The 576,716-nt window shown below is 42.8% G+C and overlaps 10 protein-coding genes across 20 annotated transcripts; 7 read left to right on the top strand and 3 right to left on the bottom strand.

The window, feature by feature from the left end:
- Positions 1-3,718: 3,718 nt before the first annotated feature.
- Positions 3,719-30,301, top strand: KREMEN1 (kringle containing transmembrane protein 1; the record flags this gene model as incomplete). The annotated part of the gene is made up of 9 exons (XM_084296986.1): positions 3,719-3,824; positions 13,658-13,820; positions 16,482-16,573; positions 22,730-22,854; positions 23,493-23,646; positions 26,538-26,870; positions 27,481-27,639; positions 29,325-29,409; positions 30,139-30,301. The coding sequence occupies exons 1-9, from the start codon at positions 3,746-3,748 to the stop codon at positions 30,299-30,301; spliced, it is 1,353 nt and encodes a 450-aa protein (XP_084153112.1). The 5' UTR covers positions 3,719-3,745.
- Positions 30,302-38,927: 8,626 nt separating this feature from the next.
- On the bottom strand, positions 38,928-151,278 carry ZNRF3 (zinc and ring finger 3). Of its 3 annotated transcripts, none has more exons than XM_084297300.1 (10): positions 150,936-151,278; positions 149,140-149,306; positions 79,195-79,320; positions 55,311-55,385; positions 50,789-50,920; positions 49,839-49,949; positions 48,483-48,650; positions 45,442-45,544; positions 42,385-44,127; positions 38,928-41,621 (listed from the first exon to the last, which is right to left on the bottom strand). In XM_084297300.1, the coding sequence occupies exons 3-10, from the start codon at positions 79,318-79,320 to the stop codon at positions 41,578-41,580; spliced, it is 2,502 nt and encodes an 833-aa protein (XP_084153426.1). In that variant the 5' UTR covers positions 149,140-149,306; positions 150,936-151,278; the 3' UTR covers positions 38,928-41,577. The 3 variants fall into 3 exon arrangements, with proteins under 3 accessions (XP_084153426.1, XP_084153427.1, XP_084153425.1); XM_084297301.1 differs by having other exon boundaries at positions 151,004-151,278; XM_084297299.1 differs by lacking the exons at positions 149,140-149,306; positions 150,936-151,278 and adding an exon at positions 132,848-133,263.
- Positions 151,279-151,493: 215 nt separating this feature from the next.
- XBP1 (X-box binding protein 1) lies at positions 151,494-153,986 on the top strand. The gene is made up of 5 exons (XM_084297266.1): positions 151,494-151,752; positions 151,822-151,918; positions 151,999-152,127; positions 152,729-152,892; positions 153,661-153,986. The coding sequence occupies exons 1-5, from the start codon at positions 151,559-151,561 to the stop codon at positions 153,848-153,850; spliced, it is 774 nt and encodes a 257-aa protein (XP_084153392.1). The 5' UTR covers positions 151,494-151,558; the 3' UTR covers positions 153,851-153,986.
- A 5,005-nt stretch (positions 153,987-158,991) lies between these two features.
- CCDC117 (coiled-coil domain containing 117) lies at positions 158,992-166,271 on the bottom strand. Its single transcript, XM_084296987.1, has 6 exons — positions 166,209-166,271; positions 165,464-165,822; positions 164,693-164,743; positions 164,083-164,316; positions 162,527-162,664; positions 158,992-162,005 (listed from the first exon to the last, which is right to left on the bottom strand). Exons 2-6 carry the CDS (start codon positions 165,817-165,819, stop codon positions 161,753-161,755), a joined length of 1,032 nt encoding a protein of 343 aa, XP_084153113.1. The 5' UTR covers positions 165,820-165,822; positions 166,209-166,271; the 3' UTR covers positions 158,992-161,752.
- Positions 166,272-166,432: 161 nt separating this feature from the next.
- On the top strand, positions 166,433-177,254 carry LOC311215696 (solute carrier family 2, facilitated glucose transporter member 11-like). 5 transcript variants are annotated; one of them, XM_084296992.1, is made up of 13 exons: positions 166,433-166,628; positions 166,763-167,135; positions 168,297-168,395; positions 169,088-169,248; positions 170,238-170,362; positions 170,875-171,004; positions 172,221-172,369; positions 172,523-172,710; positions 173,265-173,375; positions 173,486-173,587; positions 174,647-174,722; positions 175,273-175,400; positions 176,368-177,254. In XM_084296992.1, the coding sequence occupies exons 2-13, from the start codon at positions 167,082-167,084 to the stop codon at positions 176,569-176,571; spliced, it is 1,527 nt and encodes a 508-aa protein (XP_084153118.1). In that variant the 5' UTR covers positions 166,433-166,628; positions 166,763-167,081; the 3' UTR covers positions 176,572-177,254. The 5 variants fall into 5 exon arrangements, with proteins under 5 accessions (XP_084153118.1, XP_084153117.1, XP_084153120.1 ...); XM_084296991.1 differs by having other exon boundaries at positions 166,760-167,135; XM_084296994.1 differs by lacking the exon at positions 166,763-167,135.
- Positions 177,255-177,399: 145 nt separating this feature from the next.
- On the bottom strand, positions 177,400-181,801 carry HSCB (HscB mitochondrial iron-sulfur cluster cochaperone). Its single transcript, XM_084297416.1, has 6 exons — positions 181,552-181,801; positions 181,386-181,482; positions 180,849-180,938; positions 180,163-180,307; positions 179,264-179,311; positions 177,400-178,011 (listed from the first exon to the last, which is right to left on the bottom strand). Exons 1-6 carry the CDS (start codon positions 181,776-181,778, stop codon positions 177,920-177,922), a joined length of 699 nt encoding a protein of 232 aa, XP_084153542.1. The 5' UTR covers positions 181,779-181,801; the 3' UTR covers positions 177,400-177,919.
- Positions 181,802-181,860: 59 nt separating this feature from the next.
- On the top strand, positions 181,861-203,289 carry CHEK2 (checkpoint kinase 2). Of its 3 annotated transcripts, none has more exons than XR_014618939.1 (15): positions 181,861-181,973; positions 183,412-183,666; positions 184,211-184,335; positions 184,601-184,748; positions 185,569-185,659; positions 187,778-187,886; positions 189,708-189,761; positions 190,505-190,566; positions 191,073-191,172; positions 192,589-192,675; positions 193,695-193,858; positions 194,081-194,196; positions 195,592-195,677; positions 199,134-199,298; positions 200,268-200,398. XR_014618939.1 is itself a non-coding variant. In XM_084297413.1 (15 exons), the coding sequence occupies exons 2-15, from the start codon at positions 183,417-183,419 to the stop codon at positions 202,897-202,899; spliced, it is 1,569 nt and encodes a 522-aa protein (XP_084153539.1). In that variant the 5' UTR covers positions 181,861-181,973; positions 183,412-183,416; the 3' UTR covers positions 202,900-203,289. The 3 variants fall into 3 exon arrangements, 2 of the variants coding, with proteins under 2 accessions (XP_084153539.1, XP_084153540.1); XM_084297413.1 differs by lacking the exons at positions 199,134-199,298; positions 200,268-200,398 and adding exons at positions 202,103-202,183; positions 202,804-203,289; XM_084297414.1 differs by lacking the exons at positions 199,134-199,298; positions 200,268-200,398 and adding an exon at positions 200,758-201,517.
- A 2,344-nt stretch (positions 203,290-205,633) lies between these two features.
- On the top strand, positions 205,634-359,453 carry TTC28 (tetratricopeptide repeat domain 28; the record flags this gene model as incomplete). Of its 2 annotated transcripts, XR_014618912.1 has the most annotated exons (23): positions 205,634-205,726; positions 211,950-212,228; positions 290,624-290,771; positions 293,592-293,864; positions 294,675-294,805; positions 310,034-310,541; positions 318,055-319,396; positions 320,298-320,821; positions 322,430-322,539; positions 322,828-322,957; positions 323,371-323,589; positions 325,577-325,742; positions 330,579-330,719; positions 337,594-337,738; positions 340,598-340,777; positions 341,873-342,593; positions 344,337-344,461; positions 345,518-345,749; positions 346,199-346,275; positions 349,087-349,216; positions 350,299-350,406; positions 350,935-356,768; positions 357,306-359,453. XR_014618912.1 is itself a non-coding variant. In XM_084297011.1 (22 exons), 22 exons carry the CDS (start codon positions 205,634-205,636, stop codon positions 352,557-352,559), a joined length of 7,407 nt encoding a protein of 2,468 aa, XP_084153137.1. In that variant the 3' UTR covers positions 352,560-359,453. The 2 variants fall into 2 exon arrangements, 1 of the variants encoding a protein (XP_084153137.1); XM_084297011.1 differs by having other exon boundaries at positions 350,935-359,453.
- Positions 359,454-361,489: 2,036 nt separating this feature from the next.
- Positions 361,490-391,145, top strand: PITPNB (phosphatidylinositol transfer protein beta). The gene is made up of 10 exons (XM_084297128.1): positions 361,490-361,551; positions 363,249-363,279; positions 364,134-364,279; positions 365,832-365,955; positions 366,884-366,958; positions 369,177-369,260; positions 380,747-380,824; positions 383,552-383,662; positions 386,337-386,459; positions 390,513-391,145. Exons 1-10 carry the CDS (start codon positions 361,532-361,534, stop codon positions 390,561-390,563), a joined length of 843 nt encoding a protein of 280 aa, XP_084153254.1. The 5' UTR covers positions 361,490-361,531; the 3' UTR covers positions 390,564-391,145.
- A 22,574-nt stretch (positions 391,146-413,719) lies between these two features.
- MN1 (MN1 proto-oncogene, transcriptional regulator) lies at positions 413,720-518,686 on the top strand (the record flags this gene model as incomplete). Of its 2 annotated transcripts, none has more annotated exons than XM_084297046.1 (2): positions 413,720-417,152; positions 517,120-518,686. In XM_084297046.1, 2 exons carry the CDS (start codon positions 413,720-413,722, stop codon positions 517,305-517,307), a joined length of 3,621 nt encoding a protein of 1,206 aa, XP_084153172.1. In that variant the 3' UTR covers positions 517,308-518,686. The 2 variants fall into 2 exon arrangements, with proteins under 2 accessions (XP_084153172.1, XP_084153173.1); XM_084297047.1 differs by lacking the exon at positions 517,120-518,686 and adding an exon at positions 449,864-452,016.
- Positions 518,687-576,716: the final 58,030 nt, after the last annotated feature.

Genomic DNA, 576,716 nt, shown 5'->3' with positions numbered 1-576,716 from the left:
ATTAAATAAGAATTGCTAGCTTTTGCAGCTCACTGTGTCTGTTTTTTGAAAGTCTTTAATTCATAAATAACTGAGAATTCATGGTGCTTTCAAAAGGCAAGGATAAACTACATACAGGTGGACTAAATGAGTGAAAAACTACAGATTTCATGTTATAATGGGATCAAGACAAATTGAAAGAAATGCTTCAGGCTGTGTATTTATAAGTATAAAATTATTAATTACTTATTAGCTGCTGTTGCCATTGTTGTTATCTGTGAACACAGACCACAAGCAGAAAGTTACACAAGGCAGATAAGTGATCTTGAATACAGTAAGTTGGAATACAAACAGGAAAATAGAAAAAAAAAATGCTGTGGAGAGGAGAGGAGAGGAGAGGAGAGGAGAGGAGAGGAGAGGAGAGGAGAGGAGAGGAGAGGAGAGGAGAGGAGAGGAGAGGAGAGGAGAGGAGAGGAGAGGAGAGGAGAGGAGAGGAGAGGAGAGGAGAGGAGAGGAGAGGAGAGGAGAGGAGAGGAGAGGAGAGGAGAGGAGAGGAGAGGAGAGGGAGGGGGGAAGGAAGAGGGAGAGAGAGAGAGAGAGAGAGAGAAAGAGAGGAAAAGAAAGACTGGCAAATGTTCCTAAGTAACAAACTAGCTGGCTGCTGCCAATGTGCTACAGATTAAAAACAAATTATTGCAACTGATGTACACACACATACGAGCCATGTGTTTAATGGTTTGGTGGAGAATGTGGGGCGCAGAATGAAAAAAGGAGATTTTTGCCTAGGAGTGCTGGAAGACTGAAGTGGGCTCTTGGAGGTATATGAAGTTGATTGTGTGAACTTCATAATCAATAAAGTGTTAAAAATGTGTAAGCCGTCTTTGTTCCAGCAACCTCAAGGAATGGGATGCCAGATAAAATGAAGTTGAAACTGGGTGACTGGGTTATACAGTGAGGTCTCAGCGCTTGGAGAAGAGAATTTTGTTAGTCATTAAATCACAAAGAAGCAATGTTTCATATACCATTAGACAGCATGTACCACAAGGTAGTGCTGCATGCACAAACAGATTTGTAAATGAATGACACTTCATGTCAGTAACAGACTGGGATGGGAATATATGAAATAAATTGGAGTCTGGACATACTCCTGAAAAAAATGTATGTTAATTTCAGAACGCAATTAATTTATATGAGTCAGAATTATCTGGTTTATCCCACCATAAACAAAGCAGTGGTAAAAACAGTGTGCACCAGCTGTTCCTTCTGGTCAGCCTTGGAAACACTTCCATCACAGTAATCCCTAATTCCTTTGCTGAGAGAGAGGGAGATATATATATATATGTATGTATCTGCACATACTTACATATACAGACCCATACATTCAGTAGTAACAAAATAACATATGCTCCCAGAGGACTTGTCCAGCCATAGCTCAGAATCAAGAATTTCAGCAGAATGCTTGAGCCAAGTAACTGAACATACATATATATATTGTATTCATAAGGAGGAACTAAATATTTCAGCATTCACTATTGAAAGACAAACACCAGAAAAAGCTTAACATTATCTAGCAGAACACTGCTACTGTTTTTCATTATTTCATAAGCTTAAAAAGTTGTACGTTGAGTAGGAATTTGGTTCACAGAAATAAGAATATGACATCATTATGTTGTGATATTAAACTATACATGTAAATCTAATGCTGGCATTACATTTTTCTTTTTCCTTTCCTTTCCTTTCCTTTCCTTTCCTTTCCTTTCCTTTCCTTTCCTTTCCTTTCCTTTCCTTTCCTTTCCTTTCCTTTCCTTTCCTTTCCTTTCCTTTCCTTTCCTTTCCTTTCCTTTCCTTTCCTTTCCTTTCCCTTCCCTTCCCTTCCCTTCTCTTTTCTTTTCTTTTTTCTTCTCTTTTTTCTTTTCTTTTCTTTTCTTTTCTTTTCTTTTCTTTTCTTTTCTTTTCTTTTCTTTTCTTTTCTTTCTTTCTTTTCTTTTCTTTTCTTTTCTTTTCTTTTCTTTTCTTTTCTTTTCCGTTTTTTTAATATATCTCACAGCAAACCAGAATAGATTATTAGCATATTTTTCATCTCAAAAACATTACATCTGTATATGATGAGATGTTTCTGCATACTAAAAGTGAGATGTACCATAGCACGTACTGATGTAACAGCTAAAGCATAAAACCCATATTTGGTTGGTTTCTCTTTCAGAGCAGTAAAATGGGTCTACAGGGACATTGGTCTATGGGTATAGGGAAACTGTAAGAACAAGAATGTTTGCCCTCTTTCTATTCCTGACAAAGCAAGTGTAACTTTTCTGTTTTAAGGGGTGTGTTTTGTTTTGTTTTGAATTTATTTTTCTTATTGGTATTTGTTGTCTGTTGCTACGTTTTTTTGTTTGTTTGTTTAGGTGGTTAGTTTTAGCAATGGAGCACTGGCATTGCTGAAAGTCAAACAGGTCAGTTAAGAAACCTTTGCAGAAGTCTAAAATATAGCTTCATAGTGTTCCATCTTGACAAAGAAACACCTTTGCTGCCCTCACGTAGAATAAAAAATAACAAACAAACAAACAAACAAACACCACTAGCCCTGCATTTGTATTCACCATTTTCAAATAGCTACACTGAGCTTTTTCCTTCGGTTCAGTGTTCTGTTCCGTGTTCACTGTGTTGTCTCGTCTCCCTGTCCGCGTGTACGCATGCGTTTGTTCATCTGTTTGTCTCTGCATATCTCTGTGTGCGTGTGTTCGTGCGCGTGTGTTCGCGTGTTCCTGTCCGTATGCATCTTCGCGAGTCCCCGCGTCCGTGTCCCGTGCCGCGTCTCCGGGCCACGCAAGGAGCTGCGGTCCGCCTGCAGTCCTTCCTCCCCGCGCCTTCTGTGCACCGGCCCCGCGCCTTCTGTGCACCGGCCGCACCAATACAGTTTCACCGTCCCGTCCTCTCCTTTGGGCGGGACGAGCCGTTCTGCAACATCAGAGCGACTCTCCCGCATCGCACCGCGCGGAGCTGCTACCTCACCGCTCTCCTAGACGCTCACGGAGCACAGGGCCCTGCCGCGCGCTCTCGCGGTCCCACCGTGCCCCCGCAGAGCCACCGTGCGAGACCGGCGTTCTTTCTCCTCCCCGCGCCCTTCCCCGAAGGGAAGAGGGACGCTGCATCTGCATGCTCCCATCTGCTGGCAGGCAGTCCGCAGGGGACCCCAGACTAGCAGAGGCCGAGCGCGGGGCCGAACAGTGGCCGGCCGTAGCCAGAGCCCTCGGCTGGGCGGGGCTGACGGGCTGTGCCGCGTATCTTCCGCGGCCACAGTCGGGGGACTGTCTGCGAGAGGCCAGAGTGGGATGCCGAGGGAGATACACGGCTCGCTGGGCGGTGCCGGGGCTGGTGCCGGGGCTGGCCCCGCCGCTGCCTCGCTGGCGGACGGGCGGCTCTGCCCGAGAGGAGAGCTCCGCGGAGCCCCCTGTGGTGGCATCCGGAGCGAGCACCAGCAGCCCAAACCCGTCGGTGTCAGACGTAAAGGCAGCAGTTCCGCGATCCTCCGATGCAGCAGGACCAGCAGGTTGGGATGTTGGTTTCTTATCCTTTCCTGTCACATGGCTGGTAATAGGATCCCTCATCTGCCACTCGGCACCTCGCTGGGGCGCAGTTACAGGACACATGCAGTAGGGCCTCCGCTTCCCGCACTTTGCGCTCTTCCCGGCCGTCCGCAACCACCTCTGCCCCGGGAGCGCTGCAGCTGCCGCCTGCCAGCGCGGCGCGGCCCGGCGGCCCCCTGGTCATGGAGCCCCCCGCCCTCGCCGCCGTTCTGGCCTTCTCAGGGCTGGCGCTGAGCTGCTGCCGCGAGCCCGTTCTCTCCGGTGAGTGACGCTTAGCGCGGAACGGGGAAGGGGAGTGCGTCTGGGGCTGCTCCACGGTCTTCTAGCGGGGCTGAGTGGCGAGAGAGCTGCCCGGTCTGCTCCCGAACTCTGCAGGCTTGCAGCTGGCACGCAGCCCGCCGCGGCAGGGCTCTGCCGCCCGGCAGCACCTCCTGGAGTTCGCGACGACATCCCTTCCGGCTCACCAGCCCGGTGCACGGCTCGAGGCTGCTCGTACAAAGATGTATTTTCGTGCGCTGTTTGTAGTGCGTCGGTATTTGTGGATCTCACTATGCTCGCAGAGATGGGAGTCTGGAACACCGTATGAAAGCGTATGCAGCACATTTCTCTAACGAAGTGGTTTGGTGGCTAGGCCTGCAGGACAGAGGTATCTGCAGGGAGGGAGGACTGCAGGACGTGGGTACACTTACTCACTGGGAAATTAAATAATTAGTGGCAGCAGGGCAGAATTGGGGCCACGGAGCCAGAGCTTGGATGGTGGCCATCTCACCTCTATGTAGCATGCTGCATCTGCTCCCTGCCAGTCACAAACATCTCTCATTCAGTCAAGCAATCTGTGAAGCCTGAATCTTTGTGGATGGTTAGTGAGTTCTTCACTGATTTTTCACTTAAAATTTCTCTGCACCGTTTTGTTCTCACTTCAGCTGGTACTGATCATTTCAGGTACCACTCTGGTAAACACTAGTCCTGCTTTGCAAGATTTAGAGTGGCTGTTCTGGATGGTCACAGTGCCACAGCTATCATATGCATGGTCCTCCTGGATATGTTTTGCATATTCTAACCCTAGTTGTTATTACTATTTTTATATAAATATTTAATATGTATTTTGCTCCTTTAGCCATGTACAGATATTTTCTCATTTTGAAGTTTTTGTAGGTGCACTTAATTAGATTTGGGAAAGATTTACATCAATTTTCTTTCTTTCTTTCTTTCTTTCTTTCTTTCTTTCTTTCTTTCTTTCTTTCTTTCTTTCTTTCTTTCTTTTTCTTTCTTTCTTTCTTTCTTTCTTTCTTTCTCTCTATCAGAAAGAGAACTGAAAATGTAAACTTTACAACATCTCAGAAGAGAACAACCTAGACAAGGATATATACCTAGACCATGTCTAGTGGTCTGTTCCCAGTACAATCAGGCCATGCATGTTGCACAGAGAAGGTAATCCTTCATTTACTTGAGTAGGAGTATGTCGTCTTTTAAGGTTTCTGAGCTGAACTGTAAACAGAACATATTGCACAGGTGGTTGTATTCTTCACAGCATGCTGCAAATGAGCAAGTAGAGGATATATCCCTGTACAAATGTTTGGTTCATAGGCAATTTAGAGAAGTCTGTTTATGCAACTGCACTTCCATGCTTTAGCCAACCTCTAACTGCATGTATTCACAGCCACTAAAGGTAACAGAGGGGCCTGAGCACAAGCAACTGTCAGGGGAAAAAATGAATGTTACATTGGGTGAACTGGTAGCAAAGGATAATGGATCTAGGAAGCACAGCCACCTATCTGTCTTCTGCTAATGAACCTGAAAACAGTGCACATCTGCTCTTCAATAATGACCTCTAATTGGTATGGCATGAACAATATGGCGTGTACAAAATCTGCAGAGTTGTTAATCTATGCAAACCATACCTCAGAATCTTTTTCCTCACCCTTAATCCCACAGGACTGAAATGGGATCAGTTGGATCAAGTTGCATTCAAAGCTAGCAGAATTCTGAAATAACAAATGTTAATGTTTCTTTTGTAAGGCAGTTTGTCATATAGCGTGTTTTTAAGGCCTGCTCTTTTATTTATTTATTTGTTTGTTTTTATTGAATGCATGTCTTCATACATTTATTGTAAAAGATGCATACAAAATACAGATTGCATCACACCATCATTTCCTTAGACAGGGAGAATCTTTAATTTCTGGAATTGCCTTATGAAAAATGGCTTGTATTGACCACAGTGAGTTAACTATCATTTTTTGCATATAGTACTGAGCTACTTTTCACAGTGTTTGTGCTTCACTGTGTGATGTCTAACAGTTTCTATTAATTCAAATTATGAAATTTGCAGCATTCAAACTTCAGAAGCACCACATTTGTCAAGTGAATCAGAAATTAGAGATGGGTAGTGGATTGCCTAACATTAAAGGATTGTCTGAATTTGGTGATAGTTGTATTACAAAGGCAAAGAAATTGAAATCTGTGTCACGTTAGTTTCGTTGAACAAATATTATTCTACATACTCAGTGCAATATGTTGTCACTTTTAGTTTCTGTATTTATATTGTTCACTTAATTTCCCAGTCAGAAATTTATATGATTGTCAGTCTTCTCTTCTTTTCTCTGTTATCTTCCTTTCTCTGTTATCTTCCTGTTTAGCAATAGTGGATCACTATGTCCTTGTCCTTCCCAGCTGAGTCTGTCCTTTTAAACTGCTGTTTCAGTCTTGTCTTACAAACCTCGTATCTCTTGTGATTTTTATCTGCCTATGTCTCACTGATACAGTTAAACAGTTCCACTTGATATGCCTGGAGCAGTTGTCATGTAAATATCCAAAAAATATTTCTAACCAGACGGATACAAAGTGAAATAGTCAGTCCAGATACTTCAGCATATCATGCTTGTACATGCATAGAGTGTAACTCAAAGCCCACAGTTATGTGAATGGATTTCAGTAGGGTGGATCCAAAGAAGTGGGAAGAAGGCAGTGATTTCATGCTGCCAGCTGCAAAATTTGCATTCTTTGTCGTATCACACCATAGTGGTTGTGCAATTTACCACTCCCTCCATCCGCACAGTGGTTATAGCCCATGCTGGTAAAATTTCTGGAGGGATTCAGTCTGCCATGCTTGACGGTGGAACAACAGTTTTAAAACTTCACAAAGAAAACAAATGCGTGTATTAAGGAACAGAAATTCCTCTGGGGCTACATCATACATTCTAACTTCCAGTGATAAAGAATCACAAGCCAAGCAAGTGTGTTTATATTATCTTGCTGCTGAGAACCAGCCAACAGCTACAAAGTTGTGACTAATATAGCATGTTTGTATTGTACAAATTTAAAAATAAAAGAAAAAAAAAAAAGAAGAAAAGAACATGTGCAAAATACATACTTTTAAGAACTAGAAGTAATGAGCTGCTCATGCTCATATCCTAATTTGCTTGCTCCAACTGGCCATTCAGATAGCATATTTTCAGATTAAAAAAAAAAAAAAAAAAAGGCAAGTGTGATGAAAAAGTGCTTAGATTGAAGGTTAGTAATCAAATTTTCCCAAGAATAGCAAGCTCGCTTATAACAACTCATTCACTGCCAGGGAGCACAAGCATGGAACTGCAAATCTGTACATTCCCAGTCTCTTATTTACTGTGCAGATGGATACTTAAGAAAAGGTTTGATCAAATGTCAGGTGAGTATTCACTGTAACTACTGTCTGCTTTGGACCAATGCTAAATAAGATTATTTTATTGCAGTTGAGGACCTCAAAAGGTTATTGGTATATGTCTGTGTGGCTAAGTAGCTTGAGAGAGATTTTTAAACTATGTACAGAATGATCCTATACTGCATAGAAGAAATTTTCAGATGAGTGCTCTTGTAGCATCGTATCAGACTTATAGTAGCTGACTGAACAAATGAGGAGTTATTTTCTAGCAATTTTGAAAATCGCAATTTTAAACAAAGATCATTCCTTCCTGTGTTTTTTCTGTAGTTCATGTCTGCTGTTTTTTATTTGTTTGTTTGTTTGTTTCCCCTGTTACAGTATATTTATCCTAGTCTGGTAGATTTTATAAGGATTTTTTATTTTTTTTTTTTACATTTGTATTAATTTTAATAGCAAAGTATTGAAATCTAAAAATAGTACACTAATTTTTCAGCTGGGGAGGTATAAAACTGTTTTATACAACCCAGATTCATTTATTTTACATCATAACATAATATAGAATAAGATTTTTCAGACCAATCATTCATATGAAAATATTCAAATGAACATTTGTTTAAATTGATAAAACTGCATTTCAGAGAAGACCATTGCACTCCTAAAAATATTTTTAATAATGACCACAGAAGCCATATTTGTCTTTTTGATCTCCTGAAGCTTCTTCTGGTTTTAATCAGTGTTCCCACATGAAGAACTGTGGCAACCTATGATAATAGAATCTCTACTCACATATCCATAAGGAAACAAAAATGCTCTCATCAGAGGAAGGTAATTTGGGTGTTCTGCCCTTTCCATCTGTGGGCCCCTGCCTCTGTTACTGCAGGGGTATCTTGGCATCAGTTAAGTGGTTTCTGTCCTTTCCTCTGTGCATTGCTTTCTCATTGAAGTGTTTCTGCTGTCTAATTATACCCTTTCAATCAAATTAGAGACTGCAGCATCTGGTTAGTGCCTGTAACTGTTGCCATCTGCACCTAGATAGAGTGCTTTCATTTAAGGAGGAGTGCTCAAATTGCAGATTCCCACAAGAACTAGGAGAACAGTTTGGTAGAATGGAAATGTCCTAAAACTCTTCTTAAACCACTATTAAAACAAATGCATCAAGCAACTGATACCTAGTCATTATCAGGCCTGGCACCTTTGGTTCCATATTCTTATCCATGTAAATTATAGGTATCTTTATTTCTTGCTCAAGCCTCCCAGAACATTCAAAGTGGCTATCATGCCACTGTAATGAGACCTAATACTTAAATAGCAGCCATTTTAATTTACCTTTCCTTATTCTTTTATCTGCAGATTATTAAAATAAAACCTTGCTTCTTTTTTGACTGTTACTGGTAGGATAATTTCTGGCCTGTGTAGGCTAGTTTTCAGTTGATAATTGTTAACCTTTAATGTCTCCTGCCACTAGTTAGCACTCTAAATAGCTTCCAGAACTTAAAGCAAGCAAATAAATCCAGTAACTTTTTTTTTTCAGTGAAATAATAATGAGCTTGTTATTCTGACTTTTCAGTCTCCCAGGAAAGTTATGTATGCACCCCAAACTTACAAGTGTACTCTAAGATGTCATTTAAACCATCCTGAGTCTCCATCTCTTCAGTCTGCAATTTGTGATATTACTAAATATATGTTTTTGAGAAGTGATGGACTTTGAGGAATGATCAGAGATTTCCTATTTCTTAGCCAGAAGAGAAAGGGTGCTTGAGTAGCCATTTTCTTTACTTTTCCTCTCATTCATACTAAGAAGACTGCAGACGAAACTAAAGTGTTTGTACTATTTCCATCAATCACGATGAGGCATGAAATACATGTATACAATTTCTCAGGTAACTGGGCTTCTTGCTATCAAGGACTTCAGAGATTAAGGCCAATATTTGTATGTCCATCTTAGAAAATCATTGGAAGCTAATAGAGACTCAGAAATTTCAAGGTTTTATCAGTAGTGGTTCATTCACTGTAACAGTCGGTCTGTTATATTCTGCACTACCTTAATTTTGCAAATGATTTTAAAGTGGTGCCCATGTGGAGTGCAGGCAGTCATACAGTTCCAAAGTAACAAAGGCATAAATGATCATTGTAAGGTCCCTACACTGAAGAAGAAGAAACTGAGACAGATGGAAAAAATTTCTACTACAGCTGCTGTTTGATCTTCCAAATGTTGATCTGGCTCTAATAAAACTAATTGTGAACCTGTATCTCACACTGAGCATTCACTCATGGTAGACAACCATCCCCAGGCTTATTTTCTGCTTTTTGTTTCTAGCAGTTGCCATTCAAAATGTACTTACCTAGTCTAAGTATTCATTTGAAAAAAGGTTATTTTTATGTCAATCATGGCACCAGATGTATTGGGAAAAAAAACAGTCCTGACAGCATACTGCAGTTCATGTTTTCTCACTGAGTCTCATAAACATTATCCTGAACAGGACCTGTTAAAACCTTTCAGCTTTTCATGAATAAAACCTCTGCAATGGGTCTGTCTTTGCTTACTGCTGTTGGCAGATTTCTCCACCATACAGTAGATGCAACAGGGTCATTAGGTATTAATAGAGTGAAATCATCATGGACACTTCGGTTTTAATTATGGATTTGACACAAGCTTGTACTTCAGATATTGTCTGAAACCCAGCTGACTAGCATCTTAGAAATACAAGAAGTCTGTAGACTTCAAACTTTGACTTGTCACAGCTTTCTCTGTGTACTTTCTAAAAAATCTGGTGATTTAATATAGGTTTATGGTTGGAAGGGTGATTTAAACTGAGCCTTGGGTGCATGAACAGGAATCATGACAAATCTGTCAACCACAATGACACTCCGGTCCTTTCATGCTGTTTGTTTGTTTCCCCTTTTTTCTGTATGATCATAATCTACCAAACATAAATCAGGTAATTTGAGTAAGCCCAACTGTTTTTACTAATACTGTTAAATCCACACTTTCCTGACTGTTTCATTTAGATGATCTCATTTGGATTAGTTTTGTGCAGACATATCTGTCTGACCTTTTAAGACTGTCTTTTCACAGAATCATTGCAGCAGTAGTGTGAGACAAAAATAAGGACAAAGTTTCTAACCTGCTCTTCTTTAGAATCTCTTAAGGCTTTTGTCTTGAAAGTACAGCCTGCAGGTAATACATTCACTTCTCACCTTTACTACACTGAATATTAATTTCATAGTGAGATCTCTAAGGTAGTGTCTTGGCTGTCATGCAGAACATACAGAGAAATTGCTATGTATGCTAAATGGAAGAACTCAGCTATTTACAGCCGAGATACTGAATACGCTGAGGGATCTGGAGCAATGTTACTCAGGATTTTATAGAAAAACACACAAGGTATATCTCAGTAGATCTCAAAGATGATTGTTTAAGGTAAAAGAGAGTAGGACTGAGGTGGTTTTTTGTTTGCTTGTTTTTTGTGTTTTTGTGGATTTTTTTTGGAATGACAAAGCTTACTTGAAAAATTTGTATGTCAGTGCTTTGGCAAAATAACTATTATCAATCCTTAACTAAATGAAAACTTCCTACCAGATTACATCTAAGAAAAAAAAAAAAAGAAAAAAAAAAGTGAAAAAAAAGTATGTATTTCATTTGATAACAATTGCTAAATGCCATAATTTAAAACACAGGTTTAATTTCAGGTTTTCTGGGATAACTGATCAACTCACTCCTATTTCCACATCTAACAAAAATATCAACAAAACCAGGGGAGCTCCACTGCAGCTCAGCTGGCTCATTTTCCCCAAATGTCTTAGCCAGGCAAAGAAACAAAGGAAGCACTGTTACAGATACCTGTTATCTTGAGAACAGAACACTATAGCTAAAAGGAATGAAGCAAACTCTGACTCTTCCTTTCATACAATATCCTTAAAGTACGAGTGAAATGAAGTTTGAAGAACAACACTTCAAAAAAATAAGAAAGATTGCTGAACATGAAAATGAAAGGCAGTTGCTACTTCAATTTAAAGCACGGGCCAGTCTTAGCAGAGCCTCAAATGGTTTGATGTTAACTTCAGTTTAGTCTGTGTGCTACATTACATTCAGGTATTGTAGCATTCCTCACATTTCTGAGTATATGTTAGTACATATTGCTTCTAGTTGAGATTTGAAAAGAAAAAAAAAAAAAAGTAATAGCACTGAAGAAGATATATTTTCTGGCTGTGTTTATCACTCCTCACAACTGCATCTTTATACTGTACATTATTTAGTTTGTCCAGTTTGATTATGTTTTCCTCCCTTTTCTGTCAAATTCATCAGTTTATATTTTTCAGCTATTTATTTTTCTATGGCATAGAAAAACTTTGACATTTATGGCAAACCAAGAGAATTATTGAAGAAAGTAGCAACAATGTGGTGACTTTGAAAGTTTTTTCATGTTTATAAAAGTGTCTGTGGTGACCCAAATACCAGAAATGCAGATTTGCATTTTGAAGTAAATGTATGTAGCTCACCTGCATGGCTGATGAGGTCAGGTAAATTAAAGTAAGGATAAGTATTAACCTGAAGCTTGGTTTTGCTAGATTAGATAGCTTTCTATCCAGAGATGGTATCAGTATCCATTAATAGCTGTGCATACATGTTTTCTATATATCCTCAGCAATAAAGTTTCATTTTAAAGAAATTCTAACTTGCCTAGGCATGAAAATGCACACTGAAGGCACAAAAACATCAGCTTTAATTTTCTGCTCAACAAAACTGTGAAATAATCATTATAATTACACCATTTTTATATATGTGAGCCCAAATTAAACTGATTTCAAAGGCATGGTTTTAATAATATATTTTCCCTTCTGCTACAGTATTTCTAAATGAAAAATAAAATATAAAAATAAAAGCATACAGATTAATATGACTAAGATAAGTTTTTTCCTCATTCATCTGCAACCACATTTTTAAGGGTCTTTCTAGCCCTCTTTTGTAAGGGACACCTGAGACACCTGAGATGATTTGGGACACCTGACGAGGACACCTGAGATGAGCAGATAGCACTTCAGGAATAGTACAACAGCAGAACACTCTCCCTTTCCTTCAGGGCAGTAGAGTAGAATATATATGCAGCTGTTACATGAGAGAGAATTAGATAAAAAGAGAAAATGCTATCAAATAAAACAGAATGTTGCCCAGCCTGTAGTTAGTAAGAGGTGTTTCTGACTTTCCCCAATAATGCTACACAGTACAAAGAAATGGTTACAGCAGTGTAACACAGCAATTTTTATCATGTAATGGAAAGTTGTATTTTAATACTAGTTTTAAATAAATGCATGGATGACAAATGTTACCAAGGATTAATTATAAATAGGATTGACTTGTTTACAGTGGTTACTTCTGGAAGGTGATCAAAGAATCACATAATGGTTGATGTTGGAAGGGACCTCTGTAGGTCATCTTGTCCAAACCCTTGGTTCAGGCAAGGTCACTTAAAGCAGGTTTCCCTGGACACAGGATGTTTTTTGAATATCTCCAAGGAGGGAGAATCCACTGCCTCTCTGGGCAACCTGTTCCACTAGTCAGTCACCCTTACAGGGCAACAGTCCAACAATGTTTTCTGTTTTTAGTAGAAAGTAAAAATATGCATGTTTTTGAATATTGATTTGATCAGAAGATATCATTATTAAGACAAAGCAAAGCCATGCAGCAAGAGATTTGTAGTTCAGCTGAAAAGTGGATAGTGTATTTCATGACTAGAAAATCATTCTCTGCTTTGATTTCTAACTTACTGAATATTATGAAGCTAGGAAAACAGTCATAAATAGGAGAAAACATGAGTGAAGCAAAATTGACTTGTAAATTTTAATCTGAATGCAAATGCTTCTGTGCAGATCAGAGTATGATGTTTGTATTGTATAGAAGGAGCTCCCTTTCAATTGAAATTCAGTCCAGAGGAAAAATGCATGAGAATTTTTCTAAATCAGGAAATAAATGTTTGCAAGATCCATGCCTACAAAATCGTTCACTTTATAATTTACATGTATTCACAAATTTAGTTAAACTAGAATGAGATTTGGGCAATATGCTGATAAGTGGCAGACTGAAAACATCAGCTACTTTTCTTTTTGGAAAATTAACAAGTTGCACAATCAGCCTAACTAGTAAAACACAGAGAAAACAGTACAAAATATAATTTGCTCACTCAGAAAATGTATTTTAATTGTCTTAGTCACTCTTCATCCCTAACCAGGATGTCTTATACATTGTTTAGTAAAAATAATAAAATCATAATCCCTTCAATAGGTGTTTGAGAAAATGTAAATCTCAAGCAACATCTTTAGTTGCCTATACAATGCAGGAAACATGTTAATTGAAAAGAAACTGGGTTCTTGGAGGTGGGGTGGAGCATAAGGGGAGAACAACCAAACGCTAAGCCTGCATACATTTTCTCTCTCTTTTTCCATTTCCATTTCTTCCCAGAATGTTATACAGCAAATGGAGCTGACTATCGTGGCACTCAGAACCAGACCTCCCAATATGCAGGGAAACCTTGTCTTTTTTGGAATGAGACCTTTGAGCATCCATATAATACTTTGAAATATCCCAATGGGGAGGGAGGGCTTGGAGAGCATAACTACTGCAGGTAAGGAATATCTCATTGCTACTAATGTTGCCTATATACCCAGTTTTACTTTAAACAGCTGACACAAAATTAGAAAACTTCCCGTCAAATAGTGAAGAATGTAATAACCAATAATATCTAACAGATTTTGTTTTCTTTTGTAATTAGTACCCTGGATCTTTGGTTGAGCACACAAGCACTATTAGTAGAATAATATTTTTCAAGCCAGCTCTCACCCACAGTCCATATCATATAGCCAATCTGTAATTTGGCACAATGGAGAAAGACTAAAGATAAGGTGGAGATAACTAAAAAACAACAAACAAACAAACAAACCCTGATCCAAGAAAGTAGTAAAAAGGCATTAATGAGTCTCTGGAACATTATAGTTTTTGTCCTCACACACAAATGTGGTTCTGTTATACAGTATGTCTCAAGAGTTTTGCATTAGAGAAAGTTATATAGTCACTAAAAATTATCAGCACAAACTGTTCAATGATTCAGAGCTTGTATTAGACATTAAAAATTCAACTGTCAGAGGTTACAATACCTTTTCAAACCATGGCACTCTTGTCTCCTTGCATTCTAGAGAAGTCCTCAATTACCATGGATAGAATTCAAAATGAAACCTATGTAAGAACTTCAGGATATAGGAGCCAAATCCAAGCAGGTCTTCTGCCCCCTTTGCTTGCATTTTGCTCATATGAATACATAGATCTTGACCTTGGAGGAAGTGATGCTTGTATACTGACCAGCTCTCTTGGACCCCCTTTCCTTCTGGGGCCCTAACCTACGGGATTCCTCCAAGTAGATTCCTGAAGAAGCCAAAGCTGGCTCTCCTGAAGTCCAAGGTTGCTACTTCTTGCCCTGCTTCCTCTTCACAACATCCTGAACTCCACCATCTCATGGTCACTGCAGCCAAGACTGCCCACAACCTCCACATCTCCAACCAGTCCTTCTCTGTTTGTAAGCACAAGATCCAGCAGCACACCTCTCATTGTTGGCTCCTCGACTACCTGTATCAAAAAGTTATCAGTGCTCTGCAGGAACTCCTGAACTGTTTGTGCATAGCTGTACAGTCTTTCCAGCAGACATCAGGGTGGTTGAAACCCCTCATGAGAACCAGGTCCTGTGATTTTGAGGCTACTTCCAGCTGTCTGTAGAAGGCTTCATATACTTCCTCTTCCTGATGAGCTGGTCTGTAGTGAACTCCTACAACAGTATCAGCCATGGTATCCTGCCCTTTAATCGTTACTCATAAGCTCTCAACCTGCTCTTCATCTACCCCTAGGCAGAGCTCAATTCATTCCAGTTGCTCTCTCACATAAACTGAAACTTCACCACCTTGTCTTCCTGGCCTGTCTTTCCTAACAACCATGTAGCCCTCCATGACAGAATTCTAGTCGTGAGCTATCCCACCATGTTTCTATAATTGTAATGAGATTGTAGCTTTGCAATTTCACACAGATCTCCAATTCATCCTGTTTATTCCCCAAGCTATGTGCATTGCTATACAAGTATTTCAGGGAGGTGATCAAGCCTACAGGTTTCCCAGAAGGGTGCATGAGGATCCTTCATAGTCATGTCCTGCACTCACTTCCATGGCTGCATGCACCCACTGGAGACATCCTGACTTGAGCCACTTATTGCTGCCTATCCCATCCCTGTAATTCTCCCCTTGCCCCATCTTTCCTAATTTAAAGCCCTTCTTACCAGATAAGATAAGCCCTTCTTACCTTCTTAACAGGCCAACCTGTTAGCAAAGACACGTGCCCCTCCTAGTGAGGTGGAACCCATCTCTCCCTATCAGTTCTTGATCTTCAAGCAGGGTTCCAGGGTTGTAGAAGCCAAATCCCTGTTGCCAACACCAGTGGTGCATCCAGTTAACTTGGAATATCTGTCTTGACCTCTTCCCATCCTTCACCCTCACTGGAAGTACTGAGGAAAAAATGACCTGGGCTCCCAGACCCTTGACCACCATGCCCTGCTTGATGTTTTCTAACTTACCTTTGGTGTTATTAGCACCTAAATGGAAAAGCAGCAGAGGGTAATAATCTGACTCATGGACAAGCTTTGGCAGGCTTTCCATGATGTCTCTTATCCAAGCCCCTTTAAGGAACAAGCCTCTCCTGACAAGAGGTCAGGTTGGCAGATGGATGCCTCCATACTTATCAGCAGGGAATCACTCATGACAATCACCTGCCTCAAGAACTCAAGAAGTTCTTCCTCAGAACTTCCTCAGACCACAATCCTCCTCAAAACTTTATCAGATAAATGTTTTTGTCCTTATACACAGAAAGATGGCTTCTGAACTATTTTGTACCGAGGCGGAAATCAAGTTTAGGAGTCTAAGGAACCTGTACACAGGACATGGTGCTGAAAATCTTCCTCTCTGTCAGTACTGTCCAGAAATAGCTCTGCACCTTTCAGAGTTAAAGAAAAAAAAAAAAAAGTTGTATTTTACACATCACTAGCCTTTTATGCTTGCTGCATACTGTAATAACCAAAGTTATTTGAACATCCTGTCAGCTTTTTCATTTTTCTTGGCATGTAAGTTCAACAGGTTAAATATTCAGTAGGCATTAGAACAAAAAATAGTGGTGACACTCAGGTTTAATATATTTAATACAATCTTTTAAAACATTTGATTTTTCACTCACTTTCTCAGTTTTTCTCTCCCAGAAACCCTGATGGAGATGTCAGCCCGTGGTGCTACATTGCAGAGCATGAGGATGGAATATACTGGAAATACTGTGAGATTCCATCCTGCCGAAGTAAGAGAACCACATAATTATTTTAGGCCCACATCTCTGCACAACAGAGACTGGCAGTTATACAGCAGTGGGTAGTGATTTTCCAAGACCAATCAGCTTATTTTCATTTGCAAACTAAGCAGTATTTTTAACATCTCTAGAGTTAATGACAAGGTTACAGTATAGTTGTCCCTCCATTGCTATGTTCTTCATCTCCTCTCAGAATTACTGGCTTATATTATTTATATTAAAATACAAGACAGAGAATCACTCAAAACTTATGAAGTACTGCTAGTTTTCTGAACCCATAGAAATAGGCCATTCATTTAGTAAAGTATAGAGGAGAAAAATTAGTAGGAAATGATTAATTAATTTTTCAAAAAGATACATATGTCTCCATCATTTGCAAGTCATTTGTAAAATGAATGGCATTAGTTTAATGTGTGTAACAAACCACAAACGGAATTGTTGAAAAGAAATAAGGACAGTAGGAGTGACACAGGAAAAAGATGGGTATTTGTTAGCTATACTAGAATTCTGGTTCTTTCAGGTGCATATACTTAGAATTGCTGTTAATCCAGAAACATAACTCTGTTCCTTTTTTCTTTTTTTTTTTTTTTTTTTTTAACAGATAATTCATACGCTATTCACCTGAACACTCCTTCCAGAATTTAATATTATTAATATACAGTATTACTTAACTTGTCTAAAATCTATTTCTTTTTCCATGGTTCATGTCAATATATTCCCAAATTTTTATTCCTGAAGGCTCCAGGATAAATTCCTAAGAATCACATTTTTAACATATGCCTAAATATTAGCAACCGTAGCTTAATGTTTCACTGAGTCTAATCATTAATGCCTTTACTTGCTCTCTCTGCTCTACTTCTGAGATCATTTATGTGTATGCTGTTAATTATCAGAGAAGTTGTCTTTATGTAGGGATACTTCTGAATCAAAGAAGTACATTTCTTACTTGAAGTTAAGGAAACAAAAGCAAACAAAGCAAAATAGATCTAAAGTGATTTTTTTATTATTCTTATTATTTTGTCCACAGTTTTTTTCTTTTTGTGAATGTGAGCAAATGATTCACATCTTCAAGTTAGGCAAACTTATATGTAAGTGTGACCCTATCAGTTGACTTTTACCTAGACTTAAATGCAGATTAAGTATCTAATTTAAGTAACACAAAATTGCTTGACACTCTAATGCTCATTGTTCAGAGGACATCTTACTATCATTTTCTAAGTTACAAAGTCTTATCTAAGAGGCATGATCCTCATAATGAATACATTTGTTTTGGTCTCAAATTAAAGAATTTGTATTTCTTTAAAGACCATAAATTTTACAAAATCTCTGGATATGTCACCAGTAAAAAAGCTGAAAGGCAAATTCTCTCCACTTCATTTGTTCTACACAAAGAATCCTTTTAAAACAAGCCTTAATCATTTTCTCTGTGGTGGGGAACTGAGGATTTAAATTTGGACATTTACTTGCAAAGATAATCCAGACTTATATTTACAAAATGTCCTTTTGACCAGCAGCAGCTGCTTCAAGCAGTGCACTGAAACAGGATACTAGAGAAAGGAATTACAGCAACTTAGAGCAAACTGTACACTGCAAGTCCTTCCAAGTCTTAATACAAACCTTATGGTTAATGAAGTTGTGTGAGTCAAAAAAAAACTTTTATGCTTTACCATATTTTCTGTTTTCAGTAGGCATGATGATAAATCATAGGACCATCAAAACTAACTTGTGGAGCACATAAAACAAAACTGGGTCTTATGGTAGAGCAAAAAAGCAATTGTGTAAAGAAAGCCCATTTGAAAATTCTAGAGAAGAAAAAAATTATCTCATATAAGCTTCTTTTACATTATTATGTTTACTACTAGAAAATACAAGTATCTGGAGTATAATGTACCTATAAGCTATATCTACATAATACCAGTACAATGCCAACAATATGAAGCTCCTTTATTATTATCTCAAGACATTTGCATACAGTGATTCACTGTAACAATTAGGAATCTACAGTTAAAACATTTTCATAGACCGTGATTTTATCATATGTCTTGTTCACTAATATTTAACATGAAATGCTTAATTCAGAGATGTATTCTGCACACGTATAGAACTTAGCAATGTTAGCTGGGAATAGATGGTCATAAATGCAGAAGATAGTGGTTGCCCCAGTAGGAGCTTAGACTTTCTTTTTCTTCCTCTCTTTTTCTTGATGTCTTGTCTGACGGAGTGGATATAAACAAAATAAAAAAAAAAGGCAGCCATGAGTCCTCAGAGAACATGTATATCTTATATGAACTATTCAATGCATAGCTATGTCTGAATGATTTAAATGGCTTATTTGCAATACTGCAGCTATTCCTGGCTTTTTTGGTCTCTTTTCCAATGAGGTTAGACTGAAATTCAAATAAGAGCATACACACACTAAAGGTAAAAGTAAGTAAGGCTCACTGTCTTGCTAAATTGCACCTCAGTGTTTATGGCCCACATATGTCTCTTACCACAAACAGATTTCATTACTGTAAGCTTATTTCCTGTGTGCACGTATATCATATAATAAATTTGATAAACTGTTAAATGACAGAGCCAGGTTAGTTGTACAGAGCTGTACTGATTGCTTGGTAAGACTGACATATATACATTTTAACACAAGAACAAAGGATTATCTCATATAAGATCTACATATTGAGAAGGTATTCTGGCATATACTACCATTTCACTAGGAGGATCTTCAGGCAACTGGATAAACATCTGAAACATGGCTTTGAGCTCAAAAGCACTGATTTTATATGTTTTAATACATGTCTTAACATGTAGTATCCAGAAGCTCTCCTGTTTGTCAGGACCTCACTGTGTCAGGTACTGCATAAAAGAAAAATAGCATACTTGCACAAAAGAAGTGACCTTTTAAGCACAAGAGAACTAGATACAAACAGAACAACCTTGACAAACAAAACTTGACAACCTCCTTGCAACTTCCAAATATAGACTGCACGGCCTCTCTGGGCTCCTGTTCCAGTGGTGACTGTCCTCATGGTGAAAAGATTTTCTTTATATCCAGTCTGAACATTTCAGACTGCAGAATGAACAAGTCCCACTCCCTCAGCCTCCTGTCACAGGGTGAGTGCTCCAGCTCTCTGAGCATCTTGGCTCTCTGCTGAACTTGTTCCAGTCAGCCAGAATGTTTTTTGTACTGGTGGGCCCCAAACTGGACACAGTAGTCTAGATGTGGTCCTAAGAAGTGCTGAGTAGAAGAAAAATCGCTTTTCTTGATCTCTGTCTGTGCTCATCTTAATACAGACCAGGATGCTGCAGACCTTCTTTGCTGCCCAGTACACTCTTGGTCATATTCAGCTCCCTGTGTATCGGAACCTCCAGGGCCTTTTCTGCTAAGTTGCTCCACATAAAATGTACACTGCCTTCTTTTGGATTTATGGTGTAATGCCTCCCTGAACATACATGCTGACTGAGTTTAATATGGTATGAATGGAAAACGTATTATTCTAATATACTAAAACATTGTTGAAAAAGCAGTAATTTGTGGTCACTGTTGGTCTGATATAAAGTTTTTTGCCAGTTTTTGCCAGTTAGCTTTTTTCGCCTGCTCAGAATATAAATAATCTTTCCTCTGCTGTCAATGCTTATACCATCTATGCTGATTACATGTCAGTAGCAACTCCAAAGTGTCTCAGGTTTAGGACCAGCCCATCAGTAGCCATAGGAAGAAGAAGCACATCAAAATCATATATACATGTATGGTAGAAAATACGTTGTGTGTTATCCCAGGTCAGAAGATCATTTAAACATATATTTGATGTGGGGCTACTCAAGTACTTCTAGCTCCCAGTGGAGCATATATCCACAGGGTTATGTAGTTTGTTGATTAGTTATCAAAGTAATTTGAAGTACTATGCATTTGCTTGGAACCTGCTCTTCAGTACTGGGCTAGATTAATGCTTCCCCATGAATGACTATTTATTTCAAATCCCATGACACTAATTTTGTTAGCTAAACATGAAAAAGTTGAAATACCACTGGAACACTAAAGAGGCTAATTAGCTTTAAGATGTTACCCAACTGGTATGCAATGTATGAAGTTTTCAAATGGCTGAGTCTGTTTTCTTAGCATGGAGATCATGGGAGGATTAATCCTCTGGAGACATGGCTGAAGATTCTCACCAATAAAGCTCCTTTTACAAAAAAAAAAAAAAAATTTTACTATGTGGTTTTGAAAATCCAAGGTCTCCTAGGAAAATGTGCTAGACTGGTGACTAGGAAGCATTTTCTGGGCAGTGAAGTCACGTTCTGTATGGAAGACTGAGCTCTTTGGGAGTTACCTGTCTGTTTGTACTCAGCTGGGGTGGGGCTGCAAGTGAACATTTCCAAAGGTATGTTAAATCAGGCTATAACTTGAATTAACAGTACTTAAAAGCATATTGCTGCAAGACATAGCCAAGCCATAAATATATACAAGCATTTAATGTTGAAATTGCATCATTCTTAGAAAAAAAATTACTTTGTCAACAACATTTGAAGCAACATTATCTTATTATTAAAAAAAAACAAACTTCATTTTTTTTCGTCCCAACTGCATTATTTCTTTCATTCTTCTTTATAATACTATAATCAATCTCTTTTGTAAGAGGATGTTTGGAGAATCTTTGGTCTTGGTGCAGCCTCAGCTTGAATATTGTGTACAGTTCAGGTCTCCACAGTAGAAACAGGATGTTAAGGTCCTTGAAAGCATCCAGAGGAGGGCATCAAAGCTGGTAAAAGGGCTGGAGGGCATGCTCTATGAGGAGAGGCCGAAGATGCCTGGTTGTCTAGGCTGGAGAAAAGAAGGCTGAGAGAACACCTCGTTATGCTACAAATTCCTGAGCAGGGGAATGGAGAGGGAGGTGTCAGTCTTTGCTTCCTGGTGACCGATGACAGGACATGAGGGAATAGCACAGAGCTGTGCCACAGGAGGCTCAGACTGGACATTAGGAAAAAATTATTTACCGTGAGGGTGGTGGTCCAACACTGGAACAGGCTTCCTGGTGAGGTGGTTGATGCCCCATGCCTGTCAGTGTTCGAGAAGCATTTGGACAATGCCCTCAATAATGTTTTCATTGTTGGTTAGCCTTGAAGTGGTCAGGAAGTTGGAATAGATGTGGTCCCTTCCAAATGAACTGTCTATTAATTTCCATTTCCATTTCCATTTCTATTGCTATTCATATATTTCTATTTATATATTTCTATTATTTCTAATTTCTATTTCTATTAATTCCAAGTATTTTAGCAGACATGACAATTAGACTGGAAATAAATAATGTTATACCATTAACACAGCAGTATATTGTACCACACATACTGTCTCGAGGAGTAATGGATAAATTTCAGTGTTTTGATGAAAAGTGCAACAATAAAAGAAAAATAGAAGACAAATCATGCACTGAATGGAAAAATCTCTCTTTATGACTGCCTAGTGTGATCAAGGAGACTCAAAACATTGTATCAAAACAGTATAAATAGATGTGTTATTTTGCTGTTTGTTTGTTGTATGTTCTTAAGCAGCTATGCTCATGTTAAATCTCTACATACATACTATAAAATAGTGAGAATTCATATCAGATTTTTAGTTTTTAATATTATGAATATCTCATGTAAATATACAGTCCCTCCCATAAAACTTAACCAAACTCCATCCTAAAACAATTTAGTTTTCCTTTCTCCAATACTATGTTTAGAAATTTTCTACAATGTAACTATTTTGAAGATTTGACAGAAAACATTGTTTAATTTACATTGTTAGAATGTACATGATCCTAGTTGAAAGAAAAAAAGGCAAAAAACCCAAACACAAAACCTCTGAACCCACTTAGTACCCCCTCACCCCCCCACTGTTTCTATTACGAGAAATGAACCAGACGATTATCTTGTTTGTACTTCTACAGCTTACAGAAACCAATTGCAGAGTATTTTATTATAGGTTTAATGCTAAGTAGATGTGAGGCCATTTTATCACCTGTCATTTATCCCTGGGCGTATTTGTAAAACAAGGCAAGGATCTAGCTTAGAGTAACAGGAATTGCTTAGTTACAAGGTGGTAGACAAAGTGTCTTGGGTTTATTTAGGAAAACCTTTAGAATGACTATTGTCTGTTATTTTTGCCAGTGCCAGGGAATCTAGGGTGTTACAAAGACCATGGAGAGCCACCACCTTTGACTGGCACCAGTGAGACCTCCAATAAACTTACTATCCAAACATGCATCAGTTCCTGCCGAAGTCAACAATTTAAGGTGATTTATTTGATGTACGTTTACAAAATGTTTTCAAAGACAAAACATTTATGCCTAGAGCCCTCTGTTGCCTTTTTCTTTTTCTTCCTTCCTTCCTTCCTTCCTTCCTTCCTTCCTTCCTTCCTTCCTTCCTTCCTTCCTTCCTTCCTTCCTTCCTTCCTTCCTTCCTTCCTTCCTTCCTTCCTTCCTTCCTTCCTTCCTTCCTTCCTTCCTTCCTTCCTTCCTTCCTTCCTTCCTTCCTTCCTTCTCTTCTTTCTCTTCTTTCTTTTCTTTTTTAAATGTTCAAACGGTCTAATGTTTCACTCCCACTCCAGGAGACCTAGCTCTCTCTCTCCATCCAGAACAATTTGGGCAAGCAACCAATTAGTAATAACTTGGATACCAGAAGAAAGTATGTTTGCTTATGCAGTTGTGATTGACAGGGTGCCCTAGTTGTGCTCCATTCCAGTTTTCTTTCTAGTTTTAAGTAGGATCCTAACAGATCAAACAAAAACAGTTTGTGATGGGACCTCTGACTGCTGACTTAACATACTTCTCCAAAGCATACATAATCTGCTGCCAGCTTTCTTGCTCATACAACCTCCTGGTGTTGCGCCTTTAAATATCCCTCCCTTCCTTATGCATCTTTGTTGTCAAAGTTTGCAGGCATGGAATCAGGTTATGCCTGTTTCTGTGGAAATAATCCTGACTACTGGAGATACGGGGAGGCAGCCAGTACGGAATGCAACAGTGTTTGCTTTGGAGACCATACTCAGCCTTGTGGTGGGGATGGCAGAGTCATTCTTTTTGACAGTAAGTATTGAAACAGGCTGGGTTTTTCCCAAAGGAGAGGCTTCAAATGCTGAATAAATGAGGGGAAAGGGCTTAAAAGCAATGTTGCACAGAAAACAGCAAAGCACCTAATTCAGTGTAAAATAAAGCCACTTTCCACTTACATATAAAATTCACTTCCATTAATAATGTGAAATAGATCTTCCGAGAAATGATGCTTGCTCAGGCAACTGACTCATGGTCCAGTGTCTCTTACACTGGAGACTTAACACTGGCTTTTCTTTCCAGACAAGGCTTGCTGTAACCCAGTTACATAATACAAAGCACCATAATACAATTGAAATTGAGAGGTGTGTACAGCAAACGTACAAACAAGTTAGGTTGCTGTTATGATCATCACTGATTATATCATTTCTTATATTATTAAGTCCTCCTTTCTACTACACTTTTCAATAAACATACCAGCACCAGCTGTATAATGTAACTGGTCGACAGTATGAGTACTTGGTTGTCTGGCGGCTGTACAGGCTTCCGGTTTAGTTGGGGGTACTAGAACAATCCACAGTATGTAATGATATATCACTGCTTCTCAGATCTCAACTGCCTTCAGTGTTAGCTACCTCTAGCTACCTTTAAAGTCAAGTTATAAGTTTTCTGTAACTAAAAGCAGCATGATTTTCCAGCCTCTGAATACACAACTTAGCACCTCCTCACTCTAAAACTCTGGTTTCCATAAAGCAGGACAGAAAGATTTTTCACTTAGAGCAGGAATTAGTCATTCTACTCCCTCACTTCCAACTTCTCCCTAAGATATGAAAAGAAGTATTGGAGTTGTATATTGCTTTCAATATTGTAGTAGCACATAGGTTCATACTGCTATATCCTTTGTTTTCTTCTGCTCTTGGCCTCCCAAATTTGTCATGGTTAAAAGTATCCTTCATAGTTTTTCTTCTCTGGAATGGCCAAAGGCTCAACAAGGTGTTATCCTGCACTGTCTTTTCTGGTACGAACCAGAAATGAAAGAACTGGTATGAACCAGTTATATTTTTTCTGGTATGAACCAGAATGAACTGAGAGAGGGAAAGCATTTTCATTCCATATGGGGAATGCTGTGCTTTGTGGAGCATTAGTCATTAGCATGCTCAACATATTGCTGGTTTGTAGAATGCCTTCTGATTTGGTAGTTACAAACAGCACAGCCAAATATAACAATGCCTATAAGTTTTTGCGAATGATATCTCATTGTCAGATTTCAGTTCTATCAATTCAATCTATTCAAGCAATTCTATCTACTCAATTAAATCACCAGCTCTGTTAGCTTGGAGTAAGTGCCAAACACAAATTCTCTATGGGGCTTTGTATCTTCTGGGATCTTTCACATTCTTTCAATTCTTCTTTCATATTCTTTCAGTTTCTCTATGGGGTCTTTCATAGTGCAGCACTGAAGTGTGAGGTTTATTGTTCTGATCAGGCCTTGCTCCAGAAAAAAGTGAAGTGTTTTCACTTTATTTTCTGGCATACATGTTCTACTTTTGCTCATTCCCCCAACTCCCTTTTAATTTGTATTTATCAAAGCTCTTTCTCTTCATAAAGCCTATGAAAACTGAGACACATCAAAACACTTCAGTTCCTGTATTTCCTTTCTCACAGGCCACTTATTACAGGGCTTTAATTAGGCTTTCAGAGGGAATTCTATTTTGATCCTTCAGAACTTCAGGCTATGATATGGCTTGATCCAAACAATTTGGTCATGAAATAAATTATTATGTAATATAAAATATATATATCCCTTAAATACGCAATATATACACATCTGTACTGACACACTACATATATATAAATATACGCGCATGCATATATGCATCAAGTCGGTTGGCATTAGAATTTCTTTAGATTCATTGATGAATAACTTTGCACTGGGAATCTGGACGGTTGTTAAGGATTATAAAAAGTCACTGGGCACATACTTGTTTGACTCTTCAAGATAATATTGTAGCAACAAATCTAAAAGATTTTTCCTTAGACTTCATAACAGTCACTTGCTTCTGTTACTTAGTGAAGGTATGGTCAAATTTTAGTTAGACAAGATCAGGAGAGAAAATGCTTAAAAATACATATAAAAGGTCACAGAGATGATTAAGGAGTTAGAGCATCATTCATATGAGGGGATCATTTGGCCTTGAGAAAAGGCAGCTTTGGGGCTTGGGGTGGGAGTTAATGTGTATAAATACCTGATGGGAAGGTGTAAAGATGAAGCCACACTCTTCTAAGTGGTATCTAATGAATAGACAAGGCAACGGACACAAACTGAAATATAGGAAATTTCATATCAACAAAAAGAAAGTCTTCTTTACGATGAGGGTAACAGTGGAAAAAGTTGCCCAGAGAGGCTGTCAATCTCCAGCCTTGGAGACTCAAAACATAACTGGACAAAGTGCTCTCCTTTGACACTCTTTTGAACTGGGGAATTGAACTAGTCTCCAGAGGCCCTGTCCAACTTCAGCTATCCTGTGAAGATTTTTTTTTTTCATTAAAGCTGGAAAATGATTTAAATGAGCCAACAGTGAGAATTACTAATCTACCTATCTTATAGAAATGGGGAAGTCCATGAATCAGTGATTTAGCTTTGATCCCAGTCCCTTAGGGGTGTGGGAAAAGGACCATACAAGGACAAAGGATAGTTGTAATATTCCAGATTGATACTTAGGTCTCAGAGTAAGGAACCAAAATGAATGTATCCCAAGCAATAATGTGAGTCTGAAAGCCATCTTTTTTGGGGTAGCAAGTATGTTCCTTAAAGTCACATGAATGTTAGAATCTTATAAGAGTACTAAAGTTGTGCATAAGTAATGTATAACCTGCACTAGTTTCTCTTTTTCAATTTTTCTTCCTCTCCTCTTTGTTCTTCACAGCCCTTATTGGTGCCTGTGGAGGGAATTACACTTCTGCTACAGCTGTGATCTATTCCCCAGATTTTCCTGACACATATGGCACAGGCAGAGGATGTTACTGGACCATACAAGTCCCAGGAGCATCTCAAATCCACTTCAGCTTTGTTCTTTTTGAAATCAAAGATGCTACAGATATGGTGGAATTACTGGACGGCTATACCTATCATGTTCTAGCTCGTTTTAATGGCAAGAACCGTCCTCCCCACACATTCAACATCTCTTTGGATTTTGTTATTTTGTATTTTTTCTCAGATGAAATCAATCAAGCCCAAGGATTTGCTATCAGGTATAAAGGTAAGAAGCTAACTTTGCTCTTCCTACATTTCAATATGTTATTAAAGCATGTAATTTGCACAGGAGATTTCTGAAGTGGCAAAAAAAATATTTAAACCTCACGTCCACAAGTTTTTAATGCATCTTGTTGCCACTGTTCAGTAGGTAAAAGCTTCTGCTAAAATTTCTCTCAATTTGGAATACTTTAGTCATCTATGTCATAAATATCAGAATTTACGTTTTCAAAACGTCAATCCTACACATCTCTGCCTGTCAAAACAGGTTGGAAAATGGAAAAGAAGCTGGGGAAAAAATGGTAGTCCATCTGCACCATTGGTTCATCTCAGCTATTTCCAATAATCTACTCAGCTATAAAGTCTTCAGGAGATCAGGAAAAAACATTTCAGTCCTTGAGTTGTACCTGCTCTTATGATGAACAATTCACTTCCAGAAAAATTCTGAGAACCCCAGCTTGGTGAAGCACACAATTTTTCTGGCATCAGACATAATATGATTATTGGAGTTCTCTAAGTAAACCAGAGGGAAGCATATGCCTGTTTACAAGCACAAAGTAATGCCCAATTACATCTGTTAAGAAGCTGTTTATATAATCACACTGTTTTGTTTTCAGCTGTGAAGGACAGTGTGCATCAAAACAAGATTACAATGAATCAGACACTTTCAGAGAAGATACATGAACATGCAAATCTCAGTATCAATGCAGCTCGGTCATCAAAGATACTTTATGTCATCACAACCAGTCCAAGTCATCCTAGTAGCTCCATGCCTGGTAATATTACAAGGAAATGTGAAAACAGGAAAATTTTGTTTTGGCACAATCTAGAATCATTATCACCTTTGCCTCCTACCCCATTTTATCTGATCCACTGTGCCTCTTACTGATAGATGCCTGAAGAAGAATTTTCATGTAGTCTAATTATCACTAATTGCACTGATCTCATTGCTTTTCAAAACTGACTTCTCAGTATAAATCATTTAGCAATAATGTGAAAATGAGTCTTTGAGAATGAAAGCATATCAGAAAGATATTTATTTACTTTGATTTGTTACTTACTTTGTCTAAGTAGTAAAACCAAATGGCAAGTGAAAGCAGCCTCCTTACTAGAACTGGTTTCAGTGACCAGGGCATACCATAGGAGTGGCAAAAGGTGCTGAAAGAAAGTACAAGCACTTACAGAGTCTGGAATTAGCCTGAATGCTACATGCAGCCCAGTTATCCCAATTCACAAAAGCTAGAGCAAAACTACAGAGAGGGCTAGGCAAAAGTGAAGCAGGTTCATCTTTCAAGAGATGTCGCTGAAAACTGTCAAGTATCTTGAGCTCATTTTCCAAGACATCCCTTCATTCAGGAGATTGTTAAATTGCAAATAACTGAAGACCGGAATATCATTATTGGTCTCATTTATCTTTAAAATACCTTGGGCACCTGCTTTTACATATTGATGAAGTTAGACTTTGGTCTCTCTATGCACACTCTAATAGTTCTGTAGTCCTGAAGCTATGTCTTCATTCCTGAAGTCTAAAAATGTGACTGCATGTTAGCTGCATATACCCAAATTAGACAAATTGTATACTGATGTAAGTGTAACTCCTGGCATTCCGGCATGCAGCATGGGTTGGAGACTATGGGAGTCAGAATGAAAAGTGATCTAATAATTTAAAATCTGTTCCCCTCCAATCTCAGTCTTTTAAGTAGTTCAGATGTTACACTGTGTCAAGCTATTCAAGTCCTGCTTGACCTGATGATACCAAAAAAAAATAAACTGGAATGCAAAATACAATGCCCAAGAGCCTTCAGCATAAGGTAATAAAATAGGAGAGCACAAATACTGATCAACTGTCTCAGTAGACTCTAGAAAGGAAAAAATAAAGTGATTACTTTCATAATTACTGATATAAAACTAGGCCACCTGCTTACAAACATTACAGTTACTACTGGCAGCATATATGCTAGTATATTCCTTAGTCTGCTTTTTAATATTTCCCCTGAGTGAGTTTTGTTTACTTTCATAGATATATTAGAAAATTTTACTGGTATATGCTTTGGATTTTTGCAGTATTGATTTTTTACAGGGAGTAGTCCTCCATGGGAAAAAACATTCCAGATTGAGTTACACAGTTTCTGCCAGTTGTTACCTAAAGGCTTAATGTGTCTTCAAATTACAGCCTTGAATAAAGCATACAAAGGCTATGTGTTTCTTTTCTGCAGTATACCTACTTTAAAAATTGTAAGTAAATGAATGCACTGAGAGCTCCTCTCCTCTCCTCTCCTCTCCTCTCCTCTCCTCTCCTCTCCTCTCCTCTCCTCTCCTCTCCTCTCCTCGCCTCGCCTCGCCTCGCCTCGCCTCGCCTCGCCTCCCTCCTCTTTTTTCTGTCTCCTCTTCATTCTGTCTTCTTCTCCTCCTCTCTCCTCTCTCCTTTCTCCTTCTTTTTGTTTTCATTTTTCTTCTTCAGAGTGGACAATATATAGTCTCACCGCGCTGCTCATCCTAAGTGTTACAGCCATATTGGCAAAGATATTTCTCCACATTACCATGAAGTAAGTATGAAGCTCTTTGCTTGATCTGCTGTTTTCTTTTGTATATTACTGATGATGGATTTAATTGATGCAATAATTTCAAAATATTTGGTGCTCATCAAACCTGCAGTACTGTAAACTGCTGCCTTTAAACCAGTGCACTTAAAGATATTTTTCCACATTACCATGAAGTAAGTATGAAGCTCTGTACCAATTCTGGTATACTTAATTTCTCTGCATTATGATACTGTGAAACTAGTCATATTTAAAATCAAGTTATATGTTACATATTTGTATCCTCAATAGGATACTAATTAAGTACATGTTTTTAAAAAAACTTCCCTGTTTGCTAGGGTAGCATCTATTTAACTCATTGACTGAAATGATGGGTGAGTTTTGAACAAATCATAAATGTTGTGTTGTATTTACACACTACAAACTAACTTAAATATACAAGGACATTAATTAATAGTAATTAGTAACAGAATATGTACAGATATTAATTTAATTGCTTTCATTAGGGTAGCAACTATTATAGCAACAGTATGCCTTATTTGTCATTTGGTCCAAAAAGCAACCAACAAATCCTTCAAAAACCTATGTAACTGTGTACCAGGTAGAAAAAAACATATGGTCACAGATATAGAGGAACTCGTTAGCATTATCAGTGCAGCAATAATGCAAACATACTAATAATAGTAGCTTCCTGTGCACCTTAATACTTATTGTGAACTAACGCATGTTTCTTAGATCCCATCAAATACCATCTGCAAATGAAATGGAAGATTCCAATGAGGTTACTGCTGCTGGTGAGATCTGGAGTATATTTTACCAGCCATCCACATCAATATCCATCTTCAAGAAGAAGCTTCGAAGTCAACAAGATGATTGCAATCCACTAGTGGGAAACTGAATTGTCTTTTATTTTACAGGAACCAATCTTCTTAAAATCCAGGTGATTTAGAAATAATCTTTTTTTTTTTTTTTTCCTTCCCAAACTCATACTTGTCTTCCAAAAAGTCCATTTCCAAAGGCCTTTGAAAGACTTTGCTTGATCTGCTGTTTTCTTTTGTATATTAGTGATGATGGATTTAATTGATGCAATAATTTCAAAATATTTGGTGCTCATCAAACCTGCAGTACTGTAAACTGCTGCCTTTAAACCAGTGCACTTAAAATACAAGTGAAAACCTGTAAAATTCAAAATATCTCACAACCCTGCCAAAAGTAATTGAATGATTATCTGCAGCTTGAGGACTTTTTGTCTTCCTGTGTCACTGTATTAATCAGGCCATTTTAGTCTCTTTATTCTCAAGGCTGAAGACAGAGGTGGATACTGATATCCCGTTCAGTTGCCACAGAAGCCAGAGTTTATTTGGTTTTAATGTAAACATCTCTAAATGGCACTATACAGTAAATTGGGAGTAAAAGACTGAGGAATTATCAGCCTGGTTGCCAATGCTCTATTTCTAGATTTTTCTGTTCCTACAAGCAGAGATATACAAACGAAAATCAAATCAAATTCAGGAGGCACACTCTCAATGGAGCTTTAGCTGCAAATGTGTCATTGGATTAATTCTCACTGGGTCAAGGTGTGCATGACACTTATAAACAAGTATGTATGTGTGAGCAGTCAGATTCACCAATGATTATGACAATTTTGCTCATAAAGTGTTCCTTTCAAAAACTATCATATGCCATTCTGAAGTCCTGCATTAACTTTGGATATGAGCTTAGGACTTCTTAAAGGATTGTTCAAGGAAATTATAAATCAACTAAATTTTTAGATAGTGAGACTAACACCAATTCTCACTCCAAGGTTAAAGGTATTAATCCCAGCAGCCTTAAATATTTACAGAGTTGTATTCTGCTGTCAACACCTATGCCAGGCTGTGCATCGGAAAACATGCACAACAGTTGCCTTGATAACTAACTGCTAAGAAAGTGTTTCCCTGCCTGCAAAATTAAAATGGCATTGCACTTTTAAGACTAATTATAGAAGAACTAAAATATCAGTGGGGATCCAATCTGTGAAATAATTTCTATTTGGTTGTAACAGACAGCATTAACTATTTTTTCTCTTTTGTAGAATATCTGTCTACCTAAATTGCTCAGACTCCTCATCCCACCACTGGGGATCAACAGTGAGCCTTTCAGCTTCAAGTCCAGCTCAGCAAGATACTTAGGAAAAACAGACAATACAGGTCAGATAGGTAGACTAGAAAAGTTTACATTAGTGAGCATTTCCTTAAACTATGTTAGAGTGACATTAAAGTACAGTACATGTAATTCCAGTTAGAACAAAAGGAATAAATATAAGTTTAAGCATACCAATACTCTATACACCAGACCTGTGATCTGAGAACTGCTCAATGCATCTGCAAAAGATAATGAAGAAAAGTAAGAAAATTGACACAGTTTGCATTCATTATAGTATTTGTCATTCTGTTTTTAAACTCTAAAGCCCTTCTCTTCATGGAGACTATAGTTTTCCTTCAAAAATTTGGGCATCTTTTAGATGGAACAGTGAAATATTGTGCCTTTCTTGCCATTCTACATCTAGTCTTTTACCTGAACTGAATTAATTCCAACTCCATTTATGTACCATAGATGACTGCCACAATTGCACAATAAATGCTTAATAGAAAAAGGACTTTACTAAGCCAGCAGTTATGGAATTGTTTATATCAGAATATTATGGAAACATCTAGCACATATTGCATGAACTGCTGGAAAGGTTACAGGAAAAAATAATTATAGTATTGCCAAAAATCAAGATTGGAAGTGTTGTAAAATATGCCAGTTCTCTCTTATGTGTCATCAGGTTGGACTAAAAAATATTGTCTGTTTCAGACCCAATGAAAAATTTAAAATTGCCCTTTTAACAGTCCGTGTTTGCATCATGCTGTGCAGTGAAAGAGTCTTTCAAAGATTTGTAGTGAAGCAAATTAATTTACTTCCTCTAGATGGTTATTCTGACTCATTAATGGACAGCTATGAAGGAGTCACGGAATAAACTAGATCCTTAAGAGTTAAGTTACGAGCACATTTTGAGGAAGCTTTGTTTTCTTGTTTTACCAAATGTTCTTGAGCAGTTAAACATATATAGTCAAAGGAAAATTCATACAGCAGTTAATTAATGCTGATAACCTGAAAAAACATAAGGAGCCTCCCATGACTGTTTTCTACCCACTGCAAAAGGAAAAAAAGGCAGAACATTTTTTACATCTCTTTTTCAGAAAGGATTTTAATTTCACTATTAAATTGGAGAAATCCCTTTACAAACAACAAGAAAAAGAATGATGATACTAGTGCAAAATTTAGAGAATCTAGAAACCGAGATCAGTTCCTCAGCTACCTTTTAAATAACTAAATATTTCACGTGCCTTTCTTAGGGAATGTTTATCTTATTTCCATACATAAGAGCCAGAGAAATAGCACTTACAGCAGATCAACGGGCCATGTCAACAATGAAAAAGACTAAGCTTATGGTATTGCACAGTACATTGGAAAATGCACTGACAAAAGTGTCAAGAAAATTATGTTCCCCAAAGTCTTTCAGACTGCCCAGTTCTAGATACCTCTACTACTAGGAAACAGATAGAAATGCACCAAGAGGATCCTTGTAGTACTTCTTAGTATATGTGCCTGAAACCATAAAGAACAGGCAGATCTCTGAAGGGTATTTTTGTTTCAAAACTTGATATAGTCGCTTGTAATCCTAGCACAGACACTTCAGCAGTATGGTGGTATATGGCCAACATATACCATATACATCAATACAGCACTTTATGATATTTGCTATAAGGCTTTGGTAGAGGAAGAAAAGACTGACACACAACTGTTGTAATCCCACATGCTTCAGCACACAGCGATACATGCCCCTATGACATTAGCAGGTGAGCACTGACAGCTGGATGATGCACATAACTCTAAATGACATTTCGTGTTTATAGCACTTCAACAAATTGAAAATAGCTGCAGAATGGGAATTTCTCTGGAATTTTATCTGAATGGCCTTCCAAACTCCTACCTAGTAGTTCTCTCAATAGGATGGACAGGCTGCAAATGTATTATTGGCCACAACTTCAAAGGCAACTGTTTTGACAATAATACCATCATGAGGAGTTGCTTCTCACATACACACATTTCAGCCCCTGCGCCCTTCCACACTTTGTTTTGCTGGTATGCCCGGCTATGTAGTAGTGCAATAAACTGATCAGGTTAAAAGTTACCATCATTGTTTCTTCACTTAGTTAGACTAGAGTAGTTCATTCAGAAGGGACCTTCAGAGATGATCTGGTCCAAATTCCTGACCACTTCAAGGCTAACCAACAATGAAAACGTTATTGAGGGCATTGTCCAAATGCTTCTCGAACACTGACAGGCATGGGGCATCAACCACCTCACCAGGAAGCCTGTTCCAGTGTTGGACCACCACCCTCACGGTAAATAATTTTTTCCTAATGTCCAGTCTGAGCCTCCTGTGGCACAGCTCTGTGCTATTCCCTCATGTCCTGTCATCGGTCACCAGGAAGCAAAGACTGACACCTCCCTCTCCATTCCCCTGCTCAGGAATTTGTAGCATAACGAGGTGTTCTCTCAGCCTTCTTTTCTCCAGCCTAGACAACCAGGCATCTTCGGCCTCTCCTCATAGAGCATGCCCTCCAGCCCTTTTACCAGCTTTGATGCCCTCCTCTGGATGCTTTCAAGGACCTTAACATCTTGTTTATATTGTGGAGACCTGAACTGTACACAATATTCAAGCTGAGGTTGCACCAAAGCTAAACATAATGGGAGAATCACCAGAATTGGCTGGCTATGCTGTGTTTAATGCACCCCAAAGTGCAGTTTGCCCTCTTGGCTGCCAGGGCACACTGATGATTCACGTCGAGCTTGTTGTTGACCGGCACCCCAGATCCTTTCTTGTCTCCCAGCTTTTACCAGTGAGAAATTCTCTTATCTATTGGGTGGTTACACAGAAATGTGAGCTATCTTAGCTATGTGGAGAATAAGCCATAGGAAAAAGAGAGGAGTGCACCAAAAGCAAGGGCAGTGAGTACTTATGGATGGCACTGCCACTGTAGCATTTTGTGACATTGCCTCTTAACTTTATGCAGCATGTCAGTTACAGTAGCCTACAGAATATGTGGACTTTGGATGGTAACCAGCTGGAAAGGTGGCCTTCCTAATTCAAAATCTACGTAAAAAAATAGGTTTGTTTGTTGACTAAATGATTTTATATGTACTTTTGTCTTAATATTGTTATGTTGGAGGGAAAATAGAGACTGTAATTTAAAAATGTGTGATCTGTTATCATAGTAATATATATATTTATATATGTATAGGAAATGTATTATTTAATACAGCATATTATGCTTGTATCTTGCTAACATTTCATAGGAAGAAAATATGTTAGATTACATTCTGAGAAAAAATAAATATTCTATACATTGTAACCACAGTAAAATTTGAAGATAATTTATTGATATATATGACTGGAAAGCACTGAGAATAGAGTAATGCAGACTCAATTTTGTTGCAGAATAGGTGCTGATGAAACAATTGCTTAAGATGCTCTGTCTTCCTTTGAATCTCATGCCTAGATTGTAAGTGTATTTGGCCATTCATCAGATGCTGAAAATCCATCTGCATGTATTTTCAGGACCATTTTAACATCCAACACCTTCATCTGCTTTTTCAATCAAGCATTAACAAAATCATCTTATTTAAGACATGTTTCTGACAGTTTTTCTATAGCCAGTACAGTTTTGAGGAATTTTAAAAACACTGCTCATCCGGACAACCCAACAGTATTGCAGAATTATGGTCTCTGTATTCCAAGCTCCCCTGGCAATACTATAAATATGAGATTTTTTTACTGATAGCCCTGGAAAATGAATCTACTTTCTGTAGGAGTACAGGCGAACACATCAGCAGACAGTTGGACTGCCACTAAATGAGCAGGACTATTCCAGTTCAATCTTCTGCTTAATAAGCTTTCTCAGGCAGTGGAAAAGACTGCCAAATATTTTCTAGTGCACTACTTTGCCTAATGGAAAGGTCTACTACAAAAACATAACTCCTGACAAAGACTTGCCCAACTATTACGTAATAGCTTGCAAATAAGTGTTTCACAATCCTCTCATGAAATACAATTCAGTGGTAGTTTCACCCGAAAATTATTCTAGACATTTTTGAACAAAGTTATCATTCTACTACCTTGAGATTTTGAGAGTGAAAAATATAATTTCCTTCAGATTGTGTCATTTTTCTATAGCAATATCCCCACAACACATTTAATGCAACTCATTGTTTCTCATCTTTATTGAGCACTTGTGCTTTTGGATAAAATTAGGCATTCTGAATCTCAGTCTCAAGACAATTTACTGTAAATCCAAAGGATATCACATGAACCAAATAAGACTGTCAAGAAAACAGAACAAATCAAACTTGAAATTACTCACCACTGAAATATGTGTTGTGCCTACATGCGGTCATCTTGTGTTCAGCAAATGGCTGTAATTAACAATTATAAAAAATTAAATACAGTGAATTTCTGCATGAGTTATTAGCATTACTATAGTGTAGAAGAGAGTTGCGTAGCAGAGGCAGAAGTACTGTAGTTTACCAGTGGCTTGTTTGCTGTGGGGATTTGTAAGACTATTTGAGCTGAAAATGAAGAGGATGATTACATATGGAAAATATTTTATTGCTTTGAAAAGCTATTTCTGATGTAACAGCATATTGACGTTTTCAGATGATATTTTTTCAAACTGTTAGAATTTATTATAATAATTATTTCAGGGTTTTCTCTACAAATTGTAACATCATCATGTTGCTAGCTAAAGGTAATGCTGCTTTCATTTCCTTGCAAAATTACTTTATTCTTTCAGTAATTTGTCCTTCTGACCAAAATAATGCTACATTTGCTCACAGGAAGCTTCAGCTTCATTTATGTAAATGTCTAAATACCAGTGTCAGGTACCAAAATCATCTCTAGCTTCACCTTTTAATGTCAGGACTCAAACTCTTACTTTTGTTTCAAAACAGTACTGTCATACAGGCATTGGCCTCTTCTTATATAGAGGGTATTGTTCTGCTCTCCTTTCTTGGCATTAGGGTTGAGATGCCTCCTAAATATGTTTATTCTGGGAACCGTTGCCTTTTTTTTTTTTTTTTTTTTTTTTTAACAGCAGTTTCATTCCCCAAGAGGAAAATGCATTCTTTATTCTGAAAGAAACGTTTTTTTACTAAGTAAGTTGTGGAAGCACAGAACCTCTATATCTAGATAAGGTCCACAAAAGATATCTGATTTCAGGTATACTGTTGTCTCCCTGAACAAAGACTTAGGGCAAGCTGGCTCCAGTTGTATGAACACAGACATATTTAAAATATACTCTTAACACAAGGATCATAAAGAGCTTGTAGGCATAGAGAACACCAATAAATGCTGAGCACTGTGTTCTGAATGCACTACTGTGCAAAATATAACCACCTGTCTTATGATGACAGATGTACCCCATATTGCTAAAGCAAACATGAGATAATATTACAGAAACACCAAGTATTTCTGTAATACACAATCTCATTAAGAATATTCTGCGCCTTCTCTTATTTTCCTACATGGAGGGTCCACGTTGGTTTATGGTGCCCATAGACTCTAATTTTGCCACAAAGTTATTCCTTAAATACTTAAAACCTCAGCAATGAAAATAACTTCCCCTTACAAATATATTTTTATAGCAACTATTTAGTCATTAAGAAAAAGTCACAACCAAGAAGAGACAGACTACCCCACCCCCCCCCAAAAAAAAAAAAAAAAAAAAAAAGTGTCACATTCAAGTTAAGCAAAAAAGAGGCATTTACTTTGAGAAGTGAACATGACTTGCCAGTGCTGCTTAGTTCCCTCTTGCCTGTTGCTGTTCCATTATTCTGCCCATCATCTCACACAGACCACGCTTTCTCACAGTACCTAAAATAAGGATGCTAATTGATCCTCATGATAGAAGGATTCCCAGCACATCAGACATGGTGTTTTCCCATATAATACAGATGGTTGGAGAGAATGCTCTCTTCTTGGGTGAATTCTGAGGTGAATGAATTACAGTGCACTTGAACAGACTTAGATGAAAGGTGGGGAACAGTCCAGGGAATTACCAGGTAGAACATATTTGTGAGATGGAAGAAACTGAAGAAGGAGATTGGAAGGGATTTTTGTGTGCGTGTATTGCAGTATCGGAAATAAATAACATAGAGGCAAATGATTTCAACAGTAGCATATATACATACATCACATATATATGTACGCACATGGAGATTGCTGTCCTCTACCTGTTACATACCTGAAAGCCACTCTCTTCTAATGTCTTTGGTCAAATTATGCCCTCTGCTGACAAAATAACTGATTTCAATTTCAGAGAAGCCTGTGATTTCATGATCCAGGGTATGGGCTTGAATCTAGCTTGACTATTCAACATCATTTATCTACTTGCATCCATCTGTATCATGCTGGCTCAGGTCCTAAAATAGTTCTAGTTCAGGACAAAGGATTATTTTTACCTGAAATTAAACCAGAAGTTCCTTTGCTATAAGGAACATGCAGGCTCCAAACATAAATGAGGAAGCCTTCCAGAAGGTGTGTGACACTCTATTGTGATTCAAGGCTTCAGTGGCTTTTATGACCCCCTCAAAGAGCCTCCATACAATACAGAGTCCAAAGTGATACCATTTTAGTTAAAAACTACCACCTTGCAGTCTGAACTTCATTGTGTTTCCTATTGTTTCCTTCCCATGTCAGAGCTCTTAACCCCATCTTTTCCACAGCATACTCTGGTGTGCTAACTTCCCAAACATTCTCCTTTCCTTCTGTGTCCTATACTTTCTTCCCCTTCCTTCCTGTGTAGTCTTTGTTTTCCTGCAATGAAAATGTATAGCTTTCCCCTCCTCAAGAGCAAGATCAACCACGTCTGAGCAGAGACCTTAAAGTGACAGGCAGCCTCATGCAACACTGATAATGGGTGAGACTACCTGGGGACAGTACTAGGAAGGAGATCAAATTGTCAAGTAATAACCTCATACTAAGCATAAAACCATACAGATAAATAAATCTGCTGGATATTCAAGTGTGGCACTTACCTGGAAATTTAATGGCCCTGAGACAGAACATTGCGTGTTGCTTCCAAAAAGTCCCACTTACAAATTTTTTCGTGATCATTTTTGTTAGGATCTGTACATGTATGCATATATGTGTTTACCTATTATTAAAAACAAAACAAGACCCCAAAACAAACAAACAAAGAAACCCTGCTGTTGAAAACAGTCCACATAGGACTGTACTTTGAGAAGCACAGCTGTGTCCTTTCGCCACAAACAAGGACAACTTCCACACATGTATGCAATAAAACTGTATTTTTGTGTGTTTTTGATTTTTTTTTTTAATACAGACATTTGTACACTTTCTTACAAAACTGCAGCTAACTACAACTTTTCTTAAATCATTTTTGGTCGGCAAGTACTGTAAAATCTTTTTGTGCAATTATCATGTATTTACAGGGCCTCATGTTAGTGATTTTCAATGATTATTACAATAATGTCACACACTCTCAACATAAAACATGGCTTAAGATAAATATATTAGTAAATAAATATTCTGAGAACATATTTCCATAAATGAAATGTGCTGCTATACATATACAGAATATATACAAGATGTTTTCTAGCTTTTAAAACATTTTAAAAATGGTAATGAAGGAGAAAGAGCCCTTTAACCATATTACAAATCTTTACAGCAAATTTTATACAAAACAATTTTAAGTGCTATAAGATAACTTTTAAAACATTTTAAATAGTGCCTCATGAGCCAAACACAATGACAACTTTTCATGTAAGTAGTAGAAAGGCATTTTGTTATAAAAAACATCTATCATGGCCAGCTGGCCTATAGATTGTATAGACACATACAGGTAGCAGGGAATTAACTAAATGTTGAATATAAAACCAAACACGGAAACCAAGTGTAGGGTTCATCTGTATGGTAAGGCCTGCAGAGACTGTTGTACTGGCAAAGATTTCCACAACATGTGAATGAGACCAGTACATCCAGGAATACCATGAGCCAGAACATTCAAATACCTTTTTTTATAACCACATTTTACCACAACATGCTGTGCAGTTACAGAGTACAATGCATTGTAGGTGGCCTTAGATAATGCCGCACAAAACACCAAGCAAAATAACCCAGGCAGTACACCATAACTTGTAAAATGCTTTTCTTTTGAGTGGAGGAAGGAGAAAGGTAAGACTTTAAAAAAAAAATTTAGAGTTTATTCTCCCAACAAGTACCACTTAGTACAGTCATTCAGAGAATGAATAAGTTTTCTATAAACTTCACACATAGAAAATGTGTTTATTTTAATTATTATTTCAATTTTATACCCAGATATTGTCTTGTATCAATTCTCTGAATATCTGGATTTGGTTGTTCTTTTAGAGAGATCTAATGTGAACTCCTTTCAACATAGTTGTTTTTTTCCTAATTTATTTAGTACAAAAAGTAAAAGTAAACAAACTTATTTGTTGTTTGTTGGTTATTTGCTTCTTTTAAAATATTTGGGATTATAAAGAAAACAAGTTAACTTTTATGGTTTTCACAATTAGCCCAGTGCTGTCAAGGACATTTTGTTTGAAAATGTAACATGAACTTTTTTTCATGTCTTTTAAGTATCTCCCATGTGTACTGAACTTTAATCAAATTATTTTTTTTTTTTTGGAAGACTGGCAATGTGGGCATTAACTAAGCAGTTTCCCTTTAGGAGAATTCCTTCTGAGAATACACCAGACACTGTGTCCTCAGGCACATGCAGCATGACAGGCAATTTAAACCATGCTATGGTAGCCTCTTACTCAGAAGCCGCTGTTTCCACAGGAAACAATTGCTATCAGAAGTGATGACGTACATTATCTCATGATAACAAACGTCCCCACTAGTACAAGAACAAAAGGATGCACCCAGGCTAATGGAGTACAGAGAACACTCTGTACACAAGACAAAAATGAAACACAACTAACTGGGCCCAAGAAACCTTTAAAACAAATCAATCTATGGAAGCTACATCAACCACAGCAAAGAAGGAAACAATGACTAAAACAAGTTCTCATTTTCCCATGTGCACAACAGGTGACAAGCACTACTTCCCTTAGGCATGCTTGCAGGCTATAAGGAAACAAGGCATCAGACCTATTCCCAAAATGAGCCAGGCAAGCTATAAACCCCTCTGCAAACTCTGTTTTCCTGCATATGCCAGCATTGGAGAGGGGCAACAAGTGCCCAAAAAACTTCCTATGGAAGGCAAGATTCATCATCTACAAAGGTTTCACCCTTTCTAAGCACTTTCTTCTACCATCTGTTTGAGGGAAGGGCCCCCAGCCATTCTTCACCAGTCAGAAGATGCAATGAGGTCTATGTTTTAGCAGGAAGTGGGAATGAGAATATTCTGAGCTACCTGTTTCCCTACCCCCAATCTGTTAAAACTAATCACAATGGCAGGAAACCCTTCCTAGCCAAATCATCAGAGCAGCATGAAAGGGGGGTTGGGGAGAGGAAGAAGGAAACAGTCCAATCCTTCACCTCCCTCAAAATCACTTGTATAACTTGTTGGCTACTAGGATTTGCTACTAAATTAGTTGGTATCTGAACATCCATTCAGCAGCTGTATCCCTCTGGACTACTTTATTTCAAGGTGCTATCTGGTTTCTAAGGCAGGTGTGTAGCCCTGAGCTTATCAAAAGCTGACTCCTTTAAGTAGGAGGTAACAGCATCTACACATAGCCTGGCTTATTTAACAGACCATGTTACCTCTCAGCAAGAGCTGACATAGTCACTTTTAAAAAGAAAATATAAATAACACTTTGTCATTAATATAGAAATGGCACTAGAGCTCAGAATGCTCCATACCATGTCCCACATGGGCTTTGCACACCAATGGAGGCCTGAAGGCTTCAGGCAAGATGGAGAAAGGAGATCAAGGTGACATGGACACAGAGGAAGAGAAACTGAGGAAAGTGGGGGAGGGACTTCTCCACATTACCACTTTTGTGTGTTTGTCAAAGCTTAAAAAAACTGGAGTCCATGAGAATTTGGAGTCTTCCATAAGCTCCACTTCTCCACCTGTTGTCATCTGGACAGGTCTAATCATTGATCCGGCTTCTCTCCATGGGATGAGATCCAGCACCTGAAGGATAAAGAAATAGTTACTAGTTAAAACTAAGGAAAATTGCATCTAGAATATTGCATCCCATTTTGGGGCCCCCAGAACGTGACACTGGCTGAATCAAGTTCAGACAGACAAGATGCTCAGAGGGCTGAAGAACTTGCCCTATAACAAGAGGCTGAGGGAGTGGGGTTGTTGTCATTCTGTCTCCAGAAAAGAAGGTGTTGGGGGAACCCCCTAACAGCTTTGCAACACCTATGTGGTGAATGTCATGGAGAGAGAGACAGAGTCTTCACAGTGATGCACAGTGGAGAAGAGGTAACAGGCTTTAGCTGAGACATAAAATGTTCAGACTGGATCTAAGGAAAATCTTTTCACCACAAGGACAGTCAGTCACTGGAATAGGAGCCCTGAAACTGGCATTCAAGTTTCCATTCAAATCTGCCAAAGCTGTCAAGAGTGGCACAGTGTTCCTTGCTGTGAGAGCTCTAATGGGGACCTGATACTAGCAATCACTTTTCACCCTCTCCTCCCTTCCCCACAAGTATGCGTATGCAAGCTCTTAAAGAGTTAGGTGTTAAACTATAATCTATCCCTCTAGCACTGGCCAAATGAGTACAGGTAACAAGAGAGTAACACTCGGGTGAAGAATTAGTTCATAACCCACTCTCTTCAGCAAAAGATGTCAGTAACCTTTATGTCTGCATATACCTGAGAAACTGGCAGGGATCATGCATATCATATGCTAGAACAGAAAGATAATCAAAAAAAGCACACGGATTACCTGTGGTCTTTGTGGTCACTGTCAGCTTCTGGGAGTTCGGAATGGGACTAGAAAAGAGCATTCTGGCTTCCTCTTCCTGAGAGCAGTTCTGCTGAAGGAAAGATGTTGCCTCGTAGCACACCTCCCTCTCATCTTGTACCTCTCCTATACCTTGGCAGTGCAGGTAAGTATCTAGTTCAGGTGTCCCATCCCAGGAACTACAGCTACCTGTATGGGTCCCTTGGCACTCTGTAGGTAGGATGAGCTCACAGTCTCTGTCTTCAGGAATGATGGGAATGCGCTGACCCAGATCACATATACCCTTATAGCAGCTTGGCAAGGTGTCATCAGGAAGCGTGTACTGCACATTCACTGCATAGTCTTCTGTATAGCAGCCACCACCTCCACTGCCACTGTTGCTACTACAGGCTACCTGCTTCTCTTCATAGAAGCAACAGGGCAACCCTTCGTATTTCACCCCATCTGTCCTATGCAAGTGGTCTGAGTTAATACTGTACAAGCCTTGAGTATTCCCTGACTGTGGTTCTATCCCTGGGCCACATGCCCCCCATAGTGAAGAGCTCAGGAAGAGTGCACTACAATCGGCTGTCCCATTTCTAGGCTCCAGGGCAGAGTGCTGGAGTTCAAGGCAGCATGCACATGCTTGCTCCATAAGTGGCCCTGCTATCTCTGGATTCTTCCAGTTCATTTTAACATCCAATGCAGCACCAGGAGCAGCCTCAGGTCCTCCCTCTGAGGTAGTGCCATTTAGATCCCTGTGCTCTAGTGAGGAATTACTACTATAGTTCATATCCATGCTGCAATTAGACAGTTGGTCCCCTGAGGAAGAAGCTGGCACAGGCCGGCAGTCAACACCCACCAGACTGTGAGCATGAGCTGGAAGCTCATCCTGATGGGGGCCCTCCAAGAGAACAATTGCACCCCTGTTTGCACCAACCTCACCCACTCGGCAAGGGCTCTTACTGCGGTAAATGTATGGGTCATAGTCACTGCTCAGAGAGCTGCGGAAGGTGGAACAGCTCCCATAAACACCTTGGTTGCTGACCTCCGTGCAGTCAACCATGGAATCACTAGAGGAACAGTGGCACTGACCAGAACTGCTGCTGCTGCTGTCACTCCCAGGGCAGTCAGCCAAATATCCACTGCACACTGAACGATGACCATGATAGCAGCTAAAGCTGGAGGTACTGCCACTCTCCAAGCGAGATGAGGGCACTACATGTACCACAGGAGGGAAAAGCATGCTGCTACCAGGCTGAAAGGCACGGGAAGGACCCTTCGAGGAAATGCCAGCTGAAGGCTGTCCATCTTGCTCAGGGTAACTAAGGCCTTGGAAGTAGTAGTGCTGATACATGGTCTCATATTGGGAAAAGCATGCTGCTTTGGAAAAGTTGCGCCCTCCAAACTTGGGTCTTCGGAAGTTGTGAGCTGGAGAATAAGCCCTATGTTCCAGGCTACAGTGATGTGTGTTTAAAGCATGGTCCAAATGAATAGGTTGATAACTTCGGATATAGGCTGCAGACTGGGCTTGGTAGAGGCTCTGTTCACCATGTCTCTCAACTGTAAGTACCGTGATAGGGTTTCCATGAGGGTCCATGCTTGTCCGTGTGGGATATGCTGTTATCTGGTTTGCTCTGTGCACTCGGCCTGGGTAATGGACAGGTAGAATCACCCTCTGCTGCCGGCTGCGTGCTGAGTTGATGGATTCCAGACAGACTGGACCTGTGTTTCCCTTCTTCTGTTCTGAATGTGAGAAGTAAGAGTGGAGAAGTAGAAGTACAAGGGAATAAAGGGAAAAGACTTTATGTAACAAAAGATATTGTTCTGAATTTAGTTACATTATGCATACAACAAAGCTTAAAAAGAAAAAAAGTACCAATATTTTGCGGAAAAGAAAAAATACGGTTAACTCTCAAAATAAGTCAAGAGCATCTGTCTGAAAGCTGTTGAAAAACTCAACTGTATTTGCATGATAATGAAAAAAAAGTAAAGTGATTGCAGATACTGTTCTTGTATATGGAAAGTTTTTTGCATAAACAGCAGTCCTGATCTTGCAGGTTAAGAGCATGGCTGGCAGTCATTGCTTTTGTTTTCACCTTACACATCTGTACTGGGTCTGGCTGGGATGTAATTAACTTTCCCTGCAGTGGCCCATATAGTGCTATGCTCTGTACTTGTAGCTAAAGCAGCATTGATATCACACCACTGTTTTGTCTATTGCTGAGCAATTGCTGGCACATCATCAAGACTTCCTCCAACCACCACCCCAAGCCAGTAAGCTGGGCGTGGGCAAGAAGTAGGGATGGGACATCATTAGGGCAGCTGACCTAAACCAGCCAAAGGGATATTTCATACCATATGATGTCACACTCAGCAATAAAAGCTAGGAAAGGGGAAGGTGGAGCTCTCGTTATGAAGATGTCTGTCTTTACAAAATAATGGTATGTATATTGAGGCCCTGCTTCCAGGGGTGTGGCCAAACATTGCTTGTTGATGGGAAGTACAGTTTTTTTTTTTCCTCTCTGTGCTACTTCACAGACTTCGCTTGCTTTTTCCCCTCTTCCTTTTTCCTTTAAGTTTCTTTTTTTTTTTTCCTTTCTCCTTTCCAGCAAACTTTCTTCTGCCCCTCTTCCTCAGAAGAGGGGGAATGAGAGAGCAGTTGTGGTGGAGTTTATCTGCCCAGCAAGGTAAAACCACCACAACATTACGTTACGTAAATCTGTATTAACATAAGATTTTTCAGACTTACCAAAAAGAAAACATATTATTATTAAATAATTCTACTAAAGTTATCTGTCCTAGTTATGTTCATAAGTCACATGCTGCCCTCTGCTGGACATAGTACCCACAAGGAAAAGACAGAAATGCGGCCTGTTATTTCAGGGTATGTAGTCATTTTTTAAAGAACTTAGTCCTACCTGTATTTCTAGAGTTGCATTACAATAAAAACTATGGGCTGTATGGAGATTTACATATGAGCACTGTTTCATCTTGTAAGCTTTGAAGTCCATAGTGGGTGACACAGCTGAGAATCTGCACCTCAGCAGCAACACTTACCTATGATGTTATGGCGGCAGTGAGGACAGGTATGATGCTGCAGTAACCAAGGATCCACACATTTCTTGTGAAATCGGTGAGTGCAGGGAATGACACGCAGCTCCTACAGGAACAGATAAAGGGACATGAAAAATACTGGTGCCTAATGAGTGAAACCTTGCAGATTATTCCTACTTTTTTCAACCTAGCTACTGAACAGATTCGGAATTCCTAGTCGTCCCAGACTAAATCCTAGTCTTGAAGCAGAAATCATTACAAATCTTTGATCACTTTGACTATCCATTTCTGAAACACCTTCATTTCCAACATACCTTTTGTGAAATGAGTGAATCAAAAATGCACAGTATTCAATGCGCGTGCGTGATTGAACTTACACACTGACATAACTGTTTTCTGTTCAATTCTCCAGACTGTCCCTTCTCATTCCTTATAACTGATTTGCCTTTTTGACTGCCACAAAGTACCGAGTTGCATTCACAAAGCTCTCGAGAACATTCTCAGGATCTTGCTCCAGAATGGTGATGCTCACCTCAAAACCAATCACCATATACATGCGAAGGTACCCTTTGCTCTTCCCTTCCCCATGTGCATCACTTACATTGAAGTTTATGTGTGAATCTACTGTCCAGTCAGTTCTGAAGAGCCTTTCTGAAGTTCTTGTCTGCCATCATCTTAGCTACTATGACTAATTTCCAATCAGCTAACCATTAAATTTCTACAAGCGACATTAAATTATAGCTTCAAGCACTCAAATATTGCACCTTTAAAGAGTATGGATCTTTTACGAATCATTTCAGACTAAGATGTCCCCAACTCATTTTTAAATGGAAGTTTAAAACTTATTGTCTGCTTCTATTCTAAGGCACCTACCTTCTATTTCATCCTTTCATTACTTCCTCTGTATAGAACCATGTCAGAGAAGGCAAGCACTGACATCAATGCAGAGATGCTAACTAGGAGCTGAAAACCAGTTCCTAAACCTTGGCAGGAACCCTGCTTCTCCTCTGGTTTCTCAGTAGTGCTGTGTACTCGACACTTTAAAGACAAGGTACCATCAAAGCTTGAAAAGCAAAACACAAAACGTATCCCTTATGTCCAACATGTACCATCACCTTAGATAGCACACAATTTGTTAAGAATACCCAGAGAATTAAATGCTGAGGCTACCCTGACTTCTTTACCTGTTCTTCCTCAAAAAAAGCAGCTTGATGGAAGTATGAACTTGAAAAATGAGATCCCTCAACTCTCACAGAATCATCTAGGTTCATCAAGATCACTGAGTCCAACCTCTGACCTAACACTAATAAGTCCTTCACTAAACCGTATCACTAAGCTCTACATCTAAACATCTTTTAAAGACCTCCAGGGATGATGACTCCACCACTTCCCTGGGCAGCCCATTCCAATGCCTAACAACCCTTTCACTAAAGAAGTTCTTCCTCATATCCAACCTAAACCTCCCCTGGTGCAACTTTAGCCAATTCCCCCTTGTCCTGTCACCAGGCACGTGAGAGAATAGACCAACCCCCACCTCTCTACAGCCTCCTTTAAGGTACCTATAGAGAGCAATAAGGTCGTCCCCAAGCCTCCTCTTTTCCAGACTGAACAATCCCAGCTCCCTCAACTGCTCCTTGTAAGACTTGTTTTCCAGACTCCTCACCACTTCATCGCCCTTCTCTGGACTCGCTCGAGCACCTCGATGTCCTTCTTATAGCGAGGGGCCCAAAACTGAACACAGTACTCAAGGTGCGGCCTCACCAGAGCCGAGTACAGGGGGACAATCGCTTCCCTAGCCCTGCTGGCCCCACTGCTTCTTATACAAGCCAGGATGCTGTTGGCCTTCTTGGCCACCTGAGCACACTGCTGGCTCACATTCAGCCGACTATCAACCAATACTCCCAGGTCCTTCTCTGCGAGGCAGCTTTCCAACCACTCATCTCCCAGCCTGTAGCTCTGCTTGGGGTTGTTGCGCCCCAGGTGCAGGACCCAGCACTTGGCCTTGTTGAACTTCATACATTGGCCTCAGCCAATCGGTCCAGCCTTTCCAGATCCTCCTGCAGAGCCTTCCTACCCTCGAGCAGATCGACACATGCACCTAACTTGGTGTCATCTGCAACTTACTGAGGGTGCACTCAATCCCCTCATGCAGATCATCGATAAAGATATTGAAGAGGACTGGCCCCAGTACTGAGCCCTGGGGAACGCCGCTAGTGACCGGCCTCCAACTGGATTTGACTCCATTCACCACGACTCTTTGGGCCCGGCTATCCAGCCAGTTTATAACCCAACAAAGCGTACCAAGCCAAGTCCAAGCCAAGAGCAGCCAGTTTCTCGAGGAGAATGCTGTGGGAAACAGTGTCAAAAGCCTTACTGAAGTCCATCCACAGCTTTTTCCTCATCCACCAAGCACGTCACTTTGTCATAGAAGGAGATCAGGTTTGTCAAGCAGGACCTGCCTTTCATAAACCCATGCTGACTGGGCCTGATTGCCTGCTTGCCCTGCAAGTACCGTGTGATGACACTCAAGATAATCTGCTCCATGAGCTTCCCTGGCACTGAGGTCAAACTAATAGGCTTACAGTTTCCCAGGTCAACCTTCCAAGCCCTTCTTGTAGGTGGGCATCACATTTGCTAGCCCCCAGTTGACTGGGACCTCCCCTGATAGCCAGGACTGCTGATAAATGATGGAAAGCGGCTTGGCCAGCTCTTCTGCCAGTTCTCTCAGCACCCTAGGGTGGATCCCATCCGGCCCCATCGACTTGCGTATATCTAAGTGCTGTAACAGTTCACCAACCATTTCCTCATGGATTGTGAGGGCCACATCCTGCTCCTGATCCCCTTCCACCAGCTCAAAAGTCCTTTAGGTTTTTCATTGGCAGCTGTGGAATGCATTTGAGGCTGAGTTGGCTACTCAATGTAATTCATCTGGCAAATGGCACAACCTCAACATACAATACATCTAACAACCAGCCATATATCACAGTGCTAAAGTAAATCAGTTACTTTATCAGTTTACACTAAAGAAACCATCTATCCTTTACCTCCCCATCAATGTACTTCTCCAAGCAGATGGCACAGTCAGAGGTGGAGCTGCTACTTAGTGTATCCAGTGCACCACAGCTATCTTCCCGGTGTCCCTTACTTTTGGACTTAAACTTCCTGGTCTCCATTTTTTCCAGTGCTTGCACTGCAAGCCTGTTCATGGAATTCTAGAACAGAAGAAGAAGAAAAAAAAAAGGCAGTGCAGCTGCACATGAAACTGTAGTGTGGTAGCAGAGAAACACTGCCATATCAAATTAATGTATCTTATCAAATCCCATCAGGCCAAAACTAAGTTACAACTTAATAAATGAAGAGAGTATCCTAATTAGAATTTAGATCAGAAGCCTCCTGAAAAGAATGCATGCCACCTGCGGTAGTGAGAATGATGAGCTGCTTTGGATTGAAATAGGGTCAAAGTGCTCATAATTGGGATATGCTGCAACTGTTCAATTGATAGGCAACAACTATACAAGGCATCATACCGGATGTGGTCAGATGCTTTTTAAAACTGTAAATATTGACTGTAATGCCACATTATGCCACTATGACCACATTACCAGAAACAGTACTTCAGACAGGGATTAAAATTAAATGCTACTGAATGAACTGCATCATTCCCCCAGCAACTTGATCAGTAGGACAGTTAGGAAGGGGGTAGATTACTTTTCACTATAGAATTTATCATCTCTCTTTCTGAGACTCATACTATGTGCTGTTGGCTCATAACATCTTTGAACTCCTACTCAGCATGTCCAAGGCAATATTTCTAAACATCTGTTGGGCTTCGCATTCCTTTTACATGTATATCCATGTACTGGACCGTTTAAAACTACAAATTTCCATTAGCTTCCCCTTTCATGTTTAACAGGACAAACTCAAAACATCTCATCTAGAGTTACTCCTAAACAAACTTTTTACCTTGCAACCTTCTCCGATGAAGAATCAAAAGATATTATTCTATTGAAAAGAGTTGTGATTTCTTCTCATTCATTCCTGATATTCTCCTCACAATACACCATTTGAGCTTGGACTTCTGTTTGAAGCACACTAGTGTTACTGATAAATTAGCCTCTGAAAAAACAGAAATGTTCTTCCTTCCTAAAGGCTAACTTGACTGCTTCTATACTCATTTAATTTCTGCGTTTAACTGAAGAGACATCACAGGTCAACGTAGCTATCATTTAAAGACATTTCCAAATCTTTTCAGAGGTCTACATCTATGACTAAAACCCTTTCCACAAAGATGGCTATTCTAAGTTAGTGTCCTGCACCCCCAAAGGCAGCAAGTAAGTTCTATGACAAAGTAAAAGAAGGCAAATTTCAGCATTTGATAAATATACCATTACTGCTCTTACCTGACTACGTCGCTGTTTCAGTTTGATCTTGACAAGAAGAATGAGGCAAACAAGAGATACAACCACAAAGAAGGCCAGGAAAATTCCCATATCAAAGTACTCGGTGGGTTGCTTAAAAATCAGAACAAAAATACTTTATACATGTACACAGTGACGATGTCAAAATTCAGTGCACTGTGATCATTAACTAGGATTTTATGAGACAAAACCTGGAGTATCTATGTTACTGCAATTGAATGAAATACACAGAATGCCAATCATGAGATGTCAGATTCACAGTGTCTCTGAACTGATTCCACAGAAAAATAAAAACTTATATATTTTTTTTTTAACTGAATCACACTAGTACAAGTTTTTATGGATTATTGCTTTCCTTGTATATCTGAGCAAGTAAAAATCAATATATGAATCTTCAGTGATTGTATACTTCTCACATTTCTTAATGGAAATAGTCCATAACAATAAAACAAAAGCAAAATGGTAACTGGGTCATTGTTGACCTCTAGCTTTGTTCTTCTGTAAACTACATGCAGTAGTGTTCAAAAAAGTATCTGGAAAAACAATTTTATATTAAAATTACAAATATCAGATATCAGCTAATTAACCCATGCTTAAAACAACACACACAAAATATTAGCTAACATACCTATCTGATGAATCTGAACTACCAGGTGTGTTTAATACCTACTTTATTTAAGGAAAAGGAAAGTCTCTATTATATAATTTTTTAGCTGTTTATAAATTTAGAAAAATCTATATGAAAGACATCAGGTGTCACACTGTGGAAACTACGCTTACATCCAGTGTAGCTACTTATTCACAGTGCAGTTGCTCAGTTTATTTAGGTCAACAGAATTTCTCATCTATTATTGCTCATTGGGAGCATCAAAACAATGTCACACTCAGTGTGCAGCAGTGTAATACCTAGATAAAGTTTCTTAAAGACTCACCCGTGGTGGGCGATGCTGAATCCTTGCTCGTGCAACTTTCTGCTTGTTAACTATGTTCATTAGCTTGACAGCATCAGCACCCTTCACATATACCACTGGTCTCTTCAGAGGGTCTTCTAAGCCCTGGTTCAGCTAAAACAACAGCGATAACAAAAAAGTCTACTCAGAAGGCACATTTCAAGACAACTACCTTTCTTCTGAAATACCTCACCTCTGTGCCTGGGAAGATCATGGAGCAGATCCTCCTGGAAGACATGTTAAGGCATGCACGAGATAAAGAGGTGATCCAAGACAGCCAGCATGGCTTCACTAAAGGCAGATCTTGCCTAACCAATCTGGTGGCCTTCTATGATGGAGTGATAGCATCGGTGGACAACGGAAGGGTGATGGATATCATTTACCTGGACTTGAACAAAGGCTTTGATGTGGTCCCTTAACACATTTTTCTGTATTTGAAGGATGGACTGTTAGGTGGATAAAGAATTGGTTGGCTGGTTGCAGCCAAAGGGTTGTGGTCAACGGTTCTATGTCTGGGTGTAGGCCGATCACAAGCGGTGTCCCTCACGGGTTGGTCTTGGGACCAGTGCTCTTCAACATCTTTATCAATGATATAGACAATAGAATCGAGTGCACCCTCAGCAAGTTTGCAGATGACACCAAGCTGAGCGGTGCAGTCAGTACAACAGAAGGAAGGGATGCCATCCAGAGGGACCTGACAGGCTGGAGTAGTGGGCCCATAAAAACCTAATGAGTTTCAACAAGACCAAGTGCAAGGTGTTGCACTTGGGCAATCCCAGGTATTTATGCAGACTGGGCAAAAAAGAACTTGACAGCAGCCCTGCGGAGAAGGACTTGAGGGGTCCTGATGGATGGATGAGAAGCTGGACTACTCTGCTCTTGTGAGACCCCACCTGGAATACTGCGTGCAGGCCTGGGGCCCCCAGCACAAGAAGGATGTGGAGCTCTTGGAATGAGTCCAGAGGAGGGCCACGAAGATGATCAGAGGGCTGGAGCACCTCTCCTATGTAGAAAGGTTGAAAGAACTGGGCTTGTATAGCCTGGAGAAGAGAAGGCTCTGGGGAGACTTCATTGCGACCTTCCAGTACTTGAAGGGAGCATATAAACAGGAGGGGGAATGCCTGTTTATGTGTGTTGATAGTGATAGAACAAGGGGGAATGGTTTTAAACTAAGACAGGGGAGATTTAGGTTAGAAATTAGGAGAAAGTTTTTCACTCAGAGGGTGGTGAGGCACTGGAACAGGTTGCCCAGAGAGGTTGTGGATGCCCCATCCTTGGAAGCATTCAAGGCCAGGCTGGATGCAGCTCTGGGCAGCCTGCTCTAGTGGTTGGCAACCCTGCCCAGAGCAGGGGGGTTGAAAGTAGATGATCTTTAAGGTCCTTTTAAACCCAGGCCATTCTGTGATTCTATGATACTAGTAAATGGATGGAAGAGTAAAGGAATATGAACGTGGAATGGATCCAAACACCCATTGCTCTCTTCTAGCACAAACTAAAGTGTTCACTTAAGTGTGAATTAATCTTTTAGTGTCAAACTTTTGAATTAAGCTGGTTTTTACTGAGTAAAACTAAGATGTGAGGATAAGCAAACGTTATTTCTGAACAGCAGCTTTAACTAAACTGTACTAGGTGCAAGTGCATATATTAATACTGTCACATGTTAAAACCCATAAGGAAGAAGAGTAAAAATCTTCAGGTGCCAATAAAAAATTACCTTAGTATATTACCATTTTCTGAACTTTGGATTATTTCAACTTTGCAATTTTTTTTATTCACATACAATTTTTTGGCTTCCTGTACAATCTAATGTCAAGAGTATGAATTTGTATCTTCTATGTTCTTTGTACCTTACCAATTTGTTGAAGTCCATAATTTCTGCTGCATAACTATTTGAATAAGTTTGCTGAGTTATTAGGATACTATCAATTACTGGAGGTATAAGAGTAGATACACTAGTTCACCCTGAAATTGCCTTCCAGGTTCAGCTGAGCTATTATGAAAGGCTAAATCATAGAACTGTAAAATAACATGGGTAGAAAGAGACCTCAGGAGTCCAATCTCTTGGTCAAAATAAGGTGTTCTCATGCTTTACACAGACAGTTCTTGAAAACCTTCAAGCATGCACAACTTCTGTGGGCACTAAATCCATAACAATCTCCTAAACTATATACCAGATAAGAGAATAAAAAGAAGGCAGAATTGATCTGTTACAAAATGGCACCACATTATCACAGAATCACAGAATTTCTAGGTTGGAAGAGACCTCAAGATCATCGAGTCCAACCTCTGACCTAACGCTAACAGTCCCCACTAAACCATATCCCTAAGCTCTACATCTAAACGTCTTTTGAAGACTTCCAGGGATGGTGACGCCACCACTTCCCTGGGCAGCCTGTTCCAATGTCTAACAACCCTTTCGATAAAGAAGTTCTTCCTAACATCCAACCTGAAACTCCCCTGGCGCAAAATAAAGTCAAGTAACTTATTATGACCCACAAGAAAAATCTTACTATAGACGTTGATTGATACAAGATAAGCACTGACAAGCAGATATAAATGGTATAGGGAAAGGAATGAGATGACAGGAATGTAAGCAAATTGAATAAAATCACAGATCGTGGAAAGGCTTGGGTTGGAAAGGACTTCAGTGATCATTTAACTCCAACACCCATGCCGTAGGCAGGGATGCCCCCCACAAAAAGAGTAGCATATAGCAGAGATACCAGATCTACACTGTGTTGATATCCACCTGCTCTTTTTAGCTAAATCATGTAGAAATTACCAATCGACTAGTCTATCATCCTACTTACAAAGTATTGTTTAATCTGTCCAGATTATGGTGACAGATTTCACCAAGACTTTAAAACACAATCTTCCGATTGTTTAACTGGGTTTCTGAAAACATTGATCAAGCTATTTTTAAGATGGACATATTCTGAAGAACTCAAAACTAGCTGAATTACTCAATCCAACCCAGAGATCCTACACATCTGTAAGGCTTGCTAGCCTAAGGCCAAATTCAATCACTGTCCCGACATTCCCAGGCACATATTCTCTCTCAAGCTTTCTTGTCTAGGAATGAGTCACCTCCTTCCCCAGTAGCTTTTGCACACTGACAGACTTCTGCTAAACATGATGACCTGGATGCTGTTACTCCTCTTCACATTATGCAAAATTAAAACCAAGAAACAGATCTGACTTCACAGAACAAATTCTAAAAATAAAGCTTCATTTTTAGTTTATAGCAAAAGATACTCAAATCTATGGGAATTAAACCCACAAAATCTCTTTCATTTTATTCATACACCCAAAATATTCAATCATCCACTAGACTAGCTTCCCAAATACTGGGCACAGTTGCACCCAGTTAATTAGCAAGAGTCAAGGAAGGAGAGCTGTTGTTGGTAGATGGAAGTCAACAAGAGGCAGTAACAGAGCTTCGCAAGTTCTGAGATGGATGACAGAAAGTAATTAGAAGCTGTAATACAGAGAAAAAAAACGAGAAAAAAATCTTTGTGCAGATAATTTTTCTGCATATAAAGTGGAGAAAATGGTATCTGAGAAGGTTTGCAAAATTAAGTCTGTACCCTTGATGTACAGGCAGACCAAATTTCTCAAAAGCATCTATTGCAGAATCCGCATTCCTTTGTCCAACAGATGCTCATTTCATAATTAAAGCCAGATTTTTAAATGTAAACATAGATGGTCTCTCTTTTCCCCCCCAAATTCAATGCACTTGAAAACATTCTGCTCACTTGTTCCTGCTGTAACTCTATGACAACAAAATAAAAGTGAAATAAATACAGACTATTTGCATGCTTGTTAAGCTTCTTCTCTGTACTCAAATAATTCAGAATTGGCTGCTAGGATCTTGTCAAAGTTTCTCACAGAACTATTAGCTTACCCATCTAAAGTGGGAGTTACGTAGAACCCCCTCCCCCTCTCCAAAAAAAAAAAAAAAAGAAAAGAAAAGCTCCGATTGTCCACATTATACTTAGGCCAGAATACATCAACTGTGAACAAGAAAAAATAGGTATAAGTTTTGTAAGAATTTGTTTGAACAAGGTTGGAAAGCCATTTTGCAATCTCAAAAATAATGGATACTCAACAATACCACTGATCACAAGCTGTGTTCTGTACACAGAACTGTGCAAAGAAATCCTTCTTGACTGGAGGGCCAAAAAAATGCCTCTATCCTTTCTCCAAACCTTAGTACCAGTCCTGGACTCTGTACTCTAACAAAGGCTAGAAGAAAAATAAGTCCCCAAAACTCTCCTCTTTCTACCATTCTCAGCACGTTCATTGCTTCTAGTCTGCCAGAGAATGAGTAGGAAATCCACAGCACAATGTTAGCCAGGGTCAGAATCTGCATGTCATGATGTAAGTGTGCTCTGAGACCTGTATGGCCTGAAGCCCTGCCTCAGCACTTACTTCTAAAAGAACCCAGCAGAGACTATAATAAAACTAGGCTCCCTTGTTCATATCTAGCCTCCCCTGTTCATACCTGATCAATGGCATCTGGGTTTTCAGAAACATCAAAGATGACTGCTGTGGCTCCTCGTTGCACTGCTCTTTTTGCCTGCGAAAAGAAAGACAGCATCCTCAGACTCATCCCAAAGACCACTTCTTACCTCATAAACTACTCCCTCTACTCATCTCCAGATAATGAACTTAACAGTGTGTGTTTCCGTGTAGTTAATACAAAACAGAGTAATTTCAAACATAAGAGTTACTGAACGAACATGGAATTGTAGTTAAACATCACTGTAACTTCTGCAATCTCTCTGCCCCTTCCTACTTACGGTCCTTCAACAAAATTTAAAATGAATTCAAATATGATTTATACCCTCTAAAGACTTTAAATATAAGAACTTTTACAATTATTTTTTTCTCCATATTACTTGGAAGCACCATTAAAACAACCTACCCTGTGATTTGGGGTAGATATACAAGCTCACTGGTGTAGAATATAAAGATGGGCTAGGTTCTTTACACCTTTTTTATGTCCTCAGTCATTCTCTCTCACAGTCATGACAAACTCTAGGTATCACAGTCTGTGTACAAAGTGCCTGATTTTTTGTCCTCATCAGAGAATAACGCTTTTTCTGACCACGAGAGGTCAGAACTGTTGCATAAAACATTTCTTATGCAAATCAGAACTTTCTCATAAGATTAGTTGTTTAAATACGGGGCTTTTAATCTAATACTGTCCAAAGCTGGAGTTACCAACAGCACAGAAGAGCTATTAGAACACATTTAAATTCTCTATGATAGATAAAACAGTATTTAAACCACCTAGGCTAAGGTATTTTTACCAGTTTCTGCCATTGTGCCTCTCTACATTCCACTGAAGTGTTGCTCAATAGAGGGAACAATCTCGGTGACTTCAAAACTGTTACTACCTTTATTGGATACAGACTGCAAGTAACTATTTCTCTGAGCAGGGATAGCTGCCACCATCACAGACTAAACAAGATGACACTGGCTCTTCATAGAGACTAGCAAAACCTGAATGTAAACATAAGAAAGTGGTAAATTATGAAATAATACTCAGTGTTTTACTAAGACTGTTGGCCAGGTCAGGGCTGTTAGTTTGACCATCTTTCGGTCATTTTCTTTGCTCTACATAACAAACTCAATCAGAAAGTACACAAGGGAAAACAACTCCCAAACAGGGTCTCTTTCTCAGCCCGGCAGGTATTTGTCCTCTTTGAAGTCAGCACACCTGGCTAATCACTAAAAGCTGTTGGGGAGGAAAAGTTGAAAGGAATCTCCGTTGAAGAGACATGGCCCTGAGGTGAAAACTCCTCCAAGTTTCCCTAGAAGGCATATTTTACAGACACGCAGCACATGCAGAATTGTTCAGGATATTTAGATTGTTCTTTCAGAATGGTCAGCCAACAAGCAAAGCACTTTGATCTTTAAATATATATTTTAAGAGAATTTGTAGGTTGGTTCGTAAAACAAACAAAAAACTCATTTTGTGAACATACTGAATAAACAGTTTACAGTACAGCAATTCATTAAGTTTCCACCAACAAGACAAAATCTGTATTTCTTGCCCTGTACTGCAAGATCAGGTGTTTGAAATGTAAAGTACCAACTAAGTTCAAAAATTGTGCAGTACAGAATGATAACATTATTTTCCAGTTTATCAAAATTAAGCAGCATGAGACCACTTGCAAGAAATCCAAGTAACACAGCTTGAAACACTGTCTATAAGACCCTTCAAAAATAGTATTGTACCTGTCAGGAAGATCTCCCTTATTGTTCCACCTGTATTTCACAGAATCATCTAGGTTGGAGGAGACCTCCAAGATCACTGAGTCCAACCTCTGACCTAACACTAATAAGTCCTTCACTAAACCGTATCACTAAGCTCTACATCTAAACATCTTTTAAAGACCTCCAGGGATGGTGACTCCACCACTTCCCTGGGCAGCCCATTCCAATGCCTAACAGCCCTTTCAGTAAAGAAATTCTTCCCAATATCCAACCTAAACCTCCCCTGGTGCAACTTTAGCCCATTCCCCCTTGTCCTGTCACCAGGCACCTGGGAGAACAGACCAACCCACACCTCGCTACAGCCACCTTTAAGGTACCTATAGAGAGCAATAAAGTTGCCCGAGCCTCCTCCAGACTGTACAATCCCAGCTCCCACACCTCTCCTGGTGTTTTTGGTACCAGTACCATGTAAAGACTTAAATACTCAAATAGTAGAATTCATCATTACCACTGTTTTCCTTCTGCTGTAAAATTATTGAATTCCACTCCTCCAGAATGCATACAGTACCAGCACTGCATAGATTTAAGGGAGCTTGTCAGGGGTGAGGGAAGAAGGGTCTTTTGGGGGCAGGTGAATGAAAATAATGGGGAACAAAGGCATATCTTCACGTTCTAGAAGCAGTGAATATTGTTATAAAAAGCAAGTAAAAAAACATCTCTGAACTATGCATGCTCATGAGCTTAGTGGGCTCATTGCTGCAGCTCTGTGGCAACCTACACTGCTGAACTGGCTCTAGATGAGAGCACTTGTACCCAGGCTCCGGTCCCTCCGGAAGCCGCCGCCGCCCCGCCGCCCCTGCCGGACAGGGCAGCAGGGGAGGCTCGGGGCAACGTGGGCACGGGACCCCCACTCACGCAGCTGGAGCGAGTTCAGCCCTCTGCCGCTTCCCCTTTCTTCTCCAAACTCGCTACGCTACTTCAGTGCCGGCAAAACGCAAGCAGCTATTGCGGACGAGCCCCGAGCAAAGACGACGCGACCCGCCTTTCAACGGCCCCGCTCGGCTGGCTCGGCTAACTGCCCGCTCCGCCCGCCCTGCCGCGCCCCCGTCGCCTCGGCGCTGCACTGACGGGCGCGTGGGGCCACCGGCGCCCGTCCGCCCCACCCCAGGAAGTGACGTGTTGCCCGGGGCCGCTCGGCAGCCGGCGGGCCCAGGGACTTCGGCGCTGGTCGCAGTGAAGGCGGCTGGGAGCGCTCTTGAGAAAAGCCCTCAGCCCGAGTTACCAGAGAGCCTGGCCCTCTGTGAGTCCGGGGCGCTAACGAGGCTCGTTCGCACGACGAGACTTCGCAGGGGAGGCTGGTGGCAGGGCGAGCCCCGAGCTTCCCGCGAAGGGAAGGCGGGTGCGCAGCCGCTCCGCTGCGGCCGCTCCGGCACTGCCCGCGCTCCGCTCCGCCGCTTGGCGGCAGCCCGGCCTGACCTTCCAGGTTTCGCTGGCAGGACATCAGAGAGCAGCCGCAAACGCACCACATCCCGCCGCTTCTCGCCACCCCCCCTTCCTCCTTCTCGCCTCTTAAAACTCGTTTTTAAAACCACAGCACTTTGTCGAGATGCAAACGTGCGTGAGCAGGCCGGGGGCTGAGCGCAGACGGTTTTTTCATCCGGTGTTCGTCTCCTCCCCTTCAGCTAGAGACAAGCACCTGCGGCCCCACTGCCTGCCTGAAACCTCGCGGCTCCTCGGGAGGCACCCGGGTGCCGGGCTGCCCTCCTTCCTCTGTCCCTGACCGTGGGCAATTACAGCCAACACACATAGGTGTTTCGTCTTTCGAAACACCCTATCCGCTTCCCAACAGTCAGGACAGTTCAAAATAACGCAACCGATACAAGTCCCACTTAAAATGATCCCAGTCTAACAGCCATGCGACTTTTTCCTAGCACACCTTTTTCCTAGAAGAAGGACTGAAGATGACAAGCAAGCCCTATACTGGCAATTCCTGAATTCTTTTGTCCTCAAGTACAGAAATAATGAAATACTAAATACAGGTTAGATATATATAAGTAGCTCTCTATATGACAGAGACAAGACATCTGGTGTCTTATTTGACAAGCACAACCTTCACTCCCTGTCTGAAACCACACTAATTTTTCTGGAAGGGAGACATGTTTTTTACAGGCAGCAACTAACTGTTACTGGCATTTCCCCCTTGTGTTATATGTAATGATATAAAATAGTGATGCTTTGCACTTGCAACTTATGCCACTATATCTAAGTGCTGTGGTTGGGAACTGCTTAACTTTAAAAACCGTTTCTGACAGCACACAGCTAGTCAGCAAGGGAGACCTGAAAAAAACCTCTAAGTACACATCTGAAAAACAAACAAACAAAAACTCAAAAATTCTCATCAGTTTCTTTTTTCATTATTAGGAACGAAGTTCCAAATGTTGATATTTGTTACAAAAACAAGGAGTCCTCCTGTATGCATCTTGTCATGATCACAGGTGGTAATCCCTAGGAGTGAAAAAGGTTCGTCCTGCTCACAGGGTGGCCCTCTTCCCCTATATGAGCTCTAATGAGTCCCTGACTTTGTGTTCCCCAAATGAGCAAACTGAATAAGCAATCACAACCTGAATCTCAAACTGCTCATTGTATGAATACAAAGATCATTGTGAGAAAGTCAAGTTTCTTTTTTCATACATTTGTCCCTCCTTTATGCCCCCTCAATACTGACTAAAGTCTACTGGGAAGGCCCTCACAGGTCTGTACACCTAAAGAAGGAAGAAAAAAAAACCTCCAGTTCTGGTTTTCAGGTCTTCTGTGCAGTGATAACTTTAGCACATTCCCTTCATAGGCTTGTTTCAGAGTGCTCCAATAAACACAGCTACAAATTCAGCCAGAAGTTGACAAACCAAAGAGAAGACAGAGAAACAACCAGCATTTTCAGTGGATGCAGGTAAAAGACTGGCCATGAAGAAGCACAGTTAAGAGGGGAGGAATAAATCTTCAGAATTGCTGAAAGGGCAAAGGAACAGGATGAAGCCCATGTACCACATGATGACATCGTGGAGCGGTAATAGAGGCAAAGCAAAACACTTGATGAGGAATAACATGTATATTTAACATTTATCCTAGCAATATCAAAAAAAGAAAAAAAGAAAAAAAAAAAGTAGCAAAGCAAGTAGAGAGAATTTCAGTCCATAAATGCACTGAAAATGTTGCAGCAATATATGTCAACTATGACAGCAGCAGATACTGTATGGTGTACTCCAACATAGAATCACAGAATGGTTTGGTTCCATGGAGGGGACATCCACTGGGCAACCTGTTCTGCCTCACCACCCTCATAGTAAACAATTTAATTCTAATATCTAATATAAATCAATTCTGTCTAAGTTTAAAACCATTACCCCTTGTCCTATCACTACACCCCCAGATGAAGAGTCACTTTCCAGCATTCTCGTAGGCCCCTTTAGGTAGTGGAAAGCCACTGTAAGGTCTCCCCAGGGCCGTCTCTTCTTCAGGCTGAACAACCCCAGCTCTCTCAGCCTTGTTTCATAGGAGAGGTGCTCCACTCCGCAGGATCATCCATTCTAACTTTTTCTTTTGTATGGATTTTACTTATATACAAACTACATTTGAACTAATGTTTTTCTGTGTTGGTTGCAAGTGCTGTGATTTATTTCCCCCTGAAAATACACGCAGAAATCATATTAGCACAGAACTACACATATATCCCTATTTGTTTCAATAACAAAATTAAAAGTAAATGAGTTTTATGAATATTAGCTCCATTTTAAATAAATACATTCAAATCTTTGCAGCAGCTTCTATGGCATTATTTTTCTTTGTCTCTAACATAGTACACAACAGGTTAAAACTGCTCCAAGAATACTTAAGTTAATCATAAACCAGGCATGGAACAATCAAACAAGTTAGTTGTGTCTTCCCCTAAGAAAGCCAAAACAGAAAACAGATCTACTGTGCATTTTGTGCATTAGTGATACTACAAAACTAAATGTAATAGGTAATGTGAATAGGCTGAGAATAAAAATAAAAGTCAAATGGCAAGGATGACAAAGATCTAGTTCTAATAAAAAGAGATCGGCTCTGTTAGAATTTATTCAAACACATAGTAGACATTTGACTTTTGTAACTGAACATTGGACGTAGGTGCCTCTAAAACAATTAAAATCATCAGAGATACAATACCCACCTTTTGATTTACCTTTACTCAGCTCCTTAAATACCGCCAGTTTCCCACTTTAGCAGAAACCCTTTGCTGAAGGTTACTTTATACTCAGAGAAAAATGAAAACAGAAAGATATGATGTGTCTATTACACATTTTTAATTTTTTTTTTTTTTATTGTTAATACATTTTATTGCCTTCATCAATGTTTCTGCAGTGTTTTAATTTGCACAGAGATTGTCATAGCTCACTGAGAAGGCAGACCAAAAGTTACTTTTGAATGTATTTTAGGAGTATTTTTAGGCCTGCTTGTTATGAACTCACTGTTGATAATCATTACCAATAACATGCACATTAAGTACTGTCTCAGATGAAAACATGAAATAATTTACTAGACCCTGCAGTCCAAAGAGGATGAGAGGTGACGCATATGACAAAAGTGGGAGGAAAGTATCTCTTCTATATCCAGGCCCAAGGGAATTCTTATTATTACCTCAGAGAATAACAAGATTTCTAGAGCTTTGCATTCCTATCCCATGGGCCACACAAATACAGTAAGGAAGCAAGGTCTTGCTTGATGATACAAACTTTCAACCCAAGGGGACAGTTAATTACGAAACAGGTGCACTGCTTCCTCTCATTCATTTCAATCAGGCAGGAGGACAGCAACAATCAAGACAATAAGGAGGTCTGCTACTTGCTGACATATTGTCAGGGTTTTCACTGGGATAGGGTTAATTTTCTTCATCGTGGCTTGCATTATGCTGTATTTCAGATTTTTGATGGAAATAGTACTGATAACAAACTGATAATTTAGTTGTTGCAGAGCAGTGCTCAACAGAGCCAAGGACTGTTCAGCTCCTGCTGCCCAGCCAGCAAGGACACAAGGAGCTGGGGGCGACACAGTTGGGACAGCTGACCACAACTGTCCAAAGGGATGTCCCATCCATCTGGTGTCATGCTTGGCAATAACAGCTAGAGTAAAGAAGGGGGCGGGGGGGGAGGGGGGGTGGAGGAGGAAACGACAACATTTGGAGTGATGACGTCTTTCTTCCCCGAGGAAATATTATACATGATGAGCCCTGCTTTCCTGGAAGTGGCTGAACACCTGCCTGCCACTGGGAAGCAGTGAATGAATTATTTGTTTTGTTTTGCTTTAATGCACAGCTTTTCCCTTGCCTAGCAAACTCTCTCCATGAGTTTACCTTTCCATTTTTACCTTTCCAATTCTCTTCCCCATCCCACTTGGAGAGAGTGAGTGAGTGAGTGGCTGTGTGGTGCTGAGCCGCCTACACATCTGCAAGGACCCTACATGCTTGCAGAAACAAACACATCTTAGAAACAAGCATCTCCTACTCTGCTTTCTAGTATGGCCCCATTCCAATAAATGTATTCATTATTATGCAGCATTGGTAAAACCACAATAAGAAGATCCCCGTTTAAGAGGAAAATCATACCAACAACATTAGCCTTCATTCATTACATTTACTTCTTTGTCAGAGTCAGAATTCTCTCTCAATATACATCTGCATTTACATGTAAGGACATGACATTCTAATATAATAGGTTGCAGAGAGTAAATAAATTACAGATGAGAGAGACTGACTGAGTCTTGGAACCATAGGTGGGGAAATCGAAGTTCATTAATCACCATTAGCTCTGCCATTTACATCAACATAGTAATGAATTACACATTTATTAAGACAGTAACTCAAAACCCTTAGTTGAAAATGGTTATCAGCAGAGCCAGATTACTATCTGTAAGTAAAAATACATATATATATATATTTTAATTTACATTCTAGATAAAACTGACAAGCTGAAGGGAGGAACGGATGCTTTAGAAGTATTTGTTGCCTATGTAAAAACAGATATGTCTAGCTGGTCTAGCACTATGTCCTCACAAATACTCTTATATTAAGAATTACGTATCTGTCTTCCTGGATTAGCCTCTACAGATCATTCATCCAACTCTAGAAATTATTTTCCTGGATGTTAGTGTACTGTAAATAAAAATTATTAATTATATCTATGGTACATGGTACATGAGGGAGTTGATTTATTCTCCAGGTTAAAAAAATGTTGAAGACTGGGAGGGAGGGATTGGCCAATGATTTAGATGGTAACTACAGTACAGATGCCAGTGATCTGCTTTTAACAAACTATCTAACTCTATTCCATCAGGTGCCACCATATACTATTAGCTGGTCCTCCAAAATAAGCAAGACTGGAAGCAGAAGAGTAAAGATACAGCATGTAGAAGACAGTCATGGATCCCAAAAGCAAACCACTGCTTTCAGTCAGAACTCAGGGAAACAGCACAGCTGTAACAACTGCCACCTTTTTCTTTCTGTTTTAAAATACATCTCATGCTTTTTTTTTGCTTTTTTTTTTGCTTTTTTTTTTGGGGGGGGGGGGCGCAGAAAATATGGCAACTGGTTTGCTTCAACTCTGTGCAGAGATCAGTGAATAGAATAGTCAAAAAATTCATTTATATGTTCTTATTTAGTTGAAAACAGAGCCAGCCTGACCAAACTTGCACTCCACAGATGATAACAAATTGGGTGGAGTTGTTGACTCCATTGAGGGGGGTGAGGCCTTGCAGGGAGATCTGGACAAATTAGAGAGCTTGGCAATCACAAAGAGTATGAAGTTTAACAAGAAGAAGTGTTGGATTCTGCACCTGGGAAGGGGCAACCCTGGTTATATGTCCAGACTGGGGGAAGAGATGCTGGAGAACAGCTCTGCAGAAAGCGATCTGGGGGTTTTGATTGACAACAAGCTGAAACATGAGCCAGCAGTGTGCCTTGGCAGCCAGGAGGGCCAACCGTATCCTGGGGTATATCAAGCACGGCATTGCTAGACCAGTCAAGGGAAGTGACTGTCCTGTTCTACTCTATGCTGGTGAGGCCTCACCTTGAGTACTATGTGCAGTTCTAGGCACCACAGTATAAGATATAAAGCTGTCAGAGAGTGTCCAAAGGAGGGCAACAAAGATGGTGAAGGTCTAGAGGGGAAGACATATGAGGAGCAGTGGAAGTCACTTGGATTGTTCAGCCTGGAGAAGAGGAGACTGAGGGGAAGGTGCTGATCTCTTCTCACTGGTGATCAGAGATAGGACCCAAGGGAATGGCATGAAGCTGTTACAAAGGCAGTTTAGGCTGGATATCAGGAGGATATCACCAAGAGGGTGCTTGGGCACTGGAACAGGCTCCCCAGGAAGTGGTCACAGCACTGAGCCTGCCAGAGTTCAAGAAGCATTTGGACAACATGGTATGATTTTTTGTGTAGTCCTTTGGGGACACAGGAGTAGGACTTGAAAATCCTTGTGGGTCCTTTCTAACTTGGATGTTTTATGATTCTAGCATTCCTTCTGTCAGCTTTTGAGGTTTTTCCCCCTTGGTTTCTCTATGAACTAAAAATTACTGAACTTGAGGCATATCTTCTGTTTAACCCAGCCTATCAGACCCAATATTCCATGTCAGAACTATCCACATCATGGAGTTAGTAGTCATTAATCTGCCAGAAGAATGGCATTATGCAAATTGCATAAGGTCAAATCTTTTGTAGTTAATTCCTTCATCAGTTATCTTTGGTCCTCTGAAAAAGGCAGTCAGTCTCTCACATAGCGTACTGATAACATGTAATCAACACTCACTAGCAATCAATTTGTATATGCTGTGTCTCCAAGGAATGTGATTTTTGATGAAAAGGTCCAGTGTCTTGATTTATTCCTCTGGAAAGCCACGTCAAGGATTTTAACAATATTAATTGCAAGGGAATACAACTAAAGTGAGGAGGTTTTCCTCTTCCATCTTGAAGAACTCTATTAAAAACTGAGTAGGGAGTATGAACTGCATGCCACATTCTATGGATTGTAGCTATAAGTGTGCTGAAAAAGGCTCACATAGACACAACTTTAGATTTTCAATATGACAGAAATGGCATCACTTGAAACTGGGCAATAAAATTCAAAACAGTTTTCTGATACAACTGTGAAATCTGCATGGGTCGAAGCTTTTTGCTCTAAGCCAAGTGTAATCTCCTGTCAAGAAAAACACTATACTGGCTGCTAAAAATCAACTGAAGTGGATATCACTATGTAGACGATTTTAGAAATACATCTGGAACACTATCTGCTAAAGTAAGCGTGGATATGTGTTCCTTATCTACCTTTGCCTATCTATAACATACTCAGTAGAAGCTATTTTTGGGGAAAAGAAAATGTTATTTCATTAGCAGAATAAAACTTGTTTCTAGCCTCGACTCACAATTTTACTTGCAAAAGCATGGAACATCAGCAACAGGCAAAGATATTCCAGTGTAACAGTCTGCTGCACTCTGCTCATCATTGAGAATCTTGCACAAGCCCCACAGCATTATGTCAAATATACTTTTTCATCACAGCAAACTCACAAACCTCTTTTTCATCTCAGAATTACAGAACACTGACTAACAATTTCTGAACAGTACAGGCATCTCTTGTACCTCCCCTACACTGCTATCAGGTTCAGACAATCACCAAAAATACCTTGCCCCTTGAGCCATCACTGTAGCTAGAAAGTCAGGCCACTGGCCAGTTCTGCAGGGCACAGGAGGAAGGAGAAAAAGAGGAAAATCTACCTTACTAACAGCAAAAGTTACAAATTAACCAACCAATGCCTCAGCCCTGTTAATGTACAATTCCAAACTAATTCCAGAAACACTGAGTTAAGCAAAGCATAAGCAGGATGTCATTTCAAACCTTTTTTGAGATAAAGAAAAAGGAGCTTTCATATTCCTGCCTCAAAGCAAAAGCACACAGTATCACAACAAGAAAGTGAAATCCCAAAGCATCACACTAACATAAAACCTCTTCCTGACTGGAATCCTCAACTCAGCTCCTCTGCCACTCAGATATATTTTATACATGTGTCCTATAGATACAGCATTATATGGCACTATGACAATTGCTTTAGCAATGAAACAGCATAGAAATAGAAAGTGGTATTTTTAAATTTAAAAGTATAATCACCATTAAAAAAATAATACACCGTACTTCTGATTTAAGAAAAAAATCACCTTGTGGTATGTAATCACATCAACAATATATACCAATGTGATCCATACCACTTAGTACTGAGAGGCTCTCAGATAGTGAAAACAGGAGGAAAAAATGCAAGTATCTCTTCTTGGAAGGAAGAAACATCATGAAAGTCCACAGTCTTGACCAAGTAAAAAGAATATGAAAAAGACATTCAATTAATCCTGAACACAGCCAAGCCTGATGGTTCCTTTTTTTTTTTTTGGTGATACATTTCAGTCAAAGGACCCCATTCCCAAAAGCCTGCTTTCTGCTATCACAGACCATTCTGTGGGCCAACAGTCTTGTTGCTACAATAGGTCACAGTCACAGAGAGAAGGGTGAGCACTGGAAAAGAGCATAGGAGGTGACTATGGTCTTGAACTATGTAACAGCACATTCAGACATTCAGCAAGAAATGGGCACTCATGACAATTGCTGGTAGAAATCCTGCTACGTTTTATGAACAAGGGCTCTTCAAGCTTTTTCAGGGCATGAGAATTCCTACACACAGGAAGGACATGAGAATTCCTACACACAGTTGCCTCCAAAATGTAATAGTCACAAGCTGAGTGTATTTTCAAAATTGTGTAGCCAACACAAATAATACTGCAGCCAATCCAGATAATTCTTAACTTTATCTTTGCATTGAAGCTGTACAGCAAGTAGATGAACTAGAAAGAGCAAACTAGAAGATAATTCAGTAGAGCGTACACAACAGCACGGAGGAGTTGTAAAGTTAGGACAACTGATTAACCTAGACCACTACGAGAAACCATCCCTATAATAACCAAACTGCATGTACAGTTAGAATGTTAGAAGTTATTTCTATCACAAATAAACAAGGCAAACAAAGAAAAAAAATCTCTCCTTGGTGGTTTAAAAAGAATAGGAAAGGATAGGAAAGAAGAGGGAGAGGGAGAAGGAGAGGGAGAGGGAGAGGGAGAGGGAGAGGGAGAGGGAGAGGGAGAGGGAAAGGAGAAGTCAGTTGGAAGGGATCTGCAAAGGTCATCTAATCCAACTGTCTGACCTCTTCAAGGCTAACCAAAAGTTAAAGCATATTAATGAGGGCATTATCCAAATGCCTTTTGAACACTGACAGGCTTGGGGCATCTACCATCTCTCTAGGAAGCATGTTTCAGTGTTGGACCACCCTCACAATGAAGAAATTTTGCCTTATATCTAGTTTGAAGTCCTAGCACAGCTTTACGCCATTCCCACGTGTTACCTCAGCTGTTTCCCAAACCTGCCTTAATATGCCTTGCATGTACACAGATTTCTAATTCACTTAAAGGTAACATTCTGGGGCTGAGTTATGGTCCTTCAAAAATGCAGCACAGAATACAAGATCAGAGTCTTTGCACACCTAGTGTGCTTACATGCAGATGTAAGCAGTCAGAACTCAAGCATAAAACAAATGCGTCTCCTGATCTAGTCACATTAAAGAGAAACGGAGTCCCCAGAGATAAGCTAATGTCAAAAGAACTATGCCCTAAATCCCTTGCTACCTTACAGGTAAACTCAGTTTTTCATTTTGACATCCACATTTTTTTGATAACAACATGGGGACAAGTGCCTGGAGAGCAGCTCTGCAGGAAAGGATCTGGGGTGCCGGTCAACAACAAGCTCGACGTGAATCATCAGTGTGCCCTGGCAGCCAAGAGGGCAAACTGCACTTTGGGGTGCATTAAACACAGCATAGCCAGCCAATTCTGGTGATTCTCCCACTATGTTTAGCTTTGGTGCAACCTCAGCTTGAATATTGTGTACAGTTCAGGTCTCCACAATATAAACAAGATGTTAAGGTCCTTGAAAGCATCCAGAGGAGGGCATCAAAGCTGGTAAAAGGGCTGAAGGGCATGCTCTATGAGGAGAGGCCGAAGATGCCTGGTTGTCTAGGCTGGAGAAAAGAAGGCTGAGAGAACACCTCATTATGCTACAAATTCCTGAGCAGGGGAATGGAGAGGGAGGTGTCAGTCTTTGCTTCCTGGTGACCGATGACAAGACATGAGGGAATAGCACAGAGCTGTGCCACAGGAGGCTCAGACTGGACATTAGGAAAAAATTATTTACCGTGAGGGTGGTGGTCCAACACTGGAACAGGCTTCCTGGTGAGGTGGTTGATGCCCCATGCCTGTCAGTGTTCAAGAAGCATTTGGACAATGCCCTCAATAACGTTTTCATTGTTGGTTAGCCTTGAAGTGGTCAGGAATTTGGACCAGATCATCTCTGAAGGTCCCTTCCAAATGAACTATTCTATTCTATTAACTGCTGCCTGGGAAACATGACAGATTCTTTTATCTCATTTGCCTCTACAGCTGTGGGACTACCTTCCTGTATTGTATTTACTATCTTAATCATCTCTTTGTTCTCTCTTCCTATCCACAGATACAGAAGCATAGGTTCTAACCACATACCACATTAAATTATAAATTGGTATATATATACTACAAGAGGGAAAACAGACAATTACTTTTTGTATTTATATAGGGAGATGGCGAAGCTTTTGAAATTCTTACGATCTTCAGGAATTCCACCCAATTGCAGTCAATTCAATGGGGAAGTACAATATGCCTAAGAAACAAGCTTCACCTTATTGTGGAATGTTCTTTTCAACAAAATGACAATTTTGAGCAATGGTTCCCAACCCACAGCTTTAAGTAAATATTTAAATATTTTAGGAAAGAGATGAAACTTCAGATTCAGCTTGTGTGAAATCATACATAAAAGAGGTCTGAGGCATTTGCAGTAATCTATAAAGGTATGCCAACACAACTACATCAACCACAAATTATTTGAAAAGCTGAGCATATTGAGCCAGAACCTCCTGTGCTTCATTTTTTGCCCATTGCCTCTTGTCCCATCACTGGGCACAACTGAAAAGAGCCTAGCTCCATCCTCTTGACACCCACTCCTCAGATATTTATATATGTTAATGAGGTCTCCCTTCAATCTTCTCTTTTCCAGGCTGAACAAGCCCAATTCTTTCAGCCTGTCCTCATACAACAGGTGCTCCAGTCCTCAAATCATCAGAATAGATCAGATTAGATCAGATCAGCAAGTTCAGAGCTCTTCTCTGAACTTGCTCCAGTAGTTCTATGTCCCTCTTGTACAGGGGAGCCCACAACTGGACACAATATTCCAGGTGTGCCCTCACCAGGACTGAGTAGATGGGCAGGATCACCTCCCTCGACTTGCTGGCAATACTCTTCCAAATGCACTCAGGATACCGTTGGCCTTCTTGGCCACAAGGGCACAGTGCTGCCTCCTGGTCAGCGTGCTGTCCACTAGGACACCCAGGTCCCTCTCTGCAGAGCCGCACTCCAGCAGGTCACCACCCAGCCTGTACTGGTGCTTGGGGTTATTCCTCCCTAGGTGCAGGACCCTGCACTTGCCCTTGTTAAAGGCAAAACAAGATACAAATATGACCAAAGCCCACCACATTTGTTGAAATGAAAGCAAGCATAAACATGAAAAACTGTGAGTGATTAAGGCCAATTTCACCTATATACCTATCTTCAAATATAAGAATATGATGGGAATGAAAACTCAATGTCTTCTGCTTAGTGTCATCTGTTTTGCTTGGCCTTACCCTCAAGTACACTAATAGAAAAAACAGTGCTCTCTGCAGGGTTGTTACGTAGCTGCACATAGTCTGTACAAGTATGGTCAGACAGACCTCATGTAAGTCAAGGTGAGCTGTCAAGCAGCAGAAGTATTTTCACTTCTACATGTATTAGAGTCAAAATGCTTTAACACATTCCCCTGAAGCTTCTGTATGCTACTGTATATGTATGTAGCCCCTAGTCTTGGAATTCAGTCTTTGAAAGAACAAAGGCTTGTAAAACTCCCTTTGTATCCAGTAGAATAATACTGGTGCTTCAAGTGAGTTCTTCAAACTTGTACTTTCTTTTTTAGTTAAAAAAAAAAAAAAACAAAAAAAAAAAAACTTTAGAACATAGAACTTAGTAAAAAGATGCATGGCCCACCTTAGTACTCATTTATATCTGGCAACTTTCTGTCGGTTGGCCAATAAAGATGACATGGAGTCTTACAGATAGCGGTCCCTGGTTTAGGATTAGGTTAGTTTCAAGGTCCCAAACCGCGGTGGTCCTTCGTTGTTAGTTTGTAACTTCTTTCAAGAAAAAAAAGAAAAAAAAAAAAGGAATAAAAAAGGTAGAGGATTCTTATTACAAAGGGAAACTGGAAACTTCTCTCCACACAAGCAGCGACATGGCTGTATTGCAGAGGCCTCAGGGTAAGGATTAAAGAAAAACAAAATAGAAACCCTTCCATCTCTAATTAGGGTCTTCATTTGCCAAAGAGCCATTCCACAGCAGGAGGAATTACATTCAGCCCGTTGCTTGGATAACGTCTCCCAGCAGGTTGGCTCCTCTGAGCAAGCTACTTTGAGCCAAAAATTTCTGGTTACTTGGAGGCAAGCAGCCTGCATATTGTTTTAACTGGCTTGGCTTTTGCAGACAGTTTTGCTGAAAAACAATCTCCTATTCAGAATGCAGAGATAAAAGCTTCACTTGGTTTGAATTTGTCCCCAGTTTCTTTCTCCCTTTCTTTTTTTAAACATGGGAATTATAGGTTCTGGAGTTTGCATTATTTCTCTCGTAGACATCACTGTTTTTCCCCCTCTAGCCACTTGATTTTTTGCCAGTGAAGGCTGCTGTCTGGAGTCCAGCCATTCATCAGCCCCTACCTCATCATTAACACTGTGGTGCTGGCGGTCACAGCCCACTGCTGGCGACAGGAAATCCTAACTTGCAAGAGGTTAACCACAGCCCATAAACAGCCAGGCTGGCTCATTAGTCCCTTACAGTCAGCTGAAGGGTCCAGACCCTCTGGGAGTTTCAACACTGTTCATGGACTCAAGAGTCTATGCATTCTGTACCCTTAGCAAAATAGCTTGATTTCCTCCTTCCTGAAAAGCTTGCTACTTGGATCCTGTTGGCTAGCTAAGGTCCATCTTTTTTTTTTTTTTTTTTTCCTATCCAAAGCTGACCAAGTCACTTGAGTATTTTGAAAAAATAAATGTCTGTGATATATTCTCTGGGCGTAACAATTGAACAAAACAGTGATAGGTCCACAACTGAGACACTAAGGCATAGGTTTAGCCAGAGTTGCATATCCATAGCGAGTGCAGCTAAGGCAAGAGCTATACAAAGGGCTACAAAGATGGTGAAGGGCCTAGAGGGGAAGACGTACAAGGAACGGCTGAGGTCACTTGGCCTGTTCAGCCTGGAGAAGAGGAGGCTGAGAGGAGACCTCATTGCAGTCTACAGCTTCCTCACAAGGGGGAACAGAGGGACAGGAGCCAATGACCAGCAGATGACTCTCTGGTGACCAGTGATATGACATGAGGGAATGGAGTCAAGCTGCAACAGGGGAGGTTCAGGTTGCATATCAGGAAAAGTTTCTTCACTAAGAGGGTTGTCGTGCACTGAAACAGGCTCCCAAGGGATGTAGTCATGGCACCAAGCCTGTTGGAGTTTAAGAAGCGTTTGGACTGTGCTCTTAGTCATATGGTCTGAATTTCTGGGTAGACCTGTGTGGAGCCAGGAGTTGGACTCAATGATCCTTGTGGGTCCCTTCCAACTCGGGATATTCTCTGATTCTATGAAATGTTGATAATGTATGCCTAATCTGTCTAGAGAATTCATACCACAAATATGTCCAGCTCTAATCTTCAAGAAATAACCTGCTAGACTTGCAAATGGTTTTGTCAGTGAAACGTCTCCCTACATTTGGTCAAACGTCTCCCTACATGGACCAAAAAGCCCAGTTCATACTCAAAATATTTGCTACTTGACCCATTTGGAGTTGATGCATTGAACTTAGTACAAACATTAAATTGTCATATTATCCAAACAGGAACCTCTATACAATAGCCACCTGGCAATCATGAAGACATGTATAAAGCAGAGAAAGTTTCTGGCAAATTATTTCAGAGGAGTAGGATGTGAAGCACTTTTTTTTTTTTTTACACCACCCTTTTCTCCTTCCTCCCCTTCAATCTTGTGAAAATCATTGCAAAACATTCCCACTTTAAGTATGCAATTTCTCTGGGATCCATTATTTTCTACCACTGCTGATTTTATCTGCACATCTATTACTCTGTATATCAGAATCCCTCTGATGCAGCTCTGGTTACATTCCCTAGTTCTCCAATTTCTTTCAAAGCCTTCTGTCTTAGTGCACTGAAATTAGGCACGTCACTCATCTGTGAAGTCCTAAATATTTCCAGTCCCTGCCTCCATATCTGCTCCCTATTTTCTTCCCTTTCTGATCTTTTTATCTGATTCTGCTGGCCAGCCTTCTTTTGTGCTTGTCTCTACTCCAACAGGGCCACACTTACTCGTCCATTCAGTTTTACACTTCAAACTTTATTTCTGTAGTTCTTCTAACATGTATGCAATGGTGCATTTTTCCTGTTATTCCATTGGTAGTTTCTGCATGGAAATTAGCGCAGAAGGTCTCTCACAATGTTTTAGAGGTTCACAAAGTATGTAGAATCCACAGACTAAAAGAGACTTAAAATATTTACGTGTTATTATTATTTCTTTGTTGGGTATATCTTTAAAAAAATTACCTTAATCTTTACTCAGACTGAACTTCTGTTAATTTCCCTGGGATCACTGACTGAGCAAAGACTCCAGTAACACGTGTTGTGCAACAACAGCTGCTTCTTTAGCTTAAGAGAAAAGCAGCTGTGTTCCACAGTTGGTTGGAAAGGAGTGAAGTTGGGGTTGGGGACTGCTGAGGACTCAATTCTAAAAGCAGAGATATATTTAAAGTAATCAATCCAACAATAGCAAATCTAAGGAGTGCCCAGAAGGGGAAACATCAGAGACTGCCTTTCTTCATCAATAGCTGTTGCTTTTCATAACAATGCACACTGAACACAAAAAGGAAGTTAGTAAAACAACATAGTAACAGATTGCTTGCACTAGTTGCTGATGGAAACACCCACCGCCCCAGTATTAAAAAGCGACAGATCTACTTCTTTGTAACTTCATGACCTGATCCAGCCCGTCTTTGCCCATTCCTTTGAGTGCTCCCCTCTTTGGATTTGATCCATCAATTCTTTTCCTTCACATCTTTCACTGTATTATCTATACACAAAAGAAACCTTTCCTCTGTCTCCAAAATTTAATTGGCTTGCTTGTCAGTTCTCCTACCTTTTCTCAACCTTTCCCTTCTTTCTCAAAAGCACTAAAGAAATTAAGGTGAAAATTAATCATGCAGTGAGAGGGATAAAGAGAAGGAACACAGAAAGATACATATGAACACAAGATTTCAGCTATAATGACGAGACTGCTGCCTCATGCTGTATCCCTGTGCTTGCCTCCAAACATTTCTCCACGTTCTCTGCTGCCAAAGACTCACACATGCAACCTTTCTTCCTTTTTCTTTCCCATTCAAATTCCTTTTTTAGTTTGTTAAAACAGCCTTGGTGTTTAGAATGTGGTCTGTTGGGACTGAAGAAAAAGCAAGGAGATAGGAAGCAGAAATGCACTAAGCTTTTGGCAAACATATTTTGCTTTATATGATTTTTTTCTTGTTCAAGAATACACATTTGTCCCTATCAGGAAGATTATGAGGACTATATCTGTCTCTGTCATTATGAAAGTTCCAGTTCTTCTTGAATAACTGTATTTCCTCTCTTCTGATCTTGTCTATGCAATTTTCTTAAAATTCCAGAGATCATTATGTCTATATGCTGCTGAGATCTGGTTACACTGCTTGTGCTGGGGAAATGAGAAACAAGAATCTCAAAAGATAAATGACACCAAAAATATTTGCACAAATAGAAGTATAACTTCAAATGATTATTGAACATGTTTTGTAGTTCTTTAAAATGTATGTTAAATTTTCAGGCGTCCTGGACATTATAAATGGCAATGAAGTGGGGAACAACAAGAAACAATCAGTTAGGCTTTGCAGAACTATGTTCTTCTTCAGTGCTTTAGAAAAATGATCATTCTCTCTCATAATTCTTGAGAACAAATACAGTAAAAAAAATACATGCATAGCAGGAATTAAAATTATATGTACTATCTCCTTTCACAGTTAACTCTAATTCTAGCCACTGCTAAGACAACGGACCATGAAAAATGAAAAATTACAATGAAAAGTTAATGGAGAACATTTTGAAGCTCAGTGTCTTTAACACAAGCCAAGATCCTATTTTTCCCTTCAAAACACACACTCTTTCTGCATCCAAAAACACTGGAATTGATAAACAATGTAGTTTGTCTTTTGATCAGAATTTTGGCATGTGCAATGTATTTCTACCAACAAGTCCACAGCCAAAAGAGTCTAATATTATTCCAAAAGCTTCTGCTGTTTAATAACAATTCCTCCATAACACAGAGTATTTGGGAGTTCAAAATAACAAATATTAAGTTTCTACTGCTGAACATCTTTTCTTTATCTGTAATTGACATGCATTTAGGTTAGCACTACCATTAGAAAATGCATTTCCTCTAGCCTTCTCCTTTTACTTGTTCCTACTTCCACTGACTCTACACTGCCAACACAAACCTTCACGTAGCCACACAATGAAACAAACAAACAAACAAAAACTTACAAGTCATCCATTCTATTAGCTACTTTTCACCAAGACCAATTAAATTTTACCTTATGTTTTGAGACTGCTGCCTCCAAATGAATTTTAAGTGTTTTTTAGACAGTGTTTACAAAGAAGAAACAAACACAGGTTGATAAACAGAAAGCAGCAAACGTCCCCAAATTGTTGAATAGATACTACAATGTAAATTACTTCAGTGGATGTAAGAAGTTTTCCTGAAGTGACAGTATCTTCTACTGCATGTGCACATTAAAGGGTGCCATGACATTACTGCAGTTGTCACTACTAGTTAGAAATACCCGAACAAGCTAAGTTTTGTAAACATTCATCGCTGGCTACGAATATGCCTCTCATCACTTTTAGATCTTAATCTACTACATAGCTCAGACTAAATAAGTTTATCATGAAAGAGTGTTTGCCTGTGTTCAATACGCATTTCCACAACTGAACTGAATCCATTTCGACAAGAAATTATCTGAACTTGATATAACTAACAAAGTTTGATATACATATCAAATTATTAATGATATACAGAAAAAAAAGCTATGTTTATGTAGTCACTGCAATTCTAATCTGCATACATAACTGTATGCTTGATTAGGCTATGAATATCAAGATATAAAATTGATTTAATTTCACTTGCCTTTGTTAATTTCAGTAACTCCAAATGAAAAGGACCAGAAATACTTTTTTTTTTTTTTTTTAAGTAAAGATGCCACCAATTCTTTACAAATGAGCAAGATATAATTCAAAGTTATTTTCAACAGATAAATTCAGTCCTGGTAAGAAGGAATTTAAAATAGTTTAATTTTCTTGTAAAAAGAATTGAACCCCTTTTTTTTTTGCAATAAGTTTGTAGGAAATCAGACAAACAAACAGAGAAAGTACTAACTTGCCACACAGAACTATATATGTGTTACTATATGTGTTTAGAGCACAACCTACATATCTGAGATCTGTATTTCCTTACCTGAAAAGGGCCTCTCACTCAACTAGAATTCACTCAAATCATTGCTCACACACATTAGAATAACAAGGTGGTAATCAAATTGCATTTTTCAGACTTTATTTTCTATGACTAACCATTACTGCTGTGAAAGAGTCTTTTTTACAGAAACACACATCTTAAGAGGCATTTTGAAAGGAGTAAGTTCAGAGGAAGTTCAGACTGGTTATCAGGAAAAGGTTCTTCACCAAGAGGGTGGTCAAGCGCTGGAACAGGCCCCCCAGGGAACTCGTCATGGCACTGAGCCTGCTAGAGTTCAAGAAGCAGTTGGACAATGTTCTCAAACACATGGCTTGATTTTTTGGGTGGTCCTTTGGGGACCCAAAAGTTGGACTCTACATGTATGGTCATTGTGGGTCCCTTCCAACTTGGATATCCCATGATTCTGTGATTCCAAGTAAGGAGATGCACCAACCAATTACTTGCTCATCCAGGTATGTTAATTTAATCAGCATATATTACCCTATAGGGCATTCATGATTCCCGTAAAAACATGACTTATAAGTGCATTGCAGTGTCTTCCCCTCTCTCACCCCCAACAAACTTCCACCAAAAACCTCACTAAGTAACTTCACTGTTAAGACAGGAAACTAAACAGGCCTCCACTCAACAAGAAAAGCACCCATGCTCCCACAGTTAGTGCAGGTGTCTGAGCTCACGATAGGGTTTACAATATTCTTGGATAAAAGTATTGCACAAGTTAAATATAAGCCAGAGAATTAGCTTAAGTTCATTCACAAAGTGAGAATAAAACTTCCCATAAGGCTTTCTTGTCTTGATTCCTTGAGTTTTAGATCACGCTTTATTCACCTACTAACTACCAACTAAACTGTCCTGTCATTTCACATTTGAATACCTTACAAGAATTTTTAAATTTAAACTAACTGTTACACAAAAGGTTAAGAATCACGATTAGACGGTTTAAGGCAGACTCAAGTTATGATGATTTCAGCCCCATCTTCAGTAATATAATCATGATGATGATGTGGCAAAACAAGCAATTCTTCTAGTTAGTATTTGTGTATGTGTTTTTGTAAACAAACTCTTAAAACAGAGATAAGAAGTGAATGGATACTGGAAGAACTGTTAGGAATTTCCTTATATTACAGATTTCTTTGATCTGAAGAAAACAGGAAGCTGTAGTAGCAGGAACATCCTTTCTTTGTTAGGTTCTACTCAGATGCACGTCCTTAATTACATATATCCTATGAATATAGAGGAGTCTCTTCAGTAGTCCCTGGAAGAGAAACAAGAAAAAAAGCCCCTCCCTGCGGACTTCCAAGCTTGCAGAAGAGGGAAGAAATGCTACTTTTAAGCAAGTCTTCAGTATTTTCTCAGTTTCTATTCTGTACTGAAACAAGTAAGTGATGGTATTGCTAGGGTGTATTACACCATCTTGACAGAAATTATTACTTCAGAAATAACTGGGAGGGGGAGGCAGGGTGGCTGCACTTCACTATAAGCAGGACACACAGATGTAGTGTGACCACAGCACAGTGGATGCAAACATGCAGCAGGTAACTGTTGCAACACTGCTTTTCCCTTCCTCCGGAGTAAAGTTGCTCTGCTGGAGCATGTGTGCTGGCAGGCAAAGGAAAAGGGGTTTCATTGTGCTGTCTGCAGAGAAGGCAGGAATTCTAGGAGGGGAAAGGTTCCCTTTGAAGCACATGGCACGAAGCACTTCCCAGCGACCATGGCAACAGGCTCAGTGGGTTCCCAGCCTGAGAACCAAGTTACTGCGGCCATGCCTCAAAAAACAAAAAAAGTCTGAAAGAAGGAAAGAGAGGGGGGAGGAGGGGTCGGTGTGGGGGAGTGCGAAGCTGAAGCAGAATTAGCCTGGCAGAAACTGAGCGGCTCCCTGGTAGGCAAATCCAGCCAATAATGCTTGTTGGGTTCACGGGGTTTCCTTTTCATTTCCAAAGCTTTCTTCTTCCTCTGTCACTCCCCTTCTAGCCCTATTCAGGAGCTCATGAGATCAGTAAAACCCAGGCCTTTGCTTCGCAGGCATGCAGCATTGCCTCAAACAGGGCTGCACTGTGATCAAAGGCAATGTTAAATCACGGCTGCCACACACACCCTTTCCCAATCAGAGTACAGTTTTCATGGGCACTCTAACAGAAGATTTAAAAAAAAACAAAACAAAACAAAAAAACTTGTGATTTTATTACACCATATGAATTTGACAAAGAATGATGAGAAATTCAAAAATCTATATGGAAATGGACACATTAAACTCTGTACATCTACAGATCCTATTTAGCAGATGGATAAACACATGAAGTAAAGCTACTAAGAAATACAGGCTAGGGTTTTACTAACAACATCCATAACAACTGAAAACAACAGTAAGAAAAAAGAATATATCTTTGTGCCAGACTTATGTGTCATGGAATTTAGCACTACAGACATCTTTTTAGTATTCTCTACCTACTACTTTGCAAAATTCCTAACTTTCCACAGTATCTTAAAAACATCTGTTTTCCTTCTTCTGCTATTATACAAAACCTCAACATTTACGCTTTCACATATGCATGCATTCTGTCATAGAAACACAAGCAGTAACCTTTTTGTTTCTACCACCATATTGCTCAATGCAAAAGTTCACCAGTATTAGTGATACGACTTTAAATCAACTCCCTTGAAGAAGCACAAGGAAGATTCCAGCAAGAAGAAAATTTGTATTTCTTTGACCAAGACAGTAAGATTCACTTTTATTAGCAATGTCTATCCTGAATTTACAGCAAAGAAGTCTCCTGTAGAGGACTCCTCTTCCCAGAACAGAAAAAAGAAGAAAAAAAGAAAAAAAGAGAAAAAAGAAAAGAGAAAAGAGAAGAAAAAAGAAAAAAGAAAAAAAAAAAGAAAAAAAGAAAGAAAAAAGAAAATGAAAAAAGAAAATATCATCTGAGAAAATTGTGCCTGAGAAAGAACAGTTAAATGCTTTCAGTTTAACTGCTTTTGTTAACTAGATTTCTTCGATCAAGTTAGCATCATATTGACAGTTCACCCTATTTCTACTCAACTACTGCATCTGCTAAACATCCACTTTTGCAGAAGTCTTTGTTAGGTTCCTGTAGAGCTCAAAAAGGGAAACATATACACTCAGTTTACCATCACTATGTTTATCAACTGAGTCATGACATTATCCTTTACTGAAGCACCCAGTGTGAAATCAGGCAAAATGGGAATATTTTGTGGAGTACAAGTTTTTTTCTCAATTTATTTATTGATTTTTCTCAGAAAGAAACTAACTCTTCCACAAAACGGTTGCATGCAGCAGTTACCCCAAACTATTCAAACCATATGTCCCCTTACCTTTCCTAAGACAGTGAGGCATGGCTTAGGTTCTAGCTCTGGCTGTTCCAGCTTCACCACTCCTACCCAGCCGTATTCATACAAATCTTCCTCATCGTTGCTATTACACAGTCCAAGTGGATGCATCTGAAACAGAATCAATAAGAAACCTTTATAAAATCAGTGTAATTCAAAGAACATATACAGATTGCATTTGAATACCTTAATTCACAATAAATACACTAGAAAGACTGTAACGTAAGGATGCATATATGAAGAATGTTTCTGAAGCATGCTATCAGTTCAAAAGCTTAGAATGTTATGTGAGGTCACTGTCATCTTGCTTAGGAAAAATAATTTAAAGATTTAAGATTAAACGTCATTATAAATGATCATCTAAGATACAGAGTATCTTAGATATATAAAGCTCCACTTAGTTCTTTCCTTGCAAATTGACAGAAAAGATTCAAGCTCTTTTGCAGAGTCACTCATAAAAGCTTTATGTGACATAGATCCAGAACCAATGTTTGAGAAGCATTACCACTTCCTTTTTTTTCTTTTTTCTTTTTTTTTTTTTTTAATATCTGCACAGTATTAACTGTCCTTTGGAACATGGCTATCATGTTGTTCAAAGTAAGGTTTTTGTGACTATTTTGAAATAGTCACTAGTTTTTTTCTGAACCCAAACAAGAGGGAGACATCATGAAGTGAGAAACTTCAGTCTCGTTTTAGATATTTTTGTTTCCTACACCATGCAACAATACCTGTTTCAGATATCCAATGTCTTCCTCCACCCTCCTCCATCCAACATTATGTAGCTACTCTTGTTTTATTAATGGCAAGGAGCTTACTATGCACCAATGTTTTAAACTTTCTTTATCTGTTCCAAGTTTGATATCCTTCATTAGCATAATTTTTGTGTATAAACTAGATTATGGAATATTAATTTTTATACTATTTACTACACTCTGCCTGTTCCCTTTTTTCCTCAACTAAAATATTAGATTTTTCAAAGACCCTCTAAGAGTTGCCCAGACTGTAACATATATACAGAAAAAGTACTCGGCAAGAAAGTACTTTATCTAGCTCCATGTATTCTCTTAAATTTTCTCTTTGCCAAACTAGCTAAAGAAATCCACTAACTGGTATCAACACAACAACAATTTTGTCTTCTGCTAGTTGATCATGCTAGAAGATTATATTGCTCTGTAATTTACATACTTATATATCTCGTTATTCCATGCAAAGTAGCACCATGTAATGATCACTAATTCTGCCATCTCTTCTGCTTCACCAGATTGTCATCTCATCCTTTCTTTCATGTGTTGTACCTTGTCGTTCATTTTGCAAGTGATTCAATACAATGATAGCTATTTTTATTACCTTGTGGGGCTCTGGCTTTCTGACTAACTTGAGCTGTTACTCTGAAATATGGGAAACATGATGGTGATCTGGCACAATACAGAGGTTTTCCTACCACTCATTATTAGTAGTACATCTGTATTCAGAAGGAAAAAAAAAAGCCAACACAATACTATGCAGATAGAACAGAATCTTAATTCTTAATTCATCCTTAATTCAACCTTATTTTATTTTTTTGAGCAGTTCAACTGCTTAAAATGAACCTTAAGCTCAGCACCTGGTAGATAAACCATTCAGCACAGACATAAAAACAGGGAAGTCAGGCATCAAGAGGGCTCTCTCCAAAATTGCCACTGCATATATCCCAACATAGCTAGGCCCAAAAGGAGTCCATGGTATTCTTTAAGTCAACAGAAAGCTTTAATCCATATTAAAATCTAAAGAAACAGCGAACTATTCCCTTGATGTATGCTGTATCAATCAAGCTTTGAAACTACAACCCATATCTAAGAAGTTTTTAGTTTAAAATCCTTGAAATGTACTGGGGCACTTTCCACATGCCTGAAAGGGCAAAACTGAAACCACTACTCAGAGGTGCTTTTATCCAAGGTTACAATATCTGTACTGAGGGTTTAAAATAACTTCAAAAAGAGCCGCACACATTTTTAGTGGGTTACTGTTACAGAGCAGACAAACAGTAAACCAACAGGGAAGGAGGAACATTTTACTCTGTAATTCAATCACCTCCAAGAAGTCCTGATGATTAAAAGACAACTTCCACCCTTTGTCCTTTCCTTCTGAGTTCCAGTGTAAAACATTATAGTGTTAAAAAACACCATATTAACAGCTCAGGATCTTTCTATACACAGTTATGAGATTAAAAGACTTGGTCTTTTTTCCTCAGCCATACAAAAATAATGTCTCTATCCACTTTAGTCCAGAAAGCATCTTGGAAGGAGGCCAAAAGGAACAGAAAATTCTTTCTGCTGCCACTTTCCTCTAGAATACTGTTTTTCTGTAACAGCTTCTAAGTGTGAATAGGCCTTTAGATCATAGTCACAAAACATATTCTGCAGTTACAACGCTGGAAATCAGAATAAGACCAATGAAGTTAAAAGAACCTCTTCACTTCCTTTTACAAAGTCTGTGCTTTCTTACTTTTAAAAAGAAATTGTTATTTTGTCTAGTTCTGAATGACAATAGTCTCTGACATCTTGTCTCTGACAAGAATGCCCCAAATACTTGAGAAGACAGTCTTCCTATTTAGAGGCAAAAAAGCTGCAAATTACACATAATTCCAAACACAGGAAAATAAGTCCAGTATAGAACAACTGTCCTCTGAATATGGTTTTCTAGACAGCTGGGAATTTACAATGTCAGTCAAGCACTCGAGTATCCTAGCTCATGCATCTCACCTTCATACACCAGATGCGTATTCTATGTGGCACAGGGCTCTCAGGCATTTGGCAAATCAAAGCTGCCTTTCTGAGCACTCCTGACTTCCTCAAAAAGTGAGGTGGCCTCAAAAATGACCTATGCACAGTTTAGTAGTAAAAAATCATAGGCCTGAAAGCAGCAGAGCCCTCAAAACATAGCCTACCTCCATATTTTTATCAAGAACTGGCAAATCACTTCAACAAAAAGCTTTGTTAGACCTTTGGAGCTTCACAGCTACCAATTCCTTATGACTTTAGACTTTGTGAAATAAAAAATAAAAGCTTTTCAGCCATGACATGAATGTTAAAAATGCAGTTTGGGTGGGGAAGGCATGGGACTTAGCAACCAATGCAGTTATCAGTGAACTAATGTTTATAGGGTTCAGGTGAGCTTCATGCTTAGAAGTCTATGGAAGGAGTGAAACTGTCCCCAGAATAAATTGTTTCATTCATTTTTTCTGCAGGAAGAGGCATACCCCGAAGAGACAAACATGGGAACAAGACAATGAGGAAGATGAATGGTAGTAAAAATATGGAGCAGTCTGGGACACAATAAGGCAACAACCAACCCGTGGCTCCTGGAAGTCCCATTCCAGGTTCATATCGCACACAAAGCACAGAGGTGTGCTGAAATGTAGACTGCACCATCATTTGATCCTTGTTTCTAGCAGGCAATAAGCCAACAGAAGCTGCTGAGGCTGACATTACTGGATAATTTTAACTCCAGTCTCACGTAAACCCAAACAGAATAATGAGATAAAAAGGCACTCATCTCTGACAAACCACTAACCACATTCACTGTCTCCATGGTTCTCCAGGATAGAACTGTAGGTCTCTGTCTCCTGTTGTATGAAAAAAAATTGTAGGCAGCTTCCAAAATGATAAACACTGGCCACTTTTGTAGTGTAAGTTTGCAACTTCCTGCTTTCCAGTCAGAAGAACATAGGAATAGACAGGATATCCATTGTGTTCTCCCATCCAGCAGAGATACTTCAGCAGGTACATGTTGACCAAAGACCAGCAGAAAATCTTCAGAAAAAAATCCTCTCACCTCACCTTACCAGATTTACCAAGAAGACTGAGTAAGTGCATGCATTAAGAAGGATGGGGAGAGTCCTGTGTGCTTATGGGGCCTTGGACAAAATATGCGTGATCTATTGCCCTGAGGCATGTAAATCACACAGGAGGTATGAGGCACTACGTTTGAAACTCAGAGACTGAATTTCAGAATATGCAGTAAAAAGAAGACCAGTATGTATAACAAAATGACCTGTCTATTTGAAAGGTTGCACAAGACTTTAAACTGTACATGGAACTGGAATACGAAGCTGGACTGGATAATTGGTAAGAAAGAGGAACTCTATGAGATCTAGGAAATACCAAGAATTTTCTGGCAAAAGTTGACTTTTACTCCGTATTTACCGATCACTATACTGCACTCTGAAACGCCTGTCTCAAACACCACCAGTACCTGGTTTTTGAACCTAGTCCAAAGAACTAGGTTTCTTAAGAAGTTTCTGAAGTCAACTCTGATGCAAAAATCTAAAAAAATGAATCTCTGAATAATTTGTCAACGAAGTGGAAAAAAAATAAGCAGGAACTCATTGTCTCAGGACAGGACTCAGGCCATTCACACAGTTGTATTTACCCTGAGGGAAAGAAAGTTTCATATTCTTGTCCAAACCCATTAACTGTGCCCTCTTAGAACACATATGTACTCATAAGCCATAGAAAGGTTGTACTATGAAGTACTTATTAGAAGAAACCTGTACTCTGGCTAGCAAACAAAAACAAATAGCTGTCATAAAGGAGAATTCTACTTCAACATGGCTGTGATGCTACTACCATTGCTGCCCAAGGACAAACATGACCCAGAGTAAGTGAACTCCATACTATAGTCCAATGACCCAGGCATAGAAAGTTTTCTACGTTACATTTCTTAGCAATACATAGAAGATCGAAGCAGGGAGAAGAATGAAATGTATTAAGACACCACACATTGGCAAAATAATCTTGCATATAAGAAACCTCAAACCTAAATGCAAAATCCAGTGTAAGCAGCAAGCAAAACAAATAGGGTGCCTCAGGCTCTGTGCTGGCAAATATAGAGAATTTAGTAGGTACATCTACAGGCTATATAATCCCAAGGATTTTGTTGCATAACACTGGAATTTCACCAAAGTAATTCATGAAACAAATTACATTATTCCAGCAGTACTCCCTTGAAGTCTGTATGTTTCAGGAAGGGCCAACTGACATTGTCAAAAACATCTTACTGTTCAATTAAAAACACATGCATAGCAAAGCCAAACTGTTCCTAGACTATTTGTTCCTGTGAATTTGAAGATTTACAGGACCAACACAGTTCTGTGTAACCATTAACACATTGACGGAACTCATATTCAAGTACTCAGTGTCAGTGCTCTGAAATTGGCATTGGGAAGTGGCATTAGGAACTCAATGCCAGGTTGTACAATTAATTTATCAATTCACTAATCTTATCATGACCAGAACTTGGGAACATGACCTCCATCCTCAACCTCCATGACTGTTAGTCTCTCTTACTCTGTTTTTTGTGTGTGTTTCAGTAACAGTACCCTTCTTATCTTCTCTCTTGGTGCTCTCATCTGTTCACGTTATTCAGATTTCATTTTTTTTAATGCATATTACTTAAATCTCCACTCAAACCAGATCCTCCATCATCCTCATCCTGATCTCATGGATATGCTGCATGGATAAACTATCAATGGCAATCTGATCGCCTTCCTCAAAATCCTGTCCCTGTCCCACCTGCCAAGAGAAGACACTTGATTCCACCAAAAAACTTTTTTTTTTTTTTTTTTGCATAACATTTTCACAACAGTTCAAAAATCTGTTATTTTGTTTGTTTCTGCAGGGAATGCACTTCTTTATACATCTACTTATCAGTTCCCATTTTACCTACTGCAACTTTCTTCATCCTGAAAACAAACCCTATAGTAACCTTTCTGACTCACATTGTTAGTCATCCTTACAGTCCACCACATGTTCACCACTCTGAGCATGCAATTTCTACCCAGAAATCTCTTCTCTCCATAAAATTCTGTCCAGTTTCACATTTCAGCCAATTATATTTTGTTCACATTTCATATTGAGACTCCAATGCCTAAAAGGAAAGCCAACTTCACTGGTCCATTCATCTTTTTTTTTTCTTTTTTTTTTTTTCTTTTAATAACAATTTGCACTAAAAGTGAGGATTCCAGAGGTCCTGAACAAAGAAAAAGAGAAAGGGTACATTCACACCATGCAAAGATCACAAGTGAGCTGCAACCCAAGCAATTAAATCCACATTGTACATCATGCCACCAAATATTTATTGGCTTGAGTGTAGATGCAGGACAGTCATGTTCACACACACCATGGTGATCCCAGTATGTTGCTCTGGGGCCTGTGCTAAGCTTGGATAAAACCAAGCTGACATTTGGACATTTTACACAGTTTCAGGAGTTTACAGAGACAGTGCATGTCAACACTGTCCCTAATTTTGGTTCTACTGAAAACAAAACACCACCACAGCATTAACAGATTCCAACTATACCTCTTCCCTGCCAAGACAACAGTTCTAAGGAATACAAACCAGGTCTGAATAATGAGACTTGGAAAGTCTTAAAAACTTCAATAGCATGCCTTTAGAGAGTCAGCATTACCTTCCCAAATTTTCTTGTTGAAATCTTTGTAAGTTCTCTTTCATAAATCCCACATGCCACAAAACATCATTCTTCTCCTCCACCCTTTGAGCAAAAAACAGCTAAAAGATTGCTTATGCTGTAATGCATGCCTTTACAGAGCAGCCATGCACCCTTAGTGATAAGACCTTCACTCCCTTCTTGAAGGGCTTCTGGAGGTGTGGAAGTACAGAAACATAGCAAGGCACACGGAAAGTTAAAAATGTGTGCTTTCTGGGTCACAGCAACATAAGATTAGTAACAATAAAATTAAATACAAACCTCTTCACTCAAATTACCTATTTATTCTTCCCATTCTTTTCCTAGTTATGGTTTGGTCTTCCTCCAAATAGAGCTGCCAGTGTTTCCTTCTGTGCTTAATCCTCTATTTGTAATCAGGTGTTCTATGTTCTGACCAACAAGGGAAGAGATACAAAGCACAGGATATTTTTCACTTGTTTTTGATTTTGGACCCCACATTTGAGGTTGAACTGACTTAATTTGAAAAATAATACATCTTGGTTTTATTAATAGATACCTTTTTATTTTTCTCATCTTTTCACTGTACAGAGCACAAAAGGTAGATATATCTACTCATACACAATGTACAGCACCAGAACCTGTTGCTGATTTTCATTAGTAATTTGGCATACAATGAATAAACGTAGCTCTGTGAAACCAGATAAAGATTTACATATATTTTAGAGGGTCCTAAATAACTACTCAGTCAACAGTTGAGGCTGCATCTGGAGCACGAGATAATGAAGCCACATCAGCATGCACATGGCCAGCAGATCAAGGAACATAATTATTCCACTCTACTTGGCACTTTTTAGATGACATCAGAAATAATTTGTCCAATTTTGGTTGGAGAAAGTCCAGCGAAAGTTCACTGACATGATAAATGGGTTGGAGAATATTATATATTAAAAAGGTGGAAGGAATTACATTGTTCACTCTAGAGAAGAGAAGGCTCGCAAAGCTCTAATCTGTATTCCAGGTAACAACAGAGAAGACAGAGGTAATTTTTTCATGAGGGTCCATGATGACCAGACAAGAGGCAAAAAGGTGCTTCAGGGAAAATTCTGTTTGGTTATATGGAAACAATTTTTCATAGCAACAACAAGTAAACATTGCAACACGTTGCCTAGAGAAGTGGTAGAATATCCCTCCCTGGAAATATTTAAGAATCAGCTTGATAAGACCCCAGATAACCTAAGGATGTGCTTTCAATGGAAAGCTGGATCAGATGATCTCCAGAAATCTCTTTGAACTTAGACCTTTTTTAATCATTCTTTAATTCTAATCTCTGTCCTCCAAATCAAGGTTAAAATCATTTGCAAAAGCATGCATTTGCATGCTTTTCTGCAACTTCAGGGAGCTACTGTCAAACACCTAAAACAAATTGACATGCATACCCCATTAGACATGTAACTGTTTTATCAATGAGTATCCCATTATATAAAAGTTGTTTGCATTAAAGTGATATATTGTTGCACCAGGCTGAACAAGAAACTGCATAGAGAAGGAAAACTTGATGGTGTATAAGTTTCCAATTCTCTGCAAAGCTTCAACCCCAATCTACTGTTAATGGAAAGGAGTAAATAAAGAATCATAAAAGTGATAGGAGTGGCTGTGAGACTGAGTAAGAAAGTTTTTAACATTAAATTCAGCTTCAGCAATAACTAAATCACAACGGAAGGGAAAAGAGAATCCCGGAGAACAGAATCGCCACTATTTGGTGTCCACACCTTCTTCCCAGCTAGCTGGGCGTTAGCTATTTTCAGACCACATACTGAATTGCTAGCTAATTGTCCAATTCCATACAGCTGTTTGCATGTATTTCAGGTGGGGAACAGAGAGCAATAGGGTTGGTTCACTCATACGGTTAATACAGTTGTCACAAACTGAAGTAACACAGATTTGGAAAGTTATCTGAAAATGACTTCCACAAGACACATAAAAGAATTCTGGCATGAAAGTCAAGGACTTCCAGCTTTCTTGGAAGATTCTGCTTGATACTTTACCTTTTCCTGGGGTGATAATACTGTCTCATCACTAACAGCAAATGACTGTATTGGGTATATACTGGTAAGACAGTTCTCTGCACACTTAAAAGAGCAGCTAATATCCCTGATTTAATTTTCCTCATCTATAGTCTCACAGGTACAAGATGTATGTTTAAGATTGCCAACAATTATTCATTAGCATCAAAAAAACATTCCTGATAGCCCAAAAGCAAGGTCCAACCCAAAGAGAACCTGGCACATCAGTAAAGCCAAATATACAAATACTCCAGAATACTGGATTGCCAAAAAAATTGCAAAATTTATTAAACTATATGAAAAACAATTGCCCAAGCAAATTAAGTTATAACAATTAATTCAGTTTGTCCTTGTTCCTGTTCCTATAGAACAAGACCTCTTTTGATGAAGGTCCTTCTTCCTAACCAGGTTGCTCCAAATTACTCGTTTTTAACTAATATTTTGGTTTAGTACTTGGTTCTAATCTGAATCTTTCAGTACCCATAGATGAGGAATCTGTGAGATATCACGTATACAGTAATCCTTGAAGTAAGGAATGAAGAACTTGTTGCAAGTTACGAGTTTCTGACTTAAAAAAAAAAAAAAAACAAAAAACAAAACCATTAGAAAACAAGTGAAGGATCTTTACCAAGATGTAGGGGACTTAACCAAGATGGAGTTTCACTATAATGGTCCAGGTCTGAAGAAAGCTATTAATTTTTCCATTCATAAGTGACAACTACCACCCCACCCCCCCAACAACAATAACACAGAGTAATACCATGTATTAAGACAGAAACATAGAAAATTTTTGTCAGAAACAAATCACTGATGACAGCTCAGCTCACCACATACCCTTGCACCACAGTGGCCTAGAAATTGGTTCCATCCTGTATAATAAAGTCTATGCTTTGTCCCAGCAGGAACTACAGATTTGACAGCTCTATGACATAGAAAAATTAACCATGCCCTTGTTAACTCCACTGAAAAGCCTAATTTCCACCAATATCAGAACTCTGAAAGAATGCAAGAATGCAGCAATTTGGAATTTTTTTTTTTGGAGCTCAAGTCACTTAAGTTGAACACCTATCAGAAGAAAAATCCAGAGCTCAGTGGAAGAACTGCTTCTCTCTTCCATCTACTTCCGTGGCAATATCAAACTTTTTCATACTGCCATCACTAAAAAAATGAAAATGTCTCCACTTTCTTCATGTGAAAAGAAATGCAATTGTGACAAGACACAGAGCACTGTGCTAAAAAGTGGCCCTTCATAAAGAGGAAAACAGTGGTGATACATGGAGTTTTTCATCTTGTGAGAACAGTGATTGGACTGATTGTATAAAGTATTCCAGTGGAATGGATATATTAAAATAATCAATATGAGACCAGAAATCTGCAAAACTGTCAAGTTGGTGTCACCAACAATCTTTTTTTCACATTTCCTCTGAAATTTTAATTTCATAACTATTAAAAAAGAAACCGCTTAAGGACTATAAAATTACTTTGTACTCATTCTTCAGGATAGGCTTGAGTCATCTCAGCTGAGAGAGATTTCCATTCTTGCTAGTGATATAGTTCTGATCTTCAGCATACTGCAGCTACTAGTACAACTGCATCACCACAAGACGGCATTTGTTCCTACTACTTACAGTGGAATGAAGAACTAAACCTTTGCATCTCAGTTTACTCTTCTGTATTAGTAGAGCAACCTGTAGCCAAAAAAATGCTTTAACTTCCCTGACTGCAAGATCCAACCCAGTAGTACTAAGAAAAGGCTCAGGTTGTAGCTTCTCTGTATCAGTCCGTCTAAAGAAGACGTAAGATTATGCCATTACAGAAGGGCAATCCAAAACTGTACAAGTTGGAAAAAACTTTCAGGGACTGAAGAGTCATTAAAAAGATTTAAAAAATTGGAGTTGCTATTGTCTCTTCAATCTGATAAAACATAAGGTGTTTATGCTGGCTACAGCTGGAACACAGCAGCCTTTCTAACAAGGTGAAAGCCAGGGGCATTTCCTCATCATCTTGTGCTTCATTAGAATGCAGAGGTTAGCTGTGCAGAGAGGAACATTCTGCCTCCAGCACAAGTACAAAACTTAGCTGTTATAATTCGTTTCATTTCTCTTTCAGATGTTTGCTTGTTTTCAGTTTTTAAAAAGAACATCCTGACAAAACCGAAATTACCACAAAATGTAACATTATAGGACTTGAACATTCCAGCTATGTGCTGTTCTTGGCCATCAGTTGTGACCATGTGGTCCGACCCAGTGGTGAGCAATGAGCCCGCAAGTGGGTTCCACCGAACTTTTTCTATAGCAAGAGCATCAAGCATTCCTAAAATCCTCTCACAGTCCATTTTTCTCCAGGAAGTATGCCAAGAGGGATGATGAGAAATCCAGTATAAGCTGCAATTAAATGTAAAAACAGAGATACACAGTTGAACACAACCGCCATCCAGAAAAGCTCAGTTAAATTCTACAACACAGACAGGACAGTATTATACACACAGCCTGTCAGATTTTTTGAACATCATTGGTAATCTTTGATAAACAGCCAGAATATTTAGGGATCCAGATTTTGGCACTGATCTAATTGATCTGGACACTTATCTGGATTCTGGCCCTGAACACTTTCAGGGATGGGGCATCCACAGCTTCTCTGGGCAACCTGTTCGAGTGTCTCACTACTCTCTGAGTAAAGAATTTCTTCCTAGTATTTAATCTAAATCTCTCCTCTTTTAGTTTAAAACCATTACCCCTTGCCCTATCACTACACAACCTGGTAAATAAACTCTCCTAATCTTTCTTGTAGGTTCCCTTTAAGTACTGAAAGGCTGCTGTAAGGTCTCCCCGGAGCCTTTTCTTCTCCAGGCTGAACAACCCTGATTCTCTCAGCTTCTCTTCCTAGGAGATGTGCTCCAGCCCTTAGATCATTCTCTTGGCGCCTGCTCTAACAGGTCCATGTCCTTCTTATGCTGGGGACCCCAGAGCTGAATGCTGTACTCCAGGTCGTGTCTCACAAGGATGGAGAATCACCTCCCTTGATCTGCTGTCCATACTTCTTGTGATGCATTCCAGGACATGATTGGCTTTCTGGGCTGCAAGTGCACTTTGCCAGCTCATGTTGAGCTTTTCATCCACCAGTACTCCCAACTTCTACTCCACAGGATTGCTCTCAACCCATTTCAGCTTAGAGAAAAGAAGACCAAGAGGTGACCTCATGGCATCCCTCGGTTTCCTCACAAGGGAAAATGAAGGGGAAGACCATGATCTCTTTCTTCTCTTTGGTGACCAGCGATAGGACCCAATGGAATTTCATGGAGCTGGCTCAACGGAAAACAGTACCAGTCCTAATGTGGACCCTGAGCAATAACCATTTGGGCATTGAGCCATTGATCACTACTGTTTGCATGTGGCCATCCAGTCAATTCCTTATCTGTCAAACAGTATATCCATCAAATCCATGTCCACCCAAATTAGAGACAAGGATGTTGTGTGGGACCATATCAAAAAGATCTCACATTGATCCAAATTTTCATAACACTGTAAGAAGCCAGACTGATATTGATAGCTCTTTATATGTGTAGACTGCTTTGTGACTGATTTGCAAATATTGCAAAAAGTAATCTGGTCTACATCCTGGCTTTCCAGGAAGTTCTTGATGTTACATAGAGTTTAAGGGCTGGCCTGCTTTTCCAGAGTTCTCTAAGACCCCTGGCAAAAGAAGATAATAGTCTGTGCATTTTGTTATAAGTTGCTAGTAAGCATAGCTGGTTTGCCTGCATTCAGAGTTGTGGGGAATTGAGCTAGATTAATGGAGGAACGGAGAAAAGAGAAGTGAAAAAGGAGTTAAAAATAGCACAAATTATTTTTGAGGCACCCTTTAAGCTTTAACGAAAGAACAGAGCAACCTCAATAGATGTTATGCATCAAAACACTATGCATACTATAAGACAACATGACTTGAAGAACTGGTACGTGCCTAGACAAAATCAGCTCACTTAATATAGAGAAGTTATACTAGCATATGAAGGAAAATCATTTGTGTTAAATTTAAATTGGTAGTTTTTGCCGACAAGACTTCTGGGGAACATAGAAAAATGAAATGGGGACTTTGGTGGGAGTCAAACCTAAGAGGAAATATCTTTTATATTTTCTTATTGCATTCATTTGTGATCTGCGTGGTTTGGCAGTGAAATCTTGCATTATCCATCATTACTATCTTCCATGATTGCTGCTATTTCTGCTGATATGTGCCAGCAGTAGTAAACACTGAATTCAGCACCAAGAATTGCATGTGAAATAAGGTGGGTCAATGTGTTCTTGTGGTGTATATATATATATAAGATGACTTGATCTAAAGAGGCTAAGAAGTCATTTGGAAGCTAAGGTTTTCATTCATGAGAGGATTTCAACTCGTCCACAGGCTGGAAAGGTTAACTGGAACAAAATCATGTGCTGTTTCACTAGTGGCTAATATTTCATTATATTTATAGCAGCGGTTTAACTGTCCTGTCTCAAAGTCTGCATTTTAGCAGTGAATAGACTAGTCCTGAGGAATACCTAATTTACATTTGAAAATGCACTAGAACATAGGTTACAACATGAACTCCATTTTGATCACAGTAATGTTTAAAAAGCCAGAACATAGCCATAACCTACCTCTAAAACAAAATGTAGGAGCTCGCTTAGTCTGCAGAGCACCCTAATAAATATTTCAGTTTGCACAATATAACCTTTCCTTCTCTCTACATTTCCAGTCTGTTTGTGTGACCAGAGAAACTAGAGCTAGAGACGATTGTTCAGACAATCCTGTCTTTTCTATAGCAAGCCTGCTGGTTAGTTTCATCTTGCTTCAGAAAAACAAACAAACAAACAAACAGATTGTTAAATTCCAACATTAATTAGTTATTTATCTGTATATTCTAACTCCTTGCCCAGAAACAAAATCCTTCAGCCTATCAATCCATCTTCCAGTCAAAACACTTGGAAGACTTCGCAAGCATCACCATGTCCCTTACTACACACTTCACACTGATACACCAGCTGATACTACCTGCTACACAAAGTCCAGGTGCATCTGCCTTAACAAAAAGGTGAACATAATTATCAGCCTTGCTGCAACAGATGCAGCCACAGTAAGCTTGCTGACACAAGGAGGGAAGAAAAAGTTTTCCTAGTGACTGCAGGAAGACTGTAAAGTGAAATCCAAGGAATAATGTTTTTGTTTCAGTGGAAAACTGAAGGGATTTTTTAAAACAATTGCCAAGATGGATTAGACTGCATCATGTACATTATCAGTTCCTAGAACACAAAACACAGAGCTATAATCTTCACGGCCTACTTTTGCCCAGGTTTCATAAGAATAAACAAATTACATGAAGATGGTAGGTACTGGAAAGACACATCAGTGTCTGGACTTCCTTGAGAAGTGGCTGAGGGAACACAGACTTATCTATTACCTTATCTTATTATCTTATATACCTTACCTTAAAATATTTTATAATATCTTACTATAATAATCTATTACTATACATATATATATTACTATTTCTAGCTGAGGTGAAAGGAAAGAGGCTGTTTTTGCTCTTTGTTTTCTGACAAGATTACAATACTCTCCATATCCAGTTAAAAAGAAATATTCCAGATAAGGATGAACTAGTAACATGCAGAGATCACAGATACCCCTCTCACATCCTGTTCTTCTGATTTTGGGTGCTATGCTGCACTGAGGCATTCCAATTGATTTCATAGGCACATGCAAGCTATTCATCATATTTGCTGTAAAATACCTTGCAACATGTGTAACTTCTGACTTTATTCATCAACATTCAATGGCAGATGTCACCTGCCATTCTGTCCTCCACGCCCAGAAACCTCAGACAGATCAAGTGCTGACGCAGACATATTAAAGTGATTTGATCATTGAGAAAAAACATGAGAAAGGAGATGGCCACATTTGTTAAACAATGTTAGTTACAATGCAGTGTACTAGAACAACTCACATGTTAACCTTTCACTGTAGAGAAAATTGGATGCTTATTCCTGTGCTTTGTTTGATCTGTAATACTTTACTTCTTCCCCTACGATTTTCTTTCATTAAAAGACTTCCATGAAGGATTTTGTCAATATTTAGAAAAGCCTTGATGTTTTGACTTCCAAAAGTAGTCAACATCTGTGCAAAATGCAACACAGCCACAGGGTTCTAGAGCCTCCCTTTCCATTTCACACCATAACATTCGTTAACAAGATGATATGTTTGTGTTGTCTCTGAGAGGGAGCGTTCACTGGGGCCAAAGGAAGGTAAGAGGAACACAGAACACGTAGATAGAGAAAGGCTGCCTCATACCTAAGAACAAAGTTGTCCTTAAAATGGGGGTGTGTGGAGTATGGAGCTTATGGGAGTAGATTCTTACAGGAAGAATACACTGGCCTCACCACAAAACTAATCAAACTTCCACTTTCCTATACACAAATGCCAAGCAGAAACTGTATGTTTCTACCAGAAACCATTTTCCATGTGTATGACAACATTTTAGCCATATACAGAGGTAACAGCCACAGAGAAAAAAAAGCTGAGAATGCAGAAAGAAATGAGGCTTAAAACACACAATATCCCATCCCCCTCCTCTCATGCCAACCTCTCATCTATAATCCAACACAAGAGAGACAACAGGCAAACAGCAAGAGGTCATCTTCAAAGGGCTGGTTGCCAAGGGAGGCCAGTGGAAAGAGCACAGGCATGTCCCCATCAAAGTCCAGCAGCTGTGAGAGAGCCATGGAGGTGCAGCTTCCCCTGAGGCTGGAATGAAGCTCAGAGACAGAGGATAGTGCTGGAGCTGCTCTAGCCAGCAATATAAAATGGGTAGCTTTGTAATTTGCAGGAGGGAAAGCGCAAGGGAGAAAGGGCTATGATATTTTAATCCTTCTCTCCACCCAGTTTTGCATTTCAGATACTTGAATTACTGTTTAGACTCATCCAGATATATCCTGTTGAATCACTGCAGCAGTAGGCAGAAGTAGACAGCAGGCAACACCAAGGATGAACTTTCTGCTCAGTTCAAAATTAAAACTGGCTCACTGACTAAAGAGAAACAGACAGAGAAGGTACAGCAGACAATGTGCAGCCAGGTGTAGTTTCATTACTTCTCAGAGAAAATAAATATGTATTGTCATAGTTGCAGCTTGGGAGATAGTTCCACAATAAAAACTGCCGTCAAATATAACCCAGAAAAGCATGTATCACTTCTCTTGGAGAAAGAAGGAGATAATAATACAGACTTCTAGCTACCTGCACCATTTACATTAAAAAACAAACAAGCAAACAAAAACCTAGAATCCAGCTTACAACCACAGATTCTTGTTCTGATAATTCTCTGAACTTTGATTCTTTGTATTAAATGAATACATAAGGATCTTACATTAAAATTAAAAATTAATCTCTTAGTCCTCAAATGTAGGAAAAACATCTGCAAATGCAAGCAGTGAAATCTAACAGCTTAAGTAAAATAATAAAGAATAATCAAAATTGTGCTATTATGAAAAAAAAAAAATCCAGATTACAAAATTACAATTCTGAGTTTTGTAATTCCCAAAAGCTAGGGGCTATTCTGTTTTAGAAAAATGACTGTCAACCTCCCTAGGCAAGTGACTTAATTAGCCTGCATAACTTTAAAATACACTTGTTGAATTATCAGGTAATGGTAGGAGAGAAATAATTTCATTGCATTTACCTCCCAGTTCATGCCTAGAATCCTCCCCAAAACACACAAAGACAGAAAGCAGCTGGCGCTTGCTAAGAATGAACAGACACACTTCTATTATATGCATTTTGGACAGAGAACGGCATGAAGTTTCAGTTGATGTCAGCAGAAAACAATAACTCGAGTGAAAATTCAAATGGCACAGTTATACATGGTCTGAACAAATACTCTAGGTTGCAATACAAAGCTTGATGGGAAGGAAAGTTTTAACATTTAGAAAGTTCTTGATTACCACCTTGACTAAAAGTCAGTCTGGAAGCACCACCAAGGAAGCAAAAGTTGCATCAGTGATAAAGTATTACACCTGCACTTCTGTTAGTCAACACGAAAAGTGTTTTCAAGGCCAAAACATGTCAGTTAATTTCCTAAAGATGCACTATATTTCTTTGGTCAACATGTGAATTAGTCTTTGAATCACAGAATCATAGAATCCTTTAAATTGGAAAAGACCTTCCAGATCACCGATATACCATGTCCATTAGTGCCACATTCACACATCTCTCAAATACTGTCAGGGATGTGGACTCTACCACTTCCCTGGGCAGCACATTCCAGTGCTTGACAACCCTATCTGTGAAGAAAGAATACTTATATAAAGGCTCAATCAAGATTCTATACACCATACAATCTTATAGGTAAAATACATTTCTTCAGCCTGTCTCTCAGATGCTCTACATTTTTGAATATTACAAAAATGCCAATGACCTTCAAAACCACAAGGCACATTAGACAATCTAACACAGAATCCTGAATTTCTGTATTTCAAAGTGATGTGCAAATGCTGATGAAAAAAGCCTGTTGTTAGCAGACAAATTTAGTACACAGGAGTTCGTATCAGCACTGGAGGGTTTTAAGAGATTGAAAACTAAGGAGATGTTGAAAACCTTATATACTGGATATTTATTCAGAGTTTTATATCTTTAACAGGAGAGCAGATAGTAAGGAGAAGTTTGTGTGCACACAGTGGAACCAGGCTCCGCCTAGACCACACAACAGGATGACCAAATGTGTGGTGTTGTGGTGCTCAACTGATGTCTGCTACTATGGCTTCAACATACTGAGTACCCCAGAGAAGAACTTCCTTGATAGCTGAAACAGTGTATACCAGCTCTGTTTCTTTCTGTGACAACTCCTAGAATGGCTTACTGTCAGGAAAAGAAAAAAAAAAAAGAAGAAAAAAAAATCTCTTTGAGATTGTACTTCAGAGATGTGCTCTCAGTTCAGTAGTGAAAGAAACAATTTCTCCATTCCCAAAACCAGTATTATGTTCCTGAACCACAGGCCCAGCTGAGGTCAGATTCTTGCATCTGTTTGTCTCATCCCCCAGACTAGATTTTCCAACATCCAATTTCTTCTTCTACATTGTCTCTCAGTTGCTCCCCCTACATTGCATTATTTCTAAGAGATCTTTATTCCTTTCTCTTGATATAAAGCTATTTGCACTGCATACTCTGTCCAGTCTTTCCTCACTCCTCCACCATAAATAACTCCCTATGTCCCTGTTTAGACCTAGTCTACTGAAAATCCATTCATAAACCTGTCTTATGACGTATGAGGAAGAAAAATACTGAAATCAGACTTTATGGGTATTAACCACGTATTTTCCTTCATTATGCGGCTACAGAACTACACTACTTTGGACACCTCCCCTCCTTACTTTTGCAAGCATTTCTCTAAAGTTTAATCTTTAAATTTTCTAGATGAATGAGTAAGTATGTAACTTGAGGATAATTATCATATTCCTGTATTGTCTTTTATCCTAAATTAGAAAGTACTCTCCCTCTCTCTATACTTAACTTCAGCTTACATTGCAGCAACCAAAACACCCAAGAATATGTCTGTGATGTTTTTTCCAATCTGCAGATAGAGTTCAGTCTTAAATAATTTTTTAAAGTTTACCTTTAAGTCAGATTTGTGTTTATGTTTCATGGGTTTTAAGCCATCCTGGAACAATAAATAAACAGCAAGAGCATATAGGTCAGGTAAACTTTACTTAAGTTTCTTTTCAGACTATAGCTGTCACATACCTTCTTATATCTCTGCTCTCCTATTTGGTTGTGCTCCAGATTTTCCTTCTCTCTCCTCTCCTGTCTCAAAACAGGTATAGCCTCCTATTTGTTTCCAGAATGTCTCTTCTTTGTTCAGCATCTAGTTGTCAAGAACTTATCTCTGCAGCATCCTTCATGCTCTGTCCCTGCTCTGCACTCAAACCTACTGGACGATTCCAAGCATTGCATCTAGTTTTAAACACAGTTATTATGTCACATCCAATGTCACCAATATCAGCACAATTTCTCTGACCTATTTAAAATGGGAATAGAGATGAAGTAAAAGTCTCTTCTGCAATTACCTGAGAAGAGGCTCTGGAATAGGCTGTATGCAAAGGAACAGAACCACCTGTATTGGAAGACAAGACGACTTTCTCGTCATATTTTGGCTTATCTAACAGCAGAAATTTGATGCATTTCCAGACTGCTCTGACATCCCCTCCAGCCCTACACTTGCAGGATTCTGTCAAGGCCTCTCCACTTCTGAGCCTCTAAGTGTAAGCAATGTGGCTCTTGGGAACACACTGGCCATCTTCTGTTATGCATCCGTGTTATGTCTTCACTGCTCACTTGATAGCTCCTGAGCTCTGGTGCTCCCAGGAACACACACACACACCCTTGTATTACATGGCTGCATTACTTCATGGTGGAAGGAACAGACAGTGAGAACTACTCACTGGATTTAATCCTAACAGAGGATGGAGGCAACTGGATTTCTGCTATAGCTAAGTCATTTCCCTTTAAGACTGTATAGAAACCATTCCTCTCTCCCTTTGCTTAACATTCTCATTCACAGTATAGGGAAAGCATGCACACAACCAGAAGGGAATGGAGTACTTAAAAAAACAACCAACCAAAACAAAACAAAAATAAACACGAGTTGTGCCCAGTATTAAGGCATATAAATCTGGTGCAAAGAGTTGTTCCTGAAAACAGATTACAGATTAATGTAATTTTTTCCCATTAAAGAAAATACCTGGTATACTGACTTCTTCATTTCAGATAAAGTAATGAGTAACAGCACTGTTTTCACAAGAATTTAGTGAACATTGAGACCTTCTATGCTATCAGATGGGAAGAAACACTCAAATCCACTAGAAAAAAAATGACCTTCTTAAAAACAGCCACCTGATGGCAGCCTATGGCTTTAGTCCTATTGTTCCAAGTGGCAACTGGCAACCATTTTGAATGAGATTAGCTCTACACTGAGTCATCAAGGAAGAATGTTCAGTAGTAGGGTGCAAAAAGAACTTTGAAATAAAAAGTTATTCTATATTACAACATAGCATCCTGTTGAAATAGTCACTGCAAATATCCCCATTTCACATACTGTGAAATGCTTCTTCCTTCTTTCAACCTCAATTTGATCTATTTCTCACAGCAAATAACCAAGTTAGACGCAAACTGCAGGTCTCCACAACTCAGTTCAGTGCACTATTCAAAACACTTCATCAGCATACAAGGCTGATGTATGGTTTCACACTATCACTCACAGTCTATGCTTTGACATCTTGAACAAGAATTCTATTCTGCACTCAAGAAACTAGCAAACATTCTTTCTTTTCAATCTTTCAAAGGCACTTGTAGAAACTTAGCACTTCATTTCTGAAGAATCCATTTTATATTACTTAAACCAACATTAATGAAAGTCTCCGAAATTCTGGAGGTCTGATACATTTTGTTCTCATTACAAAGAGGTTAATTCCCTCATCTAAGAGCAAAATTCAACTGCACTTTAAATACAGAACTGCAACTTATAAAATAGAACAGCTTTCCTCAGCTTCTTCTCTAACACAATATTAATGTACATGCTTATCATATTATGACACCCCTAAGTATGGGAGGAAATACCAACATTCCAGAACTTTCTAAACTTCAAAATTTACCTGAGAAATGTTTTGGTCCACATAATTTTCTCTGACATGGCTGTTCTAAATATTCACTTTTATCTAAATTGTATAGGAATGCTCAGGCTGGAGTGTCCAGTGTCTTGTACTTCAAGTGCAGAATTTAAGGTAACCCATTCAGCCTTAGTTTAGGTTCTTGTGCTGAACTTTGGGATATGAAGAAAGTTTTTCCTCCTTCTTTTCCCATCTCTTGCTGGATTCCTTCTCCAGATGGCCACTAATGTGGGAGCTAGTCTCTCTTTGAGACTACTCCATCACTTCCTCTCTTCCACACAGACCTTTTTTTAAACAAACAAACAAACAAACAAACAAAAAAACCTCCCATACCACTGGCATACAGCCCACTCTAGTAAGTCCAGCAGCAAAGCTTACTGGCTTGGTTTTAGTGCTATGTATCTACAACAGCTGGCACTCCTCAACACTGAGGTATGCCTCGCTGATTGGCAAATCAGTAGTGTAAACTGTACTCCAAGAATGCAGTGGTGTGGGACAAATGACTGCTGTCTGTAGGACGTTTCACTCACATATTATAAAAATTGGACAGCGTGCAGTGAATGAGGTAAGATTCTATGAGAAAAGAAAACACAATGTTGTGGTTAAAGCTGTTGAATGCTTCCCAGGAGAGTGAATTGCTTCCTCTGCCACAGAGTTCCTATGCAGTGTTGGGCAAGTCATAAAAGCAGCCATAAAGGGTGTGACCAAAAATCCAACCAGCACAGTATCGTATCTCCAACAGCAGCCAACTGCCTAAGTATAGAGAACAGAAGCAGAACAGATGCAGAATGATTCTTCTTTTGATACAGCCACTTAACTGATGTTACCAACAACTAAAAAACTTCCAGACTTCACCAAGAATACTGTGTTTAATAGTAAGTAACACATCTATGTTCCATAACTTTGCCTAATCCCTTTTACATGATGCTCATGCGTTTGGCTTTTACACCATTCTACAACAAGATAACACAGCTTACCACGTTAAAAATATACATCCTTTTTCTAACTCTAATGCTGCTTCAAGAATGTCACTCATTGGGCTCTCCAAGTCCCTAAACTGTAAGGAATAGCCAATAATTAATTGTTCCTTAGTCACCAGACTTTAGTCAAAGTCTGTTACCAACAGTCTCTTTTCCAAGCTGTTCTAAGTCAGTCTTTTTTGGTGGGTGCCACTCCATTGAATCATGAGGTTGCCCCACACCATGTGATCTTCCTGTTCCTTTGTCTAGTCTGCCTTTCCAATTTTAAGATGCACTAATTTGGACTGCAAGCAATATTCCGGTGCTTGGAGGCCAGTGGTATCCTCGAGGATTGCTGTTTTGCTCTCTGCTCCTTTCCTAATAACTCCAACATTCTCATAAAATTTTCAGTGCTGCTTCTACTGAGGTCATATTTTCAAAATAAACTTTATCCTTAAGATGGAAAAGAATCTTAGCCACAACTTTGAGAAGTCTTTTAGAATCCCTCCTTGCTCCTCTTGGTGAATGTCCCTGGGTATGTATTACAATTAACCAAGATCCTTCCCAAGATGAGCACTGATACTGAACCCACTGTATATACAGCTGTGACTTGCAAATGAGAATCCCTTTGACCAAGGTCCTTACCTGGTGCATTCTTCCAGAGATATACACAGAGCATGGTCTGTAAAATTGTGAGATATTAAAAAATAAAAGCAAGGTCTATGGGATCTGTGCCTGATAACAACATAAACAGAAAAGGCTAGGCACTGTGAAAATAAACACACACACAAACAAATCTCTGCATTCCTCAGCTAGGGAACAGCTAACTTTGTCTATAATATTAAAAACACAAATAAAAGTCCCTTCATTTAATCAGGGATTTTAAATATAGATTGGTTATATGTCTATAGAAAGCTAATAGACATTGTGAGTACGAAAAAAAGGTCACAAGGAAAAAAAATGTGTGTGAGAAGAGCTGCGGTTAGGATGCTTTGGTGACTGTCATACCATATATGGCCTCTGTCAGTTACCTAAAAGCAGGCAAAACTACTTGTCATCAGTCTTCAGAGAGATTATTGGTTCTAACATACTATACCATATTTTGGCTTCTTGCTAGTACCTAATGCCACAAGATAGCATTAACTTTTTTTTCTTCCTTTTTTTTTCAGAACACCTCAAAACATCATAGCTACTATAGTACTAAACTAACATATTACTGTAAATCTTTCGCTTACTGCTACAACGGGAAGCAATTTCAGGCCCAGGAGCCTGAAATAAGTTAGTAAAGTTTTTTCAATGTTAAGGAGTCAGCCCCTTACCCCCACTACTCTTCATTGCTGTCAGCCTGGTGTCAGCATTCAGCTCACCATTTAACACATTCACCCAGACTAATAAAAGTTTTCAGTGCAAGATCACACCATATTCCAGTAAATAACTTTTTAGACTAGCTTGCTATGCTGGAACTTAATACTGTGCACTATACATACACGTATGCTAGTACTTCAGCTAATAAACTCCTCTTTCTATCCTCTGTCAACCCAAAAGAGAAAGGCCAAGACCTCCACAACATTTAATGCTGTTCACGTCAGGCTTTAAGGACGTGTTTTCATTATCAGCCTAAACTAATATGCTTTAAAACACATGGGCAGAGGAAGAGCTGTGGGGAAGATCTCCCTCTTCTCTCATACTGACCACTGCTACTTGGGCTGCTGTAAGTAATCTTCCCTACTATTTCTTGGATGTGCGTGGTCCTGTTTTGTAGTCACCTCTGATCATACGTAACTGAACTCACTACTCCAAAAATAAAAACAGGTGATTGACAAAATTCATGGATTTGTATCTGCAATGTCATTGCTCAATTAAAAAAAATAGCACGCTTTTTCCTAGATTACTAATCTTTTCCAGTTTCTTTAAACAAAGAAAATGTACATGAACAAATCAGGCTGCAGTTAACAGTGGTACAGCTCAGTTCCTATAAAGCTCTCTAAAGCTGAAGTCTGAGTAAAACCTGTTCAAGATCAAACTCATCTGCTCACTATCATCATCAACTTCCTGTTCATTCACAAGTATAGGAATGGTTACAATAGGGCCATCCAGACAAAAGATGGCTTCACAGGGAATGTATTGCAGAGCAAGACATTACATCAGACTAACACTCCTTTGTACAAAGAGCTCTAAATATTAAGAGCAGCTAAAGACCATGCAGCTGCTGCACAGAATTTGAAAGACAGAAAGAACAATTACTTCCTGGAACACTTTTTTCCCTGCAGCTCAAAAAAGATCTATGGAACTTATGCTGAACAGTAGAGAATGAGACAAAATTCTGGAGATTTACTCTTCTTCCTCCCATTCACGTTAGTAAGCAATTTAACTAGGTGCCAACTAAACTGTTTTTCTAGACCTCCTGCACTGTGACACACCAACTCTAACTCCTTTGCTCTCCAAAAATAAGTACAGTGTCATAGTATGCCCTCTCAAGGCCAAAGCAGATCTTCCCCTTGCTCTCTCAAATTCAGACAAGCAATCTACAAAGTAACAGGATGGAAAAAAATGTGGAAGAAAAAGACATCAAGAGCTCTTACATATTAGTTGATGCTAATAGGAAATTCTAAGGCACAAGCCAGTGGAGCCTGGAAGCATGGACTGCAGAATTCTCACCATGTGCTTGCTCTAATCTTATATTCCTTCCTAAGTATCTGCTACTAGATTCTGCCAGAGAAAGTCATTGGAGCAGATTAATTTTTAGGTTAACTTGGTGTGGCAGTTGTGCTAATTCACTTGGTTGGATGAATCAAAAGACCATGGACACTGCTGACAGAAGTGGCAGCCCAAACTCAATAGAGCACTCAGGAAATAAGCTAAAAACTCTTTTTTCATTCTATTGCTCACTAGCAGCAGAGGCATGGGGATGCCATATTAATGGTAGAACTTTCCAATGCATCTTCTTCTTTGGATAGAGAAAACCTCTGCTTTACCAATTGTTTTCTATTAAAATAGACCGGAACGACCTGTCCCCCACAAATCTGGTTAGGATTCTCAGAAAGGAATTATTTTAAACCCAATGCATAAGTTCCCAGAAAGCCATGGTAACTGCTAGGATTCCCATCCCACAATTTCTCTCTAGCCTCTCCATTTCGTGAGGGTAAAGTGCCTGCAGCGTTAACAAAAGTGCATGTCAGAGCCCATCTCAGAGCACCGTAAGATGTGCAAATTTACTGGTGCCTGAAGGTTTGGTAACTAGAAACCAAAATCAGTGTATTTCAATTGCACTGACGCTCTTTTACTTGTGTCAAGTATCAAATCTGTTGAAGAGCACTGCAGAAGAGAGGTCCAAGAAGATGGGGGATAGACATTTTGATACTAATCAGAAAAACTGAGAGACTTCCACATGACACAACATAGGAATGCCACTATCATCTCAGATACTCCACAATAAAGAGGATGCATCCTTCCTTGAGCCAGGAGCTCTTATTAAGGTAATGAACCGAGTTAGCAGACGATAAATGTAGCTTCAACCCTGAAAAGAAGTATGAAGGTCAACAGTCCTCCTTTCCACCATGATAGATTTTCAGACTTCACAGTGCCACAATTTTGGGTACTAATCTGAACTGCACTGTAAATAGTTTCATATGGCCATGGGAGAAGAAAGCTGGAGATTTTATCCACTAGAAATAACCACTGTGATTTTTGTCATCCTGCAATACATTTTGGGACTGAGTTAAACCCATTAGATCTTTCTTTCGAACAATAAGTAAACAAAATAATGAAGAATGAAGTTAGTTTTCAGTTTCAGAATTTTAACAGCTCTACAGAGACTAACTGGAGAAGCTCTCCCTCCAGTGAGGACTGGTTCAGGCTGTCACACACACATACGCTACGTCTATACTAAGAGCAGACATATGTATGGAGACTTTACTTATGATCCAAGCAGATGATCTCGTTCTGCCTGAGTTTCAAATATGTGTAATCAATGCAACTACATCAACTAATATACGTTGCCTCTCTGGCAATACTTACTCATTCAGACTTTGTATCATGCCCATATGGTCATACAGGTTTTGCATACTGGCCTGTACTAGTTCTCATCATTTACAAATATACCTTTGGGTGGAAAAGCTGTACTACCATGCTGTAGCTCACAATTTCACAAAGTTCCCTTCGAAAAGCTGTTCTCTATCACTCACCTTTATAATCAGAATAGAGGTTCAGAAACAGCTCTGTGGCACTTCTGCAGCTGCAGCATATAAAGAGAACTGAAGTTTGCAACGGAAAAGATTGGAAACTCCTTCCATCCCTACACATCTGTTACAGTAAAGTCACACCTCTATTTTACTTCCTTCTTTTCACACACAGGAAAGGGGAGAAACTGTGTCTTATTCATAGTTTGTGCCATAGTTTGTGAACCCATGCTTCTTGTCAATGAACAAGGTTTATCACTTTCCCTATGACTCCAGCTTGCCTGTACTCCTTTACAAACAAATCCAAGAAATTTTTAACTGGAATTCTCAAGAGAAAACGAAACAGTTTTAATTTTAATAAGGAAGGCAGTCTGAAAACAAGCATTCCTTCCATTGCCATTTTCCTACTTGATCCCACATGGACACCACAAGTACAGGAATACCACATGTGGAAACTGTACACAGTAAAGTAAAACTACAAAAAGTAAGTAAAACTGCATCTTTGCAGATATTTCAAAATGCCTGGGCTCCATGCTATCCATGGAAATCTTCTAAACATTCAGGTATCCCTGCCCTACCTCCATGGCACATGCTTCACCTCTCTAAACAAACAAGGACCGTCTTTGTGTCTTTGTTTAAATTAAAAACAAAACAAAAGAAAAAAAAAAAAAAAAAAACTTGTCTCACAGGCTGTGATTACATCAGCAAGAGCTTTCTCATTCTCTCTATCAATCCTGCCTTACTCAGGCTTTGAAGAGCCTCTGTGTGCTGCTGCCATATGCTTTGATCTTTCTATTTTATGCCCCAGGGCCAGCACTGATAGTATCTGCTTTGCCTGCACAGTTTTGGGCAAAGCAGTAGCACCCATTCCTGACCAAGAGCGACTTTGTTAACACACTGAGACAGCATGCATCCACTGTGACCCCTGAGAGGTAGACACATAAAAACACACAGTAAACACATATATGCCACTGTGACAACATTTGAACTGACTGTATTTTCCTCCTGTTAGGAACTTGTTGAGTGTGACAATTTAGCGTTAGTCTTTCAGCTGTGCACAGGAAAATCACTGTATACCAGTTACACATTCTTGCTTTTCTAGACTCCATTTGGTTAAAGATACTCAGTAATAACACGAAGGCCCATCAACTTACCTCTCTTTTAGCACAGAAGTGGGAAACATCCCTGGCATCAAACTGAAACATGATAATTATTACTTATTGACAACATGGCAAATGGATTGAAGGTTTTCTTTAATTCTTGCACTTGCAAAGCCATATAAAAAGAGCCATGCAGTCAACACATAAGAAGCCAGGCAACTAACTCCTATTTCAAATCAGGGTTCTAACAAAAGGAGCAGCAGGAAAAGAAAAGAAAAAAGAAAGAAAAGAAAAGAAAAGAAAAGAAAAGAAAAGAAAAGAAAAGAAAAGAAAAGAAAAGAAAAGAAAAGAAAAGAAAAGAAAAGAAAAGAAAAGAAAAGAAAAGAAAAGAAAAGAAAAGAAAAGAAAAGAAAAGAAAAGAAAAGAAAAGAAAAGAAAAGAAAAGAAAAGAAAAAAGAAAAGAAAATCTTACTAACTTACTTATATTAGGGCATAGAAAAGTTACATAGATTCAGGTAGAAATTAAATGTAAAGCAACTTTCCACACTCCCCCACCCAAAGACAGCAGTATATGAATTCCCTTCAGTTCCTGAAGAAAGATAGATTTTGACAGACTGATGGTTGAGAACCAAGGAAAATAAAGTTCTTTCCTGAAGTCAAAAACGTACAGAAAGCTTCCCAGCACAGACCAGTCAAATAAAGCCAGACATTTAATGTCAGCTCTTCATTAGTTGGTTGATAAACTGCTTTTGATCGTCCCTTTTTTGGCAGTGATTGCTAAAGGGAATTTTCTTCTCCACAGTTTCATATAATGGTTAAAGAAAAGGTATCTCTCAGATTCAAACCTTCCCCCAAAAAAAGCATACAAGTGTTTTCAAGAACTAATTACCAGAATGCCAAGCATTACCCTAGAAAAGCAGAGAGCAACTACATTTTGTCTAGTTTCACTGCTGGCAGTCTCAGGAAACAGCACGTATGCTGGAGCTGAGCTTGCATCAAGTTTCATCTATGAAAATATTTGCTTTTAAGCGGCATCAGACAATTTCATTCATAGTTAGCATGTAACTATGAAACTAAACATTTCATTCCTAGTAGCATGCTGTATCCAACAGAGAAGAAGGCTTCCTATTTTACAGCACTGTAAACCTAGTTTCATTACTCAGAAACATGATGTCCTCCAACTTGATTTCAGCCATCCAGGGCAGGTGCCAGAACTCCCATCACCATATCAGTGGTTTAATGCTGACCTGAGAGTCTATCATGTCACAGAAACGGCATCAGGTCTGAGATTTTGCAGGTTCAGGCAAACCAGGGAAAAAAAGAAAGAAAGAAAGAAAAATAAAAGACCTCTGAAAGGTCTTCCTAGCATGCACATTATTCAAAGGAGTTTGACCTCTTTCTCACCATTCAGCAGAGGTGAATCTGTCTCACCACAAACAGCAGCAGTGTGTACTTGTGTGTATTTCACTACCAGATCAAATCTGAGGCAGCCAAGGAACTTTCAGTAGGAACCCTATATTTGTCCTGTCTTTATGGGTAAGGATATTTTTAATCTAAATTCTTGCAACCTGTCCCAATCCAACAATTTTCCAAGATCAGCTTTTGAATAATTTCATAAAGAAAGCCTTCACACTGAGACTTTAAAGGCGAGAAAGAAACCCTGACCTCTGCCATCTCATACTACACTTGCAAGCACAGCTGCCTGTTGCACAGTTAAGCCCACTACAAGCTGCTAGCTGCAACCCCATTCCAGGTTTTACCCTTAGCCGCTCCTCCCAGGACTTCAAAGGAAAAGTATTTTTGTACAGCCCAGCAAGGAGTGTAAACTGCCCAGCTGCTTCCAAAGCAAGATGATTTAACCCTTAAGTAACCAATATGCTATACCTTCCATGAGGGATGCGTGTGTAAAGAAAATAACTTCACTAGAAATGTAAAAATTACCTTTTGTGTTAATGACTTAACTAAAAAGTAACATACAAATAGTTATCTCCTCCCCTCCTCCCATTTTTTGGTGGGGAAGACAAATGTAGAGAAATTTTGAAAATAAATTTACAATAGTTACACGGTTTCCATAACGTATCAGAATTTAGCTTACATAGCTGCAAGCTCCCATCTCTCGCAATAATGCAAACAGCCAGCTACAAACACCTAAATACCTTCTCAAGTTGAACACTCCAAGAATCCCAGACATTCAGCACTGTGGTGCAAGCCCTAGTAAATTCAATGCCTCCCCTTGGCCTCCCACTTATTCTCACATCAGTGAGAAGCAGGAGGGCTGGCTTCATCACAAAAGAAAACTCAAATAACATTTTGCAGAAAATATTAAAGCAGCCTGGGTGACTTTATGCTGGGAAGCAATTGGAAAGGTATAGGAAGACGCTAAATGCTGTTCTCCTTATTGGAAATTGGGATTGATAAAATGTCCTTCACTGTGTTTGGGGTTGCTCTTGAAGTTTGAGCTTCTATGCTTTGCAATTATTTTCCTGCCATGTGGCACACATAACGGGTGGACCACACCCCACTATTTCTTGTGTTCCCTTAGTTCTCAATTTCGTTTCAGGCCAAGATGGTTCACAGTCATTTGTATACAAATACTTATAACTAGCCTTCCATCCACACAGACTCATAGAAAGGCACTCATCTTTATGTTAACAGGTGATGGGTAAACTTTGATCTCAAACAAGCCACTTCACTTTGTCTCACATCAGCATATTCACTCAGGCATTTCAATTACAGAATATGCAAAAACTATTAGGATTTAATGGATCCAAACTTCTCTTGGTTATTAAAGGACAGTGGTTTCTACTACATGCAAAATTCTTGCTCATGATGAGGCTGTCCATGCTACTTTTCCTGTTACGCTTTCATTCTACACTTTGCTTTTTGTACTGGAGCTTGTTTGACTTTTGGTTTTGTACAATGTTATGGGCAAATTAAAGCAATGCCTTCTTTACTAAGGCACATGTGTACTCAAAACACTCAAAAGCAGGGTAGATGTCAAAGCCTGGTTTGTTGTCAAAGCCTAGTGTCCAACAGAGGGTAGGTTATATTTGTGTTTTGTGTTTGGCCATTTCACTTCTGAAATTTGCTCTCACACATCTAGCTGATACATCAAATAACTACACTGTTACAACATTGAAAATTAAATGCATCCAAGTCAACCCCCAGCTATACCTCCTTGCTATGTCAGTTGTTCTCCTGTATCTGCAGCACAGCAAAGGAGTTCATTGGGATTACGCTGCAGATACATAAAGGATGCAAACCCTTCCTCCAAAGGATGAAACGAACACCATGTGCTGAAGTACGAGCCCCAGTGGTGCGCAGTGGGGGCTGCACTACCTCCAGGAAAGAGATGGCAAAGTGGTTAGAGCACGGCATTTGTATCTTATCATTGTCCATATGGAATACTATTTATTCAAAATGTATTAGGAATAGCTTTAATAATAAGGGTTCAGGACTTGCGAAAGTAAATAATTGCATGCCAGTTAGCTTCCCACATTGCTTTCTGTCTGTTGGTATAAAAATTTCTCTTTTCCTCCCATTTCTTTACAGTAGCCTCTTCTACTCAGATTATAAATTCCCAGGCTCTAAGAGCAGGACAGAATGATCACTAGAGAAGTCAGGGATGTATATCTGAAAAGCATAAGAAATAAAACACAAAGGGGTATGTGGTTGTTAACTGCACACACCTTGGGTGTGCTAAGGAATGAAGTATAGCCGAGTGCCTTTACCCCAGACCCGTGTTTTCTGAATGGCAGCACAGTCTGGAGATATGTTCCTAAAACTATCGGAATCTTAAACATTCAGCCCCATGAGCTGTCTCTCCCAATTCCTAGGGGTACTGAACTAGTCTCCAGTACCACAGAATCAGAGAATCATAGAACAGCTTGGGTTGGAAGAGACCTTAAAAATAATCTAGTTTCAACTCCCTGGCATGGGCAGGGATACCACCCAATAGATCAGGTTGCCCAGGAGTATCACTTCAGTATTTAGTTCAGGGCATTGCTGTAGGTAGACTGGTATCCTAGCACTGTTCTCTGCAGGGGTCCTCACGTTTCATGAGTTCAGAGGATGTCTTTCCCTCCCTGTGGGCTATCAATCTCCTTCCCACGCTCTAGAGGTACAAGCAGCAATATTTGCTGGGGAACACTTAACTCTGAGCAACATCCCTATCTCTCCTGCTTCCCAAATAGAACGTCGAACACAGACACCTCTCTAACTCACTGGTTTACAACCAAACAGATGAACCACGTGGTGTAAAAAGGAGCAAGCAAGAACAAGAAAGAGCCAGAAAATAGACAACTTATCCTGATAATCAGACCTAAGGACTTGCTCTGTTTTTCAGAGTATCTTCGACTCCTTTTTATTCCCGAAGTAACAGCACAGAGGTAAATATACCTAATACAGCCATTTTCCATCTCTCTGCTTTTCACCATGGAGTATGTCTGCAGGTGAGACACTGCTGCTCTTGTTCCTCACAAAGGTATAGAATTACAAAGTTTCTGCCAGCAACGTCCCTTTCTGCATAGATACGGCTTTGTAGTCCAGGTGTGCATTCAATGGCTGTCAACTGAACAGTTTATTCTTCTACTGCATGGCACCTTTCTTCCCTATTTCATTAACCAGTTAGGCATATTTCAGTTTAAATCAATTGAAATGCTAAGCACAGGTCTGGCTATAGATTTGACATTAGAATCCACTTAACCTATTTGGGTATCTACTTTTTTTTTCTCTCTTTTCCTGAGATGAACTCCAAAATTCTTGTCTGACTCAAACTTGCCCTTTAGGTCTGTTTGCACTAGAAAAAAATATGAGTCAGATATGTAAGTTTTCAAAAAAAAAAAAAAAGCTATCACAGGCATGTTTCTATAATAGTTATAATAGTTTCTATAATATGATATGGTCATTTTCTTAAGCACTCTTGAGAAGTAGGCTGTTGAGATTAACATACTTAGTTACAAACCGAGTAAGATGTGGCTAAGCTACATCAATTCAGTGAGACCAACTATAATACATTTTCTAATAACACATCACAGTCTAGGGATTTTGATTCTGTGTTAGCTGCTTTAAAGTGAAAACTGCTGGTATTTGCAATACACTTGTTGAAGTTGACCCAAATATTTCTTTGGGACTTATTTGGGTGGAACTCTTTCAGCTGTTGGAGAGAAATCAGCTTCACTGCTTTTTAGGAAAACATTTGTATGCAAAGGCCTTCAGGAGAAGGATTCATGCTGTGCTATATGCATTTTTTACTCTGCACAGGTTCTGCCCTCCCATTTCTCTTTCCTTCTGGCACTTTTATCTTTCCACCAACAGGTGCTGTGCAGAAAAATGTCAAGTAAGTCCTCAATAATAACATTCTCCTCCAGGAGGCATAAGTGACATTAAAAAGCAGCAATTGCTTTTTTTTTTTTTTTTTTAAGTGCACATTTAAAAAATTACCAAGGCAATACTTTTTTTTTTTTTTTTTTTTTTTTACATAATGCAACATAGCATTCATTGCTACACATATTGCAGCTGAAGTACAAGTTGTTTCAAAAAGTATTGACGAATTCAAGGAGAAGAGGACAATGAAAAGTTATTAAACACAGAATTGTTTCAGGACATTGCTAGGTGCAGCAACTGTTTCAAAAGTTTTCCAAGCCACTGACTGTTAAAAATACCTTCCCCGAACAATTACACTGTTAGCTAAATGTTATGAAGTGCACTGGAATAGACAAATCTTCAATTTTATTCATCATATGACATAATATTTTGGGAAAGATATCATCCTTTCACCCCCAAAATATGAAATCAACTACTTAAGTCTAGCAAACAGTTTTATGGATTTGCCTTTAAACTTCAAATTGGGAAAACAAGAAAAACAGTCATGATCACTGTACTACAAAAGCTCCTAACCGCAGTCCTGGTGCAGAAGACTTGTCACACAGCCCTACTAGCAGAGACAGGCCCCAGATGCATAAAGAGGTCAAACCCAGCATGCTTCAATCATTGCTGAAAACACCCCTTCTCTGTAAATACACTTGCACCAAAGACTTGTATTTGATAAAGAGCAGAAGTCACAGACCCATCACTCTGATGCTCAGAGAATTACTTTTAAGTGGGGGAGCAGGAAAGGAAGTGGGAAGGCTGGTCTCCGAATGTATCCACTGGTCCAGAAAGAAAGGAGTCTCATGCTGAATTCTTAAGTATCAACAAATGCAGGGACAAAGACTATTATAAACACATTAGCCTTCAAAATTCAGCTGTGAATACATCAATTTAAATTCCTGAATCTAAAGCAGCACAAGTCTGAATTATTCCTAAATTGGCAGTTTTATTTCTCTTCATATTTGTCACTCTAAGGTATATACAGTAAGAGACAGATCTTTGCATTAAAATTGCAAATTTATTTATAACAATGGTACCTCTAATCTCCAATATCCAATCTAACTCCTGCACACAAAGGGGGCTGGGAGTTAAGATTTGTCAGAAAACCTACACAAATATTTTCTTCATAAATGGATCTGAGAAGCATATCTTCAGAAAAATGAGAAATACTGTTGCAAGAAGAGAACAACACCTTTCATACTGTTCAGTTACAAGAAGAAACACAAAGAAAAACTTGCATTTTTCTTCAGAAACTTTTCAAAAATAAAATTCATGAACTTTTGGCCAGTTCATGAATAACCATCAGTATTCAAAGCTGATTAGTTTTCTGCTTTTTTTGTTTTCCTTTTTCTTTTAGTTGCCCACAGATTTATCATACAGACTACTGAGATGCAAGAGACTGCATGACTGGATAGTTTCTAGATCTATATCAAAATGGATTTTAATGCAAAGAAAAGATCATGGTTTCAAAGTTAAGAACAGTCAGAACTGAAGATAACCCATAGAATTCTGACCCTTTGTGAACATTCACTATGATAAAGATACTAATTTCTCTTTAATATTTTTCTACAACACCTATCTGTGTATGCAAAATTGACAGACAAAGGAAATAAGGGTTACAAATTTACAGAAGTTTCTTCCTGTAAGAACTTTTTTGACTACAGGTCAAAAAGCTACATCTTGAACAATTGTATGCAAACATGAAACTGGCTAAAGTGTATTCCTAGTGTATCTGAATCACACTACTAAGTAACTTCTTCACAGACCGTCTCTACAAAAGGTGGGTAAGTAACTCATACCAGATCAAAGGAGGTATCAGCCAGTTCCATCTTATTCAGGATTTTGAATTCCAACTGAAAATATTTAATGTTCCAGTTTCTAGACTACTTCAAAACTACTGGTAAATGTTTACAAAAGCTGTGCCATTCACTCACTGACAGCCTGAAGATGCAACACAACAGATAGGAAACCCTAAAATTCTAGTTCTTTCTTCCAAAGACTACCAGGACAGCTTTGGGTAAGTCATTACAGCATTTCTTGTACAGAAAAAACAGAGACAACTCAGTCAAGCTGTATCATGAAAATTTGAATGTCATGCAGTAATGTCTAAGGCTGAATATCACACATGGTACTGAAGATAGATTCTCATGCTCCAAGCATTACCAGTGCTCAAGTACAGGCAGGACAGACTCCAACATATTTGATAATGTCATGAGAAACCACCCATTACCTGGAAGCAGTATTAAGTTTACACAGGCGGTCTTTATGGATGGATTAATTATTATGGGTGAAAAAAAAAAAAACAAAAAAAAAAAACAACGCATATTAACTGTTTTGCACTGGTTACTTAGGCCAGGGGATGAGTTGGGCCCAAAAATGGCATTAGGTCATATTTTGAAAGTTAAAAGATTGATTCAATATTTAATTGTGAGCAAACGCAGCTATGACTATGCCAACAATTTCATTCTGGAAATGTCTTCAATCCAAGCAGCAGCTGGAAATTTTGTATTCCAATTTCAGAAATTTTGTTTGGGCAAATTGGCTGGGGAAGGGGGCAGCTGAACACTTCGTATTACAAGAATTGCTATACAATGAAAGTTAATGACAAACTTTTAGCATGTGATTCTATGATATGTGCTACAAGACTACTGGAGGGCAGAAGTCTATTGTGCTAACATACTACTGTACTGATGCAACTGTTTATGCAGGAGATACCTTCTTTATGCAACACTAGAGCTAAAAGATGTAAATCTTGCTGTAACTTTGAAATGTGCATGCCCAAGTAGCTAACTTTTGGATCTGCTTTATTTGAACTTTAATTCTATCTGTCAAATACATCACTTTGACTTTAAAAATTTATGAAGGGCACAGTACTAATTTGCCTTAATCAAGAAAGGTAACGTCTCTTGATATGAGAAATACCAACCATAGTTTCTCTGCCTGCAACCCATCTGGAATTCAACTTATTTGTGAAATACTGGAACATACCAGAAATAGTCCCATCTGTAAAATCATCACGAAGGATAACCAGGATTCAGCCACCAGTGATTATGCTGCAAACGACATGAACAACAGGGCTGGGCTAAGAATGTTAAGATTCTAGAACACCTTGCCATTCCCCTTCAATGCCCTTTTAGACCTGCTCCATCAGAAAACGCTACAGATAAGACGTTATTTTAAACATGGCACTTAAGGAGCAACACATGTAAGAAATTCTCCCTCTCTTTAATTCCCTCTCACTACACCTCTGTATCAAATAATAATGAGGGCAACTAGCTTGTATCATGTACATCCTCTGTAAGACTAAAAGCATCACATCTCAAAACAAACCAAAGCTTCATTCTTTCCCCTTGCAAACAAAGATCAATTATGTGGAGATTAATTCTGAATTAGAGGTGTACTATCATTTTTTCCTGTTTTCTACTTCAGTGTTCACAGGAAATACTTGGAAATATCTTTCCACAGAACCATGACTTTAAATGTCATGTAACACATCTGACATCAAGGATGTAACACATCCTTGAAACTGTTCTCCAGACATAATACTGCAAACTCTAATACACCTTTGTATCAAGAATTTGTATCAAGAGTTACAGCTTATATTCTCTCAAGTAAACAGAATGTTTGATCAAAAATACCCACGAGTATTGAAGATTGTCAACAGAAGGAGAAAGAAATAAGAAGAAATAAGGCATTTATACTGCCTGCTTACTCATAGAGGGGAAGCATACATAAACTGTCATCTTACACCAGAAACAAGTCTTATTTCAGATGCACTATACAAATTCAATGCGCTATTCAGTGCCGTAACTCCAAAGGAAAGCAAAAGGCAGACACCCGCTATTTATTCACTCCCTTCAAGACTGGGCACTGGACCATTCCATCAGAACACACATCCCTCCATGTCCCCCGCCACCCGTCGCCCAGTATCTACTCAGCTGAAAACATTAAGGGTTCTATTTAAATTGGGTAAAAGACCTCCACCATGGACCTGTTCAAAAAACACCACTGCTGTGGGCTTTCTCCTTCATACAGCCCATTTCAAACTGTATTTTTAGAAGTATATGGCTTGAATACTCCAAGTTTCCATCTTCTCCAGTCTTGCACCAGTTTCATTTTGGGGGTTGGTTTTGATTTATTAATACAAGCTTTATTTTCACATCATGTCACATGCAAAAGAAAGCTAAGGTTGCAATACTCACACAATTTAAACAAACAGTGCACCACTTACATATGGGCAGAAATGTTCTTTAGGTCACTTAGACACATTCTAATAATCCCCTGATAAGGGGAAAAAATTAAGATAGACTTGAGGATATACCAAGTGTTTGCTGCCCTGTGTAAAAGTTGTTTCAGAAACAGTACATGCAAATTCAGATAGCTTTTCAAGAGCAGCAACAGCCCCACCTCTTTTCTGAGAATGACTCATAGAGGACCAAACATGGCTCAGAAGAATAAACCATAGCACAGTTGTAATGCAGAAGGCTACATCTCATTTCTTCTTCACAGTACACTAATCACTATTGTAAGTTTCCCATCTCCCTTTTCTTAGCATCCTATACAATTACCAGTTTTATCATTTTCCCTTTCTTTTCAAACCTTATCCATCAGGGCTCTTGTTATTATGCGTACAGCTGCGGAAATGATAAATCCCAGCCTACAATCACTGAAGGAGCCCCTCTTCAGAAAGCTGTTTCTCCCATCCCCCAGGAAGTGCCAGTTACTTTCACCTGGAGAACAATAAAGTAGGCTTGGAAAAGCTATCTTGATCTCTGGAGGACAGCAGGGGAGCACTGCTTTTTTTGCCAGAATTAGCTGCCAAGTTTTATACAGCTTGAAGTTTATTCACCCACTACCTACCTCAGTAATAGAAATATGATCCTAGAGTATTAACAGAGATACAACTCCCTACCAGCTAAGCACAGACAGCAACAAGCCAACATCAGAAGACATTATTAAGAATATTGTACTACAAAATGCATAATTTAAAAACTATACTTTCTAGCACTTCACATAGGCAGCATACGCTCACCTTTAACAATGGAGAGCATATGTGTTTTTTTTGTTCTAACCCATTTCATTCATCTTGCAATAATTCACCTAGTTCACTGTTAACAGTCATCCCTCATTCTACAAGGACACTTTGCTGTCAGTTTTCTAAATGGACAGTACAAAAAAAAAATTACAGGTACCCATAAAATCCCAATCTAATGGCCCATTCTTCATTGCTTTCAAAATGATTATATGCTTTATATATGTTTAATATATATGATATTAATATAATATGATATCTATCCATATAGATATATATAGAGATGAATAATATATCATATCACATCTATCATATATAAAAATACCTATATAGATAGATACACATATATATCATATATGTAATATTTAATATTAATATATTAATATGATATAATATGATAAATCAAAATGATTATATGATAAGATAGATCCTCTTAAGAACTAAGATGCTGACCAGGAGAAAGAATGAATATGCCTGCACTTTTGACAAAAAAAATAACTGCAAATATAAGAAAACATAAGTAATTTTATTTCTGAAGAGCCTTTCTTTAAAAAAAAACTTGCTATATTCTTCTAGCACTGGCTTAATTTTGGATATGTAAAGAAAGCCATCCCCTCCTCTCTGATGCAGAGGGTGTGGTGATTTGCACAAACTGCAAAGAAAAAAAGTAAATTCATTTTTAGATTCTCTTTCAAACCAAGAGATGCTATTCTGCACTGAGAAGTGGAGAACTATATTTGGGCATGGATATGCCACATTACCGTGCTGATACAAAGATTAAATTCTTCTACCATACAGTTCATGAGCCATTCCTTAGAGCAAGGCAGGCCTAACTACCACAGCCTCTGAAGGCAGAAAAATTGCTACAGGGTATTCTCCAGCTGTTCAGTTTTTACAGCTCGTTATACACCCAGTGATTGCTTTAGGACCTCTCTCTTCTAACGATTGTTCATCTTCTCTATATTATAATGAGCGTCTTGTTATTTTCTTTCTGGCAAGAATGCTATAAAAAAGTGAAGTTTCCTTCCCCACAAGCTTCCCTTGACGGATATACTACTTCTCTCAACCTTTCCTAACTGACCAGCTAGTTCTAATCTAGGTCTGAATTCTGTCTTCTTAAGAGTGTGATCAGCATTAATCTCCTGTATATACAGTATCAATTGATATATTTTGTTTTGAAGAATGCAGCATATTTATTGGGAATATGTTAATAGTAACTAGATTTCAAGATTCAGCAGCACTTGGATAGTACAGCTGCTAAAACATATCCTTCAGTTTCCCAGGAAGAGCAACTGTGTTCACCTCTGGGGCCCCCAGCACAAGAAGGACTTGTACCTATTAGAATGAGTCCAAAGGAGGCCACAAAGATGATTGAGGAGCTGGAGCACCTCTCCTATGAGGACAGGCTGAGAGAGTTGGGGTTGTTCAGCCTGGAGAAGAAAAGGTTCTGGGGAGACCTTACAGTGGCCTGCCAGTATCTAAAGGGGGCTACAGGCAAGCTGGGGAGGGACTTTGTGTCAAGGAGCAAAGTGCTAGGACAAGGAGTAATGGCTTTAAACTAACAAAGGGTAGATTTAGATTAGATACAAGGAAGAAATTCTTTACTCAGACGGTGGTGAGGCACTGGGACAGGTTGTGGATGCCCCATCCCTAGAAGTGTTCAAGGCCAGGCTGGATGGAGCTTTGAGCAACCTGATCTAGTGGGAGGTGTCCCTGCCCACGGCAGGGGGGTTGGAATTAGGTGATCTTTAAGGTTCCTTCCAACCCAAACCATTCTATGATTCTATGAACCTAACCCAGCAAAGATCTTTATATAGGAGGTTATTAACTAGCAATATCTTTATCAGCAACAGTATGTCATATTGCTTACATAGGGAGCAAATACTTTCCTAGCTTCACCAGTTCCAATTCAAAGAGACCAACTATAACTTAGGACACTGAAATAGGCTGCCCAGAAAAGCTGTGGATCATACGAGATCATCACAGGAGATGCTCAACCTTCATGAGATGGAGGTAACTCCTAAAGTAGAAGAATTTTCCGAAGTCCATTCCTTCTCTAAACATAACAGGTTACAACCATTTGAATAACCTGAGAAAAAAACTATTATAAAGCTGTGGACTCATTGGCTCAGCCACAGGGGCTCCAGCTACTGCTTGCATATGTGTTCATCAATGGCTTCAGATCATGAAACATCCCTAAAAATACAGTCACTAGAGAAGCAGATTTGGAAACTGGAGGAACAATTAAACAATTAGAACACAAACTTCTCATTTGTGCCAATAGTTAAATATGGATGCTGATAGGACCAAGGTCTCTGCTGTGAGCACAGTAACGATTCTTCCCCAACATAACTTCTTTACCATGAAAGCTGCACCTTGAGACATTGTGGTCACAAGTACAGCACTCCTCTACAGAACACTGTGTTAGTGTAAGAATTCATTTAAGTCCATCCAGCTGCTGAACACTTGATACTGTTCCAAATCACTTTTGAAAAGGGCAGAAAAGAGTAAGGAAAAGCAGACTTTTTACACAGAGAAGACCATTTCTTCCCCCCTCCTTTGTATCATGGGATATTCATATGTCAGAAGCCCTAGGAGCATTTGGGCCCTTTTAGCAATTTTTCCTCTGGTCTTGATGATGTCAGGCAAGATTGCTCAGCAGAAAGAAGGGACCAGCAGGCCCTGGAACAAGGACGAGGAGACATCTGTCTCAGTTACAGAACATTGATAATGATGCTGGTTGTGACACAGGACCACATGAAGAGGAAGCAAGCTCTATCAAGAGGAGTTCACTCATTTGAAAAAGAGGTATTAATGTAATCTGAGTTACTACCACAAAACCAGGTTTTATAGTCCCAAAGTTCTTTCCAGAGATGTGAGCTCAAGTAAGAAGAGAATCACTAGAAAAGAAAATGCGGTGGCTTCAGGCTGACATTTTACTTTTCAAATGGGGAAGGGGAAGAGTAAGCATATAACATGCTAACCTTTCAGTTCATGGATGGCAACTTACAGTATAGCAGCTCAACTTCCTTTGTTGAGGTAATCATTCTGCAACAGGTTGTACAAAAGAAAGCTTGTGAAAAAAAGCAGGTAAGTGCACAGATATGTCAATGGCAGTCACCAGCCCTGAAAACTGATCTTAAACCAACAACAGTAAAGAAATCACAGGAATTAAAAATCTTGCTCTACAAAGCTAAAAATCAGAAGTTTTTTGTTTGTTTGGTTGGTTGGTTGGTTGGTTATTTTTTTTTTAATTTGACTTGCAGTTTCATCCTAGTATTAGATACAGGTTGTTATTAATTTCCAAGTTGAGAAGTGACAAGGAAGAAAATATCCCTTTCTCCTTTCTACTGTCCTTTTAACTGAAATTTTGGTACTGGGTTATTTGGAATGGGAAGGGACATACTTCAAAAATTCCTGAGAAACTTACTTCAAAAGAAGCTCTACTTACAGCCTTGAAGAAGCATACTAGTTTTTTTAATTACAATGCATCTTTTGTTGACAAAGATACTTGAAAGTTAAAACTTCAGGTGGCAATGAAGTTCCTGTTTGAATCACAATCTTGGTATTACTGCTCATTCCTAAGTGACATAAGTTTAGAGCTGTTTCTTCAATCTTAGTAAGTGCTTTTTTTGGATAAAAGTATCCTTTCTAAGTTATGTAAGCATCCAAAAATGTCTTTTAAGAAGTTACCAAATCTAGACTCAAAGTAATATGTAAATTCTACATGAACTGTAAAGCCTCAAAAAAACTACCCAAATACTCAGGGTATTTTTCTATTTTCTCAGGAAAATGTTGCAGAGCTGGTTAAAAATCTCACATGTGCCATACACAGCTTGCATTTTGTTTCTTTTGTACTCTATAATTCTTTTTGACTACAATAGTACCATATGCCAGAGGTAGGAGGGAGGTCCAGCTTTTTTACAGCTTTACCAAAGCTCTACCAAAACCAAACTAAAACTAAACTGTGATCTCTGGATAAATCCTTCTCAGACACAAAAGCACTGAATATTTTAGTACTTCAGAAATTTTCCTGTCTCACAAGACATAAAAATGAAGTGACAATCACATCCATGCATCTCTAGATGCAAGCACTGAAAATTGTATTGCAGCAGCCACATAATTTAGACAAGGACTTCGTACCAGCATTAGTAGAATGCACACACATGACACTGACTTTCTGAAGACACTACACATCTGCTTCACTTTCTAAATAGCTCTTCCCTTAAAATTAACCATGAAAAAGTAGTATTTAGATGCCATAGGCAATTTGTTTTGTTCTGTTTCTTCTAGAAGAAGCAATACCAAGATCTTTGCCCAGTTTTGTATGTTAGTAAAGTTCAGTTTATCATTATATTTTAGAAATTCCACGTTAGTAAGTTACAAGTCTTTTTTCCCCACAGAATTTCCCCAACAAAACACATTACTCTCTGAGCAAACTATTTGCATCAAATAAACATGCAGGCAGTGTGGATAATCAAGTACTCTTCTCCTGTGCTTGATTCTTGTCACTATTTAGCTATGTAGGCAGTGACATAATTGATTTCATTTTCTGAACTAGAATAGGCTGTACCAACAAAGAGCTTCTATAGCAGGAACGTCTAAATTTATGAACTTTTTTTTTCACCGTAGATATTGCTTTAAAACAAGTTACTATCAAAAAGGTGGAAAGACATAATATCTACATGAAAAATCTGCTACTTAAATAACTGAGTTCCCAATTAGGCATATGAGAAGAAAATTCTAATTAGGAGACCATCATATGACACAAAACACAGTGAAGTTCACAAAAATAGCAAGGCACAGCACAGCAAAATACAGAAAATGGAAAAGTTCTAGGAAAAACAAAACAAAACAAAGCTTTGTTTTCCCTTCTAACTCAGGATATTCTACAATTCTGTGATTTTATTCTAGGATTCCACGTCCCAGTTGACCATGACAAGGTTTTCTCTGGGATAAGGCAGTCTACACGAGATCCACAACAGAAAGTTGGGAGGATAAAGTAGAACAGAAACGTCACAGAAAAAGGAAGAAAAAGTTTACTTTAAAAGCTAGTCTGGGGAAACACTTTCATATGACATACAATTCCTCCTCTGCCATAAACAAGGCAAAGATTCAAACCACAATCAGGCCTTTCTACAACACCAAAACTGCTAAAAGTGGCAAAACAAACCCACCATGTTTCCATTTTTGAGAGGACCTACAGTGCCAGCTCTGACAGAGATACCTCCTGGTCTGCATGGGTGCTGGAAGGCCTAGAATTAGAGACAGTATGTCCAGCAAGCTACTGAGGCAAAAAAAGAAAAAGCTGCAAAGTCAAAAAATTAGTTGATAGCTGATTTAATGGATATCTTTATTAAGATTCCTGCCTGAGTTTGATCAGAGTTTCATGCAAGTCAAAGATGAGTGGAATTGTTAGTTTTTAGAAAACTGGCAAATTCCAATTAAAACTTTGTTTCCATAATTTCTGATCGGTTCCCACTGAGAGCCTAACCCCAAAGTTTCAGTTCCTCTTTAAACCACTAACCACAAGCTAATCTGAAAGCTCCTTCCTTGGGGTATCTAAGAGACACCTCTGCATTCCTGAGAGGGCTCATGATGACTGACTCCAACAGCTCCCAGGTCTGATCCCTTGTGGATACACGAATGTTCCCAGAGACAAGGGGAGAAGGCTGCATGATAACTGCATTTTGCTTAAGTTTTATTTTTCTAAATCTGTCTCTTCCACAATGCAAGTATTTGTACTTTGTTTCAAACAAGAAGCTAAAAGGCAGCAACTGGACTACCCCAAAACTGCAAAGAGTTGAAGGGAAATCAAGTGGCTCCTCCCCCACATAAGCAGTATTTTTGTAACATAAAACTACTCAGATGAGTGCAAATCCAAAAGAGACCCGAGAGTAAACAGAGGGAATGAAAGTTTGTTATGTGAGGAGGAACTTCTGCTCCAGTTAAAAAGAATACATACTGCAGTGATCTGAAGCTTCCTATAAATATTTGAGCACATCAAAGCCGGTCCTGTTAAATTAAAAATGCTGTCACACAGATAGGAACTAGCCTCTAGCACTGCCAGCTTCAACATGTGAGCCTCTGATCTGAGAAGCAGAGGCTCAGCTCTTCAAGAAATTTTGTTCACCATAAGAAGAAAAAAAAAAAAAAAGTGAACCAGCAGTTGAGTTAGTTGAGTTTAATAAGGATATTAAATACCTTATGAGTGAGCTAATTAGAACTTAACTCTTTCAGAACAGTCCTCTTGCTGACAAGGACGGTAGTTTCTTCCCATATTACGTGCACAGTTGGAGTGTGTCTCTAGCCTTCAGCCACACTCCTATCCAAGCCCTGGAAACAAATACTTGTGCAGTCTTAAAATATATATAAGATTTTCCTGGTTTCAACTTTGCGTAACTTTACTTTAATCATATTGCATACATCACACATACACACACACGAGCAAACATATCAGCTGACTCTTCCACATCAGGGTTCTATACTTAATACTAAAGCTGTCTGAAAGACTTCAGATCTCCTGGACCTTCCCATGGTTGTCTGAAGATGGCAAAAAGGGTAGACAAAAGAAGACCAGATCTCTTTCTTTGACTTCTGTTATTTGGAGAGACTTAGCTCCCAGAGTTAACTGAATATACACAGAATACACATGGTTGATAAATTTATCCCAATGACCCACTGCAACCCCCTATAGAAACATCTCTGTAAATTCCATGTATCAAAACCTAAAAAGAGATCACTGAAAGTTATAAATGTGGTGGGGAAGGAGGAGCTCTGACAACACAGTTTTCTCAAATAAGCAAAAGACTGAGAATTTTTTCACATCAACTACTCTGCAATGTTTTTCCCTCAGACACAGTCTTGAGATGCAAAAGATACTATCATTTAAACAGACAAAACACAGCCAGCTCCCAAACAGGGAATACCTTGCCTCTGAGTAAAAAGAGGTCTATAGTCCTTGGCTCCTGTTAAGTACTAAACTCAACAGCATTCTCTGGCTCTGTTTCACAGGTTCATTTCTCAGCTCTCAGCTTTGCTACACACCATTCAGGATGTCTGCCAGCTTGGCATTCAGACCTTAAGGTGTTCATTTACCCTTTACCATCAGAGCATGCTAGACAGCATGTGCTCTAAAAGTCTTCTAAATAAATACAAAACACATATGGGAAAGTATGCTGGACAATTGTAAAGTACAACACTGGAATGGGAACCAATATGCTTTCCTGTTACAGAGTATATACCATCAATGGGCTTTAGATGCTGCCTTACAAGAAATGCCAATCTGCTTGAGAAAAGGCAGCAACTGCTACATTAAGTATCCCAACCACTATCTTTATCTCCAAAATCAGCAAGAACAGATAAAATTTCAGTGGAGAAGGAACAGAGAGCTTTAGTGTGCACAACTAGCACACTATATATAACTATATATATATAATAATGACATTTCTTCTAGGAGCTACAGATATCATCATCATTATATTATTACTACTACTACTACTACTATTTAGGTAGAACCTGTCAGGGCTTAATTGCAACTGCCACCATATAGCCAGGCCCAAAGAAATAAATCTTCAAGGGCAGTCTCTGCAGAAAATAAGTAAATAAATCACAGCCTTTAAAATAGATTCTTCTCCATGAACTACAGCCTTTCAGGAGAATTGACCCATCGGTATATAAAAAGAAACAGAATAATATCTATAATTCCAAGTCAGTTTTCCAGATCTACACTTCTCTTAATCTGTCACCAAAGTGGACTGTCCAGTTCCAAAGGTGAATTCATTGAAAAGTGTGGCTGGAGTCTCTGCTGTGTTGGGGGGGAGGGGAGGAGAGAGAAATAAAGGAGAAGGATTTTTCCCACCCAAAATTAATACACTTTTTGTTTTTTAAAGCAGGAAAGCATCAAAAGGCTTAAATTAGGAAACAGATGTTGGCAGAAACTGCACAAACTAGGGTCTTTCCTGAATAAAAAGCAACTTTTAAATGCTTCTGATTGTAGTGTTGCAAAAGTTGCTTACCAAGCACATGCAATAAATTCACAGCAGGAGACACATACTTGCAACATGCACGCCTATACAGATAATTAAACAGTTGTACTCAAATCATGACTGCAGATTCTAAAATATGCCCCTTACTTCCTTGTCAGGAGAGTCACTTCCTCACTGATTCTTCAGCTTGCTTGACTACTAAGGATGATACAAAATGATAAAACAGCTTAAGCTCAAGAAAACGAAAAATAAGTTTAAGCTGGCCAGCAGCTTTAGAAAACAACAAAAATCCTTGCATCAATATACAGAGTAACATGCGTCTGGGAAGCCTGGAGTGTCTGCACATATTAAGCTGCATGTTTAAGGGTGTATTTGTGTCTGGAACATAACAGGCACCTAATCAACCTTTGTAAACTGGCTTTTCATCTTAAAGCCAAATGCAACAACAAAAGTCTTTTAAAGCACCATGAAAATGAAATGAAAAAAATGAATGATTGCAGTTCATCACCGTGAGGAGGACACTCTAAGACACCAGAACCCTATTTTCTAAGCACTTCTAGCCAATCCTACCATAAACATAATTTCACCGATGGTGTAAGTACAGTAAAGAACAAATTTTGATAGTCTACATGGTATCCTAAAGATCACACTTCCCTGGTCATTTCTGGTTCAAGTATCAAGCAGTCAAGAAAAATGCAGAAAAATGATTTATTTATTTTTTAACTTAAATCTTGTGTCGCTGTTATAACAATTTCAAAACATGTTTTTGTTTAAAAATAATCTCTTTTTCCTTTGCCTATCTTCTTTAATTTGAAGGGCCCTCCATTCAAGTCAGGAAACACAAGAAATGAGGCCAAGCATTCAACTTGCATTCATTCTGTTTTCATATGTAGGCACAAAAACCTCTGATCTGACCACATGTGTATACTGAAGTGAAGATGCCCAAAAGAAGAGATAATATGTACAAGTTAATATTTAACACATCCTAAATGGAGCACTTTTAATATATTAAGTATTAATGCAAATACACACACCACTTACATAACTGGCTAAAGAAATCTCACAGATACAGGAGATTACCGCCTCCAGATGTTACCTTTCCTTAACCTATAAGATGCTGGCCTCTTGGAAGCATTCACACATTGAAAAACTATGTTTATGAAAGTTATTTTGGTCCAGAGTGGCCTCACTTTGAAATTCCAAAACATGGACTAGAGAACTGTAATAAAAAAGGGAGCATTTTTAAATACATGCTCCACCACAAGATGGTATAAACTGGAAGAAAATTACTATGTATGCTAATCAATGGTTTTATACAACTACTCAAAACTTTCCTATAAGATCTGCTTAGAGAAAAGCTGCCTGCATTTCTTTCTTACCAAGTTATGCCACACCAAATCATGACTTCTACATACTTCATCCAGAAAAAATTCAGAAGCCCTTCACTAGATAAAGCAATTAAAACAAAATTACCCTGTCTCATAATCACATCCACCAGTGGTGTGCTCAGAGAGAGCATGTGCCAATTCTATCCGTGGGGCATGGCCGGCCACAAGTGTTGGTAACACTACGAAGCAGGCTGTAATTACATCTAAACCATTATATTCACATACATACAGTCTTAACATAAATACATATAAATGAAAAAGGTTCTCCAAAAGGCTCTATGTTTAACAATTTTTGAATGTCTCTCCTCTTTGGGATTTCTTCTTAGCTCCACCTCCCAGATGAGCAACAAGAGTACATCGAAGAGGAAGCAATCAGCAGTCTGACAACTAGCACAAATTTCACAACAATGCAGACCTTAAAAGACTGTGAAGAGGTTTAACTAAACTTACGAGCTATGCTGAAAAAGTTACCTGAACTACCACAAATGACATTTTCCTCCATTATATTCCCCACCTTTTTCTAGAAATTAACAGAAATTGTACTAGTTGACCTGAGTTCAGGATCCAGTGTTGTAAGCTTTCCGCTTGTATTTACTTTCTTAACTTACTTCATTCTTATTCCTCTAGATAGGAATAAGAAATTTTTATATAAGCAATTTTTACACAAGCAATATTTTTTGTACAATAAGCAATTTTTACATAAGCAATTTTTGCTCTTTCCATTGTACCTTTTTCGCTGTACTTTGATACCTTTTACCTCATTTTCTTATACGGTGTCTCCTACCTTGCCCTCAAGTGACTGTCTCAGCCTCAAATGCTGACAAGGCTCTGGTAGAAGGATTGAAGTATTGCCATAACTCTGAGCCACTACAGACACTTCCTCCAGAAACAGCAATTCACCACTGAATTTGGTACCTTGTATTTTGGACAACCCTTCCCCCTGTAGCAATGCTTAGAAACATTTATTTATTATTGTCTTAGACTCATTGAGAAACGGTTTTCACTGGTACCCTTATGCTCCAAGCTCTAATGAATTATATGTGTAAAGATTTTAAGTTCAAAGTTTTTAACTAGGTAAATACAATTTGTCGGCCCTTAAAACTCTATCATAATTTTGCCCTTATACTATTTTCATAAGGTGATTCTTTCTGTGGAAGTTATGAAAGCAGGTTAGAAACTGTCCAATGGATGAAGAGAGCACGATGTGCACACAAGTTTTAAACAGCCAGATGTCCCTTTTCAGCATGGTCTTTGAGCCTTGCCTCTTACATTCTCTTAATGTTGCAGTATACCTTAATAGGACATTCCAAGTACAAGACTCTCAAAGCAGAACGCTGTAGCTGCAAGTAGACATAATGCAACAGCAGAAAGCTAGCACAGGAGTTATCGTGCACTTTTATCCCCATTCCAAGAGACATCTTGGATATTGCAATACTGAGGAGTTAATAAATACAATGATCCTTCTTTATAATACTGTGTTCAGAAGCCAAGGAGAAAGCAAACCTCTTGTAAATTAAAAGCAGCAATGATATAACTCAGTTGGAGCTCACAGCGTGAGGACAGTGCACAGTATCAAGACACAACAGTGTAAGAGAACAAGAAACCTACGCAAAACACTTTGATGGGCTGTCTTCAGCTCTCCCCAAGTACTACGGTGCACCACAGTATGTGATGGACTAAAGCATGATGGAAACTTAAAAGGAGGAGTGGGAGGAGGGAACAGAGGTAAGGATGGAAACAGTGAAACAGCCAGGCTAATCTAATCTGAATCAAGCCCACTACAATACCTTTACTTCAAGCAAACTGCTGTTGCGTTACACACTCTAAAGGCTACCCAGGTGCCAAAACTGTGCATATCTTTACCTCAACAATTGCCTATTTTAAATGTGAATTATGCTTCCTTTATCATCTTAGCCTTCTCCTGCAGAACACTTAGTAGCACCTGTAGTTACTCATTCCATTCACACACAAAAAATGCCTTCCTTTCACAGCACGGAACTTAACAGGTAGTGATATGGACCTAAAAGCAGCCACACAACTCTGGGCGTAGGCAATCTTCGTTCTTCTGTTCAACTACTGAAGAATAAGCACCAACCAAGCTCAGATGAGGCACAGAACACAGCAGAAACTGCAGCAGAAGTAGCATAAGGTCCAGAGCATTAAACCTGCATTTTTAATCTTTTATTCACCTATCAGCACTCTTCCAAAACAGAGAGAGATTACAAGCCCTGCCAACTCAGAGAACAATTTGAAACCTCCAGTTCAGGCTTCAAAACTATTTATACGTTTTAAAGAACTGAGATTTTAGAAAATATACAAATAGAACTGGCAAAATATTTTGCTATTCCAAGCATGTAGCAAGGCTGTAGTATAGAAGAGTTTTGTTTCCACAAGCTGGATAACTCAAGTTAAGACTTAGGCGCCAAGATTAAGTAGTTAGTACACTGTACTAAGGTACAATGATAACCAGAAAACAAAAGGAAACCGAAGCTTAGATTAGACAAGGTTTCTAAAAAGGTTTTTTCCACAAAACAGCAAGGCAACAAACATAGAAATTATTCGCTGCTCTGCGTACATAGCAACAGACACATGCCTGATGCTGTTACAAACAAAAAGGAGGTGGAATTAAATTACCTTTATTTAAAATAATAAAAAATAAATAAAACAGAAAACAAGTACTATGGAAGCTCAGACATTTATTTACTTATTTATAAAGACAGAAGCAATTAAGTCTCTTCCATCCGTGATTCAGCCTAATTACCTGTTTAAAGTTAACTCCTTAACTTTGGTCAGGCCTTCAGAATGGTGATGGGACTCACAGTTGTGTCTGAAAGAAGTTCAAATGACAAGCTCAAGCAGGATAGTGTTCACATTAAATGGCTTTTCAGACATTGTCATGGACATCTCATTTGCCTTGTAGCATATGCCCAGTGAGAGGATTTGTTCACAACATCAAAGACTAAGATCAGAGAGAACAAAATCCATAACCTACTCCAGCTTCACATACAAGACAAAACAGAAACATGCTAGGTCTTCCCTCTGTGTACCAAAATAGAGAAACACAGTAAATGCTCAACAGCCTTTTCCCTCATCCTATTCTAAGTATCCACAGAGTGTCAGTTATTTAGGTCAGAAAGAGCGCCACATTTCAACGACTGCTCAACTCCAACATACTCCTCTCCAAAGACATGATGGCAATGCAAACCTGAGCCTTCCAAACAGGTACCAGGAAATTGGTTTTATCAGATAAATATATTATCCTTGATATCCCTAGGACCGTTACTGGAAGCCAGTGCTTTACATTTAAGGTATGAGAACTAACATAAAACCAATCACTGTTGTCTTCATATTCTAAGAGCATAACTAGCAAAGAAAACATCCAACAAGGTGGTGACTCAAAGCCACAAATAATTCCACTTCCTCAGTTTGAATGGGCTTCAGGCAGTCAACTCAAGCGAGAAGAAAGAAACTTAACCTGCCTGCTCACAAAATAGAACAAAATAATAATGATTTTTTTGTGTTGTTTTCTATTCTCAAAGGACACAAGCATTTCCTTGATTCAGTCTCCTGTGATTGTTGCCAGACTTCTACATATCCACACAGTTATCTCAAGTCACTGTTTTCGACACTGTTAAAAAACACTGCTGATACTTTGGAGTGAAAAGCCTACCTGGCAATTTAGCAATTTTTGCATTTTGAGAAAACAGATGAAAGATCAAAAGTTATTCAAGTAAATAGGGGGTGAGAGGCACAGTGGAGAAAGGAACACACAGGCACATGATGTTACAGTCCAGTTCTAAGCTTCCCCATCTTCTGCAACTGGAAGAAGATGGGCAGTGGCACTGCTATAAAGAACGACTGCAAGAAGTTCAGAAATGCCCCACGTCTGTTTTCTTTCTGGAGCTTAAAGCTCAGAGCTATGCTTGTTCTCTTTAAACTGTTAACTTTGGAGCACAAAAAATATAAGCAACTGGAGATTATGTAATCCATATGTCACTTCTGTTCAATGGCTACCTGAAGTTCATTATTCCCCTACTGACGCTTCCAAGCAGAAACAATTCAACCAGAACCCAAACTTTTATCACACATGAAAAACCATGAATAATATTCCTAAATCTTTCCTCCATACTGCTTCTCTTTAAAAAATGTATGTATTGGTAAACCATCTATACGACTGTATTCAGCAGCATACCTAAGGAAGTAGTAGCAAAAAGAAAGACTTAAGAGAATTAACAACAATGAATGTATATAATTTTTAATAACCCAGAATTTTTTATGCAATCCAAAACAAAGACTAAGTCCAATCCACTTTTCCCAGCACCTCACCTGACCAGTATCATCATAACAATTTTGCAAGAAACAAGGCATTTGATGTTCCACACCTTAGCTACCTGACAGAACAAGCAACTGGAACAGTACCTTGCCCAGTACAAGCAGAATTGAGATATATAATCCCTCTCCAGGCAAAAGAGGCACTGCTAGTCAAATCAGTGATGCCTACTGTCCTAGCACTATAAGTCTGTGGTCATGTAGCATCCAGTTTGACACAGAACTGCAACTGAGCTTCTGGTCAGAGTGCTGCAAGAAGTCTCAACTGTAAGGACTTCATTGGTCATAATTTCATTTTAGAGGTTTCAACAAAGTCTTGTTTTCCCAATCACTCTCTAATCAGAAGTTTTCAGTTTCCAGTCTCAACCATACTAATGCCAGGATGCTGCCCCAAGAAACACAACATATTCCAGTATGCCAGATACCACTGGGACAGTTAGACTTTTGAGCAGTTTAAGGACCAGCTGACACAGCAACCTAGGGATGATTTTGCCGAATACAAACTGTGGCCACATTAAAGAAAGCATATGAACATTTCATCTCTCTGAAGAGTTATTCTGGTAGACACTTGACCCTAATAAGACTTGGTCATAATAACATGAGAAACAATATAATAGCATACCACTGCTGGATAGGAATCTGACCAATAACCAGTTTAAGAGTGAATGTGTGACCTATCAAAAGCAGAAAGTGCACTGTTTTTTAATTTTTTGTTGTTGTTGTTCAGAGACTTTCAACACCAATGAGTAATTGATGCTATTAACATAAACAAAAGTAAGTCTTTGTGTAGTCCAAAAACCACAATTGCTTTGATTCATTCTTTAATGCGTGCCCGATTTTCAAGAATTTCTAAAATTTCATTTTAATGAAAAACACATTTTGAAAGAGCCATGTGCATTGACAAAATGGTTGGGGCCAAGAGACGCTCTTTGACTGATGTACCACTGCTGAACAGGTTCTTAATACCATGAGCTGCATGATCCCTTTCTAAATGTCACAGTGAGCTTTAAATGATGAACCAAACCAGCAGATTCATACAGTTTCATAAATATACAGCCCATATGAAAAGCAGAGGCAAGACAACATTGTGAAAATGTATGTGAGTTTTGGCTCTGAAAAATTGACTTTCAGGAGATGAAGGAAGCTTGACACTGACAAGGATGCAATGTGTAATCTAAAACATCAGTGGTGAAAATGCAACTGATAGTATTTAGTCTAGCTGCTCTGGAGCAATGTCTGACGTTTTCTCTTCTCCAAAACACAACTAGCATACCCCGTGGCTCAGAAAAAAACAACAACAACAAAAAAATAGGCTGTACATGATATGTTATCTACCAAATGTACAGATGAACAAGCAAAACAGTTTATTGAGTGGTAAATGACTGTAAAAGATTTGCCACATAATTTGGTATATCTTTTTAGTCTTTCCTATTTTGGAGGCTGTCTATTCAGGCATTAGAGGAAGCAGATGGTTGATGTTACACATAACAAGCCTACAAAACTCCACTTAATACATCTCCTTAAAGTTATTCAAACCTGAGTCTTGAACAAAGAGTGTATTTTTTTTCTCCACTTTCACCTACAATCTCAAGAAAAGTATGACCTCAGTAAACAGCTTCTGTTCTATTCTTAACACCAACACCTGACGCATAGTGAAACTTTAGTGTCTCTTGCTTTCCCCAAAGTTACAGAGTTGAGTCTAACACATATTGTTTTATAATGTACCAAAAGGAAAGAAAATGTCAGTATCGGCTTCAACCCCTAGTGGCATTACCTTTTTTAAAATGTCAGAAACATACATTAATTGTTCCATCCCTGTTTTCTCTGGAAGGATAAATAAAAATGCTTATCAGCAGCTTGTCCACAACTCTTTTGCCTGAAGTGAATTTTTACAACAAAGCCTCCTGGTTGAAACTATTTTGAAATTACACGCGCTAAAAATCAGAATTCTTTACATCAAAAGAAGAATAAAAGCGGTTTTTTTTGAGACTCACATATTTGCGGTTTTAGCATTTTACTAGTTTTTAGAGCTTACTAGCCACTAGATTTTTTTTTTAATTATACACACACACACATACACATGTATGTATGCATACATATACAGAACTCCGCAACTGTTAATACGGACTGCTACTAGCAATTGCTTAACAGTCAAACTTATTAAAACACCATTTAAGTCATTTTTCTTTACTTAGCCAAAGGCCAAAAAAAAAAAAAGTCAACAATTATAAGTGACTACAAAGAAATTTGATAAGCACCTCCAGAGTTTCAAACAGAGTAAAGAACAGTTGCATTCTGATAAACACAAACATTATTTATCCGATGAAAAAGTCAAGAGAAGCTTTCAAAAGAAGGAATCGCTTCGCAGAGATCCAAGAGCGGGCGTATCGGGCATGCCAACGCAGCCGCCCAGCAGAACCAGACGTCCAGAAGGAAACAAAGATGAAAAGCAAGCGCCTGCTGCAGTCGGCGTCCTCCACGGCATTTTCGCACCGGGCTGCTCGCTCGGGAGGCGCTGCCCCGACGGCGCCCCGGCAGCCGGCAGCCGCCCGAGCGCGCGCTCCGCAGCCCGGCGCGCGGCGAGGGGCCGTCCCCGCGCCGCGCTCGGCGGAGGGGCCCGCGCCCCCGCCGCTGCCCGACGGCCGGGCCGGGCGCACGGCGCCGCGGAGCGGGGCCAGGCGCGGCCGCCCCGCCGCTCCCCGGCCGCAGACGGGGCCCGGCGCGGCCTCGCGCCGCGGACCGCGCGGGTCGGTCCGCCGCGGGGGAGCCGTCGCCGGGAGCCGCGGGCTGCGGCGCCGCGGGCTGTCAAACCGGGCTCCGGCGGCGCCGCCGCCGGCAGCCCCGCGGGGCTCCGCGCCGGCCCGGCTCAGCGAGGCCCCGGCTCCTCGGACCCGCCGCAGGCGCGGAGCGCGGCGGGGCCTTTGTGCGCCAGCGCGAATCTGTCACCGCGGCCGCGGCGCCCCGCGCCCCCAGGCCGCGCGGCGCACGTGGGGCCGCGGCCCGGCCCGGCGCGGGCTTTGTGCCGCCAGGTGCCGGGCGGCCGGGCCCGCGGAGCCATCTTGGGGCAGGCGGCGCCCCCCGGCTGGCGCTCACCTGCACGATCTCGCCCTCAGCGCTCAGCGTGGCCCCCGCGCGGGAGAAGCGGCCCTGCAGCCCCGTGGTGTAGGTGGTGTAGTCGCCGCTGGGGCTGGACTCGAAGAGCACCACCTCCACGAACGCCGTCTCCTTGCCCAGCGCCGCGCCCGGCGCCGCGGCCAGCAGCAGCCCGAGCAGCAGCAGCGGCGGCGGAACGGCCAGCCCCGCGCCGGCCCCGCAGCCCCTCATCGCGCGGCGGGGGGGAGCGGCGCCCCGCCGCCGCGCATCGCTCGCGAGCGGCTCCAGCTCCGGGGCCGGGGTTCCGGGCGGGTCAGCGCCCCATGGCAGCGGCCCTCCCGCCGCGCTGCGCCGCGCCCCGCTCCTCGCCGCCGCCAGCCCCGCGCTCCCCGTCCCTCGCCCCGGCTCCTCTCCGCCCTGCCAAGCCGCTTCCCTTTCATCTGCTCCACGTGACGGCCACCGCGGGGTTATCTCCGCCCTCCGCGCGTCTCTGACCCGCTCCGTCCCTCCCTCGGCGCACACACGGCCCGCGGCTCGCCGAGCTGCGCCGGGAGGCGCTGGGTGCCGCGAGCGGGCGGCCGTGGGGCGGCCCGGCCCGGCCCGGCCCGGCTCCTCGGCCCGGCCCGAGCACCGCTGGAGCCACGAGGGCGGCCGGGCGGCACCGCGCCGCGCGCCGCTCGGGAAGGCCCTGGCGGGGCCGGGCTGCCCCACGCGGGTCAGGCCTTCAGGGTCGGGAGCACCTGGGCCGCGAGAAGCGGCCCGTGGCGACCGCCGGGGCCCGACCCGCGGGGACGGGGCTGCTGGGCTGCCCGGCCCGTGAGGCCGTCGCGAAGCGGAGCCGCGGAGGCTGGAGCGGGCCGGCCGCAGCCGCCGGCCGCCGGGCTTCTCCTAGCCTGCGCCTCAGGAGTGCCCGAGTGCAGGAGGCACGGAGCTCCTGGGCGTGAGGGCTTCGCGGCTGCTGGTGGTACACGTCCCGTGAACGGACGCACCCTGAGCGGTCAAGAGCCATCTTTTTCTCTTTATAACCAAATGCAGCGTTCTTTCTGTGAAGGAGAGATGCTGCTGCTCTGCAGCACATGCATGGCAGTAATCTAATGTTTGCCATTTCCTGCATGCTGCTAGCATCCAGCACATTCCGTATGTGCGTGTGGAGCAGGAATGACCCAGCTCCTTGAACTCAATACTCTGCAAGAGTATGAGACAAGACAGTCAGATCCTTAGTGTGACACAGTGAGCAGCATTACCTTAACAAGTCACTGAACATTTCCCCATTAAGGAAGGGTCAAGAAGGGATCAAAGAAACATACGTTTTGAGCTTCTACCATGGGCCACAAAATACCCCCACAACCAGAAAGACAAGTACAATGGATCCAAGGCTGCCGAAACCACTACATGTGTAGAATTGTAGCTGGAAGGAGCATCATTGTGCTCTAGCCAGGTTACAATACAGAGCACACTACACAAGCTCAAATGTGGTCAACACACATAATTTTTATATTATGAAGTTATGGTTCAGTATGATTTCAGAAATGCATAGCATCTACTGCACATTAATTCCTTACTGCAAACTACCTCTACTTGAATTTCCTTCATCTGTGAAACAAATGGCTGATATTTGGATATCATAGGCTTCCCTGCATCATAACCAACATGGGAACAGGTTAAACGATGAGAACTCTGGGAGATTTTCTCCCAGTCAGCTACATTATCTCACAACCTATAGAAAAAGGTGAGATGTATGCAGGGGTGACTGTTACTACGATGAGGGTTGCTGTTATGTGGGCCCTCGTGCATGTATCACGAGGAGAAAGTCTTTTGACATTCAGCTAGTTTTCTTTCTTCAATAACTTCAGTGGTTTAAGCAAATGACATCTAGAGTTTTTAACCTGATGCCTTCTCATTCCTTCAGGATTCCAGAAGAGGTTCTGTAGGCCTTATGCTCTTCCGTTCTTTTTCCTTTTAATGAGAACAGGTCTCTAAAATGAAGAATCAAAACATACCATTTTCTCTTGCTTCTCCACAGATGACTCATTTTTCTTACAACCTATTCACCTGTTTCAAGAAGTCCTTTCCAAAAATCTTGAGTAGGATTTTGTATCTCAAGGAAAATATTTTAGAGGTAGCTCTGCTCTCCAGTGCTGTAATAAATGCATAAGGCTTCCCTGTTCATCCTACCTGACCCGTGCCAAGGGGTAGATCTGATCATGGGGTCCTTCCTACCAGCCCAGCCATATTTTGCTTCTTCAGAGAAGGAAAAACAAGAAAGGAACAGGAAGCCATGAGCTGCTGAAGGACAACTGCCTACTTCACAAATCTCCCAAAACAGTTGCTTCCTGTATCAGAATGGGACTTAATCAGTCACAGTGCCAAAGGAACCATAAACTACTATAGAGGAGACAACACTTAGAACACGCAGCTCCAACAAAGTGTTAAAGGAGTAAACTACCACATGGAATACCTATCCATTTGGATGTGAAAGGCAGTGAAGCAACTCATTTTTAGTTAATAGTTTTATTTCTACTTAGTGTTTGAAAGCAACTTGCTTTTCTAAACCCACCCTCCATCAATGTTTTGAGATTAAGTCACCATTAAGAACGAGTTTTTTTTTCCTGACATTCATCTGACCCATTTATGACATTGTTAAATTCCATAGACACCTCTCCCCCGCCCCCCCCCTTTATGTGAATTGTCTTTAATTTCTAGTCTTTAGCAAGTTTTTATACCCTGCTTGTCAGATTTGGGATGTCTTTTTTCATGACATATTTTTCTTGTAAAAAAGTGCCACTGTAAATCGAATTACCTTAAATAATAACGCATTCATTGAAATAAACAGCTTAAGTTGTTGCAGGTCAATGCATCTCAACTGTCCTAAACTCAATGGGTATCTAATCAGGTGATGGGCAGTAGAAAGAGTTGGAATTTCAGTGTCAGAGGTTAGTGGGGTGTGTGCCTGTTGTCAAATAGAAAGTAACAAACAATGCCTCTTGCAGAATACGTTGTCCCGTTGGACACCCTTACATAGCTTGGAGGAACTGCCCAGCATTATGATATTTGTTCCCCACTGTTGCAGGCACAGTGAGAGCCCGAGGACAGTTTCAGACTGGATGTGCCAACTGGTGAGTTTTGTACTGAGCACACCTTGCCATACTTAGCAGAAGTTTGCCTGTTTTGGTGGAAGTACTTATTTTAAACATCTCTTCCTTTATCACTTGTTCCACTTCAGTGATGCTTCCTTAACTATGCCAATGTAGCTTTTGTGGAGCTGTATGGCAAATTGAATTAGAGAAGAGACCCATGCTAAAAACAGCCCAGGAGGGGAAGGATTATTTTTATATTGAAGCAGCAAGCTAAAATAATATTGGGAAGTGTAATTTTAGGTGTGGAGATGTGAGCTGGAAAGCCAGGAGTTCTAGGAGGCCTGGACAAGAGCTCAGCATGTGTGAAAGACAGCTTCAGTCCTACAAAAGCTGGAAAGAACTTGACATTCCTGATTCCCAGCTGTGAAACTAAGAAGTTGAGAATGCTGTGTCCTTCTCTGCTGGTCAACAAAGTGGATTTGAATTTACTGCTGCAGTCTAACGGTTCAAATGTTAGGCAACTCTGTCAGTTCCATTGCATCAAACTTAAATGCCTTCAGTAAGCATCCATGTACGCTACATCCGCCCCCCCCTCCCCCCTCTTCTGTTTAATCTTTAAAAATTACATAAACACCATACCCTGAGATATTAGTAAGATTTCAGATTTAAAGATCAAGAAAACAGGGAGTACCCAGATTAGACGATTCAACAGTGATCTTGTTCCCTGTCTACATATACTGTGAAAGTCTTCTGTTACATGGGTACATTTTTCCCCATAGAGCTTTGCTTCACAGAAGGATCCCATTGCAGATACAAATCAAGGAAGTACAGGGAAAAAATATTATAGATAAGACCCTTGCCTTAGTTATTAATGAAACACAATCATCAGTACTCTTTGGATATTATCTAGGAATAGGCTCTCTTATACCCACCTAGAAGTGGTGTCTTTCCAGATTAGGTTGAGAGTTAGGAATGCAGAAATGGCAGGACAAATAAACCTGGAAACTAACTAGTGAAAATATAGGAATGGGGCTCTATACAACAAATAGATGGCATCCTAGCGCCAAAATAAAAGCTGGTAAAGATATGATCCACCCTTCAAAATGATTCATATCTGTGGACTGCAGGCATAGCAAAATCTCCCTGCAGTAAAATACCAAAGACTGACATGAGGCACTAGGTCTCAGATCACTGAGTTCCCCCTACTTGGGCAGAAATCCAAGCAGGAGGTTGCAGAAAAAGAAAGGACTGTCTATTATTAAAACAATCAAATATTTCAAATTGCCTTCTTTCTCACCTAGCATCATATAGCTGCCAATTCGGTTATGCCATAATACATCAAATACGTTTTCTTTTTTCCCCTCTACACAACAAACCAAGGTACAAGTTCTGAAATACAGAAGCCTCAAGCATTTATAACTGCAACTGAGGTCAATGAGAGCTGTGGTTTTAACATAATGAAATGATATATAACGCGAAAAGGTCTGAGAAAGTATGTCCTGAAAAGAGGGCAGTCAACATCAATGGATGCTTTTGACACTAAACTTCCTACGTCTCATTTTCCTGGCAAAGAAATGGGTACTATAGGGTTCTCCTCCTCACACAGTGCTCCTGAGAGAAAACAATGCTAATGTAGTACCCACAGACTACTGTGATTAATGTTACAGAAAAGGCCCAAAACAAAACTAATGATTTTGTACCAAGAGCAAAGATGGAATATTGTGCAGGAAGTACAGCCCTGCACATCAGACAAGAAGAAAACAAAACACTGATAACCACTCACAATGTGATCACCAGCCATTCTCAATATTAAATGAGGCAGTAATCCAGCTTCCTCAATCTTTGCTATCCCTATATTTGAAAAAAGATGTCTGAAAGCTGCTTTCTGTCATATCCATGCAGTCAACCACAAATACAGCACACTGGAGAACCCCTTGAGAACCTCTTTTAGCCTCATTCCATAATGAAATTAAACATGCGTTATCTGCCTGACAGCCCCATCATCCTTGCGAACATATTAGCTACTTTTAACAAAGCTTAAGGGCAGATTGGAGGTCTTAAGACAGTATATTCTTGCAATTTTGTGAAAATAAGAGGCTCTGGACTTGGTACCGCAGCAGCATCCAGAAGGACATGCAGGAGACAGGGAAAGCTAGGGCAAAAGCTGAGCTTTTTTAATTCCACTGCCCAAAGAACAGTCTGTTTGTTGTTGATCTTACAGATCTGTTTGTTTGTTTTAATACAAAGGATCCTTTCTAATGTATCCCATTTAATTAACATGAAGCTTTTGTAACTAATATGCATTTTAAGGAGTTACCACTGTGAAATGACATAAAGAAATGTGTGCATGTAAATGTTTGGTATAGAAGTGTCCCTTGGGGGGCGGGGGGGGGGGATGGTGTTCAGCTGTTACACATTCAGCATGGCAGAAGCCAGAAAAAACGTATGTGCACAGCAGCAGATTAGCTACAGCATATGTTGTCTTTTGCTCGAGGGGGATGCTTAAGGAATGTGAAAAGCAGGGAAGACAAGAACTCAGGTTGCTGAAGGGAGGTGATAAGGGTAGGGTCCCAGCAATATTAAGAAAAAATATACAGAAAACAATGTATCTTTGGGTCTATTGTTTTGGCACTAGCTTCTTTATCCTCCTGACTACTGAGTGACCCTGGCTGAAAACTAGTATCAGTTATTAGCAGAGCAAAGAGCAGATGACATTTTCAATTAAATGCTTTTTTCTGACAAATTACCAAAACCCAACCTCTTCTAAGCTACCTGACAACCTGCAACACTCTTAGGTTTTGTTTATTTAGTCTGTGATAAGTAGAGCAAAAACAGCACTCAAAAGACTGGCTGAACTTTCAGCCAATAATCATGTGAACTTTTAAAGAATTTTTCTCAGATAGCATCAAAAATTTTAGCATCACAAAGGAAAATATGGTACCTTCTCAAAGAAATAAATAAATTAACCAATGAGCATGGATTAAAAATTCACTTCAGTTACTGTGAATTTTGAATTTCTGTCTGATTGAGACTGTTTTCAGTGTCAACAAGACCTTGTGTGGAGCATAATTCATCTTTCATTCACTCTGAAAAGAAAAAAGAAAATCTCTTATAAGGGGCAGCTTGAACAAATTAAATAGTAAGAAAAAGATGGTTCTTACTCCTGTGATTTATCATATGAAGTGATCTGAGAACACCAGATAATTCAGACTGGCATATTTCAGCGGGGAATCCATTCACAATGGTGAGGGCAACATGTCACTGCAGAGTCCAGTGACTGTCTCCCCCCACTGGTGAGCAATGACCTTTTCACATTTGTGCTGTAACAACTGAAGTATTTGCAATACTGTACCCACATAGAAGGTAATGGTACTCTTTTTCCTTTTAATTAACTGGTATTCATCACAAGTTTCACCACAAGCTGCCGTTAAAAAAAAAAAAAAAAAAAAAAAAAAAAAGAGAGAGAGAAGAGAGAGGAGGGGAGGAGAGGGGATTGTTGCTATCTCCAGCTAATAAAAAAATTCTGATCATACAGAACCAAAAGAGAATGCTAGATGAGAATAATCATTTAATTGGGGGGGGTGGGAGGGGAGGGCAAAGTCACCTTCTTTCTCCCCCCATGAAAAAACATAGTATCTCACTTCAGCATTAGACTTTAAATAATAATTCTGACACACCTTTGGGTTGAAAAATCAGTCTGTGTATGATGACTGCAGACAGTTGGGCTAATTCATAAATTATCGCTCCAAAGCATTTGGAGAAGGATTGAGAATGTGAGCACAAAAACAAGTTACCATGAAATAACTGTGGGCATGAGATTACTTCACATTAACTAGAGGATGTAAACGTGCATACAGTTAGCTCAGATTGCTTCTAGGTTATAAATTCACACAGTAGCTTAATCACAGCCATTCACTTGTTCATCCATGCCTAAGACACTGCCTTTTCTTTCAAAGTCCAGGTCAGATACAACAGAAACTGAGAAAAATATCACTGACTGATCAAAAAGAAGCATGCCAATACAACTGGATTAAAATGAAAGAATTATGATTAAACATTACATTTTAAACACTGCCAAAATAACAAAGTCTGGATAGTACCAGTGGATTTGTTGGTAAGTATTCTTAATAATGGTTTATGAGTGCTATAAATGCCCGTTTTAACTGAGACTAGCAATTTTCCTTTGAAGTTGATTTGCATCTCCGTTTCTATCTGCTGTCCTTCCTAGAGGAAGAACTGCCTGCCATTTCCTTTGATCAAATCATTAAACTGAAGCAAAGGAAAAAAAGGGTCCCATAGTATAACCATAAATTACATTGACTCAGCATCTTCTTTCTACATTACAGATATTTATTTAGTATTTACTTTGGAATTCTGGGCTGTTATGCTACATTCAAGTTTAAGAAGCAAGTCGTGTTTCAGAGGTCCCCTTGTGTAGATTAAAGAACATCATTGAGGGATTCAGGACATACTTTAATTGCACTGTGCAGTGCGGTGACATCTACCTTTGCTTTAAATGGGTATCACAAGCAATCTAACACCAGCAGCAGAGTTCTGTACAACTGGATAGAGGTTCTGATGACCAAAGGAACTTACTTGACTCTTAACTGAGTGAGAAGGTAAGTTTTCCATTAGAGTAATTCTTAAATCAAACTTGAGAACTGTGTTTTCATAGTAAACTGTACCTGAGAAGTCCTCACAGCAGAACAAGCAGCCATATAAAGGATGAAGAGAGCTGCTTATCTCATTCATACCACCACATGTGCCTTTCCAGATGATTTCAGTAACTGATAACTCAGACTTTCTACTGTCCATGTTCCCTACACGTTTTAACACCACCCTCTGCAGAGACCAGGACAACAGCATATTTCATAAGCAAATGAAATTGCTGTACCTCCTAATAAGCATGTAAACAGGAGATACATCATTTTCTGTGTAAATTCACATACATGCCTGCCCACTTTAATCACCAGGTAAAATTGTTATCCTACATCTCTGGAGACATGATTGCACAGCACAAAGTCTCAGGTTTGACTGAAAGCTTTACTCAAATATGCCTGAGTGCCTGATGAGTTTCCATTACTGAAGCAGCATCAACAGTTACCATCTTTTGGTACGTGGAAATGTATCTCCAACACCCTTTAAGTCACATCTGCTGCTGCATTTCAGGAAGAGATGCTGAGATGCACTAAAGCTGAGCAACCAGTAGGTGACCTCCTACACTCGAAGAGCTAGAGAAGTTCCTTTGTCCACTGGCAAAACTCACCAGGTATGTATGAAATGTGCCAAAATATCTCCAGAAACATTAGTCTGAATTAAAGATGCCTCTCATACCCTTCATTTTCATGCACTCAAATTTTACTATTGCAGTTATGAACAAAAGGCCAACTGAAATGGGCAAAATGCTTTTAATATTTATCAAAGATATATTTTCATCATTATCATCAATTACTCTAATATAAATTAACAAGCTATTGTCACTTGTCAGCTCAATTAAAAAAAAAAAAAAAAAAAAAACAGAAAACACTGTGGCAGTTTATGTTAAGAAAAAATGTCATCTATCCGTGACTTTCTCTTTCTATTTAAAGTTAAAAATGGGAAACACAATTTTTCTATGTTAATCAGCATTGAAACAATCCAAATTAATCAACAGACTAGCCACAACAGCTTCAATGATTAAAAAATAAATAAAAAGTTAACAAAATTCCCTGCTAATATTTGAAAAATTAAGGTTTCCAATGTCTTGAACAATGTGTATTTATTTAAATCTGTATGAAGTGCAAACATTCTGGTTTAGGAACCCTTCACTCTTTCTGTAGAAGTACAGTTGTCTACCAAAGGGAAAAGATAATAATGAATCAGACCTGCAAAACTGAAATATGTTAAACCATACTAAAAATATCCTTATTTAGTTAACTGCAGCCTTTTCTTTTTGCAAACTATTGTGCAATATACAGCACAAGTTTATATGAGAGTTGCAATGCAGTACAGATATGCATGATATACTGATTCCTTCAGGGCAGGCACAAGAGATTATCTAAGCAAAGAAAGAAAAACGAGTACTAAGAAATAAACTATAATTGTTACTATAAGCTATTTGCTCATGTAAAATCTTCACAAGGACAGAAAGAATCAATAAGAACATCTGGAGCCAAGTTTTCCAAAATTATCTTTCGAAGCAATATCCCTTCATTCTGCAAGAAGTACCTTCAAATACATCCACACAAATGTCTTTCTCTGTATTCTTAAACCTGCCCCCCCCAATTGCTATGCATCAGCTCTACTCAGTTCCAGTTACAACTTCACTGAATCCTAGATTATTGTTAATTTTATGTGTTCATCATGGCATCACTGTAGAAAGCAGACTGCTTAGCATTAGCTGCTTAGCACTAAAGTTAATCAAGCCTTAGGCCATGAGAAACTACACTTGTAACATTGGTGTGAAACTGCATAGCTAAGATCAGAAGAACTAGCTTTGACCAGCAGGTAAGGGAAATATGCACAAACTTGAAAAGGCCTCAGGCCAAAGATACCACCAAGGAAACCACAGATGAATGAATTGAGAAGCAAGGAGACCCCAGACAATAATGACTGTCTGGAGAACAGCAGGGCACTGACAGTGCTGCTATAGGGAGGTTACTTCATAAAAACTACATAAAACCAAAGCCAATATGAAATGGGGTCCCTGAGAGGCATCCAGCTCGAGCTGTAGAACTGTATGAGACTAATAAACATCTTTCAAAATATTACCTGATTCTTAAGCCATGGGACCCTAGGGTCAGATCAAACGAATGACAACAGTAAAGTAATTCTGCATTAAATCCTGTATTAATGGGAGCAGTGGTGTAATTTCTTCAACAGTTTTGGTGACCTAGATAGGACCCTGGGCAACCACCATTAGACCCTCTCACCTCCAATTGTCCATTTGCTGGCATCAGGTGAGTTCACTCAGGGCCCTGGGGATGAGAAGTGCTGACTGGTGAGTTTTAAATTTATGTTTTAAATACGGGTTAAATTCTGGGAGCATGCTGAAGTGGGAAATATACCTACCATAGAAAAGGGGACACCTTTAGCCAAAGTACTATGAAATTAGAGGAAAATAGATGAAATTGCAGGTGGACCACAGCATATGGGTTATTACTTTTGCAGGTATCTCTACAGGTATCATCGTACATATACATTACTGAAACATGTGTTGTAACCAAAAATCAACTTATATTAGAGGCTATTGTTATTCAACACCCATATAAGTAGCCGGTATGCTAATAAAAACAAAAGGAGACTGTAGAAAAAGAAATACGTAACAGCTTAGCACCTCAACACTAAAGTTGAGGGAGCCTTAAGGCTATAGGAATGTACTTTTAACCTTTTGTTTTTAAATGGAGAAACCAGTAACCCAGAACCAGTTGAAACTAGAATACAAGGGAGTAGGAACAAGACTAACTACAAAGTTTCCTAACTTTGAGATAAGAGAAAAAGAGAAGTCATAAATACAAATAAAGGCCTGGAGACAGAAAGAGACCTATCAGTAGAAGGTGAAGGCCGAGGCCCAGAAATGCTGTTGGATAACACAGATAGCGTGCAAAGGAGATGTGGAGGAGTGAGGATTATAAATCAGAAGGCTATCGGACAATATAGGTCACTGCTTGGAGGCACCCAGCTCAAACTGTCAAGTGTTATATTAATAAATAATCACTATTATAATAATGAGCTGATTCGACTTGAGGCATTCAATTAGGGTTGAACCAAGTGAAGTCAGAGGTGGTGATAGCATAATTCCTGAAACAGGTAGCTACAGCATAATTGGAACCGTGGTCCAGGTGGCAGCTGCATAATTCCTACAATAGCATGTAGCAGTTCGTTCTCTTTGAAAAAGCATTCAATATAAATAACATACATCACATATTTCTGAAAAACATTTACATACAATCTAAATACTAACTGATGAGCAGCAAAGAGAAAAAGTTAAAGGTTAAATTTAATATGCCTTGAGAAAAAAAAAAAAGAAGCAAACAAGGGCAATTTAGTTGCATCCACCTGCATAAATTCACTTTCCAGTACCAGTAATTCCTAATGAAAAATTGGTTCTTGCTACTGCAATTGTCATAAACAAAGTTTTAAGCAGAATTAGATACATGGAGTATTTCCTGTGCTGTTGCTGTCTATTCAAGCAGAGCTTGGTCTTGGCAAGTACTGCACACCTGAGCAAGTTTGGTCCTGATACAGTAGCTAAATTTGTGTCATTGAGCTGTCTTGTGAAACCTGATGTTTTCCATAGAGCTTTGTATAAATAGTGATTTTTTTACAATAATCAGAAGTTTTTATACATCTGATTACTTGGAAAAGCAAAGCTACTCACAGTCTTGGTACAAAGCACACTAAAAACCATGAAAAGCTTTCACAACTCCAAACTTATTTGAAGCCTTAGGACTACAAACACTTCTCAATTTAACATCGTGACTAGTGTTTCTGGAGTCAATGTATGGTACAAATTGCTGTTCTTGCAGCCCCTACCTCAAGCAAACCACTATTTAAAGTGAACAATATATAAACAATACAAAATAAATTCAAAGCCTGTAATTAGTGTGCATAATGTGCCAGCTGTTGATACTAATTGTAATGGACAAATCCCACGCTACTAAGTTTAAAGCCAACAAATAGACTTCTGACTTCAAAAAAAAAAAAAAAAAAAAAAAAAAAAGCAATTAAATTGGGACTGGCTAAAAAGAAAAAATTACTACATTAAAAATTGATTCATTCATGCAAAGGTGAATGAAGCAACTATTTACTCTATTTCAACTTACCTATTAAAGACTCACCTAAGTTACAAACTCTGACAGGAACTTTTAATTAATCACCCTAAAACACTTCATTTTCCACATTCAATTACTAGTATACAATCCATTTAATTAGCATAGAAAGAGCTTCAACTGTCTCACATCAATTACTTGAGAATCATCATTAAGATCAAGTGCTAACAGAGCAAATGAAGTTACCAGAAAGGAATGATAATAGGCTTGCCCCTCTGTGAGCACCAGAGCATTCAACAAAGTAAAAAGGTATGAGGTAGGAGGCATACAATTCTGATAACGCTCCTCACATTTTGGGTCATGCTGAACTTATGCTGAGACTGAACTCATTCCTAACTTGTTGCTTCCTGTAATTTTTCTCTGCCCCTTTTCATGGTGGCTCTCTTCTGACAGCTGGATACAGGCTTCTGTGTACAAAAAAAAAAAAATTAAATAAAAATATAGAATTAGGTGAAGGCACTCAAGCAGAATAATGTATGGAAATCATTTCAAAACAACAAAACAATAAAGTTGCCAGAACTCTCAGGGACTCTGAAGTTCTAAGAGAATTCCAAAGCCCAGGGAATGAAGCCTAAGAAATAGGAGAAGGTATTTCCTTTCAAAAGCTAGCACTGCTCCAAAGAGCTAGGTTTTGCCAGCAGGAAGTAGTCATCAAATTTTCCTAAGCACAGTTGTTTACCTCCCAGAGTATTTCCAAGCAGAGGCTCCAGTTCTGAACCAGGATGTGCAAACAGGAAAATTTACTGGAACAGGAGCTTTTAGGTATGTGAGATTTCAACAGTTGGCTACTTTCCTCAGAGATCTCACTCAGTATGTTAAATATTTACACAGAATCCAGAACGCAGGCTGCCAGTTCACTGGGACAGTAAAACAGCAAGTTTGGTCTCTCTTTTATTGCCTGTTCTGCAACATCACCCCTAAAGATGCACTGAAAGTATCATCTCAATTGAGTATAGTACTTTTATCTTTTTCCTTTTACTTGTAACTACCACCACAAATGCATCATCATGCATCAATACACAGAAGTGGACACACTACCTCTCAAACAACATCACTTCTAAAGAGAACTTGCAGCACAGAACTCTGTCCTTTAGTTTGGCCAAGACCTTAATCACATCTGGAAGTTATGTCAAAATGGGGCATCTTCCAGAACCTCAAAATCCTGCAAAATCAGCACAACTTTCAGGTCTGCATTTTTCTCATCAGCTGTATTGGCAGATCTTTGAAGTGGAACACTGTGCTTAGGACCAAGCTAGAAAAAAAAAAAAAAAAAACAAAAAAAACATCCAAGGAGCTGAAGTAGAACTACATCATTGAAATAGGTATTACAGTCAAACAAGTCACAGCAAAGCACCAGAGATGCCAATAGTGGAACCTTTATAAAGGAAAAGGGAATCCATGCAATGAGATAGAGACAAGGATGAAGGCATGGTGTTGGAAAGGGATGGGCTCGACATCTCTTAAGCAAGGTAGTTATAAACAGAAGCCAGAACAAAGCACAGACCCAAGACAAGACACTGAACAACCACCTCCCCTAGCCTGTGAGATTCATTCACAGATCAGATAGTTCCCTGATACCCACCACATTCCCTGAACTGAGCCTACTTTCCTTGCCAGCTGGTGCACTGCTGTTTAATTCCCAGTTGAGTCTCTCAGGGACAGGCAGATGACATAAATCTTGCCAAGGGCATCCAGTCACTATGTATAAAACTCTGTTTACATGACCAATGTTTGCAGAGCTTTCCAGTAGTGTTTCATTTTTACAGAACTAGTAGCATAGGGTTGCTGATAAACATTCCTTTCCCTTCACTGCCCTTTCATTTACAGTGTTGTCTATAACTTTTTTCCTTTTAAATTCCCATGAACTTAAAAGGAGAAATTACTCCAGTCTCTGAATAAGCAGGAGAAATTTGTTTCTGTCAGACAAAACACAAATCAGACTAAGAGCTCTTTACCTCAAAATACTGAAATTTCTTTGTAAACAAGTAAGATTTGTCTTTAATAATCAGTATTCTGTGACTGGTGGGTGGGGGTAATCAGCTTTCAGATGAGAGCAGAGATTGGCAGGCTACCTCTATAATGAGACCTCTGTTACTTAATACATATGCCAGTTTTCTGGGGAAAAAAATAAAATAAATAGTAAATTGATAAAAAAAAATGTAAACGCTACTTAACTGTATATATTTGTTTAATTCTGGTCTTGCCTAAAACCAGGTAATTGTTTAGTTTTAGAGGAAACTAAAGAAAATGAAGTAAATGGAACTATAATGCAAGTGAAATCCAGTGAACAGAAGAAATATATAGATGCAGGGAACATTCTGACCTCATTATATAGGTCACTTGATCTTAAATTTACTGTTATTACTCCAAAAAGAAACTATATATCATCAGAGCATGTTAAGATAAATCTGCTGCCTTGTATTCTGCAATGGTAAAATAAGGAATTACACAAAAACTAAGAAGCCATGAAGCATGGATGATTTCACTGACAAAAAAAATCTGTGGTGCAAAAAAAGTTATTACAAGACAGGGTAACAATGGAGAATCATACTTTTAAAAGTTAATCACTTTCTATACATGCATCTATTGTCAGTCTTTCAGAACTTACCTTTTCACCTACCTGTTTTTATAAGGTCCTGTATGAAATTTATGCCTACTGAAAACTTAGAATACAGTACAACCTCTTTGAACATGGGCAATGCTGCTAAACTGCCTAGAGGAGCTGCAAGATGGGCTTCCATACCTTTGTCTGCTGAGAATTCCAATGAAAATGATTGAAGACCCTCCTTTCCTTGAAAAAAGGCCTTGTAAAAGGTCCAACCTCTAGCCAATCTTCATGAATGTCTGAGTTAACTCAGACTTCTCTTGTCAATCAGAAGCAAAGCTTCAGTATAATGGTGGGAAAAAAATCTATTGGGATGTGGAGATGGAATTCCAGTATCAGGGCACATGATCTGAATGAACATACACTGTCTATAGTGGCTAAAATACAGCTGTGGGAGAAAATACAGAACTTCAGCATGACATTCCAAAGGCACTAGATGAAAAGGTGTAACAAGAATCACTCAAGGTACAAATGTGATAGGATCACTCCCTCAACCACAAAAGCAACTTGGGTCAAAGTACTGCACTATAATGATGACTAGAGTAAGAATCTCCAGACTATACCTGTGGCTCCCACGCATGCCTAAGATGGAAATGAGGCAGACCTACCATTGTTCATTGTAATTCTGGGTAGTAACAGGTGCCAGTAATGTATGTGGACAGAACATCAGGGTGAAGAAATAGAATGCAAACATCTGAAGTGTTTGTAAGATGCTTGCATGAGGACCAGGGTTTGAAGCTGGACTCAGTCTTTTCCGCACTTTTACGGTGACACACTGGAAGCAATCATAGAAGCCAAGGAGGCAAAGTCTCAATAATAAGTCTTAATTGAGAACGGATGATAGCTGAGCAAAAAATCACCTTTCTGCAGCACTTGCTTGAGACACTGTAAAGAGAAGGCAAAGCCAACCTCACTTCCTACAGAATGCAGACAGGTTGGCAGCTCCACACAGTAAGCAAAGGATACAGATTCTGCATAATTAATCTTAGTATAGCAGTACCACCTTTTTGCCGAGGAACAGATATCTCACTGTTCCTGCTAGGCTTGACAGCCTTTGCTGAAAAGTGCTATACCTTTTATTATCACCTTACCTGTAAATTGTTGTGACCCACTACAAGAATTAAGAGCAGCCCTTCCATTCAAACCCAGAGGAGCTAAAAAAATTCCATGTCTCCAAGAAGCCTGAACTGGTAAGACCAGAAGAAATAGTGTTGCCAGTACCCCCAGAAAAACCTGTAATATGGCTGAAGTGAAACATTTCCCCTGCTCCAGCTAACAATTAACTCAGCAGCTATGTTAGTAGAGTTTTTTATATAAAGGTAAGGTGAATTTCCACCTGGAGACTGAAAGAACTAGAATTTTGAGAGATGCACTCTTCCACCCCAATGTGTATTGATGAAATTTAAGAATAAATAAAATGAATACAAAGCATATTACAAACATTATGGGTTTGGAATAACCTCGTTTTAGGCTGCAGAACAGTTCCCCTTCTCATTTATTCAGCTATTGATACAGAGCTGGGAATATGCCAGCTGTTGACATGAGCTTGACACCCTAAGCCACCTTCCAAATGTTTTAGACATGCATTGGGCAAACAAGCTCTTTCTCAGGCTGTTAGTTAAACTATATTTTCTCTATACTCTCCCATTCTCTTTCCCTCCTTTATTCACCCTTTTTTCACATGTAGATAACATTCAACTCATATTTCTTTCTCTGTATCTGATATTACACAAAGGGAAAGCCTCTCCACCTTTGTTAAACAAAATTATTTCCTTTGGTGGGTCAGCCACCTGAACATACCACATAAAAGTGTGTTGGCAGGAACTAATGTTGTTTCTGGCAGGACAGCCAACAGTATCCTCACTGGTACATCCTTTAGCTGGTGGTGCTGAACTAAAAGGCAGGGTAAGAAGCTTTCTTGAATAACTTGAGTACTGTCATGTGGATCACAGGCTTGAATCCAATGACTGAAAAAACAGAAATATGAAAAAAGGAACGTGTAAACAGCAAGTTTGAAAAAAGAATGGCAAAAATCAGGATTAAACTTGAAGTCCTTTAATTAAAGCTTTCTGAAAGGGTGCCTCAGTTCAAGACAAGCTTTATTTAACTTTTTCGCTTCCACTTTTTACCCAGTAGCTTACCATATAGTTAATAAAAGATTCTATGTATCCTAAGGCAGTAACATAATATTTATAAGCCTAAACATATTCTCAGTAACTATACCACTGCTAGCCTTAGCAATGCTACTACAATTACTCAACAAGACAAGACCAGAAGGTCTCAGGGCTTTCCTTTGCCAGCTGCTACCACTAACACCAAGCATGTTAATGGATACCATTATTATATTCAGTAAAAGTGGAAACCACCAATGCCAATGGCAGCTTCCAGTTCTGTCACTGTTCCAGCCTGGTCACATACCACTGTTACATGGCTCTTATACCCCCAGCAGCACATATGTGCTTCTGAAGTTTACTCATGATGATAACTGTTGGTTGTAGAAGGAAAACGATGCTTTTACTCTGGTTCTTTTTAAAATTAGAAAAATTAAGTCACATACAGATACAAAATTAGGGTTTTTCTTCAGCCATAATGCTAAGAAATCTGGGTATCTATATGATAAATCACATCATGGCCAGTTTTAGAAGTATAGCTACAAATATCAGAAAGCAGCAGAAGCAGGGGCAGCCTGTCTGCTGTAAGTGTTCAACATTTTTATTTGCTGTAAAAATGTGCAACTTATTTGACACAAATGTCTCGTATTAGAAAAATATATTAATATTAGTCTGTATTTCATTAGAAAACAGTAAAACTTTTAATTTTGAATATAATTAGAGAATAAATATGATTACAAACCCCAAAGAGACATACAAAGGAGAAGCAGTTAAACTATAGGTATCTGAGGGGCCAAGCAGGACCAGAACAAATTTTTTTGCACTCAGAATAAAAGGTTTATCAAAAGTCGCCACAATTTTCACAAAAGCGTCACAGTAGAAACATGAACTATTAGACTTAGCTAAATGTCATGCTGCAGTGAGTAAGAACAAACAAAAACTTGCAAATGCAGAGTTTGTTCTTTGTTATCGTGAAAGCCTGGCAGTACTCCAATACTGGAATAATTCCAGACAAGCACACCAGTTGTGCAGTGCCTTTGAACTTTTAAAGCTAATGTTTTTCCTTTAATGTTTAACATCTTATCTATTTTAAACTCGCTGTGTGAGTGGATTTCAGAAATAAACTCAAGGAACCAAAATTTTAACATTTCACAACCACTTGGGTAACAGGCAACTAACTGCCCGTGAGCAAATCCCGGGAAGCTTAGGGCACTGAGGTATGGCTGATATTTCAAAACAGAGTGCCCTAGGAAACTGCCTATTATTGCTTGCACATTGCCGAACAGCTGAATTTGTACATGCATGACATTGCAAGGCTTTCTAGCTGCAAAACGTGTAGTTGTCTGGGTCTGAAACAGCTCGGATTTAACATCAACCCATTACATTTTGTCAACGTTCTCCATTAGATAATATGAAAAGGGTACTTTTCACTTATCACATCATATTGCTACTGCTTATAAACACATTCAATTCAAAATAGAACACCTGGAGCACTGCTGCAGGCTCCCTAGCAGCTTCTTCTTGTCTGTCACAAACCTCTTCTGTTTTCATACCCTTTGCACAGCATCCAGCATAGGTCCATTCCCAGCAGTTGCGTTCCCACAAATGCTGGCCCTTTCCCTGCTTTCTGTTGAGATTTGGGACAGATGGCACCTGGGATGTCAGAAATGCAAGTTTTACTGTGCTGCCGCTTTGCCCCTACTCGGTCCCTGTGCCCCTGACGCTGCTCAGGCTGAGCGCCCCCCACACCCGCTGCGCCGCAACCAGACCCAGCAGCTGGCGCCTGCGAGGGCCCCACGCGGGCCCGGCCGCGAGGACGCCGCGAGGATCGCCGCGAGGATCGCCGCGAGGATCCCCCCGGGCCCCCCGCTTCGGGCCCCCCGCTTCCGGCGCCCCACGGCCTCGCCCCTCCGCCGCTCCCCAGCCACCCCCGCGTCTGATGCAATCACCGCCCGGCCTTGCCTCCAGCCGCGGGCGGCCCCGGGCCTGTCGTCACGCCGCCCCGGCCAATGAGGGAGAGCCACGACGGCAGAAAGCCGGGCGGGGCGGCGGCGCCCGCAGAGCGCCGTGCGCGCGCCGGGCCCGGGCCGTTCTCTCCTGCGCCGGCCATGGCAGCGCTCCCCGGGGCCGCGGCCCCGCGCCTGCTCCTCATCCCCGGCGAGGCGGCCGAGCCCGCCGCCGGCCGGCGCCTTTCCGTCGTCCTGCCGGCAGGAGCGGCCCCGAGTCCCCCGGGGGCTCCGCAGCCGGCCCGCAAGCGGCAGCGGCTCACCCATCTGAGCCCGGAGGAGAAGGCGCTGCGCAGGTGAGTGGGGGGCCGGCGGCGCGGCGCGGCGGGGCGGCCGCTGGTGCTGACGGCCGCGGTGCCCCGCAGGAAGCTGAAAAACCGCGTGGCGGCCCAGAGCGCCCGGGACAGGAAGAAAGCGCGGATGACGGAGCTGGAGCAGCAGGTGGTGGAGCTGGAGGAGGAGGTAAGGAGCTCGGCGGCCTCGCGGGAGGGTGGCTGCGGCGGCACCTGCTGCGACCCCCCTGCCTGCGCGGCTCTCTGCAGAACCAGAAGCTGCTGCTGGAGAACCAGCTCCTGCGGGAGAAGACGTGCAGCCTTTCCCTGGAGAACCAGGAGCTCCGCTGCCGCCTGGGTTTGGATGTTCTGAAAACAGAGAAAGAAAGCGAGTCCAAGGTGAGCACTGCGGTGTTCTTGGTGGCAGTCTTGTGCTGTTTCTTGGCAGAGCCTGTTAAGAGTTGCTGTGCTCTAGGAGGCAACTGTGCGGTAATGCCAGGGAGCAATAATCCCAGTGTTGAGAGTCTCCAGGCTGAAACAGGTATGCTCTGAAGAGAGCATGCTTTGTGTGCCAGAAATACTCTTGTCTTCCGAGAGGAGGCTTTCCCACAGATTGAGTAGTTGTTGAGTCTTAAGCGAGCACCATTGGTAGTGTGGGAGATAGTGAGCTCATTAGTCCCAAGCTGTTTTATGTCACCTGCATTTCTATACTACGCTGTGGAAGCGAAATAAGAATTCTTAGTCATGTGTGGCTGTCTCAGAAGAACAGGGGAGATAGTGAGAGGCTGAGCTCTCTATTAAAAGTGGTGAACAAGGTGGATTTGCAGAGGTATAGAAGTTGGTGTCACTTTTGCAAGCGGCCTCATCGCTTCAGGCTGCTACTGTATAAGCAAGGAGAGACTAATGGGGGAAGCCTTTGCAGAGAGAGAATGGTCTTCAGGATGCTGTATTGTCTGCCAGAACATATGTGATGACTGACAAAGCTTTTTCTTTGGTCCAGGTCGTGATGGAATCACAAGTGGATGAGATCGGGTTGGTGACCGGGTCCGCTGAGTCCGCAGCACTCAGACTACGTGTTCCTCTGCAGCAGGTGCAGGCCCAGCAGTCACCATTTCTGACAAATTCCACATGGATTCTGATGGCAGTGACTCTTCAGATTCTGAGGTAAGCATCTGCTTCTGTCCTAAATGCCCATGAAATTCAGAACCACTGTGGATTTAAGACTCAGTTGAGAACTTCTTGATGTAGAGTTTCTTGATGACTTTCCACAGTTAGCTTGTTTTTTAAGCTTTGGAATATTATACCTGGGGCTCAAGACAGCTAGGGATCCTGTGAGTACAAGACAAGTTAATGCAACTTGAACAAGTCTGGCTTTTGTAATGTGAGATAATATTGCACAGAATAGCCTCTTAGTTCTTACAGCAAAGCATGCAAATACAAACTGCATACTGTGCTTTTACTGTTGCTGAAAACATATAATTATTTTCTTTATGTCTGATATTTAACAAGGTTGTTGGAACTTAAAGACTGTCCAATGTGAATCTCTTTTAGAAACTTAAAGACAGGAAGGTTACACAGCTTTTAGTCACGGGCATATCTGCCTGCATCTGGTTCTGGTACTTGCTCTGTGGACTTGGCGGATTCTATGGTGTTTTTATACAATAGGTCCAAGATTTTGAGGAGCTTCTAGTAGAGATTGAACATCTAATCCAGAGTTTGACAAATCTCTAGTACCCTTACAAGAGAACTAATGGACAGAAGTTCTGAACAATAAGTAATTTTCTGTTCTGATAAGTGGTGTGCTTGGTAAAACTCCTAGTTCTGTGATGTTAGCATATTTTAACTTCCAGGTGAGGGTGAACTGATGCTGCAACAGATGTTTTCCTGTAATAGTTGTAGGCTGTCTTTCTAAACCAGTGTTTTATTCTGCAGTCTGATCTCCTGTTGGGCTTTCTGGACAGTCTGGACCCAGAGATGTTTCTCAAATGTGCTGATTCAGAATCAGCATGCCTGGAAAAGCTGGAGGAAGAGATCTGTGGAGAAACAAATTCCATACCGACCCCCCCCTCTCCTTCTTTGGGGTCCCCATCAGCTAAGCTGGAGGCCATTAATGAACTCATAAGGTTTGATCATGTATACACAAAGCCCTTAATATTGGAGATTCCTGTTAAAATGAGCAACCAAACCAATATGCTAGTGAAAATTGAGGAAGTATCTCTCTCTCCATCTGAAGACAAAGCTTTTGCTGAGATCCCAGTGTCTGTGAAAGAGGAACCCGTAGACAGCTTCATGCCAGAACTGGGCATCTCTCATCTGCTTCCCTCTCCTTGTAGCCTTGCAGCCTCAAGCAATCTGTTGGATGCTGGTAGTGACTCAGGATATGAAGGATCCCTGTCACCTTTCAGTGACATGTCCTCTCCACTTGATACTGACCATTCCTGGGAGGATAGCTTTGCAAATGAACTATTTCCCCAGCTGATCAGTGTCTAACTCAGTGTTAACTCTCCCTGATTAACTATTTTGGCAGGGTAACAGGATATGCCCTTTGAGGGGCATGTGTGGGAAATCAAGTGTATACAGAAAAATTATCATTTCTACTTAAGAATGCTGGTAGGTGGGGTGATAGCCAATGTATTTCTACTCGTATGAAGAAAAAAAAAAAACTAGGGTGTTGCCCCTGTGTCTGTTGACCCCCTCACCCAGTGTTGGTTTATGAGAGAAGTTGTTTTCTCAGTAACTTGGCAATTTGGCTGAACCTGAAAATCAAAATATTCATTTTCTTTAATGCTGAAAGCTTTAATGGTCTCTTCATGTATAGACAGCTGGGTTAAAACTAGAGTCTGTACATCTTATGGACTTACTGTGTAAATGCTTGTTTTCCATTTGCTATGTAGAGTTGCTTTCTCCATTTTAATATTTAACTGTATTGGTGCAATTAAAGTGCAATGCAGCTCACTTCTTGTCTTGTATCTCAATGGGGAGGGGAGAGTGTCTGTACCTGCTGAAGTCTGAAACTCTACAGAAATTTCTGGAAGTTAGACCTTTCAGCGGCTGGTCTTCTGCTGCCTTGATGCACCTACTGATCCAGTGGTACTACTGTGGTGCATGTAGCTGAGTGCTTTAGCAGCCTTTGTCATGTCTTGGAGCACGTGATGTTGCAAGCTGTTCAGTATAGATAGGTTTGTAGGGTGGCCAGAGATGCTATAGAGCAAAATCTGCAGCCATAATAGGGAATGCAAGTGGCAGTAGCTTGATGTCTGAATAAAACTAATTCCTTCCTCTTGGTAACTTTTGTTGTACAGAATACTCTAGGCTGAGTGAAGGTCAGTGCTTTTCAAGTCACATGTTTAGTACTCATGAAGTAGCGAGACAAGGTAAAAAAGGTATAGATTCTGCATTACCACAGGAATTCCTGAAACAAAAATCAACTTTGTAGGAGCTAATTTCACATATAACAGTATGACTACGTAGTTTTTGTTGTTCTCAGCCACTTGTTGCAATGGCACAGTATAGAAAAAAAAAACTTGAATTGGAGTGATAGGGAAGAAACTGTGATGTTGTATCCCAAGTAAGAGCTGTTCCAGGTGTTTGTACAACTGTTCTTGTTTTCAGTTCTGTTGCATGTCTTGCATTCTATTTGGACAGAAATAGCTTATGGGAGGTAAGCAGGAGCATTGGGTTACTAATGTTTAAGGCGACAGGACTTTGTTTTACAAACTTAAGTAACTTACTTTGTAATAAAATACCCTGTCTGAATACTGGATAGTAGTAAAAAGTAACTGCAAAACAAACTTGGATTTAAAAAAATAAATTTGTGGTAGTCTGAAAACAGCTTATTACACTTTCACACTGGAAAATGGGGTGACTGCAAGAGGACCCTTAGTACATAATGCATGTTGCAAATCTGAAAAGCAAGCAGTTAAATGAGGATGACAAAAGTAATACAAAATTAATATGAAGTTCCAATAATGCTAATTAATAAATTCAAGAAAAAAAAAGGCAAAAAGAATTAAAAAATAATGTTTTGGACAAGCAAGGAAAAAGTTTCTCACCTCTTTAAAACTCAGCTCTAAGGTTTCTAGCCGAGAAGTCCAAAACAGTTCATAGTGTAAGTATACAGTACTTGAAATAATGCCTGGAAAAGGACTGAGATTTCACGTACCTTCCTCAGGGCTATAGAAAGGTTGAGGTTAGCACACCAGAGATGTGCAGCCCATCCCACTGGTTTGTGGCTATATATCCTGTTTTCAGACATCTGGCCTTTAAAGGGTAGCACATTAAAGACTAAGCATAGTGATGACATAGCAGTATTTCTGTTCAGTGCTGCATTACTTTCAGGCAATGTGTGTGTTCTTGTGAGTTTGTTGTCTGAGACATCTAATGTAGACTTAGTATTGATTATTCCTGTATGAGGTTTTCAATTTTTTTTTTCCTAGGAGTTGATCCCAAATGTAGATAGAAGTGTTTTGTTTTGTTTAGTTTTTTGATAAGACACTATTTTCCTTAAGATACCCAGGTTATTACTGATTTTTCTCATTCTGGTTTCACTCATGATTCTTACCACTTGAACTGCTTTTTCTGTGCACCTGGAGAGGATGTTGTAGCTATAATAAGCACTTAAACTGATAGCCATTTTAATAGCTACTGAAAGTAAGGCCTTTGCTTCCCCCTCCTCCCCCCCCCCCCCCCAAAAAAAAAAAAAAAAGCTAGTGGTACTAGAAAGGTCAGTACTGATACCTTTGAGATTTAAAATTGATTTGATTTATTAAACTGGTGATTTGAACCAGCATTTTTGAGCATAGTTTGGCTGCACGGATATGCTTTTTAGGTTTCCTGTAAACTTCAGAGCCTGTCCTAGGGCAGCCCAGTGTCTTTGAAGCAAAGGCTGCTACCACAGCAGAGGAAGGAAGCAGTGATGGTGTAGATGTTTTTTTTGTTTTTTTTTTTTTTTCCCCACCTTAATTGAAGCAGCTGCTAATCATCACTTTGAACAAGAATACTGCAATTCTCAGACTCATCCTTGTGCAACTACAGATAGAATTAGACAAAGGGATTAAGAGTGGCTGGGGTGAATTATATGGAGTAGAAAGCTACCTGCATCTGCTACGCTACAGTGGAAGTTATTCTTGTATTTGGTTACTGCCCTAGCAGGCAGGAAAAGCACTTAAACTCTATAGCCTGAAACACTGTGATGAAGGCACTGGAACACTTCACCTGTGCTGTATCTCTTTCCCTCTCATCTGTCCTGCAACAGGGCACTCAGAAAGGTTTTTAATGTGTCATTTTGCCACCACTCAGCCTTCTAAAACTGCATGCATGACATAGCACTTCTACCCAACAATCTATCATAGGTGCCTATAACCACTGTCCTGGTCTGTTTCTGGAGTTAGACCTGTGTTGTTCAGCCAGTGAAGCACTATGTGTGAGCATGGATGGGATGAACTGTAAAGGGAGTTCAAAATGAACGTTCAAAAGGGAGTTCAAAATGAATGAAGGGAGATAGTCTTCAACATAAACTTTTGAAAAGTGCTTCAACTTGGTTACTCTGCAATGTTCCAGGTGTGATTTACCAAGTAAAACAGCAGTAACACTGCTACCTAGTGACATGGATACATACTGCCCATTTTCACTGGTGTATCATTTAACTTACCTCAAAGATGAAAACATGTTATGGCTTGAAGAGCAACATTAAGATCTAAGAAAATGTGAAGTTCTCTATGGTCACATTATCATGATATTTGGAAATGGACTCTGTTTAGGATGTTTCCACCCAAACCTTGTTAAACACAGCACACAGAAGAGTTTGATGAAGTATTTGTATCCTTCTGGTGCCTTTTTTTTTTTTTTTTAAATATCTGCAGCCTATAAAAGCTGCAGATATCTCATGGCATACTTTATCAAGACTTACTGGCAGCGTAGGTTCTAATACAAGCTGCTAATATTTAGGGAGAGTGATCTCAATAATAGCACACAAATATTTCTTGTTGGGCATTTGGGAGCCAAATAGAATTCAGAAGTCCTACTCGCGTTCATACTTTTTACTAGACTGAAGTCTTAAGTAATACTAGGGCACCATGGGATTTTTATATAGTACATCAACAGCCACAGATAAAAGTGAGAGAATTTAAATTGGTAGCAGAGGGTCTTCATTTGAGATCTGACAGTAGATGAGAGAGAAGTTAAAGTAAACCCAAGCTAAGCTGGGGCAGGAGAGGTAAGAGTAATACGTGTGTCATGGGACAGACTTCATCTTTGCAGTATGCTTCTTTAACATGCCTACTTTCTGCTCTAAGCTGTTTTGTAGTGTCTACCTGCATCACAGCAAGTGTGGATCTAGGCCTAGCAGTTCACGCGTATGTTGTTACATGCACAGTTGATTAAATATATGATCTGCAATAGAAACCACACATCTGCCATGGCTCATTGATACAAGACACAAGCTGTGGAACAAATACAAGTTCAGTTCCAAATCCATGCCAAGTATATTATTTCCATCTTCACAGGGCTGGCCCCATAACTGTGATACAACTCCAGTCTACAATTTCACAGCCACATCCACAGGGAAACTGATGCAACTAGGCAAGCTCTACGCAATCTTAAATGTGTTTGGTTTTAAACTACTTTTTTTGTCTCCTACTCTGCACTGGGGAATTATTTAAGCCTTGACTATATCCATTGAATTGACTAATTTAAATTCAATTGAAATTCAATTCATACACTTTAAATCACTCATTATTTGACACAGCTTGGAAAACTCTGGTTGTTTTGAGTAAATCTGACATGCTAGTTTTCTCATTTTGAAAGCAAAGGTAATACTGGTCTAATCAAGCAACTTGGTCATTCAAACTGCTTGAAAAATTATTAAATAGACATTAAGAGCGGTGTTGCCTACCAATAAAGTAATTATAAAAATACTCCACACTCCAACATTTCTTGATTTTATACAGAAATAACCAAGCTAGGCACTCTGAAGTAAAATAAAAAATCTGAAAATACAAGCAATAGCAACACCTTTTACCAAAGGTAACCCTTTGTTTTGTCAGACATGTTTGGATCATGACAGATTCACTGCCCTTTTCTGTCAGCTTCAGGTTTATTCTGCCATGCAGAACACGGTGGAGGAAAAAAAGTTACATGCCTATGGGAACATGATTAAACTAAAAATCTTTTTAGTCCAAAATATGATCTTACCTTCCAAGTAAAGGATGGACATACATTCACAAGTTTTGTTTTCACTTCCATTAAGAATGAAGCACAGCCATCTAAAAATATTTTAGAAAATTTATTGAAAACTCACATAAAAAGGGTGATTTGGCCCCAAGAGAAGACAGACCAGAATCAGTTCTTCCATATTTCAAAATAAAGTTTTTTCCTAATACTGCATCACGTTTGCTATCCTGCTTGTAAACAGAATTAATAGATATATTTTAGGGAAGTCAAAACCAAATCAAACTGTTACAAATACAAAAGTTTGAAAACACCCACTAGCTTGTCCTCTCTCACTCTCTCCAGCTGATTGCTAAAGCAAGAATTTTGCTCGGTCCTCCTAGACAACTATGGGTCCTCCGTTACCCGTACTCTTCTTCTCCATCAGTTTAAGGATTCAGCCATGTTGTCTCCTAATAGTGGCATAAATTAATTATTAAAAAAAATCTTTTATACCAAGTTTCTTAGACACATTTTTTCCCCCATCTCATGGTCTTCCTCAGTAGTCCACTATATTCTTGTTTCAGATGTCAGATTAACAGGGCTCGGTGATACTTTACTGACATCAAGGGATTAAAGAGGAAATACATGTCTAAAAGCTAACCTTTGATACAAACATAGCAGGAAAAAAAAAAAGCATGTTTAAAAGCCATCTACATACATTTGTTCTCCTGCAAATTTTCTGGGCAACTTGTCATTCAGTATTTTAAGAGGGAAGAAACTGTCTAGATTTGACATATTTAGACTTCCCAGATTTTTCTACACCTTGTGCCATGTATTGCTGAGATGGTTTCATCACTTTTTTTTTATCCTTTCTTTTCAGCTTATTTAGGATCAGAGCTATCAGCCAAAACAGTCCCAACCTTGAACTTTCACGATAATCCTACAAGCTTAAAAATTGATATTTATTTAGAGGCACCACATTTTCTACCTGCAATAACTACAGCCTTCCCCAAACTGCATTGCTTTACTTTATACTCAAGCAATGTAGCATGTCAAAGGCTGTAGATTTTAAGCAAGTTCATCAGTTTAATAATAAATGAGAAATTTTACACAGTTCATGCAAGAGATTTATAGCAGACTGAAATAAAATAAGACAAGAAGGATCTGCACGCATTCTCCAAAGTTCCAGAATGGTAGCTATACAAAAGTTTTCAGAATAATACCTATTCAAATGTTGGAATGTTTTTAGTGAAGCTCTGAAATATTTTAACAAGAGACAGCAAATTTCACTCAACCTTCAACAAGAACAGCAAGATATACACAGGATATAACAAAGAGATATCCTTCAAAGAAAGCTTCTCTGATCTAAAAGAGAAGAATGACTGCAGAAGACAAACTTGATTTTAAACTATCAACAATGGGTTAACCATTAAAAAAAATCAAAGATTATCAATTAGCTGTGCAAAGGAAGAATAGTTTTTCTTACGCAAACAGCTGCAATACTGAGAGGCCTGTGTACTTGGCTCCTTTATGTTAGCAGGATGTCAAATACAGACTAGGATGCTAAGACTCAATAGAACCTATTACTTGGAAAGAGATTTCCTAAGAAAAGCCTCAATTGAGGTGTCTCTGCAAAAGGTCTGGGACTTAAGACCAGAAGATAAGATCTCTGCCTTGTTTAAGCGTAAAAGAAGTAGTGTGCACTGAGAAAAAGTACAAGCAATAACTCATTGAGGATTCTTTTTCTTAACACTAAGCAGGGTACAAAATTCTTTTGGCATACTTCTGTATAAACTATGTGGCACCATGTTAATGGCATGTTGTAGTTTAGACTGTAAATATAGGTTTCCGCAGGCAAAAGACAAATGTCTTTTTAGTTTGCCACCAATATCAGCAGTCCCACTTAAAGTTTGGGACTTAGTTGTACATGACATTCAGCATTTGACTCTCTTTACCCCAGAAAATCGGCTATTATCCAATTTACTTATCTTTATAAAAATTAAAGGATGCCATTTATTTAATGAAGAGTTATGCTGTCTTCAACTGACTTTCCAACTCAATGTACACAAAGAATCACAATGTAAAATATGAATCAGTTGGCTGAGAACCACTTTTCCCTAGACTTCGCACCATCTGGGGAGGAGGGTCATCAAAAAAACAAACTATTCACGAGCCAATGAACCAAAGAGGACTAAAGTTAGTAGATAACTTGTAGTATCAAGTTAGTAGCCAGTTTTACTTTCTACAAAGCAAGAGGCTTATGCTCAGCTATAACATTCCTTCCCTACCATATTACAGAATGCATCATTTCAATACTTGAGTTTACATCAAGTGCAAACCAGCTGCAGATGAAACGGCCATTGTGTGAAAAGCTGTATTTCTATTGGGATTACTTTTCTGTCTCTGACTAAACTCAAAATTATTTCTTCCTTTCAATACCTTTTTGTGATTTTACTGAAACTAACTGACCAAGCACAGTATATGCACCAGTCTTAGTGGCTCAGTAAGTGAAAAAGTGTGGCTTGAGCCACCATAACATTCAGTATTTGGATTTTATACCTGACCAAGGACTACTAAGAGGACATTTCACCATTAACAAAGATGGAAAGCTGCTTTCTTGTTCCAAAGGTATTTGAGTTGCTTTCTCAGTAAAAATTAGAATATTTAACAAAGCAATATTTTTTTTATTTATTTATTTTTTTTTTAAGTTTCCTGAAGTTGTGTCTGGCCAACCCATGTTCTTACGATTGTTACTAGGAAAAATAATAATAATAAAAAGTCAGATTCACACATCAAACCAGAAGGAAAGAGAGAATCAAAAAAACAGCAACAAAAAACAGCAGAAGTTCACCACTTCCAGTCTACAGTCTTGCATCTACAACTCCATTTCTTCTTCTGCACACCCAGAGATTCCCAAACTAGTATACATATCTGGAGACACGACAGTCTGTTGTGATTCAGGGAATATTTCAGTCTGTGGGTCAAAAGCAGCTCTTGGTGTTAACTGCTTTGCTTGACACCCTTCTGTACTCTGCTGCCTCAAGTTCTTAACAGAAACAGGCTTCAGTTTATCTGTGAGAAATTCAGGAAGAGGTTTCCAAAGCACCAGCTCCATAGAAGGACGGCTCCTAGAAGGGATGGAGTGCCAGTTAAATTACAGTTCTCCAATCACAACTGCTAAATGCAGAAGACCAGTGAATATCTTCATCCTTCGTGCTAGCCTGGAACTATATTCCAAAATGCATATACCAACTATTAAATTTCCTCTTCCTTAACTAGTTCCATTACTTCTAGTTCTAACCACGCGTTTTCTTTCACACAAAATTTGATGAGTATTGTTGGTCACACTTCAGGACCTTCTTCTTTTGGAAACCCGCATATATAAAAATGAGGATATAGTTGTTTATTCAACATGTTTCATTCTGTACAAATGAGGAGTACAAAACACAGCTTGATGACCACTATAGTTACACTCATTTTGTTTCACATTAGGATAGTTTTTCCTATTTTTGACCAGATGAATGGTCTGCTACACAATGTTGGCTGCATCATGCAGTAATTAAGGACATCTCCACAAACACAAGACCAGGCCTCTCATTTCATTTGCATGTATTAGCTACATAGCACCATGATTTCCTCCAGAACTTACATAGACTCTATTATTTTCTTTGTCAGGACTTCACCAAAATCCCTCTTCATCCCTTTTTTAAGGGTATCTGACAGGATAAGAGTGGGCAGATTGCTAACATTTCCATCAGCATGAACTTCCTCATCTTCATCAATTATCCTAGGAATGGAGGGGGAAGAGGGAAATAAACACTATTGAGCATACTGTTAACAGGCACATCCACTGCAGTTCTATCTACGTGCACTGCACTATACAGTGTAGATAGCTGACCTAGGCTGGGTACCAGAAGCAGCGGGGCCATGTTAACATGAGTCTCTCTTGGGCCAATATACCCTAAGAATGACTGTTACCATAGAAGCCACTTGAGCAGCTATGCCACTTCTGGTACCTAAGCTAGCTTTGTTATCTTTGCATGGTCCAGCAGTGCACAATGCACACATACACTGAGAAGAAAAAAATAAAATACCACAAATTCACTTCCGGGAAAGTGTAAAATTCAGTCATATTACAAAAGTGAGTCTCAGTTACGTAGTAACTTCACCAGCTTAATTCTTCAGATGTCAACTCAGAGTTATTTAAAAGCTAATGAATATAGTTCTTATCTTTAAAGATTTGGCATCAGTGTCTCTGATTAAGAGCATAAAAAGTTAAAGCATTTAGAACAAATTGGAGGCACCTCCTTTGTTTTTGATAAACCTTTTATAGAGAATTTAGTAGGGTAGCTGGGAAGGAGGGGGAACAGTCCTCTGAGAGTTCTAAAGCAGACTTCGTAATGCAGGTGTAGCCAGATCACAAAGAAAAAACATTGTTACTTTTATTTGCCTATGAGAAATGCATCTCTTCATGCATCATCAATTGAGTAATCATCTAAAAAAATCTTTTTTTTTTAATTTTGACTTTTCTAACAACTGTCTGCAGTGTGTTTTTTTGTTGTTTTTTTTAAGAGTATTCTGGAATAATAGCACAACTGCAGTCAACTGATATATACACAACATGCTGGAAAACCTTTCAAATACAAGAATGCACAATATGTTTATTAAATGACTGTAAAAATCTGCCCGTGGCCACCCTGCCATCCCAATATCAAGCCACCTGATATTTAATAGCAAGATGAACCTCAGTCTTAGTGCATATGTGCAGAGAGAGATCTCTGATTCATGCTAATTTGTACACTAACAAATTCACATCTGTCCTGAGCGTTTAGAAGAATTAATTGCAGAACAAGCTGCAATTGGTTGAAAAAAAGCTGAGCTCAAGTCAGACTATATAACATGGGTTAGAATTAGAGCTCTGGATACTCACAAAAGAGTGTAAGAACCCATTATGGTACATTGATGCTGCATGATTATTTTGAAGAGCATATTTATTCAGCATCTCTTGCATCCTCAAGTTCAGATCATAATAGCAGCCCCAACACTCATAAAAACATAGGTAGCCTACAAAGAAACCACTTGCACACAAAGTTGATCTCAGACTTACAGTAGTGTTACCACACTGCTAAATGCTAGTTTTACCCCTTACTGCCCACCAAAAAGGGAAAGCTCAGCAAAGCCAGTCTACTCAATCCCTGCATTTACCTGTCCTCAATTTCCTGAAGCTTCCTGCGAGCAACCTCGCATTGCTGTTCCCCCATTGTCTGATCCATTTCTTCACAGGGAATTTCTAACATGGCAGTTTCAGGACGGCTGCCACCATACCGACTTGCTACCTCCCCAGCTGCCTGCTGACCTGCACAGAGAATCCATTCTTCAGTGTTGGGATTCAAAGGGCAATTTTTGGTTCCTGTCAGTCTCTTCTTCTTCACAGGACAACTAGGAAACAAAATAAGTTTACAATTGACAAAAGAGAAATGTTGTATTCTACACAAAAATATGTTATAGAAAGTAACGTGTGTTTCACCAGATTTGACTAACTATGGAAATACAACCTCCACAAAACAAGACAACATTGCTCTTATTAAAACATGGGTACCCGCGCAAGAAAAATCAGTGCTACTCAGTTAATTAGGTAGCTGAAATGGATTTGGGCTTGCTCATGTGCAATTCAGGGGAAGAGTTCCAAATTGAAACAATGGAAGATGTTCCTTTCCTACGTATCCTGTAGATGAGATGTGCTCAAATCTTTATTGAAAATAAAAAGGAAATTCTTATAAGATTTCTCAGGCTATTAAAGACAAATTTAATTTACCCTTCTGCCTCTTCTTCTAGCTTATGCTTCTTTCCACCTCGAACAGTGACACTGTAAAATAGAGAGAAATGGTTTTTGGCTTGCAATTCTATCTTCCAATGACATAGATTTTCAAGCAATATTTTCCTCCCTTTTCAAACTTCACGCACAGCTTGAACAGCAGTAAGAGCAACAGTTGCCACATGTCACCAGTTGTGAAGGGAGTGAACGGTTGGACAACAAGGACCAACTTTTGTTCCAAAGAAAATCAAAGAGGTCTGTAATTGCTCAGTTCTCTAAGCAGAATGCCTGATAATTTCTCCTTTATATTATTTCTTTTTCCCCAAGGGGCAAGAACAATTTTTGCTAAAATTCAAATGCTTCAAAACTAGCATGTGAACCAGCTTCAGGCTCTAATAATACATTGTTGACAGACTCAAATTAAATGTGACCAAACAACAAAATATGACAGAATAAGACTTTATACAAGTATTTTGTGTTCACATATTAGAAAGAGTGAGTTTAAAAATAAGTACAAGAGCTTAAAGCATATCAAGATCTAGGAAAATTCGATCGCATTTCTTTCTTTTTTGAAGGTTCCTTCATCCTTCACCAAGAAACTTAAAGGCAGTAGGAGAACCAACGCAGTTCTAATGTACAAACAATACAATACCGGAAGAAAACAAATTCGAACCTCTCTTGGAAAGACAGGTTATTTCACAAGGCCAGTACAAATAAGGAACATTTTCCCTTCCCCGTTCCCGCAGTAACGATGTTGATGTTGGTACTTACTGGCTGTGACTCTGCTGCTGGTGCAAGCCTCGCGGGTGTGCCGCGTTTGTGAAAGAGCCCACCGGAGCGACAGTCAGGCTCTCGTTGTAACTCCCAAGCGCAGCAAGAGCGGCAATGTCAAAGCTGCTCTGCAAACACGCGCCGGAGGAGCCGCAGCCATCGGCGCCGTCGCTCCTGTTCCCCGCCAGCATCACGGCGGGGGGCTGGAGGTACCCGCGGCCGGCAGCTCCGGGCTGCGAATCGTCCCGCGCGACTCCCGGCAGGCCGTGGCGGTCAGGGGCCGCGGCCAGCGCCTGGGGGAACTCCAGGGCGGGCCCCGCAGGGATGCCCGGGCAGGATCTGCCCAGAGCTGCCATCTCCTGCCGAGCAGACAGAGGACGTCAGCCCCGCCGGGCCGCGAGGGGCCGGCCCGGCACCGGTGCCGCCGCAGGGCGAGCGGCTCCCCTCAGGCGGGCCCGGGGCCGGCGCCGCCTCCCGCCCTGCGAGAGCCGCGCGGAGCTCCGGCCCGCGGCCGTCCCCGCTGCTCGCGCCGGCCCGGCCCGGCCCGGAGCTCTCCCGCGCAAGCTCGCGCTGAACGGGGCCGAACGGGACCGGACGCGGGCGGGCGCCGGCAGCGGGGCGATCGCTGCGGCAGCGCGGGCGACCCGGCCCAGCGGCACTGCAGGCAGCCCTCGGCCGCGGCCGTGGGGCGCCCCACCGCAGCAGCAGGGAAGAGCCTGAGCTCGCCCGCCCGCGCCGTGCTCACCGCCGGGCCGGGCCGGGCCGCGCCGCTCTCGGACTCGGACGGCACCGCCAGAGGCCGAGTCCTTTCCAGGCCTTTCGCCCCGCTCGGAGAAGGCGAGCGCGGCACTATGGGAGCTGTAGTCCTGGGCGGCGGCCGCGCGGCACTACGGGAGCTGTAGTCCTGAGCGGCGGCCGCGCGGCACTACGGGAGCTGTAGTCCTGGGCGGCGGCCGAGCGGCGCGAGGTGCGGGGCGGCGCGGCGGCCGCCCGAGTCTAGCTGCTGCTGGGATGGGGGCGTGCGGGAGGCGCCCTCCTTGCCCGGCAGCGGTAAAGCCCCGGCCTCTCGAGGGCACCTCGAGACAGAGCCGCTGTTGTTCGCGGACTGCAGCCAGAACCGCCGGGTCGGGGAGGGCCTCCCCTGGAGCAGCCAAATCCTGATCAGGTGAGGAGCTCGGCCGGCGGCTTTTCGCCGGCTCCGTGGTGTGTGGTTTGGGGAAGAAGCTGGGGCTGTAGCTGCGAGCAGCAGGCGGTATGACGCGAAAGCACAAGGTAACTGCCTGTCATTTTCCTTAGTAGCTGAAGTCTGTAGCTAACTGGTGACTGAAGGGCATGCTTTCTGCTCCGATGTAAATGAAGAAATTGAAAGTGGTATGAAATGTATTACCGGGAAACTTGCTGTTCTGAGCTACTTAACTGCTGTCGTGGCTTCGTAAGACTTAGCGAGCGCTGGACGTTTCCATCTAAAGAAAGTCGTGGACTGTTGAGAAGAATCCCATTGGCTAGAGGTGGACCCAAAATTCTTTGTTTTTGTACAGTAACAGCTTCATCTCTTTGGCACCTTTTGTTCCTGTAGTGTAGTTTATTAAAATTTTGCAAAGGAAATCTAATTCAGCCCATGGTAAGAATGGAGTACCAGCCCCTACTGAGAGGGTCTAGCATGCGCAGCAAGGTAAGCAGAACGTTCGTGGCCTCTGAAGATGGATCCTGCAGAAAGTTTTTAGCTTTAACATTGATTCATGATTGCAACATTTTCTTATTTTCACATTTATTTTTAGGTCATGATTAGGCTTGTGAAGTTTTGTATTGTCCTTAGACTGCAAACTGTGTCATAAAACGGAAGCTGTAAAAGCACGTTTTCCGATTCTTATGTTCTTATATTGAATGTTAAACCATTTTTTGTTTGTGGCCTATTTCTAAAATGAGGTGGAACTGATAACGCTGTTGTCCGTACTCTAAGAAGTCTGGGCTTAAACTCCAATGTGACACAATCTGTGATGGCTGATGAGCAGACTGTTTTGGACATGAACAAAGTGGAGGTGTTACAAAAACATATGATGTATGTTAATGATTCTGGGCTTGTGTCTGTCTCTCTCTCCTCCCCCTCCCCCAGTGCTCTCTTCTCACTGTTTTAATGCTTACAATACAATGATATAGTAGGAATACTTTATTGTAATTGTAAAATATAAATCATTTTTAATTATTCATCTGAGTAGAGCTTGAAGTTCTTCACAAAAAGTTATAACCAGCTGTTTAGCAGATCAGGAACCTGTGGTGCAGGGAAGTGGAGTGGCTTGTTCAGGTCTAATGAGTCAATGGCAGAGTTAGGAATTAAATCCCTGTGTTGCTGTTAAAACTGTCAGTGCTACTGTGCTTTTGTAGCTCTCAATCAGGATGATGTTATTTCTTGTTTTTTTTTTTTCAAGACAGAAATTGTGAGTTTGTTAATTCTCATTTGGAGTTATTGTTTCTTTTACACCAAACACACAGTCCTAAAATTCTTTTGTAAAAAACAGAGACCATGAGCAGCATGGCATGTGCAAAAAGCATTCACTCAGTTAGTAACTGCTGCTGTTCTGAAGCAGTTGTGTATCCTACAACTAATCTGAAAACTTGTTGTGTCTCTGAAGAATGCTAGTGATCATGGCCGAAGTCAGTGTGAAATGTTTTTCCTATTACAGATATTTGAGAGCTTATGTCATTTTCTAACCAAACACTTTCACAGCCTGAAAAAATATGTGGTTACCTCACCAATTTTTGTCCTGGGTATTATATGCATGTGAGCTCAAGGGTCTATCTCTTTTCATACTTGACATTCTCTCTTGTTCTCTAGTTTCCTAGCTGGACCTTATTTCTGGCTGTTTGCGCCGTGGGAATTGGAGGGACCTTTCAATACGGATATAATGTTTCCATTATCAATGCACCCACCCAGGTAAAATATTGTCTGTTTTGCAGTAATGGAGGTATCCTGTCTAACTGGACCAAGAGGACAAATGCACTTTGACTGTGGTGGCACTGGGTTCCAAAGCAGTATGAAAGATCCTGCTGATTTCCAGAAGGGTTTCATATGAATTTGTGAATACCTCCTATCAGAAGTATTCTGTGTCAGACAAAAGTGCCAGAAATCCCATATAAATAGCTCTATTAAAATCTGCTTTAGAAGGATTAACAGAATAAATAAGATAAATAAGTAACATTTTCCGGTTACACCTGTGACTAATGTAGGCCAGAATACTAAGGATACTTACAGCAGTCCATCACAAGGTAGCTTACTGAGAAAGGCCACCTTAGGCAAAAATGTTGCATCTGTAGGGCCTGAGTACCCATCATAAGTATTTTCACCCACTGGTTGTGAAATATGTAATATGCCAGAAATAGAGGGAGAGTCCAGGAAGTTTGTTCATCTGTGAAGTCTTTGCTTGCTGACTAAGAACAGGAGCCTCTGAGTACAGATATGTGTCAGTTCAAGAGTTTCTAAAGGCAAATTTTAGGATACCAAACATGTACAATGACCATTTCAAAATTTTGACACGTGAATACTGTAAGAAAGGAAGAAGAAAATCAGAGTTGCAGAAGGGCATACATAGAATGCTATGCTTGTATCATCATTTCTTTCTGCTGCAGCATATTCACAGGTTCTTAAATGAAACTTGGATTAGTCGTTACCACATGGAATTAAGTCCAGATTTGTTGACTTTTCTTTGGTCTGTCATTGCTTCTATATTTTCACTTGGAGGTCTTTGTGGAGCCCTTATTGGAGGCAGCATGGCAATTCGGCTAGGCAGGTGAGTTACATAGGCAGGCAGACACAGAGCATGTTTTCTTTTCCTACCTTGTCATTGGGATGTAAAGGAAATCAGTGGAAAGTGGGAGTGGGAAACAATGTACATTAGGTGACTATAAATGTTTTTCACTTCAAAGAGCTTTCTAGCAGAGTTTTCCATTTTGTTCCAACATGACTTAAAAGATGAGCCAGAATTAAAGCTTTCCAGTCCAGTCTTTCCATTACATTTATTGAAATCTCAGAAAGAGTATGGAAATACTGTATGAAAACACAGGTTCCACATGCACACATTTGATAGTAAGGACATGCTGTGAACTCTGTAACATTTCATAAAAACTCCGTATAGATGCAGCATGAATGGACAAAACCAGACTCCTACCTTGTCAGGCCTTTCTGTCTCGTGTTATCACAGAATCACAGAATTGCAGGGGTTGGAATGGACCTCCAGAGATCATTGGGTCCAACCCCCCTACCAAAGCAGGTTCCCTAGAGCAGGTTGCCCAGGTAGGCATCCAGATGGGCCTTGAACATCTGCAGAGAAGGAGACTCCACAGCCTCCCTGGACAGCCTGTCCAGTGCTCCGTTACCCTCACCGTGAAGAAGTTGCATATTGGTGCAGAACTTCCTGTGCTCCATTTTGTAGCCATTGCCCCTTGTCCTGTCCCCACTGAAAAGAGGTTGGCCAAATCCCACTGTTGCCCACACTTAAGATACTTGTAAACATTAATAAGATCCCCTCTAAGTCTTCTTAAGGCTGAACAGGCACAGGTCTCAGCTTTTCCTCATAAGGAAAATTATGTTTATAAACTTTATAAGGATATAAATTATCCTTATGTTTAGACTTTATTTTTGAGTAAATAGTTGTATCATATTTCCAGTGAATAGCATGTTTCATCATTACAAAGCCCATTTTTTTCCCTATCGCCAAAAAGTAAAATATTTTTAAAAACCCATTATTGCTGATTTCTGTATTGTTTTTTTCCTCTTCAGGAAAGGAGCTCTTTTGATGAATAATATTATTGCAGTACTGGCTGCCATTTTAATGGGGATCAGTTTTCCTACTGGTTTGTTTGAGTTACTGATTGTTGGAAGATTTTTGATTGGTATAAATTCAGGTAAATGATTTCCTATTCCTACTTTCAATAAGCTACAGTGAATAATAACTTATTGTTACTGGTGATTCTTTAAGTATTATAATACATCTTTGTACACTGCTTTGTAGATATGATGATCAAAATTTTCTGTTTAATATGGAATCTGAAGGCAGTTCAGTTCATAGAGAAATTAAAAATAAGTCCAATTTTCTGCACGTTTTGGTTCAGTTACTCTTTTCAAAGCAAAATCTAGAGACTAAAAAGACTCTAGTGCTGTAATGCTGACCTACCATGATATGACCTGTTTGTAAAGGCATGGAGAACCATATCTTTGGTGTGGTTGTAATAAGCTAGAATAAGAAAGTGTTTCATTAATGACTTCTCAGTATTATTCAATAAACAGACTACTGTAAAGGAACAAAATGTTCTTGAGCACATAAATCCAGGGTATGCACTGCATAGCATATGCTTTGTGGAAACAACAACAAAAGTACAATCTATTAATAGGAAAATGTTTCTCCATTTACTTGCAGGTATTGGGATCTGTGTGCAACCTCTGTATATTGGGGAGGTTGCCCCAAAACATCTTAGAGGTGGCATGGCCATGGGTAGTTCCATCTTTCTGACTGGGGGGATTCTGACAGGACAAATAATTGGTTTGAGGTTAGAATTTTTTTTTCCGCCTACTGTGCATTACTCACATTTAAATAATTGTAATTCCCTGCAGCTCCCCGCAAAACACTCATTGTAGCATTAGTGAATGACTTCATATAGAACGTCTACCTGTAGGAAGATAACTGCTTTTATCTCCTCAGGGAATTATTCTCTGTGTAGGTGAGTCAAAACAGAACAGCACCAGTTAAAGAAGCACATTTAGGCCAAGTTCATATTTTTGCAGTTTCTTGCTGGTGACAAAGAAGTATAAAATAATTCATACAACAGGACTTGAGAACAAGTCCTTGAGAACAAGTTGAGGGCCTCTTAATTTTTATATTGTAGCACAACTGCTGTTTTTGTCCCTTGTGAGATCAGATGAGGTTGCTAGGGACTTTATCCGGTTGGTTCTTGAAAAATTCCAGGAATAGACTACATAACCTCAAGATGAAAAGCCTCTTTCATGAAGTCTGCTAGAAGCTTTCCCCTGCCCTAAGAGCTAGTACCCTGAGTAACAGCTACATTCTTATATTATCTACATTCTTATTTTTTCTCTTCTCTCTTTCAGTCTACCAAAGCCCTTAAACCTTTCCCTTTTGTCTTTATTGCTACCTTCTAAATTAACTGATTTTGCTGGATACTTTAGGTTTGAATAAAGTAGAATATAAACTTTAGACTGCATAACCTAAGGTCAATATTTAAAATTAAATACACTTTCTATTTTAACAAGTTCATATTGCCCACAACACATCATCCTGCAGATTCTAACTTTATCAATTTTAATGATTCCTTTCTATGTAAATACACTTTCTAATTCAATCAACTTTGAATAGGAAGTGGGATCAGATGACCTTGTGTGTTCCCTTCTATGGCAAATTATTGTATGATTTTCAAAAGCAAACGGGAGTGTTGGTTCTGACCTTAAAGTGAAGTCCTTAAGTTCTTACGTTCCTGTAACCCTAGAAAATGCTGCTACAACAAATCTGAAACTAGTGCTTGGAACCAACACAGCAATAAGCAGCAGTAAAGCAGTGTTGCTTATTTATTCCCAAGTGAAACCTAATTTCAGAGTGGGTGGAAAGTACTTTCTGAGCCTCCTTCTCTTGAGGTTCACAAGACATAGGTAATTAGTTACAGGGAACAAACATCTTGCTTTCAGTAGTCTTCTGAAGAGTCATCAATAGCTAATTACCTTTTTTTCCTTCTTTTTCCGTGCCTCTTCCAGGGAATTACTAGGTGGAGAAATGTATTGGCCTCTTTTGCTATCCAGCAGCTCTTTTCCAGCATTTGCCCAACTTTTGTTCCTGCCGTGGTTTCCTGAAAGTCCCAGATATCTTCTTATTGACAGAGGTGATGAGCTGAGCTGTGCCAAAGGTAACTTACAGTGTATATACTTTCTCTGCATCTTCAAAAGTGTACAATGAGTATATTGGGTTTCAGATTTTCCTTTTCTTCTTATCAACGCAGCATAGTTACATTGCCTAGTACCTTTTGGCCTATGTTTTTTTGTTTGTTTTTTGTTTTTAGCTTTGAAGCGATTTCATGGCTCTTTGCAGTATCAAAGGGAGATGGAAGACATACAGCAGGAATGTTTTGCCTTGGATGGGGAAAAACCCAGGAAGCCCTGGCAACTATTCACTGATCACAGTGTGAGATGGCAGCTCATTACTGTGATTGTCATGACTATGGGCCAGCAGCTCAGTGGGATAAATGCTGTAAGATTTCATACTTAAAAACAACTTAAGCAATTATTTAACTTCCATTTATTTTTCAGCCTTTTCTTAAAATGAGGGGCCCGTGTAGAGAATCTCAGAGAAATGGGATAAATGAGAGAGAAAACCTGTCTTATTCATGTTTATTAAATTGAAGCACATTTCTTTTTTTTTTTTTTTTTTTTTTAAATTATTATTTCCATGTTTTTGGTGTGTAAATTGCTTTGAAGAATGACTTAATTTTTGTGTTTACATCTTTATTCTTCTGAAAAAGTAAATAAAGGTGGATCAGCTTATCCCATGCCATGTAGCTTAAGAATGATGAAACATTATATTTAGTAAGTTGAATAATTATATTTACTTTTATGATAGCAATATATTACCTAGATGCTAATTTATCAGGTTCTTCTTGCTGTTTAGATCATATTAAAAAGTCACAATATAAAATATATTCAGGAGTATGTTAGTATGAACTTGACTTTGTCTCCAACTGACAATTTATCTATTGGGAATGCTCAATTCTTTTATTCCTTTTTATTTTCTTCCTCCTTTTGTAGATTTATTTCTATGCAACTTACATTTTTGAACAAGCTGGGATCTCAGCAGAAAAAATCCCATATGTGACACTTGGCACTGGAGCTTGTGAATGTCTCACAGCCCTCACCTGTGTATGTACCAATTTCTTCTACCTTCTAGCATAACCAATAACAATGCTTGAAGAACAACTTTGGTAAATACGAGGTTGGTATAGTAATAAAATATTATGTCTTACCCATAGGGTTTACTGATCGACTATGTGGGAAGAAGATATCTTATCATTGGCGGATACCTCCTTATGATCTTTTGGAGCATTGTTTTAACATTCTCTCTGACTTACCAGGTGTAAAGAAGGACTCATTTATATTACATGATATAACTATAAGTGAGTGAAAATCTGTGATGCTCAAAAGAAGCTGGTACATAAGAGCTGCATAGATTTAAGCATCAGTGTAAAAAAATGACAGTTGAAAGATTTGATTGATTCTCCCACTATATTTCCATAGAGTAAGAGAAAACTCTCAGATAAGACTTGATCCTGTACTTGTTTTAAAACTGAAATTGAGTTTAATGCTGAGGAGGAAAAAAAAAAAGCATTGACAAAACAGTGTTTATTCTGTCTTTTAGGATGAAATACTAGATAGTGATGATATTAAGCATCAGAGTCCACTTCACTTAATAGGAAAGCAAAATAAAAATATTGTGTGAGTACCGTTAAGGGCTGCACACATTGGCAAGCAGGCCACAGAAGAAGCACCTGTAGTAATTTCTGAGGTTGGAGTAAATTAAGCTGTTAGGCCAGGCAGAAAAAAAAAAAAAAAAAGTCAGGTTACAGTCAGTTATAGTCAGAGGCCTAGATTTAATCATTTTATTGTAACTTTTGTAAATTTCTGGGTTTGCTTTTGAATAATGACATTTCAAGCTTAGGTTTGGACTATCTAACACACCTAGTTTCATATACATGTATTTAGTGATCCTACCATTTCTTTACTGCGTTGTTGAACTTATGTATACATAATGTGATGAGAAAAATCTGTTTATGCTATGAAAGTGCTTAGTAATGATCCTATGAGTTATCTAATCATTATAAAGTACCAGAATAAACACTGACAAAATGTTGGAACTAGTAACAATATATAATTGTGACTTTTTATATTTGTGTACATTTTTAGTCTTAGAGGACTAATTATAAATCTCAACAGAAGTACTAGACACAACTTAGTAAAAATTGAAATGAACAATACTGACTTTCTCTGAAGCAGTAGTGTTAAGTGCCTTAAGCATCCATGAATGACTGGGTCTTAGTTGAAATAAAATAGCTAAGAGATGTGTAACTGTTAAACTCATTTTTTAAAATGGATTATCAAAACTTAAACTAAAACTTCATTTTTTTCTGTTTCAGGAACTGTACTCATGGGTGCCTTATGTGAGCATGACATCTATATTTGCCTTCATACTGAGCTTTGGGTTGGGACCAGGTATCACACAGTAAAGAATGTTTTGAAGTGCTGAACTGTGTCTTGGAGGGTGGAGAGAGAAATGTCTGCAGCTCTGCTGTGTAAGCCAAGCAGTAGCTATTTACTGTATGGCTGCTGATGCTCTCTGGTTAAGGAATCCAAGTGAGGCAGTCTTATCAAAATGGTATAGTTTCAGTCTATGTAGCCTGAAACAGGCTTACGGTGCATTCTTGTCAGGGCCAGCTACGCATGAGACAGGAGTCCTAGTTCTGGCCATTAATTCAATCAAGTCATACAAGAAGCAAGGGAAAAAAAACTGTTATGCTTTTTAAAGGAATTCTTGCTCCTCGGCAGTTGTGCTGAAAAAGGACTAATTCTTAGAAGAATGCTTACTATGTGGGCAGTAGATTCAGAAAGGTGCTGCTAAGAATACTTACTTTTATTCATTTTTAATAATAGATTGGGATCAACTATTGGTATATTGAAAAGCAACTCAATTTTTCTGGCATCAGAAGTACTCTGCAGACATTTACAATAACCCATGCTGTTTCCGAAACTCATTCCCCTCCAGGTGGCATAACAAATACCCTGACAGCTGAATTATTTATACAGTCTTCACGTCCTGCTGCTTACATGATAGGAGGGACTATTAGTTGGATTAGTTTCTTCACAATTGGAATGCTCTTTCCCTTTATAGTGGTAAGTTTGCATAACACATTTTCCTAATTGTCTAACCTCCCACTATCTCCTCTCTCAGGTTCCATCAAACTGCTTTTTCTTATACAACATAAGAAAACTTACATACGACTTATATAAACATAAGATAAATAGAAACCCTCATCTGAGCCTAACTAGATTCAGTCCCTCTTAAGGGTATTGTTTTATTTTTGTTTGTTAATATCTAAAAGTGTTAAGTTAAAATAAAAAGAATTCATGAGAGGTTTGGATTTAAAAAAAAAAAAAAAAAAAAAAAACACAAAAAAAAAACACAAAAAACAGAAGGTATCAAAACTAGAAAAAATTAAGCAGATACTGAGATTCAAATAAAACATTTCTTGATAGTTCCCTGTGGTTTTACGTTGGAGTAGAAACAGTACTTGGGGCTAATGGTTTGTATCTTCTTTGAGAGCTCACTAAACTTACATACAGAGAATTCTGTGATCAGAAAAATTGTTAGGAAAAAACATATAGACTTATTTCTAGACTAACATTTTGGTTTAGCACTTAAGAGCAAAACATGCATGAAGAACATGCAGCGGAGTATCTATCTCAACTGGATAATCTTTTCTTCTTGGTAGAACTCTGCTTCTGAACAAGAGGTATTTATTTTTCGTATATGGCACTACAAATTTTCATTCATAAAAAATGTTATGAACCTAAAATATTAGCTAAATGTTACCAACTTAAAATATCTAAATTATTGAAATTTTTATTTTAGTGAATGCTGACTTGCCATTACATTATACACGATTCATATCGTGTATGGTTTGATTTTAAAAATAATGTTATTTCACACTAATTCTGTGCATGCAGTAACACATGCGTGTTTAAACAGTTTGTCTCTGGGTGGCAGTGTAAGGGAATAATGGAAACAAAGCATTTTGTTTTCCAACCCCCGGTCATACTTGAAATATGTTGCAATCAAATAAATACAATTTATTTTCAGAAAGGACTGAAGCAGTATTGCTTTCTGGTGTTCTTACTGGAGTGCTCCTTAGTTGCTGCTTTCATCTTCCTCGTAATTCCTGAGACAAAAAACAAGTCTTTTCTGGAAATCAAAAAGGAATTTCACAAGCTTAATTTTGGAGGAAAAAACAAAGAAAAGGAAACAGAACTTTATGAAAGAAGACAACTCCATGATGAATTTTAAATCTGTGTTATTCCACAGCTGTTATAAAACTACTTCAATGAGAACTATGAATGCTGTCCTCTAAATTAGCGATGAACAAGTAGTTTATTACTTCCTCCTGTATATTTAGAGGAGGCTTAATTAAAAGGTGAGTTAATGTTTTTGAAATGCTGTTAAGACAGATACTGATGAAGTGCTATTAAAACATTATATACGAAGACTCGATGTTTAGTTACAACTTGATGTTGTGAGAAATGCTGGTGGAGGTTGATAAATAAATTCCACTCCTCCTGCCTCCAGCAGACTTTGTCAGACAGGCAATACAAATCAGTAGCTCTTATTTCTAATAACCTCACTTCAAATTCAATTATCGAGCATATGTTAATACTTTACTGAATAAAGCATACCTAGTATTCTGAGGCATTAAATCCCAAACATGAACTTCTGTGAAACTGATATTTGAAGAATTCTAGTCAATTTATTAACTTGAGGTATTTAGTTGCTGTTTTTCATTTAAATAACTTCCCTGAAAGATTTAAGGAGATTCCTCCTCCAGTTATATTGCTGTAACCGCAAAAAGACACAGGCATTCTATATCAAAGAAGTAAAGGCAGGACAGCACCTATGTGAATTTTTCTTGTATTATCTTAAGTAGTAATGATGTTTATTCCAAAGGTTTGTTTCTTAAAAGGTAATAATAAAAGTTTCTGGCACTTGAGTGGGTTTTTGATTTTTGTTTCCCCCTCTCCCCTCCCCAACATAGAGGGAAAATTTAACATTTTAAGTTGTGCAGCAGGGTAAAACCCCTTCTAATTTTTTAAGGTCATTTCCTGGCAGATTAAGTTCAACAACACAAAAAGCACGAAGTAGAAAAGAGGACAGATGATTTAAATATATATATGTATTTTTCACCCTTGAAGATTTTTCCAAGATGGTTGGATAGAACACATACAATGAGACTAAGAGAGCTTGAAGGGCCTGCTGAATGAGCGTTCTGTTTAATCTTTGTTATTTCATGAAGGACTTTTCCTCAACTTAAAATAAACTCTTCAGATTTTAGTAATCAAAAGAAATCTTAATTGCATACTGTTTTTATGTGTGTCTCTCTGAAAATCATTTCTATACCTGTAACTCTGCTAGAACAGTACTGTTAACTTACTCGTTACCACTTTTCTGGCTGTAAACATTTCCTGCTTCCATCTGTACTTAAATAAGTGCTACGGTAAGCGCTGAGTTTCTTCTGTCTTCCTTCTCTCAGCATTAAAACTAAGAAAAATGTAGGAGGCGAACACCATTTTTCTGATTTTGGTTACTAAATCAGATGTTTAATTGAAAATAACATTAACTCTTAATGATAAAGGAGGCAGTATCAGGAAGGCATCTTCTTGTTCTTTAGTTTATCCTCTAAGTTTGCAAAATATTTCATTTTGGCTAGAAGCTTCTTAGCTTCTTGAAGATCATCTGAAATGAAATAAAAAATTACTAATTTACAGAGGGAGGACTGAGTTTTCATTTTCAAAATGGATCTCAAGATTTCATTGACAGCAATTGTTTCAGAACTAAGAACTGCAAAAGCTCTGGGAACCCATATACTATTAAAAACATGGTGTCTGTTATTTCCATCTTCGAAGGTTTTGGAACACCTTAATTGAGGTGTTCCACAAAACATGTAAAAATATACAATTGAGAAAGGAAATGTGACTTTTCTGTAAAGTGGCTATAGTATTGGTGTAGCCACTGAGGAATTTTAAGTATAAAGACCATACAGACATTTCGAGAATGGGGGAACGCATATAATTAGACCAACTACCATCACTGAAAAATGCAAGATTCATAGCACTCTGATACAGACAAGGGCAATTCCAAACTGATACTGAAACAATTGTTTCTTAACAGAGCAAGTAATTGGAGGGGAAAGATGGTTTATCACCTACTAACAAGAACAGATGAAGTCCTTAAATCTCACAGTACAAAGAATGGCATATTATAAAGTTATAATTCCTCACGTGCAGGCCTAGCTGCTACTACTTTTCATTTGATGTTTTACAATTGCAGCACACACTACATAAACCAACAGTAAAAGAACTCTGAGACTGAGGAGAAAAATAAAAAGTGGTCTTCCCAGTGTAAAAGTGTTGTCTGAAATGATTCAAGCTCCTGCCCGTTAATTGGTTGTGGAATACAGTTACGTTAATTACTGTGGAGGAAGGCCCTAATACCTTAGACTAAATGGGGCATTGCATCCTGTCTTGCTATATGGCTTCAGTGGTAGGCACTCCAGACTTCCACTGCAAAGAAAAGCATTGACTATTTTGTTGACAGCTTCAAGTCCGCAGAACAAGATCTCCCCAAACTCAAGTTTGAAACGTCAAATAGGCCATAAATTTGAATGAGAAAAGTCTGTCCTTCCCAGTATTAGGAGAAACAAACAAACAAAAATTCTTAATGACTGTGCTCCTGTTTAAAGTGGTCATTTTGACGTGAATGGAATTAACTGAAACTAAAAAAAAAAGTTCAAATACAAATGTGAGGTCCTGAGTTTCCTGAATCAAAAGGTCAAGCTTAGAAGCATCTATTTTTAAACATCAAACAGGAACAATTGTTTATACAGTATTTCTGTTCAGTAGTTCAGAAAATGAAAAAGGAGAACATGGCTTTTCTTAAGCATTCATAACACATATATGGTGACTAAATACTTGATTAAAATAGCTACCTCTTTCAAAAGCTGCGGTCACCTCTTTGGTCAATTCTTCTCGTTTTACTGTAAAACAAATTATTCAGATTTTGTTACATACTCAGTATATTTAATACCAATGCATTCTGGCTGTGGTGGGAAACAATTACTAGTATCATAGTCTTCTGGGAGACGAGAAGGCTTCCCATATTATTGCTGGCGATTATTTTTATTATCATTTCAAATGTACTCCTTTATTTAGACAGGTTTATAGACAGCAATGCCTCACTTAATGTGTTCACTAGCTTCCCAGAAATCTACCTACTATTAAATTGCTTCTTTTCTACTTAGTTTTTATTCTAGTAATTCTTGTTGCTTTTGGCATGCTCTTGTTATTGTAAAGAATTAAACATAGCAAGAAACCCAATGTTTTGGTTATCAACAATATAAACAAGGAAGTTGTTCGTATAAAAACAATAATCAATATAATGTTTGCTAAGTTGAAGAAGATGAAAATAATAAAATACCTGAATAAATTAATAAATTATTTCATGTGTGCAGTCAGGTATTTTAATAAACTTTATTTTGAGTGGTTCTTTCCTTTAGAGCAATCTACTTGCCCTGATCTGGTGGAGGTTGAATGAGAAGTTTCTTTTTACAGTCAATAAATATACCTATTTTGTCATCAGAATAGGTACTGTTATTTAGATTTTCCTGAGCCAGATTTGATTTTAAGTGGCATAAATTGGTAAAGACATTTTTATTTGGGGAAAAATAAAAGCTCTTACAGCAAGTCAGTTCGAGACTTAGAATAATTTAATGACAAGGGTACTAAAATAAATAAACTGAATAACTTAAGAATCTTCAGACACTTCCATATTACACAAGATACAGGATTATAAATTCATTCTGTACAGAACTGTCAGATCTCAACCTACCTTTAATTAAAGTTTCAGTTTCTTCAAGGCTATCCTCATTTTTAGACTCTGCTAATTTCTCATTGATTTCCATGATTTCCGTGAGAAACTCTGAATCTGCATCACAGTCTGTCTCTTGTGCTGGTTCTACTCCATTCAGCTCCAGCTGGTGGAGAAAAGGGGAATTTAGAAACATTCTCAAATTTATTTCAGTGTGAAAGATTTTCTTGAATATTAAGTCTTTTAGCAAGGCTTCTTATCGATAAATTTCTGTTTTTTAAGCTTATTCCATGAAATCTGCGTAAAGCCAGGTCAGCCTTAAAATCTTAAGTCTTAAAAAACACTCCATAGGTGGTCCATAAAAATCAGCAGTTAACTAAAGCAGGAAAATATAACAAAAGCTGCCAAAGGCCAAAGCAGGTAACAACCAGGAAGCAGGTAACAAATAAGCATGGCAGAAGCAGGGAATGAGGTTATAATGATCACTAATGTGTTAAAATAGCGGGAAGGATGATTAACTTTCAGACAAGCTTTTTTTAAATCCATGGTAATCCTGTTTCTTCTTCAGGGGAACACAAATTAGCATGTGAATGATAGTATCACAGGAATTTTACAAAATTGATTCATTGCATTACCACTACGACTTGTTATAGGTGCATTGATAATGGACTATGGACCATTGATAATGGTTGTAGTGGACTCCTTACTAGATAGAGGCCGCGGCTGAGAGGATTCAGGAGGGTTTGATAGGCCTTGTTAACCAAAGAAGAGTGTTGCTCTGAGTAGTGCTGTTCTTTCTGCAAACGGAAGATAAATAACGCTTATTAACAAATTAGTAAGAAGGGGCAAAATAGATTACCCTTTGTCGCCTGCATAGAAACAACGTTCCCGTAACAAACGGACGTAAAATAGAAAGTTGATTTTTAACAGAAATAAAAAGAACGGGGAGAAAACTATCTGGAGTTGTAAGCTTTGTCGCATCACATAACGAAGATCACAAGAACCTCAGCAGCACCTTCTCATCATCCTCCACAACAAGTCCGTGAGCAGAAGCCTCTTCTAAGTTCCTCAGGAACTAAACCTAGAAGTCCCCAGGCACACGGCTGGCGTTCCTTCCCGCAGGGCCCGGCGAGCCGTGCCGCCAAGCCCCGCCGCAGCGCTGAGCGGGGAACGGGGCGCGGGGGCTGAGGGCGGCCGGCGCTGAGGCGGGCGACGCGACGAGACGAGGCCCGCCGGGCACTCACCGGCGGCCTCTGGCCGAAGCGGTCAGGGTGAAGGGCGCGCTGCAGGCTCCGAAAGCGCCGCTGCAGCCGCTGCACGTCGAGGCGGAAGGAGCGGTCACTGCGGGCGACAGAAGGCGGCGTGAGGCCCGCGGCCGGCTGCGCCCCCGGCCGCCCCGCCGGCACTCACCAGTCCATGAGGCGGAAGAGGTCAGGCCGGGGCCCCGGCGGCTGCAGGGCCCGGCAGCCGGGGCAGAAATGAGGCAGTCCCGCGGCGCCAGGGACGGGACCGCCGCAGCTCCAACAGCGCGGGGCCGGGGGAGAGGCCGGCCCGACGCAGCGAGGCCGCAGGGCCGCCTCGGAAACGCGGAGCGCCCACCGCGCCCCGCCGAGATGCTGCCGCAGCGCCGCCTGCATCCCTGCAGACTACAGCTCCCAGCAGCCCCGCGCGCCCGGCCGGGCCCCCATTGGCCCAGTTCGTAGCGAGCGCCGGCGGGACGCGCGCGCGCTGGGCCGGGCGGCGGGGAGGTCGCGCGGCGCGGGCTGCGCCACTCGGGAGTGCGGCCCCGGGAGCGGCCCGGCCCCGGCCGCCGCCCTCGCCCTTCCCGGGAGGTTCGTGCGGGACCCTCGGCCGCGCTAGCGGGGCTGCGGCGCTCGCGCGGGGCCGCCGGAGCGCGGCCTCGGGGCCGGCGGCCGCCCCCCGCCCTCGCCTTTCTTGGCTTCCGGGGGCTCCGCGGCGCCCGGCCCGGCCTTGCCTCCGGTGCGGCGGGGAGGGGGTCAAGAGGGGTGCAGGCGCTGACGGGAGCGGCTTCGGCGCTGCGCGGCGGCTGCTGGGCCGCGTCCCGCGGGCTCCGCCTGGCGCCGGAGCGTCCCGGGCCCCGCGAGGCGGCCGCTGCTGCCCGGCTCCGGCTCCGGCTCCGGCTCGCTCCTGCCCGCTGGCTCGGCCGCCCTCCGGTGAAGCCGCCGAGGGGCGTTCGGCGCAGCAGCAGCGCGCTGCCGGGAGCGGGCTGCGTGTGCTCGAGGCTGCGGGCCTTGCCTCTGCGTCCGAGCGCTGGAACGTGTATGCAAAAAGCAGCCAGGACGGTGTTGTAGCGCGTCGGTGAGGAGGCTGCTTTGTGTGCTAGCTGAATTACGCGTGAAGCTGGATGGCAACCAGCTTAAAAGTAAACGAACAAATAAACCCCAAGATACGCTAATACACTGAGACAGCAAGCTGACGGGTTAGCACAAATGACCTCAGATGATGGAAGCATCCTTTGGGAAGATTAGCGGGCAGTGTAATGGCCCCTTTGTGCAATTAAATGGATGCTGTTGGAGAAAGCTGGCTAAAGGCAAATGGGCTGGCGGGTTGTGCTTCCTCAGTGGGGAGGAAGGCAAACTGCCACTCTAAATTCTAAATGGTAGCAGGGCAGGGAGATGCCATTGCTGTCTCTAACAGCAGCTTCTAGGGGTGTGCAGTCTGACAGAGTTTTGTACATAAACATTCCATACATTATGCATAGGTGTGACTGTTTGGTGAATAAAATCACGAATAGAACCTGTTTGAAAGATAGATGTGAAAGCTTGTAAGTTATAACCTATATTAAAGGAATACTCAGCCAAGACACCAGATAGGCTTGCCTGTGGGATAAGTCTGCTGAGTGCCTTCCACGTCAACTACTTTTGCTTTATAGTTAGTTTTTCCTTTTCATTTTTTTTTCCTGTGTTTGGGGAACTGTAATGGTTACTGCTTTGTTGAGGAGTGCTTTGTCAGAGACTGTTGCCCAAGTATTTGTGAAATCAAGTGAGTTCTGAAGACCCTTAGTGAAAATCTGCGAATAAGATTTAACTTGCTTTAGAACCGGTAGAGGGAGCACTACATACTTTTTTAAAACAAAAAGTCATTACACATTTTGGGGGATATTTAAATATATGCAAACACACATGCAAGCTTTGGTTGAGAGTCTTATTTGAAGACTGGAAATAGATTTGTATGATAATGGGACCGTATATGAAAGTTTGTCAATATTACTTTGCTGTAGTAAGTGGTTTTTAAATGTTCTCTTTGAAGCCAACATGTCTCGAGAGACTGGAAATGAAGTGCAGCAGTCTCAAGGTGCCCAACAGTCACAGAGTGGTACCAGTTCCTCTTCTAGTGCATCACAGAGTGCTAGCCAGTCATCCTCAAGTTCTGGGACCCTCAGTTCTTTGGACACCGTTCCCACTCAAGAGCTTCCATCAATTCCTGAGGATCAGGAACCTGAAGAGGTTGTTCCTCAGCCTTGGGGTCGACTCTTTGCACTTGGAAAAGGTTTCAGCAATTGTGGTATGTAACTACTACAATGCATCTCCCAGTTTGTTTGTAGCACCTTAAAAAAAAAGTTACGAGCAGCTTGGTAGGGAGCAGTGTCATCTTCAGATCATGTACAACCAGATTTAAGTACAAGTGTGCAACTTCTGCAGTAATTCTGTGTTCCATGCTACATCCCAAAGTTTACATTGAGTACCTAGATACACAGTTTTCATAGACTTGTAGGAGATTTTAGAGGAATTCTGGAGTACTCATGTTCTTTGCTACTTGCTTAATTTTTCCATTTCATAGTTTTTGTTTATACATCATATAAGTCTCTAGGTATTGATGAAGGTGAATGGAAAACTATACTATTAATACAGAGAATAAAATTACACTGTGGCAAAATGTAAGGTATTGACAGTACATAGTGTTTTGTCTGAATTAAGACAAGTAAACTTGAAGAAACCTGTCTTTGTTATCCTCCTTAGTAGTGTTTGACATGATTCTATAGTGCCATAGTTAGTAACTTACTGCAATTCTGTGTTCTCTCTCCAATTTGCATACCCTTTCTCTGCAGATTGCGTGAATGATGAATACTGGTTTGGAAGAGACAAAAGCTGTGATTATAGTTTTTCAAAGCTAGGATTGTCCGAGACTGGATTCTACCAAAACTATAGCAAGAAGCACTTCCGAATTTTTAGGGTAGGTGCTAAAAAGGTTTAACTGTCTTTCTTCATGTTAGCAGGGATTGACTTTGGCAGGGCTCCTAATGAAATCAAAATTTACATACCTTCAATGTGGATTGCTTTAATAGGACACTTAGCAATGCTCCATTACCAGGTTTATGAAATAACCTTAGTCTGATTTTCTGAGCCAACAATAGTAAATTTCTACAGTCTGTCATGTCATTACTATAAAGTTCTTTTTTTTTTCCTTTTGTTACCTACCTGATTTTTTTCTCTCATAGGAAATGGGTCCAAAAAAATCCTATGTTGCCTATATTGAAGATCACAGTGCAAATGGAACTTTCATTAATAGAGAGCTCATTGGAAAAGGGAGGAGACTTCCATTGACTCACAACTCTGAAATTGCACTGTCTATTCAGACTAATAAGGGTAAAATATACTGTAAAACATGTAGATTCCTCCCGTGTTGATCAAGAGGTCCTTTCTACAATAATTTGAATATATTCTTTGCAAGTTGAGCTTCTTTGTGAATACTGTACAGCTAAAATAACAGCTGAGAACATAGCTATGATGTTTCTGTACTTGCATAAAATTCTCCATATCCACCTCAATCCTAAAAAAAAAAAAAAAAGTAAAAAAAAAAAAAATAATTAAAAGAAGCTGCATAAGGAACCACCTTACCAGAGTATAAACTTTTATAGTTGTTTTTCTATTTTTGTAACTCCTTCAGTAGCTCTGTGTGTGTTGCGGGAGGGATGGGGAAATAAACTATTCAAGGAAAGAAAGGAAAAAACAGGGAATTACAAGATTGTGTATAGTAAGATATTTGTAAGTAATAATAATAATAATTTAAACAAAACAAAACTCTTAAAAATTAGGAGGGTTTAGGGCTTGTTTCTTTGCTTTTGCTTTCTTAACAAAAAGCCTTCACTGAAGCTGACATGGTTGGCTATTTTGTCCTTAAATGTTGTGTTAATTGATTAAGCAGTGTTGTGAAGCTTATACCAAAGATACCATTTTCCAGTAATGACAGCACCTTGTTTAACCCATTGCTCGTGTAATTTGTAGAATCAGTTGACTTTTTTTCATATATATTTTTAATTGTCTAATCTTTTAATATTTGTTTTGCTTCTAGCAGGCAGCATTTGCTTAGTTATGTTGTTGACTATGAAAGCTCAGAAAGTATAGTTATTCATTATAACTATTTTGAAGTTAATAACAGGAAAATGATCTCCACTCATCTTCCTAGTGTTTGTATTTTCTGATCTTATGGTGGATGATCAGTTGGTGTTTCCTAGAGAATTCAGAGAGAAATATATCATGTCAAAGACTTTGGGAAGGTAAGCATCTTTTCAGCAATATGAAGTGCTAATTTTGTTACTGTTTTCAATACCTTGTGCTAGAATTATTAGCAATGTTAACTGAGCTGCTGTTTTAGTTTTTACAATCCTACAAATATTCAAAGTGTTTTACATAAGAGTCATCAGGTACCGTTCCTGATGTTTTTATATTTTGACTGTTACATGCAGCAAATCAATTTGATAAGAATTGAAATGCTTTGATTTAACTGAGATTCCTGGGGTCAGTACAAGGATATCTGGGACCAAACTAATAGCTTGTGATAAGTGGTTTAATTACTATTGTGGAGTTTTAATGAAAATGAAGCATCCTATTCTTTTGTTCTTGCCCCTTTGTACCACTTAAAATATAGCACTAATATCTAACTGAGAATCTCTTTGGCAGGAAACATTTTAACTGCTGTGAATCAGTGAGACTTGATCCTACAGACAAATGCTTTTCTGGCTGCAGTTAAAAGTATTTTGTTGATTAACAACTGGTGTGTAAGTTAAGAAAGACCATGAACCAGTATATTTCCTTAATTGCTTCACTTTATGTGAATGCTCTAAAGCTGATACTTAGAACATACTTTGTTTACCCCAGAGGTAAGGTGTCTCTCTGAAACAGATTCAGCCTAAAACACTTTGTGGCACACTGCATTTATTAATACCAGAGTACTGAGAATGCAGATGAATGCAGTATTTGTGCTTGTGTGTTCAGAAATAGAAGATGCTTTAAAGCAGTTGATTATGTGATTACTGAACTAATTGCTCAAGACTTCAAAGTAACGTTTTTTTCTGTCTTATAACTGTGTCTATTTTTTTTACATGCAATAATATTTACATATATTTACATTTAAAAGGAGGAAACTGGGATCTGAAAACTTTGATTTTTAGTGTGAAGTTTTTTCAGAAGAATACTGGAATAACAAGTGTTAATGATGAGCATCTTAATAGTTACTTTAAAGCACTATATTAAAATATTCTGTTATGTCTCTTGCTTTATCTACTGTTTGCTTTGATGTACAGCATTTCTTAAATTTAGTTCTTTCAAAAATTCTACAAAATTACCTTTGGTTTTATATTTAACATCATTGGTAGAAGTAGAAGGAATTATTTCGTTAAAGGCCAAGTAGCAGTAGCGACAATAAATTTGAAATGTGATAAACTGTTCCTTTATTTCTTCCCCAATTATAGCACACTATTCTTTCAAATTTAGACCATAAAAGCAAAATCCTTTCACTGGATTATAGCTCTGTTTCATCTGTTAAACAATTAAACAAGTTTCAAATAATAATAAAAAGAAAAGTATGATAACATCTGCGTAAACCTGTTCTATACATCAGCTTAAATGGGGATTTTGGCTTTATTCCTCTAGTTGGCTTGGGTTTACAACCTGCTAGTAATCGTGAAACCCAAGTTTTTCTTTAGAAGAGAATCAAGTTTGTAGATTGTTAGCAAGTTTTTTAATTTGTGTATTCATGTTATCAGTAATAGGAAGTAGGAGAAAGAGCTTTATGTCCAAATATAGCCTTATACAACATCACTGTTGGAGTCTTCAGGCTAATGACAAAGGCTATTTTCAGGAAAAAGGAGAAGCTATTTTAGATGTTGACAAATCTTTGTTTTGGCCACTGGTGAAGAATTTATAAGTGAACAGTTAAACAGAAACAAATCTGAGTGCAAAATACAAGGATTTATTTCAGTGATAAAACTGCTGCTTATTAAAAATACTAAGTACCTGTTTTTCACATTTGTGCAGTCCTGTTTGGAGAGAACTCTCATTAAGTTCTACATTTGTGTGGGGGAAATGCTGTCACAGCTTCTGTTTGATATTCATTGGTACCCTTTGTACAAACAGATCATTTGCTGTATGTATTTACTCCCGTGTTTTTGAATAGGACCCTTGACATCACTCACTCCTTAAATATACTTCTTAACTATTGAATGCTTTCTGAGATAGTTTTGGACAACCTGTAATATTCAGAAAGTTGGAAAGTAACAGCCTCCAATTGTGTGTAGCCTTCTTTAGGCAAATGCCTTCATTTCATTTGTCTATACTTGTTATGTCAGTTTTGAATTGTATTTGTAAGGATTAACATAGCTGTGCTTTCATGGTAGTGGTGCCTGTGGAGAAGTCAAACTGGCATTTGAGAAGAGCACTTGTAACAAAGTTGCAGTAAAGATAATCAATAAACGGAAGTTTATGGCAAGTGGTATTAGAGAGGCAGTAAGTATTTATTTTTCTGTCTTTTGGCCATCTTGCAGTGGGCTTGGAATACTTGGTAACCTTTCTCTCTGACTCCCTCTCTCTGAATCCTCTCTTCAATTAGAGGATTTTCTGACTTAACGTCTTCTGTGTATAATTTCCAAATGTCTTTTGATCTTACAGACTATATACAGTACCCTAGAAAATACTTGTTCTTATTCTTTGACCACATTTCAGTATTTCAGGACTGCTTGTTAATGTGGTATCACAAAGTGTGTGTGTAGGGGGGAGTCCCGTGGGGTGTATGTCCCAAAATATACCAGAAAGTTACATTGTTAGTGCAGTCTGACCAAAGATTTATAAGCTCTGCTAATTTTGTTGCATATTCCATCATAACACTCTTCAGTAAAATTGTATGAAGCCTTTTGGGAAAGGCTTTTAATGTGTCTAGTCACAGCAGAAGCCTGAGACTTAAGAACAAGCCAAGTGGCTGTACTCTAACATGAGAGAGAGATCCGAGCAACTTCATATCTATTACTCTAATGTTAATTTTATGTAAGGGGTATAAGATGAACTTTTAAGAAAAAAATACAAATAGAGGTTGAAAGTGATTGGAAAAGTTTAATAAACCCACAGCTGCACAACTTACATAAGTTAAAATAGGTTGGAGTAACCTTATGAATTTCTTTGAGAAAAGAGTGTACAGATACAATACACGGAATCTGTTCAAACTGACAAAGCATTTCATAGGGTGCAGTAAAGGAAACTACTACTTAATTTGGAAAATACTTCTGCAAGGACAAAAATACTAAGGTGGGAGGGTGTCTTGCTGAGGAAAGGGTGCTATGAGGTTTTACTAGGAGCAGAATTACAGAATGGAAGAGAAGTTACTGATGGAAGTTCAGAGGATTTGTCTTGAGGTTAGTCTTCCTTACTACTACGTTTGGAGATGTACAAATGATGCCACAAATAGTGGGAATATGGTAATTCAGCTCTTTGCCACTGACTCAATCTACGCTGACAGAAAGGAAGATTGCAGTATCATGTATGAAGAACAGAAACTTCTGTATGCTGGAGTAGTGGGAGTTAGATAATGTTTAGTAGTGCAAGATTAAATACAAGATCAGTGACAATTTCTATCATCTACATCTGTGTTGGTTCATATGAAGAAGTAGAGTTATTTTCAGATGAATTTATGACGTTAATCTGATTGAAAATTGCAAAATGTAATTTTGGAACATTTTAAACAAAGTTTAAGATATGCTATTATGAGTTATATTTGCTAAGAAATGTCATTGTACAAAACAGAGATAGGACTGCATCTGTAATGTATACAGATTTGGTAATGTGTATTCAAAAACTATTGATCTGGTTTGGAAGAAGAATAAAAAAGCCTGCTGGGTTTCTTTCATGAGTTGAGCCTAAGCCACACAGAGAGATTAAAAGATTCTGTTTATTTTTTTCTTGCTAAAGACTAAGTTTGAGTAGCATTTAGTTTTAGGGGTAGCCCACATGGGAAGCATCTTAGAGGGAGGGAAGCTGTTAAAAGGACAGTATTGCAATATGCTGGCCAAAATTTTTAGGTTGGAAATTAGGTGAAGATTTCTAACCTGCAGTGAAATGACATGTCCAGAGCAATATCTTTCTACAAATAATAAAAGCAGTCTATTCAGTTAATTCACAGAAGGCACCTAATCAGTTTTTGAAAAAGATTGTATGTTATATTCATTAAAATTGCAAGGAAAATGAAATGATGGCTTTTCTGGTACTGTCTCTCATTTCTGAAGTGTTTTATCCCAGAATATTGCTGTGCTACTCTTTGATGTTTGATTTTTTTAATAGAACCCAGCTTTTAATATCAACACAGAAATTGAAATATTGAAGAAAATAGATCATGTGAGTATTACTGTACATTTTTACTCCTTTTTGCTGCGTACTGTGCTTCTGTGCTTCACTGACCTAGTGTAGTAATTAAAGATCAATTTTATGTGTTAGGAAATATACAAAGGGATGCGTATAATTACTGCAGTAAATAAACACTTTTTTCCCTTCTTTTAAGTATGCTATGTCTTAACAGATACAAGGTTTTAAAAACTTGAGTAACAGACATAAATTTGGGAAGAAATTTCACAGAGGAGGTTTCAACCTGAACCATAGTTGTAGAAGAAATCTTTCCTTGATTCAGGTTTTGTAAATATCGTTAGATAACCAAATATAAAGATCAGATTCCACTGGCAAGTTTTTGAATTTTTATCCACTTTCCCCTCTTTATTTTGCCCCACAGCCCTTCCCCAAAAACAGGATTTTCCTTACCTTTAGTTAAAGAGAAAGCTTGCATAGATTAATGAACTATCCCATATAAAGAAAATATCGGGGTTATGGAAAGATGCTTGCTGAGTTGTACATGTAGTCATGACAAGAATTGGATGTTTTTATATGTACAGGTATAGGGGAGAAGACAACAGACTTGAATTCAAGTGTTTGCCAAAGCCTGATGCATTAGTCAGTTACATAAGTGTTAATTTAACTAGCATGGTTGAAATTATATTAAAATAGGAAATTTAAGATGATACACTGTTAATAAAGTTAGTTTTTACAAGTGGTTCTACTTCTGTGTTTTTGTTTTTGTTTTTTATTAGCCTTGCTTAATCAAGATCAAAAACTTTTTTGAAGCAGAGGATTACTACATTGTTTTGGAATTGTAAGTAACTAGTGTGAAACTAAATGCATGACATGTTTTTCATAACCAAAAAGAGCATAAATAGTTCTGGATTTTTTGTGTTTTGTTATTGTTGTTGTCCCCTTCCATTCTGTTCTGTTATCTGAAACCTCCTAAAATCAGAAACTAGGATAACCAGGAGAGGATCCTTTTATATTTTGAAAGCACTTAGTGCCTTGGATAGTAACCCACTCTGCTGCTATTGTGGATTGCTGCTGCTTTGATTTTGAGCTCATAATTAGGAGGTAGATCAAAAAATCTTAGAACTCTTAGTAGTGAAGACTCAGAAGATTAGGCCTCAGTCAGCAATGTACTTACTGTGTTTAGGGCATTGCTCATTCATTTTCAGAACTGAAATATATTTTTTCTTTGTAGCCAAAATAGCCAAATGAAATTATTTTGGTCTCATTCTTGTCTAACAAGAATCCTGCTCCTAACATTAATCTTTTGGAAGTAATATATTGACATTTTATTGACATCTGTTTTAGGATGGAAGGAGGAGAATTATATGACAGAGTGTCAAGGCCAATCAAGATGAAAGAAGCTACCTGCAAGTTGTATTTTTATCAGATGCTACTGGCTGTGAAGGTACATAATATGAATTCTACCAAGAAAAATATGGTTATGCATTTGCATGTCAGTCAGATGATTTTTTCTGTCATTTGTCACTTCTGAAACCTGCACAATTAATCAACACAGTACTCTTAATATGTTAGTTTAATGAGATTCTGTACCTTAATACAGCCAAATAGGTTTAAACTCTTTTACTTATTTAAAAACAAGCAAACACAAAACAGGGATTAAAGCAGTAATACATGCTGTGCACACTAATGGCAGGATTATCATGTTAGATTTCTCACAGTGTATGGGCAAAGACTCATCAGTGCAGTGCAAAAAATAGTGCTTAGATGCTTACTATGAACTCCTGAATGAGCATTGTGGTTCAGCAGACAACAAATTAATTCTATATAATAGATTTTCAAAGACTAAATATTGAATTGCTACATAAGTTTCTAAATTCATGAATTTAGAGGAGGGCCATGAAAATGATCAGAAGGCTGGTGTACGTCTCCGCTTTTGGGATAGCAGGTCATGTAATAAAAGTGGTATCGTTACTTTATACATCCCTTCAGTGTAAATGCAAAGACTTCACTAGCACATATTTTGAACTACTAGTTGTTTCTAGCTTTAGCACAGATTTCGTTGTATCATAATGTCTTTTATGACTGAACTTTAATTCTTGCTTGCCATCAAATGCTCTCCTAATGAAACGAGAAGTTTGTTCTCAGATTTAGAGCCAGTAGAAAACTAGATAGTAGACTTTGCATGTAGGCTTCAAAACTACAGATAAGAAAGCAATTCTGCATTTGCCTCAAGGAAGCAACTTTTTTCAAAATTCTTTGTAATTTAACCTAACTTCAGCTTTATATCACCTCCTTATTCATTTTTCCTAGTTGTATCACCAAGTTTTTGAACTCTTTTTCAGCCTTCAGCTCTTTGACAATTAAGGTGTTTGTTAAATTTGCCTACTATTACTCAAAATTGTAAGGGTTGTTGTAGCATGGATATCTTAATTGTCTTTGCAGACCAAAATGTGGACTTGAATTTATGAGAATATGATTGTGCAATAATAATGACTAAGAGAAGGAAGAGAGAGAGATGGAAAACCAGAATTTCTGCAACACAGAATTTTGCCTGTCATTAGTTCTCTTGTTTTACTGCCATGAGGAAAGAAGTATAGCTTTTCTGTGAGTGGGAAGGATTTAACAGCTTTTCAGTTTTACGCACACTGCTTGCATGTGGATTGACAATTGAAGCATAATTGTTTCTAAGTTGCTTTTTTTGGCTTTTAAAAAGTCATGAGTTGTGTAGGTTTAAATGTGTACATGTCTCTTAACAATTATTTCACTTATCCTGCCACTGCTATTTGAAAAATTGGAAAGCTTACGTTTTAAAAAAGATAAGTCTCTTTTTCTTCCTATATGTTTATCAACATATATCTAGTATCTTCATGACAATGGAATTATACACCGAGATCTAAAGCCAGAGAATGTGTTACTTTCATCTTCTGAAGAGACATGTCTGATAAAGGTAAGGGAACTTAAATTTGTAGTTGCTCAAGGAGAAGTACTCTTTCTCACAATGTAACTCAGAAAAACTATAATTACTCATACAAGCTGTGAAGTAACCTAAAACTTTCATGCTCTTCATATGCTTAATTTTACTCTTGTGGATAATTCAATCCATATATCTAAGAACAACTGGGAAATTTTATGCTTAATACCTTGTACAGCACTTAATTGAGTACAACTTTAAATGTGGCTACATTGTTAAAAATAATAAATATGAATTTCAGACAGCATTTCCACAAATATCCAGGCTGTTTTTTGAAGGAAATATATTTTTCATATAAAGCATTGAGCAGATTTTCTTGTTGAAATGCTTAGTCCTCGAGTAGCGTCATCTAATAAGTGAGAATACTTCTGTTCTCAGATTGCCCATTAACATCCACATTTGAGAATGCTTTTTGCTAGGGTGAAGTCTGATCCTCTTCTATATTTCTCCCTACTCATCTTCTCAATTGTTGTTAACTGACATTTTAGTAATGTTTGGGGTAAATTTTGTTTGCAGTTGTGCTGGAACTGTGCTTTGAAAAGAGGAAACTTAATGCTTGAGAAAACAAGAGCTGCTGCAAGTGACTAAGAACCGGCAACTGCAGTCTTAGAGAACACAGTTACAGTTTGCCTGTATTTTATAGTGAGCTTTTCCTGTAGTCAGTGAAGTTACACCACTGGATCATACATGGATATCAAAATAATGGAGAATTATTTTGGAGAAAATAAGAGAATTGGCTTTGCCATATTTTTTGTATGGATCAAGAACAATCCAGTGAGATTGCGGTATGGCTTAGTGATGGGACTTAGTAGGTCAAGCTGATAGACTAGGTGATCTTGAAGGCCTTTTCCACCCTAGATGATTCTATAAAGCCATTTGTTTCAACTACCCTTTTCATGATATTCTTTAATGTTACCTCCTGCTGTATACTGACAATATGATATGTTCTAGTACAATCGATCCTAATATGTGGTGTTACTGTTTCTAAATACAAGATTACAGATTTTGGACAATCCAAGATTCTTGGAGAAACTTCTCTTATGAAAACATTATGTGGTACTCCCACGTATCTTGCTCCTGAGGTTCTAAATTCACTTGGGACTGCTGGATACAGCCGAGCTGTGGACTGCTGGAGCTTAGGAGTTATTCTTTTTGTATGGTAAGATATTGCAGAGATGCTACATTCATTGGGCAGTCAGTGACATACATGGCTCAAGACTTGGCAACTTCAGTATATTTAGTAGGAAGTGAAAGTGTGTTTAAAAATGTATACACGTAGAAGACACTGTGATAGCGGATGTTTTAAAATGTGTGACTAGTTTTGCATTCACTGTGACAAAAACTGTGTTATTTAATTTATTTTCTTTTTTTTTTTATATAGCTTGTGTGGATATCCACCATTTAATGAGCAAAACACTCAACTATCTCTGAAAGATCAAATCACTCGTGGAGAATATACATTCATTTCAAAAGAATGGAAACATGTATCAGGCATGGGTATGACTCCATTACAATAGGTAGCAGAATATCTAGCTCTTTTGCCATATTTTTTTGTTTTCTTTGAACTTCTTTTCACCTCTGTGATATGTTGCATGTTGATATATTTAAATTTGTTAAGTAGGCTCTTAATACATTTTTTTTCAAAGTTGGACCATTACAACAAACAATTACATTTTCCTTGAAGAGATGCTACCCACCAGTACCTTTTGTAGTAATATTTAGCATTATTAACTCCAAAAATATAGAAGTTTTAAGCACATAGGTCTGTTTTTAATTTTTTTTTCACTTTTCTAACTTTATCAAGCTGGTCAACAGATCTTTACCTCAAAGATTCTTCAAGTGTTGAACCAAAAATAATAGGAATTTAAGGGGTATGTATGAATTAGAATTCCAAAAGAGAAAAACTAAGTGGAATTTTAAGCCTGGAGTGCAAAGACTAGCACCATCAAGTATCAGTCACAATTGTGTAGTCAACTATTTGGTCCACTCTAAACTAAGTAGTCTGCCTTTTTTTTTTATTATTATTTTTTTTGCACAATAAGCTAAAATGGTGGTTACTATCTGCATGTTTTTCTTCAGGACATTTTAATATGCACACAATAATTGCACTATTTGCCTTAAGTACTACTTTGTGTATGCAGAAGAGTTTCTCATAACTGGTATGATCATTCTGTTTCTAATAAACTTGCCAAATATAACTCCTTCCTAAATTACCTGAAGCGTATTCAATAATATGTCAGACATATATGGGAATGGAAATTATGTAGTCCCAATTATGCATGTAACAGAATAATCAGATACAATGAAAAGTAAATCTTGCCAAAATTCCTTTATGGAAGATTAGGAGTCATTCAATATGGCTTAAGTACTCTATTTTTCACAGTGTTTATTAAGCAGTTTCAGAAGACAGTAAAGTTTATATGATCAAGTTGAGCATACATGCATACATCTTGTCTCTTCTTTCTCATCTCAGATGGATGATCTGCTTTCCAAGACACCATAAACTGTTGTTATTTCTCTGGTAACAGGAAACTAAATTAAGCTATTTTTGCATGTCCATATTTAGGAAAGTGCTGATCTACCTATGCATGCACAGAACATAAATACTGGACATGTTCAGTAAATGTACGAGTAATTTTGACAATTTGGTATATGTGTTGAATCCTGTGCATGTAAAGGAAAAATGGTTAGTCCTCAGTGCTCTCTGGGCATAGAAAGAAGAAAAGTGATCTCCTTAGCCAGTCTTTTGGGCACAGCTATCAAGTGTTATTAAACATGCTGCTGCACGTAGTTTTGGAGCATGCATCTTGTGTAACTTATTTTCAGATAATTTACTGATTGTATATCAACCATTTTGTTTGTTTGTTTGTTTGTTTGTTTTTTTCATCTTAGCTCTAGATCTTGTGAAGAAGCTGTTAGTAGTGGATCCGAGCAAACGTGCTACAATAGAGGAAGCCTTAGACCATCCTTGGCTTCAGGTAGGAATAGACTCTTAACCAAAGTACAGCAAGGCTGGCTTGTTCCAGGGATAACTCCTTGATGTAAATTCAAAGGCAGTTCAATAGCCTGAATTTTATGAGGCTTTGTTAATACTGTGTAATTTGCTTCTTTAAGGAAGCAGGCAAACTGTGACTACCCTGGTCACCAGAGATCTATGCATACCTGATCCTGTGTCTTAGGCAAATACCATAACAGGGATACAGTGATGGGCAATAAGAGCTTCAGTTCTGTAGCTTCTTGGGAATAACAACTGTTACCTTAAGTTAGAGCTTCATTCCACCTGTCTGTAGGCTGTCCCTGACAGTAGCCAGCAGAGGAGCAACTGTCACTTTGTGCTTCTTATGGGCAGGCACTGCTGCCTGCGGGCCAGCTGACTATACTGTTTCTGCAGGCTGTATTAAGACCAGAGGGATTCTGCTGCCTACTTTCAGACAGAGAAGAGGGGAAGAAAAGGCTGTTTGTCTGTGAATTCTGTTTCACTGGCATTGTGAATGACATGTAGGAAGAGGAGCCATCAGATCCCAGCTTGTAGGATGACATTAGCCCAGATACCATAGCCACAAATTGCCAGTTGAACAACTTCAAACCAGAGTGAGCATCTTGAACAGACTGCTGCAGTGTTTATCAGCTGTAAGCAAGGTGATCATGCAGTACCTTGCTGTATGTCTTGCTGTAAGACTTTTTTGCAGTGTACAGAGCAAATTTGCTTCTTTGCTCTCTCAACAAATGCTCTCTGCACCACAAAGATTTTCCTCTCTTCCTGTTCTCTTTTTTTTTTCTTTCTTCTTGCAATGGCAGCTAGCTCCCCTTCAGTCTTTCGCTGTGCTTGTTTTCTTGGCTGCTGTCCCTGGCAAAGCCTTTGTTAGCTCTTAACCCCCTCCTATTGCTGCTTTTATAGCATGGTATGCTTTCTCAAGTCTTGTAGTTCTGTGTTCCTTTTCAACTGTTGTTGCTGCTATTCCTAGTCTTGTAGCTTTGCTTGATGGTGTTCAGTGCCTTCTCCCACCTTAAACTTAATTTCCCTTTTAATTTGACTTCTCCTTTGCCCTCCACCTTGTCACAAGTTACCCATATATAAGTTTTTATCTTTCCATACACTTCAGCCAGAGAAAAATGAATTACTGTCTTCTCCAAAGTGAACACACTATACTTAGTTTTATGTCTGCTTTCTTTTCTCTTTATTATTTGAATACTGCATCATCTTTGTAGCTTAACTAACAGCAATGTAGCTCCTGTGAGTTTGTATGTTGTCTCTGCACAGGCTGAGGGTATTTTTGAGCAGTATGTTTACCTCCTAATGCAGCCCAAACCTTGCTAGAACGTGTTATCACTACCCGTGCTAGGACCCTTGGCAGCAGCCTCAAGAAGTTGTAGAGAAAAAAGATTTGTGGTCTCATGATCTTTATTATATCACCCTATAGTAAAGGATAGTTCAACACAGCTTAGGACAATGCTGAGTAATATGATTCTCCCAGACTAAATCTGTAATATTTCATAGTTGATAGTAACCTCTATTCAGGTAAGGGAGACAGACTCAGATTCTACATAGAATTTGTCCACCTGTCCAGCTAGAAGAAGGCATTTCTTCGTTTATGTATTTGCTATCCCATGGGTGCTTGACTCTGGATCCTGTTTTATGGGCATTGTAAATACTCAGCTCTTTCATCAAGGTAAACTAGGTCCTGTTCCAGCCTATCACCTTTAGCTAAGAAGCATGTCAGGACTCCTCCAGTCTTGTCATCTCTGGCCTTACCATCAAAACAGTTGTGTTTCCTTTGTAGGGAGAAAAAAAAAAAAAAAAAAAAAAAGAAACAGATTTTGATGTTCAGAGAATCAGATCTCAGTGGTCCTCATGGTAAATACTAACAATGAGCTCCTCATGGTCTGTGGTCAGGAACACCTTGGAATAGCTGGAGCTTACTAACATCTGTCAGGGTCAACACTTAGATCAACAGTTGAACACAAGTAATAAGTACAAGTATTCCTTGCGTGCCATGACATCCAGCGAGTTGCAAGTCTCTTGTGCTATTTAATGTCAACTTCTCTGCCAGTAATTCTTTCCCATCAGCCAGATGGCTTTTGCTGGAGGTTGTGGTGCCAGCTCTGCAGCAGAGGTTGACAGGCTTCTCTTTTTGTTGAAGGACACTGGTACTAAACTAATCCTGTCCATAGTCTGATTCTGCTTCAACATCCTTTGTTTTCCTCCATGGCCTGCTCTGAATTTAATGGAAAATCCTGTATCTTTGCAATTTTTCATTTTAAAATGAAGCCTAGTCTGCACGTGTAGCTAGGCTGTGCTTTCAGACTTTTATTCCCTGCAGAGCTAACTGTGCAAAAAAACAAAGAAACACATGGAGTATTCTGCTGAACACTTTCTTTTAATATAACTGGCAGCTTCTACATCTGTTCTGAGACATTTCTCTTTAATGTATGAGAATCAAGATGCGGCTTTTTTTTAGAGACCAAGTCTGATAGTGGTTCTGATAGGAAGGATCTCCTCCTTTGAACATTGTAACAGTCCAACCTCCTCATCTTGTTTTTGTGGGCAGACAGTGCAGAACATTGCAGAGTTTTTCTGGCAGGCATCCAGGACTCTGTTCATACTACGATGATCATGAATGAATGTCACTGGTTTGGGAACTCTCTGAGGAGGAGGTGATGCTTGCTCTGCCTCCTGTTGTAGTCTAGTTAAGTTTGTGAAAGGTGGTCTTTAGTTTCTTGCTAATTTTGGCACCCCGGAGGAGACCACTGGGCCTATGAGCTTTCTTGGATGATTTTGTTTAAGGAGGCTGAAGAAAGTCACCTAGTCTATAACTGAGCCAACATGTTCTGCTTACTTATTCTGTGCATAATGCCATTCATATTCCTCCATTGGGAACAGTGGCTAGTTACAGATGCTTAGGTAAAGAGCAAAAGAAACAGGGTAGAAGCAAGGCAGTATTGCTCAGAAATCAACAGCTGGCAGTTTACTGAGACAGAAAATGCAATTGTTTGACAAATGTTTGAAAGTCATTAACTTGTCCTAATTATACTGCTGGGCATCAGGAAATAGTTCTTGTCATTCCTGGATTTTACTACTGTAATTTTGTGTGTAACTTCTACAGTGGGTTAATCGACTGTAGGTTCTTACATTTTGATTATGATTCTGAGCAGGGTAGGTTATTGTTAAACAATGCTATGCTTATTTTAAGAATCACTGATAAGCATAATGGGAAAGGGGAAATATGATAGCGATTTTGACGAGTTAAGACTGAGATATATAAACTTAGTATCTTGACTATATATTCCCTTTAGGGGCAGCTCTTACTGCTATGTTTGATTTTTGAAGACAGGACGAAAAATTTTATAAGACATCATACCCACAAATCCAATTGTCATCCAGCATTCAAATGCCATTCTTTAAGCTGTTTCCCTTCATGATCCCTTACTATCAGTTATTTATAGGTAATGTACACTGCCTGCTTGGAAGGCCAACATCCAATATGTTCAGTTCTACATATCACACACCTTGAATACTACCACCAAAAAAGCTGCTTACATCCTGTTACTGCGATTAGTAAGAAGGAGCTACTGGCTCCCCACTCCCTCTTGCGTTGTCTGTAAGTATTGTCTTATGAAGTATGAAAAAAATCCACAAGATTCATGCTCTGTGTGCAGCTAATGCATATTAGCCTCTAGTGATTTGGGGTCCACTAGAGAATTTTTCAGATATTATAACTTGGACCCATGGGTTGGACCCAATGATCTTTGTCCCTTCCAACGCCTTCAACTCTGTGTTTCTGTGATAAGCATGCATGTTCTCAAAACAAAACATCATTTCTACAGCTCTATTTAAACCAGTACTGTTTTCAAATTAGTGTTTTAATACCTGTGCTGTTTACTCCATTCTTCATTTAAACCTAAAACTTTAAAACTTAGTGGGCCACTTAAACCTGAGTACTATTCAGTGGATATATCTTACCTGTATTTACATGATTCATCCGAGGTTCCAGCTATAACTTCACTGAAGTCCATGTCAACCAAGTAGGTACTTCTTAATAAAACATATTTCAAAGGCATACAATCAATTAATTGCTGTGTCTGCCTCTGTGTTACTGCAATCTTGTGAAAGGTTAAAGATTATTTTGGTTGTTTGCTGAAGAAAAGCTCAGGTGTTTGTTGTGTAAGTGAAAAAAATATCTTGCCTATCAACTCAGAGGTAGCCACAGTTGAAACGTGACACTGAAAATAGACAAGTCCAAATTCGGTGTAGAATAAATTGGATGTTCACATCAAAACCTTTCTGTACTGCTCAAGAATGTAATTGAACCAAAAAAAGGAGATATTGCAATACTCCATAGACTAGAATAAGAATCCACCTCCCCTCTTGCCTTCCACCCAAAAAATGGTTAAAATTTTTGAAACCCTTAGAAGCTAGTTGTTCCTTATTTCTAATTGTGCCTCTACCAGTGAACATCCCATTCACTTCTCTTTGAGTTCCCCAGTCTTTGCTGTCATAATGGGACAAAGTTATAACACTTTTTATCTTCAGTCAGTTATTTAGAATAAATGTCTGTTTTTGGTTCCAGATCAGTTGTTCAGCTGGTGAACCTACAGTCACTGTTCAAAAGCTCAGCCACAGGAAATGATCTGTATTAAATGACTATGAGCAGCTTACTTCATTTAGTCCCAGGAAAGGTTTCAAGACCTGATTCAGCTTTGGAAGTCTGATTTAGGGTTTGCAGGTAATCCATAGTAACCATTCCAATAAAATTCCTGCTGGAGAAATTGCTGAAACCAGAGAATGAGACTTTATTTTTAGAACAGGGAGTATACAATGTCAAATAAGTCCTTTTTTTTTTTTTTTTTTTTTTTTTTTCACCGATTTCCTGTTTCCCTGAGGTTGCCCGACACGGACTAAGAACACCTCTGGTCACTGGCTGCTGAACCAGAATGAATCTATGTGCTGCCTTTTCCTCTTGAAATACATCTGACTTTCTGCTAAACTAACTTAAGAAATGATTTGTGCTAGCCTTCTTTACCTCATGCTGCCCTTTCTTCCCCTTAATGCTTCTGCAGTCAGACCTGTTCATGCACAAGTGAGACTAATGACATCCCTGAGTCTACTTCGCTCCAAGTGCATCTCCCACTTGCCCTCCCCAAACAGCAGCTGCTGGTTTACCACTTCTGGTAAATAAACTGTATTGTCTAGTGAACTTGTCACAATAGGGAATGGTGTAGCAATATGTATGCTCTATGAATAATATAACAGTTGACAATAATAATTTTGATTTTTAAAAGTGAAACTTTCCATTTGCAATGTTTAATATGTTATATGGACTTAGGGTAGACGTGACAGTGGAGTGCTTCTAATGTAACATTTTGTTTGAAAGTTGTTGTTTTATTATGGGTATTTTAGCTGGTTCTTCTCTTAGTGTATACAACTTTTTTTTGGAGGAGTGGAGGTTCAGATGTGGTTAAAAACTACCCAAATCCAAAATACCGATGATGCTAAGCTAGTGGAAATGAAAATACTAAGTTAGAAAGGGAAATTGTCATGAGAACAGCATGTAAGACTATAGGCAAAATTCTTGTTTTTCAAGAGCAAGGAACTTGGTTTCGGGGAAAGCAAGGTCTCAAGTCCTGATAAAAGCCTCTTTTGATAAGGCTGACTAGTAAATTACCTGCACAAACTCCTAGCCTGTACATTCTGTTCTTTCTGTGTTGTTACACTTCATTGAATGACATTGTATGTTCAGTTTTAGCTTGACTAGTATTAGCTAAGTAGTTACTAAGGGAAACTACTTCTTTGTAGAACTACAGAACTATTTTTTTTCTTACCAGCACTGTATGTAAACCACCTCTTCAAAATGGTACTCTGGGGCAAGTTAGGATGATGTTTATTTTGGGGAAGTGGGAGGGAGGAGGGGAGGTTGGATCAAAGTTTGATGGTAACTATTGAAGGTCCTTGAGAGTGTTTATTCTTGAGAATTCCTCTTGGGTAGAACATCTTTTCTAGAAATTGCACGTTCCAACTTTTACTTGGGTAATAAAGCTGATGTTTCAAACGACCAGTGTCCTGATCATACATAATGTAATTGCTGCAAAATTAGTGTTACTTCATTCTATATCACATTTGTGTTCAATTTAGGATAGTCATCACTTGCTTTTGATCGGACTATTGTCTGAAAGCTTAGAATACTGGAGGAATTGACACAACACTGTTGCAATGTTTTTGTAGTAATCTGGGACTGTCATTACAGATCCTTTCTCCTAGCACTATATGATGATGATTATTATTTTTAAATGATGAGGAAAAAAGTTACTCCCTTGTTTTCATTACTTATTCATTCATCCCTTAATTGCTGATCCACCTTAAATATTCCATATATTACTTAGGTTTACTGCTTATTTTTTTCCACAGGATGAGAATATGAAGAATACATTTCAACAGCTACTTGCTCAGACAAGTGCCACTATGAATCCACCGCAAACATCAAAAATGGTATGTACAACAGATTATTTGAAGATTAATACCTGATGCATAGAGAAACTAGATTTGAAAGTAATCTGTAATAAGAAAAACAGAAAAAATGGAGAACTTACTACAGAAGTGTGCATTTTGACTTTATGTGGTGGTCTGCTAATTGTCTCACTTGCTTTCTGAATAGAAGGAACTGACTTTTGTGCTTTGGCAAAACACTTTGAATTGAAAGAACAGTATCTTAAGCTTTAAAGGATTATTTGTATATTTAAAATTAAACACATGAACATTATATTTTGATGGATTCAAGTTATGAACATTTAATATTCAAAGAAAAATTCTCATGTTAACGAAAGCTTAGAAATGGTATTGTAACATTTGTTACAAAACATTAATTAGCACTGTTTTAAATAGTAGTTAAAGGTAAACTTGGGGGCAGTCGGGGCAGGAAATAGAATAAGGTCAGTGTCTTATGTGAGAAAGGTCACATATTAGATCATTGTAGAGAAACATTTAGTCTTGCTGCTGTTTTGGCTACAGGAGGGAGATTTTATCCAGCATCTGTAATTATGTAGCAGATACAACAGTCGGACTCTGTCTTACCTGATTAATGTAGCCATCCTGCTGCATTTTTCTTTTAGTCGGCCACAACGAGAAAGCGTCTGCATGAAAATGAAGATGATTCTATCTCATCTAAGCGTGCTGTTGCTTCTACATCATTTCAGAAAATGAGGTGAAAAAAGTGACTTAACTATTGCTTTATTTTATGGAAAGCAGAATTTTTATTTTTAAGAAATCTTATTGATTGAATAACTGTTGAAAATGCAATTAATAAATAAAAGTAACTTTGTAAGACTGAAGTGATTACTGTGTGTGCATGAGAATTTACACAGTCATCTCCAGTTCATCTAGCTATCTGATTGAAAGCATGTATCAGAAAAATGTGTATGTTTCTTGAACAAAGTAAGGAAAAAACTTAGGCTAGTTTCATTACTACATATACTCTTATATTCTTCTGTTCAAATATCTAGCTTAGGTGTGAAGATAATGCTTAGTCCTCACAGATGAAACAGGAATAATAAGTCTGAGTTTTTGCCTTAGCCATAGTATTACCTGATACAAAATGCTGCCCACAAAATTCTCAGGGAACTTATAAATAAGAAATTCACTATGAGAAGGACTGTAAGTAGAATAATTGTATTCCTTACTATGACTATATGTGCTATAACATTTTTTTTTTCCATGTATCTGTCCTGAAAACCATTAGGGATTCATTTTGTCATATCTTACTCAGTTTTGATGTAAAACTACTGATAGAGATTGAGGGTCTCTGGAAGTTAGATAAAGCTAAATACCGGGCTGACAGATTCAACAGCATTCTGTTCTGTGAAGTGGTTGTTAGGCTTTCAAAGTGAAGGTTATCATCTGCATGTACTTGCTACCCAGTTTCTTGAAAAATGTATATTATGTTTATTTATCTTAAGATGGACTGAATAAGAGGACATATGATATCCATCTTCCTTATATTATTTGATAAGTTCCTGCAAGAGAAGAACAATGAATTGGACAGAGAGAAATTTTTTAATTTTCTTCTATGAAGTGAAAAAGGTTTCAGACTGTGTGCCTATTTACAAAGGATATTAATTTCATTATACTATTCATCATATTAATTTCATCATATAATTCAATAATTTAATCATATAATTTCATCATATAATTCAGTAATCTCTCATTAATTTCATGAGGGAATAATTTAATAACTTTGTCCTAAAACATGCGTTTTATGATTAGAGGCATTTAATGTACATGGATTAGGAAAGAATAAAGCCTAATGCATTTCAAAATAAAACACTGTCAAGTGTGAATTAAGATTTTTCATGAGGCGAGTTTTCCCTTTTGTGCCTATTGCAGAGATTTTGTGTTTTTGAGATATTTGTTATTGGTCACTTTTAATGGTAAGATGGCAGTTCTTGTGCACTTCTGTTTTTCTTAATGAGGCAGGTGGAGGAACACCTATGGGCATCCAGGTGAAAATTCAATCGGATCCAATCCAGATGCACAGAGACATGCACTTCTCTTGTTTCAACTGTCTCCTAGTGAATTAACTTTCCGCACATGTATGACTGATTGCACATTCTGAAAGTGTTGTGGTACTTACTGTTGCTAGTAAAAGGGAATAGTTCCATTTGCTAGGTAAAATGGCTATGAAGGACTCAGTATGTTTGGTCTGGGTCTGGTATACTGTAAAGGCAAATACATTTGGAACTTGGCTACCAATGAATTTAAGAAGACCTGCATAATTACAGGCCTGAAGATAATCCACTAGCTACTCTACACAGTGAGTTAACTGTAATCGGTATTCAGCTAGCAATCTGAAATTTCTAAAATTGATTCCTCCATATATTCCATCCCACTAGTTAGATTATTTTTATTATTTTTAATTGTTTTCCTTGGATCCTTTCCCTGGGTCCTAAGACCTGCTTTCCAAAGAAATCTTAATTTTCATCTTGCTCATTTGAAGTCAAACCTTTAAGCCTATGGTGATGTGACATCATTTTACTGCAGAAAGCTTTGAAGTTTCAGACTCTTACATTTTTCATGAAATTCTGTGAAAGCCGTTACTGGGTTCCACTGTGCTAGAGGTGGCATCAAGTTTTCACTTATTCAAGAAGTATTCCCACCCACCCCTTCTGAGCAGGGTAGTCCAGGGTCTTTGTACAGGTCGTATTTGCAGCATCTTCAGTGTAAACTCTTTACCTGTTCACTTCAACAGGCACGAGTCTACAGCGTTTGGAAGGCTTTGGATTAGATACTGGTTCTATAAATATGAGAAGGCAAGGGATGTACCTAGCGGTGCCTGGTAAGAGCGATGCCGTTAGTGACCAGTCTCTGTACTGGACGTTTAGAGGTACGACGTGGAACGCCATCAAACAAAGCCTTGGTGCTAAGGCTGCCGCCGCCTTTACGAGGTGGTCCCCCACCTTCGCGGCCGTAAAGAAGCGTTGAGCGGACCTTCTCTGTGAGCGGGGGCCTGGAGTCGTTCGTAGGGTGAGCGGACGGGGCTGCCTGCCTGCTTACCTTTCTTCTTCGGCCTGCGTGGCCCGGGGGGAGGCCGGGCTCGCCCTGCGTTCCGCGGGGCCTCCGGCGGAGTTGCGGCCCGGGCTGCCTCGAGCGGGAGCGGGCCGCAGCCGCGTGTCCCGCCCCGGGCGGGCCGGGCCGGGCTCCCGCCGGGGGCTGGCGCAGGACGTCCGGCCCGGGGACGCGCCGGAGCGGCCCCTGGCGCCGTCGGGCGGGGGGCGTCCGGGGTCCGGCCGGAGCCCAGCCCCGGGGGCGGGGCCGGGGACAGTGCGGTTCCCCTCGGAGTCGGGGCCCGGAACGTGGCGCCGCGGGCCGGGCGGCTGGGGCGGGATCGGCCCGGCGGGGGGGGGCGGCGGCGGCCCCCAAAGGAGGCGGAGGAGGAGCCGGAGCGCGATGGAGCAACAGGCGCCGCCGTCCGCCCCGCCGGGGGCCGTAGCGGGGGGCCGGGCTCGGCGGCGGCGGGAGCGGGACGCGGAGCCTCTGCGGGTGAGTTGAAGCCGGGCCGGCGGCAGCGGGAGCGGCCCCTGGGCCCGGCCGGCCGTCTCCCTCCCGCCTCCTCGGCCGCCTGGCGGCGCGGAGGGCGGGCCGGGCGCGGTCCGTGCCTGCGGGCGTCGGGGGGAAGTTGCGGGGCGCGGGCGGGAGCAGCCTCGGCCCCGGCGTTTGCCGCTAGCGGCGCCGCGCCCGCGGGGCCGGCGGCGAGGTGAGGAGCGGGGCAGGGCGGCGGCGGGCGGGGCGGCTTCCCCCGGCCGGGCGGACGTGCCGAGGGGAAAGCGGCGGCGGCCGGCGGGTGCCCGCGGTGGGGGCGGAGGGGCTCTGGAGCCGTAAGGCCTCGGGTATGGCCGCGGTCGCCTTGCCGAGCGCTCGCCGCGTTTCGCCCTGGACTTACTGCGGAGCTGAGAGCGGCGCCTCCAGGCTCCGAGCCCCCCGTCTCGGCCGGCGGGGCCCGCGCCGCCCCCCGGCCCCGCCGCCGGCACGGAGCGGCCCCGCGGGCCGGGGGGAGCTCGGCGGGCGCCCGTCCGGCTGCGGTGCCGGCAGCGGCAGAGCGCCGTGGTCGCCGGTGCGGCGCGAGGTTAACGGAGGCGAAGTGCCCGGGCGCTCCTCACGTGCGGCCCGCTGCTTCCACACGCGTGTTGTAGCGTGGAGCTCGCTGGAGCGTGCATCTCTGTGGACGACAGCACGGGCATCAGCGTGAACGTTACGTTCTCGGTGGTCTCTCGGATAAGCAAAAACTGAGCTTATTTTGAAACTGGAAAACTTTTTTGCTAAGTGTGTCAGTTGCGTATTTGTAGCACAGCAGAGCTTATCACCCCGATGGAACTCATGATACAGACATCGTCAGTCTCAACTAGACATGCCAGGTAGTGAAAAAATGGTCACTAACTTGATTATACGGGCTTTGCTATGGACAGCATTGGGAATCAGGAGGCGCATCCTGGATGCGGTTATGTTTGTTGACTGGAATACTGATCGGTGGTTAAGGTTAAAATGTCCCTGCCTGCAGCCTGTGCTCCCGTAGTTTGATGTTGCAGCCATAGGATGACTTGGTCATCTCTAGTAAGCCAAGAGTTGAAGTGTCTGGGTTTCTATAGCTTTTCGTCCTTCTTTCTTAGGAGCTGTTCATGTTTATCCTTGGATGTCTTTTTATTTCTCTTAGAGGTACTGCACAGTCTTAGACAATGTCATTCCTCTTGTGCTTTCTTCTGACGCTGATCAGGAGCTCCTCAGGTGCTAACAAAAATCCTTTATAGGTTCTTTGAAAAGAGTTTTTTGATAAATGGGTAGATGATTTATTCTTAAATATTGATTTATTATTTTTTTTTAAGCAGTAGGTTTAGAAATCTTCACTTTCTTATATTTTTTGGTCTGATATAAAGACACAGGTATGTGTTTTTTGAAGTGCCACGTCATACTAGTGTATATGACTACTGATTATTTTTAGTGACAGCACAATTAATGATTGTTATTACTGATCTGTTGTACTATCTAAACCTTAGTTTTCTAGAGGTGAAATCTTCTGCTGCAGTAGTATCAGTCTGCATGTATATTTCTGCTAAATACTGATCAAGCCATGTTTCCTGGCTTCTTCACTGTATTTTGCCATGTTATCACCCTCTTGCCTTTGCCTGAATGCCAGTTACTAACATTCCTACCGGGTAGGTCACTGGTGATAGGAATGCTGTAACAAGAGACTGAAGGTAAAGTGCCTGCTTGCCCATAGGTGAGCGTTTTTATTGATATGCTTACAAACGTGTACTGGTAAGTGGCTTGTGTCTACTCAGAGAAGAAAGCAGTCATGCTACAGCAGTTGAATGACTTGTTGCAGATGACAAAATTCTGGGAGGGTGTACACTTGCTTCTGTACCAGCTCCTCCTGAAGTGTCTCTCCTGTTCAGACCTGGCTTTTGCTTCTTGTTGATTTATCTATTCGTCATTAGTGTGTCTGTCTGCCTGTGGCTAGCTGACAGTTCAGACTCCTCACTAATAATGAAATTTACAATTCGGTTATTATTCACAATTCAAGATTTTATGCTCCCTTTAGCTTGTATTCAATCTTTTTCTTATGTTAATGGTAGATCATTTGGATAGCCATAGGTGCTTCTTTGACTCTAGGAGGTCAACTTTTATTACTTTTCTGTGTGTCAATGTCATATTCGCTATCTCTTATTGAGAAAATGGGCTCCTTTCTGCTTTAATTTCTCTTTCTTCTTTGTCTTAGTTTTTCTATTACTATATATATTCTCTGTACTGTCTTCACTCTGTTTCTCCTATTCTTTAAGAACTTCCACACTTTCACGTTCTTCCTTCTAAAAGATTGATAGTAACATACTTTATGTAGATGCTGAAAGGATTCTGTCCCTTATCTATAAGATGAATCTCTAATGAGATTAGTAGGGACCTGTAAAATTTGTACTTCTGAGTTTGTTTTAGGCTTTCAGCATGCTCAGACACAAAAGTGAATTTGCATTCATTGATTTACTTCTGAAGGTTATCACTGAAACCAGTGAAGCTAGAACCCTAAGTATTCCCTACTCTGTCTGTTGTGCAAACTGCATAAATGGACTGTGCAAGGCAGATGTTGCCTATATCCTGTATGTTTCACATTATTGTGCTAAAGTTTCAGTAAATATATGCTATGTTCCAGCTGCTTTTATAGTGGAAGTATTCTGAATATACAAAACTTAATAATATCTACATCTTATTGCTAGAATATTTTTTTTTCCTTCTAGCATTTTCTGAGTTAAAATATTTGTATTAAATTTAATAAGCTATTCAGTATTTTAGTTCCTTAAATATGCTTAATGGAAAAGTTTGCAGAGCGAGGGTAACTGGTGATTTATATGAGAAAAGCTGACTTTTCAAATTTCATGACAAAGTACCGCAAGAACAAAATCAAATATATAGCAATCCTGCTTATCATTAGTAACAAACGATATGAATTTACTGAACGTTCAAGATACATATGTAATCTGGTGTTCAGTAGCTTTCTATGAATTTCTTTCATGTTCTTAATACTTTTTTTTTTGAGTCTATTATCAGTATTGTTCTTTGTAACACCTGGGATGATTCTGTATTTTAACTATACCACATGTATAAGTTTTACTTCATTTGTTTTTCTTTTATCTTCTGCCTGTTTGACGCCTCTCTGTTCCTGTAAGGAATAGTGGATAATTGTTCCCTTTACCTTTGCTATGCTTTTCTTCATTTTATAGACCTATGACTTGCTTTTTTCAATTATTTTTTAAGTTTTCTAGTCTTAGACTCTCTGTATTTTGGAGATTCATCCACATCTGGTTATCTGTTACCCATCTCCTACCTTTTCTGCTTATGTACTTTTATATTCTTGTCCCGTGGTGGTGGGAACAAAACTGCAAATGGTATTTAAAATGCAGTTCTTTCTACAGATTTAGAATGTCACAATTGTTTCCTCTTTCTTCTTTCTTTTACTGCTCTCTTTGACTGGTCACGACTACTGAGACTTTCTTTCCTTGAGAATTTTTCAGAGGTGTCTAGAAAGTCTTTTGTGAGGGATAAGGGTAGATTTAGGGCCAGTTATTGCAATAACAGCTAAGGATTTTTTCTTCCATCACTTTGCAGTTACTGACACCGGTTGTCATCTTCTGTTTATTTGCCGGAATATGCTGAAGATTGATCTGTGTTCTGGGCAGATAGTTTTAACATTTGGCTACTATTTTGTTTAATTAGGGTGCAGTTTCAGTAGCAAACATGCATGCTGCACGAGCAGTCTGAATTTGATCTCTGAGAAGCCCAGAAAGTTGTGTGCCACTTTCAGAAAATGAAATTGCCAGTGTCTTGAATTCATTAGGCAAATTTGCCCAGAAATTTGTGAATGACATCCATGCTTTGCACATTCCCATCTTTTCTCTCTCTAACATCCTTGCCAATATAACTTTGTATACGTTTCCTTTCCAATCCTGATGACTGATATATATATATGGTCAGGAAACATGAGCAGACACCTATGGAAGAGGCAGCAGGATACCATTTCAGAGTTTAGATGAATTGTCTACATTGGTTGTTAATTCTTCGGAGTAAGGTGAAACATGCCCTTTACCCTGTATGTGTCTGACTAGTGGTACACTGGGGAAAATTCCTCCTAATAAACCCTGCATGTAACTGACTGAGGCTTTGAAATTTATTTTCCTGCAGTGAATCAACTCTCCGTGTAAATCATGGTGTTTCTGGGCTATTACCTGAGCCATTCCTCGCACATGGGTATTTCTTGGCTCCATTTCTCTCTGGTATGCCCTACCATCTGTGGCTTTCTGGCAACTAATTAGCTTTCTCGAGGTTTCCTAATGTTTGGTCTCGAACAACTGCTCATGTGTAATAGTTGCTAGAACTTCATATTCTGTTTTTGCAGCTTCTCAGGAAAAGTCAAACTGACCATGTGATAAAGTTTGTGGTCACATACACACTTACAAATGTGTGAGTGATCACGCTGCTTGTCATGAAGTGACATGTCCCCCTCAGTTGTTTGGGCTGTTGCTCAAAGTAGGGCAATCTACCTGCTAGTACTTCAGAATATATGAAGCTGCTGTTTGAAGCTGCTGTTTCTAAAGTTGATTGAAGTAGCAGATAAGTCACCCAGTGCTTTTTAAAGGTATATGGCATATTGAATTAATTTTCAAGGGTGCAGAAATTTGATTTTTATAGTTTTTGGTTAGTTTCAATTTAGACAGGACAAGAAATGCAAAGGAGATTTGAGATGGATATTAGAAAAAATAGTTTCAAGATGAAAAACATGAAGCAGCTGAAATGGGATTTCCCAAGGAAAACAAGGAGACAGGTTGAGTAGAGAAGTTTAGAAATAGTTTGGACAAACAGCTGTCAGAAAAAAAATTGAGTAGGAAGGAAAAGGAATCATAAGGAAAAGCAGAGATCAGTAGTTTCTAATTTATTGCTTTTTTGGTTGTTGTTGTTTGACTTGGAAAAAAAAAAAAAGAAAAAGCCCGGAGGCCTTTATTGATACTTGAGACAGGAAGTCAATTTGCAGCTTGCTTCCCTTTCCACCTGAAAATGTGACTCGGCTTACTCTGGTAATGTATTTAAGCCTGGCAATTGTTGTGTTGTGGTAACAATGTGATATTCTTAATCTTTTTCTGTCTGCAGAACTAAACGTGGATAATACCTATTTCAACTATAGTTGAAATCTGTAGTCTGATCCTTTAATGACTACTTCCAAGTTTTGTGTTTCCATATATATATGTTACCTGTTGCCAAGTACAGTTACTGTCATTCATAACTGTCTTTTAATCAGAGTTGTACAGTGGTATTCTTGATGAATTGTTGAGGCTCTTTGAGAGACAATAGGGAATACATGACAGAAACAGTTGTTGACTGTTAATGACTGGTTGAGGAAACTAAAGAATGTTGAAAATTAGATGAGGAGAAAGGGTATACCAAAATCAATGGAACTAGGACTTTCTGCAGCTCATTTTACATCTTTTAGAGTTTTTCAATTAAAAGACTTAAAACAGTTTTTCTTAATTATTTTCTTTTGCCCGATTGATTTTGAGAATTCTGGGAGGGGGCTCTGCAGTGATGTCTCTTCCATTGCTAACATAAACTGTATGCCCTGCTAATCTCTGCAAGTATACCCAGTTCCACAGACTCATCCTTCTCTTCCCACTTAGGAACAATTTGCAGCTTGCAGTTGGCTGGCTGTAGAGGTTTGTGAGCACATGTACCAGTGTAAGTTCTTTGGTTTGTAAACAATTTATACATTCTTCTGTTTGTGCATGCACGTACTTCTCTATGATCTATGTATTGGATGGATATACTACCATCATCTTCTCATTCATACCTGCCATGTTTTCCAATAAACATTTTTACCTTGGGATTATGCTTGGTGTTGTAGAATCAAATCGTATGGCTGAGGAGCAAAATCTTGTGGAGTATAGAATACGAAAATAGGCAACTAGTCTTATGCCTGAAAAAGGTAGTATGTCTTCTGGAAGATACCCTTCATATGGAATATGTTTTCTAAGGCTCTTTTTTGCTGCTTCTGTACCAAAAAAAAGACAAATAATGAACAATTAAAAAAAAAAAAAAGTGATTCTGAATTCAGAATTTATTCTGCATTAATAGTGATGGCTTTAATTTCTTCTATAGTGTCCATAGAACACTTTTTTTCTCTTTTTCTGAGTAGCATTTCTCACCATTTACATGTAATTCCCCTCTTCCACAGATCTCTTTCTTTGGATCAAAATCTTTTGGAAGAAGAAGTCCTGACAGCCCCATGTTGAGCAAAGCTGAATTTGTTGAGAAAGTTCGACAGAGCAACCAGGCTTGCCATGATGGTGATTTTCATACAGCTATTGTGTTGTACAATGAGGCTCTGGGAGTTGATCCTCAGAACTGCATTCTTTACAGTAACCGCTCAGCAGCCTACATGAAAATCCAACAGTATGACAAGGCCCTGGATGATGCAATCAAAGCACGACTTCTGAATCCCAAATGGCCAAAGGTAAGAAAGTATTACTTTTCTGGGGAAATAATAACTCCACCAGGAATATGTACGTATTACTAACGTAATGTAGACAACTGCAAATACTTCTATATTAATGGCTGCTTTTGCTAAAAGCTGCAGATAATAATAATTTGTGTTTAAAAGTTGTTTAATTTGAATTTCCTGCTGGCTATTAAACTGTTCTCTGTGTTTGGGGTATGATTCTATCTTACTACTTTAAACTAGCATCAATTTTTGGTTGTGAAGACCAGACGTCTCTTTTAAAAGTAGTCAGCTTTGAGTAGCATCCAGGAACATTTTTCTTGTGAAGTTCATTGAGGTGTAGCATGGAGATTCTTATTAATAATGGAGCAATAAAGTCTTTCAAAATAGCGTTCAAAGAGTTTTTGTGTATATTGTGGATAATCATTTTAAGAAATGCATACCTCAGCATTCTTAGTAAGATCTGATTATGCAAGGAAACCTTTTGTAGAGTAGGTGCTGTTGGTTGCCTGTTTCTTCTGAGACTGCTTCCCACTAGCTGCTGTTGATAGCTTCAGTAATTCTGACTGTTGGCTAGTACAGAGCCATCCGTTTAGATGCCAATTAATTTTAGCAGAATGTACTCCAGATTCCATTTCTCCTATCAATCTCTCACACAGTATTACTAGTCACTTTAGCTACAGATGCAATTTAAGACCAGATTTATTGCCCAGATTCCTCTCCTCAGAAATTATGTCAGGTAGCAAGCATAACGTTCTCCATCAGCTGGAGTCCAAACTATTGAAGTTATGTTTCCTTTTATATATAAACGGATCACCGGAAGTCCTGTATTCTTTTTTTCAGTTGTTTATTAGCTTCTAGAAAAAAACATGCCTCCCTGTCCCCACCCCATCTTTTGGTAAAAAGTTGTTATCTTAAATTTAGAATATATTGAAACAGGAAACTGTACTTTTATACTCTTAAGTTTTTGTTTGTTTCTTTTTTTTTAAGACCAAAAAACTGCTTAAATAAAATGTTATTGAAAGTGTTTTCTAAGGCTCTCCCACTCATAATCACAAAAGGAAGACCATGGACCAGGGAAAGGCCTTCCCTTTTGTTGATTCTGTTTTTTGGGTTTGCCATCTTGCATTGCAGCACTTTTATTTTTCACATTTGATTTTCATGTTCAACCATTGTACTTTTATTTTTTTTCACTTTTATACCAGTACTTAATCTTTCTCCAAGAGTTTTAGTACATTCTCCCTGTTGTTTGTACTAAGCATCTACAATTTACAGTTTGTATCAGTTCACGTAAGCAAGAAACTCCTGCTTTGGTAGGGTGATGACTTACAACCTTGTAAGCTTCTTTTTTTCCTTTTTTATTTTTAAATATCATTAACTTCTGTCTTATGTTACAGAATATCATAAATTTTACGTAGTTTATGTGAAGGACTGTTAAAAAAAGAAAATTGCATTATTTTTCTCAGTCTCTTGATTTCCAGGTCAGCTGTCTGAATACAAGAAGTTAGAGCATAAAAACAGTGGTATATTTGTATAGTTTTGTATCTTATTTTTAAGAAGTCTGGTAGTGATTTGCTATAGAGCTCACTTAGATGAAAAGTTATGAAAAGACTTCATAAAAGAATATTTTCAAAATATGAATCGCAGACAGTTGTACAACAAAACCTTTGAAATGAATCACTGGAATAGATTTGTGGATCAAAACAGAAAATAAGATGGAATAGTAGATTTACTAGCTAAAGGCTGGCTGTGCTAAATGAAGACATTGTTATCAGTCTATCAAATACAGAAATAATATGTATAGATCCATCACTAAGATGGAACACTAAAAAACAAACAAACCAAAACAAAACCATTTTTTAACATAAGTGAGACTCTTGTTTCAGAGAAAACCAGAAAAATGTATTAAATTAAAACTTACTGAATTTTATTAGGACTTACTGATTTAAAAACATGAAATAGCAAAAATAGAATTAAGATAGTTACTGTTAAGCATCCACCTGACCTTGAACAAACTCTATTTCTTTGTTTATTCTTTTTTGTGTGAAAAGACAAGGAGGTACTTTTACAGGAAATTATTTGAGCCTTTTTGTTGGAAAAAGCAGTGGAAGACTTAAAGGTTGTTGTTATAGCATATCTGTTCTTGCTTTATTGAATCAATATGTAAAGGATATCTTGCTCCATGACACAAAAAGTTTGTATCCTTGGAAGGTTACTATCAGTGAAAAATAAAAAAGTCAATGTAGCTTTTGCAGTTTTTTTTGTCCTGTGTGAAGGACAATTTATTTCTCTTTACATGTCCTTTCATGTTCTTTGTCAGTGTGCATTTTTTTTCCCCAGTTCTCCGAGTTATTTAAGTGAAAAAAGCAATTTTTTAAAATAGTTTTCTTTGTTTCAAATAGTGTATGACTAGGAAGGGCATATTGGGAGTCAAAGTTATTAAACTATCTATCTTGAGATAGAACTGGAACTTTATCTTTTTTTAAGGATTATTTTTTTTTTTTTGTATGGCTTTTATTCTCAATGTCATCGGAAAGTTTACCTTTTATTCCTTAAGAAGTTAGGATATTTTTCACCAGTATGTTTTGTTAAAGGATATCATTGTACGGATATGGCAGTGAAAACCGGTTCAGTGATAAAAAGCTAGATGAATAGACTTAATGTTCATAGTGGTGACAGAACTAAGTTTAGTACTCTTTCACTGCATTTGCAATTATTTAACAGTTGAACTAAATAGACATATAAGTTAAAATACTAGTTACGATGAATAGAACTGAAATACTGAAATCTGTTGGTGATTTTTTTTTCCTGTTTAGAATTAATTTATTGTAATTAAGTTTCCATAAATTATCAGCAAGAGCAAAGAAAGGGGTCAATATCTGGAAAGACTGAACTTCTTCTCAAAATCATATGCCTACTAATGCTGAAAACCACACCTCTTAGCTAAGCTATATTAATTTTTGGAGCTATTACCTGAGAAGGGGTGATTGTCTACTTTCAATGCATCAGCCATAGCAACTGCCTGAGTGTTATTATTGTATGTCAGTGCAAAAGATAAGCACTGATTAACTGTCATTACCAGTATGAGATGACTATTTATCTGTTTGTAGATGGTGATGGATTCTGCATCTCTCTTGAATGAGCTGGATTTTACACAGGGCATTTTTGGGGGGAGCACAATTCTGTGAGAAGGAGACTGAAAATTGCTGGTACAGTAGAGGAGTTTTGGCATTCACAGTAGCTGGAGCTCTTGGGTAACTCTTCTTCTTTTATGGAAAAAGCACAGAGGAATCTTCGTTTCTTTTTTTATTATTATTATTATTTTGTTGAAGGACACAAATATAAAAGAGCTTTCTGCCTGAACTGGAAAACAACTTTCTGTGAGATGAGCCAGAGGCAAGCAGATAGTCCTGACTACTGAGGGGTGTTGTTGTTTTGTGTCCCTCCCTCCTGTTTTGCTGGCAAATAAATAGGGTGGCTTCCCTTCCACCACCATACAGTTGCTCTCCTCTGAGACTACTTTGTGAAATACCAGTCATCTCTGTTTCAGTGGTATCAGTGGGAATGCCAGGTAGCATTAATGTGCTTCCTCAACTGTTTCTGGTTATTGGGAGCAGTGCTTATCCAACAGAGATGTTTTGGAAGTCACAGCAGAGACAGGAGATCCTGGTAAGGAGGAAGTTAAGTTTGGGTGGTATGTTTTCCCCATTTAAACAACTAGGTTTTCTAAAATGCGTATTTGTATTTTTATTACACAATTCTTTTTTTTATTTTTATTTTTAACAGGAAAAAGTGTGCTTTGAGGGCTAATTAACTAATCAGATATTTTTTGAACACAGAAATGTTCAGGTTGTATTGTACTTCTGAAAACAGAAAGTATGCAATGGTGCTTATAAAGTTGTTATGGATCTAGATGATTGTTAGTCAAATAGTTTATGGTGGTGTGCCTACATAGTACAGGGAAGTTTGTGTGTGTGTGTGAGGCTTGTCAGCATGAGATAGCAGGACGGCACTGTCTGAAGTTGGAATGCTTATGTGGCATATTTCAATATCAAAATGTGCTTTATAATTATTTTATAATTCTGTTTGGTTCCTTTTGATAGAATGTAGTTAGGAAAATTTGAAACATGCATCCAAAACCTAAGCAATTTTATTAATTAGCCAGAAGAGGGAGCTTAACAGATGTAGCTCATAATTTCCATGAAAAATCTGAGTTTTAAATACAGAACCCAGTCTCCTTTCTCTTAAGGAGTTCAAAACTGGATAGCTTTTGAATCCAAGTTTTCTGAGATTGAAGTTACTAGTTGTATGGTTTGTTTTTTTATTATTAATCTTTATCTTGGGTATGCAATTTGTTATTATTTACTTTGCTAATTTTGTTAGCAGCGCATCTACAATTCTAATGGGGAATATCACAACTGGAATCTTGCATGTATTCGTAATAAATATATCTTTGTCCTGTAATCAAGGCAATCCATTAAGATGATCCATACCTCAAAGGATGGCAAACATAAACAAAATAAAAAGCACGGTGAAATAAATCTGTGAAATGGGAAAACAGAAAGGAAGAAAGTGTTTGCTTTTGCTTTCAAACACAGTTGTTTCACCTTGAGTTTTCATACAACTTCTATTTCTAGTCAAGGTCCTGAGTTAACTCAAGTTTTGATGCTCCCCACACCCCCCAGGTCTCCCAAAATATTTTTCATGAGATCCTAACTGTGAGCATTTGTTTTGAACACTACAAAATGTTCCTGAAAAGTGACATGACTTTGTTTACCTTCTTTCTGCACCACTAGGGCACACTAGTGTACTATATGCCCAGAACAAGCTCTTAGAGATATATGCTCCCATTGCAATTATGTTCCTGTGAACTTAAGAAATAAAAAAGACTACATTATGTGCCTGAAAGTCTTTATCTTAACACAGTGTGCCTCTCCCAGCCTTGAAATCGGTCTGTAGCAGATCAGAATAATTTGCTAAAAGTCTTATGTTGTGTGACTGTTTGTTTCAATGGTACATAAAACTAATGTTTTTAGTGTTTGAGAGGATTGGCTTGTAAGTCTTACTATTTTCAAAATACTTTGTGTAAATATCATTGAGAAATTGAAAGATAACAGAATATTTCAGGAATTAAGTAGTATTTTGGGAATACCCACAGGCAAATCAGATTAGGCTCATTTTGTTCTTTTGATGTCATGCCAAATGGTTTTGTTTGTTTTGCTGTTGTTCTGGCCCTAGAGAATTTTTATTCAGTTACTCAAGCTGCACAACTCTGAAAAGAATCCTAGACATGGTAAATGAAAAATAAGGGATATATTCTGTTACTCTGACATCTGAACAGTCTCTGCTTGGTTCTTGGTGGTGTTACGGATTTAGGTTTTATTCTGTTTTTATCCTCAAATTAATGAAAGACATACTGTGGCTTAACTGGTTTAGATTTGGGTCTAATTCTGTTAAAATTTGGATTTCACTAGTAGTCGCAAATGTATAGTAATTCATGCTTCAGATATAGAAAAATAGCTGGTCTCAGTGTTATGATAGCTAATATGTATGTATTGAAATGTCTACTTCTAATAAGAAAACAAAAACAATACTATAAGGTACATTTTTACTAACCCTCAAGTAAAACTGTTCCACTACGGGTTGTAGGGTTAGCTTTGGAAAGTCTCTTAAGACTCGTGGCATAATTTTAGTTGCCTAACTAAACATTTCTTGGATTTTTGACTGTTTTTTACTAATGTATGCTATAGACAAACAAGCCTATTAAAAGTGCAACACAATTTTTGTTTTTGAGATAATCTTGAGATAATTTTGAGATAATTTTGATCTTCATGATGAATAGGTAGAATGTTTGTTTTTACAAATGTACAGGTGTAAGCTGAGACTGAATACTTCCTTGAGTCAAGTTTAGAGATGTTAGCTTATCTCACGTACTGAAATGAATTTTGCTTATTATGGGGGTGCAGCAGTCTTGCAGCTTGAGGATGCTCTCTTCTGCTTGTGTCAGTGACAAAGCTGTGCTTGATTCTGATCATGTATGGTTGTGCTGAGATGTACTGTTGTTATTTGGAATCATGATTTTCAGTTCACATTTTGAGATGGTATCTGATGTATACTTAAGCATAGTCACTTAAGAATTTGCTGCAAGTTTACATACTGTGACTGTTTTTGTAGCAGTAAATACAGAGATGTTCTGATTGCGTACTTGGGCAGTGCTTCGTTTCCAAAGTCTGAGTCACACAGTAATTGCCAGGGACAGTTTTGCCTTTAAGATTTGTTATATTTAACTTTGTTTGCTTTTTTTTTTTTTTTTTTTTTTCTTATAGCAACATTAAACCAAACTTTCCAAACAAAGAAAACAAACTTGTCTAGTATGCATTTTGCAAGCCACCAAAGGCACACAGCCTAGATTATATTCATACCAAAAGAATCGTTCTATAACTTAACTTTTAAAAACAAACAAACAAAAATCTGTAGTGTGCACAGAGCTTAATAGTAAATGTTATTGTAGCTTTGTCTAAGTATTGTGGAATTTCCTAACTGCAGAAGTGCTTTCTGCATGTGATGAACTGGGGAAGGAGAGATTAAAAAGAAAATCTGTAATGGGAAATCACAGCCTTAGAGGCATATATGGGCATTTGATTAAGGTAATCTGTGTCAAGGTGTCAGCAAAGGAAGTAATATGACATAATGCTGCAATGTTTTTTTTCCTTTAGTATTCAAAGGGCATAACAGGGGGAAAAAAAAAAAAAAAAAGCTGCCTTTATTGAAAATAAGTGAACTCTTACATCATTCCAGTTCTCAGACTACAGGAAAAAGTGGCAAATGTGGCAGAGTAAGAATAAATTTGCATATGTCTTTATATGTAATTAAGAAGAATAGGAGGAGGTTTTAAGCACTCTCAGGGTTATCTTGATTTTATTTCTGAGTTTTGTGTGAGTAGAAGGATGTTGACTGAACAACTTAGTAACACCATCCTATTTGAAGCCCCAGATACTGGTGTTTGAGTATTAGTGTTCCATGAAGGGCACAACAGGTTGCTGAATGAGAGAGGGCCAACTTAGCTAACATTTTTGAAAGACATGTCTCAGCAGTGGTCTGTGATTGCGTGCAACTGTTTAAGCTGCACAATGGATCAAAACTTTGTTTCTCAAAACAGTGGCATTTTTCATGTCAAACTGTTCTTCAGCTGTTAGAGAAAAGGTAAATACTCTGAAGAATTTAACTGACACAAAACGAATGCACTACGTGTATGCAATCTGAAAGTAACGACTCCCACTTTTAATCAGGCACAAGTTTCTCTTACTGGTCTTTGTCTACCTCCTCTGCTTCATTTAAAAATGTGGCTTTCTATGTGTGGATGGAGAAGAAATCTGAAAGGCAAAATAGAAAGAGGAGGGGATTTTGAACCATGAGGCCTTTGGGTATTTGAAATGCAGAAGGATTTTAGATATTGTCATGTAACTGTAAGGGAATTCAGCAAAATAGCTTGCATGGGTATTTTCTTAACTCACTCCAGCTGTTGATCATGTGACTAGCCCGTTTAAAAAGAAAAGGGACATTTGCTCATCCTCTTGTAATTCTGACTGCTTGCATATCTTTAGAAATTTACCCACATGCTGTAGCAATCTGTAACCACCTCAAATTTTCTCTAAGAACTGCAAGTAAAATGCCCACCCTCAGTCGTGTGTAAAATTTTTAAGCAAAGAATGTGACTTGACCATGTAATGTTTTTCATGAATAGGCCTCTTGTTTTTAATTTGATGAGCAAGGAACTTTCCAGTCCTGTCCTCCTGCTTACAATCTGTTTTTAATTTGGAGAAAGATGCATTCCATTTTTTTCAGGCACAAAACTGCTTAACAGATTCTTTTGGCTTTGCTAGAACTTGATGTGTTATGTTATCCTGAGATTTGTGCGTTTGTTTTTATCTTACCATCTCACAGAATCACAGCACAACTGAAGCTGAAAGGACCTCTGGACATCCTCTAGTCCAGCCTCCACTGCTGAAAGCAGGTCTGGCTAGAGGAAGTTGTCCAGGACAATTGTCCAGTTGGGTTTTGAATATTTCTGTGGATGGAGACTCCACAACCTGTCTGGGCAACTTGTTCCAGTGTTTGACCACCTTTACACACACATACACACAAAAAGTTTCTTGTATAGCAGTTTGTATCCATTGTCTCTGGTCCATTCACTGAACACCACTGAGAAGAACCTGGTTCCATCTTCTTTGTTGTCCCCCTGTCCGGTGTTCATACACATTAGTAAGATGTGCTCCTCCACTGCACCTTCTCCAGATTAAACGACTGGAGGTGCCAGCCTCTGCTCCTATGACCGATACGCCAATCCCTTAGTCATCTTTGTGGCCTTTTTGCTGGACTTGGTCTAGTCTGATTCTTTCTTTCTTGTACTGGCGAGCCCAGAACTGGTAACAACACTCCAAATAAGTTCTTATCTTGTATACTCATTCTATGTAGGTTTACTTGTTAGTTGTTTTTTGCTGTTGTTGTTGTTATTGCTGCGTATTGTGTCTTCTTCACATCCCTCTTCTTTTCTTCTTTGAAAGAATACTCTGTTTCTTTGTCTATTTACGTACATTAAGACACTTTTACTTACTTTTTCTTATTTCATGTCCTTGTTGGGGTGGTTGTCTGAATTTATAGAGTGTTTTTTATTGTGATTAAGGAGCTGCGGTTGTCTCAACTTTCTCCACTACCCCCCTGTTCTTAGTGTTGTTTTCTGATGATACTCTTGAATAGAATGGCAAATATGTGTACCCTTTTTAGTAGTTCTAAGTAACTGGGTTAGAGTTTGAAAATGTTAATTGAGTCTCAGAATACTATAAATCAACACAATCTGAGCATTTACTGTAGGCTTTCATTATTCCTCTGCATTTTCTGGAACTGGTTTTTATATGGAAGAAAACAACTTGAAATTATATTTTAAGGAATTGAGTTGCAATTTTTCTTCTCATTCTAAATGCTGTAATGTAAAGTCCTCTTTTGGGAGGTAGTAGCATTTTACTGCACAGTTATCCTCCTGGTGTCAATTGAATGCTAGAACTAGTTATACTGCAGTGTAGGAATGGCACAGTGCTTTTTCTTCCTCACAGATCTGAACATACAATGTGGGAAATGCAGAATTTTTCACTGTGACTGTAAAAAGGATTTTTGACATCCTTGATTTCTAATTAAGCTTGATTTGTAAGGGTAGGATTTAAGAAAAAATATCTTGTTACCTGCTCATTGAGAGTCAGGCACAGAGCCAGTGGACATAATTTTAAGAAACTTGGATTGTCTTCATCTACTTACAAAGTGCTGGATTTTGTACTGTGTAGTTTTAAGCTAAAACCTTGACATCTGTTGTTACCTCTTTTTCGTAGCTTTTCAAAACCTGAGGAGTTGCCAGATGACTTTTCTGGTCAGCTTTCAGCTCTTCAGTGTTTTTTGTTTGTTTGTTTGTTTGTGTTTCCCCTCAGTTTGTTTATTCCTAGAAATGAGGTTTATTCCTTATTTTTTTCCTCAGCAAGGAGTAAGTTCCCTCACCTTGGGGATTCATTTCTTTTGAAGAATTATCGTAGTGGCCATTAGTCTGCAGTTGAGGAATCATGAAGAATTATAATGAACAAAGCACACATCAGAGGGCGCTCCTCACTTAGATATTTCAAAAGTAGTGATTCTAAGATCTAACTTCAGTTGTATACATATATTCACATTTAGATATATCTAAGATAAATATTTTTGCAAAGTGCATGCTGTTCATAATGTTTTTAGTTTTCTTTGTTTTTAAACTGGATATGGCTGGTATGCAAGTCCTAATAAATTGGGCTCCCTGAAATTGTGAAGTGTGTTGCTTATGCAGAGGAATGGAAGGAGATCACCCATATCTTATACATGCTTTCTAGAATGGTTTGCTTTAAAATTTATGTTATGTATACGGATTTGTTTTTCTTTGCAGTGTCCCTAAGGTCTTTATTCCAATTTATCATTACTTTTTGGTATATTTATGTTATTTACTGTTGTGATTAACCAAATCACGAACTGCATCTTGGATTTTTTTTTTGTTGTTTTATTATGTGGCAGATAGTCCTATTTTTGTTAGATGTTTAGCATCTTGGATTTATACTGACTCAGTGGATTTGTGATACAGCTCTGGCCAACAGAAAGGCAACCCAAGGAGCAGCATTTGAGCAGCACAAGGAAGAGTCTCTTTAGACATTGTGGATTAAAGGTAGTGCAGTGAGACTTCCTATTTTTTAAGAGCTGCCAATAGGTGGCTGTGTGGCAATAAAAATCAGGAGAGGATTCTAGGATTCTGGGACTGGATTCTTCTGTAACAGACAAGAATGCCCCTGGAAACTAGCATTTCTTGTTTAGGTGTACAGTCTCATTATATAATGGCATCTCTTGACGTGGGCAGGTCTCATCACAGGCCTGCTACCTCAAGCAGTCTCTGAGGAAATTAAATGAAATGGAGAGTTTGGGGGAACAAGTAGCCAAGAGAAAATAATAAAAATGGAGAAAGCAGAAAATCACCTTTACTAACAAGCTCACCCTCCCCCCTCCCTCTCTGGGATGGGGGAGAGAAATGGGAAAGTGAAGCCTGTGAGTTGAGATAAAGACAGTTTATTAAGAGAGGAAAATAGTAATAACAATAATAACAATAATGATGATAATAGTACTACTAATAATAATGTGTACAAACAAGTGATGCACAATGCAATTGCTCACCACCCGCTGACCGATGCCCAGCCTAACCCCGAGCAGTCCGGCCCCCTCCCCCAGCTAGCCACCCTGATATGTTGTTTAGTATGATGTCAGATGGTATGGAATACCCCTTTGGCTAGTTTGGGTCAGCTGTCCTGGGTCTGTCCCCTCCCAGCTCTTACTGCACCCCCAGCCTGCCTGTTGGCAGGACAGAGCAAGAAGCTGAGACGTCCTTGGCTTGGTATAAGCACTGCTCTGCAACAATTAAAACATCGGGGTGTTATCAGCACTCTTCTCATCCTAAGCCAAAACATAGCATTCTACTAGCTACTGGGAAGAAAATTAACTCTGTCCTAACTGAAACCAGGACAGTAGTAAATGCTTAAATATATATACAGTGTACTGCACTGGGACAAGGTCAAGGAAAACCAAGTAATTAGCAGTGAGGCTTGCTGAGAACTTTGTAACATTAAAAGCATGTTACTTTGACTTACTGGCCTTTCAACAAGCACCGGGGATTTATTCAGGAAACAGTATTCCTACCATCTCACTTCCCTGTATCTATGTAGGGTGTGAAGTATACATGGTAATGTAAACGTAGGAAAGGCAGCACAAGGCTAACTGCTTCACTAGATCTAGGCATTGTCTGACTGAAGACTGGCTCAAACTAATTAGAACAGGGAAGAAATGAGTAGCATTTCTTATTATTTCTATAAGTTTTTTTTTGTCCGAGAGCACTTAAGTCTTAGTCTCTAGTCTGAACTGCTAGACAAAGCATGTTGCATCTCCCTTTTGATACAAGTATCTTTGTACATGTTTTCTCTTTTGCTCCAAAAGGCAAATGATAAAGCCCCCTCTGCTGTATGGAATGGCCAAAATAAATTACTAAAAGTTTGTCTATTATCCACCAATAGAGAATTTACTCTAATATGAAATAAACGAAGTTGAGCAGTATTGTAGTTTCTGTCATATAGTGAATAGATGCTCCAGTTTATTTTCTGTATTTAAGTTAGTTTTGAACTCTTTCCTTCTCTTCCTTCACCTTGGAATGTGAAATTTGCCTCTTGAAGTTGAATAACTGAATCTCTCTCGAAGTGATGAGAAGACTATCATAAGACCCCAAAAACGAAATACAAGATTTTGAAGCTGTAATGTTTTATAATTTCTTATGGCTTTTCCATAAGTTGGCAGTGGTATGCAAATTCCTGTATTGCTTTTCTCATTCTAAAGCTGTTGTCTTAGATCCAGCTTATAGAAATAATAGAACACTTGAATGTTGATGCATATCAAAATGTATAATAAAGACATCCTTTTTGTTTGTGTTCATTTATTTTTTTTTAATATTGTTATCAAACTGTGTATCTGATAGATTTGTGTAGTCTTGTATTGGGCATCAGTATGAGTGATGTTTAACATGCTTGATAGGCCTTTAACTGAAAACTATTCCTTTAGTTTTGTGTCTAATAGAACTAATATAGTTCAGTCATACGTTAGATGGATCTCTGTTCACTTCCCCTAGTGGGAAAACTATTTTTTTATTTGGACGAATGTTAAATTTATAGTTTTATGATGCATTTTTAATGGCCTTCAAAAATACATGCTAAGCCCAGCTTATTCTGGATGCTAACAGAGAGCGGGAATGTGTTTTCAAACCATTGTTAATAGAACCTCATCTCATATGGGAAATGGAAAGGAACCTTGCTGAAACACTGCATTAAATAATGCATAATTTTCCATCATTCAGAGCAAAATAGATTTCATTTCTGCCTTGGGTTACGTAGCTTGTATTTTAGTCACGGTGGCCTGCTCGCAGGCCTTTTTCCTCCACTAACAAAATGTCAAAAGCAATGCGATATCTAACAGAAGGGAAATGTGAAGTATATAAAATGTTTAAAAGAGATTTTTTTTTAAACCCACATACTCGCAAGCATTAAAACACACGTATACAAGTAGTCTGTCCAGCATCAGTTCTGTGCAAGAGGGAGGATAAAAGATGCTGGTTGTCAGGTCCTTACTATGTTCCTTGGGTTCCTCTCAATAGTTGTTATGGGGTGTTCCTTTGCTGCAAACTCGTAGTGCTTCATTTTCCATAAACCCTAGGCAAAATTGCTTTTCATTGTCTGGTTTCTGGGTTTGAAATGCGTGTCCGATTTCTAGGTGGGCCATTAAGAGAAGGAATGGCATCTGTGATGTACTGCAAATTTGTTGTTATTCTCAAGTTGTTAGAGTGCAGGGTCTTGGGTTGATCTGTGCTGTGGTCTGGTCAGAGTATAGACCTTGTGGTCATGACATACTGCATTCCTCCATGTTACTGCTAGAAGTGACAAGATAGTGTTCTTCCTTATTAATCTGTTACTCTTTTAACCCTTGTTCTTCTGTTTTCTCCAATACTTTTGCACATGCATTTTGCTGCTGATGTTAATATCTCTTCAGTGGCTGTTTATAGCTGTATCTTTTCATGTAAAATTGTTGCATGGCATTAAGTTCATAATACATTTCAATTTACTGAATACTCTCAGCTTTCATTATTGACCTTGCTTGTGCTGCTGCTTGTTGCGTAGCCAAAGTTAGGCTGTGTCTTTCCCTCTCAAAATGAGGTTATAAAACGAAGTAGAAGACAAACAGTACAGATTTTACTTTCGTAGCACACAGAGCTTGTCTGCTTCAAAAGCAGTCTTTCATGATTATTCTGATTTAGAGAGAGTAGGCCTTATAAGATCATAGGAAGACTAGGCAGATCTATCAGAGGTATTTTTAAAATCCTGCTGAGAACATTCAGAACATGACTGCCAATCAGTTCAGTCTAAATTCTTTATAGGATTTACTTTATCTTCTGTTTTTATTTTTGTTTTAAAACAACCAACCTCCTCTCCCCCAAAATCCTGTTAATAACATGAGCAGCTTTTCAAAGGGAACTAATGAGGGTGGTTAGTGAGGGATGGAAAAAGACTGCTTTTGTCTCTTTGAATGCTCTGTTTTATTCAGGTAAAGCTAATAGATGATGAATGTCAACTCTTCTTCTGTAAGAATTGACATGTGGGATCAGACTGAAGGTCCACATAGTGGAATATCGTGCTTAAATACTGCCCAATATGAGACACTTAAGGAAGCAGGATGTGCTGGGTGAGCTTTTTCCTAGCAAACATTGCTACCCAATGGCTGTCAAAGAGATTCAGGGGCTTTCTGACCTGGAGGTTTCATCTGAGCTGTTGTATTTTCATCACTGATGGACTTCTCAAGAACTTATCATAATTTGTGAGCCCAGTTGTCCCATGGAACCATAACACTCAGTAGAAGTAAGTACAGTAATTTTTCTAAGTAGTGTGTGGGGAGAAAAAAACAAAACCCAAACCCTAGCACAATCTTGGTTTTATTTCTGTTATCATGGTAGCTTTCAGATTGTGTTTTGCTGGACAGCTCCCCCGTGAATTGGACAGAGTATCATCAGGGGGTCCTCTCTACGTTACTCAGTTGGACTTCTGGAATACTTCAGGACAGAAATTCTGGACAATTTCTCATATTTTATATTTATTTATTTATTTATTTTAGCTGGATGGTTAAGAACTGGAAAACAAACAAAGCTGACTATGTTTAGTCAGTGCATGCTTTGTGAGCTTTGAAAAGATGGCTTGCCATTACCTGAAGTTGTTAATGAAATAAATATAATTTTGTTAGGAAATGGCAAGGAAATTTTAAAGCTAGGTATCACTGCTCTCATTTTATGGATGGAGAGACTGAGATTTGCTTTAAGTCATCCAGCTGGCTTCTGGCAGGCCTTGAAAATAGGATCTAAAACTCATTAGTCACAATGTGTACTAAGCCTGCGATTTTTCTAAAATCACATGGTGTATTTACATCAAGATTTGAAATGGTAAAGTGGCCTGCACTGACTTAAGAAGTACTGGAATTTGCAGTGTGGAATTTGCATTTAAAGCCTGTGAAAGAATGGGATTGAAAACAATGCAAAAATAGCATTGTATGTTTAAATTTTTCCAGATTACAGGTTTCTAGTGCTAAAATAAGCAAGGTTTTACAAAAATTAAGATTTTTTTTTTTTTAAGTTTAAACATATGTTTGAAATATTGCTACATCTTGTAGGAGACAGACAAATGATAAGAATTAAAATTAGTATGGCATCTGAATTTTTGGCTATTTAAAAAAAAAAAAAAAAGCACATCACTGGTCCTGCCATAGCCACAAACTTGTCACAAGACAGTTTCATATCTTTTTGTGGATTGGTATTTTAAACTGGAAAGTATTTGGGAGTGTTCACATTTTCCCCACCAGAATGCTATTTGCTGCTGGTGACAAAAGTACCGTGGATCGCTGTTTTGTTCAGGTGCAGCAGTTCTGTTGCCCCCTTGTGTGTAGTGTACCACCTGCAGTCACAACTTCCTGGACCACTCTGTAGATTCCATTCTTCCTCATGAAGCACTGTCTTACAGAGAAATAATATTTGTGATACTTTTGGTTCAAGAAGATTTTAATCAGGGCCTGTGTTTTTACTGGGCAAAAGTCCAATCTTAACAACTAGAAAACTGTAAGAAAGCACTTTTTTTACCCCCCTCTCCTTTTTGGAGAGGGAGAAGTTTAATTTTTCTGATACTCTTAATGTTACATTACAGGCAGGTGGGGAAAGAGTAAGGGTGAAATCCTGTGACTATGTTGTAAATGTAACATTTAGCCTTCTTAAGTTATCACACAACAGTACAGGTAAGCTTCTTGATCCTTTAATTTTTCATTGCTTGGACATCTTGTTTTTGCCTTCAACAGTTCTCCAGCAGTGAGCCACGGTGCAATTGGAGGTTTGTATCACTCATTGGAATTTATTTGAATGACAGTTTCCCTGAGTCCTCTCCCATGCTTTTGGGCATGTATGTCAAACTTCAAGGCCTCTTACTGCTTTAAATTTTTGCTAGGAATGTGGACTAATAATTGGACTCTGGAGAATGCAGATGTGCCACATGTTGGTATTTATTTTACGTTGATGCATTTGGTTGTTAAGTTTGCTACCAATGCGTTCAAAGAAATTATATTTTATCATGTGTGTGGCAGATTTGAAATACATGCAACTGTATTTCAGGGAGTATATTTTTCATGATTTTAGCAAATGGATGCTAAATAAAAAAAATGCTGGCTTCCTGGATTTGGTTGCAGTGTAGAAGTGCCTAGAAATAATAGATTCCGTGGCTGTTTGGAAAAGGACAGCTATAGCACTGAATCTCAGAGAGCAGAAAATATGTGCACTTAACTGCAGAGGGAAATGCTTGGTATTGCAATGTACACTCATTAAAGCTTTGGAAAGCTGTAACAGAATGGGGAATGCAGCAGAAAAGGAATGTGAATGAGAGGAGTGTGTATAGTAAACATAACTTTTTAGGGAGTCTAAACTAATGATACAAAGAATAAAAAGGAATTCAGTTGCCTGTATGATTTCATTCACTCCCACATTTATTCTGCTTTTTCTCACACTTGGTATACATTGAAGAATGGTACTGATTCTGAAGCTTGTCTAGAGAGGAGCAGCAAGCATCGGAACTATTAGTTAATGGTCCAAAACAGCAAGCCAGTTCTGGCTCAGAAACATCCATTGTCTCTTAGTCTCACACAATTTCTCCTCCTAAACACTCTCCTTCTCCCCCCCCGTCTTGTCTCTCTCACCCACACCACACTAAATCGACAACAATAAAAATTACTTTTCAGAATGCTTGAGACTATTAATTACAATGATAAGTCATTTCTGGAGCTATAAACATTTTAAAGCATTTATAAATACGTTGCTCATTGTGTTGGGCTTTGTGCTTGATAAAATAGGAAAATTTAAAATTAAAAAAAAAAAAACAAAAAACTTATTTGAATTAATGTTTTGTAAAATTACACTGCAGAACAGAAAGAAGCAATTTCTGTGTAGCAGATTCACAAATCTATGTTTAGTAATTTGAGAAAATAAGACATTTTTTCCAGTAAGGTGAGTGTGGTGAGCTAGCTGGTATTCTGTATTCTGAGACCTCTGTAGGGTACCTGCTTAGTTTGTTTTGCTTTATATCATGCTAGAAGAAGCTGTTTATGGCTTACTTCAGGTGCCTATGCAAACATTTAAGTATGGCTACAAAACCCTAATGGCACATGTAGTAATTTTGCTACTTAGTTCATTCCTTTTGGCAAATACCCCAGTTACTCAATACCTGAATGAAGATCCAGCCTCTTCAGCTGAATGGAGAACAAATTATGATTGGGAACACACGCTTGTTAAGCCCTGTTTCTTCTTCCAGGAGAAACTATAGAAGTGAACAGCAGCATACCTGAAATATTGTGTAGCTTTCAGGTTCAGTGCAAGACTGTTTGAGAAGCTCACTCTGTAGATGAGGTATTTAGAGTTGTGTGGGAACTTCATCTACTATCTTTTAATCAGGTGGCAATGATGAAGATGGAAAAACACATACTCTTTGTGATTGAGAGGTACAAGGACTTTATCACTAGCATTATGCAGGAACCAGATGCAAGAAAATTTTGTTAGTTTTGGAGTATTTCCCAAACAGCTAAGCATCTAAAACTTGAACAGTATCAAATAGATTTTTATTTTACTTGCAAACAATTACAGGATATATTTCTCCAGTAACATACAGAAAGCTAAATTTACAGTTAAGAAGTTGAACAGATATGCAAAACAATTGACTTTTAAAAAACAAGGCACCCTCGCAGTCACTTCCCCTAAAAAAACTTGCTTTTTCACACACACACACAGACACAGACACACACACACACACACACACACACCGCCAAAAAAAAAAAAAAAAAATAAACCATCTGCTCATTAGATGTGTTACAAATGGAAGAGTTGGGATGGAGCTGGTGTGGTTTGCAGCTTTTTGGCAGATGCTGAGGAACCTAAGTAGGGTTTAGTAGTTCTTTTCAATAATAATAAGCGGTATAGACAGGACTGTATCGGAAATAACATTACCATGTGAGAGCTATTTACATTCCAACAATGCCTATACTGCACGCATAACAAGTTTAATAGCCAGCAAAGAGGCCTCTACCACATGTTGCAGGCAAGTTAAGTACTGGAAACCATTGGAAGGCTATTATGAAATTTCTGTTGTTCACACCACTGCGAAACTCAGTTCTCTATGAATTTCAAGTCTAAATTCCCCTCTTACCATAACATGTAATACCAAAAGCAAATGTGTAGCATAGCTGCTTTGCTTCTGCAGGAAGTGCACACTTTTTGGAACAAGGTATTGGTCTTAAGATATGTAGGAGGTTTTATCATTGAAATTTTCAAATTTGATTGCCCGACTGGGCTGAGACTCATGCATTCAGTACACAGTTCGCTGGCTGTAGCAAGTGAGGAGCATATGGGTGGTACATTCCGGAGTCTAGTGTTTCATGGTTAAGCTCTAGTTAGAGGCATTTTAGGCATCTTAAAACTACAGAGAGCTTTCAAGATAATTCCAATAAGCTTTAGGAAGCTATGGGTTAATATTCAGTCTTCCTTCCGAACATGCTTAAGGTATCTTTCTGTTGTCAAATCTCTCTTCCTTATATTCAGAAGAGTAAAAACCAAGGAAATATATTTTCAACTCTACTTTTTTTTTCTTTGTTGTTATTGTTATTTTCATTGTTATAATTGTGACTGAACTGGGGGAACCAGATGATGAATTTCAAAGGATTAACATAGATATTTTTTGAGTGAGTTTGACTGGACAATATTGTAAGCTTAGCTGGAAAATATGGATTCCATGAATATTCTGGTTTCTACATAACCAGATAGTAGTTGATGGTGAATGATTAGTAGTACTCAAAATGTTGACAGAATTTTGAAAGATAAATACGTAAATAAAACTGGTCTTGATTTTGAAATGAAAAGGATAATTGCTAATAGAGAATATGATGAATTAAGATTGAAGTCTGTTGATCTGGTATGTACACCATCCACAGCTGTCACAGTGATAGTCAAGACTTGTGAGTGATTCAAGCGTATAGTGAAGGAGAATACCTCTTTAGACAACGTGGAGGGAAGTGGGCTGACACAGCTCTTAAAGGATGGCCTTGCTAGCTCCCTCTGTTTTGTTGCAGCCATTTCAGTAGGTGAATTAATCATGTAGTGTTATGTCTCAATCCTGAGTTGCTGTAATGCATTCTAATTAAACATGTTTAGTGCTACAGCTCTAAGATCACCAAATAGCTTTTCTTCTACTGATGGTTTGAGACTTGTCAAGAGTAACCTGCAATGAAAACAGTTACAGAGCTAACATTCAGGAAGACAAATTCTGTTCCTCTTACACTTGCATACTATTTTTCTTCCTTGAAGTGCTGGTACAAGTGAGGAAGGTCCAGAAATACTCAGAACTCCCTGAAGTGCTGTTAAAACAAACAATACTTCTAATAGCAAGTCCAGGAGTGTAAGGTTAACCCTTAGGATCTCTTCCTTCTTCCAGTCTCTCTTAAAGCTGATATTTCTAGGGCCTTTTACTTTACAGTTAGGAATCTCTCTGTCTGGTGTGCTGCTTTCCCTTCTAAAAGCAAAATAGAAAATAAATAATGACTAGAATGTCATATGTGACAAAAAAAAAATACTTGAGATTTTTCTGGTCAGAGAAGTAGTATAAATAAAACATACGCTTGAATGTGGAAATTGCCACATAGTTACAAATAAATAATGTATCTTAGTCTTTATGAATACAAAGAAAACAATGTAGTTTACATATTGATCATCACTGAAAAGATGCTAAAAAAATCGTCCTTTATGTGGCATAATAGTGGGTGAAAAAGAACTTTGCAAGGTGAATCAGTATGTCAGACTAAATTACAAGAAGTTCAGTGGATAGTGTGGAATCTGTTTAAAGTAATTATTACAAGTTTGTGGAAATTAGTTCCAACGGCTTGTTTTTGTTTTTGAATGTTTTGTTGTTTTCCAAAAAATCCAAAGAAACCACTTACTATTTCTTAATGTTACTGTGGATATTTATCAGTATGTGGCATGATTTGGTGCCTAGGGATATCCCACTTGGAGTGCAGAAGTTGGTAGAAGAGCTCCAGCACGGTATGTTTTCCTATCAACAAGAAATTTTGGAGGAAGCAGGGATGATGGCCTATAACCAAGCAAGATCTTTAAAAACAGATTAAATAAACTTCTGTCAAATACAATTCAGCCCTTGGTGACCAGCCTGTTGTTTAACAGGATTAAACAGATGGCCTCTTGATGGCCTCTTGAAGTCAATTTCAGAAATGTTTTCAAGTATTTTTGCTTTTTTGTAGCATTATATTCTAAATGATGATCTTTTTATGTTACGTTTCTGAAAATCACGTGTTTTTGGTTTTGTTATTAATCTTCTCTCAGGTCTGTTTTAACTGAATGAAACTAGATTAATTACTGTAGCCAGTAGACTCCCTACTGCTTGGTGGACTGGAATAGTTGCTCCATGTCTTCAATTTTATTTTTCTCCTATGTAAATGCATCCTATTTGCCTGTTTTGCTATAATATCATAATATTACTGATTAATCTACTGTATTTTCTTTTTTTTTTTTTTTTAATTTAAACTGCTGCCTAATCAGCTGTTGTTTGTTTTTGGTTTTATTTACATATTTTTTCTTCACAGAAACTTTATCTTTTATTAAACTTCATAGATGCTTTTTAATAGCATTTTATCATTTCATTAAAAGTATCCTCTATTTTGACTTTGTCAAAAAGTCAACTTTTTATAGTTGACTTTGTCTGTGATAGTGCTTTTAGTTTCACCTAGCTTGTCAACTTTTACAAACTAATAAAATTACTCTCCAATTTATTGTGCAAGCTTCTTGAGTATGTACTGACTGGTTGCTGATCTAGTGTAAACCTCTGCACTTCTCACATATTTATTTTCAGTCCAACGGTGAAGTGTTTCTGGATAACCGTCTCTGCCTGTACATTACCAAATTTCGTTTCACTGTACTGTTTAACCATGTTTCTCTTACGTTTGATGCATACACAGTATTGTTAAAAAGCCTTAATATAACCAAAGTGCAATAGCTACTGTATCTTTCTTATCCACAATGCCGTTACCATGTTAAAAGAAGAGAATAGTTTAGTTTGAGATTCGTTTGGGATAACAAAAACAGTTGCTGGCTATTGGTTAAGCTTGTCATGTTGTTTCACTTACCCTTACAGATGATTTGTAAGATCTTTTGTTCCATTGTTTTTCCAAGAATTAATGTTAATCCCACAGTCCTTCAGGAATACATAAAGTTATATGCAGATTGCTCTTAAACTGCGTGTCTGTTCTCTCACTAACTTGTATTTCGTTAGACCCAACTGATCTGGAATCATCTGACTTAACTGATTGATCTTAAATGAGTTCTGTTTCTATTCTAGCCAGAATTATCTACCCCAGAATTGTTGGCATTAATTGTGTTTCTGTAGTTGACTTCCTTAATTGAATGCTAAAAGAATTCCAGTTTTAGGTTAGATGTTAGGAAGAACTTCTTTACCGAAAGGGTTGTTAGACATTGGAACAGGCTGCCCAGGGAAGTGGTAGAGTCACCATCCCTGGAGGTCTTTAAAAGACGTTTAGATGTAGAGCTTAGGGATATGGTTTAGTGGGGACTGTTAGCGTTAGGTCAGAGGTTGGACTCGATGATCTTGAGGTCTCTTCCAACCTAGAAATTCTGTGATTCTGTAAGAACCATCAGTAACTGAAGGCACAGTGACTAATTAGTACAATTAGCTGCTGCCAAATGCAGCAATTGAAGCTTGGTAGCCTTTTCTTAGGATAGGAAATAGGAAGAAAGTTGCTGTTTTCAGTGACTTAAATCATGAAAATACCTTTTTTTTTTTTTTTTTTTTTTTTTTCCCTTGGAACATTAGGATTAGGAACATTAGATATCTGGAAGCACTTTGGCCAGCAAATGGACTGCTGTTGTTTTGAGCCAACATGCTTGTTAATGTTTGATACATCTAGCTTCTAGCTTTTGTCATATCTCTGTGGGTAACCTTTGACTGACCCATGACTGATGAGTTGGCTGTGTTGCACATTGAACTATTTTGCATAAGAAGAAAACTGAATTCTTCATTTTGAAACCAGAATCTGTTGCAATTTTTCTCCACCTTTTGAATTGCTTTAGAATTGACAATGAAGCCTATTTGAGTGGATTCAGACCTGGAAATGGTGTTTTTGTCTCTATTAGAGGATTTATTGCAATGAAGTCTTAGAACTGTGCTTATCTCATGTTATTTTGTTACCAGTTACAGTATCTGCATATGTATTTCCTTTTACTGACTTTTGGGGGGACTGATAAAAGGAGATGAAGGAAAGAGACAGCTTTGGTAAGCTGCAGAATTTTTACAGTCATAAGAGATGTTATGTGTATAGAGAGACAGACAAACAGATCACTCATGGTCTGAAATTGCTGTCAGGTTTTAATTACTGAAAAGTATTAACATGAGAGATACAGCTAGTAAAACAGTTAGAGGTGGTCCGTATTGCCTCTGTTGCTACCCTGGCAACTCAGTGTCCCACAAGTAGTAAAGTCCCTGCTAGTTTCTTCCACTTACCTGAGAGGAAGAGAAAATCAGGGTAGCATTCCTTGCCCGAGCATTGAAATGCAGTACTATGTTCTGCCTTTGTAGGGCTTAAGGGCTCATTCAGGCAAGTGGTTTTGTCCTTCAGTCTTATCTTTGCCTTAGCTTTGTTCAGGTGCTGTTATTAGGACACTGCTCTTTCCAAAAATTTCTGTCTGATGCCGATCTTCCCTCAGTTACCTAGAGCTGCTATCTTCGTTTCACAACAGTCTAGACCATGGTGACTATTGACTTCTCTCAGACAATTTGAGAGCTCTTACAGACTTGAAAGCCAAAACTCCATTCCTTGATCTAGTCATGGGATTTATCCTCCTCATTGTCTGAATGAGGTCATGCATGGTGTGTTTCTGGAATAGGAAACGAGCACCTTATGAAAAAGGCAGTGTCTGATGACGTAAGCTAGTGTGTATATATGCTCTTGCTTAAAGTTTTCAGGGAGCCTTATAAAATAGCACAATAATTAGAATTGTCTTTTGATATGTGCTTTTCCTCTTTCTTTTGCAACAAGATTGGAAAAGGTGCAAAAACATGCATATGTGTGTGTCTGTCTGAAGGACAAAATATGTATACGTGTATGTATTCACACAATGTGTACAGAAATTAAATGAAGTAAAATAGAGGAAACACAAGTGAAAAATAACTATGAATTACTTTAAGTGATCTTGGTCTTGTGAGTTATGAGACCAAAATACAAACTTCCGAAGCAATACATTGCATACAATTTCTGTGCACTGCAATATGTATACTTTAGACAGTAAGTGATTTGCTAGCTTGTACTGCAAGTCCTGAGGATATGTTATTGTTCAGGGAACTCTTCAAGCACAATGGAAATGGTGAAGTAGGAAAACAGATATTTCCCAGTGTCAGGTGCTGCTAACGTACATCTTCCTCTTCCTAGCAAAGTAATTACCAGTTGCCTCTCTGTTTTTGGCTGTGTTGGACTGTTTACTGAGCTTGAAGCTATTTTTCAATGTGTTCTGAATCCTTTAAATTCAATAAATTATCATCCTATGTTGTAGTTTAAAAATAATGAAGGAATAAATTGAAGGTTTTTTTTTTATAGTTTCTCTACTGTATTCAATGATGGTGTCTGATTGAAAAGCAGGAAATAAGGGTTAAAAGAAAATCTGGAAACTAAGCAGTGTACAGGAATGTATTCAAGATGTGGCTATTAATGAGTAATAGTAATTGAATTCAGAATCCTTGTAGCTAGAATAAACAAAAATTGATTGCTGCAGTGGTCAACTGTAAAAAAGAAAACAGCATCAACATGAGAAGACTTATGAACAGGTGATTTAAAAAGCAGCTAAAAGGTGAAAATGCTTGCAGGCTGTATAGATAAAATAGGGTACTTTTACTCAGGCAGTATTTTAAGGTAACAGATAATCTGATAAAGTTATATAGAATCATCAATGTGTAAAGAATGAAAATAGGAAATGGATGGTTAGGGGTTTTCATGATACAAGAAAGGTAGGGCACCTAATGAAATTATTAAGGAATAGGTTAAAACAAACAAATCTAATTATCGTAGTATTATATGTATTCCTCTGATAACCTATTCAAAGTGAGAGGCTAGAGGACAGCACGTTAGTGAAGGAGACAATGAGGGTTCGAAGTCAGGATAGCAGACGTAGCAAAGAGAAGAAAATTTCGCTTGGTTTTACCCATATATGACAGCTGATGTAATGGGTGAATATGAGTGCTGTGGTTAACTTTTGCTTTGTGTGTGAGAAATACAGTGGCTTATCCATACACATCTTAATTATGTGGTGGATGGCACAGGATATTGTAGCAGCCTGCAGAAGTATTTGGGTTTCACTGTTTATTTAATAGCTGAGAGGGCTATTGAAGAAACATGACACATAATTGTCCAAATGTATTTTAGGATGTCTCAAAAATACTGTGTTGCCAGGATCTGGATGAGTGTGTTGCAAAAGATAGCTTTATACTTGCTTTGATTCATAAGCATCCTTGAGTCACCACTGTCAGAGATAAGGTACTAGGATGGACAGACCTTGGGTCTAACTCAGCAGCAGTTCTTGTCTTCAGAGCTCCTGACATTACAGGTGATAAGTCTTTGGGCTAATTAGGTCCTTTGTTGTAGACATACATATACTTTTCTTTAAAAGGTTTTGAAAGATTTGATTATGACTGAACACAAACATTTTTCAGCAACCGGAACTATTTTTCTTCTGATTTGCCTTACAAGGTAAAAACTATTTTAAATGGGCTAGAGAGATTCCTTGCTGCTGAGACAATAAGTAATGAATATCACACAAGATGAGCCATTGATCTCATCTTCAGAGAACAATAAATCTGTACTGCATCACCTACTGTTACCTGTCGCAATGAAAAACGTCTAAAGCTTTATTGGGGAGAAATACAGATTTCCCAGGTTTCAGGTGGATAAAGAGTTAAAAACTCACATTGAATAAAGGGAGAAAGGCATGTTGTGTTCAGAGAAGTTATGGCCTTCTGCAAAGAGAAAATGTCTACAGGCAGGATATAATATAAGCAATTTAAGAATGATTTGAAATTTCTTTTTGAATAGATGGGAAGTAGAATAGGTACGAGTAGGAGAGAACACAATACAACAAACAAAGCATTAAATAAGGTTTTGCAAGGGGACAACCTTTTGTATTGGAAGCTAGCCCTTTTTCCCCATGGAGATTCTGAGGCTCTGTTCTGGTGGTCTGTGCAGTAGAGACTGAGCTTTGGCAAGCTGAACAGCGCATGATGTCATTGGATGCATAACATATGCACTGAGAGCTAGTAAATGCTGTTCACACTGCAGTGCACTGCCAGATGTGTGTGCTGGAATGCAGTTTGAGAAATGGAAAAGTCATTTTCATAAAGACACTAAGAGATGAAATAAGAATGTCCTGTACTGGGCCTGGTCAGGTCACAGTGTCTGCCAAGTACAGATGCTCTCTACAGTGTTTTTTCACTCCTAAACCCCAGGTTTTTGCTCTCAAGAGCAGTCTGTTTAGAAGGCCTTATTCAGCGTTTTTCTGTAGTTTCAGAGATGATCTCTGAGAATCTCCAGTTTCATCCAGAAAACATAGAGTTTGCTAATATGAATGATTTGCACCATCAAAGGTATTAATTCACTTCAGTTTTCACCTTTCTTTTACTGTCTGTTATGAATGGTTACAACTTTATTACATCAGAGGCTTCTGATGCCAGCCACTCTTCTGTTTACTACTGCACAGATCACTCAGATCACTCTACAGATTAATGTGCTTCCAGGTATTATCTGAATGTGTTACTTAACAGTCCTTCACATACAATGTTGGATTTGCGTTTTTCTGTACTTCAGAGTGAAATTACAATTCTCTTCTAAATTTGAGGTCAACTATTTGTAAAGTACATTATATGTTACCTGGTCATCGGTATATAGAAAGTTAAATCTAGCTTTGCTTCCCCTTCCCTTTGCACAGACTCTGAGAGGTTAAAGGAGGAGGGGAGCTGCTGGAAGGCAGCAAGAGGGGAACGCCTACAGCAAGTCAGGAATTCCTTATCCAAATGGGACTGACAGAGAGCACATTTCAAGCTTAGGAGGTTTCTTATGTTCTGTTTGTGTTATTTTTTGATGTTTACTGATGATTTTTCAGGCTGAAGTGGTTATTGCTAACTAATGGTATTGTGATCTGGCTGAATTGTATGCAAGAGTACAAACAAGTCTCCTATAAGAGTTGTACAGATAAACTGCCACCATGGAATCTGTGGAACTGTGCCATTTTTGAAAGGTTTGTTTAAGAGGTACTCTGATCGTTTCCTCAGACGAATGTTAAGCCTGTGTCTTGGTGGGAGATTCGTGCTTTATACTTCAGTAGAAGTCATTCTTCTGCTTAGTTTTGAGACTGTGTACTCTGAAAAGGATCTGCTTCCTTCTGTTTGGGATACGTAGGCGTTTTTGCCATGCTGTCAGCAGTATGTGTTGGCATGTCTTGTGCTTGACAACTAAGGAGGCAAATTACGTTCTGTGCAGTTTTAATAAGGAATAGCACAGGCCTGTAAATACCACTGTGCTTGGATAGACACAACAAATACTCCCAGACTTCAGACAGCAAGGCATAGCCTTTTAACAAGTATTACCAGAAAGGAGTTGTCTTTCTCATACAAAAGATACACAATTTTGCTGTATTCTCAATCTGTAGAAGGAAGATCTGTTAGAGGTGTTTCCAGACTGATTGGACTGATTTTGTCTGTTCCATTAAAAGGATTCAAACCAAAGTAACTGGCTGACTTAATAGGCCAGGCTATCAGATTTACAGAACAACTTGTCTAATCTGGTATGTGGTTCCTGTAGCAGCTCAGCTCAGTTCAGTTCAGCAGCCAGAACACCTGTTTTTTGTTTGTTGTTTCTGTCATTGTTTGTTTTTTAATTGAGGCTGTAATGATTTGGAACAATTTGTAGTAAAACTTCATTAGCTTTAGAACTTTAAAGTCATGCTTACTAGGCCCAAGCCTTTACACATCTTAATTAGAAGGGATTTTTAATCAGAAGGTTAACAGTAAGTTTATCTGAAGTGGTAAGTATAAGTTTATTGGCAGCACTTTACCTAAATTATGATACTCACAGAATGGCAACTGGGTAGCAAGATGGAAAACTGACATTCATTCCAGGTAGTTTCTGAAAGCCTGCTATGTTGTCATGTAGAACAGCGTAAAAATGTGTGACCACACAAAGCAACTGTTATCAAACCAATTTCTCTTTTGTCTTTCACTGCCTCTATTTAGAGCACATACAAAAAGACATCCTATGCAAAAGTGAAATTTGAGATCTACAGAATTTTCTCAGTCTCTCCTAGATCTTAATAGTTTGAGAAGACTTTAGTTAATTCTTGCCCTTTCTTATATTTGCTTACACTAGTCAGGTAATTCATTCTCCTACCTGCATTTTTAATACTTCTTGCACATGTTCAATTGCTGCTGTCAGAGGTATTGCCTATCAAAGTTACTTGCCAAGATATCTTTTCCGTATATTACATTTTCAGTTCTAAGTATGTTTTCCGTGCTACCTCTGGATTATCGTTAACTTGCTGTTGTAGTGCTTGGAAACAAATGCAGTAGGTGAGCACTTCATGATAGTGAAGCTGCCTTGTAGCCAGAATACAGTATTAGCTAATTTACATATCTCTAGAAAAGACATTTTTCAGAAGCCAAGAATGACCAAGAAAGCCATTACATTATTTCCTTTTGCATTCACTTATAGTCTTTTTCATTTGCTCATACTGACTTTGTTCAGCAATTGTTTGTACTGGATAAAGCCTTGATTTCTGTGCATACTAATGCTGGAGTCATATGAGCCTGCAATAACATGTCAATAAAACAGGTACTTCTATCAAATTGTATCATTTGAGGATTAAAGAAACGAAGCTGTGTAAGAAATTTTGCCATTAACGTGCTTGCTGAAAGCAAAAAGGAAATACGGTCATGTTTTCCATCACTGATGTGATGTTTTTAAATATGTATACTCCTCTTGAGTTAGGCATAGTTTTACAAAGCTTAAGAGCATAAATGAGATTTTGTTGTTCTTTTTGATCGCCGGACTTACTTTAAAGGTCAGTTTATAAATTTAGCAAGTATAAGAAATTATTGATCCATTCAAGTCTAAGGACTGAGCTTTACTTGTAGTAGCATGGTTTGAAAAGACTCCCAGGTCACTAGCTTGGAACTGTGTGAAAGTTTGTGAAAAATTGCTAGTTGCTTGGTAGAATGGAATTGCTTGTTAGTTCTTACAATGTTTACATGAGAGTGACTGTTTTTAATTCGCATTAAGCATTTCTGGCTGATAGTCAAAGCAGAGGCTGTACATGGAATGGGTTGTGGAGCCTGGGCTCTGAGTTCTGCTGTGGCCACAAGTAGTAGGCCTTATTCTGAGGATTTTAGACGTGTCTGCACAGATGTTATGGGGAACCATATAACAATACTTGCTCTTTTCTATTTGTTCTGTGCATGTGTGAAGAGCCCCTGTTTCAGAGGTATCCACTGGTAATATCACTTTTTTTTTTTTAATTGGATAATGTGTGTTGGAGAAATGGGGAGGTAAAAATGAGTGCACATGACTCTTCAAGCATGAGTTTGTGCTTTTGAGTCTGCAATGGGATCGCCTGTTAAAATAAATATTTGGTAAGAAAAGAGACTGATTGCAAAAATAGTAGTAAACAATTGATACAATTGACCTAGTTATTCTTAAATGCTCTCACAACTTTATGCTGAAAAATGACATTGCAGGTCAGGTTCTGAATACGGGTTCTGTGATGTAGCATGCTGGCCTGTCCATTTTAGAGCAAAACTAATTGCATCTTGACATGGTTGCTGGCTATTTAGGTTCTTATTTTGATGAGCTCTTCTAAGCTTACAGTCAAAAGTAGTGAAGTTATATAAAAACACATCATCAACACTTCATCATGATGGTGAATGCAGTAGACTACACCTATATTTACTCATCCGATAGAAATATTCCTTCTGGAAAGAATGGGCTCTGTGAGAGCTGGGATGCACTGCATAGGGTTAGACAGGTTTGTTTGCTGTAAATACTGTGAAAATGTCTGAGCTGACAGTCGTGTCAGTAATGAGGACAGGGTGAGTTAAACCTCCATTTGGATATACTTCCCCAGCAGCAAGAATTTTATATATATATACACCCTCAGGGTGCAAGTTGTCCCTGCTCCAGTGATTTCAGCAATGCTGTATAGTTTTATAGCACATCAGGATTGTTTCTTATAAAATTATCTCAGATGTGACAATGAAGTTATTTTTCACATAACTGTAGCCTAAAGAAATAACTGCTCTTTGAACATCCATCTGAAGATTTATCTGATTTTTTTCTGAGAGCGCTTGTTGGCTGTCTATCTGTAGAAACTCTGTCATTGTACAGAAGGTAAGTTTATTCCTTTCTTCCTTTCTCAGTGCTGTAGCATAGAAGAGGGCTGCTGTATAGCTTCAACACACTATGGTTTGGTGAAAAGATGATACTGAATATGGATGAATTGTGTCACATATCTTATTCATGTATTCCCAACTGAAAATATGAACAGACACAAATGAAATTCCTCTTCTACGTTTTACAAGAAAGTTCAGCAGTAGAACTGTCTGTCATTGTAAATCAGTAGAAGACTCCTTAGAGAGTTATAAGTGCTGTTTCTGACTGTTACAGGATCTTTTCTTGAAAATCTCAGGGCTCAGGAATAAGATAGGTGTTGTAACATGCTTCCATTTCCACTGCGTAGAAGAGAATTTTTGAATAGACAAAACAGATCCTTTACAATACAATAGTTTTATTATGTAGCCTTTTCAGAGGAAATAAATAAATAAATAAATAAAGTTGAGCATTGCAGTTCTCTGAAGTTTTGTGTCCTGAAAAGCAGGATGAAATGCAGCATCACAAAACTCTGTAACTTCCTCCCTCTGTAAGCTCCAGAAAAGGTATTTGTTAAAGCAGTTTGTGTTGGACTTTGTACACTTAGGAAATTGACCATATCTTAGGCAATATTTGATGTACAGAGCCATGAGATAGGTTGCTTCGCAAGCTGGCCCTGTCTGCTTCAGGCTTCTTCGTCCTTTCCCACAGTGGCAAACACTTTGAAAATATTTCTTCAGGACGCCTTATTGAAACATGTACCCACAAAAGAGATGGTCTCTGAGTAGGTTGAGGCTTGATACGTAATTTTCTTCAGCAGCATATAAAAGGCTGAACTTAGTGGAGCACTAGTGAAGAAATACAGTTTTGTTTGACCTTGCCTCTTGTGGCTCTTCGTAAATTAGATGTTTCATTTCACTATGCAGCTAGTTGCGTTTTTTAAAGGAAATTAATTACTGCAGTTATTCTTTCTCCACCCACCTTAATGTTTGTGACTATTCTCTTCAAATGATCCCTTCATTTTCCTTTCTAGCTTTTCATAATTCATGACCTTATTAAAACTTACTCTGTTCTAAAACACTGATTAGTGAACACAGTATTTTTGCTCTTCTGTAGTGTTGCTTCTTTTGTATAATTATCTTTGTCTTGCTAAGTAACGTGCTAAGGTTCTTCCTACTAGCAAAGGAATTCCTCAAGTTCATTCTTCTTTCCTGTAGCTCTCTGTTTTTCCCTCATCTCCCAAGGTGTGTTACCATTACACAATATTTGGGATTATATGCTGGCAATTTGGCTCATTTAATTCATTTTATTTTTCAGTTTATTCTTGTCATTTTCAGATATGTCTGGAATTCACCCCTTTGGGAGCAGTGTCTATGCAAGCATATGATTTCAAACTATAATTAAAAATGTTCACACTTGGAACATTGCTAGGGGTTGGGTAGTTGTTTTCATTCTTCTAGAATATTTGTTTATGGTTTAAACTGCTGATGGCTAAAATGCACGTCTTGTAGTACAGTTGGGGTTGCTTGGCAACGAGAAGGAGCAGTTTCTGCATGCAGGAACAAAACCATCCTCTGAAATCACTAGCATGTGAAATGGGAGCGTTTCCTCACAGAACTGCAGCATTTGGGAACAATTCTTGGAGAAGGGAATACTGTGAATATTTGAACATGGAACAAAATTGTGGTTGTCTTTGAATTCAGCTACTTATATTCAAAAATACTTATTTCTAAATTCCCCATGCGTGAGGTCTTCCTCTCCTTGACCTGGCAGTACTTCCTGTGAATTCGCTGATCTAATCCTTGCTGATGGCTGCACAGCATTGTTGCCAGTCCTTTGGGTCCATCAGCACTGGCTGAGGAGGCATTGTGCAGTGCTGTGAAGCACAGCAGCGTGGACGTGCCACACCAGTGCACAGACAGGCAAACGTGCCATGCGTTCGCTTGGTCTCTCTTGCTCTGACGTGCTTGTTTTCTTTCCCATGTGTGCCCCTCCTCTCAGTCTATTCCTCCTCCTCTTTCTCCTCCTTCCCCTTACCCTGCAGCCCCTTTGGAGAACTAGAGTGTAAGTTGAAATTTTTTTTGGTGTTTTTATTTATTTAATCACCTTAATCTGTACAAAAGGAGAATCCCATAAAACTGAACTTCATAGGCACAGGATGCTTTTGCCTTTCCAGTGCAGAGAACCTACTCCTGCCTGTGTCCACTCTGAAACAGCAGTGCAGATTAAACCGGAAGCCTCATCTGAATGAGGTCAAGCTGTATTTCTAAAGTTTTTTGATCAAATTAGCAGTGTTGCTAAAGAAAGAGCAAATTTCCTTAACATCTGTTTTATATTACCATTCTCCTCCTCCTAGGTGTTTATTTTTTTTCTGTGCTCAAAGCCACTTGACAGCTAGAATCCAGGTCTGCTAGAATCAGGGTCTGCAGCTTGCAGGTGTTAGGGAAAAAAAAAATGAAGTCAGCAAGGTGTTTACAAGAATCTCAGTTTTAAGGGCAGAAAGGCAAAAGCTCTTAACACTGGCTAGTTCTTTTCACCTACAATTTGGTCTTGATCAAATTATAGTTGTCACCATAGCAGCAGTACTTGTGCTTGCTATGGAAGGAAGGAAGGGGAAGTCATAATTAAAAGCAGGTCCCAAATGTGTGTGTTCTTTTTTCTGGTCAGAATCATACAATGACACAGCTGAAGATTCTTTGGCCAGTAACAGTCACGATTAACAGATAGAAAGCAACCACCTTCCTTGGTAAGATACAGTTAAAATTTAGAATATATTCCCTACCCAATAAACTATAGAAATACATGTTTTTCCGTGAGACTATCACATAAATATTTTACTAGCACATCATGACATTTAAATAATGCATCTCTTCAGAAAACAGCACTAGCCAGCAAATTTCTATTCGTGACTGAAACCTTCATCCTTAAGCTTCTTGATCTGGAATTTCCTCAGTAAATAATTAGCTTTTCCCATGCAAATAAAGATGGATTTCCCCCCCCCGGATTTATTTCTGAATATTTTAAATTTAAGCATAATTGTGTGCTTCTGAAGAATCAGGGTGCCATACCATGTGAGTTTAGTTATTTCTCCACATTTTGTTGCTCTTTGTCCCTGCTACAGATGAGTTTGAATGGCTATTCTGTTAATAAGAGGCTCACCCTGGTGTAGGCAGAACTCTTTCTTGTTCCTCATGTGGAAACCTGTAAACTATTTGTTTACTGTATGCATAGTCTCTGTTAAGGTGTTGGGCACTGAGTGTGCTGGGCTTGCTTGGGATGGTGTTGATATTCTTCATAGCAGATCATACAGTACTTTGTTTTGGGTTTGTGACCAAAATAGTGTTGATAACACACCAATGTTTTAGCTATTGCTGAACCATAGCTACACAGCATCAAAGCCTCTGTTTCTCTGTTTCTCAGTCTGTGATAATGCTCATTTCCTTGCAGCTTCTCTATCTATTATTTGTAGATATGCATGCATAAATACTTAAATTGACGACAGAGATGCCAGAAGAGTCTCTTGCTATGCTGTGAAAGGAAAGATGATGAAACAGGGCAGTATGCTGTTCACTTTTTTGTGATACAAGGCATGGAATACAAGACATGTAATTCTAAAAGGAGTCATAAAGTGTATAGTCCCATTTGTTTCACAAGGGATGAAAGGGATGGAGTTTTATCGCAAGACTTTGTCCATTAAAAGACAACTGCCTTATCTGGGGGCAAAAGCCCCAAATGAGGTGGAAAATTGACAAATGCATTTGCATATGACCTGTAAGAATATATATATATATATATATATATATATTTAATGCATGTGTATGTCTTGTTCATTTCTGCAATGAAAGCAAATTTTTGGTGGGAACTTTTTCTACCTCTTTCTGCTTGTCAATGATCTGTGTTGGGCAAATAACATTATAAACTAGACCTACTTTATGAAGAAAATACTTTAAAAAGTGTGTCTAGAAGTCTGGGTGATGAGTAACAAGGAATAAAACAGACCATTCCATGTCCCTTGTTCCCTGTGACTAGCATGGAAGAGAGGTCTGTGCAGAAATCCATTCCCTACAGGCTCTAGTTCAGGTGCCAGCACTTGAGAGGGGATTCTGTATCATAACAAGATTAGCCTTAATCTTGTATTGACATATTTGATCATTTCAGGGTACCAATGAATAACTTGTAATTAGTGACAGGCACCTGCAGTCCCCAGAAAATTCACCTTGGATGGCTAGCTCCCTCCCTTGCCCCACCAGCTTAATGAATCCACTTGCCAGTAATAAACAGAATTCTGTAGACTTTTTCCTTATCTTTGGTTCATTTCAATTCTACATCGCTTTGAACTAGGTCATGCTACAACTCTAATTAGTGTTAAGCAACCAGTTTTTCTCAGCTTCCTTCCTGTGGAAGGAAAATTCCAGTGGAATTTTCCAGATAAGCATACCCGTATTTCTCAAAGCCTTGTCATTGTTTTTTTAGCCTGGAATGTACCCCTGTGAAAAGAGCTTTTTCTGCCTGGCTAAAAAAAGTGTTTTCCAAAGTGATTTGCAGTCTTTTGAAGAGCGTCAGCTGCTGAGATACAAACCCCAGGTAACCTAATAATGAAAATGATCCATGCTACTGCAAATACTGCTTTATTATCAAAAAGAACATGGCCAAATACTGTAGGCCAGTAGCAAAATGCAACAGAAACAAAATGTAGATGGACCAGAAGAAGACAGAGAAAGCATGATATGCAAAAATGTTGTAGAGGTTTGTATTGCTTTCCCAGCCTACTGTATTCTTGTGCTTTTCTGTGCACTCTCTCTGTGGTATGTACTGTGACAATGCTAACTGACCCCAGCACCTTTAGCTGAAGTTCATTACTTCTTTCTTATATAAAGAAAGTAACAGCAGACTGAGCCCAAAGCACCTTTAGTGTGGAGGTTGGAAATAAATTTTGATTGTCAATTGCATAAGAATTTGCCATAAATTGTCTAAACATGAGTTATCACTTACTGATTTCTGGTACTATAGAGAAGAGAGATTCTTTTCAGAGCTCCAGTTATTGCTACTCTTTGAGTTGCCTTCTTACTAATTTCTAGGCATCTCCAAGTCTAGGAGGATTTTCTGAAATACTTTTTCCTCTTGTAGTCCACACTTGTTTGGCAGCTGTAGTAGGTCAGATCAAGCATGGTGTATCTGTCTTTATACAAATGCAAGATATGGTATGTGTGTTCAGTCTGCTGGTTTGGGGCAGGCTGTGTGATGGAAACAATCATTGTAATGGACTGAAAGCCGCTTTAATAAATTTGTAAATAAAATGATTTTATTATGCTTCATGAATTTGCCAAGGGACTTGTCCATTAGGAGCCTGATCTACATCCCTCTTTCTGTGTTGGTGTCTTGTTAACTGTTAAAATGCGGGCATCTTTCAGACTTTGTAAGATCAAGTTGTTACTCTAAATCTTTATGAACCTGCTGAGTACTGTCTGACTTACCTGCTTGCTAAACTGTAGGATAACTCTCTGTAGAGTAGAATGAGTTGAATTCTCATACACTTTAGTTAGTCTAACTTGCAGTCTGATCACCAAACCATCTGCAACAGGATTTTTTTCTACTTGAGGTATCTGTGGTTGCTTCATGGTGATGCAGTTCTCTTGACTAAGAGGAATTTCAAGGTGAAGCAATGGTGTTAGAACTCAGAAGTTAATAAAAATGAACGGTTATGCAGGGAAGGTGGTAGTACATTGAATAGTTTTAGGCTCTTGAAACAGATTAATCTGAAAAAGACACTATTTTTTTTTCTTTGATTTGTAAGAATGGCATCTAATATCAGATATTTCTTAATTACACACCAATTTCTTCTAAGTTATTCATCATCCTTAGGAGAAGATGGACAGGTATTTGGTGCAATGTACTGGACTGTCATCTCCACAGTCCCAATTTTATAAATGCCAGTAAATCAGGGAAAGGGAACAAAAGAAAAGTATGGGTGTAGTTAATCATTTTACTAGCAGACTTTGTACGAACCAACCAAAATGATGACTACTATTCACTCCTGAATATTGGAAAGGATAAAATATGTTTATTCATTACTGATGTATGCTTGGAAGAGAAAACTGCTGATTCCAGAGGTATGGTCCATTCACTCAGAATGAATTTGCAATACTGTTTCTTATTGAGAAAATGCACAGAGCCTATCATAGGTTACTGACATATGAGGCATAGTCCTATACAGGGACTGATGGCACATGGCTCTCTACACACACACAGTATTTTGAGCCAAGGATGATGGGGAGGGAGAAGCTGATTGCTACTTTTCAACCACTTCACTGTTAATGAACTGAGAGGCGTTTAACTGTGATGGACCAACATTATCTTCCCCTTTGTGTTCATATTCATGCACAACGTGTCCAGTGATTGAGACTGAACTTTACAAAGCCCTAGTACTTGAATTTTACTGGAGAAAATGAATCAATTCACTTTGAAATGGACGTGAGAATTTCCTTCTGGTGATGGAGATGAAAGCTGCCAATGTAAGAGAACGATTTCAACATTTTCTGGCATTTGAATGACTACATACTGAGTAGCTTCCAAGCTGGGAAGAGAAACAGAGACTTAAAAAAAAACAAACAAACAAACAAAAAAAAAACACACACAAACGAAAAAACATAGTGTTTTCTTTAATTTTAAAGAATTCAGATAACTGATTTTGAAAGAGTGAATAATGTTTACCATTTCCTTCAGATACCAGGCATTTATAGTGCCTTTATTCTGGATATTTTCTCTGGCTTTGAAAATCGTGTCAACAGTAATTTTTTTTCTAAAGCAGGAGAAAAAATATAGCTGAAATGCCAATCACTGAAGGAGTAAGAATTAAGATTGAGTCAACCAGCTTGCTCCCTTCTGTGATGAGTTTGTATGCACAGCTCCTGCTTTCCTTCCTGTTAATTATCTTTACTCAGGAGGAATTTCAGAAACCTCCTGTTGATCGTGTCAAAACAATACATTTTGCAATCTGTTCATGAATTAAATTAAGCTTCGTTCTGACAGCATCGATGGTAAATGACACTGTCTGATTCTGAGCACTTACTTTCTTTACTGCAATATTACTTTATATCTTCAGCATTGGCAGAGGGAGATGCAGGAGGCGGGCCGCCTGCCCCTTGTGCTCCTCGCTGCTGCTGGGTTGCGGCAGCTCTCGGATCGGCGGCGTTTTGAGCCAGGGGTCAGTGTCTGCGTGCCCAATGGCTCCTGTTAGGCCGGCAGAGGACTGAAAGCACTTAGGTCTTTTTGAACTCTGGGGCTTGTTTTCCTTGTCTCGCCAGCACTTGCCGTGCTGGAGTTTCGCACGGACTGGAAGCGGGCGTCCTTTGTTCTGGAGCTGCCGTCTGATCTGTGTGCGCCTCCTGCCCCTGCTGGGAGGGAGGGAGGTGGCGCGCATCCCCTCAGCGCCTCTGCTAGCGGCAGTTCTGTGACTTTTCCCCCCTGCTGCAGCTCCGCTGGTCCAAGCCCAGCGCCCTGGCCGCGGGGCAGTGCCTCGCTGCCCTCCTGCTGCCGCTCGCTGCTGCCGGCACCCGCGGGGCAGGGCGCGGAGCTGCGGGGGCGGCCGCCGAGTGACCGCACGGCGGGGATGCGGGGTGCTGACGCCGCCCGTATCGCTTTCGTTTGTCATCGCTTCCTTTCCAGAGAATTCCAAATTCCAGAAGTAATTCCGCGGCAGCCTCCAGATAATTCCCAGTTGGAATTACCGGAGCAATTCCGCCGCCGCGCGCGGGCCCGGGCCGCGGCACCGCCCCGTGGGACGGGGGAGGGAGAGAGGGAGAGACACGGAGAGGGAGGGTCTGGCGGGGGCGGGCCCGGGGGGCGGGCCCGGGCGGCGGTGGGGGGGAGCTCCGCCGCGGCCCGCGCCCCTCTCCGCCCCCGTGCGCGGCGGGGCCGTGGGCGGCGCCGGGCCGGGCCGGGGTCTGGCCCCACACGCGGCGCTGGGCGGCCGCGCGCTGCGCCCGGGCGCTGCGGGTCCGCGCGGGCCGCGGGCGTGAGCGGTGCCGGCGGGGCCGGCCGAGGAGAGCCCCGCTCCCGTGGCCCGCGCGGCGGGGCCGGCTCCTCTCCCGCGGGCGGCGCGGGCCGGGCGGCGGGGCCGGGCAGCATGAGCGGGGGCTGCGGCCCCGCTGCGCTCGCCGCCGGCGCCCGAGCGCGACCTTGATGCTCTCCGTCCCCGCTCTACAAATATGATGAAATGGCAGCCCCGGAAGAAGGTGGGTGGCGAAGCGGCTCCCCCGGGGGGCGCCCCGCGACGGAGCCGGCCCCGGGATCGGCGCCGCCCCCTGCCCCTCGCCCGCCGGCCGCTCGCTGTCCGCCGGCTGCCGCCGCCCCGCCTCGCCCCGGGGCCGCAGCCTCGGGCCCGCTCGCCCCGCGCCCGCGGAGCGCCCCGCGCGGGCCGTTCCCCAACGCGGCTGCTCGCGCGGAGCGGCGCCGGGCAGCGGCCGTGCCACGGCGAAGGAGGCGCCCCGGGAGGGGCCGGCCCGCACCGAGCGGCGCCGTGGTTGCGGGCGGCCCGGGGGCCGGGGCTGCTCGCTGCGGGCCGCTCCGCAGCGCCACGGCCGCGCGGCGGCTCCGGCGGCTCGGTGCGTAGCAGGACGTTTTTTCTACCGCGCTTGGCAGCGCTTTTTATTGACATTCTTTTCAGGGAAAATCTCGCAAACTGAATGCGCTGCGCTGCTCCTCCTCAGCAGTGACCCCCTGCTCCCGGCAGCTGTGGGCTGTTGCACGTTTTCTGGTGTGTTTTTTTGTTGGTTTGTTTGTTTGGAAAAACCTGCTCGAACCAGCAGGGCTCCTTCTTTCTTTGTAGCATGGTGCCTGATACTGTGTTTTACATCAGGGAAGAAATAGAAATCACATGCGAAATGCATGAGAGCATCTCTTGCTTTGAGCACTAGACACCGCAGTAAGCAGTGCTTCAGAAAGTCCCGACCAGAGGGTGCATTGCCGCTGCATCTCTGAGGAACCTGTCAAGCTTAGTGTTGCTGATCCCTCATCTCTTCTCAGCTTTTCTGAAGCTGTTCCTTTAGTTGTTTTCAAGCGGGCAATTACTTACTGTGAGAGTTCTTATTTCAAGTCGTTGTATCTTCAACAGAATAAAGAGATGATGGGCAAGCTCCACGGGAGTTTCTGTATGTTTTCCAAGCTTCTCTGTGTCTTCCTTCAAATTAGTTTTAAGATGTCTACAAGCTATGGATTTTTAAATGTCTGCTTTTACTATTTTCAACTGAATGTGCAGTTACTCCTGTGGTTATGGCCATGGAAACCCCTCTAGGCCATGGTTACAGCAGTATCGGCTGAACCGCTGAAATATTATTCTTGGCTGCTGGCTGGACTCCTTGACTCTGGAAGATTCCGTTTCAAGTGTCAGGATTCACTCTGCAGTGCTGGCTCACCCGTTGTGCTTAAATCACAATGTCAGATGGCTTTTTTTTCCCTCTGCATTATTGTTTGTGTCCAGATAATGTTGATTTTAGGCAACGCAGTTTGCTTGTGTGGAGGTTACTGGAGACAGCTTAATTCATCTCAACTATGAAACATCTTATTAGTCTGAGTAAAAACTGATTCCTGTTCGTGCTGTGATGTGATGGAAACTATGTTCGTGTTGGAATAGGTTCTGTATTCAGCTGTAGTACTGTACCAATAAAATCTCGGCAGAGATTGAGTTTATTTTGTCGTTATTGCCAGCATACTCACGTGAGTGTAGCCAGGATTTCTGCTGGCCTGGCCTGAGTGCCTTTGTAGTGTTGCAGTCATGTGCTTTACAGAGCAGTTTCAAGAAAATGACTCATACAAACCGCTCAGGAATGGCACTGCTGTTCCATTTGTTAATAGGAAGATCGATGCAGTTTTCACAAAACGAGAAAGCAAGTTTAGTAGCTAGTGTTCCTATAGCCCTTGGTCATTTATAGCTGCTGGTCATTTCTGATTAACAGTTTTCCTGTCTTTCACTGTTAAAATATCCAAAAATGAGAGCTGTAAATGTAAAAGCTGTGCATGTGTGCTGCTGTACTAAATTAGGAGTCTTGTTTGTTTTATTAGGTTTGTACTCATGTTCTTTTGCTTTTCCTTTTTTTTTTTTTCTTTTTCATGAAATGTTTAAGGTGTTTTGTTCATTGAGGAATTATTGCTTTTACAACCATCAAACTGTGCAGCATAGGGACTGAATGCAGTTTATTCACCCTGCATGTAAACCTAGATGAAACTCCTTTGTTTGGTGGTACTGATAAGCAGCTATCACCCGTGGTGCACAAGGTATTATGTGGCCTTCAGCTGATGTGCAGAAAGGTTTTGTGTGTGACTAAAATATTGTTTTGTCATAATTCATGTGTGTTTTTTGACATTTAGAACATTATTATTGTTTGTTATTTTTTTCCCTGTGCATCAGAATTAATAAAGAGTCTTCATGTGGACTTTCGCCACTTGCCTCTGACTCCGTTTCCCTTCAGGTCTCCCCTTATCTGTCAGTGGCACCTCCGTCTAGCGGGGGCCAGCTTGGAGCGAGGTTGGTGAGGATTGCCTGGGCAACACTGTTGCTGGAATGCATTTCTCTGGCAAATGGTTAGCGGGCCCAAAAGCTGCTAGAGTTGGGGTGGGGGAACAGGCAGATGGGGGGGTTGCCAGTGCATTGTATAAGAATGGCACATACAAATTCAAAAAACAACAGGAAAGAAACCATCATACAATCAAACCGGAACCATAGGTGTAAATCTAACTGAAGTGGTTGCCACCTTAAAGATTCCTCTTACTTACAGTATACAGCAGCTAGAACGAATTGTATGTGCAAACACTGGGACCAGGAACAGAAATAAAAATGACTAGAGCCTAAATAGAACAAACCAAATTCATTCTGGGAGGTCTAAAGCAGAGTGGAAAAGTTCAGGCGTTCCTCACGACAGTTGAATTCTGTATCTGAGCTATGTTTTGAGTTGTGAATTTGAGCTAAGTGTCAAAGTTTAAAATAACACTGAATTGAAAACAACATTATAAGTGTAGATTCTCAGTATCTCCAGAGGAGGTTTCTAGGAAATCAGGGTGCTAAGGGACCTGCAGTTCTATGTGTTCTGTTGTCCACCATGCCTACAATACAGATACTCACAGATGTGCATATTCACTGTGTGGTTCTAACACCAGTGTTTAAGTGGGACTTTTCTATTCCTTTTTGGCTGAGAGCACAGGGTATATTTTGTGGAGCTCAGTTATCATTCATATTCATTCCCGTGTAAAGCAGAACTGTGCTGCTGCTGAGTGCTCTGGGTTCTTTAATATAGACACAGCTTTGGACAGTAAATGTGGAAGATGTATTATATCACAGAGAAATACCCTTACAGGCTGTGCCAGCACGGAAGGTTTCATAATAGTCTGTGGAACAGCCAGGCACTATGATGACAAACACTGAAAAAACATCTGCAAGTAAAGGAAAGGTGTACATCCAACCCCCCACACACACCTCCCCACCGGCCCCTATTCTGACATCACTGAAATAGGTGCTAATGATTTTATTAATTAATGGACTTGGAACTGAACAAAATCATGCATTTCCAGGAGCTGACTGAAGAAATCTGCTTCCTCCTCAAATTAGTTCTGATGCTATTTATTTGTAAAGAATCATGCTAAAACATATTCTCTACTAAGCTGCCATCAGAACAATAAAACAACTGACTGATCTCAAGGTAAACTATGCTTTTTTTTTTTATTTTCTTTTTTTTAAACCTTGTCATTACTATTTTCTTTCCTGTTAAGCTTATCTTCTAACCTGCCAGTTGATGAATATTAGCTTGTACAGCTTAAAACCCAACTTTAAAATGGAAGGGAAGGCAACTGCATTGACATTCTTCCAAATATCTGCATTTCCCTGGCTGACTTGCTGTTTTATAACTTCCTTCATCAAACTCTAGTAATACAGAATATCCATACGTCTGCCATACAGATAACTGTGAAGGGCTAACAATTTTGCCTTCTCTTAAAATGGAATCACACCTGACCAGCCATAAATTAGCCTTTGTAAAACATTCTACTATTTTTACTCTTAAGTGGCAGGAAGGAGGGACTTAGGAGGCTGATACATAAAATATCCAGCTGTGTTATTCATGTTAATTAGGACTTTGCAGACTGTTACGACTTGGCATCATCCCATTTTCCACAGAAATGCTAATCGGTTATAGTTGGAGAGCCCTTTCATGAATTTCTGTACTCTAATCTTAGAACTTACTCAGACACAGACCCCTACCTGCCATATCTGGGCAGTGAAACACCACTTCCAGTTTGCCAAATGTGGAGTGCATATGGCAGCATCTGCGCTCCAGAAGTTGTTAGTTTCTTGGCATGTCCCTGGTGTCTTCCTGGCTGTGAGAGTTCTTGTTTCATAGTTACACCTGTGAAGTACCAAAGGGCTGTAAAGCCACGCATTTTGGCATAGTAGGGAATTTCTTAGCCACCAGTGCTGTTGCTGTTAAATAATGTTACAGTTGCAGGACTTTGAAAAACAACAGTCTTCGGAATAAAGCTTCCATTGCTGTGATCTTACCATCCCAGTGAGCTTTCATTGGACCTTTGTGTAACAGAGTCCATTCTGTTTTTTGTTTGTTTGTTTGTTTGTTTTATTAAAAAAAAAGTTTTCTTTAAAATTCAGCTTCTGTTCTTACTGTTACCTTCTAGATAGGAAGTTTTGCAAAATAAATGCCCAGTGTTAGAACCAGCGGTTGTTGAATTAGATGAGGCACTTGTATGCCCTGTCATGGGCTTCTAGGCCTGCATAAAGCTCTTGCTATAAAATGGATAGACAACAGTTGCTATCATAGATGACATTCATAAAATAAAATTGGGTTTATGATTAGGCTTAATATTTCAATTCCAATTCTGTTGAATGTTAATCTATTTCTTCAAAGGAATCACTGAAGTGTGTTACAGGAAATTCTTTGCTCTCTTCAAAAAGATGTGTGTCCCAGTTTGCTTTGGATGTCAGTAATGAATTACATTGTCAGAGAGATTCCCCTAGGGACTCTTTAAGATTGTTCTGCTCCAATTTTGTTGGAGTTACTTCAAAAATACAGACAATTTTTTTAAAGTTGTCTTTATATATATATTTATACACAAATACATGAAATATGTCCACTCAAAATTTCAAAATTGAAGGTAGCTCAAACAATCTGAGCATTAAATGCATCTTAGGTATTTTGGGTAATTGCTGTTACGATTGTCAAACCGCTTGGAGCAGAGGGAGTTGCACATGCAGCTAAAGTAGTCTCCTCTGATGTTTTCAAAACTTTGTTTTCAAGTGTTTTTTTTTGTTCTTATACCTCCCTTGCACTCTCCCAATAAGTTCAGCATTGCAGCAGAGATGTATCTCAGCTGGACCTGAGTACAAGAAGAAAAAAGTAGCTTGAGACTAGCAAATAGACAAGAGGAAGTGGACCTCCTTAGGTCTCTTGCAACCTGACTTATTCTGTCGTTTTATGAAATAGAAAGGCACACAGACAACTATATGGAGAAGGTGGCTTGGAAATTTCCAGAGGAGGTACATGGTTGGGGTCTGCGATGTCCACACCTGTGTTGTACAGTCCTAGTGTTGAAAGCCATGCTAGGCAGAGTGCACCAGCTGCAGGGCCTGCTTTATACGTTACTTGCAGTAGACTGTGTAAGGCAGGTTTGTGCGTGCTGTTGTCTCTTGCCACATTGTTCAGCTTCTCCCAGTTGGCTTTGTACCTTCTGTGGACCCTGCCTGGCAGCCAGATCTCACAGAAGCTTGGCAGATAGGGTCACACAATCTCTAGCCTAGGTGAGAAGTAGCGACTGAAGAGGGGCTTTGTCCCTAGAGATTGTACAGTCTTTTCCTTTCTGCTTTTCAGTTACTTTAGTTGAAGCACCTTTATCTAACCCCAGTTCACTTCCTGCCATGGGTGAAAGTCTTACTGCAGTGCAGTTCCCAACCACCACACTGTTATGCATTTATATTCTGTTCCATCCTGTGTGTTTACTCTCCTTAAGCCACAGATGATGTACATCTACTGCTTTCTGTGTATGTTCAGTGCCAGCAATTACAGCGCCCTGTTTCTTGTTGGGCCTTATGCAGGATTGTAGTTAGTAAACTAGTGAGGCACAAAGTAATTGAAGGGTCTGCAGCAGGGAATTACACTGGTGAAGCTGTGGTCACTCTCCCCCCCCTTCATCTGAATCTCCAACATCAGTGTGTCTGGCATGCATGTATCGGAGTGCAGCTCCCTGCCCCCCATTCGGGAAGTAGATTTAGAGACAGCCATTCGTGCAAACCCCTCTAACACCAGGGCCGCCAACTTTTTGTCAGCATAGCTGCTGTCCTTGGAAAGTGTGGGGGTAAACTTCCATGTAGAAAGAGCTGAGAAATGATTTAAAAGTAATGTCTAACTTCTATCTGGGTTTTCTGAGATCTGATTATTGTAGCTCAGATTACATAAAGGAAGCAAACACCTTATTTTCAGGAAGCAAAGTTGGTCTTGCAGTAAGAGTTCCTATCCAGCTCCTGTGTTTTTGTGTGTTTTTGTTCGTTTGGTTTTTGTTTGTTTGTTTGTTTGGTTTTTGTTTTCTACAGTATGCCACCAGTTGTTAGCAACACAATAAAGAATAGATTTTGCAGGTTGTGTGAAAGGCAGATTGAGCTATAGGGTATTTTGTACTAAAGAAATGTGTTTGAATGTGAGCCAAAAGCTGTTATTTCCCTTTTCATCCATTAAAAAGATACATTAACAGTGTCAATCAGCAGGCTTCAGAGGTTAGGCAAATGGAGTCAGTATCTGCCAATAAGATCAACAATTTAACACATCTCAGTATCGAAATTATATTAGAGAAATAAATTTACTATATGGTCATAAACCGCAGCTATGCTTCAGCTCTGACTCTGAATGAGTACATAATATTTTGAAACCTGCATTGTTTTTATTGTTAAAAATAGTGTGATGACTTTTGCAATGGTTGAGAAGGAAGTCCAGCTCTCGTTTGTCATGCATTCTTTCTGTAATAATGAATGTTATTAAGGCCAACTATTAGAATTAGCAAAATCTTTCAGCATTAGCTCACAGCATATTACAGATCTTAGTGCAGATGATTTTTTTTCAAATACAGAATTCACTTTTGTTTTTCTTAAACTTTTATTCTATGGTATAGCTGGCAAAAATTAAAAGCATTTTATGAGGTCTGTATGTTGCTTTCCTTCCTAACCAGCAATATTTTCTGAGTGAATAGTAACAGCGATTTCAGCCCAGCAGGCCAATCTAGAACTCACCTGAGTTAGTGAAGAAACTCTCATCATCTTCAATAGCTGTTACATACGGGTCTGCCCTACCAATTTTATACCAGGAGTGCTAAAGTTGTAAATGTTAAATAGTGTATGTTCTGTTCCTCACACTGTTGGTTAAGTATAGTGCCTCATTATACCTTGCCTTTCCTGTCTTTTAAGAAGAGAGTGATGTTTTTTTGGTTTGTGATTTATTTTTTTTTAATTGACTCTAGAGAAGTCTACAGTGTCTGTATAAAAGTTTTTGTTTTTTCCACCATTGCTCTTTAGAAAGCAAAAGTCTTGTGAGTTTTGTGATGATAGAAGTTGTGTACAGTTTAGTAATTCAAAAGAGATCACTTGGTATTTTGTTACAGGATAACAAATGAACATGGTGAAGATAACATTCCCACAGTTATGGTTTAGAGTTAGGGCTCTGGGACAAGAGCCTGACTTACGTAAATTCATTTCAAGGATAGCTGCTGTTTTGATTCATGTTTAGCGTTTAGTCTGATTTGATGCTAAGGAAATAGACAAGATTTCAAACTTTTTTTAGGTAATAATTTAACAAAAGTAACTTCTTTCTTTGCCAATTAACTGGATATTGCATCAAGAATATTGAGGCTCTTTTACCCTTGTTTTTATGTGGAAGTGTTTTCTGAATCCAGTGATCTCCCTATTAGTACATTGATTCAAATTTCATATGAACTAATTAAGAACTGGGATGATCATGATTCTTTTAGTGGTGCTGAATTTTCACAGTGACTTTGGGAATAGATTAGGGGTTCAGGATGGCAAGTATTACTGTGAAGTTCCCAGGATTGTGAGGAATTTGCTGTGTTTTTTTTTTGTTTGGTTGTTTGTTTTGTTTTTAATTAATATTCCTGTTTTGGCTTTGAAGCTGGATTGTTTCATTTGTCCTGCTTGGGGGATAAGATATCTAGATACTATGAAATAAAATTGTAAACATGTTATAGCACTTTGTGTTATAAGCAACTCGGCTGATCTAAATGTAAATGGTATAGGATTATATACTGGATTTGTTATAGTTTCCTAATTCTGCCTACCTCAGCACTTTCTCAGCAGTTAATTGCATCATGGCTTAGAGAAGCATTCCATAAGTTGCTGAGAAAAGCTTTGCTGAACTCCGACACACTTTCTTTAGTTACATAGCAAAAGGGCGCTCTGGTACTATTAGTAAGAAGGCACTCTAGTGGCCCAGTTACCATCTCATGCAGCCTTTTTCTTCTCTCCCAAAAGTTTTCTTCAAGGCACAGAAGTCTTGGAAAAGTAGGAATGCTTTTGGGGGCCCACTGTTACAGATGAAGTCTTGGCAGCAAAAATGCATATGTTTAGTTCCACCTGAGACAAGACTTGATGCCAGTGTGATTATAACTGGCTAGTTACAATTGTGCTTGAGTTTGAGATCCCTGGATACAGGCTGGATTGTTGTCATCCTTATTCTCCATCTTTGCAGAGTCCAAACCACAAAAGCATTGGCAACTGCTGTGTCTCCTAGATGGCTTCTAGAATTCAACAAATGTTTTCATCTATTTATCTCAAGTCTCTCACTTAGTCTAGCTATCTGGTTTGTGCTTCTGCTGCAGCTGGAGCATTTGTTGTTTAGGCTCCGAGTCCTTCCATGATCAGAGCCGTGATTCCTCAGGCAGCAGCTTCATCGCATCCTCTGCTGCCATGGAGACGCGTCCCTGGCAGCCATTACAGTAGTGCTGAGATGGCGGCTCCTGCTGCTATGATTCCTGTCTGTGCTTCTGTCAGCATTTTTTCATGTTTGAATCCTGCTTTGATGAATTCCACCTCTTTGTGCTCATAACACGGTACATTGTGCCGTCCTAGGCTTAGAGCCATTGGATGTAATGCTTTGCAGCCTCACAGAAGGCTCTCGCCTGTGAGGCTTTGCAGTCTCACAGCTCTCTCCTACTTTGATACCTGCTACCGCTGAGATGCAGCAATTTTTAGTTGTTTCTGCCATCTGGAATTTGCGTAAGGCTTCTCCTGTCTTTCACATGATGTGTGAGAAGGCCAGGAGGTTGCATTCCACCCAGAGGAGAAGTATTGGTGTGCACATTAGCATGAAGTTGTGAGAGGGGTGGTGTAACCAGTCAGAATGAAGGATGGGTGATTCTGGGATGATTAGGGACTCAATGTTATCCCTCTGCGTAAAATAGGAAGTTTTGTGAAACAGTCCTGTGGGTTATGGTAAAGGGTTATGGTATCCTTCATTGGAAATGTATTCTCTTAGCTGCTGTAAAGAAATATGCTGGTCAGACAGCACATCTGTGGAAAGAACTTAACTGGTATTTTCTTATTACTTGTCAAATTTTTCTTAGTTTATGTATTTGCTCACTAGAAAGCGCACTAAGGGAAGTTGTCTAAAATCTTGAGGACTGGTGCTGTGCAGCAAAGAGTGTGTAAGGAATTAGAGGGAGCAGCAGAGAAGTTGTGTACACAGTTAAACTTTGAAAATAATTCCTGACTCATGTAAAAGTTAGGAGAGGACTATGATCTTCTGAGCCTCATAAATAGTGTTGTGAACATGGTGGAAAATAGTCAGAGAGGCTGTTCTGTCGGAAATCTATGAAGTTTTTTAAGTTGTTTTTTTTCTTCAGTGACCAGAGAGTCTCAAGATTCAAGGTTTACTTTCTTTTGGTCAGACTTGCAGCAGGCAGGGCCTGTGATTTGTCTTCGTTAGATAACTGGTGGTTACCAGTGGCTGGACTGCCTGAAGCAGGAGGTGGTTCAATGTGTCTTTTCTCATAAAGTACATTCTATCTCAGAGCTATTGCTGTCTAATTCTGAAATGTTGGTAACACTGGTGTACACTACATGTATTTTATTTGCATTGTCTTTGAGTATGCAGTCCACGGTATTCAGTAATGCCTCTGAAAGCACTGATTCTGAGGAAATTTCCTAGGGCTTCAGGTAAGCAATAGCATGATTGTGTTGAGACGATTAATTAGACTAAGTTGTAGGTCTGTCATTTGGGGACACTGAAATGCTTGCAATCCAACTGAACACACTTCACTATATGAAAGGTATGCTGAGAGAGTTAGAATAGTTTTGAGGATTAGTGGTGAGTTATCTGCTGTTGATAAGAGGGAGTCCAGATTTTGCTGTAGTTCAACTGGATATGGAACCATCGCTGATGAATTTCTAATCAGTGAGAAATCCATACAGCATAGTTGGAAGAATTCTTAAGTAAAAGCGGAAGTACAGAACAAAGTTAGAGTCCTTTGTTTTATGGCTTAGAGTTTTACTGTGTTTTGTACTGGTGTATAATGAGCAGACATTGGTGTTCTCGTGTGATATAAAAACTTGTTTAGCAGTCATATACCTGTCGTGATTTGACATGTTTGGAATTGTCTGTCACAGTTAATACTTGAATAAAGCAAGGAGGGTTGCTCTGAAAATGCTGACTTCCTTACAGACTGCAGTTTTGTAATAACCAGTTATATGCTGTTAGTACTCATGCAGAGTATTCTACTTCAGTGATGCTTGCTGTGCCAGAAGGGTCAGTACGGGTGTTTGTGGAGCTGCGCTGTTACTTCGGGCGTTGAACCAGATACGGGTTTTGTGTGTGCGTGTGTCTGTGACCTGGATCGCTTCCCGGTAAGGCAGGGGAGCAGGAATACCCTGCTGTTGAACTCTTCATTACATCAGTGTACTTAGATTACCTGGAAACATGCTCTAAAGCCCCTCAATCCATTAGTCACTTGTACTCTTCAGTTCAGCTATGGGAAAGTGTTACTATCTGTACTGTTTTAATCAGCCTCAGAGAGCATGGCAGCTGTTCCTGGGAGTCCTGCTGACCTTTTCCAGCACCTCAGCTGGGCAGCCCAGCACCGAAATGAGGCAAGCCCTTCATGCCCTTCTCTCCCTAAAGTGGGCTCACCTTATCTTTGTAACCTGATGACAATAAGTGGAGTCCCTGAAATACCTGCTAGTTTCTACCAGGTCTTTCCTTACCCTGAGATTCCCTGCATTAGGATTAACTTCTACTGATTAATAGTCTTAAGTCTCTTGAGTACTGAAACTGGTGTAACCACCTCCTTGAAACTATCAGTGCTTAACATTGCTTCTTTGTTCTGTTCTTGATTTGTTGTGCTGAAGAGAAACAAAAGAAGACATGACTTCATCTGGTTCTGTGTTTTAATGAATTTCATTCCTTTTCCCTTGCATTCCAAGTTTAGCTGTGCAATTGGTTCAATATTGTTCCTCCATCTCCTTTGCAACCTGCCTGATGAAGCTAACCAGTGAGAGTAGAAAAAAATATAAGATTAACTGAGAAACGCATGTCCCTGCTTTTGTCTGTGTCACGTTGAAAGAAAAGGCAGGAGCTGGAGCTATTGTAGAATTGCTGTACTATGGTTGTAATAAAAATGTGTGAAAGTAGCATATGGAACGCAAATTTGTTCTTAATTTGTACAAGGAAGTTGTCTTCAGATCCACTCTGTCTCAGAGGTTGTAGGGGAAGAAACTCATAGCAAAGGAAGAAAACCGGTACATTACAAAACAAAACAAACAAACAAAACACACAAACACACACACAGTTAAAAAAAATCTTACAACATGAAGATGGGCTACTGACCACAGACTTGACTAGTAAATTACTAATTGAAGTATTTTTACAGCACTTAAAGGTGTTTTTTGTTTGTTTGGTTTTTTAGGTAGCTTTAAAAAATTAGAAATAAGTGTCAAGCAAAAATTAGAAAAAAGTGTCAGGAAAAAATTTTAAAAAGAAAATTGGTTTGCTGTGGTTTTGATGAATGATTTTTACTACATTAATTTGAGGGGAGTTTCCAAAATGTAGTGGGTGAAGTTAAAGCTCGTTACTAAAGTCTGTCTTTTAAATTCTATTGAACTGACTTTACCAAGTTGTGTGTATAGTGTCCGTAATTTCTTTTCTTCATGTTTTTGTCATATGCGCTACTTGTGCATTGCATTAGTTATGTTAGTGTTCAATCTAGGTGAATATACAAAAGCTGTTTTTAGAAGGCAAGCAGTAGGCTTCCTTCTGTTTCAACTGTACCAACTAGTATATGCTAATACACGTTTTCTGTCCTTTACTCTATGTAAATTCATACTCAATGAACAACAAATCTGTAAATTTCGAAACTCTTCAAAACTGTTCTTGAATTACTGCACTGCTAGGTCATTCATAGCCTTGCTCCGTAGGCTCTCTTTCTGACTGAGGTCTTTGATTTCTACTATTGTGCAAAAACAAGCAGAAATGTTGATAGTGTCTTCTCCTTTGAGCGTTGCCGGACTCTTCATTGGTATGAGCAGGGCTCATTTCACTTGCCACTGAAGTGCAGATGCTGCAAGGTGGCATGTGGTAATCGTTAAATATTCGCAGACACTGTGGACAAAAAAACAGCGCTTACTGTGTACGCCATTTACCTGGTGTATTTATCGTGAAGCTCCTATATGAACTGCAGTTCTGTGAGATAGTGGGGCTGTAATCCATGTTCCTTCAAAGCAGACAGCAGTGCCTGTCTTCTATGTGTAGCTTTTACTCATACAAAGTCCTGATGGGTATATAAAGTGCTGCTCAGTTGATCAGTTTAATTTTCATTGTGTTTTCTTTCTGCTTCTGGCATCTCTAGTGTTCATGAGACAATTCCATCTTTGTTTCAGTGTCATGGTTTAATGCTTGGCGGCTGGTGACAGTAATATGCGCAGAGCTTGTGAAGTCTCTCTGAATTAGTTTGCTTGCATCTGTGTGAAGAACTGAAGCCAAAGCCTCTCCTTTTTGAGGATTAGAATCACATCATTACTGGAGGGAGTTCAGAGAAGAGTGAAAAAAGTGATTAGAAGGGCCTGGAGGGACTGATGTATGAGGAAAGATCAAAGAAGCTAAATTTGTATCATTTGGATAACTGACAGTGAATGGGGAACATGAAAGTCTGTGATTATTAAATGTGTATAAACAGGGAAGAGTTTGTGAGAGATTATTCAGGGTCGGATGATGGGATGGGAGAAAGGCATTAGCAAAGGGGAAACAGCTGCTAGAGTGGAGAAATTTCCAAACAATAAGTTAGGGCATTTAATTGTCTCTTGCTATAAAAGCCAATGACTTAAGCTACTACTTTTTAATTTACTGATGGACACAAGTAAAATGTTCCAGATAGAGCTAGAAGTATAAAGACAAGATTGACATAAAAACCACTACTTGTTTGTATGTATCTTTGGCTTTGGTCTCAGTGCCTACAAGGTCTAGCCTTTGATTTAGGTGGAACTTACTGAGCAAAGCAGCAGATAGGACATTATGAGAAACAGGCCTTTACTGGCCTTTTCATCAGGATTAACATAGGCTGATGGAGGTCATCTGTCTGTACTACTTGTTCTTCTACAGTTATCCATGATTTCAAAAAAATAAGTACTGCACAAGGTCAGTACCCATGTCACTTTGATTTAGAGGTTTGGACTACAGCCTAGATATTAAAGTGGGATCTAGGACTTTCAGAATTAGCAAATGCACGTTGTTTTCCAGGACTCTGCTTTAAAAATATCCCTTCTGCCAGGCATCCTATTATCTTGCATATCACGGCAATTGGATTCATATTTCTCCCATCGAATCACTTTGTTAACAATCTGTAAGTGACTGTGGACTACTGTATATGCTTACTAGTTTTTTTTTTTTTTTTTTTTTTTTTTTTTTTCCCCCCTAATGATGTTAATAATATATTAATAAATGCAAAATACATTTTGGAAATCCCAGACAAGTTCCAGCTGAATCTGTCTTCAAGCTAAAATCTGCTGTTTTAAGTGAAGTAGCAGCTATATGGGGTCTTCTGGGCAGGCCTGAAGGTTATAGTACCAAAGCCTAAGAGCAGGGTTGGGTGTCATCACTAACTCTGCATTTTCTATCCCATTTTTTATTTAAAGCAGATATTTATTTCGATATGCCTATCTTTGTTGGTGTAAACTATATATAGTACTCTATTTTTTCCTGCATAGCAGGGAATAATAAGTCTCCAGTTTGAAGAGACAAGAGCTGCTCTGGACAAGTATGTTTTATGTGATCAGTAAAGTAGGATTATATCTGTGAGGAGTTTAATGAAACAGCGACCAGATTAAATAGATTATCAAACTGCTGTTACAGATATTTGAGCCCATGGATGCCCATTGTTCAGACCAGCACTACATATCAGTGCCTTCTCAAGTACTAATGCTTATTTCTGTTTACAGAAGACCTGTGGCAGTTGTATTTCTAAAGAGGTAGAGTGCATGGCTTCCCAGTGGGCTTGTGGATAAGTCATCTCATATGCAAAAATACACGTGCACATTTCTTCTGAAACAGCTAGTGCAAACTATTAAACCATTAACCCATGTTTTAAAAAGAAAGCTATCTGGTAAGATTGCAGCCTTTGTAACAGTTACTTAAGCTTTTTATTTTAATGGAATTTCTGTGCCAGAATGTAAAATTCAAGCCATTCGAATAATGTTGAGTTTTGTGTCTTTTACTTAAAGCATTTTTAACCTTTTATACTGAGCGGCTTGATGGTCTGCACCTTTCTAATAGGGTCTAGGCTGTGTGAGTTACATTAGGATTTCTGCATTTATAATACCCATCAAAGAACATAAGTCTGTTAGGCTTAATCACTGTTGACGACTAAAATGATTAAAACAATGCGGAAGAGATGTCTTGTGTGTGGATGGTAGGGATTAGCAGAAGGGACTGGCAGTACACACACCTGTTTGTAAATTTGATATATCCATTTCTAGTTTCATAAGATAGTACAGAAATAATCTTCTTGTTCACCTTTGTGCTAGTTCTTAGTCCTGTTTTTTCTTTCCCCTTCATCTGCTGAGGTGCTTTCCAGTTCCACCAGCTGAACATCATCAGCGCGTGCCCAGCTGTGGAGGCAAAGAGCAGGCAGTGAATCCTGCTTTTGGCTAGCAGTTATGGTGAAGTAGTGTTGCGTACACCTTTGAGAGACTGGGTGCCTCTCTTTGGAGGAGCCATGCAGTTTAATGACTTGTAGTTCGTGTGGCTTTGTTCATGTACCCTGCTAACTGCTTGTCCCAGTGCAGACAAAGTGTATTTCTTCTGTAACCACCAGCACTGAAGAAAATTTTATGCTGAGTTTTTCTGTGAGCAGAATTGACTCCTCTCAGTGAGGGGGTAGATTCACTGGATCACACAGTCTCAGTGTTTGAAAAATGAGATTCACCTCATTACAGTGTGTCTCCCACTAACCCTCGCTTCACGTTCCATCCAGTGACCAGCAGGTTATCTCCAGAGACAGAGCTGAGTACTGCTGCAGTGATTATTTGTTTGGAAAGAATACCTCTTGATAGTTAAAGGCAGCGTGAAGCCATGTCTGTTGCAGGCAGCAGGTGGGCTGTTCAATGACTAATTGCCTCTGAGACCCTAGAGTCAGTGAAGCCCTTTTGGTTAATCTCTGAGGCATGAAATACAGGCTTTCTGTGTGATTTTCAAGGGAAAGTTGTCTTTGAATGACTTAGTTATCTCTAAGGGAAGGTGTAGTCAGTTCAGTGCTTCTTCAAAAGCTCTTCTAAGAGATTTGAAGAAAAGGTAACTGTGGCCCTTGGGGATCCCATGACACTGGGCTGAAGGTTGGCAGTGATGGAGTGCATGATAATAAAAGGTGGCAATGTGAAAAAATGCTAGCAAAAGCTTTGACTTTATAAAATAGTGCTATGTCCAGAAACAAATAATGCAGGGGAAAGATGAATGGCAGCAGCTTAGCTGTTGTGCCATGTGGTTACCGTTTTAGTGCTTGCATTTCTGAGATTTCATAGTATGTTTCAGGTGTGCCAGAAGAAAATACATACTTGCTGAAGTCTTAATAGTGGATGAAAGTGGTGTGTTGTATGCCAGTGATCCCCCTTAAAAAAATGCAAAGTGCCAATTCCTTTGGGATATTTCTGAAGGGAGAATGAGCTCTAACTATGGAAGGAGATGCTGAACACCCGCTGAACAGCCACAACAGGCAGGAGTGGAGATAGGCATCTTAGCTCACTTTAAAAAGAAAAGACAGACCCTAAATGCATGATATAGCATCTTTGTTCTTTCTGGTACTTGGCAGATTTTATAATATCCAAAAGAATGTTGGTTGCTCCATGGAAGCTTTTTACCAGTCCTCCTGCCATAACTCCATCAAACAGCTGCAGGGCAGAAGCATGAAGAGTTGGAGGCCTTTGTCCTGCGCCCACAGGAACAGCTAGGGCATCTCTTTCACACAAGGTACCAGACAAGCTCCTGGCACTACATGAACACCAGCACTGCCAGTGTCACCAGGTGTGAACTCACCCCTGATGTGAACTCGGAATTGGCTGTACCTTCTGTAGTCTCTGAAAGCAGAAGTCATTCTGGTGCCGATAAGGCTTCTTGCACTTGTGCTCTGCTCAGTCTTGGACTGATGAGAGGTCTTTGCTGTCCATGCCATTCAGCCTTGCATGTACACACAGACTTTTATGAGGCTGACTGTTGCATAGGTTTGGGCAGCATTTGTACAGAGTTGTATTCATCATTGTCTTGCAGCGTACAATGCTGCTGTGTCTTTTTGCTCTGCGGGAAAGTGTGAGGCCTGTCCTGACTTGATGTAATACTTGATTTTTAGCAAGTCCTTCTGGAAGTTGCCAGATCCTGTATCCAGGTGACATTTTGAGGGGTGAGAAGGGGTATGGCTTCCCAAGATTGCCTTAGCCAGTAGCTCTTGGTAGAACTTTCTTGCTAAACATGCATTTCTGTTTCTGATCTGGGCAGTTAATGCAGGAGATGATCAATGTATGCATGTAGGATAGGGATGTATCTAAAAACAATGGGGAAAGTGCATTCCCTTGCTTTTGCGTGTTTCAGAGCAGAGGCTTATTGATTCAGGTGCCTGAAACAGTGATGCTTTCAAGTGGAATTTCCTTTGGGAGAAGTAGTGTGAAAGGGCAAAGGGGAAATTATTAAATTTTAAACCTTCAGACCCATTGAATTACTCTTTCATTTTTTTGAAGGAGACTGTGTACCTGAAGAATGAAACATTTAAGGTTCCCCTAATTTCTATTTAACTACCGCATCCCCATTTAGGATAGATTAATGATAAGAGGTTACAGAGTTAAAATGCTGTGTATAGTATGAAAACGTCTGCTGTTGGGAGATTACTGTATTTGTTGTGTATAGAGGAGGTGTTTTTGTTGAGGACATGGTGGCCGTCAGCTGCTTTTCCACTGGATTACTATATTAAATCTCCAGTTGCTTTTGAAGTGAACAATCACAAAATTACATGTCAATGTCATTGTTTGATATACCACTTCTCTCAGCTTTCCATCTCCCCAAAGGAAGATCTTTTGTGTACGAAGTCTGCCTGGTAACTGAGTTTGTGTTTGCTGATATTAATGAAGGACAGCAGTAGATGTTAGGCTAGCAAGAAGGCAGCCTTCTCATGGTGTACAGGTTTTTCCAGACAGCAGATTCTATAGGATTTCTTTTGTTTTCTTTTGTTTTTGCACAGAGAGATTTCTGACACAATGTCAGAATGCAAATATCAACATGGTGTTCAATGTAATTTTTGTTCTAGGCTTAAGATGCTTCAGGTTCAATGTAGTTGTTGTGAAAAGATGAGGATTTCCTGATCTACTAACATGATTTTGACATATTTTCTGATCACAGACTGTGGAAAACTGTCTGAAAAACTGTCACGTGGCCCATATTTCAGAGCTTTTCTGCGTGTTTGCAGTTTTGCTATGGTAGCATATAAGCATGCAAAATTTGTGTATTTGGTCCCATTGAAGGATGATGCTAGCACGTTTTGTACATCAGGTGATAATCATAATTTTTGTTACATTTAAAGTTAAAGAGCATCTGATAGTGAATGTCCTAAAACACATTTATGATGACTCTCTCTATTATTTTAAGTGGGAAGAATCTGTGTTCATTCCTCACAGATCCTGTGTCTTCTGAACAGAGATTAATCAGGAAAAGCTTGCAGAATTGTGCATGCCTGAAGACATGGGTTGAAAAGTGTCTCATGGCAGCAAATCTTGTCTAATGCTGTCATGCAGCTGCAGACCTCATGGCACAATGTCATTCATAGTCAAAGAATTACTTTAAAACCAAACAAAGATTTTACAACATACAGTGTTTCTGATCTTTGTTACTGTTATTTACGTTGTACTAGTTAACAAGCTATTGTTTCTGCTTGCTTCTGTGAAGTAAAAGGAACTGAGATACAGAAAAGTGGGTTGTTACAGTACTATGAAGGTAAGCACTCTAATATGGATAGAAATATCTGAGCACGGAGGAGTTCACTGCAGTGACCTTCTGCCATCTGGGCCGGGGTTTCAAATTTGATGAGTGTGTGGCAGTTCCTGCTCCCACCAACATGCAGGCTCTTTATCTTCTTGGTAGAAAGGAGAATGTTTAAGCTGCTTCTCTTGCATGAGTCAAGGAGAGAGCTGCACTTCTAGCGCTCATCTCGGCCTATTCAGAAAGGTAGAAAACGGAGGGGAGCAGGCCACAGCAGGGAGAGGAGCAGACCAGGCAGGCTGGTCGCAGCCTCTGGAGCTGGCCCCCCGTGCCGCAGCACAGGCTGAGCCCCAGCTCGCAGTGCTTTCTTCTGGCACTGGTGCAGGAACAGGCTTGTCCTGCCTGCGTTCTCCACTGGAAATGGGCCTGGCACAAGTACTGACTCTATCAGTTAGGTGTTTATGCTATGCTGTTGTGGTTGCCTAGATTTTTTCCAGCTTACCAACCAAAAAGAACAAGCTTTTGCTGACCTGAATGTGCAGTATAAGCTTATCCTTGAGTACACAGATGTTGGGTAAGGGAACATGCAAAGACGGGGTCCTGATTTCTTAATGAGAGCAGAAGATTGCTACTGTTTCTGTCTCTCTGCCTCTTATTCATTTGTCCGAGATGTGCATCAGAGACACAGTAGCCTGGAATTTCCTGTGTGACAGTAGAGCAGGCAAACAGATACTTGTATTTATCGTGCTAAATGAACATCCTGTTTTGTTATTTGTTCAACAATGACTACATAAGTCTTTGCTGGATAAGATACAGGGAGTGATATGCATAATATCTGTGTCTGAAAAGTAAGAGGAAAACTAGTGGGATCAAGAGCAGGGAATTGCAAACAGAGAAGTGTATAAAACCTGAAGGCTGCTGGGTCAAACAGGCCTTTGCATAATAGGAAATGCCAGAGTTTGTTTATAGTGTAGTGTTGTGTTGTTTTGTTTTGTTTTATTTTTTACAATTGGTTGGGGAAGAGGATATGCTGATATTAGAGAAAATGTATACTCACAATGCCTGGATACTGGTTGCCTGCACACCTTCACTTTTGACATTTTACACTTGTCTGTTTATATTTTATTATTTTAATACTGTTTCAAAACAAAGAAGCAAGAATCATCCTACCCTCCGTCTCCTGAAAATCATGTTAGGTGATGCATGGTTTTCCAGCAGTATTAGAAATTCCTACATCTGCAGCAGTGGTTGTGGCACATGGGCTGAAGGGGTTATTGCTGGCTGTAGTTATGTTATCCTGCTCTGTTGGTTGATAGCGGGAGGGACCAAAGGCACATATCTTGATATGAAGTTCCATGGCTCTTGTGTGATAGTAAAGTATTGTGGATTCTCCTGAGTTATTTTACTAGTGCCAAGTGTCTCAATGCCTTCATGCAGGAGTCATTCTTAGAATCATAGAATGGCTTGGGTTGGAAGGGACCACCAGGTCATCTAGTTCCAATCCCCCTGCCAAAGGCAGGGATGCCACCTGCTAGAGCAGGTTGCTCAGCGGCTCATTCAGCTTGGTCTCGAACACTTCCAGGGACGAGGCATTCACAACCTCTCTGGGCAACTTGTTCCAGTGCCTCACCACCCTCTGAGTGAGGGCATTTTAGGGGAAGTTCTACATCTTACAGCATGGAGGTTTAAAAAAGAAATAAAATCTGTAGGGGATTTGGCTGGCTAGGTAACTGCTAAACCATACCAAGACTCTCTGGAGTATAGGTTCTGCAGATTGGCCAAATTTGTTTCCATTTGGAAAGAATATGTTCGAAAGGTATGTTCCTGTCAAGGAGATAGTTGTATCCTTGCTAATTTTCAGGTTCTGCTTCCACATTTTTAAAGAGAGGGAAAATAAGCAGTTGATTATTTTTATTTTTATTGTAAACTCAAAGGGAAAAACAATCCCTGCAGTCCTGCTCTAAAAAATTGCTATACCATTTTGCATTTTTTTGAGCTAATTAGTGCTGTGTGGATAACTAGTGTGGGAAATTTCAACGGTAATAGTTTTGCAAAATTTTATAAGTGACAGAAAATGGGGATTATGTAATAAAAAATGTCATGCAGTCTTACTGTAGTCTATGCTATCTGCTCCAGCTATGATGTGTGTTGTGTCAGGACTGTTACATGTGAATAAGTCCTTGATGCGTGAAAGTTGATTTAAATTGTGCAAGCTTTGCTGTGTTTGGTAGGTGTCTGTGAATTTATGTGATCTATAGCAGATTTCCATGAAAGCAGGTTTCTAGGACAGACTGCGTTTTGCTCTTTGATCCTGCTGGGCATTTGGCCATCTCACTCCTCCTGCCTCCCCTCTTCAGAAGTACCCTGCTGAAGTTTCGGGGCAGAACGAAACTCTCCTCATGGGCTGGCTGGTTCAAAATTTATACATGTGGTTTAACACTGAAAATGGTCCATATTTTAAAGACATTTCTTGTTCTCTCAGGTTTGTTACCTTGGATTAAGTGATCAAAAATGATCTGTTCAGTTTGAGAGGGAAAAAAATAAATTGATTTTCTTCTTTTTTCTTTTCCGGTGCTTGCAGTGTCAAGTACTATCTCATTGTTAGATCTGATAAATCCTGAGAGGTATCCAGAATGACAAAATTTCTCTCAGCTGATTCATATGTAGAATGAAAAGCAAAAGGCCAGTGGCTAATTTATAGGACTAAAATCTTCCAATCTGCTAATCAGTTGCAATTACTTTTTTTTTTTCCCCCCATATCCTGTTCTTCAAAATTCTCCATGTTCCAAGAATTTAGGATTCTCAAAGGTAGTGATGAAAAATATTTACTAAAGCACGAATCTGTATCCTGAATACAGGATACGTTTCCAAAAAAATCTGTTACTGAAAATACATTATTATACTAAAATGTAAGCAGTCATGCTTTTAGTTCAGAAGACTGTGCTTAGGTTATAGGTTTTGGTTTAATGCCACAGTGTTTGTAGGAGTTCTGAATATTCCTAGAACTAGGAACAGATTGTAGCTGTTGGTGACAGCTGTGGACATTGGTGAGTAGTGTGTTTGGGAGAAGAGGTTTGTGTTCTTGTTTGGCTGTTGTGTTTTTTCTTCTTGGTTTTAATCCAGTCTTCTAGCTAAAGATACAACAAAAATAGGCTGCTTTGTAAAGTTAATGTATGCAAATTTACAGTTTGCAGTGGTCAGAGGTGAACTGAATTGTTTTCCTGTTACAGTGTAGCATAGGAGAAAACCTGTCTTATAAGGTGAAGAATTTTATTTATTAGTAGGATCTCGGGCACTATGTCATTTTCAGATTCGTGTCATAGCTAGATAGCGCTCTGCTCCTGATTTGCTTACTTTGGTGTCATTAGTTTGTGGAGACTTTCTGCAAGCCAGCTCCTGTAATGATTTTTTGTCTGTCAGGCCATAATATTGTATGCAATATTTTAGTCTGGCAGCACTTTGTGTGTGAAAGCAGTCCATCTGCGAAAAGATTTGTTCCAGTGTGTTTCGAGGAACGTTTCTAAGGAGACAGCTCCATGTTGATGCACATCTGAAGAGTGAGCTCAAATACAAGACAGTAGGCGCATTGCCTTTGTGAAGTCAGGAGCTGACCAGGAGTATTCCAGATTAAAAGAAGTAGGTACATAGTTGTCAGTCATGGTTATTTTTCCCCAAATGTACTTGCCTTAGTATATCTAACCAGACCATTAGGTTAGGTTCCTGTGGTGAGCGTCTCTGCTAGTCTTATGAGAAGGAGAGCTTTGGAGCAGAAGGACAGGACCAACTCCTCCGGCTTGATGTTCTTACCCTTTGCTGAGACTGATGCAATTTGTAGGGTTCTATGAAGTACAGTGAGCCTGCTGGGTTAGAACTGCGTGAGCACGGGTCTGGGTGGTGGGATGATAAATGTCAGCCTGATGCCAACCCAATGCAGGTTAGCTTCTTGCTGCCTTGCTCCTGAAGAATAGCACTTACAGTAGCTTTAGAAGTGGTTGAGTGGCAGTAAAGCAAGTTCAGAATCTGTGGGGCCTTGTGCATACAGCATGTCTGCTGGGTCTGAACACTTATATCTGAGCTTAGAGTTTGTAAGGGTAAATGGGTGAGTTTTCATCACCTGTTCTCTTTGAATCCAGTTAGTTAAACCTTTCAGACCCATCCAAGTATCTTGAAGCGTGTTGGACTATCGTTAGGTATGAATGAACAGCTGCTGACCTACTAGTGACACAGAAATAAATTATTCAGTGTGTCTTATTTGGGAATTCAGAGGCTTCATGCTGAAACCTACAAAACTGTGTTATGTCTCTGACATTATGAGGTTTCATCATTTTGTCTTCAATTATTCACTAAGCCTGCTTGTTCACCTCCCAGCACTCTGGAGTTGCAGCTTGATGGCAGGCAGCAGACAGGGCTGAGATATCACTTCTGCTCTTTGTTCTTGTGGCTTTTTTTTGGTACCTTTTGGTGGAAATGTTCTTGTTGTCAACTGTCTTAAACCTCTAGCCCAAGGTTATTCAAGTTTTTATACCTCCTACAAAGAGGCTACAGCTACCCCTATTGCTTGGAGATTTCCTCAGCAAACTGTAATTATTAACTTCTTCCTACCTTAGAGATAAATTTTAGTTTTCAGCATGGCCGCATTTGTTCCACAAGAATGCAACAGTGAAACAACAACATACCATTTTTCAGAAAGTCTCCTGTGGAAATGCCAAAATAGAGGCCAATGGAACAGGAAGTTGAAAAAACTATATAATAAAGTATTTATCCTTGTGAGCCCTGCTGGCAAGGTCTGTGTGTTGGTGGCACAGTGCTGGCTCATGGTCATCCCGCTGTCCACCAGGACCCCCAGGTCCTTCTCCCCTTCACTGCTCTCCAGCAAGGCGGTCCCCAGCTTATCCTGGTGTCTGGGAGTTCTTGCCCAGATGCAGGACTCTACACTTGCCCTTGTTACGTTTCATTAAAGTTCTCCCTGCCCAATTCTCCAACCTGTCTAGGTCCCGCTGGATGGCAGCCCAGCCTTCTGGCATGTCAGCCACTCCTCCCTGGGGAGGGCGATGCCTGGCTTTCTTTTGCAGAATTCCCAAGTCTGTAGCCTCCAGAGGTGCTCGTGCCCTCTGTTTGCCAGACACAACCCTCTGTATAATCTATCACCTGGCACTTGCCTGCATCAGAGTCCAAAAGTAATGAGTTCCTGTTACTTGGAAGTGACTGTGAGATACAAATTCTTTGGATTCCTTTTTGGGTTTGATGTTTTTGTAGCTGTATTTGCATGATTTACAGTTTCTGTACAGTGCTAACACTGTTTTGGTGTGTAGAAGTTTTAGAATGTGGTAGATAATTTTAGAAAAGAGAACCAAAATTAATCTTATGAACTGACCACCTGATGAAGTTTTTCCTATGGATGTTCACAGAAATGTCTTCATTTCTCTTGGGGTTCTGTGGAATGGAAAGTCTGAATAAAGGCTGGAGTCTTCATATCAAGCCATGCCTAATGCCTCAGACTTTAGAATATTTTCTTCTATGCCAGGACTTTACAGAAGTAGTGGAGTTCATGGGATGTGTGAGGGAGACCAAAATGTTTCTATACAGAGATAGCTTTTGCATTCTTCCTCATCAGTTGTACAACTTCAGCAAAGTGGAAAATGGAGAGAGCACATGAGGAGGGAGCAGAGCCTGTCACTTATTGAATCGCCTTTGGGCAGAGTTTGGACATGCCTGGTATTGGCATGCAGCCTCTGAAATTCAGGTATGTTCTGTAATAAAATATTCTCTCCTGCCCACCCGTTATTTGGATAAGCACATTTGTAGCTTAAGATGCAAGAAGTTGAAATAAAGATTTCCGTTTGATTCTGCCTAGGCGTTCCCCACAGAGGGAACCTTACTTCTGCATTCTTGTTACCTTCGGCTGATGCTTTTGGGTTTGCAATAGGCACACATTCAAGAAATGGGGTTAGTGAAGAATTTGGTGGTAAGCAAGGCATTTTTGTGGGACTGATACAATTCTAGTGACTAATAGTGACGTTGGAAATGTATTGAGTACTCTTGCTCTTCTTTTTGCCTGGAAGAACAGATACTGTTAGTTCACATTTGTGATTTCACGTGTTAATGTCCGCATGATGAATAAAGGAAGGTAGATTTTGTTGTTTTCTGGTAGCCCAGTGCAGGCAAGGTGATGTTTTGTGTTCCTGGTGCGTAGACCCATGCTAGCAAGGGAGACGTTATCATCTCAGGGTTACAGAGCAAGCGCTGGGATGGGCTCTCTGCTGCTGCTCCGTTTCACCCGTTCTCCAAAGGCACAAGTGGATCAGTCCGTGGGTCATTCATTCCATGGCTGTTGTAACCAGCAGTGCAAAACCTCTGGCAATCCAGTGAAAGCCAACTCTCCACTCCAGTTCTCCCTGTCTCAAGTCAGCATTGATGTGGAAAGGAGAGAATAGTCACAGTCCTATAGCTGTTCAGCCTGAGTGTTGGTGAAAAAGAACTTGGAACAGCTCCTCTGTGTGAAGAATTTATTACAATTTATTAGAGCAAGAAAAAGTGCTGGTTTTGGACTTAACCTGTTGCAGACCGCCCTCCCCCCCCCTCAGAATAACATCTACTCTGGAGTCGTTCTAAATACTCCTCTAACACCAAAACAGAGAAGTAGCAGGGCAATGAAGAGGAAGCAGATGCTTAGCAGGGAAATAATTTACAATGTACCATTTTGATGGTATCTCTTGACCCTTTCAGGGCAGTTCAGTAAAAGCTAGTAGTTTCCATAGCAACTACAAAATTACTTGGTGCTTCAGAGGTCTGTGATAAAGGAGGCGGCTTGTTATAAGGAACCACAGGGTTGATGTTTCTCCCCTTTGCATTGCAAGAGTAATGATCTGGCAGACCGCGCTAAATGTGATGCCCACACTGAAGAATTTTTTCCATGTTCACCTTAGTCAGAGATTTTTATATGTAGTACTTCCACAAACTTGATTTTCGCCTTCTCCCCCATCCTCAGCTTTGTCCTTCTTGGCAGGCAGTGCTGACAGAGCGCAGACGGAGAGGACCGTGAGTAGGAGCCAGTGTTCCACAGCAGACGCACACTGGGCATACTGGGCGTCTCTGCCACGGTCCATCCTGAGCACCAGCTGCTGCTCTGGGACATCTGGAACTGCTCTACCCTGCAGTGTACCTGGCAGCCACTTGTGTGTAAACATGTCTCCATTATCTTGCACGTTTATTACTATGCATTTCATCTTACTTTTGTGTTATATTTTGTTCGCTCTTGGAGACTATACCATTGTGATTTTTATTTTTACTTCCCTTCCTCTGTTCTGTTTTCTAAGAAAGTACTTATTTCTGCCCTGAGATAGGGAGGCTAGCTCAAGATTACATAGGTCTTTAAAATGAACCTGTGGAGATATATGCTAGGAAAATGGCTTTACTACAAAGCACAGTGTATTTCTGAATGCTCTCAAGGTGTGTTCCAGCACACTTGCATCTCTGTAAACATCTTGTCATATGCATAGCTGATGTTTTGATGGATGTGTCTCGCACGTTGGGAAGGTGGCCTGTGTTAAAATCCTAAAATGTCTGTTTAAAATACTACAATACCTCAGTTCTTTGACATTTAAAGCACTCCTTATATTTGAAGCTGATCAGAGTTTATCTGTCAGCAGTTACAGGGGTTTTGAGCCATTTGAATAAAATACATTGGTAAGAGAAGAGACCTGATTCTCTAGCCACTGCATACCCCTCCCCCCATTTTTTTTTAAATGTACACTTAAAACTGTGCTGCTTTAATGAAATCTCAGAGGATTTCTGTCAGATTTTTTTCACTCTGCTGTTGACTGCTACACCTAATATCCATTCACCTCTCTCTTAACAACCCTGAAACAAATACATCCAGGTGAAAATGAGGAGGAAGCTCAATGACCCCAAAAATCCCCATGTGCTTCTGCAGTGATTGTTCAAAGGCTGTAACTTAGCAGGAGGTGGGAAGGAGACTGCATAAAAAGCTTTGGGGATGTCAGTGAATGTGGACATCTTAGAAATGCCAAGCTGTCACCTCTCCTTCACATCCAATTTAAATTTCAAAACAGGATGCTTCAGGAAGATGACATTTGATTTCCCGGCATTCATGTGAGGCACAAAGTTGTGGAGTTGAAAACATAAGCTGGTGGCAGCATGTATAATTAGTAAACTTAATTTTCTTATTAGCCAGCTCCAAAGAAACCAGTTTTTACACGTCTTGAGTTAGGTTTATAAGGTGGTTGACAGTTAATTGTATGTCAGATGATGTGGCTAGACTCAGGTTTCAAACAGAAGGAAGGCTGAGCTCCTGCTTTGTTGGTTTGTCCAGATAGTTTTGTATTCTGAGTGAGTTTTGAGGCACGTCATTTTACCACATACAGAACTAAAGATCTGTAGAGATTGTACTGCTACTTTTCCATGGCAATCTAGTCAGTCTTACGTTTAGTAACACTTCAGCATAACCATACCGAACTCATACAAACATTTTAAATTTATTTCATGTTGTCTGTCCTGCTGCCTGATGTTTTCATGTATGTTTTGCTCTAGTACTGTGAGAAGTCAGTTGTTGTAGTCTAAAGTACTTCCACAAAGCTATACTGATTTCATGACCTGTGTGTGTGGGAGGGGGAACACAACACCATGTGGTCATAGAATGGTTTGAAAACCACTGAAGTATCATAGAATTACAGTGATAATGAACAACACAGTTGCCAGAAGTGACTGGGGATGGAAGTTCAGTATAGAAATTGCCTGTCAGAAAAAGTCCTTCTGAGCATTCAGAAGGAAGTGGCAGAGCTGCAGCGGTGCATGGGCCAAAGTACCCAGCTGTACCATTTTAATGTGCTTGTCAGCTTGGCTTGTCAGGCCTTGTGCATGTTCAGTGGATAGCAGTAAATTTCACTGATAGTTAAGAAACAAATCATTACTGTTTCACAGATAGATGCACATGCACTAGTTGCATTCTTGAGCAAGTATTGGTAGTTGAGTCACTAGTAGTCTTGTCATTCAGAAGTTTTTTGTTTGTTAGTTTTTTCTGTAATGCTTCATTTATTTTTTTTTTCTGTAATGCTAAACTCAATAAAATGAAAACTATTTTTGGAGCCAAAGTTTTTTTTTTGTGTGTGTGTGTTTTTCTTTTTTTTTTTTTCTTTTTTTTTTTTTCAGAGCCTTTTAAGAGGCCTATTGCCGAGTGTAGATTACTGGATCCTTTCTGCACTGCCACTCGTTTACTTTGTGCAGTCTTGTTGTGTTGCATGCCTAGGCCAAAAATTACCTACCCAGTTTTAGAATGGAAATGAAAATGCATGAAATGACTTTGTGGTTGGGTGTAAATCTAGATAGTAGAGCACGTGAGGAAGAGGATAAGAGACACATGGTTGATCTTCCTTTGAAAGGCACATTCCCAGGGAACTCCCAGGTCTGTGCTGTGTCATGTGATTGTTTCTAGTGCTTGTTTCTCCTTGCTAAAAATGATCAGATCTGACTGCAACAGCAGGAGCAGAATCAGAATTCCTGAGGTGAGGCAAGTGTGCATTGTCTTAAGATTGTGCTTATCCTCTACCTAAACTTGTTGTTAATGGTAACTGAAATAAAAGTAAAACACGCTGCACTGAGAATTGGCAGTTCCTGGGCAATTCCTGCAGAAACTTTATCTCTCGCTCTCTCTCTGCTAGAGAGACTGAACCTTTGTGTGCCTTGGCTAGCGCTAGCCATTTGGAATTGCCACCACTATTCACTATTAACTGTTGTGCTTGTTCATTCCCACTTCAAATGTCTTATGTCTTTCTCACCAAGAAAAATAAAAATCCTCATACTACGTTTGAGATTCAAAGAAAACCCAAGGGTCCGCCCCTTGGGGCGGTTTCTTTAAAAGAAACATTAAAAAAAAAAAAAAAAGGCAACTGTCTTCCTTACCCGTGCCTTGGAAATACCCATTATGTGAAGTGAGAAACGTTCCATAGCAATAGCCTTATGGCCAGTGTGAGAGTTCTACAAAGGGATTGTATTAAGCATGTGTGTTTCATTTTCTTAGTATCAGAAAAATTTGTTACTAAAACCAGGGCAGGTAAGCAGCTATAGAGCTATGGTTTTAGAAGGAACTTTAGTTACCCCTTGTTGCAATGCTGAAAATGAAATAGAAAGCAAGTGTACTGTAACTGTAACTTTCCTCTCTGATTAACTGGAAATTTTCTCCCTAAAATGTCGTTTATAACTAAGAACAAAGTCACTTGTCTTTTTCTCACAGCTGCATCTTGCCAGCCTAGCTAGTCTTTTCAATGACTTCAGTACTTTTCCTTCATAATTACCATATTTTAGCCATATGAAAAATGGCAAGATTTAGTACACATCTTGCTTAAGTGCCTTTGTAAATGGACAAAATCTCTACATGAGGAGACCTCTGTTTTCCATCCTTTTTTGGAATAGCAAGTTAATATTGCTATTAAAGAAATGAGCAGATTCAGAGTGTCAGAGTTTAAAGCTGACATCACAGAGCAGAAAGCTGACAGAAAACAAATGTTTTATTGATTATTGGACTCAAAATTGGAGATGTCCCGTTTTAGCTCTGAAGTGCTAGTGTGCAAGTTATTGTCTCTGTCTTCCAGCTGTCTTGATTTTGGCTGATTCCTTTTCATCTCAGTTTACTGAATCATAGAACGGCTTGGGTTGGAAAGGACCTTAAACATCATCTGGTTCCAACCCTGCTGCTGTGGGCAGGGACAGTGAAGCTGTGAGGGTCCAGTCCTTCAGGCAGAGAGTGAATGCCTTTATTAGGAGAAAACTGAAAGTGTGGAGGGAGGTCTGAGACCAAACTGCCAGGACCCGCCTGCCCTGCAGAATTGGAGCAGGGTTACTAGGATGCATCCTGCTGGGGAGCAGGGATGTAGAAGGAAGGCGATGGCACAGTGGTTGGCTGTCTTGTTGGGCAGTTAGCAGCTTCCTTTTTGGCAGCCTAAGCACTGCCACAGGGGTGACAGGGATGGTAATAGCTTTCTTCTGGTAATTTAGGTCCTATCGCATAGGAAACATACTCATCTGCAGGATGTCCGGCCTCTGTGTACTGTGGGACTGAAGGGAGGCTTTGCCAGTATTTTCCTACAGGGGAGCTGCTTGAGAGTGTTGTCCCATGGTTTGCATGCTGCTGGAGCTAAATGTCCCTTTGGCTGTAGAGCCAGCTGGTAGCTGTGTGCTGTGCTGATGCTGGAGGATGAAGGTGGGCCATTAATGCTATCTGTTGGAGCTGCTGGCCTAGAAAACACAGACGAATGCTGACAACAGTAATAATAGCATTATTTATTCTTAAGTCCAGGTTTCAAGATTTTAGTCAACCTCTGTAGTTTTACTGTAAGACACTATTTACAAATCATTGCACATTATTAGTTTAATCAGCAGTTGTGCAGCTAGGAAAAGACCTATTGTCTTAACTGTGAATCCAGATCACCAGGACTTTGTCCAGTCCATTAGTGCTGTATTATCTAACACAGATCTTTGAAATATCTCTTGCTGGATTTTCTGTGAATGCCAAGCCTCGTGACTGTGGGATGACCAGATGCTTTAATGTCTCACTTCTAGATTTTATTGTGTGTTTTCATTGTGATCCACCTAAACTTGCACAGATGGCCAGCCTGCAACATGGAGAAATGCTGAAGAGGAGGGGCAGTCATTTAAGCTGCTACTCAGATGACTAATTCGAAGTGAGGCAACAAAAGTTTGAGGTGGAACATTAAGGCTGAGCAGCAAAAAGAGTAATTGTGATGGGTGTTTTCCAGTTTAGGACGTGATTTTTATTATTCCCTATTTCCCCTTTGTACTGCTTTTTTCATTTATTTTTCTTTCAAGGGTACAATTACAAATAGTAGTGTATGTTTGTATATATTTGAATTCTGCAAAGATTCTCAACACGTTAAATATTGCTAGAACTGGAAGAACTGTGTGCAGATGTACATTTGCAGATAAATATTAAATGTTAACACAACATAAATCATGGTACAGACCTGAAACTAGACAAATTATATGTTAGAAACAGTCCTTTCACTGTCCCAAACTTTATTGAGAAACACCCTACAGGTGTCACCCATTTATTTTTAGTTCTGTGTTAATTCTGTGTCTATTAAATCTTCAATAATATCTTACTAGGATTGGTGTTACTGCTGGAAGGTGGCTTACCCTTTCTTCTGCAACTCTTCTGCAATTTGTTTAGCCAGAAATTGAGTAAAACTTTATTTCTGCTAACTTGCAGAGGAATTCTAGATGACGCTATACTTGCTTCTGTGCCTGTCAACCTAAATGACAACTTGGTTGTTCTTTCCCTGTGCTGTATTTGGGCGCCAGCAGACTGGTTGCTGCTTGTCTAGAGTGCTTTACTGCACTCAAGGCTAGTTCTTACTATTAGATAAGGCTTAATAGTTGTCACTGATAAAGGTGGGAAGATTCTGTTTCCACGCACTGCTGTGAGAGGTAAGAGATGCTCCCTGAAGAGGAGAGTCTAAATTGAAGCTTGTATTTCTAGAGCAAGCCTGGAGCAGGCAGGAATGGAGCAACAACATTAAGCTATATAAAAAGCTGTGCAGTTAATTTTTGTGCTAAATTAAGTAAGCAAAGACTTGACTCCGTTACTAATGATTACATTTAATACCAGTGGGAAAATGACTTGTGCAGTCTCCCACTGGTGATAGTGGAAGCACAATTCATAAGAAAAATGAGGCCCTTTGGATAAAACAAGGCATAGTATTTTACAAACACACACACCCCTTCCTGCTTTTCTATGGAGAGTCAGTGGGACCTAGAGGAAATTTCAACTTTCAGGTGACATAGTTTTTGTTGAGACATCTTGGAAACAGGGCTGAAATACAAAGAAGCTATGCTGCAGAGATGGTACATCTGTCAGATGTCTGCTTGTTCTTTAGGGTAGGCTAATAATACTGCTTCAGGTGCCAGCTGAGTATATGGATTCAGGACGAAAATTGTTATCTGGGGTGCAGTTTTAACTGTGAAAGCAGCATTTCAGTGCATATGGTCTGCAAGCAGTATTTATGCATGTGCTTGCATGTGTTCTGAATTAAAGCACATTCTTCCCTCTCCCCACATTCCTGAAATCCCACAGCAGAGATTTGTCCTGTATTTCTCTCAAAAATTTGGCTGTAAAGCAGTTACAATTAGAGAAGAAAGATTCAACCTGGTGCCTGGCCCCAAGAAGCCATAGTGGCTGTTCCCGTATTTTCCTCCTATTCTGTATTCATGTGTGTTGTATTCGTCAGATGTTGGCTTTGCTTGCGTGCGAGGCCGTGAGGGAGCTGGGTAATAAGTACGGCACAGCCCCACGCAGGACGATGGGTGTGTCCAACATAGAAGCATCCTGCAGACTCAGGACAGGCTGATTAAATGCTTCATAGATTATTCATGCTATTTTTGGCATCATCTGCTGATCTTGCAAACTAAGGGAGTATTGTAGAAAAAGTATTTCTATACATTTGCCTTTTCTGTCTGGATAATTGGTTGTCCAGAGTCTGAAGCTGACATGACTATAAAGGTGTTTTGAATTTCCTCCCTTGTGTACAATGAAGGTCTTTGTCTTAAGACAGATTTTTTTTTCCAAGTCTTCCATATTTGTTTGACAGTTATTTTCTGGTCCAGGTTCATCGGTGTCATTCCAGTTTCATCTTTCTGTCTCTATTACCAAGTTAAAAGTTGGCTGGCAGTTCATGATGTGAGTGGGACTCTGAAGTTTGATGACAAAATTACTGGATGAATTCTAGTAATGCAGCTTGGGCAAAGAATATGCAGTGCAGCGTTACCACCCACAGGATTTGCAAAGGGATCACCTACAGAAGGCGAGGGGTTGGGCAGAGAAGGGAGAATGAACAGATAGAGGTGCAGGAGCCCTCAGCCCCCCCAAAGGAGTGTCGTGTCTCCTGCTCAAAGCCTGTGTGGATCTGCAGCAGCTGAACCGGAATTGCCATGAGCAACGTGAGCTGGCTGTGGGCAGGAAGGAGGGATGCCTGACCCTTGGCGGGTAGAAGGCCACAATGTCTTTGTCATTGCACTCCTTGTGGGCAGCTTGCTCTCAGTAGGATTTCTTGCTGGCGTGATCTGAGAGGATCATCTGTTGTGTGTGTTGACCTTCGCTCATCACGTTCTTGAAGGGATTGCCCTACTTTAGAGAGAAAGTTACGTTTTCTGGTTTTCTACCTGTATAGTTCAGTGTGACTTAAGGAAGCCATGTGACAATATGCTCTCACTGGGCTCCTATGTGCTAATTGATGCCCTGGTTCTACCTATTTAAGAATATTTATAAACAATACACCATCCTGCCAAGTAAAGAATGTAATACGGACCTGTGTGAAAACGCTTGTACCCTGATACTAAATCATATTCTAGAAATGTGAGGTCATGCATCAGACTTTCTTAGAAGAGGCAATGGTAAGACAGGATTGAACTCCTGCAGCTGTTTCCTATCTCTAACTCTTGCAAGCATTGTGTACAAGATGCGCTGAGGATCCGAGTGATTTATTGCCATGGATTCTGCAGGGAAAAGTGGTATGAGCCTGAAGAGTTGTACCAGACCCTGCTTCAGATGCCAGTACAGTATGAATATTTGCTGTGAAAGCCTAGACCACTGGTCCAAAAAAATTATAGTACATTTTGATCCTTATCCGGTAAGAAAAGCATTGAATTATCTAGGACTTCCTTTACCAGACTTGTTTTTATTTAGCAGGGTCTTGGGAAATATAAAGGAAAGACAAGAAGTCCCATTCATATTCATAAATGTAATTTCTTTGTCCTGTATTTTTATCTTTATTGCTTGTTTTGTATTAATTGTAAGCCAGTTAATATTGCTCTTCCTAAAACAGTTTGTGTATGTTGATATTAGAAGAATTCATAACAATATCAGAACCAGTGTTAATATCAGTCATTTCAGTGATTTCATTTGCATTCTAATCCTGTTTTGTGTTGCACCTGAAGATCTAATATTCAGGTTCTAGATGGTTGTGTAGATGGGATCTCAGGTGACAAGGATCAGAACTCTAGCAAGAGTTTTTACGTTTGCATTATCTGTGTGCTGCTGCAGCAGCCAGTTCAGTGGCAGCTCCTCAAAGGACAGGACAGAAATTCTCCTTGTGCATTAAATAGGCTTTGATAAACACAGATGAAAAAAAGACTAGCCTGAATAGAAACTACACTGGTCAATAAATGGTGCAGAACAAATAGGATCTGTGTTTAGAATTCTAGAGAGAGGGAGGGAGAGGGAGAGGGGGAGAGAGAGAGAGAGAGAGAGAGAGAGAATGCCTGTTAGGCAGACATTTAAATGCTGCTCCGGCTCAGCCGTCAGCCTCCTCCAGAAAACAGGAGTGTTGGATTAGGAACATCTTCTTTCACGTTCTCCTCTTGTTTATACACTTTATCTAAAGCTAAGGGTAGAGATAAGCACTGAAAAATATTTTTGCCATGAAAATAATGACATGTCCTGAAAAGCACAGGGCAAAAAGGCAAGCCTGAAAAAATGTGAGGGGAGCAAAATCTCCACGAGGAGGGAAGAACTGTTACGCTTTGGGTGGGTCCTGTGCTGGGTGTGTTGCAGCTTCAGAGCGTAGGCATTCCGTGCTTGGGTTTGCTGAATAAGCCGCCTCTGTTATGGGGCCAGTTTTTTGTATGGCTTCAAACCACAAGTGCCAAATATATTTTGCAGGTTAATTAGAATGATTTTTTTGGTTTTGTTTCCAGAGTATCAGCAGTGCTTTCAATAAAGCACTCATTATTCCATCCCCGTCCTCTTTTCCAGACCATCTCCACTCGGCTATATGAAATCTGTAGCTTGTCTGAAGTGATGGCAGTTACCTGGCTGACTGAGAAGTGTGAGGCTGCAGTATGGCCTGATTTCCCAGAACAGAAGGTCCATGGGTGTGTGGACTTACTCTCTCTTATGCTAATAGTCTTTCTTGCTTAGCACCAGTGACACAATCAGATCAGCTCTTTGCTAAAGCTGCCTCTTACTTTTTAATCCTCTTCCCTGTGTAATCACTCTCGCTGCGCTTGCTGTAGGGGTTGGCAGTGAAGACATCAGCAGAAGGATCACGCAGTTTGAGCTGGCTCTGGCTAGAGGTTATGCAGTAGATGCTGTTAGCCCGTGGCGTGCAGGTGAATCTGGAGGTGGGAGCAGCTGAGCGAGTTTAGTTGTGCTCACACAAAGGACAAGACAAAATAGTTTCTATTGAGGGTGATGCATCGAGTGCCAAATTTCATCAAAGAGCAAGATTTTCTTTTTGCATGTGTTTGAATTATTGTAGACGTTCTCAGATTATCCTTGCATGTTCACCAGAAAAGTCAGGAGAGCAGATCAAAAAAGATATAGGAGCGTGGGTGTGGTGGAAGGGAGGGAAATGGAAACACGGTGAAGCAGCTGAGGGTGTTCTGGAGAATTCAGCAGAAAATGAGGGATGTTATCGAGGAGATGCTATGAAGATAGCAATCAGTAGGGGGGTGTAGGGAGGGATCAAGGAAACGATGGTGAGCAAGATAAGGAGATATAGGAAATACAGCTTTACAGCTCCTTCTCTTAAAACTAAGGTGCATGTTTCAGATTCAGGTTTTGTTTTGTGATTTGGCTATTTCTTGTTCTTAAGTAATTTTATAGAAACTTTGTTTGGCTGTTTTTTAATGTAGTAAAGTTTCTCCTCTATTGACTGAAGCAGGGCTTTGTTATTTTGTAGGGTATAAGCGTCAGAGCTTAAAAGTGTCTCCATTTTAGCAAATAAACTTCTGTTCAGATTTAAGTGCATTGTAAATTGTTGGAGAGTGGAGTTCCACCTATCACTTAGAGAATACTGATTGCCAGCTGCAGCGCTGCAATACTTGACCCTTCCAAAACACAGGTCCAAGCTAGGACCCATGTGGCATATATTAAAAGGAGAATCAGGATCTGCTTCCCGAAACAATGCTAGAAGTGGGGAGTGTACTGAGCAATCAGTTCTTTGCCAGAAAAGACAAAGGACTTCTGTGTATATTTCCTGTTTGTTTTTTTTATTTTTATTTTTTTTCTGAGCTCTGCAGCTATGCATCAGCAGCTGACCTCAATGAACCTGTTCATAAAGCAGTGTTTGTTTACCATCCGCTATGGCATTTTCTTTGTGAGAGCTGCAGTCAGGAAACTACAGGGATTTGCTGACACCGTGCCTGTATGCTGACAAGTGAAAGCTCCTCTCTCCCCAGTGAAGGCACTGACTGACCAGGAGGCTTGAAGCCAGCATTCACATCACTGAGTGTAAGGGGGTACACGGGCAGTAACAGGGGTAAGCTGTCAGGAGGGGGAGGTATCTCTCTTCCTAGAGTCATCTGCTGGCTCCCTGATGAAGAGAGGACGGGAGAATTGTCTGGTGTCCCACTCGCCAGGGCACCGTTATCTGCAGGTTTTTGTTTGCTTGTTTTTTGCTTTTCTTGTTGTTATTTTTGTTTGTTTTTTAACTTTCACAGAGAAAACGAGCAACATTTTTCTGCCCCAATTGGTCCAGTTTGTTGGCAGTTGGAAGGTCTGATGAAACCAAAGGGAGTCTGGACTCGGGGGAGTATGGGCCTGCATGTCTTGAAGTATGCCTGTGATCTGTCCTGAGTTGGCTCTTTCTCCTTGAAATACGTTACTAGATGCAAATGAATACTGTGGACTTCTAATCTATTGGTGCTACACTGCAGGTGCACCATTGCAAGGAGATTTAAAGAGAGGGGGAACTTGATTCATTAGTATGTTAACAAAGGATTGGGAAGGCCCTTTGCAAGGTGATGCAAAAAAATGATGAATATCTTGCTGTTACCACAGGTCCATGCCTCCGGAGCTCTGTGCATAGGTGTGAGGCACAATCTGCCCAAAAAAGGGTAAGGCTGATGAGATGAGAAGTAAAACTAATCAGTGCAAAAAAGACACCAAACCTGTTCAAAGAATTAAAAGCTTAAAAGCAGTTATCTTTGAGAAGATATAAATAAGAGGAAATAAGGTAGATTTATGCAAAAAGAACAGATGGCCTGTTCTTACTTACTTAAGCCAACATTTCAGGTGGAAATAAGGTCTTAGTCAGTGTAGTTGAAATGTAAGAGAGAGTAAATAAAACTATGTACAACTAGTCAGTGGTACCTGCAGCTGAAGCAGAGCATAATCCAAGAAACAATTGAGCACCGGGATTCAATACCAAAGTTATCTTTTTGGAAGGAATTTAAATCCTTCCATTTCAGGGTATATATGGGTGAAAATATTTCTTGCATTGGTTACCACTTATCTGACTGCCCAAAGGTTTTCTTCCAGCTGGGGGGGGAAGGAAGAGTTCTGGTGCCACCTTCCCTTCGAGATAAGTAACCAAAGTATAGGTTTGTGAGGTTTGATCTAATACAGCATTTCTGGTGTTCCTCGAAAATGTGATGCAGAGCCTGAAAAAATACAAGAGATTCCGGCTTTCTATATTACATTGAGGATGCAAAGAGCCACTGGTCAGAATACACCTACTGTTCTTTTGTCCTGTCTTTAGCAAAGCATCATCTTCTTGCTGCTTTAATCTCCTTTAAAGGAATCAATGGGCTTTTCTTACCTGGGATCACTGGTAAATAAATATGCTTTTCATTTTAGGAGGAGCAACGTGCTCTAGGTGACCCTGCTTGGCAGGAGGGTTTGACTAGAGGATCTCCAGAGGTCCTTTCCAACTTCAACCATTCTGTGATTCTTTGAGCGCTCTTTCAGTCGCGCTATGTGAAGATCAGAAATGTAAAGTTTACTGAAGCGTGGGAAGATTCTGTCTTCATCAGTGTTGGAAAGATGCTCTTTGTCTCCTTTCTTCAGCTGCAGCTGCTGGCTCCCTGCCTTTCCTTTTCCTTTCCTCTTCCAAGGAGTGATTCTCTCCATTTCCTCTTTGCAGATTTTTCCCTCGATATGGTGTCTTCATTCCAATGCTAAAATAACTTGTGAATGCCTCTTTTGGAGAGGAAATAGATGATGTGAATGCTTTTTATTTATTTTGTTAAAGGACTCTGGGGAGCACAGTATGTGGAGAGGGTCCTGTATAAAATGGAAAATGGAGGAGAAAGGAAGAAAATATTTTTGTGGGAGAGAAATTGACCAAAATTTTCCTTCAGTTAAGATTAATAGTTTTTTTGTTTGTTTGTTTGTTTTGTTTTGTTTTGTTTTGTTTGATTTTTCTATTGGGCTCTGAATGCTGGTTTGTATTCAAATTAAGTGGTTTCCAGGAATAGATGTGGGGAGGAAATAAGAACTCTTTGCAGCAAGGACATGGAGCGTGCATGCTGCTGAACCGTATACTGTTTGCCAATCTCTTCCCTGCCTCGTTTCTTTCTATCACCTGGAGCCTGTGGTCTCCCCGAGAGCAGAACTCGGGGCTGGGGGCTCTGTTCCTCAGTGCTGTGGGATGCACACTGCAAGCTCTTGGGGAGGCAATGGTCAGTGCAGCAGGCATGTTGCTAATCTGCACAGTGCTCTGACACCCTGTGGCCAGGCTTTTTTTCTGTTGTCAAGTTGCACGTGTGGTGGGTTTTTGTTTTTTGTTTGTTTGTTTTCCCGCTAGGAGATGTTTGTCTGAATTTCTGTACAAGAACTGGTAGTAGGGCAGAGGCTTCGTGTGTGTTTTGTTTAGCATGCTTGTTCCCCATTTTCCTCACAGGGGTCATTTTTCTTCATGGGACACAAGAAAGCTATTTTTTACTGCACCTGTAGCTGAGGAGTTCCTGAAGCTGAGTTTCTTACTTCTTCTGCTACAGCCTTTGTATAGGATGGGATGTAGAGAGCATTGCGCTAACTACATGGTCCCTTTTGAACCCTGGAAATCCTAACCATAGTAATTCCTCGCTTCTGTAGGCCATGAGAGTATCCTCTGCATTGTCTGTAGCATCCATCACCCTTCTGCCTTTTCATTAAAACTCTTTATACGGCTTTTTGGGTTTGGGGGCTGAATTGACATTCTGCAGTGTGCTTCTGATGTGCCTTCAATACAGGTAGTATGCATTGTGAGAGAAGAGGTGACAGGCTTCTACCTTTCTGTAAAGCATGAGATGTTAGATATGCACAATGTGGAGTTCCCTTGCTGGCTGCTGTGTATTTGTGCCCTCATCCTTGATAATTGGATTAGGCAGGCACATTAGTCCTGGGTCTGTGAAACCAGCCTTGGCCTGAAAGGCCCCCATCAGAGACATGCTGCATCAAACTGCCTCTGTCATGAAGCAGTAAAGAAAGTAATTAAATTATAATTCGGGGGGGGGGGGGGGGGAAGGACTTAAAAGTGTACATCATGATTTAGGTGACAGCACACTCGCTACTTGGAGAACTCATGTTTTATGGCTGCTTCACATCTCTTAGTTCTTTATATTTTCAGCGATTTAAAGCATCATGCTAGTAATCTAATTAACATTGAATTGGGTTTCCAGTACAGTAGCTTGTTTGGTTCAATAAGAACACATTTATACTAAAGGTTAATGAAAAGAATTTTGCTTTCATCAAATTCATTAAAACTAGCTCTACAGTCAACGATTGCTAATGGAAAAGGAATTAAATATTCATGTCTCTAAATTTCTCATGTCATTTCTGATTTTCCTTAATCTCTGCCTCCATGGATTGGATTCTGAAAGCATCTGCTGAAATACCAGTTTGGATATCAGTTGTAGATTTATCCCATGCAAGTAAAAAGACCTTCACACATGTACTCTTAAATAATCTTGAGCACAATGTATCTGTTGCAGATGTGTACAAACAGTGATTATGTCTTACTCATGAATGCGATACTGGGAGCCAATCTTAAGGAGCAGTATTATGTTCTTTAAGCACTCTTTAATACAGTATAAGTTTTTATTTTCTATTGTGCATCTTTACTGGTGCTATCAAAGTAGTTTTCAGTGAACCAAGAGTACAGCAAAGTTTGGGTTATAAAGATATGAGTTGGACATGAAGATAAAACTTGAATAATGGATATTAAAGATGTTTTTAAATATTTAACACTTTTTTTTAATATATATATAATATAGTGTTCAGAGGTATGTGCTACGAATATGTCTCAGCACTTGGAGTAAATATTGGGTTGTGGTTTCTGTGCTCTCTGATGCTGTAGGTCTCAAGGTAGCTCTGCATATCCTGTGAGCAGAGGCTTTGCCATTGCTTTATGTGAGTAGGACACGTTTCTGCAGTTCTTGCTTTGTGTGGGGGTTCTTGGTATCACAACTGAGGGGAATGCAAAAGCTCTGTTTGGGAATGCTTTTCAGATGCATAGTGATGATGTTGATATAAGAATGCAAATGTGTAGTGAGAAGAGATTGAAGTTAACTTGAAGGTATTGCATGGTTCCATGAATGGTTTCCACTGAAAGGAATAAACAAAGAAAAATGTTCTTGTAAATGTGTTCAAAATGATGAGTGTCTTGGCTCAGTCTAAGAAGTGCATATATAACATGGTACTCCAAATTTCACTACTTGTTAGTCTGTGGTCTGATTCTCACTTTTGATTGCATTTCAGTTCTTTTACATGGTTGCAGTAAGAGCAGTTGCTCACCGTACTTTCAAGCTCATTGTATTTAGCATGTCTCACCTGTGCCCTTCTTTTTTTTTTTTTTCAAATAATTTTGTTCTTTTTCATTGTTGTTGTTTTGTGTGCAATCTCATTTTCTCCCTGCTCATGGTTCTGACTTGTGTTTTCTGCACTGTTGGTGCACTTCTGGCTCTCACTCCCTGGTACACAGCCTTTATCTCAACACAGTGCTCTTCCTCACTTTCTTCAGTTCCGTCAAAATATTCTTGCAAGAGGAGGGTCTTCCTGCCTCACTTCAAGACTCATAGTCTGGGATTATTGAACTGCCTACTCCGGTATCACTTAGCGATATCCTGGTCACTTTGTAAATAACCTGATGCAGCAGCATACTGCAATTCAACAGTATGGCGTATTTGTTTGCTTAGCTCTCTGGCTGATACAGTATCTATGTTTCTTTAACTGTCAGTTCATTCATGATAAAACCAACAAAAAAATCCATCCTAAGTGTGGTACTTGCTTTGTGTGCACAGAACATTCTCCCTTTCCCTTAGGAAAGCTAACTTCAGAATTCTGAATTGGGCATCCTGGTTCAAAAGTGATTCTGTAATTGGAACAGAATGGTGTTCACATGTACTGTAAATTGGAGACCTGACTTTCCAGGGGTGATACAGGCGTGAGATGGGTTGATGAGTCAATAGATGACATTTGCTGCACCCAGCAAGTGCGACAATGCTGGGCCCTATCTGCATTGAGAGATGCATGTGGATAAGGGAGATTCTGATCCTATTTGGAGTTTTGTACAGTATTTCATTGCAACTTGAGCTTTCAATACATTTTGTTCTCTGCTAATACAGTGTTTATATTGGACTCATTGGTGAGAAATTTTGAGAAAGGAAGCGTGTTCTTTCTATGTTCTGTGAGCTAAGAGAGTAGAAATGGAGGTCTCAAGAGAATGAGCATTTGGTTATAAGAAGGTCAGAATAAGTAATTTGCTGAATCCAAGGGGAAAGCTGTGTGTCTGAATAGTAATTACCATCCCTGGTCTCCAGAGCACTTCAGAGGCCTTGCAAAGGTCAAGGAAGTCATCACACAGTGGGGATAAGTGACTGGCTGGACAGTCACAAACCAAGCTGTAATGCTGGATTTTTCCAATTATATGTAGCATGACCAAAGAATCCTGAATGTGATCATGTAGTGTCCACCAGTGTGAGGTGACTGGCAGACTCAGTATTTGTGACTTCTACCAATTTAGTAATTGACATTTCTTCCTTTTGTTTTTTCAGGCATACTTCCGACAGGGCGTAGCCCTTCAGTATCTCGGACGTCATGCAGATGCACTGGCAGCATTTGCATCGGGTCTGGCTCAGGATCCCAAGAGTCTTCAGCTTCTGGTTGGCATGGTCGAGGCTGCCATGAAATCTCCCATGCGAGGTAAGCGCCAGGAAATTTTCTCAGGTGATCTGCTGCTGTGGTACTTAAAGGCAGTAGTTTCAGTCTATGGTAACTCTGCCAGCATCTTAGGGGGAGAAATCTGGAGGCCTAAAGGGAATGATTTCAGGATTTGATTTTTCTGCTGAGAAATAGAGCTCAAAGTAGGAGGAGGAAATAAAAAAAATAATATTGTGATTCAGTGGGATGGCAAGATGGTGACACCCCACTCAAGAAGCACTGGAGAGATGAATCAAACTGGCATTGTGTAAGAGTTCCAGTGAAATCCTTGCTGCTTTGTCTTTCATGCAGTAGTGGTGCAGATGGAGATGTGCACTACTGTGGCCCTGGCTTTATTGTTACAAGGAACAATTTTCCACAGTGCTCTAGTGCTTGGCCACTGGGCACAGGGAGTCCTAAATGGTCAGGGCCAGAGTTTGTCCAGAAGAGTACTCTGGCAGATTTTCCACAGTATTATTGTATCTCAAAACAATGGTCCGGAAGGCAAAAGTCTGCTCTGCTATTTCATTTATATTTGGGAAGAATGTTGACATAACGTGGACATTGAGGTAGTATTAGCTGTACCTGTTTTGCCTCTTTCATAATGGTCCCCATTTCCAGGGACAAAGATTTTCCTGTCTAGAGGAAAGTAGCAGTATCCTCTTTGCTCTGTTGCTCTGTTTCTCTTGCAAGCTCTTTGTTGTTGTGTCCCAATGGTATTTCGGGGAGGGGGGGGAGGGGGATGGATGGCAACGACACATGATAATTCTCATAATTAGCAGATGCTGCTGGAGGCCCCAGGGCTTAGGGGTCAAGAAGCACTGAAATGAAAAAATATTTCCGTTAGTGTTTTTTTATTTTTTTTTCTTTTTCCCCGTGGTGTTTTTCTCTATCCTTTAATATGGATTCATCTAGAAGTTTCTATCCTATATAGCAGTTAATGTGTGAAGCTAATTTCATTCGGTACCCAAATGTACTGTGGCTGCTGCTTAGCATGCAGGTGTTGTGGTATTACTCTGTAAGCAGCCCCCAGTCTAGCTGGATGATCTCGCTGTCCTGACATACTGCAGCTTTGTATTTATATTGCTGCTCCCTACTGTGCTTCTCAGTGTTGCTGCTTTCCAGTTGTTATCCTCTCACTGAGTGGTTGGCAAATTTTAGATTAGCTTTGCTTATAAAGTACTGGTTTTGAGTGTGTGTCTATGCTGTACTACTGCAATGAATATTCAGGAGCTTGGTCCCACTGAGCTAGGCACTCTGTGAACACTTCAGTAGTTGTTACGTTATCATTCTGCCCCCCTTTACAAGAGTTTGCTGCCTATGAGAGACGTAGAAGATCTGTTTGGGTATCATGGTGTAAAACCAGTCCTGTGTAATTTGATTCCATCAGGATAATTGATAATTTCAAGCTATGGGTAGACTGGTTTGAGTGGTTGCTTCCCGAATACTTGCATTCAGAGAAAGAATATGAGCAACTGGAAAGGCAAAAGGGTCTGTAAGTGTTAGTGTTGTGCAAAAAAATTATTAAAAGCAGACACTGAGGGATTCAGGGAGGGTAGGTCTGCAAAATGTAGAGAAGCTGAAACTTGCTTCTATAGCAAATGAACCCCTGATGCTGCATCTTTCACCTGGCTGTGGTGACGTTTCTTCCCTCCCTGTTTGCTGTTGTGTGAGAGGAGCAATGACCTCTGCATTGGCCCTTCCATTACCACGCTAGTTCACCTTTTCTATTTGACTTTAGGATTACCAGGAACCCTTCCTTGCCTTGTGCTTTCCTCTCTCTCCCTATGCTTGTATGCATTACCTGCCTAGGATTGTAAAAACTGTTAATCAGTTTTGTTTCCTGGTGGCATGTTACAGCAATTATTTCTATTCTCTTACATCTGCATTTAATCCCAGGATCTAACTGTTTGTTGGTAAACGGCATCACACTCACACAGGGAAGGGTAGGAAATCCTCTTTTGTAGTTATTCATATACATTCTGATTGTAGAGGGGCAGAGATGATGAAAACTAGGAGCACATGGCATTCTGAGGTTGCTGTGATAATGTTGATTCAGGTGACAGCATCTAATCCAGAAATCCTCCTTGGTCATAAATATGGAAAATGAACTCAGCGTGGTCAGGTGGAGCGCAGCAAACTCTGGAGTCCTGTTATACTGATGTCTTTACTGAGACATGCAGCCAAGATGTTTTATCAACAGCACGATAAAAGCAATTAGACACATTATCACTAGTCTGTCAAGTCCAGTGCTCTTTTTCTGCAGGTGTACCTTCAGATCCTGGCTGCTTATGAGAGCAGGTAAGGCTGCGTAGGTCGAGCAGCTTCTTTCTGATGTTTTTGTCACTTCTCTTGGCACACGTCATGTGCACAGTATGTGGACAGGCACAGATTTTTCAAACATTCAGCTGAAGTTTGTGCTAAAAGAGCAAAACCTACAGTGCTCAAATACATTGCTGGTGGCCCGTTTCCAATCTCCTATGAAACTCTACAGGTGTTTTCTGTATTTTGCCTGCCATTAAACCAGTCTTAAGATCTCAGTATAAGACTGCTCTGCATTCTTGTACTGTCTTCCAGAAGTGCTTTCTGCAATGGAAGCACCAACTTGCTTGTTGACCTGACTTGTCTCAATATGCTTGTACTAAACATTAAACTATGTGTTTGAGCCCTGAATTCCTGTAATAAATCTTGGTTTGATTTGGGTAGACTGGCCCTTAACTCATGTGTCGTTTGGTTACCAAAAATGGAGATGAGGTGTTAGGTTGGTTTATAGATGAAAATAACTTCATTTGTTGAGTAACTGCTTTCCTTTATGTATTTTAGAGTCTCTGGAGCCAACCTATCAACAGTTGCAGAAGATGAAGCTGGACAAGAGCCCCTTTGTTGTGGTGTCTGTGATTGGCCAGGAACTTCTTACAGCAGGCCATCACGGGGCCTCTGTGGTTGTCCTAGAAGCTGCCCTGAAGATTGGCACTTGCAGCCTAAAGCTGCGGGGATCAGTGTTCTCTGCACTGAGCAGTGCTTACTGGTCCCTAGGGAATACAGAGAAAAGCACCGGATACATGCAGCAGGACTTGGATGTAGCCAAGACTTTAGGTAGAGTTCTCATTTCACTCGTTTGAGTGCTAGTTTGGTGTAAATGGAACAAATTAATAGTTGTGCTAATGGTCAGCATCTCTCTATGATGCTCAGATTTGTGTGGTATTTTACAAGCTACCAAATCAAACGTAAACTTCCTTGAATGTGTGAACTATGGGCTTGTGCAGCCCTGTTTACCTATATGTGTGAAGGGACAAGCAATCAATAAGTATGCTAAGGTTTTACAGGATCCTCTAGTTCTCAGGTGTCTTGTATTTGGGGACTAGTCTTACTTGCTGTGCTCAAAATGTTAAATGTGTGTTAAATGAAGCAGTATGTTTGTATGTGGGATTTTTTTTTTTTTTTTCAATAATTGCTTAGAAAAAGGTAGTCAGTCTGAGCTTTTGAGACAGTTGCTAGGGAACAAGAAAAGAAGACGGTAGTAGATGTACTTCATGTCTGACCTGGGCTGCAGAATTGCTTTCTGGTGAAAGCTGTCATGCTCTTGTGTTAAGCCCTGGACCATTTAGTTGTTTTCACAAAGAAATTGCTAATGTCAAACAAAGAATAAACATGGAAGAATGGGAGGTTGGCAGGTGTCAGGCCAAAGAAGAAACTAACACAATTCTAAAAATAGGTTGAGGAATATTCTATAAGTTTCTGAAAGCCAGGGAGATTAGGCTGTGTATTAAATATAAGGATGAATTTGTTCTGATCTTGGTTCTTACACTGGAACATCACTTGTACAGTGTTTTAGTCTTTCTGCTGGATGTTTCCAGCCACCCTTTCGTTATCTAATCTTTTTTTTTTTGTTTGCATGTGTCTCAGGTGACCAGACGGGAGAATGCCGAGCTCATGGAAATCTGGGCTCTGCATTCTTCTCCAAAGGAAATTACCGGGAGGCCCTTACTAACCACAGACATCAGCTGGTGCTTGCCATGAAACTCAAGGACAGAGAGGTAGGAAGCTTATTAAATGGACTGAACTAGGAATCATGCATGGTTTTCTAAAGGGACACAATCACGTCAAGAAGCCTAATTTGTCTGATGTGTTATTCTGAGAACTCGGAAGCTCTGTAATTTGTCTTTCCAGCCTTACATTTGCATTTTTAATGGAAATTTTATGTTCCAGTAGATACAGTATGTACGCACGGGTGACAGGATGCTTGTTTTGTACTTTTGAATGCCTCTGTCTCTATTCTCCACATGACTTTGAGCAAGTCATTCTGCCTCTGTCTAGCTGCCTGTCTCTTTTGTTCTCTGTGCGTAAGCTCCAGGTAGAGGCTGTTGCAGAGTTAGGCATTGATACAACATCTCTGCGGTTGAGTCCTGGCTATCACCAGCTCTCGTTTTCCCTGGTATGTGTGCTATCATTCTGAACTCCACAAGGGTGCATCCCGTGTTGTGCATTTTCCAGACAAATAATGAGCTAGGTCTCTGCCCCAAACACTCACAGTCTCCGTGAAATATACTTTGTTTAAAAAGTACTGAAAAAATAATCCATGCAAGCCTTAAAACACAGTGTTGTGTAAAAGGTAGGGGTTGTTTGGACTGGATCTGATTTGTCTTAACTATATACCCTTCAGTTCTCCAAGTGTTGTGCCGGGCGCCCTGCCAGTCCAGGGAAGCATGATTCGTGGGCTGAAGAGTTTGTCTCAAGAGATTTTCACTGAAAGTTCACTGTGAGGACAGAGTCATAACTTCAGTGCAGATTACAGAAACAAAAGGATTATTTTCCTCCTCCAGTCTATTCCTCTGTACTGTGAATAGGAAAGTAGAGGACTAGTGAACTGTAGGGCAGATGAAGGTGTTGGCTAGGGGCAGCGGGACAGGTGTGAATGTAAATGTGAGCAGTTTGGGGGAGATACAAAAACTGGGGGAACCGTTTTCCCACTGGTGACTGTTGAAAAGAGCAACTTAAAATATTTAAGTGCTTTGCTGAAGTGTTTTTTTATGATTTAAATATCAAGTAAGCCTTGATGTGATACATCCTTTGGTAGGTTGTGGAAGGACTGCGATAGGAGGAATCTGCTCAACATTTTCTTGATTATTTTACCAGCTGGAAAACCTTATGAATTACTCCTGATATCCCTGTTTCTGTTCATGCAAAGCAGAGAAGCTGTTACCATTGTTTTTTATAGTTTTCTTGATTGGGAGTCCCTGTTCTTGCTAAGAGTCTAACTCCTCTTGCTAAGAGTCTAATCTGCATAGCTGTTCCTACTCTGTGGTGTTTCTCTAAGCAGCAAATGCCCTCTCCCAGTTGTGTGGAAGGCGCTGCAGAAGGAAATAACAGGAAGCTCGCTGTGCCGGCTCTTGGCAAGAACACAGCAGTCTGCGTTTACCAGAGCCCCTGAACTGGCCCAAGGAAGCAAGTGCTGATCTATTCCACTGACTTCAGGCTGCTGATCTAAACAGATCCCAATGGTCGATCTGGAAAGAACCCAGAGAATGAAGTCTAATAGTGATAGTTCTTAGTTTATGACACATCTGGGCACATAATTAACAGTTATTGACAACAAATGACTGCTTAGTTTAGAAAGAAAGCTGAGCTTCTTGGATTTCCTGTAGGATGTAACCACAGGAAATTAATTTGGCGCTTTCTTATGACATCATCTTGACCACAGAGCTTCCTCTGAACAAAAAGCTGTTTTTCTTGGCCTCCTTTGCAGGCATTTTTATAATGCAAATATTATAAAGTTGCAGTAGTGCTGATGTGAATCCCACCAGAAGGGAATTTGGTGTGCGACTGTAATGAGGTAATTGTTTTACCTCCAGCTATCCAGAGGATTGGCTTAAAAGGTTAATAAATAAATAAATAAATAATAATAATAAATAAGTGCTCCTTTGTATGTGAGGCTGCAGTCCTCAGAGGGAGCATTGTGTTCTGAGCCTGCCAAAGCAAATACTCATACCCAGGACTTTTTCTGGATCGAGTAGCCCATGAACTCAGGAATAATTTGCAGAGGGTCTGGCTGTAATATTCAGGTGTCTCCTCCTCCACACAAACCTTTAGAAGAGCAACTTTGTCAGCTGGGTGGGAAATCATCCAAGCTGTTCAGGTGCTCCAGAATTTTATTTTTTTTCTACCTGGCACAGGGAGTATGTGCAGCTCCTTTAACAAGCACCATTTCATATCATTCAAAATCCATATGTGCAGATAGGTCGTCCTCTCTTGAGTCACTGTGTGGAGGAAAAGTTCAGTCTGGTTTCTGATACTTATGCACATAGAAAGAACGGAGCAAAAATAGCTGGGACTTGGCATACCTCTAGAATCTTTGAGAGACCTTGAGGTATTGAACATACATGAGTTTTTCTTCTATGCAGATGGGCAAGACTAGTTCTTAATAAGATACTGTAATGGGCATTGTGAAGTAATCATCTTCAGAGTGTCATTTCAGTGCTTTCCATTGCAATTAAGTCATGGATTTTTGACCAGCTGCAGTGGCAGGTCAAGAAACTCAGATAAGCCAATTCTGCAAGATTCTTTTTTTTTTAATTATTTTTTTGAGAGAGAGAGAATAGCAGACATAAGAGTGTAGTTGATTCGTTGATTCAGGAAGCTAGAACTCGTAAGGGACCTTTCCATATGTTCTTTGGGTTACTGTGGAGCTTTGCAGATGATTATTGTAGTAAGTGGGATACCATTCTAAAAGGGATGACAGCAGGAGGTGCAAGAAAAGGAAAGAAAGGTAAGCAGCACCATGTAGAAGGACATCTCTCTAATGGAGTTGAGTGCAGGAGTTGAACTCCTGAAATTATTTAAGTGCAGTTAAAGAGGAAATTGTAGCACAGCTTGGTAGTCTGACATTTGTCTGTGAAGATGAAGCAGAACAGATTTCAGCGCGGGCTGTCTTGGCCTGCTACAGTCTCTGGGATTGTACTCAAGTTGAGAATCCCAATGAGGTCTGTGCTGCTGCTCTTACCGTGGTGTCTCCTGTAGCAGCTGAAGTAAAGCTGCTGTGCATGGATCTATCCATGCTTCAGCCATGCCACTTAGCAGCATGGGTATCGCCAGACTGTTCCTTTACAGTCCCTAGGTAAAAGGCATGAAGTTTGACCATACTACTACTTGAAGATGTTAGAACTAGTTTCTGTTAGGGTATACTTGCACAAAACAAAGCTGTCGACTTGATAGAGCATCACCATAAAATGTTGTAGTCTGAGCAACCTGGAAGTTGCAGGGAGGTCACCTCTGCCTGGTAGATACCAAGACAAAAATCATTCGAGGTTAAATATACAGGACAGGGTTCACCTGTGACAACATGGCTAAGTACTAATAAGTGAAGGTATCTCCACCCAAAGTGACCAGTATTTCAAACTGATGCTTTGTGGGGGAGAAGATCAGATGCAGTAATTATTTAAAAAACAGTAGATAAATGGTAATAAATTCCTGTGTCTTCATATAAAATGTTTTTTACGTACAGGTAAGATGGAGAATGGTTACAAAGCAAGGTTTCACTAAAAGAAATAAATTAGTATTTAGTCAGAGTTCAACTTGACACTGAACTTAAAATGCATTTCCTATGATCACCTCCCAGGAAAAATAGGTGGTGAATTTAATCTCTTAGACTGCCTGCTACCTGATCAATGCAAAACATTATTACATATCAGCAGTAATGCTACAAGTTCTTCTTACTTTAAGAACCTAAAGATGCGAGAGAAGTGATGCCCTTCAGATCGTAAATAGCAGAATACAACATCCTCTTTCAGATTCAGTGGCCTGTTTCCTTAATGGTAGGCTTCGAGGTATGATGACTAAATACTTGGTCTGACCATGCAGCTGTTGGCTTTTATGCAATATTTAGGCTTGTGCAGGTATGTTTGCTTCACTGCAGTAGCAATAAGAAGGCAGGAGTTGACTTTGCTACATCACAGTAAAAGCAGTTTGTGGTATCTTACCTCTGTTGAGGTTTATAAGGTAGTCAATACATGTAAGTTATCTTGTGGTACTAATCTAGTCATTTTTAATAACAGAGGTATAGATTGTTATGCCTGTACTATATTTTTGAAGTAAATACTTTGTTTTAAAAACTGGGCAACCTGATCTTGTGTAACCCATATAATTGTGTTGATGCCACACCATGAGCTGTGATTTGAACAATGGTAGTGCAACTGATGAGCTATGCCAGGGTTAGAGGAAAGATTGGAATGAAAAAGTGAATGTGACAGCTTTTGATGCCTGTGACAGCTACTGTTCCTTGTCCCTGTTTCTATTCATCTCTAGCTACTTCTCAGGTATGCAGGCTTGTCTTGCACTACAAAATTCAGTAAGGCCATTCCTTGCTTCTGTGCAGCTGAGTTGGAGCTAACTGTGGGCTATCTCAGGATGGGATGGAGTGGCTCTTACTAATAACTGTTTTTCACCTGTGTTCATTTAAAATCATTTAATTTGGAAAACAACTACTTGAGGGAGTGTTTTGAAGCTGTGAGGACTGATAAGCAGACATTGAAAGGGAAAGGAAAGCTGTGGAGCAAGGTGCCTGTTACTGAGTGGTGGAGCCCCTTCTCAGGCTCACCAGTTGTGCCTTACAAAGGCTGCCGACACCACAGAGAATCCACAGCGTAATAGCTCCCCTCTCTCGGGCAGTCAGACGCCTTCTATTACAGCCCTGCATTTAAAAATAGCAGGGCAGTGAGGCAAAATCATAAAGCAACCATAATAAAATTAGTGCCTGTGTGAAAGTGCATTGCCAATGCTGAGCTTTTGGGAAGGACGATGTTGCCAGCAAGCCACTGGGTGCTGGCAGCTTCTGTGCGTGTGCTGGCCGGCGTGTTCAGCATTGAGCAGGGCCTTTCATTAAAGATACAACATCCCTCTTCACTAGGTGTGGGTGAAGGAAGGAGCTGGGTTAGGAAAAGGACTGTTCGTGATCCTGAAGTTGGATGACTCAAGCCCCTTTTCTCAGTGAGCACGGCTGCAGGAAGGGCAGGGAGCCCAGAGGGAAAGCAGAGGACAGATGTATGGACTCTGGCTGTGCCAGCTTGTCCCTGCACGGCATCAGGATGCCCAACAGCATGCAGTTCTCATTCTTGGCCAGGTTTTGAAGGGTTCCCCCCACTTCCCCTCTAGAAGCCGCTATTTCTGGAAGGAGTAGGTGTGGAACTGGCTGGGGTTCAGTGTCCTCCTTTTTGGAGGCCATTTGTTTCTATGGCTGCTGGCTGCTGCACTTGCTATATTCATTAACATGTGGCTCTGACAATCATCTGCAGCAGGTGTGTATGCTCAGAACCAGACTCAATGAGTAGCTTTTACTGTCACAAGCCATATTTTTTGAACTATTGCTGTGCAGAGGAGAAGGAGGCGCTGTGCTAGGAGCCGAAGCTGCCTCCTTTGATTTGCAAGTTACACTGACTTAAAATCCATATAAGATTTTTAAGAAGACTTCCCAGGGAACTGCTGTGGAAATTCAGATGCGTTCTGCTCTGTTGGAGCATTGGACAATCAGCAATGGCATGAAATTCAACAAAGGTAAATGCTGGGTGCTACAGCTGGGGGGAACACAGCTGGACACAGGCACAGGCTGGGAGACGAGTGGCTGGAGAGCAGCTCTGCAAGGAGGGATCTGGGGGGGGCTGGTTAAGAGCAGGCTCAACATGAGCTACAGTGTGCCCTGGCATCTAAGAGGGCAAACTGCATTTGGGGTGTATTAAGCACGGCATAGCCAGCTGCTTGAAGGAGATTTAAAAAGCTCAGGAGACTCAAGAAGCCAGTAGTTAGGTGCTACACTTTATACTGCAGTGAGAGCATTGCCATGGATCTTATTGTGACTAGAGGCCTTTCCTGGCATCAGAGGATTGTTATGATGCAAGGCTGTCAGGAATAACAGGCTGCTGTGTGTGACAGGGATGTGTTAAGCCTCTGGGGGAGGAGTGTTAGTGAAATATGATGGCTGTTACAGACATAATCTGTGTCTGTATTCGGTTGGGAATTTGCAGATTTTGCAACTGTCTGAACATCCTTTGTGTGCAGCTCAGCTGCTGGTGGTTATTTAGGTTTGAAATTCTAGTAGCTTTTTCCAGTCCTCTTTAAAGCATGTCTGAGCCAGCAGTGTAACTCAGCATAAAGCTTCCTACATTTTGTAAACTACAGCTACTTACTGTCAGACTGTGCAAGTCAAAGATCAAATTTCACTTTCTTATTGGAGATGGAGTAGGAAAGATAGATCACTTCTTTCTACTGAAATCTATAAAGTCTATAAAGCCAGGCTTTTGTGTCTCTTCCTGAAGAGAGCAAAATGTTTTCCAGGTGTCTTTCCTGTTGTGCTTTGTCTAAAGAAGCCACACCTTTACTAAATAGCAAAGCTGTATTTAATCTTCTGTTTGAAGAACCGGTATGTGTGTGTGTATTATGGTACAGGATAAAAGAATATTTTTTTCACTTTCTTTGCCCATCATTTTAGAAATACTTATTTTGCTGAGTTAGGTAAGAGTACAATCTGAGTTAGAAGTGGCACAGCTGTCCTTAGGAGAGACTGTCTTCGTCCTTGCCTTGAGTGCTCTGAGATTGTCATGCAAAGGCTGGGATTCTGCTTGTGCCATAAATCAATCACCTTTGCTGCTGTGAGCTGAACAGTTCCAAGCAGACATGTCAGGGTGTATGGGCTCTGCCCCATGTGTGAGCAGGTGCATCTGCCCCAGCTGAACTTCCCTCTGACTGAATGGTGTGAGAGCTTGCCTGAAATAGGGGATGTCTCCCTGGCAGACTGTCTGCACCCTTTCCTGGCCCAGGAAGTTTTCTGTGTTTGGATTGTGCTGGCAGCCACAGAGATGGCAGCCGGCAGAGATAAAATTACAACTGTTTCTGCTTTGGTTGCAAGGGTCCCTGTGCTTGCAGTTGTGCTGTAGATTTGGCTGGAAGCGTGGGTCTGTGCAACCATTCTTCTCTGGAGGAGCCATCATAGGGCTTGTCAGTGTGGAGTGAGCTCATTGGAACATGTGCAGCTGGTTAGTTGTGGGGCCAGGTTCTCCTCCTGGTTACCTTGTCAGGAGTCTGGAGTCCTTCTACAGGTATAGACATCACCAGGTTTGTACTGTTGCAGCCTAGCACTGAGGTGAAGCTGGAGCAGAGCTCGTGCCCAATAGTGAGCACAGCTTTTCCTCACCATAGTGCCACCGCCTTACGTCTCCAGCAGGGCTGTGAGCAGCCAGCATGTGGAGTCAGTGCCCCATCCCTGTGGGGTCAGTAAGATGCTCTGTTGTTACCCAAGTCTGTCACCACAGGTCTACCTCAAGCATGCTGAGTCACTTCACAGAATTGCTTTTCCAACAATGTCCTTGAGGTCCCGTTGCAGCTGCTTGGCCTCTGAGGAAGAAGACGTCATGCATTGCATTTTTGGAGCATCCAGGGGTCTGTCTTTTCCCTACAGGGCAGGCGCAGCTGGCGTCATGGTATGTGCCAGGCCCCAGAAAACATCCATGGCTGCTAAGGGTGCATGTGTTCAGGAAAGGCTAGGAGGAGAATATATGCTGTTCCTTACAGCTTCATCACATCTGACTGGAGTTCCAGAAGTAAGGAACAGACTGAGAAGGGCTTTGCTAATTGATGATTTATATTAACGGTTAAAGCAGGCACTGCTAGTAGAAGTGTAAGAATGACGACTTTAGGGTGTGACTGCTGCTACTGTATTAGGCAGCAGTTAGCTTCTTAAGCTTTTTTTCAGAGGAGGAGTTTGGAAACTCCATAAGAGATCCTTTTGTCAAGAAATTAGCATCTCTGTTACTGATATCCCAGAAACATCAAGAGACCACATCCCACTGCATAAGCACTATATATATGTATTGCAGAGATGGTAACTTTGCAGGAGTGTCCTCCTATTTTTATGTTAAAAAAAAAAAAAAGAAAAAAAGTTTCTTATCATAAAGGCCAAGTGGCAAGAAGAGGTGGTACATCTACATCCATAAACATTTTTAGTGCATGGGATTACCTCTTCACTCTTTTCTCCGCTATGCCTTCCATCTTTCTCTGGGGTCTTTTAAAGGACCTTTTGAGTCCTGAAGGTGCTTTCAAGAAATTGAAACAAGCTGTTCTTTGGCTCAACCTCTGTGAGAAACAACTTTCAAAATCCCATGACGTTTTACACAGGACTTAAAAACAACAGAGTTGTTTTTGCCAGTCTTTGCCTGGCCCACATGTTTGGCTCTGTTGTTGAGCTTACAAAATTACAGGTGTACTCTTACCAGTCCATATAGTTCCCATATATGCTTCCACTTCAAACAGCCGGTCCTTGAGAGGCATCTGATTAACCACTGGGACTCAAAATGTGACCCGTGATGTACGTATAAGTTCCAGACTTGAAACCCTCATTTAAAAATGCAGTGCTTGCCTTTGCCTCATTGATTTCAGCCTCTTGTTGCAGCTGGTAGTCTTGCAGATTAGGAATCTGGGGTGAATTCTTGCATACCTTGGGGGAAAGCTTGCTTTCCTGGGGGAAAGCTTTCTCACTCCATATCAGAAACAGATTCTTTGCTGCAACAAAGAAGACTTGAGTACCAGCTGTTGGGAAAATGCTTTCTGTATGAGTTCATCAGAAGATTCTGGGTCTTCCAGGGCACTAGTGTTGCATCAAATCTTAGACTGAAAAACCTGCCTAGGTGAGAGGGTGAGATCAGTGATGTGAGCACCATAATACTTGACCATTAAATAGCTGGATTTGTATAAGAAAGCATAAATTTGTTGCCTTTCTCTCTGTTTTTAGCAGCTCTTTAGAGGTCAGCTTGACTGTATTCAATACAGATTTGTCCAGTTCAAATGTGAGGCTGCATGTGAAAGCAGAATGAAAGGAAATCTGAACAGAGGAGGAAATTTGGGAGTGCACTGAAAGCCAGCCACATGCTTTGTTTTGTCTGGACTTGTGACTCAAAAGGGAAATGTAATACTTCCTGAGGATCTCCTTTAAATGTCCCTACTTGACCTTCACACTACATGGATTTTAGCTGAAAGAAATGCAGCCTTCTGTTTTTAATTACTTCTCACAGTATCTGCAAAACCTAGTATTCTACTGTGGCCTGTACCCTGATTATGGTACAAGAAAAGATGTGGAAACCTGGTCTAGATCCACAACTCGGGGATCAGCACTTCTTGGTTTTTCAGAAGGCCCACCTCAGCCAAAGCTTTTCCCATATTAAGTTTCCCAGTAAAATGATATACAGCTTTATGAGCAAGAGTAACATTAGGATCAGACCCTGCTCCAGAAGGACTGTGCAGAGGTGCTTTGGGAAGGACAAGGTTGGCCTGGAGGATCCTGTGCAGGAAGAGGAACATCCAGGGTCAGTGCCAGGGAGCTCAGCTGCACATCTTGTGTGTCTGAGTGATTTCATCCAAGAGTGATGGAGGTGTTAAGCCTTTGCTTGTGGTGTAGTGGGAAGAAGTAAAAAGGACTGCATTCCTTTTTCTGTGCAATACTATTAATAACTGGTGTCTGCAGCATTGCTTCTGTTCATTGATGTTCAGTTTGCTGCAGTGCCTAAACCTGCAGTTATAACAATGAAATACAGTTCTTTAAAGAGAGACTCATTGAAAACGGCAGTTTCTGTGTAAAAGACTGAAACCTTCTATAAATAAACTGGATTTGACAGGGTTATTGATTCCAGTGTGGGTTTTTGTTTTGTTTTCCAGGCAATAATTACCTGAAAGCAAAACCATTCCTTCTTTCTGTGTACAGATAATATACAGGAGGAGAATATTACCTGCTGCTTGCTCTTTGTTTTCAAAAGCATGCCATACAAAGAAAATGCTGGACGTGGTACAGACATACAAACCTCTCTTTTGAGGGAGGAGGGAAGGGTGTTGGTGAAGAATGTTGATGGGGCACCTACTGTATTTGGGTGTGAATTTTGCACTAGCACACAATCACTTATCTCCAGAGCTACTTGTGGAATATTGGTGGATTCTGATCAAATAATAAAGGGGCTTAATGGAATTGGAGATAAAATGCAATTTACAGGCACTGGATCATGTTGGTAGGTCCTGAAAGTATTCATTCCCTGCTAGGCTACTGTCCTGCCTGTGTGCACAGCAGTGGCGCAGTCCATAGCTGTAAAACAAACAGAATTTACATGCTTACATGCAGAAAGAGCTTAAATGCTTACGTAGTGTTATATTACTATTAGTCAACCTTTGTGCATCCAACAGAGAAAAGGTTTCTGTCAGATGTCGGCTTCATATCCATGTTAGGTCAGTTCACATCCATTTCTTTCTCTTGACTAGGTACAGTCCCAGTGTCTCCTACAACATATGTTTTAGTACCTGTCTGCCTCATGACCCAAGCCTGGCTTTTCAGGAATGATGTAAACTGGAACAATAGAAACTTGTTAAGGCTTTGTGTCCCTACAGGCCAATATCAGCTGCAAACACAGGGTATATGTTCACATTCCTGTGCTTGTAAGCTCATAATATTGTTTAAACCCATCATCTGGAAAGGCTGCAGTTCAAAAAGCGGTGATGTGCTTACTAAAGACCTAGAATAGCACAAAGACCAGGCTGTTCCCAAGGTCATCAGTTGCTGACCTCTACAGCCAAACTCAACTCCTGTGAAGCCCTACTCTAACAAGAGCACGAGCTTAGTATGGAGTCACAGAAAGGCCTGGGTTGGAAGGGACCTCAAGGATCACCTAGTTGTAACCATCCCGCCATGGGCAGGGTGAGGGCTGCAGTTGAGGCTTCTGTATATCACAAGTGCTTGGTCCATACTGTGCATTTCCCCACCTCAGCTGTGAAAGCTCGGTCTCTGATCGGCCCTGATTGGTGTCCGTATTTGGGGATTAGGGCTTCCATGCAGTGGGGTACCAGGCAGAGCATTTTCACCTTGCCCTTTTTAGGATTATTATGCAATGTTCTCATGTAAGGAGGCTGTGCAATCAGTCAAATGGTTGTTTTAATGTAAACTAATTGGGAAATGACCATTCTCTGGCATGGGTGAAATATCTAAGAAAGACATCTCTCTCAGTCACCAGGTCCCTATTAATTGTCATTCTGTGACACGCATCTGCTTAACATCAGACTCTTCACATTATTCAGATGAAAAGCCTAAGCTGTCTGCTGCCTCCAGGAAAACGAGAGCAATTTGAAACCCTTTTCAGAACTCCATTCTGTACCTCAGCTTAGTGGCAGAAGAATCTGCTTTCTATTAAAGTGATAAATTACAAAATTGAAGGTGCAAGCAACCCCCACTGTAAAATTTGTCTTTGTCAGATATATAAAACATTGATTTTCTTTGTTTGCTGATGCACAGCCCCACTGGTATGAAGCTGTAGTTTCCCATCATCCTGCTACCAATCAGAAATTCGTGCTAGCACAGCTAAGTCTGTTGCACATGCACAACCGATGCCAACCTTGTATCCACCACAACATATTGATGCTTATGCCAGTACATATGGGAATATCTCTACCCTGTTGGCCCGATGTGTGGGCCACATAGAGTTGCCAGTGGATGCTGTTATGTGGAGGATTTTATTAAGCATACAGTGATGAATTTATCTTCCCAAGTTGTATTACTAACCCCCTGAAGTGAGTCATTGGTAGCCTCAGCAGATGTAATCACCAAATTGCTCCCAAACGCTGCTTTAATGTCAAACTATTCAGTTGTTCCAGTGATTGCCCCTGAGAGTATTTAGAGAGTACCGGTATTTATCTTGCTGGAGAAGAGATGCTGCAACCAGCCCATGGGAAGCTGGAAGTGCCATAGGCTCTGTTCATGCAGGTTCCAAGATGATCAAGAAGTACATCGTTCAGAGCATTTGGATCAGTTAGCAACCCAGACTGCCACAGAACGTAACACGTGGGAAGCATGGGTGGGACTGCCGTATCAGAGGGTAGAGGTAGCCTTTCTGCATCTGTGTGCGTGAAACGATTCATGCGTACAATATGAGCAATCTCTGTATCTGGCAAGTTTGTTTTGTGCACAGACAGCCTGAGATCTCCTGCTTTCCATTTATGCCTCTTTTCCCTAGCTGTAAGATGTTAACATCATCTGAATCTCTGTCTAGATGGCTCTTTGCCATAGCTTGTCTAGCAACTTGCATATGTAAGCATCCTCTTTTGTAAGCAGCACCAGCAGGGAACAGTTTGACTCGTGTGTTTCCAGAAAGGCATTTCCAGTCTTTTCCAGGTAACATCAGAAGAGCTACTGGTGGTGGTGGCCTGTCTTCCAGAATTAATTGAGGTCGCTGAATCAGCTCTGCTTAGGGTTGTGTTGTGCTGGGATTTAATTTTGTCCCAAGTGGCCTAGCAGTTTGTTCTGTGCAGCAAGGTATGTGTGGCTCTGCAAGGTGTCTGTATGTGTGAATCTACAAAGTCGTAGGTGAGTCTAGCCCTGCAGAACTTCTTGCTGCCTGTGCACTTCTGAGAAGCTATGACCTGATTCATGTCCTATGTGTGCAGAACAAGATTCATTTCTTACAGCTTGTCTTGTGCTCCCCTGGAGTTAGGCTGGTGTCTTTATCAGTGCTACTGTGCTGAAGCCTCTCTCCAGTTCTGTGGTGTTCAGATTGCAGTTAGTTGGCATGACCTGCAAGGTGCTTTCAGTTGCACCTCTTGCACTCATGGAGTCCCTTTTCATGGGAGAGCTTTTGATTTCGTGACTAGGGGTATTACACCCAGGACAATGAAGCATGCTTGCTCCTTACACTGAAAGCACTGGTATCAGCTGCACTGCAGGGCAATCCAAGCCAAAGTAAGAGGGGATTAGCAAAATAAAACAGAAGTATGCCACATAGGTTGTTCCAGCAGCTGAACTCAGAAAGTAAGAAGAAAGGGAGCAAACCTTTCTTCCCGACAGCAGAACAGCCAGAGGGGACCCACCTGCTTGCAGTCTGGTGATGTGGTCAAGCTGCTCTTCTCCCAGTCACACCACTCAGTGCAAGATCTTGCCTGTTAAGAAATAGGAAGTTTAAACAGGTGGTCACAGAGCTCTGAATGTACTGCGTGAACAGGAACACTAGCCTAAGGATGCGTTGGGAGTCCACAGCCAAAAATAGGAAGAGACCGAGACTGCCTCTTCATTGGTAGTATGCTGTCTCAAATAGTGAGGACAATTGTTCTGAGATGCTGTAGCTACCTCTGAGGTGGAAGGGTGGACTGGAACTTTCCAGAGATCTGATGCTAGGGTGATCTCTGTTCAGTCTCACCTTGATTGTACCTTTCTGAAGGTCTTTGAAGAGATGGCTGCTGTGTAAATGGGTCGCAGCAGAAGCTGGGTAGCAAAAGAAATGCATATGCAGGGGACCATGGAGTGCTCAGGATCAGAGCTTTGGAGTGAACGGCCATGCTGAGGTAGCAAATACATGCTGAGCAGAAGCTCTGCTTTTGGCTCTTTGCCCTGTTGTCCAGGTATATATATATATAAAAACTCTGGCTTTGTCAGGTGGAAGGCAAGCCTGTGTCCTGGTAGATAAAGTAGGCAAAAGAATCCGTTTCTCAGACAATTTGTCTTGTTTCTCCGTGGTAAGAACTCAGGTTTTCAAATAACCACTTATTTACAGTATTCCCAGGGGACAGGGAGTCCAGCTGCTGAAATCCTGTTGTCTTTGCTGCAGTCCCAGGATTCTTGGGGGCTCAAAAACAAATGATACTGTGATACAAGGACCTTGATGCTACACAGTGAAAACTGTGCTCTTGTGAACATGGTATGATTGGCCAAACAGAAGTACGTGAAGATGTTGGTGAGTGCATGCTGGCCTACTGGTTTTGCAAGATAAGCAACAGAGGCATCTCCCTGCTCTCCGCTGAGTGCTGGCTGCAGGTGTGCGAGTTTTCCAGCAGGGGTATTCAGTGGCTGTTGACCCTGGAAAGAAGAGATTGAAGAGACTGCATGATGGCTCAGCATCCTGCATGGTTATGTCACGTTACACATGCTGCTGGTGGTCTCTGTGGATGGGATCTTTGGCACCAGCCTGCAGGGTCTGAGGATTCTGTCACACTGCCATGAGCTTACTGGGTGGAGGGTGGAACAGGGCAAGCATTGGTCCGTGATGTTCTCTGCAGGTGAATATGCTGTCTCAAAAGCTGCTATACACAGGATTGTTTGCAATGTTAATAGGACTCGATGTAGATGTTATAGTAGTTATGAGAGGTCACTTAGGTGTGGCTGCCTTCAGGGGAAGTGTTGCTCTGTGAGCCATCCTGGTTCCTGGTGTTATAAATGGCTCAGTCTTCAAAATAGCACTATAATCAAAGTTTATAATTTATTAAAGGAATAGAGGTAAGCAAACAGCGCTGGGTGCACCAGGAGTCTCTGCTCCACCAAGACGCACACCGCTTACATCAAGCAGCTGATTTTTATGCTCCTAGGCTAATACATATTCATTACTACTTTTAAAAAAAACAGGGTTATTATAATTAGTTTCCGGAATCCAAACCCTCCTACTGGAGCATGTGTATCAGTCTACGGTGGTGTCTATGCGGGTCTCTCATGCTGAAGGCTCATAGTCTTCCTCCCTCTTCTCCTTCTCCTTTGTCCAACTTGGCTGTATGTCAGAGACTCGTGCAGCGTCCCCTCCAAGCTTTGTCTTTCAGTCGTTCTTCAGCTTTCCCTGTCTCCTTAATTTCCTGGCCAGATAGCAGAGACTTGCATAGTGTCCCATGCAATAGTCATAATAGTTAGCAGTTATTCTGAAACCCCCCAGATATCAGAGACTTCAAGGAAAAGCCTACAAATACATTTCCCTTCAAGCTCTCTATTGACACGAATTGCTAAAACGTTCCTTTGCAAGATACAAGAACTATATACATTAACCACTCTGTTTTTCTTAGACTTGTGGTTATACAAGGGTATGTATGACAGAAGATCACATTCATCACACCATGCGGCCCTAGCATTGTTCCATATTGACACGAATCAGATGAACACATTTCACACTGGTAGAGTGCAGTTTTCTACAGCTACTGCTTCCTTTGTTTCCTCAGTGGTCTCTGCATCTTTGCAGTCCTATCCTTCCCCTGTACCACATACAGACATGCTGTGTGCTTCAGAGAAAAGAGATAATCTTAGCACTGCTCTCCTGAGTCAGCCGCATTCTGCTGCCTCCGCCTGGGCTGCCCTGAGTGGTGTAGAACTGCAAGAGAGCAGCTTTTCAAGCTGGCAGTCACGTTCTTTCCAGAATGACCTTTTGTGGCTGTGATTGCTGGGACTGAGGCCATCTGACTTGTTTCCATGAGATCTTGTACTTACTTTTTCTCTCTTCTCCCTGCAGGCAGCGTCCTCAGCACTGAGCAGTCTGGGCCATGTGTACACAGCCATTGGGGACTACCCAAATGCACTGGCTAGCCACAAGCAGTGCGTCCTCCTTGCAAAGCAGTCCAAAGATGAGCTCTCTGAGGCACGGGAGCTGGGAAATATGGGAGCAGTGTACATTGCAATGGGGGATTTTGAAAATGCGGTGCAGTGCCATGAACAACATCTTAAGATCGCCAAGGAGCTGGGGAACAAGCGGGAGGAAGCCCGAGCCTACAGCAACCTCGGCAGTGCTTACCACTACCGGAGAAACTTCGACAAAGCCATGTCCTACCACAACTACGTGCTGGAGCTGGCCCAGGAGCTGGCTGAGAAAGCCATTGAGATGCGAGCTTATGCTGGCTTGGGCCACGCAGCTAGATGTATGCAGGACCTGGAGAGAGCTAAGCAGTACCATGAAGAACAGTTGCACATCGCTGAGAGTCTGCAGGACCGAGCTGCTGAAGGCAGAGCCTCCTCCAATTTAGGTAAGGCCCTGAAGTGGAACAGAATTTATCAGGAAATGCACTGACTATCAGAGCTGCTACCAGGATCCAGGAGGCTTACTGTGTGCTATCTTTAGTTATCCCAATTCTGCCAGACCATCTTCATAAAATAAACAGGCACTTCACAGATTGTGTGCCAATGTAATGTGTTCACGTTCAATTACTCACCTGCTCAGAAAGCAGCAGAAAGCCCAAGGTCACAGCAGAAGGCAGATGAGAAGGTATAGTACATTTGAAGAGCTATTCAGGTGACAGAAAGAAATGTAAGAAGTCTTGCACTAAGGCAAGAAATGATGTGGCTTATTACCTGGCCATTACTTTGGGAGCTTGTCGACTTGCTGCCTTGTAATTTGGGAGACACGTGGATCTAATCCTAAGTTTGTGTTCAGAATGTGCACAATAAAGTAATAGAATGTAGGAGCCATATGTTCTTCTAAGAAGAGACATGGGCATCCTACTGGCAGGCTGAGAAGGACTGAATTGCAAAAATCAAAGTGAAGTCCATTTCTCCTCTTTCACAGTGCCGGATGTGGAAGCAAACAAAGACGTGTTTGCATCTCTGGCCATGAGATGTGGGTCTGCACTGCTGTCAGTGCAGCTGTTGTTAGGACGTGTTCTGGCTGCACGACTCAGCTGGGTGTATGCAGCTGTGCAGGGAGGGACAGAACAGGGCTGTTGCTGATATAACAAAATAAATGTTTGCTGGCAGCCCCTGAATCTCAGCTCTTGGAAGCTGCCCCGTGCTGTAAATTAGCTTCTGTTTCTGCCTGGCAGTTGGCACTTGATTCATTTGTAGATGCTAATTGTACTCTGATGTTATCAACAGCAGGTAATTGAAAAGGGCTTGATGAATTACTGAAGTTCTTGTAATAGCTGATTCCTCGAGAGCTGAACGGATAAGGGGAACTGGAGATAATGCAACAGTCCGAGCTTTTTGATTAGTGGTGCAAACCTCCTCCTTCACACAAGTTAGGGAAAATGAGTGAGGCAAAATAGGTTTGAGGCAAAAGTGCCTGTGGGGTGCTTAGCGTTAGAGAGCACTGAGCATTGCATTGATAGCATTTCTGTTAGTGTGACAGAGCACTCAGCAGGGAGGATGAAACTTTGTGTCTGGCTTCCCTTACATGTATGCAAAGGCTTTTTCAAAGTGCAATGGTAGATGCCTCTAGCAAAGCACCAAGTACATCCCACATCTCTGCTGCAGTTGTAGGGCTGGTCTCGGGGAGATGTGTGGACTTGCGTGAGATCCACTGGTCGTTGACAGGGACAGAAGGGCTCGCATGGAGAAGTGGGACCTTGAATTGTCCAGGCAGGGAGCCGGGGGAGATGTAAACTCTGGATTCCTGTAGGAGATGGAGATGTCATCCTTGGTTGTGCTTGGGGAACGTGCTGGCTTCCCAGCTTGTGGTCAGGATTGAGGGAATGTTCCTGTTGCTGTGGAGTTTATCTTAATGTGTTTTATTTCCAGTGGAATCCGACCAATGGAGTGTATAGGCTGTTGGTGGATACTGGGAGAGTGCACAGCCACGTTCAGCCATGAGTGCCTCTAACATGGGGATGGATCTATTCTGAGTAGCGCAAGCAAACCTCTAAGGTTCAGAAACAGTCATTAGCCTCCACTCTGAAGCACTTGCTGCTTTTTGGAGAATCACCCCACTTCTTTCTGAGCAAATCCAAGAAAGTAAGGAAATACAGTGTTGGGAAATGGAAGCTGTCACTTGGTTTTGTTTTTCTTCCTCGTGACAGTTTGATGAGCTGTGTAGGGTTGTCCATATTGTCTCCTCCCATTTTTTCAAGCCCCTTGTCATTGGGCAGACCACATCTATTTACTGGATGAAAGAGCTTGATTCGTGTTCTGTGATGTTTCTTCTAAGTGCCTGTATAGTCAGTGTAGTCTGGCTTTGTGTTACTCAGCACTATTACAGAAAAGTGGTACAGAAGTGCTGAGATGAGATAAATATCAGCACTTACAGGGAACTGCTAAACCTGTGGTAGTTGTTTTAACTCATCCCAGAATGAAACAAGCAGTGCTGCAGAAGGAAGTGACTTGCTCTTGTTCTTCAGTTTTTGTGGGTTGTCACTTGCATTTTTAATTCTCTTACTGTTTTGCTGACTCAAACCTAGTCAGGTTGGGACTAGAAAGTTCATCTTAATATGATTATGTCTTACAGGAGCCTTGAATTTAATGATGCATTCAGCATGCAATCCCAGAAAATAATTGTTTAAAAAAATGTTTTGTTGCAGCAGAGAATGTTTTACTTGTTTGGATTTAAGCCTAAACATAACTTTAGGTTGGTATGCTGACTCAGCCAGTCTACACTTTGTATTTGAATAGTTTCCCTAGCTTCTGAGTACAGGATCTCACGTTTCAGCTGTTATTTGGCTATTTTTCTATGTTCCCTCTGTCAGAGTTGAGTTACACTGGAAAAAGAGAACATGCAGTTCTTGTTGAGAAAGTCTATTCCTGTTGTTAAAATACATCCAGTACCAATTAAAAAGCCGAGTCTTAATTGTCTCTTTCATCTAATCCACATGCAAAACAAAACCTCATCAAAATAACCATGCTGACAGGCAAAAAATGTATCTAAACGTGTGTTTCCATGCCAGAATGTTAGAGTTGGCCTCTTTGCTGAAGCAACAGAATTTTCTGTTTGCATTTCACTGATTTAGATGGAAAGCTCTCTTAAGTGTACTATCTAATGCTGAGCAAGACAGACACAGAATATAACATAGCCCAGCTGCTGTAGTGCTCTGCAGGGAGAGATAATGCACTCTGCGACTCGGTAAGCAGAAGGTAATGGACTGAGGGCAACTTGCAAGTTATTGAGCCCTTCACAACAAGGAGATCTGGAGCTTAACCAGAAGTCTCAGATTGTCAACCTTTGCAAAGCAGATGGTGTTTCCAAATGCCAAGGCTCCATGTAGAGAGCAGGCTTTTCAGCCTCTGCAGAGCTTATTAACAGTTCCTCTTATGATGCAGAGAGGACACTTCAGATTATTATTAAAACACAGTTTAAGTCTCTCCCTAGGTGCTTATCATCTTTTTGCAGTTACAAGAGAACTTCTGCGCCTCTCTTTTATGTGCTTGCTGCTCAAAGTTGGATGGGCTGCCTGTATTAAGGTAGAGGCACATATGCTTCATTTTGGTCTCTAGAACCTTGGTTTATTTGCAAGTAAAGAGTATTATAGAACATTTAGCCTAGTTCCACAGATAATCATTTCAAATCCCCAAGTAACTTGTAGGAGAAAGTAAAAGTCAGTGTTGTATTCATAGACAGGGAGAAGCTTTGTGTGTCAGATAAAACCTTGGCAGATGCTGAAGCTGCAGCAGCCCCAAACACTGAGCTCTGCGTCTCTGTGAAGTGTGTGTATCTTGAGGTGTGTCATGTTGGAGGGCAAAAGAGTGTCTATTTAGGATGTACAAACAGAGGGCTGATTATTCTCAGGGAAGCACAACTGTCAGTTTTTCTTAATCATCACAGCAAATTCACTAAAAAGTAAGGTAATAAGATGATGATGTTCTGGTTTTGCTTGAAGAAAGTTTTTGCATTACAAAAAATTGCTTTTTCAGCATCTGTACTTCAAAACATTTAAGAGACTTTCTTGGGTGATCAATCTTTAATTTTCAGGTCATCATTAAAAAATAAATAAAACACACACAAAATGTCAAGAGTAAGAATGTAAAAACTATTACCTGAGAATTTCTGCAGAGATCTTTTTAGTACTGAAATTACCCCTCCAAAACCCAAACAAGAATAACCTCCTGAAAGCCTTAATCTTTCTCTCTCCCTAATATTACAGGGGAGGGGAGCTGTTTGAAGGGGTAGTGTGTTCATGCATCAATTCTTATTCTGAAATGTTGCACCTCAGTTAAGGTAAAACTGCAATATTCAGCTTGTAAAATTAGAACTATATTAATTTCATTGAATATGGTCTTGGGAATATGTCAAAATTGTTAAATTCTTACCCATAGGATTAGCATGTATTTCTAAATTTTAGCTACCTTTTTTCAGTTGTTGTGTCTTCCATCATATTTACCTTTGTAAAGTGCTCACTAGAAAATTCAGTGAGCCTTGATGTAAAATTCAGAAGATGGCACAGCGAATATGATGGTGTCTCTACACACCGCCTCCTAGAAGCAACATAAAAAGCTGGAAGATGAGGGAGTGTTTGAGTGCTCTATACTGGACTTGCAGGGTGCAAAGTTGTTTTGAGTTTGCAGCTTGTTCCCTTTAGAGGGTACTGAGGCAATGTAGTGAAGATGCAGGCGAGCATCATGAGGAGCAAAAGTCACAAAATGGTTGTTACATTGTCCCCAGTTGCTGAAGGAGTGGGGAACTCACCCAAGACCCCCTTCCCTCATCTCTCCTTCCCCGCAGGCATCCGCCAGCTGCAGGGCGTTGCGTCAGAGCACACCCAGGCGGTGGATGCTGTCAGGCTCTCCAGTCAGCACCCAGAAGGGGGCTGGGATATTGTTCTCCCACCCTGTAGGTGGGAGACCTACAAAACCACTTTTTTTCAACTTTCAACATGTTTGCATTTCACTCCAAAAGAGCAGCTTCAGTCAAGAGCAATGTTATTTTAGTCTATGCTGCAGGCTGTAGCACGGCTGTGACTCCACCATGACTGAAAGGTTTGTTCTGCTTTGGCCGATACTAACAGGAGACTGAAGCTCCCTTTAACTTCTGCTCCAACCCCCTTCCGGGCTCCAGCCCAGGAACTGCAATCGTTGTTTCAAAGTTAGTCTGACATTTTCCCTCTTCCCTTATCAATTTGTTGCCTGGATTGGAAAATCGGTGATTTAACAGGCAGAACACAATTACTTTGCTGATGCTCTATACAAGTATTCTACACAGTTCTATCTGTATTCATCATTAAGGAAAGAAAAAAGAGCTTGTGCATGAATGTAATTTGCACTAATTTTGTAGCAGTACATGATATAAGGCAGTAAAGGCTATCTCTTTGTCTCCCCTCAGGTCTGCTAGCTTCTGGGCTTGGATCTGTTCTGCTGTGTTCTTTATATGCTATTTCAAGGATATAGTCCAGCTGCTTGACCAGAAGACTGTCTGCTATGCAGTCAATGATTATAGCTGTAAGAATGAGTCAGAATGCTGATGTTTTGAAGTGACAGTGTATTTTGGGATCTTTCTTCCTTACATGGCCACAACAGATGGGTGACAGCTCTAACAAACTAATGCAATAGCAGTTTCCATGGTGTACTGGGTCTGGCTGGGATCTTAACTTTCCTTGCAGCAGCCCACACAGTGCCGTGCTCTGTACTTGGAGCTAGAACAGCCCTGGTATCACACCAGGGTTGTGTCTGCTGCTGAGCAGTGCTGGCACTGCATCAGGACTCCCTCCAACCCCCCCCAGAGCCAGCAGGCTGGGGGCGGGCAAAAAGTGAGAAAGGAACATCACCAGGGCAGCTGACCTAAACCAACCATGCCATATGATGTCACACTCAGCAATAAAAGGTGGAAAAGGGAAGAAGAGGGGAGGGGTGGGCTCTTGTTGTGAAAACGTCTGTCCTCCCGAACACCAGCTACGTGTGTTGAGGCCCTGCTGCAAGGATGTGGTCGAGCATCTCTCATTTGTGGGAAGTAGAGAGTAATTTCTTTCCTCTGCACTTCCACACAGCCTTTGCTTGTTGTTGTTGTTTTTTTTTTTTTTTTTTTTTTCCCCTCCCCTTTTCCTCTTTTCCTTTTTTCCCTTTAGTTAAAATGTTTAATTAATAATAATTTTGCTGACATTGCTGACTTCAGTTACTCTCCCAGAAAAGGTGTAGAAGCTTAGAGCAACTAGAGGAATCCGTGATTCAGCTAAGAGCGATGCAAGATGTGTCCTGAGGTGCTGAATCCAGTCTCCTGTTATTGCACATGCCATGTAATATTAACACTGTGATTCATAAACTAAGCAATCCCATTTTAACAGTAATATTTTGGTTGTTTCTATACTACTATACTGTATAAAGTTGTATACTACTATACTATAGGGCTATTCTGGAGCTTCAGCACTCTGATGGTCAAAATAATTTCCAGGGCTGATGCCTCTCAGTAGTAACACCAACGTTGCTCTCTAAACTGCTAGTCTTTTGCATCCAACAGGAATCACATTTGTCTTTCTTTACTGGAAATACATCAGCTCACTGGATAGGTTCTCATTTTATTTCCAAATGATGATTCCCTACCCTTGTAGTAGAAATTCTTGCTATTAGTCGTGAAGTGCGTGTCTTTGCATATTTTACTTTTGAACTTCATGACACTGTTCCTGTTGCTCTAATACACAAGGTTGTCCAATCCTTCCTGTATAATATTCCTATCCTTCCCTGTCTCAGAAGTGCTTGCTTCTTCACTGTTTTTTTTACATTTCACTGTAGTACTCACTTCATTTGTGCAAAGGCACTACTCAGTAATGTTAACAATGTTTGTCCTCTTCTCTGCTTTCTGACCCTGACATAAAGAGTATCTCATCATAGAACAAGTTATCTAGACAGTCAGGTGAACTCAGTTTTGCTTTTAGCCTGATTTCTGTTCTCCTTCCCTTTTACTGTCACTTCAAGCTGAGTGCTTTCCTACGCTTGATTCCTCCAAGGAGGTTCAAAGCAGCTCTGGTAGAGAACTGCCTGTCTCACCTCCTTGAGGAATCTGTTTAGTAGTAAGAGATTAGGAAATGTTTACTTGTTCACTCATTTTGGAAACCCTGGGTTTTCAGATATGTTTTGCAATGAGCTGTGTGTTTAGCTTTCTCACAGGTGGGGCTGCTGTGTTATGTCATGCTGGCATGCGGAGGTGCTGGCTAGAAGAAAAACCACATTAGGAGATGGAGCCGGCAGTGTGAACTCCAGCATCCTTGAGGCAGTGCTGGTTCTGCCTGCTTCCAGCTCAGATAGCGCCTGCTGCATTCTAGGGAGAAATTTAGCTAATTCCTTCTACTGTAGTTGCTGCAGCAATGGGACATTTTGACAGCGGCTGCTTTTCACAGTTCCTACCTTATTTAGCTTTGTGTCCAGTCCAGTTCCACACCCTGTAGTCACTCAGTGGTTTTTCTGCAGAAGTTGGTGCCCTTTCCTGGGAGCACTCAGCTGTATGTAGCAGCTTGCAAGCCCAGCACATCACTGAGCTCAGTGCAGCTCATCCTTGCTGCCACTGCATTCCCTCATCACACAGGGAAACAGCAGCATGTGTCTGGCAGAGAGCTGATGATCAGGTGGAGCCATGGGCCCAGCAGAGCTGAGGGAGAAGTGGGCAAGGAGCTGGGCAAAGACATCAGGGAGCTACCAAGTTCCCTTGAGAAAGGCTGTGCTGCATCGGCTGTGCCAGTTATGCATCGGGGTGCTGTGGGGAAGGGATGGGGTTCCCTGTAGAGAGCGTGGGGAAAGGGCCAGGCCATGGGCTGCTGAAGGATGGGTTGCAGAAAAGTCCTGGCATAGCAAGGTGTTACAGAAGGGTTACCAGGACAGACTGGTTTCTTTGAACCCGTTTCTGCTATTTTTCAGGAATCATTCACCAGATGAAAGGTGACTATGACACTGCACTGCGGCTGCATAAGACACATCTGTCCATAGCTCAGGAGCTGAGTGATTATGCGGCCCAGGGCCGGGCCTATGGCAACATGGGCAATGCTTACAACGCTCTGGGCATGTATGACCAAGCTGTCAAGTACCATCGGCAGGAGCTGCAGATTTCTATGGAAGTAAATGACCGAGCCTCTCAAGCATCTACACATGGGAACTTAGCAGTTGCCTATCAAGCACTGGGTGCCCATGACCGTGCTCTGCAGCACTACCAAAATCATCTCAACATTGCCCGGGAGCTGCGAGACATCCAGAGTGAAGCACGGGCCCTCAGCAATTTGGGCAACTTCCACTGCTCACGAGGAGAGTTTGTGCAGGCTGCACCTTACTACGAGCAGTACCTGCGCTTGTCCCCAGAGCTACAGGACATGGAAGGGGAGGGGAAAGTTTGCCATAACCTTGGCTATGCCCATTACTGCCTTGGGAACTACGAAGAGGCTGTTAAGTACTATGAGCAGGATCTTGCCTTAGCAAAGGATCTTCATGACAAGCTGAGCCAAGCCAAAGCTTATTGCAACCTGGGCCTGGCCTTCAAAGCCTTGATGGACTTCAACAAAGCAGAGGAGTGTCAAAAGTATCTGTTGTCCCTGGCACAGTCTCTGAACAATTCCCAGGCCAAATTCCGAGCTCTGGGGAACTTGGGGGATATTTTTGTCTGTAAAAAAGACATAAGTGGTGCAATAAAATTTTATGAGCAGCAATTGAGCTTAGCCCATCATGTTACAGACAGGAGATTGGAAGCCAGCGCCTATGCAGCCTTGGGCTCTGCATACAGAATGATACAGAAGTGTGATAAGGCTTTAGGTTACCATACACAGGAGCTGGAGGTGTACCAGGAGCTGGGTGATGTGTCAGGTGAATGCAGAGCACACGGTCACCTTGCTGCAGTATACATGTCACTTGGGAAGTACACTATGGCATTCAAGTGTTATGAAGAACAACTGGATCTTGGGCAGAAGTTGAAGGACCCCAGCATAGAAGCCCAAGTCTACGGTAACATGGGCATTACCAAGATGAACATGAATGTCATGGAGGAAGCTATTGGCTACTTTGAACAGCAGCTGGCCATGCTGCAACAGCTCAGCGGAAATGAATCTGTGTTAGATCGAGGCCGAGCATATGGGAACCTGGGAGATTGTTATGAAGCTCTGGGAGATTTTGAGGAAGCTATAAAGTATTACGAGCAGTACCTGTCGGTGGCTCAAAGCCTGAACCGCATGCAAGATCAAGCAAAGGCCTACCGGGGCCTGGGCAATGGACACAGGTAAGGAGCGTTGCATGTGTATTGCAACAAAAGGCAGTGAAATGCAGTCTGTTAAAGCACACAGAAAGGCCTCTGTTGTTCAGTATTGCCAAGTGTTATAGTCCGTATGATCCTGGTCCTGGTGAGTTCCTGTGAGCCCACCTGGTGCACTGGAAGCCAGTGGGCTGCTGGGAGGAGCATGTGCATGGGAGCATTTGTATCTGTGCACACCTGTGCTTGCCTAGAGGCACTGGCAGGAGGTGTGCTTGTGTATGTTGAGGGGAAACATTGATATAACAGAGGAGAGAGGTATGGGATGCATGCAGAAATATGAGAAGGTGGCCTGTGTGTGTGCCTGCATAGTGCACAGCGTGGGGAAGGTTGCCTGCTACTTAGAGAGCATGTGGGAATGCACAGATGAGAACAGGGGTAGGGCTGAGCGTGAGGAAAAGGGAGATAACAGGCTGTGGGGCTGAAGTGTGCATGCAAACTGGTTATAAGTGAAGCTTGGCTGGCTTGTTGGGGGCGGTCTAAATATGCAGTAGAGGGCAGGGAGGTTGATGTCTAGACAAGTCAAAATGGTTGCATTATGTTAATGGCAGGATGTGTTTGTGTGGCCATTGTATACATGCACAGGGATATGGCATAGGACCAAGTAACAGAGTCCTCTGGATTCTGGGAAGAAAATGATTTTGTCTCTGCTACTGGCTTGAATAATGGAGCTGATGTTGCTCTGTCCTTGGAGCAAGAGTCTTATAGGGTAGCAGAAGAAGGATGGTGATTCAAAGATACTGAGCATGACTCCTTGGGGGAAAACATTTGTCTTTGCCTGAAAGATTTGAGATGACCTCTAAAGGAAGTGACAAAACATTATATTTCAAGAAAATATTGGCAAAATCAATGCTGTTTTCTTCCCTTGTAGAGCTATGGGAAGTTTGCAGCAGGCTCTGGTATGCTTTGAGAAGAGGCTTGTGGTGGCACATGAGTTGGGGGAGGCGTTTAACAAAGCCCAGGCCTATGGGGAGCTGGGGAGCCTGCACAGCCAGCTGGGGAATTACGAACAAGCCATTTCTTGCCTGGAACGCCAGCTGAACATTGCTCGAGAGATGAAGGACCGAGCTCTGGAGAGTGATGCTGCCTGCGGCCTTGGTGGGGTCTATCAGCAGATGGGAGAGTATGACACAGCCCTGCAGTATCACCAGCTAGACTTGCAGATTGCGGAGGAGACCAACAATCCCACTTGCCAAGGCCGAGCCTACGGGAACCTGGGTCTGACCTACGAGTCGTTGGGCACCTACGAGAGGGCGGTAGTTTATCAGGAGCAGCATCTCAGCATTGCAGCACAAATGAATGATCTTGTAGCCAAAACTGTATCCTACAGCAGTCTGGGAAGGACTCATCATGCCTTGCAGAACTACTCTCAGGCTGTGATGTACCTGCAGGAAGGTAAGAGGCTGAATCTTCCAACATAGCATGTTGTGATAGACGTAGGGGAGTAGGAGGGAGGATTGAACCCATGGAGAGAAGTGAGGTACTGTGGATGTGGCACTAATAGAATGGGTTTGACAGTGACTTAGATGCAAAAGCTCTTACAGACATACATAGCTACTGTCAAGCATCCATGGGAGTAGCTACACAAGAAAGTTGTTCTGGTCAGCACGCCATGTCAGTCAGAGCCTTCCTGGCATCCGGTGAAGAGAGTGTTGAGCAGAGCAGTCTCTTCCTTCCTGGGGGCTTCTCATCCAGCTCTGAGCTTGAATCCAGGCTGCGTCTAATGAGAGTCTTTGTAAAGCCTGCTTATGCCTGAGCATTGAAGGTGTAAACCCTCTCTGTAGATAGCACTGCATCCCAGGAATTGGCTGCATGGGTAAGGATATACACATCCAAAAGGAGGTCTGGAACTAATTTGTGCTGAGCTGTGCTTTGCTGCTTACCACCTGGCTTTTCTTTCTGAGCTCCAATGAGAGTGAGACCAGATGGGCGAGTGTCCTGTAAGCTGAGAGTGAACACAACTCTTGTTTGGTTGGGAGGGGCAGCCCTCGGTGTTCAGAAGCCATCTGCCCGCTGCTGAGTGCCAGGACCAGCGCAGGCCTCTGGCTTGTGCTGCTGAATAAGATTACAGCATGCATGCAGCATTCGTTCAAGGCGGTAGCTCTCTGATGGAGGAGATGAGCAATGTAGTAGGAACGTATGAAGTTGGAAGCTGAAGGATTAATTATATCAGCTAGTCTTTTTTTTTTTTTTTTTTTTTGAAAATGACTGACAGGATTCGAACAACCTGAGTTCAATTAAATTGGAAGGAAATAAATTATTTGCAGCTCCTTTTCCTTGTGTGATGAAAGATTCATGAAAAGAAAAGAAAAAAGTAAATGCTGGTTGCTGCTGAGATGCCTGGTCACAACCAGGCCTCCCCTTCTCCAGTCTGTAGGAAACTTGAGGTATATAAGAGCATCCTTGTGGGCAGCAGCAGGGCCCATGGAGGTGGGAGGCTTAGAGTGTGATGGAAGCAGGGGACAAACAAGAAGGTGCTGCTGGAAGTAAAATGCGCTTTATGTCGCTCATGCCAGCACCCTGCCCTCAGTTCTGGCTCAGTAGAGAAACCTTCCAGGATGCTGGAATAGCTAGTGGGAAATGACCAAGTAATGTGGCAAAAGCCTCTTCTCTGGTAATGTTTGGCAGTTCAGTGTGATTTTGATTGTCTGTGTGGCTTTTAAGATGTAAAAGTCAAACTTCCTGGTAGAAGCATACAGAGTGTCTTGGGATTGCACCTTAACCTCACCTGGGTTGTGTCTTGGTCTATGGCGATGTCTGTCTTGCTTAGGCACCTCTCATGCAGGTGTTGATTCGAGTGTAAGCAGCCACTGCTTAGCAGTGCTGCAGCTGACATCTCACTGCTGGCATCCAGCACCGCTGTCTGCCTGCCACAGGCACCAGGGAGACATGTGGCCCACCTGAGCCGTCATCCCCCCAGGCAGCTGAGGCAGGAGGAATGTTCCACCTGGAGGCTAAAGCCACTTCTCCCTCCAGCCCTCTCTCACTATGACTACTTTTCAGGACTGAGGCTGGCAGAGCAGCTGGGACGCAGAGAAGATGAAGCCAAAATCCGCCATGGCCTTGGCCTTTCCCTCTGGGCAAGTGGGAACCTGGAGGAGTCTCAGCACCAGGTATTCCATGGCCTGCCCTATGCTTATGAGTCCCGTGGGTCATTTCTGTCCTAGGAGGAGGAAATGTCTGATGCATCCTGGGACAGGGTGTATGATGCACTGAGCCCATGTGCTTTCTTGTTCCATTCCCAGCCCACTGGTGTCAGCTGGGGATGCTGATGTCCTGAGGGGCTGTCTGAGGCTGACCTCCCCTCTGTGGCTATGGTGACCCCTGGATCCCGCTCTCCTAGTCAGCACTATGTGCTGTATCTGTTTAGGGAGTCACCATGGCTGTTTTCCCCCCACCAGCTGTACCGGGCCTCGGCACTGTTTGAAACTATCCGACATGAGGTGCAGCTGAGCACAGATTACAAGCTGTCACTCTTCGATCTGCAGACATCTTCCTATCAGGCCCTGCAACGAGTACTTGTCAGCCTAGGTAAGAGACACCATTGCCTGCTGGGTCTGAACTCCAAGCTTGTGCCACAGTTTGACTAAAGATGCAGGGAGACAGTTCGTGCTACAACCTTTGCTCTTACCAGTGTGATGAAGCATAGCGTTTGTTTGCCAGGGCAGAAGTAAGGGTCTCTTTGGGTTTCAGGCACGATAGTCTTCCATGCTTTCTCCAGTCATTTGACTTTGTGACTCGTTTCCCCATACATCACGTTAGTGCTTGCAGCCATGATCTGTGGGACCATAGTCCAGCGCTGGACTGCTCTTTCCAGAAATAAATGCGGTGATGCTGTTTCACTAGGTTTGTGTTTGAGCTGGGATAGCACCTGTCCCTGTTCCCGCACTGCTCATTGCAGACCATGTTGGTGTCAGGTCTGAGACATGGCTTTGTCTTTTCAGGTCACCATGATGAAGCTTTGGCAGTAGCAGAGAGAGGACGAACAAGGGCATTTGCTGATCTGCTCGTGGAACGCCAGACTGGGCAGCAGGACTCTGATCCGTATTCTCCAGTGACCATTGACCAGGTCCTGGAGACAGTGAATGGCCAGAGGGGACTTGTTCTCTACTACTCACTGGCAGCAGGTTACCTGTACAGCTGGCTGCTGGCTCCTGGGGCAGGTGAGGTCCCTTTTGGAGGTGAGAGCCTATGAACAAAAGCAATCCTTTGGATCCAGAACCTTGGAGCTAAATAGACGGGAAATGGTGGCATAGCCACAGCAATAATGGCATAGAAGTTCTTAGGACTTCCATAGAAGGATTTTGACATTCATCTGGAGACGGAAATGTCTCAGGTGTTTAATATTTCCATTTTTTGACCTCTAATCTGTATGTTTTTCCCACACAGCAATGCAGAGCAGTAATGGGATTCCAAGTACCTTGGTCTGTGAGAATCTTTAATGGATAAGAATGCTTACTTTAATTATATTTCTGTGCTTTATCGTTCCAAAAGCTTTTGGCATTTATTCACTGAACTGGATTGCAGAAAACAGAAGGGCATCCTTGCTTCCTGATACATCATTGAACTGCCTGATCCTCTGAATTCCGCTCATATGAATGTGGAAATGCTTATCACAGGAGAGCAAGGAGGATTAATTTGAAGAGGATTGCTTTTTGCAGGCAGCTGTTTTTCATTATCTAATAAAATGATGACTAAATTTTCATGAATTCTTTCTGGATATAATTTAATAATTGCAGCCCTTCACCATAACAAAGCTGAAGAGAAAAAAAAGCACTATTCAGATTACACCAAAAGCACTATTCAGATTACACCAAAAACAGTTTGGGAAGGGAAGCAGACATTAGCATATTTCACGTGGGATGACAGTGATTGGAAGATGTTCTTTTGGGGGGCGTCTTGTAATATTGATGGTATAAGTTTAAGATGATGTCATCCTGCTATGCATCCTTGGCACTAAGTGGCTCTTTAGTTCTGTACTTTGCACAATAAAATGTCACTAATTCTGTAGTATTGAGATCAAGCTGAGTATACTAGAATTATATGAATCAGTAGTGCAGAATTTGCCACCAGCCTTCACAACCAGTCTCCTCCTTGCCCATCTGGGTCGTGTACAAGTGCAGCTGTGCTCTCCAAGTACATGGGTTTGTGACTAGCTCCTTAAAGGCACTGACAGGTATGAGGAAGGAGAGGGACACTGGTGCTTTTGTCTTTAACATGCAGGTTTCCTCTTGAACAGCTTTTCTGGGGAGCTCTTCAGGAGTGACTCCATCCCTTCTCATCTCATTACTGATGGTGGAGAGTAGCTTCAATGACAGCCCAGCATCCTCATTATCCCACTGAAATTGTGCCTTTAGAGCCTCTTCACTGATTCTGTATTTGTGACAAAGGGAGCTGTTTTATTCATTATGCCCCCTCTCCTGATAACTGATCTATGCTGTCAATGCAAACAGGGCATACAAAGCAGCCTCTTGCTGTTGATCACAGGCTGTGGCACTGTAAAATTAATTGTATCAGAAAGGTTATGGCAGTATGAATGGAGGAAGGTTTTATCTCGAGTATTAGTTGAATTCTTAACCAAAAAAGTGATCGTTCTTTATAAGTTTTATCCATTGTGAAATGCTAACATTTAGTATTTTACTATGCATTAATACACCTTTCTTTGTATATAATGTATTTTCATGCATATAAGTAAAATGAAAAACCTTTGTGTGACATGAGAAGTTTCTGCTGTAGTAGTAGCATTTTTGTTCAGCATTTGAGGCCTTGTGTGTTCAATGCACATGTATGTGAACAGAGACAATTAATAGGTATTTTTCATGCATAGCTGTTGAAATGTGACTTACACATGCTTTCATGGAAGATGTGCTTTATAATCTATATAAGACAGCTGCAATAGCAAATGCATTCTGAGCATCTCATAAAAGCAAAGTACTTTTGAGCTATCGTCTGCAAAGTACAAAGCCAGATTTTAAATAACCAATTGTAATTCAGAAGTCTGGAAGAGACCTGCGGAAAAATGCACAGAATGCATAGCCACAGTTGTACTGGAAATGCCAAGTGCTAGGGACTGTTCTGCTTTCCTGGATAGTTGCTGGCAGTGTTCTTCCTCCCCTGCAGAAATAATGTCATGATTCTTTTTCCTTGCAGGAATTCTAAAATTTCATGAGTATTATCTGGGTGACAGCGTGACTGAAAATGCTGGGGACTTCCCTGAAGCCAACAGTGTGACTTTGCAAACAGTAACAAACTCTGCATTGGAACAGTATATCTCAAGTGTACGGGAGGCTCTGGGTGTGGATTCGTATTATACCCGGTAAGCTGGAGATAGGGTTTAACATCCTGGTTCCCACTTTCTCACCAGAAAGCGATAACAGTTCAGCTGGCAAATAACTTTTGTTATTTTCACCAATTCCAAAGTAAATTAAAGAATGTGCATCTATGCTGGGATGCTGAATGCACCCTGAAAGGTTTGCAGGGCAGGATGGTTCAGGTTGCAGAGCCGCCTTCTTCTGGTTTTACCTTTACTTAGGGAACTGAAGAGAAAGCTCTACCTAATTTATTTTTTTTTATTTTCTTATCTATTTATTTATTTCTAAACCACAAAAATACTAGCTTTTAGAAGGTTTAGGAGAAGGTGTCTTTGTCTTATAAACTGCTCGTGGCCTGTTCCAAGCTTATTTTAGCTTTTCAGTGCTCTATATTTTCATGTCTACTCACCTGAGTGCAGCTATTTGCATCGTATCTAACTTTGACTGAGAAGTTTGTCATCTGCATTACCAGAAAAGAACCTGTCCAGAACACCACTAACTTGAGAGGATATGTCAGGATTTTTGTTGTGTTTTAAGGGAGTGTGTGGAATGGGTTGTTTTCCTTGCTTCCTTCCTTCCTTGCTTCCTCTCTCCCTCCCTCCCTTCCTTCCTGTTTTAACAGGGTAGTTATTGTATCAGTCTCCTAAAGAACACACGATGCTTTTTTTCCACTTTTCATTGGAAATTTGCCCAAAGAACTGAGAAACTCTTGCTATATAAATTACTTCTAGGTTTCTGCAACCCTTTGAGATTACTTTAGACACCCATGTTACCATTAAAATTCTTACATTAATCTTGTAAGAACTAAACAATTTGTACAGTCCTGAAGTCTTCACTAGTGACAGACTGAAGACAGATCAAAATCTTTGAGACGCTGCTTCAGAGCACTAAAACCTAGCAGTCCATAACCCATGTCATTTTGTTAAGAGGTGCTCTCAGCAGAATACAAGCAGATTTGTGGCCATGTTTGAACCAACCGCGCTGCAAATGAGAAGGAAAGCAAACCACTCCCCAAAACAGAAAAAAAAAATAAAAATAAACCATGCATTGTTATCCCACACAAGAGAGGAAAGTTAATTGGTATGAGAAAGGTGAAAGAGATACCTGAGTTGCGATGGACAACATATATCTAGAAGAAAACTGATTTGAGCCATTTTCTCTGCTTCTCTGCTGTAGTCTCCAAGGAGAAAAGCTATGTCAGTGATCTGTGTGGTTTATGTAGCTTTACAGCTAGGAGATAGATAAAGGGTTTTTGTTCCTTTGGGCTAGCTACACAGTGATTTGCTCATCCTTTTTGTTTGTTCTACTTCTATATATAAATACTTTTGTGACCATAGCAGTGATTACCCATAAATGATAAGATACGAAATGATTTGAAAAAAATTATAGTACTACTCTGAAAACTTCCCATGAACATGGTGTTAGATTCTCTCTCTCTGAGTATGATGTTGGTGTCTGGATGTTCCTTTGGAGTGTCACTAAAAAATTTAGTATTGCCATTGTGGGAGGATGAGCTCTAGTGATTCAGTGAGAGGGAGGGATTCAGGGACCCAGAATCTTGCTAATATGGACATTTGTACATGTTGCTGAAATACTGGCAGTATCTATAACAGATTTTGATCATGAACAGGTGGCTTCTTGTTGCTGATAGCCAAAATGGTGGATCAGGAACAGGTCAATCTAAGGTCAGCAATCATGTTAGTCTTAGAGGTTCTGACCCAGTCTGTCCAGAACTCAGTCTCAACTTCCATTTTCTGTAATCACCCACCAACCTCACAAGGGATTTGTCAGGATTGGGTCAGTTGAGCTGCTGAGAAGATGACTCTGTGCTTAACTCATAATGTTGAGACTGTTTGAAACCAGAAGCAGTAGGGACAGCAGATACCTCCCTCCAGTGATACCCACATCTGCATGTATTGGACTTCCAGTTGTCTCATATGGGTGCATTTTGGGTTTGTACTTTCTGACAAGGTGCGTAACTTTCCACAGTTGTGAAGGTGGCTTTCTGAAGGGGAACATACGTTTTTTTACAGCTCTCTGACTGGATTATTCATTTCACTGTGACCAATAACAAACTGCATGCTAGTCTAGGGTTTTTATTAAGTACTCTGAGGAAGACCAATTGGAACCTAAACCAGATGAGTAATCAAAGTCTAAGAGAATTGACAGACAAAGGGGAGTAGCTTCCTGCATGTTAAAGCCCTGAGAAACTGCAAGCACATAAGCACAGCTATCTGAATGATCATAATCATGAATTTATTGCTACTAAATAATGCTATACTTAATGCCTATCCTTGTCCGTAGTGATATCTAGTGGTTTGCAGGCCTTACATTAAATTCTCTTGGCTTCAGTCACACCTTAGGAGATACATTTTTTAAGTCTTGCTTGAAAATGAGCTGTGTGATTCCTATTAAAGGAAATGTCAGAAGTTATTCTCTCCAGCCTTCATGTTTCCTGGGTTTTACAGATGAGTTCTGGATGTTGGCACTTCATCCAGTTCTTTCTTGTGCGTGCATGTGGACCATAAGCTCTCTGTTCTTTCTGGAAGAACAGAGTCACTCCATCTGAGGTGCAAATACTGACTGGCAGGACAAGAAAGAAAAAGCAAGACTGAATTGGTTCCATCTACCCTTCTTTTAAAGGATCAGGGTTTCATCTTTCAGAAGGTTACAGCCATCTCTAGGTACCAGTGGTTGAATCTTATCCTCTAGATATGCATGTACACAACCAAAATCTGTGGTTACTCCTTATGTTTGCAGATACTATTTTCAGTTCTGGTCACCATTTGTCATCACAGACTTTTCCTGGCAAAGGGAGTCCTTCAGTCTTCAGGTTTTGGGATGAGTCTTTAATTTACTGTGATGTCAGCTTCCTCCTCTTTTCATGGGGATGGTGGTGGTATGTTCTTGGTTAAGGATTGTGGATTTGATGCTTGTCTCTGAGATCAGTGGGCTGGTGTGGTATGATCACAGGCAGAAGCTCTTTCCCCACTTGAAAATTATATGCAGGTTATTAAACAAATCTTGTCTGCTCCGTGTGGGTCAATATCAAGTTCTGATATGAAACTTTCCTTGTATTATTAAGTGCTTCCTTGCAGCATTGCACATTGCCACCATACTCCAGCATGGCAAACCCCCAGGAGAAACTGTCACCTGCAGTCCCTGGAAGCTGTTCTCTGACTGTCAATGAAGAGCAAAAGGAGTTGAATATGTACTGCATGCATGTGAAAACTTGTGTTTGGCTTCAACTTCTCAGTTCATGGCATGCTAAAGTGCACTGTAGTTGTATGCTTTTGCAGATATTTAAGTGCAATTGCCTTCCATAAAGGTGTAAATATGTTTGTAGGTACTGTTTCACCACCAAGGTGGCACATCTTCCCATTTTTTGCTTTTGGGAGGAAGGGATGCTCTCATAGGATGTGTCATCAGGAACTTGCTGTGGTGATGTTAGGTTCTACAGTGCAGCCCTTTGCTTTGTGCTGAAAATCGTTCATCTCAGCTTGTCTAATTAAACTGACAAATAACACATACTTACAAAAAAATAAAGTGTGAGGAAACCTTGAAGACTGCTTGAATTTGTGTTGGGACAGATTCCTTTCTTTTCTGGGAAAACATGTGACCTGCTCTCTTGGGTTCATGAAATCAAGATTTTTTAACTCTTGTAGGAACTCCAAATATTCACCATGAGTGATACTTAAAACTGTGCCAGGACTCAAGACTCAGCATGCCTACAGCTGGAAGAAAAACATACAGAAGACAGCCATTGACAACCTTTTCTTCCCCCAACCCTTACCCCCCCCCCTCCTTTTTTTTCCTGACTGTTGTTTGACTAGTCCCATTTCAATGTTGAATGGCTTTTGTTAAGGCTTATTCTCTCAGGTTACTAAATGATACTGACCTGGAAGTATATTTGTAAGTTATCCTATGGTCCATACAGCAACATGTATAGTTTTCTGCACAAATACCTGTTATATGATAATTCGATTCACATGCTTGTTATTGAAAAATGTGTCCTTGAGGAAAGGCTGTAAGTTAAAAGGCAGCATAAGTGAGATGCAGGCAGCACAGCAGCTTTAGCTAAAGTGTACAAATTCCAAGGCTTGTGATGCACCATATGAGATGCAAATTATTTACTAAATTAAAGGAAGGGATTGTTAAAAATGCACATACAATAGTTGTTTGCTTTCTGCCTTTACAAAGGAAAAACAAGTGTTACCATAGTATTTAGATGGAAAATCTACGACAGGATGGTCATTTAGATATTTCTCTATATTTGTCTCTGTTGCTGCTGTCCTAGTGTCACTGATGGAGTCATTTTTTTTTGTCTCTTTGTATCTTTCCCTGTTTGTATAATAGGAACATCAACACAGCTGTCTTTTGTATATTGAGCTTTGCCAGTGAAGGGAGCATACATAGCTTGGAGGGTCTTTTTTTTTTTTTCTTTTTTTTTCTTTTTTTTTTTTTTGGAAAGTATATGGTAGCATATGTTCTTAGGCAATTCAAGGGCTGAGTTGGTGTTTCCTTCAAACATCAGCTTTTCTGTTCAGTGGCTTCACAAGTCCTTATCTGTTTGCTGGGCATGGGAATTTGGGTCCTGTATTTCTGTCATTGTGTGTAATGCTTTAAACCCTTAAGAATGCCCAGGGCAAGAGAAAGGTACAGGGCTGTTATTATCTTGTATGCCTAACAGGAGAGGAGATGCAATCCAGGGAAGATTTGACTTTAACATTTGGTTGAGGTTGTCTGAAATTAATTTTCTCTCAGACTGACTGAGCATTTGTTACAAAGCTGTTGTTCTGTCCTGCACCTATGATTCCTTCAACCTGCTGTTCCCTCTGCAGAGCCTGTGCTAGCAGTGAGACTGAAAGTGAAGCTGGGGATATCATGGACCAACAGTATGAGGAGATGAATAACAAGCTGAACTCAGTGACTGATCCAACTGGCTTCCTGAGGATGGTCAGCAGGAACAACCTCCTGAACAGGTGAGAATACAGTGCTGTACTGTGGGGATCAGTGAGCAGAATGAAATGTCTTGCTGTGATCTCAGAGTAGAGCTGATGATGTTGTTGATGAATGCAATCCTGAGGAACACGACGGAGGCCATTTATGCAGCATCTATGTGTCTTTCTGCTTCTTGGGAGCCAAATGCATTTCCCTGAACACAGATCTAGGAGCTTACCTAAGGTGTCTTGTGAATTAACTGGTTTGTAGCTGTTAGGAGAATCTCAGGAACGGGGGAATATGAGCACTTCATTAAAAGCACCCTCACAAGAGCATCAGAAGGAGAACTAGAAGAAAACATGACTGATGTTTTCAGAAGCTGCACTGGGATGAAGAGAAAGGCACGATACTTGTGTATGGCCTCCCTGCCCAACTTTTGTCTCCAGATGGGGGAATATCAGGGAGCTCTAGTGGTGAAGCTGATGCTGCCACATCTCTTTTGTACCTGGTTTGCTGAGTCACAGATTCAGGGCAGGTGCTATAGTCTTGCCCAAACCTTTGAGTACTTATGTCTGCTTCAGTCCCACAGATGATGAAACTAGAGGCTACAGAGTCTAGAAAGGAACTGTAGAAAGCCTTACCTGTCCTATTGTTACACTGCGTGGTTCTTCCTAATCTAGCAGTGTAGAGAGCAGTATGCAGCACAGTGCATGTTGCACAGTGAGCTTGGGACAGCAACAAGTTATCCTTGAAAGAGTCCTGCAGCTTCAGGAATGAAGCAGATGAAAGCCTACATGGAAGGAAGCAGATTAAGAAAGGAAAATGGAATAGGCAGCATTTCTATGTACTGGCCTAGAGTTCTAGCAAGGAAATGTGAGCTTTTAGACTTTGGGTAAACAACAGAATTGAGTATTTAGGAAGAATACAAATTGTCATCTTGCATCTCTGGCCTCCAGCTCTCCGCCTCTGTGCAGTTGTTCTTCTGCCAGCTAATACTGGCATAAATTCATGTAGCTGTAGGTCAGTGATGTAGGTTATTGCTGCTGTCGTGCTTCAGGAGATGGCAATGTTGTGCCTCACAAGCAGTGAATCAAGGTACGGCCTCTGTTTGCCTTGGCTTCGGCAGTGCAGGGCAGAAAGGGGAGTAGGGCCTGTTTGCAGTTGAGAGTAAGAGCTTGCCTTTTCCTGCTGCCAAGGCAGGCCCTGCATTCCTCTTGTGAGGCCTGAATGCAGCGTTCACATCTTGTGTTTGAATGTTAGAGATCCTCAAGGGGGAGTTTATATGGCCTGGGGCCAATGTGAGTTCCTTCACGCACAGGAGTTGCACATGCTGTTAAGGTCCCATGTCAAAATGAGACCCTAGACATGCTGGGACTGTTCGGAGCCATCCAGTCTCCATTTCTGATGACAAGTGGGTGACTGAAACGAAGCCATTGGTTTTGGATGGGTGCCCTCTGGCTGCAGTCATCAGGTAACCCGGTGATTCTGGCTTTTAAGCAAAGAATAGTATGCTTTTTGGCAGCTCTGCTTTGAAAAGCAAAAATGCCTAGGTTTGGCAGTTAACTTAAGGGACTTCTGAGAAGAAGAGGACTTCAGAGGAAAAAGGGATGCTGAAGGGAGGACACTGCAGTGATCTCTGTGCTGTCCAGTAGCTGTCTAACCAGTTCATGCCAAGAGATCCTGACACAGTCCCAGTTGCTTATGTTTTATACAGCTTCTGTTTTCTCTGCTCTGTAGGACTTTTAGACCAGATTAAAATCTGATTTCTTCCCTGCTCATCATCTTTTGCTCAAGCAAGAAACATGATCATAGCCATCACCTGAATATAGCTCCCCCACCTTTTCTTTGGCCTCTCCACCATCATGGGGGACACAGTCTGTCTACCTTCCTGCAGAAAACATGTGAATCAGCCCTGCCACTGCTTAAGTGTAAAATATACTTCCCTGAGGGCTATTTTTACAATGCATCATAATGGGAGTTTGTAAAAGGCAAATAAGGAGGTAAGGAGTAATGTAATTTCAGATGCAAATTTACTTGTGACAAGGACATTGTTGTCTCCCAACCAGCCTCTGTGCTTTGCAAGATCAGGGAGCAGATCCTCCTGGAAACTATGCTAAGGCAGGGATTCTGGCTGGCCAAGGACAAAGTGTGAGGCCTTTAGAAGACAGATTAGGAAAGCAGTGGCCGGAGAGTTTCTTATCTGCCTGGTTCTGTACCATACGGGGGCAGTGTTGTGGCTGCCCAAGTACAGACCACCCAAGCAGAGAGTTCTGGGTGGCCTGAGGGTTATGCGCAACCACTGGTGGGTATTGGAGATAATTGTGGGTGCTTGAAAGCATCTGCAGGGGCTTGATATTTGAATGTTTTTTCAGAGCTTCCCACAGCTTGGTATTGTATGTCAAGACCTTGAATGTGGGTATGGGTCTGCATGTCTAGGAAAGGACTTTTTGAGGCAGGCTTGCAAAGTGACAGGCCCGATGGATATCCATTTGTCCCAGGACTGTCAGACCATTAAAACAGTAAGTCTGACTCAGCCCTCCAGAATGGCTGTGCTTCGCCATGAGTAATATTTCGCCCATTCAGAGTGTTAACGAGTGCCAAGGCAAGAGCAGTGCTATGCTGGCTGCAGTATGAACTGCTCCTTCCTGCCTGTGCATAGTCACATTCATCCTCTGCAAGCAAAGCCAGGCCCTGAGAGACTGGTGGCATGCCAAATTAGTCTGAGCTCAAGGCTTGTATGACAAGGGTTTTTTCCACCTTTCTCTGAGGACGTCATGGGATCATTGCTTTGTTCCTCTATCTCCAAGACAAAGGGTGGAAACAGAGTTAACAGTGATATATGCAGGCAGTCCCGAGTCCCAGTTTGTGCTGTTTCCTCTGCTTGTTGCAGGCCAGGATGCCTTATACAAAGGATCATAAATTAGCAGCACTGCAGAGTGTGCAGGGACTCCAAATTCTATTGTTCCAGAAATCAGGGGAGGGAACACTGCAACAGCAAGGTAGAAATGCTCAGACCTGCTGCTGTGCAGAACTGGCCCTTCACAGAAGGGGTGTTTGCCTGAAAGTGTCCATCTTGTTGCATTAAAATCACCTGGACTCAGATGCCTGACAGGCCACATGGAGAGCTATTTGTTTGCACTGGTCAGGGAGGAAGGGGAGAGAGATGGTCGGGGCTCCAGGTTTGCTCTGCTTGCTAAAAAAAGATCTCTGTCCAGCCTCTCCCTATGGTTTTTCTCTGTCTGTGTGTACACAGACACGCAAAGGTTGTGGAAGATTTATGATATTCCTTTGATTTTGTTCTAATAAAAAACAGTCTGTGTGGTGAAGGGATAAATCTAGAGCTGCTAGGCTGTGCAAGCAAGATGAAGGAGGCTCTGCTGATTAATCAAACTGGTATCCCCTGCAATAAATTAGTCTGTTAAATATGTTTAACACCAACGACTAGGCTGGTGAGTGCCACCTGCTGGCAAATTGCTATTTCTTAGGAAGGCCAGGACTGTTCTGCTTGGACTAGTGTTCTTTGTGCTCACTTGATCCTGGATAAGCAGGAGGGGAATCCCTGCCCTTCCTCAGTGGTATATCAGATGGAATATAGTAGAGGTGTGTGCTTTAAGTACATGGGGATCAGGGCACTAGAAATGCCCAGTATTGGGAAAGCACAATTTCTATTCTATTTTTTGATCAGATTTTAAAATCTGTGCTATATAGTGTAGAAACAGCTGGGCACTGTACAGTGCGCTTGGCTCAGTCAGCTGCTGCAATGAAGCTAGGCAGAGCGATCCAGAGGGGAGGACTTAGTGCTGAATCCATCCTGATGCTGCCAAGAAATTTGGTCTCACACAAGTCACCTCGTCAGGTTCTCAACAGTGCTGAGTAGTTTTAGTGTGCCTGTGCTTTCACCAGCATCCCTGTTTGTGTAGGAGAGCATGGACAGTTAGACACAAGGCTTCTCTTTACATCCATTGAATACTCCTGTTGGCCTGTAAGTTACAAAGCTCTTGTTAGTGGAAAGCATGGGCGATAGCATCATTTTTTCTTTAGTGAATAGTTTTTAGACATGAGTTAAGCTGGGTCCAGTGACTGGTTGCAGCAGCTGAGGAGAGAAAGGGAGGGGAGAAAGAAAGTTTCTAAATCGGTCTGTTGATAAGCATCAGGGCTATGTCTCAGGCCTGTGGTTGGCAGTGGTAGAAGGTGTGCACTTGAGTGGAATGTTTTGCTCACCTTACCTTTTCCTGGAAATTTGGCCTATTCCGTGAGTATAAGGAGATACTGTGCAGTCACATATGCCTACAGCAGATATGCAATCAACTGTATTAGTGTCATTGGTTGACCTACCTATTGGACACTTAGTTATGTTCTGATTTCCTGCATATGCAAAAGCTTTCTGTTTTTGTTTATTTCGTGTGGTGATAGCTAAGAATCGATCCAGGCAAGAGGTAAAACTAGTGAACAGAGTCAAGGTATTTTTTGAGAGTAAAGATTCTTAACAGAAGATGTTGCAGTCTGCTGTCCTGATGAAGTGTGGGGGGTTGGTCATGAATCCAGAAAACTATAGCTGCTTTCCTGTCATGTTAATTGGCACAGGTGCATGGCACTGGAAGACGCTTGAGAGACAGAGCGGCTCTGTGGTTCACAGAGACCAGGGATGGAAGGAGACTTTCTCTGTGCATCTGTGCAGCAGCATCAGAGCATGAGCTGGATATGGAATTCTCCATTTAATGCATTTGGCACTGTGAGGGCAATGGGACATGTGTTCCCTCATGGGTGGCCTTCCATGCATGAGATTTGTTGTTTTCATTGCTGGACAGCCCCAGTGGTGACTAGTGGCACTTCAGACCATGTTCTACCATTACTGTTAAATGTCTCATTTCACTCCCTTCCTCCTCCCTTCCTTTTTTTTTTTTTTCTTTTTTTTCTTTTTTTTTAAGGCCCACCTGTTAAAACTTTCTGGAAAATTATCCTTTTTACATAAAACAGTTATTCATGGCACTGTGCCAAGGATAACCTTTCAGGGGAGCACAGCTGCTGGATTAGAGAGACTAGAGAGGGGCAACATCACTTCCTGAACAAGGCAGTAAGTTTTTGTACCCATGCCATCTTGGTCTCCTCACAGTGCTGGTGTTTGGTGATGCCTGACACCCAGGAGAACATGTGCAAAGTTGTCTGTGGGATGTTGGAAATGGTCACCAGATCAGCACTCGTATAACGTTCACTAGCCTCTTGGTGATGACAGCACCTCCAAGTCTCTGGAGAACAGAGAGATAGTACAATAATTCTTACGTACAAGAGCTGCATGTAGGTCTCACACAACGTACGTGTACTCCTTGCAACTGAAAGTGACTGCCAAATGGCAGACCAGTTGATAGGAGTGTCTGTAGTGCAAAAGACTAACAAAGGCCTTTACTAGTACAGATCTTACACTTGCAGCATCTGTGAAGAAGGATGTGCAGACAGGGAAGTACAGAAACATGTCATGCTTGTAGCTTGAGATGAGCACACAGTACAGATAAACGACTGAAGCTCAAATACCTAATTAGCATAGGTAATTATCACATTATATATAGAGAGATAGATATATATAAAGTGCGGGGTATACTCCTGATATACATGGAAGCTGATAAGGGAATGAATACTGGTTTAGGAAGTAATGTATATAATAAAGGAATAGCTGCATGAATTCTTCAGGTTCAGGCTCCTGGTCAGTGGCACAAGGTGCTGTTCTTGTCCCTGAAATGCCAGTAGCAGTTTTGGGGTGAGAGACAGGGAGAGACTGCTCCTGTAAGGAGTAGCTGACGGCTTGAACTTGGTAAGAGTGAAGGCTGGTATAAGCATGTGGGAAAATAGCTAACCTGCTGAGTTTTGGGGAAGATGAGGAGAGCTACGAAGTGTGCAGTGAGGGGCTGTTCAAGAAATAATGGAAATGTTTGAAAGACTTCTTGGTGCTTAACAAAAGCGGAGCTGAGAAGGACTACTGTCAGTGATGGGAAAGATTTTGATGAGTCTGCAGGGGGACCAGAGGGGTGAGTGTTGGTTTTGTTTGTTACTTTAAAACAGATCCAGATTAACTCCGTTCAGCTGCTTGCATGAAGAGAAAATCATCAGGAAACTAAATCAGGTCTGCTGGGGTGGAGAGAAAAAGAACTGTGTAGTGGCATTTGGGTGGGGCTTGGAGACAGCTTTGTGACTGAGTGTTGGCAGTGAATACTGTAAGAGAATGACTGGAGATGGACAGATAGCAAATAAAGGAAACTGTCATTTGTACTGCCATTACCCTATGGAACAGGAAAATGGGAGCAAAACAACATTGCAGCAAATTATAAAGCTTGTAGCGAAGCAGGTTCCGGATCAGCTGTCTTGCTGGAAATGTGGATTCTAACCTGCTTACACAACTCAGGATTTTTTCAGAGGCAGAGCCTAAGAGGCATAACTCTGACTTCGTGGAGCCATCCAGAGGAGTGACAGCAAGTGCAGGCATAATCTTCATGTCTTGTTGCTTGCTTGTTTTCCTATTTCCTTTCAGTATCATGCTAGACTAGTTGGTGCAAAACCCCACTGTAAATCTTCCTGTGATTGTAGTCAATTGTTAACAGGTCTCATGTTTGCCCATACACAATTGCTACCAATAGGTAAGTAATAAATGTTGTGAACGGCATTTTAGGCACTTCATTTCATAGAGAAACTCCATAGCAATGCAAGCTGCTGTCCGCAGCTAGTTCACCCTGCCATTAATGTCATTGTTCATTGTGGTGTGAAGTTGAATGGGAGAATAAAGCCCTGGCATGAAGCATCTTACAGACCACAGTCATCTGCTTGGATGGACTGGGACTGCCTCATTGTCAGCATTATGAAGGCAGAGCAACTTGCTGTGGACCTCAGATTTCTGCAACTAACCTCTCACTTGCCTTTTGCCCACAGGAGCTGTCAGAGCATGACCAGCCTATTCAGCAGTACCATGTCTCCTGTTAAGGATGGAACATCATCTCTTCCAAGGAGGCAGACTTCCTTCAGCAAACCCCCACTCCGTGCACTCTATGACTTACTGATAGGACCACTGGAAGGAGTAAGCTTCTAGCACACACAGACATAAAGATACACTTAACCAAAATCACCTGTTGTATGGGAAAGCAAGAATAGACAGCCTGGGAATTGTTTCTGAGGCATGGAGCTTTCCACTTGATCTTCCCTGATGGTGAGACAGGATGTATTGGGAGGTGGAAATAAAGGGTATTGCTGATGGTACCTCTTTTGGTCAGCTGCCAAAGTATAATGCTTTTGATGAAGAAAGCATATCTTTTATTCGCTAACACTAATCGGCAAACTTGGCAGATCTACCTAGGGACAAATAGGTCAGGGAGAATGAGAAACTGTTCTGAGTATGGAGAAGATTCATCTAAATCAAGGCTGGCCATGGCACTGGGTTCAGTGGACAGAGGAGTTAGCCTTATGTGTGCCTATGCTGTCTGATGCAGCAGTGTCAGCCTTCTTTCTGCTTCTGAAATGACAAAGGAGCATCTTTTCTTTGATTCTTTGTCTTAATGGTTTAGCTAGTTTATGTGTCTGTTCCTCTCCCCTAAAGATATTCAAAAAATAAAATAAAAAATGTCTGCTTCCCTTTCCCCTTGAAACAGCAAGAGGTCAGCAACTATTCTCATCTCCTTTTAAATGAAAATGTTGTTATCCTTCAGGAATTTTGTTCCCACTCCAAAAGCCAAAAAGCCATTAAAAGCACATTGCTGTCATTCTTCTACTTTCTACTGTTGACATTCTCCCTTATAGATAACCTTATTTTTGGTATTTCTGATTCACTCCCAACTCCCTTTGGAGGAAACCACTGGACTGATAATTCTATTTCTTAATAATATTAATTTGTCTTTGCTGCTACCTGAGAGCTAACACTTGAGATTGACTGCAAATTCCTGTTATTCTTTGATTGCTAGTGAGATGGGGTCAGTGTATCTCAAATTAATCCTCAGCTATCAGTGCATCACAGTGCAGTCGGGCAGTTTGCTCTAGCTAGACCCTGAACAAGACAGAGGAAGAATTGTGTTAGGACCAAGGTGCATTTGTCTGAGCTCTCTATAAAACCTGATACAAGCAGTAAAATTCGCCGTGACTGCACAATAGCAATTTCTTTTCTGTTGGACTGCTTTTATTCAGTATGTCTGCACTTCAGGATTTTCTGACATTATTCACACCCCCCTGTGTTTTAAAAGTTTGCGTTTCCATTAGATATTTCATGGTAGTAGTTTACCATTGGAAGCAAAATAAAGAAGATTCTTCTGTCCCCTGTTAAATGGGAACTCAGCTGAAATAAGTTTTCTCTAAAGCAGAGATCTCAAAGGGATTAACATTTGATAAATAACAGAAAGGAGGTAGAACATGGGTGTTATTTCTTCCAAAAAGAGTGAGGCCTCAGAGTTGTTGGGTTTTTGTTTGGTTGGTTTTGTTTGTTTTGGGGGGGCTGTGTTATTTATGAAATGTAAGCGATGTGTTTGAAAAATACACTACCTTTTCTACTGTTCTGTTGAAGGCCCAGAATTTCCATCAAGAAGTCAGTTTTGGAGACATTGGAATCTAGTTCAGAAATCTACTTGAAATGGGTACAGGCAGTTTCATGTTCATTTGCCTAGTAGCCTAAGTAGCTGGTTTTCTCCTATCAAAACACATATTTGATACATCTGATGGAGATCAAATGGTTTGAAATAAAAATTCTTATAAGAACTTAAAGTCCTGCATATTAGGTCTTTGTCTCCACCCTGCTGTGAATAATGTAAAATTAGCTTGTCTTTGGGAACATCAGTCGGTCTAGAGAAAAAATGAAACAACACTGCTTGAACTGGTTATCTCCAAAACTATGTCGAGTAGAGGACTTAGCACAGGCTTGGGTGAGACTCGAGGTTTCATCTTTAAACAAATGGTTTACCAGGCCAACATACGGCTGCCACTCTACCTTAAAGGTGTACAATTGCTTAGAAATTTAATGCCATTTTGCATTGGTCCTTTAGACCTTTTTTTGCTGCTGTGCAGGTATTTAAGCTGGAGCGAATGTAAATGCTTTGAAGTTCCTCTGTCCTGAGGTGATAACTAATTATTTTTACAACACACAAGATAAAAAAAAAAAAAAAAAAATCTGCTTGGATATGGTCCAGGGTAACCTGCTCTAGGTATCCCGGCTTGAGGAGTGGGGTTGGACCAGATGGCTTCCAGAGGTTCCTTCCAACCTCAGCCATTCTGTGATACTGTGAAATAAGACTGAAATTCCCACAGTTATATGGGACCAGGAGCAGTTGTCATTGTGTGTGCCCAGTTGCATCTTTTCTGTTTATTAATCTGTCTGTCTCACATCTCCATCCAAAAGTTACTCTCTGTTTAAACCTGTATTTGTGACTCTTGGTTAATTACAGTGTCAAGCATCTACATGTAGAATTGCAAGCCATACAGACAGTCTGTCTGTGGATTTTTTACTTTTATATGAGAAGCTGCTGTTTTGAAGTTCAATACTAGAAAAAGCATTCTCTTTCAAAGGATGAGGTACTAGTAATATTTACAAGATACGGGTGGTTGGGAATGATAAAGAGTTTACACAGCAGCTGGAGGAGTTGCTGCACTGTGATGAGACTAGGTCCCAGCAAACATGTTTCAGCTGTGCATGACTACAGAGCGTGTTTAGTGGACTCGAGGCCCTTTCACCAAAATGGGTTTGTTCATGCACAGATAAGCAACAATCCAGCTTTATAGAACTGTCCAATGCCACTGTGTGTCTACCAGTCGCTGCATCTGCATTCACACAGAGAGTAATTCTGATGTGGATATTTCCAAACCATGGGGTTGGGTCAGACTAGAGCCTGACACTTTTGACTGCAGGCTGGGAACTGCTGGAGTGAAAGGACCAAACTGAATCTATCTCTTTACTTTACAGGGCTTGATGCATTCCAGTGGGCCTGTTGGCCGCCACCGCCAGCTGATACTGGTTCTGGAGGGAGAACTGTACCTCATTCCTTTTGCTCTCCTGAAGGGCAGTTCCTCCAATGAGTACCTCTATGAGCGCTTCAGCCTAATTGCAGTGCCATCCATCCAGTCACTGAATCCCAGCTCCAAGGTCTGACATTGCCTTATAAAACCTTCTTTTCATAGAACCTTTTTTCTGAGTTGTAAGTTCCTATACATGCTGGAATAGCAGCAGTTCTGTCCTGCTACACCAGACAAAGAATAGAAGCCACAAATGTACCATCTTCCCAAGGCACTTCCAGGGCTGATGAGCATGTCGAGCACCCCAGTTGTGTGTGAAGTAGACTCTGATGTAGTTTCTGCAGCACAAAATCACAACCCCAGGCATGCCTGGAAGAACAAAGGGAATGGATATCCTCTTCTAAAGGGTGGCATGTCCTGGGGTGTGGAGCTACACAGCAGACTGCAGAGACGTAGGTGTTTGTGATATATACTGAGCTTCCTTGGTGAGTTAACTGTCCTATCACATTCTGGTATGTTTGCTTCTCAGCTTTCTGTGTGGAGAAGGCCATTAATGTCTCATGATAATGAAGCCATAAGGCAAAGCCAATACTGCCGGCAAATCTTTCAGAAATATCTTCATGCTGATGTATAGCAACAACCATCAGCTTTTCTAAGGTGCACATCTCCAGGGAGAATCTGTTTTTGCTGAGCAGTGTTTTGCTGCATGTCTTGCCTTGCACTGTGTTAAACACAGTCACTGGAACACCGAAAGGGTCTGATTTTTTTCTATTACTCATGTAGGGATTAGGCTTTTCCAGTCAGTATCAGGCCCCAGTAATCAGTTGCATGCAGTACCATGCTGCTGACAGTGGAGATGCTGATCCTTGAAATACAAGTGCCAGAAACCAATGATTACCAATAATCCTCCTTTAAGATGGGAAACTGGGATCTTCTTTGCACTTTTAACGCTGCTACAGCCCTCTAGCGTGACCTGGGCTAAGTCTGTTCCTTTCTATTCTTATCTATTTGTTCTCCTAAGAAGTGGGGATAGAAATCCTGACTGGACTAAAGTGGATATGTTCCTTGGAATAGTTAAATGGAATAAACTAATGAAATGCAAAGCTTTATTATAGTTACGACAACCAGACTTCTGTTTAGAGCCAAGGAGATGGGATGTTTTTCTACCAACACCTTAACAGACAGAGCTTTGAAGCCCTCTTTTGCTTTCTTTTTCTCTCTGTAGTCCCATGTGAGGAAGAGTACTCCTGCTTACTCCAGTTCTACCTCAATGGCAGCTGTCATAGGGAATCCCAAGCTCCCTTCAGCAGTTATGGACAGGTGGCTATGGGGACCTATGCCCTCTGCAGAAGAGGAAGCATTTATGGTATCTGAGTTACTTGGCTGCCAACCCTTAGTTGGCAGTGCAGCAACAAAAGAGAGAGTGATGAGTGCCCTCACTCAGGCAGAATGCGTCCATTTTGCAACCCATGTCTCCTGGAAGCTGGCTGCTCTGGTCCTGACACCCAACACTGACAGCAATCCAGTCAGCAGCAAGAGTTCATTTGGGAATCCCTACACAATCCCAGAATCCCTTCGGATGCAGGATGATGCCAGTGATGTGGAGAGCATCTCAGACTGTCCTCCTCTTCAGGAGTTTCTGCTGACTGCAGCTGATGTCCTGGATCTGCGGCTTCCTGTTAAATTAGTGGTTCTTGGCTCTTACCAAGAATCCAACAGCAAAGTCACTGCTGATGGAGTCATTGGCTTGACAAGAGCATTCCTGGCTGCCGGGACTCAGTGTGTCCTCGTGTCACTCTGGCCAGTTCCAGTGGCTGCTTCCAAAATGTTTGTGCATGCCTTCTATTCCTCCCTCTTAAATGGGATGAAAGCCAGTGCAGCCCTTGGTGAAGCGATGAAAACTGTACAGAGCAGCAAGCAGTTCTCCCATCCATCCAACTGGGCAGGTAGGAAGAATCTGCCTTTTGATGAACAAAATTTCGTTTCTGGGAAAGGCTCTTATGCCAAATAGTTTGAGTTAAGCAAGGTGTTAGCAGGTAGTTGGGAGTAGCATGTTCCCTGTGCTCACCCAGAATGCAGCTGCTGTTTCAAGCCCTGATTCATCTGAGTGTGGCTAGAAGTCAGTGTCATGGAAAACAGCAGTATTTCATTGTATAGTAAAATTGCTACAGATTAGACATAATCTAAAGCAATTGCAAGGTAAAGTGTGTTTTGTTACAGTGATTTCATGACTGTAAAGAAATGTGTGATACAGCGACTCCACTGCATGTTTGAAATTTATAGGGGCAAATTTCTTGCTGTATGCTTGGGATACAATTAGCTGGAGAAAATTAACAGAACTTTTTTAATGAGAATGTAGTGAAAATCTAACAAGAAGGCAAGAGTAGTACTTCTAGAATCTGTAGCAGCAATCAGTAGTTACGATTTTCATGCCATAAGCCTTACAGGGCTTACTCCTTTGGTCTGTTTAGCAGAGAGGTTTCCCTTGCTTCCACTGGAAATTTCTCAGCAGCGTAAGCCCTGGGGTACAGTGCTGGAGTTCGCTTCTTCTCAATTTGATTAATGAGTTGAGATTCAGAAAGACCAAGTCTTGGAGTTCAACAATGCTACTGGGATAATTGCAAATTAGCTGGTTTTAGTTTTTAGGGGTTTGTTTGTTTGTTTTTCTCAGCACAAGTCTTGTGTTTTTGAAAGCTGCAAGCACTCCCCAAATGCCTGGTTTTGCACAGGCAGCAGTACTGTATTTTTTAGATGAGACAGCTGATGTGGATATGGCTCTGATATAAACTGTTTGTAGCCATAGGAGCAGGAAACGCTCAGCTTGTTACTTGGAGGAAGTCTGACAGAGTGATTTGAGCTTGTTGAGTCCAATGTTAAGACATGATTCAGAGAATATCAGATTGGATCTGAGTTTACATTAAGAGTCCACAGTACCATTTGTATTTTATTTTCCTTGTAAGACTTTGTTGTCTCAAAGGAAAGACCATTCAAAAAAAAACAAGTGACCACTTCTTAGGCAAAACAGAATGAGCCTGGACACAGGTGCTTGGCATTACCACCAAGTAGGGGATTACAGCCGCTCAGGCTTTCTTAGTATTGCCTCTTCCATGATATGTAAGCACGTCCCTGGCTTCCACCTTTGACTCTTGGTGGTGAGTCTCAGACAGAGCACCAGAGCAAGGACAGATATCCACATACCTTGTAGATGAGAAGGGATAGGCAGAGTTCCTTGTGCTGATGTTTGGGTAAGGTAGCATTTATATGGTACATAAGCCAAGGCAGGTTTTTGACCAAGACAAGGAAGGCTCTCACTTTTCTGAGTTCTGTTTCTGTGAGCACTGTTTTTGCATCATTTGATTTCTGCTGCTGTAAAGGAGACATGGGACGTGCTAGGACAGGTTTAGATGCAAGACAGTATTTTTCCACTTGCTTGAGCAGGAGTACAGTTTTGGTTTAACAGAGGATGATAAGAAGCATGCAGAAGTTTTCTGGAAGTTCATTCTATAGAACTGGGCAGTGAGTGCATAGCAACTTTAGGAAAAGACTGTAACTGTGCAGTGTACAGTAAACCATTATTCCATTAGTCTGAAAGGGCAGAGGATATCTTCTGTTTTGCATGTTTCCTGTAATAAATGAGAGATTCTCAGTCTGTTTCAATTCTCAGTAAGTCTCTTATCTGGACCCTGCAGGCTTCATGCTTATTGGGAGTGACATGAAGCTGAACAGCCCTTCTTCGCTAGTAGGACAGGCCCTGACTGAGATTCTGCAGCATCCTGAAAGGGCACGAGATGCCCTGCGTGTCCTGCTACATCTGGTAAGAGAAAGGAAACACTACAGCACCCAGCAGGTACAGGGAGGGGCATTGGAGCCCATGTAGTAGAGAGATGATGTTACCTATGGGTATGCATCTGTAAATGAAGAATGGGAAGACGGATAACCTGATGTGTAACCACTCACAGTTGAATATAAACCTTCACATCTTCTCTCTTACAGTAATGTTATCTTGCTAAAACTTTGGGTCAATGTGAAAAGAGTGGGACACTTTATGTGGTCCCCAGAGCAGATGCTAACTGTATTGTGGCAAAATCTTCCCCAGACATACCTGATTTGCATGAGTTGTTGATTTGGGTCTGTGATTTAAAAATGAGATTATGATTGGGGTTAATTGTTTCTACAAGAAAATAGCTATGGACATGGCAAAGAAGCAGTCACAGAGATGCAGAGCTAGTGAACGCAGGCTCTTTGCGTACTTGGACATGGGGCACTTCTGTTCCCATATTTGGCAGTCACCTTCTGTGGGGAGCAGCAGGACTGAGGTCAAGCTGCCAGATGACAAGAATAATCTCATGATTTTTAGTATTTTTCTTTCCGGTGTGTCTTCTGTGGTCCCACAGGAATGTGGAGTATCCTTGGGATGATGGAAACCTATGAGTATTGCTCGTCATCCCAGTTGCTGGGTATTGTGGACACTTCTCTCTCTTTACTATTTACTGTATAGCTTCACACTGTTGCCTGGTAATGCACAGTGTACTCAGGAGACTGGAACCTGACAGTGAGTCATCCTGTGTGGACAAATGCAGCTGCCAGGCTTATAGGAGATGATCACAATCAAACTGGTACTTTGTTTCCTGTGGCATTCAATTCCCCAGGATCCAAGAGACCAGTGACAGTCATCATAGTGATTTTAAAGCTGTGAGTGTTGAGATACTGAAGCCTGTGTTTTCAAGGGCAGTAGCATCCTTCTGGTTGTGACAAGCCAAGTTCAGCATCAGCATTGCTCTGCCCATAGTTCCTGCATCTTTAATGTGAAAAATGAGGTGGTTAGCAAAAATCGTTTTTAAAATGAGCTCGTGCTGTATTTTCCCCACAGGTGGAGAAATCATTGCAGCGAATCCAGAATGGGCAGCACAACTCCATGTATACCTCCCAACAAAGCGTGGAGAATAAAGTTGGTGGCATCCCAGGCTGGCAGGCACTACTCACTGCAGTAGGATTTCGGTTGGACCCCCCAGCCAGTGGCCTTCCAGCAGCAGTGTTCTTCCCAACCTCTGACCCTGGTGAGCGGCTGCAGCAGTGCAGCACCACCATACAGTCCCTCCTAGGTAAGAAGCAGGCCAGCTGTGGGCTCTGTTCTCATACATCCAAGCAGACATCTGCCTTTCCCTGCCTTTGATGTAACCCTGCAAAATGGTGCTGTTGTTCTAGGTTTCTACAGCAATTAAATAAAAGCATTTAACAGGACAGATGCTCTAGAATTAGATTTGTACTGTAAATTTTGTCATAGATTGTAATCATTTACCTCCGGGTCCAGTATCTGAGAAGTATGATATGACTTTTTCTTCTTCCAGCTGTCAGTCAGAAACTGTATAATCAAATACAAAGTTGAGAAAACTTTTTTTCTGGAAATTGACACTGTTTTCAGAACCATTCAGTAATGGGGGAGAGAGGCTTTAGGAATTATCTGAAGTTATATTCTGTTCAGATTGTTGCATTTCTAGCAGGCAAGCGACAAGTATTGAACAATCCCTGGGGTTTTTTTGATATTTTTCAGGTTTGCCTAACCCTGCACTTCAGGCACTTTGTAAACTTATCACAGCTTCAGAAACAGGAGAACAGCTTATCAACAGGGTAAGTTGGGAGGTTCTTCTCCAGTACCAGTTTCCAAATGGTTCTTCCCAGGTCAGTAAATTCAGAAACACACAGAACAGTTTATGCCCTGGTTTATCAGCCCCAGAGGCTGCTAGGAATCTTCAGGGTTGAAATTACAAATTTTTCTGTTTGTGTGAATGAAAGTGTGTGTCCAGAAGGGTGAAATGCAGGTATGTTGTTGGGCTGCATGGCCTTGCAAGGGTCTCCCAGTTCAGGGGCAGAAGTGAAAACATAATATGTACTACAGTGAGGGGGAAGCAAAATATGGGAAATTAGTGGTAGAAGCACTAATTGTTTTTTGGCTATCCTATTCAAGGCCCATGTTGGCTCATCTTTGCCCACTGTAATTACCAATACTTCAAGGAATTACCTGACTTTGGACAATGCTCTGTCTGAGAACTTTATCAGGCCTGTGCTTCTTCTGGTTTGAGTGCTCGTTGCTCTGCTGAAAGAATTCACCTTCTTTAAGAGAAAGGCATTGCCACCCTGTGGCTGTGGGAGTCGTGCCCCCTACACAGACATACAACCCATCTCCTTGACATTCCTTTCTCTTACCAGTCTTTGTAGCATGCCTAGCAGAACCTAACCTTATTCTGTGCCACTGGCCTGGCTGGCTTTCCTTTATATGTTTTTTACTGTCCTGACTGCTCCTCTAATGAGGTTTATGTTAGTGCTTGCCTTAGTAAGTGAACACACTGCACATAGTTAATAGGTGAAAAGCTCACTTTCTTTTCCCCCTTTTCCATGCAGAAATGTTATAGGGGAGTACCATGGTAAATATCTGGGTTTATCCCTGTGTAGTTTTAGAGAGTAGTTTCTGTCATTGTGAGTCTTATCTGCACAAAATACAAAGTAACAGCTTTGTAATGATCCATTAAGAAGCCTGCTTTGTCCATCCATTTGACTACGTTCAAGGAGTTTCTTGCCAAAATTTACAATAACATATGGGATATTTCTAATGGCTTGCCCTTTATGGCATTTTGATTTCTTTCCTTGGTTCTTCTGTTAGCGTCTGAGACTTCTGTAGTTGAATAGCAGGGTTATTTTTTCCTCCTTAGCTCCAGAGGAAGGCCCAGAGTAAATGGGGTATGATGCGTAGAGAATGACATTCCAGTAGATCTGAATGTGTGACAGTGTCAACGACTTTACTTTGTGATTGTTGTCTTGCCTTAGATAATTACATCACCCAAAATGTTCAGATGGCTGTTGATGACTAGCAAAAGATGCACTTACTATTTCCTCAGTTGCCCCTTGCAGTAAGTATTGGCAGGGGTATTGCATTGTTTTTGCAAATGTTCTTCTATAGCCCAAGCCCTAGGCAGAATTCCCTTTTGCACAAGAATCTATCTGGTTACAAGTCAGGATTTTTCAGCTTAGCTCTCACATCTGCTGCTGTTACTTGCTTTTCTCCCCTCATTATTCTCAGCGGTTCAGTTGGTGAGATAAGGCTCTGCCTGTCCCAAAGGAGAGAAGACTTTGTTCAAAACTGAAGCATAATTACGAACAGCTTGGTCAGTGGGTGTTGCTTTTTTCTGTCTTTCTAGTAAAGCTGATTGATGTTGTAAGGGAGCAGGTGCTCTTGACGTTACTGAAGCAGCTAGGCAGGGAGCTTGATCTCTTGCTCTGAATAGAAAATACTTACCTTTAGTGCAAAATGGAAGGCAGGAAACACAAAAGAACAAACTCTGGTAGCACTACACATACAAGGAAAAACTAGGGATTGTTGAATATTTAAGTGCCAATAATATATCCCAGAGAAAACAAGAGAAGGGCTTGTTTTATGTTGTCTTCTGCCAGAATGTGGGTTGGACTGGGTATATGCCTGCTATGTGTCTGAGTTGATTGTAATGAGCTGGGCACTCCCAGATTCCAGCTGCCTGTTCCCACACTGCCGGGCTACTGATTCATAGCACAAATCATTTCCATTGCTCCCTTCTTTCTCAGAACAGAGCATCTTGCCAGTCAGGATGCTGTTTTGCATGTGGATGTGTCCCTGCACTGCAGGACTCCCTGTTACAGGCATTTTATAGCACAGAATAACCTGTGTTCTTTCTTTCTTTTCTCCTCTCTTTTCCTTCTTTTTTATTTGCTGCATGAAGGCTGTTAAAAATGTTGTGGGAATGGTGAGTATTACATGCACTGGGGAGTGACGCTGCTGTGCAGGATTAAATGCCTTGGTCACTGCAGAGCCATTTTCCTGAGCTGCAGGGTAGTGTCTTCACCCTGCTTTCAGGCCTGGAATTTGCTCCATGGTGCTAATGTGGAAAAAAGACTGCGTAAGCCTTTGTGGGTTGGAAGAGATGGGTGGTCCTGAGGTTAGCTGGTCCCTGATTAATGACTTTCCATCCTTCCTGCTCTGGCTGTGTTTTTGAGTTAGATGGGATCTTGGCACCTTAATTTGTGTCAGATCTTTATAAACACATTTTTTTTCTCAACTTTGCTACTCCTGTGCCTTGAGAACAGTTGAGACGATTCATTCCTGGGAGACCATAGAGGTATTAGGAAAGTCTTCCTTCCTTCTCCTTGCTCAGTTTCTGCTTGCCACACCCCCGACCCTCACTCCTGCTCTGTCTCTAGATTTGCCGCTGTTCAAGTTTGTCCATCATTGCTGTTTCTGGACTGCTCCCTGTGCTCAGACCTTTCATCCCACTGCTCCATTCAGGACCAGCAGCTGAGAGTACAGGTGTACAGGGGAAGGGCTGTTTGCAGTGTATTTCCTTAGCTGTGATTGTCAGAAAAGCAGTTATTTAATTTCTAAGGAATGGCTAATGTTTGCATTGTTACTTTCAGCTACATCAAGTCCTGGTTCAACTTCAGGCAGGTGAGAAAGAACAAGATTTCTCCTCTGCACCAATCCAGGTTTCCATCAGTGTCCAACTTTGGAGGCTTCCTGGCTGTCATGAGTTTCTGGCAGCTTTAGGTAGGAAAACACCTCTTTCTATTATCTTTCTAAAAACTATTGCTAGTTCTATATGGTGGCTTGAAGTAGCAATAAATCTCACAGCTTTAGATTTGTTTGTCTGGGTTCTTTTTGGTCTCTGCATCTCTGGATGTGATCCCTGACTGCTCAGTACATCTCTACCAGCTCACATACACAGACTTTTCACTCACTGTTTGGCCAGTGCTGTGTATTTCTCTCATACCCCAAAACTTACCCTAAGTCAGCAGAATATGGATTTCAGAGTTTACAGCAGCTTGGTGCTGTCAGGTTGGTTTAAACCCTGTTTTTATTTCAGGATCCTGATTCACTGTTGTTCATAATACATACTTGTGAGTTTGCTTCTGGTCTTCTACCTGCAGTGAACCAATCATTCCTTCATCTGGGAAACCTGCACAATGGACAAGGACAGGGCATGTCAAGGTGATAGTATGTACCAGGGTCTACATTCTACAGAAGAGGCAGATGAGAACTAAGTATTAAACTAGGATTTATTCTGGCTTGGCTGCTGTTTAGAAGAAGGGCTTTGCATGGAAGAGGCAGAAAGAGATGTCCAAGAAGACTACATGAAGAGCTCATAAAAGCTTAACATCGTTTCTCTCATACATTTATGCCTCTTGCTGCCTGGGCCTCATTTGCTAAATTCCAAGTTTTTTGTTCTTCTTCAGACCCATTCCTGTGAGAAAGCTTTGGATTCAAGAATGAACGCTAGGGCCATGTGAGACCCTGTCCCCTGAGATGCATTTAGTCCATCATTCCCTGATAATTGGATATAATTTGTAGCTAAAATACCGACCAGTGCATTTGTATATCAGTTCGGACCAGACCGATTTGTGTATGTGTGTGTTGAATATGTCCAGCCCAGTAAGGCTCACAAGAAGGTGTGTTAAATAGTAATAAAACCAAACCAGCAAAAAGTATATTGTAAGTAAGGAGACATCATTCCAGGACACTGCAGGATTTCATATCTCTTTGTTCTGTTTGTGTTATAAACAAGATGACACTTCTGTAGGACATGGGAACTTTTTACGAGGTGTGATTTTTTGCTCTGTATTCCACTACAGGTTTTGACCTTTGTGAAGTTGGGCAAGAGGAGGTGATTCTGAAAACTGGGAAACAAGCTAATAGAAGGACCATGCACTTTGCTCTACAGTCCTTGCTGGCACTTTTTGGTAAAGCTACTTACAGAAGTTTTTGCTCCTATAACCATCTGATAATTTGATCAGAATGGCTTATGTTGTAATCTCACACTCTTACCTTTTGCAGACATCATGCATTCATCGTCATACATGCATCATAGACCATACATCATACAAGAGGTGCAGCAAATGTATTTTTCTTATGGAAAACAAACACTAAGACTTGGCTGAGGTCAAAGCTGGGAATAGACTCCAGCAACTGGAAGATTTTGAGATATAAAATCATAATCAATTGACAAGTTCCCAAAGTTTTGCTCTAGGATACTTGGTCTGAGGTTCCTGTCCATGCATTTCCTGGTCTGCGCACATTATTTTTCTCACCTAAGTAGTAGGTTGTTGGTTCCTTTTTTAATTTTGTTTTGCTATTTTTCTTTTAAAGTAGAATAGTGCATGCTTTGTAGCATTTCCTCTTAATTCTGATAAGAACATTACTTGGTTTTATTTCATATTACTGTGTATCTAGGGGCATGCTTGTACTTTTTTCTTTTTTATTTTTTTTAGATTCTACAGAGCTGCCTAAGCGCCTTAGCCTGGACAGTTCCTCATCACTAGAGTCACTGGCTTCTGCTCAGTCTATTTCCAACCCTGTACCCCAGTATCAAAACCCACCATTCTCTCCTACTTGTCCAGACAGCATTGCATCAGATGCCATTTCTGTATATAGCCTGAGCTCTATTGCCTCTTCCATGAGTTTTGTTTCCAAGCCGGAGAGCATGCCAGATGGTGTGGGACACAGAGGACGTCAGGACTATGAGAGGCCAAAGAACATCTATCTGCATAGGCCTGCAATACAGAGCCAGTTGTCACCACAAACCAGCACTGTGGCCAGCAAAGATGAGGAAGAGTATGAAGGTTTTTCTATAATCAGCAATGAGCCTTTGGCCGGTTACCAAGAAAATATAAAAACAAGATTTTCCCCAGATAACAAACATCCCCAAACTGGTCAAACTGGAGGTATTAAAGAGCTTGTCAATTCCAAAGGGAGCATAAGTACGCCAAATTCTCCTGTTAAAATGACTCTTATTCCTAGTCCAAACTCACCTTTCCAAAAAGTTGGGAAACTTGCAAGTTCTGATACTGGAGAATCTGACCAGTCTAGTACTGAGACTGACAGCACTGTCAAATCCCAGGAGGACAGTAATCCAAAGCTTGATCCCCAAGAGTTGGCTCAAAAAATCCTGGAGGAAACTCAGAGTCACCTCATTGCTGTTGAACGTCTTCAGAGAAGCAGTAGCCAAATAAATAAGAGCAAAAATTCAGATGATGCAGCTTCTGTGCCAGCGGGTATATCTGCATTCAGATCTTCAGAGACCAGTGCATTCAGTAGGCCAATCAGCTCTAGTCAGAAGAATCAGTCTTCACCTGTTGCAATTAAACCAAAGCCTCCAACGAGGAGTTCATCCCTTCAGAAAGTGAGTTCTGGCTATAATAGCCCCACGACATCGGAGATGTCAAACAAAGAAGGCACAGGCCAATACAGTGGACAGCCATCTCCAAGTTGTGATTTACATGGGTCCTTAACTGAGCAGCCTCACTTTAAGCTCAAGTACCCTAGCTCTCCTTACAGTGCTCATATTTCTAAATCACCCAGAAATCTCTCTCCAAGCTCAGGGCATCAGTCTCCTGGTGGCAGCACCCCATCTCCTGCTCTATCTTATTCCTCAGCTGGTTCTGCTCGTTCAAGTCCAGCTGATGCCCCAGACATAGACAAATTAAAAATGGCTGCCATTGATGAAAAAGTGCAAGCAATTCACAACTTAAAGATGTTCTGGCAGAACACTCCCCAGCACTCCACTGGCCCAATAAAGATTCTCCGAGGAGCTCCTGGCACAATGACTTCTAAGAAAGATGTTCTCAGCTTGCTAAATTTATCTCCACGTCACAGCAAAGAAGAAAGTGCAGATAAGCTGGAGCTGAAGGATCTGTCTATTGAGCAACAACTTGCTTCTCCACAAAAGAACCCTCCAAATGGACACAGACACCCTGAAACTCCAAATGCAGTGACATCAGCTCATTCTCCACCTTCTAGTAGCACTCCAGGAACCGTACTCCCCTTGAGGCTGCCATCTGGGAATGGTTATAAATTCTTATCACCGGGAAGATTTTTTCCTTCCTCCAAATGTTGAAATGTCTTGAGTACCAACTGATGACTTAGAGTCTTGTTAAAGTATTTGCTTCTGCCCACTTGCCTTTATCAATGTAGAACCACAGAATATTATCAAAGAAGCCATGGTCATACCCACAGTTGTAGATACACAGGAACATGACAGATTGGCCCTGTCTATTACTGTGTAGAAACATGGGTCTTACACAGATGGGTTTTAGTTTCCCTTAACAGGACCTTGGCAAGACTCACTTGATAACAGGTTCTATGTAGTGTTCCGTATTTGCTGCAACAGGTCCAACAAATCTTGTTCTGTTCATAAAGTACTAGATTTTAAGCCACCTACTTGTATTTCTTATCCTAACAGGAGGTTTTTCAGCTGTCTTTTTATACAAAAATTATACATATCAGGGATTGGAGAGGGAAGTGAGAGGAGTGGTATAAACTTTCATTTATACCGCAAAGAAAGTGTGCACAAGTTTCTGCCTGGAGAAGTACAAGCCGTTTCTTTGTTTGGTTTCAAAGGCTGACAGAGAGGACAAGGTAAGACACCTCTAGGTATCTCTGCTAAGTTGTTAGCGAAACACAAGAAATTGCTGGCAATACAACTCCATAGCAGCTTGATACTGGCAGTTCTCTTGCATCATTTAAAGGCTGGTGACACAGACAAGAGGAGAGAGATGCTCCATTCTAAAATCTGCATCTCAGGTAACTTTTTTCTGGAGGGAAACCTTTCAGGTGATTTTTTGCTGGTTGGTCTGCTCCCCAAAAAATGTTTTGGGTATAATGGACAAGATGAGCCTCAGAATGAGATAGTAAGGCTGTGCCAGAGACACAAGTTCTGTTTTTATTGAATGTTCCAATCTTTCTGGCACATAGTGTTACGATGGTGAAATTTTCATCCTGGCAATTATTTGGGCAGCATAGTGTCTGCTAAGTGTGCACAGGAAAGTGAATCTTACAGTTTCGCAGTAGGCAGGAATGTAACATAAGTGTGTGTGATTTAGAAATCACCTGTCCAAATAAATCCTTCTCCGATCCTTCTAGATCTTTCCAAATATCTGCAGATGTGTCCCTGATGAGCTCTTTCTCTGGCTAAGGAAACAAGTTTCTTCAGGAGCACGTATACCAGTGTACACGGATGAGATAGGTTAGTGTCAGTGTCCTGTCTGAACATGGACGTGAGGGGACATGCAGACCAGCTGTATGCAGAACCTGTGCACCCTCTGATCTGTGGAGAAAAGAGAACCAAGAGCGCCCCAGAGGTGATGTGTAAAAAACACTAAGCTTTCCTAGGCTAGATGGTGTTTAGGTGTTGTGGATCAAGTTGGAGATGATTATTTTTTAAGTGGCCATTAAATGCAGTGATGTAATCAGAATCAAAATGATAATTTATGTGCACTGAAAACTCTGGATATTAACTTAGCACACTTAGATCCAAGCAAAGTGTTTCACAGGCCATGTGCTATGAAGTCGGAGCACTGGATTACCAAGGCTTTTGGTTTCTATTATGCACTCCCAAAATCTGTCAAGTGACTGAAGGCTAATCACTTCACCTCTCTGTGCCTCGTCTTCCCTGTCTATCTAAGTGGGGATAGTAATACTTACGTACCTACCTCACAGAGGTGTTGTGAGGCTTATTAATTAGGCCCTGACTTTTACATGGATCTTAAGTCAAATTCCAGTCTTGCAACTGACTACCTGAATGGTGAGTGCAGTCAGATCTCTAAATTTATTAGAGTATCGTTGCTGATGCAGATAATTGTTGCACTTGTCATGTCTGGATGCTCTTCTTGAAAATGTGGACCTGAACATTTGTGATTTTTAGGGGGATCTTGCAGGAAAAGCATGATAGCAGGACAGAGGATTCAATTCTGATACTGTAATATAAAATTACTTAGGTTCAGCTTACTTGTGGTGCACATAGGAAACGCTTGCTTAGAGTATATTCTAGAATCCACTGACGTTGGGAGAATGCTTTCACTATCACAAGAAATTAACACAAGTGCTAAAGGCAAAGAATATAGGACTGTGTTGTTATAGTCAGCTAATAATGGATGGTTGATCACAAAAGTTTCAGTGCAGAAAGAAAGAGTAGTTACTTATTCATATTATGCAATGTAGCAAAGCAGTTGAGTAAACCCATTCAACTCATACAATTCAAATTATTTGTCTATATATTACATCTTTCTGAGATGGTTTGGTGCTAGATATCTTCTCGCCATTAGGTGGGAAAAATTAGAATAGTGGGCCCAAATGAGTCAGCACAGGATCTGCATGTCATATAGATGGCAATGTTGCTGATCATGCAGCTTGCTGTGGTCACAAGACTGCTGACAGACTCCGTGTGACCTACTCTGTTTCCAACCAGCATAACTTTTAGAACGACATCCCAGGAACATCCAGGATGGAAGTGGGCAGCTTCTTGTTTATAGCAACAGCAAATATTCCCTGTAGTGCTGCAAAACATGCCGGAAATAAGCCTCTTGTAGTTTACTTCCATAACTAAAGGATCTTTACTCTGTAGAAATTCTATACTGCCATTTTGGTACAAACCATTTTCATGCTGCCAGTAGGTTTCATACTGGCTTGAAGTTTTCAGAAAGAGATAAATCAGGGGTGGGGGGTGGTTCTTCTATTGTGTTGTTGTTTTTTTTAAGGGGAGGGGAGTATTAGAAGCGGGGAAAGGTTCAGATGTTCAGTATTTGGGAAATTGGTGTTGTATAAATATGGAAGGTGAGTGTCACTAGAACAAGTCTTTTGAGAAATTTATTTCCATTAGCTTGACAGAGGACACTTCCATTGGCTTAATGAGAGCCATGAAAATGCATGCTTGCTTGTCTGGGAGACACTTCACACACCTTGTGCCTCACTCCACCACCACCTGAATGAGAAACAACCCCTTTGTGAGGAAAAGAAGTTTTATCAGGTTTGCCCAATATGTGGAGAAATTCAGGAAATAACATGTTCTGCATTTGATATTAGAATCCCTTCTGTGGAGTTTAAATGCATTTGTTGTTGTTGTATTTGTGCATGGTACAAGTGACAACACTGCTTAATACAGTGAGCAATAAGAATTAGGTGTTACCAACTTCCACATTAAACCTGCCACGTGCAACAGTTCCCCAAGGCCATAGAATGTGTTTTAGTTTGGTTTTATTCAGTATATTTTACTGTGTGAGATACTAATTGCAGCTGTTTTATTGACTGTCTTTAGCTTAAACTAAAGGGGAACAGTAAATAATCTCACTGAACAAAATCCAGTTTAATTTGATTTTGTTGGTTAGCCTGAACTCTGACTGGTTACTGATTTTCCTTCTTTTTCGTGATACCTTATTTAAACAAGGAAAAAGCATTGAAGGGGTGCTACACCCATGTATATCACTCTTGGCCGTATTTCCTCTCGTTAGATCAAACTGGTTCTGTGACCATCTCTTTCAAGGTGCAGAACAGGAGGACAGAAAATCTGTGAATCTGCAAAGAAACACTGGTAGTTTCAGGCTAGGTGATGATAATGGTTTGGGTTTATTGCATTGCCATGCAGACCAGAAAAGTTGCGAATGCGCATGGAAAACTTGGCCCCTCGGTTGCAGAACACCTTCAAAGAGCGTTGAAGATGATAACTCAGAAAGGATTGTCAGCAAAGACTCTTCCAAGCAGCAGCCCTTTAGCACTTGCTCTCCTTGTATGCAGTGTTAGCCATGTTTGGCCTATATGGACTTTTTTTGTAAATTAAAACTGTTTCCAGACAGCATTAAACTTTTTATATTATGAAATTTACCATGTAAAAAGATTTTCATATTTTTATTGAAATTGCTAAGGCATTTGGCCTTCTTCCTTTGTGATTTCAGTGTCTATTAAAGCATGAGTTCTCTCAGTACTCCAGTCTCTTGTTCTAGGGTGACATTGTTAACAAATTTGTTAGCACACTGCTCTCTGTCCTGGCAGGTGGCTTGGAATTTTGAAGTGTGACTAATGGGGTGACAGCTGTCCTCAACTTCTCCTGTGGAAATGAGGGGTCACTGAGAACTTAATGTATTTTTTTATCAGAATGTAGCTCTGCTGCTACAAATGATGACTCGAAGTTGCGTTTCCTGGTAGGCGGTGAAAACCAGCATTTGCTCACTGTCTTTCTTGTTTTAGTCGGCAGCAAAACGACATGTAGGCTTGGAAGGAACGTCACGGACCACCTATTTCCACCCCTGCACAGTGGAAGGACCAAGTGCTGAAGGTACGATACATTTTCCCCACACCCTTTGCCATTTGAAACTTGCTTACTTAAGCCTTCCCTCTGCTCTTGTGTTAAAGATGCCATTGTCCTTAAAGGAGGTGTTGGTGACCAGATGAAACTAATCAGAATTTGACTTTTTTATGGTCTCTGGAATTTTCGTTGATGCCTCCCTCCCAGTTGTGTAAACACTACCTCTAGCCCTGTTGATAGAAGACACAAACCATGTCCTAGGTCATGAAACAGCAGGCTGCTACTGGCCTACAGTCTCTACCCTCCAAGTCTTTAATCTGCTGAAAACGAGGGAACCTAAACCACACAAATCACTGCAGTCTTCCTGGCACTAGTTCTTTTGAAAGGGACTTTTCCTGGCATGCTTCTGAAATGTAGCTGATTCTCTGTATTTGAAGACACAGATGGTGCAGCTCCCCAGCAAGGGTTTTATAGATGGCTGCCTCAGCTTGGTCATGCTCTTAGGACTACCTACAACCTGGTGACACGTCTTATTGTTGTTACTAAGATTCTTCCATTTTATCACAGAGATTCAAGAAAGTCCTGTTCCCTTCAGAGACATACTTCTAGAACAGCAAGTGTTGGAAGAAGTCAGCTCAGAACTGCAAAAAACAGAAGGAAGTTGTCTAAAGCCTGACCTTGAACGTTTTTGTATCTAGTACTTAGTATGCTAATATGTGTCAGGGACAGGTTGGAGCATTCTTTGAGTGTCCAGATGCACACATACTGTGGGTTGATGTACACTACCAGCAGCACATACCTGCATGTGCCCTTCCCTCACCCTTCTGCCAGATGCGTGAAGCACAGCGCACAGTTCTGTTCCTGCCAGCTCCCAGCTGGAAGCAGCATTTGCTTCTCCCTAAGAATGGTCAGGGAGACTTGCAAACACCCCAGCTCTCATTCCATCATATAATTTATCCCACATGACCTCATTTTCTCATTATTTATGTACTCTCCAAAGAGAAGAACTTTTTTTTTTTTTTTAATTCCTGTCAGAAAGAGTACTGTCCATCTTCTCTTACATGGTGACATCAACTCTGTGGGATCTTATTGGTAAATTACTGTGCCTGGTATTTCACTGGCTTCTGAGAAAGCTGTTCTACAGGGAACTGCAGCAAATGCTGCTTGTACAACAAGAAGCATGCTGTCCCTGTAAAGGGTCTCCCACATCTTCCTCTGAGAATCTCTTGGAGAGGGGCTTCGGTTTGCTGCCAGCCACTACAAAACAATCCGAGAGGTCACCATCACAAACATCTTTTCTTCTCTTGGTTAGTCCTCAGAGTTCCAGTGCCTTGTGGCTGTAAGAGAGCAGATGATAACATGTGCATTGCTATTCCAACATGTGACCAGGGCAGGAGGATATTCCCTAAAAGATACTTCAGGGCGCAAATGGAAAAAGTCAAACTCAGGGTTAGGCACATGGGTACCCACACTGTACCTGAGATTGCAGGTTAGATAGGAGGACTCCGGTGACATTTATGTCAGAATTAGGGTATACTTACCTCACCTACACTGTTCCCAAGTCCCAAATCTATAACCTGGGTGCTGAAGTGCAGAGCTTTGATCTTTTGGCATAGAAGAGCATGTTTAGATATTAAAAACAATAAGAAAAAACATGTTCTCTTTCGCTGTTCATTGAATGAAAGTATGATTGCTGCTATTACAAACCCCTGTTCTATCACACCAGGGTCCTGGGAACTCAGTGGAAGGGAGGAGTTCTGGTTCAGAGAGATAGTTCACATCCCCTGCATTGGCAGCCCAGCCCCGCAGCTTCTGCCTTTTACCCTTCCAGACAGATGCAGTTAGTTGTCCTGTTCTGCGATCGGTGGAAAGCTGTTAGAGCGAGAGCAAAGCCTGCCCTGCAGCACAGTACCGGAGGCTGTAAGAGGGTCACAGGCACTTCACAAGTAGGCTTGTTCCTAAGGTACGAGCCTTGTGCGGCACCGTGTCTGCCATGGGACCTAACCTGATGTCTCGCCTGATGTCTTCCAGCTACTGTACACAGAGGTGAATAACGCAGGCCAGCCTGTTGACCCAGCTCCTAGTGTGGTGGGCACTGGCCAAGCATGCTTCTTCAGCAGGTCCCGTTACAGACCTCCTGCCACCATGCTCTTACATTTCAATGTCGCCATCCCACTTCACATACATGCAAACCTGTGTTTAGGCAGCGGGACTCCAGTCGGTCGGCAAGCTCAATCTAACAAAAGCCAGGAGCTGCTGAGGTGCTACTGCACTGTCTGTATTTGATACCTATGCAGGGTGAACATAGGCCAGAGGGCTCCCATGAAGAACAGCTTGCTGAGGAAGCATCCTGTCCAGCAGCAGAGACCGTGGTGAAATTGTATATATGGGTCTGAAGTGGTTTGTCTGTATGCAGTGTCTGGAATCAGCAGGATGTAGCTACTCAGATGATGCTGTCGTGTGTGGTATGATCTGGGTATAAACAAAGAGAATAAGGGTTTTGGAGGGAGCACACTTTGCAGCTGGCTGAGTAAACAAAAGACAAATGTTGTCCATATGGGGAAAAAGCAGCAGCAGGGGACTACATTGAGCCAGGATTTTGAAAAAAACAAATAAAGGAAAGTTCAGAACGCTTGAGAACTTTGGGAAGCAGACTCTTAAAGCCCCACCGTGTCCTGGCACAGCCCTTTGTAATTTCTTTGCTTAATAAAACAAAGCCGGTACAGGCAAAAGTCTGAGTGGCAGTTTCCGTAGCATCCATCTTTCACATTGCAAGGGACTTGAATGAAAGTATGTTTTTATAGGCAGAGCATATTGAAGATTTTTTTTAAAGCCATTTAATTGTGGGAGGGTTGTCTGGCAACATTGAATTTCCCCATCTGAATCTCTGCTCTCTTCTACTCTGTTGGGGACGATGTGTAAACGCATCATTAGTTCTAGTTACTGATGAACAAAACTTGGGAAAGATGGCTTCAAAGGGTGGACAAAGGTGAGCCCACAAGTAGGGTCTGTGGCCCTTTTTGGGAAGAAGGATGAAATGCATACATGTGGGGATACGGACACTGTGCTGGGACGGATGCTGGAGTGGGAGTCCACTGAGTGCAAAAACATACTGTTGCTACCCATAAATTAAAACTGTACATTTAAATTTCCTGTGGGTTGAAAACTGACAGAAATGTCCATTCAAAATAGCACTTTATTTTGTCAGCAATAGGGCAGCATTATTCACAGTGACAATCTTTGCAAGTGTAAACACTGTCAGCTGTACCACAGCCAGACATATCTACATTTTTTGAGGAAGAATCATTTCCTTTCCAGAGTGCTAAACTATAAAGTTTTGCCCTCCCTTTGTCAGATCTTGAAGTGTTTAATTTTGCTTTTCTTTCTGATTTACCTAGTCTTTTCTGTGGGCATCTAACACAGTGTTAAAGGGGAAGGAGCTCGTTAGCACAGCTGTGAAGAAAAATCTGAAAAATTTGAAAGCTAACGCTTGGAAACTGAAAAGCAAATTAAGACATTCAGAATGCATTATTTTCAACAAATACTGAGTTTTTATTGAAATCATGTTTTTGAACACCCAGAAACAGTGCTAGCCTTCACTTTCCTGTTTCATTTTCAGTGCTCCTTCATTTTCCTGTTTAGTCCCCAGCATTCAGCACTGCACATCTCTGTAGTACCTGAGAGCCTCCTACAGAAAGATTTGTTGTTACTAGGGAAATCCCTACACGGACTCACGGAAGCTCTGTGTGTTTCCCTTTTTGGATTAAAAACCTAAAGGTTTTGACTCTGAAAGCTTGTTGTTTTTTTTTGTTTTGTTTTTTTTTTTTTTCTTCCTGTGTTTCCCATTTTTCTGTTGTCCCCACTTTGCCATTTGTTACATTAAAAGAAAGGTGTTGGAAGAAGGGGCAGCTGGAGCGCTGCTGCTGTCCCAGCAGTGTTCGTGTGGCCGCGGTGCCGTCCCGTCCCGTCCCTTCCCCTCCCCTCGCCTCCCGTCCCGTCCCGTCCCCTCCCGCCCCGCTCCGCCCCAGCCGAGCGGTGCCCCCCCCCCCCCGCAGCCCCGAGCTCCCCGCTGCGGCGGGGCCGTTTCTGTCCGCGGGGCCGCGCTCCCGGCTCCCTGCAGCCCGTCCCGCCGGGCGCTCACCGCCACCTCCCTGCCCCGCCTCCCGGGCCCGAGCCTTCCGGGCCTCCTCCTGCTCTTGCTTCTCACGGAGGACGCGGGGGAGCCGCCACCGCCGGCCCGGGCGGGTGTGAGCCCAGCGCCCGCCGCCCCGAGCCCCTCCCTCCGCCGTTACCGGCAACGCGACCGAGGGCACCGGGAACTTGCACCAGGGGGCGGCGGCTCCCGGCGCGAACCCCCCGGGGACACCGCCCCCGCCCCCGCCAGCGCTCCGGGCCCGTTCTGCTCCCGGGGGGCAGCGCCGCCAGCCCGGCCCTGCGCTGCCCGGCCCCGGGGCCCGCCCGTAGCGCGGGGGGGGGGGGCGGGGCCGTGCCCGCTGCTGCGGCTGCTCCTAAGGGTGGGGCCCGGGGGGCGGGCGCGGGGCGGGCGGCGCGCCGCCATTGGCTGCCCCGGGCGAGGCGCGGGCGCTGCCGGGAGCCGCGCCCCTTCGGATTGGCGGCGTCGGGCGCGTGCGCGCGGGGATCTCGCCGGGACGAAGGGCGGGTGCGGCGCCCCAGGGCGCGGCGAGATTGGGCGGGCCGGCCCGCGGGGGCGGGGCTTCCCCCCGGAAGCGCGCGGTGCAGCATGGGCGGGCCGTGCCGGTCGCGCGTGCGCGGTGCGGGCCTGCGCGGGGAAGATGGTGCTGATCAAGGAGTTGTGAGTGCGGCCGGGACGGGGCGGGACGGGCGGGGCCGGGGGGCGCCTTCCGCGCGTCTCGCGGCCGGGGCTGGGCCGGGGGCGCCGCCGGCCGGGGCGGGTCCCGCCCGCGCTCGAGCCCTGCGGGGGCTCCCTCGGCCCCGCCGCGCCGGAAGCGCCCGTCCTGCCGCCGGGCCCAGCGCGGGGCCGCGCCGCCTCGGCCGCTCCCTGTGCGGCGGGGCCGGGCCGGGCCGGGCCTCCCCGCCTCGAGGCTCCCGGGGCGCCGCCGGCGGGGCGGGGCCCGCTCGGTGCCCGGCCGTGCACGCGGCGGCCCCGCGGGCAGGCTCGTCCCGCCGGCCGTGTCCGCACCGTCCCCGGCCGGGCTCCCGGCCCTCGGGCGTTGCGGCGCTGCCGGTGCCGGCGTGCGCGGAGCCCCGGGAGCTGGGCTGCTGGCGGGCCCCGTCCCGCCCGAGGGTGTCGTTCTGGCAGCTCCCGGCCGTCCCTGGGGGGGGCTGAGCTCTGCCTTCAGAGCTGAAACTCGCCGGTGTCCGAGGCGGGCCGTGCCTTTGAGCCCGGCTGGGTTCCTCCTCGGCTTTTCTTTGGAGATTTCCCAGCTCAAAGCGAAAGCATTTCAGCAAGACGCACAGCTAGCCTGAGCCCCAAAAGTCTTCACCCAGTAAGAGATAAGGAAAAAGTTGTGTGGAAGCCGCACCTTCCGATGTGCTGGGACGATCGTTTCTCTTCTCAAGGCTGCTGCGTGTTCCTCTGTGCAAGGGGAGCTGAGGGCGCTCAAGCTGCTGAGGCCTTTTTGTGTAGTAGTTTAGAAGCACCTGAACAGAAACATGTCAAAAACGCTGATCTCAAACTGTGCAATTATTAAGGGATAGAAAAAGTTGAATGAAATAACTACAGCTCTTAAAACTTTTTTTTTTTTTTTCCTTCTAGAGCAGCGGGCAGGGTACATTTGTATACGTTGCATCAAATTTTCACGGTTGCTCGGTTTGTCACTAAAGGAGATAGCATCGCTTAAAAGCCCTGGCATCCAGGCAGCTGTTGTACGATGCTGTTTTGTAACTATAATAATTTGCATCATCTTTGTTTTGTTATGTATGGTGAAACTGCAAAGCATTGTCTGTACAGCATGCCATTGCTGTCAGAAATCAATTTCTGCAGCCCCTCCTGTTGCCGTTAGCTGTAGAGTTCGTTGCATTAAAACTACATTGCCTAAAACACACCTGCTTTTGGCACATAAATAAGATGTGAGCTGCGGTTGCTTTTGAATGATTCATAACTGCTGTAATTGCCAAAATTCATCTGTGGGCTCTGAGGGCCTGTCCATTTGTTCTCCTTTTAAATTGTGCAGTCAGGGCTGTTTGTTGTGAAACATGAAGAGAACTGACACCCCAATGTTCAAATCCACTGCCATGCAAAGTTACAGTAGAGTTGGAAGCAGATCCCAGATTTCCTGTCTCTTCTATGCAGCTTTTAATATTCTCAGCCTGCTGCCCCCCCCCCCTTCCACCTTTGTAACACACTTGATGTCATTTTGATTTTATTTGGGCTTCCTGCATTATAGCCATATCATTTTACTGCTGTACAGCATTTCTGAAAAGAAAACTCAACTCATTTTGACACTTCCTTCTTCAATGTATTTATTACAGTGTGTGTTTGTTATCTAAAACCTAATTATTCATTCTGTTTAATTTTCTCTCTTTTAGCCGAGTGGTTTTACCTTGCTCAGTGCAAGAGGTATGTCCTCATCCTTCCTACCTGTCCTTGTTTTTGGGGGTTGGGTGGGAAGATGTCAGTGTATTGTTTAAATCAGACTAGCCTGGACCCAAGTGTTTCCTGTGCTGTGCGTCCACCGCCCTAGCACGTGTAAGATACTGCGTGTGTAAGCCACCAGTTGAGCGGAATTAACTATTGCAGATCAGTGAATTTCAAAGGAGTCAAGAGTCTTTAGGGTTTTATTCTGAGCCACTCCATGGCTTACAAGCAAGAGAAGAAAATTGTGCAACTCTGCACGGCAGCAGAATTTTCTTGCTGATCAAGGCGTTCAGTGACTTCAAGCCTTTTCCTAAAGGCAAAGGTAGGAACCATCTTCTGAGATCTGTGGCCAGCAATTTAAGTGACGCTGAAATAGATTTAACTGAAACTCACTCTGAAACGTTTAAACGTATTTCTGAGGGCACAAGGTTGAACTTCCTACAGTTTCCATTTCATGGGACCTGTGGGGGCAGTATCTAGTTGGTTAAAAGTATGAAGGTTGGTGCTGGAAATCAATCACTGCAAAATCTTGTAAACTGAAAAATTATATTTTATCAAATTAAACAGAACTTATATACTTTGCTTTTACCGTGAGAAAAATGAAGAATAACAGATTTGGTGCTCTACACCAACACACTACGTTAGTATGAAACAAGCTGTGTAAAAACGTGGTACTCGTAAACCACAGATAAACTAAGACAACGCCAGTAAAACTTACTAAAAACTTTTTTATTTATTTTTCTTTCCAGTCATTTGGCTTATACTATCTAATTCTTGATGCTTTGAATATTTTGTCTGACTTATATATTGAAATTTTGCTTCTCTTCACTTTTCAGTATCAAGTTGGTCAACTTTATTCTGTGGCAGAAGCTAGCAAAAATGAAACAGGAGGTGGTGAAGGAATTCAAGTCTTAAAAAATGAGCCTTACGAAAAGGATGGTGAAAAGGGACAATATACCCACAAAATCTATCACTTAAAGAGGTGAGAAAAACAAACGTATATTGGTCAGGAGGTTAGACTAAATGATCTTTGAATGTCCCTTCCAAATGAACTATTCTATTCTGTTATGGTCACTTGGAGTTGATCCACAAGTGTTTAACCAGCTATTGCTTACTATTCTGGGGCACTTGCATTTTTTTTTACCACCCTTAAATTTGCTGAAATTGCATGAATGCTCTGGCAAAGAGTAATGGAAAACCATGCAAAATGTCTGATCCGTGAATAGGCAAAAGCATCTCCAAGTACCAGTGTTCTGAATTCTTAGCACATAGCCAAAATGATAGGTTGGTGTCACAGATACTTTGTAGGATAGCCCAAAGGACAGGAATGTTGATATAGGGTAGAGAAAAGGAGATCAGTTACTATATATATATAGCTAATGGCTACGTGCTGGGGAGGCAGAAGGATGACGTGGGAAATAAATGCTGAACAGTAGTACTGCTCAAAAGCATATGCAAGTTACAGTGTGTCAGCAATGTGAGTTTAAACATGAAAGCAAGCTCCCTTCAGGACTGTGTTATGCAGGATTGTTGCATGTAATGTATGGGTGGTAACTCTTTTTGGTTGGCTTTGTGCACTGGACTTTCAGATGTACACAAACTAGAGAGAAAATAGAGTATAGAAAGAAGTGTGGGCAGTATGGTGTGTAGGAAAGAACTGAAAGAATTGTTTGCTTATCCTAGAAAAGGAAAACTTCCAGATGAGTGGGACATAAGGTCCTGCTGTATAAAAAGGAATTATCAGTTGGCAGTTTTTTGCCTTGAATCTGAAAGAAGAAGAAAAAAAAAAAAAAAGGACAGGAACTTACTCATCATTTTGGGGGGAAATTGAAGAAAGAACACTTGCACGGACTGAACTCTATCCGTTCCTTATCTACATGAATACATGTAGTTTGTTTAAACTCACATGCTTAAGGGTACCAGCCTCAAATACCCTGATAGGAAATACAAAATTTACCTTGTATGGAATTTTGTGTTGTTTTTTTTCTCCAAACTTCCAATTTTTGTCAACTGTCACGGGCACAGTATAGACTAGAAGGGACATTTGTCAGAGGTGGTAATTCTGCTGTTGATGGTAAGCTGAAGTTTTCCTCATCAAGCATGGCTGAAAGCTGACTGGCCTTCCATCTAGACTACAGGCCAACTGAGTTAGAGGCTTGCTTATTGCTGACTTCCACTTTTGCTAGAGTTTGGAGGTGAGGTCCCTTGGGCAGTGCTGTCCCTCAGTGGTTGTCTCCACTATACTTGATGAGAAAAGAAAGCTTTTGTAGCACAACTTTCATTTTGATCAGTACATCCGAAATTATGTATAGCTCACTGTTGATTATCTTGTGATTACCTTTACCAATTTCTCTTAATTATTTTATGATCAGTAACATTGTTTGAGTTCCCGCAGACTGTGGGTAACTTCTACATCATACCCCTTAAAATGCTAAGGTAGAAAGTGCCTTTCTTTTCAGAGCGGCAGAAATCGACGGGATGCTACAGTTGGCAAACATTTTTTTTTAAATGTTGCTAATATTTGTTTTTCACAGTAAAGTTCCTGGTTTTGTAAGGATGATTGCTCCAGAAGGCTCCCTGGTATTCCATGAGAAGGCTTGGAATGCATACCCTTACTGTAGAACAAGTAGGTCCCACATTGTATGTCTGATGTTGTCAGTGTTCAGGGATGGTCTTAAATGGTTTAGGCGAAGAGATGGTGCTATCAAGTAGAAAATATTTTTCATGTTTTGTTGATTTTGTGAGATCTCATGTTCTGAAAAGGAGATCTGCTTCTGAAAAACAACCTTGGTGAATCAGTTCACTGGTTCCTACCTAGTCTTTTTATGCAGTGTCCCTAGTACAAGACTGAAGAGCTGCCTCTTTCTTCAAATGTAGAACAGAGCCAGTTAGAAAAGTATTTAATTCTTTATAGTCTGTAAGAATAAGATGACTGCTTTATTTCAATACTTGTAATTGTGTAAGGTCTAAGAGTAAGCTCTGTTTTGTTTTTATTGAATAGTTTGTAGTATTATATAATGAACTTAAGTCTAGTAAGTTGTGTTCTGCTGACCGAATGTGTACAAATCCTATTTGAAGGATTTTGAATGTTTCTTGTTCTGTGATTTAGTAATTGTATATGAGACTGTTCAGAAACTATTGTATCTAATAACATTTTTGTTTCCTTTTCAATTTCATTCCCTGTGTTTCCAATGACCAGTTGTGACAGTGAGTATTTTAGTTACTATCAGTCTTCTAACGTTTGTTTTTGTTTTTTTTGTTTGTTTGTTTTTGTTTTTAATACATTTTATGTTATTGCTGCTAGAATTGACTCTGGCAAGCTAGCTTCAGCCATTTATATTTGCCTTGCCAGGGTGTCTGGCATAAAGCAACTTGTTACTCTATATGTCTGCTACTTGGCTTTAAGTTGAGCTGTAATTTATCAGATAAATTCTTTCGTTTTTTACATCGTTTTTTACCTTGCTTAGTATTACAGCTCTGTAAGTATAATTTTGTATTTATATAAAAAAATGTCTGTACTGTCCATCTAGATGTTAAGCTGACTGGGCATAATCAGACTCATGCTTTTTGATTTTAATTCTTACAGAATGAATACATGAAAGATGACTTCTTCATAAAAATTGAGACCTGGCATAAACCAGATTTGGGGACATTGGAGAACGTGAGTTGGGATTTGGATACATAGCTTTAGTAATATTTGCCACACATAGTCATCCAGATAAAGTATACTATTTCTGGTAATGGCAGGTAATTCTCAGAAAAAGTCAAAGCCCTACCTGTTACTAATATAAAACAAGAAAAGTATTCACATCCATCTAAAGTGGTCAAAGCTGTTTCACCTAAAGAGGTACAAGAACAAGAAAAGGTTTTCATTTTATTATGTTGAGGTCAATGCAGATGGTTGATTCCTACCCAGATACTTTAAAAGGTTTTCAGTAAGTGGAGATTTTTAATTTCATGTTATTCTACTTTAGATAAGCTAGTGCTACGTTAGCAATTTTATCTGAGACCAGCTTTGTCAAGGACACATTATAGTTCATCTTCATACATTTTTTTAGGGTTATTTTTCTGAGGCAGCTTCTGTAAATTTTGCAGGCTTGGTGGTAGTCTCATTTTCCTCCCTGGTTCATTGAGTTCATGGGTCTCTTCAGGAGACCTCTTTATGTACAGTGAAAAGCCTATTTACAGAGCATCCACAAAGGAATAATTGTCAGTATATTTTCAGTGCTGGGATGAATTACTTCAACCCTAGAGAAAGGATCATAGAATCATAAAGGTCAGAAAAGCCCTCCAAAATCACCTGGTCCAACCATCCCCCTACCACCCATATAACCCACTAAACCACGTCCCTAAGTCTTGCGTACAACTGTTCCTTAACACCCCCAGGGATGGTGACTCTACCACCTCCTTGGGCAATCCATTCCAATGCCTGACTATTCTTTCTGGGAAGAGATTTCTTCTAATTTCCAACCTAAAACTCTCCTGGCGCAACTTGAGGCCATTCCCTCTAGACCTATCGCTAGTTACCTGCGAGAAGAGGCCAACCCCCAGTTCCCCACAACTTCCTTTCAGGTAGTTGTAGAGAGCAACAGGGACTTCCCTAAGCATCCTCTTCAGACTAAACAACCCCGGTACTATGTGGATATGCTACAGAGAAGGAGAGCATTTCTTATGCAGCTTTACTTGCTTTAATTTTAAGCGTAGTTATGCCTAACAGACTACACGTGTGTGGTGGTTTTGCCTTGCTAGACAGCTGAACTCCACCACAACTGTGCTCTCACTCCCTCTCCTCAGAAGAGGAGGGGAATAAGAAAAGGAAAAAAAGACTCACGGGTTGAGATAAGGATAATTTAATTAAAGGAAAAAATAATTATTAAGGGAAAATTATTATTAATTAAATAGTTTAACTAAAGGAAAGGGGAAAAGGGGAGGGGGAAACAAGCAAAGACTGTGTGGAAGTGCAGAGGAAGGAAATTACTCTCTACTTCCCACCAAGAAGTGATGCTTGACCATGTCCTTGAAGCAGGGCTTCAACGCATGTAGGTGTTTGGTAGGACAGACGTTTTCACATGAGTCCACCCCTCCCCTCTTCTTCCCTTTTCCACCTTTTATTGCTGAGTGTGACATCATATGGCATGGTTGGTTTAGGTCAGCTGCCCTGGTGATGTTCCTTTCTCACTTTTTGCCCGCCCCCAGCCTGCTGGCTCTGGGGGGGGTTGGAGGGAGTCCTGATGCAGTGCCAGCACTGCTCAGCAGCAGACACAACCCTGGTGTGATACCAGGGCTGTTCTAGCTCCAAGTACAGAGCATGGCACTGTGTGGGCTGCTGCAAGGAAAGTTAACTCCATCCCAGTCAGACCCAGTACAACATGTGAATTTAGTTACATCTTTAAATTATGTACTTTCATACCAGATGCATTTCATCTGGTGTGTACTAAAGGCAGGCCTATTATTTAGGGAACTTGCTAGATTTAGTCAGGTTATTGAAACCTTCCATGTTTGCACATTAGAACTTGTGAAAGCTTCTTTCTAAATGAAAAAGCTTGTCCAGATTACTGAATGGGTAATATTTCTAATTAGAGCTTGATTTCGTTAGCTCTGATGTCTGTGACAGAATGATACAGATTAATCTTAAATCTAGGTCTCCTGAATGCATGGGAACTGAAGGCTTTGTGCTGGTTTAAAGTTAGTGACTAAATTTAACTCTGGAAAATAATTCCTTTCTAGAAAAGCAGAGGGAGAAAGGGTAAGTTTTGAGAACAAGTCTGTCTCTAGGAAGTCCAGAAAAAAATCATACTTAGTGCATGCATACACATTGTGTGAGACAGACCGCTTTGTTAGGTGACAACATGAAAATCGTTCATTTTTCTCCTTTGCAGGTGCACAATTTAGATCCAAACACATGGAAGAGTGTTGAAGTTGTCCATATTGACATTGCAGATAGAACTCAAGTAGAACCAGGAGTAAGTAAATGCTTTCATATTGGGATATGGTTGCAACATGCTTCTAATCCCACCGATGCTTTCTGTTGGTTGTAAATAATCTAGAAGTGGTATCGATTTTATCTGACAGATAAATGAAAATTGACTTGAATTGAATAATTCATTCCTAAGTTCCACACTTAGCAAATGTGTTTACAATTTTAATTACTGAGTTTGACTTTTAGTTGCACAAGTAAAACATGAAAGGCAACAGACTTTTGGCACAGATGTACTTTTTACTGGTAGATAAACTAATTAATCATGCAAGCATGTATGTGCCCATCTTGGTTTGTGAAGCCACGAGCAAGAATCTACCCTGTGTGTCCTGCATGACAGAGCATGGTATATCCATCAAGCTGCTCTTGTGCTTCTGCTGCTACTTTTGGTTAGAATTTCTTTAAATAATTCTGTCCCTCCACCCATCCTTCCAGCTGGGGTTCAGGCAATCTCAAGAGGAACCATCGGGGTTTGCCATTGAAAGCTAGACTTTTTTTTATTTTTAAACTTCATTCATTAGAACAGTTCTGAAGAAATAAACTGCTTATTTCTTCTGAGAGCTGTGGAATTACTTGTTCATTTTCCTTTTAGTGATTGCTTTGGTGAGCATAAGCACCCTGGATATACCCAGAAGTCTGTCCTTAGGAGTCTGTGGTTCTCTATCTGAGAATATGAAGTTTAATACCTTGATACAAGAAGGAAAAATTTAGGAGAGATCTTATCAGTAAGAGCACATGGTTACTCAGAGAAGTTGTATGCAGAGCAAAGGTAGTGTGTGGTTTCTGTGTAAGGTTACTTATGTGTGTGGTGGAAGTAGGCTGCTAGATGAAGAAGAGAATGTGACAAAGTTTAGTGTTGGGAATGCATGCTTTCAACTTGTCTTTTCAATTGGAATTTGTACAGAAAAGATGTGTGCTCTAAATCTGATTTTATCAAATTCTGCTGAAATAAATACACAAAGAGATGTGTAGTTCAGCTTTTTCTGGTTTGTTGAGATTTTGCTGACAGGACAACACTTAATGTTTGTAATAGTTCCCATTCTGTTCCCCTCTATTGTCAGCTTTCAGTGAAGTACCTCAAAGTGTATATAATTGATCTGAATAAGAAGGTAGGATATGTTGGTTTATGCGACTTTAGAGGGTAATTTCGCTGCACTTAAATGCTTGTCCTACTTCCTTGCTCTTACTGTGGTTGCTTTTTATGCTTTTTTTTTTCCTACTGGAATTGCGTGGTTTAATTCTAACAGCTGGGCTCTTCTATGTCTAATCATTTATTTCTGAAGAGTAGGAAAATGGTATGGTCTAACACCGACACTAACCCGTATGTGTTTGTGATAACTTGCAGCCATTCTTGAAACTTTAATTGTTATTTTCTAAAAATAAATATGTGGATATCCAACATTGTGGGGAGCAGTCTCCATTGCAGGAAAGTGAAGGAAGGAGGGAAAAGGCTATGGTATGTGAAGTGGAAAGGATTCTGCTTCATAAATTGCTATTTATATCACCAACATAAGTGTATAACCTGCACTGTTGCTTAACTGATCTTTAACAGATGATCTGTGGATTTACATGTATGAAAATACATTGTTTGGAGAACCTCCCTGTAAATCAAATTAAATGTGTCTTGCCTATTTTAATGCAGCGAGGAATCGTTTTGCTGCCCCTTGTTCTTTCAGACATTCCATATGACCTTAGAGCTGAACTGGCAGGTAAATGTATGTTGTGCATTCCCTATTCCGTGCCTGGAATTGTGGCAAACAACTACAATGCTGTCATCTGTCAGAATGCTTGCTCGATCGCAGTATGTGTAAATAAAGGGTTGTGCTTATTACTAATGTTTGTTGAACTTAAATATCTGTTCTGTTTGAAGTACTCTTAGTGAACAGCACTGCTTGTGCTACGTGCCCTCTTGCACTGTTAGATGACATGGTTTGCCTCTAATGTTGCGTTTTCTTTGTACTGAAGACTGACAGATGGTGGTATGCTAAAAGAAGCTATGTTTTTGGCTCAGGACAAAGATCCATCTAACCCAGTATCCTGTTGGTGGCCAGTAGCAGATACTTTGTGGAAGGATAAGAAACTTGGGAAGCAATAGAACATGAGAAGCTGAGAGGTTGTTTTCTGTTTTTAAAGGACTTCCAGACCCAGTGGTTGCATCTGCCCTGTTAATTAGCCACTTACATTCCCATGAGCGCATCTAATCAATTTTTGAAAACATTTATACTTATGACCTTTTTGGCATCATGAATTCTATGGAGTGTTGGGAAGGAGGAAGAATACTTCTTGCCTGCTTGATAAGTTAATTAATTTTGTGAGGGGAAAATTCGTTCCCTTTTTATACTTTCTGCAGAACTTATCCTACAGACTTTGATCAGACTTCCTTCATCCTCCCCCACCTCCTTTTTATCCTATCTTTCCAAGTCAAGGGTCCTCTGTCTTTCAGTCCATCTTCATGTGGAAGTTCTTGGAACTATTTTCAGAAATAATCCTTTTTTTTTTTTTTTTTTTTTTCCCCTTTTGAATATTACAGAGTATCAAAACTATGAGGTCAGAATGGTTTAAGCCAGCTCCTCTAGTCATTTCTGGTGTTTCTAACTTCTCCTTTTCTAGTAGCTCCTAACAATTTTTTTCATCTGTAGATAAGTGCTCAGCAAGTATTTGAAAGTTCAAAGTCACAGTAGAGTCTACCATTGTGTAGGAATACTTGGGAATAATTTTCATCATTTGATTCAGATTTTCATTTCCATTTCATCTCCTAGACATGCAGGTTTGCAAATCCTGATGTTACCAAGCAAAGAGTGGCTTTGTATTTAAAATTCTATGCAAACTTAGATATAACCCTGAGTTATCCGTAGGCCAGCACGCTTTTCACTCTATTCGTTTGCTCCCCTTTCCTAGATAGTTAGGAGTTTGTTTTACAGCAGAAATTCTCTTTGTCACAGACTTACAGTCTCTTCTGTTACAAAAATCTGCAGTTTCTGGCTTTTGTTTTCTCTGTCTTTACTGGTTATGATTCCATGAGAAGACGCTTTCAATTTATGTTAATGACTTAGGTTTGCTGTGAAATGTTTGTAATGGAACTTGAGTAATTTTTTTTGGAAGTTTCAGATACATTATAGTAACAAAATTGCCTGATCCACTTGCTTTATGCCTTCAGAAAAGTCTACAGTTTTGGAAATAAAATGTCCTGTATGAAAGCATTTACTGTTTTCTATACAGTCTCTCTTGTCCAAAAGGTTTCCCCCTAAAATTTCTTCCTGTTTGTTCAATGATACTAGAGCATTGGCTTGTTCGCTCTATTGGGTAGTTTCTGAAGTCACTTAGGTGGTAGGCAATTTTTTCATTACAGTGTTTGTTCTTCAGCCATTATCCTTCTAAGTGGCTGACTTTTTTTTCTTGTGTACTATGTTTTTTTTAGGTGCACTGGGAATAGGAATACTCAGTGTTGCCAAAGGAAAGTTTTATGTATGCATTTATTTTCTTGGTCACATTTTGGCTTGGAAAAACAAACAAAATGTACTAGTTTGTATAACATTACGACTGAAGGAATGGAACTGCATTTATAAGATCCAGCAATCTTGATAAAAGTTTTGATAAATATATTCAAGATTTTTTATCTTGTATTAGTGAGTGAACCTTGGCCAAGCCATTGTAGTGTGACAGTTACTTTAGTTTCAGAACTGCAATCAGCATAAATACAGAAAATAGTAAAATTCTTTAAGGTACTGACGTCATGCATGTGCTAACTTGTGCTCATTTAAGTATGTATAAAAATAATTTGGCCAAAATCTGTGGCTTTCTTCAGATACACATTTAACCCTGGCATCTCTTAATCATCTCCAGTGTACAATCCAAGTAGCTTTATGTGATTTGTATATAAAAATTATTTCCTGAGAGAGTAAGACTTTTTAAAGAACAAATTTTTGTAAACAATTTGTAAGAAACTAGAGTGTAGTGAAAACAAAGAAATTGAAGTCAGGTTTATAGCCATTTCTGTACAGTGAAGAGGAAATTAAATATCTTGTTCTAGGTCATTTTAGATCTTCATTATATTACTTGAAACAAAATTCTAGAAGTACGATTTTATACAGATCAGTCAAATTATTTAATGCTGCATTAAGTACTAGAGATAAGGGTTGTCTATTCAGTGTGCAGTACCATCCCTTGTTCTGTGGTTTCAAGAAATATAATGGAATATAGGAAGTCTTTTTCTTATGTAGTCTGCAAAAGAGTTCTTGAGTGAAAGAGATGGGTTTTTTGATAGCAAGGTGGATTTGTCCCAGTTTGGACTCAATTCATGATATAGGCATCTAAAAGGTCCATATTGCTAGTCCAGAAGTTTACTATCTGTTGTGTGTTTTGTTGACAGTAGTCTTGGAACGTCTTGACTACATTGTGGACTGTGCATTAGCAAAAGGATCAGATTATACTTCTTAGTTACTTTTGAAGGATAAAAAATGAAGAACATTTCTTTTGAAGAATGCACAATCAACTTAAACATGATTCTTATTGGACTTCAATTCTGTAGGGTTGTTTCATTTTGGCATCCAGGAGAGGCAGGTGTAGTTGTATGGACTGGTGTTCAGCTGGTGGATGTTCTCTAGATGACTTGGGATCATGTGGTTGTATCTTTATTTGGCAGTCGTTTCTCAACTCTTGTGAAGTTCTGCTTTCAAATTGCTGTGAGTGTTTACAGTCTAGCATACAAACTACTGTGTATTGAAGATTGCTACAATGGCTCTGGTCTAAGTAATCAGTACTTTTTATTCATCTGCTGCTGAGGAAAGCCCAGAGACTTCTAATACTTGAAAGATCCAGGGCATAGTAGATTTTGTAATGTCCTTGACTTGTTTATAAATACATTAGTGATTAGGATTCGGGCATCAAAATGACAGCGTTGTAGAGTACCTCTTGTGAAAATCACAGTATGAATGGTCACCAGTGCTCTTTGAGATGCTGTTATCCAGAGAAGCGTTGAAAACAGAGTGGCTGCTTCAGGCCTGACTTTTTGCCCCAAAGTGTATTTTTTCCGTCACCTTGTTGGACATTGATTGTTAGTAAAGAGCAAATGCTACATACCTAAACCTATCAAAATATGAAAATGTGGTTTTTTTGCATAACAGTTATGTCACAGTGTTTCATTTATGAGACTTGGGAATCATGCACTGAGCTGGGAATTTGACATACTTTCAACCTGACTTTCTTCTTTTATCTTCTTTTATCTTGACATGAAAGACGATCCACAGATCTGTGGGTCATAAAAGAGAAAAGTGCTATGTGTTTTTCCTTTCACAGTCAACTTCGTGTAGTTTCTGCTAAATAATACTGGTAGCATGTGTATTCTTCCATTTAAAGGTCAAAGAACTAATGCAATACTGAGTTGGAAGGCCTGAAATTGTATATGCATGCCCAGTCAGTCTTACACATGTATAGGTGGTGTTCAGGAAGCTTTTTTCATGAATTTGCATATCATATACCAGACTTGTGTCATTTTTATGTTATGTTCAGGAAGTTTTCCTAATACTATTCTATCTAGTATGTATGCTTTTGAGTTTTATAATAATTAGTAGACTGAGCTATGAACTATCAGCAATACTGCTATTAGTTTTATCAGGCCTTAATAAGGAAAGGAAGTGGTATCACCAATATAAAGTTGTTCCTAATGTATTGATGCATCTTGGCGTAACTTAGCTTCGTGTTGATGGGCAAAGAATTGTAAAGAAATGTGGTTTCTGGGTTTGTTGTGATTATTACTTTATTGTATGTGGTTGTTGTTCACACTCTATTATTGCTTGTTGCATTCACATGTTGTATTGAGATTTTGAGCAGGAAGTGCATATGAAACAATATTTGTGTATTTCTTTGAAAACATCTTAATTCATCTATATTCTGACACTGCTGCCTAATGTATGCCTGTCTAGCTTTCAAGAGAGCTTCAGTGTTTTCCAGCTGTAGTACTTGTTCCAACTGTTGCCTGTTTTTCTTCCTAAGAAGGAGTTGTTGCTGTCAGGACTTAAGCTCTTGCTGCACAGATATTTTCCTTAAACTCTGCAAAGAACTATTGTTTATTTGTACTCTGGCTCTAGTCCAGTCTCCTTCCTTGCATGCTGGTAGGGTTTGTGTATTGAGAAGAGTTCCCACAATGCTCTCTTGTCCTTCTAGACTTCAATCTAGACAGATTTTTTTTCTGCCCTTACCCAGACTTGGTTTAAGTGATTCTTGAAAGCTGCTGTATGTGGTCTCTGGCGTAGAAAACTTTACCATGACTCATCTATTTTCTTTGAATTTTTCTTTTTACTCCTACCTTATACTGTAGATAACATTTATTTCCAGGGTTTCCAACTGGGTGTATATGTGGATCCTAAATGCAAGAGCACAGTTACTTTACACCTATGTTCCTGCGCAATGAGAGGCTGGCGGGCACTGTCCTATCGGGTGGGCTTGGGTATCCCTATGGTATCTGGCCAAGAATTTCACAACATAAAAATCAAATCAGAGTTGCGTATGTAGGTGAGTTTAAATGCAAAAATGCCAAAGCAAAAGTAAGCAAAGTTCCTATCATAACATGAGTTATCTGATCACCGTGTATTTAAAAATTTGCATCCTACAGTGCGTTTCTGTAAGCTTGCAACAGTATCCATCATAACACGCAGGTATAAAGTACTTGTGGTATGAGATGCTACAGGTTTGGTTAGTGAATGAATGCAGTTTCTAATATAAAGGTTGCGGAGGATTTCAGATGTTACTTGGTGATCCTAGTTGATTATTTTTTCCCCTTTCAGGATGGAGGTTGGAATGCTAATGTAGAAATTGCCGAGTATATTTCACTTTAATCATTTGACAAGGCTATGTATGCTTCTGCATTATACTGAGTGGAAACTGGCGGAGAAAAATTATGTTTGCTTAGCTTTCTTCAAGCAAGGATGCTAACTTACTGAAATTTGCTTGATTTTTTCCAATTGATGTTTTATGTAGAGTTTCCATTGTAGTGGTTGCAAAGGACAGTGGATCTGTGAAACTCCTATATTAGGCATGTGTGGAACCATTTTATTGCAGAATTATGAGAAAGCCTCATGGCAACTTGTAGTGAGTTGTGGTATTTCATCTTCTGCACGTGTTTAGCCTTGGGTATCTTTTTTCATGTTGTGAGTTTGGATGTTTCTTACTTGCATTGATGCTTTCAGATTAGACAAGCCCACTGTTGTAGTCCTCCAGTACTGATCAACACTGGATGTTAAGGAAGCTGAACCTCTGCTCTGTTGCTTGCTTCCCTTGCTTCTCAAGTGAAATGGATGTAGAAAGGAATGGGCAGCCTGGGATGGCTGCCTGGGAATCACACCCCAGGCTGCAGAGTGCTCTTCACTTTGAGGAGCTTCCCATCTGTGTAATGGGAAGACCTTTACCAGCTGTTCTGTATCATGTGTTCCACGTTGAAACAGAGAAATGAGAAACGAGTCATGCTCTGCTGTAAGAAAAAGCAGCTTTTCTATTCAAATGTAAACATATATATATTCAAGTGTGTATATATTTTAGCTGTTGATATTTTTTTATGTCCTTCACCTTAAAAAGAAAAAAACTCAAGTCTCAGAGTCTCCTTTCTGGTTGGGCAAACGATAAATTTAACACAGGTTTGTGAGCAGTAAAAGCTGAGTAGGCAAAACAGCAAGCTTACAGACGACTTCTTGTCATTCTTAGTGAACCTCCTTTAAGTCATTCTTTTGAATAATATTGCTGCTTCCTGGTTTTCTGTCTTTTTTGACAGGTAGATTTTATAGTATTCAGTTTATATTTGTGTTGGAAGTTGTTGAAAATTTTTGTTTTGGATTGCATTTAAAAAAGCACCAGAGTTTTACTGTCATAAAATATTTTTTTTTTTACTCTCTCCTGGTTTCCTAATAAAATAAGTTGGACTCATTTTGGTCCTGTCCTTTCATTGCTTTTAGACTTGGTTGTGCTCTGTACTAAGTAATGGAAGCTCTTCACAATTCTTCTTTCTTCTTTTTTCCTCTAAAGAAAGCACAGAGATGAACTTTAACTATGAGAACATCCTAATCGTGTTATGTTTGTGCTCTAAGGCTGCAGCATCCTCTGGGTATTGTTAGTACCACCGAAGAATGTGCGATTGGTCCCCATATGCCCTAGACACCAGTATGAGTGTCGGGCTCTGCTATGGTAGGGTACTCAGACATTTGAACTAGGAAACTCGGGGTTGCATCGAATGCTAGGCCTGTTTTTGTTTACAAAATTGGCATTAAAATATGGAAGCTCGTGTCTCATGATTGTTAATTGGCAAACTGCTTATATGTTACTACAGTTTGATCCCTTTCTCAGTGTCTTCTATTCCGATGTTTGAATGAGGTTGTTAAAAGGCAGTGATTATCAGTAATTTAAAACATGAAATAAGTTTATGTAAAATTACTTTGCTTTACTATTTAAATATATTTCTTAAAGGTGATTTACTTATAAAGAAAAATCTTTTTTTCCACCCAAGTGTTTATAAACAAACAACAAAGTGTATGAAATTAAGCCTTCAGAATATGCTGTGGACCTGAGGATATGAGCAGGTTGCAGCTGTCTTCACGCATGTTATTTGAAATAACAAATGAGATGAGAACTCTACAGCTGGTGGCAAGCAGTATAAGCTCTGCACCCTCTGCTCACCTCCCTCCTTGGCTTCCTAAAGGAGACAATGCTAACAAGGCCAGCGGGCTAACTCTTACTGGGCTACTGCTCACTTGCAGCAGCATTGAGAGGTAGGGCTCTACACTACATGACAAAGCTATCGTATATAAGGGAATACTGTTCATTTTGATGCTTGTAAAAAGGACATGCTTTATTCCAGTAAAATAATAAATAAGCAGGGTTTTATGAAAGCACAAATATTGCTATTAGTCCTTCTCAACTGTAATAATTCAAGAGTGGAATTGCACTTAGGTGTTGCTGAATTTTCAATGTTAATGTACAGTTCTTATACCAATTAATCAAAAAATTCCTGTGTGGTAGATGAAGTATTATCTTGGTACCTGTAGGAGCACCCTGCTAAAGCTGTTTGGCTATTATTTGGGTACTTCATATAAATATATTGTTTAAATTTAAAGGGCAATATAGAGGAAAATACTGTGTTGTGGAAGTTCATAAAACATATCTACTGGCAATGGGATTAAATGTCTTTTGAAACACTTAGATGTTTCTAGGAAAGATGGTCAGTTTTTAGTCTGAATTTAAATGCTTAACACAAGTTTGTCTGAATACCTGTTAATGCTTTCTAAATATATTAATTACAAAATGGCTGAAAAATTGTCTTTTAAATCACTTCTTCAGCTCATCTTAATACATAGTCTAGGTATTTTAAAAGAATTGGAAAGTATGAAGAAAGTGTTGGAGTGTAATAGCTGAGCTTCTGTAAGTGAAACCAGATTCGTCTGAGAGGACCTGAAATATTCTAGTCCTGTCTAGCTTGCAAAAAAAAAGTAAATTGTAAACATCAAAATCGTAAACATCATGTGAGCATTAGTGACTGATTTGTATAGCCTCCCTCTGTGGATTTGAAATTTCAGTTTAGAAGTAGCCTTCATTCCTGCATGCTAATGGAAGAATCTAGATCTGAAAACTGATGTGTTAGATGGGATCTTCTGCACTTCTGACGCCTGAAATACTGAATTCATATAGCAACTCCTCAACTGTATGTGTAATAGTGATGAGTTCAACTTACATGAGTTAAATATTGAAAATAGGGAAATGGAACTGTTTTGGGAGAGTGGAGGAAGGTTCTTTTGTGGGGGTTGTTATTCTCAGGCACATTTTGGATTTTCTTAGTAAATAAATGTGAAAAATGTTACATGTGAAGTTCACCTTACCCATGTCAATACAAGGTTAATGGAGAAGCCAATAAAATGGAGGGGGGAACAGACCCTTTGGAAGAATGGGAGAAGGAAATACTTTTTGCACAGTTCATAATGCACTAGTCACTAATTACCACTGGCTGCAGCAAAGGGCAAGAGTGAAAGGGGATAGAAATATCCAGTTATATGATGCTCTATAAATGAAGAGCTTATATTCTTTCCAGGGAAAACAAAACAAAACACCTAAGTGAAAACCAAACTTTTACTACTTGGATTGATAACTCTGCCAGTGGGTTATTTTCATCCTTCCATGCAGCATCTGTTACTGGCCACTAAGACAGAATATTAGATTAGAGTGGGCTCCTGTTTAACCCAGTGTGACAATTCCTGCTTAATAATGTTAAAGTGTTCGGGTTTGTTTTACGTACATTTGTATTCATACCTTCACCTACAAGAACTTCTTAACTCAGTCATCTGTGGAAACCAGTTCTCCACAACATACTGCAGTGAGGATGTAGTTAGATGCCTTCGTTGTGCCTCAGAAGAAATATCAATATTGCAGTTTCAGTAGAGATCCTTTCTGAAATTTGTCTATCCTGGGGCTGATAGGATTTAATTTTGAATGTAGGGGGATGCAGTAAGAAAGATGAAGGTACAGTTTCAATTCATCTTTGAAACTGTTTACAAATTAGATTCTTGTGACAACTCTGCAGAAGTGGGGGGATGACAGTAGCTACTTTTCTGGTGGTATTTCTTTAATGTTCTGCAAATTTTGTCCTCATTAGAATAGCTTTTAAGAATTACACCTTAACTTTGCTAAACTCTGAGGCTTTTCTGCAACGCCTACTTGTTCTACTTAAAAGTAATTTGAACTTTTACAATTCTCTTTGGTTGCCTGGGTGTAGTGGTTTTCTTAGGCGGATATTTTTAAGACATTATGTAAACCTTACTTGTACTCAGTACTGAGGTCAGGGATTTTTATCCTTCCCTAATCCCCAAAGAAGTATCTTTATGAAATAACCATTTCCATACTAGTCATCAGTAAAATTAAGTAAATTTATATGTTGGAAGCATTTGTAATCTCTCAGCTCTATTGATAATAGCTTTGTTTCCACCGTAAGTGACTTGATAAGTAGTGATGTCTGTTCTAAAGCAGTGCCACTTGGATTGCTGCCTTGTGCCCTCTCTGTATTTAGCCTGGTAATGTATCTCACAGACTTGAGATTATGCAGTTTCTAACCTTGCAGGTTAGCTCACTTACACCTTCTTCCCTTTCTGTTCTGTTTTCTCAGAAGTTGACATGTTGCAATTTGCTAAATGTTAGTATACCGATTTCTGTAGTACTGTTTTCCTTTCCCCAAGAAAGCTTACAAAGCTGAAAGGATAAGAGCCTGTGACACAGACAGTGCCTAGCACAAGAAAAGTCTAACCTAGAAGGGAGCCCCAGAGTGCTAATGAGCAGGTGTGATGGAGTATTCAGCAAAAGCTTAAACAAATGTGTTCCCCACACCCTGCTCCAGATCACTCAGGTCAATCAATTTGGTAGTCTTGAAAAGAACAAGCTCAATACAATGGGAATCTTTCTGTTGGTTTTTTTTTTCTGACTCTTAGTTGTTTTTTTACATTATAGGACTACAAAGCTGATGAAGACCCTGCATTATTCCAGTCAGTTAAGACTAAGAGAGGACCTTTGGGGCCAAATTGGAAGGTAATAAGAACTGACTTGACAACCTTATGAAGTCTTATCAGCAGGAAAAAAAAGTCTGCAGTTTCTTAGAGATTAGCACTAATGATGTCAGTCTTAAAAACAGAGGGCAGAAATATTTATTTCTTTTTGTATTCTGTTAAAATTCCAAATACATTGATAAGCAGGGTACTGTCTACAAGTTGTTTATTATTGCTACTGAAAACAAAGCAATGCAACTTAAATTGGATGAACTTACTCAAGACTGACATTTGAATCTGCGCTGTGATGAATTCCATGCAAGTGTTCATTCTATTATGGTAACCCCTGACAGTAACTTATATAAAAATAATAATAATAAAAAATAAAAAAACACAGTTGGAAGCTTCCAACTATATTTAAATGGTTATAACATCTGTGTATCAATATACTAAATCTAAGCCTGTCTTCATCTTGCTATATTTTTTTTTAACTTTTGTGGTATGCATATAAAATGCACACACAAAAAAAAAGTAGTATTTCATCATAAGTATTCTCCTTCAGTGTGATAATAAATCTTGTTTGTATTTCTGTATGCATGTGTACAGTCATGCACAGATGCATCTACTGCGTTGCTGAAATTCTTAGTCTGAGTTATGTAAACTGAGTTGGTTTGGGGAATACATTTTCCACGTACTTTGGTCATTTGCCAGCTTTCTGATAAGTAAAGCCATTGTACAACCACAGGAAAATGGCTTGACTAAAACTTTCATTTTAAGGTAAAGCCATCTGGCCTTTACCCAAGGCTGCAGTTATCTAAGCCTATGTACTAAGAGTTTTCTTTTAAATGCATTATGCAGGCTGCTTGCTTAATATTACCAAACATTACCAACCAAAATTTAGTGTGCTGTATTTCCTTCATGTCCTTAGTGAATAATGGAATAAATCTGTTTTAAATGAGACATAACATTCTGTGAAAGTTCCTTGGCATTAGTGCCACCTTTCTGCACACATTATTGAGTATAGGTAAATGCTTACCACATAAAATCAATCCAGTAAGAATTTGCTCTGTTTATATATTCAACTACAGGAAAGTCATGCTTGAGAACTGACTCTCAGGTAGTCTGTATACACAACAAATTTCAAAGTAGAAATAATCTGGGCATTTTTAAATTAGATTTCTTTTAACAATTCAATGGACAACTGCTGTTAGTTGTGCACAGATTAACAAGATTTATTGTAAGGTATAATGCATAAAGATCTTGGTCAATAATGTATATTTATTTAACGTGGAATGTTTAGCACTAATATGCATCACCAGAGAGCTTTTGAATGAAAACCAGTTATCCTCGGAAGACTGATGTTCTATTCATGAACAAAAAAAAAACAAAGTGCTGTTGTTGTTTTGTGTTCCTAAACAGCAGAAATCTATGTCCAGGCATTAGTAAAAGGACAAAACTAAATAGAACATAAAAATTCAGTGCTGCCAGTTCCAGGCAGTCAGAGTTCTCCTCCTTTTGCAGCTGTTTTTAAACAATAAAAAAGTAATTCCCCTCTTTCCTTGAGTCACACAGGCCCAAATAGGCCATTTCTTGTATCAGCCCTCCTGCCTGTTCCCTGAGAAACAGGGAAAGAAGAACAAACATCTATGGCAGAATAAGAATCTGTGCACTTCATACAGTAACTTGTTATTCAAGCCAAACACACATGTGTAGGTTAAGTTTTGTTTGTTTTAAACCTTGTTTTTTAACTCTTAGAAGGGTTGCAGTAACCAAACGTGCTGTTAGACAGAAACATGACATACATGTAGTCTCTTCTGTTACATAAATTTGACTGCGTAAATTGTATGAAAATCACTGTGCATGATGTTACAGGTACTTCAGACCTGTTTGGAAGTAGGAACTCTGATAGAAACCTAGGAATTAGAGGAGATGGTGGTGGGTGTCTCCTGAATTTCCCCTTGGTTAATTCTGGGGATCCTTTTTCTTCTACACAAAGTCCTTGAGCCATAGCTGGTTCCCCACTGTCTTTGAAGTGGAGTTTCAGTTGTCTTATGGCCACCTATTGCCAATGATGGGAGGTTCCTGGTTTATTCTATAGTAGCAGTCAGAAGGTTAATAATTCATTATGCAAAAAATAATACTTATATTATGCCATGCAAATAGAAATTACAGCTGTGCCTGGGTAAGGACATACCCTCTGTCATTGTCTTTGGGGAAGGAAGGTGAGGAAGAGAGGAATAGGGGAGAACGTGCCAGGGTTCAATTTCTTTTTGCAGCATATAGGCAAAGCAGGACTGAAATGAAGTTGTTTTATGTTGTTGTGAGAAGTAAACTTCAGGGGTAGTTATGTGCTTTTTATTATCTGATTTTTTTTTTTTCTAGTGTGAATGGTTTTCCACCATCATACTGAGAGGCTTGGTACAACTCAGGTTATAATTGCCTGTAGGTAATAGACCCACAAGTGTAAAATAAGTTGGCACTAGCAATTATAATTAAGCTTTGTTGTCCCCTCAAAATGCCTGAAAGTATATTATAGTTTAAGTCTTGAAAATGAAAATAATGTTAAAATTTAAATTTATAATATATGCTTGTGGCTTACAGTATGGATGGAATTGTTTTGTAGGTTTACCTGATTGTCTGTTATCCTATGTTGAGATTACAGTGCAGTCATTTTCTAATACCTAGAATGATAATTTCTAATAATAATATTAAATGTATTTCACTGAAATCAATTAAAAAAAAAAATACCTTTCCGTTTATCTGTAAACAGAAAGAGCTAGCAACTGATGAAGAGTGTCCTAAAATGTGTGCTTACAAGTTGGTGACTATCAAATTTAAATGGTGGGGACTGCAGAACAAAGTTGAAAACTTTATACAAAAGGTAAGTGCTTCTTAAAAAAAAAAAAAATCACTGATGTTGCTGGAGAGATGGGATTGGTGGTGGGCAGGTAGGGAGGCAGGGTGGTTCTGTTTTGGCAGAGTTTTTTTGTTTGTATGTTGTGATGGTGGGTGGTGGGGTTTTTTTGAGGTGAAACAGCATAGAAGTTTCCTGTTGCTTGCAATCAAGCAGTTCCTGTTCATTTCCTCAGCAAACAGAACCGTTTGTGCCTTGGTCTAACAGCAGTGATGTTTCATTGATGGTGTACTAGAATAACCTTCTAAGCTAAAAAAGCAAAAGTATTAGCAAAGAGTCTGTGTCATGTAAGTTCAGCTCATGATTTTGTAAACCACAGCACTTGACAAATCTTTGATTTGTTTTGACCTCATAAGTTGAAAGTTGCATAAAATATGTACTGGTGTTTCCTTAGTATTTTCTATTCCAGTTTTCACATGGAAGTGTTCTTGCATTTGTACTAATTCTACAGTACTTTATATTTCTGGAATTACATGCTTGCAAAGTGAGGTCTGAGGCAAGTATAATCCAATACTAGGGTTTAATTGGCAACTGGTGTTTTGTCAAATTATACTTGCATCTTATTTCATTACTGCTTTATCATCAGAATATGAATTGTGAAATTTAAAAAAAAAAAAAAAAAGAGGTCTAAACATTCAAAATGTAAACTTAATGTGTAGTCAAAGTGTTTCATCTAGATTGGCATTCCAGTTCTCTTCAATCCAGAGAAAATGTGCTGTAAAAGTGAGTAATAAAAACATTCCCGTAGCAATTGGGCATGGTGTTTGCTCACTGATAAAACATGAGTGAGACCATTGTCATTGTGGTAAACAGGGCTTTTAGCTATCAGTGGACTACCTAGCAAACTGCATTAAAAGTTTTGTTATTTTAATAGTGATGATAGCAAAAGAGAAAAGCTTCAAACAATAATAATTGAGAATAAGATAGAGAAGGTAGTTTGTGATATCTGCAGTACAAAGGAAGGGAAGGAGATGCTTTGGTGTGGTGGTGGGTATGGGAAGGAATTGTGCATTACGCATTTCAAACTGAAAACAGGTTGGGAATAAGCTACCGGAAGAGCCAAGACTTCTGTGATATGACGAGGGGAATACTTGAAGATATGATTTTTTTTATTATTATTTTTTGCCTTGCTTTAATTGAAGCTGATTCTTCAGAGGAAATTGATCTCTTTCTGCCAGTTGTCAAGAACTGTGTGTTAAATGTGATCAGCTTTGTTTCTGAGGACTGTCAGCAGCTTTAACAATGCCAAATCTGGGAACAGATGAACAAGACCTGAACTTTAGGTGGCACCCTGGGTAACTAAATACATTCAGAAGTCTGAATTTTAGTAGTGAAATGGATTTCAGTGTTGCATCTGTATGACAAAGCTGGTGAGGGGCCTGGAGAACAAGTCCTACGAGGAGCGGCTGAGGGAGCTGGGCTTGTTCAGCCTGGAGAAGAGGAGGCTCAGGGGCGACCTTATCGCTCTCTATGGGTACCTCAAGGGAGGCTGTAGTGAGGTGGGGGTTGGCCTGTTCTCCCGCGTGCCTGGTGACAGGACAAGGGGGAATGGGCTTAAGTTGCACCAGGGGAGTTTTAGGTTAGATGTTAGGAAGAACTTCTTCACTGAAAGGGTTGTGAGGCACTGGAACAGGCTGCCCAGGGAAGTGGTGGAGTCACCATCCCTGGAAGTCTTCAAAAGACGTTTAGATGTAGAGCTTAGGGATATGGTTTAGTGGGGACTGTTAGCGTTAGGTCAGAGGTTGGACTCGATGACCTTGAGGTCTCTTCCAACCTAGAAAATTCTGTGATTCTGTGACTGCTTTTATCAGAGCAGCCAGAAGCAATAGTGATAATTCTGCAGATGGGATGGTTTATATGATACGTCTTTCATCTTCCACGTCAACATTGTAGAAGTCAAAATTCCATGGCACTAGAGGTAGACTGAGCTAGTACAGATCTTCAGCACAACACTGTGTTTTTTAGGGCTAGCAGTATTTTAAAAATGTGAAACCAAACAATTTGAGTCACAGTGACAGTATTCTTACTGAGATCGATTCAGAACCCAGATACGCCTGCTGTAATGAAATGGCTGTGGAATCCTTAGCTTAAATATCTGTACTCTTGAGGGTTTTGTACCTTTGAAATTGCACGTCAGGTGTTGCCGATTTGCTGACTCACTACAAATCAGAAGTGTGCCATCTTTGGAGTCAGAACTACCCCCCCCCCCCCCCCCTTATTGCTTCATTCTGCCTTGTTGTATTTTGTTGTTTTTTTAACAGCACAGAACCTGTAACAGTTCAGGTCTAGATTTTTATACAGTGCAAGCTAAACATTCTAGCTGTTATGATGCCGTTTTTATTTCAGCTTGGTGCTGTCTTGGATAGAACAAATTTTAGAAGGATTCTTCAGGATCTTCAAGTAACATGAATTGCTGACCTTTCTCAACTTGTTTTTTGGTAGTGAAGTTTGTTCATTTTTAAAATGTGGGAATTAATATGGCTTTAAATAGGATCCAGTAATGTGAGGAGGCTAATTCTCTAGCAGTATGAAACATTATGCACCTAAAGATTATACTTTTTCAAAATGAACAGCTGCAATCAATTCACCAGTCTTTGGCAAAATGCAGGCCTATATCTAATGTTTACTTATTTTCTTAAAGCAAGAAAAAAGGATATTTACCAACTTTCATCGCCAGCTGTTCTGTTGGATTGACAAGTGGATTGATCTGACTATGGAAGACATTAGGAGAATGGAGGATGAAACCCAAAAGGAGCTGGAAGCGGTAAGACCTCCTTAAGGCTGATGTTTGCATGCTGTCTATAGCTATGCCATTTAGACTGCTAGAAATTGAAGCAAATTAAGTTGTGTACACCCCCTTGTGTGCGTCTGGGCAACTGCCAGTGAGCATTATAGCCCCTTTAAAGATTCTCCTATGCAGAACCACGCACTTCAAGCTTCTGCATGCTGTGTTTCGTTAAGTTGGAAGTGGCTATGAGGTAAATATTTCAGATGTCAGTAAATCTGAAATGTCTACATTGCCCATGTCTTTGTTTATGTTATCATACTCATTATATAAAATCCCTTTGAGTGCCTGTTTACACTTGTCAGGTAGAGCTGTCATCTCGTTTTGCTTTGTTTCATTTCTAATCATTGTTAGACATGATTACTTTTTCTCTTCAAACATGTTGTGAAGCAAACTTGTACATGTCACATGACAACAGTTGCGCTCATCCTGATTAGCACAACAAAACTAAATTTTACTTGAGAAAAAAAAAAAACAGTAAAATTAACAGGTTTGAGGTGGTATCAATTTTCATGCATTAGGGGCTGTGAGGATCAAATATATTTAGTTTGATCCATCTTTGGACTGAGGTCTAGAAGGAAATCCATCCATTGGGCACTTTCCCAGCTCTTTATTTAAGAGGCAGAGAAACATCATAGGCTAAGCAAGAAGCCTTCTTCTGCAGTCTCTTTCCAGAGCACAACCTTTGGTGTGAGCCTTTCTCACTCTAAGTTCTGCTGTCTTTAGGTTCTTTGCAGTCTGTGGAGTTGCAATTATGTTTTCTTCCCATTTTGCCGACTGCTTTATGCCCCAAACCTGTTCAGCTTGTCATTTTGCTTCCATTGTCTTGGTGCTGTTGGGACACAAAGTGCCTTCAGCTACAACTTGCTTTTTTGCATGGTTTAACTCATTTCAGCTGCCAGACATCTTTAAATACTGTCTTATGCTTTTGACCTACTGTTGACAGTGGTTATAAAGTGCATTTTGTGGTTTGAGCCTAACACATCTTTTCTTTTAGTATCAAAACTAGCTGTAACTCTTCCATCCCCACTTGTTGTGCTCTCTCTGTTTGGTCTTTATGAACTATGCAGAGCTATCTTACATTGTGTAGAAACGTTTTGTGTGTTTTGAAGAAGTGCTTCTTCACCATTCTGTGTGTTAATAGGTAGATGGTCTGAACTGGTAAAACCAAACTTTCTTTTCAGATAAGCTGAAGGGATTGTCTGCCTTGGCAGCTTCCAGAATATATTTTGGAAAAGAATGATGTCCATTCACTCTTGCAAACACAGTACTTTCTCACTGGCATTTGGATATTTTTATTACGGAAAGTGTTTTCTCAAATCACATGGATTTCTTCTTTAATTCTGCTTTATGCCAGAATCTATTGTTAGAACCACCTATTCCCAGGTGTCTATGAAGGAGGAAGAGTAACCACTTTCCTCTCTATACCTGATTTTTATCAGAAGGGTTTTCTTTTGCACACCCATAGTTCTTTATTTGGAATGAAACAGACTTCATCCAATTTCTCTGAGAAAGGATAGTGGCAGTGTGAGTATTGCATACAAGGTATGTATTGGAGAGAGTAAGCAGTGTTTGATGCAGCCCTGTGAATGAGAAAGTTTCCCTTTTGTGTCTCTGGATGTTTGTCTTCTGTAAAGCAAGTGTTGTTTCACAATTCTCACTGGTAAGTAATTGTTTTGCAAAAAGCATTTAAAAGAACATTTGCTCCTGTTTTTAGTTAAGCAAAGCCCACTTCACATGTTTCTGAGTGTAACGTTTATCCTTGTTCTTAAATGTCAAACCTACTTGTATACTATTTTTCTTGTTATGCTGAGCAATGCAACTAGCTTATTTCAAGTAGCTCGTCATGTATGACCTTACTTTCCAGAACTTAAGTGTATTACTTTTGAAAAAGTCTATTTTTCATGAGAAAAATGCATTGGTAAGTTACACTAACACAGTGTTTCTATACGTATTATGAAATGTGAGAGAAGTGAAAACCTACTGCTAAAGTATCTTTTTCTTAACTAAATAGAGGTATCTACAAATACCTATAAATGATGCCGTTCCAAGGTTTTTGTGGTGACATGCACCTTTTATTGAAAAATAGCCTAAAGGCAAAAATGTCACTGCAAATACGTGAACATTAATTTTGCCCCAAATAGTTTGGTTGTGTTTCATAAGCAGCTACTTCTTTGTGCAAAATAGTAACTTTCATTAAATCCCAGATATACAACAAAACATTTTCTTCTATGGCCTGGACTACTGGGAAGTAAGGACTTTAGTGGTAGGGTACTTAACATGTTGACAAAAATATGTTCATGCTTCCATCTCCACAGATAAATGTTTTTTGACACTGTTCCATTATGTAGGTTTACAATGCTTAAACAGAAACAACTGCAGAAAGCAAGCCTCCTAATATTGGCAGCATTACATTTCCTTAGAATACATTGCTTTGTTTTGCTGTTCTCTTTTGTCATTAATACCTTTCTTCTTCTTAGTTTAAGCTGATCTTTCTCTTTAGATTCTGTGGGCGTTTCAGTTCCTTTTTGGTCCTGTTCTTCATCTTAAGTCAATTTTTATTGTCAGGGTCCCTGCTTTTGTTACTTTTTTGTTACTCTCTGAATCCTCATCAGTGTTCTTCCAGAGTTTCTCTATCCCAGCCCATTCTTTTCTTGTTTTTGTTTCTTTCTTTCGCTTAGAGTTTTATGTATCTGGCTTCTGGAGAGAAGGAGCACCTGTGCCTCATTAAATACACATCAGCTAATCAGTGCATAATAGAAGAGCATCTGACCCTGCCAAAGCACTGTGACATATCTCATGTCTGAGTATTTCAAGCAATATCGCTCTGAGCTGAAGCATCATGGCCTGTTAAAAATCTAGGGGGTATCATCTACAGCTGCTGTATGGTTCCCAGGCTTCCCTCACCAAAAAGAAACACTCTGTATTCCCAGTCTCCAAAAAACTTCAGCTGAGGCTGGTCCTGGTTTTGGTCCTGGCCAGGGAAAGTAGTCCTGGCTGTGTAGATCATTACTTCTCTCTTACTAACCACAGTATGATAGGTTCTTTACGTGGTAGCTCACAGTTTTATTTTACGTTTAGATGCGTAAGAAGGGTTCCGTTCGAGGCACATTGGCTGCTGACGTCTAGAGGAGGTCTCTCTGTAGGTTCTGAGGCAAATCAAGCTGTGTAAGTCAACTGCTGGATGGAAAAGGAGAAAAGTGACTAATATATGGATGGGAATTGCTGGCAAAATTATATCTCGACAATGCTTCTGGGCTGTAAGCTCACACCTGTTTGAGAACCTCAATGTGATCAACAGCTGAAGATGACGTTTTGTGTCCAGGGTACATAAGAGACCTTCTCTGTACATGGACACTGATCAATTGCAGGTGCTCAGTCTGGTTGCAGAATGCCTTACACACTGGCAATGTAATCCAGTTCTTTGTGCTCATCTAGTGCAGAAACCCAAATGTGTGACCATTGTTACCGCCATGCTGGTACTGAGCTCTGAAGCCTGCAAGTAGTTTTCTGGGCACAAATCAGAAAAGTCAGGATCACACGATATGTGGACTTAATCCACATAATTGAGGGAAACTGTGGGCTGTCATCTTTAAAGCGTGTTAACTTCACAAAATCCAGTTCCATACAGAAATTTAAAAATATTAAATTATATTAAAATTGTTAATGCAGGAAGCAGGTTTTTCAGAGGTTTGCAGACTTCTGAGTATTTGTGTCTATTACTTTAATGTTGGTATTTCCCACTGTGACTGTTTTAATACTGCAGATGGGATCCCCAGCCAAAGCATTTTTTAAATCCTACTGATTGGTGTGAGGTTTCTCAGACTGGAGCTGCTGTCCACCAGTGAGGGGATAGCACCCAAATTAAGATTCCCTAACAAATCTCGCATTGCTTTGGTGTGATTTGTTCAGTCCTGGTGATGTTTTGACTGCCCTGCCCTATTTTTCTTGGAGGTTAATGAAACTATCTGTTTGGAACTTAATATTCAAATGAACTGCTAATGCTTAATTGTATGTCTTCTTTCTCCACAGTTACGTAATCAAGGCCAAGTCAGAGGAACAAGTGCTGCCAACGATGAATGATGATGGATTTAACCATCACATGCAGTGTTGATATACAAATGTGTGTGTGGATGCATGATTATTTGTATATAATTATATATACGCACATGCATACTGAAGGGGGTTGTTACAGTGTCTCCAGGGTACTATACCTGTCCTCAGCAAAGATGCAAAGGAAACTGCTTTCATTATGTATACCTGAAGCAAATAAAAATCAACTGAGTAGTGTCATTTAAAGGTTGAATTAACTGCAGAATTATGTTAACTGGTATGTTTCATGAATGTCAATACTGGACCAATTTATTCCTTACATTTTTTTTCCTGTCTTGAGTCACTCTGCTATAACTTGCCCGTATCTCAGTGTAAAGAAACAGATTGAAATAAGTTGATTTCAATTTTGTGTCTTCCCTATGTCGTCATTTTTGGAATAGGAACAATGAATGTATTTATAGCTATTTATTTCTGGATTGTCATTATCCTATAGTCAAATCAGAAAGAAATTTCTATTAGCAGAAATTGGAAGACTTTTACTGTTGAATGAGTTTGACTTAAACTTTACCCATTCTCACTGATTTAAAAAAAAAATAAAAACGTTTTATTGGACTTTTGTACATTCAAATGCTAATGTTTTTTCTTCATTAAAATTGGCAAGATTAAGGAAAAATGGCTGGTGATTTATAAAATACTTGCAATTTGGAATTTTCCGGAAGCTGGCTTTCTAGACAAAGAAACCGACAATATTTTAAGTATATCTTAGGTCATGCAGTGAAAATGGAGGCAGATAGACCTTCTCTAAAGTAATACCGTTAATAAAAATTGCAATTTTCCAGAGTTTCAACTTTGGAAGCTATGCAAATGGTCTTGATTTCACACACATTACACAATGGAATATAATGGTGATTTTAGCTCTTTTCATGTTGAAAATACACTTAAAAAGAGATGTATGCTTTCAGATATTATGAAAGTTTAAATTGTAGCATCTACCGTGTTTATCTGATATTTGTTAGGAGTGGACACACAAAAGAAAAGATGGTGTAATTAAGGTGGTCTGTAGATAACTCTCAAATAGGAAAATGTCTTCAGCATTTTTAAGAAAATATTGAGATAGAGCGTATCATAGGTATATATTGTCAAAATGCTAGATCAGAAAAATTATTTTAGAAACACTAGTTAAGTTCTAATACTGCCTTGTGTCCCCAGAAACCTTGGTAAGGCAATCCTTGCTTAAGCTTCCATCTTTATATAATCTCACATACATCCAACTATTCAGAACCTTTTTTTTTCTTAGGCTGCTTACGAAAGGAGTCATCTGATTTCTGCAACCATCAATGATAATATTTGCCTAAACTTGAAGGGTAGCAGGGCCAGGTCTGCCATATGGCTGACCCTGCCAGTGCACGCGTCTGCTGTGAGGGCTGGGCACTGAAGTGCCTGCCAGCAAGTGGACATTTGTACATTTCTTCTGTGCAATTTCACCTTCCTGTCCTTCATACTGCAAAACTGATGTTTTTTTTTGTTTGTTTTCCTTTTTGGATTAGCGATTAAATGGTGCTTGTTCTCTGTACCATCAGGAGGTCAGTTTTGCAAATATATGTACATACATACACACATGATTTAAAAAGGAGGGCTGTTGCAAACCTGGAAAACTAAGGTCTCAGTTCTCTTTCAATGGTAGAATACAAGTTCCACTGTCGTCAAAATGAGTCAAAAATGAGTCATAATGGAAACTGAGGGAAAGGGACCCTACAACTTTCATATCTTTGGACTTGTGAAAATTTGAGAGAATCTTGTAGTGAATGTAAAATGTTGAGTTTACTTTGGCAGACTTTGGTGTGACCTACAGCAAAACAGTCAATGAAATTTAAATAAATTTGGTGATAAAATGCTCTGTCTCTTGTCTTAGGTATTAGTACTTGTGGTTTGCTAATGATCTGGCATTTAGTTTTACTGAAGTGCATGAGAAGGTTGGAAGTCCTCTAAGGATGAGCTTCAGTTGTTGTGAGCTCAAATGTGTGCTTGTATGTTAGAAGCAATTGAGGCGGTGGGTTGTTGGATATTTTGGTTTAGGACTTCAAGCAGAGTAACACATAATTAGCTTGAACCTTGCCATTATCTGGAGTATAAAGAAGGTGGTTTGCTTTCATTGTTATGACTTCCTACCTTAATATGCCAGGCTAGATTTTTGCAGATGTTTGCGTCTGGTATTCTTGGAATAGAGTGGTGCTCTGGTTGATATGTCTTCATGTATTACGGGTACTGCTAATCCTGTATTCTGCCTTTGTAAGGAAAAGATCATCCCAATGTGCAGAGTGAATGGGGTGGAAAACATTTATAGTTTTAAGGAGGAATCAGCAGCAGTGCCAGTTTGACATTAGAAAATGGAGGCATCAGTCACCTTACCCTGGTGTAGAGGCTAATTTACAAAAATGTGGCTCCTTCAGACTGAATTAGTGTGCAAACTTTCTTACAGAATACTTGAGGAAGTGGCAAATACATTTCCGGGTTCCCTGGAAAGAACATCTGAGAAACCTTTTAAGTTGGGATAAGATATATAAGGATACAGCAGGTAGGGGGGAGTGGTTGAGCAACTAACAGGCTTGTTTATTCTGGTGTCAGTGAAATGCAAAGCTTCAGAACAGACCTCTGAAGAAAGACCTGAAAACTTTAATATAAAATTATCAGAGGCAGCTGCAAATAGGTTGCATGGGATGATTCTGTCGTGTGTCAATTTATTATGGTCATAAGAGAAAAGATATGTATTAGGCTGGGAAAGGTGAAGCAGTTGCAAGCAAGTGGTGGAGTCTGGACCGGAGAAGGGATTGCAGAGCTGCAAGTGACCCCTGATCCAGGTATGGTGTTGAAGAGGGGGTCCCATCTTGCCCATGGTTCGTGGCCCTCACCTGCCTGGCAAGGCTGCAGAGAGCACTTGCAGCTGACTTGGTTTTGGAGACTCCTTGGAGACTCCTTTCCCCCATAGGAAGGAAGGGAGGACTGAGACAGCTCTTTGAGCTAAAAAGGGCTAAAATATCCATGTCTGTCCTGACAGTGCAGGCCTGTCTTGGCAGCATCAGTGACCAGATACATCTTGTAAGTTAGCTGGCCTCAAGATTAGGAGCAGGAGCTTGCTGACACTGATTAAAACCATTGTCCTATGGGATGAGAAATCTGGAAATGGACTGTGGGCTACCAAGTCTGCTGAAATTGCTGGATTTCAGGAACCATTGATGTTTTTTGGTTGTTTTCTTAATATGTAGTCTTTGGCAGTACATAGTCATAGAATCATTTACCAGTTTGTGTTGGAAGGGACCTTAAAGATCATCTAGTTCCAACCCCCCTGCCATGGCAGGGATGAGCCATCCACAACTTCTCTGGGCAATCTGTTCCAGTGCCTCACCACCCTCTGAGTGAAGAATTTCCTCCAACATCTAATTAACATCTAATCTAATTCTCCCATTTTTTAGCTTAAAACTGTTAAACCATTCCTCTTGTTTTTTTACAAGCCCTTTTAAGTATTGAAAAGCTGCAGTAAGGTCACCATGGAGCCTCCCTTTTTCAAGCTCAACTTCCCCAGCTCTCTCTTTCTTCATAGGGGTGCTCCAGCCCTCTGAACAACTTTGTGGCTCTCATCTTGACCCATTCTAACATCCACATCCTTCTTGTGCTGAGGGCCACAGACCTGGATGCAGTACTCCAAGGGAGGCCCAGCCCTCTTGCTCACTAATGAGGATGCGGTAGGAGCAAGAACTGCAAAATGGAGCAGGACAAGAGTTTGTCCTCAGTGTGCACTAAATAAAAGCTTGCCTCTTTGTGTCTCATTGGATGTAGGGCTTTGGCCTCCCCTCCCTGACTTCACCTTTCTCGTAATTGGCCACTTCAGTAACAATGCCATGTGTATTTGAGGTATTTAAAAAATAACCTTATTGCTGGAATAAGATAGAGGTGATCAGGATTGTGACAGGGAAAACATTCTGTTCAGTAGTACGTTTACAAATTACAGAGAAACTCAGGTAATGGCTATTTATTGCAAGGTATCTTTGCAGGTTGTACAATGGTGTATTTTTTTCTCTCAGGTCCCAGTTTTCAGAATTCCCTGGTGAAAGCTTAAGATAACCTGGCATCTGCATTGCCTCTTGTAATTGTCTGCAACAAGGCTTTACTCCTACTTTTCCCGTCAGCACTTGTCATTTGTGAGCTATTGCTGACAAGGTCACTGGTGTCGGATTTGTGGCCTGTCCCTGCTGACCCAGCAGGCCCAGGGTTTACCCCTGACAGCAGAGGCCGCTACCATTGCCAAAGAGCAGCCGGAGGGCTCAACATGGCTGGGGCAGCAGCTGCTGTCACTTCTGAAGGGGGCATCTGCAGTAGACAGGTCTAACAGGGATGCTGGAAGTGATTTCCAGCAATGCCTTAGCCCAGAGAGGTCCTACAGAGAGCCTTTCACCACGGAGCTGGGTGCATGGGGCAGAGGGCCTTGCACAGGTGTCTGTGTGGGCAGCAGGCTGGCCCCTCTCCACAGGCCTGTCTGGAGTCTGTCTTGGGAAGAGCAGCAGCTGCAACAAAACAGTTCAGACTAATCATTTTTCTGGTTTCAGCAGGGAGTCTGTCAGTGGGAAGGATGCTTATTTCACCTGAGGTCAAATGGCTGCACATCAAATAGGAAACAAGGTGCGTGCACCTCCATCCACAGTCTGGCGTTGGAAACCTGTGGCTGGGCACCAGATAATGGCTGCTAGAGAATGGCACCAAGGCAAGGAAGAGCTTTTGCAGACCACCTTGGTTTGGGCATGTGGGCAATTCACCAATATATTCAGTGTCCAGGCAGCGAGAACCTGTAAATGGGTGTGCTGGCGCACCCTTCGGTGGGCCACAGTGGTGCCTGTACCAGGGAGCAATAGGGAGGCCTGGGCCCAGGCTCTGCTGGAAGGGGCGGGAGGATGGCGTTCCACAGGCTCTGCCTTGGTGCCAAGTCACAGCCTGGCCTGGGAAAGGTCCCACTTGGTGACAGCCTGGTGGCTGGTGCCCTTGGGACACCTTTGTTTTGGGACAATGGGTAGTGATGGGCTGTGTGGTTCATATTGCTTTGTCTTGGGAGAAGGCTCAGAGCAAGAAAATATCACTTTTTCAAGATGTTTATGAGTACATAGTATAAATGATGATATCTGTATAACGTAAAAAACTGATGCATAGTGTAGCGTAGTGAACACTATCACTCTGCTCTGTATTTGGCTCTGCATGCAGTCCTGTTATGGTAGGTGGGAAGAGTTTCTTGTGAATGTGTTTTCAGAATAGGGCTATTGTTTGTGACTGATACTGCTGTGAGAAATTGGTTCCCTGCTGACCTGCATGGCATGGCTGTGCCCCACGTGGCTGGGTTAGCTGTGTGCCAACATGGGCGCAGCTCTGACTCTTTGTGGACAAATTTCTGCCTACTAAGAGTGTGTAATCATCGGCTATAAATTGAAACTTGTATGGCTCCTTTTAGTAAATGCAAAATTGAATTGTCTTTTTTTTTTTTTTTTTTGAACTACACAGCTTGCTTAGCTTCCAGATGGCAAACCAATATGAAGCAATGGAAGTGCAACATGGTTTTGTTATAATGGATATGTAAACGTGATATTTATTCACTGCAGTAGACTGCTGTGAACCATATTCTAGCAGTACCGTTTTAAATATATTACTTGGCTGCACATAAGAGTGTGGTCTAAAATGGACTTGCAAGGAATTTTTTTCTTCTAGTGGATGTTTTTTAATCATTGTAAAAAAAAAAAAAAAAAAAGGGGGGGGGGTGTTTCTTGCCTTAATGTGTGGACTGGGAAATGTCAGAAAAAAGTCTATTTGTGCTTTAGAATTTGTGGTGTGGGTTGTTGTTTTTTTTTTTTACCCTAATGCTTTTTTTGAGTGTACTCTGAGCTTGTCTCCTTTCCTTCCCTCCCCCAAACCACAATATCAGTCTGAAAATGTCTCTGATAAGGCAACTTAATATGAATGTCTCAAAATTCAGTTGATTCAGCTGCATTTGGGAGCTATGTGATGTACTTGGAAGTGTTCTTGTTCCTCTATTCTGGTGAGCACAGAAGGGTCCTTGCCATGGGGTTCCTTGCTCCAGCATTGTCAGTCTCAGCTGAATCTTTGCATTTTCAGAGGTGAACACCCATGTCTAAGGAGTTGTTATTCTTCCACTTCAGGCCATGGGGCAACACTCACTGTTTTGAATAAATGGGAACAGGATGAGCAGCAGAAATCTGCTTCTCTCTTGCATGACGTGCTAAAGGCACCAGGTGTTTTCCCTGCAGGACCAAGTTTGCTCTGGTTTCCATGAAGACCTGTGGGGATTACCACCAAGTTACCTGGAAGCCCGGTGTCATTTCTCTCCTTGTTTTTAAGCTGCTTTCCAAACAAAACAAACAAACAAACAAAAAAACAACAGAAAGCCAGGTGACATCCTTGTTTTTGTTAGCAGCTGCTTGCGTCTCCTGCAATGGAAAGGCATGACACCTTCTCTTCTTCTGACCACTGTATTTACTTGGCAGGATCTGAGACAAGGTATGGCTTACACAGGGGGAACCACTGGCATCCAGCTCTCACACAGATGGTGTGAGATGCTTTGGGGCTGATACTGATGCTTCATGTCTGCCATAACTACTAAAGCCAACTGTAAAGCAAGAGAACCAAGTTAATGTTCTCAGCCAATTTGTAAATAAAGTGAACACTGAGCCCCTTGAACATTACTGGCTGAGCCACTTCCTAGAATAAGCAAGTGCTTTGACACAAATGGCTGCCGCAGTTTTGTGAGGGCATATTAAGAGACTGTTAGATAACATGTACCTTTGCTTACAACTCAGGGCCTTCACCCCGACCTGGAACTGTGGCAAAAACCAACCGTGGGATGGACAGGGATGAGGCTGTGAAACACCAAGGTGATAAATTCAGAGCAAGAAAAAAAAATCTCCTTTGTATTTAATTAATAAATCTGTTCCTTTGTGTGAATTTTGACTACAAGGAAAAAAATTTCACACTAAAAAGACTAAATATAGCCCAACAAGGTGTCCACCTACAGCAGTTCAAGAGGCCTTTCTCTTTTACACTTTTCTGTGGTCTAGTGTAGTATAAATAAATGCCATTGTTATGTACCCATGCAATAGATGAAGAACATGGGACATGGCTCCTGAGCATGCATGTAGCATGGGTACGTGAGTGCAGCAAATGCCAGTGCTCCAGAGAGGGAGGTCTGGCCTAGCCAGAGGGGGGAGGCATGGCTTTCTCAGCTTGTTGGGCTTGCTCAGCATAGGCTGGAAGGATAGCCAGGTTTCAAGGTACTGCTGCAGGTTACATTTCCAATAATTTCATTACATCTACCCTTCAGATTTTATGGAGCCATTTGCTCATTTTAGGCAAATGGAAAGAATTCCAATTTGCTGCTAGTTCTGTCCCAGAAGAAGAAATAAGGCAAAACTGGGAGAGGCATGGCTATGATTATCCTTTGTTACATGAGATTGTTTGTGCTTCCAACTTGCTAGAGACTGTTATAGCTTACTATGAAGGTAGAAATCTTTCCAGTGATTTAACAAGGATTATTTAATCACCCACTTAAATGCGGTTGTTCTGGCTGTATTCTGACAGTCCATGTGAAATATGCAGTATGAGGAGGAAAAACAAAACAAAACAAACAAAAAAACAGGACTGAAGGATTTTGTGTTGCATTTCCAAAACACTTCTGAGAAGTGAAGTGAATTTGGTTACTGTTTTGCTCATGCTATGGCTCCACAGGGGAAAATCTTACCCAGAAGAGAAGTTTTGCAACACTGAAAATGGAATCCTGTCCCTCCAAAGGACAAAGAACAGCTTTACCTGAATGGTTTATGTGGTTCCCTTAAGCAGTGGTGAGCTGTGCTGAAACTGTTTGTGTCTCACGCCAGTGGCTTCAGCAGGTGAGCTTGCTGGCGGGAAACCGACTGATTCGGTGGCTGTGGGCTGGGTTTGGCCCTGTCAGTGCTTGAGCTGAATGGCTAGGGAATGAGATTTTTAAAAGCTGAGCTGTGATCAGTAACCAACAGAGATGATTGTCAGAGAAAGGTGATGGACTGTTTGCAGATTTTGAAAATTTCTTTCAGTGGTATGGCCAACCCTGTCCCTGACTTGGGCTGCTCCTGCAGTTGTGGATAATATCCATATAAAATGTTATCTTGCCATGTGCAGCTTCTGTTTTCCATGTTGTTGGTGTATGTTCAGTTTTAACATGATAGTGCACTAGTGTTGCCTGCCAACATCCAGAAGCAAATGAGGATTGATATTGCTCCAGTTACTCAAAACCTTCGTGTTTCTAGCAACTGAACTTGCGACCTCCAGCAGGCTGGCACTGACATACACATCAGGAACTTCAGTGTGTTGAATGGGAACATAAATATATTCTGGATCCACTGGTGATGTACAAGAGTATCTTTCAACCACAGAGCTACTGAGCAGCATTGTCATAAAGCCTTGTTCCTGCTTTGCTTTTTAACCATTCCTGACAGATGGATTTTAACATCCTGATCTCTCCTCAAAGAGATGGAGTAAATAAGTGATTCACTTTAAATATTGAAAAAGTACAGTTACCCTTGTCAAGAAGAATAAAATAGCTTTGTAACTTATAAGAAGCTCACAACCTGCTTGCCACAGATCTTAGCTCTGCAGACATTGTATGTAGGATGACAGGCAGGCAAGCTGTGCTCACCAGGGGATCAGATTTGCTCAGGGTTCATCAAGGCAGGATACTGCACGCTAACTAAAGCCCAAGATCTACAGGTCCACTCTGATGGGGAGCAGACACATGGGGCTGATCCTGGGACTAAAACTGCTTGCATGGGGAAACACACAGGGAGCTCCATGGTCACCATGTGAACTTGCACTGTGAGCTGAAGGCACACAGTGGAGGTTTGCAGTTGTTGGTGCCTGGAGGAGGCAGGTGCTTTCCAAACCAGTCTTACATGAGTGACGCTGACCACCACAGAATGAATTTTGATGCTGTCATCCTCACTTGACAGTCATTTTCAAGTACGAGCTCATGTCTCTGTAAGTGTGCTTTGCGAGATGTTTTTGCAGCCTGTGGGTGTGGAGCCCCACAGCTGCGAGCCAGGCTCAGTCCCTTGCCACAGTGAACAGTGGGACGGGCTCGACAGCTGATACCAAATTCTTCCTTTCTCGGTCCCTTTTGTTTGCCGTCACTGTTAAACATTAACTAAGTTCAGCACCTTACTTTTGTTCCAGCCTACTGCACAAATGACCAGTGCTGAGGAGACATGTGGCTCTTTTCCACTTGCAGGGTCACCTCTGCTGCATGAGAACCTGCATCTGGTGATGTTAAAAATGTGCTTCTTATAATTGCTTATTGGTGGACAAGGTCCAAGTGGCTTTTATTTACTCTTCCCTGTCAAATCTGTGGTGTATGAATATTAATGCCTTTCACTGAAATGCTGAGGACTTAGCTATTTTCTAGGTTATGATGTGCAGAGCTCCTTAACTGGGCACAGGTGACATTGTTAGGAAGCAAGTATGTAGCTGCACTGAGCAGAGGCTAAGCTGGCAATGTGGAAACTGTGGGTGCCTCCTACCTGCAGTTACTGAAGAAAAGAAAGAGTAGAGAAAGCATCAGAAAGAGTGCAAAAAGTTCTCAGGGGCAGTTTTGTGGCAGCCACCAGCTGCTCTTGACTCCTTGGTTCAGGAGCAGTGTTTGAGTGAAGCCTGTTGCTTTCTAGACGTGTTTGTGCTTAGCCAGCTAGTATTATGTGTGTTGCCCATCTGTATATTTTGCTGGGTTAAAGCTCCTTATGAAAAAGGCTGCAAATAAATGTATTTGATTAACTTAGTTTGCAATGTTCATGAGATTTTTATATATATATATATATATATATATATATATATATGATAAAGTTTTAATGTGTTCTCTGTTTTGCAGATCTAACTCCCCCTTTCTGTCTTCCTCGTGGAGCGGAAGACTACTGTTACAGGCTCCACTTGCTTCTTGTTTTCCTAACCACACCATTAACGGCGTTGCTACAGCTGCAGTCATTCTAGTCTGCCATTTCCTTTGCTACCTGGTAAAACTTGCTGCACTGAAAAAGTAATACCTCCAATGTTAGTGGTGAGAGGAGTGCCTTGTACTTGTTACATTTCCTGCAAGTGTCAGAATCTCTGCTATGAGAAATACCCTGTTATAGTCAACTTACTTTAAATCAAGCTTTAGTATGGCAACACATTAAAGAAAATTTCCATTTCTTGCACCAAATGCTCATACACACAATTTAAACTTCAATCTTGGTCCATGGTTCCTCCAGTAAATACCTGCGCACACCCCATCTTATAAAGTACTAATGGATTACAGCTGGAATAGCAGATTAAAAGGAAGTTAGAACACCTGCCTCTGATCACCATAAAAACATCAGCAAAAGCTTTTCCTCACATCACTGATGGTTTGCTAACTGCATGGAAAGGGGTCTGTAACCGGTATTAATTAGAGTGGAATGTTTGCTAATTGCTTTTGCTTTAAAATAAATACTAATATATCTGAGGAAGTGAAAGAAAAACCATGGCAGTTAATTTCAATGGATCCTGTTAGTTTAGTGGGGAATCTGATTTTAACCAGTGTTTGAGATTGTTTAGTAACAGATTTACAATTTACATGAAAATGAGCTATATGGTGTGTTTTTTGTTGTTGTTGTTGTTCCCCCCCTTAAGCAAAGCCCTCCCCCTGTACTAGTTTTGTTGTTTGTGAACTATCTCATGGCCTGTCTGCCTGACCTCGTGTTGTCTTACCCACCCCTTGCAACACCTGTTTGTTTGTTTGTTTTCCAGTTTTGCAACACGATTTAAAGCACCTTTTCCCCCACTCCATGTTATGGTAAAAATACTTTTCTTGGAGGTTCATAAGAGAGAACCAGATGGAAAAATAAACAACAATTTATTTTAAGGAGTGTTTTAGGCAATAAAAAAATATATTTCACTGCATTGATTGCTTTTTTTTCTGAAGGCTAGATTTCTTTAGCCCTCAAATACATAAACAAGTTGTTGTAAACTTTTTTTTTTAATTTAAAATAACATGTATTAATTTTGTCATTGCATTTCAATACTTGTCATTTCTTGAATTTGATTTCTGTGATATTATAGCAGCAAATTATCTTCAATTCGAAGCTTGTGGTAGCAGGATCAATATTCCCCCCCCCCCCTCCTTTTTTTCCTAGTTTATGTTACTCTATATTAAGAAACTATTATTTCTATGCCTCCATTTGAAGTAGGAATGGACACGTTGGATTCCATGAATTTCCAACAACTAAAGGAAGTAGAACTTGAAGGTAAGCACCAAATAATTTCATCATATAACTGCAGAAATGTTCATGTATGACTATATCTTACAATTTTGAATGGCTGAGGATTCAGTATATTTCATACAGATAAACAAGCTTTATTTGTCTTTTGCAGATTTCCATAGGTATTAACATTATTTTCTGAAGGATTAAACTTCCTTTTCTTTTAGAAGAAATTCGTAAAATTGTGTGCAATGTGTTTTCTGATACAGAATTATGAAAATAAGGTATATAAAATAATGTGTTACTCAATGAGCTTACTTGCCATTTTTTCCGATTTACAGTCATGTTTGTAGCTGTTATGTTTACGAATACAGCATGTCATGCTTTTTGTTGTAACTCTCCCTCTTTGCATGTATTTGTATTGGAAGTCAGAACATGCAGCAGTCAGACTGTTCTAATTTTAAGACTACATCATAAACTTTTAGCGCAAAAGAAAGAAATATAAGTAATATTCAGTCAATTCAAGTATCTTCTTATCTCTATTTAAATTGGAACCAGGAAATACTAGCTCAATCCACATAAGAAACTTCTAATTGCTGAAAAATATTTTAAAAACCCCTTCAGATATAGGTTTTAAAAACATATTTCATGGGGACAAACTTCAGATTTCAGCAAACAGTCAGAGCTGACAAAATGAAATATATATAATATATAATAATATATAATATAATAATATATAATTCTGAAAGTTGTGCCTGATGAGGAAAAATAACTGAGCGTTTGTTACACAGTCTTCAAATTCAAATCACATCTTATCTGCAATGACTTTTTCATTATTATGTAGTATTTGTGTTGGACAATTAGCAAAAGCAGACACTTATTTTCACTTTCCATTAAATTGTAGATAACGGTGTCTTCTGAAGTTAATGTTAACTTCAGAAAATAATGAGATTGTGAAAGTTTAAGCTAACCTTTTTTATTATTATTATTTTTTAAATATTCATATGCCAGTCTTAGTGATGTCCTGGGGTAATCACTGCTTGAAAATAACCAAATGAATAATGGATTATACATTTCTCACTGATTACTCATTCCTACTGTGCAGTAGCAAAAAACTATCAGAAACTTTTGGCTGTTTCAAAGGTTTTGACATGCCAGTGGCACCACTGAAAAAACTTTCCCGTCTCAACCAAACTATTATTTTCTCAGCTGAAAGAGGAGCTGATGTTCTGGCAGGTAACAGAGCTTTTGTGGGTGCACAGAATGCTTCAGGAGGTAGTGTTCAGGTGCAGCAGGACCAGCTTCAGGTTGGGATCTGGCTGCCCTGCACTGGGTCCCGCTATGGCTGGGGGATGTCTCTGTGAATGGCCCCTCCAGGTGCTGTTCCAGCCAATGGCCAGCACGAGGAAGGACTTTTTCCCTTTGTGACTGTTGGGATTTCCCATGTTGCAGCCTCTGGTGCTGTCTCTGCATTTCTGCCAGTGCCAGAGGAGCCTGGCTCTACCTTCAGGACGTCCTGGTACTGGGATGTCTACCAAGACGTGCCACTCAGTTGTGGATGACTTACATGGGGAAAAGAAAGAGAACCTGTTTGGTGGCTGTGATTAAATGATCTATGGAGAGGCTGTGGATAATTCTGTGGCATGTCTTTGATTCGTGACAAAGAAATTTGTCACTTGCCATATGCTCACATTTTGTAGCAATAACATTTTTTCCCAAGAGTCTCAGATCTCAGGAACTATATCAGAAATACTTTAAAGACTTCTATTTGAGTTTTTTTATTTTTAAGAATTAGTATCAGTAACTAAAATTTCTGCATAAACAACACTAAAACCTAGTGGCAGTGATTTTTACTCTTTTGTTGACCACTGCAAAAATTTCAGTGGCTGACAATTATTTATTTATGTATTTATTTATTTTTATTTTTTTTTGCTCAGAAATTCTGCACAAAGGACTTGATCCCAATCAATGAAGTAACCTATGAAGATGAATGCCTTTCTGCAAAGACAACTCAGACTTAGCTCTGCTGGGTGAGTGAATGCTCTTAGAGATGCTCCTGTCTCCTTTGCCTCTCTGCCTAATTTTCCCCTGCCCCAGGGAGCTGCCCTGCGTGGTGCTTCCAGATTGCTACCCTAAACCTGTGGATGCTCAGATGTCATGGAAATTCAGTTTATGTGTCTGTCATTAACGAGCATTTCTGTGAGTTTCCTTTTGGGGATGCTGTTTCAGAGAAAAAAAAAGGGGGGGGGAGGGGGGTGTGCACAATGAAAGACAGTGCTCGTGTGTCTGGTATTGCATTTTGACAGCATAGTCTGAAACTTGGGACTGTAACTGGTTTTTATACAATGCTTGCAATTTAATAGCCTAAGGAATATTAAAAAAAAAAAAAAATCATAAAAATAATCTTGGTAGTTTTCTAACTGTTTTTATTAAAGACTTTCTATTTGCTTGAATTTATATGGAAAATGGATTTTAATCAAAAAAGACTAACTAGCAAGACCATAGCATTGCCTTGAAAGGTTTGACTCATTCTTATCCATACTTAGGCTGGAAATGAATGATTTTAAAGGAGTGTACAAAAGTAACAAAACCATCCCTTTGCCCAGGAAAACAAGGGTTTCCCTAAACTCTGAGGAGGGTGGGAAATGAAACTGAGATTATCCAGACACTGCAGCCTGTCATGCCTGTCACCGGGGTGTTTAGCCACTGGGGCTATTCTATTCACTGCTATTCTTGATAGCCTCCTCTTCTTCTTGTTACCTAAGGCAGACAGAATTCAATGAGCAAACCATACAAAACAAAGTTCTGGCATTTACAATAACTTGAAAAAATAATACATCAAAAACAGCTTTTGGAGGCATATTTTCAATGTACTTCCACCTGAGGCATTGCTTACTTGAGGACAAACGGGACCCTTGATTAGATTTGAGTGAAGTTCTGATAGTTCCAGTATACGCAGTACCCTGTATCGCTTACACTGCCCCATTGTGAAGTGTGGGTTATGGTTCTGATTTTCCTTCCCTTTCCTCCATATAGATGCATCTCAGTGGCTATTTTAATTTATTTAAAAATCAGGCAAAAGAGACGAGAATGATTTACTGATGTAAAGCGTATGTATTTTACATTTTGCTTTGCAATGCACTCTACTGACAGAATCTGGAAGTAGTTCTGCTGTTGCCCTGTGTCTTATTTTCTGGTACTTTTTCTGATACTTGTACTTAAAAAAAAAAAAAAAAAAAAAGGCAACAAAGCAGATTTTTTTTTTTTTCATTCTGTGTTTTTCCTAGATTTTCTGTATCTTTTCGAAATGCAAATCTCAATATGAATCATCACAGTCCTAGAGGTACTAGTGCTAACTATTTGGGCTAGTTATCTTCCTTCTGTTCTTCAGAGCAGCCATGGGTTTCTCATTGCTATAAACACAGCAAACTCAAATTTAATTTTAAAACTCTATTTCCTCAGGTTGGAAGCATGTTTCATTCTAGAAAACCATCTATCTTGTTTCTTTCTTTAATTTTTATCTCTAGATTTACATGGCTTTCTGTTTTAGAATTGCATATCCAAGACTTGAACAAGAAATTCAAGGTATTTATTGAATTTGAACTTTGTAGAGATTCTCTCAACCCCAGTTAAAATCCTGGTACACTTATTTAACATGCTTCCTAATTTTAAAAACTTGTTTTAGCTCTGACTAGAATAGTAGCTAATGCAGTCAGCTGCTGCTTTTGGAGCGGGCTCTCTGTCTTCCTTGTTTCTTATGGCCTCAGAAGGCAGTCCAAGGTAAATTAAGGGGATGTGATTATTAGGGCTTCTGAAAGATTCAGTAGTCACCAATGAAAATGTATAATAAAAAGAACCAAGCTACACCAACAAGTGAAGTCCCTGAAAAAGCCCAGAGGCAAAATGGCTATAATTAAAACCTGAAAGCAATGAGTTCATAAAGAAGTAAACGAAGAGGAGGGCTCTCTGTAAATGATGATCTAAAAAGTGTTCTGGGTTGTGAGACCTCATTTCAAATGTATTCATTAAATAATATTTGAATCATTTAACAGTTTGAACTCTACTGCACTGTTAATATCTTCAGGGGATTTTTTTTTTTTCAGTTACAAAGAAGTCTTTGTTCCTAGTCTATGCTTGGGCTGTGCCTTGGATATTAGTTGGAAACCTGATAGCCTGACATTGCTCGAAGTCTGTGAGTACAATGTGAGTCGTCTGCAACTGGGATTAAAACAGGCCTTTTGTACCAAGATGCTGAGAGGCCACGTGATCTTGGAAAAGCAATGGTTTTGGATGGCAGGAGATGTTTAACCCTTTGTGCTTGTGGCAGGGAGCCAGGCGTGTTGCTGTGGGAAGCAGAACCCGAGTGTTTGTAGGGGAGGAGGTGGCCCAGGGGTAGCCAGGGCTGCTGTGTGTATGGGTTGTTAGTATACTTGAGTAGTTCCTGTCAAATAAGCAAATAATGCCTTGTACAGAGAGCATGTGGGCATATCCCCCAGCTCCTGTCCCTGCCTCGCTGCCCAGCTTGTGCTTCCTCCCTTTGGAACAGGTCACAGAAACAGAATTGCAGGGGTTGGAAGGGACCTCCAGAGATCATTGGATCCAACCCCCCGTCAGAGCAGGTTGCCCAGGTAGGCGTCCAGATGGGCCTTGAATATCTCCAGAGAAGGAGACTCCACAACCTTCCTGGGCAGCCTGTCCCAGAGCTCCGTCACCCTCACCGTGAAGAAGTTCTTTCACATGTTGGTGCGGAACTGCCTGGGCTCCATTTTGTGGCCGTTGCCCCTTGTCCTGTCCCCACAGACCACTGAAAAGAGGTTGGCCATATCTCTTTCTCCCACGATTAAGGTATTTATAAACATTGATAAGATCCCCTCTGTCTTCTTTTCTCAAAGCTGAACAGACCCAGGTCTCTCAGCCTTTCCCAGGTCCCCGTGATATGCTGTAGGTGTGCTTTTAAAACTGGACAAATCAGGGCTATGAACCAATGTTCACCAATGGCTCAGAAAGATGAGCTGTTCTGTAAAAATTCCTGAAGTAACGTTATAAATAATAAATACAGAATTATTTTTATTTGCCTAGTGATTTTTTAATTCTGGGCAATATGTTCTCAGGCTTTGCTCTGTACCACAGAAACTGCAGCTTGATTTTCAGTCAAGACTGGGTTTTTGGGACCCTTGCACAAGTAGTGCTCTGAACAAGAGTTTTACCAAAGACCTCCAAATGCTGGCAGTGGGAACATATTTGCTGTGTTAAATGGACATAGATGACAGTGAAAAGTGAAGGATCCTCAGACATGCAGCCCTGTGGGGGATACCCAGGAAAGGCTGGTGCAGGGTGAGTTCCTGCAAAACAGCAACATCTAAAAATGCATGTGATAACCTGTGCTGCACCCCCAGAGCAGTACAGCTCTGTGTGGGCAGAAAGGCTTGCTTTTGCAAGTGACAGAAGAACTTGCAGACACAGCGTGTAAAACATCACCTGATTTCAACATGTGAAAAGGAAGCGCCAAGGTGTATGCTGTTGTGAACCTAACGCTTTGAGAAAATTAAGTCATCAAGGCTTTCCAAGATAGCCTCTGGTTTTCTCCTTTCACAATAGTTCAATTTATAAGATGATGAAAAATGAATTACCTTTAGTGGTTTTCTGGCATTTCCCACAGTGAAAGCTAGGCTTCTGAGATACTCAGAGATTATTCCTGCTCCACCAAGTTTACATAAAGTCCCACCTGGTTCAAGTTTAAGAAAACAGCAGAACGAAGTCAATCATATAAACTTAATAATAAAATACTGAGGGGAGTTAAATACTGATTATCCGTATAGAGAAGTACTATTTTTTTTATTGATGTTTCTCTGAGTTATTCTAGGAAATATAAAACTTTTACAGTTCCTGCAGCCAAACTAATTCTTTTGTGTTGTTTATATGATTCAATTCCTTTTTTCTTTTTCATCACAATCAAAAGTGAAACCTAACAGTGAGCATTTCAGAGATGGAAATTAAAAATAATAAAAAAAGAGGTATATTGTAGTCTGATTATTGTAGATGGGAAGGTTTGCTTCACCATTTCCCAGAATTTTTGAGACTAAATATACAATCTCAATGTTGTATTTTAATCATATTATCCCATTTTTTCATGATCTATGTTGGAAAAATTGAAATTAATGCAACAGGTATGTCTAAGTGCTCTATATGACTTACAGATTTTTCACTGAGCTGACATCAGTGGGACCCAGCAGATAATTAATGCAAAAAGCTGTTTGTACCAATGGAAACCCATACTGATATATACCAGTAATATAGGAAAATATAGTAATCCTGACTGAGGTATTTGAGAAAACAAACATGAAAAAATATACACCTTAAAGTTGCAGAGATTTTATTTTTAAAGTAAACCACCCAACCTAGCAGAAGAAACAAACAAGAAAATCTTTGTGGAGGGATGAGTTATGAAATCTTTGCAAATCTCTGCTGAAAATATTTCAGTAACTTAACTTTTATTATTCAGTTAGGCATTTTTTTGAAATGGGAAGTAGTCAATTGAGTACTGCAGAAATCAAGTGTCTTGAGGAATTTGGTTCAAACTTTAAAGAAAACATTGTTGGCAAAACTAAGCATGAAATATTTACATCTGTAAGATGAACTTTTCAGAAACTGAATGCAAATGAAGCTTTACAGATGAAATTGTTTTTTACCTCCATTACAAGAGTGTGGGGATCTGCATCCCTCTCAAAAAGGAGCCTTTCCTTACCCACAGCTCGTTCCAGTTCTTGGGAATTAAAGGAGGCACGCACCAAGAAGTATTGTCTCCTCTTGAGGAGTAAATTTTCTCCTGATTCTGCTCTGCATTTGCTGCAGTATTGAGCTCACCTAATGACTTCACACATTTGCCTTCTGAGTTGTTCTAGTCATTGAGTTCACTTTGATTTTGAGGTAGAGGGGGTGTCATAGTTTCCTTAAGTATTCCAGGGAGAAGCATTGAAAACTTTCCTGGTAATATCAGCCACCAGACTTAGAAACCTGTCCTTCAAAATGTTCAAATTCCTTTTATTGCATATCCCTGCAAGGGTAGAAATCACTGCCTGGAAAAATGTATCAGCTTTTTTGCAAAGTAACTCTTGGGAGCCTGTACTCTAAAGACAGGACTCATCACTTCGGATGGTACATGACATGTAGCAGCAACCAAATGCTTTTTTGTTGTTCCAGATGGCTGCACTACCAAACACTGTAGAGGTTATTTAGTAGCTAAAATTTGTACACCTGAAGCCTTAAATATTAATGAAGGGTATCTTTATAGAGCTGGGGGTGTAAACACCATGGAAAAGTAAGATGTGGTTTTGCTTGATGGAACAGCTTAAAAGATTTCTTGCTAATGGCTAGCTGGGCTAAAGTTCTTTTTTTTTTTTTTTTTTTTTTTTTTTTTTTTTTCTCCTAGCATATGGGCTTGTTTTGTACAGTTTATGTGGTGGTTTTTCGTTAGATTCTCAGTGGTAATGAGCCCACACAGTTGATTGCTGCAGGGAGAAAAAAATCATTCTGAATAGGTTTGCTGAATAATTATGAACTGAGCTGAACTCTTACATTTGCTTACTAATTGTATGGTTCGTGATGTTTTATGTATGATGCATTCATTTTGTTAAAAAGGATTTTCTTATTTTTTTTATTTTTTTCTTTTTGCTGAGCAGCAACTTTTCTCAGTGCAAGTTAAACTGGCACAGTGGAAAGAGCTGAATTCAAGTCTGATGAATTGATGTTTGAATTATTTAAAAAAAAAAAATCAACCCCACTATTTCGTTTTCAGAGCTTGCAATATGAAACCCAAAATTGTGCTATTGTCTTGAGAGTTGAAATAAATGAATCCCCTCAATTTTGGATTTGGCAGGAGTAATTACTATTGTTAACTTAGAAAATAATCTCCTGCAGCTACAACTATTTAAATAATGCCTTTCCCTGCTTCCCTCAAAATGACCAAAACCCAAAGATTGAAAGTAAAAAAAAAAAAAAAAAAAAAAAAAAAAAAAGTACTTTTCACTATTTGGTACATCTTCTCAAGAAAGGCTTCCTCCCTCCTTGGTGTAGCGGCTGTGGCACTTTGTGACTGACCTGTTCCTGACTGTGATGGTAACAGTCTGGGGGATCATGCTGGAAAGCCATGGTATATGCGGCACAGTTGTCAGCTTCTGGCTGTGTTTTGCTCAGGATATGTTCCAAGTTAGAAACCAGGCTGAGCCGCCTTCTGACATTTAGCAAATAGTGAATGTTTATACCAAGAGCCTGTATAACACTATAGCTGGTACAGTACCTTACCATTTCAATCAGCTCACTGTTTTTACTGTCAAAATATTTAGGCTGATATTATTTCCATATTTGTCATCAGACAGTTATACAATACTCCCAAGCTGCAGCCAGATGCAGGGAGTGCTTCCTGTGAGTTACTGTGCTGAAACTTTCAGTGTTGAAATTTGCTCCTAGAAGATGCTGATGTTAGGCCAGAAGGAGGTGAGCAAAAAAGCCTTCTGGTACAGCAGGCTGCAGAAGGAGCGAGCAAGCAGTTAGCCATTGCTTGCTGACTCAAGTGGCCAGCCCAGCTGACGTGGTCTGGCAGGGACACTTATGCTGCTTGGCACAGACAAGAGAGGACGGGAAACAAGCATCAGCGCTTGTCCAGAAGCATTCAAGATGGCCAGCCCATGGATCAAGGAAGACTCCATCCCACTGCTGTGTTCTCCTTTACAGCATCATTCTGCTCTTCCATAGAGAGACAGTGCTTCCTCCACCTGAAAAACAAATGGACTCTGCATCTTCCAGGAAATGCAAGGTGAGTCTTCTTAATCAGTAAAAATGTGTTGTTTCTGAAGGATTTGGGCTCTTAGGTGGAAGCCAATATACATAAGTAATTGCAGGAAGCATCTGTGAGAATACCCTCTTAAAAGCAGGACCCTTTGATTTGGAGAAGAGATGTAATTTTGCAGAGGCCTGAGGTCCTTTTACACTAGCAACAGTAATTCTTCACAGCAGAAATCTATCTGCCTTACTGGAGTAAGTTCCTTTCACAGCAGCTGTCACACAACTTTCATCGTATCTCTGGCGCAGAGAGACCAGGCTATTTCCCCAGAGAACTAGCTATACATAAATGCAACAACAAAGGGTCGGCTGTGATACAAAGGGTCAGCTACAAATGAAACCCAAGATGATTACAATAGTAATTAATGTTCAAGAATGTTCCTCCCATATATTGTCCAACTGGCATGTGGTATCTAAAATGGAACATATCTTTTTATGCCATCCCACCATGAACACACAACAAGATATGGATTCCAGCTAAGCTAGAAGCAGTGTTACTTCTCTGAGAACACTTTGCTTGCTGACCTGTTGCAGCAAGGGCTGATCAGGTCCTTACCCATGTCAAAGATTTGCCAGTGTGAGAGCTTCAGTGCTGTTGTGTGACTGTACAGGAGGAGTGGCATTAAAAATCCAATATTGTTTTTGTTTACAATCTTCTTCCTTGTTTTGTTGCACTTGGCACTCTTAAAATTAATTCAGCTTTTTTCTTCTCCCCCACCCCCTTTTTATTTATTTATTTTTTTTGCACAAGGCCATGAACTCCAGTCCTGCTGCCAGTGGTACCTGCATACAGGGGAACCACCGTGCTTTTGGCACTGAGAGCCTGCTGCTTGTGCTGATGGAGAGGCGCACAGCAACACGCCAACTGCGCTGCCTGGAAGGGTAATGCAGGGAAAGATCTCGCTTGCTGCAAGAACCTATTTAGCTGGGGCACGGTCCAGCCTCTACTGCAGTCAGCAGAAGTCGTTCGTGCGTGGACGGATGGCTGGGGGAGAGCCGAAAGGGGCCTCGGCTCAGACGGGCCCCGTGGCGCTGAGCCCCAGCTCCGAAGCGGAGCCCTACGAGGGCTGCGGCCCCCGCCTCTTGTCGGCACCACCGAGCCGCCTGCGGCAGCCGCCCTCGCCCCTCGCCGCAGCAGAACGCGGAGCCAGGACGAGGCCCGGGGGAACCCGTCCCGAGCACGCAGCCCGGCTCCGCGGGGGCGCTGCGGGCGGCGGGGGGCCGGGGCCCGGCAGCCGCGGTGTTGCCCCCCCCCCGACGGCCGGGGCTGCGCGCGGGGCGGGCGGGCGGCAGGGGGCGCTGTGCCCGTTCGGAACGGCCGCTCCGACGGCGCGCACGCAGGCGCAGAGGGAGGCGCGGCGGCGGCCGGCGGCAGCGCGGAGCCCCGGGAGCGCGGGGCCGGGCCGGGCAGAGGCGCTGGGGGCGGGGGGGGGGCTGGGAGGGGGGCGCGGGGCCGCAGCGCTGCCGGGAGGCGCGGCCGTGGGCCCGAACCGCCGGCTGCGGGGACACGGGCCCGGGGGAACGGCGGCTCCCCTTTGTCACCGCCTTCCCGCTGCGAACGGGAGTCGCTTTCTGTTCCTTTGTGCCGCCGTCAGGCTGCGCGGCTCCTGCTTCTTGCCCTGGAACCAGCCCGGCCCCGCAGCCCCCCTCTCCCTTGTCACTTTGCTAAGTAATAATTTCCATGTCCAATTCCATTTCTCTTCTAGTTCTGAAATCTCCAAGCCATCAGCAAGGAGGATAGTTCACATGAAAACTAATTACACAAAATCAATATTTAATCACAGCGCAGCATCCTGATCCTGCAGAAAAAAAAAAAAAAAAAAAAAAAGAAAAAAAACTTCAAACTCTCCTGCCACATACAAATACTTCTCGGCCGCATACCTATAGATCTCTCTTTATATTTATTTGTTATTTTTTGTGTGTGGAGCAATTTTTTTTTTAAGCTATTGACACGTGCGAGCTGCGACCACCTCAAGCGCCTCACCCTGCCGCCTGTTTCCAGCCCCCCGGCGCTATCGGGCATTTATTTCCCCCGGGGATGCCGCGCTCTGACACCCCCGCTCCCGCGGTTGCGGGCAGGGCTCCGGGCGGCCCCGCTGCCTCGCCGGGCGCTGGCCGCGGCCGGACCCCGACGGGGCGCCGCGCTCGGGCTCTGCGCGGAGCCGCCGGCTTCGCTGGGGCGGCCTCGGGCCGAGCCGCTCCTTCTGCCGTCTCGCCGCGCCGGGCGGCCTTGGGCGCCGTGCCCCTGCGCTCGGAGCAGCGGGACACGCCGCGGCCGGCGAGCGGCGGAGACCCCGAACCCCGCCGCTCGGATCCGGCCGCCGCGCCCCGCTCCCCGCCGCGCTTCCCCGGCCGCGCTCCGGGGCTCCGGCCCGCCGGCTCGGCCGGTCCCGGCGGCCGGGCAGGGCCGGGCCGGGCCCCGGGAGGCTCCGTGGGGGCTCCCCCGGCCGCCCGCGGCCCCCAGCGCCGCGGGAGCAGCGGCGGCGCCGGCCCGGGGCAGCGTCCGGAGCGCGCCGAGGGGGCGGGCGGGGCGCGGGGCCGGGCGCTCGGCGGAGCCACCTTAACGGCGAGCCCCGCCCCGGGCCGCGCGGCGCTCATTGGCGCAGCCCCGATGGCTGAAATTCATCGCTGAAATGCAAAACTTGTTGCTGCTCCGCCAGCGCCGGCTGAGAGCGGGGGAGCGCGCGCGAGGGGAGCGCCGCGGAGCCCTCCCAGCGCCCGCCCGCAGCCCCGGCCCCGGCCCCGCCGCCCCGCCGCCGCCGGAGCCCGGCGAGCCGCCGGCCGCGGGCAGCGAGCGGCGAGCGCCCGGCGGGCCGGCGATGCGGCGCGCAGCTGCCGGGCGCCGGAGCCTATGAGCGGCGCCGCGCCGCCCCGTCGGCTCTCGGGCAGCGCAGCGCGGCCGGCGCCGGGCGGCAGCGAGCGGCGAGCCGCCGGGGGTGAGCGCGGGCGGGCGGCGCGGCACGATGTGAGCGGGGCCGCCGAGCCGCGGCGGCCGGAGCGGAGGGCAGCGGGACGGCGGAGCCGCGCGGGCGGCCATGCCCTTCTGAGCCGCGCAGGATGTTCGGGCTGGAGCAGTTCGAGCCGCAGATGAGCAGCCGGAGCGCCGGGCAGGGGGAGCGGGGCTTCGGCCAGCCCGGACTGAGCATGAGCGCGCACTTCAAGGCGCCGGCCTTCCCCGGCGGCGGCCCGGCGGCGGCGGCGGCGGTGGACCCGGCCCTGGGCGCGCTGGGCGAGCCGCCCCTCCTGGGCATGAACATGAGCCTGGCCGGCGACTCGTACGGCTTCCCGGGCCGCGGCCCCGCCGAGCTGCACGGCGGCGGCATGCAGCCCCCGGTGCACGGCTTCTTCGGCGGGCAGCAGCCGCACGGCGGCCACGGCGGCGCCCACCACCCCCACCAGCACCACCCGCACTTCGGCGGCAACTTCGGGCCCGACCCCGGCGCCTCCTGCGTGCACGGCGGCCGGCTCCTGGGCTACACCGGCGCGCTGGGCGGGCAGACGGCGTTCGCCGACGGCTACGAGCACATGGCCGAGAGCCAGGGCGCCGAGGGCTTCGGACAGCAGCGCCCCGGGAACCTGCCCGACTTCCAGCACCACAGCGCCGGCGCCTCCAGCCACGCCGTGCCGGCGCCCTGCCTGCCCCTCGACCAGTCCCCGAACCGCGCCGCCTCCTTCCACGGGCTGCCGGCGGCCGGCTCCTCCGAGCCCCACGGCCTGGAGCAGCGGCGGCTCCCCGCGCAGGGCGGCGTGGACTCTCTGGAATACAATTACCCCGGCGACGGCCCCGCCGGGCACTTCGAGCTGCCCGTCTTCTCCCCGTCGGAGCCCGAGGGGCAGCTGCCGCACTATGGAGGCGGGCGGCAGGTGCCGGCGGGCGGCAGCTACGCAGGGACACCCTCCCTGCCCCGGCCGCCGGGCATGGCCGTGGCCAAGGCGCACCCGCCGCAGCAGCACGGCGTCTTCTTCGAGCGCTTTGGGGGGGCGCGGAAGATGTCCGCCAGCCTGGAGCCGGGGGCCAGCACCAGGCACCCGTTGATGCAGCAGCAGCAGCAGCAGCCGCCGCAGCCGCAGCAGCCGCCGGGCTTGCTGGCCAGACAGAACTCCTGCCCGCCAGCCATCCCTAGGCAACAGCAAACAGAAGCCAATGCTCCCAACCCCAACTTGCAGGACAATGGGCCAATAATGCAGAACCAGCATGCACAGTTTGAATACCCTATTCACAGACTGGAGAACAGGAATATGCATCCCTACACCGACCCCGTGTTTAATATGCAGCACCCTCCTCCACAACAGCCACCAAATCAAAGACTGCAGCACTTCGATGCCCCCTACGTGAGCGTCGCCAAGAGGCCGCGGTTCGACTTCCCCAGCAACCCCGGCGTCGAGCGCTGTGCCTCCTGGGGCGGCAGCATGCACGGCCCCGCCATGGAGAGCCACCTCTCCCCGTCGGCCTACCCCGGCCTGCCGGGCGAGTTCACCCCGCCGGCGCCAGAGGCCTTCGGGGGGCCACTGCCACACGGTGGCCCCGAGCACCCGGCGCTGGCGCAGCGCCAGAACGCAGCCCTGGTGATGAAGCAGATGGCCTCGCGCAGCCAGCAGCGCCTGCGGCCACCCAGCCTGCAGCAGCTGGGGCACCACGGCGAGGTGGGCCCGCCCGGCGGCCTGCCCCCGCCGGCCTTCGAGCGCGAGGCCGGCAGCGGCCGTGGCTTTGACCCGCCGGCGCCGCACCTGGCCCCTGACGGCGCCTGGTTTGCGGGGCCGCCGCCACCTGGGGAGCTGCTCCCGCGGCGCATGGCAGCGCCAGGGCTGCCGGCCGAAGCGGCCCCCCATGAGCTGGGCCTGCAGCCGGGCGGCGCGGCCGTGCTCTTCCGTCCTGGTGCTGGCGGGCTGGGGCTGCAAGAGCCGCTGCGGATGGCAGGCGAGGGGCCGGCGCAGGCCCTGCCCTCACCCGGTGTCCACCCGCCCTTCGCGCCTGCCATGGGCGGCCTCTCGCAGCTGCAGTCGCCGGGCGGTGGCGTGTCGCTGCCCAACGCCCCTGCTGAGCGACGTGGCCCCGCCGACTTTGCCGCCCAGCCAGGCTTCCCCTTCGGGGCAGCCGCACGGCAGCCAGCAGCCCACGGTGCTGCGCCCGCCCTCAGCGCCTCGCCGGGTGCCTATCCGCCACCCCCGCCTGAGTTCCCCCCGCCGCCGCCACCGCGGCCTGCCGCCAGCAAGCTGGGCGCCCTCTCGCTGGGCTCCTTCAGCAAGCCGGCCAGCAAGGACAACGTCTTCGGGCAGAGCTGCCTGGCCGCCCTCTCCACCGCCTGTCAGAACATGATCGCCAGCCTGGGCGCCCCCAACCTCAACGTCACCTTCAACAAGAAGAGCCCGGCTGAGGCCAAGCGCAAGCTCAGCCAGGCTGAGCCTGACCCGCCGCCGTCAGCTGCCCCGGACTACTTCCCAGCAGGACCGCCGGCAGGCGGGGGCAGCGCGGGCAAGGCGGCGGGCGCTGCCCCGCTGCTGCCTGCCGAGAGCAGCCTCTCGCCCGGCTACGCGCTGGAGCCGGCGGCCAGCGGCGAGGGGAAGGCGGGCGGCGGGCGGGGGCGGGGCCGCCGGAAACGGGACAGCGGGCACGTCAGCCCCGGCACCTTCTTCGAGAAGTTCTCGGCCACAGAGGGCAGCGGGGCTGGCGTCAGCCCGGGGCAGCCGGCGCCGCCAGCTGCGGGGGCCCCGCCAGGGGCTGCAGGCACGGAGCGTGGAGGGGGCACCCCGCATGACAAGCCCCTGACCTCACCCTCCTGGGGCAAGGGCGGCGAGCTTCTGCTGGGGGAGCAGCCCGACCTCATGTCGTCGCTGGACAGTGGTATCCAGAGCGTGACCAAGTCGGACGGCAGCTCCCCGCACGTGGACTTTCCTGACGAGGTCAGCACCAGCTACGGCAACGAGGACGAGGTGTCCTCCAGCTCCGACAACACCGTCTCCAAGCCCACCCGCAGCCCGCTGCTAGGCGGCTCGCCCAAGCTGCCCCGCGGGGAGCACGCACTTCTCAACGGACAGAAGCCCCTGGCCCTCGGCCTCCTCAATACATCTACCTCGACCCCTGACAGCTACGGGCTCAGCACCACAGCGGGCGCCCACCCTGGCACGCCGGGCATGGAGCAGGTGCGGACCCCCACAAGCACCTCAGCCCAGGATGAGATCCACCCTCTGGAGATCCTGCAGGCGCAGATCCAGCTCCAGCGGCAGCAGTTCAGCATCTCGGAAGACCAGCCCTTGGGGCTGAAGAGCAAAAAGGGGGAGTGCGCAGGGCAGAACGGGGACAGTGACCTGAGCAGTTGTTGCTCAGAGGGCGTTAAGGGTGCCATGAGCACCATTGACCTGGACTCCCTGATGGCGGAGCACAACTCCACCTGGTACCTGCCCGGCGAGAAGGCCTTGATGGAGGGGCAGGAGGAGGACAAGCCCATGGTGCCGTGGGAGAAGCCCAAGCCCCCGAACCCCAGCAAAGAAGGTATCTGTTTCCCTGCGCGGGTTCCCACGGGGAGAGACGCTGGGCTGCTCTCAGGGCAGGGGAGGTGGTGGGGCTCCGAACCCTGGACACGGGGCACACACTGGCCCCAGACCCACTCTGCCCCTTGCGGGAGCCGGGGCTGATGCTGGGCACTTTCTGGCACCAAGGCTACAGGATAGCGGTGCTGGAGGCAGCTGATGGAGGGGACAAAGCGCCTGCTGCCCCGTGGGGACCGGCCGGCGCTGAGCGTGGTGGGACTGCCTGCCCCTCGGGTGACGGCCCTGAGCGCGGTGTCCTCTGCCGCCAGCTCTGTCCCCACCGGCTGCCTGGCATGCCCGGGGGCGCTGGGGAGAGGGGCTTATGGCAGAGCTCCAACCACACTCTGGGGTGCAGGGTGCTGAGGAGAGGGGCTCACGGCAGAGCCCCGTCATGGTGCTGGGCGTGGGGTGCTGAGGAGAGGGCTCCCTGCAGAGCCCTGTGCCTGCCGTCCTTTCCAGTCATTCCCTCCAAACTGTTAGAGAAGTCTTCCTAAGCTGTGAAAGCATGTATTTGTTAGTGGTGCTCTCCCGCCGGTTTCAGGTATTTTCCTGCATGTGTTAAAACCTTGGTAGCAGTGTGACATTAAACTAAAAGGCTCTTGGCATTTATTTTATTATTAAAAAGGAAATTTAAAATAAGCTTCTGGGTCTGGTATAAAACTTGCATAGTTGACATATGCTTAATTTCGACATTAGTTGTCAGTTTTGATCCTTCCCCATGTCCAGAGGGCATCGTAATTCTCGAAGCTCTGAAAAAAATACATTAATGGAAAACCCTCTATTATAAAAGCTGTTTAGGCTAAAGATAATTATGGATTCACTTGGTTTCTATTTTATCTTATCAAATACATGTTTTTTTAAGCTGCCTGACTATATGTGAATATTGCAATAGATGCACATGCATTTACCTGCTGTGTGAATGCACACAGGTGATTTCTTGATGCGCTATACGTACACGTGCATAATTTGCGCAGTATAAACTCATTATGTGAGCCTAGGAAAGTTGTTGTTTGGTACTACTTGTGTAGCTGGGAATTATTTTCATTATGCCTAGTCTTACAGATAGACTTTTTTTTTTTAGTATTATGTGCTTAGTAATTTCACTAAGAAAGGTGTTAGGAAAATCAAAAGGGAGCTGAGGTGGTTTGAAAACTCATCAATTTCCTACTCCTGGTTCTGGTTGGCTTTCCAGCTTTGGCTTTCTGAAGCGTGAATCCTAGCCCCCACTGTTTGTCTCTTTGTTCATGTTTAATGCCCAGCTCAGGAGACTCTCATTTGAAGCGGGAGTGTTTAGCATGCACAGCAGACTGTAGGAAGCCCATCAGCATTCTCCATGCTTCACCCAGGCAAGGACATAAATTGGTTTGTTTGGGGCCTTTCTTTTCCATTTTTAAATGGAGTTGCACACAGCATCCTTCCTGGCCCCTTCTCTTTTATTGTTTCTTGTACACAACATCTAGATCTGACTGGATCAATAGCTAGTTAGCACAAATCACAGTTCCTGTCAGTTCTACCTTGGCAGACTCGAACACATATATACATTCTCTCACAACTCACACACACTCCTCCCTCTCAGACACACACATGCACATAATATGCGTATGTACGGATAGGAACATTTACGCATTGTGCTACACTTAAAAATAGATTTTAAAAGAGCAGCTTATTCCATAGATCTTAATTTCATGGAATAAAAAAAGGAAAGAAATCCTCACAATCCTAACAAAACAATGAATAGTCTGTGCATTTATTAAAAGTGTAATTTGGCTTAGAATTATGTATATTTCATGTATCTGTGTCATATGGAGTGTTGCCTTCTTTAACAGCACTCCCACGTTCACTTTGATCATCACTATTCTTAGTAACATCTAGTGAAATAAGTAATTGCTTTCTGGTCGTGATAACCACAATGTTGCTGTTAAAACAGTTCATCACTTGGAAGGAAAACCATTTAATCAGTGCTCCTATATAAGGATATGTTTTAGTATTTCAAAGAGTAAGCACAAAATAACGAACCAGTTTTACAACAATGGATAGAGGCACTCATTTTGTTTTACACTTGAGTCACTTGAAGGATTTGAATGGACTGGTACTTCGGATGAGAAAATTCATACACACAAGTAGAGAATTTACCATAACTGTTGTTGGAAGTGATAAAGATACAATAGGTGAAATAAAAGAGGCCATTCTCTTTGGTTAGTAGAAATAATTTGACTTTACATTACCATACACTTGATTGTTTGAAACTGTTTAAGAAAGAGCTTTATTTTTCTGGTGATTGAGATTTTAAACCATTCTAGTCAACTGAGATTTGCATCGATGGTATTTTTTCGAGCAGTTCCCTGTTGTACACAGGTAGGATGAATGCGCAGGTTTCAGACAGCACTCTTCCAAGTTCCAAGCCGTTACTAAATGTGCTTAGTACTACACTGGAGGAGTGTTTACTGTGGCACACATTTTGTAATACTGTGTAATATTATTAAGAGTGAAATTAGTCGTTAGAGCCTACTTCCCTAACCAACACACATGCACTGTTGGTGGGCTATTTCATTAGACCTACTGTGATGGGAGAGAAAATGTTCTGTAATTTATTCATAATATGAGGTTGTTGTGATGCGTGTTGATTCCTCTGTGGGCTCAGGGAGGGGTGGAAGAAAGGCTCAGACTGGTGTGAATGACCAAGTTTTACCGTGGCAGAGCGCTGAATTCAGCGTGCCGCCTTCTTGCTGCTCTTCTCTGTAGGAGTGGAGTGTGTGTGTGAGAGGCATTTAAGCCTCTGTTCTCCTGGAGCTCTTGGAGGGATATTTTTGTAATTAACAAGCTCTCTAAAACCCAGCAAAACCAGGAACGTTTTGAATATTCCATTAATGCCTGGATTACTGATGGAAACAACTTGTTCGAGTTGTTTTAATGACTGTTCACATTCCTTATAACTCATCACTTTTTCATACTCGTAGTATTAAAATGATTTGCTAATACCTAGCAATCTATCGGAGTTTTAAAGGTAGATGACAACAGATAACAGCATTTCAGACACCTGTGCTGTAGGTGCCTGTGTAGTATATATACACTTACATTATTTAATAACAGCCTTTAGCGAGTTCTGTGTATATGTCTGCATTTTTCTTCTCATTGTAACCTAATGGTGACTGCTCATTGCTTTTCACTGAAATGTAGTTTTCAATAAGGAATTTTCTCTGACATATAGTGTCTTGTACTAACATGTACTATGTGAAGAGGCTGTTTGTTTGTTTTTCACCAAAAACGCATTATAAAGTATCTTGCTTTCCTCTGCCATGCAGCTAGAGCTAGAAGTGAAATGTGACGATATTCAGTGTAGAGAGGTCACGTTGACTTCCAATACCATAGCTCTAACTAACAAAGAGTAACGAGATCAAATTCACATAAAAACCTAGCACTAGTGTAATGGGTTTCTGCTCTGCCTGGTTTGACTGAACCAGAACAATTTTCCTTCAGTGACATGTTGATTAGTATTCTCCAGGAACCCAGTAATTAGGTTCTACTGGGCTTTCGGCTTTAGTCATTAATTGAAATTTTGAAGGTCCCATACTGCATATGTCAGGTGAAGACATTAAAATGTAACCTAGAACCAAGCAGGTTGGTTGGAAAAAAGAAGAATATAGTCAGATATTCTGTGGCCGTTGCACTACTCTGTGCTGATATGCAAGTGTGGTGCAGAATATTTTAGATGTTATCCTTGAGTTTTTGTAAATATTTCATCACAATACCGAACCTACTATTTGAATGAGCCAGCAGGCCAAAACTGTTGAAGAAGCAGGACGTAACATTCGTAAATTACTACCAAATATATTAACAAAGGACAAATTTGGTCCAGATGCAGCTATGAGCCTTTGTTTTCTTTCTTTTCCTAGTATGTTCTGTTGTGTGCTTTTATTTTAAATGCAGCTAAATTCTTTTAGAGGTTTTACCAAGGAAGTAGGTTTGTTTACTGGGGCTGACTTTGTCCGACCTCTTATGAGGTATTTCAAACACTTAAATATCATTTCAAGCAATATACGATTTGAAACGGAATTATACCATAGTAAGGACTGTTGGAAATGAGTTCATTGACTAAGCTCAGTGCACTTTGCAGCGATGAATCTGTGATTCCTGATGATGCTTTGTTTGCTTTAAAGAGCTGTTTAAACGTACACCAGCTATTTTAACTGTTAGTGAAAAAAATGCTATTACCTTTGCCAAGAAGTTACGCGATATATTTCACAGCTATGAAATACACATCTTTAATAAATGATCTGGATTAGCAGGCAGACTTATGAGGAAAAAATACTCTCATTGCATATTGTAGAAAAGATTTCAGTGTGCATTAGGTTCAGGTTTAATATGTTCTTTTAAACTCTTCTGATCTATTCAAAAAACCGAGAGGTTGGCTCTGATTGACCTGGTTTCATTTGGGTGACAGTAGTACTCTAACGTCTACTTTGACAAACTATAATTTTTAATATTTTCTTACAAGAAAATGGTCCTGTTTAGAAACATATATATATATATCTATTAATATTTTGCAGCACTGTACTTGTAGACTTTTCTAGCAAATATTAGAGAAGGCAAGAGGTAGAGTTTTTAGTATCACTTGCTATTGCTGCTATAATGCACTAAAATATTTAATGCAGAAGGTGTGTGAATTTATTGTGATTTCAGTTACTAGCATAGCCACTCTATTTGCCTTTACATCCGTCTATCCACCTCTGGACTGTCTGGCTGTATTTGAATTAATGCACATCACAAATTTGGTTTGCACCATGATACTTTCTTCTAACAAAGTCTGCTATTTTATGATGGCTTGTTTTGTTGTGAAATTAGTTTTAACAGGGATGTTTTGTACATGCTAGGTGTGAGAGCGTGCATGACGTTTGGGGGATATATTTCTTGAAATTAGTGTATGTATATGTTTTAGTTCTTTACCTGTGATGAAAAAGGAGATGGATTAGACTTCATATGTATCTATGAGCATAGGTCAGAGAATAGATTTATTCTGATCTATGATGTATTGCTTAATGTCTGCTCTTCATTTTTAACATGAGATAGCTGCTTTTTTCAGAATGATCTAGTGCAACGCTGTGCTATAAAACCATAAATAATTTTGCATACATGCATAAAATTTATTAATAGTCAATACCTGCAAATACAGTTTGTTGTTACTTATAAAGAGCAAATGATAAGGCATTAAACAGTCTAACCTAAAATTATATAGACTGCCTTTATTTGTAACAGTTGACTCCCTTCTTCTGCAACGTTCAGTATGAGGTTTTGGTATGGCAATATGTCTTTATGTGGCCATATAAAATTTTAGTACTAGACAAATTACTGTACATTTTTAGTCTCAGGTTTCTTGTGTATTTCTTTTAAATGTGAGTAGAGTATCCACAGAAAGAGTGAATCCAGCTCTAAAATGAATCTTCAAGTGGCCCAATATATGTGTTTTTTTTATGTGTGTTTTTTTTTTTTTAATACAAAATTTCCCAAAATATCAGGAACAGTTTAATTACGTAACTGCTAGCACAAACCTAGAATATCAAAAGTGACGGGTTAAATTGTGTTTAGTGGGATTTTTCCCTTTTTTGTTACTAGGATAAAATGTATCATTCTTACCATGTTTCAGGCGGGAGTGCTTCATATGCAAAAGGCATAGATAATTAATTTCAGACTCAAAATACGTATCTATAGCAGGCCTCTGCTCCAGCCAGTAGCAAGCTTTCTGTCGAAGTATTCCTTTTTCTTTCTCTTCCATTGAAAAATCTTAAGCCCTTGAATATAACACAATTTGCATCTGTAAATGTATGCTTTTATTTTGTGGGATGTTTTTAAGATGGAGGTAGGGTTCTTTAGATATATAGAATTACGCATTCCATTTATTTGAGCACTGTTCTTAAGAGAGAGCTTCTGTTTATGAGTATATTTAGGACGTGGCTTGCTTCTCCACTTCCTCATCAGTAAGTTTTTGGGCAAGGGACAGAGAGCAGGGCACCTTCTAGAAATTAAATAGGTGAAGCTGTGTAATCTCCCAGGGATTCAAGGTCCACCCTGGCTTCCTTCATCTTGGTTAGAATTTTCAGCTTTTAAAATGTAAACTGTATTTTTCTCTGTTTTGTAGATAGACCCAATTTGCACATGGTGTTAATGTGACTGGCTTATGTAAAAATACCAATATTCTTTGCAGTTAGCTGCTTTGCCTTTGCAAAACACGTTTTTGTTGATGCAGTTAAAACATTACTAATTATTAGTGACCTTTTTTAATGCAAAGATTTATTATTATTATTATTATTTTACAAATTTAAATATGGATTATGTGCCAATGTTTCCGAGTCAAATACTTTTTAAATTTAAAGCTGAGAATTGAACAGCTGGATGTCTAATCCATTAATTTTTACAAGCTGACTTTCTTAATACTTCAAAGAGAACATCCTAGGTGACACCGCTTTGCAGCTCCCCTCCTCAACGCCCCTTCTTCTGGCCTCTCCCCCAGCGCTTCCCTCTAAGCCTTCACATACAGCTCATCTCCTTGCAAATGACAAAAGCATATGTATGTGGGGAACGCATTTTCCTTAGTCGATGTAATTAGTTGTATGACTTGATGATCCAGAAAGGTACTCTCTATAAAGTGTTGTACTTTCTGCCTATATACTGATGCAAAAAATATCATAGTTACTATTTTTTCTAGTGGCTTTCCACCCTTATTTATTTTTCTATGGAAGCACAAGTGTTTGTGTTCAGCAGCCTTGTGTTTTGGGCTGGTGTGTTTCAAGTGATTCTGTGAAGACACCTTAAATCTGGAACGTTATCCCTTTCAGCTGGTTCTGACCCAGGCCAGCCATTTTTAAATATGAGTTTACAAAGTTTCATCTGGCCTCAATTATATGGTAACTGTTCATTATATCTTAGGATTTTGTTCCCTAATGTGCATGCACTGGTCACTGGTAGCTCCTGAAAATGAACCATTTCTTGTCTAAATGCTTAACTTGTGCTGTGTGTCTTTAGTTGCATAAGTCATGTGTGTTTGTTTTTAATTTTAGCAGTCTATTTGAGTCTGTTTGGTATTTTAGCATAAAAATGCAGTGCATGACACTGCGCTGTCTAATTTTTTATTGGCTTTTGAGGTTTGTCTGAAGAAGCTTTTTTTTCTGTTTTGGTAAGCAGAAATCTGGTTATGTTTAAGTGCTGCATTGATAGATTTTTACATTAAAATAAATACAATTTATTTGAGAGTAAGCACAGAAACAACACATGTATGAGCTCTGAAGAGCTCTGCTAGTTCCTCACTGCAGAATGCTGTATTAGAGAATGTGCTACAGCCTTTCTCTAGTGGCTGGTTTGCCTAACCTTTTGGATATATCTTTTTCTGTGTGTAGCCTTTAAAAGATGAGATGAGGAAACTGAGTTGCTGCCCTTTTTTTTTTTTTTTTCCTTTTTTTTTTTTTTTTCCTTTTAACTCTCTTAGCTTGAATTCTGACTGGTGGGCCTTTAGGACTTGACATTCTTGATCACAGAAAAACCTTTAATCAGTTAGCAGTCGTGAAAGTGTGTGGGTTTTTTTGTTTGTTTGTTTGTTTTTGTGGTAAAATATATTTCTTAGAGTTAAGTCTGCATTTAATTAATTTTGTGAATTAGTATTCACAAAATACTAGAAAGCATTTGTATTGCTAATAGAAAGATCATCCTGAGGCTGAGGAAGCATAGTTAATTGAAAAAGCAACCATTTGTAAAGTGAGGAAAATCTTAAAACACTTCATACCCTAATTAAGAATATACTCCTAATTTAAAATTGAAAATTTTAATTTGCAGTGTGAAGCAGGTACATGGAAAAAAAAATGGAAACAGTTCTAGCCTTCCTTTCTCCTCAACCCCCCAAAATGCAGGTTAAAAAGAATGGCACAACTTTTTTAAAATTTATTTATTTTTTGTAAATACCCTGAAGCCGTTTTGCTATGAAGATGTAAATTGATTTATTAGCGTAGGAAATGGAGGCTGGACTAAGATTATTATCCGGTCTGAATTTAAGGAGCTCCTTCCTACAGAAATCTCCCCCCTCCCCTTTTTTTTTGAAATATATATAATCTTACCCTATCATGGCATTTTAAAGCCTTTTGGTCTTGGATAAGAGAACTCATAAAAAGCATGTGATGACAGTGGATGATATCTAAAAAACAGAAATGCAAATGCATGCCAGCGAGGGCTGCGTCCCCAGGGACCCTGCGTCCGCGTTCCCTCCCAGCCGCTGCTGGAGGTGACGCTCTCGATTGTCTGTAAGGTTAAAGCAGGCGGAGAGAGGCTGTGCGAGTATTCCTGTCTCTTGGCTAGATGGCACAGTTGGTCAAGTCATTTCCATTGCACTTATGGATGCTTGGGTATTTGTTTGATTTAGATCACAGTGGAGTATATATCGAGGTCCCACTCTATTATTATTTTTATTATTTAAGATCGTCTGTATGGCACCATAAACTGACACGGAGCTTTATGCCATGCTTCAGAAGCCTCGGAGACATTCCCACTGCTCGAGCTTTACCGTCCAAGCCAGATGGAACGGAGATGCTGCGCAGCGGGTGCTCGCCAGCGCCCAGTGCCCCTGCGCAGCCGCTGAGCGGGAGGCGGTGTGGGGCGCGGAGCCCCGGGGGCTGTGGGGCAGGTGGGGGCTGTGGGGCAGGTGGGGGCTGTGGGGCAGGTGGCAGTGCCTGGGCTCGTGGCTGGGTGGCACCGGGCGGCGTGCCGCGGGGCTGGCACTGCCCGCGCAGGGTGCGCGGAGGCAGCGTGTGTCAGGACAAGGGTGGGCAGCATCTTGGTGCTCTGAGCGCTGGGTCACTCGCAATTTCCTCTCCTGCGGTCGGCGGTGGGAAGGGCACGGCGGTGCTGCCCTCCTCGGTGGGGTGCTTCTTCTCTCCTGGAAAAAGAGAGGCGGCAACTACAGTTCTTCTGATACAGTGTGTGAATGTAATAACCTAAATACATTTCTGTCTGAGCCACAGGAAAAAGAAACTGACACGATGTGAGTTTTCACCTCCTCCGGAAACCTAGGGATAGAAGAATCATGGGTGTTTCTTTTCTCCTCTCTCTTCTGGGACGAGAGAAGAGGAAGATCTTCCCCCCTGCCAATATATGTCGATGACTTGTGCTAGCTTGTAAATAGCGGCAGCACGGCATCACCTCATTTCTTGTGGTATAAACCTGTAGCTGTCCTGATGTCATACTGCTAAAAAAGGACATCTCTTAGACATGTAAGGCAGTTGGATGACTTTTTACATGTAATGTTATAGGTGGTTTTGATCTGACTCATTTGTTTTACTATTTTTTATTCGTTCCAGAATGATGCACTGATTTATTTATTTTTTTGCGCAATCTGAAGAATAGCCCATTTCCAGGCCAAATAGTATTTTAAAAGCAGGGAAATAATAGAAATGTGCCAATTGTTTGTATTCTACCCCCACCTCACCCCCAGAGGAATTCCACAGTAATCATAATGAAAATTGCCACAATCTATGAAACAATAATTCTGCAACACTTTAAAAAATAGTGTTATCATTCAAAGTGCAAAGCAGCTGGTATTTTATGGTGGAACAGATTTTATTGTTGCTGGATATAGGGTCAAACACTTGCAACACACTGTTGATTTAAACAAAAGTAAAAGTGCTTTTTTGAAGATAAAATCAGTATGTTTTTTAATTATTATTATTTTTTTATTTTATTTATTTATTTATTTTTTTGATACTGTAGTTCCCCTCTCTAAGTATAGATACATGCTGTTCTTTTCATGCTAGGAGAAAAAGCTAGCATCCCAACTCCGGTTGCTCTCCATACAAGTTCTTAAGTTTTAGAGGCAGAGGGAAAAGTAGGACTTTTTCAAGCACAATTAAAATCTCATATTAGCAATTTTGAGATAGGAAGGAGGGAGAGGGGGAGGAAGGGAGAGAGAGAGAGAGGGTGGCTAGCAAGTGACTTCTTCATTCTCGTTCTTTTTTATTGTTTTCAGTCAATGGGATGTTTTATACCATCTTTTTTAATTCATTGTAGCTGTCTGCAAAATGGACGTGAATTCAGATGGCTCAAAAACAGCGCTAGGAGAGTGTGGCAATTGTCACATGAAAATCTATGGTGAACTCGGCAGTAACCTCAGTTATTTGGTTAACCTTTAAACTCTGCATGCAAAATAGTACTACATGTTATATGATAAAGTCATTTGTTCTGTAGATAAAGCAAGTTAATATACTGAATTCCTGGTATTTCTTACTTTAACAGAGGTACTTAGGAAAAATTAATAAATTAATTTGCTGCTTCTAGATACACCATTTTTCTGGACTGTAGGGAAGGTTTGTTGTAGTCTGTGGTCAAAACTCTCTGATAAGGGCTCGTCAAAGTGCAGCCTGAATTTCTTGCTGCAGGTATGGTACTGTAAATCTTGTTTTTATGGACTGACAAACTTTTGCTTTTAAAATGTGTTTTTTTTGTTTTTGTTTTTGTTTTTGTTTTAAACAAACCAATGAAATTGTATTCCAAGTAATTATCCAAATTCTCCTGTATTCCTGAGTGATTATAAAATAGATTAAAAAGTCTCTTCCTTGAATCGGACAAGTATGAACTTCAAGAGCTGGAAAAACATACATTGAGAGATTGTGATATAATTACATTTTTATGTCTACCTATTAAGCATAGTGAAGGGTTGGTTGTTGGCCTTAAATTTGGAAATTGCTTACTGTAAAGCTTAAAACAGAAGTAGATTCCTGTAATTAGTGCTTTGCAGTGAGAAGTATGGCAAGGTAAAGGGAATTAAAACTATTCGTTGTCCAGTTGTATTTCTATAACTGATCCACTTTTATGTATCTGTTTTGAAGGATAAAATTATTTGTAATACTGATTTTCAGAATTAAGCTAAAAAATGTCAACATAGGAAAAATGAGGTGAAGAATATCAGTGAAGAATAATTAGAAAATATGCAACTTTAACTTCTCTTGTGAGCCCTGATACATTATTTGCAGAATCAGTTTGTTTATTAAACACAAGGCCAGTATGCTATTTTGTTTTGTGCTTACTTGAGTTTGAGATGCTTGATGATAAAAGTTTTTTAAATTTCAGATTTTAATTTTATGTTCACCCTTAATTGTACCAGATGAGGCAAACCTAGTCAAACATTGTCCAGTCAGCTTGAGTCTGCTTTCACTTTTCCTTGGGTTTATTCATTTTGCCTGATGGCAATACATGAGGCAAATTTGGATCCTAGTGTCAATTGCTTGAAATTAGCGTTTAGATTATACCCAATTTGAAATTGTATGGAACTATTTATAGTGAGAAGTAAGCATTTGTTTATGATGATAAAATTATTTTATTTTTTTTTCCATTGTATGTACTAGTAAATAGTATAACTCAGAATATTCCTGTGCAGTTTTTCAAAGTGATCACACAGCACCATTTTACTCCTTGTGTATGCTTGAGACTCTGCTACATTGAAGAGGAGCTGTTTGTGATTCATGCATGGAAGAAAAGAAAGACCAAGCCTTCTCTTGTTCCTTAGAAAAAAAAATACCTAAACTACAGCATTTTTCCTCTTCGTGTCTAAAACACAGCTTACATCATTAAGGATTTTTTTTCCCTCTCCTTTTGCTACCATCTTTTAACATGTATTTTACTTGCCTTTTCCTTCCTTTTTGTGGAGCTTCTCTTGGAACCTGCTTTAGGGAGTTGTATTTTACATGTTTTTGAAGACCACTCCTGCTTTCCACAGTGGTCTGGCCCAAATAGAAATGTGAAAAGTTCCCATTACTGAGCTGTAAAAGAATACTGTAAATGGGTTATGCAGGAAAAAAAAACCATTTAGATAAAAATGCAATTTTCCCTTTCACACACGCTGCTAAGAATTAATAGCACATTCTTTCTAAATGGGTACTTCTGTATTATATTTTCACCTTAATGAAATTCTTTCCGAAACAGGAGTGTTTCATTTAAAATTTTAGAGCAAAATTGATCTGTCTTTAATTCTCAATGCTTCTCTCTCCCCCCTCCTTCACTTAAATCTCACTGAAAAGACTATTATAGACTCTGTTGGAACTTTCTGGAAAATACCCAGCAGGTTCACAGGTGTGTTTCAGACAGTGTCACAGTTTGACTCTCCCTTCCCTTCACAGGATGCAAGTTATGGGGCATTTCTTACCCGCAGCTCTATTTGTGCTTTTTGATCGAGCGATGCACATGCCACTTGTCTCTTGTTGGCTGTTACTCGGCCTGCGTCCGTGAAGCAGTGGTGACAATAATGTGTTGCTTCCAAGTCATTTTTGCAAGAAGTACTGCAAAAGTGAGGACTGCCCAAAGCGAAGGTTGGATGTTGGATTCTGCTTGGTGGTCTCTGTTGGGAAATGCTCCATCACTTCAGCACCCCTAAAGCAAATTAATGTTCTGCAAAAACACGGTGTTTTCTTTGCGTACATGATTTTAATACAAGCCTTCGCTCTAAAAAGCAGGTAACTGCCTAACGAGGCAGAGGAGGGGGAGGGGTGCCTAGTGGCAGCACGAGGCGGGTGCTTGTGGGGCTGTCCCACGTGCAGCCTGCCCCAATGGTGACGGGACAGTCATAGGAACTGGTCTCCATGGGACACGGGGGCTGGAGGTTTCACACAGTGTGGAGGTGTAAGCACGTAGCTAATTTCGGGTGACAGTAATTTCTTCCCATCTGCGGTGTTAGCATTTCCGTGCTGTTTTCTTTTTAGAGCAATTATATCACGAACAGGCCCCGATGTATTGCTGTCACTGACTCTGGCTTCATGCAGTCGTGGGTCATTAGCTTGCAAATGTGAAAGCCAAGGTATTCTTTCTTCCTTCTGACAGCTTTTCCTTGGATTAGAAGGAGCAGCTCTCTGATATGAGTGAGTAGTGGTGATTCTTCCATTGATGCAGGTATTCATAAGACAAGCAAGTGCATTTGGGGTATAGCAGTCTTCCCAGCCACTATGCAGTAATGTCATAAACGGCCACTCTCAAGAGATAGAAAACCAAAGCAGATGTTCGTGCTTTTAAACTGTTTCCTTTTTAAAAGTTTTAATATAATGGCGGGAACAACCTTTCTTGTAGGAATAGGACTAACAGAAAGATGCCTGCTTCAAGCAGCTTTTCATTGATGAGTTGCAGTGGGAAAAACGTTTTTCTTAAATAAACTGTTTGGTGTTCTCAAAGTATTAGTAAAATAGTTCCCAGGTATAAACAATACTTGTAGTGATGAAGGCATGGATAGAGTTGATATACCTGAAAACCCCCATGTTCAAAATAAAAATGTACTTTGACAGTAACACAAACTGCTTATGACAAACTGCTCTTGGAGGGACTTTCTGCTTGGGATATCCTCCAAAATGTGAAATGTAGGAGAAATATAAGGAAACATCTTGTAAAGCCACTGTAGAGCACTTGTCCATAATACTGCTTGAAAATGTAATTTTGGACACCAAAATCTAGCTTGAAATCTAGTTGAAACCAAAATCTAGCTGGACTGTTGCAGGCATCCCGTATTGAGATTTTAATGGCGCTTTTTTTTTTTTTTCCCTCAATTTTTCTTCCCTGCTTGTGTTTATAGGGCCTGCTCCTGTGTAACTGCAGTCAGTGAAAATACTGTTTTTGACTTAAATGTTAAGTAAACACAATCAAAGAAGAAAACAGTGTTTGTGTGAGTCCATACTTGTTAGTTTGTTTTGAAAGTCAGGCTGGAACTGCAAAGTAAACAGTCTTGAAAATGATCTTGAGCATTTGTCACCAGGGTGAGTCAGTCTAGTGTCCAAGAGGTCAACATGTGCCCAATCACCGCCTGCTGCATTTCAGACAAAAGAATGGTAAGATTCGGTTTTGATGCAGAGGCAGCTAGTGCTTTGACAAACTTTGAATTAGTTTTTATTTATTTATCTATTTATTTATTTTTGTATTTATGGGTGGACAGCAGTGCTTATTCAAAACCATATGCCTTTTTTAAAGCTGATAGGAAGTAAATTTGTGCATGCTGCAGGGGAAAAGAAGTTCCTCACTCCGTCTGCTAACAGTCTTGTATTCATTCAGACTTGCTCTTTGCCACCTGAGGAAGGTTGTGACATCATTACATTTTCCTATGTTTTGTGCATAGAGTTTGCATGGAAACAACCTGCTTTAATAGGTTTCTCCTTCCCCCCCCCCCTCCGACTTGTGGATTGCTGGGAAATGGATCACAAAACTCTGGAGTAGGTTGTTCAAAATGTATTCTCAACCTTCCTTAAGAAGTATTTACCAGTTTGTGCACTCCAAAGTGGAAGCATTTGCAATTTTCAATTTGTGTTGCTACGTTACTGAAGTGACCTCGTATTGTTTTGTTTCCTTTCTGACTCTTGCTCCTGACACTGTGCTTAATACAAATTCTGCTTTTAAAAGAAGTGTTTGTAGTCAGTGAGTCTTTTACTGCTTATAGTAGTTTTCTGATAGCCTTCCAGTCAAGAATTAAAAAAATACTATACTTTTTATTAAGTGGGTTACATAATAGCTATTTGTTCAGTCACAAAATTTCTCTTTTGTGATTCTCTTTTTGTGAATAATGGTAGTTCAGTGAAGATTTTAAATCATTATTTTTACAGCCAAATATGCAATTTTCTGGAAGCAATGTTGAAAATTTAAATATTTCAGTGTAGTTATTTGTAACTCACCAGTTTTGTATTAATAGATTGGTTCTTGAGTTTTTGTGCAAAATTAAATGTAACCCCCCCAAAAAAAAGATTGTTCAAAATAACTCTTGACAAGTAATATTTCTGAACAGTTAGTTTGCTTTCTCATTTGTTGTACTTGAAAATGTATAGTGTTACACCGAGCGCTATTTTTTATTATTATACAGAAGAGCTCTGGAATCCCGATGAATTCTGAGTCCTTATTTTGCTTTGGGGCAAAACCACATGCAAATGCAGAGCCTTGATTATCTGCCATTCAGTAAACATCACTGTGCGGCACTAGTCCCCCCTCTCTTGAGGTGAAAAAAAATTACTACCAAGCCTGAGTGTCTAGGTCTTGTGCAGCCATTTTATTTTTAGGACATTGGAGACTTAGAAGGAAAAAGAAATAGAACTAGCCAAACTACCGGCTGCTCCCAGATTTATGTTGCCCAGTTTTGTTGCTGTAGGACAAAAGTGCCTGCTATTGGAAGTGGTTGCTACCCTTTTGTGAACAGTTAACTGTTCAGGGAACTCTGCTTGATTCCGCTATAGGTATGAATTTCTTACATGTCACTTTTTTTTTCTCTGTTGGTGCTAATTGTACCTGGCATGCACACTGCATAATAAGTTGTACATTTAAGCATTAGTTGTTACAGTAACAATCTTAATGGCCGTTTGTTTGTTTGCTTGCTTTTTAAATAGAAACAACAACAACAAAAACACTTCTCATCTTCCAAGACACTGCTGTTAAAATAATTTTCTCTTTGAACAGCTCAGGATTCTGTCTTTGATTATATACTGGATTGTCTCTTGTCATTGTATATATATTTTTTTTTGATAGAAAGACATTTTTCAGTTCATCACAGTTCATCCTCAATCCCAGTAGTTGTGTTGTTTTTTTTTTTTTTTTTTTTAAAGAGACTTTGTATTTAAGGTATTTAAGAATGTAGATAGTCAAGAAAATAATGGGTTTTGATTTTATATTTTCCTGTGATTTTTTATCAAAATCCTATGTGATATATAGCTTCCTTTTACAATTCGAACATGCACTTTCAAAATAGCACTGTCTTCCACTCTCCTTTTTGCTTTTGCATGAGAAATCATTTGAAATTTTTCTTCCTTATTTTCATTTGCAGTTTTGATGATTTACACTACACAAAATTATCAGTAATTCTACCACCAGTTTATTTAGATTTATAAAAGTTTGGGAAAATAAGAGAATGAAAAAGTGGTTTTAGAAGACTACATAATGCTCATTCTGTTACTAAATGGATGTGAAAAATATATATTTTTTTCTATTTTGTGTACTGCTATTCTCTGAAGCTGGAAAAGCATTAGAAAACTAATGTTGGAAAAGAAAATGGGAGGAGATAAGTGACTGAAAAGGCATTAACACTCGTTTTTGTGCTTGCTGAGGAAAAGGAAAAGAGGAAAGGATGAATGATCGTGGCCAACTTTTAAAAATACATGTGAAAATTAGAAAACGCTTGGAAAGGGGAGTGGGCTGGTGCTGTGTGGTAACACCATTCTCTCGGCAGCTCTGCTGTTCAGCATCACTGCTCTCTGCTGTCTGCTGTGTGGGAGTGGTGGAGGCATGGCTCCAGCTATGCCGCTCCAGTGACTTTGAGGCCGTTGGTTTGTTTGCTTGCTTGCTTTCAAGGTGTCTATCTGGCCTCGGCGCCGAGTGCTCTGCTGCTAGACCCTGCTTTTTCTGCTCTCCATGGAGGGCTTGTTTGAAGCAGGGCAAGCACTCGCTGAGGCTGCTGCCACCAGAAGCTGTTTTCTGTTTTGCGTGGGGTGTGGCGGTGTCTGTCCCTTTCCCTGGGGACACGAGGTTACCTCAGGGCTGTGACTGGGCACGTTGCAGGTCTCTGGGCGAGGGGCAGGGTGAGCGGGCACTGGGAGCCGGGCTCCTTGCTGCCCCGGCCACGCATCCGCTCACAGGGAAGGGGCTGGAGATGTGCCGCTTGTTCAGCCTGGCGCCTTAAGCTGTGGTGCCCTGCTGGGTGTGAGGTTCACGATGAAAGCAGAGGGCAGGGGACTTCTGAAAGGGAGGGGTCTCTGGAAGGACCTCCCAAGCTTTCCAGAACAAAGTGAAAGCACAGGGGCAATAGTTGGGGTTCCGTGTTTCAGCCTTGCATGGACAAAATCATTTTGGTCTGTGTGTATGCAGAAGTGCTTCTATCACTGAGTGATGTTGATGGCACAGGATAGTGGGAAAACCAGATGAAAATGGGGTTGGTAGAGCTGCGTCAAGCAGTGAACAGCTTCGTCCCTTGGGAAGTGGTTCTTCTACAGAAATGGCGGCAGACCCAAAGCCTGGGCAGTGTCTAGAGGCCGGTATCCGATCGCTGTGTGCACGTGCACTTACAGTAGGGTATTGTACAAATGCATTATTTAATGCGTATATTTTTTTGAAGTGTTGAATACGACTAAATCAAAAGATAACCTCTGTTAAGGTTTGCCTACTTGATTCCATTTGATAGAATTCTTTGCTGTAGTGTTTGTAAATCCTGGATGTTTTTTTGAACAGGAGCTCTCTTCCCTTGTGTTTTGTAAGGAAAGAGCTAAAAAGAGCTCACTGTATCTTTAAACGTGTGGATCCTCAAAACCTCTCTAGGAAGAAGAAGGGGGAAGGGACCCTTTCAGGATTAATTAAACAGAGATGTCTTGCCAGTAGACTTCAGGGTTTTACTGATAAACACCAGCCCATCACCCATGGCTGGTGGTGGCTGCTATTATTTAATCACAGCTATTAAAAGAAATCTGAGAAATCTTCCCTTTCTCCTCCTCCTGTCTTCCATTTATCTGTCCTCCCAACCTGTTTGTTTGTGTATGGTTAAGTTTTCTGTGCCAGTGAGAAGCAGAGTGGAAATGTCAGGGGTCAGGCTGCAGGCAGGCAGGGGAGCAGTCAGCCCGGCTTCAGCTGCAGTCTTTGACTTTCTGAGAAATCTGAGATATGTTCCAGGCAAGATTAACTCTTTGCAGCACAGCTGCCTTGCTGTGCCTGAAGCATATGAGTGAAGATAGGTATGTTAAGAAATTGGTTTCAGTCTCTGTCATGCGTATATCCTTGTAGTTTAATTGGTGATGGGTGCTATTGCTTTCATTTCATTCACCCTCTTATCTAAGACGAGCAGGCCTAAAATTTCATCTGTCTTGGCAGCTGTGCATCTGGAAGATGAGGCTGCATGGATACAAACCTGAGAAGGACGGAGGACAGAATATTTATTGCAGTGCTGTTATGGATACCTGTTTCTCAGCGTATTTTCCAGGAAACAAAGCATTCATCCACAAAGGGTGTGATACTTCTTTTTGAAGACACCTTTTTGAGTAGAGGCATGACTCTGAGCGTGCCACTCAGAAGATGTCTAAAAAGATTCTGAATGCCCCTGTCTTCAGAATAACCAGTTCTGACATTGGACCAGTTAACCTAGTATCCCACATGCTTTAAGATATATGTTGTACAGCGTGCTAAATGTGCAACAGCCCTGGCTGATGAAGAAGTGCCAGTTGGAGTTTAATGAGAGTTTTGGTTGCGTGACTCATGTGGCACTACCTGCATCTCACCCTGCCCGTGCAAATGAAATGCGAGTCAGTTGAGGGTGGAGATTTTTGTTTGTTTGTTGCCTTCCCTGCATTTGTATTACAGTAGTGAACTGGGGTTCTTAAAATCTAAGTCTTGCCTGGTTTGACAGCAGCAAAGTGCAAACAATGCCCTGTTTGAGACAGTTACAGGTAAAGACTAGAGGTAGCCCTTACACATTGGATAGTAGTTTCTGCATATTTGTCTTTATTTCCGTAGCAACGTTGTTCCTTTAGAACTTGCACATATTGAACAAATGGGCCTTTATCCAGGGAGCAGGATGTGCAGGAGGGCGTGAAGGGACAGTCATCCCTGATGAGTGCTGGAGTTGCGTTTGCGAACAAAGTCTTTTCACAAAGGGGTCTTGGTCTAGCTGCTTTGTTTCTGATCTTATGAAGGTGTCTGTAAGCTTCAAACTTCTTGGAGACCTTGTGTATGGGAAAGTAACTTGCTGTCTAATTAGCATGCACCCACAAGATTATTCTGTGCTACATAACCACTTTTTATAGGGGTGATGAATAGTCCACCACACATTTCTTTGTTTTAACTTATGTGAGTTAAGTAATGTTATCATTTGTGTCTGGAAGAATGAGGCCATTTGTGCTTGCATTCATCTCTCAATGGCTCCCTGCCAGGCCTGGAGCATATCGGGCTGCAGGGATGTTCCTGTTTTCTCTTTCACCATTTGTGCTGTGCCTCTGCAAGTCCACAGCTCAGCAGTGGGTGAAATAGATGCTGCTTCCTCTACGTGTACTTGTACAGGAGCATTCTGTGTTCATGTCACTTCATGCTATTTGCATACTGTATTTGCTTTAAACTTACTTTTCCTCCATCGGTTCTCTGTTAACTTAGTTAATGTAAAGTTGTGCTGCTTGGCTGAGCCTTGGGGAAAGCTTTACTGAGTCTGTACATTTTTCTTCTGGAGGCTGGGTGATCAAGGAAGAAGCTGGGACCCTCCCTTCTAGTGTCTGTGCTTCTGTAATAAATGTTGTAAAAGAAAGTGCTGTTCAGCTAATATATTACTCCTAAATGTCAGGATATCTGGTTGTCACTGTGATGTTAGATTCTAGATTAGCCCCTGTGAGAGGTGTTAAAAAAATTCAGGGATCCTGTGTACAAATCTTCACTTAAATTGAACGATTCAACATCTTACTGCCCAACTTGATAGGCAGTTGTAAAGGTGTCATCTAGAAAGCTGTTTTTGTTTCCATCTTAGTGCTGAGTGTTTGTAGGCATGGCCAAGGTAAGACCAAGATTTATCCAAGTCTAAATCCATATTATGAGCAGTTTTAACAAATAGCTGGGGTTGCATATGGGGCACAAATGAACTGCAGTTTCTCATTTGCTACTCCTATAAAGACTCCCCCTCACAGTGAGATATGCAGAAACTTGTAGCTTTAGGTTTGAAGATGAGACTGTCCATATTGTGTTGTACTGGCCCATTTTGTTGATTTACTGTCTTTTGAAACTTTAAAGTTAACTTTTAGTTGAAGCAGTGAAATTCTGTCTATCCATGACTTTGTTCCTTGAACAGCTGTTTGCTCCTGATTTGTTTCTATTCTGAGAATGTCATGAAGACTCTCCACAGTGAGGAACAATTGGAAGAAAAAGATGAGCTCATGTTTTTCTTATCCTAATAGTGACACTTATAGGCTTCCCTAAGAAAGCCAGGTTTCTTTGTGTTGTGTTTTTTAAGGTGAATTTCCCCCACTGCCATTTCTCCTTCACATGGCTGTGTATTTCTTTTATCTGATGATTTTTTGTTTTATTTTTCTTCCAGATAGATTTACTTAAAAAAAAAAAATGCTATTCAAACAAACCTTCGTCCTCCATCAGGTTTATGACCTCCAGCTGAATCAACATATCTTTCTGCTGCTTTATGGAATATTTCTGAATACACTAAATCCATTATTTGGCAACAACATTTCCATCTCTTTCTGCAGCCAAACTGAAATGTTGGGTATACCAGAATTTGAATTTTTTCTGTTGTAGAAAACTTTTGAATCTTGTTGAACAAACTCAAGCTTTCTGACAAATCTGCTTTTTTTTTTTTTTTTTTTTTTTTGAGTTACTTTTCTTAGACTATTTAGAAATTGTCCACAAATTACTAGGAATTTGTAAATTACAATTTGAAAACTATTGTTTTTGGAGTGGTACATCTGTGCCTTCTGTGTTCATTGGCACAGGGTGGGCTGGGTGGCTTCCATCTCTGATGTGTGTCTCTGCAGGTTCTTAGGGTGAGACTCAGGCTTTGTTCTTAGGTCTCTGGTCCTGTTTTATTCTTACTCAGTGGTGAAAGTGCTTGAACTCCTTTTGATTTTAGGGAAGTTGTTTCCTGAGGTTTCCTCTTATAAGCCACTACTTCCAAAACCAACAAGCTGCAGCTGGAAGTGTCCTAAAGAGGAATGAGATGTATTACAAGGTAACGCTATAAATAAATGGGATGAAATAGATAAAGATCCTGGGTGCTGTTTCTTCTTGCTTACTATAAGCCTTCGGTAAACTACAGTTGTATTTTCACAAATATCCTTGAGCTCGTGTGGTTTAACCCAGAGCGTTAATGTACATTATCACCATTTCTTCGTGTGCAAGAGCCTCAGATGTGTGAGGCCCCTGGGAGTGATTGACTTTGCCTGTGGCAGTTTTGTATTATGGTCTCTCGTAATTGTGAATTATAGATATGGCAGAGGCAGTTCCAGGAGCTGCAGGCAAAACTGGGGAGAAGATGGGGGGAACTGAAGGATGAACCTCTTGTAGCAGCTGGAGGACTCTAGATGCCCCTACCCTGGCAGCCAAGCTGGATGCAGATCTGACTTTGGGATATGAGAGTATTGCTTCTGTTGATTTCTTTGGGAACAAAATGGCTACATATGTAAAAGGCTTCATCCAACTGTATCTAAGCCTTCTCCTCACAAGAGATTGATAATATTTCAGAGACAAATTCCTTTTTTTTTTTTTTTTCCCCTCACTAGACTAACAAGTACTCATTTAATTTGCATCCTGAGACTAAGCGACCACAAACAAAGTTCTTTGAAGGGAATCTTCCTCTTTCATTTTGTTTTCACTTCATTTAAGGAAAATAGAGATTTCCATGTATAATTTGCAGGGCTTAAATATCCTACTTAGTGTTGTCATTTCTATTTCTTTCTCCCAGCAATTATGTAGAAGCTCTTGCACAAATCTGATGAGAGAAAGCTGGAATTTACATGTTTCTTCCTCTGTTTCACTCTGTGCATAATCACTATCTATTCATTGCCTTTACAAACTCCATTAATACACCCACTTTCCTTGCCTGTGTGAGTGGGCATTTTAATGCTATTTTTGGAAGCCTGTTCTGTCTATTGAAACTCATATTGGGCTGAAGGTAATATTAGTACTTTTGACCTGTATGTCCTCAAGAAGAAATGAGCTTCAGCAAAACTTACGAAAACGATACCACTGATTATTGAATGAGCTGACTGTTGAAGTAAATATTGTTCTTTCAGTAACCATCCCCTGGCTAAGGTTCAAGTTAGATGGTGCAGCCAGCAGAGTGAAGCTCAGACCAAACTCGGAGGCATTTTTTGTTATTTAACGTGCATTAATAAGTTCTGTCATAATGGGGGGAAAACAACTCACAGGTCTATAAAACCTGGTTACGGGCCACAGGTTGGGTCACCACCTGATGACAGTTCAGAGCTTTTCTGTGACCGACAGTGAGCTCCCAGGTGCTTTGATTGGTGGTGGACAGTTGAGCTGTGCCTCCTGGAGAGGGCAGGTCTGGGAGGTAATCCAGTGCATGGAAATTGCAGACATTAGTCACCATTAATCGGCTTAGTTCCTTGTTAAATATCAAGGTGGCAATTTAATGCAGAACATGTAAGTAGAGTTTATTTCAATTTTGGTCTGTCCTGAAGTAATACTAAACAATGTCCAGGAATTGGGTTTAGTTAATTGAGTGTGTATTTAACAATTCTGGTTGACTTTTGTGCAGACAGAAATTTCTCACTCAAGGTTTTATGCAAAACCTTTTATTTGCTCATGCATTCTGGCTGTCAAGAGATGGATTTCACATGGTCTGGAGTTGTGCATAAAGCTGTCATGTGATAATTTGCGTGCATGTGAAATAAATTTGAAAATACTGAATATAAAAACCAGTTTTTCCTTACTCGTCATGGGTGTGTGGGTTGTTACCGTTGGTGAAAATAGGCTCAAAGCATTTAGTTAGTGCAAGTGAGTGACGTACGCCAACAGTAGAGAAAACATGGAATCAGTCAGCCAATATTCACTCCTACTGAGGAGTTCTCCTTTTCACATTGCCTACTGAATACAGAGGTAGAGGCATGGCTGAAAAAGCTGCTGTCCTTTGAAGTGAAGATTGGAGAAGTTGTTTGTAACCTGTTGTCCTAATACTAGGTTCAAATGTAAATTTAATGGATGGAGATCAGAGGGGGGATTTAAGCCATTAAAAACTTTCTGAGATGAACAAAAGTGGTTTGATGACCTTTTCTGACACCTGCCACTGAGAAGTGTGTAAATATTTCTGTTTCTTAGCTGAACCTGTCCGATCCTTGCACCGGGCGTGGAGCCATGTCCCTCAGAGTCACTGGGCAATAGGGAAGACTGAACTTTATGTGAAAGATAGCTTGCCCAAAGTGGTTGAGAATGCTCTGGTACCTGTGAAGTATTCACCCAGATTAGCTTTAGGGCTCATAAATGTCTGTCATTTGACTGGCTGTCTTTCTTGACTGGCAAGTATTTTATGGGTTTAGAGAAGAGAATCTCCTTTCTTACAAACGCATTGTTTGCCAAGTATTTTATGCATAACTCCTCAAAATGAGTCATGAAGAAAGTCTCTATAGCCATTGTGAATTGGGGGGGAAGGACAGGGTGGCTTTCTGTTTTGTTATCAGTTGAGGCCCAAGAAAATAATTCAGAGCTCCCAATGGATTCACTGGCCTCTAAATGGTCAAATGTATAAGTCAGGCGAGTTCTATCAACTGCGATGGGACATTGTAACTTCTAGGGTTCCACTTGTTTACTCTAGGAGCTACCCAAAACCAATTTGACTGTTCATGGCAGTTGGTTTGGTTTGCTTTTTTTATCTAGCTTTCCTCACTTGGGCAGGGACGTAGCTGCTCATACCACGCAGAGCTGAGGAGAGCGTGGATCAGTGGCAGCACTGGGGGAGATCAACCAGTTGTTCAGAAGCTGTATGGTTGGATTAGTTTAGGCCACAGGTGAAAGTTTGGCTGTCACAGCTCAGCTTTCACTTGCTGTTACATGTCAGCTGTGATTTGTCTGCTCTGGGGAAGGCAGGACTAAGCTAGCAGAAGTAATACTGCGGCACCATAGCTCATGATGGGATATGGTTTGCAAGAATGGTCTTTTATTATGTGAGAGCTAAAATCCCCTGCATCATCCTCTTCAAAATGGAGGCTGTCCGAGCTTTCCAGTGTGGTTTGCATATTTGCAGTAAAGCTAGCATGAGCATTATAGCGTTAAACTGAAAAGAGGAACTGGTGGTAGCCAAAAGAGAGGAAGGATATGAGTTAAAAACAGTCCATTGCACCATTCTGCCTTATTCTCATTTGTGGCCATCTAATAGGGATCAGGAGCTGGTACTATCCCAAGGTATACAATGATTTTTCTTCAGGACTTCTAGCTTCCCCACTCTCACACAAGTCTTATGTTTCTTTTCAGAGAGCCACATAGTTGGAAAAAACTATTTCATTAATAGCTTGCAGAGAAGTAGGTGTAGATGGTTCATACTTTTCTGTAAAACCATTTTCCTAAATGGTGAATTCTGTGTTTCTCCCTTCCTACTCTTCTCCCAGCTTGGTAGAGAGCACAGTTGTTATTTTTTTTTGTTTGTTTGTTTGTTTGTTTTGTTTTGTTTTGCTTTTTAACTGCAAAGTCTTTTTCCTCATCCTGACATCACTTTCTCTCCCAAGCACCAAATGATAAGATGAGGGGAAACGGCCTCAAGCTGCGCCAGGTGAGGTGTAGGTTGGATATTAGGAGACATTTTTTACTGAAAGGGTTGTGCAGCATTGGAGCAGGCTGGCCAGTGAAGTGGTTGAGTCATCATCCCTAGAGGTCTTCAAGAAATGTGTAGATGTAGAACTTAGTAGCATGACTTAGTGGTGGACTTGTCAGTACTAGGTTAAAGGTTGGACTAACTGTTTTTAGAGGCCTTTTCCAACCCTAATGATTCTATAATTTGTGCTATATCTTCAAGGTTATGCAGTGTGTAAGATGACTGCCACCTTTTCCACTGATTGGGTTAATATTTTTTTCTACTTACTGGTGTTTTTACCAGTTTGTTAGCCACATGCCAGTGTCGGAAGAATCTGTGTTTGTCTTTAAGTGATATCCATCCCTAGCTTTGTGCTAGGGCTTTAAGGGAGCAAACTGCAGTCTGACTGTAACCCTACGGCCATCAGTAAGAGAAGTGACAACAAACCCCTTAATGCAGCCGTGGGTTTGGGGTGCCTCCCCGTTGTGGTATGCTCATCCTTCCGTTGCTCCTGTTGAAAATACGAGTGTGAAGTGAGGCTAAGGTAGAAAAAAGAACAATATGTATTCGTAGCAAGCACTCTGACTCTTGTTATCTGAATTCTGGGCAAGCAGTGAGCACTGATACAGCTCCATGCCAGCTCTGAGACCACTTAAAGCAAAATAAACATCTTTGCAGCATGGTCTGATACATGCTCCCTTTAGAGTTGCAGGCACCTCCAATTAATCATGCTGCCTGTGCAAGAAGAGGCTTTGAGGATCAGAGGACGTTGCCAGACTTGATGGTCTGATGGAGGGGTGGGCACTGCCTCAACATTAAGGCTAAATGGGCTGTGTTCTCAGCCAAGCGAGCAGTCGCAGACACTCCTTGCCTTTCCTTCCCTTTCTTCCCAGGCAAGAGATATCTTGTCTGTATAGAGCAAAATCACAAGCTTTAATGAGCAAAGCTCTTGGTTCTGGTTAGCAGGATGTATTAGTGGTGCGGGGCAATGCTCAGTGTTGTGTGTTTTTGACTAAAGAGCCTTCCTTCCTTTGTGAGGAAAAGGCTTTTATAGTGTAGCACAGCTGGCTAGATCTCTGCCATAAATCTATGGGCTGACCAAGCTGAATGACTTCTTGAAATGTTAATGAATGAGATATGACCAGTATGCTGGAGTTGGGCTATCTATGCGTAGCATTCATGATGAGCAAAGGGGAATCTCCTGCTCCCTGTTTGGAGTGTGCTTGTCATTATGTGTCATAGGCCTCAGCTGTGCATCTCAACAACCATGCATGCTTTTGACTTTTCCTCTAATTCTGGTGATATTGAGGAGGGTGGCATCTTTAAGCATTCTATGGGCTTTAAGGATTGCACAAATCATGCAAAATAAATGGAGGAAAAAAATCAGCATACAAAAAAGGTTTCAGTAACAGCGCATAGCCGATGACAGCCTCTGCCCCAAGAGATATAAAGTTAGAAGAGATAGATCCAATCCAAAGCAGGGGTGCAGGATGCCAGAAGTGAGGGGAGCTGAGCAGTGCAATTTTTGTGGAGACGTGTTTGTGTTAATAAACAAATACAGAATGTGTGCTTACGGATGCTCTGGGCTCGAGAAAATACCTTTGTGCAAGGTTTTGTCATTATTACACTGGTAGGGGAGGAAATGGTTCATTTATTTATAAACAAAAATGAAGTAGCTTTGTTTAAAAATAAAATTTTATAAGTAAATTAATCTGTGGAGACTTGGTCCACTGTGCAGAGAAACATGAAATGTTTTCAGACCTTATTTTTCTTGAAAACTGAAAAAGATGATTCTGTAGTGTGTACAAATGCAGAGCTATGTGCCTGAACCAATATGTCAAACTGTCATGTGGGAGATTTGGTGAAAAACATCTTGTCCTAGGGGAATAATTTTAAACACTATATGTAGGTTTGCTGCCTCATAAGAGATCATTACTCAAATCTATTCCCTCTTATGGTAGCTTGGCCTCTGCTTAACGGGCTCAGAGTGAACAGAAGCCCATTACTGCATCCTTTAAGAGTGGTTATCGGGTGGTAGAGGGGGAACTGATCTCTGATCAGGGAATATAGTGTTTTTGGCCAAATCATCTGATTTAGCCTTAACAAGATCAGTAGCAATCCAGGAGCTTTACGCCTGGCTGGTCATTGAGGGCGGGCTGCGGCGGCCAGGCCCACGCTGTGCAGCGCGGATGGGACTCAGGGGCAGCGCCGAGCCGCGGCTGAGGCTTTGTCAGAGCCTGTGAGGAAGTGTAAGGGACAAGCCCTAAGGCAAGTGGCCGTTCCAGGGATCCTCACCTCCTGTTTGTCACTCTAATCTCTCAGTAACGCTGAAATGTAGAGTGGAACCCCTTCCAAACCAGACCGTTACCAGACTGTAATTGTGCACTCTCGCTCCCTGCTTGTCTCTGTCTCGTTTCTTTTGTTGTTACTGGCTTTGGCAAAAATTAGAGAAATTGCATGAGCTGCACCTGAAGAGTAGCACAACCTCCTGTTGCCTCTGTGTAGCATCTGCAGTAGTGCTGGCGGTACACTGTACCTTCCTCAATTGATCTTATCTCTTATGAGAGGATGCACGTAATGCATTCTAGCGCTGCAGGTGAACTCTTTTTTTAATGGGATTATTTTACCTAAAAGTCAGGGCACATCTGAGTTTGTGTAGTGTTTTTTTGGGTTGTCACAGTTAAGAGAATGTATTTAATTTTCAAAAAAGCGCATTAAGATGCTACATGATGGAAGAGGCTTTATGAACAGCTAAGGAAAAAGGCAGTGAGAAGAAAGCTGGAAGGAATGGAAGTATATACATGTAGTGTCTTCAGGAATGAGGAAAGTGTCAGGGTCTAATCTCACTAAAGAGAAATGTGTTATTCCTGGGCAAATGTGAAAAACCTGTCTGTGGCGTTTGCACTGAATTTTCTGCTCAAGAAGTCCTTGTCTTCTCCCTGTATGTTCACTGTAGACTAGCAATGCCTGTGACAGCAGCAAGGCTCCTTGTCTGCACTGGGGCTCTGTTGTGTGGTAGTAACCGTGCCTTCATTAATACTGTGTAAACAAACAGCAACCTTTTATTTTCTGAATTCATGCATGCCTTTGCAAAATAGAGCAGAACGAAAGAGCAGCTTCCTAAACGTGTAAGGTCATAGCAAAAGGAGCAAAAGGATAGAGGGACATGGGAGTAAGGCTGGGTGAGAGTCTTTTTACTTTTGCTGTGTTTTTCTGGTTTTGTTTTTTTGGGGGTCTTAGAGATTGAAATGTGTTCGTATGGGTAAAGCCTGTTCAAAAGCTTAATGTATAGCTTTTGCCCAAAAGCAAACTTTAATATTAAAAATCAAAGCTTTTTAAGTCACTTGGGAGTGTGAAAGCATCTGTGCATATATGTGCTGCTGTAAAGAAGAGAAACGTGTTTTGTTTTTGTTGTCCTAGCTGGATGTAAATGTAATTCTTACATTTGATTTTATGTGTTGCTGTAACTGATGAATGCTACAAAACTATTCAGAGAATACTCTGAGATATTTACCTAGAACCTACAGTTTGTAGTGTAACAAATAAATTTGCTAGAATATTGGAAGAACACAAGGGTGTAAGGGGTGTGAAAATGACCGGAGTTAATTCACTTCAGTGTTCAAATGAATGTCTGTAAATATTTTTTTTGACATAACCACCCAAATCTTCCAGATGTTGTGGCTGGCTCTTGGAAATGCCTGTGCACAAGCTGAGCTAATAATATTAATCAAACCTCATGCTAACTTCCAGGGCATTCAGTGATTATTGCAGGAATTTTCTCTGCTGTGAGCAATTTTGCACAGTTGGCTGGGATACATAGTTGTGTGTGTGTGTTTTTTCTAGTTTTTATCTTCTGAAATACAGAGTATGGGCTGTTGCTACGTACAGGATAATGGGTAGGATGGAGTGTTATGATCATGATAAAAGGAAGGAATAGTTTCCAGTGCTAGGGATTTAAGCTCAATACTTGCAGCAACTGGCTTTTAGGTCACTTTTAGGTCGCTTTCAGACTGACCGTAGCTTTTCTCGCTTGCTCTGTGTGACAATAAGCGACCACCCGAGGGAAGGGCAAATGGCAGCATCAGAGAAACGTCGCTGTAGCTGAGGGCAGCTTGCTTGGCTTTGCTGTGCAGATGGGTGTCACCCTTGGACTGAAGGACGTGCCCACCACCAGAGCATGTAGAGGAATGCTCTAGAAGAGAATGACTATAGACAGAGGATTCCAAATAGGCAAGAAATGGGGAAAAAATAATTAATTCATGAAGGTGAGTGGTGAAGGTGAAGGTGAAGAATTCATGTGGTGCTTGAGCCATTTCCAGACTCTTTTTGATCTTCGGACACTAGTGCTTTTGGTTTCATGTCTTCCATATGAACATATTGTACGATGTTTTAACTCTGATCTGTACTTCAACATTTGACAGCAAAATTAACTGTTTTCAAGTGGCACACACAGTCCTGCAAACTGGGTAGTTTTATAGCATCTGTCCTGCCTTATGTCATGTCACATCCTTCAGTTTCGAAGAAGTCTCCACCTAGACTGTCTCTAGGTCTTCAGTATGGAGAGGGTTCTTACTACAAGGGTATTGCTCATACAAATAACACTTCCAACTTTCTTGTGGTAGTTGCTAAAAGAGGCAGTTGTGCAAATTATGTTTAAACGTAATTTGTACAAAAAATCCTTGCTTTCAATTAGGTGTACTTCATGACTGACAGTGATTTATCTGAAACTTGGCAACTGCGAGGCAATGAAGTGATGACACCATCTTGCATTATCTGACTAATTTTAACCTGCTGAGTCCCATCAGTCTCTACTCACAATACCCCTCAGGACTGTGTGCACCACATAAAGCGGGTGCTGTGACATTGTTGGTTTGAATAGGGCGGAGAAACAGCAAGGAAGGCTGGTGAAACAGATCTGCTGGGAGAATATTACTGTTGTTACTGCTTGTCCAAAACAAGCATCAAGTGATATCTTGTGCTTAAGAACATGATTCTCATCAGGTGGATCAGAGCAACTTTCATTTTTTAATACAAAAGGTTTCTTCAGAAAAACAATGTAGTTTTGCCAAGTCAGAAATATGTTTGAAGAAATTAATTTGCACTGGGTATTTTCCACTAGACTGGCTTTGAGAAAGCTAATGCCACTTTAAGACTAACTGCAAGCCCTCATTCTCTTCCTTTTTGTTTTGGATTTCAATGCATCATTTTTTGCACTCTTAGTGAAAGGCCAAGACAACCTGAGCCCTTACATAATGGTATTGAGTTAGCACTGGTTGTCACTGTCCACATGATACCTAACTTCACAAGTTAGGGTCCTGCTCACCTCATATGTGGATGTTCCTCAAAGGATGGTGAATCCTGTTCGTCACTGTGGGATGCATTTTGCATTGATTCCTTTATCATTAGTTTCCTTATGGATTTTATCCACAGCAAGTATTTTAAACATAATTTACAGGTAAATAGAAGTATCTTTTTTATTTTTTAGATACTTCTGGTGTAAGAACTTCCTCACTTAATTATTGGCTGAGGACCTGGTGCTCTCTGTGTGTCACTGATGTCTGAGTGATGGATGCAGACATTGCTGCTCGTACCAGCAAAGCACGGTGGAGCTCCAGACCTGTCTCAGCAGAGTGCCTGGACATGCGCAGCCTGGCGCTGGTCTTGGTCTGGGAATGTGCTTTCTCTGCTGCTTCTGTCGGTGTCCCTGTGTTCCCAGCTGAAAGGCTGGTCTCTTGAAATCCTACAGTAAGTGCTTCTTGCTAAACACCACAGATATCCTCAGGCCTCTTGCAACAGCAGTTCACAAGTAGCACTCTTTCCTCTTTTTCTGCAGCAGAGGAAGAAAGCTGCTGTCACAAAGACTAATCTCAAGGCACTGGCTTTTCCTGTACTGAAACCAGCATGTCCTGTACATTCAGGGAGACCTAAGAATAAAAAAATAATGGGTACTGTACATTGCAATGGACCTGAACAAATACGAATGAGAAAAACATTTCTCTTTCTCAGTTCTTTGCAATATTTACTTAGGGTTATTGTTTGTTTATGTGTTTGTTGTTTTTATTTTCTCTGGTTTCCCCGAAGTGCCATGATAATCACAGCTTGGGATTTGCTCATCTCTACTTATGCATTAATACATTAATCACGTATCGGTGGATTAGCCCATGTTGCGTTGTTCCCTGCTCTCCACTGTGCCTGCAGGATGCTGCAAGTGCACCAGCTCCACAGCACAGACGTGTCAGTGGTGTGTGAAGGGCCGAGGTTGAAGTACTCCCCCGGGGAGGTAGGAATGCTTGTTATTCTTCAGAGAGGCAGCAACAGACTGTACATCGAAGGGAGGAAGTCTGGGTTGTGAGGAGGCTGTGAGTAGCAGGAAAGAAGAGTAAAAGTTATGAGCCTTTAGGCAAAGAAAGGATGTGCTATGCTAAGGCAGTCATTGAAATCGTGCAATGGTTATTACATGGAGAACTGCTTGTGCTTCGTCTCTGCTAGTTGGTATTGTATATTTATCAAAACTGAGTAAAAAATCCAAAGCAAATTAGAAGACACTGTAATCCATTTTGGGGTTTAGAAAACATCTATGTCCTGCTGATTTTCATTACAGCAGTAAGTGAGTAAATCTACAGAAATTGAAACCAAGATGACACTGTGCTAGGCCGAGGTGTATAACATAGCTCTACAATTCATTTCTCAGTATGGTGTTATGATACTGTTTTCAATAAGAACATCTCTGATATCCTATAATCAAGTATTTAGAGCATTTTCTATTTTAAAGCAGGGACTTCTAGACTGGTTTAAGGTTATTTTTTAAGGATAAATGTAATATCGCTATAACTGAGTAACAGAGATGTTTGGTTCCTGTTTGATATCTGGTGTAGTGGATATCTAAGTGAAACAAACACGAGTGGCCCCATGAGGTGCAGTAAAGCTAGACTGCTTAGGTCTGTGGAACACTGGAAGGACAACATGAAATAAAATCTTACCAAGGTTAAATTCACAGCTATTTTTTGGTATATGTGGCATGTTCCAGCATCAGTCTCACCCATGTAAGATGCTCTGAGTCTATCAGAAAAAAAATGCAGTAGCCTGCCCTTGCTCTTGCTGCTGTTAGCTCTTTGTGCTCTGGGTGAATATGAATGAAACGGTGAAAGAGAGGAAACGCAGACTGCCTGTCAAGATGTAGCTTCTTGCCTTGACTCAAGCTGTTACTCTATTTACTTGCAGTTTTTGATCCCACTAAAAGTCCTCCTTGCAGGGGCTGGAGAGGGCTGTCTACACTGGCTGGGGCTTCCTCCCTGTCCGCAGAAGTGGCGCTCCTGGGGGATGCGTTATCTTTGAGAGGATTTTCTTTTGTTATCAGGCTGGCTTGTCCTGGAGGGAGGGGAGCAGCAAGCAGCCTCTTCTGTGCCACTGGCTGGCCAGCAGGAGCCACAGCAGCTACGAGCCACTGCTTTTCCACCTCAGAAAGCCTTTAAGAAGGACCCTGTAGAAGGGTCATTAAGGAAATATGAGAATTTACAAGGTGAGGCCTGAATTTGGTGTTTTTTGTTTTGTGATTTGACTAAGAGCAATGGAGGAAATCTAAAGAATTGATTGATTTCAGGGAGGTGATGAAGGAAAGATATCCGTGGCCACAGTGGGCATGGGAGGGGGGAAGGCACATGGAAGCAACTTTGAAGATGACAAAAACGTTTTTACCATAGAGATTACTGAACGTGTTAAGAAGGAAAGCAAGGGAAATTAATGGGTAACAGCCAGAGCAAGTTGTGAGTACGTGGTTATATACTTTGTAAGCAGCATTTTAGCTACTTTTCATATTAATTGTAAAGCACAGAGGAAAAAGGCCTGGAACATTGTTAGGGGTGTTTTAGTTAATCTTTTCGTTTTCTGTGGTTAACAGAAACTAACAGGGGCTGAAAAATCATACAAAAATCTCAAAACATATAAATTATCAGAGAAATGTTGTAGCAGTATTGCATTAAAACAGGTAAGTAGGGAAGCATGTACCCCTATGAGATGACGAGGAGAATGACAGAGGATACAGGGAGGTTCGGGGCTGGTTTTCTGCTTAGAGAGGCTTCGGTGTTGCTCTCAGCCAACAGACGGTGCACAGGGGTAAGGACTCCCTGTAATGCTGTAGTCCAGAACATGCATAGCTAATTGCGTGTAAATCCACAACGTTCAGCCGTGTTGACGGCTTGACTTAAAGCCAGCACATGCAGAGTTGAACAGCTCGGGTGAGGAGAGATGGGTGGGATGCAGCAGCGCGGGCGAGGACGGGGCACAGGCGCTGGGTGAAGCGGGCACGGGTCCCCCTGCCGGGGCTGTCCCTGCCCAAACTCGCGGCCGCCGGCGCCCCGCATGCTGCTGGCGCAGGTGAACTGCACGGTTCTCATAACACTCTCTCTGTGAACCCTTTCCAGCCCACGACCTTCCCCCGAGCAAGACCTCGGCGGCGGCGCAGACTGGCAGCCACTTGCAGTGCCTCTCGGTCCACTGCACGGACGACGTGGGCGAGGCGAAGGGCCGGACTGCGGTGCCGACGTGGAGGTCCCTGCACTCGGACATCTCCAACAGATTTGGGACTTTTGTGGCTGCCCTGACTTGAACAAAAGAAATTATTTTTTTTTCCTCTTTTTAATTTCAAAGGGCCGCTACTGCTAGGTGGACTATTTTTCTAGGTTGGTACCTGCTTAGTGGCGTATGGACTGGAAAGGGTTAATTTAAAGTAAACCTCAACCTTTTTTTTAATCTTCTGCCACAGTATGTTACCAGTGTTAACCCTTCTGCAGTTAGCACACTTTTGCTTAAGATTTTCCTGCTAGACCACGTTTTCCCATTATTCTGTAATCTTGGCATACATTTATAGATGAGGCCTTTTCCTTTTTCATCTCAGCGTATGTCCAAGTCACGTATGTCATAATAAGACAAAGATACTACTTCTCCTCCTCCTTTTCTTCTTCTTTTTTTTTTTTTTTTGTTTTGTTTTGTTTTGTTTTGTTTTGTTTTGCTTTGTTCAGTGCTTATTACAATGGTAATCCTGAAGAACAGCAGTTCAGGAATAAATGCCAGTTAAAGTGAAATTGTCATCATTATGTTATATATTGACACCCAGCTTTTGCCAGTCACGTACAAACCAAACAATTAATGCTCTCTTGAACATTCAGGCAGTGATCCTACCCTTTCCTGAGAAAATTGTTTTGTTATTAATAATGTTCAGCCTGCACCTCCCTCCCTCATTTGCTCTCCATCTCTCTTTGCGAGGTGAGGACAGGGCTTTGTTTGTTTACTGTTGTGAAGCCCAGATACAGAGCTCTGTCATGAACGGGCTGGTTCAGACACAGCCTGGAGAGGCATACAGATGTGTCTCCAAATAAGTCTAACAGGAAGTTTGCCTCGTAGTGAATTGTCCTTATATTCTCCACCAAACACCCAGATTGCAGTAGCATTGTCTTCCTCTGTCGCTCACTTTGAGGCGTGAGGGGTGCACGTGATCCCGAGCAGGGTGTGCAGCCTTGCATGTTCTCCGTGGTGTTCCCAGAGTTGCCACTTTATAACTGCTGGAGGAAAAAATCAATCCCCCCAGATCCATTGAACTCCTTCTCTGTTGCTCTTAGCATGCAGACCCGTGTCCTGGCCACAGGAGCATGTGTGTATCACATGCATTTATCTGTGGGAGCTGACCCAGCTCCCACCATGGCTGTCCTGGTACAGTGGCAGCAGGTGAGCAGTGGAGACAGCAGAAACAAGGGGCTATGTGACCCAAGCCGGTCAGGACAGGGAAACTCCAAGTTAGACCCCCCCGACTCAGTCTTGGTCCTGATTTTGCCATGCATGTGAAGAACAACATTATTAGATGGACACAATAAAAGGAAAACCATACTTTCCTGGTCTTGATAGATAATACTTGTTTGAGAAAAAAAAAAATGGAAGCAAACCAGATAAAAATACAAATGACACGATGATCTGACACTCCTCTGGTTTTACGTAACGCTGTCTATTATTTGTGCATCCTCTGTTTACAGGGAGTGTGAGCAGTCCCACCCTTGTTCAGGCCAGCCTGGCTTCCTTTGCTCTCTGACGCTTAGTACCATCACTGGGGATTTAGGTTTTAGCTGTGAAATAAAAGTTGGACTTTCTGGAATTATTACTTCTCCCATGAATTCATAAAATGTCCCTTCCCAAGGGATAGAGTTCTAAGACTGCTTTGTGCTTTTAGATGATTGTTTTGAGCCTTTAATTATTTTGAAGTAAGGTTTTCAATAGACATCAATGGGGAGGGAGTTCTGCCTACAATGCTAATGGCACAGCGCAGTCTGAAATTCTCACTCTTGATCATAAGTGGCATCAGAAAAATTCCAAGTGTTTAGAAAGACAGTTCTTTCTTGTTATTTGAATGTGCTCTTATTAACCATGCATGGATTGATTTCCTTTTATGGTTCTAGTCAGTGACTTGATTTTGGAAAAAAATTTGGGGTTCTGGACCTTGATTTTTAATATTACTTTACTTTTCATTGAAGCTGGAGCTCCCACTTGGATGAGGATTTTTGCCCATCCTGAAGCAATGGACTATGGAGTCGCCTTATGCCCACTTGGTTTGGAGCAAAAAGATGTGATATTTTGTACCTTTTATAGGTGTGTTTGCTACTGAAAGTTCAGAGCTTTTCCCTGTACTTGCAATAAAATATCACTGTCCATGGTAAAATATCTTCTGGTAGAGTAACAATTACCAGATGTCACTCTGGAGGATGCTTCTTTGCCTGTGATTTCTTAAATGCCAGTTCATCAAAATAAGTGTTTAACTTTAAATCCTGTCTAGCAAAGCGCTTGAGGATATGCTAAACTGTAGGATTTCTGTATCTGGGGTAAGTGCTTTGGTGGATTTGGTCTGCAGTTTTAATTGTTTTGTTTTAGCTTGTGCTTGTTCAAACTAGGTGTGTCTTGGAGTAAACCCAACAAAACACATGCCTAGACATATGATACTGTCTTTCAGCACTTACAGCTGAAAATTTAGGAAGAGTTCATGGTCTGATGGCATTCCTCTACCATAGCTCAGGCCTGATGGCTTACTTCTTTGTTTTTTCCTGCTGCATTCAAGAGAACAGGTTTTTCAAGCTTCCTCAGGTCAGGGATGCACACCCTGTGCTACCAGAAGGAGACCTTTAAATGAATGCTGGATCAAACACTGCAAACTTTTTTTAAAGAAAATCCTTCTGTAAGTAGAAATACATTGATTGAGTTGGTCTTTATACATCCTTTTCTTTGGGTTTGCTCTCTGCAGCTTGTACTTCTCTTCTGGAGTTGCTCTCATTCACTAGGGCTTTATTTTCCCACTTTCTTATAGGAGTATAAATTGGAAACAATTCCATAAAGAACAATGGAATTCTAAGTATTTTAAATCATATGAAATGAGAGGATGGGGCGTACTGAAACCAGGGGTCGTATTGTCAGTTGGTCAGCTGCACGCCTGGGAAGTGCACGGGGCTGTAGCTCTCAGCAGCAGCTGAGAGTGCTCCCACATCGCTGGGACTGTTGGGGCTATGAAGCGAATGCAGCAGGTGGGCAGGATTTTTAGATAGTGAGGAGTTAGAAACAATGGTTGACCTTCTGCTGGGCCTTATTGTCCATATAGTTTTGCTAAATAATATGGCTATGTGCAGTCCTCTCGCTAACCTTCTGTACATTCAGTCTTGCTGAATTCAAGTGACGTTACCAACTGAGCAAAAGGAGAAGACAGAAGCTCTACTTGGAGGAGCTGTTGGCAACACAAGTACCAGTGTGTGCTTTTATGGTTTCTTTGCATCCTGCCAAAGATCAGAACAGACACAGTACATATGATGGACGAGTACAAGTGTAACTTCATGCTCATAACCTGGTGTATTTGGTACTGACAACATACACAGAAGGCTAGAGCTTTCTCACAAAGCTTATATTGCCTGTGGTAATTTTACTGCTCTCATTTTCTCCATTAATTTGACACTGAATGCACTGTTTTTTTTAAATCTTATTTTATTTTTAACATATATAAAATATCAGCATAGCCCTACATGGTAAAAATTGAAATGATTTAATTTTGGGAGTAATGACACTTTCAGCCGAAGAGTGTTTGAAAGCTGTAGTTAAAAATCTGTTGTGCAAGAGGTAAGTTGTGCTCTTTTGTGGAGAGGGAAACTGAGGCACAAATGTTGTCCACCTGAGCTGTGTCAAAGGCAAATCCATGACTGGGCTGAGCTATAATCTACATTTGACCTCTGGCTTGCAGCCCTCATCGTTGAGCTGTTCTGTGCTTCTGCACAGTGCTAGGCTTCTGAGGACAGTTTGGTACAATAAAGAGGGACATATAATGAGTTACAAGTTCCCCAAGTTGACTGCATAAAGACAGAATAATTTAAACTTGTACCTGCACATCATACATGGCTTCCAGAAGTGAGGGTGTTGTACTAAGAACTCAAAGATCTGTGGTAAATACACTGCTAAGACGTGCACACTTCCTGCTTTATATTTTGAACAGCAGCTAAAATAATGGCTCCATATTTATTTTGGAAAATTCTCTCCATCTTGCCCAGCGTTTTTGGTTCTCACACTGTGCTGTAGGTGCTGGTTTAACTGGGAGCTTGGAAGTTGCCTGTCTTCTTGTTCTTGGCCTTGAAGGCTCAATTTCCTCCTGACCCAGGTTGCTGATCTTTTTGGTATATGTTAAAAGAAACTCTGTACTTATTCTTTAAGTTAAAGTATAGTAGCAAATTGAGCAAAATATCTTTTGCATTTAAATTGAAATATCTCTTTGCCAAAAAGAAAAGAAGGGGGGGGAAGGGAGGGAAGAGTAGGACTTATTTATTAAATACTCCTGAGAAATTTTTCCAGGCCATTTTTTCATGGGATTAATAGTTCTCTGCTATTCTAGTTCAGTTGTTAGGAGCATCAGTGAGAGAGGAGTTAGACTCATTTTTATTTTGTTATGGTGAATTTCATCAAGTATGTAAGGATTTCAGTGTGTGATTTGGGTGGAAGGTCATGTCATCCGTGTAATTTAGGGAACTTTTTCAGATACTGTATTTAGATGTGGTCATGCTAAGGCTAGCTGACCTTTCCAAAACAGGAAATCAGTCTGAAAGCTTCCAGGAACCAATGATAAGGCAAAATGTTCACACATTTCTTAAAGAAGGAAAATGTAATGTGACCACAGGTCACCAAAATACTTAAGCGGGGCGTGCTTGCTCTACTGTTGGGAGGGAGGGAGGAGGTGGGTGGTGGGTGGGGAAAAGCAGACAAAAATAAAACAAAACAAAAACCAACAACAATTAACTGGTAAATTTTGATTTTTTTAAGCTGCAGTGTAAGGTTTTCTCAAATACTAGATTCACAGCTGTTCAATGGATGGTGCATAAGAGCATAAGCCATTTTTATAAAATTGTTTCTCCTTTATTGCTTAAGGCTAATGGAGAAAATAGTCTAATTTTGTCATAGAAATTCTCTGTTAAAATTGTTGGTTTGAGTCCATCCGCTCATAGATTCTGACTGATGAAACTGCAGGCACTGATTTCCGGCAGTTAAAACTTTATCACTATTCACTACCCAAGAATATTACAGCTTTAAAACAGCCTTAAGCAAAAGGATGTTATTTCTTTGTTCTAAATTTGGTTCATAGAAAGGAAAAAAAAATCAAAACACTGGTAATCCGTACTGCATAGCAAACTCTTCTGAAAAATGTTATTGCACATGTAAAATATGAAAACTTGACTCTGCTGTGTGTTAGGCAATCCTGTAATCTTTTTTTTTTTTTTTTTTTTTTTTTTGGATTCTTGTTAAATTCATTTCTTAAATGCTTGGTTGGAAGACTGTGACAATAGCTCATGAAATTGAGTGTTATTTTTCTTTTTTTTTTAAATATGTAAAGTGCAGTCTTCTGTATTCATGCATATTGTACATATCTGTATATGTTTTACTGAGCAACTAAATAACAATAAATATGATGTTAATGGTGGCTATTGTATATTTCATATTGTACTTTTTAATTTTTGCAGCAACTCTTTTTTTTCCCTTAAGATATGAAGAAGTGAAATGACGGTATTCACATATATGTAAACCTTGGGCCTCGTGATAATTGGGACAAATTTCACTAGAGATCTGGCGAAATCCTCACTCTAACAATTGGCTTCTCTCACTGATACGGCTTCCACCCAGAGCCTGATTATTAAAAAAACACATGTGGGGATACAATCTTTTCCTAGTAACTAGGCTAGGAGGATTCCTAGGCTTTGCAGATTTCCTTTTTGCATGCAGTGAAGTGCACCTTTTCTTCTCTGGTGCAATGACAGCATGAGCAATAGGGAGTTCTTGTTACCAGCCCCTTGGCCAAATCCTGCCTCTCAGCTTGAGTGTTTCTGGTTCAGACCGACAGACACAGAGTGTAGCAAGGTTGGACCTAACTGGTCTGACCAGGAACATCCTTTTAGCTGAAGTCACTTCTCCTGTGCTATTACAGCAATTCCACAAAGTTTGCTGAGCTACCTCACCTGTGGTAAAGGTTCTTGATGAAGAAATATAAACCTAACCAGGACCAACAGCAAGTCTGAAATTTGGCAAGGCTCTTCCCTGCATTTGGAGGATCACTAATTCTGTCCGTGTAAGGTGGAACACTGAATCTTTCGCAGAACGTCTTCTGGCAAGATTTTGAGTTAAATTCTATGAATTAAAATTAAACAGGCTAGAGGTCTTACTAAGATTCTAAAAAAACATCCCTTCGTCTCTCAGTTATTCAAACTTCAGACTCTTTAATCCTTTCATATTGCTGCAAGCTTTCCAATGAATCCTTCAGGAGAAATGTCCTATGGTATTTTCCAAAGGAAAAACAAACAAACAAACAAACAAAAAAAAAAAACAACAATAGCCCAGGCAGTGCTCAAACATGTTTTTGAACCAAAGAAACACCCTTCCATATCTTTCACGCTCAGAGGAAACACAGAGAAGAGTTTTCTTTCTTTCTTTCTTTCTTTCTTTCTTTCTTTCTTTCTTTCTTTCTTTCTTTCTTTCTTTCTTTCTTTCTTTCTCTCTTTCTTCTCTTCTCTCTTTCTCCTCTTTCTCTCTTTCATCTCTTTCTCTCTTTCTCTCTTTCTCTCTTTCTCTCTTTCTTTCTCTCTTTCTCTCTTTCTCTCTTTCTCTCTTTCTCTCTTTCTCTCTTTCTTTCTCTATCTTTCTTTCTCTCTTTCTTTCTTTCTCTCTTTCTTTCTCTCTTTCTTTCTTTCTTTCTTTCTTTCTTTCTTTCTTTCTTTCTTTCTTTCTTTCTTTCTTTCTTTCTTTCTTTCTTTCTTTCTTTTGCTATCACATTGAGCGTAAGTTGAGATTCAGAAAGCTGGTGCAGTGCTGAAAGAGCAGAATCATAAATTTTGGTGTGTAATGTAACAGGATGAACCAATGCATCTCCCACACAGCTAGTGAGTTGTTCTTGCATCTTACCAGCACTTCTTTATGCTGAATTAGGTATCTAGTAACTAATAGGTAATTCATTAAAATATAAATAAAATAGCAACACACTGTATTCCGCATAATCCCTCTGCATTCTTTTGTAACATTGAAAGCACAAATGGAAAAATAAAAGAAACTGTTTTGAGAACCACTTCAAGTCAGTTGAGGGAGAAAGCTTCACTTCATGCTTTTAGTATTCTTGGAGGGACTGAACAATTTGCGAAAGAGACATAATCTGTTTTAAATCTGTTTATTTCTCATTATTTTGGGTAGGTATAGAGGTAACAGAGATGTGATAACCTTGGCTGTAGAAAGCTGTTTCATTCTTAAATGCTCTCCCATACTAAATCTGTTAATTATATGTTAGATACATTACAACTCTAGCTTTAAAAATAAATAGCTTGTTTACTTGTTTCTATGTGCAACCCTTCTGAGAAGTAAAACTTGTGTTTTCACAGCTTTTTGCTCCTTGCTGTGTAAGCAGTGTGCAGGTTTTTCCCCAACATCCATCTCAAACCCGTAACTTGTAAGTTTTTATTTAAATTATTTTTTTCATTTTGGTTCTTAGTGATTTTTAAGTTTGGGCTTCCTTTTGATCCAGAGAGAGGAAACAACATTCTTGGAGGCTGCATGGTTCCTTCTTCGCAGCTGAGATCCCCAGGAGATGAGCTCTCCTGCTCTTCCTGTGCAGCCCAGTTTCCCCCCAGGACCAGGTGCATAGTTTTGGTCACAGGGAGCTTCTGGTGTTCCTCACTCCTCTTGATTGCCCTTGACTTCTTCACAGTCCTCCCATTCTAAAAGAGATGCTTGCATGATGGTGACTCTTCAGGGTTAAGATCATTATGCTACTTTCAGCTGTTTGGGTATTTGGGACATTCCAGTGCAATTTCAGTCTCAGCTACTTTGCCCAAGCACAGTCTTGGGGTTTTCTGGGCTGTTCTGCTCACCTCAGCATGTCCTCTCTCTTTTGCAGCATTTCTCTTTCCCTTCTTGTAAGCAGAGGCTCTGAAGCTTGTCTGGAGGAGATGGATGCTCCTGCAGCCATGCCTTGCGCTGGCTCTGTGCCGCTCTGCCCCTCTACTGGGTGCTAGGAAAAGCCCCCGTGCAGCAGCTTTCTGGCTGCAGAGCCCACGCCCTTCCCCAGCTTGTTTAATGCACTCTCATTTCTTTTATTTATGTGGTTATTTCACTAAAATGGCCATAAACTCTGATAATAGTTGGATTCATGCAGCCCCTAAGTACACATGATGGCTGTTTCTCAGCTAGACCGGCTTGCATGCGAAGACTCCTCTGCTGATAGCAGCTGGAGCTGCTCCTCCAGCAGCCACAGTGTTCCTCTCCTGTCTTTTCCTGGCACTGGGAAGCCATGAGGAGCTCGCTGTTCATTGTGCATCAAGTAAACGAATGAACATCAACTGATTGATCTCTGATTTCCTACTTTGTGCTGGCCTTACATGTCGTCTAGTAGTGTTGTGACCTCTGCGGATGCTGGCATGTGCTTGCTTACCTAAATCACTTGCCTTCGTGCTCAGTGCTCTGTGTTCAGAGAGGAGATTCTGGTCTGTGTCAGTGTTAAGCAAGCACTACAGAGAAGCGAGTGGTTGGTTGGAGAGCTTTTGTAGTTCTTGCTCTCCTAATCGTTGCTCCCTGTGCTCTGAGTCTGTGCTGAGAGCTGAAATCTGGCTGTAGTGTGTCTCTTTTCCCAAGTCATTTAACTGACTTAATTATGTCCTTTGAGTTATTTTTTGCATGAGGCTTTGGAATTCTTGTCACGGAGGAGACCCTATAAATATGTATTGCATGTTCAGCAGTCAGGGATCTGTCCAGAGCGCAGCTGGATCCAGTGTGCTGAGATCTGCCCAGCCCCTCTGCAATCACCTGACAGTGCTAACAGCCTGGAAAACAAGTGGCTGCGTGGCAGTTTGTGCAGCTCAGCTTGTGCATGGAGGATGCACGTGCTTTTCTGTGAAGGCTGCTGCAAATATGGCAAAAGAACTCGGCACGGTTTTGTGACTATTTTTTGCCATTAGGAGTTAAAAGTCATTAGCCCAAGGAGCCCTGAGGTCTGAACTATTCTAGGCTTTGGAAGGAAAACACTTGTCTGATCCAGTGTGAAGCTGCACACAGCAAAGATGAAGAGATGCATAAGGCTTTGTTGTTTGTGGGTTTCTGTTTTTCACTCTCAGAGAGTCATTTAAAGCCTTTTTCCCAGGTTGCTGTCTGTGCTGACTGCTTAGAGACTACCGCTGATTTTGTGAGAGCATGGCAGAAGGCACAGGTTTCCCTGGAAATGGAAGTAAATAAACACATAAATTAAAATTTCTGTGAATTACATTCTTGCGGCTGAGAAATGTTAGAAGACGGAGTTATGATTTGCTTTTAATATGAATCACGTACTTCCAAATATCTCCAAAATGCCTAGCTGAGGCAGTTGCTTTCCTGCTTGGTGGCCACATTTTGTAGCCTCCACAGCCAGTTTTAGCTTTATGTTCAATATCATCACATACATTTTTCTTGTAAAAACATTTGAAAACTCTTTGCTCGGCTGAACTCTGTAATGCTGTGCCTGCTGGGCAGAGGTTGAGATAGAGCTTTCCTTTTTTTTGAAATGTTGCAGAGCTTATTACTGATAATGCAGAAAGTGGAGGTGATGGGACCTGAAGAAAATCATTTAGGTCGTCTTTGGTTAATTAGTGCAGGATTGCTCCCTGTTCTCTAATTCCCAGAGCTCTGACCAGAACAACTAACACTGAGAAAGCAGTGGGGATGCAATAACCTTTTATTTTAAAAACAGAAAACAAACAAATGTGCAAAAACACCCAAAAACCCCAAGCCTTTATCCCTAGCTGTCAAGTGGGGATAACATTCAGCCTGATGGAAGGGGAAAAGATCTCTCCAGCTGTACAGCCTGTGTTGTATTTGCACCACCACCTTCTAGCACCCACAGACAGTGGTGGTGCGCTGCCAGGGCCCTGCTGGGCAGCTCCTGTGGCCCCCCCGGCTGCCCCTGGCTGGAGGATGGTGCTCGGTGCTCGGCACGGCACGGGATGTGGGAACGTGGACCCCTTCCCATTCTCGCTTCACCTCGGACAAGTGCTCGCCACAAAGCCTGTAGGCAACACTCAGCTTTATTATTTCCAGCTTTATCTTGTGTGTGTCACCACCTGTAAAACTGGCACAAGGGAAAAACTGGAAGCCCTGGTTAGCAGTTGTTGTGTCCTTTGGCGTCAAATGTTACTAATCCGCAGAGAAACAAGCAGTTGAATTGGCAATCGATGTTTAAAGTTGAAGCGTTAATTTCAGCCTCCTTCTTGAAGGAGGCTGAAAACTTTGGTGTTATGAGGGCTTATGTCCTGATGAAACATCCTGAAGGGTTTGTAATACATTGGGGTTAACTGGCAGAGAATATTCAGTGCTGAGCTTCAGGAGGTGGGAACTTTTCTCAATTTCCTTTTATCCTCTGTAAAATGCCCCCTCTCCCTTCCCCCTTTCTTCCCCCCACCCTTTTTTTCTCTTTATAAAGCTGGAATTCTTCCAGACTCTGCTCTGGGCTTGCAAGAAAACTTTACTGTGTAAATTTGCTCTTTGTGTTGGGAGTCCTTTGTTTAAACAGCATTGTGAGCTTGCTGGGGAGGGATGGAAAGAGGGGGAGCTGGGAGGAAGAATTTGAAAAGCCCTGACCCCTGATGAATAAAATCCAGCACATTAACACATTCTTCAATAAATTCATGATTGCAGATAAGGTGGGAGTCCCCAGGGCTGGGCTTTTCATTAACCCCCTGCTGGCTAACCCAAACAGACTGCAGTGTTTTGTTAGCAGGCTAGGACAAGCAGACCCCTTTTGTGGTGGAGGGGCTGAGCATGCATGGGGAGATCTCCTATAGGAAACCAGGTTACAAAATGGGACTCTATTTCAGAACAAACTCCTTTTGGTTAGTTTGATGAGATTACAGAAGGGAAAAGGCTTTAACAAGGGGCTTATTGAAGCTAAGTAACTGTTCTGAATACAGTGAGGACCAGGGCAGAAAACATATGATTCCCAAGTAAATAGGAGCCTCTACAGTATGGCCAAAACAGCAAGGCTGGACATGCTCAGAACGGTTATTGTGTGTCTTGTGGGATCTGAGTGCACCCCAAGAGCGACTGCTGGTTGTGGATGCTCACCCAGCACACCCACACTTGAGTGGGGTCAGGCACCTGCACGGCATGCACAGTGCGGATCACACCTCGTGTGGCTTTGAAACCATACTTGTCCTTCTTGTTTCTGATGGGAAAGTTTAGCTAGGGAAATGCTTTGCTTTTGTGGAGTTTTGTCCCCCCCCAAAGCCTCCCTCCCATATGATGTAGGTCTTCTGGGTTGTTTATTGGAATATTTACGTTTCAAAAGGGTCTGAATTTTGTGGCTTTGCTCCCAAATCTTGTTGTGCCAAGCAACTCAGATTATCACTCAGCCCAAAGAAATGTATTTTGGGATGAAAAACAGAAAAATCACAAGTTTGTCTCAGTTTCTTCCTGCCTGCTAGCAATAACTCTGTGCCTGTCTGAGGCTGCTGGTGCACAAGACCGCCTGTCCTGAGGGCCGTTGTGCCTGCCGGTGGACTCCAAGCCTTTCACAGAGCAGCTTGTGCCCATGTCAAGTGACTCCTGTCCCTCAGGAACAACATCGGGTATTCTGTATGTGATGCTGCACATGGAACCAGTTGTGCCATGCTGTGCATCCCTCCTGCTGGGGACGGCAGCCTGCAGGTCTTGCCAGCTGCTAGAGGCAGCACTTCTGCACCAGGGCTCTGCAGTCAACACCAGTACTGCCTTCAATATTCTGCCTTTTGACTTTGCAAACATAACTTTGTTCTAATGCAGCTGTTTGGTGGGTAACTTTATTTATGTAAAATATATAATTTCAAGTTATTTCTCATTGCTACTAGCAGAAGGATTTTCTTATCTTCCACAGAAGACAGTTCTTCTCTCTCAGAGGAACCGATAATGTTCCAGACCTGATTGTGCTCCTGGGCCCATTGGTATCGCATCTCCTCTCGTGAGTGCAAGGAAGCACCACACACATACATGATTTATGGGGAGAAGAACAAAGAATGAGCTCTGCGTTCCTGTAAACTCTCTGCCTGGGTCATGGGCACGCAGGCCCCGTGTACAGAATCTTTTTCTGCAACTCCAGAGAAGCCAGTCTCCTCCTGGGGAGGCCCAGCAGAGTGGCAAGGCTGTTTGGGACTGTGAGCACTTTGAGTCAGGGAGATCTTGGCTCCCACTGTGCCACGACACGCCTAGGAAATGCTGGGTTTGCATTGCAGCAGTGCCTGCACCCCATACATTAGCTGGATGAAACCTCAGGCTTTGTGTTGTGCTTATCACCTGCTCTGCTGGCACTATGGGGGAAACAGCTGGTGATTTTCACCTGAGATCCCTTATAAGCTAATAGATGTCTGCTGTGGCCTTCTCTCCCAACAGCACTGTGAGGAAATACAGTGTGGGCTGCTTTTAGTCTGTTTTAAACTATTTAGATTTCCAAGGTTAATAAAGATAGAGAGACAAGTATTATATTTTTAATTAAGTCAAATGATTTTAATTTATGAACCCTCAAGGTATCCATGATGCAGTGAGACTAAGAATTGCTGTTTTCCCTAATTAGCGTTTGATGCCCTCAGTGCTGGGACCTGCCGGTGTCTAGCACAGCGCTCTGCGCAGGTTTTGGCCTGGAATAACCCCAGTGGCTTGCACCCTGTGTGAACAACCTCCTGAATGTGTTTGCCTTGTAAACTTGATACACCTTATCAGTGCTCGTGCTCACAAGCCTTAGTAAAGGCAGTCTATTGTGTTGAGAGGTTACTGCTGCTTCAGTGCAATTTAATATTTTACCATTGCTGTATCTTATTGACAAGATGCATCTGGAAGAGGAAAAACACGGTTCTTTCCTTCAGGTAGGTAGAAATGATCAGCTCATGCTCTGGCCATGAATACCTGTGAATTGCTGCTTGTTTGCCTTGTGCTAGACTGATGGGCATTTCTTTCCAAATATCCTCCAAAGCCAGCATTGCTGACCTAGCAAGGGAATTGGGTTTAACATTTTGCACGTTAGGCTGTGAAGGGCTGTCATGTTGGACTGGGAGGAGCAGACACAGTTCCTTCTCGTGGAAAATGCATCTGCTCCCTGCATTCCCTGGTTCCTGGGTCTCTGCTGGAGCTGAGGCACAGCGGGTGTTTCCTGCTGTGCACCCTGCTCAGGTGAGCAGCACCGTGCCACACTGGGTATGGGTGGGAGGGGCTGCTCAAGTGTGTGACACTTCCCCCCCCCCTTTCCACTTATTATTGCAGAGTTTGCCTTGTAAGCAAAGCTGATTTGTACATGTTGGGGCTCATGCTCTTTATCCCTCTGGCTGTGTTCATGCGTTCATGCTCCGCAGAGAGCTCAGCCGCTTGGAAAAGCCCCGAGGGCAGCCGGTGCCGAGTGACAGGGCCCAGGTGCTGGGGCTGGGCTCAGCAGTGGGGGGCTGCGGAGAGGCTCTTTTCAGGGTGGAGGTCAGGAGATTAATCTGAAAGCCAGGTTCTGTGCTCTTTTCTCCCTGGAATAATTCAAGTTCAGCTCCTTTCAGGCCTGGTAGCTCCCCAGCAGGCCTGGAGTGACGGCTGGGAGGCAGCAGGAGCCGCTCGTCCCGGCAGGATTTCTACCTGCGGCTGGCTGCCCACACAGGCTGCCCACGAGGGCTGGGGCTCGGGTGCTCTCTCTCCTGCACGGCCGCAGCCTGCTGCAGCTGGCCCAGATGCTGGCCCCGCCGGTCGTGTCCATGTGCAGCTCTGCCACCCGCGCGGCCATGGTGGCCCCGGGCAGGGCACCCCACGCCTGGGAGCTGAGAAGTACCGCCTGGCCAGGGGACAGCACAGGTGGTGACTGACCTGACAATTAAGGCATTTTATCTTAATCTGAGCTGTTAAGAAGTATCCCTTTTTCCATGATGTACGATGCAAAGACCAGGCCTGGAGGGCCACGCGGGTCTCACGCAGCTTGCAGGGAGCACACCCGGTCGCAACCTGGCAGGGCTGTTGCAGCCTGCGATGGGGCCGGCTTGCTTCTTCAGCTCTTTAAAGGCTGTTTGTGTTTGATGGGCTGATGCGTATCAAATGCAACCCAGCTTTCCCCTGTCTGCTCTGTTAGCCCATTGGTATTGCCCTCTGAAAGATAAAACACCCCCTCCCCAAATTTCTGATTTCACACTGATGCCCAAGCATTCTTTGGCAATTTGACCCCATTGTATTAAAGTAGTTAAATTCCTTAAGCATGTCCTTCTGTGAATACAGTGGTAATATTTTTTACATAAATATCATAATGGCAACAGCGCTGGATACCTGGCTATGTCAGGAGATCTGTACCAGCGGGACTTTGAGACAGCAGGAAAGCTCTTTTAGGCTGCAGATACAAACACCCATGATACAAACACACAGGACTGAGGAAGCTGCTGCATGTACCAAGGTGCTCTGACATCCCTTGCTGCCTGCAGCACTGCTGCAGCTTGCACAGCCGTGTGTCCTGGTGAGCAGTCCTTGTGCCTTGTGTGTACAAACACTGCTGGTATAGCCCAAAGAGCTGGGTGCGGACCAGCCACCGTGGCAAAGCGGGGGTGAATGCTGAAATGTTCAAACAGGAGTCTTTCTTGCAATTTCCCTTTACCTTTATGCTGGATCTCACTGAAAGCACTCTGGACACCCTATTTCAGTGTACAATGGGACATGGCTATTGGACCTGGGCTGGAAGCCGTTTCTGACCCAGGAATTACCCACTGGGTCCAGGGGCAGCCTGGGGAAGAAAAGCCCCAGGAAAGGAAGCAGCTTTGGTAAATGCAATAATTTAATTGTTTTTTTGCTAAGTGGGAGAGCTGGAGCAGAGATCTGTAACAGTTCTGCATCTGATCTGCTAGCCCTTGCTTCAGAAATTACCCTGTGTGATGTAGTCACTTGTGAGTTAAGATTTAGTTTCAAATGTCTTAAGTTATTATTGATGCTTGAAAAGGTTACATCTGCAACTCATTTTCTATGTCATTGACGTTCTTTTCTGACAAATAATTTCAGAAATATGCAGCAAAATGTTTTGGCCCACAAATGCTGCAGCTCACCAAGTGTGCAGACCACATCTTTACACATTTTGTAAGAAAAAGCTTAACTCCTCATGTGCTCTTGCAGCTCTGCCTTCCTCAGCAAGGCGTGAGGGTGACACAAAGCACGTTTTGCTGACCTGGCAGTGCCCACATGGGTGGTGCGATGCATGGCGGAGCAGAGGGCGCGGGGCCCAGACACTGCTGTCGGGTCTGGTGTGCAGGGCTGGCCACGTCCCTCTCTCCAGTGGTCACTGCATGATGGAAACCCAAGGGAAGAAAACAGGTAGGTGATGTTCTAGTGGCAGCCAGATCTTTTGTTCTATAGCAACTTGTCTTGGGAAGGGAATACTCTTGGGTGCCCGTTCTTGGTAGGTTTGTTAATGCCCAGGCTTTAAAGTGCAGGTGTTATGTGGTGTCAAGACTAGAGTTTTAGACAACAAACCCTGCTGTCTCATTGCAGATCCCAAAGGAGTTGTAGGATGCAGGTCCAGCCTGCTCCCGAGGGACACCCAGCTACAGCTTGCTGGCTGAGGAGGGGGCACACCCCAGAGCCCACCCAAGCTCTGCACACTGTCCCGACGTGCTGCTCGTGGCTGTGGCCGAGCCCCTTCAATACACGGATCACTGGCATGCTCCTGCAGCTGTACAACTGCAGAGGGAGGTGCTTTCACTGGGCTTCCCAGCTGCTGTCACAATGTGGTAATGATTTCAGGGAGACATAATCCAGATTGTTTGAATGAGAAAGCAGTAAGTGACCTTGGCTTTCTGGTTAATGCCCAGGTGTACGAAGGGGAAATAATAGAGAGTTGTCTCATAGGAATCATCATCAAAGCCAAGTATCATTCAAGCAATTTACTTTGGAAGGTGGAACTTGTCTTTTTATTTACCAAGCACTGCTGATGTCCAAGATAACATTTATATCAGATGGAAGCTTTTAAAGTGCTGCTCAGACAGGGCTGCTGACCTTCTTCTGGTCTTATTAAATGTTATGCATTTGACACACTCTTTTCTGTTATCTAAATTACCAGCCTGGCTGAGAACGGTGGCTGAAGTAGTGAGCTGGGTGAGGTTAGATGTCATCTCAGTGTCTCTGCTTGATGTGCTTTTGCAGGCAGAGCTCAGCGGGAACTTAGCTATTGGGATGAAAGCCGTAGCTTAACCTACAGGCAGTTTGAAATAACTTCATTGTAGAGCGGTATCCAGAGTGAAGATGGGACTCCACAGGAACGCTTCCCTTTCCCCAGCTTGCCTTTGTTGTCGCTACTTTGGTGAATATTAAGAGGGGTTGCTGACCCTTGCAAGCCCACGACCTCTGTATCTGAAAGGCTGGTGGAGGAGAGCCTTCTTCTCAACCTTGCAGAGCCAGCCTTTCACCAGTACTCCCCTTTCTTTGCCAGCATGACACTATGGAAATGCAAGCTATGGAAATGCACCTTCAGAGCTGCCACCCTTGGAGCAGATTTGGTGCTCTCCCACCATGTGTGGCCAGCCACTCCACTTCGCATGCCTCAGGCAGGGTCATGCCTTCCCTGGGAAGGGAATCAGCAGGCAGTCTGGCTCACATCCTGCAAGTAAGACCTGGTGGATCGTGTGGCTGATAACAGTGCAGAGGGAACTTATCTGGGAAGAATGTGGGAGGCACACAGCTGAAGGCTGCATGTTGATCTAAGAAAATTGCATACGAGAGGCTGCAGTGACTCACCTAAATGCCTTTCCTGTGCAGCGTTACTGTATGCCATTACTCTCTGCATGCATAGGCTGCCTGTCCATCACTTGCCATCTTAATGCCTGGTTCTTCCATCATAAGGGTAATACTTAGAATATCATTTGTTAATTTTGGAGAAGGCAAAGTGGGGGACCAGATTTTAATTTTACAATATCTTCCTGTTTCAGGAGCTGTGATACCCTGTATGTAGGTCTGGTGCTGCAGGTTCCTGCTGAGTTTGGGCAAGCTGCAGTGAGGGATCCAACACAGCACACAGTCTGAGTCTCACAAGGCACAGCACCTCTCCTGTAGACGTAGGAATTTGTTCCTTCCAGGAGCTGGACGTATAGGATGGAATCTGATGAATTCAGTGGCAAGGTCCTGGTTCATTGTATGAGGAGGAAAAGGTTCTGTAACTAGACCCTGCAAAATCCACTATGCCATGGTAGTTACCATAATGGGCCGTGACTGTATTGCAAGAGCCAGCACAAACAAAGCTGGTTCTTTTTCCTTTGCACTGTTTGGTAGCTGGGCCTACCACAACTTATTTCTGCAGGTTTGTTGAGTTCTTTGCAGAAGACAGTCTTAGGAGCACTGATGCTATCTGAGGGGAGCCCTAGCCAACCCCTCTGGGGGGGCCGGGTGCCAGGCCTGAGGTCCAGGCTCATGCCATGCCCTGGGCTGGCCCACGTGTGTGCTGTGTTGCACCACAGATGCAACAGTCCTTGTGCTGGGGTCAGCTGCAACCAGAGCTGCCCACACCAGCCTTCCAGGGTTGCTGTGCAAACCACCCTGTGTCTCATTTATGCTTGTTAAAGCACAAGCGGGCTCCTAGATGGCTCTGGTGAGCAGTAACTTCATTAGTGACTGACCTCTTGCTAAATAATGCGACTGGCCCATTGTGTGGAGAAGCCACCCTGACATAGAAGGTGGCCCTCCTGTGCCATAGAAGATGCTCTCCTGTGTCACCCGTGCTCTGCAGATGGTTCCAGTGGTGGCTCGTGTGGCCGAGGCACTGCTGCCTGTGACCTGTGTGCCAGCAGCCCATAGCCAGTAGCCTCATTCTCTGAGTAAACACGAGGGAGAAGGGTTTTTGTGACCCTAAGTCCCTGCCCTGTGTCCCAGCAGCAGCCCAGCCCAGTGTGGACAGGCCCGAGGGATGCTCGTGCTGTGTCCGACCTCCTTGCAGCAGATTCCTCCCCAGGCGGCCGCACTTTGTCCTCTGGTAGGTGTGCCCCCGTGGCCCAGGAATATCTGAGTAGACAAAAATGGATGAGCTATTTCTATGGGGATTACAGCATCCTGTGGTCTAATTATTTCTGGCACCTTGCCCGTCTGAGTGCCTCTTCGGTGAAAAAAATAACAGCTTGACTGGGATATGCTCTAAAAGACAAACTAACACAATTTTGTTACCTTCCTACTGAGGTGTCAAACAGCAGTTTTAAACACTTACAGTGGAAGGGGTTGGGACTGCTATGAAAACAGCATTTTGCTCTATTACCAGGGCAGTTCTGCAGCATGCAAGCATTGTTCACACGCTTGTTTGCTAGCTGCCCAAACGTGGCAAATGCTGCGTCTCGCTCCTGGCACACGGGAAGGGCTGCACATGCTGAGCTGGCGTGTCCCTGCGGCCAAGGCAGTGGTAGAGCTGTGTGCCCCATCAGTGTGACCGGTGGCTGCTGCTCGGGGGCCCGGTGTGAGCCGTGGTGCGAGCTGACCAGGCTGCAGGTAGCTGTGTGCAGGAGAGGCTGGATCAGCCCACGGGCTGCTGAGCGGTGCCTGCTCTCCAGAAAAGTGGCAGCTGCTGTCTACAGCTTTGTGCCGGGCAGCACTTGAGATGCTTGCAAATCAGTGAGCTGTTCATCCTTGATAAAAGACATTGCTGATCTCACTGCGTAAACGCTCTGGGCCTTAACAGGGCAGGAGATCGGTCTGGTGCTGTGGATAAGGAGGCCTTCTCTGCCTTTTACTGGTGTATCCATAACCTGGTGATTTCCAAGATCCTCAGCTGAAAGTGCTGGGAAAAGGGAACAGACAGCACTTCCTCACAGGAGGGTGTGACCTTTCTAATTTACAGGCAAATGTGTTGGAGGAGGGGAATTAATTGAAGTGACTTGATAGATTTCTTGCTTGTATGTAATATGAACTGTATCCTCAGAGTAAGAGGATTCGTGAGCTCTTGGTGGGTTGTGCTTGGAATCACAGTTAATTTCCCCTTGTTGTTGAAAGTCTAAATGAGCTTTCTGGCTGTAATGAGATCGATGTGCACAAGGCTTTGATAGAACTAGTCACAAAGAATGCCTTCTCCTTCCGGAGCAAACGACATGAAAACGAGCATTAGGTTTTAGGGCTGACCGCAGCTCCTGGCAGGTGCCGGTGAGAGCCAGGCACCCACTGAGACTCACCCTGGGGTCGCACAGAGCTGCAAAAGGCCCAAAGCAGAGCAAAGGCAGCGCTGACCGTGCCTGTGCAGCCATCTGCCCATCCTGTGGGTGCTGCTGAGCCCAAAAAGGGGTGCAGAGGGGCAATGGGGGGGATATGCGCTGTGTAAGAGGAAACTTTTGTTCCTGCTTTCGAATTAAACTTTTAAACTTTTCTGACCTGATTAGAGAGTTTTTGTGGTATTCCCAGACTATCTGCCTGCAATGTGTGCTTAAAAGTAATGTTTTCTGTGATATTTTTCTCCATAAGATAATAGAAAATGCTGTTTGTACCTCAAGTTAGCTCAGCACTTGTGGGAAGATCATTAATTCCAACCTATAACCACAGCTAAAAAATATATTGCTCCTTAGCCCTCCGCTTCATTGCCCAAATGAAGAATGGCAACATGCAGACTTTCTTACAGAGACTTATGGCAGGGGGTTACTGTGCTGAAGTGAGACAAGAGACCTGCATGTTCAGCTGGGTTCCAGCAGCAGGCAGAGGCTGTGGGAACGTAGCTTGTGGTTTAACGGAACTGACACGTAGTTACCGCGCTTTTCTAATTGGTCCCTTTATTTGAAATTATTTCCTTGTCTGGCCCTGGCTGTTTCCTCGCCTTCCCTTCCTTGGCTCTGTTCCTCTGGGTGTGCGGAGGGACAACCCCAGCACCTCATGCCCTGAGCACAGGGCCCAACCAGCCCTCCCTGCTACCAGCAGGAAAAGTCTCCTTTGTGTGTGTTTGGCTTTCGATTCTGGTCATTTCTTCGTAATTTGCATTGTAGGGGCAAGATCAATAGAGTCCCTTTTTAAGTTGGAGATTAAAAAAACATAATTAACAGTGTTAGGGCTTTAGTTAATAGTATTGGTTAAGGATCCTAAATAACCTAATCTGTGGTGTGTCTTTTAACTGCAGTTTTGGCTTGATCAGATGAAGGCAGCTAACGGGTCAGTTGTCATTTCTTTATGGATGGGAATATGGATTAACTTGGAAAAAGGAAATGTGTGTAAAGAGTGTGTGTGATGCAGCTTGTACAGAACGTATGGAGACATGAATCACCTTCAGAGCCTTCAGGCAATGAGTTTAAAACCTGCATGGAAGTACACGGAAACCTTATTTATGTTGTGCAAGATGTGAAAGATGCTTTCGGATGATGATGGTCCTTGGTAGCAAGTAAAGTTTGCAGGAGATTTCTCCACTGCCAGAGGCCTCGGGGTGCTTGCAGCCAGCCAGGCTCCCGGTGGGGTGAGGAAGGTCCGAGCTGACAGAGGGAGTGCGGAGCAGTGTGGAAGTGCCAGGGGGTCACGTCCCTCGCCCCAGCCCTGGTGGCTTGCTTCAACAGCCTTGCGTGAGCTGTGAGCTGCCAGGGCTGGTGGAAGGGCCTTCATGTGGCAGTCTGCTTATGGATCATGCATGCAGCACACAATTGTTGAAAATTAGCCTCCTAGCATTGCTGGATTTAGAAAAATATTTGTGGTTTAGTTTAATGGTTATACAGTAAGTCACTTGAGCTGAATTTTAACATATGTAAAGGCAGAGCAAGGGAAGACCCTGTGAGTATTTCTGGACTCCTGAAGTATCTCCAGACTGGGGCTGTTTCCGAGTTCCCAGTTTCTGCCCGTGGAACCACTGCCCTGGAAGGGTCTCCTCAGCTCCTCGCTGCCCCTGCAGTGCCTGGCTTGGGGCTGCCCGGGGAGGAGCATCAAACCAGGGCTCATGGGGAGTTCGGTCTGTGTCCACCAAGGAGCCCCAAAGGTCCCTTCCTTGCCTGCACTGCGCTGTTGTGGATGAGAGCAAAGAAAGCCAGAGTGGGCTGCTCCTCTTGCTGGATCACAGTGCTACCTCGTGCTCTGCTCCTGCAGATCTGGAGGTGCAGAAGCAATCTGCTGCCCTTACCATGACCTCGCCTGCGGGACTCCTCCAGCAAGTGTCTCCCACCGTGGCTGGAACCTGGAGTAAAGGAGAAACGGCTGTAGCAGGAAGCGCTGGGCAGGGCATGCACGGCCACTGGGCTGCGGGTTTCCAGACAGGCAGTCGTGCCATGGGGCAGGACTGGTGATCCCCCAGCCATGGTGCTGCTACTGTGCTGCGGGCCCGAGCTGGCCCAGGAGTGTGTGGGAAGGGCAGGGGCTGTGCCGACGCCGGCTGCCTGCTGGTGTCTCTGCTCTGGGCTTTGTGCTGGCGCGGGTGGCACGCGCTCCCCGGAGACGTGGTGCAGCAGCAGGCTCTCTGGTCCCCTCCCAGCCCTGGCTCCCCTTCAGGCAAATGGAATCTCACACAGAGAATACAAATGTGTGATTTCTGCCCTGGGACTGTTGGCAGCCGCTCCCACAGTGGGTAGGCATTGTCCCTCCCTGGCCAGGCTCCCTGTCCCAGTGCAGGGTGCGGCGGGCGGCTGCCTGCCTGGGCCTGTGGCTGGGGGACACTGCCCAAGAAGGGCAGAACCTGCGGTGGGAATAAAGTGCTGCCCAACACCTGGCCCGGCTGGCGGCAGCTGTGGTGCTGCTGCGAGGTCGGTGCCTTCAGAAGCCGCATGGGGTGCTGGGGGGGGAGCAGGGCCTGCGCCCTCCCGCCATGGGCCTAGGGAGCTGCTGGGAGCTGGGCAGCCGCCCCTCGTGTGCATCCTCCCCGTCCTGCTCCAGAGGCAACTCGGCCACGCAGGCCCCGTGGCCATCGTGCCCTGCAGTTTTATTGGTGCTGCAGCTCAGTTCTGGTTCCTCCAAGGAGGGCCGGCAGCACAGCAGTGGAGCTCTGCCCATCTCTCACCCATTCTTTGGAAGCGCGGTGGGGGGACAGCCCTGGTTGCTTCCATGCAGCTGCCTGCTGGGCCTGGATGTGACATTTGGCTGGAGCTGCAAGGCCACCAGGACTGTGGAGCTCTTTCTCTGCAGCTTATTCTCCTGGGGCACAAATTCCATCTCTTAAAACACTTAATAAACTGAATAACAATGGCTTGAAAGAAGTCAATGAACACAGTGACATCCTGGGGAGGTGGTGGAGTGCTGGAGGAGGAGAACCTGTGAGAAGTGCAAGCAGAGGAGCTGCTTGCAGAAAAGGATGCTGTCTTTATGCTCTCTGGGTGAGTGCCACCGTCCTCCTGTTATCTCTGCTCATTTCTAATTGATTACATTTAGCAGAGTTCTTGGTGCCAGCAGTTCATAATCCTGTAGTAGATTGGTAAGCAGAACCTGAGCTTTTGATTTATTTGCATGCTGCAGAGCAAAGGGAGGGAATGTACTTGTGCACTTTCTGATTGAAGCAGGATAGGGACTTTGGGGAATAAATAATGTGATGACACCAGGACTCGTACACTTGTTCAGCTGCATTGATTTCATTCAAAGGGTCTCACAGTTCTATTGATCTGGGTCTTTCTGCTACCTGCAGAGCCTTGGGAGCAAGAGGGACAGTCCCAAACACGTGAGTGCCTGTATGATATTTTACCAAAGCCTCTTGCTGCTTTGCAAACAGCTGCTCAACAGCTCAGGGGTATTTGCTCAGGTGCTGGTGTAGGGGAACAGTCTCCCCAAAGGGTTATGTAGTTAATCGTTGCTAGCTGCCCGTTATGGACGGGAGAACAAGAACCTCTGTATCTGCTTATATATTTAATTACTCCATTGTAAATAAGCCAATGCACAGGCTAACCTAACAATTAATAACCAAAAAAAAAAAAAAAAACAACCCCACCCACATTCCCAGAACAGTTATTTCCACTAGCTCTTCTCATGACAGAGCTCCTTGCTCCTGTAATAAGGGAGGACACAATCTTCAGGGTCGCTGATCCTCTCTGGCTGTGCCAGGCCTGTGTGCTCCCCATCCCCCTGACCCTCCTGGATAACCTTCTCATTCGTAACTGCTGGCCCCACTCTTGTCTTTCAAGGGCTAAACTTGTTCAAATGAATCACATTTGGCATATCTCCCTGTGGTGCCTCTCCAGATAAAAGTGGTCCCAGCTCGCATGCTCTATTTTTGTTTTGTTCCTGTATGTGACAATTTTCTCTATACAAAACCCTCTTTTGTCATTTTGTAGAAGAGATTATGGGGCAACAAGAGCCCGTGTTTTTTATATCCATCTTGCACTTTTGCAAGGCTCCACAAATGGCATTGTTGATGGCCAAGGAACAATGGCATTTTTCTTTTCCCATATCTGATGTGATTAAAGGAGATGCGGAGCAGAAGTTACACTGAAGATTATTATGAACAGTGGGGACCTTGCTAATGGACACAAAACACAAGGGAAGATTTTGGCCCCAGACTTGCTTCCTGTAAAGTAAATCTCCTTTTTTTTCTTTTTTTTTCTTTTTTTTTTCTTTCTTTTTTTTTTTTTTTTTCTAATCTGCAAAAATATCTGAAATTATTCCCTTGATAAAGACTGTAAGTGGACAAAATGCATCCTTCATGTGTCCTCCTGGCCAAAAGTGCCTTTATGTTGGACCCAGCTTGAGAGCAGCCACCCTCACTCCCTGGGGTGCTGCATGGCTGGGGACGGGTAGAGTGCATTTAGATCAAAAAGCTTGTGCTTTTGAAAAAAAAAAAAGAAAAAGAAAAAAACACGGAAGCAAGCTGTTAGCCAAGGGGCTATGGCCCTTTTAGAAAGATGAGAAAGGAACTTGCATTTAAAGATTTTTAGCTGAAAGGGGCCTGAGACATCTGTGAAAGAGCAAAAGGTGTAAAAGATGTTTCTTAGAGGCAGGGCTTAGTCCTGGTTTCCTTGAAGTCCTTCCCGTCAAGGAGGGTAGTGCTGGGGGGAAGCAGAGAGGTTGAATAGTCATGAAAAGAGGTTTTTTGTTTTTTGTTTTTTTTTTTTTCCTCTCTCCCCTTGCTTCCTGAGTAAATAAGCCTCACTGTGAACAGGTGTCTGTTCTTCACCTGATAACTTGGGAGCCATGTTGTCAGGTTGCAACCCGGTCTGTTGAGGAAGAGGGTCTGGAAGCCGGGGAGATGATAAAGTTTGTGCAGCGCGTTCAGGGGCTCGCTGTGTGCCTGGGTGCTAGCCTGAGTTCTGGAGAGGAAGGATTAATTTCCCTACCTCCCTTGGATTTGGCCATAGCCTCCTGTGTCTGTTCTGGGGATGGTCAGCCCTCACATCTTTTCCCTATGTTTTCCTGCAGTTTGCATTGTCATGTATTTTGTTATTGATATGTAAAATAGCTCCTTTGTAGACTCCCAGACACTTCAGGCATGCTGAAAGGATGACAGTATCAGGCTGTGGCTGGGTAGGGCCCTGCAAGCAGATGCAGATGCTTTCGGCACACATGGTGGGAGCAGGTGTGCTCTAGGCTGTGGTCACAGCCAGGGACCACCCTCTGGGCTACCCCAGGTGCTGAGCACAGGCATGATGAGTTAAGAGGGAACCAGGAGACAGCAAGAAAATAGTGGGCTGAAGAGTGCTTGTGTGCTTGGGTTCTTCCTGGATCCTGGGCCATCTGAAACCCAGATGTGCACAAGCAACAAGTCTTGCTGCTGATGGCAGCAAATGAAGCAGTCTAGTCTGATAACTCCACGTGGCCAAGTCCTCACAAGGGACGGTGAGACCTTGAAGGAGCTGGACTGGCAAAGCTTTAGGTAACTGCAATACCCACGTGGGCTCTTGGTAGCAAATCCCTAGGAGAGGAGTCATGAGCATAGCTGGCAGAGGGACGGGAGCTTGCCAGCACTGGAGGGTGCTTTCCATTCAGGTTGATTTTGTAAGCCCTGCCCTTCATTAGAAGGCCTTGCTGGCTTATGTTTTGGTGTATCTCCCGTGTGTTCTGCTAGATTTTATTCTCTCTCCGTTGAGAGAACCTTAAGCTGCTCTCTGTAACTCGGACTAAAATGCACACAAGTGCAAAATACCTGGCCAGGAACTTATATTATCATCTGTTCCATGGACGGGAACTTATATTACCATCTGGGTGCTCGTGCCAAAGGTGGGCGAGCACGGAGATGTCCTGAGCAGCGAGGCAGAGCACATGTGTGCATGCATGAGATGAGGTGCCCAGGAGCATTTGGGTCTGCGGGCTGCTGAGATCTGCAAGATCTTAAACTTTTATTTCAGTTTTCAAAGTTGTGGAAGAAGGGCATCTAAGGTCTTTTTTCAGGGACTGGCACCCTCATGAGGAATTAGTCATCCTGGCGCTGACAGGGAGAAGGACATGCTTTGTATTGCAGTTGTATTCTGCAGTGAGCATACTGTTTGCTATTTGCTCTCCCCCCCTTACAACTTCTCTATGGACTCATACACCGAAACTGGTATTTACCAATGCATATTTGATCTACTGCGTGATGCTGGAATGCACAGCTGAAATACTGAGTGGTCTCCATCCCAAGGCCTGGCTGAGCCTCGCAGCAGGCCCTGCTTCACAGCACAATCAGCACTGTTTCTGCAGACCTGACTGAGGAAGGCTTAGGGGCTGTCAGATCCTATTCCCAAACACTTTCAGGTGCAACCATCCATTGTGAGGCTGTTGCAGGTCTGAGGAAGATGGGCTGGTGAGAGCACAGAAGGGGGCATTCAGCAGCGACCTGCTTGACCCACAGTTGTGGCCAGCCGTGGCATGGTCTGTGGGGTCTGGGAGCTGCCTGCTGGGCTCCCAGCGTGTGAGTCTGGGAGCTCGGGTCAGCTGGGTTCGTTCTTGTTTTTCAGTACAACCCCCTGAAAGTTGCTCTTGCTTGGTATTTCTCTTTGGGTTCGTGACAGCAGCTCCACTATGTATGTGTGAACCAGAGAAGGTTCATAAATAATCAAGTTTCTGGTGACAGATGACTGATACCACGTTTGGTGCTCTAGAGCCAGAACAGATGGGTTTTCTGTCCTGAGGTCCATAGGCTCTTTCTAGGGAAAGAGGGGCATGCTGGGCTGCGTTGGGTCACAGCATGCAAGCTATGGCAGCAAAGATTATTGCCATGAAGATAGGACACCCTCCTGGTGTTTCCTCTGCAGCTTTCTCAAATGCATAATAGACTGTATTGCTTGTGGCAGTGGGGAAGTGTGTTCACACAATTCCCTGGAAGGAGAAAAAAAAAATATAAAAAATAACAAGAAGATTTTGGCAAGCACTTTCGGCAACACATTTGGCCCTATGCTAGCACAGGAGGGGTTAATCCCACCTTGAAAAGCAGAGCGCTGATGTCTGCTAAGCAGCACAGTGCACAGTGTGTTAATAAAAGTGGAAGTTGTACAAGAAGGGAGAAAAGCTTTTCTATCCACAAGGTGAGGTAGGAATACAATGAATCAAAGACATAGGTATTTCATAAAGCATGTGGCAGGAGGCAGCCCTTGGATTACTAGAAATAATGTGATATATTAGCCCTTGATTTGGCAGAGTCTGCCTTATACTAAAGAGGAGGAGAGTGTAAATTGTGATGATTTGTGTAGAGTTTCTGACATTATCTTGGCAAAAAAAAGGGCCATCTCTACAGATAAATGCACATGATCGAAATCGTGCATGTGAATTTTTATGTGCACTCTTATTCCATGATTAGAGGGGTCTTGGATGGACACTAAGAGATCTATAGTAAATGAGCCTCTCTAACAAATACCACTTGCAGTCTCAGGGGGAAGGTCCCCGTGTGATTTTACTCTCAGTTCATGTTATCAGACTATGTGTGTCTAATCCTTAAGGAAATTATTTTGCCAATACCAAGACCCTCAGGGTTTTAATGAAGTGTCCCAGGCTCGGGGATGTGCCTGTGGGTGAAAGAGGAGCTCTCCTGCCCACTTTGGGGGCACAGGACCTTCAGCCACAACACGCCTCAGCAGATGTGTGCTCTGACCTAGAAGCACAAAGGTTCGAATATCCCACATCCTCCTGGGGAGACCAGGGGGCAGGGGACATGCGTGCTGTGCTGGGAGCAGGCAGCCTCCTGCTCACTGCAGGAGAGGCAGAGTGAAATACCAAACCTTAGGGTAGCGCCGGCGCTGTGCTTTCTCTGTGGTAATTGGCTCAGTGACTTCCCTCCGCAAAGCTGCCCACTGTAAATTTGCCTGTAAATGAGAGAGAAAACAGATCCTCAATCTCTATCATTCTGACTTAGAGCTTCAGCTGTCCGAGTGAAAACAATTGAGAACATTTGTACTCCCTTTTTTTCACCGATAGACTTTTTTCTACAGTTGTTGCTTAACACTCACTCTATATACAAACGCGCATTACTGTTTTCAGCCATGCTTTAGAAATCCTGACAAACTGCCTGTCCAGGAAACTGGACATACTGTTAAAGTCATCACTTCAAAATCAGCTCGCTTTATATTTAGGCTTTCAAGTCAAGGGGTTTTAATTTAGGCGTTTAATGTTAAATTCCAGTTTGTGGTGTTGCAAGGCTTCAGGTTCTTAGTTCTCTCTACATAACTCAAGCTGCACTTTGAGCGCACTGCCGGGATGTGAGGTTTTGGACTGAGTGCAACTCAGCTGGCTGGAACTCGTGTTGGTTGGATTCTGTAGGGTAGAGCAGCAACCGAGTGACTCTTCTAAGATCTGTGCGAGTCAGGTCAATGCTGATACTTTGATGGCCACATTTGGGTTTGAGGCCCCTGGCACTGTGCAGACTGGCGCTGTGCTCTTGAGCCAGACGAGGGGACTGTGCTGAGTGTGCCTGGGCTGCCTGCTGGCGCCTTGGACTGGCGAACGTGTGTATAGGGGGCATGGAAGTCTTATAACAGCACAAGCCCTGTTTTCAGAAAAGGAAGAGCATCTTTATGCAGACTCAGGTCTCTGGTGAAGTTCCTTAGCTCTCCATTAAGGACAGATCCTGCTCCTGATGGTGGTGGAGCAGCACATGGCATGAGCCCTGTCTGCAGGGTCTCTGTCACGCTGCAGTGGGGAAGCAGAGGGCAGAGGTGGTTCCTGCAGGGAGCCCCATCGCCACGTGGGCAGGGGCAGCCCTGGGGGGCCTTAGGGGGTGTACCCTGTGCCGGACGTTTTGCACAGCCTGTGTAACTCCCCAAACTATAATTCTTTCTTCTCTGTTATTTCACTGGCTCTACGTGTTCCTGATTCATATAACCCAGAAAAATCAACAGTTGAATTTAGTATGACTGAGTAATTCATATGGCACAGGTACTGACAGTGGTAATTCAGCCTCTAAATTATGATCATAAATTTCCACAGCATGGCACTGCTGAGGGGGGTGATGATTTTATTGGGCAAAGCGGAGTCACTCAACTAATTAAACAGGGAAAGAAACCTTCAGCTGCCGTCAAGCGCAGCGCTGCAGCCGTGCAGCCAGCTTACGGCACGGCACAAGCCCGCTCACGCACGTGTTAGAAGTGGCTGCATTTGCTCTGGGCCTTGGCAGAGGCTCAGAGGCAGCGGAGGTGCGGGGTGGGCCCCGGGGCCGGACAAGAGCCACAGGCAGGAGCTTTGGGGCTGGGACACCTCAGGCTGGGTGAAGGGCAGGCAGAGGGGCCCGGCAAGGACGTGCCCCGTGCTCCGGCTGCGGCGCTGCCAGCTGTGGTGGCTGTTAGGCGCTGGCACATGTCTCTGATGCCTGCATGCATAGGACTGACTTGGTAAGAACAGGATTTGAATTCTTGTGTCCAATGGTGAGTTAGGTTTCTAGTGCTGCTCTGGGTAATAAAAAGTCTTTAAACGTTTTATAATTTGGCATTATTGAGAGGCTAAAACATAGCTATTGCTTTCTGTTTCTTTATTACAAAGGAACAGCTTTGGCCTTTGTATTCTCTGCTGAGCTCATGTATGGCATTGTGTAATTAAAGAAATGCAGTAAGCAGTGAGCATCCCAAGTCTAAGAGCCAGGCAAGGAAATGTGACACCTCCTGGTCCCTGCTATGGGAAGGAGACGGACTATGAGGACGCAGCGCAGGTGCCAGCAGGCACGTCAGAGCAGGGTGCCCAGCAGGGATCCTGGGGGTGCGTGGGACCTGACCTGCTTCGGATCAGGGATGCCTGGGGCCCTGGCAGCTGCGCCAGGGAGCGTCCTGGTGCTTTGCTCAGAGAGGTCCTTGTGCTGCAGCCGTTTTACTGCCTTCCTTCTGTGAGCCTGTGCGAGCGCTGCTGTGGATTGAGCTGCTGTAGCCCCTGCTGTGGGCACTGCTGGTGTTTGAGCTGCTGGTATTTTCAGTGTGACCTGAGGGATGGGGAAGTGCCCCAGGTACAGGCTTTATGGGAACCTGGAACCTGCCAGGCAAGTGGCAGCTCAAATCTGCAGTAAAAACGCAGCTTGAGGAGTAGGAGGCACTCTCCACTGCTCAGCTCAGGCTGGTGGAGGCCACGTGCAGCAGACCAGGGCCAGTTCCTGTCAGTGTGCAGGTGAAACCATGCACAGCATTTGTGCCATCGTCCTGGGTGGCATCCATGGGAGCATCAGGGCAGGGTTCCTGCTGAAAAATACAGGTAGGCCATAAGTTACTGAACCGTGGGAGGGGTTTATGAGCCAGACATGCAAGAATAGTTGAAAGTTAGAGAAAATGTATTTATTACAACACTTTTCATGGGCAAGTTATCATTTTGTCAAACTTTATTAGAGAAAGTAATTAATGGGCTGTAAAAGGTGCTAGTGCGTAGCCAGTAAAAGACCTAGTCCTGTGCAAATTGGCAGTTCATAGATTTATGGTTCCTTCTTTCCCCATTTATTAATATGGAGAATGCACATGAAGTGTGTTATATATATCGGCCGATGAGCCATTGTCTGTGCATGGGAGCCACGCTCCTGAGGCCTGGCTGTGAGGGCAGGGGTCCAACACCCACCCCTCTCCGCTGCTGCCCCTCGGGGTGCCCTGTGTGGCCTGGGGGTGCTCGGTGCAGGGCCAGGAGGGGGTGGAGGGGAGCGGTGCTTGTCCCGGGGCAGTGCTGCCGGGTGTCCAGGTTCACTGGGCTGTGCCCGTCAGCCGCCTGCGAGCCAGCCTGCTGCTGTTACCAGCATCCCTCTGCCTAGCTGAGCACCCGTGGTGCCAGGTGTCTTCTTCTGGAGGAACGGAAAAATGAAAAGGACGGTTGAAGCCAGGCCAGCACTGTCTCCTGGCCTTCCCACCCTGCGGTGTTGCCGTGTGTCTCTTGAAACTCTGGGTCTGTGCAGAGCGTTCACCTGCCTGCACTCACCTGCTGCCGCTTTCCTTCATCATGCTGGATACGTGCACCGCTGCTCCTCTGCAGGCGTTACTGCTCGACTTCCTCTGCTGTACCCTCAGCACTGACTTCATTTAAACCCAGCCATTAATTTTTATTTTTTTTTTCAGAACCTGTCGGATAACCAATCTCAAAGCCTCCAGCACTTACTAGGTTCGCTTATATTTTGATAGCACTGGTGTCTGATACGCTCCTTGGGTGCCCAGGGTGTGTTCACGGGAGCCGTGATGGCTGGAGCAGTGCACATACGGTGTGCAGAGCACTGGGGCACAAACTTTAAACATATTTCAGGAGGAGGAAAGAAAATGGTTCCCGTTTGAAAGTGTCTGTGTTCTTACAGCCCAACAGACAGCTGCTGCCTCGTCAGAGGTCTTTGTTTCTCTCACCGAGAGATGGCTTGAGAAGCAATCAAACGCCGAGGAGAGCCGTGTCCCTTGCAGGAGCCACGAGCTGAGTGGCTAAGCAGCGGGACGCGTGGGGTGCCGTGGGAGGAGGGCAGGGATCGCAGCAGCTGCCGCCCACGGGCTGGGGCGCCAGGAGCGGTGCCAGCCCCTCCCGGGACTGCGGCGTGCGCAGGGCTGGGCAGGAGCGGCGGCGGTTTCTATTCTGTGCTCTTGGCCTCCGTGCAGCTCCTGCCTGTCCTTCCAGCACCGGGACCTTTCCTTCCAGCATGGCCGAGTGCTCCCCTGGCCAAAGGTCCTTCTCTCCTTGGCCTGATCTGCTCCTGTCCCAGCTCTGCGCGCGGTGTCTTGTTTTCTCCTGGGGATTACGTTAATACCATTGATTGGTTTGTTTTAAATAGCTCTGGCTGCTAGGTCATTATTACTAGATGCTGATGCATAATTTATTGATAGAAATATTGGCTGCCTGGTAGAGGGGCATTGACTTCCACCTGTTAACCCTTCACCTGCCCGCATGACCTCTTGTCATTTCTGCAGTGTCATGATGCACAGCTTTTTCCAGGCTGTGTAGGGTGATTTTATTTTCCAGGACCTCCCTTTTTTCCTCCTTTGGAAGAGGAGACAGGCGGGTCTGCATTAGTGACTACCTTAACAGCCAGGAAAAAAAGTGTGTGGTTAAGTGGCTGGATTGAAAGTAGAGCACATGTTAGCACCCGTGGCTGGCACTGCTCTGTGCTGCCCTCGTGTCTCCCCTTTACAGAGATAGGCTCGGAAAAGTAGCTTTGCTGTTGTGAGCCTTGGCTGGAGGAGGATGAGCTGGTGCTGCTTTCCTCCAGGGAGCTGAGCCCAGCTGTTCCTGCTATTGCGGGATGCTGCCAGTCAATATGCAGTGGGGTTAGAGCCTCCGTTTCCAGCCTGGAGCTGGCAGTTTGCTGGAAACCTATTGGCACGGGCCAGGCTACTGGCAGAGAGTTAAGACTGCTGCATTAGGGAGCTGTTGGCCAGGCTTGGGGAGTGCCTGATGTTTAAAAGATCAGAAACATGAAACCAGAACTAGCCAGTGAAAACAAGGGATTTTGCTCAAGCTCCACAATTGCTGCCTGCTGCTCTGCTTCTGCTATTATCGCACCTCCTACAGTGCCAGGAGCTAATCCAGGCTTCCCTCCGTGCTGGACTCTCAGCTGCGTGGAGCTGCTGAGCCTGCAGCCGGTGTGACACTTGCTGGCCCTTGCCCCGAGGACCTGGGGCTTGGTGCTGCTGGTGACCAGGCATGCCGTGTCAGTGTCTTTCCATCACGCCCCGAGCACAGGGCAGAGGGTGAGACCCCTGCACCAAGCATGGCACACCCAGGAGGCAGGCTGTGGCATTTGCCTACCAAATCCCAGCCGCAGTGGCTGTACAGTCTTGGGAGAACCGGGCTCCTACAGTTGTGACCTGCAAGAACCAGTGTGACATGGGACCCACGTGTGTTCTTCAACAGAAAACGTGAAGGACAGGCATGTACCTGCAGTACCAAACCTCTCTGGGACTTGTCTCCCACCAAGAATTCGTAGCCCTGAAACCTTTCTCTGAGTTATGCCCTGCCTTTCAAATCAGACAAGCTGCCTATAAAGAGATACTCTGTGTGGATTATTGTAAGAAAACAATCTGGGATCAAGCACTTTCCTTTTCTATAAGTCATTTTTAACCCTGAGACACAGAAGTGTGTGTGCTCTTGCTGTCTTTTTCTACCCCAGGGAGCATCTACCTAACTCCAAAGAGATGGAATGAGCCTGGAGCATAAACCCCCAGAAAGCAGGGGAGTGCTGTGCTCCTGGTACGAGACGGGGATCTGATCTGTCCCACCCACGAGACGCCTGCTATGGGTGACACCAGTCTCACATGGTGAATATCCCTCAGAAACTGCGCCAGGTCTCTCTGGTGTAGACAGGCATATATATACATGTGTGTGTATATATATATATATATATGTGTATCTGGGGGGGAGGAGGGAGGAGAGATGGGGCGAGCAGGGGAGATTTTGTAAGAGAGCTCTTGAACTCGTTTAAGACCAAGCCCAGACTGCAGAGTGTTGGGTTGCTGACTCCTGTTTTATGGTCCTGCCTGCCCATGCAAATGAGTTTCATGCCCTCTTGCATCTGACCTTCTGCGATGTGGTTAAAGCCCCTCTGAATGGATGCTCACATCCTGGCAGAGACCTGGAAGTGTTGTAGAGCTAAATGCCTCAGTTCCTGCACTCGTCTGGGGAGACAAGGAAGCAGCTGGCTACTTTCTCAGCAAGCTATGGTCAAATGTCTTTTATCTAGCATTTTCCTGGTTTTCTTTGCGGTGCTGACATTCATGCAGATCCTACTTTCTGTGTCCCTTGCCTCTGCTGCCAGCATGGCAGAAGTCTTGCAGGCACCTCTCCAAGCACGCCCTTCGTCTTGTGTTGATCAATAGGCTGCTTGGGGTGTGCTGCTAGCTGTAGTTTTGCTGCTGTCAGTGGAGACCCACCCATGCCCACCCTCTGCAGTGGAAGGAAGGCAACCAGATGTTCCTTATGGGCTCAGGAGACAGGAACAGGGAAACAAAGCTTGGCCAGCATTCATGCTTCATATTGCTGGTGTGCTTTACTGGGCCAAGGAATGCTGCTCACACACAGCATAATTAAGGGCCTTACAACACTATTGTGCTAGGACTTTACTGAACAGGCCCAGAGTAATCCTCTGGTGGGTTCAGCAGGAACTGTATGTATGTTTTCTACACCAGTCTTTGGCTTTTGACTGGGACATGCATGCTGATGAGATGTAAGGGTATCACAGTCTAGATCTGAATGCTTTCAAAGCTCCTTCAGAAGACCGTTGGTGCCCTCCTGGGCCAGGAAAAATACTCCAAGAAAGGCTGTTTGTATGGTGTCTGGTGCTCCAAGACAGAGGAAAGGAAGGAGGACGTGAAAATGAGTAATCTTTAGAAGTTATCCAGATCTAAGTTGTCAAAATGTACTTGCAGGTCTTCCTGTTCTGCACCCCAAACTGGTTTCTGTATTTTTTTCTGTAGGTTCTCAAAATCTTAGAGAAAAGGAATTTTTGGAAGGGAAGGAAGGGAAAATTGATAAACTCAGATGCTAATTTCACAACTGGAAACATAAGTCACATTCACATGGCAGAGCAGCAGCCAGCCCATTGCTCTTGGTGTGTTTCTACCCATGGTGATAAAGCTTCACAGAGCAGCAGTGGAGGGAGCCTCACCCAGAGGCCTGAGAAGGGCATTACCCCGTTGCCTGGGTTGCTTTTCCTGGCTGTGGCACACTGATACCCTGGCTCTACTCACTGTTTATGAAAGAAAGATTTATGCTTTTTGTTTGTTTGTTTTGCTTTTGTTTTTATGTTGTTTTTCAACAAAAATGTTACCGTTCCTCGGGAAAGTTCATTTTAAGCCCTTTGAAGGTTTTTAATGAGCAGGTTTGTTTCTAGCCTGGCTCAGGCTCTCCTCCAGCCCCTCCATTGCAGCCCTAGCTGCGCCCAGGCAAGAGGATGCTCCGAGGGCAGCGACCACTCTGCTGCCTGCGGCTGGCGGTGTCGCCTCTGTGCTGCAGGTGGGGGTCATCCCCTGAGCCAAGGCGGGGAGGGCACTCCCAGGAGGCACAGCAGGTACAGCACTGTGCAGCTAATGCAAGGTGTCTTGGCAGGCTGCAGGACATGAGGCATGTGGGGCTGGGCTGAGGAAGTGCTTCTCCAGAGACAGCAGAAGCAGTTTGATGTGCAACTGCAAAGCGCTGTTCTAGGCTGGGTTTGCTGCGGGCTGCTTCAAGCCTCTTCTTTGTGTCCGTGCAGGGCTTCCTTCAGAGACAGCACAGGAGGGAGTGTGCTTTGGTTTTTCATCTGTCCCCACTTAAACCTCCTAGCCAGTTTTGAAGCTCCATGTCAGGCTAGGGACTCCTTTAGCACACAGTGTTCGTTCTCAGTGAAGCCTCGAGCAGCTGTTTTTCTTGGACATGTTCCCTAGGTTGAGAGTCAGCACATGCTCACCATGAGATCTATTTGGTAAGTGTGTTGAGAACAGCGATAATCTTGAACTAGTTTGGCTTGCATCTGAGGAGCAAAGCATGCTCAGTTTAGTATTTGAACAATATTTTGGAGCTGGAGGTTGCTGTTAAGTTCAGTCCTATAACTGCAGTTCAGATAGTTATCACACGAACTCAGGCGTGCACCTATCCAGTTGCCTGTTGTCTGTCTGTGGATGGCCCGTGTACCATGGATGGGGAGGAGAAATGGAAGAAGTTCAGTCATTCATAAAAATGAATAAATGAATCAGTGTTTAATGTGTCCTTTGAGATCCTTATGCACACAGCTTGCTTATGCATCCTAGAGAAACAAACCTGTGCCCGGCTGTTCCGAAAATTTTTGCCTTTTTCCCAGAATGTATCTTTATGAAGACCTTTAGATCTTCTGAATAGGGTCACAGTGTGAAAGGTCCTAAGGACCAGCTTGTCCGCTTTCCAGTGTGTATATTCTCTTTCTACAAAGCGTGAACACCTGTACCAGAATATTGCAACTGGGCTGCTTTGAATCATTTTTACCATCAACTGTGTTTGAGTCGCTGCTAATATAGAACTGTGCTTTACCTTTCTCAAAAGATCACATGAGGTGATTTAACCTGATATTTGGGGTTTAGCAGGAAGATTAGTAGTTGTTAAAATGCAAAATCATATGCTATTGATGATCCATCACCAGCAGCGATTCCTGGGTCATTATCAAGGTGATACCTCAGGCACAGGATGCCACCCAAAGCCCTGCCTGCCGGGAGCGCGCTCACAGGGCACGTTCCTGTGGCATCTGCTGTTCCAGGCTTTCAGACCAGCGCTGCCTGGTCCACGTCTGTACTTCTGGCTGTGGCAGAGAAAAATCTATCTGATATTTCCGGTCATGCACTGCAGGCCAGACCCTGTCCGGCCCTTTTGGGATCTGGCCCCATGGCACAAAGCAGCGCAGTGATGCTGTTCCCTTGGCACCTCCTCTTCCTCATGCTACTCAGATGCAAAATCATTTTTGCCAGCACTGTCTGAGTGCTGTGACTGCCAGTTAAATCTATTGAGACAAATCCCCCTTATGATAAGGAAGAGCTGAGTCGATCCAGATGTAAAACAGAGGAAGACTGAGCGAGAGTTCTCAGGATGGAGGGGCTGTGCTGGCTGCTGGGCTCTGCATACCCATGGCACACAGTGGTGCTCAGGTCTTTGGCCTCTGGAAATGCAGCTGCAGTTGCTGGGCACACTCCTAAGTCTGCATACAGCAGTTGCTCAGAGAAAATCCAGCTCCAGGAGTTGTTAAAAAAGATTTGTGCCTGAACGCCCACACAGCGTTTTGTACATTCACCCACTCTGACAGCGGGGGATTGGGATCCCATCCGAGCAGTGCTGCAGCTCAGCTGTGTGCTACCTGGGATTTGTGGGTGCTTAATAGCGGGAGTCAAACACTACTGTACCAACAGAGAGAGAACGTGGAACTGAACGCATGCTGTCCTTACCGTGTGCTATTTGTATGGAAGAATAATCCATAAATCAAGATATTACAAGGTTATTTAGCGATTCTTCAACTGTTATACATGTGTCAACAACAAATAAAAGAAGCATTTGATAGCATTAGTCCATGTGCCAGGAAATCCTCCTGGTTCCTTCCCTTACCTAAAGAAGGGGAGACCTAAGGCTATTTGGATTAGCACACTGTGCTGCGATGCTCCTGCACAGACAGTGCATTCTTTCAAAGCACTGCCAAGAATTTGCTTGTCACAGAGATGTGTAATGTGATTGCAGTGGAAAATACATGCAAATGTTTAGCTTCCTTTCTTTTTTTTTTTTCTTTTTTTCTAGAGGGGAAGAGATCTTGATTAAACAGTAATTAAGAGTGTTTTGGACAACACGAGGCAGTCTCTCTCCCAGGTGCTTAATAAGTGCCAAGACTGTTGAGTGAAGTGTTTATTTAGCATAGTAATAGAAGGTAGTTATTGCCAGGCTTACCAGAACCGCATCTCTATTGTATATGTAACCTTGGGCAGCATGTGCTGTGCCTACCTCCAGCTCCTTGCCTGCCTGTCTGCCTTGCTGCCGCTGCCCTGTGTCGAAGTGGGGAGCGAAGCTTCAGCAAAACCCCAATGCTCGGCACCTGTGCGGGCAGCCCGAGGAGCAGTCTGTGGTGCGGGGTGTGATGGCAAAGTCATCCCTTGTTGTGTCTGCGAGCAGGGAGGCGCTGAGCCGGGGTCTCTGCGGGTCTGCCAGGCACTTTTCTTCCCCAGATGCTGTCCTTCAGTGCTGCCTGCTGCTTGCGGCGTGGAGTGGCTTCAATGACTCGATGAGGCCCTGGCAGGTCTCCTGAACATGGCTCCTGTGCGGGATGTCCTCCTGCAGGCACCGTCCCAGCAGAGAAGCAGATGTGCCTGCCGATGGGCATGTCATGGGTCTGCATCTGGTCCCAGCTGGGCTGCAGGGCTGAGGCCCACACTGCTGGGACAGTTACTGGGCAAAGATATTTTCTGCAGCACTGGGATTATAGGGTAGAGAAAGCTGCTTGTCTTAGATTGCTGGCATTTTTTTTTTTCAAAGATGCTGTTTGCATTGATAGATTTTTGGATGATGCTCTAGCAAAAAAAAAAAAAAAAAAAAAAAAATCAATGTCCCAGTGATTGTACCAGGAAGGGCAGTCGATTGGTGAAAAAGCTGCAGCAGGCGTATTGGGAAATGGATTTTTTCTGCCCTCCAGACATTAGCTTGAAATTCTTTGAAACGAGGAGAAAACAATCTGTGTCAGAAATGAAAAATTAAGGAGGTTAATGTGGTGCCTTTTCCACTTTTAATTTCTTTGAATTCCAGGATGTCCTTGGACACTGGCAGGAGCAGAACGAGTGCCCTCCTGCCGGCCCTGCCCTGCCCTGCTGCTCGTGGGGTGCTCCGCGCAGCCCCCTCTCTGGCAGGACGGACGGATGGACGGACAAGCTGCTGCCAGGCATGGGCTCAGGGCAGGACTGGAGGCGCTGTGCCCGGGAAGGCGTTGCGTTCACTGTTGTGCAAGACCATTGTTGTTGGTGTTTGTTAGCAATAGATGGGGGGAGGACACGTTTCTGGTAAGCTTGCTCTCGAGTGTTGCAATAACTGGATGTCTTTAGAGATCAGCTGCTCGATTGAGGTCATTTGCTCAACAGTGTTAACGAGCAGTAATTTAGGGTCTCTGAGGGGGAAGCGATGTAAAATGTTCAGGCAGGGGACTGCTTCCCGTGCAAAGACACTCACCGTTTTTCTGTGAGGACATATGCAAGTGGGTGCACATGTGCACGTGTGTGCGTGCGCTCCCTGCACCTCCTGCCGTACAGGTGTCTCCTTGGGACGCGGCACGGTGCGCGAGCCTGGTGCATGCTGATGGGGAAGGGCTCTCCAAGGGGAAGGCAGAGCAGGAGGTTTCATGCCGTTGTTTTTCTGCTTTGGATAATTGTCTGTGCTTCAGCCTTTCTAAACAAAACGCCTCTTTCTTTACTGTGGGGACCACTTTTCCCAGTCCCTTGGGTGGTCTTTTTATGCAGGTTTTATCCACTCTATGGAAGGCTACAGGCAGCCCTCCAGAGAGATGGAAAAACCTCTGCTTGCTTTACCCTGTTGCAGAGGGAAAAAGAACTCCCAGAGTCCTCTTTTTGGGAAATTAAAAAGCAAGACAAACATTATAAAGGATTTTAACTGCCAGGAGGCTTTTCATCCCCGCTGAGCTTGGGGGCTGATTGGCTCTCCCCGAGCTGCAGCACCCTGCACTGCCCTGCCTGGCTGTGGGATGCAGGCGCGCTGTCCTTGCTCTGCCCGTGGCTCCAGCTGGCCTCAGCAGCCACTTCGCAGGGCAGTTTGTGGGTTCTCCGGGAGCAGACCCTCTGGAGACAGGGGCTGAAAAGCTCATTGGATCCAGCCTAGGCCAGGACAGAGCAGACAGCCCATTTGGGGAGGTCTGTCTTTTTTGCTGGCTGTGCATTACCTGTCAACTAAAGATGATTGCTTCTAATGGATTTCTAATTTGAAATTTCTGCGTGGGGTGCAGTATGAATCAACTGGACAGTGGTGCACAAGTCCAGCTCACCTCCATTCCATCTCTGAACTTCTGCATCATTGTGCAGGGTGGTCAGTAGAGTCCCATGCTGTTTACTGATTCCTGTGTGCATAATTCAAGGCATCTTCTCCCCAGCAGTCCCGTGGACCCAGCGCTGGCCATAGGGAAGACAGGGAGGTCCCATCCCACTGTTCCCATGCCTTTCTCAGCCCCAGGCAGTGAGTGCTGGTGTGCAGCGTGCTGGCAAGTGGCGTACTGGAGCTGAACCTGTTATTCTCATGTGCCAAGGGAATTGTGAGCTGAAGCTCATGACCCATCTACCACCTCCTGGAGACCCTGAAGCCATGTTTCCATAGCTCAGCCCATTTCTGTGAGCACAGTCCCACCTCCAGCTGGCTGCTGGTGTGTCTGTCCCGCTCAGAGTGGCACTGGGGACCAGAAAGCCCCTGTGGCATGAGCTGCAGGCACAGAGCCTGGGAGGATGGGCCTCTGAGCTGAGCCAGAGCTTGCTGCTGAGGAAGACTTATGGTGAAGCCTTTAGGTAAATTAAGAGTTTTATCCATTTGCTTTGGTTAATGTTTTTTTAACCTGATGTTATAAAAGTGAGAAAGAGTTTGGGACCTCCTGTAATGACAAGATCCTCGTGTCTATTGCTGTGGATTTTTCTTAGAGATGTCCAAATAGAAAGGTCAGGACCATTTCCTTGCCTTCCCTCGAATCACCAGCTGACAGACAGTTCCTGTGTGGATATCTGAAGCTGAGTACTTGCTTATGCAGTCACAAATTGAAGCATAAGTATGCAATGAAGTTAGCAGGTGTGAAACAAAAGTACCTTTTATAACATGGTGTTTAACTGTGTTATTGAAGCTAACTGTTACAAGTTGTTGTTGAAGCCAAAGTAGGGAAGGAAAATGGACAAGTTATGGAAGAAAAGTCCATTAGTGGTTATTGATGATGATGGTTTGATACAAGGTTTGGCTCAGTGAATCCCTAAAAAGGTAGTCACGAGGCAGATTTTTCCTATCTCAGGAAAAGGAGCAATCTCCGAGGTTCAACTTTTTGTATTTTTCCCCTGAGCATTGGGATGGGCCATGGATGAGGCAAACCCTGGCTGAACAACCTTTTGTCTGCCTCAGAGCAGAGACTCCAGTGTGCTGCGGGACGTACCCTGCTCCTGCTGCAGGTGGTGGGGATTTGGTGAGGATACATGTGAGGAGTGGGTCTTTTCTCTCCTTACCTGAGTGGGCCAAGTCATATGGGTTTAAGCTAGGGCAGGATTTGGCACATTAAGTTAATAACATGGATCTAATTTAGAGAAGATGTGTATTTCCTCAACTTCACTGTCATTATTTATTGCATCAAGAAGGAGGCAGAGACAGCGGCCACTTGCTCCATCTGCACGAAACTCTCATTCGATTCATTTCTTTTTATTTTAGCTTTGCAGAAGTGAAGAAGAAAATCACTGAAGTTAACTGTGAGGTAGCAGGGAACAGCAAAGGACATATGGGTATGTAAGAGAAGCAGATGGCCTATCTGACTAAACCACATCATATAAGTTTATGAGTCAGGCAGGTGCTCTTTCCTGCTGTTTTATAGTGATGTCTTAAGGATTTCCCTTTTGATATACGAGGGCAAATCGTCAGCCGAGCCCTTCTCTATCAGAGGCTAATCCAAAAGTAAATCACTCTAAAGCAGCAGGAGAGAGGTCTTGCAAGGCACCCAGTATAGAGATATTCTTTTGTTATAAATCATCGGAGTCATGTTCTTAAGAGATTATGCTGGAAAAAGCAAACAATATAAAAAGGTCAAACACAAATAGTAAAAGTGAAATAGTTTGTTGCCTTCTTCTGTCTACTCACAGAGGAGAGACCACTCAGCCGGGAGAAGAGATGGCTCGGCAGTCTCACCCGGGCGCGATGGGAGCCTGGGACGGGGCTGCTTGGCTTAGGCTGGGGGAGGAAGGCAACAAGGAGCTCTGCCCGCTGGCCCAGGGCGCCGCAGGGCTGTCCTGCCATGGGGTGAGTGCTCATTGGGAGAAGCAGCAGGAGCAGAGGTGTGTGTTGGTCTGGCCTGTCGGGGATCAGTCCTTGCACGGCATGTGCGAGGCAGGGCAGTGGGTGTGGGGGTGCCCCTGGGCACATCGGTGATGGCAAGGCAAGGATCCCGCTCAGCTGTCTCTGGGTTGTGCCCCACTGAACCCGGTTAGTGGGCAATGTGCACCTCATCTCTGCTCATACTGCTGTTGGGGAAATCCTCTCACCACAATCCTGATATGTGATTAGCCCAGGCATTAAACGGCTTTGCTGCAGCTCCTGGTATAATATCAAAACTATAGGGAAATGTAAGTGAAATAACACGCTTGCTGCTGGCCTGCCATATGGACGTGCTGTCTGAGAGGCTGGTGGTGATGTGTCAGCTCGGTGGCACATCCCACTGTGCAGTGCGCAGTGCTTCATTTTGCAGGAGAGATTTATTTCTTGTGCTTCAGTGAAGCCTGAGCCTCTGCCTCGCCAGGCAGGAAATACAAATCCAGGACCCAGCTCTCCTGCTGGGAAGGAGCTTGGCAGCAGTGCCCTTCATTCAGGACCACGGTCTGTCTCCTGTTGGCTCTGTGTCACTCTTCAGCACACCCTGCTCACAGCCCAGGGACACGGCACAAGGCTGGGGAGCGGAGCAAGTGCCCTGTGCCCTGCAGTTCCCACCACAGTAACTGGTTGCAGCTAATACCTCTTCAGAAACACTGTACTTCTTCTCTGAAGGATGGCAAACTGTGTTTGTGGATGTCTGGAATCCCAGCACCCTTCTGCACGAGGCTGGACGACCTGGGGGCAGTTGATCTCTCTCTTGCCTTTCCCTCCTGCTCAGTGGTGTTTCCTACACGGTACCTCAGGGCTGGCTGTGCTTCACTGCAGCAGCAGGGGTTATCCTGTGCTGTTGCAGGGACATGGTGAAATATATATATATAACCAAGTAGTTCTGAATTAAATTTTTAAATCAATACATTGTCAGTCTGATGTATTTTCCATGAAAAAATGGGGTCTGATCAGTTAACCCTTGGCAAATTTATAAGCAACTAAACACAAAGGATTTTAGTTAGACATTTTAGACAGTCTTATTAATGAATGGGACTTGCTGCTACCCCTGGCAGGGGCAGGTGCTGGATGGGGATGCTGCATGCAGCTTTGCCAGGCTTGGCTTGTGCATGCTGGAGGAGACTGGGCTAGGGATCAGGTGGTGCCCCGTGGACCTTATCATGAGTGCCTGTTAAAAACAAAACTTTCCTGTAAGATTTCTGTTTTCTTTTAAAAGAAACAAAAACAAAAAGCCTCCTAGGAAATGAGATGCAGAAGGTCAAGTTAATGAAGCAAGACTGCGCTGCTAAGTATTGAAGAGTTAAGATATGCAAAACTTAACCTCAGGTGCACCACTGTGACTCTGCCCCCTTGTGCATATTCATTAAAATACAGTCTCTAATTACATGTTGTAAATTGTCTGAGCTGCATGTGCCTTTAAAAACAAAAGTGAAAGTTCTGTTCTGCTGTGCACAGTAATACTGGTGGGTTAGCATTATGAGGCCATGAGGCTGCTAAGCTGAGGACTGCTGCTGCAACTTTAGCTCTGCCAGGTCAGACATGAATGCCTGACCATGCAGCCACGCATTGGACTGCCTTGTATGTATGCCCACAGATGAGATCTGACTTCTGTACTGTCAACGTGCTGGTGCACATTGATAGAGATGCTGCTTGCATCCACCTAACACCCATGGATGCTCATTTGTAAGACTTCTCTTCTTCATCCTGACTTCTCTGGTGATGTTATAAACCTGGAGTAGCTGGACTGAAGTCAGCAGCTACCCAAAGTGAATTGGAGGAACTGGACTGAAGCCCAGCTTAGTGTTCCACCTCCACTCCTGAAGGAGATGGTGGTCAGGCCTCAGGTAAACCTCCATGCTGTTTCACGCTGGGCTCCAGTAAAATGAAGGAACACTCTGGTTTGTAGCCATGTCCCTTCCATGGTGCAAGCGCAGGAGGACAAGCACAATAACTTCTCGGAGCAACATGACATAAAGGGGTCTGCAGAGCTGAGCCATTGCCACTAGCCGTGTGTGCCTTGCAGGCTCAGCCGCACAAGAAGGGCAATTAGGATACAACAATGGGTGGGGGCTGGAATCTCTTGGGTTAAGAAAATGGATTTAGAGGATTTTAAAAGATGTTGCTTCTGTTTTTCAAAATGCCTCTCTCTGATAAGAAGTAGCACATAAGACCAAAGTGAGAGGAACCTAGCTTTTTAACCTCCTAGAAACATTAGAACTATACTGGCTGTGTGGAAAACCTGTGGGTCCCTCCTACGGCATCTTTGCATTAACGGTGATCCCTCTTCACATAGTGTCCACATAGAACTTATATACTGCTTAATCCCGTCTAAAGCCAACCAAAAGTGTGCAGAATCTCAGTAGTGTTTTTTCTCCTTTGTTAAGAGCTCAGGTGAGCGTTCTTTCCCTTGCCCAGCATCTTGACACAGATGATATGGGATACATTGTTTTGATAGAAACTTCCTACAGTATTTCCTGCAATAGAATGTGCAATAGGAGGCTTAATGGTGCTGGCATCTGATGTTTTTGTTTGTTTGCTTTTTTGTTGTTTTTGTTTGTTTGGTTTTTTGGTTGGTTGATTTGTTTGTGTTTTTTTTTTGTTGTTGTTGTTTTCTTGTGGCCTCCTCCTGGTTAACTTCAAACCAGGTGTTAGTTAAAGGCAATGGTATGAACTCCAAATTAAAGAGAGAGGCAGGCTATCTACCCATTTCTGAAGACAGCTTTTAGGTGTCTAATTCTAATAAGTTGAAAGGAAACCCACCAGACATATGAGCGTCAGCTCTTTGCTGATAAGAACAGAGCAGTTCTGGGTTCTGTCTTAAGGCTGCCAGACTGCCACGTGTCCAGCATCAGCTTACACCCAGCGTGCTTTTGAATCCGATGCATAGTGAAGGAATAAAACTAAAACTTGGATAGTGGAACATAAGGTGTTAGCTACCTGAAACGAGTGCCCACTCCTGAAGCATAATGATGCAAGCTGGGTTAGCTCCAGAATCACTAATTGAGGTGTTTGCTTTTAGAAAGCATAATGATCAAACATCTGTCTTGAAAAGGGATGTAAAATATCCCATTTTCCCCTTACTTATTTTATTATTTTGAAACCTTTCTACAGCTCCGTGTCCATTGGCTATTCTTTGGCTCCCAGCCCACCAAACACTGAGTATCTCAACTCAACAGTGTTGCTAGAGGGTGCTTGGTTATCTTTGAAGATCCAGATCTGCATGTCTTCCTCAATACCTTGTGCTAAGCTAAGCTCCTACCTTCAGTGTCTTTGCTGAGGAGCACTTGAACTCCACTAGAGTTTGAGTTTTAGAGCAGGAGGAGGTCAGATAAAACCTGCTTTTTCTTCTAAGATGATGGTGCAAACAAAACCGTCCTAGGAAAGAGTTAATATTGGTCTGTCTGCAGATGTCCTGATGGAGTGAAGGCAAGCAATGATATTTTATATCATTTTGATATCTGGTCTAAATTAGGCCCGAGGGAAAAACTGTGGCCTATTTAACCCAGCATCTGTCAGTTATCATTATTTTCAGATAACTTTACAAGTTTCAAGTATAAAATTTATATTTGGGGGGAGAATAGGAAATGAGGCTAACAGGAGCTGGATTTGGCTACAGTACTTTTGTTGAAACAGTTTGCAGCGGCCTTCTTGAAGTTGTTACGTGAGAGAAGAATTAAATTAGGCATAGCAATGTGGCTGACGCTGTACACTCACTAGGAGCAGTGTGGAGGGTGGCACAAGGAAGCTGAAGGGAGGGCATTAGCAGTGGTTTTCAATGATCAGTCTTAGTCTGAGTTGCAGCCTTTGGTTAATGGTGTTGCAAGGAAAAGGGAGTGGTCTGCCAATGCGTTACAGCTGGGAAAAAGACAAATGTGATATGGGGGGGGAGTTTTCACTAGCAATGCAGCTGTGCTCATGTCAGTCCAGAAGACAGAGGGAAGACCTCCACAGGTATGCTGCCAACCTCCAGGTGTTTGTTTCTTTCTACCCACCCTGAGCACAGCCAACAAAGTTCCTGGAGCAGAGCAAAGCCCAGGGTGAGTCATTGCTATGTGCTGGTACCTGCCCAGCACATCAGGGAGAAGGGAGAGCTGGGGGTAAAAACCTTATCGTGATTACCTGAAGCTTCTCTTGGTGGTTACCAGGAAACAACATATTTCTGTAATGTTTCTGTGTGGTTGCTCAATTATTAAACCATATGTGGTGCGTGTAGCACATTGGAAAGGGGACTCCTTCCTGCCTCGTGCAGATACCACTGGCTGCAGTCAAGCAGCTAAGCAATTTTTGTACCTACTGTCATCTGAAACCAAGCAGAAACTCTGAACTTCTGGTGACTGACTAATGCAATTGCCCTTTTATTTCTTTGCACTTCCTTCAGGAGTGAAGGGGCTCAAAAGCCTACCCCTGTTGTAAATCCTTGCTTGGGCTGCAGGCATCTCACTTAGTTGCAGAAAACACAGTTTAGCACCGGTGGAGAAGCTCAATTCTCATCCTTCCAGCAGCCTCCCCTCTATATGTGCTGTGTGGTGTGGTAGATACTTGTTTTTTGACATATTGGGATGTGCTGAATGGATTTTGCTGAAACAGAGACTAGAATTTCAAACCTCTTGTATAGCAGCACCTTTCAGTGCTTCTGATTTTTGTAGCAGCTCAGAGTGGAAATTATAAATTGCTGGTGAACACAGCGCTGTCTTCTGTAACAGAGACTGAAATTTACAGATTACGTCAAACCACTGCTCACCCTTCCAGCTATTTTCTAACAAAAATAACGTTAAATTCTCTAGGAGTTGAAGCATTTTTATTTATTTATTTATTTATTTTTGTCCAGCGAGAAGAAGCTCCCAGCCCTGGGACTGGGGATGTGTTTTGGTATGTGGTGCTGGTATTTGCTAAGTTCTAGTAGGCAGAAACTTACTAAAGTAGGAATCAACATCAGCAACTTCAGGAAATGATTATCAGTTAAAGAGAGTACCTGGCAAGTTGGGAAATGTTTATCTTTTATTACATGTGGGATAGAGCCTGAGTCTGGGATAAAGAAGGGCCTTTTCAGAGACTCGATAACATGAGCTGCATTATTAGTCCATGCTGTTCATCAAAGTGAGGTGGTGGCAGGCTTGTTCTACCTCTCCCTCACCTGTGCACGTACCTGACTCCTTTAAATCCTGTGCAGGTACCCTTTAAGCTGTGAACTTCTGCTGCCTGAATCTCCCACATGTTTCTGTTGGCTATGTAACTGCTCAGCTTCTTCCTGTTCGCGTTTCTGGAAATATTTATTTGAAAACAGGAAGAAGGAGACCTCATTTGTAAGAGAAGGAAGGTGGTGCACAGTGACTGTGGGATGTTGTAGATGAGCATCACGAGCTGCACAGATGCTCACCAGGACAGGTTATTGTGATCTCTACCGGCTGAGCTGTGGCTGCTGGGGGGCTGACCTGTGTCGCACGAGCACGTGAAGCCTTGCCGGGGAGTGGGCTCCAGGCCCACGCTTCCTGAGGACGGCAGCACAGCAGCAGGCCCTTTGGGGCTGTGCTGCTTGGTGGGCATCCCGCAGCCAGGCCCAGGGGTTCATTTCCCAGCTCCTCTCGCACCCCTCACGCAGCAGGTGCCTGCCCCAGTCTCATGCGGTGGTGGGGCCCTGCAGATGGAGGAGAGGTGCTCAGGGGCACCTCAGGCACGGCCTCACCCTCCTGGGGGACCGAGTGCCTGGAACTCACCATGCTGGCCCCCGCTCCACAGGCGCTGGGAGCGCTGCCTCCGGGCACCCAGGTGTGCCCTGCGGGCTCCGCGTGCCTTCTTCCCACAGGGCACAGCCGTGGGGCTGGGCAGCGGCCTGGCGGGGGAACGGGTTTGCGAGCTGAGGGTTCGCTGTTCCAGCACGCATGCTGGCTCTGGGGTTTCGAGGTGTGCCCAGCCCTTCTTATGTAATCTGCTAAAATGCCACGTTGTGTAAGGCTGTTGTATAACCAGGGTGCAGGCAGATTTGGGGATTTCAGCATCGAAGCAGCGTTTTCTGTCGAGCGTTCCCTCCCCTGCAGCCTGGAGGGGATAAGTCCTAGGGACTTCCCATCTGCTTTACTGCACACCTGCTTTCAGCTGGGCGTTAGGACAGTGCTGGCTCTGTGGGTTGTTTTTTTTCGTTTTTCAGTTTGGAAAGATTATAAATAATAACTGTTAACACCTGGAGGCAGAGGGGTTTTGTGTCAGGTTTCCAGGTACTGCAGATGCTGATGTTAGAGATGAACAACGACTGGCCATTCAGAGCTACAACTCCCCTTCATAAGCCAGCACACAGGCTAGCATTCAAGGTGTCTCTGCCCCCCTTTGAAAACCGTGCTTGCATTGCGCCATAGACCTGGGGTACAGGCCTGGCCAGGACTGCTCTGAGAAGCCTTTTGCCTTGTGGGAGAGCTCTCCTGCCTGCTGAGACACCCTGCACCAGGCCTGCAAGTGAATCGGCTTGAACATCAGGAGTACAAATGATTGCGGCAGGGTGGTGTGTCTTCTGGCTGCTGCTTTGCCAGCTTTGCAAAATCAGAACTAGGTGGTAGCAAATTGTACAGGGCTCAGTGATGGCCAGCTTGCCTGCTAGCAGCTCCTGCGCCCCTGTACTTCTGGTTTATGCTTTGGGTCATGTGTCCCTCACCTTGTTCCTGCTCAGTGACCTGCCACTGACATGATGGCATAGGACTACAGATAATCAGGGCTTTCAGGTGAACTAAACACATTTCTGTTTATAGACGCCTCATGCTTTATTTATGCACTTTCTTTACATAGACCTGTTGTAATATATAAACACATTCTGTCCAGCACATGGTAGTAAACAATAAAATGACCTGAGATCACACTCCTGCACCTCACACTCTCAGAGCTACCAGCGTGCTGTGAGTGCGACTTATCAGCTACAAAAAAATAAAAATAAAAAAAATCCCTCGGACAAATTAGGATTGCCCACCACCTGCAGTGCCCCTTGCTGTGCACTGCTGCTGCCCTGCTCACCCTGTTGGTGCAGCAACTGTGGTTCCTGTGCCTCCTTCGGGGCTCAACACGCTCCCCACCATTTGTCTGTTATGAGCCTGGGCTGGCAGCTGGTGTTACTGGGGTGAGCAGAGGAGCGATGGACTGCCATGTGCCAGGGGAACTGTGGGTGCATTGGCAGTCCTGGTCCTGCCCCATGTGCAGGGGAATGGTGGGCCTGTGTTCACGGTGGGGATCTCTGGGGGAGTGATGCACTGCCTGACTTTGATCATGGGGTGGGGTGGCCTCATCCTGCTGCGGTGCGGAGGGTACAAGACAGTGCCCAGTCCCTGTTGGAGTGGGCCTGTGGTTTCCCTGCCTCGCTGGGGCTTGTCTGGACTGCAGACGCTTCTCCACGAAACCTGCTCTGGCAGGACAGGCCTTTTGCCAACAGCACGGAGCTTGTGAAGCCGCAAGTGTCAGTGGGCTCGCTGCCTCGCCTGCTTCCCCTGCGTGCCGAGCAGCTTGAGCGCGTGCTGTAAATGAGGCGGAGGGGCCGTGGTGCAGGTGGGTAGGAAACATGAGTAATGGTGACTCATCAGCACCAAGCAACATGGTGCGTGCCGGTGCTCTGGCAGCACGGCAGTGGTGGCCGTGAGAGCTGTTCCTCCGTGAGTGTTATGCAGTGGAAGGGTTGTCTTTAAGCTGAGGATGCTTGGCACAAGTGGTTGATTCCTGCTCCTGCATTTAGCAGCCTCTTCCCAGGAATGAAGGCAGATGTGGTGGGAGCCCGGTCCTTTGCAAGATGTGACACAGCCATTGTGCTTGTACGCGAGTGAAGAGCAGCTTTGCAGGAGTCTCCTTGTTCAGGCAGCGCTGCCTTGCTCCCTGCCCTCCTGTTTCCAACTGACATTACCATTGGCACCACACTACCTTTTACAAAGCTGTCTTGCAGAGGGAATGCCAGGTCTTCCACAGCACTGGCATCTCAAAGGGGTGCTTGAAACAAGCTCAGAGGGGAAATGTATCCTACTGCCTCTGATCACACTCCAGTGACAATGGCACGATTTGGAACATGGCAAACAGGCTTTGAATGTCAGTGCATTGTTCATAGTGAGATATGTGTCATGTTGCATTAGCTCAGGCCGACAGCTACCGGTGGGAAAATATTTCTGCGAGTTCCTCGGAGTGCCCCCACCTCCTACAGGCAAGGACTTGTGCCTGTCATGGCAGTAGCAAAACTACCCAGCCAAACTGGGGAAGCAGTGAGACCATCTGGTGCCTGAACACATGGAAGGTCATCTGAGCCGTGTCCAAAGTGCAAGCCTGCCTTGTGCTGGCAGCATGTTCATGAAGAAAACATCTGACTGTTCAGAAGATAAACCACTGTTTATTTCTTGGTAACCTCTACGCAGAGGAAGAGCAGTGGGGTCGGTGTGACTTGGTGAAAGCCACCATGGCCAGACAGAAGGCAGCAGCTGGCAGTGGGAAGCGGGGAAGCCTCCTTGTTCCTGTCTGCAAGCTGTGGAAATCAGAAGCTTGAAGCACGCTGGGTCTTTTATGAGCGTGGAGAGCAGGACAGAGCACAGCCTCCTCCGGTGAGTGCAAGCAGCCTCGCGGTGTTGCGCAGCTGGGTAACACCACGGAGGGTGGAGCGGGAGCTTGGGAGGAGGTGAAGCCTGGCACTGAGAACCAGCTGGGTGGCATGGAGGGACTGCGGCCCTTCGTTCAGAGCCTGGTTAATCTCCAGGATTGGAAATCTCTTTGGAGCCATCCTGAGTGCTCCTTTTCGGGCTGGTGTGACTCCTGCACATCTCTGGGCAGCAGCTCCTACAGGCGGGCTGGCTGGGGGGGGCCGTGGAGCCCCCGGCCGCGTGTCAGGGCCCTCTGTGTGCCTCCGCCTCGCGTGGCCTTCAGGGTGCCTCCTCTAGGCCCAGCTGCGTCACAGGGGGGCTGCAGCCCTCGAAATGCCTGCCTGCTCTCATTATTTTGTTATTCCAGCATCAGCTTTTTTGAGAGCCTCTGTCTTTATTTTTTTCCAATGTCAAAAAGGTGAGGAGGTCAAACGCTAATGCAGTATTTCTTTCCTTTCATAAAATGTACCTAGCAGATGAGGAGTGTCAACACCGATTTGTTTTTCAAGTGTTTCTGCAGGATTATTTTCTTGTTAAAAGTGACAAGGAGGTGCAGAACTGTCGGCCTTTAGCCAGAGATGTCATTTTGTCTTCGTGTAGGTGAATGGGCACAAGATGACAGAGCACTTTTTTGTGGGAAAGATGAAAAGCTGATCCCAGTTTAATCATTTCCTTGAAATGCAAAAGGTGAACACACTCCTTGTCTTTCTCCAGTGTTCAGTAACAAAAGGCTGGAGAGAGGAAGAGGCTGTTGGGCCTCAGTTTGTGCAGGGTGTTTCCTAATACGTGTTTTTGTGGAACTTTTTTCAGTACTGATGTAAATGGCTTGAGCATGGTTATTCCTTTGCAGCCTTTTTCAAATTTCATTGCCTCTTTTGACAGCCAAATCTGATGTTGCCTTCAGCAAAGTAAGGTGTTTCCTCTTGTAGCTGCAGAATGGGCGCCCGGCTCGGGGCTGCTGGTGTGTTGGCCACCCCTTGGCATGCTGCTCACGTCCTGGCACCGGAGATGCACAGAGCCATTAAACGCCGTGCTCTGGTCCTTCGCAGCTGATGTTTGCTGGCAGTTAAGGAGACTAATAAATGACTCGCCGCTTGACGTAATCATTAAAGGGTCTGCGATGCTGTTAAAATCCTCTCCTCTCCCGCCTCTGTGCAGGCCTTCAGTGACCCTCCAGGAGAGGGAGTGTCGTTGATTAACGATGCCACCCGCTGGGTTGGTGGTGGGATGGAGCCATGCTGGCGTGTGCGTCACCGCTTCTGGCACTGCCGCTGCCAGCAGGCACAGGGCAGCGCGGGGAATGGCGGCTCTGCCCAGGGGGCTGGTGGTGGGCTTCGTCTGGGCTGGTAGGGGTTGAGCCAGGGAAGCCAGCAAAGCAGAGAGGTGGTTGTGTGGAAGGATTCGTGCCCCTGAGGCTGCCTGTGCACTGGGCTGCGCCTGTCCATGTCTCCTTTGCAGGGTTTGTACTGGTGGATGCTGGCCTCCCTCCCCGTGCTGAGGTGTCTCCTGTAGCTGTGGGCAGATCTACACATGCAGCTTCTGGAGCTGATGCTCTTCATGGGGTGTGTGCCAGAGTGTTGCAACCTGCGGGAAGAAGCAGGGTTGTTCCTGTTGCGATTCAGCTGGGCACTGCTCTGGCTCTGCTTCCTTTGTAGGTTTATCCGTCCCGTGTGCTACTGACTTCGCAGCACACAGGGTGTCCTAGCTGAGGCTTGGCCAGACAGGGCTTTCCTGCGAGAGATTTCCTTCACTCTGTGTTGTTTCAAACAGTTTTCTGCCGCAATCAGGTGCGGCAATGAGGAAAGGACACTTTGCACTGAAATCAGAATTGTGCCGTTAAGGTACGTGTGGAGAGCGAACTCTGATATCACTGGAAGTTGTTTTTTCTGAAATTCTCTCGTTCTTTTCAGACGGTCTGACAGGTCGGTTTTGCTTCAATTCGGTCAGAGTAAGGAAAAGAAATACACAGTTTTTAAAAGATTTCCACAGTGATACTTCTGCAGAGAGTCTGCATTTTTTCCTGTAGCAAAGCAATGCCAGAGACTAGCAACCACGTCTTATTTTTTTTATAAGTAGAATGATGAAAATAACCTCATGTGGCAGAGCCTAGTGCTCCCAGACTCAGCAGCTTTGTGCAGATTTCCAAAGCTCCAGAATAAGAGGTTCATAGAGAAAGCTCTGTTTTCTGATTTCTCTTCAGAAGTTGCGTTCTGTTGAGCTGTAGCGGAGATACCGCTGTTACCAGTGGAGAAGCTCCTCTGAGCCAAACTGTTACATGCTTCTGTACCAGCTGAAGACACTGACCCACTGCATGGAACGTTTCCTCGCTGCCTCTCAGCCCGAGTGATGTGTGTGTGCAGACAGGTTGCTAAAATGGATTTTTTTCACATCGGTTGCTAATATCTCCTCATGAAGGCCCCGCAGTTTTAGGACAGCCTTGCTGAGGCATTTTAACAGCGCGCCTGTTTGTTCAAGCTGGTAATAAACAATTTCCTTACATGTAAAAGGATGAAGCAAAGGTAGCTTTTGGAAGGGAGCCAATTTGAAGCTAAAGTGGAGTGCTCATAATCAAGCTATTTAGCTTTCATAGGGGGAAAAAAAAAAAAACAGAGAAACAACTAACCTGGAGGCAACGTATGAAATGATACCTGTAGGGAGATGTCAGACAGCGGGAGCAGACAGAGCAGTGTGGAAGTGGGTGAATCAGTGTATTCTTTTGTCATCACTCCAAGTTCTGAAATCCGACAACTTTGGAGAAAGTTGTAGTTAGAGAAGTAATAAAAAGGCAACTGACTCACATGGAAACAACATCAGTGGAATAAATCTATGCAAAAACAAAGGGAGTGAGGCTCAGGCTGTTGCAAGAGAGACTCTTTGGTGGGGGAGTCCAGTATCCTTACATCTGTGCTGGTGGAAATGCATGTATTAAAGCACCAGAGATGGGTCTAGCTTTGTCTAGAAATGAATTAGCAGAAGTAAATAACATATATCCAGCTTCCCCTGAGTTCTGGCTTCATTAACAGTGATATCATCCTTCGCTTTTAACAGCTTCTGTGATCTCAGGGCAGAGTATTTTAAAAAATAAAATAAAAATCAAGATTATTCTTTTGTTTGGAGGAGGAAAAACAAAGCAAAACAAAAAACTGAAAAGCCCTGAAGTGACCTTTTATTCTGAGTGAAGAAACAGGCATGCTGATGGCTTTTTCAGATACGAAGACTCACAGCAAAGCAACCCAAATGCTAGCCAGCCCTCCTATATGGGAATGCTGCCGACAGTGTACACTTGGCCCTATTGTCTCGGAGCTTGTATGGACTAGTCAGTGGGAAATGAGGTATTTCCTTTTTGCAGCTTGCTTGCATTTGAGTGCTGGAGGTCAGATCCTGCCCTAGCTTACACCACGGTGAAGCCAGCATCATGCTGCTGGTTCTGTCCAGTTTACACCAGTGCGAGCAGAATCAGATTCTGCTCCCAGGTGTCTGGGAGTTTTGACCTTCTGGGTCTTTTGGGGCATCATAAGTTAAACATGTTCTGATTAGCCTGCACTGTAAATCCAACATTTTAATTCTTTCCACATGTAAGATCCAGTCTAATAAGCCAAAGTTTAAGTCCATGCAATCTATTTGGAATAACCATATGGATTAGGAGTCAGACTGTGCTTTTCTGCTTCTTGTATTTATACTAATATAGAGACGTTTGTTAATGCACATGTAGCTCACGCTGGTATCAATTTTTAAAAAATATTACACCAAATGGCTTGCATTAAAATATTTGAAAAGCAGTAAAACTGTGAAAATTTCCTCCTTCTCTCACAGACTGACACACAACTGTGGAACGAAGCGTCTGCAGGCAGCACCCTTTGTCTCTCCCAGCAGGCTTATCAGTGGGGCTGAGGGACCCCTGCGGCAGCACCGGGTCACCCTCAGCCCCTCTGTGCCGTGCTGCAGTTCTCCACGCCTGCTGGGCCAGAGCCACCAGGCACAAAGGAAGAGCCGCCCTGGGGTGAGGAGGACCCAGCTGGATCCAACCCCCTCCCGTAACACAACATGCTGAACCAAGGTGAATTCTGGGCACGGAGAGACCAGGGTCAGTTGTGTGTGGTGCTGGCTGCCAGGGATGTCTGCCTTGTGCTGCCAGAGGTGTTCCAGGCAGGGCTTCACCCTGACGATGCCCTCCGCATGCAGGGAGAGAGGTTTGGAGATGAGAGCAGCAGGGCTGCAAGCTGGACGCTTGCTCTGATACTGGAGCTTTTGCATTTGGCAGTCATCAAGGTTTCCTGTCCTTTTTTTTTTTTTTTTTTTTTTTTTTCCTATGGTAGCCTTGTTACCTTAGGAAGATCCCCTTCTTCCTGTCTTTCATTTGTCTTACCAGCGCGGTTCTTTGACTTGTCTTTCTGCTTTCCTGTTTTTCTCTTATTTCAAATCCAGAATTTTATTTTAAATACTATTTTATAAGAAAAATAACAATGCTGTGCTTTTTGAAGCTTTGCTGTTGTGCTCTGCAGGGAGTGCCCCTCAGGAGAAGGCTGGGCAAGCCTATTTGCAATCATCTTTCCTCTCAGCACCTGCCAGCGCCGGCTGGTGGTGGGCTTTCCTTGTCCATTCCCAGCCCTCACATGGTGCACGTGAAGCTCTCAAGTCCCTCGTTTACTGCTAGCGCTTGCTTTGCCACTCGGTATTCCCATGCTGGTCACCATTTCCTGAGCAGCAATGCGAACCTCCTTGACCATATTTTATCCACTGTTTCTGTTTCTTGTTAATGAAGTAGTTGCTTCATTATGTTCCTGTAGCTGGCAGTATGAGGGCACTGTGGAAGAGAATATGCTGAGGATAGTGAGATGAATGTCCCCAAAATGAGGAAAATGATTTCAATGTGTTAGTGGCTTTGTTTGTTTTAAAGAGGAGTGGGCTTGGCTTTCTCAGAGACAGGGAATGCTGATGCAGATGGGTAGTGCCTTCCCTGGGAGGGCTTGGAAGTCCCCCTGGTCCAGCGTGTGCAGGAGCAGCGTCCCACGATGTACCAACACCGAGGAAGTGCTGGAGCAAGCAGAAGAGTCCTCGTCTCAGAGCCCTCAGTCTTTTACTCATGTTGCATGGTCTGATGGCCAGACATGGCCTGAGGAGTCAAATATCTTCTCTGGTCCAGAAGGTATTTCTTGTAAAGATGCATTTTGACAAAAGAAGGGAGCCTGAGTTACTTTTCCCAGGGTAGTGAAAGCATCTGGGCTAGGATTATAAAGCAGTCAGCTTGTTATGGAAGCCAGAGTCAGGACCTGGGGTCTGAATGAGTGTTGGAAAGCATTTCCAAGTGGGAGTTGCACTCTGCCATCCGTCATTTGTTCAGACGGAGAAGAGGGAGTCAGTGTGAGACATGGCAACTTCTTCCTCCCTGTCTCCAGCATTAATCTAAATGCCAAAAAGCAGACCTTGTGGAATGCACCGGCATTATTGAAAGCACTAGCCTCTAATTCCATATGGCATGAAAATATCCCCCAGGTAGTGTTTAACAGACACCCAGCACTGTCTCACAGCTTGTAGGTTAATGCAGCCAGCTTGGCTGTTTATTCATTCCGGTATTAGGCCATATTGCGGAGCCGTTGTGTTAGGCTGCCTAAGGTGACAAGAGAGCCCAGGGAGAGAGGAGTGCAGTGGAGACGATCCGAACGCTGTGCTGGAAATTGTTTATTGAAAGGAAAGGATCATATTACACTCAATTTTTGCTGAGTTTATCTTGGTTTTTATCAGATTACACACGGGATAACTCATCAATATTGTGATCCTGCTGACATGTAAGTGAGTCGCTGCATAATTCATGGCTGCTGCAGAGCTCTGGCAATAGGAGGCACATACTTAATTAGGCACTTCACCGTTTCACTCTTTTGGAGCAGCTCTGGGACTGCACCCGTGGAGGTGGATGCTGCAGTCACCGTGCCTGCAGCTGCCTGTGGCTGCCTTGCAGAAGTCGTGCTGGCGCTGTCCCACGGCATCCCAGTACTCTGTGGCAGAGGTGCTGTGTTGTGGCCTTGTGGCACAGCCTTTCCCTGGGACACGCGGCAGCACATGCTCTCGAGGTGCCATGGTGCACATTCGGGTGCAGGACCATGCAGCCTGTTGCGGGGTGGTTCAGCCCGTGCTGTCTGCAGAATGTGTTGTGGCAGAGCGACTCTCCGGAGCCACACTGCTCTTGAGGTGATCAGCAGGGACCTGCTGCTGCACGTCTCTTCGCCTCCACGCACCGGTGTCCTCCCTGCAAACCATGCCGGCAGTGGGTGCCTGGCCCTGCGGCGGGGCTGCCCATGCCAGCTCTCTGTGAAGGAGGAAACTTGAGGCTGATGCATGCAAAGTTCAGAGCTGAGCCCTGAGTCATTAAATAACACTGTAATAGGCAGAAAATGCAAAGAAAACTCAGTAATGGCCTGTTAATTTTTTAATGCCTTTATTGAGTAAGAGACAAAGTAACTAATTCCCTTCCCTGTGCTGAACAATTCAATAAATTAGCTTTACAAAGTTTGGAGCAGATCAGAGTACTGCAGCTTTGATTCCTGTGCTTCGCACTGGGGTACACGCAACTTCTGCAATGTTTCCGTCCCCTGGGCAATATTTCTAGGGATGGAGTTAAAGGAATATTACTTCCTCTTTCTTCTTCATTACTATCTGGTCTTGTGAGGCTGCATCACAGCCCACTAAGACTGTTCTCAGCTGTCTGAGAACTGAGCTGCTTGGGGGTCAATCTGTCTGTCTTCTGGCTCTCTTGCTGTCCTTGTGGCACCTATTACTCTTGCAGCATTATCAGCAAAAGTGCACTTTAAAAAGCTCTGGTTCTGCCTCCACATATCCTGAAATGCTTTGTGAATTGAGGTTGTGGTGATGGTGGAAGAAGAATAGGTGTATTACCTTCTGCATGATGTACAGCTGATGGTACAGGCATATTTTGACCTATGGAGCCAAATACACTCAAAGTAGATCAATACATTGAGAGTGATGATATATTCAGCCCATGCTGTGTGTATATTTCAGTGGTGACGTCTCTCACAGGGCTCAATTTCCAAGCATGAGTGAGTTGATTTGAGGCTTGCATCAGCAGCTGGCACCTAATGCGGTTTTTATGTGGGCTAACTCCAACCAGCATCTCCAGGTTCAGAGCACGCCAGCCTGCGCAGGGTCATGGTCTCAAAAGGACGTGGCAGGAGCTGCTGCACTGTTGCCACAGGCTTGGCAGAGCCTGCAGCAGGAGCAGGGATGCTGTGCTTGCTGCAGGAGGCTGCTGGCACCTAGGCTTGGCTGCATTTTTGCTGCAAAGGAGAATAGCAGCCCATGTCTTCTGCTCAGTGAAGCCCTCTTCACAGTTGTCTGAGGCGTTTCCCTTTGCACTGTGATGTTAGTGGCATGAAGCATCACGAGCCATGCACTGGCTGATCAGCAGCTGGGTCGTCTTTTTGAATTGTCCACGTTTTGTGCTGTGTCCTGCTGGGAGCTGGCGGATGGGAAGGGCCCCGTGCTCCCACCCTCAGACCTTTCTGCTCTGCCACCTCCACCTGTGGCCCACCTGCCCACGGGATGTGTGCTCTGGTGAAACCTGGAAACCAAGGAGGGCCAAGGATCCGTCCCATGGGGTCCAGCCTCTGTGAGGGCTGGGGCCCAGGGCTGGGGAGGGGAGCGACATCCCAGCGGAGACAAGGCATCCTCCTGTGCCCTCAGGGAGCACGTTAAACTGTGATGGTGAGGGGTGTGGTGTCTGTTAGCTGTAGTGTTTAGTTCTGAGAACCCACGTTACCCATAAAAACATCCTGTCCTTTATGAGTCTTCTCAAGTTTGGATCTCAGCACCTTTCTGCAGCAAAGTCCTGAGCTGAATTACATGTTTATGGAAAAGCCTTGCTTAGCAGTTCAGAATTTCTCACTTGGGCTTCACTCATCGTCTCTTCCTCCTTTGGCTTCAGGACAGAGAAATGGTAGCTCCTGCTCTCCCTTCTCTGGGCCACGTCTGACTTTATATATCATCCTTATCAGACCCCTTCTTAGTCTCCTTCCCACGGTCAGCAACTCTCCTGGGGTGTGGAGTCACACTCACGCAGGGTTCAATGGTGGGTCCCTCCCCAGCAGCTGGTCTTTTATCTGGTTGTGTTCAAAGCTGTGTGTGTGCCTCCCTTTCTTTCACAAGCTGTTTGAAAATGTATCAGGGATAGTTAGATTTTTTTTTTTTCCATTTTTGTGGTGCTTCCCTCCATTAATTTCCTGGTTGTAGTACATTACTCATGGATAATTAAGAGTGAGCTATTAATACAACATTTAATATTCAAGTGCAGTGAAGAGGAGAGAACAATAAGTCAAGGAATCATATACTACAAGGCATTTTGGTTTGGTGATGAATTTTTTTTTGCTGGCTTTGGCTATCAGAGCATAGTGCTCCTTCCATTTAAGTATGGTCCTGAGAACTTCATTTATTGATAGAATACAAATAGGACATTAAATCAGGGGAAGTGAATTTGAATTGCTGGCCATATATACAATTATGAATGGGATTGGCTACTTCTGTCTAGTGTATCTTAAGTTAGGAGAATTATGTTAGAGACAGCTAAAGAGAGTTTAGAGTGTCTTAAAATTAATGAGATTGAAGTCTGTCTAGGAAAAAAAATAATGCCAAAATGCAGTTTGAGCACTGGGGCCAAAAGATTGCTTTACAGAAGTGATCATGCTTTATCCAGATGGAGAAATGTTGGTCTGGTAGGTTGTGCACCAGCATCAAATAAGTGTGTTTCAGCCTGAAGTGCTTCTCCTTGCCGCCCTCCTCGCACACTGGGAATGAATTGATTGCCAGTAATAGAGAGGAGAAGGAAGCTTGCAGCCTGACTCCATGCTTCTGCGCAGCTGGGAGCTGAGGCGATGATGAAGCACATCACAGGGCTTCCCAGCCTTCTGCCTCTCCAGTTTCTGGTGTCTGATCCTAGCTCTGAGCTCCATCGCTGTGTACCTGCTTTTGGGTGACCAAGCCACGCGTCTGCAGAGCCCGCTGCTGTTACAGGATTCTGGAGGTGTCCTGTGGAGCCTGCTCTCTGTTCTGTGCCGTGTCCATAGAGCTGCGCAGGTTTTCAGGCGCCTGCTTTTTTGTATCATGTGCTGAGGCAGCCAAGGAGAAGCAGTATGTTGCTTTTCTCCTTGTGCCAAAGATGTGCATGCATACTTTGGAGATGAGGAGTCGGACTTAGGTCCATGAGCAAATCCCAGGCAGGGGGTGGTGGCTGTGGCAGTGTGTGCCTGGCTGTCGGTCACCATCTCCGGGGCGGGAGGTTCGGGTGGGCTCCCCGGGGAGCTGGGGCACCTGGGGCAAGTGCAGAGCCTCTGCCCCACATCGCAGCTGGGCGAGGTGAGAGCCTTCGGCACAGCAGTGTCCTGCCCAGCCCAGCTCTGGCTGGGGTGGGAGCACTGCGGGGGCCCTGTGGGAGGCTGCTCCTCCAAGCTGTGCCCCAGGAGCTCTCTGGAGACGGAGCGCGTAAAGATGTCACGAGTCAAGCACATGTAAAGGTTGCCATTTACAAGCAAGTAATTGCAAGAGTTACCACACAGCTGTCTCTGAGACAGCGCAGGGTATTATTATTTATATCCAGTCCATTTGCACGCTGCTCGGATGTGAGTCCCTGCCCCCAGACAGAGCCATGGTGCTGCGGTCTGCCAGCAAGCACTGACTTTGATACGGTACCTGGTTTTGCTGCATCGGTTGGCCAGCTGTCTTCCCGTGATGTGGGGGCTTTGCAGCCAGAGGAGGGGGGCTCATCTGTCGCCTGTGTGCTGGGCTACCCCGTCCAGATTTTGCATGCAGAGATGTCCCAACATGGGGCTTCTAGCAGCAATGACAGCTGCACCTGATCACGCACACTTGCATGCACAAACACCACACATGTAAATACTTGTGCATTATTTTGTTTGATGAGCTGAATAATTGGTTGTTTACAGATCGGAAAGGGTAAGTGTGCTTGTGACCTTTCTTCTTGAGGATTGTTTATAGTTAATGATGATCCTGCTAACTATGCCCGTTTCTTTAATGGGGCTGTTCTCTCCTATGGGCAGTCTCTGTGCTCTCTGCATCCTAAATACAAAGTCCCTAATCTCTGTAGGGATAAAAAAGACCAACCGATCCCAACCGTTCTGAAAGAAGGAATGTAATTAAACACAGGAAGTATATTGATTCTCAATTAAGCAGCAACAAAACAAATTATTTACTGGTATAATAAAAATGTTGTCAGTGTTGACAGTATTTAGACATAGAGCTTTCCTGAGTCCATTGTGTACACACATTTATAAGTGTCATATAAATAGCTACTTTTGTCAATGAGAAACATTCAGTAGAGCTGCCTGTTGTAAAGTAGTGTTTGCCTCTTTGGGAGCTAGGCTGGTAGCAGTGAGGAGAGGTCTGTGTCCAGCTGAGGCTGCTGGCTAGCACCCCTTTCGCAGGCAGTGGGGCTCCAGCAGCGCTGGTGTCCAGAAGGTCGCTTGCCATTACAGGTGCCAGTGCCTGCAGTGCACGGCAGGGCTGAGGGCTGCGTTTGGGTGAGACCTGGATCCTCAGAGGTGTTTTACATGCAGTGTAAGCATTTAAAACAGTTCAAGCATCCAAACCAGGTTGGACTTGAACATCCACCCTTGCAGACCCTGTGCCTGTGCTCCCGTGCTGGAGTTGGCAGCGCCTGGTGGAGCTGCAGCGCACTGCTGGCTGCTGCTTGGCTGCTGCTTCTGCCTCCCATCCACTCCCCTCTCGAGACGGGTGCTCTCTGGGCAGATATTCTAACTGTTGTCTTATGTAGCTTGCGGTGGGTCTGCTCTCTGGGCATTTGGGTTTGGGTTTCCCCAACACCTGGCAGCCCCAAGATGCTTGGCTGGAGGAGCAGTGACTGCCAGGCTGCCAGTGTTCGAGGGACAGCAAAGGGTTGGCTGGGAGCTTGAGCTGTTCTTCACCACTGGTTTTGTACTGGGCTCACCTGGCTGTTTACTGGGAGAGAGACCTACTCAAGTTTGGTGGGAGAGAAGTCAAAAAACAAACAAACAAAACCAAACAAACACTAATGCTAAAAGCAGCTCTGTGTGCACCACATCACTGGATGGCTGTGCAGCTCTTTTGACTTTTGTGACCTTCGGATGCAGGCATGCTTTCTGTGAAGAGGAACACCGCATTTGGTATTTTTTCAATTTCTTTAGGCTGGAGCAGTGTGAGCGTGTGTGGAGCTGAGAGCAGGAATGTGGGGGAGGGGACGGGTTTCAGCAAACATTTCCTTACCAAAACAGCCCTGACCTTTGCAGGGCTGAAGCTGTCTGATACAACAGGCTGAACCTTTCCAGAGTAGAGCTCGAACCTGAAATATTTCAGAGCAAAATTGATGGCTGCTGCTTCAGCCCCAGTGTTTACATCCAGCGCTCGCCTGGCTGCTGCTGTGAGGGAGGGAGAGGGCCTTGGTGAGCCCATGTGAGAGCTGTTGGGTCTCATCTTCTCCTGTCGGCACTCAGGGATGCCCATGGGCAGCAGAACCAGCCCGCAGGGTGGGGATGGATGTGGGACGGCTGCGTGGTGCGGTGTTTTGGTGCCCTCGGGCCCACGGGGCTGGAGGAGCGGCGCTGCGGGCAGCGTACCCCACGGGGACGGCCGAGATGAGGCCGGTGTCGGCGCGGTGCCGGGCGGAGGGCAGCGTGCGTCTCGTTGGGGGCAGGCAGAGGTGCTCCGTTCATCAAGGAGCAGAGGGTCTGTTTTTCCATGCACAGGACTCGAGTGCTGTTAATTGAAACCAAGCGGGGAGCGTTTCCCTGCTCCTACCGTGCGTGATAATGGGAGCCGGGCTGCGGGAGCTGTGCTGCCCGGCTGTCCAGCGGCCGGCTGAAGGAGATGCTGTTTGCGTGTCCTGTGGTGAATAAAATTAATCAACTCTTTACGTCTGAATGACAGCCCAGGGACTGTACTCAGGCTCTAGCTCTGTGTGGAGTGGCTTCATCCCAGTGCAGGTCCTCTGGGGCCTGGAGCTTTCGATTCATTAGTTGTCAGGCTTGTAGGTGGATTCTGCATTAGGTCTTTAATTTAGTGTATTGCCATGGGCTACTGACCACATGACACTGCTCAAGTGTGAGCAAATCTAACAAGGATCCGGGACTGCTCTTTAATTTGGTGAGAATAACAGAGTGAATAGGGGCCCAGAGAGTGTTAATCATAAAGCAAAACTAGTTGGAACCAGGTCAGTTGGTGCTGATTTTCAGTATAATGTGGACGGAGATGGTAGCAACAGCTCTGGAGCTGCAGCTGCAGTGTGTGCCCTGCTGCTGCCGGGAGGCAGGGAGCTGAGCCCTGTCCTCTGCTGGTGGGCGATGGGCCTGTATGGGAGGCACCATGCAGCACATCAGTGAGAGCATGCTGTTATATGCTGTTGTCTTCTCTTCTTTTTCTCTTGCCTCCTCCTGTCAGCTCTGTGCTGAGGTCCTGCAGGCCCAGCACAGTGCCTGTTGGGGCTGATGGCCCAGCACGGAGCTGTGCTCAGCCCAGGAGGGTGAGCTGGGCTGAGCACTGTGCCTGGCTGCTGCCCTTGTGTCCAAAATGCCCTTGAAAAGGGGAAGATGATGTTAACGAGCTATGGAAAATCCAGGAGTGTAAGCTTTTTGCTCTCCTGTGAAAAGGCAGTACTACATGTCAGCCCTAGCTCCTACCCACACATACCTTGATTGTACTTGGAATCACTCAGCATAAACACCTCCCAGAGCTGCTTGAGCCTTCTATTAAGTAGCATCCAGTCCCCATGGTTAGATTTGTTTCATACAATAAACAAAATTGTGCTGCTCTCCTGCTGGCTGTTCCTGGATGGGGTGCAGCTCCCCTCTGCATGAATCACACAGATTTATTGCATTATATTGGAGTGGTGCCTGAGCTTGGCTGGTTTCTTTAAATCTTTTTTTTGGAGAGGGGTGGGCTTTAGGAGAAGGGGCACAGAAATCCTCTGTAGTAATTCCTGTTGACTGCAGTGACCAGTGAGGCAGAACTGATCAACTGCAGGCTTCCCTGCTGCTGAACTCTGCCAACAAAGTGCTTACATCTGCTTTTATACTAATGGGAACTTTATGGACTGGTTTCCCCCTCCAAGGAGCAAATTCCAGCAAGGTCAAAATCCAGAAAGTTGCCACTTGAGACCAGCAGTGAAGCCCTGAGCCAGCTTAAGGAGACAAGGTTGCACCGAGGATCTTTTGGGGCATGAGATCTAACATTATCGCATGCAACTGATAGCCTGGAGCCTTCCCAAATTCTCTTGCTGCAATCCCACTTCTTGGCTGCATGGCCCCTTACTTAGTCCCTGCGATTCCTGTGGGGAGAAGAGGGGTTTCTCCTGCCCAGTTTGGGAGGAGCAGGCTCTGCAGTAACCTGCTGGTTGCTGGCCCATCAGGGCTTTCCTTGCTGTGCCGGGGAGCAGGGCCTGCCTCTGGCCTCTGAGCCCTCCTCTGCTCAAGGCAGTGGTCCTGCACCAGCCCCGTGTGGCTCCAGGGCAGGCAGTGCCTACGGAGCCGTGCTCACTGTCATGCATTTGGGAGAGGCATGTGGAGGAGGGCCCCTGGAGCAAGCTGCGTGAGGAGCCACACAAATGCCATGTGCGGCACGTCACTGAACTGTACCCTTCAGCATCACGCAGGCTGTGGCATGTTCAGCACAGTTAAATACAGAGGTGCAAGGCTGCATGTTTTGGGAGGCTGGGGGCTGTGCTCACTGTTAGTGTAGCGTTACTCGAGCTGCTCCCATGGGAGGCACCCCGTGCTGTGAAGAGGTGGGTGCTCCATGTAGAAGCTTGAACACAGACTGAGAGCTCTGACTGCGGGCTGAGCAGAGCTGCCCGGCGGTGGGGAGCGAGGCCGCCTGGGCATCAAGCACCCGCCAGCTCGGAGCTGCTCTGAGCTTGTGCTGTGAGTGTGTTGGATACCAAATCTGAAATGATTGCTTTGAGGGTGTGGATCTTTTAGAATTTAATAAATGACCATTCCCCATTAATGTTTATTAAGGTGATGAATACTTTAATTTGTGCAGAAGAGAGTTTGCAGAAACATAACTTGCATCTACACAAGAGTTACTGTTCATTTTTCAGGAAATATAATCGGTCCAGACAGGGCCTGCTGAATTGTGGCCTGCTTTGGCAGCCTGAGTGTGAAAGATTATGGACGGTCTCTGATTAGCTGTCTCTTTTTTAATCTAACGTTGCTGAGGTCTAATTGCTTTGACTTTGACTGAACAGAAGATGGTTTGCTTTGTGGCATCCCACGGAGCTGTGTTCTGTCTGTGCAGCTGCTGGCCCTGGGCACGGCGGTCAGGGCTGGGGATCCCCAGCCTCCTCTGTGCCAGTGCATTTATCCACGGGTGCACATCCCACATTGCTCTGCCCAGAGCTCACTCTGGTTTTGTGCTGTGTGGGGTGCTATTAGACCCAACTTCTTACTGCTCCTCACCTGAGCAAAAACCTGCCCTACCCCTGGTTGTGCTTCTGGTATTGAAGGTGCTTCTGCCTCCTGTCCTGTGGGGTACCCACATGATGTCCACTGGGGACCATCCGTCTGGGGCAGGGTACAGCCAGGGAATCTTGGCCTCCTCTGCTGTCAGAGGCAAGAGCATTTGGCAATGGGGGGAGTTGCAAAGCACACGTGCAATAACGTCTCTATTGTATATCTGGGCAGAATGGGCAAATGTTTAGCTTGTGGTGTTATGTTTTCAATGTTTGGACTCCACAGCTATGAGGGATTGATGAAGAATGCTTGTGCCTGCACTGGGAGCATGCAGGGCACACCGTGCGGTATTGTACACATGGCCCTTCTGCCACTCCTGGTCCCGTGTTAGACCAGCCCCATGCTAGAGAGGGTTTGACTGGGGCTGTGGGCAGGAGGGGAGCAGAAGGGCAGCATAGCTTGGCTGCAACAGGCGAAAAGGATGTGTCCTGACACCACAGCTGGCTCCCGACTGTGCCCTGTAGGGGCGCCTTGCTCTGAAATGGCAAGTGGGTAACCTGGCCCATCCCTGTCTGATGTCTTGGCTTGGTTTCCCCTGCAGTGGCTGTTGAAGAGCTTAATAAAGCTGGAGAGAGGCAAGAGCTGGGCAGGACCTGCTATCCTGCCCTGTGCAAGTGGCTCCAGCAGCTGCACTGCTTCCTCCAGATTGCAGCAGTTTGGGATGTTTCATGCTGGCAGCCCCACGCTGCCCCGCAGACCCCTGTGTGGAGGCCATTCCCTCTTCTCCTTCCTTCACCTTGCTCAATGCTTTCCCTTATTTTAGCTCTTTGGAACAAAGCCCATGCCATCCTCCAGGCCCCCTGTGGCATAGGAATGGCTGGGGTGTGGCGATGGGGTGAGGACAGGGCTGATGGACAGGAACAAAAGGTGCCCGTGGCAGGGGATGGAGAAGGGCGGGCAGGGAGTCTCCTGCCCTGCATCCCGGGGGGGCTCTCTGCTGCACAGTCCCCAGGCTCAGGGGCTGCGCCTTGTCCCCAGCCGAGCCCAGCTCCGCTGTGCAGCCCACCAGAGCTCTGGCATGAGAGGCTCGCTCCTGGTTGCCAGAGACGTGGCTGCTTTCCTCGCAGCCTGCAGGAAGGGGCCTGGTCCTGCTCTGTGCCGGGAGCTGGGTGCTTCCAGAGGGGCCGAGCACCGGCTGCAGCAGCCTGTCTCCCCGTATCCTCCTGCTGCGGTCTGTGGCGACGGCTGCCACTAAACCAAGTGAAAGGCGATTTCAGAGCAGGCAGCAGTGAATGAATTCTGTTTTTCTCAAGCATTTAGTGTTGCTTTCAGTTTGCTTTGATGATGTCTTCTCACAACTAGTGTAAACAGACTGCGCAACGGGGAGCACTCACATGTGTACAAGAAGCTGCACATGAAAGGCAGAGGCATCTTGAAAGCCATAATAACGCTCTGAGTGCCAGTTAAAGGATTTGTCACCAAGAGCACTTTACAGATAGAAAGAACTTATTAACTAGTGTGACTAACAGCTTGCAAGGTTTAATTGATGTGTGTTTGTTGTCCTTTTATATCTCTCCCCCTCGTCTTCCTCTTGGCACTGATTCCAGCAGCAGCCTCTGAGCTCTCTGAATAGGTACCAGAATGAAAGCAGAGGCCAAGCGCTGCCCTGGGTCCTGGCCTGTGGTCGGGCTGGGGCTGCACCAGTCCCAGGAGCTTCTCCACGCTGTCCTGTTCCCATCCAGGAGCTGAGGCCGGGCTTATTTTCTTGCTCTCTGTTCTGTTATTCTTCCCTAAGAGATGCTGAGTTTTTGAAGATAAAGCTTTTCAATGCATGAATAGTATGGATAATTAATGTTTCTGCCAGACAGACTGCTCATTGCAAGATTGATTGACTATTAAGGTCATAACGCATAAGCCACCCACACGAAACAAACAGTCTAATGTTAGACTTCAGCTGAAGCTGAGAGTTGGTCAGCTGTCCACGGTCACAGTGGGGGCTTCCAGTCATCTGTCAACAAGTGATTGATTGATGTGGACACCTTCCAATCTTATTCTGATTATTCTCAGCAGCTTGCCTGGTGGCCATTTTTCAGGAGTTGGCAGCATTCAGACCTCCAAGACTCAATGCAGCGACTGCATGGGGGTTAACCCTTTCCTTTGATCTGAAATGTCTTTGTTATGGGCAACAACAGCAGCACATGAGGGAAGGACTGTTTTTATGAGCCCTGATTACAAAATATACTAGGAAACTCCCTGTGATCGCATGCGAGAACGATGCTTTGACTTTCAGGCATTTCTAATTAACTTGGCCCAAGTAAAGCTGCAAACGGGATCTGCAGAGAATCCATCTGGAGCAGAGCAGATACAGTGCTTTGTAACCCAACTTCTTTATCACGCTGTCTTTAGTGGGCAGTTTAATGTGCCACAGAATAAGCTGTGCATCAACACCCCAGCAGCAGAAAGACAAATTCTAATAAGTCAGGTAGGAGTGAGTTTGGTATTGGGGAGGAGAGGGGGGAAGCAGGGGGTTTGGTTGTAATTGTTCTGGCATGAAAGACAATGAGTTGGAGAGCTCTGTTTTTAAGGATTGCTCTGAATTCACTAGGAGAAATTAATTGCCTGGATGCTTTCTATATCTATACATGAAGACAACATAGATTTTCTCCACAATATTTTATGTTCATGTTATGCTTTGTATGTGCACATGCATGTCAGTGGGAAAGTGAAGTTACAATTATGCTACGTAGTGTATGCTTACAATATATGAGCATGTTAGAGGTTTCTTTGGTAGCGGGCACTTATTGCAGATTTCCATTTTCTTTTACATTTTTCAGCCGTTTTATTTTAACTTTTTTGGAGGGCTCTGTCACCTGGCCTGCTTACCTTCCCATTCAGTCTCCATCCATGGTATTAGCTTTCATAATGTACCCTAAAAAGCCTGCCATGGGGAAACATCAAGAGCCCTTTCTCCTCCACGAGTTAGATCTTTATGCAACTCAAGTGCATCATTGCATTTTTATGGTGCAATCTAAATGCTGTAACTTAACAGAGCTGGCACAGAACTACTGTGCACAGTGGGAGAGCTGTGTTGAACTGCTGTGGGCTCTGGTGCACTGGCATGCATGCATTGGGATCCCAGCACAGACTCAGGACCCTTTACGGTCCCCTAGCAATTGGTTGCAGTCTGATTCTTTTTTTTTTTCATGGAAGATGCTGCAATAGGGCCATGGTCCAGGACCCCTTAACATCAGCTTGTCTGAAGCCACAGCACGCTGCTGTTAGCTGGGCATTTGTAACTCCTGTTGAGTTTTCCTAATCCAGTCTGCTCTCCCTCCCTTGCAGGTTGTGATTCAACCCAGAGCCACGTGGATGCCCTCTCGGACAGCGTCCCCAAGCAGCACCATGCTGGCCTTGTTGCCGACTGTCTGCTGGACTCCAAGGATCATCTTCCAGCACACAGCTGGGCAGCCTCCCACTCAGAGCTGCTGCACTGGGCCGGGTCGCTGGCAGCGGCGCTGACCTGCACCTAAGCAAGAGCACGATGCCCAAACACCTGCTAGGTCCGGCCGGCTCCAGGGGAGGCAGAATGGACACGAGTTTCAGCTAGCCTTTGCCCACAGGCAGGTGCACCATGGCCATGCTGACAGAGTGAGGTGGGGTGTACATATCTTTGTAGAGGGTATACTGGGGACTAGTGCCACACTGGGGAGGCTGATTTAGTTGCATAAACACCACCAGCCAGTTGCTTTTATAGAAGTTGCCTCCCAAAGACATTCTCTGCAGAAAGGGTGCAAAGTGCAGAACTTCAGTGTGGCCAGAGATGCTGACCAGCCCTTCCTGAGACAAGGACCCTCTCCTTATCCACAGCAATGGTGCATATGGAGTGGCGGCATCAGCAAAAACCTTCCTGGGCTCTGCTCCCACACCCGCTCAGGCTCTAAGGTAGTTGTTACCCATCTCCCCTGCTGCCAGTTGTGCTGAGCATGGGGCTGCCTTGGCTCCTGAAGCCCAGTCCCCTGCTCCGTGGGTTCTTGGCTTGGTACAGTGCCTGCCACGTGCCAGGCAGGGCCTCCTGCCTGCTGCGTGGAGGCCAACGTGAGCTGCCAGCCTGCCTGCAGCCTGGCCAGAACAGCCAAGGGCTGGGAGTGAGGGCAACCTTGCCGTGCTCCCGTCTCTGCCAGAACCTGCAAGCCTTGGTGTCCCTGTGGTGTGAGCCCAGCCAGCGTGGCCTTGGGGCTTTTCCTGAGGCAGAGTTGGTATAATAACACTGATGAAAAGCTGATTAATCCTTGTAAGTGAGCAGCAATAGCTTTCCTCTAGAACTGAAGAGATTACCACTGATTTGTCATCCTGATTGTTTCAAAGAGAGGTGCAATTAGTTGCTCTAATTTAGCTTCGCTTCTCACTGAGTGGCATGACAACTGAGATGTAATCAGTAGATTTGCACAGGATGGCAGCCACTGATGGGTGCAGCTGTGCCTGCCACCATTTCACGCTCAGAGGTTGGTCACCGAAATGGTGGAGCACCATGTGCACGAGGGTAGAGCTGCAGCGGGACCGGACCAGGGGCTCGCAAGTGGGGGCCTCGTTTTTGCAGCCCGCTGAAGGAGACAACAAGGAGGGCACTGCAGGAAAGGCTGCCTGCCCGAAGACATGTCTGCTCAGGCTGTGTGGCCCTGGGTTGTTTCCTAGGACTAGTCCAGAGGTGAAGGTAGCTCTCCCCAGCCCAGTGGTAGTTTACCCATCCGCAGGCTGTGCCAGGTAGCACCTGGCCGGGTGCTGGCGCTTGCCTCTTGTTGACTTGTTTGGACCAGTCCTTCCAAGGGGGACAAACACAGTTCTCTCTCCGTAATGACTGCCTGTGAATGATCTCATAATGAAGCAAGTGCTTAAGAACCTGGCAGCTGCATTAGGCAAAATGTGTGCGCTTAAATCTGAGTATCAGCAGTGCTTCTTACTACTGCCATGTCAGATCTCAGAGCAGCCTTTAAGCCATGAGGTTGTGGCTGAATGCATCCGGAGGGTGCTAACAGGAAGGAAAGGATCCCCTCTTAGAAAAGCCACTTTGTTTCCTCCACAGCTTTACTGAAGATGCTATATGCTGTTTGACAGACCAGCACAGAAGATGCAAGGATAAATACAAGGAGAGTTGGTCCAGGTTAGAAGAAGAGGAAGCACGCGTTTAACGGCAGTGGTCTGCTATAGTCTCCATCCCAGGGTGATCCCAAAATGAGCTCTGTCAGCATGGCCAGGAGGGGGGCATTCCTCCTGGCTGCCACCTCCTCCCTGCGTGTCCTGGAGACAGGCAGCAGGAACGAGGGCTTTGTGGAGCAGTCCTTGCTTTCATGTGTCAGCAGCCCTGCCCTTGAGCTCTTGAAGAATGGGACTGAAGGCCACCACCGCCTTCTGCCCCTGCTGAAGCCACGGCTTGCTGAGGTCCTGTGTGAGGCCCGAGTGGGGCCCTGGTGTGAGTCCTGTGCTGCAGGAGGCTCATGAGGAGACAGCAAGGGCAGTGAGTGCCTGCAGGGACCCCGGTGCGGGGCGTGTTCTGTTGCGTTGGGTGTGGGCATGACAGTACACTTAGGATGTATTAAAAAAAAAAAAAAAAGGCATGAAAGGAAACTTGTTTTCCTTCCTCTGCCTCCTGGTTATTGTCCCTCTCTGGGCAGAGGGGAGGGGAACACGTGGTATTTCAAAGTCTGTCCGTTTTCAGTGAAACAAGCATAAAAATTCAATTCAAAATGAACAAAATAAAGATGCTTTAAAAACAAAAATGACTTCTGGCTGTTTCTTGGTTGAAGCTGCCTTTTTTTTTTTTTCCCTTCCCTGGGAAGGCATTTTGTTTTTGCAGCACGCTGGCCGTGCTCGCTGGCTCGGAGCGGCTGCGCGCTGGCCCCCGGCAGCCCGTGCCCCCGGCCCCCCGCCAGCACCGCGCAGCTGCTCCTCTCGTGTTCCCGGCCGGCGCGCCCATGTCACTGCAAGGTCGTGCTTCTCCCCCGGCTGCTCGGCCCCAGCTCGGCCACCACTTGTCATCCGCCGCCGGGCTGGTGGCCCTGTCCCGGGGCACCCAGCCGTGCCCTGTGCCAGGATGGGCTCCTGGCCCCGCCTGGCTTCCTGCTGGGGGTTACACCGCTCCTTGTCCTCCCCTTGACGAGAGGAGCTCCAGGTCCGGTGCCAGCTGCTGTTCTGCACCCTCACTTACAGGGTGTGGGGTGTTCCCACCTATGCCCACTCCTCAAGCACAAACGTGGCCCGAGCCTGGTGCTCAAAGCGTGGTTGATGTTCTGGATGGGGAGGGAAGGGGGTGAGCTGCCATCCCTGGAGGGCAGTCCTCACCTCGGGTATAGTGCTGGAAGCATCGCCTGCTGCGCTCCTGTCCCTGGGCCGGGCACAGGTCATGGTGGCAGCCTGCCGTGTGTGGTTTGGGGATACAATTCTGAAGGAGCGGGGCTGGTTTAGACGCCTCTTTCCAAGGCTTTCCCCTGCAGTTGTTATTTATCTGTTCGCTGCCCTCTGAGCCTGTCCGCAGTGCTGTGACAAGCGTCCCCTGCCCAGGGCCGATGCGTGCAGTGAGGGCACGCAGCACGTGGACGCCGTGTGGCCAGCTGGGTACGATGGCCTGTGTGTGCCATACCGCATGGTGCCATGGCGCTGCCAGAGCTGACCGGCTGTGGTAGGAGCATTGGAGACGAGCCCGCCCAGGGCGTTTCAGTGCCCCTTGCCTGCAGGAGCACCGTGTGTGCGGCGAGCACAGCGTGCAGCTTCCCGGTGGCAGCGCTCGCCCGGCACGTGGGCGATGGCTGGCTCGCTCCCGCGTGTGCCGCGCCGGCGTCAGCTGGTCCCGAGGGCAGCCTGGGTCTCAGCCCCGCCTGGCCGGGCTGGCGGTGCCAGGTGCTCGGGGCCGGACGAGTGCCACCAGCGGGGACACGTTCCTGTTGCTGTTCCTGGCCTGGGTCAAGGTTGGCCCCTGTGACCTAGCTGAAGGGACACTCTGGCACGGAGAGCACGAGGACATTTTAAAGTGTTCCTGCTCCTCACTGCTAAATATAAGCCCCAGTAGGAAACCTACCTCTCGCTAGTTTTATGTTTCTTGCCTCTGCCTCTGTGCTCCCTAAGTCTGGCAGCGGGCCCAGCTGTCTCCAAGACTAAGATGAAAATACCCTTGCAAATCCCACTCATAAAAATACCTGCTATATTCCCAAAACATGCCTGAGATAGCTTCCAGAGAGGATGGAGAGCTAAAATAAGATGCATGAGCTCAGAGCCCCATTTTCCACTGGCCCCTCTGCTCCTGTGGCTGCAGCACACAGAGCTATGGACTGAAATGGAAGTGCTGCGGCGTGAGGTGACTTTTAGCTGAGCGTTGGACACGCTGCAACTCTGCTGGCAGCACAGCCGCCGTGCCGCTGTGAACCTGACGTGCACCAGCAAACCTCGCGCTGAGTGCCTGCTGCCCGGTTTGCAGGTGCTGGGGCTCTTGCCCTAATCAACAGCATTAGCCTTAGCAGAGGAAATCTGAGTGGGGTACGCTGCTGTATTGGGTCCCCAAACTTAAACTAATTGCCCAGGATAACATGGAAGGTCCTGTGAATGGCAGCAGGGAGGCCTGCTCTGCCTGGTGAGGTTTGCATGGCCCTGTGGCACTGTTGGTGGCAGCTGCCTTTGGGATGGGGATGCAGGCGTTCTGCTGCAGACCTCAAAATCTCTGCTCATTGTCTCATTGGCGAGGTTTTAGCGACAGGAACTCAAGGGATGAAACAGATCCTTCTTGCCTGCTGAGCAGACCAAGCCTGCCATGCAGCCGCAGCTGCCAGCACCTCTCCTCCTCGCCCTGCCACTGGGAGCTGGCACGAGCCCCAGGGCGCAGGGGCAGCTCCTCTGGTGCTGCGCTGGGGACGGGCCGGCAGCTCCCAGCTTGGCGTGGGACCAGCACCTCCGTGCTCTGCGTTGGGTGCACGCTGGCATTGCCACAGAGAAGCTCATGTCAGCCAAGTGCCACCCCTCGGCATGGTCACATCTTTGACCTGCTGCTGCTGCTGGAGCCCACAGGTGTGGCATGTTAGAGCCCAGGGCTGTGCCTGGCTCCCCCAGCACCCCAATAAATGTCCGTGTAGTGGCTGGCCCTGCTGCCGAACAATGTCCAGGCTACCTGGGGACGTAAGTCCTAGGCCTTCCTTTTCCAAAGTTCTCTGCTACAGTCTGTAAATGCCTCCCAGATCTTTTTGTGTCTATGTGCCTTATTTATTTATTTATTTATTTATTTATCTCTTTAGCAATTCCCTGCTGATATTTTGAAGCCAAAACATTTTCTAGATCAGATACAGATGTCTCCACAGCCATGTCCTGCCATTGTCTCTGCTGGGCTGGCTACTCCAAGCTGCCTATGGATGGGCACAGACATGCCAGCTGATCTTCCTCCTCCCCATAGGCAGGGATGGGGCAGTTGGGAGCTTCCAGCTGGGATTTTCTTCTGCCCGGAGAAGGTCGGGTTTGGCTGCAGAGCTGCTGGCTCCAGGCAGCCTGGCTGCAAGCTCTGTGCCTGTGGCAGGGGACATAAGCATCGCAGGGGCTCAAAACCTGTGGCAGCCAAGGGAAAAGCTGCTGAGCCTACACACCCGTCTGTGAGCGAGCTGATGGCAGAGTCCCCTTCTCATGCCAACCAGGCTCCATGTTAAACCAGTCAGGGACTGGTTTTGCTCTTAAGGCTTTTTTTTGGGAAGCCCTGCCTGCATTGTGCCCCTCCAAGGTTCTTGGAGGATTTTTGTTGTGCGAGGAAAATCACCGAGCAGCAGAGAGCCCAGAGGGGAGGAGAACCCTCTCGGCTCAGCACAGTGATGCTAATGGGCCCCGGCCAGCCTTTGTGTCCTGCACACGGGGCTGCCAGCGGCGAACAGGTGGCGCGGGGCAGCGTGCAGGGTCGTGCAGCCCGGCGCCCCTGCGATAACATTATTGCTGGTGCCTTTGTGGATGCTCTGAGCTAAGCGTTATTTGGCAGGGCAAACACTGCCCCATCTCTTTGGACAATTGCTTTCTGAATCTCATTTAACACTGGGATGGATGGCAATATTCAAAGTTAACCACTCCACTTGCATTGCCTTATATGTCAGCAAGTGCTACTTAATGATCTGTGAATGGAGGGAATGCTGGGAATGGGATGGACCGCGTGTGAAATATCTATCTGGAGTCTATAAATAATGCAGCCTCTTTATGCTCTGCACAGTTCGGAGCTTCATGGGAGGAGCATCTCCCTGCTATGACTGGAAGAGCCTGCAAGTGATTTGGGAATGAAACAAAGGCGATGAAATGCAAGGAGAGGCACCATTCAGTTTCTGAAATACCATGTACATGTGCATCAGCCGTTTCTGGCCAGCTCCTCAGCGGATGTGCACTGCCACCAAAGCCCCACAGGATGAGCCTGCGTGTACCAGGGCACAGTCCCTGACACCGACTGCACCAAGTGACCATAGAAGTGTCCGCAGCAGTGGTGCCCCTGACTCCTCTCCTACGGCTCTGCATCTTGTCCATAATTACAATGTCGCTGGAGCTGGGCGGGTGCAGAGCACTTTTGCAAACATTGGCTGCAGACACCAAACAAGTGGCAGTGTCCCCGGGTTGTGCCAGATCCTGCTGGCACAGGGATCTCTCACTGAACTCAGCTGCTTCTGCGGAAATAGTTTTCTGTCTCCCTCCTTTCCTGCTAAGGAAAAGACCTGGTAATGGGGAAATAAAGGTGGATTTCTGTCAGAGTGGCTTTCTGTCTGGTAGGTTTTCTAGGGCAATGTGTGGGTTTCCCTGCGTTCTTGGAAGCCGCCAGTTTTTGTTGGAAATGCCACACGGAGGCGGGCTGCATCATCACTGCCACAGTGTGGGTGTTGAGCAGCCTTTGGTGGACACACTGGTGTTGTCTCCTCTGTGACAGGGTAACAGCCAAATAAATCGTGCTTCATTGCGCGTAGGCACATGGGCAAAATGCCCCTGTCCCTGGAGCTTGTGCTGGCCACTTCCTAACAGCCAGCAAATAAGCCGTGCCCTGCAGAGCTCGTGCAGCTCTGCGCAGGCTGTGTGGTGGCAGGCTTTGCCTGGCTTCCCGGTACGGAGGGAGGGCTGCCTGGTCAGGAAAGGGTCAAACGAATTTGATTAATTATGGGATACGTTTCTGTCATAAACAAATATTCTGTCATTGCTCTGCATCTCTCCTGAAATTTACTGTACGCGGCACTTGCGATGACATCTGTATAATTAATAACCACCAAGCAGGAGTAGGCTCGTGGTGCATCAGCGCTGCGATGATTAGGGAAAGCAAAGCCCGTCTCTGGCGCAGCCCGGTGTTATCTGCCGCGGAGCAGGTGGAGCGGCCCCAGCTCAGGGGCTCGCTGCCGGGGCTGTGCCTGGCTTTTATTTTTAACACCCTGCTCCCAGGCGGTGACAAGCCTTCGCTAAGTGAGGTAATAGCCAATTGATTTTGTTCCGTTTTGCAGTGGGCAGTAATAAATCACACGGCTTGTCAGGGGGTGTTTCATGTTTTCAGTGAGAGTGTGCCAGCAATTAACCATCAGAAAGCTCTTGTGGCTCTGCTCTTGAAGACGTGGCTGCGGCCTGAAACTCAGGAATGCGGGGCCCTTCACCACCAAAACAGAGCGGCTGTGATGGAGATTTACAGGGAGGTTTTATTTCCAGGCTCCACAGCGGACAGAGCACTAATTGATTGATGAGCTGGAGGAGCAGCCGCCCCGTTCAGGGCACGGCTGCCTGGGAGGGAACACAGGAGGAGTGGAGCTGCAGGATGTCCCCTTCCTCATCCCCGTCCCCATCGGGCACGGGGCACGCGTGCTGGGAGCAGGGCAGGCCTGGAGCCATGTGGGCAGTGCTCGACCTGCTACTTTGAAATATCAGTGCCCCTGTCCACGCGAAGTGGCATCCCTGCATCCTGGCTAGATGTGTGGCGGTGGGGTGGCAGAGGCAGGATGCTGGGCAGCCCCTGCTGGCCACTGGGGAAGGGCAGAAATGCTGCTGGGGCTTCCCTGTCTGCCTTGCAGACCTGGTGGCACCGGTGGGCACACACAGGGACATGGCACCGTGTTATTTTGCTGCAAGGGATGTTTCAGGGGCTTGTTGCAGAGGAAGGGGATGTGGATGCTCACACTGTGCTCAGCAGCAGCTGCTGGGGCAGGAGCCTCCTCTCGCACTGACAGCCCAGGGCGCTGCTGGGGCCCCGTGGGGCACCAAGGCAGGGGATGCTTGCACAGACCTGTACCGTTGGAGAGGGAAAAGAGACTGGGAAAAAGTTTGCCTGCTCCTAATCAGCCCCTGTGTCAGCTCTGATTCTCAGATTTTCCTGGTGCTCTGAAAAATGTCCGTCCTGGCTGGCGCTGCCGCTGCAGGGCAGTGTGTGCGAGGCCCACACGTGTGGGCACAGATGAAAGGCATTGCACAAGGGTGCAGTGCTCCGGCACGGTGCTGAGCCGGGCTCTGCACTGGGGACGCAGGGAAGCACAGCTGAGTGAGAGCCAGGGTGTCGAGGCAGCACGGCTCAGGCTGCTGCACCCCTGCTGTGCTTTGGTAGGTGATGCTGGGGCCGTGTTACCGCAGCAATTACCAGGCTGTTTGGACAGGCATGGGCTGAGGAATGCGTTGATGGTGGGCAGTTGGGTAAGCAGGGTCCTTGCAGTCTGCTCCCTTCCCCCCTGAACTCCAGCTTGATGATTCCCAGATGGTAATTGCTCTGCTTTTATTTCCCTGTAACCTTTGTTACTCTGGGAAGGCAGAGTGCAGAGTCAGAGATAGAGGACGGGGTGAGGGAAGTGGCAGGGAGGGTCGGGACCCCGGGGAATAATACTGATTTCAAAGCGAGGCCTTTCACAGACGCTATTTGCATTTGGAAATAAGGAGTGACTGATTTGCATTCAGGGCTGAAGGCAGCCGGTCCCAGGAGAGAACAAATGGGAGCAAGTGGTCAATTGATCCCCAATCAGGATGAGGAAATTATCTTTGGGGTTACCTCTCTCCTGCTTTGTGTTGTGGGGAACTCCAGCTACAAAAGAGCCTTTTCCTGCAGGTTGCTGGCTTCCCATATTAGCTGAAGTCATTCTGTGGTTTTTCTTCTTCTTGCAGTTCTGTGAATAAAACATCCAAAAGCAAATTAGAAAGAGGGTACAAGCAGAACAGCACCCCGAGCCTCTGTGTCACTGCCAGTTACATCAGGGCAACGCAGCAGAGCTGCCTCTGCTCCCAGGCCAGGCGCCTGCCAGCTTACGAGGACATTTCCAGTGATGACATGTTTAAATTCAAACATCTTTCTTGGGGAAACTAATAAATTAAAGAGCCAAACTGCTCTGAAGTGGGTCAGATTAGTGCATCTGGCCTGCCCTGCCGCTGCCTGATGGTGGCATTGGGTGATCTCTGCTCCTGACCCGGGCAGCAGTGGTGCGGGGCTGTGTTCTTCCGTCCAGAGGACAGGCCCTGTCTGCTCCCTGGAGCTCACACAGAAAAACGTCTCCCCTGGGGGCTGTGAGGCCGTGCAGGCAGCTCAAGCCTGGCACAGCTCTGTGCTGGCTCGCGGGCCCGTGCGCTGCTGGCCACACATCAGTGCTGGGAGCCTCGGCATGGCGCGGGGCTGTGCCGGCACACCCAGAGATGGGCTCGTGCCTTGTAAGGCATTGTAAAGATGCTGGCACTTGCCAAGTCGCAAAACAACAAGCTGAAGCTGCTTTGCCACTTCAAAGCCTATATAAAGCAGGAACTTTTGAAAGGAGGTTGCTTAGCTCACCTTGATCTCCCTCGCTTTCCCACTGGGTGCTGCCACCCTGTGTATTCTCCAGCTGCTCATTTTGTGCAATTATTTTTATTTTAAGGTGCTTGGGATATAATAAATATGGTAATATTTTCTTTCATTTTTATGACTTTATTTTTTTCTGAATCAATTGGAAGAATTATTTTAAGTGAACAAAATTAATTATTGCAGTTTTGGTTCCCTAATTAACACTGCCATCTGTATTAAAGTTGTGGCTCAGTCTCGCACTCTGTGATTTCATGTTGAAATCCTTGCAGTCAGCATAAGAGGATGATCCACACAGTGGCGTGACTCTGGTGCAGGCTCCCTGCCAGCTCCTCTGGCCCTCTCTGTCTGTGCCCCCGGCCGTGACACCTTGCTGGCATGGGGCAGCCACTGCCAAGCCTCCCTGCACCGCGGTGTCCTCGCAGGCTGCAGAGCAGGGCTGGGGCTGTTTGGATGGGGAGTATTTCTCACCTCACAGCCCACCTTCATGCTGGTGTGAATTAGAAACAATGATCTTATGGACAATGGGACCAGCCTCTATGTGTGCATGCATGATGGCTGGGAAGGCCCTTGGCAAGGCTCACGCTTTGTGGTGCAGGCTGGGCCACCTGTGCCTCCCTCCTTGGGGCCTGTTTGCCCAGTAAGACCAGTTTCCCCATTGGCACCACTCTGCGACTGCTGGAAGTTCTGTCCTGCTGGTACTGGCAGCCCACAACAAGAGCCCAGCCGTGTCTAGGAAAGGGGATGGATGTTTTCAGGGAAAAGCAGCTGAAATTTCATGGGTTGGTTATGGGTTAAAATTCCAGATTTTACATTTTTGTCATGGAGATTTGTCCAAAAAAAGCTGTGGAGAAATCCCAGTGAATGCCGGTGAGTGGCACACTGTGCCCACTCCTGCCTGGGCTGTGCTCACCTCGTGGGGTTCACCTGACGTCCCTGAGGACACCCCACTAGGAACAGGCTCATAACAGTTACTAAAGGGTCTCCAAGTGGCCCCGCACAGCTGTGCCAGCAGGACGGGTCCCGTGGCTGCTGTGCCACAGATTGCACATGGACAGAAGGACACTTGGAGGCAGTGGATGGATGGGAAAGACAGTCCTTCCTCCCCCCAGGCTCCCAACATTTTTCTGATTTCATGGGAACTTGTAGGAAAGAAGTACGTGTTTCATGCAGGCTGGAGGAGAGGAGAATTTGATGAGAGAGCAGGATTTCATGGGCCCCTGGGCATACAACGAGCCAGGTATTGTTCCTGGGAGGTACCTGGCTGCATGGGGGAAAATGCAGCTCATTGCAAAGGAACTAAAGAAGAACAGATGCAGTGTTGGCATGAGGATGAGGAAGCCCTGTCAGTGCTGGAGCACTGTTGTCTGTCCAAAATAAAAATCTAAAAACAACAAAACAAAAACAAACAGACAAACAAACAACAACAACAAAACAAGTGAAAAGGGACAGATGAAGCTGTTTTGATGGACAGCATCACTAGGTGTTAAGGCAGGGTGGTATGGCCCTATTCCACATCCCTGTTACACCTTCTGTGCTTTTTTTTTCCTTCTCTAACCCACTTCCAGTTTATTTTTTTCCATCTTTGTTTTTCTTTTTCAGCAGCCCAAGTGTCATCTTTGCTCTGTGATTAATATGAGTTGTGAACTTGCAGCCTGGAGTTTTATGAGTTGCTGGGGGCTGCATGGGAGCCAGCGGCAGGTAATGCTTTATCTCCTGCTGCAGCGCTCCTTTCTCATGCAGGCTTCGGGGTGGAAAAAATTCTGTCTCCACTTGGACTCTATTTATTGCCACAGTGTGAGACTGATTAGTGGTGACACAACTCACATGAATCCAGGTAATGCCTCATGCGGTAGCAAGTGACCCAGAAACATCCTGGAAAAGTGCAGCAAAGGAAATCACCGTTTGGAGTAAAGCAGGGTGTTTGCAGTCGTTAGCTGTCTTTTGATTCAACATGCCCACTGTGATCTGGTAGAATAGGATTTCTTCCCAAGCGTTTTGGTTCTAGGTGATGTTAGCATCTGTGAAATACGCTCACAGACAGTCTGGTAGGGCAGAGTTATTCTGCAAGAAGCCAACAATTTTGTTTTCATGACTGTGTAAATGATGGTGCTGTAGAACCACCCTGTGCTTGCCTTTGCATTGACAGCAGTATTCCTGCCTTCGGTATCACTTAGTGCATGGTACAGGCTGGTCTGGGGGGAGTGGGCACAGCCGTGTCTGGCTGGGCTCAACTGGCTCTGTCCTGCCACACCAGCAGTTATCACCTCTGTGACAGCACTTGCTGCGGTGCACATCCTCGCAGCATGCAGCAGACAAGGAGCTGGTTCGGGAGCAGGAGGTGTCTGCAAACATATGATGCTGTCAGGCAGACTTTGGAGTTTGGTACCTCTGGCAGAAAGAGGAAACTGCAGCACTTGACCTCTGCTTCCTATTTTCATCAGAACAGTGCTTTTTCCCTCCTTTTGGTAAACTTCTCAACTAGTTGTCTGTGGATATCATTCCTTATACTTTACATCCCACAGGTAGACCTAGAAGACAGGTTTATGTTGTGTTAACAACAGGTAGTGGGTGAAAGTTTGTCAACGTTTCAATCCATGTCAATGTTTAACAGCAGAATCTCCCACAGCTTGTAGTGTGCATAAACAGGGCCTCTCATGCTGGTTAAAGAAAGCTCAAAGCTCTTGGATGGAACTTAGAGTAATTTGTAAAAGGCAAAGATAAAAAAAAAAAAGAAAAAAAAGAAGAAAAAAAAGAAACCAGCTTGGGTGCCTGTCCACGATGTGTTCTCTACTAAGGAGGGCAATGCACGGTGCCACGTCGGCCTTCAGTGCCCAGAGCTGCTGAACGTGCATGAGCTGAGCCTCTGCTTGCACTGCAGGGCACACGTCAACGCTGCTGCACTGTGAAGAGGCACAGGCTCTGTTCCCAGTGCCACCGGTCAGGTCCCGAAGTGCAGCCACCTCTTCGCTTCAGTGAGCCAGGCAAGGGAAGTTGGTTCTGCGAGCACTGTGCATCTGTGCAAAGGAGGAGGCCCTGGGCCCCGGAGCTGCCCTTGTTCTGCTGCCCCCGGCCTCAGCCAGCTGCTCGGGGTGAGGCTGAGTCTGCAGTGATTGCTGCGTGGCTCGGAGGAACTGGTGAGAAGCAGCACTTGCAAGTGCTTAGAGATATGTTTGTGACTCATCGCTGCACATGTCTTATTTCTATAAAAAGAAACCAAGGACAGATTTGAAATTGTCAGTGTCTTCTTTGCCCGGCTAAAATCAAAGATTTTTTTGAATCTCTGCTGTCTGCTCTAGAGAGAAGTAATGTGTGGGGTTCCTAAAGACTGGATATGGATTTTTTATCTCCAAACAATACAGTGTAAAATTAGAGCACAGTATACACTGGACACCTTAAACAGCGCAGACGTTTATATGTATGAAAGTACGGCTACAAGAACGGCAAAAGCGTTGCACACCTGCACTCTTTTGACTTAGGGTAAATGCTGAACTGATACAGATAGGCACTGCTGGCAGCATGCCGGTTTTCCCTGGTTTCCCACCTGCTCTGCTCATGTGAACTTGGGCTGCAGTGGCATAAGCTGCCATACAGGACCTTCCTAATGAGAACTTGTGTAAGACAAGGACTTAAGGCAGGATTTCCAAGTGTGTGACCTAGAAGCACAAGTCTCATTTATATTCATGAGACTGGGGCGCTTCTGAAAATCCCACCTGAACCCATTCATTTGTGTATAGGAATGAGACATTACTTGACACGAGAGAGGACCTCTTTCTTTAGATAAGGCTTCCTGCAAAGAGAAAGCAGGACCTGGTTTGTTCTACAAACCCATTTGATTTCACACTCAGTAACAGCAAGTCGAGCTGAGAGGGGCAGGGAAGGGATGAGAGGAGGACAAGGCGTGGAGTGGAGGTGATGGGCTCTGTGTCCGTCTGCAGGGCCCCAGCTCAGGGACTGCCAGTGCCACCAGAGCAGCCCCTCCCCGTGCCCAGAGCCCTCCTGCACAGCGCCAGGTGGGTACAGCCCCCGTGCCCAGCAGCCTCCTCCTTTTCCCCTTACGTCAAGCTGTTTCTGCATGCTTTGGGTGCAGAAAACATGGTGAGGGAGGTGTGCTCGGTGTTTTCTGGACTCGGGACATTGTCACCTATAACCCAGAAGAGTGCACGATGCCCCAGCACATGCCTGGGCTGCGCACCCTGGTGCTGCCCTGGAGCCAGCTGTGGGGTGATGCGCCTGTCATTGCACAGATAAAGTGTTTAAAGAAAAAATCAACTCTGGCACTCTGGAAAAGATAAATGGAGAGCTCTTCCCAGTTGGTGTTATTTTTAAAAATGGGAATAAAATTGGACACTTGAGCATGGAAGTGCTTATTTCCTTCATTTATTCATTCCTTACTGGCTCTTGTGCTGCAGTGGCCGTAGTTCCCTGGCCAGGTCTCATTGCACACAAACAGGGATCTCTGAAACAGCTCCTGAGCGAGGGCTTCAGCCTCAGTTCCTATTACAGATTCTGTGGGACAAATCAACATCTTCCCATTAGGAAGTGATGACAAACCAGTCCATTTGGGGTGATTAATTGACATCTTAAATTAATCACGAGCACTCGTCTTAATGCTGTGACTCAAGATATTAACTGTTCCACCAGTCGCATGAGAAAGAACAGAGACCATTACAAAGCACATTTGTCAAGCAGTCACTTACACAGCCATTGTGGTGGCTGAAAAAAGGTCAAGTGACTTTGTTATTGTTAAGTAGAGAGCAGACCGAAACTCCTAATTCCTTACTATGTGTTTAATGTGCCAGTTAAGTAGTGGTAATTGGCAGCAGCTGTGCCCTGGAACCAATGGTTTCTTACTGGAGTAGGAAGCCCTAATGTGCTAAATGGTGCAGGGTTGCTTTCAGGAGGGAGGTTTTATAAAGCAGGAGCCACAGATGGGGAAGTGAGCCCTGAGGAGCTGGAGGTGCTGCGGGCTGCTCTGGCGTGGTGCTTGTGGGCAGCCGTAAGGGAACCAGCAGGTAAGGAGTGAGTTTGTGCTGTTCTGAAGACTTAAAAATCAGTGGGTGAGTCAAAATGTGGTTTTGGTGGAGGCTAATATAATGGTGATGATAAAGTGGTGCGGTTAGTGCAGGTGTTGCTCATATCACTGATGCTTCTGTGTGGCTGAGGGGAGCAGCTGAGCGTGGGTGCTGCAGGCAGCGCGGTGCCCTCTCTGCGGGAGGGTGCCTGGGGAGGCTGGGGAAGGTGCCTGGGGTGGGGGGAGGCTGCAGCCCCGTGGTGCCCTTGTGCTCCTCATGTGTTCCCTGTGTCCTGTGGTGCAGCCCTTTGGCTTGGGTGCTGTGGGAGACCTGTCCTGCCCTATTGGTCTGAGCGACTCCTTGGACTGGGGGAGAAGAGGGGCAGTGCTGGGTCTCTGGGTGAGCTCGGTGTGCATGGCTACAAGCTAGTGTCTGGCTCAGGCTGGAAACAAAGCTGTGGTGGTGAGGAACAGGTACTTGTGCCTTCCTACTGGTGCTTGGCATATAAACCTGGTGGGGTGCTCATGCCACGCTTAGTATGTGGAAGAGCTGATGTGCTGAGGTTGTGGTGGTCCAGCAAAGAATGGAGTGATCCACACAGAGCTCAGTCCTGGGGCTTCTGTGTTTTTTTCTTTGGCAGTAGGTATTTGGAGGTTGGTTCTGTGTGGGGTCTTGCCCAGAGCTGCACCATGAGAACTGGGTGAGGGCTGTGGGTGTTACTGAGTGTGGGAGCTCCCCTTCTCCAGCTTCACAGGAGTGTCCCCACTGCACAGGATTTTGTGTTCTGGGACCACACCGGGGGATGGGGGAGAGAACTAAGGGCGGGGGGGGGGGGGGGGGGGGGGAAGCAGAAGCTGATGGGTTGAAATAAAGATGGTTTGATGGGATAGAAAGGGAAGGGGAATAATAATAGAACGTGCAAAGCAAGTGATACAAATGCAATTGCTTACCACCCACTGACCAATGTCCAGCCTGTCCTGGAGCAGCAGTCAACCCTTTGTTCCCTCCCCCCGTGCCAGCTACCCCATATTAATTGCTCAGAATGATGCTGTATAGTACGGAATATGTCCAGTTTGGGTCAGCTGTCCTGGCTTTGTCCCCTCACAGCTTCTTGTGCACCTCTGGCCTTGCTGGCAGGGCGGTAGGACAAGCTGAAATGTCCTTGCCTTGTGTAAGCCCTGCAATAGCTAGAACACTGGTGTGATATCAGCATTTTTCTCAACCTAAAACACAGCACCATACCAGCTATTAGGAGGAAAATTAACCTTATCCCAGCCAAAACCAGGACACTGCTTTTCTGTGGGCACAGAGATGCCCAGAGTAGGGACCTGCTCATGGCCCTGTTTCAGGTTTTATACCATCCACTTGCTCTGGGCTGAACCATGAAAATGTCAGAGCTGTGAGTTGTGGTGCTGGCTGGTGCCAGGCCATTTTGGCTCAGTTGGGAAGTTGCATAAGGGTTTCAGCCCTGTTTCCAGGCCTACAAAGTTTGCACAGCTTTGGGTAAACAATTGGTCTTTCAGGTGTAAATGTAGTGTGAACCGAATCTCCCCCCTTGCCTCCTGGGACTGCTGCTGCTTCCAGCCAAGCCCGGGAGTGCTGAGATGCACAGCAGAGATAAGCGGTGCTGGAGGTAGGTCAGGGATGTTATGCAAACTCTGAGCATCAGAGATTCTCCTGCTTGTTAAGGCACAGACTGGAGTGGTTCTCACCACGTCCGAGCTGTTTCACCCTGAACAACCTGTCTGCAGCCCAGGCTGCCTCCAGCCGGCTGTTGTGGGTTGTTGGGGCACGGCAGCGTGGGCTGCGGCACAGCTCCCAGCTGCGGGTCCTGGCTGTGTCCTCTTGGTCTGTCTATCTGGACCAGAGACCCCTCTCCTGCCCAGCCCTGGGTGCTCTGTCCATTTGCTTGTGCCCTGGTAGGCCTTGTTGATGGCTGCAGGTCGAGTGCCTTTCCTGAGAGATAGATACAGGGAGGCTGCTGTGGCAGCACAAAGCAAGCGGCTGTGAAGCAGAGCTAGCAAACAGTCCACTTCTGCAGCTGGCTGGAAACCTCTGCCTGGTAGCCTGGAGTTGTTACTTCCCTCTGTGAATCTGGAGTCTTAATATTTAAGTGCTTGGAATATTTATTTTTCATGTTGCTTACTGACACCAGGAAAGGGAAATGAGTAAATCTTTATGCACTTTTAATCACCTGTTAGTGGAGGAGCTGCAGGGCACTGCTGCCTTATGTCTAGAGATAAAAAAAAAGTGTGGATTTGCCAGAGAGAAGCAGCTCGTACAGGTGCTGTGTGGATGCTGGTGAAAGGCACAGAGCAGCACCCTGGGCAAGAGGGAGCCATCAGCCAGAAGTGCTTTGATGGGATTATGACAAGGAGAGGAAAACAAATCCCCTTTCTCCCTGGCATGGCAGGGAGAAAGGGGATTTACCTTGTCCCCTGGCAGGACTGCTCTGGTGGGGAGGTCTGAGGGGAGAGGCCCTGGCTGGCAGCACTACAAAGTTCCTGTCCCACCTTGCCCGGGATGGGGAAGGTGCCAAATGTCCAGGGTGCATGCAGGCAGCTGGGTTACCATTGCCACCAAGTGTCACCAGCCTTGGTGCCGCCTGGCAGCACTCTGCAGGGCGAGCTGGAGCATTTGAGGGCTGGGGACAACAGAAAGAACTGTGACCTCTCCAGCCTTGGTAGCAGCTCAGGACTGACCTTGAGCGCTGCGTTCTCATGCCTCTGCTGCTCTGTCTCTGAAATGGGGGGATTTAAGAGAAAGGAAAGGTCTTCCGGGGGAGCTGCATTTAATCAATGTCCTTGAAGGCCTTAGCTGAGGGTCCTAAAGTGTTATGATGTTATCATTAATAAGGACAGCATTTAAAATGAAACAAGTGACAGGGACAATAGAATAGCAGCCACTTTAATATTCTCTACTTCATTCTGTACTTAAAATCCCTGTCAGTCTCCAGTGAGGAACAAGGAGAATTTATGATGAAAAATCAAAGATGTCCATGAAAATCAAGGATGAGATCAGTGGGCTGATAGATGACTGGCATATGAGTGCCTATCACCACCAAGGCGCTCTTGGCAGGGGACAAACTGTAGTTTCCTACTGAGAGCTGCAATGCCACCCCTCTCCTTGCTGCCTTTGTTCTAAACACAGCTCTGTGCCCAGGAGCTCTGCTCCCTGGGCCAGCTTTCCTCTTGCCACAGCTGCTGCTGCAGTCCAAGGAAGGAGCACCCTTCTTGCTGTTCTGCCCCTTGTGCCATTGCTGGGGCTGGTGCTGGTGTTTGCTGGGGGAGCTCCTGGTGTGGTGTGATGGAGTGTCCTGCTGCTGCTCCCTGCCTGTGTCACTCTGTCCTGCTCCTCTGCTTTTATGAGGTGGGTGCCTCCAGCCTGAGGAGGAGGAACAGTACTGTGCTGGTTTGGCAGAGCCCTCCTGCATGCACTGCAGACCTGCCAGCCAGGAGATGCTCCAGTTATCACCAGAGGCATTTCACTGAGCCCTGGGCAGGTGCAAGAGACACTTGATCAGCCCTTGGTTCCGTTCCCCATGCTGTGGTCCCCAGGCACTCTGGGTGCTGGTGCAGTGTCCTGGGTGCAGAGCAGCCCCTGCACACCCTTGCCTCAGGGAGCTCCTTGCTCCAGCAGTAATTAAGGTGACTTGCGGTAATGCTAATGCTGTTCCACTTAATGGTATAGGAGATAAATGCTCAATGCACAAAGGGAGTTTCTTGCTTCGTAGCCCCATTCAAAAGAAGATTCCTTTTGAGTAATCTAATAATGGCAGTGACAAATGCTGTTTACCGGGCAGTGCTCTGCAGCCTGGGGGAGCTGTGGCCAGCGGAGCAGCGCCCCGTGGGAGGGGATGGCCCCAGGGTGCGGAGGGTTAGGGCCCTGTCCCTGTGCCACGCAGGTCCCTGTCCTGGGCAGTGGCCACCAGAGCTGTGCTGGGGCACTTGCAGCTGCTCTGCCAGCACAGCAGGGCTGGGGACGTGTGCTTGCAGCTAATTAGCAGCCCTGCAAAGTTCATCAATAATAGATCTTGTGGCGGCAGTTGATTGCCGGCTCACAGCGGGTGGGCACGGGGTGGTAAATCAGCCTGATTGATTGTTGACCACTCCAGTTTTTCCAGCAGTAATTTAAAGCAATTAAAACGCCTCCCTCAGAAATTAACAAGGTAAATAACGCCCCCATGGAGCTGTGCGCAGCGGGGGTCCTGCTGGAGAGCCAGGGCTGGCAGGAGCAGGGGGGCTGGTGGCCACCTCTGGTTGCCACAGCTGGTCCTCCCCGCAGTGCTGCGGGGCTGCCACCACCTGTGCTGGGGGCCCTGAGGGAGAGGTGGGACCAAATGTCAGCAGGCTGCTGGCCCTGGGGAAGCTGGGGTGTTGGCAGGAAACCCCCTGAATGCTGCTGGCCACAGGAGCTGGATGGGCACAGGGCTGTGCTTGGCACCTCTGCTCAGGGCTGGGTGTGTGGGACCGGTGCTAACCTCCTGCTGTGCTGCTGCTTCTGCTGCCTCTGGGCTTGGGAGGTGGCGTGGCTGGATGTTGGGATCCTATCCCTGACTGTCAGAGCACAGCACCACCTAAATGTTGGATTTTCCCTTTAATAGGAATTGTGCCCAGCCCTTCTGCTGCAGCTCCTGTTTTAATTGTACAGCCTATCAATCCTGCTGCTGCTGTGGTACACACAGAGAGGCTACTTCACCCATGAAGGGTGATTATCTTTTATGAGTGTGAAATACCTATAACTCATGAGGTGCAACGGGAAGGAAGTGAGGAGAGAAAGGGAGTCACTCTTCATGGATCAGACAGTCCCTTCAGTATATGGGAAGGGCTTGCTTTTAATTAGAAAGTGCACTTTTCAGCCTAAATCACAGCAATGAAAATAAGGTGAAGAAGCATTTGTAGCAATTGCCAAATCTCTTGCCAAAGCTTCCTTGGAGGCTGGTGTAACCCACAGGTGTTCCTGGGCTACTGCTCTTCCATGGTGGTGTGGAGGAATTTCAGAACTGCAGTTTGGGGTGTTCAGGCACAGCTGGTGGTTCGTGGTGACCGGGTGCAAGGTGTGAATTCCTCCAGGCACTGGGCACCAGTCTGTCAGCACTGCCTGGCTGGCCTAAATCCCCCCAGCTCACTGCCACATGCCATTGCCTGGCTTTGGGTGCTCTTTGTCCTTGCAGGGTGCAGACAAAGGTGCTGCTTGTCATCTCTTGGAGTTCCCCTGGCTGCTTGCTTTGCACAGCACTCAGCGTGCTGCATGTTCCTGCACCCCTGAGCAGGGCATGTAAAGTCAAGCAAGGCTTTGCAGCCCTGTTTGCCAGCAGTGTCCCTGGCATAGACCATCAGCTACATTGTTTGCTCTTCAATGGGGCAGCCTGCAGGGACAGCTCGGGGGCACTGGATGTGTACAGGGATGGGCAATGTCTGCTCCCTGTCCAGAGCCAGCAGCAGCAGAGCTCTTCCTTGCACCAGGGTCTGCTCTGCAGCCCGAATCTGGGGACTGCAAGCAGCTGTGGGTTTCCCTCTAGAAAAACTCTGACTTTGGAGAGCTGAGCAGGGTGGTTGCCAGCAGATTCTGTCTGAAATTTTACAGTAGTCTTTTTCCCCATATACCTCACTGAGCTTTCCCCTGAAGTCCTTGCCTGTGTCTGGGAACCTGTGGGATGGTCAGGCTGTGGGGCTGGTTTTGCTGGTGGGTCCCACTGGTGCGTGCTACCTGTCAGAGATCCCCACTTGGATCTGGGTGGTGAGTGTAATTTATGTCAAAAACTGTGTTTAGCTCTTTGACAATATTTATGTGAATGCTCGTCTGTATGCTAGCCAAACATACCCACCTGGTTTCCAAGGGCTGCTAGGAGCCATGGACTTCAGCATGCATCTTTCCTGCTGTGGGGCTATTACTTGCTGTGATTTGTAAATGTGTAAATTCCTTGACAGAAGCGTGGATCTCTTCTTTTCCCTCAGAGCAGTGGGAATGTCATTGATCTCTGGTGCTGTGCAGGATGCTGGTTTTGCTAATGCTTTGCTTTGCAGTGATTTTTTTTTGTGGGTTGCAAAAGTTATGTGAGCCTTGATCTCTCCAAGATATCTAATATCTCAACTTATGCCTTGTAGAGTGTTCTGATACTGTGCAAAGAGTGCTGGATAACAGCAGGAAATGATCACCCACCATGAGTTCAGGCATCGGTAACTTGCCCTGAGATGTACTAGCACAATTTGGGAGCTGCTCAGCCCTTTAGAAGATGTCTTTAAAAACTTAATCTGTGCAGAGAGCAGCCTCTGCCACAGGCAGTCTGTGCTGCTACTGCCTTGAAAGGAGAAATTGGTCGTGGGAGGGATGCTTCAGGTATCTGAAGCTGGCTGTGGAGGTAACTGGTGTGTGCCTTATGTAAAGCCCAGGCAGCAATTACAAGCTATTAGCCCTACCTTCTGGGAGGGCTCCTCGGCCTGTCTGCATCTGTGGGGCAGTGATGTGGCCTGGACCTCTGTGGTGTTCTCCCACTGTGAGAGAAGCTTGGGGCTTGTCTGGAGCTGTGTGGGGATTTCTCTGATCCCACAGGGAGCCTGCAGGGGCTTGTTTGGGACTGAGTTAATGCTCCTGCAGAGAGGGAAGGAGCCCTGAGATGCTCTGAGCAAGGAACCTTCTCTGTGGCAGCCATGGGCTCCTTCTTCCATGTTGCACTGGGCAGCCTGTTGCTCTGCCCCACTGGTGCTGGGGGAGAGCATTGGCACCCTGCTTGCTGTGCAGCACAGCTTGCTGTCAGCTGCCAGCTTCAACTTGCTTGGGAAGGGCACGCTTCCAGTCGGAGCAGAGCTATAACCCTTATATAACAGTGGCAACGTGCTTGGAATGAGCACCTTGTGTTATAGAGCTATTAATGGTTTGTACAGCACAAGCTCAGGTTGGGTAGAAGCTAAGCCATGGCATTTTGCTGCAAGCAGTTGGGAGCAGCAGATGTTCTCGGCTGGTGCTGGGGATGATGTGGGAGTCCCCATTTCCACACTGTTGGGCTGGGAAAGGCTGGGCCCTTCCCGGGCAGTGTGCTGCTGCCCCTGGGACACCAAGGGGTGGGGGACACAAGGCAGGGTGGGTGTCCTGGTACCTGCTGTGGGAGGGAGCTGGGCACTGCCCCTTCCAGCCTCCTCCCCAGGAGGCTTTGCCTGGCCTCTGGTGACCTGGGTGAGCATGGGAGCTCTGGAGTGTCTGCGGTAATGCCACACCAGCTGAAAGTGATAGTTTGTGTGTTCTAACAGGTGCTTAGTGCTAGGATTCCAGCTGTTCTCCCTTCGTCCAAGCTGAGCAGCAGGAGAGGGAAAGGCCCCGCAGTTTGGGATGATCAATAGGAACTACAATGCCTTAGTAGCTGAACCTGGCATTCAAATGTTTTTAACAAACTGGCTGCTGCTTGCCCCCAGTGTTGCATTTTGATTTGTCACTTATCACTGATGTGGTGACATAAGGTCTGGAAGTTTCTAGAACTCACTGAATGCAGGCATGCTTCTGATGGCAGTGTTTAATGAAGCTGCATGGTCTCCATGCTCTTGCTGTAGATTTGGCTCATCTGCAGCATGCCCTGTCTGCTGGGCAGGGGCGCCTGGGCTTTGGGCAAGCTGTGTGAAAGGAAGGTGGCAGCTGGGTTTTGAGGAACGTATAGGCGATGTCCTGGGCTGGCCCAGGCTGTCTCTGGTGGCTGAAGGCTCCTTCATGCCTGTTTTTGGGTTGAACAACCAGAGAATGACCAGGCATTGCCAAAGTGCTTGCTTTCTACAGGGGCTTTGAGTCTGCTGGGATCCCTGATCAGACTTAAAGGGTCCCATCTCATCGAGGCATGCCAAAGCCTGCTGGTGATGTGTGCTTCTCTTGTTTTGCATCCATTCGGCATGTTTCTGTTCAGAGACTCATGAATGTGAAACAATCTTCTTGTCCAGTGGAAGAAGGGTTCTTGCGATGTTTATTTAGACTAACCTGTGGAAAGCCAAAGCAAGTTGTATGTTAGAGTAATTTCATGGGTTTAAGGTGTGCTGTCCCATCTGCTTAGGTTGAGATCCTGAACAAAAGGGAATGAAGTATAATTTGTCAGGCTCGTGTGTAACTGCAGTGCTGCCATTAAAAGGATATGATCTTACAAAAGAGGTAGGATGCTAAATCCAGTAGAGTAATTAAGCTACTCATCTAATTGAAAGTTTGATGATTTATTGAGCCATAAACCCCAATTCTTTCCACTTACTGACCAGGACCTACTATGTATGCTATTGCCTGATGGATTCTCATTTCCAGCTGGGCAATATGCTCCTTAAAAACAGCGTTAAAAATGTCACCAAGGAAGGCATCCTTCATGCTGTGCGAGTGATTAGCCCCATCTGAAGTCTGCAGCACATCAGAATTATTCCTGCAGAGCACTGCAGGATCCTGTGATGGACGTGTGCTGGCCCTCACGGGTGCAGAGCTCCTTGGGGTAGGAGCTGGAGGCTGGTGCTGGTGCTGGAGGTGTTCAGCAGAGACCCGAGGGGAGGCTGCGGTGCCACCAGCACTGTGCACAGCAGTTGGCAAGGTGCAAACAGTTATTTATGCTGGTCACCCAAGTCTGGTGTTATGCTGGTGGGGCAGGGACAGATGGGGGGGCTGTGCTGCCCTGGGGCTGGTGACACAGAGGTGCTCTCAGTGCCTTCCTGGTGGCTCTGAGAGAGCTTAGGATGTTTCAGCACTGCTTCCACCTTTCTTTACTTTTTTTTTTTTTTTTTTTTGACCCTTTGACCCTCACCCCTCTGTTCCTGTTAATTGTCTGGTGTTCCTACAGTTCCTGGTTCTGTTGAGGGCTGGGTGGTGTGGGCTGGTGCTCCTCCCTGAAGGAGGACTGGTGGCAGCAGTGGCCAGAAGTGCGTGCCAGGGCCTGGCCGAGCAGAGGTGACTGCTGTCTGAGGGCATTTCCAGCCTCCAGATATTTTTAGCTTGGGGTTTCCTGAGCCGGATGTAAATGTGTCTGGAATTGTCGTGGTGGATGTTAGCTTGGGGGGATGGATATGAAAGGTTGCACTCTGTGAAGGTTGCTTGTATGTGAAAACTCACCTATGAATGTCAGAATCCAGACAGAGCTGACACAATAAATGTGAGAAAATGAAAATGTAGGGAAAGTAAAGCAGTTGAGAATCAAGTGATTGCAATAGCTGTCTTTTAGGCGTACATCTGGACAGCAAGCTGCAGGAGTTTGGTATTCCCCTTGATCACAGAATGAACTCTTAAAACTTCACAGCATCTTCAGTCTCTGGTTAATGCAGTGCTCCTGGAAGGCTGCTCTCCGTATTTTTTTTTCCCCTGTCAATTAGGAATTTCTTGGGCCATCTTTTCTTTAACCTGTACCAATTGCCTTAATTGACTTCCGCCTTAATTGGTAACAAATCATTTCCACAGAACCCTTGTAATTCTTTTAAATCAATCAGCTCACCCTTCCTGTGGGGACTGTGTGTGAGCAGCGGAGCAGGGGCTGCTGCAGCTGGGCAGGAGGTACCTGTGCCTGGCTCCTGCCATGTCCCCTGCAGCTGGGGCAGGGGAGCTGTGGTGATCAGATGAGGGCTGCCATCAGGAGCGTGCTGCTGGCTGCAGGGATGGAGCAGGAGGGTGGCAGCACTGCTGAGCTGGCTACCAGCGCCACCTGAGCAGGGCAGGGGATGGAGATGGGGGAGCATGGTGGGGATGAACTGCCAGAACAGAACTCAGGGGTAAGTGGTAGATTCTCCAACCCAACACCTTCAGACCAAGGTTAATGTTACTTCGAAAAGTGTCTTGGCCAAAGTAGTCGTTTTGCTCAATAGAGGAAAAACTGGTTAAAACACAAAAGCCTGTGGTACATTGGAAATGAGACAGTATGATCTAGTGATGACTTCTGGCATAAATATCTAGGAGCCTATGAAAATACATCTCACTCACATCAGTGTTCAAAACCATTAACTGGCTGGCCTCTGGTTGGTGCCACGTAGGTGGCTGAGTTCAGCACTGTCATTGTTTTGTTTCCCCAGTCGTTGAAGTCACACCCAGTGCAGAATACCTCTTAAATAATGGCAAGGAGAAGATAATGCAACATATAACAAAATCAGTCATGAAATCCCGATGCACTCTCTAAGTCAAGGAAAAATGATCTTAGAATAACACCACTCCCTTTGATGTACTTGTGGGCTGTGTAATTAGCTGTAACCAAAATATTATTTGATCTTCTGGGTTGAAAATCACAATTTGTTTTCCTATGTATACCTAAGAATATACTTACAGCATTTCTTTGTATTAGTCACGTTTCTGAAAGCTGCAGCTGACCTCCCAGAACACCCAGAGAAAAAACTGGGACTTTCCACATGCAAATGGAAACATGCTTTGTTCTTGAAGGGTCTGTTCTAGGCTTATGAGTAGGAGGGTTGGTTTCTGTAGGTAACAGACATCCTGTCCTGTGGGGCAAAGGGGATCAGAGCTCAGCTGCGGAGGCTGCCTCCATCCAATGTGGGGACTACGACCTTAGAGGAGGCTGTGTATGGGGGTGTCTGGGTGCAAGGGGTGTGGGCCCTGCAGTCCTGGGCTTGTGGTCCATTGCTGCAAGACTTGCACTCTTTTCCAGCATGGGGTGCACCTATGGGACTGGTGTTGTGGCTGTGCCACAAATCCTCCCCCGGCAATGAGGAGTTGATGTGTGTTGGGGCAGGGCACAGTCCTGTGACAAAGCACACGTGGCCCTGCCTTTGCTGGAGGTGTGCAAAGCTCACCTGGTGCACGGGCAGGGAAGCTGTGCTCCTGCTGCTTCCAAAGGGCAATGAGCCCGCTGGCCAGGCAGGCAGCCCTGGGAGAGCTGCTGCGGCTTGGCTTGGGGAGAGCCACATCCCAGATGCATCCCTGAGTGTGTCTGCACAACCAGCTGCAGGGCAAATAATTACGGGCAATAAAGTTAGTTGAATTCAGCTTGTTCTCTGAGACAAGGCTTTACTCATTCCTAGTGTTGTTGGCTTCTCTGCTGCTTCCTTATTTATCCCATTTCTGCAGCAATTACACCCAATTGGCGTGTTTGCACTGGCTGGGTGCTGGCAGCGCTGTTCTGCGTGTTGGGGTGCGTGTGGTGCTGGATCGCGTTACAGGCGGCCGTGCTGGTTCCTCATGCTCGCAGGGAGCTGCTGGGTGTGTTTTGGGCAGAAGTGCCCCTCTGAGCACCTCCACTCTTTGCTTGGCTGGGAGGGAGGCTCGGGGGGGGGGAGCAGGGCTCATAGTTCTCCCCAGGTGCTGACAGCAGGACACAGCTTGCCCTGAGCCCAGTCAGGGGTGTGTGGTGCAGGCAAGGTGTTCTGGGGCAGCATGCTCCTGTGGCAGAGCAGCGTGGTGGTGTAACGTGGTGGAGGAGGGGGTTGCACAGCATCTTCCCCCAACCCCCAAAGATACAGCAGGGGCTCTGGGCTTATGGGGGCTGCAGGACACATGCCCCAGTGTGGGGCTGAGCACTCAGCAGCTGTCTCCAGCCCTGCCTCTAGAGTCACGCATCCCAGCCTGTGCCAAGTAGACAGATGCAGTAAAGCCAAGAGTAAGCTGGAATCCTGGCATGATGCAGAAGTGGTCCTTCCCCTGTTTGAAAGTACTGCCACTCACTGCCCCGGACTCCCTCCCCCCATGGGCCTTCCTGTGCAGCTCTTTCTCTCACCAGCTGCCCAGTAGAGAGTTGGGATCAGGAGGATGCTTGAGAGCTGCTGGGTGTTGCCTCCTGCCCCAGCCCATGCTAGCTGGACCCTGGGCTTGTGTTGGCAGAGCACCTGAGGAGCTCTGTGGGCTGCTGAGGACTTGGAGGCTCAATTTCACCTGGAATGTGTGGAAGACTTGGAGGCTGGCAGCTGGGAACTACCTTAACTCTTTTGGGCTTGTCTGTACCTTGAAGGCAGAACTGAGTCTAAAAGGGATTCACTACAGGGTCAAGAAGCGTCTGACACCTTCCGTCTTGTGCAGTGCTCTGCCTCTGAAAGCAGTGACACTTCTCGTGCGAGCCGCCCAGCTTGCTGCCAGTGCATCCAGTTTCCTTGGAAAAATGCTTTGAAAAGGAGTCAGGAAGGATCTCCCTGATTAGAGGAGCAGCCCGCGACCTGCTTTCCATGAGGTCTGTTCTGGCATCCAGCAGCCTCCCAACAAAGCATGGATATCCTTTGAAGGGGAGGAGAGGCCTGTCCCTCCCAGTTGCAGAGATGATTCGTGGTATCGAAATAGCTGGCAATAAAATGGTCTGAGAGAACAGCTCCTCCTGAGTGCTTTCTCCACCACAGCTGGAGCAGTCCGCAGCAGGGAGCCGCTGAGCTCTCAGGAGTCAAAGGCAGGGGCCAGACTGGAAGCTGTGCTGCTGGCCAGCAATAACACTGACAGAAATGCCAAGAGCAGCTCTGCAGTCCTGCTGCCACGAGGTGTGATGGCCAGTCCAGAAATATGAATAATCACCTTTTGAAGGTCCACAGAAGCAAAATGTGGGAGATGCAGCCCCTGAGGACTGACATGCAATCTCCCCATTGTATCCTGGAGCACACTGCTGGGCTTGGGACAGTGGGCAGGGCCTTCTAGAGGCTCCACAGAGGCTCTTAATTAGCAGAGGTGATGGATGAGGTTTGTACACAGTGCCGAATCACCGCTCTGTGACCTCTGACAGCCATGTATTGCATCCTGCTTTGTCCTTTCCAAAGCAGAGAAGGAAAGCCCGGCACCTTCCTATTTGCAAGACAATTACTGCTTGTGCTCTTAAAGCTTTCCTGCTTCAGCAGCACTTTAAATCCAAGAGATAATCAGAGTTTGACTTGGCTGAGTTACAAGGACCATTTCCTTTCTGATTAGCCCCGTTGTTGCTCACCTTCCTTTAATTTCCATCCATATCTTTGCTTATGGGAGTCTCCATCTGAGATTGTGTGTGCAGCTTTTTGTGTTGTAGATGGACCACAGAACTTCACTAATAATTAGTGTTTGTCATCTACTGCTAAATATTTTTGGAAGGTTTCTAAGACCTGCCACGTTCCCCTTTGTGTAGGGGAAAGTGCTCTCAGGAGCATTTCACAGGGTTTGGGGATTCAGATGGGGATTCAGCTCTGTCTGCCAGCGCTGCTTTGCTGTAGTTTGCTTGCACTTGGTAGGTTCTAGGAACATGTCCAGTATAAAATCAAACAGAACACGTGGAAGATAAGCTTTGTACTTAAAACTGCTCTGCCATCCAGTGATCTGGGTTAGCTGCTCCTGTCCTTGAAAACCTAGACAGGATGTGGTTTCTACATGCTGCCCATCAGCTCTTGGCTAATAAATATCTATATTAAAATCCACACTGAAAAAAGCACATTTGTCTAATCAGCAGGTCATTTGCTCGAGCTGCTCCTGTGTTGCAGTCTGAATCTAGAGAGGACCTGACTCTTTCAGGTGGTGGGCACCTACATCAGCCTACATCAGTCAACAATAAGCAATGTGCAGCAAGATTCATGCTGCAGCAGTCCTCCCTTCGCTTGTCTTGCAGGCCTCATATCTAATGGTTTGCTTTCCTTCAGTCATGAAGAAGATGATGCCCACGAGCGGGACAGTGCCTGTGGCTTTGGATCTCTGTGTTTGAGACCGCAGCCCTGGCTGCCAGAGGTGAGTGGGGCCTGTGGCACTTGGGTGCTGCTGGTGGTTCCTTGTTCCAGGGTGATGCCCGGACAGCCAGCCAAGAGGCAGGAGGCAGTGGGACTGTTGAGCTTGCTCTTCAGCTCACCTTCAAACCCAGATCTCGTGAATGGATAAAAGTGTGCTGAGACCGCATTGGAAGTGGGTAACCTTGGCTTGTGGGGTTGTGCAGTGACAAACAGGCCTGAAAGTTTTACCCTGTACTGATGCTTCAGAAGTTTTCCTCGGGCAGGTTGAGGGTGGCAGCAGACCTGGCACGTGTGAGGCTGTCTCTGTCCCCTGTTGGTGCAGGTCTCGTGTGCTGTGTGTGCCACAGGAGGCAGCTCTGCCTGCAGAGGTGAGCCTGGTTGGAGCCACTGGCTGTGCCAGGGCCTCGTCTTGCTGCAGGATGTTATGACTTGGGCTGATGCTGGTGATGGCGTGCGGATTGCTCGCTCCGAATTCCTGCTGCTGACAATCAGCCAAGCAGATTCATGGCGCTGGTTCAAGTGGTTGGGAGGGGAAGAGCTCGTGTTATAGTCCTGTCATGGAAAATGCCTGAAAATCCCCCAGACTTGAATGCATAACTGGGTGAGACCCACATGGTGTGAGGGGTAGGGACAAGCCTTGTCTGTACAGCAAACGGGGGCTCACAGGAACTCTGCAGCCACTCCGTTTGTGGGCTGCAGCACTGGGATGCTGCGGTGTTGGGAGCAGGATGGTGGAAGCTGCTGATGGTATCAGGACATGGAAGAAATAACTTTTGATAAGGCAAGGCCTGACCTGAACTTGTGCCCAGCACTTTGAAAGAGAAGGGAGCAAACCTGCTCGGTGGTGTGGGAAACCTTGGCTAACTTCCTTGTTTAGTTTTCCCACAGCCCTGTGCTTCCTGCTTGCCCTGGCTCTGGAAGTACCAAGATAGCATCGGGCTGGCTGTGCCGGTGGGATTCCGTCCCGGGTGGGAGCAGGACGTGATCGCCGTTCCCCAGGGCATCTGCAGGGCTGGGATGCCTGTGGGCACAGGAAGGGCTCAGGGAGGCTCGAGATGATGACCCATGCCCTGGGGTATGGAGAGGATCAGATCCCAGCCGGATGGGAAACATGAGTGAGGGGGTGCGGGATACCTAGGGCAGGGAGGGGGCTGCTGCTCTGCATGTGAGGTAATTTTCGAGATGATGCACCCTGCCCCGTGGGAGGGAGTGTGAGTGCCTCCGGCTGGTGGAGATTACTGGAGGGGAAAAGGGTGGACTGCGGGTCTGGCTCTTCCTCCCCCTCCCTAGGTCACTGGCTGTAAATTGGCGCAGCCTTTCTGGGCATAAGGAAAAATACCAGTAGCCTGCCAAGCAAAACAATAGGTCTTTCCACTGTTGAGCGATGTCCAGACAGTCTGGGCCTGTGTCCAGCTCTGGGCTGGCTCTTGACTAAGCCTCCCTTTGCTAGAGCTTTAATAGGAGGGAAAGGAGAAGCAGCAAAGAGTAATGAAACAGAGGAATGTCTGTGACATTTTTCTAAAAAGGAAAAATGTGGAGTTTCCAGTCAAACCGAAAGACTTATTGGGTTCGCTGGGAGGCTAAGTCCAGCTCCGTAGGACAAACTGCTAGATAAGGAAAACAATTTAGTCCCAAGTAATATTCACTTCAGGATGGTGTGCAGGCTCCGCCAGAAACTGTTTTGACTGCACCGTTCTCATTGATTTTTCTTTCTAGCTCTCAAGCAAACCTGGTGGTGCCCTGAGGGACTGTGGTGAGAGGCTTGCAGAGGCCCACTGGGGCCCCCAGCACCCCTACCTGCTGGGGGACAGGGAGCTCCTGTGTCCCCAGGCTGTCCGTGCCTGGCCATGCTGCATCTCCCCGGCGCACAGCGGGGGTTTGCATGGTCTCTGTGCCAGGTGCTGCCAGTGGTGTCCCCTGTGTCCCCAGCCACCAGTCACTGCCTTGGTGCTGGACAGAGCGTCCTGACCCTTCTCATGGGCCAAAAGCTGCAGACGTCTGGGAAAATGATTCATCTATGATTCAATCAATAAGTAGGATTTTACAGTATGCTCACCAGTTCAGTGCAGGGCTCACTCCACTTGCGTTGTACATGCTTTCATTTGCTGATGGTAGTGTTTCACGAAGGAGGAGAGGTTTGATGAAAGGTAAGTCTTGATGAAATGGTGTCAATAGTCTCCTGTGATCGAACTGTGGGCCTGGTTAGGAAAAGTGATGGGGCTGGTGTTTCAATTCTTTGAAGGTGTTTGACAATTTGACCAGAAAAACTGTAGCTAATAGCATATGCCACTTGGATTAAAAAGCAGCTTAATGACAGATTTCATAGAATGGTCATTGATGGCAGTGCTGCTTCCCCTGGCATTCCCAAGGAGCATTCTGACATGATTTGATGTAATGTGTGATTTAATGGCAAAGATGATAGCAGCCTTTGGTGTTACTGGGGAAGCCTTGGAACCAGCAATTGCTGCCCAGCCCTTGCTGTGGGCAGCCCACAAGGCTCCCACCTTGTTCCCAGGATGGAATTCTGGCTGCTGGGCCCATCCGCCTCCTCAGGAGGTGGTAGCTCTGGCTTCTCCATCAGCTGGGAGCTTCTGAAGGCAGCCTCTTCCTGCAGGGCTCTCTGGGTTTCCCTGTGCTTCCCCCAGCACAGCTCTGCTCGTCGGCCAGGCTCAGTAGCAAGGCACAACTCACGTTTGTGTTGAGGATGTGTCTGGGGTGAGGCTGTGTCTTCATTTCTTATCGCTTTAGTTCATGCTCCCTTCTTGCCAGCACTTGTATTTGCAAATCATTTTCTCACTGACAAATGGATGCACATCACAAACACCCCACAAACAAGACACGGATGCAGATAAGAGACTGTGCCCTGTGCAGCAATGTTGATCCCCTGATACCAGCCTCTCCCTGCATCAGACCCCATCCTTTTCACAAGGCAATCATTCAGGCCAATGATTACTCCATCCACATCACTCCTTCCCACATCAGCACTTCTTCCAGGAGAAAACCTAGCATGAGGAATGGTGCTTGTAGTACTGAAGAACTGAAGGCAGCTATAGCACAGGCACTGCAGGTTCAGTCTCCATAAAGCCTGGCTGCTGCGTGGGGGCTCTGTCCTGGCTGTGCTTGACTTTGCATGATTTGGGATACACTTCCCTGCATTTTGTAATTGTCCCTCTGTGGATTGGGCTACTGTTTGAATTTTTACAGTTTTAAATGAAGCTTCTCAATACTTGACTAGTTTGGGAAACTATTCCTCTAAAAACCTGACCACTTGTGTGATGTATTTGTGAGCTGGTTGGAGGTAAAATTCTCAGTATTTCCAAGGCTTGGACCATGTACATTGGTAAAACATGCCTTTTTCAGTGCAAACTGCCCAGTGCAGGGGAAGCCCTCTCCATGCCTTCCACCAACGCCCCTTGGTTGGACAAGGGTGCATCTGGAGCTGGGTCCTGCCTCCGGCCCAGGCGTACCTCACTGCCCTCTGCAGTGGGCATGGCTGGATTCACAGCCTCCACCAGCTGAAGGGCCAGAGATGAAGATATAAGCATGACAATATTCCCTCTGAGGGCAATTACTCAACAGGCAACAGCTACAGCACAGATGCTGGCACCCTGGCCCCGGCTCTTCCTCCTCAGGTTGCTTCGGGAGTTTGAGGCAGAAACTGAGCTCCCTTGTTGGAAGCCCATGTAGCCTCAGTGATAGCTACAGGGATCTCATCAAGCAGGAATTTCTTGGCAGGGGATAGGACCTGTCTGCCATATGGTTTCCATGTTCGGAGCAGAAGGTGATCTGTGGAAGTGGAAGGCAAAAAAAAAAAAACACCTCCTGTGGTTGATTTTCACTTGAGACTAATTGTTCAGCACAGCTCTGAGGAGGGAGCGGTGACAAAGCTGACCCTCAGCCCTGCAGCAGACTCCCTGGAAATCTCATGTGGGAATGCCTCGGGAGCTCTTCTGCGAAGTATTTTGATCTTTAGGAGTTTTTATATTTTGACAGATCAGATATCTGTTTGAAGGGCTAGACAATAAAATGTAAAACTGGCCAGAGCATCGAATGCACAAATACTTGTCACAGCCTGCCTGGCTGCAGATCCCGCTGCCCTGCCTGCCCCTGGCTGCATGGGAAGCTCACACCTCGGCAGTGCATCACACGAAGAGAAAATATTGGCTGGTCAATGGGGGTATGGCATCTTTGTGGCTGTTTCTATCTTCAAAAAGCCTGTTTCCCCCCTGGTATGTGAAAGCTGTGTAAAGCTAGTTATGGTGAGATGCCTGGTTAAGATGGCCTGATCTGCCACCTCTGTCTTTCTGGCATTCTATTCTCCAGCCCGAGTACATTTGCAGTGAATGTATTAGAAGGTGTTTTGCGCTTCCACATCTTTCTCCTAAACCCGATGGTAATCCAATAATGTATACTCCTGTGAGCATAGTAATACTTCTAAAGATTGACTAGGTAGATGAACAAATCTGATCTGCTTCCCTCCACAACTGTTTGCTGTGGTGAAATATCCCTTTACTAAAAACTTGAGCCAGGACTGAAGCTTGTGTTATATACTCCAACTGATGGAAGCACGGGAAGTGTTCAGTGGAGAGAAGAGCTGTGTTCGCTGGGAGGGGCAGCAGGGCTCTGCTCCCAGGACGTGGATGCAGCTCCCAGGAAGGGTGCAGGGGGCTCTGATGGCCAGGCTTGAGGCTGAGCACGAGGAGTGGCACTGCCTTCCCATCGTGGTGGAATGGCGAGCGTATATTGTCAGGCTGAATCTGAGCGCAGTACTAAGCTCCTCTGCCTGAATTAAAATTCACTCTGCTCTAGGAGGGCCTGGTTTGCAAGCTGCAGCTTCCAACTGGCAGCAACAAAGACATAAATGGCTAAGCAGATGCAGAAGAAAAGTCTCTCTGTGCCTGAGAGACAAAGGCATTCACTACTCCTCAACAAATATTTAGGCCATTTCTGTTGCCAGAAGCATCACAGGCATCCAGGACACATTTGCAGCAGAGCCGTGACCCACGGCGTCCGTGTGTCTCAAGCCCTTGGCCAGCGGCTCAACGCCTCGCCACGGCCGGCGCTGGGCGAGCACACCTGGCAGGGAACCGCTGTGGAGCCTTCTGCAGCAAAGCCTGAAAAACAGGGAGCAGATCTGCAACGTGAGCCTGGAGGGTGTGCAGGAGAGGGTTTGGGAGGGAGGCCGGGGTGCTGTGGCACTGTGGTATGGCCGCTTGCTGCTGCAGCGAGTCCAGCACGGCCAGCCTGGCTGGGCAGGAGTGAGTGCGCAGTGCTGCCCTTGGGTTTGTTCTCCAAAACGGGCAGCAGAAGCCAGTGGCAGCACTGCAAGGGGCTGGTGCTCTGGGCAGGTGCTGGCTACTGCTCACTTTTCCAGTGTCCCACCAGTCAGTGGGAGCTGATTGGAATCATGCTCCTTCTGTAGAAAGTGAGTTGCTGCTCAGCAAGTGCTCGCTTGTTCACACACAAAGCGTCGTGCCTGCGTGCAGCGCTGTGGGTGCTGCCCCAGGGGTGCTGCTGCTCTGTGAGGTGTCAGCCCCGAGCTGGCTGTGCTGTGAGGGGAGCACGGCCCCGTCCTGCGGGGTCACGCAGTGTGCACGGCAGCATCGGGTGTCTCTCTTTAAGAGTCTCATTTCCATTCTGATGAAAAAGTTGCTAATCAGAAATAACGAAGGACAGCCAAATAAATAGCAGTTGGTGCATTTGAATTCTTTCGACGTCTTTGCAGTGTTTCTGTGAAGGCACGGAGTGTTTTAAAACATGAAATGTAACATCAAAACAGTAAAAGTAGATCAGAATGTTCTGTCTTGAGTTTCAAACAATACCCTGGAAATTTCCAAGTCTTTCCTGTTTGTCCCGCTATTCACTGGACTCCTCTGTGCCCTTCTGCTGTTTACGATGGCAAAACTATTTGATTTTTCCTACTCACAGGCATCGATCTGGAGGCACTTAACATATTTTGTGAAAATATTCCCTCTCCAAAAGTTTCCTAGTTCGCTCAGGCAAAGTGGAAACATTCTGGTTGCTTCAATCAGATCCCTCTGTCCTGGAATAGCCACGGTGCCTCTCCTCCATCCCCCAGGGGACTGCAGGGGCGGGAGGGACCAGCTGGGTTATTCTCATTAGGCAGCCTTGGGCCACTGCCAGGGTTTAGCTCCAGTAGTTCACGACGGAGACCCACAACCTCTCATGACTTGGGGTCAGACTAAAGCAAAGCTCCCTCCTCCTGCTTTAGTTCTGGCAGGCAAATTCCATCACTGCACAAATATTTTGGCAATCAGCGATAATGGGAAAGGAAATGCAGAAAAGTCCAGTCCATGAGGAATTCTCTAAACTAGGACACTCCAAGAAAAGCAAGCTGGCGAGCAGTGCGGCTCCAGGCCCTCTCCAGCCCCAGTAACAATGGCTTTTCCCTTATCATCTGGTAGAAAGTCTTGCTGCTGCCTTGCCTCTCGCTCCCTGGTGTTTATTACCTAGGAAATGCAGCAGTGTGTGATTTGTAACAACGGGCTGCTCTTTATGGAAGTGTTTTATGCTCTAAGTGGTTACAGCAGTGTGGGATGGTGTGTATATTTTGGTATCTATAAACAAAGCAGCTCAAGAATGCCTTGATACCAAAGGTTGATTTTGGCTTTTGATCAAATACTTAATGTCTAGTTTTTTGCTTTCCCTCCCCTCCCCCTGGAAAAAAGAGATCAGTTGCTGAAATGAACAAAATAAAAGAAAACCGTGAAGCTTCCCACTCATGTGATTCTTTGGGGCAAAAGGGACAATTTCCAGGTCTTTGGAAGCCCTTTGGTGGTGGGGCAACAGAGCAGGGGGAGCCAGCGCTGTGGGGCCAGGCCCAGCACTGCGGCCCTGGCCTTTGAGCCCCTCCTGGGGCAGGGAGAGGGGGTCTGGGAGTCCTTGGGAGGCCGGGGCAGCTTCGGGAGGAAACCCCGGGGCCTGCCGGGAGGAGGACTGGCAGGCTCGCTGATGCACCCCCTCCAACTCTCCAGCTGAGCGTGAGCTGGGGAGCACCACTGTGCTGTGCCGTGCTGTGCCATTCTGTGCCCTGCTGTGCCGTGCCATGCCATCCCCTGCCATGCTGTGCTCTACACATGCCAGCCTGGCCATTGCACCCGCTCCCACCAGGCTCTGGGGAAAGCAGCTCGTCTCCCGCTCCCATGGCACGTGGGGTGGCAGGGATATGGGGGTGACACCCCCACCCTAGCACCACTGGTTTCCTCCCTGGGGAGCAGCGGGGAGAGCTCTAACCTTCCCCAGAGACCCAGGCAGCACCGTGCCTCCAGCGGTGGTTGTGTCTCTTGAAATGTATATGGTGGCACAACACAATAACATCCATTTTCCTAGTTTGAGGAGCTGGATTCTTGTGTTTCATGCTATTTTGGTATTCATTTCAGTTTTTATCATTTTAAGGTTCATGCGTTTCTAATTGTTATGAATACCATGCTAAAATTAATAGTTCTATGGTTGGTTTATTACATTTAGTAAAATTATGTGCATGTAATGTTTGCCAAGAAAAGACGCAGCAGAGACTTTAATCATGTAAAGACGATAATTTAGTTGTTACACTTGTTGAAATGATGGGATTAATTTTTTAAAAGTTTGCAAACTAGAGGAGAAATGTAAAACAATAATTTATCTCGACAAGCAAGCCAGCAGCTGACAGATATGTCCAGGCCAGTGGAAGAACAGACACATTGCAATCACAGCTGGGAGAAAAGTGGCACCGGTCAATTTTATAATTATGGGAGGTTTTATGATTCAGGCCAGATAATCCATGACTTTCTCTGAATTCTGAATGTTTTACAATGGCAGTGTGCTTAGTGTTTGACTGTTTCTGTAAGAGATCATGTATTTTACTTGTGCATGGAGAACAGAAAACAATTCACAAAATCAAAACCTCTGCATTATGAGTTAATTATGGTGCATTATGGTGGTCCTCAGCGGGACTCACCAGCCTTGCAGAGTCCCAGGAAACTGAGATTTTTAGTCACGTAGAGTCCTGCGTCTCTTCTTCTAGTTCAGTCATCCTTCTGCCCGTTCTCAACAAATCCCTTCTTGTCCAGAGAGCTACCAGCCAGCAAGGGAGGGGGCCCATGCTTTCTTCTGAGCCCCCTGGCTTTTTTATTTGAATCAGCTGGTTTTTTTTTGTTTGTTTTTGAGAGAGAGTGAGAGAAAAGAGAGAGGCAGAGCACATGGGGAACTTCACACGGTCCTTGCAACAGAGCTCAAAGCTTCTGGCTGTGCATGGGTTTGCATTTGCCATACTGTGTAATAGGTATTATTTCACACTTGCTGGAGAAAATCTGGCTATAACTTAGGCATTAATTCTGTGGAGCATTTTGTAGCAGATTGTCGGGAAAGAAAAGAGAAATGTAAAATAAGTCTTGTTTACTATAGATGATGATGTGGCAAAATAACTCAACAGCCAGTTCTCAGGAGTTTATGACAATAATCATGAATATGTTTTATAAATGTGTAGCAATGTGAGTGGACTCAATTCTGGCTGAATTTAAATAATACGGCTTTGTGCAGCAAAGCCTAAATCAAGTGGCTATAATTTATGCTGAAATGTACTACAGGATGCATTTATTCACAAGTATGTGCTGATTGTAGCATTGTGCCTGATTTATGGTGTTTTACTTTTTCATACGAAAATCCCTACCAAAAATAATATTTAGCATCTCCTTTATTTACTGAGCCCCAGCAGTTCTCTAGGCACGGTGGCGGGGGATCACTTATCTTCCTCCTCAGCAGCCCGTGCGGGGCTGGGCGCTGCCTGCAGCCTGGGTGCTGTGCAGGCAGAGCCGTGCTGCGGGTGTGCTGTGGTCTGGGGCCCCGGCACCTTTGGTGCTGCACAGGGAAGCCAAGGCCGGTGGTCAGTGGTGTGGCCAGGCTGGCTCACTGTGTGCTCAACCACTCCAAGGGCTCTGCAACAGCCCAGCTTCTCGCTTGCTTGCAGTCATCACAGGCAGCACTGGAGGCTGGCATCCTCCAACAGCCTTCTGCTTGGTGCCCGTGTTCTTCTGATGCTCTCCAAGTGACTTGGGTCGGTGCTCGGTGTCATGTCAGGGCCCCTGCCAGGTTTGGTGGCAATGTGGCCACCCATGCCATCAGGGAAGCTGGTGGCTACCTCCGTGCTCAGGCTCATTGCCCCCTCGCCAGCCTGCCCTATGGAGGGTCTTTGACAGCCATTCGTTACCGTACAAACTCCTCTCCCCACTGGTCTCATTCAGCACCTTGGTAATGCTCAGGAGTTAGAATAAAGGTTGGATAGACAGCGGCAAACTGACATTTCCTGACTTGAAAGAGCCTGACCCTGTGGCCCGAGCAGAGTTCTTTCAGCTGACGGTGTGCGTGTAATGTTTTAATTGCGTGTGACAATACCCCTGGCACGATTAAGCTGGGAAGCTTCATTTATCACCACTACCAAAGGCAAGTGTCAGCCTGTGAGCACCCTCCTCTGTGTGTAATTTTTTGGAAGTCACAGAAGAGGTTTCTAAAGGAAGGTAACTGGAAAGGTTTGGGTGATATTCCTGGACTTGTAGAATTACCTAGACAAAGTGCCATATCTCTGGCTCTGCTAGAAAAATACATAATTCAGAGGCTAAAAGAAAGATTTATTTAAAGCATTTGAAATCCCCAAGTAAATCATTTCGTATCATAATAGAACCCTAACCATCCTGGGAGTGTGTACATCCATTAGAAGAGAGTTAAGATCCAGCCTTACTTTCTTTCTGGGTTAAAATCAGTTGTGCTGAAAGTTTATCAGTGATTTATTCTGCAGAGTGACTCCATTTGTAATTCTCCTTCCTGAAAGTTTCAGCACCATTGTTTTTAATGATAAGAACTTGTTGTAGCAACCCCTGTCTCTAAACACTTGGAAATTCTTGTTTAAATAAACATGCAACTTGCAAGCAACATGCAGCTTAAATGTGTATCTTATTAAAAGCTGGCATGATTGGAGGCTCCCGGCTTTCTTGCCAATGTTTGGAATACAGTAGCATTTTTACCCTGTACCAATAAATTTCTGTGCAATGAAAGGCCATAATATTTGCTGTTTTAAGGGAAAACTCTGCTTAGTTAGGTGGAGAGGTGGAAAATATTCCTAATAAATAGGATCCAGAATGAAGCAGGTAAATATTTAGGTTGTTAATATTGTGTCTGTCTTACACAGGGCAAAAGCTCCCACCCTTGTTTTGGAGGAGAGGAGGAGACATTTCACAGCATTTCCAAAGAGAGGTCTCACAGTGAGGCATCCGAGGAGCAATTGACTTGAAATGTACCCAGAGCTAGACTGGGAATTTCCTCTTGTCCCTTGCAGAACAGTACAGAAGGGACCCAGGTTAACAGCTGAAGTTTTCTAGCAGACAATTGCACCATGGAGCTTTCAAACAGATATTTCAGGTACCTAGTCAAGTCTGACTTTGTGCTTGCAAGGAAGGAAGCTGGTTGGGAGAGCAAAGCTGGGGGAACATGAGGGAGGCAGAGGAAGCCAGGGCTGCAGAGACCGAAGGTGAGGATGAAGAAATCTTGCAGCCTTCACAGGACAGGCAGATGGACTGTGGCTGCTGTGGTCTTGGAGTGCGGAGACAAGCAGCAGATCCTGCGGCTCTGCTCCCTGCACCTCTTCCAAAAGGCCACAGTGGTCCCCGGGCAGTTTTGCTGGTGGCAGGTGCCCAGAGCCAGGTTCACTGTGCTGGAGTGGTGGCCAGGAGCCTGCAGCTGGGAGTGCTGGTGCCTGAGGGGCTTGGAAATGAGCTTCACATTCTGGGGGTCTGACTGTGGTGGTGCCTCCCAGCACATGGCCAGCGGCAGGGGTGGCTGTCCCCTCTGAGCCAAATTCTGCAGCTGCCTCCTGCTCCTGCGCTGCCCGCACAGAGCGGGCTCGTGGCAGCAGTGCTGCGGCCGCCGAAGGAACTTCTGCTGTCTTTAAGTTAGTCTTCTCTAATTAGTTCACTATTAATTAAGGGGCTCTGATGTTATGATGTGAAAATTAGCTGGCAAACCAGTCTGCCATTACCCAGAATTTGCAGAATTAAACTCTGAATTCCAAAATAACTTCTTCATTAATAATTTTGATTTTCCAGACATTACACAGAAACACACTGGTGATTAGCAGAAGTATGATGTGTTCTCATTCACAGTATCCCTAATTACTACTAATTTAGTTATTAACTCTTTGGTGCAAATGAGCGGGGACAGAACTGGGGAATGCTGGCTTCCTTCTGCACCGCGGCGTTCCCCCCGTCCCCTGAGGGCTGCGACTCCTGACGCAGAAGCCCCCCTCTGCTCTCGTGGTGAGCAGGATGGGCTGGGGGGCTGCCACCTCAAGGTGTGTGTGTCTCACCCACCCTGCGGCAAGCAGGGGGAAGGCATGGCCAGGGACCAGCTTGGCCCTGCCACAGAGACGGCTTCCAGGCCCCAGAGCAGCACTGTGGCGGTGTGCAGGATGTCCCCTCCTCGCCGCACAGCCGCCACCGGGGCTGCTTGGCAGTGGGCTGAGGCATTACCTGCTTCGTTCATAACTCAGGGAGAGTTCAAGTGGGCAGGAAGCTGGCCCTCTGCCTGGGAGAATTTGTCACAAGATTAGAGAATTAATGGGAAAATACAATATATTAAAGAATGAGAGATTTTGCTAACCTCTTACCTTGTCTTAGCCTTAATTGCCTTTAAAAATCACAGGATACAATGAATTACCATTGATTTTTCTCAATAACGTTTATTTCTGCAAAAGCCAGCTGAACTGCAGTGAGAGGCCATAGTTCAGAGGGAGCTGCCAGCCCTGTGGGGTGGGCTGGGTGCATGGGCCTGGGCACTTGACAAACGGGATGGGATGGTGCCAGGGGCAGGCCCTGAGCCCCACGGGTCCCCTGGCCCCACTGCAGTGCCCAGAGGCCAGCGGGGTGTGGAGGAGAGCCGGGAGGTCTCCAGTCCTGCTCCCTGTTAACGCGTTTTTATCTGACGTGCACCTAGAAACAAGCAGTCTTGGGAGGTTCAGTGGGGCAGGTCCGGACTGAGAGAGAGCATGAAAGATTTATAAAGCCTTTTTGGTGGCAATCGATACTGCTTCTTATTACAGCTGCATTCTTCCAAACTCGCCCTCGTTGTTCATTTTTCCACCTCTTCTAATTTGACCCAAAATGAATGGATGAAGTACCAGGGAGGGGCCTGCATGGTTGAGAGATACCATTTCAAGAGCTAAGCCTGGTAATTAATCCTTTCATCTGATTCCTTCCACTGGCGAGGGAGTTCATTGCTGAGCTACAGCATCCATCAGTACTTACACATTGTGTGCCTGCGACCGCAGCCATGGGTCGTGCCCAGCTGTGCTCGCGGCTACTGCTCAGCGGTCCTTGTTCAGAGAGCTGGTGTTGTGGGGACAGCGGACACGTAGTGGGAACGACAGAGCAGAAAGTGAGAGGAACCATGGGAACACGGGTCGTGGTGTCAGGCTGCGCGTTCAGGCTTGCTGCGAAGTTCCTGGTGAATTTCACACAAAAATTGCAGAAATCAGAGAAGAATGTTCCCATGGCTTTTCAGTGGTAGGGAGGAGGTTCTGCCGGCAGGAAAAACAGCATGGGAAAATGCAGGAAGGCATCTGCAAATATACCAGGCAGTGAGAAGAGCCGGCACCACCGGCTCCTGGGGAGCGAGTGAAGATCTCACAGGGAGAGATCATTTGGCTGCTAACAGCCCTGAAGTGTTCAGTAAACGTTTCTCTTTTTCACTGCAGTTTTAAAAAGCCTTTCATGGCCATGCAGTATAACATCCAACCTCACTGAGGAGGATACTCACTGACAGACCTTGGAAAGGCCACCAAGATGGACCTTTCAGGAGCCAGACAACAGATGCACTCGAGCATTTTAAAAGAGCAGAATGAAATCCTTCCTGGACTATTAACAGTAACGCTGCGTACTCCTCAGTGCACTGAGAACATTCCAGAGGAGAAGAATTTGTGCCAGAGTTTGCAAAACATGATGAGGGTGAGCTGAATTGCTAGAGGTTTGTCAGCTGGCAGCTTCAGACAAAACCATTGATAGGCAGAATTGAAGGTGTAAAAAAAAAAAAAAGAAACACATTGGGAGGCTGCAGGCAGTGCAGCAGGGTCCAGAGCAGAGGCACTGGGTTGAATTGAGGCTGCAGCCGGTGTGTACGATAAGGAGAGATGTCAGCAGTTCTCGTGTTAGATTATTTGGAGGAAGGCAAACAGAGGCAGGTGAGGAGTCTCCAGGTTGCTTTGTGGGAAACACTCCTTATCACAGAGGAGTCCTGTCTACACTTCAAGCACAGACATGGGATTTGTATCAGGGACCAACACAGAAAAGCCCTCAGGTCTGATCTCCTACTTAACACAGGCCAGATGAGCACGAGGATCCCTATGGCCTTAAATGTATGATCTGTTATTAGAAAACACCTGGCAGCTTGACTGGCATCACTGGGAAGGGACGGGGGTAGGAGCTTTTTTGAACTGAAGCTCTGCTCCCATTGCCTTGCACAGGGGTAGCCCCAGGCAAAGACTAACCTCAGAGTTTGCTAACCTTGCACACAGAGGCACGTACTGTGCCCAGAGCATGGCTTTTTGAGTGATGAATAGCAACAGGATAAGCTCACATTTTCAGTCCCAGCCAGCCAGCATGGTCTTGTGTGTGCCCACCTGATGGCTTACCTGGCTCCTGGACTGGGAAATCTCACGGTGACATGCCTGGAGAGCCTCCGCATGTGACTGCACTCCCTGCTCACCACAGCCCAGCAGCAGCTCCAGAATCACCTTGCTTGCTACGCTGTATGCTGCCCTCCCCACACGGAGCCTCTGCTGCCTGCTAGATATTCATGGTGGCTGCTTGGAAAGCCACAGTCATAATGGGATCATTTTCCTGCAAGCTGTTTCAGAAGACATCATCCAGCCAGTCATATTTCTGTGCAGCATCTGTCAGGCTTCTGCACTTCAGCAAGCTTCAGACAGGACCATTTATAGTTTCAATAATGGTTTATTCAAAGACAGGTTATGATAACTTCAATCTCTCTGTTTTGCAGATATGATGTAATTTGAACATGTCTATGGAAGTTTGAATGAAGGAATTGTCCTGTGTATATGATGAATATTCTAATTGAGAATAATATTCAATAAAGGCCAAGACAGGTGCTTTCTCCTTCTTGGGATTCCTAATTGCTGATGTGTGACCGGAATTTGTATGTCCTCTTAAACACCTTTCCAGTGGTTTCCCAGATTTATTACTGTTCCATACTACTGAACATTTGCATAAAAAGAATTTAAATTAGCCTTTGCATTGGTATTTGATATGGCAGATCTCGCTGCCACATGCAAATTCCACATGCAAAGAAGGCACCAGTCAGAGGGCAACTTAAATTTTTCTCTGGTTTTGGAAATACCTTGGCTCCCTGCATACAGACAATTCAGAGTTGTCCTGATGCAATGGTTACTGCTGACTTCTTTCTGGCTTGCTTGGGTAGCTAGATGTCTGCAGAATTCCTTCCATGGTCCCCAGAGGCAAGCAAAAGTGTTTTGGAGTGGAAAAAGGATTGTGGAGATTTTTAAGGAAATGTAGAGATCTGGTTATTGATGCTGCCTGCCTCAGCTGCTGGAGAAGGGGCAGACCCCACTGACTTCCATCCTCAGAAGTGCTGACCCAAAAACTCGTGTCCTGCAAACATCTATTACTGTACTGGCAACAGCTGGAAAATTGCAACTGATTTTAGCACAATCTAGATTTTGCCCATGACTGTTTCTTTGGGAAATGTCACCATGAAAGCACAGCAGAGATGGAGATGAGCACAGCTCTGCCCTGCTTCTCCTTCTAGAGGTCCCTCCAGACAGCCCAGGCACTCTCCTCTGTGCTGCCGTTTGACTGAGCTATTTAAAAGCATGGGCTGGAGCCTCTCAGTCTCCTGGTTTCTTGGCCTCCTTTTTCTCCACCCACCCTGTTGGTTTCTCTCATTTTTCTGGCTGTTTTCTTCATTTGCAAACCTCTGTTTCGCAGTTTTTCCCTGCGCTCTTCCAGTTCGCCCTGCAGTTCTGCTGACTGTGCAGGCGAGTTCAGGTCCCCCTGCAGACCACCTGGGAAACAGGAAGCGGTCTGAAGCTCTGGATTAACTGAGAGATTGCACTTAGTTCCCCCTTGACTTCTCCATTTCCATCTCCCGGTCTGATTTGGGGCCTTTAGTCCTAGCAGTCGGAATCCTGCTCACACTTGAAAGTGGCTTGAGGAGAGCTGGAGAGCCTTGCACACCAAACAGTAAGTGTATCTTCCTCTGGAAAAGCCTGGGACATTCAGGTGCTCCTACAGGCCTCCTCCCTTCACTGAGGTCTGATCTGACTAAAGCTTGGCTTTCTGAGGCCCTGCAGTGCAGCGGTAGGGCTTCTGAGGTAGCTCCTTGGTGGCCTCGAGCCTGCCCTTGCTGGCACAGGGCGCGCCTCTGTTCCACGCGCGAGATGGTTCTCAGCCGGCTGAGGAGTGGAACCCTGCACAGACACAAGCAGCGTGTTGATGGCTCTGGGTGAGTTTCCCCAAGTCCCACATGAAGAATAGAGGTTACACCATCAACTTTAGACAATTGAAGTGTAAACTTAGGGTTTTGCATACACTGAGGATCTGACAATACTTTCCTGGTGCCCATCTTTCTGAAGATAAGAGCCTCTGGCCCTCAACTGAGTGCAGCCAGGGGCTGTCTAGGGTCTTCCTGCAGCTGCTGCTCCCCTGGCTGGAGCAGGGTCCTTGGCCACTTCCCCAGTCCCCATCCCCAGCATGTTTGTGCATCCCTGTCACTGCTGCCGGAGCCACAAGAGTGAAACCTCTTCCTCTGGGTGGCTGAGAGGTGTCGGGAATTGCCGTTGCATCTGCAAGGTGAGTCTGGCTGCACTGCCTTTGAAATACTACCCTCCTGCAGCAGTGGCTGGGAGAGCACACAAAATGAAGCGTATTTTGAACCAAGTGAGGGACCTGGTGGGATGCATGGGCCATGTGCAGGTCTCTGCAGTGGAAGTGCCTTCTTTTCCTGTGTGGTTCTGGATGCTCCTGCCCCCTCCAGTTACCCTGCCAGACTGGCAAAGGCTCAGATGCACACAGGTATGTGTTTCTAGCTGAGCTGGGACAAAAAACAAAACAAAAAAAAAAAACACGAAAAAACAACTGTAGGAGGGGAAGCAGAGGGGTGAGATGTCTGCGTCTCCCGCTGTGGCATACATCCTCTGGGTGTACATCAATGGTTTGTTTCTGCTGCTCATTACGTGACAGAGCTGGCTGCTACCGCAAGTTGTTGAGGCTTTGGGAGGCTCATTTGCAGGGCCCTGCCTCGGTGGGAGGAGATCTGGGAGATCTGCAGGAAGGCAAGCAGGGAGATGGTGGGACCACCGCCCTTGTGCTGTGCCAAGCTGTCCCACTGTGAGCAGGACAGGGTGTCACAGATCAGCCACGGTGTCACTGGGGTGGGACAGCTGTGTTTAAACCCAGAACAGGAGGCTCCTGCCAAGAAGAGGCTGCACCCTGAAACTCCCCGGCTGCCAGGATGAGCTGGGGTGCGTGCCTGGGCAGCACAGCCCAGCCTGGTCCGAGTGCCTGGACCTCCCCAGTGCCTGCAACCCCAGCAGTAAGTTAATGAGCAGTAATTAGAACATCCAAAGGAGCAGGATTTCTTGATCGTGTGCGCACTAAGGGGAAGCGGAGCCAAACGCAAATCAAACCAAACACCTTGCCAGCCTGCCAGAAGTGTGCGAGGGGCTGGAGGTGCTGAGCAGCCGGCTCCGGTTAGAGGAGATGGCCCTCTTTCCCATTCATGTATTTTGTATTATAAAATGACTGTGGTTGTCATAGCAACATAAAGGGAGCAGATCTCATTACTGAGGCCTGGCCACATTATTTTCTCCAAGGAATTTCTTCTTTTCATTATTTTTCTCCAAAGGTCAGTTATCCTCTGAGGCAGGGCGGGAGATTCTGCGAAAGGTGAAGCATATTCATGGCAGAATTCCCCTGGTGGAATTTACAATCATTTTGCTTTTTTATACTTGTAGAAAGATTTCTTTTAGTATAACATTTTCTTTTAACCCTTTCTGTGTTCTGCACATAAAACCAGGCTAGTGACTAAGAAGCTTTGCGCAGGGATTTTCCAGAGAAAGTGGAGAATTAATGTCAAATCATGCTTTTATTAGAACATAAACCAAAGTGTGTCATACTACATACAAACATTTCTCTGAATTTTGTTTGCCTTTAGCAGTCGTGCAAAATGTAAGAACTCTTTCAAACTTTGTTCTGAATCTGTTTTGTTTCTCACTGTAAAGCCGTCGCTGTCGGCTGTGAGCCAGCTCGAGTCGTGGGGAGCAGGCTCAGAGCGTCCTGTGGGTCTGGGATCTGGAGGCTCTGTTTGTAAGTCCTCCGTCCTTATCTAGCTTAGTCAAAGGGAGCTTTATCCCTGTGAATGCTCAGGTGCTCAGCTCAGCTGGAGATGCAGAAAAATGTGAGCACAAACACGGCGTTATGCGCCGGCTGAGCATGTCAGCATGACCCGCTGAGAGCGGGCAGCCGAGCAAGCGGCTGGCTTCCCTCACCCACAGGTTGCTGTTGCTGCCTGGAGTAACTTCAGCGTGCAAGTCAACAGCACTGCTGCAATTCTGTGCTTAAGTGTAACCTGACCAGTTGTGACTGCTGCATTTCGTCAATTTCAGAATTTCACACAAACACCCTGGTTCCTTTTCAAATAAATATTTCCCATTACCTTGTTATTAAAGCTTTTAAACAAGCATTCCAAGTCTAGCTGCCAACACATATTTTCTAAATATAATCTAAAAAAGGAATGATAATACTTAGCCAAAGAAGGAGGAATGCAAATTGTACCTCTCTGGTGTTATATCCATGAGGTAAGGCAAGAGACCTCTCCAGTACATTGCTTATGAGGTTGCCAAGGATAAAGAAGCTTTTCCAGCTTTGTATAGTTTTTAAGGATCACTTGTCCTGAGATATGAGATGGAATCAGATATACTAAAGGAGGGAGTGGTTCTGCATTTTCTTATAGTATTCAAAGATCCACAGTATCTCAAAAGTTTTGTGAGTACGTATGTATTTTGTTGCATATAGATGTGTACAGAAATAATGTCTTGTACTTGTATTTACATATATTGGAAAATAATTGTTAAAAATGTCTTGTATTCTACTCACACCTGCATCACATGCACGTTATTAGTTCCGTGTGCTCAGAGGGCAGCGATCTCAGGTCTCCAGCGTGCAGGAGGCTGGCCCACCCAGCTCTAGAGCACGGTCTTAAAGAAGTAATTCAGTTTGATATCCTGCTGTTATTTTTAATTTCTTTGATTTAACATGGGTAAGCTTGATGGTTCTAATATAATACTGAAACACCATAGAAATTTATTATGTCTCTTGTCTCTTACAAGGAAGACAGTAACAGAACTAGCAATAGGTAGAAGAGAGGCTGTGGAGAGCATATGGTCATCAAGTCTTTACTAGGTAGTGGAAATCTGCCCCCAAAAATGATCGTTTTTTTCTATAAACTTCAGTCATGCCAGGATTTCTGAGAATGATTTCTTAGTGTGCAGCAGAGCACAAGTGTGTGTTCAGTGGGCAGCCCAAAGCATTAAGCAGAAGAAGAGCTGGGGAAGGCAGAAGAACCTCATGTTGGAGACATGCAGGATCTGGGTGCAGAAGCTGGACGGGAACTGGAGCAGTGGCTGGCCTCACAGGGTTCCCGCTGCTCTGGTGGGCTCTACCTGCAGCTTCCCAGGCAAAAGATCCCAACACTTGGCTCAGAGGGCTCATCTTGTCCTCTGTCTGCTGTCTTTGTGAAGAGCTACTCCTGCTTCCATCCACCTGATCCGCAAGGATGCACGGCCACAGCAGTGCAGTGGCCCCTGGGGGCTGCTGTGGAGCGCATGTGGTCAGAGGGGCTGCGGGTGGTGCCGAGCCTGGAGGCTCGGGGACAGAGAGGCTTTGCCAAACACACCAGCGTTTGGAAGCTCCAGGATCTCTCACAAAGCCTGTGTTGGAGATACTGTCCTCACAATCCTCTTAAATAATATCCTTGGCACTGTGATGAGCACATTACAAGTGTATGAAATCTCCTTTTCTGCAAGGTGGAAAGGAGCCGGGTGTTTCTGAGGCTTCACAGCCTTTCCTGCTCTGTGGAGTTAGCCTGGCTGCTTGCTCCTGCTTTGTAGAGGGGAGGCTGGGGCAGAGGAGCTAATAATGCTAACCCACTCCAAAAGGGGTCTTTTAAAAATTAATGAATGGTAATGAATGCCCTTAGCTGTAAAAATAATAATGCCTGGCCATTTTACAGCACTTTTCATCAACAGTACTGATAATAATTTAGCATATATGTCAATATTGTCTGCAGCAGAGGCAAAGCCATTACCACGGCCAGTGATAGTAGACGCATGGCGACTTCGATTTAGATGTCCGTTTTCTGTAAATCACATTCTGCATGCAAAATGAGTATTTGCGTATGCAAATGAATAGGCATCTAAGTGGCCATGTGTGCTTCCTAATGTCTACTTTGCATGTTCACTTATGGTAATTTTGCTTGATGATCAAGATCATGTAGATTTGTGTGTGAGGTCCATGGCACACTCTTTATGATGGCAGAAGAAAACCAAGTAAATCAAAATGTCTTGGTTTCAAAACAGTTCAGGAAGCCCTAGGTATTATTTAAAGATGAGATTAGCAGCAAACCATATACTGCACCAGTGAGCTTCCCTTGGAGTGCGCGAGAGCACAACGCCCCGTCAGAAATCCCAGCAAAGCCAGGATTTGTAATGAACACATACATTCCAGCTGAACTCTGGCTTTGCAGATGCCGTGACAATTAGGTTGATCTGCCAGGTGATATTGCTGTGCAGCGCTTCACGTCGTATTCATCACGGGCTGAACTGCTGCTTAATTTTAATTGCATGCTGCAGCAGGTAGATGGTGTCATATCACATGCACTTCAGAGCGAGGCAGAGCACTTGGAATATATTATGAACACAGGTTATTATAGGGCTTTTAACCGTGCATTTAGCAGTGGTAGATGTAAAGCTTTTAGCTTGCACTCCTGTTTATTAATTAATAAAGGGCCCTGTTCTGACATTACTTACGTCCTCCTCCGTTTCTCATTTTAGATGCTGGTCTCATTTAAAATGATAAGTAGCCCAATGCACTTCTCGTGAAATTTGCTTACAGCTGGCAATCTCCCTGTCACAAGCACACCAGGTTTGTGCTGCCATCTCCTTCAGGGCCCCTCAGCCTGGCTCCTCCGGCAGGCGCAGGATGGATGAAGGTGGCTGCGAGGGCTGGGGCCGGGAGGCAGCCCCTGCCGGGGGACTGTCCTGCACCTCACACCACGGGCTTGGTTCCAGCCTTCCCAGAGCTGCTGGTGTGGGGGCTTGGAGTTTTGAGTCCACCCTCACGGAGACTGGCGCCTCTCGGCACCTCTTTCAGCAGCAAACGTCTCCGTGTTATGTCGGCTTTCGCTGGAATTCACCTAACACTCATCCTAGGCGCGGGCTGCTCTGCTGGTACATGTCTCACTTACAGCCTTTGCTTCCTTTTTCCTCCTACCTTATGGTGGGCCAATAACTCACAATAGAAACAGCTTCTTCTGATTGAGATCTCTTCAGGTATTTTTGTATCTGTAGCTCTAATTTGGATGACAAACCCCCAGTAGCTGTGATAGTGAGAAGGAAAATGTGTACTGATAGTTAAGGCAGAACAGAGTGCCGTGATAATGTGGTATTTGTGCTTATTGCAAATATGTGCTGAATGGAGAGAGGCTCTTCGCTCTCTGTGGGAGTATCTGCAAGAACGCGGGAGGGAATCCCGGCTGGCACCCGTGCTGCAGCTGGGCGTGTTATCCCAGAGAAGTGCCAGTCCTGTCCCTCCATCCTACCAGGAAAAGGCAGGAGGTGCGTTTTTGTTTTAAGAAGTTGCAGGAAAGATGTTCTGGGTGTGAAGCTGCATCCTCCGTGCTTCTGCAGCTGCAGCCTGGCAGAGGAGCCTGCAGAGCCGGGGTCCCACAGCCCCGCTCCTGACCCCCCCAGCTCGCAGCAGAGGGGCACCCGCAGTGCTGCAGTGGGGCCTGGGGAGCTGGGGCAGGGGCTGCCGGCCTCCTCCTCCTCCTCTTCCTCTTCTCCTGTGTGCGCGGGGGAGAAACTTACTGGCTAACGCACCAGTCCTGGAATTGCTGGATCAGCCTAATTTGGCTGCTCATGCGTTGATCCAGCCCTGTGGATTAGCATTCCTCCAAGGTGCAGCAAACATTAAGCAGATGTATCAATAGTAAGAACATTTTTTTCATAGACGTTGAAGGTTTGTTTTCATTAAGTATTCTGGAAATGTTGCTCTTTGTGCCTGAGTATTTGGGTTATGGAGCATACTGCAAGCTCGGAAATTTGCTTTTTTTATTTAAGTTTTTTTCTGACTTGAAAGGCTGGTTTTTATAACAGGCCAATTTCAGACCATTTGATATTGATATATGAAGATCCTCAGGGATTATTGTAATGCATTTTTCATCCTGCTGTGATAGTATCATATAAGGAAAATGGGACTGACTGTTAAGTACAAATTGAAAAAGACATGGTCATTTAAGATAACTCCTTATCTGTATACAAGGAAATGGTATCAGGGAAATAGACCACCAGTTGACAGAAATAAATTTTGCCTCAGGCTCCTCCTCCTCTCCCACAGCTGCTCAGGCTCTCCTGTCCGTTCCTTGATTCAATTACACTCGGAGCCACTTCTCGGTGGGACGGGCGCTGGGTGGGTGCCCAGCCCTGCTGCCCCCTGGCCTTGCCCCCCGGGCCGGGGACACGCAGCGTTCGCGGCTGGGCGTGCGGAGCAAGCGAGGGACTTAATGAATGATTTCTTTAGTTGAGCGAGAGCTGTTTGTTTTTATAGCCCTTATAAAAAGATAGGAAACAAACTCAATAAGCCAAGTCACACTCGATCCAGTCTTTTTTTTTTTTTTTTCATTCCTGGCATTTTATCTCAACTCACTCTATTTTAATCGGCTGTAAATCAGTGCTTATTATTATGGTGTGAACAGTGTCGATGGGCCCGCTCTGCGCCCAGAGGAATGGTGCTCCCTGCCAGCACCTCTCCGCAGGCGGCTCCGACGATTCACTGCCTGGTGGCGTTTGTTGGAGAGTCCTCCTCACAGAAAGCTGCAAAACGCATTAGAATTTATGATCATTTTGGAGCCTGAACAGGAAAAGTGTGTTTTTCCAGATCCTGTGAGGTAATCACAGTGCGATGACATATGTTGCAATTCCCTATATGCGGCAACGCGCTGTGGCGAGCATAATCTCTGAAGTGCGCTTTCTCCTCCTCAGCGATTATGGTATCACGTTTGGACTCCAAGCATTTTGACCATTAGTAGAATGAGGGTGATTACAATTTGGCATAAGGTACTGCAGTCAGAAGCCAATGTTTAGAGACAGTGGTATAAGAGAAGTCTCATAATTGGAACTGTAGGGGGTTAGTTTGCCAGAGTATCTGTTGCTGGCACCAAATCCTTCTTGGCGCCGCACCTATTGTAGCTGCACTTTGGCCCACACCTTGCTTCATACTGAGCCTGCAATTAAAATACAATCAGTTGTCCCTGTCCAGCTCCTGGATAACAGTTGTGCAGCCCAGATTCCTATACGTGCCCAAACAACATTCAAGGCATCAGTGTTTTAACACCGCATGCTCGCTGCTGGTGCCTCTGCCAGGGCTCACGTACAAATTCAGATGAGAACATCTCAAAGTTTGATTTAGTGTCAAGGCAGTCCCCAAGCAAAATCCCTAGGCTGCAACATGGCATTCCTATCTAATCTCCTAGGACTTTGGGACTTCATATCTCTAGATCTCAGATTCCCTTTTATGTTATCCCTGGGCAGTCAGCGTCTATTGTATTTAGTGATGAATTTTTTGTTATTATTTCCTTGTCAAATATGTATTGCCAAGTATTGCTTCCCAGTAGTGATACAGAGGGACACAGCAGCAGCCTGTCAGTGCTGTGGAGCCTTTCTTGTCCGAGGCAGCACAGCCCTGCAACCAGAGCAGCCACTGGTGCTCGTGAAATGGTGTCGGAGAGGCACACAAGGATACTTGGGAAGAAGGTTGGATGGCAGGAGTCAGGGACGCAGCAAGACATCCCGACAGCTGGAAAAGTCCTCGGAAAATTCTAGCCAAATACTGGTTTGCAGCAGTGAAGCAGGAACAGCTTCTGCCTCCAAAGAGTTGCGGATGCCAGAGTTTCCCTTTGCCCAAGAGATGCCGTCTGTGCTGGAAATGTGCAGATCCTCACCTGCTGTGACTCACGGTGCTTTCCAGGAGACGTAAAGTGGCTGTGTCTGCTGCGGAAAGCTTTGTTCCTGGGCAGCAGCAGTGGCAGCCTCGTTGGCGTCGGCGCAGTGGGCAGCGGCGCTGAGTCCCCAGGCTCGGGTGGTGAGAGGAGACGGCTTGCTTGTCTGAGAAACATTATCCCATTTGGAGCTCACACCTGGCGGCACTGGGCCCCTTCCTCAGCCGGTCGCTTCATGTAACTGGCTCAACAGCATGCTTTGTAATTAAAATATTATAGCTGGAAATGTTGACTATCTTCCAAATATGCCAGGAGGTTTCTGTTTGCACTGCTTGAAGCATAAGCTGGCAGTGAAGGCTGGTGCAGAGCAAAGACAAATGCGTTTGTGTTGGGCTGCACATTGTCTCCTGCTCTAACATCTCTCTAATTCATACAGTGCTGCTTTTATTTGCCACAGCCTGTAATTTCTTTCACACCTAATTGAACTTTGTTTTAAAGTCTTGTGTCTAACTAATGTCCAGAGAGCGCTTCAACAAGGACTCCTTGGCCTTTCCTTCTGGTTCTCCATAAATACCTACACTGGAAGGCTTTGGGAAGCCACTGCAGACGGCGCGTGGATAGCAGCAGGTCAGGCCATGGCTTCTGAAAAGGCTGCTGGGTGCTGGCAGGGCGGGCTCAGGCCTGGAGGGGGGCAGCGATGCTCGAAGCCCTCCTCCTGGGGCAGCCGGGACATGAGGCTGCATCCTGCAGGAGCAGCCCCTGGCAGCTCCCGTGGCCAGCACTGGTGGGGCTGCACCTGAAGGCACCGTGGCCACCAGCAGCCGCCGGTGGTCCTGGCTGGTGCCTGTTGGTGGCTGGGCTCCCACCGCACGGTGCTGCGGGGTCGCTGGAGGACAGGGCCTGGTGCATGGGGAGTGCTCTGGGAGGGGCCCTGCATCGCCAGCTGGTCCCTTTGCTGTAACCCACACGTCGGCCTGAAACAGAAGCGTGGGCAAAGGAATAACCTGCCTCCTTCTTCAGGGGCTGCTTAAGACTGTACAAGGAGATAAGCAAATTATATGGCCTTAAATATCTGTGGGATCTGTGATTCTCAAGACAGCCATCAAGGCAGGGCTAACAAGGGCACTTTAAACACCGACTCAGGCATTTCTACTGCACAGATCCTTGTCTCAGACTTTCCCCTGGGAGAAAAGCAGACAGCAGGGTTGTTAAAGAAAAGTGTTTTTTGTATTTTTTGTAAAGTTTTTCAAAGTGATTTTTTTTCCCCCCTGCTATTGCTGAGGAAACTGAACGTTTTGTCCTTGCTGGCCCTGAGCTGCAGCTCTCCCTGCTGCGGTGGGGAGGCCACGTGTGGCCCGGCAGCAGTCGGGAGGTCAGGGACGCGGACAGGCAGATCGCAGCAGGCAGAAGAGCCGTCAGGACAGCCCCGCAGACACCTGCGGTTCTGAGAGTCTCCACAGGGGTCCTGGGTGGGAGAGCTGGCGAAGGCTGCACTGCAGACTGGTGCAGAGGGCAAACGGCCCTGCCCTGGTGCGCGGAGATGGGCGATGCCTCGCCAGCCCAGCGGGCTTCTCTCTGCAGAGCTGTGTTGGTGCAGAATGATGGGTCCGTAATGATTTATCAGCTGCTCCTTGGGGCTGGCGGGAAGGGTAATCCTCATTAACACAGCCGTTATTGCTGTGGGTACTCGGGAAGGAGTTCTGATTTAATTCTAGCTGTTGAAAAGGACTTTTGAATTAGTAATATTTATCTAATGTGGAAAACTCCACGTCACTCCACGTCCAGGTCACCTGAGACAGTTCAGAAGCAGTGTCTTCTGTTTGGGGGAAAGGGGAAGAATGGTTTTAATCTCCCCAAGAGAAAAACTCTTCCCCAGAGCTGGGTTGGAGGCTACAGGACTGCACAGACTCCAGAGCTGCGGGCTGGGCAGTGATCTTGCAAGCAGAGTACTAACGCAGCAAGCACGGATTCTCCTGACCCCGTAAGCTGTTTGTGTGGCAGGAGCAGGCTCCTGCTGAGGGAGCGGTCCCACCGCAGCCCGGGGGTGTGCGGGGGCAGTTCCTGCCTACCCCACCAGGATGGGCTTCTGCGGTGCTGCCCGTGGGCATCACACCTCTCTGTACTGGGAAGTAGGAAACGCACATATGGGGCAGATCTTTGGTTTCAGTGGAGGGTTTAGTAGGAGTCAGCCCTGATGCCGGGCTGGGGCTGGGGCTGGGGCTGGGTGCCCCCCTGAGCACCAGCACTGCACGGGGCTTTGCAGCCAGCTTAGAGGGAGAAAGGTGAAGGATTAACCCAGCTCCTGGACAGCTGCAAACCCAAAGGGAAACAGTTTCAAAGCACTTGTTTAAACCTGTAATTAAAGATCACGGCTTGCTCTGAAATCTGTACTTCATCTGGAGCCTGCAGATCAGAGAGAGCATTTCCCCCATATAGAGACTAAAGCAGGACACATCCTACTGGCATGTGCATATTTACACCTGATTTTACTAATTCGTGTGTGCCGTGAGGAGACACTGACCAGACACAGATAGTCAGGCAAGTTTTTTTTGGCTCAGACTGTGGGTGCTGCATTTCTTTTCTCCCCCCAGCAGGTTTGGAAGTCTTTGTGCCTAATCAACTGCAGCTCTACATTTATGGAGCAAGGCATTAGCAGCTGGTAACATAGCACGACGAATTGGGGGCTGCCTGTGCCAGGGAGCCTTGCAAAAACTCATTGGGCTCGCCACGAGCGACCTGGCTGAGGCATTGCACGGGGACACGGTGGCACAGAGGCTGGGATCTCCACGGGAAGAGGCAGCGGAGCCCGGGGGAAGCGTGCCCCCGAAGGGCAGGCGGCGTGAGCCCGGCCGTGCCCTGCCGTGCGTGCTGGCTCTTGGCTCGGCTCTGTGGCAAAAGGCAAGCAGCTATCCCGCTGCTCCCTGCTGCAGCGGCTGCTTCAGAAGGACCCTGGTCGTGCTCGGGGTGATTTTCAGAGCGCTGAAGGATATTATTCTCTCTGGCAGACTCATCAATACTTTTAATTAGCTTTTTTTTTTTTTTTTTTTTTTTTAACCCTGCTTCGCTTCCATTCCCTTCACAGATATCAGGCTCTTAACAGATTTGAGTATGTTTTGAACTGCCATACTCAATGCCATTTAAATCACTTCTCAAGGGCACTGGGCCAGGGATGTGCAGTGGCAGTTTAAAAGGATTAGAGGCCTTTGTTTTTTCACAAGTGGTTCAATTTACAAAAGATCAGGGTTCAAGACCTGCACACTATAAAGTGACTTAAAGCCATGAAATCTATTTCTCACTAATTCTAGATTACTCTCTACTTAGGAGCCCAGGGTGCCAAAAATGGTGGTTTTTGTTAAAATGATATGAAATCCTAATGCAAGTCCTTTTAACCGCTGTTGCCTCGTATACAATGTCATGCAAATTCTGGACCTATGTGAGCAATTATGTAGCAATGAACATGATCATTTTGATTAAACCAACACATGTTTTCAAAGATTTTATTTAAACTAGATAACCGTAAAACTTTGTCACTTAGCTTCTCCTCTTGGGCATACGCACAATGCATTAAACACCCCACGTATCTCTTTTGTAAAGTCTGAGCATTAATTGCTCGCTGCTTATTCAAGCAAAGCCCCCATTGAGGTAAATGGGATTTTGTCTGAATAAAGGCTGCAAAATTGGACCTCTTGTCTGTAGGAAAGAGATAGGAGACCTATTTGTACTTTGGGATCTCCTGCTGCAAAACTGGAGCGTTAAGGAAGAGAGACTTTCTGTTAAAAAAGTTTTATCTTACTCAGCATCTACTGGTAATTTGAAATCGAGAGCCCATGGCCCATGCGATCATGAATAAAGAACAGTGGGAGAAAGTGGGTCAGTCTGGCAAGAAGGTAGGAGCTGCCCCGATTGTTGTTCTCTCAGCCATTAGCTTCACAAGAGAATCCTTTTTCTCACTGGACGACTGTACTTTATTTTTCTAAAGCAGTATCCCTCTGACAACCAAAAAGGAATACTGCATCTGCAAATGAATGGTGCCTGCAAAGAGACAACATGAAATTTTTAAAAAGCATGGTAATAAACGCTATTCAAAAAAAACACAATCTCTGAAAAACACGGCCTATTGAAATGACAAGCCGAAAATCATTTGCTAAGCACTGAAATGGCCCCTTTTGTCACCCCAATCCTTCTGTTGACAGTTACCTTTCAATCCTACAATTGTGCAGTAAGTACTGATTTTTATTCAATGTTCTATTCACCCTGCGTATTAATGAAAAGAAAAAAAACTTGTAAGAATAGCCTTTAATAGGCTGATAGACAAGGCTCCCCTATTCTCCTGCTAGAGCTCCTCTTATCAGCTTCTCACAGTATTGCTTGCTTGCTCAATTCTTTCCCTTTTCTAAACTTTGCTCACCCATCTGGGCTTTTTCTCAACTGAGATGGAAACATTTTTATTTCAAAAGTCTCACTGACCTTTTCTTCTCCCCAAGACAGCACGTTAGGTAAAGCACCAGCCTCAGACAAGGCTTTTTCTAGGCTCAGAGTACAATGAGTGGATCTGGTCTCAGCCCATCTGGAGGCGAGCACCGATCTGCAGCAGCGGGTGGACGGGGAGCTCCCAGCAGCATGGCTGCACTGTGACCAGCTGGGGTGGCTCTTCCTGGGCAGGCAAAGGCTTTGCCACTCGTTGGCCAAACACACTGCCATACCTTGGCCAAAGCTACGGCTCTCATGCAGTTATTGCAGTTAGGAAGTGTAAAATGACAACCGGAAGGTTGTCATTGTCATTCTTGGCTAAGCATATCTAGTGATGCTTCTTCCAACTTTCCAGTAGCAATGAGCGGTGTTGCAAAACCTAGCAATTGTATTTATCACAATTCAAGATCAGCTTTCTAGCACGTTCACAGAGGCATTCCCACTCATGGGGGCTGCTGCCCTTTGTCCACTCCCAGCACCGCTGGCAGAGCCCTGTGCATCACCACGATGCCCTGGTACCAGCCGTCACCACTGTGCTAGGAGCTCGGGTGGCACAGCCACCAGCAAGGGTGAGCCCACAGGGCCCCGAGGAGCTGCTGGAGACATGTGGGCACCGCAGCTGCTGGGCTGGTGTGGCTGGGGCTTCATGGCACGGCCACGCTGCAGGGCAGTGAGCAGGGACCCAGCCCTGGGCCCAGCTCTGCACCCCTGCCAGCACAGCAGTAGCCCCCCGGCGAGCTCCTGCCCCCCTTGGCAGGCAATGTGCAGCCAGAAGCGTGGTGCAGCCCCATGGCCTGGGCTGCAGGCAGCCCGGAGGCGAGGGGCCCCTCTGCCCGGCCGGCCGGGTGTGTGCCGCTCTGAGCCCGCTCCCAGATGCGCTGCATCCCCCTGCTCCGGAGGGGAGAAGCCTCCTCCTTCTCCGCATTCCCCGCTCATGCAGTTTTTCTTTCCAGTAGGGAAATTCAGCACATAACTATCCAGGATTGCAAAAATGTAAACAGTCTGTGTTACATGTCTTCAAATTACAGCCCCGCTGCTCTACACATGTGCAGCTAATGGAAGCACTCTGCTAGCGCAGGGCTCGGGTCCAGGCGGGCGCCAGTGCCTGCCCAGTGCTCGCTGCCCCGGGGTCCCCTCACTGCTCTCCATCCCGCGCCCCCTGACTCCTCTCCCCTCACCAAGGGCAGCTCGTGCTGGCCAAGCTGCCCGGCGAATATTAAATAGAAGAAGTCTACTTAGCGGTTGTTTGAATAGAGGAAATTGTTTTACATTGTGATGCAATATTTCCACACCGGGGTCTCATTTATGCAGCATATTAAAGTCAACACACTGCACATCTATCTCCATAAGGAGCCAGGCCCATTATCCCCAGTTACTTTTAAGCAGTCTTTTGCTTAGTTCTGACGTGCCTGCCAGTGCCATATATCAAAAGGAATGCAGTTCTTTAAACTGCAGCTCGTGATTGATAGTTTAACCTTTTTCTCTGAGGTTAATTCGATATATGCTGGTGTAAACTATAAACCAAAGCTCCAGCCTGTCGGGAGGAGGTAATCTACATGGCACTCTTTATGAGATTTCAGGTGCTGCAGTAATTACACTGTCTCCTCCTCCCTTTGCCCCTTCTTCCCTCCTGGCGAGAGGAGGAGGTTTCCTGGCTCACTGCTGGATGGTCTCAGAGCCCTCAGCGCCCAGCTCTGCCCGGTGTGTGAGCAGAGGCGTGTGCACTGCTCTGGACACCACCTGAGGCTCCTACATTGGTGTTAGGAGCTCCTCAGCTCATGTGGGCTTTTGGTGTGGCTGAGCTTGTCTTGCTCTGGGATGTATTTTGGTCTCAACACCTAATGCCGATCCTGGAAGTCAATGGGAAGTGGCGGGACAGTGAGCTCCGTTCTCAGCACGATCCTTTTGGGGAGCTGGAGGTCTGTAAGGCTAAGCAGCTCAGGCAGAGCAGGGATCTCCCACCACAGCTTTGCTGCCATTTCTGAGCCCTGTGCCCCCTCGGCACTCTGCTCCTCTCACCCACAGGCAGAGCTGCGGATGATGCTGACTTAGGTGGGACCACACCAGTGCCCACGCCCAACTAAGAGCTCCATCGTGTGGCTTCATCTGCCCTGACCCCCTGGTGAAACCCTTACCAGGGGGAGAAGTGCCCTGCCCTCGCCCTGCCCTCACCCTGCCCTCGCCCTGCCCAGCCCTGCCCGCTCCCTGCTGCTGCTGTGGGCCCCAAGGCCATCGGGCGGCCACCCTGGTGCTCTGGAGGGACAGGGGCCGAATGGCTTGCTGGAGCTCAAACCTCTCTTTGTTTCTTTATTTTCTCTTCTCTGTTTCATTTGTTGCCTGGCTCCCTCCGACAGAGAGCAGGGGGTTTGAAGGGATGTGCTGCCTTCCCATCACTCTTTTATGGCGTGTTGTCAATAGAGCCCATGGCAAAGAGAACCGGCATGATGGGGACACGTACGTGACATCTGAGGGTGCTGCACCTCTGCGTCCCACTGCTCCGAGCCTGGACGCGGGGCTTTGTCTCAGCTGGGAACATCCAGGAGGCTGCAGACCTTCCTTGGAGCTGTGGGAATCTCCCTGGGTTTGTGAACTGAGGGAAGGAGAAGTGCTGAGCACGAGGGGTCAGGGGACAGCTGCAACTTGTGGGATAAGGGAGGGCCTGTGTTCCAGGCAGAGCGCCAGGACTTGTATTTGCAATTTTTCATACAGCTGGCCTGCCTGCAGCATCTTTACAAAGGAAACGGGGGGAAACAACCAGTCCTGGAGCAGCCTGGCCACAGAGCCCTGCGCTGTGGCCCATGAATTACAGAGGTCTGCAGATGCCGGCTCCTCCCAGGCACTATTTCCTCTGATCTGGGCTCGTTCTGATCGCAGCACAGAGCCAGGGGGCCACTTGTGATGGCTGTGCTGGCAGGGGCACCCAGGAAGGTGTCTGCCCTCTCCTTGGCCCCCTCTGTGGCTGGCAGAACCCGGAGCCCCGCAGGAGGCTGCCCAGCAGCAGGCTGTGTGTGGCACGGCCCTAACTCCGTAACGCGCCTTAAAAACGGCGGTGGTTCGCACATCCTTTTGGGCAGTGTCCTCACAGGGTCATTATTTCCATAGGAAATAACTATTTCTGTTCAAGATCAATAAGAATTGTGGAAAAAAGGGGAAGAATTTTAAAGGCTTGGTTTAATTTAATCTGTTTCTTTGCAGGACGCTCCCTTTGGTAACAATAGGAATTCGATTCCTGCCAGAGCAGACTCCTTAATTAGACCCCACAAAATGAACAGTAACGTGTCTCTGGGCTGAAATTCTCCCTTTCTGGAGCTTGCAGAAAGGAGGGAGTTTCTAACTCATAATTGCATCTGAATGCAAATGGCTGTGCCAATGTGAATATATTAAAAGCAGCAGCGTCAGCAATCACTGTGAAAAAAAATACATACAAATGAGGCACTAGCTTATTGCTCCATTTGGATGCTGTGAAATGGCACCTTATTGTGTTATTATAAGATTTCTTGCTTAGTTAACAGAAAATGCTTACAATTAAGTCTGAACTCATTTAGTGCTCAGACTAATTCACATTAGAAAAGGGATGTGACCCCAGCTCCAGATCCCTTTTCTGTGGCTCTTACTTTACATCGGGTGGCAGGTTTCAGGCCATCGGGTGCAGAGGCAGTGCGGGCGTCTGCTGTGAGCCTGTCCTGGTCGTGCAGAGCCCTGGACAAGTGCTTGAGTTGAGGTGTCCTGAGCTCAGCTCAGACAGTTTTGGTCTTGGGAGTCTGGCAGAGCGCTCCGGGGCAA

The sequence above is a fragment of the Netta rufina genome, assembly GCF_964035555.1.
Source record: "Netta rufina genome assembly, chromosome: 17".
NCBI lineage: Eukaryota > Metazoa > Chordata > Aves > Anseriformes > Anatidae > Netta > Netta rufina.
Note: the sequence above shows the minus strand (reverse complement) of the source record. Positions and strands in the feature narration are given on the sequence as shown.

Bases quoted from the DNA above. Each gene is read 5' to 3' on its own strand.
- ZNRF3 (XM_084297299.1), bottom strand. From the start codon at position 133,078: ATGAGGGGCTGCGGGGCCGGCGCGGGGCTGGCCGTTCCGCCGCCGCTG. The intron at 49,950-50,788 runs GTGAGTCTTTAA...CTGATTTTTAAG, and splicing joins TTCAGCATCGCCCACCACGG to CAACCCACCGAGTACTTTGA. The intron at 48,651-49,838 runs GTAAGAGCAGTA...CTTCTGTTCTAG, and splicing joins TGAAACAGCGACGTAGTCAG to AATTCCATGAACAGGCTTGC.
- XBP1 (XM_084297266.1), top strand. From the start codon at position 151,559: ATGGCAGCGCTCCCCGGGGCCGCGGCCCCGCGCCTGCTCCTCATCCCC. The intron at 151,753-151,821 runs GTGAGTGGGGGG...GGTGCCCCGCAG, and splicing joins GAGGAGAAGGCGCTGCGCAG to GAAGCTGAAAAACCGCGTGG. The intron at 152,128-152,728 runs GTGAGCACTGCG...TCTTTGGTCCAG, and splicing joins AGAAAGAAAGCGAGTCCAAG to GTCGTGATGGAATCACAAGT.
- CCDC117 (XM_084296987.1), bottom strand. From the start codon at position 165,819: ATGGCAGCTCTGGGCAGATCCTGCCCGGGCATCCCTGCGGGGCCCGCC. The intron at 162,665-164,082 runs GTAAATGCAGGG...CTCCATTCCTAG, and splicing joins CTTCAGGAAATTGAGGACAG to GATAATTGATGAAGATGAGG. The intron at 162,006-162,526 runs GTAAGTTCTGGA...CATCCCTTCTAG, and splicing joins AAGAAAATAATAGAGTCTAT to GAGCCGTCCTTCTATGGAGC.
- LOC311215696 (XM_084296992.1), top strand. From the start codon at position 167,082: ATGGTAAGAATGGAGTACCAGCCCCTACTGAGAGGGTCTAGCATGCGC. The intron at 170,363-170,874 runs GTAAATGATTTC...ATTTACTTGCAG, and splicing joins TTTGATTGGTATAAATTCAG to GTATTGGGATCTGTGTGCAA. The intron at 171,005-172,220 runs GTTAGAATTTTT...TGCCTCTTCCAG, and splicing joins GGACAAATAATTGGTTTGAG to GGAATTACTAGGTGGAGAAA.
- HSCB (XM_084297416.1), bottom strand. From the start codon at position 181,778: ATGCAGGCGGCGCTGCGGCAGCATCTCGGCGGGGCGCGGTGGGCGCTC. The intron at 181,483-181,551 runs GTGAGTGCCGGC...TGTCGCCCGCAG, and splicing joins CTCTTCCGCCTCATGGACTG to TGACCGCTCCTTCCGCCTCG. The intron at 180,308-180,848 runs GTAAGGAGTCCA...TTTCTCCACCAG, and splicing joins TCAGCCGCGGCCTCTATCTA to CTGGAGCTGAATGGAGTAGA.
- CHEK2 (XM_084297413.1), top strand. From the start codon at position 183,417: ATGTCTCGAGAGACTGGAAATGAAGTGCAGCAGTCTCAAGGTGCCCAA. The intron at 184,336-184,600 runs GTAGGTGCTAAA...TTTCTCTCATAG, and splicing joins AGCACTTCCGAATTTTTAGG to GAAATGGGTCCAAAAAAATC. The intron at 190,567-191,072 runs GTAAGTAACTAG...CATCTGTTTTAG, and splicing joins TACTACATTGTTTTGGAATT to GATGGAAGGAGGAGAATTAT.
- PITPNB (XM_084297128.1), top strand. From the start codon at position 361,532: ATGGTGCTGATCAAGGAGTT. The intron at 361,552-363,248 runs GTGAGTGCGGCC...TCTCTCTTTTAG, and splicing joins ATGGTGCTGATCAAGGAGTT to CCGAGTGGTTTTACCTTGCT. The intron at 369,261-380,746 runs GTAAGTAAATGC...TTTACATTATAG, and splicing joins GAACTCAAGTAGAACCAGGA to GACTACAAAGCTGATGAAGA.